Source organism: Triturus cristatus, chromosome 8, assembly GCF_964204655.1.
Source record: "Triturus cristatus chromosome 8, aTriCri1.1, whole genome shotgun sequence".
Taxonomy (NCBI): domain Eukaryota; kingdom Metazoa; phylum Chordata; class Amphibia; order Caudata; family Salamandridae; genus Triturus; species Triturus cristatus.
Window position 1 is genome coordinate 19,365,573 of NC_140591.1, and position 576,716 is coordinate 19,942,288.

The window sequence follows — 576,716 nt, forward strand, 5'->3', positions numbered from 1 at the left end:
GGGGTGACCCCGGGGGTGAGGGAGAACAGGGTAGCGAACTGCAGCAGGAGGTTCCGGCAGCCCTGGCGTTGCTCCGAAGTGAGGGCGTCAGAGAGCCGGACCCCGTCCACGGAGCCGTCATTCTCCTGAGTCTTCAGAAGATCCGGGAGGGGTTCGGAGTCTTCCTCTGCCCCACTGTCCGTAGCCATCAGGAGGCTGAGTTCTGAGCGCACAAAGTGTGGTTTGAGTCGGTTGGTGTGGAGGACCCGAAGGGGGTTCCGGGAGGTCCCCAGGTCGATGAGGTAAGTGACGGGGCTTTTGCGCTCGACCACTTTGAAGGGCCCCGTCCACTTATCTTGCAAGGCACATGGTTCGGTGGGGGACATCACCCATACTTGTTGTCCAGGCTCGAACTCAACGGAGGAGGCATTGTGATCATACCACCTCTTCATGTCCTCCTGGCTGGCCTCGAGGTTCGCCTTGGCCATCTCTCTGAAGCGCCGGGTCTGATTGCGTAGGGCCAGGAGGTATTTGAAGACGTCTGGAGGGGTCTTTAGGGGGGCCATCTCCCAACCTTCTTTTACTAGGCTGAGGGGCCCTCGCACAGGGTGCCCGTACAGGAGTTCGAAAGGGCTAAAACCGAGGGACTTCTGGGGAACTTCTCGGTAGGCGAAGAGGAGGCACGGGAGTAGTACATCCCACTGGCGACGGAGGGGCTCTTCCAATCCCCCAATCATCCCCTTGAGAGTGCGGTTAAAACGCTCCACTAGTCCGTTCCCTTGGGGGTGATAGGGGGTCGTGAATCTGTAGGTGACCCCGCATTGTTGCCAGAGGGACTTCATGTATTTGGATATAAAGTTCGTGCCTCGGTCGCTGACGACTTCTCGGGGGAAGCCTACCCGGGAGAAGATCCCCATTAGGGCCCGGCCAACCACCGGAGCTGTCACGGTCCGTAGGGGCACCGCCTCGGGGTAGCGGGTGGCATGGTCCACCAGTACTAAGATGAACCTGTGTCCTTGTGCCGTGCGGGGGTCCAGAGGCCCCACAATGTCTATCCCCACCCTCTCGAACGGGGTGGTGACCACAGGAAAGGGTTGCAGAGGGGCTTTCAGCTTCCGACCACTCTTCCCGCTGGCTTGGCATGTGGGGCAAGATCGGCAGTGGTTCAGGACGTCGTTCCTCATTTTCGGCCAGAAAAAGTGGGTCACTAGGCGGCTGTACGTTTTGTCCTGGCCCAGGTGTCCAGCCAGGGGGACATCGTGGGCCAGGTTGAGCAGAAAGTCCCTGAAGCGGAGGGGTACCACCAGTACTCGACCGGCCCCCAGCTCGGCGATTCTTTGCTCGCTGTATAGCAGGTCGTTATCCCAGTAGACCCAGTGAGTTCCGGTGGAGTCCCCTGCGTTCTGGGCGCTGGCTTGTTGGCGGAGTCCCTCGAGGGAGGGACAGGTCTTTTGTTCCTGGCGGAACTGTTCTTGGGTGGGCCCCCCTTCTTGACGCCACTGAGCCAGGTCAGGAATGTTCTGGGGTTGCGCGTCCCCTTCGGTCGTCGGGTCTGGGAGGCTGGCCTCGTCGTTGTCTTCTACTGGGGCGACCGGGGGCGGAGGTGCTGGCCATTCCGGTTCTTCTGATCGGGGGACGGCACGGGCGGCCATGGACCGGGTGGTTACGCAGGCCCAGTCCGGGAGGCCCAGCATCCCCAGGTGCTCTCTTCTCTCAACGGTGGCCCACGGGGAACTCTCGAGGTCATTCCCCAGGAGGCAGTCCACGGGGGCATCGTCCCGGACCGTCACCTTCAACAGGCCGGAGACCCCTCCCCATTCGAACGGGACGCAGGCCATTTGACACATACTCTCAGAGTTGTCTGCCGAGCGGACGGGGCAGAGAATGTTCGGCAGGATCTGCTCGGGCTTCACCAGGTGACAGCGGACGGCCGTCACACTGGCGCCTGTGTCACGCAAGGCCTCGGCTCGCTGTCCATTAATGGTCACCCACTGACCGTATTTCCTGGTGTTAGCGGGTAGGGGAGCCCGTGGGACCATGTCTCTTCCCCCTAAGCACGCCAGGACCATGGCGGCCGGTTCCCACTCTTGCTGGGCCGGCTCATACTCTTCTGGTTCCCCCGATAATCGCTCTTCCCCCAGGGCGGCGGCAGCTACCTGGCGGGGCTTGGGTGTTTGGTTCTGCGGGCAGCTCGGGTCATTGGCGTAGTGGCCGACTCGCTGGCATCGGTGGCACGTGACGTTGGCTCGGAACCCAGGACGCCACGGGGGGTTGCCCCGGCCGGCCGGAGGCGGGGTGCTGGCCACGGGTGTTGCTGGCAAGGCGTCTCTCCCTCGCCCCTGGCCCCCTCCTCCTCCCCGAGGACGGTGCTGGCCTGGGTTGCTTCTGTTCTGTTCGTGTGCCCCCCTCCGGCCCACTCGGGTGCTTTCCCATCGGTCAGCTTCGGCGGCGAGCTGCCGGGGGTCAGTCAGCTTACTGTCGAGGAGGTGCTGCCTGAGCTCGACGAAACAGTTGTTCGACAGGTGCTCCCATACCATAAGGTTAAAGAGTTGTTCGTAGGTGGTGACATGGCTCCCCTTGATCCAACCCTCGAAGGCACGGCTAAAATAGTTCACGTATTCTACCCAAGTTGTACCTGGGATCCGGGTGCAATCTCTGAACCTCTGGCGGTACATCTCGGGTGTGAGGCCGTAGCGGGTGAAGAGGGCAGCCTTCATGTGGTCGTAGGACGACATTTGGTGATCTGGGAGCTGCAGTAGGGCATCGCGACCCTCGTTGACAAACCTCCCCCAAAGTCCGGCTCCCCAATCACTCCGGTCGATCCGGTGGGAGGTCATGGCGATCTCGTAGGCTTTAAACCACTGTTGTATGTCGTCTTCTCGGACATACTCGCGGACAACATCCTTGGGGATGTGGACTTTTTTCTCGATTGGCCCCGGGGTGTGTGGCCGCTCAGGCACCCCCAGTTCTTTATTCTGTTTCCGAAGTTCTATCTCCGCTAGTTGGCGCTCGTGCTCGAGCGTTATTTTTTTCTCCTCTAGCTCTCTCTGTCTCTGCTTCTCTTCTCGTTCTTCTCGGAGCCGCATATGCTCGAGGTTGAGTTTCTGTTCAGCTAACTTGAGTTCCCCATCCATCTTGAGTCGTGCCATTTCCAACTCGTGCAATCTGGTTCTTTCTCTTTCTCGGATCTCCTCCTGCGAGAGGCCCGTTCCCCGCTCCTCGGGAGCCGTGGCGTTCCCCTCTGGTGTGATGCTGCTTTGGTCGGAGGGTCCGGCGACCCCAGTTTCTGTCCACGACTCTAGGGCGTGCTTTAGATCATCCTTGGTACTCAGGCCGGTGGTAGCAATGCCAAGTTCTATGCAGAATTGTCTCAATTCGCGGTGGTTGTATTCTTCTAACTTATCCATTTGGAATTTCTCGGTGGAGCTGCTATCTTTGGCTGACATCGTGTTTTTGTCGTGGGGTGAGCTACTCTCTGTACGATTATGCGTTGATTCGGATCGCGCCGCTGGCCACCAATGTTAGAAAGGGTAGACGGACCGGGAGGGTCGGCCGAGGTCAGGAGGAGAGGTCTCCGGGGAGAGCCGTCTCCAGCGATCGTACAGACAAGTGACTCCCCCCCCACAGACAGACACCACACAAGGATAAGAGTTAGTGTTCTTTATATGCACTTCTTAAGGTACGATGAAATAGTACAAGGAGGTCTGGACTCAGGGGTCCCCTCGATTTAGGTCTCTTAGGATAGGGAAGGGGAAGCGGGACAGTCTGTTTACCAGTCCGGTAGTTCGGATGAGATGATGGTTAACCCACAATCCTCGAGCTTGGTGGTGTAGCTGGTACGGGCCGCGGCAGCGCCAGCGGGTCCCGGTAGAGATGGTCGATACTCGGTCCGCGGCAGCGCCAGCAGGTCCCAGTGAAGATGGTCCAGGTACGGTCCGCGGCAGCGCCAGCAGGTCCCGGCGAAGATGGTCGAGGTACGGTCCGCGGCAGCGCCAGCAGGTCCCGGTGAAGATGGTCGTTACAACGGGCCGCGGCAGCGCCAGCAGGTCCCGACGAGGATGGATGTTGCAGAAGGCCGCGGCAGCACCAGCAGGCAGGACGATAGTTCGCAAGATAGGGCTACGGCAGCGCCAGTAGTCCGTCAAGGCTGAGTTCTCTCGGTGTCTCTCGACTCCAGGATACAACTGCCTTCCTGCTCCGGAGTTGCCCCAGTTATAGGGCAGGCGCTCTTTGATGTCCGGACCCTCGCACTTGGAGGTCGGAGGGCCCGGGATGAAGGTGTCCAGACACCCAGCAGGGGGTGGAGCCAGCGCCTGGGGGAGCTGGAGGCGATCGGCACCTGGCGGGGGAAGAGCTCTTGACACTTCGTCCTCCCATTGACCTGCCAAGTGGTCCGCTCACCTCCCGGGTGGATGGGGGTGCCGGGATGTCGGGGCCGGTCAGGCCCGGGGTTAGGGTCGGGGCGAGGCCACGCGGCCTCGTGGGGCAGGGCCCAAGAAGGCGGCTTGAACCGGCCGGGGGAGCCGGTGGGGCTGGGCCCCGTGATGAGTAGAGGTCCGAGGGCAGAAGATCCGTCGGGAGACGGGGTACAGGTGCTTTTCGTGGGTTATGCCTGGTGGGCCGGAGCTCGGGCCCTGTCGTGCGGGGAGGGAGCAAGCCCTTCGTGTGGCCTGTCCAACAGGGTGGAAGCAGTGTGGTTTGGGCGAAAGACGGTAGTTTCTTCCCTTTGGGTGCTGCTGGAGGTTAGGGCAGAAGCAGTGTGGTTTGGGTGAAAGGTGGTAGTTTCTGCCCTTTGGGTGCTGCTGGAGGTTTGGGATGAAGCTGTGTGTTTGGGGAAAGGTGGTAGTTTCTGCCCCGGGTGCCATTAAAGGTTAGGGCTGAAGCTGTGTGTTTGGTGAAAGGCGGTAGTGTCTGCCCCTTGGGTGCTGCTGGAGGTTAGGGTGGAAGCAGTGTGGTTTGGGTGAAAGGCGGTAATTTCAGCCCCTGGGTGCTGCTGGAGGTTAGGGCTGAAGCAGTGTGTGGTGAAAGGCAGTAGTTTCTGCCCAGGGTGCCATTAAATGTTAGGGCTGGAGCTGTGTGTTTTGGTGAAAGGCGGTAGCTTCAGCGCCTGTGTGCTGCTGGAGCTTAGGGCTGAAGCAGTGTGTGGTGAAAGGCGGTAGTTTCTGCCCCGGGTGCCAAAAAAGGTTAGGGCTGGAGCTGTGTGTTTTGGTGAAAGGTGGTAGTTTCTGCCCCTTGGGCGCTGCTAAAGGTTAGGGCTGAAGCTGTGTGTTTGGTGAAAGGCGGTAGTTTCTGCTCCTTGGTGCAGTTTAAGGGTTCGGGCGGAAGCAGTGTGGTTTGGGTGAAAGGCAGTAGTTTCTGCCCCTTGGGTGCTGCTGGAGGTTAGGGCGGAAGCAGTGTGGTTTGGGTGAAAGGCGGTAGTTTCAACCCCTGGGTGCTGCTGGAGGTTAGGGCTGAAGCAGTGTGTGGTGAAAGGCGGTAGTTTCTGCCCCGGGTGCCATTAAAGGTTAGGGCTGGAGTGTGTGTTTTGGTGAAAGGTGGTAGTTTCTGCCCCTTGGTGCAGTTTAAGGGTTAGGGCGGAAGCAGTGTGGTTTGGGTGAAAGGCGGTAGTTTCTGCCCCTTGGGTGTTGTTGAAGGTTAGAGCTGAAGCGCTGTGTTTGGTGAAAGGCTGTAGTTTCTGCCCCTTGGGTGCTGCTGAAGGTTAGGGCTGCAGCAGTGTGTGGTGAAAGGCGGTAGTTTCTGCCCCGGGTGCCATTAAAGGTTAGGGCTGCAGCTGTGTGTTTGGTGAAAGGCGGTAGTTTCAGCCCCTGGGTGCTGCTGGAGGTTAGGGCTGAAGCAGTGTGTGGTGAAAGGCGGTAGTTTCTGCCCCGGGTGCCATTAAAGGTTAGGGCTGGAGCTGTGTTTTTTGGTGAAAGGCGGCAGTTTCAGCCCCTGGGTGCTGCTGGAGATTAGGGCTGAAGCAGTGTGTGGTGAAAGGCGGTAGTTTCTGCCCCGGGTGCCACTAAAGGTTAGGGCCGGAGCTGTGTGTTTTGGTGAAAGGTGGTAGTTTCAGCCCCTGGGTGCAGCTGGAGGTTAGGGCTGAAGCAGTGTGTGGTGAAAGGCGGTAGTTTCTGCCCCGGGTGCCATCAAAAGTTTGGGCTGGAGCTGTGTGTTTGGTGAAAGGCGGTAGTTTCTGCCCCTTGGTGCAGTTTAAGGGTTAGGGCGGAAGCAGTGTGGTTTGGGTGAAAGGCGGTTGTTTCTGCCCCTTGGGTGCTGCTGGAGGTTAGGGCGGAAGCAGTGTGGTTTGGGTGAAAGGTGGTAGTTTCTGCCCCTTGGGTGCTGCTGGAGGTTAGGGCGGAAGCAGTGTGGTTTGGGTGAAAGGCGGTTGTTTCTGCCCCTTGGGTGCTGCTGGAGGTTAGGGCGGAAGCAGTGTGGTTTGGGTGAAAGGTGGTAGTTTTTGCCCCTTTGGTGCTGCTGAAGGTTAGGGCTGAAGCAGTGTGTGGTGAAAGGCGGTAGTTTCAGCCCCTGGGTGCTGCTGGAGGTTAGGGCTGAAGCAGTGTGTGGTGAAAGGCAGTAGTTTCTGCCCCGGGTGCCATTAAAGGTTAGGGCTGGAGCTGTGTGTTTTGGTGAAAGGCGGTAGTTTCAGCCCCTGGGTGCTGCTGGAGGTTAGGGCTGAAGCAGTGTGTGGTGAAAGGCGGTAGTTTCTGCCCCTTGGTGCAGTTTAAGGGTTAGGGCGGAAGCAGTGTGGTTTGGGTGAAAGGCGGCAGTTTCAGCCCCTGGGTGCTGCTGGAGGTTAGGGCTGAAGCAGTGTGTGGTGAAAGGCGGTAGTTTCTGCCCCGGGTGCCATTAAAGGTTAGGGCTGGAGCTGCGTGTGTTGATGAAAGGTGGTAGTTTCTGCCCCTTAGGCACTGCTAAAGATTAGGGCTGAAGCTGTGTGTTTGGTGAAAGGCGGTAGTTTCTGCCCCTTGATGCAGTTTAAGGGTTAGGGCGGAACAGTGGGGTTTGGGTGAAAGGCGGTAGTTTCTGCCCCTTGGGTGCTGCTGGAGGATAGGGCGGAAGCAGTGTGGTTTGGGTGAAAGGTGGTAGTTTCTGCCCCTTGGGTGCTGCTGGAGGTTAGGGCTGAAGCTGTGTGTTTGGTGAAAGGCGGTAGTTTCTGCCCCGGGTGCCATTAAAGGTTAGGGCTGAAGCTGTGTGTTTTGGTGAAAGGCGGTAGTTTCTGCCCCTTGGGTGCTGCTGGAGGTTAGGGCGGAAGCAGTGTGGTTTGGGTGAAAGGCGGTAGTTTCAGCCCCTGGGTGCTGCTGGAGGTTAGGGCTGAAGCAGTGTGTGGTGAAAGGCTGTATTTTCTGCCCCGGGTGCCAGAAAAGGTTAGGGCTGGAGCTGTGTGTTTTGGTGAAAGGCGGTAGTTTCAGCCCCTGGGTGCTGCTGGAGGTTAGGGCTGAAGCAGTGTGTGGTGAAAGGCGGTAGTTTCTACCCCGGGTGCCATTAAAGGTTAGGGATGGAGCAGTGTGTTTTGGTGAAAGGTGGTAGTTTCAGCCCCTGGGTGCTGCTGGAGGTTAGGGCTGAAGCAGTGTGTGGTGAAAGGTGGAAGTTTCTGCCCCGGGTGCCATTAAAGGTTAGGGCTGGAGCTGTGTGTTTTGGTGAAAGGTGGTAGTTTCTGCCCCTTGGTGCAGTTTAAGGGTTAGGGCGGAAGCAGTCTGGTTTGGGTGAAAGGCGGTAGTTTCTGCCCTTTGGGTGCTGCTGGAGGTTTGGGATGAAGCTGTGTGTTTGGGGAAAGGCGGTAGTTTCTGCTCCGGGTGCCATTAAAGGTTAGGGCTGAAGCTGTGGGTTTGGTGAAAGGCGGTAGTGTCTGCCCCTTGGGTGCTGCTGGAGGTTAGGGTGGAAGCAGTGTGGTTTGGGTGAAAGGCGGTAATTTCAGCCCCTGGGTGCTGCTAGAGGTTAGGGCTGAAGCAGTGTGTGGTGAAAGCCGGTAGTTTCTGCCCCGGGTGCTATTAAAGGTTAGGGCTGGAGCTGTGTGTTTTGGTGAAAGGTGGTAGTTTCTGCCCCTTGGGCGCTGCTAAAGGTTAGGGCTGAAGCTGTGTGTTTGGTGAAAGGCGGTAGTTTCTGCTCCTTGGTGCAGTTTAAGGGTTGGGGCGGAAGCAGTGTGGTTTGGGTGAAAGGCGGTAGTTTCTGCCCCTTGGGTGCTGCTGGAGGTTAGGGCGGAAGCAGTGTGGTTTGGGTTAAAGGCGGTAGTTTCAGCCCCTGGGTGCTGCTGGAGGTTAGGGCTGAAGCAGTGTGTGGTGAAAGCCGGTAGTTTCTGCCCCGGGTGCTATCAAAGGTTAGGGCTGGAGCTGTGTGTTTTGGTGAAAGGCGGTAGTTTCAGCCCCTGGGTGCTGCTGGAGGTTAGGGCTGAAGCAGTGTGTGGTGAAAGGCGGTAGTTTCTGCCCCTTGGGTGCTGCTGGAGGTTAGGGCTAAAGCTGTGTGTGGTGAAAGGCGTTAGTTTCTGCCCCGGGTTCCATTAAAGGTTAGGGCTGGAGCTGTGTGTTTGGTGAAAGGCGGTAGTTTCAGCCCCTGGGTGCTGCTGGAGGTTAGGGCGGAAGCAGTGTGGCTTGGGTGAAAGGCGGTAGTTTCAGCCCCTGGGTGCTGCTGGAGGTTAGGGCTGAAGCAGTGTGTGGTGAAAGGCGGTAGTTTCTGACCCGGGTGCCATTAAAGGTTAGGGCTGGAGCTGTGTGTTTTGGTGAAAGGTGGTAGTTTCAGCCCCTGGGTGCTGCTGGAGGTTAGGGCTGAAGCAGTGTGTGGTGAAAGGTGGTAGTTTCTGCCCCGGGTGCCATTAAAGGTTAGGGCTGGAGTGTGTGTTTTGGTGAAAGGTGGTAGTTTCTGCCCCTTGGTGCAGTTTAAGGGTTAGGGCGGAAGCAGTGTGGTTTGGGTGAAAGGCGGTAGTTTCTGCCCCTTGGGTGTTGTTGAAGGTTAGAGCTGAAGCGCTGTGTTTGGTGAAAGGCTGTAGTTTCTGCCCCTTGGGTGCTGCTGAAGGTTAGGGCTGCAGCAGTGTGTGGTGAAAGGCGGTAGTTTCTGCCCCGGGTGCCATTAAAGGTTAGGGCTGCAGCTGTGTGTTTGGTGAAAGGCGGTAGTTTCAGCCCCTGGGTGCTGCTGGAGGTTAGGGCTGAAGCAGTGTGTGGTGAAAGGCGGTAGTTTCTGCCCCGGGTGCCATTAAAGGTTAGGGCTGGAGCTGTGTTTTTTGGTGAAAGGCGGCAGTTTCAGCCCCTGGGTGCTGCTGGAGATTAGGGCTGAAGCAGTGTGTGGTGAAAGGCGGTAGTTTCTGCCCCGGGTGCCACTAAAGGTTAGGGCCGGAGCTGTGTGTTTTGGTGAAAGGTGGTAGTTTCAGCCCCTGGGTGCAGCTGGAGGTTAGGGCTGAAGCAGTGTGTGGTGAAAGGCGGTAGTTTCTGCCCCGGGTGCCATCAAAAGTTTGGGCTGGAGCTGTGTGTTTGGTGAAAGGCGGTAGTTTCTGCCCCTTGGTGCAGTTTAAGGGTTAGGGCGGAAGCAGTGTGGTTTGGGTGAAAGGCGGTTGTTTCTGCCCCTTGGGTGCTGCTGGAGGTTAGGGCGGAAGCAGTGTGGTTTGGGTGAAAGGTGGTAGTTTCTGCCCCTTGGGTGCTGCTGGAGGTTAGGGCGGAAGCAGTGTGGTTTGGGTGAAAGGCGGTTGTTTCTGCCCCTTGGGTGCTGCTGGAGGTTAGGGCGGAAGCAGTGTGGTTTGGGTGAAAGGTGGTAGTTTTTGCCCCTTTGGTGCTGCTGAAGGTTAGGGCTGAAGCAGTGTGTGGTGAAAGGCGGTAGTTTCAGCCCCTGGGTGCTGCTGGAGGTTAGGGCTGAAGCAGTGTGTGGTGAAAGGCAGTAGTTTCTGCCCCGGGTGCCATTAAAGGTTAGGGCTGGAGCTGTGTGTTTTGGTGAAAGGCGGTAGTTTCAGCCCCTGGGTGCTGCTGGAGGTTAGGGCTGAAGCAGTGTGTGGTGAAAGGCGGTAGTTTCTGCCCCTTGGTGCAGTTTAAGGGTTAGGGCGGAAGCAGTGTGGTTTGGGTGAAAGGCGGCAGTTTCAGCCCCTGGGTGCTGCTGGAGGTTAGGGCTGAAGCAGTGTGTGGTGAAAGGCGGTAGTTTCTGCCCCGGGTGCCATTAAAGGTTAGGGCTGGAGCTGCGTGTGTTGATGAAAGGTGGTAGTTTCTGCCCCTTAGGCACTGCTAAAGATTAGGGCTGAAGCTGTGTGTTTGGTGAAAGGCGGTAGTTTCTGCCCCTTGATGCAGTTTAAGGGTTAGGGCGGAACAGTGGGGTTTGGGTGAAAGGCGGTAGTTTCTGCCCCTTGGGTGCTGCTGGAGGATAGGGCGGAAGCAGTGTGGTTTGGGTGAAAGGTGGTAGTTTCTGCCCCTTGGGTGCTGCTGGAGGTTAGGGCTGAAGCTGTGTGTTTGGTGAAAGGCGGTAGTTTCTGCCCCGGGTGCCATTAAAGGTTAGGGCTGAAGCTGTGTGTTTTGGTGAAAGGCGGTAGTTTCTGCCCCTTGGGTGCTGCTGGAGGTTAGGGCGGAAGCAGTGTGGTTTGGGTGAAAGGCGGTAGTTTCAGCCCCTGGGTGCTGCTGGAGGTTAGGGCTGAAGCAGTGTGTGGTGAAAGGCTGTATTTTCTGCCCCGGGTGCCAGAAAAGGTTAGGGCTGGAGCTGTGTGTTTTGGTGAAAGGCGGTAGTTTCAGCCCCTGGGTGCTGCTGGAGGTTAGGGCTGAAGCAGTGTGTGGTGAAAGGCGGTAGTTTCTACCCCGGGTGCCATTAAAGGTTAGGGATGGAGCAGTGTGTTTTGGTGAAAGGTGGTAGTTTCAGCCCCTGGGTGCTGCTGGAGGTTAGGGCTGAAGCAGTGTGTGGTGAAAGGTGGAAGTTTCTGCCCCGGGTGCCATTAAAGGTTAGGGCTGGAGCTGTGTGTTTTGGTGAAAGGTGGTAGTTTCTGCCCCTTGGTGCAGTTTAAGGGTTAGGGCGGAAGCAGTCTGGTTTGGGTGAAAGGCGGTAGTTTCTGCCCTTTGGGTGCTGCTGGAGGTTTGGGATGAAGCTGTGTGTTTGGGGAAAGGCGGTAGTTTCTGCTCCGGGTGCCATTAAAGGTTAGGGCTGAAGCTGTGGGTTTGGTGAAAGGCGGTAGTGTCTGCCCCTTGGGTGCTGCTGGAGGTTAGGGTGGAAGCAGTGTGGTTTGGGTGAAAGGCGGTAATTTCAGCCCCTGGGTGCTGCTAGAGGTTAGGGCTGAAGCAGTGTGTGGTGAAAGCCGGTAGTTTCTGCCCCGGGTGCTATTAAAGGTTAGGGCTGGAGCTGTGTGTTTTGGTGAAAGGTGGTAGTTTCTGCCCCTTGGGCGCTGCTAAAGGTTAGGGCTGAAGCTGTGTGTTTGGTGAAAGGCGGTAGTTTCTGCTCCTTGGTGCAGTTTAAGGGTTGGGGCGGAAGCAGTGTGGTTTGGGTGAAAGGCGGTAGTTTCTGCCCCTTGGGTGCTGCTGGAGGTTAGGGCGGAAGCAGTGTGGTTTGGGTTAAAGGCGGTAGTTTCAGCCCCTGGGTGCTGCTGGAGGTTAGGGCTGAAGCAGTGTGTGGTGAAAGCCGGTAGTTTCTGCCCCGGGTGCTATCAAAGGTTAGGGCTGGAGCTGTGTGTTTTGGTGAAAGGCGGTAGTTTCAGCCCCTGGGTGCTGCTGGAGGTTAGGGCTGAAGCAGTGTGTGGTGAAAGGCGGTAGTTTCTGCCCCTTGGGTGCTGCTGGAGGTTAGGGCTAAAGCTGTGTGTGGTGAAAGGCGTTAGTTTCTGCCCCGGGTTCCATTAAAGGTTAGGGCTGGAGCTGTGTGTTTGGTGAAAGGCGGTAGTTTCAGCCCCTGGGTGCTGCTGGAGGTTAGGGCGGAAGCAGTGTGGCTTGGGTGAAAGGCGGTAGTTTCAGCCCCTGGGTGCTGCTGGAGGTTAGGGCTGAAGCAGTGTGTGGTGAAAGGCGGTAGTTTCTGACCCGGGTGCCATTAAAGGTTAGGGCTGGAGCTGTGTGTTTTGGTGAAAGGTGGTAGTTTCAGCCCCTGGGTGCTGCTGGAGGTTAGGGCTGAAGCAGTGTGTGGTGAAAGGCGGTAGTTTCAGCCCCGGGTGCCATTAAAGGTTAGGGCTGGAGCTGTGTGTTTTGGTGAAAGGTGGTAGTTTCTGCCCCTTGGTGCAGTTTAAGGGTTAGGGCGGAAGCAGTCTGGTTTGGGTGAAAGGCGGTAGTTTCTGCCCCTTGGGTGCTGCTGGAAGTTAGGGCGGAAGCAGTGTGGTTTGGGTGAAAGGCGGTAGTTTCAGCCCCTAAGTGCTGCTGGAGATTAGGGCTGAAGCAGTGTGTTGTGAAAGGCGGTAGTTTCTGCCCCGGGTGCCATTAAAGGTTAGGGCTGGAGCTGTGTGTTTTGGTGAAAGGCGGTAGTTTCTGCCCCTTGGGTGCTGCTGGAGGTTAGGGCGGAAGCAGTGTGGTTTGGGTGAAAGGCGGTAGTTTCAGCCCCTGGGTGCTGCTGGAGGTTAGGGCTGAAGCAGTGTGTGGTGAAAGGCGGTAGTTTCTGCCCCGGGTGCCATTAAAGGTTAGGGCTGGAGCTGTGTGTTTTGGTGAAAGGTGGTAGTTTCTGCCCCTTGGGCGCTGCTAAAGGTTAGGGCTGAAGCTGTGTGTTTGGTGAAAGGCGGTAGTTTCTGCCCCTTGGTGCAGTTTTAGGGTTAGGGTGGAAGCAGTGTGGTTTGGGTGAAAGACGGTAGTTTCTTCCCTTTGGGTGCTGCTGGAGGTTAGGGCAGAAGCAGTGTGGTTTGGGTGAAAGGTGGTAGTTTCTGCCCTTTGGGTGCTGCTGGAGGTTTAGGCTGAATCTGTGAGTTTGGTGAAAGGCGGTAGTTTGTGCCCCGGGTGCCATTAAAGGTTAGGGCTGAAGCTGTGTGTTTGGTGAAAGGCGGTAGTTTCTGCCCCTTGGGTGCTGCTGAGGTTAGGGTGGAGCAGCGTGGTTTGGGTGAAAGGTGGTAGTTTCAGCCCCTGGGTGCTGCTGGAGGTTAGGGCTGAAGCAGTGTGTGGTGAAAGGCGGTAGTTTCTGCCTGGGGTGCCATTAAATGTTAGGGCTGGAGCTGTGTGTTTTGGTGAAAGGCGGTAGTTTCAGCACCTGCGTGCTGCTGGAGGTTAGGGCTGAAGCAGTGTGTGGTGAAAGGCAGTAGTTTCTGCCCCGGGTGCCAAAAAAGGTTAGGTCTGGAGCTGTGTGTTTTGGTGAAAGGTGGTAGTTTCTGCCCCTTGGGCACTGCTAAAGGTTAGGGCTGAAGCTGTGTGTTTGGTGAAAGGCGGTAGTTTCTGCCCCTTGGTGCAGTTTAAGGGTTCTGGCGGAAGCAGTGTGGTTTGGGTGAAAGGCGGTAGTTTCTGCCCCTTGGGTGCTGCTGGAGGTTAGGGCGGAAGCAGTGTGGTTTGGGTGAAAGGCGGTAGTTTCAGCCCCTGGGTGCTGCTGGAGGTTAGGGCTGAAGCAGTGTGTGGTGAAAGCCGGTAGTTTCTGCCCCGGGTGCCATTAAAGGTTAGGGCTGGAGCTGTGTGTTTTGGTGAAAGGCGGTAGTTTCAGCCCCTGGGTGCTGCTGGAGGTTAGGGCTGAAGCAGTGTGTGGTGAAAGGCGGTAGTGTCTGCCCCTTGGGTGCTGCTGGAGGTTAGGGCTGAAGCAGTGTGTGGTGAAAGGCGTTAGTTTCTGCCCCGGGTGCCATTAAAGGTTAGGGCTGGAGCTGTGTGTTTGGTGAAAGGCGGTAGTTTCAGCCCCTGGGTGCTGCTGGAGGTTAGGGCTGAAGCTGTGTGGTGAAAGGCGGTAGTTTCTGCCCCTTGGTGCAGTTTAAGGGTTAGGACGGAAACAGTGTGGTTTGGGAGAAAGGCGGTAGTTTCTGCCCCGGGTGCCATTAAAGGTTAGGGCGGAAGCAGTGTGGTTTGGGTGAAAGGCGGTAGTTTCAGCCCTTTGGGTGCTGCTGGAGGTTAGGGCGGAAGCAGTGTGGTTTGGGTGAAAGGCGGTAGTGTCTGCCCCTTGGGTGCTGCTGGAGGTTAGGGCTGAAGCTGTGAGTTTTGTGAAAGGTGGTAGTTTCTGCCCCTTGGATGCTGCTGGAGGTTAGGGCTGAAGCAGTGTGTGGTGAAAGGCGGTAGTTTCTGCCCCTGGGTGCTGCTGGAGGTTAGGGCTGAAGCAGTGTGTGGTGAAAGGCGGTAGTTTCTGCCCCGGGTGCCATTAAAGGTTAGGGCTGGAGCTGTGTGTTTGGTGAAAGGCGGTAGTTTCTGCCACTGGGTGCTGCTGGAGGTTAGGGCTGAAGCTGTGTGGTTTGGGTGAGAGGCGGTAGTTTCTGCCCCTTGGGTGCTGCTGGAGGTTAGGGCTTAAGCTGTGTGTTTTGTGAAAGGTGGTAGTTTCTGCCCCTTGGGTGCTGCTGAAGGTTAGGGCTGAAGCTGTGTGGTTTGGGTGAGAGGCGATAGTTTCTGCGCCTTGGGTGCTGCTGGAGGTTAGGGCTGAAGCTGTGTGTTTGGTGAAAAGCGGTAGTTTCAGCCCCTGGGTGCTGCTGGTGGTTAGGGCTGAAGCAGTGTTTGGTTAAAGGCAGTAGTTTCTGCCCCTTGGTGCAGTTTAAGGGTTAGGGCGGAAGCTGGGTGGTTTGGGTGAGAGGCGGTAGTTTCTGCGCCTTGGGTGCTGCTGGAGGTTAGGGCTGAAGCTGTGTGTTTGGTGAAAAGCGGGAGTTTCTGCCCCTGGGTGCTGCTGGAGGTTAGGGCTGAAGCTGTGTGTTTGGTGAAAAGCGGTAGTTTGTGCCCCTGGGTGCTGCTGGAGGTTAGGGCTGAAGCTGTGTGGTTTGGGTGAGAGGGGGTAGTTTCTGCCCCTTGGGTGCTGCTGGAGGTTAGGGCTGAAGCAGTGTTTGGTGAAAGGTGGTAGTTTCGGCCCCTTGGTGCAGTTTTAGGGTTAGGGCGGAAGCTGGGTGGTTTGGTTGAAAGGCGGCAGTTTCCGCCCCTGGGTGCTGCTGGAGGTTAGGGCTGAAGCTGTGTGTTTGGTGAAAAGCGGTAGTTTCTGCCCCTGGGTGCTGCTGGAGGTTAGGGCTGAAGCTGTGTGGTTTGGGTGAGAGGGGGTAGTTTCTGCCCCTTGGGTGCTGCTGGAGGTTAGGGCTGAAGCAGTGTTTGGTGAAAGGTGGTAGTTTCGGCCCCTTGGTGCAGTTTAAGGGTTAGGGCGGAAGCAGTGGGGTTTGGGTGAAAGGCGGTAGTTTCTGCCCCTTGGGTGCTGCTGGAGGTTAGGGCGGAAGCTGGGTGGTTTGGTTGAAAGGCGGTATTTTCTGCCCTTTGGGTGCCGTTGAAGGTTAGGCCTGAAGCTGTGTTTCTGGGTTACAGGTACCAGTGCTTGCCTCAGGGCTGCCTCCCAGTGAAGGTGACCAGGTCCTCTGTGCCCCCCTCGCCCCCCTCACTCCTCGCCTCCCAGTGAAGGTGACCAGGTCCTCTGTGCCCCCCTCGCCCCCCTCACTCCTCGCCTCCCAGTGAAGGTGACCAGGTCCTCTGTGCCCCCCTCACTCCCCGCCTCCCAGTGAAGGTGACCAGGTCCTCTATGCCCCCCTCACTCCCCGCCTCCCAGTGAAGGTGACCAGGTCCTCTGTGCCCCCCTCACTCCCCGCCTCCCAGTGAAGGTGACCAGGTCCTCTGTGCCCCCCTCGCCCCCCTCACTCCTCGCCTCCCAGTGAAGGTGACCAGGTCCTCTGTGCCCCCCTCGCCCCCCTCACTCCTCGCCTCCCAGTGAAGGTGACCAGGTCCTCTGTGCTCCCCTCGCCCCCCTTACTCCTCGCCTCCCAGTGAAGGTGACCAGGTCCTCTATGCCCCCCTCACTCCCCGCCTCCCAGTGAAGGTGACCAGGTCCTCTGTGCCCCCCTCTCTCCCCGCCTCCCAGTGAAGGTGACCAGGTCCTCTGTGCCCCCCTCACTCCCCGCCTCCCAGTGAAGGTGACCAGGTCCTCTGTGCCCCCCTCGCCCCCCTCACTCCTCGCCTCCCAGTGAAGGTGACCAGGTCCTCTGTGCCCCCCTCGCCCCCCTTACTCCTCGCCTCCCAGTGAAGGTGACCAGGTCCTCTATGCCCCCCTCACTCCCCGCCTCCCAGTGAAGGTGACCAGGTCCTCTGTGCCCCCCTCACTCCCCGCCTCCCAGTGAAGGTGACCAGGTCCTCTATGCCCCCCTCACTCCCCGCCTCCCAGTGAAGGTGACCAGGTCCTCTATGCCCCCCTCACTCCCCGCCTCCCAGTGAAGGTGACCAGGTCCTCTGTGCCCCCCTCACTCCCCGCCTCCCAGTGAAGGTGACCAGGTCCTCTATGCCCCCCTCACTCCCCGCCTCCCAGTGAAGGTGACCAGGTCCTCTGTGCCCCCCTCACTCCCTTCCTCCCAGTGAAGGTGAACAGGTCCTCTGTACCCCCCTCGCCCCCCTCACTCCTCGCCTCCCAGTGAAGGTGACCAGGTCCTCTGTGCCCCCCTCACTCCCCGCCTCCCAGTGAAGGTGACCAGGTCCTCTGTGCCCCCCTCACTCCCCGCCTCCCAGTGAAGGTGAACAGGTCCTCTGTACCCCCCTCGCCCCCCTCACTCCTCGCCTCCCAGTGAAGGTGACCAGGCCCTCTGTGCCCCCCTCACTCCCCGCCTCCCAGTGAAGGTGACCAGGTCCTCTGTGCCCCCCTCACTCCCCGCCTCCCAGTGAAGGTGAACAGGTCCTCTGTACCCCCCTCGCCCCCCTCACTCCTCGCCTCCCAGTGAAGGTGACCAGGCCCTCTGTGCCCCCCTCACTCCCCGCCTCCCAGTGAAGGTGACCAGGTCCTCTGTGCCCCACTCACTCCCCGCCTCCCAGTGAAGGTGAACAGGTCCTCTGTACCCCCCTCGCCCCCCTCACTCCTCGCCTCCCAGTGAAGGTGACCAGGTCCTCTGTGCCCCCCTCACTCCCCGCCTCCCAGTGAAGGTGACCAGGCCGTCTGCCACCCCTCCCGCCCCACCCCCATGCTCGACAGGACGCTCATTGTACCTGTGGTCGGAGCGCACCGAGGCCCCCTTGACGGGTCTTCGCGCCGCGCAGCGTTAACATAGAGGGCCCATTGTTCACCAGCCCTTCACTCCTCCATCTGCTCCCAGATCAGATGTGCATCAAAGGCGCAGCCAGGATTAAGCAGCACGAGGCTGGGCGGCTGGGCTGCTGATACTCTGTGTGACCTGGGCCTCGAGCCATCACCACTGTGCACCTCGAGGTATTCTCAGGGACCCACCAAGTGACTCAGGACCCATGTCCTTGAGTATTTCCACGACCCTTCATTTATCTGTCCCGCCCCCTACTCCGCCACCACCCCAGGCTCTAGTCGCTGCCCTGCGGTGTGAGAAAGTGGCTCTGTATATACTGTTCCCAAATAGGTACAGTGTGTACAGAGTCCACAGTCCCCAGAGGTTTGGCAGAGGTTAAAGTTAGATGTAACCTTACTCTCTAAAGTGGTAGCTTGGTCGAGCAGTAAGGCAGTATCAGAGGACAGTGTAAAGCATTTGTTGCACACACTCAGTCAGCAAATGGTCTCACACACTCAAGAACTGAACTCTAGGCCAATGGTTTGTATAAAAATATATGGTTGTTTTATTTTAGAACCAACAATAGGTATTGAAATATACTTTCTCAGAATGAGATGCTTTAGTTAAATACTTTGCAAGAGGCAATAGTCTTTTGAAGATGATAGTTACAGTTTGTTGCAATAGGCAACACAATTTCAAACACAATAATACGTTGAGCTCAATGTGAGTTTTACGTTATTTGCAATTGATTAGTTTCAGGATTACTTTTCTAACTCCAGGACTGGATCCTAGATTCAGTTCTGGGACAGTTCTTGGAAACAAGTGAGTAAATTCGTTTTAGTTACTGTGGTGATTTTCAAGCAATATTTTGCTATTTTAAAAGTTGACACTTAGAATTTTTTTCTGATCAAATTACCAATGTTATCCATGGAAAGAAATTCACTTAGCAGGTAAGTGGGGTTATGATTTCTTTTTCGAGGTCAGTGTTGGATCCTGGATCCAGCACTAGTGTGCCACCTGTAAGCAGTTGAGAGAATGCGTTTAAGTTATAGAGGCGATTTTTAAGGAATATTTATACGTTTGCAAAATCGACACTTAGAAGAAATTTCATAGAAAAACAGTCAATGGTTTCCTATGGAAGAAAATTCAAGTTACGGGTAAAGTACGTTCTCGTTTCTTTTGTAATCCAGGGCTGGGCTCCTAGGCTCAGTACTGGGACCTCTATCTAAAACAGGTAAGTAATTACGTTTTCACAGTTGGTACGATTTTTAAAGAATATTTGTAGCTTGCAAAAATCGACACAGAAGAAATTTCACAGAAAAACAGGCAATGATTTCCTATGGAAGAAAATTGGGTTAGTGGTAAGTACGGTTGTGAGTACTTTTCAGGGTCAGTGCTGGGCAGCAAGATCCAGCACTGGGATCTCTCCTAATAGCAGGTGAGTATTTCCGTTTTCGTTACTCGGTTGATTTTAGGTGAATATTTTATGTTTTAGAAACTCCACACAAAAGAAATTTCAGAAGAAACCAGTCAATGTTACCCTATGGAAGAAAAGTGAGTTATCGGCTTTTGGGTAAGTACTCAACTGGCAGAGTTAAGGTTCTGGGCATAGACTCAGGGGTCCCCCAGGGTCAGATAGGTACGGTTGGTTCACCCTCAGCGGCACAGGGGCAGCTGGGTGCAGAGTGAGTTAGGCCCAATGTTATCCTATGGGAGGCAGAGGGGTCTTGGTTGGTGGCTGCTGACTAGCAGGCCACGTGGCTGTGGGAGCTGGGCTCCTGGTCACTTGCTCAGGGCAAATGGGGAAGTAGGTAGGAGTAGAAGTTGCACTGCCAGGGCCACTCCGGCAGCTGGGTGCAGGGTGCTTTTGAGCCTTCGGGCGCTCAATGGATTTCAATGGGAAAGCTCAAGCACGAACAAAGGCTGCAAGCTCGGGGACGAAGATTCTTCGGGTGCCACCACCACTTCGAGAGGTAAGTTGGGCAGTTGGAGGATATGTAGGTACCCAGGAGTCAGGCACAGGGGGCCGCAGGGAGCCGGTTGCAGGGGTGCCTTTTGATGTTGGGAAATCTTACCCTCTGTTGATCGCGGTAGGGGGGTCCCTTGTTCTGAGGCTGCAGGCGTCGTCAGGAGCATCGAGGTGGGTCCTTGGGTGCCGGATTCAGGGTCCCAGTCGCCGGGGGGACGTCCTCGGGGTCTTTGTCCACTCCGGCACAGGCAAGGCTTGGCGGGTGTAGAGTGTGCAGGGTTCGCGTTTCCGGACTGATGCCAGGGGTTAGAAACTTGCTTTGAGCAGAGCCACTGCTCATGGGAGTCCCAGATGCTCAGAGGCACAAGGTAGCCAGGTCCTCTGGGGTGTGTGAGGTTGCTGGCCACAGGAGGTGCCGGGATTTTAGCAGGAGCAGGTTCAAGGGTCGACAGGCCAGTGGGGCTGGGGCCAAAGCAGTTGGTGTCTTCCTCTTCTTAGCAGCTGCATGGCAGGTCTTCTTTCTTCTTGTTCTTTGCTTTTTCGGAATCTGGAATCTGAGGAAGGAAGGTTCAGGGTAGGTAAAGGGCAGGGACCAATAGGTCCCTGCCCTGGGGTAGGTACACCCCCTATCCTGCCACTCTCCTGTGGGAGGGGGGCAATAGCCTAGTCCTGATTGGGCAGGGCTTCCCATCTTCAAGATGGCGAGAGCCCGGAGATGTGCTTCACCTCGCCTCCCCCACCTGAGGGGTGGGGTTGGCAGAGGCTGGCACATCCCCTGTCCTTACTTGGGGTTTTCGGCCAGTCTTCCCGCCAGAGTGGGGGTCAGAACCGGTGGGGGCCAGTTGCTGGGTACAGCAAGTGGCCTGGAGAAGCTCACAAAGGCTTTAAAGCCTCCCCTTGCCCATCCTGGGGGAGGAGACCTAGCACCTCGCCCAGGATGTGCATTGTTGCAGGCCCAGGAGAGCGGGGGCTCTCCACCCAGGGGTCCAGCAACATGTCTGCTGAGTGGCAGCCTAGGCAGCCTCTCAGACAAGACGTGGATTGTAGGTTAGGTTTCAGGGGGCATCTCTAAGATGCCCTCTGTAGTGCTTTGTACATTAAATCCCACACTGGCATCAGTGTGGGTTTAATGTGCTGAGAAGTTTGATACCAAACTTCTCAGTCTTCAGTGTTGCCACTATGGTGCTGTGGAGTTCGTGTTTGACGAGCTCTCAGCACCATATACTCTTAAATGGCAGCACTGCACTTACAGTGCCCAGGAATGGACCTGGGTACTGTAGGGGCACATGGCTCCTACTCCTGTGCCCACACCACTGGCATAGGGCACCCAGCTAGAGGGGTGGCTGATGTATGCCAGGGCAGTGTAGGTTGTGGGCATGGCACACAGGGATGTGGGCCATGTCGACTCTTTGTTTTGTCTTGTACCCAGACACTCAGCCTGCAAGGGCAGTGTGTTTGTGTTAGGGCACAGGGCCTCTGAGGGTGGCACAATAAGTGCTGCAGCCCTTAGAGACCTTCCCTGGTCACAAGGCCCTGGGTACCGAAGGTGCCATTTACCAGGGGCTGACATGTGGCCAGGGTTTGCCAATTTGGGTTTTAGGTTTTAGGGAAGGAACATAGGCCCTGGGCCCCTGATTGGCAGGAGTCCAGGGCACACTCAGTCAAAGTACATTCAGCAATTCAGCAAAAAGTGGGGGCATACCATGCAAGAAAGATGGCACTTTCTCACACGCGGCACCCTACATAAACCACCCTGCCACCCTTACCCCTGAGAGATGGACTAAGACACCATGAATGTGACCAGACAGCCACCTGGACACCGTATTGTATTTTAGATTGTGTATAGCGCTTCCTACACTGACTCGGTGTTGAAGCGCTTTTGGGTGGTCGCATAAGACATACTTGCTAACCGTGTATGACAAAAAGAGGATGGATTTTTAAAGTTCTAAAACCACCTATTTGCATAACGTTGACCTCACAAGAAATGACATCAGACTATATTTGCCAGGAGGATGAGATCATAGATGAGAGCATAGGATGATGGCGCAGCACGTGGGACGAGGATTAGCGGAAAGGTCCATGGGACTTGTGGCCAGGATGGTGTGGTTTCATCCTTCTCTTTTCACCTGTCTCCCTCCTTCATTCTCACACCTTTTCCGGCCCCTCTGTCCTGACTTTCTCTCCCTTCCTTGGTGCTTCTTTTTTGGTCCATACTCTGCACCTCTTCCTTCCTTCTCTTCCTCCCCTCAGCTCTCCTGGGCTATCCATAGTCCTGCCAGCTGAGCCCTCTCCTCTCTGGGGTCTCTCGCCCCCTCGCTTTCTCTTTTCACCTCTCGTTCTCCTTCCCTCGCCTGTTCCTTCTCCCCCTCTTGTTTCTCTGTCCATCCCCACTTCTGCTCCCGTCCCAGTCTTCTCCTTTCTCTTTCTGTTCTGCCCTCCCTTCCCTCACCAGAGAACTGTCAGCACAGCCCCCACACTCAAGGCATATTATCCCTCCTTCCTTTTGTCTTTTCGTTTCACACTCACTCCGTGTCACATCTTTCTTCTGTCTCTCGGGCCCTCCTTAGGGTCTGTTCTCATTGATGAGTTCCAGGACCGTATGGAAGAAGGAGGCAAAAGCCATATTCCTTTACAAAGCCATCCCTCTTCCCACAAAACTCTTAAATCCTTGGTTTGTTGCTATTTCATGTGAAAAAGATAGTATGTTTGTAGACATGAAAAATAACATTTGAATTTCTAGTGCAAAATGAAACGCAGCAAAAAAGAGGAAGATATTTGTTGCAAAAAGCTATTAGAACCAGTTTAATACAAATAAGATTAATATAAAAAACACTGGTGGCTCAGAATGTGTAGAAAAAAAAGCTCAGAGGTTTTGTCTCCTTTTGGTAATGTTGCAGGCCAGCTGCAGCCCTTTAAAAACCTTTAGCAGTTTTAAAACTAAAACGGTGGCCGGTGGACTTGCTAAAATGAGGTGGTTCACTGACTGAGTCTGTAAGGTTGGCAAGTATGAGGACAAGCTACTTTGCTGTGCGTGGTCGGAGGAGTGGGGTTTATAGCACAGCCTATGTGAGAAGCGTTAGGTGTCAAGAGTGACGTTCAGGCAGTGGCGGCTCCTCCGCTGAGGTGGATGGGCGTTAGGTGTCAATAGTGACGTTCAGGCAGCGGCGGCTGCTCCGCTGAGGGGGAGGGGCGTCGCCCCATTGCTCTTAAGCAGTGTAACTAAAGGAAACATAAAATGATAAGAACTCAATTTTATTATCATTTTATGTGTTGCTGCGACTCTGCGACCAGGGTGGGCAGGGTGGAGGAGTGGTTTACCCACTCCAAGTGCGCATGAATGCTTGGCGGCCCTCTGGGGCCGCCCAGATGAGTCATGCGCACTTTGCATGTTCTACATACAGGCTGCATTACAGCCTGGTGGAGAGCATGCCCAGGCCCACTGTCCCTGTCTGAGCGCCAAACCACAGCGCTCAGACCAATCACAACGCCTCATTGCAGTGTTGTGATTGGTCAGGGGAGCCTGGGTGCTTCCTGAGTGCTTTTTGCTTCCTGTTCTGACCCAAGTCCAACGTGGAGGAGAGACGGAGAGACGGAGAGACAGGGTGATAAGGTACGTTGAAAAAAATTCATTCACCCTCCCGCCGCGCCACTCCTGATCTGTGCCAGCTGCCACTGCATATGGGTGGTTGTTGGGGTGAACTTGTAACTGTGCCAAAGCATGAGGTGTAGAACGTGTCAGGCTTGCAGCTACATGACACTGTCCTGTATCTTGTATTTGTGGTATTTATAGAGCGCATTAAACAAAAAAGGCATCAAAGCGCTGATCCGGGTAAGAGCTGTATGAGAATAGAGGACCAAACCAAGAAAAAAACCTAGGTAGCTAAACTACTCCCAACAAGAACTAGTTAAACAAGCATTGGCATAGCCAATAGGTCTCACTTTTGGGACCTTATAAGTATTTAGTTATGCAGCACAATATCCTTGGTGCAACAACATCAACTGTTGCATGGCTAAACACTTAAGGTCCCAAAGGCGAGACCTGTTGGCTATCCGATTCTGCTGTTCACTCCATGGCAGCTCTGCTACATAAGGATCAGCTTTATTGATGAAGGAACTTTGCCCTTTCAGTCAGTGAAGTACCACTTATTTTTGAGAGCTGAGAAAATACTGCCGAGGATTTGCCGGGAGCCATAGGGTCTGCAGACACAGGGCCAGCGGGGCGTTCAGATAGCTCGGACTGTTGTGTAATTTTGCTAGGCAAAAAGAAATCCCTTAACGCAGGGCTCTGTTTTGTGCCCTGGCACAGGCGGTCCGTTTTTTTTCCGGACTACAGTGACAGGAGGCACATCATGTGCGTGTACACTCACTGCTTACTTCTCACTAGTGAGAAGTTACGGCATGACGTCACACCAGGTGAGTGTTGTAGGGGAAGAGAAATCCTTTAAAGAGTCATTTTCTCTCCGGATTGCCATTCTGTTTTTGAAACTCAGGAGCAGCAACATTGTCGTGGTGTTACCAGGGCTTTAAGTGGAAGAGTTTTCAATATTATATGCAAGCCATAGTTGCTGCTTATTTATCTTATGCAACTAACAACCATTGACAAAGCCAATAGTCCTGACTTGTTGTAGGTATGATGTTACTTGTTGCATCATATATCTGGATGCAATGAAAGAAACAGCAAAATACAAGTCTGGTGGCACACTATGCTAAGCACAGGTTTTTTATTTTGAATGTTTTACGCCATGCCCCTAATTACATTGGCCACGCCCCTTTGAGAGACCCTCCAGTTTTTTCATCCCCCTTAAAGCCTTGACGGTCAGTCAAATGTGCACGTTCACCGTCCCTCTCCCCCAAACCGGGACATTTATTAGTTTTAATTAAAACTGCCGGGACAGACCACGAAAAACCAGTACTGTCCGTGGAAATCCAGGACTTCTACTCCCCCAATCCTGGCGACAACTTCACGGAAGGCGTAGCTAAGCCCTCTCTCTACAATTACAGTTACCTACCGCCAGGACCCCTCTTCCTTCCTCGCCCAAGCAAGCAATCTTTTATGCCCGATCCCTTGCAGCTAGTGAAAACATCTCCTCAAAAAATGTTTCTCCGCACACTACCCCATCTGCCATTCCCTCTGGCCACCTTCAGCTGGGTGGACCCCTGTCTCTACCCCACGCCTGAGCACACGTCCTTTCTGCTGTTCCCAGTCTCACAACCTTCCACATTCTCCACCTGATATAAAGCACTTGCGATCCTTATTCTGTGATACTTTATCAGAAACTGAATGGCCGGTGGCTTGAGATGGCCATTTTACGCCATTAAGGTAACTTAAGGGGTACCTTACCCGGAAGGAATTACGATAACAACAATCAACCCTGGCAGGAATACAGGCGGTAAGACTCGATAATTAGTTCCAGTGCGGCAAATCTGATTGGCTGCTTCAGATCAATAACAAAGAACCTGACTGGCTGTGATTGCAGCAAAACGTTCGCCATCTTTGAACGATCAAATGCCGGCACATTATAATGAAAAGTGGACCCAGGAATGAAGTGGTGACGATCTATGCACCATTAATATACAGGATAAAATATGAAGTTAAAATGCATCATTGTGGACAACTGATTTACACAGTGTGTTGTACTGTTTTTGTCCACTGCACCGTGGGCAGTTTGTACTCTTGGCTCGAAGTACATACTGGCAAATGTTCATGAGTATGGGGGTTCTCGAGACACTAAGGTATCCGTGAAACTTTCCCGCCGGGGGTGGTAGAAAAGGGACTATAGGCACCCGTTCTCTCCTCACATAGGAGAAGGTGTTGCAGCCCCATTCAATAGTGAAGTCAAGGTACGGCTGCCTTCCCTGACCACCCGTGACAGCCGGTGTGATCCTGGACAAGTATCTCTGTCCCTGCGCTTCAGTTTACTGAGATGTGAGGGGAATAAAGCAGATTAGGACGAGGAGCACGTGTGGAATAAGCCAGAGCTCGGTGTCCAGGAAGTGGGTGCCGCGCTCTCCAATAAAGTAAACCAGTGAGCCCTTTAATCACCCGTCGGCACGTTTCTATAAACAAGTTGGAGGGGTGGGGGGAGTGCGCCGAGAGCACACACAGCGATTCCCTTGCAAGAGCGAGCCTTGGGCACCATCTGTTTGGAAGTTAGTTACAAACAGATATTGCCAAAGCTCGCTCCCGCAAGGAAATCGCCAAACGTGCACGAGTTGCCTTTGAAAGCAATGCAATGCGTGCACGTTTTAGGCACAAAACCCGAATCGATTTCTAAAGGTCTCCTCCTAAGCAGCACATGCGCGCTGCGTAGGCGAGACCTAAAAATAATCATGAGTTAACCTGCCTATAAAAAAACAACTATGAGTTGACGCTCCTGATATGTCCTGGGAGGGAGTTCCACAATCTGTCCGCCACCACTGTGAAAGCTCATTCCCCCATGCATCTATGTACCGACACCCTACCTCGGCCAGCCGACCTTGGAGGTCCGCTGGTGGCGTGCCAATTAAAAACCATCCTCAGGTAAGTCAATCCTTGCAATTGGAGAGCCTTATGCACCAAGCAAGGGGCTTTGAAAGACACGCGCTTCAGCACTGGAAGCCAGTGAAGGGATCTCCAACCTTCCCTAACTGAGACGTGTCCCAGGACCAAACATGCAGCAGCATTTTGAATGGTTTGGAGCTTATTTAGTGAGTACTGATTAAGGGTGGGTGTCGAACTCCACTCGGACAGAGGAGTTTGTGGAGTTTTGCCAACAGTGCGCTCCGCTGAGAGCGTGAAGTGCAGCAAAAAAACTAAAATTCCGCCACGTGGCAGAGTTTGTCCCCGCCACTCACCCCTAACCCAAGCAATCATGCCCTGCTCCTGCCCGAGTCCTCATTACCTGGATCTCGGCGTGGCATTCTCTGTGCCTGGGCTGCCTCCTTGTCCTCTGCAATGCAGGATTATTCTTCTTCTCCAGTCGTGGGCTGTAATAATGAAACACTTTCGCTGCAGGACTCGCAAGGTCTGCGCATGGGCACACATGGAAAGTGGAGACCGGGTTAAGGTCTCCACTCTCCATGTGCATGCATGTACAGTCCTCATGAGTCCTGCAGCCAAGGGGTTTCATTACAGCCCAGGACTCGAGGAGAATAAGAATTCTGCACCGCCGAGGCCCAGCCAGGAGTCAGGAAGGAGTGGAGAAGAAACACCGGGATCGCCACCACGGGTGACAGGAGAGGTAAGCTGGTAAAGCAGGTGGCAGTCTGGGGGTCAGGAACCCTCCAGGTCTGCGTGCATAGGGCAGAGAGGAATTCCACTGAGTTTTTGGGCAAGTCCGCAGAATTCGGCGTAGTGCCACTCTACCAACTCCGCCCATCCTTAGTACTGATTGGCATTAAGATAAAGGGCATTGCAGCGGTCCAACCGAGAGGTTATAAGCACAATGACTTTTGACACCCTAAGCTCTTGCGGAGGAAACTGCAGAATTTTCTTCCAAATCTTAATGACCCAAAAGCAGGACCTCACCGTTCGAAGAACCTGGGTGTTGAAGGTCAAGGTGTTATCGAAAAGCATACCCAGATTAATGGCCGCAGCTGCTGGAACAGGTAGAGTGCCGTAACTTTCCGGCCACCATCGGTTGGTCCAGATTGAGCTATGCGTCCCAAAACCACAATCTCTGTTTTTATTCTGTCAATTTTCAACCAGTTTTCCTTTCTCCACCTGCCAATCTCTGACATGCAAGCCCCAAACCTATCAGAGGCCCCGTCCCAGTCATCAGAGGTGGACACGATGATCTGGGTGCCATCCGCATAGGACGATACCTGGAAGCCAAAAGAATGCTCCAGCTTTGCCAGGAGGGCAATATATAAGTTAAATATGGGTGGGGCTGAGGGAAGACCCCTGTAGAACCCCACAGGGGAGCCGGAAAGGTAGGCTTTGTAGTCCCCGCAACAAACGATAAGACTCCGGTCCCTCAGGAAGGACTCCAACAATTTGAACACCATATCTTTCAGCCCGGCCTGACGCAGCCTGCGCTGCAGCAGAGATATGGTGTCAAAGGTCGCGGGCAGGTCCAGCAGCAGCAGAATGGCCGCACCTCCCAGATTGAGTTGCCTGCGAATGGCGTCGGCAGCTGCTAAAAGCACAGATTCAGTGCTGGGGCTCCTTCTGAGCCCATATCTTACCCATGAAAGAGCATGTCCTCATTGCCAACAGCCACGTTATTACGCCCTCCTGGTTCTTACCCCGTCCAGAATTCAAGGTTTTCACAGACGATCCTCATTCTTGCTTTAGTGAGTGCCACAGTTTGTCCACCTGGACCAAGAAGGAAGTACAACAGCTCAGAGACTTTTTAAAGCATTGAATGGAGAGATCTGCGACCACACTGGATGTGAGCATGCTTCTTTCAAAGTATGTCCAAAGATTTTGGTTCCACTACGATTGGTTCAACACCCTGGATGGCCCAGTGGGTGACACCTTGAATGAAATGTGTCTAACAGGGGCAGCAGTGCAGAGTTTGTGGCCAAACCATCTTGGTTGCACAAGATTAGATGGAGGATTTATCTGGCGTCTGCATTCTGGATTCAGTGGAGATGGCGACAGAGGTTCGAGGAGACACAAGGAACAGGTTTCCGAGGTAGTATATCTTTGACAAGACTGAGGTGATGGTGGCTAGCCTCCTTTGAGGGAATCTTAGGTGTAGAAAGATGCAGAGGAGAGCTTGGATGGTGGAGAAGGTGCCTTTGGTCAGTTAATTGACTTGCGATTCAAGAGATAAGATGGAGGAAGATCTTGATCACTCCCAGGTTCCTCATTCTCTCAATGTGGTTGGCTGTTGTCTGAGTTCCTAAACCTAGATGGAGGCGGAGTGATACTCAGTCCAGGTTCCACACGTGAGAATCTGTGTCTTCATGAATTGTGCTTGAGGTGGTTGTTTAGCAGACACTAACCTGAGGGTTTTTTCATCTTTAGGATTGTCCGGGTATTAGCTAGAGAGTTGACATAGTTAACCTTGAGGGACTTAATGAGATACAGAAGAATGCAGAAATATGTGTTGGTGAGCTGAAGAGAAAGGGTTGGACCTGGAAGTTGGCCATAGCAAAGTTATGTGGAAGGAAGCCAGTGGTTGATCTTTCGGCACACCAGGAAGGGACCCCACCCATGGATAGTCCTCTGAATTCCGATGTCGCTGAGTCTCAGTATGGTTCGGTAATAAACCGTCTCTGGCAGCAGGAGAGAACCAGAGGACCAGGAGGAGTACAGCAGCTCCGTTAGCATCAACAGGGGTCCTGAGGCAATCCCACATGGAGATCGAGTAACCACGAAGCACTTAGCTACTCCAGCACCTCGACACCCTCGAACGTGAATTGATGCACTTTATAAATCCCTGATTGATTGATTGATTGATTGATTGATTCTTTGCCACTGTCTGGACAGAATCCTGTTGGATGGTCCAAGGGGGCCTGTTTTCGTAAAGGTAGGCAGAAATCTGGGTGATGGTTGCTCTTGCAAGAGGTTTGCCCAGGAATGGTCCCTGGAGATTGGTCAGAAGCTGCAGGGATCTGTGGAGCAGAGACCTTGTTTCTTCAGGATGGGCTCCTTCAATGAGATAGTATGAAGGTGCTGTTCCTGAAGGATTAGTTCATGGTCGCTCAGACTGAGAGTGCAACAGAAGTGGTGAGAAGAATGGTCTTAAATACGTACGCTGAGAAGGAGTCTGCTGGAAGTCAGCAGTGCCACTGGTCTCTTGATGAGTTGCTTGACATCGATGGCGCCCTGACCACCAACCAAGAAAGCAGCCTTGGTTGGTGGCCAAAGTTCCAATTTGTGAGGGGATATCTTATGTTATGTGTATTTGTATGACACGTATCTCCCCCGGAATGGACCTATTTCAATAGCAAGGTTTTCAGTTTCTTGTGGAGAAGTGTGGCTCAATGATTAGAGCGGCAGACCCTGATGCAGAGGTCTAGCCCGGGACCAGGGTTCAATTCCCCGCCTCGGCGGTCTCTTGGGCTCAAAATTCCACAGACCTGATAATTCTTGCCTCGGTGCCAGTACAATCATGGAGTCCCACTCTGCAACTCTGGGCAATAGCTTGCTTAATCTCCACAATGGCACCCACAACGCTAAGGATGCCTGGCCTCCACCTTGGGGGTGCCCAGGAGTGGACGCCTCACAGGGAAAGCCAGGATGGGTTCCACAGCGGTATTCGTACAAGCGCCTTGAGACCCTTGCGGGTGAGTAGTGCACTATACAAGTATCAATTTACATTTTGTGGAATTCAAGGACTGAGCTGGTGGCTCTGATGTGCAGGCGGAGTTTGTTTCAGGATTTGGGAGCCAGGTGCGATAAACTGCACGCACGGCTCTGGTTCTTCGGATGCGGGGGACATGGATGAGTAGGAGGCCAGCTGAGCAGAGGCTTCTGGCCAGGGTGTGAAAGTTGATGCAGCTGCTCAGGTAAGTGGGGCCTAGGCTGTGTAGGGTTTTGAATGTGTGCATGAAGAGTTTGCACAGTGCGCGTTTGTGAACTATGAGTGAGTGGACATCTTTTACGTGTGTGGAGATTTGAGTGCAGCGTGGGGTTTGAGCGTGTGTCTGGCTGCACCGCATTGAATACCCTAGACTCTCTTGGTGAGATGTGTGGTGATCCGACATAGAGTGTGTTCCCATACTACAGCTTGCTGGAGACCATGGCCTGTGTGGCCGTTCTGCGGGCATTGAGCGGGAGCCATTTGAAGACTTTTTTAAGGAGCTTGAGGGTGAAGAAGCAGGAGGAGGTGGCAGTGTTAATCTACCTGCCCATTGAGAGTCGGCTGCTCCTGAGGTTCCTGGCGTGGTTAGACGGGTTGAGTGTCGGTCCTCGTTGGGCCGGCCACCAAGCATGGGTCCACGGTGAGGTGTCCTTTCAAACAGTACCACCTCTGACGTGTTGGATTTGAGCTTTAGGCAGATGCTTTTCATCCAGCTGGTGACTTCAGAAATGCAGGTGATGAAGTTCATGCGGGTGTCAAGGGTGTTATCGCCAGAGAGGATGACGCGTGGCATCGGTGTATGAGGCGATGTTGATGTCGGCTAGAGGTGCCTTCTGGACATTGAACAGCATGGGATGAGCGAGGATCCTTGTTGTACTCCGCATATCAGGTCGGCAGCAGCGCAGGTGTATGGCTTCAGGATGACAGACATGGTGGGCCCCGCGAGGAAAGGTCTGACACAGGACTCGGTTTACAGTATGTAGGGAAGTACAACAGGAAAAATGCAAAGACTTACTGTCGTTAATTCTTAACCACCTGAACAGTGAACACACCACCCACATACCTCCCACACAGCGGCAATATACCCTACTGCCTGTTATCACATACCTCCCACACAGCGGCAATATACCCTGCTGCCTGTTATCACATACCTCCCACACAGCGGCAATATACCCTACTGCCTGTTATCACATACCTCCCACACAGCGGCAATATACCCTACTGCCTGTTATCACATACCTCCCACACAGCGGCAATATACCCTGCTGCCTGTTATCACATACCTCCCACACAGCGGCAATATACCCTGCTGCCTGTTATCACATACCTCCCACACAGCGGCAATATACCCTACTGCCTGTTATCACATACCTCCCACACAGCGGCAATATACCCTACTGCCTGTTATCACATACCTCCCACACAGCGGCAATATACCCTACTGCCTGTTATCACATACCTCCCACACAGCTGCAATATACCCTACTGCCTGTTATCACATACCTCCCACACAGCGGCAATATACCCTACTGCCTGTTATCACTTACCTCCCACACAGGGGCAATATACCCTACTGCCTGTTATCACATACCTCCCACACAGCGGCAATATACCCTACTGCCTGTTATCACATACCTCCCACACAGCGGCAATATACCCTACTGCCTGTTATCACATACCTCCCACACAGCAGCAATATACCCTACTGCCTGTTATCACATACCTCCCACACAGGGGCAATATACCCTACTGCCTGTTATCACATACCTCCCACACAGGGGCAATATACCCTGCTGCCTGTTATCACATACCTCCCACACAGCGGCAATATACCCTACTGCCTGTTATCACATACCTCCCACACAGGGGCAATATACCCTACTGCCTGTTATCACATACCTCCCACACAGGGGCAATATACCCTACTGCCTGTTATCACATACCTCCCACACAGCGGCAATATACCCTACTGCCTGTTATCACATACCTCCCACACAGGGGCAATATACCCTACTGCCTGTTATCACATACCTCCCACACAGCGGCAACATACCCTACTGCCTGTTATCACATACCTCCCACACAGTGGCAACATACCCTGCTGCCTGTTATCACATACCTCCCACACAGCGGCAACATACCCTGCTGCCTGTTATCACATACCTCCCACACAGCGGCAATATACCCTGCTGCCTGTTATCACATACCTCCCCCACAGGGGCAACATACCCTGCTGCCTGTTATCACATACCTCCCACACAGCGGCAACATACCCTACTGCCTGTTATCACATACCTCCCACACAGTGGCAATATACCCTACTGCCTGTTATCACATACCTCCCACACAGCGGCAATATACCCTACTGCCTGTTATCACATACCTCACACACAGCGGCAATATACCCTACTGCCTGTTATCACATACCTCCCACACAGCGGCAATATACCCTACTGCCTGTTATCACATACCTCCCACACAGCGGCAATATAACCTACTGCCTGTTATCACATACCTCCCACACGGCGGCAATATACCCTACTGCCTGTTATCACATACCTCCCACACAGCGGCAATATACCCTACTGCCTGTTATCACATACCTCCCACACAGCGGCAATATACCCTACTGCCTGTTATCACTTACCTCCCACACAGCGGCAATATACCCTACTGCCTGTTATCACATACCTCCCACACAGGGGCAATATACCCTACTGCCTGTTATCACATACCTCCCACACAGGGGCAAAATACCCTACTGCCTGTTATCACATACCTCCCACACAGCGGCAATATACCCTACTGCCTGTTATCACATACCTCCCACACAGCGGCAATATACCCTACTGCCTGTTATCACATACCTCCCTCACAGCGGCAATATACCCTACTGCCTGTTATCACATACCTCACACAGCACATGCCACCAGGAGACACCACACAGAAGCGTACAAACAGCCAGAAATATGCAGCCTTCACTATTTCACACAATCTAGGCCAGTTGGTATTAACCATACTAGAGTGCGAGGACTTTTTACAATTTGAACCTCAAAACAATGCAAAAAATACAGACATTAGTCCACGCCACGCAAACACACGAGTTGTGCGAAGTTTTACTCAATTTCCAAACAAAAAATATTATCCAATTAAAATTTTAACGGGAAAGTTGGAGCTTTTCAAAATATAGTTTTATTTCTAAAGAATATAGTGATGCGCTAGAATCTAGCATAAGGTGGGTTTTTTGCTCCTAAGAGATGTTTGTGGTCAATGCATACCAGTGCTTCTTCAATTGACCTCACCCATCCATGCTAGATTCTGTTTGGGGTGCTTGCTGCTTCCACAAACCAAGATTAGCACACCAACTTGAGCTTTTTATTCCAATTTCAAATTCAATGTTGCTTTTTCTTGTATATATTCTTTATTAATTTGTTAATATTCTTTAATTTCTGAACTGACACAGACTCCCTGAGTAGGTGTCTCGGACCCCCAGGGGTCCCCGGACCCCATGTTAAGAATCTCCTTATCTCCAGACCTACGACCAGAGAATAGAACTCCCTACCTCCAATCCTGCGACCAAAGCATGGACTCCCTAATTCCAAACCTGCGACCAAAGCATAGAACTCCAAACCTGCGACAAGAGCATGGTACTCCTTACCTCCAAACCTGCGACCAGAGCATGGACCTCTTTACCGCCGAACCTGAGACCAAAGCATGGTACTCCTTACCTCCAAACCTGCGACCAGAGCATGGAACTCCTTATCTCCAAACCTGCGACCAGAGCATGGAACTCCTTACCTCTAAACCTGCGACCAGAGCATGGAACTCCTTACCTCCAAACCTGCGACCACAGCATAGAACACCCTAACTGCGAACCTGCGACCAAAGCATGGACTCCTCACTTCCAAACCTGCGAAGAAAGCATAGAACTCCTTACCTCCAAACCTGCGACCAGAGCATGGTACTCCTTACCTCCAAACCTGCGACCAGATCATGGACCTCTTTACCGCCGAACCTGAGACCAAAGCATAGTACTCCTTACCTCCAAACCTGCGACCAGAGCATGGAACTCCTTATCTCTAAACCTGCGACCAGAGCATGGAACTCCTTACCTCCAAACCTGCGACCACAGCATAGAACTCCCTAACTGCGAACCTGCGACCAAAGCATGGACTCCTCACTTCCAAACCTGCGAAGAAAGCATAGAACTCCTTACCTCCAAACCTGTGACCAGAGCATGGAACTCCTTACCTCCAAACGTGCGACCAGAGTATGGAACTCCTTATCTCCAAACCTGCGACCAGAGCATGGAACTCCTTACCTCCAAACCTGCGACCAGTGCATGGAACTCCTTATCTCCAAACCTGCGACCAGAGCATGGAACTTCTTACCTCTGAACCTGCGACCAGATCATGGAACTCCTTATCTCCAATCCTGCGACCAGAGCATGGAACTCCTTACCTCTGAACCTGCGACCAGAGCATGGTACTCCTCATCTCCAAACCTGCGACCAGAGAATGGAACTCCTTACCTATGAACCTGCGACCAAAGCATAGAACTCCTTACCTCCAAACCTGTGACCAGAACTCCTTACCTCCAAACCTGTGACCAGAGCATGGAACTCTTTACCTCCGAACCTGCGACCAGAGCATGGAACTCCTTACCTCTGAACCTGCGACCAGAGCATGGAACTCCTTAGCTCCGAACCTGCGACCAAAGCATGGAACTCCTTAGCTCCGAACCTGAGACCAAAGCATGGAACTCCTTACCTCCGAACCTGAGACCAAAGCATAGAACTCCTTATCACCGAAACTGCGACCAGAGCATGGTACTCCTTACCTCCGAACCTGCGACCAGAGCATGGAACTCCTTACCTCCGAACCTGAGACCAAAGCATGGACTCCCTACTTCCAAACCTGCGACCAGTGCTTGGAACCCCCTACCTCCGAACCTGAGACCAAAGCAAAGAACTCTTTATCTCCGAAACTGCGACCAGAGCATGGTACTCCTTACCTCCAAACCTGCGACCAGAGCATGGATCTCCTTACCTCCGAACCTGTGACCAGAGCATGGAACTCCTTATCTCCAAACCTGCGACCAGAGCATGGATCTCTTTACCTCCGAACCTGAGAACAAAGCATGGAACTCCTTATCTCCAAACCTGCGACCAGAGCATGGACCTCTTTACCTCCGAACCTGTGACCAGAGCATAGAACTCCTTACCTCCAAACCTGCGACCAGAGCATGGAACTCCTTATCTCCAAACCTGCGACCAGAGCATGGAACTCCTTACCTCTGAACCTGCGACCAAAGCATGGAACCCCCTACCCCCGAATCTGGGACCAAAGCATAGAACTCCTTACCTCTGAACCTGTGACCAGAGCATGGAACCCCCTACCCCCGAATCTGGGACCAAATCATAGAACTCCTTACCTCTGAACCTGCGACCAGAGCATGGAACTCCTTACCTCTGAACCTGCGACCAGAGCATGGTACTCCTTATCTCCAAACCTACGACCAGAGCATGGAACTCCTTACCCCTGAACCCGTGACCAGAGCATGGAACTCCTTATCTGCGAACTTATGACCAGAGCATGGACCTCTTTACCTCCAAACCTGCGACCAAAGCATGGACTCCTCACTTTCAAACCTGTGACCAAAGCATAGAACTTCTTACCTCCAAACCTGCGACCAAAGCATGGAACTCCTTATCTCCAAACCTGCGACCAGACCATGGAACTCCCTACCTCTGAACCTGAGACCAAAGCATAGAACCCCTAACCTCCAAACCTGTGACCAGAGCATGGAACTCCTTACCTCCAAACCTGCGACCAGAGCATAGAACTCCCTAACTGCGAACCTGCGACCAGAGCATGGAACTCCTTATCTCCAAACCTGCGACCAGAGCATGGAACTCCTTACCTCCAAACCTGCGACCAGTGCATGGAACTCCTTATCTCCAAACCTGCGACCAGAGCATGGAACGTCTTACCTCTGAACCTGCGACCAGAGCTTGGAACTCCTTATCTCCAATCCTGCGACCAGAGCATGGAACTCCTTACCTCTGAATCTGCGACCAGAGCATGGTACTCCTTATCTCCAAACCTGCGACCAGAGAATGGAACTCCTTACCTATGAACCTGCGACCAAAGCATAGAACTCCTTACCTCCAAACCTGTGACCAGAGCACAGAACTCCTTACCTCCAAACCTGTGAGCAGAGCATGGAACTCTTTACCTCCGAACCTGCGACCAGAGCATGGAACTCCTTACCTCTGAACCTGCGACCAGAGCATGGAACTCCTTAGCTCCGAACTTGCGACCAAATCATGGAACTCCTTAGCTCCGAACCTGAGACCAAAGCATGGAACTCCTTACCTCCGAACCTGAGACCAAAGCATAGAACTCCTTATCTCCGATACTGCGACCAGAGCATGGTACTCCTTACCTCCGAACCTGCGACCAGAGCATGGAACTCCTTACCTCCAAACCTGAGACCAAAGCATGGACTCCCTACTTCCAAACCTGCGACCAGAGCATGGAACCCCCTACCTCCGAATCTGAGACCAAAACATAGAACTCCTTATCTCCGAAACTGCGACCAGAGCATGGTACTCCTTACCTCCAAACCTGCGACCAGAGCATGGATCTCCTTACCTCCGAAGCTGTGACCAGAGCATGGAACTCCTTATCTCCAAACCTGCGACCAGAGCATGGACCTCTTTACCTCCGAACCTGAGACCAAAGCATGGAACTCCTTATCTCCAAACCTGCGACCAGAGCATGGACCTCTTTACCTCCGAACCTGTGACCAGAGCATGGACCTCTTTACCTCCGAACCTGTGACCAGAGCATAGAACTCCTTACCTCCAAACCTGCAACCAGAGCATGGAACTCCTTATCTCCAAACCTGCGACCAGAGAATGGAACTCCTTACCTCTAAACCTGCGACCAGAGCATGGAACTCCTTACCTCCAAACCTGCGACCAGAGCATAGAACTCCCTAACTACGAACCTGCGACCAAAGCATGGACTCCTCACTTCCAAACCTGCGACCAAAGCATAGAACTCCTTACCTCCAAACCTGTGACCAGAGCATGGAACTCCTTGCCTCCAAACCTGCGACCAGTGCATGGAACTCCTTATCTCCAAACCTGCGACCAGAGCATGGAACTCCTTGCCTCCAAACCTGCGACCAGTGCATGGAACTCCTTATCTCCAAACCTGCGACCAGAGCATGGAACTCCTTGCCTCCAAACCTGCGACCAGTGCATGGAACTCCTTATCTCCAAACCTGCGACCAGAGCATGGAACTCCTTACCTCCAAACCTGCGACCAGTGCATGGAACTACTTATCTCCAAACCTGCGACCAGAGCATGGAACTTCTTACCTCTGAACCTGCGACCAGAGCTTGGAACTCCTTATCTCCAATCCTGCGACCAGAGCATGGAACTCCTTACCTCTGAACCTGCGACCAGAGCATGGTACTCCTCATCTCCAAACCTGCGACCAGAGAATGGAACTCCTTACCTATGAACCTGCGACCAAAGCATAGACCTCCTTACCTCCAAACCTGCGACCAGAGCATAGAACTCCTTACCTCCAAACCTGTGACCAGAGCATGGAACTCTTTACCTCCGAACCTGCGACCAGAGCATGGAACTCCTTACCTCTGAACCTGCGACCAGAGCATGGAACTCCTTAGCTCCGAACCTGCGACCAAAGCATTGAACTCCTTAGCTCCGAACCTGAGACCAAAGCATGGAACTCCTTACCTCCGAACCTGAGACCAAAGCATAAAACTCCTTATCTCCGAAACTGCGACCAGAGCATGGTACTCCTTACCTCCGAACCTGCGACCAGAGCATGGAACTCCTTACCTCCGAACCTGAGACCAAAGCATGGACTCCCTACTACCAAACCTGCGACCAGAGCATGGAACCCCCTACCTCCGAATCTGAGACCAAAGCATAGAACTCCTTATCTCCGAAACTGCGACCAGAGCATGGCACTCCTTACCTCCAAACCTGCGACCAGAGCATGGATCTCCTTACCTTCGAACCTGTGACCAGAGCATGGAACTCCTTATCTCCTAATCTGCGACCAGAGCATGGACCTCTTTACCTCCGAACCTGTGACCAGAGCATAGTACTCCTTACCTCCAAACCTGCGACCAGAGCATGGAACTCCTTATCTCCAAACCTGCGACCAGAGCATGGAACTCCTTACCTCTAAACCTGCGACCAGAGCATGGAACTCCTTACCTCCAAACCTGCGACCAGAGCATAGAACTCCCTAACTGTGAACCTGCGACCAAAGCATGGACTCCTCACTTCCAAACCTGAGACCAAAGCATAGAATTCCTTACCTCCAAACCTGTGACCAGAGCATGGAACTCCTTACCTCCAAACCTGCGACCAGAGCATGGAACTCTTTGCCTCCAAACCTGCGACCAGAGCATGGAACTCCTTATCTCCATACCTGCGACCAGAGCATGGAACTCCTTACCTCCAAACCTGCGACCAGTGCATGGAACTCCTTATCTCCAAACCTGCGACCAGAGCATGGAACTTCTTACCTCTGAACCTGCGACCAGAGCATGGAACTCCTTACCTCGAACCTGAGACCAAAGCATAGAACTCCTTATCTCTGAAAGTGCGACCAGAGCATGGTACTCCTTACCTCCAAACCTGCGACCAGAGCATGGATCTCCTTACCTCCGAACCTGTGACCAGAGCATGGAACTCCTTATCTCCAAACCTGCGACCAAAGCATGGACCTCTTTACCTCCGAACGTGAGACCAAAGCATGGAACTCCTTATCTCCAAACCTGCGACCAGAGCATTGACCTCTTTACCTCCGAACCTGTGACCAGAGCATAGAACTCCTTACCTCCAAACCTGCGACCAGAGCATGGAACTCCTTATCTCCAAACCTGCGACCAGAGCATTGAACTCCTTACCTCCAAACCTGCGACCAGTGCATGGAACTCCTTATCTCCAAACCTGCGACCAGAGCATGGAACTCCTTACCTCTAAACCTGCGACCAGAGCATGGATCTCCTTACCTTCGAACCTGTGACCAGAGCATGGAACTCCTTATCTCCTAATCTGCGACTAGAGCATGGACCTCTTTACCTCCGAACCTGTGACCAGAGCATAGTACTCCTTACCTCCAAACCTGCGACCAGAGCATGGAACTCCTTATCTCCAAACCTGCGACCAGAGCATGGAACTCCTTACCTCTAAACCTGCGACCAGAGCATGGAACTCCTTACCTCCAAACCTGCGACCAGAGCATAGAACTCCCTAACTGTGAACCTGCGACCAAAGCATGGACTCCTCACTTCCAAACCTGAGACCAAAGCATAGAATTCCTTACCTCCAAACCTGTGACCAGAGCATGGAACTCCTTACCTCCAAACCTGCGACCAGAGCATGGAACTCTTTGCCTCCAAACCTGCGACCAGAGCATGGAACTCCTTATCTCCAAACCTGCGACCAGAGCATGGAACTCCTTACCTCCAAACCTGCGACCAGTGCATGGAACTCCTTATCTCCAAACCTGCGACCAGAGCATGGAACTTCTTACCTCCGAACCTGCGACCAGAGCATGGAACTCCTTACCTCCGAACCTGAGACCAAAGCATAGAACTCCTTATCTCTGAAAGTGCGACCAGAGCATGGTACTCCTTACCTCCAAACCTGCGACCAGAGCATGGATCTCCTTACCTCCGAACCTGTGACCAGAGCATGGAACTCCTTATCTCCAAACCTGCGACCAAAGCATGGACCTCTTTACCTCCGAACGTGAGACCAAAGCATGGAACTCCTTATCTCCAAACCTGCGACCAGAGCATTGACCTCTTTACCTCCGAACCTGTGACCAGAGCATAGAACTCCTTTCCTTACCTCCAAACCTGCGACCAGAGCATGGAACTCCTTATCTCCAAACCTGCGACCAGAGCATTGAACTCCTTACCTCCAAACCTGCGACCAGTGCATGGAACTCATATCTCCAAACCTGCGACCAGAGCATGGAACTCCTTACCTCTAAACCTGCGACCAGAGCATGGAACTCCTTACCTCTAAACCTGCGACCAGAGCATGGAACTCCTTACCTCCAAACCTGCGACCAGAGCATAGAACTCCCTAACTGCGAACCTGCGACCAAAGCATGGACTCTTCACTTCCAAACCTGCGACCAAAGCACAGAACTCCTTACCTCCAAACCTGTGACCAGAGTATGGAACTCCTTACCTCCAAACCTGCGACCAGAGCATGGAACTCCTTGCCTCCAATCCTGCGACCAGTGCATGGAACTCCTTATCTCCAAACCTGCGACCAGAGCATGGAACTCCTTACCTCCAAACCTGCGACCAGTGCATGGAACTCCTTATCTCCAAACCTGCGACCAGAGCATGGACCTTCTTACCTCTGAACCTGCGACCAGAGCTTGGAACTCCTTATCTCCAATCCTGCGACCAGAGCATGGAACTCCTTACCTCTGAACCTGCGACCAGAGCATGGTACTCCTCATCTCCAAACCTGCGACCAGAGAATGGAACTCCTTACCTATGAACCTGCGACCAAAGCATAGAACTCCTTACCTCCAAACCTGTGACCAGAGCATAGAACTCCTTACCTCCAAACCTGTGACCAGAGCATGGAACTCTTTACCTCCGAACCTGCGACCAGAGCATGGAACTCCTTACCTCTGAACCTGCGACCAGAGCATGGAACTCCTTAGCTCCGAACCTGCGACCAAAGCATGGAACTCCTTAGCTCCGAACCTGAGACCAAAGCATGAAACTCCTTACCTCCGAACCTGAGACCAAAGCATAGAACTCCTTATCTCCGAAACTGCGACCAGAGCATGGTACTCCTTACCTCCGAACCTGCGACCAGAGCATGGAACTCCTTACCTCCGAACCTGAGACCAAAGCATGGACTCCCTACTTCCAAACCTGCGACCAGAGCATGGAACCCCCTACCTCCGAATCTGAGACCAAAGCATAGAACTCCTTATCTCCGAAACTGCGACCAGAGCATGGTACTCCTTACCTCCAAACTTGCGACCAGAGCATGGATCTCCTTACCTTCGAACCTGTGACCAGAGCATGGAACTCCTTATCTCCAAATCTGCGACCAGAGCATGGACCTCTTTACCCTCGAACCTGTGACCAGAGCATAGAACTCCTTACCTCCAAACCTGCGACCAGAGCATGGAACTCCTTATCTCCAAACCTGCGACCAGAGCATGGAACTCCTTACCTCTAAACCTGCGACCAGAGCATGGAACTCCTTACCTCCAAACCTGCGACCAGAGCATAGAACTCCCTAACTGCGAACCTGCGACCAAAGCATGGACTCCTCACTTCCAAACCTGAGACCAAAGCATAGAATTCCTTACCTCCAAACCTGTGACCAGAGCATGGAACTCCTTACCTCCAAACCTGCGACCAGAGCATGGAACTCCTTGCCTTCAAACCTGCGACCAGAGCATGGAACTCCTTATCTCCAAACCTGCGACCAGAGCATGGAACTCCTTACCTCCAAACCTGCGACCAGTGCATGGAACTCCTTATCTCCAAACCTGCGACCAGAGCATGGAACTTCTTACCTCTGAACCTGCGACCAGAGCTTGGAACTCCTTATCTCCAATCCTGCGACCAGAGCATGGAACTCCTTACCTCTGAACCTGCGACCAGAGCATGGTACTCCTTATCTCCAAACCTGCGACCAGAGAATGGAACTCCTTACCTATGAACCTGCGACCAAAGCATAGAACTCCTTACCTCCAAACCTGTGACCAGAGCATAGAACTCCTTACCTCCAAACCTGTGACCAGAGCATGGAACTCTTTACCTCTGAACCTGCGACCAGAGCATGGAACTCCTTACCTCTGAACCTGCGACCAGAGCATGGAACTCCTTAGCTCCAACCTGCGACCAAAGCATGGAACTCCTTAGCTCCGAACCTGAGACCAAAGCATGGAACTCCTACCTCCGAACCTGAGACCAAAGCATAGAACTCCTTATCTCCGAAACTGCGACCAGAGCATGGTACACCTTACCTCCGAACCTGCGACCAGAGCATGGAACTCCTTACCTCCGAACCTGAGACCAAAGCATGGACTCCCTACTTCCAAACCTGCGACCAGAGCATGGAACCCCCTACCTCCGAATCTGAGACCAAAGCATAGAACTCCTTATCTCCGAAACTGTGACCAGAGCATGGTACTCCTTACCTCCAAACCTGCGACCAGAGCATGGATCTCCTTACCTCCGAACCTGTGACCAGAGCATGGAACTCCTTATCTCCAAACCTGCGACCAGAGCATGGACCTCTTTACCTCCGAACCTGAGACCAAAGCATGGAACTCCTTATCTCCAAACCTGCGACCAGAGCATGGACCTCTTTACCTCCGAACCTGTGACCAGAACATAGAACTCCTTACCTCCAAACCTGCGACCAGAGCATAGAACTCCTTATCTCCAAACCTGCGACCAGAGCATGGAACTCCTTACCTCTAAACCTGCGACCAGAGCATGGAACTCCTTACCTCCAAACCTGCGACCAGAGCATAGAACTCCCTAACTGCGAACCTGCGACCAAAGCATGGACTCCTCACTTCCAAACCTGCGACCAAAGCATAGAACTCCTTACCTCCAAACCTGTGACCAGAGCATGGAACTCCTTACCTCCAAACCTGCGAACAGAGCATGGAACTCCTTGCCTCCAAACCTGCGACCAGAGCATGGAACTCCTTACCTCCGAACCTGCGACCAGAGCATGGAACTCCTTAGCTCCGAACCTGCGACCAAAGCATGGAACTCCTTAGCTCCGAACCTGAGACCAAAGCATGGAACTCCTTACCTCCCAACCTGAGACCAAAGCATAGAACTCCTTATCTCCGAAACTGCGACCAGAGCATGGTACTCCTTACCTCTGAACCTGCGACCAGAGCATGGAACTCCTTACCTCCGAACCTGAGACCAAAGCATGGACTCCCTACTTCCAAACCTGCGACCAGAGCATGGAACCCCCTACCTCCGAACCTGAGACCAAAGCATAGAACTCCTTATCTCTGAAACTGCGACCAGAGCGTGGTACTCCTTACCTCCAAACCTGCGACCAGAGCATGGATCTCCTTACCTCCGAACCTGTGACCAGAGCATTGAACTCCTTACCTCCAAACCTGCGACCAGTGCATGGAACTCCTTATCTCCGAAACTGCGACCAGAGCATGGTACTCCTTACCTCTGAACCTGCGACCAGAGCATGGAACTCCTTACCTCCGAACCTGAGACCAAAGCATGGACTCCCTACTTCCAAACCTGCGACCAGAGCATGGAACCCCCTACCTCCGAACCTGAGACCAAAGCATAGAACTCCTTATCTCTGAAACTGCGACCAGAGCGTGGTACTCCTTACCTCCAAACCTGCGACCAGAGCATGGATCTCCTTACCTCCGAACCTGTGACCAGAGCATTGAACTCCTTACCTCCAAACCTGCGACCAGTGCATGGAACTCCTTATCTCCAAACTTGCGACCAGAGCATGGAACTCCTTACCTCCGATCAAGCGACCAGAGCATGGAACTCCTTACCTCCAAACCTGCGACCAGAGCATGGAACTCCTTATCTCCAAACCTGCAACCAGAGCATGGAACTCCTTACCTCCAAACCTGCGACCAGTGCATGGAACTCCTTATCTCCAAACCTGCGACCAGAGCATGGAACTTCTTACCTCTGAACCTGCGACCAGAGAATGAAACTCCTTACCTATGAACCTGCGACCAAAGCATAGAACTCCTTAGCTCCGAACCTGCGACCAAAGCATGGAACTCCTTAGCTCTGAACCTGAGACCAAAGCATGGAACTCCTTACCTCCGAAACTGCGACCAGAGCATGGTACTCCTTAGCTCCGAACCTGAGACCAAAGCATGGAACTCCTTACCTCCGAACCTGCGACCAAAGCATGGAACTCCTTATCTCCAAACCTGCGACCAGTGCATGGAACTCCTTATCTCCAAACCTGCGACCAGAGCATGGAACTTCTTACCTGTGAACCTGCGACCAGAGAATGAAACTCCTTACCTATGAGCCTGCGACCAAAGCATAGAACTCCTTAGCTCCGAACCTGCGACCAAAGCATGGAACTCCTTAGCTCTGAACCTGAGACCAAAGCATGGAACTCCTTACCTCCGAAACTGCGACCAGAGCATGGTACTCCTTACCTCCGAACCTGCGACCAAAGCATGGAACTCCTTAGCTCCGAACCTGAGACCAAAGCATGGAACTCCTTACCTCCGAACCTGCGACCAAAGCATGGAACTCCTTATCTCCAAACCTGAGACCAGAGCATGGAACTCTCTACCTCAACATCTACCCACCACCACCTCACTGGCGCCCTTTAAAACGAAGCTGAAAGCGCTTCTCCTTTCAAACCCTTTCATCTGACCTCTGACCTCTCCTCTCCACGTCTGACCTCTATGGTGTAGTCGCAGCACTGATCATCGCCCTGGGATGCCGTGCTCTACTCATGCTTCACCGGACTCCACCCTGAACATGGAACCAGTCGAGAGTCTCTCACACACATGTTGTAACTGCCCTCTTACACTACCCCCCTATTCACGGCTTTTTAATGCACATACGTCTTGGAATGATGTCATTCTGTGCCCTGTGTGCTGCTGGGGTCTTACACTATGGAACTGATGCCTGTATACTGTAAGGCGCCTTTGGATAATAGCGCTTTAAAAATGCACAAATAAATAAATAGACAGCGCCACCTGCTGGTGAGAGGAGGGGTGTGTGGGAGGCAGTGCCAGCTTGCAGGGTCCTCACGTCCCATAGTTCAAGAGCAGAAGAAGGTCACGGGAGTCACCGATAAGGTCGCGTCTTTCTAGAAAGCGCATTTACTTGGAGAAAGAAAACCACCGCCGCCCGAGGAGAGCGAGTAGTTAAGTATTTCTCAAGTAAGGGGGATTTCTGGCAGCGCTCCGGTAGCTGGAGGGGCTGGAGAAGCCTGATTGCATTCCTCGAGTTCACGCCCTCTGGCCCATGACCTCTCTGGACCCCCGCTAGGGGAGGGGATGTGGCATTAGTGCCAGAGCTGCCGACTTTATAACTGGCAGCCAGGGGCCAGTTGCAGGATGCTTTTTTCAGCTCGCAAATGGGCCGTTTGCGACCTGAACAAAGCATTTTTAAATGTACAAAGCCCTATTTGTGATTCTGGGCCAGATGTACAACGCGCAAAATAGCGCCTCACAAATTGCGAGTCTTTTCCGACTCGCAATTTGTGAGGCGAGATTTTGCATGTACAACAGTGTGTTTACACTGTTTGCGATTCCCAATGAGGTCGTAAATTGCGAGACTCAGGAATATTAATGAGCCTCTCGCAATTTGCGGCCCCATTGGGAATGCCAGTCCTCCCAGGGATGGTGGCCTGCTGGGCTCAGCAGACCACCATGTCTGGGACTGCTTTTAAATAAAGCAGCTTTTTTTTTTTTTAAATGCAGCCCGTTTTCCATGCATTTAAAAAAAAAGAAAGATGAAACGTTTCGTTTCATTTTTTAAGGGCAGGCAGTGGTCCCCGAGCCAGTGGGGACCCCTTCCCATTTGTGACTTCATTACCACCCTCTTGAAGAGGGCAGTAATTTGCGAGTGTTTTGCGACCACAATTTTTGCGCATGCAATTTTACATCGCACATCTGGCCCTTTCTAAGCTGTTACCGAATTGCACATTGGGTTTGTGACTAGCAGAAAAACGTACGGGAAGTGTTCCACACTTTCATATCTGACAATCAAACATTAGCCGCATCTCAAACACATGGAACACAACCCCCCACTTGCCACCTTTGATAAGTTCTCCTCGCTTAGTGTAGAGCAAGTTTTACATTGAATTGGACCCACTAAATCTGGCTCCCCGTTAGCTCTGTGTCCCCCAAAAATTGCACCTTTTGTCCCAGAGATCTCAAGCACTGAACTCATTATGATTTTTAACGAAATCATCAACACTTTATACGCAACTTGCACCGCCTCGGCGTCAAATTATGTGACGCTCCGGTGGCGCTGGCAGGCAGCACAAAGCCACTTTTTTGGGGCTTGATGCTGCCTCGTAAGGGCCTCATTTATGAAAAGTGTTGCATTGCTGGGGAAAAACTGAGATGAGCCACTTTTCATTGTGCCCTCATTGCGACACCGTGGATGCGTCGTATTTGCAGTACGGCGCTCCATGTTGCAAGGATTGAGCAGATACGTCAGGAATCCTGATGTATCTGGTGGTGCAGTAATGACGCATTGCTGGAGTGTTTCACCAGACAGACGCAACACCAGCTGTGTGTCCTTACACATGGGCGGGTCCCATGTAAAAGGGCCTACGTCAGTCCGTACACCTGCTGTGAAGCAGACGCAAGGATTTGACGTAGTGAACTTGTAGAAGTGGCGCAGTGAAATCTCATAGATTTCACTGCGCCACTTCTATGAGCCTTTTTTATGGGGGAACGTCCCCCCCCCCCGCATTCATTATACCTGACACAGCTGTAATGCAGTGCAGGGGTTTACAAAGTGCCACATCTGCCTAGATGCGTCACTTTGTAAATAGAGTGCAGTCTGGTGCATTTTCATGCCGCCGCAGTGACGCAATGGCGGCGTTAGCCCTTCATAAATCAGGGCCTAAATATTGACCCTTTAACGCAGTTTTCTGCGTTGAAGGGGCGTGCAATGGGAACATCCTTGGATTTTTGACACCGCCCCTGATTTACAAGAAATCGTAACTCTGAGGCAGGGCCAAATGCGTATGCCTCCTCAGGGGAGAGGTAAGGGAGGCACAATGAGGAGACATATCTTTAATTCTCCTTGGTTTTCCTTTTTCTATGTTTGCTGCATTCTGCGGCACACATAGAAAGAGAAAAGGCCTCTTGTGATTGTTTTTGTTCAAGAAGGTTTCCATTCCTGCACAAAAACAATCATCCCCATAATGCAGGCGCCCTTGCACCATGGTGCATCGTTGCCTGCGTTGGTGCACAGCAGCCCTTTGTGCACCTGCGCAGGGGAAAAGGACGGGGATGCACCGTATCTGATAGATACAGCTCCTTCCTGCCTTTTTCTTTTGCCGTCGGGCAGCGCAGCAGGAAGGCCTGCAGCGCTCCCCTACAGCAAATACTCATAAATGAGGTCTCCAATATTTTCCTTCCCAGTGGAAGAAAGCTTCCATTTTTCCTTTGTTGAAAAAAACAATCTGGATCCTGAAGACCCTGGCAGTTCCAGGCCCATCTCCAGGTCGCCCGTCCCAGCCCAATATAGAGCTTATGTCACTTATTGATAAGAACACTCTCCTGGCTCCGCCCAATGTGGGCATAGAAGGGCCCATTGTACAGAGACAGCGTTGATGGCCGCATCAGAGGAACTGCGACTCATTGTAGATGGAGGAGGCCGGGTCGCACTGATATTATTAGATCTCTCAGCGGCCTTTGACGCGGTCACCATAATATCATGCTTGACCAACTCGCCGAGTTAGGAGTAAGCGGCCCTGCGCTGTAGCTAATAACATCTTTTCCAACGGACAGAAGGAGCCATGTTGCAATGGGTGATTTCATCTCTGATCAGCGTCATGTGCCTGGTTGGTGCCTCGGGGCTCTTCACTGAGCCCTACTCGTTTTCATCTTTATGTCACCACTGGCAAGACTGATTAAATCATTTGGATTCTCAGTGGTGTCCTACGCCGACGACACCCCAAATAGTGGCATCTATTTCTGTAATCCTGAGGACACGGCTCAAAAACTCAGCTCTTGTATGTCCCAGGCAGCTCATCGGATGAGGTCAAATTGTTTAAAGCTCAAATCCGGGAAGACAGAGGTCCTTCTTCTTGGGAAAGGCAACTCTTACAGGTCACCAAGGCGGTGGCCCCAGGATATGGGGGTACCTCCTTCACCAGTGTGGAAAGTGAAGAACCTGGGGATTTTCTTCAACGATAAACTTAATTTCAAAGATCAGGTTAATGCTTTACCTTCATCAGTATTCTTTACTTTAAGAATAATTAGAACAATCTGTCCCTTCTTTCCCTTTGACCTTTGAAAATTGGATTATGGGAACGCCCTATTTATAGGCATCCGGATGTATCCCCCCTTAAACTCCAGATGTTACAGAATGCCTCCACTCGGCTTCTGTCAGGAATACCCAAATATCAGTCAGTTTTGCTTAAATTAGACTGACTTCCAGAGGCAAAAAAGGACTGAGTTCACGGCTCTCTGTATGGCCTTCAAGGCACTGCCTGACAGTGCCTTGCACGACAATATCTTCGTGAGAGATGTGTCTGGTTTATACCGCATAGGAAACCACGATCCTCTGAAGTCGATAACTTAGAACTGCCAAAGGTGAAACGAGCATCACGGGGAGGTCGGAGTCTCGTGTAACCTACCTGCTTCCCCTGTTCCAAAGTTGGCGGCTCTGGCCATTAGCCACATCCTCTCCCTTACAGAGTTAAAAGTGAAGAACGTCCGTGTCACGCATACGGTGTTACGAAATACGGGGCCACTTAGCAGTTCTGAATTATCAGTGGTGAGGTCCGTGCACCAGACGACACAGCGACAAGCGGGCATTAGAGACAGGAGCGTGTAGGGTTTAGGAAGCCTTTTGGTGCATGATGACAATGAGGCCGAGACACCCAGCTTGAAGGTTGTCCTGGTCGAGACGGGCTGTGCAGTGCAGGTTCCACACCAGCACAATAAGGAGACGACACGGGGCATATCCGACGCTTCTGAGCAGAAACCTTAGTGCCAATATCGGCAACACTCACCACCCAACCCTTCCACAGCAATCTCAGAGAAATGACCAGACAAGACACCGCTTGTGTGGAAATAAACATTGCTGCAGGTTTATTAGCATTACAACGATGCCAAGATTGGTGGGTTAGCTTACGGGCGATCCCAAGGCAGGCAGCGCCTCGCCGCCTGCCACCCGATGAGCCAAATTACACCGGGGCCTTGCCCAACCGTGTTTGCCATATTTGGGGGAGGGAAGACACCTCCCACCAGTGGGGCCAACAGCCCACCACATTTGCTCATGCCCCCTAGAGGGGCGGAGCCTGCCAGGCAAACCCTGGTTGCTTAGGTCAACAACCGCCCGTGGGAGTAACGGGGCACCGTCGCTCCTCCAGGGTCCAACCGGAGGACCTCCCTGTGGATATTTGGCCTTTGCACCCTTGTTGTGCTCCTGCCAGGGGTACCCATATGTCCATTACAGCCTCTGGATCGCCCTGTTACTCCGCCACAGATCTGGGTGTGGCCACCGTCACCCCAGAGCCCCCCACCATATCCCTTACTTACACCCTGCTGTCCATAAGGCCTCCTCCAGGTCAAGTAAGAACAGGTCCATGCCAACTCTGGACAAGTGTACCACATCATCCTCCCAACACCCTGTGGCCTTAGTGTGCAGTCACCCATGACGGATGAAGCCAAACCCCCTTTGCCCGGTGAATCTCCCCATGGCGCTGTTGACCTTCCTGCGAGAGACCTCCATGGCTTCCCTTGATCGTGCCCCCTGCCACACCAGCCGGGGCGTTATCTCAGACCACCATATCTCACAGGTCCCCAGCTGACTGCTCAACTTACACATGGTGACAGTCATTTCATGGAGTAGCGCCCTCCTACCCACAGATGCCAGGTCGTTCCCTCCCAGGTGTATCACCAACACATTAGGATGGGGAATCCCCCCCCCCCAGTCTCTGTTCCAGCTTCTCCAGCAAGCAGGTCCAGCGCATGCCTGGGTATCCTAGCCAGACAATATCTGTGGCCGTGAGACCGTGTCTCCATTTCCTGCTCTCAGCCCACCGTGCCAAACGCAACACGTTCGAATGTCCAATCACCCAGACCATAGTCCCTGGTAATTAAAGAAATGTAAGTTTACAAGGTTTTATTGACTCAATTCACATCTACAAATACAGTGTCCATATTGCACTCCACTGCACGCCACCGGCATCAGGTGCCGCAAAATTGTTCTGTATGTCCATCAATTGTTCACCAAACATTATATTGCCTCACTGACTTGTCTACAATCACGTAACCTTATAAATCACCCTGCACACCACTGGCATCAATAGCCGCAAATTGTTCATGCTGTTCCACGCTTGTCACTGTCCACCCCTTCCCTAGTCCCCAGCCCCAAAACAGGTCTTCTGGAACGGATGTATTTTTTGTAACACTGGGAATCCCAACGCCCCACTTGCTTAATGCGGTCAGCTGACAGTCCTGCCCTAAATGCTGTGGTGGCTGCCCCTATGTGGAATGAATGGCTGCAGAAAGGTTTACCCTTTACATTATTTCCTGACAACGATAAACATGCCTGCATGATGCTATGTACTTGGAACTTGGTGAGGGGGGTACTGTCTTCATGTATCAATTGATAACCTTCAGATGCTGGGTGGAGCGCTAGGTAGGCAGACACCAGGCGCACTGGGCAGTATCTGTCGATCTCAAGCTGATGCAGCACAATTGCCCTCCCCTCCCCGGCTTGGCCCATCTTCGACCTCCTTAACCATATTGTGAGGGCGTCTCCGGCCAGGCTGGCATCCTGCCTGCTCAACACAACACCAGATTTGTCCTGCTTGGACCTCGCTACCAACTTGCCTACTCTTAGGGCCCCAAACAAATGCCAGGCTGAAAGTGGCCAAGAACAGTGCTGCTTCAAACGGTGAATTTGTGGCCTTGTGTACACAGTCTAACATCCCCTGTAGTGTTTCAAAATCAATCGGGGACCTAGTGTCTGGCGGTCGTGGTTCGCACCTGGCCCATCCCTTAAGCGCTGCCCTGATTAAGAAAGATTTGGTTGGATCCTCTTGCCCCAGTCGTCTTGCACGGTGGCTCATTGCTGACAATGGCTCGCTATCCAAGGGTGGCTCTTCCACTCATCCCTGGACCAAATAACAAACTTCTGCACCCTGCACTGTAGAGATGCTTTCCCTACGTCCCAGGCTCCAGTTACTGCACAAAACCTTGCCACACAAGCTCGGTAACGCTTACTGGTCCTTGGCGCCAGGGACAGCTCGCCCAGCCCCCTCAGCCGCCTTTCCTCTTCAGCAGGAACCAGAGGTGAGGCGGGAAAGGTGTCATGTTCTCTCTCGCTCTCGGCCACCCATCCCGGAACCGGCGCCACTGAAAACAAGAGAGAGTGTCAGCTGTAATGTTCTGAACCCCTTGGATGTGTCGCGCCCTACATTCTACATTGTTGATTAGGCAAACTTGTACCAGCTCCCTCAGCAAGCAAAAAACTAGGGGACAAGTCGCCGACTGAGAATTGATGGCCTGAACCACAGCCATGTTGTCCGACCAGAACACCACCCTTCGTGCTGAAAGAACTGTCGGCCAAAGATGCAGAGCTAACACTATAGGGAACAGTTCAAGGACTGTAATGCGGGTCGTGATTTTCTTTTTGTGCCAAGCATTGGGCCATTTCTGTGCGCACCACTCCCTGTCTAGGAGCACCCCAAAACCTTCTCTACCTGACGCGTCTGAATAAAGCGCAAGCTCAGTGCTCTCAGCCCAAGGTGCCCTGCATATAACTGAGCCGTTGAAACTTTCCAGAAAAGTGGCTCACATGGAAAGGTCCTCCTTCATACCTTTACTTAGCTTAACCACGTAGTGTTTCTTCTTTACCTTTGCCGTTGCCCTGGCTAGCCTACGTGCAAACACTCTACCGGCCGGTATAACCCTGGCTGCAAAGTTGAGTTTCCCCAGCAAGCTTAGAATGCAACCCAGGGATGCCTTGTCCTGACCTGATAATGACTGAATCTGGTTCGCTAAGTCCTGGACTTTGTCAAATGGCAGCCTGGACTCTCCTTTTATGGTGTCAAGTTCGATCCCCAGGAAAGTTAGTACCTGGGCCGGACCCTCTGTTTTTCCAGGCGGGAGTGGAACTCCCAGGTGATGAGCCAACTCCTCAAAGGTCTCCAGGGCCTCCCTGCAATCCGGAGTGCCCTCTCCTCCTATAAAAAGGAAGTCATCGAGGTAGTGCGTAATGCCTGCCACCCGTACCTAACTTGCAGTGCCCACTGGAGGAAAGTGCTGAACGCCTCAAAATAGGCACAGGATACTGTGCAACCCATGGGCATGCATCTGTCATAAAAGTATCTGTCATCCAGCCTGAAACCCAGCAGGTGTTGGCTGCTCGGGTGGACTGGCAGCAAGCGAAACAGTTTCGATGTCTGCTTTTGCCAACCACGCCCCCTTGCCCGCCCTCCTGACTAAGTCCACTGCTGCATCCAGAGTACAATACGTGACAGAGCAAGATCCCTCCTCAAGCCCATGGTTGACAGATTCTCCCTCAGGGTAAGACAAATGATGGATGAGTCTGAAAGACCCTGGCTCCTTCTTGGGCACCACCCCCAGAGGAGAGACAACAAAATTGTCCAACGGTGGCCCCTGAAAAGGTCCCGCCACCCTGCCCATAGCCCTCTCCTTTTCTACCTTAGCTCTGACTACTGCTGGATGTTCCCTTGCTGACTTGAGATTGTCTGCCTCCCGACTCCCCAGTGTGCCCACATAGGGAATCCTGCCGTCCTGCTTATTGGGGTACCGTCTAAGGAGAGGCATGAGGTTGGCCAGGCTGACTGGTGAAGGGCCCTTGACTGCCTGCCTGGTAACTGGGGTGATGTCCAAAGTGAGGGGGGGTACTGCTGGAGTTGACAGAAGAGACATAAAGGAGCTGACATGGTGTTTGGTTGTGCCTAGGTCCTTAACTATCCTGCTTGCCCTTTGTGGCAGGCAATTTCTCCTGTTGAGTGTGACACTTGACCGTAGGGTGTGATCCACCACAAGAGTTGCATGCGTGCTGAAATTTGCACTTTTGCCCCAAGAGCATGACCCTTTGTTGAACAATCGACATGTCCCTGGGGAAATCCTCCTAAAGCCCCCTCTCTGGACACCCCTTCTGACCCCCCCCCCGAAATGGGGGGGGGGGTCACCTCTCCCCTGCAAAGTCTTTGCAATGTGGAGTGCCACAGGGGTCGGCATTAAGTCCCACCCTGTTTAATATCTACGTGGCCCCCCTTGCTAGACTAGTAAGATCGCAGGGGATGGAGGTGGTATCATATGCCGACGACACCCAGATCATGGTTTCGCTGACTCAATCCTCTGTCATAACATCTGCCTTTGGCTTCCGGTCTTGCATGCAACATGTTGCAGACTGGATGGTTGCAAACTCCCTGAAGCTAAATGGCGATAAGACTGAGGTTTTGATTTTCGGGAAGAACCAGGAGGTTTGGTCAAGTGAGTGGTGGCCTTCCTCTCTGGGTATCTGCCCGACTCCATCTCAATCTGCCAGAAATCTGGGTGTAATGTTCGACACCTCACTCTCAATGTCCCTACAGGTGAATCGGACTGTTTCGACCTGCTGGGGCGTGATCAGGACACTCAATAGAATTCGCAGCTATTTGTCACTTCAAGCTCGCAAGCAGATTGCAGTCGCCCTTGTTGGCTCCAGGTTGGATTATTGCAACTCTCTTTACATGGAAGCCAACAAGGGCCTTATACATCGACTGCAAATCGTGCAGAATGCTGCTGCACGTTTTGTCCTGGATCTCTCCAGGTCTTCTTCTGCTACTGCTGCGAGGAGAGACCTTCATTGGCTGCCTATTCAGCACAGAATTAACTTTAAAATTCTGTGTCTGACATACAGAGCAATGGAGGATGAATCTAAAGGCGCCATCAGCTCCTTGCTTACTCGTTACTGCCCTTCAAGAAGTCTGCGTTCTTCAGGGCTGCTTCAACTTGTTGTCCCTCGTTTTAAGCTCGCCAGATGGGGAGCCAGGGCTTTCTCAGTTGTTGCTCCACAACTTTGGAACAGCCTGCCGATAGAGCTGAAGACTCTGCCTTCTTTAGCTCTGTTTAAAAAGGCCCTAAAAACCTGGTGCTTCTCTAGAGCTTACACAGGTTGAGCTGCAGGAGCTTTGCTATGAGCTGGACTTGGAATTAGGCGCCTTGACGCCCATTGGGCTATGTTTGCGCATGACAAGATCCCTTTTATTAAATGTCTGTTTAAAACCATGCGATTCCCACAGAAAAGAGCCTTTGCCGGTCCCCCGCTCTGCCTCAGCCTTGCCTTGCGTCTCTGTGGTTTGGTGTGCACGGGAACCCATGTGGTCCAGCCATAGCTGGACCTCCTTCTGGTCCCACACCATCTCAGGACACATGGGCATCTTCTTCCTGAACTCTCTGTCGTAATTCAACCATCCACTTCGACCCCACTTCATCGCCTCCTTGTGGATTAACCTTCCATACTGCAGGAGCCCCTGCGCTACCTCAGGTTGTTTCTCTATGATGGCTGCCGACAGAATGGAGAAAGCTTCAAGCCAATTTTCTATGCTCTTCTCAGGCCAGGTCTGAAACTTTACCTTTTTGTCTTCTTCTTTTACCCCCGCTTTCCTGGCGTCTATGCCATCCTGGCCAAGTAATATCAACGAGAAAATGTCTATCAGTTCGCGCCTCCAAATGGCTTCCTTGGCCGCCTGGGGCACCTGCCATGCCAGAGAGCAACGGCCAGATAGCAGTGGGGCTGCAGTAACCAACTGTAAGGGCGCGGGAGGCTTGCGCAACTGTAGGGGAGTTACCAATGCGGGCACGGGATTAGGAAGAGACCCTGCAGCGAGGTCGCTAGTTCCAGAAAGGGGAGTAACACTAGCAGCGCTAGTGGGTGGTAGCGGCCCCCCCGCGGCCAGAGTGTCCATGCCTGTGCTAGCTATCTTCGTGATAGGCTGGCTGACTGTAGTGGGTGCACTTACTTCTCCCCCCAATGCCTTAGGAGTAACTTGATTTGTCTCCCCTGTTAAAACCAGGGGTGGAATAGCAGGGACCGCTTGAGGTGCTTGGAGGCCGCAACCCTGATTACCCCAGGCCGCCGCAGCCACCCGCACCCCTCCTGTATCCAAGCCTGGCTTGCCCCCCACCTGGGGTGAGCTTGGCCCAGGTTGCCCTGCTCTGACCTCTGCCATGAAGTCCCTCATCGTGTCCGAGATCTTACACAGGTCTTCCTGGGTGGCGAATTTCGCTGCAGCCGGCCCGCTGTCCTGGGAGGTAGACTAACCCACGGACGGGGAAACGATCGGCTGCGAACCGGTGTCTCTAGTTGCAGGCAGAGCCCTGGTCTTGGGGGGTGGCGAATCCGCCGGGAAGACCTTAGTCATAGGCTTGCGTGCCCGCTTGGGCCAAGATCAGGGATACTCATAGTACGGCCCGCGGGCCGCCTGTGGCCCGGCAAGTCTTTCTTGGCGGCCCGCGGACCTTGCAGACATCGTACCCAGACATGCCAACCCTCCCCATTCAGGCGGGAGACTACCAATTTCAAGGCTAGTCTCCCGCCTCCCGATTCCTGCAAGCAAAAACCCGATTCCTCGGGGGGTTTCAGCTGACAGGTGTATTGTGTAGAGTGCTAATTCTTCCAGCAATAATCAAAGTGGCGATGGGTGCGGAAAGGGTGAAAAAGCAAAACAAAGCCTCATCAACAAGCGAATGGTCTTTTAAAGACCTGTGAAGTACTCGGGGCGGCTGTGTGTGTACCTGGAAGCTGTTTCAGCCCGCCGTGCTGCCACAGGGGGGGGGGGGGGGTTGTATGCACTGCCAGCAACCTGCCAGGCCAGTGCACAACACTTGCATCACCCTCTCTCTGCCTGCCACTGCACTCAATGCTTCTGAAAGGTAAGGGGAAAAAACTTGCATTTTGCGTTTCAAATGTCGGATTCTGCAGCAGCACACCTCCAACGCCCATACATGACAGTAACCCGACTCAAGGCCCCATTCTTCCGATTTGTTTTCAGAGAGGGAGGGAGAGAGAGGGAGGGAGGGAGAGAGAGCGGGAGGGAGGGAGACGGAGGAGAGAGGGAGACAGAGGAGGGAGGGAGATGGAGGACAGAGGGAGAGGAAGGGAGACGGAGGGAGACGGAGGACGGAGGGAGACGGAGAGAGACGGAGAGGGAAGGAGAGGGAGAGAGGGAGGGAGAGAGGGAGGGAGGGAGACGAGGGAGGGAGATGGAGGAGGGAGGGAGACGGAGGAGAGAGAGAGGGGGAGAGAGAGGGAGAGAGAGGGAGGGAGACAGGGAGGGAGGGAGACAGGGAGGGAGACAGGGAGACAGGGAGGAAGGGAGACAGAGAGGGAGGGAGACAGAGAGGGAGGGAGACAGAGAGGACAGAGGGAGAGGGAGGGAGACGGAGGACGGAGGGAGACGGAGAGAGATGGAGAGGGAAGGAGAGGGAGGGAGGGAGGGAGAGAGAGGGAGGGAGGCAGACGGAGGAGGGAGGGAGGGAGGGAGACAGAGAGGGAGGGAGACAGAGAGGGAGGGAGGGAGACGGAGGAGGGAGGGAGACGGAGGACAGAGGGAGACAGAGGGAGACGGAGGACGGAGGGAGACGGCGAGCGACAGAGGGAAGGAGAGGGAGAGAGGGAGGGAGGGAGAGAGAGAGGGAGGGAGGGAGACGGAGGAGGGAGGGAGGGAGACCGAGGAGGGAGGGAGGGAGACGGAGGAGGGAGGGAGACGGAGGAGGGAGGGAGACAGAGGACAGAGGGAGAGGGAGGGAGACGGAGGGCTGAGGGAGAGGGAGGGAGACGGAGGACAGAGGGAGAGGGAGGGAGACGGAGGACGGAGGAAGACGGAGAGAGAGGGAGAGAGGGAGAGAGGGAGGGAGAGAGGGGGAGGGGGACAGAGAGGGAGGGAGACAGAGAGAGAGGGAGACAGATGTTTTGAAAGGTTTTTTTTTACTCTAGCTCCGCCCCCCACTGATCCCGCCCCCACTGACTCCCCCCTACCAGTGCGGCCCTCGGCCACTAACCACACTGTAATTTTGGCCCCCGACAGAAAGTTTGTGAGTACCCCTGGCCTAGATGAACCAGACTCCAAAATGTGCTCTTGCTCAGGGATAGGGGCGTCGACGACAATCCCTGAATCTTCCGGGTCCCTTGCATTCAAGAGAGCCGTGGCCCTTGCCAAACCTTTGGTCTTGGCCATCAAGATAAATGCTGCTCACTGAGCCTCCTGGGACGTCTCGGGCAGGGAGTCTTCGACCTGAGACATCTGCGAAAATAGGGGGGCCTTCCATGCCGCCTCGCTGGCCCTACCGGCCCAACAATCTGAGGAGACAAAATAGGAATCAGCAAAACCACCACTGCATTCCCCTTGTTCTCCGGAGGACCTACAAGGCCTGAACCGCCTGCCGTTCATGTCCCTTCCCCTCCTAATACTCACATGTTCCGAATAGTCCGGTGGACCTTATTCCGTGTGCCCCTAATCCAGATTCCGTGTGCGCTCTGCGTGCGGAGATGAAGAGAAGCAAGTTAAAATACGCCTCCGGGTTAAAACCGGAGTCATCCCCCCCAAGTGACCTGTCCCCTTCCGGTAATCGACCCCACTACAGTGACAAGTCTGCCTGCCTGTCTCCCCCTTCAGTGTCCCCCTATCCATACCTGTCCTTGATCTCTGTCAACGCTTCACTGCGCCGTGACTGGCTCTCACTCCGGCCAGATCTGAAATTATAAATAAAACATTAAAACACTCTCTGCATTACTGTATCCAGCTCCTTGCGACCCTGTCCGGTTTTCACTTGGAACCCATTGTCCCAGTTCCTGATCCCTGGCCTGCCCAGGCCGTGACGTTTGGTGCTGTGCTTGTCGCTCTCGTGAAAGTGCTGAAATGCAAACCAACAGGAATTAACGTCCCCCCATACCTATTAGTTAGCCTGTTCCTTGGCACTTTCCCCTTCCGCAGTTGAAAAGAGCTGTACCCCTTAATCCCTGTCCAGTACCAAGTTGTTTATTTTATTTTTTATTTTATATAGTTTCTCCCAGTGTGGCCTTCTATACTTGCCCCCTGCTGCCCCTTGCCGGATGTCCCATGTGGCGCTGTGTGCGACCTATCCTGCACACTGCCTCATGTAACGCAACGTTTGCCTCAGTGAACCAAGTGTCTGCCATATATTGCAGGACCATACCCCACTTGTACTCTGTACGCCCCTGCAACATGCACACCATGTCACCTCTACCTCCCGCAACGCCACACTTGCTACCTCTTGTACCTCGCCCGCTCTTGATACCTGCACAACTGCCACCATTGCCTCATGCAACAAACAGTTGCCCTTGAAAACAAACAACGGCGTCAGGGTCGTGGAAAAGAGGGCACCCAGTGGGCAGGGGAAGTTATAAATACTTCACCCCACCCTGCCCCCTCTCCCCGGAAGTGACACGACATCTACTGGACCCTAGAGGGTCCCAAAGACTGGGCGGCTGCTTCCTGTGCCTTCTTGTGGCACTAAGGTGGCCGCCCTCTTATCGGGTCTCCTGCGTGGACCCCGGGCAGCCGGCATTCTGCGTCGGGGGCCGCATACCCGAGCAAGACTGCAGATTTACAATTGTACATGCCATACTCTACCTAGCCACCAGGTGACGCACAGCACCAAGGTTGGTGTGACGTTCTCTACCCTCGTCTTCCCCTGGAGCAGCTTCTGCCACCGCCCTCAACTCACCTGGGGAAATAAGGTCGGATGGCACGCGGGAAAGCCCAGAATCACACCTGTCTTTGCACGAAGTCAGGTGGTAGTCATTACACAGAGAGAGTGTGGTGCGACAATTTAGAGACTCGAATATTTAACTTTGTCAAAAATGCAACCAGCTTCAAATAAGCTCTTAGCTGGAAACGAACATTATTTATTCTATCATGTTCTTAGTGATTTTTCATAAGTAAAATACATTTACAGTTACCGGACACAACCACGCAACGCATCTAAAAGAAACAAGAGCGGTACCACAAAGGCAGCCGTGTGTTTATTTTCGCATCGCGCTTTCACTTTAACTGAAAGCGCGATGAGAAAATAAACAGGCGGCTGACTTTGCCAAAGCCCAATGAGAAGACAAGCATGCGAGTGGTGCGAGCGCGCGCCACAGCGAGACATCTGTTTTGCATTATCGCTCATGCATCTGTGCACGATAATTCAAAACAGATGTGGCCAGTGCGGGTAACCGCAAGCAATAGGCCGTGGGCGGAGCAAAGGTGGGACATGCACCCGCCTTTGCCCAATTGTGTGCTGTCTTTCTCAGAAAGACGCACCCAAAGGCGAATAGCCTTTGAACTAAAACAAACCACATGAGCTTTCCAAAGCCCTTTTACTGTTTACATAAAGTCTCGCCAGGGCAGCGCGTGCGCGCTGGAACAGGCTCGACCTAAAAAGCAGTCTCAGACATGCTGTTCTCCTGACCCCAGCAGGCCCCCATCCTTGTGAGTGCCAGCCATTCCCAATGGGTCGCAAATTGCGGCCTGCCTCATGAGTATTAATGAGGCAGGTCCCTTGTGATTCATTGCGAATCGCAAACAGTGGAAAACACACAGTTGTACATAACTGTTTGCGATTTCCTAACAGTGAATCGCAACAATTCGCTATTAGTAAATTGCAAACGGAAGTCTATGTACATCTGGCCCCAGGTTCGAGTCTCGGCTTCGGCTCAACAAATATCCTGTAATTCTGGGCAAATCATGTAATCTCCCTGGGATTTAAAAAACATGAATAAACTGCTAAAAAAGAAAGACAAACTGATCAACTCCCACACAAGCAAACATTCATATCCTGTGACAGGACCACCCCTCACCTTCCGACCTTCCCCTGCTCTACCCCAGCTCTGCTTGTCCCCCTTAGACCTGGTTCCCAGGACCCTGGCCACTTCTGTCCTCGTGGCCTTTGACTCGCCTAGTACCGTCGCTCTCTGCAGCTACACTACAACCTCCCGCCCACCCTTGTCCATGGCCGGACGGGCCGTAGGGGACACTGGACGTTTCCACGGTGGGCTGCAGGGTGAGGCCTGGTGTTGGGCCCCTGGGGCCGTTTTTGTAACCTGGGCCAGCAGTAAGCCCCCCTGTAACAAAATTGTCCGAAACCGGCCCTACCAAGCAGCTCAGCCGTACACCCCCTACCCACCAGGGGGGCCGGCCGAGCAGTTTGCCAGGGCCGGTTTTGGATCCGGGTCCAGCCCTGCCCTTGTCCCCAGAACTGGGTGCTTTCCTGGCCCCCTTGTTCCCTGTACCCCAAGGCCACCTGCCCCTGGGACCCCTGCTTTGCCTCTCGCTCTTGACCATCCCTGACGCACCCCCTCACCCGAGGACCTAACCTTTGCCCCTCCATCTTCTCCACATTCACACACCCCCTCTGCCCCTCACCTCCTAGTCAGACACCCCAAATCTAACGCCCATGTCTCTCCAAAGCACCCTTTCAACAGCTTTGGCCTTCTGTCCCCATGAAGCCCTGGCCTGATCTCTCCAGGGCCCCCCATCTCAGAGCTGTCTCCCCCTCGCGCGCCAGCACCCTCCCCCAACAGGTGTCCCACTGCACGTGTCGGCCGAGAGCGAGGCACACGGTCCCATTAATAGTCCTCTCGGGGAGTGTTTTAGCGGCTCCTTGCAGTCTCTTTGGGCTCCAGAAGGAACCGGCTCCGGGAGGGGCTCACTGAAGCAGGCCTGGGGGCAGGAGGCGCCTGGAACAGGCCGGATTGAGCATTAAGCACATGATGGCAGAGATTGAAAGGTTAATATTCAAGCAGCTGAGGCCCCAGGGGGCGCTTAGGAGGTGAAGGGCCTAAGTGGCATTAATGAGGCTTAGTGCTGAGGAGAGGCTGCATGCGCACGTGAGGCCGGGGGGAGTACCCACGGGCGGGGCCTCGTGAGGCCAGCAGGGCTGGGCAGGGTCTAGCATTGACAGACAGGTACCTCTTGAGAGCAGCAGGGCTGGGCAGGGTCAGTCATTCATAGACTGGTACCTCTTGAGAGCAGCAGGGCTGGGCAGAGTCAGTCATTTACAGACTGGTACCTCTTGAGAGCAGCAGGGCTGGGCAGGGTCAGTCATTCATATACTGGTATCTCTCGAGAGTAGCAGGGCTGGGCAGAGTCAGTCATTCATAGACTGGTACCTCTCGAGAGTAGCAGGGCTGGGCAGAGTCATTCATTCATAGATTGGTACCTCTTGAGAGCAGCAGGGCTGGGCAGAGTCAGTCATTCATAGACTGGTACCTCTCGAGAGTAGCAGGGCTGGGCAGAGTCATTCATTCATAGATTGGTACCTCTTGAGAGCAGCAGGGCTGGGCAGAGTCAGTCATTCACAGACTGGTATCTCTCGAGAGCAGCAGGGCTGGGCAGAGTCATTCATTCATAGACTGGTACCTCTTGAGAGCAGCAGGGCTGGGCAGGGTCAGTCATTCATAGACTGGTACCTCTCGAGAGTAGCAGGGCTGGGCAGAGTCATTCATTCATAGATTGGTACCTCTTGAGAGCAGCAGGGCTGGGCAGAGTCAGTCATTCACAGACTGGTATCTCTCGAGAGCAGCAGGGCTGGGCAGAGTCATTCATTCATAGACTGGTACCTCTTGAGAGCAGCAGGGCTGGGCAGGGTCAGTCATTCATAGACTGGTACCTCTTGAGGCCAGCAGGGCTGGGCAGGGTCAGTCATTCATAGACTGGTACATCTTGAGAGCAGCAGGGCTGGGCAGGGTCAGAGCAGCAGGGCTGGGCAGAGTCTAGCATTGATACACTGGTACCTCTTGAGGCCAGCAGGGCTGGGCAGGGTCTAGCATTGATACACTGGTACCTCTTGAGGCCAGCAGGGCTGGGCAGGGTCATTCATTTATAGACTGGTACCTCTTGAGAGCAGCAGGGCTGGGTAGGGTCTAGCATTGACACACTGGTACCTGTTGAGAGCAGCAGGGCTGGGCAGAGTCAGTCATTCACAGACTGGTACCTCTTGAGACCAGCAGGGCTGGGCAGGGTCTAGCATTGATACACTGGTACCTCTTGAGGCCAGCAGGGCTGGGCAGGGTCATTCATTTATAGACTGGTACCTCTTGAGAGCAGCAGGGCTGGGCAGAGTCTAGCATTGATACACTGGTACCTCTTGAGAGCAGCAGGGCTGGGCAGGGTCAGTCATTCATAGACTGGTACCTCTTGAGAGCAGCAGGACTGGGCAGGGTCAGTCATTCACAGACTGGTATCTCTCGAGAGCAGCGGGGCTGGGCAGAGTCATTCATTCATAGACTGGTACCTCTTGAGAGCAGCAGGGCTGGGCAGGGTCAGAGCAGCAGGGCTGGGCAGAGTCAGCCATTCACAGACTGGTACCTCTTGAGAGCAGCAGGGCTGGGCAGAGTCAGTCATTCGCAGGCTGGTATCTCTCGAGAGCAGCTGGGCTGGGCAGAGTCATTCATTCATACACTGGTACCTCTTGAGAGCAGCAGGGCTGGGCAGAGTCAGTCATTCACAGACTGGTATCTCTCGAGATCAGCTGGGCTGGGCAGAGTCATTCATTCATAGACTGGTACCTCTTGAGAGCAGCAGGGCTGGGCAGGGTCAGAGCAGCAGGGCTGGGCAGAGTCAGCCATTCACAGACTGGTACCTCTTGAGAGCAGCAGGGCTGGGCAGAGTCAGTCATTCGCAGACTGGTATCTCTCGAGAGCAGCTGGGCGGGGCAGAGTCATTCATTCATAGACTGGTACCTCTTGAGAGCAGCAGGGCTGGGCAGGGTCAGAGCAGCAGGGCTGGGCAGAGTCAGCAATTCACAGACTGGTACCTCTTGAGAGCAGCAGGGCTGGGCAGAGTCAGTCATTCGCAGACTGGTATCTCTCGAGAGCAGCTGGGCTGGGCAGAGTCATTCATTCATAGACTGGTACCTCTTGAGAGCAGCAGGGCTGGGCAGAGTCAGTCATTCACAGACTGGTATCTCTCGAGATCAGCTGGGTTGGGCAGAGTCATTCATTCATTGACTGGTACCTCTTGAGAGCAGCAGGGCTGGGCAGGGTCAGAGCAGCAGGGCTGGGCAGAGTCAGCCATTCACAGACTGGTACCTCTTGAGAGCAGCAGGGCTGGGCAGAGTCAGTCATTCTCAGACTGGTATCTCTCGAGAGCAGCAGGGCTGGGCAGGGTCAGTCATTCACAGACTGGTATCTCTCGAGAGTAGCAGGGCTGGGCAGAGTCAGTCATTCACAGACTGGTATTTCTCGAGAGCAGCAGGGCTGGGCAGGGTCAGTCATTCACAGACTGGTACCTCTCGAGAGCAGCAGGGCTGGGCAGAGTCAATCATTCACAGACTGGTACCTCTCGAGTGCAGCAGGGCTGGGCAGGGTCAGTCATTCACAGACTGGTACCTCTCGAGAGCAGCAGGGCTGACCAGAGTCAGTCATTCACAGACTGGTATCTCTCGAGAGCAGCAGGGCTGGGCAGAGTCAGTCATTCACAGACTGGTACCTCTCGAGAGCAGCAGGGCTGGGCAAGGTCAGTCATTCACAGACTGGTATCTCTCGAGAGCAGCAGGGCTGGGCAGAGTCAGTCATTCATAGACTGGTACCTCTCGAGAGCAGCAGGGCTGGGCAGAGTCAGTCATTCACAGACTGGTACCTCTTGAGAGCAGCAGGGCTGGGCAGGGTCAGTCATTCATAGACTGGTACCTCTCGAGAGTAGCAGGGCTGCACAGAGTCAGTCATTCACAGACTGGTGTGAATGCGATGAGGCCAACCGCGGTACAAAAAGTAGCGAAATCCAGCCACAGGCCTGCAAATCCCACGTGTCTGACGGAACAATGCACTATAAAAACCACAGAAAAAATACACCAAAAACAATCCAAAATGCACAGCAACATGGATGCACCCTGACACAGCGCAGAGGCTAACCTGAACCCCACAACCCCCACAAACCACCAGCAAGGAACAACGGGGTCAGGGAAGGCCAAAGAGAAGAGTGAGAGGAAGACGGGGTGCAGATCGCAGGAAAACAAGACCAGCGTCATGGAGGTGACAGAACACCACCAGCAACTGACCCACTAGCAGACCACCTGGATTGCAGTCGGAGTGCCGAGGAGGCCAATAGGCGCTGGCATGATGCGACAACCTAAACCAGGAACAAACCTGCTGCCAACAGGAAGGCAGCAATGGCGACAGGAGTTTGCAGTCCAGCGCCAGCGGAGGAGCTGAAGGAAACCCAGGCCACAGTCATCAGTGTGGAGACGGTGCAAGGAGTAGGGAGAACGGACACAGCTCGAGAGGACCTGACACAACATCAACAGGGACTGGGGGGACAGGGGGAGTGAGTACAATGGCACACATGCACAACGAGGTGTAGCACTCAGCACACCCACAATCACCCAGGTTCATGGGCCCGATCCCCTTGGCACCCTGCAACACACACACATAGCATGAAAAGGAAAACCCACATTGACAACAACGAGGAACAACGCACATAGCCCACACTGCAGATCAGAGGACACAACTGGCTCCGCACATGCACAGAAACATGCTTACTACATTTGACGGACCGGAAACTGTGAAATGGAAATGTACGCGTACGACCTCACATCCGTCATGTAGACCAAATGTACACTGTCCCGCAGAAGAATCCAGCACCCCCCAAACAGTCACAATGTACATTGCCATACAGTCTGCATGCAAACCTGCACAATGCGCCAACACGTATGTCAACACAAAGTCAATACGCACCTCCCCTTCACATCGCAGAGGGGCACACAACACATTTAGCAGTGCTCAGAATACAACACATCAGTGATGCCAGAGATGACCACCACACCGTCAACACCGACGCCCTACAACAGCACATGGATATCCCACGCAACCCCCCACCAGGACCCAGACAGCCAAGCTACTCAGAGGAGAACACCCAGCCTGCAACAGACCACACAGCAGGAAGCACCCGCAAGCACAGCTGGCTCACGACACTTCACCCACCCACACATCACTCCCCAATGCCATGTGTCAGCACGCCAAAAGGAGGTGGCCCAACAGGTGTGGGCCGAACCTATGGAATGCGAACCAGGACACATATGTAGGTGTCCATCACCCTTCAGGGGCCACTAACACCCCACTAAGGAGACCCACACTGCCATAGAGACACATGCAGATGCACATTCACAGTACAGAACCACGGGCAGGGTGAGGAAATTCAAAATATGGCCCGTCTTTGCTTGTAACACCACCACGCTGTTGCCCTAACTCAGGCCCCCTTCAACATTCATAGCCTTTCTTTCACGTTCTATACTGTTGCACATATTACACGACCTTTCCTTTTTCCCGAGCTAAGTCCATTCTGAGACCCGGCTCGAAGCAACTAATCCCCCAGATAACCATCTATTGACCCTTGGTGACTGTTCTCGGCCTCTCCAGTTGTTTTACGAATCACCATCTTCAACACGCGAACACGTCCTGTCGTAAATTAATTCAACCTAGGAATGGCTATGCCACCTGACCTATAGGGTCGGGGAGAGAACACGACCTTAGGGAAGGAATTTCTATTACCCATTATCCTGTATCTTGTACAAAGAATGTTTTCTTGTGGATGATTTGTATTTTTATTGCACCTTGTGGGGGTTGTTGCTTTAGGGGATTCAAGCGCTACAAAAGACTGTGAGCCACGGATTGAAGTGGCAGTGTCCTGAGAACCTACCACCGATGTACTTCTAGGACAACTGTACCTAGCTGCAGCTAATAAATTGAAGTTCCTATGCCAAACAGAGTGTTCCGTGTCTCTGTCATTAAGAAGGCGAACTCAGAAGATTTCAGGCGTACCCTGTGCCGCTGGGCTTTAAATAGCCCGGTTCTTCAATTGGCGCTCAAATTCCAGTCACACACCCATGTTGGCTCTGCGTACGACGGCCCTGGCCACTCCCCTTACGAATCGAGTAGGTGACGACAAAGCGCCATGTCCAAGCTCCAACCCGCTGCCTGCGTTGACATGTCTGCATCTGATGTACACAGCACAATGTAATGGCGTCGGGCCCAGGGCCCTCATTCATACAAGAAGACCACAGGGACACAAGCGGATACCATGTTGAACTGGCTATGGGCACATGCACCCAGCCCCTTTATTGACAGGGCCACATGTACAGTGACGCCTGTGCTGGATGTGTGTGGGGTGAGTGTAAGCCAGCCCACAAGGAGTGCTTGGTGCTGGCAACAACTTGAACATTAGACACCAGTGCAACGAACACAGGAAACACATGCGTAAAAGAGTCAACTGCTGAGCAACTTGCAGGGAGCCGGAGAAAGTCCAGAGGACAGCCAACATGCAAATGGAAGTGCCCGTGAGTTGCTGTGCACTGGGGTTGGGGCACTAGAGATGAGCGCGCTCATCTGAAGAAAAGGCCTCGGATTGTGTCCCTTCGATATATACCCCTGATGCAGATGCAGTGGGGTGTGTCAGACCTGCATCATCTCCCCCATCAACATCCCAGGGCCCCCACACTGTTTGAGGTGACATTGCTGTTCAACCTCTCCACAGCACAAAACTCAATCAGTAACGGTCAATGGATTACGGTGCACTGAGTCAGTGGCACCTGGAGTGCTGAGCAGGGTATCATGCTGATGATGGCATCCCCGACAGGTCTGAGCAACTCCGTAAGTCTGTCAGGACCACCGTTTCGACTCTGGCAGTTGGCGGTTGGAGGTGGTCCTTGCGGTGGTGGCGTGTGCCTCCTTCAGTAATGCAACGTTCGGGCCGGTCCGGACTCGATTTGATGTGTGCACCCTGGTAGTACGCAGTCGGGGCCAGAGGCTGCGTACAGCGCAAGGCCACCGCTTCAGTGGCCATCCAATATCTCAGAAGAAGGGGTTCTGGACCAGACCAGCACAGAGTTAGTGGCCCCGGATGCACTGCGGCCGGCACAGGCACCTAGCCACAGGACGGTGACTTGCGGTACAGTCAGATGGCCCATGCGACCTGAGCGGGTCACGATCAATGTCCGAGGTGTATGTTGCGGAGGGTTTCGGGGGACAGTGGAAGGTGTCCGCCAGGGCATGACGCCAAAAGGTTTGATTTGATCAGAAAACAGCAAATGGAGGAGTGGAATGCGACAGCCTCGTTGCCACCACCAATTCGGTATCAGCTACATGAGGATGAAAACTGCCCCCTAGTCCATAGACTCAGACTCCACGAAAGCTCGACCAGAGGGTGTCCATGATTGTCGGGAGCAGACTTAGTGGCACCGGGGCTGAGAGGGCATGCTGTCTGCTATGATGCTGGTACACTGATATGAACTCAGCCATTGCAAAATGAAGAGTCTGTGATCTACTGGACCGCAGTGTAGGCCGGAGGCAGTGGTCAGCAGTGGCCCACAGCCACGTGTCATTGGCTGGCAAGGCACAGAGTTAGTGACACAAGGGCAGGTGTCGGTAGTGTTCGATCACCTCCGTAACGATAATCTTATTCCCTCCGGACTGCAACGCGTCATCCTCTTACACCTCTCCGTGCGTGCAATGATATGTAATCTGCCTTTTGCATAACCGATGTTCAGTTCTAAATCTGTGACCTACTTGACCGTGTCGCCGGCATAGGTTGGATGGCCCCACCGGCCTGCGTAGTTCAGGTTCAGTGGCGCCACGTGTCGCCCAGATGGCGTTTAACAGGGTTAGTGGCACCACGTGTCTCCGGCTGGCGTTGAACAGGGTTGGTGGCACCACGTGTCACCAGATGGCGTTGGAGGGCCCCACCGGCCTCCGTAGTTCAGGTTCAGTGGAGCCACGTGTCACAAGATGCCCATATGGAACTATGTCTCACTGATCGGGGTGAGTCTGGTGCTGTGGCGGCTGGCCCTCGGGCTTGGAGCTTGTGCCGGCACGTGGTGGGCCCTCCTTGACACACGCCGGCATCAGAAGGTGATCAGTGTGGCCTAGCTGCGCAGGGGCCGGCCTGACGGGTTCGTGGTCCAGCGTGCCAGGGCTGGCAGGTGCACAGCATTGCAGGCAACTCTGCTCACGAGGTCGGCATCGGCCTCGTGGCGGGGTGAGAGGCACCACCCTGGCAGAGACGTTGTGCTTTCCGTAAGAGGACCACGCCCAGGGCTACGTGCTTTTTATTCACACCCCTACACTGCCGTGGCATACGCCGGGCCATCCCACTCCGGTCACACTTAGGGGGCATGACAGGCAACATTTTTGCGAGGTCCCCCACTGGCTGGGGTGACATGGTTGCATCCACTACACTCCATACACCAGACGTGTATGTCGCCGTGGATATGTGTGTGTTCTGCATACTGCGGTCTGTCCAGCACATCTCCGCCACTCTTGGCATTGTGTACTTTCAATCATGGTTCTACTGCATCCTTCACACATGCCTGGTTGACACCTCTCCCCACATTCGGCTATTGTGTGGCTGAGGTGCCATGCCGTTGATGGCTCATGTTCAGGGCTTGCCCAGGTTACCATTGTAAGTTGGTCTGTCGTGTCTGGTGGGTGGGCATGTTGTTGTGCATGTTGGTTGTGATTTTGTGACGTGTGCATTGTCAGAGTTGTGAGTTGCATGGTTGTGGAGTTGAGGTGACTGGGGTGTTCATTTTGAACTTGCCAAGGGGCTGTGCATTTCCTTTGTTGCCATCCTGGGTAGGCTGGTTGATGATGGACTGTGAGAGGGTGAAGGAATCATGCACACTGGCTGTGTATTTGAAGGCGACATTGGTGGCAGTTCCACGGTGTTCTGATGTTGCCTGTACATTGATGTGAGACGTGTGCTTCCTGTTGCGGTGATTGTGTGCTGTGTCACCAGGGTGCACTGGTAGGACATATGTACTGTGGATTCCCCCACCACGTGTGTGCATCCTGCTATGGCATATGGTCCTTGCTTGGTGTCCAGCAGATCCAGCGCATTGTGTTGGACGTATGGGGACTGGGGTACCAGGGTGATGGTTATGTCCAGGACAGGTGTGGGGGACTTGGATGTGGCTGGCTGTGAGACTCCTATGACTCTGGCGGGTTTTGGTTGGGGTGCCAGGGGCCAACAGGTGCAGCCAAGCCAGCAGCTTGGTGTGGGGTGGGATGTTGGTTGTCAGCTGTGTTAGTGCCGTAGGCCTGTTAGACGATGATAGTCAGGATGCGTGCAGTGGTTGTCCCTTTCAGCCTGTGGTGGAGCCTGTGGTGGAGGGTGACATTGTCAGAGGTTGGGTCTGTGCGGCTGGCACGCTTCCTGGGTGACCGCTGTCTTTGTCTCCGCTGCATCTGTGATGGTCCGGGGGGGAGGGGTGTTGTGGCTGTGGGTTTGGGTCCTGGGGTGGTGTGGGTGGGTTTTGTGTCCCTCTTTGGTGTCCGGGCCGCATGATGAGTGGCTCCATGGCGTCTGTTGCCCTTCCGATGTGGCCCTAGGCTGGTCTCCCTTTTGTGGTGCAGGCTGCCGTCCGACTTTGCACCAGGTCAGAGCAGGTGTAGATTTCCTTGTGCTAACGTGCCTTATCGCCGGTTTTGTGTTTTTATCGCCGATGTGGCTGGTCGATGAGTATGTTGTGGTGTGATGTTGTCGCGGATTTTGGCATGGGAACGCCCACTCTGCATCTCATTAGAAATAGTTGCGGTGATCCTCTGCGGCGATGTTTTTTGAGGCTGCTATCGCAAGTAAACTGGTGCTGTGGGTTGTTAGCACCAGCTTGTGAATGGGGAGGTAAATTTATCGCCACTTTGGCTGCGATAAAGTGCCGATGACTCAGTGATAAATCCTTGTGAATATGCCCCTTATTCTTCTGCACTTAACATAAAGTGAATCTGACATTGTGTAATGTAATCTGGTGCTCATGTGAGCTGCTACAATGCCCTTTGGGAGTGTTTGTGCTATAGAATACTGCCCAAAAATAAATAAATATATATATATTCACTGAAAAAAACAGAGGTTTCACACACGTTATAGTTAGGAATTAGCATTTAAAAAACCTTGCAAATTCACTGAAAAAACCAGAGGTTTCACACACGTTATAGTTAGCTGGACATTTCACTCGTACAAAACCATTGAAATTCCCCTGTTATAGTTAGTTCAGCTAACTATAACTCGCGCGCCCGCAATCCACTGCTGATGACGTCACATATTACATCACTCATGACATGGTCAGTGACATCACTCATTACATCACTCATGACATCTCAAATGACATCACTGATGACATCACTGATGTCGTCATCCATGTGATAAATTACCACATCTTCTCACACCCTGATATAACCTTTGATATACCGACTCAAAATGTATGAGTTCCATTCTCAAAACCATACATAATGCAATACCAATAACTGCATACCCACTTATTAACTCGTAGGTCTTCATACACCTCCACACACTCACCTGTACAGTCACTCATGCTTACAGTCACTCCATACAAAGCTATCATATGCCTTTCTACTCCTATATAGACACTCACACACTACCAATCATCCATAGAGGTACTCTCACACCTACTCAGTCATGCAAATAATCACACTCCGATTTACTCACCTATGCAGTTGTACACTATCAAGTTCACTTACTCATAAAAATAGTATCACATTCTTACGCTCTATTAGAATCATTGATACAAGCACACACTCATCCATACAATCAGTCTCACAATCACACACTCTCACATCTACCCACTTATATACTCTTACACGCATATATACTGCCTTTCACATATGTGGTTAGTCACAAATGTACCACTGAGATATGCATTCAATCCCTAACACACCCATACATACACTCACTCAACCATACAGTCCATCACAGATGCACTCTTAAAACCATGCACCCATAGAATCACCCACTCACACATCTATGCACAGAGTCACACACACCCTACCCACACAAACACTCAGCAACCCATACAGATCCGTAGACAACCAATCAATAACCCATATAGTCACTCATATAGCTATTCACAAAACCATGTCGCCACTTATACAGCAACATACAGACACATACAGACATTTACACAGTTTAGTCACTAGTCTGCAGTAAGATACATTTAATGACTCACTTATAGAGTCAGTTACGCACCACAGAAAATCATCCATTTACACACTTGTACACCCACTCATTCTTCCACAGGCCTTTCACTATAAATATTAAAGATATTAAAATTGTTCAGAAAACACACATTCACTGGATGATGACATCAGTGATGTCATGAGTGATGTCACTGACCATGTCATGAGTGATGTAATATGTGACGTCATCAGCAGTGGATTGCGGGCGCGTGAGTTATAGTTAGCTGAACTAACTATAACGGGGGAATTTCAATGGTTTTGTACGAGTGAAATGTCCAGCTAACTATAACGTGTGTGAAACCTCTGTTTTTTTCAGTGAATATATATATATATATATGTATGTATATGTATATATATATATATATATTCACTGAAAAAACCATAGGTTTCACACATGTTATAGTTAGCGGAAATTTTACTGATAAAAAACCAGTGAAATTCCCCCGTTATAGTTAGTGCAGGCAACTATAACTCACGCGACCGCAATCCTCTGCTGATGCTAATACTGTATTTAGACACTTATTTGCCCATGTCTTCTTCCATACATTTTTAGCTATACATATATAACAAATATTTTTTTTTCATAAAGACACATATGTCATCAGCAGAAGATTGCGGTCGCGTGAGTTATAGTTGCCTGCACTAACTATAACGGGGGAATTTCACTGGTTTTTTATCAGTAAAATTTCCGCTAACTATAACATGTGTGAAACCTATGGTTTTTTCAGTGAATTTGCAAGGTTTTTTAAATGCTAATTCCTAACTATAATGTGTGTGAAACCTATGGCACCGCATGCCCACGTTACGCTAGATGGGCCATGTACGCACGATGCGCTTCGCGCACCGTGCGCACATGGAGGACATATGATGCACTTCGTTTTGAAAGGTAATATTTTAATTTTTCGTAATTTTTATAAGCCATGCACAAATGGTGCCCTTCGGGCACCATTTGCACACGGGGTGGAGAGAGTGTGGATAATTTTTTCTTTTATTATTTTTTTTAAAAATATTATAGTTTATCACAAACCTCTTATAAGCCATGCACAATTGGTGGCATTCGGCCACCAATTGCACACGGGGTGGGGAGAGTGTGGATAGTTTTTTTTTTTTAATAATTTTTTACCGTACGCGTACGGTAAGCGTAATCGGCGAAATTAGCGAAAAAATAAAAATTACATTTTTGCCCTTGGGGGATCTTTGGGGACTCCCTCAACATGGCTATGTGTGTGGGAGCTGTCTAAACAGCCCCTTTACATGTTTTTGGGCTTTATTTTAAAACCTAACTCTCAGTGCGAGAGAGAAAATGGCGGCCGCCGCTTCCTGGTTTCGGCCGATTCGAATGTTTACTAAGATCTAAGAGCCAATCAGAATCGCGCTCGCGCACGCCACCGTACGCGTACGGTAAGCGTACCGTAAGCGCACTGTAGGCTGGCTCAGATATATATATTGATTTAAAGGCTATTTTCTCAGAATCTACTGAACAGATTTACACCAAACCTACAAAAGGCACTTCCTTGACCTGAGGACTACCTCTCTGCCAAATTTCTAGTAATTCTGTTCAGCCGTTCGGGCTGTAGCCCTGTCTAAAGGTCCTATGGAAAAATGCATGGGAAAAACGCGTTTTGGGACCCCCCTTTTATCACAGCCCCCGCTTGACGAATCCCCCCGAGACTTTCAGGGTAGGAGCGGAGCGTAGCGCCCCACCTATTTTGAAAAATTCGCGAGGATTCGTCGACCGGCGCCAAAGTTATTCAAAATAGAATGTTGCGGATTTCCTATGGAAACGTGGTCCTAACTATAACTACCTACTGGCGACCGCCAGTAGGTAATATATATATATATATATATATATATATATATATATATATATATATATATATATATATATATATATATATATACTTTGGGAGTGTTTGTGCTATAGAATACTGCCCAAAAATAAATAAATAAATATATATATAGATATATATATATATATATATATAAATATATATATATATATGTCGAGTGCATTCTTGAGCGCAAGGGCGTTTGGAGAAAAAAAAAATATATATATATATTTATTTATTTATTTTTGGGCAGTATTCTATAGCACAAACACTCCCAAAGGGCATTGTAGCAGCAAAATGCGGCACCAGGCCTCATGTTAACACAGAAATTGATATGAGGCCTTAACCCATGCTCTACTGTACAAGGGGTTTTTCAGAATTGCTGAAGTGCCTGGTGTCAGCCTCAAGGTTTTGTCAGAAGCCTTGTGGTTTTAGTGAACGGACGCCACCTTCCAGCGCCGCCCTAACAGGTCCAGACTCCAGGGCAGTTTTCCATCCACCACTCTCATGAGCAGAGTAAGATCTTGGCCGCAGTTCGATATCGAAGAGCGTGGTCAAGATTGGGACGTTTACAAATTATTGTTGCTTTTATGTTTTTTTAAATCACCCTGCCTCATGTCTGTTAAAGCTTGCTGGTTTGCAAAAATGTGTTGTTATAAAAATGAGGCTGTGGTTCTAAAAGGCTTGGGAAGGGATGCTTTTGGTTGTCACGTGAAACCCAGCAGGGGGGTTGTGGTGTCCGGATTCACAGGGAGTCAGGTGGGCACCCTACGAGTCCTGTGAGTGGCTCCACCCCCAGGCCTGCGGATATCTGCATTATGCTACTTGTAGGTTTGTGTTTCTCATGTTAAAAGAAGAGCTGTAGGGTCCAGAGGCCTGAGGACAGAGGAGCCGATGACAGAGTCGGACCTGGCATGGGTCAGCCCCTACACTGAAGCTTGAGGAGCGTAATTCCAATCGGGTATGTAAAGATCCACTCCAATGCAGTATTGTTGATGCTAATCTTTATTTAGTAGTACATAGGACATGTACCTCCAGCTTGCTCTTCCAGCTCTCCAGCACTAACTCCCCCACTTCAAAGAACAACATTCTACCCTAGCAACAAGCCTTACATTCTACCATTGAAAGACTCTTCACATTATCTATAAAATAGGGCGCACCTTCTGGGAAATCAGAAATAAGGAGCAACCAAAAGTCCCCATGGCTGCCACAGAACACCAGCCCTGCTGCAGTGAAACACACCCTTTCAGCAGATGGGTGACAGCAAAGAGGGAGCCCCCAGAGCAAAACCCACCCCTTCAGGCAAGGTAAGGCCGCGGGTTTACAAGAAAACTTCTGAAAACCACTTTTGTTTTAAAGAGGAATGAGGAGTGATCCGGAAACAACATGTTATTCATTTGGGAGGGCCTTGAAAACTTGCCCCAGTGTTGACTCAAAGGAATCTAACACCATCTTCACATGTGAGAGCTCAACGACCACTGAAGCAAAAAACAAAACACAAACACTCCCTCTCTCCACCCATATACAAAAGAGACATGCTGGTGACTGGCTGGCAAATACACAGGCAATGAGATGCCTCAGCCACTGTTACACTGGACTCCTAGGAAGCGCACCCCCTTAGCCATCACTCCCTGAGTGCCTCAGAGTAGGGGCGCAGTAGGACGAGTCTGGGAGGGCGACACCAACCTCTGGCAGGTACCACATGTTCACCATAGAATGCACTCCAAGACAGAGCGTCACCTTGCTAAGACTGGGCATGACAGGAAGTGTCTGCCCACCCCTTCCTGTGGGGCCACTGTTTTGCTACTTCAATAGAGAGGGGCTTTTGCAGACCAACAATGGAGACCAAGTCGGCCGCAGAGAACAGCCCCAACCAACCCCAGACATCCATGTTAAACCACACAACCTACAGCAGTGATCCTAGCCCTTTGACTTCTGTGCACCCCACTTCATCATTACTAGAATTTGGGAGCCCCTAATAAATCATGATAGGAATCCGGGGACCCCACAGAGTCATTATTGAATCTGAGGACCCCCACCAGAGTCATTACTGAATTTGGGGACCTCCATGGAATCATTATTAAAATCTTGAGGTCATGACCTAAACAATTAAGTAGATTTAAACTGCAAAACAATACACAAAATTCTAGAAACAACATTCATCAAAGAAATATACAAACAATAATGAAGTATTTCATTTCACTCACAATCAAATATATATATGTTTTTTAATTTTAACGGGAAGGTTGTAGCTTTTCTAAATTGTAATGAGATCCCTGATCCTCCGTACTATATTCTGTTTACTTACTCCCACGACTCACTCTGAGGACACCAACTTCATTTTTATCCACCAATTTCAATTTCATTCATATTTAGAGAATGTTTTTACATTTTCAATGTTGCTTCTTTATTTGTGTACACTATATTAATTTGTTAATCCTATTTAATTTTCTAAGCAGTCGCAGACCCCCTGCGGCGTAGAAGGACTGAGCTACACAACACCTTGAACGGGGGTCTCTCACTGGCGGTACCGGATTTACAGACACAGCTCCCCCCCACACTCACACCCAAAAGACCAGAGACCCTCTCCAGCGCTCTGTGCATTCCACACACACCAAGAGAGAAACATGGACATCCCAAAGACGACAATTCAGTGAAAATAAAGCACCTTCAGTCCAGCGCTCTGACGCGCAACCACACGGGTCTGACACGACAAGGGGTCTTTCAGCTACAGTGAATGGTGCGTCAGTCCAATGAGATGTTTTTATAGAGACCCAGGGACTTGTTTACGAGACATGGGCGCAGGGCAGCACCACAAGGCTTCTTACACCACGGTGCCAGGGTCTCTGCGTTGTTGGCACAATTGCTTTTGTGTAGGAACGGACACCTTCCTGCACAACAACAATCAATGGAGGCGTTTTTCTCTTCCTCTACATAGAAAGAGGAAAATAAATAGGAGAAATAAAGTTAATTTGCTGCCCCCGGGGAGGCGCACGGTTTTGACACATTCCCAGATTTGAGCTATATTGTTAATCTGAGAATGTGTCAAAATCCATGGGTTTTGCGTGGGAACATCCAAGTCATGCCTCCTACCATGTGTACGAAGCAAGGGTGGCTTTGTGTGGCCTCGTAGATATGGGTCTGCACTGTGCGCTGTCAGAGTGCCAGAAAGAAGCGGCTATCCGGCAGCGCACGGGGCTTGTAAATGAGCCCCCCAGTCCCTGCATCTGTTTATTTGATGCATTGAATGCCCCCTCCCCCAAGCTTGTCAGGGAGGCCGAAGCATGGCAGAGTGGTACCTAGGCATGCCAGTTGGAGCAGGCCCCTGGCAGTATGTTTTAATGAGCACAGATGTCAGGAAGAGGGTGGGGGAGGGGGCTGCCCCCACCCACCCATATCCTGCAGGAAGGTCATACAGTATTACTTGCAGCCTCTCACCTTGAACAAGGGAGCGGCGCCAGCAAGGCCTGAACTCTGATGCTGCAGTGCGCCCTGCTGGCAGCTGCTGGTATTACTGCTGCCAGGTTACAAAAGCACTTCTTGAGTGCGTTTGCCTACAGGTGTGATTCTTTCTCGCGATGTTTGGTGCAGCACGGCAAGGACACATCTGCAGCACGCCAAGGACACATCTGCAGCACGCACTCCAGGCGCAGTGCCTTACGCCAAAAAATTGGCTGCTCCCAACGAGGAAAGCGTACTTCCCCAAATTGTTTATTTTGATATTTTATTTGGATTATTTTCACGCAGAGTGAGCACCGGGCCTGGAGGCTGATTCTGAGCATTGACTGTAAACATTCAGGAGAAAGACTCAAAATGCAGGACAAACATTTAGGACGAAAGGTCAGTTTTACGGACACATCTGAGAGAGGAGGTCATACTATTTTGTAAAAGTAACTAAACCTGACTCAAATACAAGTGAAACTAGATTTCAGTTCTGTGCCTTGTGCCACTCTGGCACTTCCAGTGTGGGCTGCAGGCTGGAGGCTGCTTCCTTAACCCACCCAAGGCACGGTGGCCCCTCCGGCCGCAGCCTCCTGCAGCGCGTGGCCGCCTCCAGCTGCTTTACCAGGATGAGTCGGGTTGTAGTCCAGCCCTTCTGGCGACACTGTTGTTTGAGAAAAATGAGGGTTAAGTCTGTGTGCACCGTTCTGTGGGGCAGCATGAAAAACCATGACAGTCACATCGGAACACCCACCGCAACGCCCATGGAACGCCTCCCTTGCTGCGTTGCCTTACTCCACATTTATGAAGGCATTCAAAGCCACGCACAGAGGCTTGCGTCACGCATGTATCTCTTTGCGTGATGCAAACGTGGTGCAAGTCTCACATAGATATGCCCCCAGAGTATAGTACATGTGCACCCAATGAGGGGTCCTGGCTCAGAGCACCAGTTCCACCAGGGGCTGTGCACCTCGTTCTTTATTGTGGCCCTTCCTGTGTCAGTGCACATGCAGCTGTCTATGCGTGTCAGTTCCACTGGTGCTGATGCGGCGGCCCGCCACTATGCTTAAATCCACTGAATGACACCATTTTGTGGTCAAAGGGTGCAAAAAAAGAGCAGCAACTTTTGCGTCTGTTTTTCACCGGTGCAAATTCGGAGTCGAGAGGTAATGGTGACCACTCAATTCAGAGGAGTACTCTGCTGAGTGGCAAGCCTGCAGAGACGCTCTCATATAGTCCTCCGTGTTTTTGCGCTTATGCTATGAGTTTGTCTATGTCCAGACTGAGGCCTTATCTGTGAGTTGACATTGTCGGTGTTTGTGTATTGTTCGCACAGGCACTGGTGGGCTCAGCCTCACCAACCACTAACACAACCTTCCAGATGTGCACTCTCACGTGTGTGAAATAAAAATCAATGCCCTCATGTGCTTGGTCTCGTCCTGTGCTTGGCACAAACAGCACCAGGATGGACAGGCGCTGACCACTGCATCAATCCTAGAAAGTAGCCTACAAATTCTGGACAAACTACGAGTGCTATGAATAGGTTGTGTTACAAGCAGCCTTAAAAATGAACAGCCGACACAACATTGACGGGTGTGTGCACGGAAGTGCACTAAATAGCAGTTTTAGGTCTATCAACCTTTAAAAAACAAACTGGCCTCCATGACTGATTGTCTCTGCTCAGGGCTACCAACCTTTCAAAGACACTGCTTCCATGCCTGACTGTCTCTATTTAGGGCTATCACCCTTTCAAAGACACTGGCCTCCATGACTGATTGTCTCTGCAGACACTAGCCTTCATGACTATCTCTGCTCGGGGCTATCGCCCTTTCAAAGACACTGGCCTCCATGACTTACTGTCCTAGCTCAGGGCTATTAACCTTTCAACAACACTGGCCTCCATGACTGACTGTCTCTATTTAGGGCTATCAACCTTTCAAAGACACTGGCCACCAGGACAGATTGTCTTTGCACAGGGCTATCACCCTTGCAAAGATACTGGCCCACATGACTGACTGTCTCTGCTCAGGGCAATACCCTTTCAAAGACACTGGACCCCATGACTGACTTTCTCTATTCAGGGCTTTCGACCTCTCAAAGACACTTGCTTCCATGACTGATTGTCCCTGCTCAGGGCTATCAACCTTTCAAAGACACTGGCTTCCATGACTGATTATCTTTGCTCAGGGCTATCAGCATGTCGACAACACTGGCCCCCATGACTGACTGTCTCTGCTCAGGGCTATCAACCATTCAAAGACACTGGCCTCCAAGACTGATTGTCTCTGCTCAGGGCTATTAACCATTCAAAGACACTGGGCTCTGTGACTGATCATCTCTATTTAGGGCTATCAACCTTTCAAAGACACTGGCCTTCATGAATGACTATCTCTGCTCAGGGCTATCAACCTTTCAAAGACACTGGCCTTCATGAATTACTATCTCTGCTCAGGGCTATCAACCTTTCAAAGACACTGGCCTCCATGACTGACTGTCTCTACCCAGGGCTATCAACCTTTCAGATCACTGGGCTCCATGACTGACTGTCTCTGCTCAAGGCTATCAACCATTCAAAGACACTGGCCTCTGTGACTGATCGTCTCTACTTAGGGCAATCAATCTTACAAAGACACTAGTCTCCATGACTGATTATCTCTTAGCAGGATTGTAGGAGAGTAGGATCTGCTTCACATGGGTACCCCCACTTTTTGCTGGTGTTTCACTGTTTTTCAACCTTAGTCTGGCTGTGGCCCTGCTAATCAGGACAAACACTCTACACAAACTCTCATGCACACCACTTGGTCCGTCTCGTTTGTTAAAGGAACAGCTTCGACACTTTTTTGGTTGTTCTGTGATACATCATCAATAAACGGGATGCACACCTCAGTTGCTGAAAATCTTCGTGTTTGTCAAAATTCGTCCATTTATGCGTGCATTTACACTGGTGACGTGCCTAGCCCACACTGCACGTTATTTACTAAACAACAGCCTAATGGGGTTCACTTTAAACTCCAAACCAGTGGCACAGCAAATATTTCATGTACTAATGTTATAACCTGTATTTCTTCCTTTTACTTTAATTCCGCCTAATTTTATCCACTCTTTCACTCAAGTGTTTAAGATCCTCATGCAAGGAGCTGCAATTTCCTGAATTTCTCATGTTTTAAGTGGGCCATCCGAACCTCTCCTTCAAAAAACACGTGCTGAAGCCATGTCCATTACAAGCAGTTTATTGACACCCAATGCATTTCGGGCCTCGAGGGCCCTTCGTCAGGGGTAACTGAAAATGACAAAAAGGTATGCATTACAATCACAACGAATATAATCTACAGGCAAATTTCATGAAATTGTGTAAACGATACTGATTGTGCTACGTTTTACAAATAACAGACTGTTTAAACACACTGTAGTGATATCTTCGATTTGAAAAAAACAGCAAGTCATCACTGAACTGCAACAGCTAATCCTACATTTATGTGCATCACAACCATTCCCCGAGTTAAACACTCCCATCCTCCTGAACAACCCAATCTCTACTACCCCGTGCACTGCCGTTATCCTGAAATGTGACCCTCTAAACTCTTCGTTCCCTAATCTCATCCCTATGCCTCCTTTGGTTTAACAACACGCGTTCATGTCATTTCATTACCTTCTCTTCGTGTAACCACCCCGTCACTCCCATCCTTCTCAGTCTCACATCTTTCCCTGCCTTCCACTGTTTCATAACGGTTCTTTACATCAAGTATACTCCTCTACAAACGCTACATGAAAACCAGCCACTTCTGATACAAATCTCTCACATACCTGCTGTTAAAATTGTTTATCCTCTTCTCATATTGCGCCGAAAGATTTACTTAGCGTATTGTCTCACCTGCATTTAAACTAAATCAAAGCCCCTCCCCTTCTATCACGTGTTGATGTCACCCTGAACCAATAACGGTAAACTGATCTTCCTAAAACACTCCAACTCCCATGATGCACCCCAGCTGCTCATCAAAAACATTCACATGTTATAAATGAATCCGTTTTACTAATTCAAATAATACCCCGTACTACTTTTTCGCACCGTTCCGTTAAAAGTACCAAAACAAATGCAATATACTCTTAAGTGCATTATAACCTTGCGGTAAATGCTAACTTTGGTATGGCTGCATCAAAACATGTCGTGTTTGGTGTCAAACGCTTTGGAAAACTACCCCCCCCCCCCGCACCAGTTCTGGTGGCGGGGGTAGCATTCCACCCTTCTAGAGGGAGAGACATGTTCACACTGGCTAAACCCGGTAGGACTTTCCTGAGCCCTGGCATCACAAAATGGATGCCTCTGCCACAGACACGGGTCCGGCCTCCTGCTGCTGACCGAAACTCTGGCAAGGGAGGCCTGGACAATAGGTTTCCTGTCGAAGGGAGGTGTGACCACCTCCCCAGACAGGCTCATGTGTATTGGGGCTGGGCGGGAGCACTCTCTGGTGCTTTGAAGTCCTGCACTAGGGGCACGTTTGCTGTCCCTGTGCATAGCCCAGTTCAAACCGGTTGCAGGGGCTACCTACCCCTGCTCTGGCATGAAACTGGACAAATGAAATGGGTGTAACCACCCCTCTTTCCAGGCCCACCCATAGGTGGGACCTTAGAGTTAGTCCATCCCCTAAACTTACTATAAGTATAGGAATCCAGTCCCTAGGACTTTAGATTACCCTGGACGAAACTCTGCAACATATATCCTGGACCTTCGACATTCTATCCTGACTAGAAGACTGAAGAGATCTCCCTTGGGGTCAAGGAGTGACTCCCCTGCTTGGCAGGCACCAAAGAAGCAACTGACCGGGCTGCATCGCTGAAGCTCCCGCCAGACGCCAAAGTCTTTGCATCACCAGAGGTAGATTTCCTGACTTCACCAAGACTACCTTGAGTCCACAGCAAAGCTGAGGCCCGTGGTTATCGTGGGTGACGTGGAACTATGACCCCTGGAAACCGTGAACTTTTGCAGCAACACTATCTTCCTGGTCCTCCTCGAAGTTGTGCTTTAGGCTCCAAGTAGCCCCAGCCTTGAACACCTCCTGCACTGAAGATCGTTGGCATCCACTCCATGAGTGACCCGTGGGCCAGCTTCAAGTGCGACCACTTGAGGCTCCTTCGCGATCACTAGTCTGTTGGCTAGCAGGTCCCCACAAAGGCAACTCCTATTATGATTGGGCGTTCCTGGTTGCTCCAGACGTGCCCTGACTTGCTGGGTGAGTCCCTCAGACCTTGCTGGTCTGCACCGCAGTCCTTTCTCTGAATTCCAGTGACTTGCCGTTGCCAAGGCTTGTTGGGTCCTTTCTGGTCGCCGACACCGCAGCACTCGACAGACTTCATGGGACAGCTCGAATCCGGCTTGTGGACTTCATCAACGCCTCCTGGACCTCATGGCTGAAGAGTCAAGACACCCATCAACTCACCTGAAGCACCGGACATCTGTGGGCATTGGTCCATCCTGTCCTCGGTCACTGGCTAGTGACCCAGACTCTGTCCTCTCTGCTTTCAGGTTCCTTACATCCTAGATCCAGGCTTGGATCTCTCCGGACACTTCTCCTCTTCACAGCAGCAGCAGTTCTTTGCAGGCTCCCATTGAAATCGACGATGCGACCCGACACCAAAAGACACCTATGCACCCGGCTTCCCTGGATGAGGTATCTCGAGTACTCTGGTGCTCACATGGGTGCTAGCCCTAGAACTTCTTAAGTCCAAAAGGGTTTGGTCCTGACTTCAGTAGAAGTGTCCCTGATCTTTAAATTTCCAACCGTGACATTGCCCATAGAAGATCACTGGAAACCACGGTTGTGTTTACACACTGCATACAGTCCCCGTGGGTCCCCTGTGTCACTACCTTGAGTGGTTCCTTGGGGTCCCAGCGATTCTACAGGCAATAGGCCTAGTGTCTATTCAAGTTGTGGTTCTTATACCACTTTTATGGTATATGGTTTTGTACGCCCCTACGGCCCAAACGTGTATTTGTGCTATTACTGATAATTGCTGACTTGTAAACTAAGTACTTCGAAAGTCCAGTCTCATAAAGAGACTAGAGGGGTGTGTTTTAACCTAACTACATATATTGTAAATATATACCTGGTGTGGTCTCCTTTCATTTAGCCACTCAAGAGATTATAGACTGGTAAAACAAGCTGCTTTACATTCCTTCAAGACTTAGCCTGAAGGCTGCTCTCCATAGCTACCACTAGGATAGCTTTCAATAAAGGTTGTCGTTAACCTATCACCATAAGGGGTTGTTTGGACTGATACAAGGTGCCCACTAGAACTAGTGGACAGCATATATCAGGCCACCTTCTCACAAGGACTATCAACCGATCAAAGACACTGGCCCCCGTGACTGACTGTCTCTGCTCAGGGCAATCACCCTTTCAAAGACACTGGCCTCTGAGACTGACTGTCTCCACTCAGGGCTATCAACATTTCAGCGACACTGGCCTCCAGGACTGACTGTCTCTGCTCAGGGCTATCAACCTTTCAAAGACACTGGCCTTCATGACTGACTATCTCTGCTCGGGGCTATCAGCCTTTCAAAGACACTGGCCTCCATGACTGACTGTCTCTGCTCAGGGATATCGACCTTTCAAAGACACTGGCCTGACATGACTGACTGTCTCTATTTAAAGCTATCAACCTTTCAAAGACACTGGCCTTCATGACTGACTATCTCTGCTCGGGCTATCAGCCTTTCAAAGACACTGGCCTCCAGGATTGATTGTCTCTGCCCAGGGCTATCAACCTTTCAAAAACACTGGCCTCCATGACTGTCTCTGCTAGGAAATAACAAACTTGCAAAGGCATAAGCCTGAGACACGGCCTATTACTGCCTGAGTTGTGTTTGTTCTGCAAAAAGTATTTTGTCAGTGTAATTTCCATCTGCCTCTGCGGTGGATGCACCACCACAGTGGTGATGCAATTACCACCGCAGTTTGAGTTCTCCGCCACAACTACGTGGAGATGTCCAGCCATTTAGAAATGCATTGCTGGTGAACACACTAGTGGAAATGTCAAACTGTAGAGCCTGGCACTTTACATTTATGTTTCGAAAGCTCACTTCTTCATGACGTGCCATGATTCTCTACAGAGCCATTTTCACTGAGGGCTCAAGGTCGCTTCTTCCTGACCCACCTGGCTCTGTGCAGGCTCTCTTCTGTAAAGGTGCGTTAGACCTGACGCTCTTGAAGTAGTGTTTCCCTAAACCTTTTGCTCTTTCCTCATGGGTTTTGCTGATTCTCTTTTTGTGGCCGTAGGACTCGGGCGCTTTCCCATTGGAATGCAGTGTGAAAGGGCGTGTGCCCATCTGATGTTTTTAAACATGTCTCGAGTCTGCCATAGCAGACCTGTGTGCTGCCCTCCCGTGAGGGTCTCAAGGCATTAGGGGGGGGTCAGCAGTGCCGGTAAGCCGAAGAGCCAGGTCTTGAGGGTCTTCCTGAAGGTGTTCAGGGAGGGGGCGCGTCTGATGTCAATCGGGACCTCGCTCCAGGTCTTGGCCACGATGTAGGAGAAGGATCTTCCCCCTGCATTGGCTCTGTGGATGCGTGGGGTTTCGGCAAGGACGAGGTTGGCGGATTGAAGGTTTCTTTTGGGTACGTAGAGGGTGATTCTACCATTGAGGTATTGGGGTCCGTTGTTGTGTAGGCATTTGCATGTGTGGGTGAGTATCTTGAAGGTGACTCTCTTCTCGACGGGGAGCCAGTGGAGCTTCTGTAGGAGTTGGCTGATGTGTTCGTGTCGAGGTATACCGAGGACGAGTCTGGCGCTGGTGTTCTGTATCGTCTGGTGCTTGCGGTGTAGAGACTTGTTTTTGTCAGCGTAGAGGGTGTTTCCATAGTCCAGTCTGCTGGTGATGAGTGCGTTGGTGACTGTCTTCCTTGACTCAGAGGGGGGATCCATTTGAAAGTCTTACAGAGGATGCTGGGGGTGTTGAAGTAGCTGAAGGTGATGGCATTGACCTGTCGGTTCATGGAGAGGGAGGAGTTGAGCACGATGCAGCAGTTTCCGGCGTGGTCAGTGGGGGTCAGGGGGTGCCAAGGGCAGCTGTCCTCTCGGCATTGAGCTTCAGGCAGATGTTGGTCATCGAGGCTGCGACATCTTGCATTCCTTCCTGGAAGCTGAGTCTGGTGGTGGTGGGGTCCTTGGTGAGGGAGAGGATGAGGTGGGTGTCGTCGGCGTAGGATACTATGCTTAGGCTGTGCTGTCGGACGATGGCAGTGAGGGGGGCCATGTAGATGTTGAATAAGGTTGGGCTGAGAGATGATCCCAGGGGTACTCCGCAGTTGATTTCCGTGGGTTGGGAGAGGAAGGGTGGCAGTCTGATCCTTTGGCTTCTGCCGGTGAGGAATGATCGGATCCAGTCGAGGGCAGTTCCTTGTATGCCGGCTTCACGTAGTCTGGCTGTAAATGTCCCGTGGGAGACGGTGTTGAATGCTGCTCACAGGTCGAGTAGAATCAGGGCTGCGGTGTGGCCTTGGTCGAGGAGGGTGCGGATGTCATCTGTGGCGGCGAGTAGGGTGATATCGGTGCTGTGGTTGCTGCGAAATCTGGATTGAGAAGGGTCAAGGACGGCGTTGTCTTCGATGAACCTTGTCAGTTCTGCGTTGACGGTCTTCTCAGCGACTTTTGTCGCAAAGGGGAGGAGCGAGATGGGCCGGTAGTTCTTGAGGGCCATATGGTCTGCTGAGGGCTTCTTGAGCAGGGGCATGACTTCTGCATGTTTCCAGTCATCGGGGAAGGTGCCGGTCTCGAAGGTGGTGTTGATGGTGTATTGTAGTTCAGGTGCGATGGGGGTGGTGAATCTCTGCTTGATTTGTGGTGGGCAGGGGTCTGTGGAGGCCCCTGAGTGGACGCCTTTCATGGTTGATGTGGTCTCTTCGGTCGTGACCGGTGTCCAGGAGGAGATGGTGGGCTGGCTGGCATTGCCGGAGGGTGGGCTGGCTGGCATTGCCTGAGGGTGGGATGGCTGGCATTGCCGGAGGGTGGGCTGGCTGGCATTGCCTGAGGGTGGGCTAGCTGGCATTGCCGGAGGGTGGGATGGCTGCGGAGTCAGGTGTATGGTCGTTGAAGTTGTCGTAGAGGTTTTTGATCTTCAGGTGGAAGTAGGATCCAAGGTTGTCACAGAGGTCCTGGGAGGGGGTGATGACCGTGGCTTCGCTGCAGGGCTTGGTGAATTCCTGGATGATGCTAAAGAGTTCCTTGGCGCTGCTGGAGTTGGCGAAGATTTTGTTGTGGAAGGAGGTCCATTTGGTAGTTCAGATCACTCCTCTCCCTGGCACCTCTGACTCTGCACAGGTCCCTCTTTAGTAAAGGTGCCATCTTTAGAGCCAGGATCCTGTACACTTGTGTTTCACATCACACCTCTCCCTGGCACCTCTGACTCTGCAAGAGCCCTCTTCAGTAAAAGTACCATCTTCAGTTTCAGGATCCTGTACACTTGTGTTTCACCTCCCCCTGGCACCTCTGACTGTACAAGGGCCCGCTTCAGTAAAGGTGCCATCTTCAGAGCCAGGGTCTTCTACACTTGTGTTTCACATCACACCTCTCCCTGGCACCTCTGACTCTACAAGGGCCCGCTTCAGTAAAAGTGCCATCTTCAGAGCTGGTATCCCGTACACATGTGCTTCGAGAGCACACCCATCCCTGGCACCGCCGACTCTATAAGGGCCCCCTTCAGTAAAGGTGCCATCTTCAGGGCTATGATCCTGTACACTTGTGTTTCACATCACACCTCTCCCTGGCACCTCTGACTCTACAAGAGCCCTCTTCAGTAAAAGTGCCATCTTCAGAGCTGGTATCCTGTACACTTGTGTTTCACATCTCCCTGGCACCTCTGACAAAGGGCATTCCCCAGTAAAGGTGCCATCTTCAGGGCCAGGGTCCTGTACTCTTGTGTTTCACATCACACCCCTCCCTGGCACCTCTGACTCTACAAGAGCCCTCTTCAGTAAAGATGCCATCCTGAGGGCCAGGATCCTGTACTCTTGTGTTTCACGTCACACCCCTCCCTGGCACCTCTGACTCTACAAGAGCCCTCTTCAGTAAAGGTGCCATCCTGAGGGCCAGGATCCTGTACTCTTCACGTCACACCCCTCCCTGGCACCTGTGACAAAGGGCATTCCCCAGTAAAGGTGCCATCTTCAGGGCCAGGGTCCTGTACTCTTGTGTTTCACATCACACCCCTCCCTGGCACCTCTGACTCTACAAGAGCCCTCTTCAGTAAAGGTGCCATCCTGAGGGCCAGGATCCTGTACTCTTGTGTTTCACGTCACACCCCTCCCTGGCACCTCTGACTCTACAAGGGCCCTCTACGGTAGAGGCTCCAGCGGCAGGCAGTGGCCCAGGGGGAGGCTGCTGACATGTGAGAGGCAGGCCCAGCACAGGATGTGGTTCCGCTGCGGGAGGTGAGAAGCTCTCTGCAGAGCTCTCCTCTGCCCTCAGTCTGCAGTGAGGGGAGGAAGAGATGGCGGAGGCCGCGCTGCCCCTCTACACCCAGGTCTGCGGTAAACTGAGGAGCCGGAGCCCCCGCCCGCCTCTGGAGTCTCTGCTGTCGCTGGGAGTGCCTGAGCACAGGGCGTGAGTGCACCCTCCTACCCCTTACTCACAGCAACAAGGGAGACCGGGGGAGGGGGGGAGGGGTCGAGGCTGGACCTCCAGTTCAACGTGGTGGAACTTGTCGGTATGTGACTGGCCCTGCCCCAGCCTTGCAGGTCAGCACTGACATGGGATTGATTCGCTTCCCGCTTCATCACCCTTTCAGGGGCGCTATCTTGACATTTGACTGTCTGCATCACAGTCCAGCCCGACATGTCATTCACCAGGTCCTACGAAGGCTTCAAAACATGGGCCTGACATCTAACTGACTTCCCCAGATCTGCCGGCCTCTCAAAGACACTGGGCTGACAGCTGATGGACTCTGCCCCAGCTCTGCCAGCCTCTCAAAGACACTGGCCTGATATCTAACTGACTCTACCCCAGCTCTGCCAGCCTTCCTCGGGCACTGCGCTGACATGTGACTCATCTAGCGCTGAAAGTATTTCAGAAGCACTGGGCTGACATCTAACTGACTCTCTTCCAACTCTGCCAGCCTTTCAAAGGCACTGGCCTGAAAGTGATCTACCCCAGCCCTGCCAGCCTTTCAACGGCGCTAGCCTGACACGAGCGTCTCTGCATTAAGATCTATCAGTAGTCAGATCTAAAATGTGACTGACTTTCTCCAGTCCCCTCTGCCTCTTATTCGATTAATACCCGCGTTCCACGTTATGCTCTGTTATGATGTCTTTACAGTTATGAATGCATGTCTTTTCTTTCCCATCTCTCTTTATCCGTATTTATTTATTTGTTCTCATTTCTACTGTTTGGTCGGCGAAAAAACAGCTGTTTTATTACCATCTGTATTTAAATCATACATGTGGATTCGCACTTCTATTTGTGTAGAGTTTTATTGAGCAAATGATAATCTAAGATGCAATCTTGAGCACGTCATCGCCAGCCCTGGTGCCCTCTGCAGGTCACCCTGCACCCTGTCACTGTTCTGCACATGCCATGCCCTCCGTGGGGCGTTGTGGACACGCCTGGCAGCCGGAGAGAGGCTGAAAGGATGGAACGGCTCCCGCCTTCTGACGTTATCAACAATAAATACCGTCATGAAAGGCATCGGTGTGCATCGGTGTGCATCGGTGTGCATCGGTGGTGTCACCTTCCTTCTTGCACGCCTGGTGAAATGTCGCTCCTCTGCACGAGGCCGGCCGCCTCTTTAACTCTGTTACCTTTGAACTTCTTCCTCTGAAAGGTCAGGCGCGCTCTGATAAGGGTGATATAAAATGTATGGTTCATATATGCTTATTAATCACATCGCTAGAGCTCGTTCCAGGGGCGCTGCATAAAACATAACCTGCGCCGTAAAGCGCCCATTCATCTCCACGGGGCTCTGGGCGCTATATGACCGATGGGTAACGTTTCATTGGAGTGCACGCAGGAAGATGAACGGCTGAGTGGACCCCCAGGATCTCCAATTGTGATCTTGCGGCCAGACACAGACCCCTGCAGCGCGTGCTTGAGCCCACCGAGCCCTACATACTAAACCACAAAGCCGTCGTTAATAGCGACTTACAGCGACATTCTTGAACGTCTTTGCCCCAAACTCGCAGCTTCTCATTGGTGAGTTTATTCACAAAGGACAGAGTCCAGGAGGTCTCTTTCACAGAAAGGGAAGCGAGAGGGGGTTTTAACTGGCCAGGACCAGGAGGGCGGGAGATGGTAGAATCGTGTATTATACGGAATAATACACCCCCTGCCGCAAGTCCCCTCCGAGTTCAGTCCTCTCAGGAGACGCAGCATCAGCCACGGAGCCTGCTCCTGGACTCCTGCAGCCTGAATTTGAGTCTGGGTGGCAGGGTGTGCATCCGTCCCGTTGGTCGACACACAACCGCCTCCGTGAGCGGCCATTGGCAATCTGCTGTATGTGGTGTGAGTTCAGGGGCGGCTTCAGGGCGGAGCAGCCGGTGCAGACGCACCTGGCACTGACCTTCGGGGTGGGGGGTTTGTTTTTAAATTAACATAGGGGTTTAAAAGGATGGTCTGTAAAGTTCTTTTGTTTTCAGTTTTCAGGATCAATAAGCCGTCAAGATAACTCTGGTGATCAATGTTCCTGCTGGGGAGAGATCCTTTGTCTAGTGGTGGTCTGCCTGTAGGGCGGTGGGATCTTCCGACCCAAGGGCCTGTATCCGCCATGAGAGAGCCACTGCGGGAGATTAGACCTGCTCCCAGTGAAGTCAGGGGTCACTGCGCTCTAATTGAGACTAGAGGGGTCATTTACCGCCGGTGTCCGGTGCCACAGCAGCACCGGACCCTAGGGTGAATCACCAAGTGCTGCCCTTTACCCCCTGACAGTCAGAGGGTAGTAGGGCGAAAACCTCTGAGGCTTACTCAAGTGTTAGACACTCCGGGCACAGCAATAACCGAATGACTGAATGTCCAGTTTCTGCTTCACCCCAGAGAAGGAAGAGCGCTGTAACACTCGAAGAACTAAGCATACAAAGAGAATCCTTTCTAACCAGAGAGGTAACCCCGAACATTGTTACAGGATTTACGCAATAGGGCCCTGGTTCAAGGGAGTAGCCAGAAAATTTAAATACACCCCACTTGAAACAAAGATCTTAGGGCACAGTTGCTTGAACAGGAAATACCTTTGAAAAACAAGAGACAAGAGGTGTTTGGCAAAACAGGAACAGTTTGTGTAATTAAAGATTGAGGCTGGGAGATCAGTTAGAGGCACAGGGGCAGATTTACAAGCCCCGTACGCCACTTTTGCGCCGCCGTTGCATCACTTCTGTGACGCAGCGGTGGCGTAAAGCCAGCAATGCTGCGGGGTATTTACAACGTGACGCATCTAGGGAGATGCGTCACGTTGTAAAGCCCTGCGCCACATGAAAACTGCATCAGGTTTCATGTGGGCGTTTTGGGGCAGGGGGGGCGTTCCGGTGCAGGAACGCCTCGGAAAAGTGGCTGAGTGAAATCTACAAGATTTCACTCAGTCAGTTTTCCGACCCCCCTGCGTCAAAACCTTGCGCCTTCTTGAAGCAGGCGTAAGGCTTGACGCACCATGTTACACATAGGCAGGGTTGGCACAGTGATGCGACACAACTCCAGCACTGCGCCAACCTTACGGCAGCAGCTGCGACACGCATCTGCATTTCCTTGCGCCATGATGCGCTGCATTGTAAATGCGGCGCATCCGTGGTGGCACAAGGATTGAGATGCATGTCGCAAGTTTCCTGGGCATCTGATCCTTGACGTCCCCCGTCGCAGCCACATCACCCCCCACCTGAGAGGCCTCCACTGGCTCCCTGTCAACAAGAGGATCATCTTCAAGCTCCTCATCCACGCACACAAAGTCCTACACAACACCGGACCAGCGTACCTCAATGTACGACTCAGCATCTACACCCCGCTCCGCCAGCTCCGCTCCGCCGACCTCGCCCTCGCCACAGTCCCTCGCATCTGGAAAACCACCGCCGGCGGCAGATACTTCTACCTCGCCGCCAAGACCTGGAACACTCTCCCTACCAACCTACGACAGACCCAGGACCTGCTGGCCTTCAGATGACTTCTCAAGACCTGGCTCTTCGACCAGTAGCGCCCCCTCCCAGCGCCTTGAGACCCTCACGGGTATATAGCGCGCTTTACAAATGCTTGATTGATTGATTGATTGATCCCTGATGATTCGCAGGGATGCGCCAGGAAACGTAAATCTGCCCCACAGTTTCTGAGGACTGTCTCAACTTACATTCGATCTGAGATGAGCTGCAGTTCATTGCAGGCCGTAAACGGGTCCGGTGACCCTTGTATGGTAAGGAATGGAAGTTGCTGGCTTTGGAGTCATAAATTAATTGTTCAAAATAAACCAGATGGGTCTCGACCTTGCATGGAGTGGACACAACGTGGCCAGTTGGTAATGTGTCCAGATGTTCGGCACGGGGAGCGTGTGATCACTGCATATAGTGTGTGTGCTGTGTTCTAATTGGCTATGTGTTCCTAATTCATGTGGCATCTGACTTTATAGTGTTTTAGAAGCATGCGTCCCTCTCCGGCCATGTGTGCTTTATTGGGACCAATGTTTTTTTTTTTTTTTACTGAGGTTTATATAGCGCGAACATGACCCGAAGGTATCTGGTATCAGAGCGCTTTACATAGCACCAGTTGCATTACATGAGGGCACATTCATTTTTGTTAGGCACGGGGAGATTAAGTGATTTGCACAGGATGTTCAGCGTCATTGTCGAGACTCAAACCCAGTTCCCCAGGTCCGAGGTCGACCACCCTAGCCCCAGGGCCAACTCCTCTCCCCTTCCATGGCTCATATTGGTATCGCTGCTCCTGACTGTGGGATTGATATGGGATTTCTTGTTCTTGCATCTGTCTCATCGCTATGGGCGCCCGAGTGCTGGGTCCCAGTGCTTTCCTGACTACATATTTGCGAGTCGGGTTGATGTCGAGTTCCCAACAGGAACATTTGTTAATAAAGACCTGAATTTGTTCACGTAAATAAATGTAGTGTATCTTAAAGCAAGTCATCACGCATCTATCTATTCATCTTTTCATCCTTCCAACCACCTGCTGACATCCACCATTTCATCCTTACATTCTTTCATCCATTCAATCTTTCAACCATCTTTCAGTCTGTCATCATTCCATCTGTCTGTTTAGCCATCCATCTTCAAACCTATCAATCAAGCCCATCCATCCATCCACTCATTATCTCATCCATCCTTTCACTTGTCCATACCCCCTTTCATCCATTAATTGTCATTCATTCATTCAGCCATCTATCCATCCTTTTCCTCATCCATCCACCTTTTCACTCAGCCATCCATGCTATCACTCGCCTATCCACCCTTCGACCATCTATCCACTCATCTATCCATTCACACTTTCACTCATCCATCCTTTCACTCACTCATCCACCCAACCTTTCACACATCCGCCTGTCCAACCTTTCATCTAGGCATCAATCTACCCTCCTTTTCATTCATCCATCCACCCATTCACTCATCCATGGTGACATCCATCTTTTCTCTCTTCCATCCATCTATCCATTCATCAATCCGTTCATTCATTCATCCATCCTTTTACTCCACCCATCCATTCAGCTTTCACTCACTTATCCATCAATTCATCCATCCACCCCCTTCCTTTCACTCATCCATCCTTAAATCCACCCTTTCGCTCATGCATCCATCCATCCGCCCTTTCACGGAACTATTCCATCTATCCCCTATTCCTTCCTCCCTTCCCTTCCCTCACTCCTCCCTTCCTCCTCCACCCTTTGCCTTTGTCTGCGCTACTCTCCCGTGAGGGTGAGGGGGCGAGCAGCTACTGATCGAACAGCCAGGTCTTGAAGAGTCTCCTGAAGGACAGCAGGTCCTGGGTCTGTCGTAGGTGGACAGGGAGGGTGTTCCATGTCCTGGCGGCGAGGTGGGAGAATTATCTGCCGCCGGCGGTCGCTCTGTGGATGCGTGGGACGGTGGCGAGGGCGAGGTCGGAGGAGCGGAGCTGGCGGTTCGGGGTGTAGAAGTCGAGTCGGTGGTTGAGGTACGCTGGCCTGGAGTTGTGGAGTGCCTTGCGTGCGTGGGTGAGGAGCTTGAAGGTTATCCTCTTGTTGACGGGGAGCCAGTGCAGGTCCCTCAGGTGGGCGGTGATGTGGCTGTGGTGGGGGATGTCGAGGATGAGGCATGCGGAGGCGTTCTGTATGCGTTTGAGTCTCTTCTGGAGTTTGGCCGTGGTTCCCACGTAGAGGGCATTGCCGTAGTCCTTGCTGTTGACGAGGGCCTGGGTGACCGTTCTTCTGGTTCCGGTGGGGATCCATCTTTAGATCTTGTGAAGCATGCAGAGGGTGTTAAAGCAGGAGGAAGAGATGGCATTGACTTGTTGGGTCATTGACAGAGGAGTCCAGGATGAACTCCAGGTTGCGTGCGTGGTCGGTGGGTGTCGGTGCAGTTCCCAGCGAGGCCGGCCACCAGGAGTCATCCCAGGCAGAGGGGGTGGACCAGAGGATGAGGACCTCTGTCTTGTCTGAGTTCAGTTTCAGGCAGCTGCTCTTCACCCACTCAGTGACTGCCTTCATCCCTTCGTGGAAGTTGGTTTTGGCAGTGGCAGGGTCTTTGGTGAGAGAGAGGATCAGCTGGGTGTCGTCGGCGTATGAGACTCTCTGGCTTCTGTCGGTGAGGAAGGAGGTGATCCAGTCCAGGGCTTTGTCACGGATCCCTGCGTTGTAGAGGCGTGTGCGAAGGGTGTGGTGGCAAACGGCGTCGAAGGCGGCCAAGAGGTCCAGGAGGTTGAGGGCCGCGGTTTTGCCGTTGTCCAGCAGGGCCCTGATGTCGTCGGTGGCGGCGATGAGGGCAGTTTCGGTGCTGTGGTTGCTGCGGAATCTGTATTGGGACGAGTCCAGGGTGTAGTTCTCTTCGAGGAATTGGGTCAATTGTCTGTTGACTATCCTCTCGATAACTTTCGCCCGGAACGGGAGCAGGGAGATGGGCCGGAAGTTCTTGAGGTCCTTTCGGTCTGCCTTGGGTTTCTTGAGCAGGGCGTTGATCTCTGCGTGTATCCAGCTTTCTGGGAAGGTGGTGGTCTCGAATGAGCTGTTGAAAATCTTACGGAGTTGGGGTGCGATGATGGAGCTCGCTTTGTTGAAGATGTGGTGGGGGCAGGGGTCTGATGGTGAGCCGGAGTGGATGGTGTTCGTGGTCTTGATGGTGTCTTTGTCATTTATGTGGTTCCAGGAGGTCAGGCCGCCAGTGTGACTGGGGCGGTGGATCTGGGGTGTCGGCGGCTGTTGGAGAGGTCTGGGAGCTGAAGCTGTCGTGGATGTCTGTGATCTTGCGTTGGAAGAAGGTTGCTAGAGAGTCGCAGAGGTCTTGTGGCGGTGGGACGTCGTTGGAGTTGGAGCTGAGATTGGCGAGTTCCATCACGATGTTGAAGAGCTCTTTGCTGTTGTGTGCGCTGTTGTCGATGCGTTCCTTGAAGGAGGTCCTTTTGGCCGTTCGGATGAGTTGGAGGTGTCTGCTGCTGTAGTTCTTGAGGGCTGCCTGGTTGTTCGGTGTTTGCTCGTGGTGCCATTTCTTCTCTTGTCTTCTGCAGGTCTGCTTGGATATCTGGTGCATCTGTTTGAGGGTTTCTTGATTGGGGCGAGAGTTTTGGCGCAATCGTTGATCCATTGCCTGAGGTTGCGGGCGGCTGTGTCGGTGTTGGTGTAGTCGGCTGGTGGGTTTCGGGTGAGGGTGGTGGTTAGCTGGTCTCCGGTGACCTTGTTCCAGCTGCGGTGGGGGATTCTTTACTGGTGGTTGTGTACGGTGGTTTTCATGAAGGCGAAGTGGACACAGTGGTGGTCGGTCCAGTGGAGTTCGGTGGTGTGGCTGACTGAGACATGACTGCTGGCGGAGAAAATGGAGTCGAGCGTGTGTCCGGCGGAATGGTTGGGTGTTGTGACGAGCTGTTTGAGGCTGAGGTTGGTGAGGTTGTCCAGTAGTGTGGTGGAGTTGCTGTCGTTGGTGTTCTCAAGGTGGAAGTTGAGGTCTCTGAGGAGGATGTAATCTGTGGAGGCTAGGGCGTGCGAGCAGACGGCGTCTGTGATGGAGTCGATGAACTGTGCCCGGGGTCCGGAGGGTCTGTACACAAGGGTTCCTCTGAGGGTGGTGTTGGGCTGGATGTGGATCTGGAAGTGCAGGTGTTCGGTGGTGCCTACGGTGTCCTCGGTGTTGGTTGAGATTCTGAGGGTATTTCTGTGGACAATGGAGATTCCTCCTCTCGGTCTGTTGGTGCAGTCCCTGCGGGTGATCTTGTAGCCATCCGGGATGGCTATGGCAACGTCGGGCGCTAATGAGGTGTTCATTCAAGTACCATCAGGAACGCGACGCCCGGGGAGGATGAATCGAGCAGGTCCCAGAGTTCAATGGCGTGCCTGTGGACGGAGCGGGTGTTGAGCAGTATGCATCTGAGGTGGCTGTTGCCTACATTGGTGGGGGGGCAGGATGTGCTGGTGTACACTTGCTGGTGAAGCTGCAGTTTCGGCAGGTGAATGGTCCGTGGGTGTACTTCGGGGAGGCCTGGAAGCAGGCGGTTGATCGGCCGGCGTTGAGTGCGTGGAGGTGGTTGGTGTTGTACCGGCGTCTGGTGTCTTGGTGCTCGTGAGGGCCAGGGGGTCGCTGGGCGCGTTCCATGAGCGGACAGGTGCAGATGGGCGTGCCTTTGGCGCGCCAGCAGCGCGCCCACTGCGCGACCGCACATCGGTCGCCATATAAGTAGAGGAGGGGGGAGAGGCTTGCGGCTGGGAGGCAGGAGCGGGGCTGGAAGCGGCGGGAAAAATTAACGTAGAAAGAGCATTAAGGGCAGCAGGGGAGAAGGCGAGAAAAAACCAAGAACCAAGCCAGGCCAAGAATGGGAGCAAGCAGGGAGGAGGCTCGAACCCTGCCTTGTCTGGACTAAAGCTGAGTGCTGTTAGGCGAAGCTGCGGGAGGAGAGTTGATCTCTGACCGAGGGTCAGGGGTCTAGCTCCTAACCAAAGAGACCCCAGTATGGGATACTTATCTAATGAAAGAAGTTGGTGGGATCCCTGGAATCCAGAAGTGGGACTTAATAGGAATCAGCCAATTGGCAGCCGCCTGGGTAATTAATAGACCAATGACCTTTAAGGCACTCAATGTAGAATAGCCTGTAGTTTCGGCAAGCCATGGCAGAGCCTATCCCATGCGGCCCTGAACTCCAAGACTTATCCCCATTGGAGGACAGGATTGTCTCTGGACCTTTGCTCAAGAAAGCAGTATGCCTAAAAAACAATAAACAACCCGTCGGACCCTTGAGTGTGAAAGAGTCTACTGGCCCAAAGGCTGAGGACTGGGGACTTCAGATGTCTTTGGTGCCCATACCTGGGTATTCCAGTAAAAGGCACAAGACATTGAAAAGACCCACTGTCCTTTGAGCTGCCAGTCATGATACAACTTTTCGGATGCCAGGGGTGCCCACAGGTCCAGGGGCAGGGTGTCTGGCCACTGAAGCTACAGCCAGGACAAAGCCAGGAACACTACATCACCTCTGATTGTTTTGGGTGCAGCTGTTGACCTGTGTATCCTCCTTGACATTGCCTTGCCTCTCCCTCAAGGGTCCCTGTTTCATGGATCTCAGCTTTTCTGGTCGCCAATGTTTTGTTTCACTTTGTGCTGTATTTGTTTGTGCTGTGTCCCCTCCCCTCTTCACATTGTTTTGTTCTGATTTCTCAATAAAGAATTGGGAAACACAAGAAATGCACACCATGGCACCAGACAGAGGTCAGGAGGGAAGGGAATATTCAAAGATGCAGGTCAGCAGAGCCCTGTGCGGCCTCACACAAGAACCTCCCCAGTTTTACTCCATCAAACGCATGGAGTCCAAAGTAGATACTACCACGGACACGCGCGGACCTTACACCCACCCATGACACGCACAAAGTGTACCTGCCGCTTCCATGAATATCCTTCTCATAAGAAAATAAAGGGACTGAGGGCATCAAACTCTGCAGGGTCATTCTGTTGGCCAACTTATCACACGCCTTTCATGAATGACATAGTGTGTAGTGGACATGGTGTGGGCCCTGCCAGACAAGGTGTGGGTCCTACCAGGTGTAATCTCCCTTTGCAGGAGTAAGGCGTGGGTTTTGTCATGTGCCTCAGGGTGTGGCGGGGGCTCTACCTGCCAAGACTCTGGTTCTTATGCCCGGCGTCTCAGTTGTATGTAGGAACAACAGAGTCCTTTACCACGCATGCTGGTACTCTGCAATATTTACAATGAATGCGTCTTTACCACGTGTTCCTTTATCCTGCGTAACATTACAACGCCTTGCCTTAGGGAAAGCGCTGGACTTTGGAGCAGTATAATTTACTATTGAAACTCCAGCCTGCACAACAGTAGGGAAAGCGTTGGGCTTTACACCGCTTTCCTTCAAGCCTGCCATTGTAATGATGTGCATGGTAAAGGAATGCATGGTAAAGATGCATTTGTTGTAACGCTTGTGTAGTAACTGCAGCACGTGGTCCACGCCGCGCTGTAAACGCTGCTTCCCGGCATCTCCCCAGTCATACTCATGCCTTCTACCCAGCTCCATGGCCATGCTCACCTTACCGGCTCTCTCTTTGCACCCACAGGCAGAAAGCTCTGGCAGCCACTGGACGGAAGAGCAGCGAGGAGGCAGCCGCCTGGTGAGTACCAGGATTTACACTCATTTCTTGGGCATCAATTTCCGTGTCAAGGACCGAAACATGTAAACATTCATGTCAGGGTTTTCTAACGTTGTTAGTGGTAAACTGTCCAGTGATTAAAACCAGCATTATATTGCATCTTCTAGGAGTTACTAATGTTGTTTAATTGATGACGGTGCTAATAAATGTAAGCAGGGGTGGAGTCACTTCCAATCTTTATTATTGCCTCCTTGGACATCTAAACGCGCGATTAAAATAAACACTTCGGGCCTGATTCAAATGTTGGGGGAGAGGAAAGTCCATCACACAGCGGCGGACTTCCCTCCCCACCAACATTATGGTCCGTCCACCAGATTTAGAACAGGACGTAGATGTTTGACGATAGCGGAACCTACTAAATAATATTTTTTAATAATTACACCAATAATATTATTTTAATGTACATTAATATCACTTTTAAAGTTTAATCGTTTAAAGTAAAATCATTTAAATGAACTACCCATGTTCAAGCCCTAATAACTCTTTACTGCCCCTTAACACTACCCATCCCTGAAGTCTAAAAATGTCTTACTACCCTTAAACACTACCCATTTCTGAATCCTAATAACTCTTTCTGCCCCTTAGGACTACCCCTCCCTGAACCGTAAAAGCTCCTCACTCTTAAACACTACCCTTCCCTAACTACCCTTAAAAATAGATCTTAAATGAAATTGAAAGCATATACTTATATTTTAAGTTACATATTTTAACATAATAATGATATTAAATATTTTCCCTTTTGTATTAACAAAACGTTAACTAATTATATAGCCCCCCCCCCCAACCTTAACATTAAAATGTGCACACTTCAGATAACCTTGCTGCCTAAACCCATGACGAGGCTGATGCTCTGCGGAGTGGTAGGGGGCTGTCTTTATGGTGATGACATCCGTATTTCACAGACAACAGCGACATACTTGTTTCAGTGCTTTTATCACGCAAAATGTAATGGTATAAAACACCATATTTTACAGGGAACTGTGAAATAAGGATTTTTATTTTTATATTTTTATACCACTCTTTTTGTGCAATGAAAGCACCAACACTTGTCATGCGTATGTATATGTATGTATATATCATGGGGGTTATTTTATTCAGCCACTGCCCAGCAACACTCACCAGAGCCTACAGCATTCTGGGAGCTGTAGTTGTGGCAGAACTACAGTGGAGTTGCACACATGTGACCGTGGGTCAGCGGATTTCCGCCAATGGCAGTGACTCTGGACAATGAAAGGTGGGGGTGGAGTTATCTCTTGCAAAGCAGCAGCATCTGAGGAAGGCCGGAAGGCCGAAATGCATTATGCACACGCTGTCATCAATCAATTAAAGATCTTCCAACGTTACCCCTGGTGTGGCCTCTACCTGTTCTCGATGGAGTAGGAGTTTCTTTGATGTTTTCGCGTCAGCCAGAGACGCGTGAGAGGCCCCGTTACGACAAGAGGCCGGGGCATTACTGGCATCCGCTGCGTGCAGCTTTTGTTTGATTCAAGGGATTGAATTGACTCCGGCCCGCCCCGAAGTATATGCCTGAACCCTGGACTTCTGCGAGATGCAGCTTGTCATTGACATGGAGACGGGTTCATTGTAACTCCATTTCATGATCCGGACGGCAAACGTGCAACGAGGCTGGAGCGCTAAAGGGGACCAGAGGAGGATCGGCAATTCTTTCTTTTTTGCAAGACTCTTGATTTGAACACTCCGCACCGTTCCAGGATAAACCCTACATTCATGGGGGTTATTTTATTCAGCCACTGCCCAGCAACACTCACCAGAGCCTACAGCATTCTGGGAGCTGTAGTTGTGGCAGAACTACAGTGGAGTTGCACACATGTGACCGTGGGTCAGCGGATTTCCGCCAATGGCAGTGACTCTGGACGATGAAAGGTGGGGGTGGAGTTATCTCTTGCAAAGCAGCAGCATCTGAGGAAGGCCGGAAGGCCGAAATGCATTATGCACACGCTGTCATCAATCAACTAAAGATCTTCCAACGTTACCCCTGGTGTGGCCTCTACCTGTTCTCCTACCTACCTGTTCTCGATGGAGTAGGAGTTTCTTTGATATATATATATATATATATATATATATATATTACCTACTGGCGGTCGCCAGTAGGTAGTTATAGTTAGGACCACGTTTCCATAGGAAAACCTCAACATTCTATTTTGAATAACTTTGGCGCCGGTCGACGAATCCTCGCGAATTTCTCAAAATAGGTGGGGCGCTACGCTCCGCTCCTACCCTGAAAGTCTCGGGGGGATCCGTCAAGCGGGGGCTGAGATAAAAGGGGGGTCCCAAAACGCGTTTTTCCCATGCATTTTTCCATAGGACCTTTAGAACGACCTACAGCCCGAACGGCTGAACAGAATTACTCAAAATTTGGCAGAGAGGTAGTCCTCAGGTCAAGGAAGTGCCTTTTGTAGGTTTGGTGTAAATCTGTTCAGTAGATTCTGAGAAAATAGCCTTTAAATCAATATATATATCTGAGCCCGCTTACGGTACGCTTACCGTACGCTTACGGTAAGCGTACGGTGGCGTGCGCGAGCGCGATTCTGATTGGCTCTTAGATCTTAGTAAACATTCGAATCGGCCGAAACCAGGAAGCGGCGGCCGCCATTTTGTGTATTTCACTCTGAAAAAAAAGAGTGAAAACAAAGTAAGGGGGCAATGAGGAGAGTTACAGACCCCCTAACAATTGTAAGGGGGTCAAAGAAGGACAGAAAAGTACAAAAAAAACATTTATTGATTTTAAAAAAAATCACGGGGTACGCGTACGGTAAGCTCACGGTAAGCGTACGGTAAAAAAAAAAAAAATAAATAAATGAAAATCAGATTTAAGAGTTTAGAAATTAGGGAGCTCTAAAAAGAGCTGTTGTGTTTATGGAGTCATTTTTTTAGTGGTACTTACAAGTAAGTACCGATGCAGAGTCTAAGGTTCAAGAGGAAGACTCTGTTCCCTTCATCATTGAAGTGCACACCATCTCCTCTATAAATGTCTTGCATGTCGTAACGCAAGTTGTTGTGGTAAATGGCACCCATACCATAGTCACGGAGGAAAGCAGAAACAGATTTGTTGACGTGCTTTCTTGCTTTGTCAATCTGTGGACAGAAATGATTGGACCAGTTCCATTTTTGCCTTTGGCATATGTTGGAAAACACAAAGGCAGTTTTAGGGAAAAGTGTAAACAGTTGTGCAAAGGTGTCCTTCATAAGCATTTCCAGACCTACCCCAGTCAAAGTGCCTAGGTCATTGCCACCACAGTGCACTATTATGAGGTCAGGGTGTTGGATTTGCATGAAGGATTTCACCAATGGCATCAATTGGTGCCACTTTAACCCTCTCTGACCAATCCATTTAATGTCTACATTTGGCAAAGCAAGGTCTCTCACCATATCTGTTTTCTCTGCAAACTTTTCACTCCAGAAGACATAGCTGTGCCCTACAATCCACACTGTGAACATCTTCAAAGGAGAACTGGATGCACTCAGGAGGTGTCTTTCAGTAGAATGGCAATATGAAAATAAAGACAGTTTGGAAATGGAGGCATACATATTTTTTACAAAACAAAAAGAACTGATTGGCTGTTTCATACCATTCTAGAATAAAAAATAGGCTGTATGTGAAAATTAATAGAAGCATGTTTTGTATTGGTACAAAAAAATGTGTAACCAAAGAACAGTACTATGGATTTGCAGTTAGGTTTGAAAAGTCAAGCACTCTTGCTCTGTGGAATTGAAACATTGTGTGTCGAACTTCTGACCTAACTGCACACAGCAGTGTTCCATGAGCTGTTGCTATGGTAGCAGGCAGAAGTCAAGTTGGGGGAAGGGTACTAGGCAGAAGTCAAGTTGGGGGCAGGGTACTTTTGGAAAAGGGTTGGTTTTCAACCAATAGAAATGTGTCATTACATTTGAAAAAAAGGGGGAAGCACTGAGATTTGAAACTTACATGTATATGTGTGGAAAAATAGAGGGAAAGTTTGCCATTATCTGGTTCTGCTGAGAGGAGAGAGGTGTACAGAACAGAGATCCTGGCTCTGATAATCTGCTGTTTGAGTGACACATTTCTTTCACAAATAACTAAATTTAAAGGTGAGTTTACAGTTTGAGAGGGGATGTATGTGGTAACTTAAGAAATGAATAATAGAAATGGGAATTGTTTTTGTTGTAGTTACACATGGTGGATTCATAATGTGTCAGTCTGTAAAAGAGATTTTCACTTGGCCCGAAAAAAAAAGAGCAGTAAGTGTGCTTTCAAATTGGCAAAGAAATTTCGTTTTGGCACTTATGTGAAAACATGACTCTGTGTGCATAGAAGAATTATAGGCAGAAATGTATTGCGTCTTGCTCTGGTGATTTCACAGTTGCAGTAGATGGAAAAGAGGAGCGAATTTTTGGGGGAAGAAGCAGAGGCTTAGCACACACCCATGTGCTTGCCATGTATAGTCATGCACAGTAATTAGAAGCGGGTGGGGTTTTCAGGTTTAAGTCTGTAATGCAAATACATTCAGCATCACTAAGGCTGGTTGCCCCTGCTGGAGTGTAGGCAGTCACAGAGAATACACACGGTGGTGGTCTGAAAAAAAAACAGCTTGGACATGTGCATTTAAATAAATTTAAAAAAAAGGTTTCAGAATGTGTCAGTCTGTAAAAGTGATTTCAAAGTGTAAAAAGAGATTTTCACTTGGCCCGAAAAAAAAAGGAGCAGTAAGTGTGCTTTCAAATTGGCAAAGAAATTTCGTTTTGGCACTTATGTGAAAACATGACTCTGTGTGCATAGAAGAATTATAGGCAGAAATTTATTGCGTCTTGCTCTGGTGATTTCACAGTTGCAGTAGATGGAAAAGAGGAGCGAATTTTTGGGGGAAGAAGCAGAGGCTTAGCACACACCCATGTGCTTGCCATGTATAGTCATGCACAGTAATTAGAAGCGGGTGGGGTTTTCAGGTTTAAGTCTGTAATGCAAATACATTCAGCATCACTAAGGCTGGTTGCCCCTGCTGGAGTGTAGGCAGTCACAGAGAATACACACGGTGGTGGTCTGAAAAAAAAACAGCTTGGACATGTGCATTTAAATAAATTTAAAAAAAAGGTTTCAGAATGTGTCAGTCTGTAAAAGTGATTTCAAAGTGTAAAAAGAGATTTTCACTTGGCCCGAAAAAAAAAGGAGCAGTAAGTGTGCTTTCAAATTGGCAAAGAAATTTCGTTTTGGCACTTATGTGAAAACATGACTCTGTGTGCATAGAAGAATTATAGGCAGAAATTTATTGCGTCTTGCTCTGGTGATTTCACAGTTGCAGTAGATGGAAAAGAGGAGCGAATTTTTGGGGGAAGAAGCAGAGGCTTAGCACACACCCATGTGCTTGCCATGTATAGTCATGCACAGTAATTAGAAGCGAGTGGGGTTTTCAGGTTTAAGTCTGTAATGCAAATACATTCAGCATCACTAAGGCTGGTTGCCCCTGCTGGAGTGTAGGCAGTCACAGAGAATACACACGGTGGTGGTCTGAAAAAAAAACAGCTTGGATTACGGTACGCGTACTATAAAAAAAAATAATAAAAAAAAAAAAAAAACTGGAAATAAATTTTACATGTTTATTTTAAAAAATATATATAAAAAAAATATTTAAGGATTTTAAAAATTTAAGCATAGTCTTTATAAAAGATAAGAAAATTAAATTAAAAATATGTTTGAAAAAAATGAAGAATAAAAAAAAAAATAGCATATAAAAAACCTTGCAAATTCACTGAAAAAACCATGGGTTTCACACACGTTATATTTAGGAATTAGCATTTAAAAAACCTTGCAAATTCACTGAAAAAACCATGGGTTTCACACACGTTATAGTTAGGAATTAGCATTTAAAAAACCTTAGAAATTCACTGAAAAAACCATAGGTTTCACACACGTTATAGTTAGGAATTAGCATTTAAAAAACCTTAGAAATTCAGTGAAAAAACCATAGGTTTCACACATGTTATAGTTAGCTGGACATTTTACTCGTAAAAAACCAATGAAATTGCCCCGTTATAGTTAGTTCAGCTAACTATAACTCGCGCGCCCGCAATGCACTGCTGATGACGTCACATATTACATCACTCATGACATGGTCAGTGACATCACTCATGACATCACTGATGACATCTCAAATGACATCACTGATGACATCACTGATGACATCATCCTTGTGATAGAGTGGCAGACCTCCTCTCACCTTAATATAAGCTTTGATACACACATTCAAAAATAGAGACTAAAAATTTCAAAACAATGGACATACCAATACCAGTTACAACAACCTCTTCAGTAATTCTAAGATCCACATACACATCCACTCATTCACCAACAGTCCTATACAGTCACTCATACATGTACTCACTCATCATATGTACTCATACATCTATACATCCTGTTACACAATGCCACTCATCCATAGAGTTACTCACACACATAGTCACTCATGCTAATAAAGAATAAAACATACATTTACTTGCATATACAGTAATACACACACCACCATACTTACTTCTACGGAAACTTACACATACTTAGTCTTTTAAACAATCACTTATAGAAACACATACTTATTCATACAGGAACTCTTTCAATCTCTCCCTCTCACATATACTCACATATATACACCAATAGTCACATATACTAGTTAAAAACATATGTAGTTACTCCTGAAGACACTATTGAGACAGTCATTCACTCACTAACACACCCATACACACACTCATCCACCCATACAGTCCTGCACACATGCTGTCTTCAACACATACAAACAGTGAGTCACTCATTCATGCATCTATGCACTACGTAATACCCCCCACCGTACCATACAGACACTCAGACTGATACTCAAAAAAACAACTAATAACCTATATAGACACCCATGTAGCTACTCACCAACCCATGCAGCCACTTATACACAAAGTGAGAGATACACTTAATCAGTCAGTAACACAATCAATTTTTCAAAAACAAATCATCCATTTAGACACTTATATACCCATTTATTCTTCCATCGACCTTGAGATACACATATATAAAACATATTTATTTTTCTGAAAAACACACATTCACTGGATGATGTCATCAGTGATGTCATCAGTGATGTCATTTGAGATGTCATCAGTGATGTCATGAGTGATGTCACTGACCATGTCATGAGTGATGTAATATGTGACGTCATCAGCAGTGCATTGCGGGCGCGCGAGTTATAGTTAGCTGAACTAACTATAACGGGGCAATTTCATTGGTTTTTTACGAGTAAAATGTCCAGCTAACTATAACATGTGTGAAACCTATGGTTTTTTCACTGAATTTCTAAGGTTTTTTAAATGCTAATTCCTAACTATAACGTGTGTGAAACCTATGGTTTTTTCAGTGAATATATATATATATATATATATATATATATATATATATATATATATATATATATATTACCTACTGGCGGCCGCCAGTAGGTAGTTATAGTTAGGACCCTCTTACCATAGGAAAACCGCAACATTCTCTTTTGAATAACTTTGGCGCCGGTCGACGAATCCTCGCGAAATTTTCAAAATAGGTGGGGCGCTGCGCTCCGCTCCTACCCTGAAAGTCTCGGGGGGATTCGTCAAGCGGGGGCCGAGAAAAAAGGGCGGTCCCAAAACACGTTTTCCCCAATGCATTTTCCCATAGGACCTGTTGACACAGCTACAGCCCGAAGTGCTGAACGGAATTACACCAAATTTGGCAAAGATGTAGTCCTCAGTTGAGACTTGTGCCTTTTGCTTAAATGGTGTAAATCCGTTCAGTAGTTCCAGTGAAAATCAAAAGTAAAATCACATATATATCTGGGCGGAGCCTAACCACACATCTCATCGTGAGATCTGATTGGCTGTCAGCACTTCATCCAAGAAGTGTTGGCATGGCAGCCATCTTGGGACCAATATACATGATAGCACCTCATTAAAAAGCATTGCAGTTAATAGAAGGTTTTAAGACTTTAGTTACATTATAAATCATTTGTTGATGGTACCATACTCATTATAGGAATTGTGGTGTGTTCTAAGGTGATGTTACCCTGTGAAAAAGCCTTTTGCTGTGATATCATGAATCATGTTTGAGAGAAAACTATTTTCTCATGCTTTTCCCACAGAGGTTTGGAAGGTGATCTATAAGCTAAACTGAGAGCATATTTTCTGTAAATTCACATTATCTTTCTCAGTCATGTGAGAATGAAGTCTGACATTCTCAGTAAAACATGTACATCCAACAAGGGCAGAGACTGTCAGTTGATTCCTTTGTGTTCTACTGCAGCTTCCCAGAGTGTTCTAAAGAACAACTAGAGCGCTAACAGTCCTACTTATGACAAACGTATGGCACACCTGAAGCCATCTTGGTTGGAATAAAGTGGTAACTCTTAAAACATTTAATTTAAAAAGGAACAAAATGAGGGGGTTCATGTTGCCATAGAAAGTATGATTAGTGCCGCAGAAAGAAAAACTAGGACACATTTTGAGTGACTTCTCAAATCCTCTTCTATTTCATTAAAAAATTCTGACATGCAGACTGAAACATGCACTTTCAATACCAGCAGCAGACTTCCGTGGTGAGCAGTAGCTTTACTACAGTGATCTAATGAGCAACTAGAGTGCTAACATTCAGAATTTATGGCAAATATGTGACATATCTGAATACCTTCTTGATGGAATCAAAGTAAAAAACTGAAAGCATTTCCTACTGAGGAGACTGCAGTAAATGAGGAAATTAGGAAACTTCATAACAAATAAATCTCCCAAGATGGGCACCAGAGACAAAAGAGCCCAAATGCAGCACAAATATCACCCAGATGTTGCCCACATGTAGCCCAATGACAGAAGTGTGCAAAACACTTATTTTTTTGTGTATTTGCAGTTTTATATAGTGAAGACTTGTCAGGTATTGGAGTGCTTTACATGAGCATTGGTTACATCACACAAGATCAAATTCATTTTGGTTGTAGACATGGGGAGATTAAGTGATTTGACCAGAATCACAGAATGTTGAGCTGAAGCAGAAACTCCAACCTGGTTCCCCAGTTGCAAAGTCTGCAGCTCTGGAAGTAACACCACATCCTCTCCCCTAGGTGCAACATTTAATCAAGTGGTCAACTGGATAAAAAAACATAACGATTACAAATAATTTAAAAGTTCTTTGTCGCTATTTGAAAACTCAGAAAATATGCCCTCATTTTAGTTTTTTAGTGCACTAACCATAATTTTGATGCAAATAAGACCCTCTCATATATGTAATTTCTAAAGGAAATACTCTAGGTATTACAGTTTTGATTACATCAAGATGACGTCAGGCGTTCCACACTTTTGTAATAAATATAGAATGTTAGCAATCTAGTTGTTCATTGGGATACTGTTGAGAGGCAGAGGTCAGGGGCACGGACTCTGAAAATTGAAGGCAGGTAGGAGAGTGCAGAGGCAACAATTTGACAACACTGGGCAGGCAGGAAGGGCAGTGACAGCACAACAGACTATGGAGGGCAGTGGAAAGGGGACAGGGGCATCAAACCAACAATACAGGACTGGCAAGAGAGGCTGTGGCAATATAATAGACCATTGTGGCCAGAAGGAAGAGGCAGTGGTAGTACAACCATACATGCCAACAGAACCGTTTCAGCCAGGAAATGTCCAATGTTTTTAAGCTCAAATGGGCTTTATTTGATCTGTCTCCTGTCTACAATCTCCTCTTTTTCAATGTAACTCAAAGGGGAAAATCAATACCCCAGTTTTTTTTCAAAATCTCCCTCTTACCAAGTTCAAAATGTTTGCAAGTATGGTACATTGGATCATGGTAGGCAGGAGGAATTGGGGTAGGGACATGGACTCGGATAACAGAGGACAGGAGGGACATGAAGTAGTGCCCCAAACTGACCCTACAGGGCAGGCATCAGGGTTTGCAGCAGCACAATACACCACACAGGGCATGCGGGACAGGAGTGCAGCACAACAATCCATAGAAAGCAATAGGGAGGGGACAGGAGCATGCACATGGACAACAGAGAACAGAGGGGAAAGAGGAAATGGTAGCTAGCTGACCATAATGGACAGACAGGAGAGAAAGCTGCAGCATAACAGACCATAAAGGGCAGGAGGGACGGATCAGGGGCATTACAATGGAACAGACAAGCCAGGAAGGAGGGAATAGGGGTCTGCATATGGAAACAGAGGGCTGGGGGCAAGGGGGCAGGGCAGGAGCAGCAAGATGAACATGGAGGTCAAGCAGGATGGGCACTAGAAACAAGACACACCATGGAGAGCAACAATGAGACTATGATGGCATACACACAGACCATGGAGGGAAGGTGGGAGGGGGCCAGGGGCAGCTGGCTGACCACACAGGGAAGGTGGGAGGGGCCATGGCAGCACAGAAGACCATGCATGGCAAGCGGGAGGGTTAGTGGCAGCACAATGGCAATGATGGGCAAGAAGGAGGGTGCAGGGGCATGCACAAAGGACCAGGGAGGATAGAAGGGAGGGTCAGGACCTGGGCACAGACAAGAGAGTTCAGGGGAAGGGGCCTCACAACAGACCGCGCGGGGCAGGCAGGAGGAGCAGTTGCAGCACAACAGACCAGGGAGGGCAGAAGGGTGTGGCAGTAAAATGGACCATGGAGGACAGGAGGAAGGACATAGGGGCATGGCATGTGGACAGGCAGGGTGGAGGTGGCAGGGACAGGTTACAGTCATCTGACAATGCTAGGCAGGTGGGAGGGGAGTGGCAGCTCAACAGAACACTCAGAGTAGATAGGAGTGGCAGGTCCATGGAACATGGTGGGCAAAAAGGATGGAGCAGGGGCATGCACAAAGACATCGGAGGGCAGGGGGAAGGAGAATAGGGGCATCAAGCTAAGCACAGAGGCACAGGAGGTCAATTATCGGCCATAGAATTGGGCAATGGAGGGCAGGAGGAGTGGACTGGTACATCATGCTAAATGGAGGGCAGTGGCAGCACATCAGACCATGCATGGCAGGAGGGAGGAGGCTAGTCCATGGATTCAGACAACAGAGGATAGGGAGGAGGTGGATGGGGCAGCAAGCTAACTGTTCAGAAAAGGTGGGTATTAGGAACGTTATTGTTTTTAAAATGTGTGTCTGTGCGAACTACTTAAAATATGAACAAGTATGCAGCATAATCTCACTTTTGTTCATGAAGAAGAGGACGTTTGTGACTGTGACTCCGGGCTCACTTGGCAGAAACACCCCCTGACCCTCCACCCCCCATCGCAAAATGTAATGCCCGTGAAAAGGGTAGGTGGACGCAGTGTTATATAGAACATAGTCCTGAGAGCACGATTGAAAATGAAAACTAGATATAGTATATGATATAAACTATGCACCAAAAAGTGTGATATAAGATGAACCGGGGCGTGAAATATAATATGCAATACATTGTGCGCAATGACAGATTCATCGGAGAGCGCGAGATAGCACAGGCACTAGCGCGTGCTATGCAATATGCGCCTTGGAGTGTAATATGCACAGGGCAGTGTTGTGTAACCTAACCAGTCTCTAAAGTTGTAACATAAAATATGTGCTGGGGAGTGTAATGTTGCATATGCACTGTGACAAAAATTTGGATCCCAGATTGTAATATGTATGGCATAGCGCTGTGCGTTATAACATAGGCATCGAGGAAGGCACGTTAGATGGGGCAATATAACCCGTGCGAAGGCAAGTGTGGCATGACATATTCACGGGGTGGTGTTACAGTGCACATGGGCTAGAGAGTGTCATAGCATACGCACTAGCTGGTGGAATACAACACAGAGGTGTGAGGCACTCGGCGGGCACTGGTGGGTGTAACACAGCATTGGGCTCAGCCAGGAGCACGCTGTGACTCTCAAGTGAGGTTTGTCTCCTTTCCAGAGAGTAAAATAAAAAGTATTACACATCCGGCGGTGATTGTGTGTTTTCTTAACCGTGAGGGGGGTTTCTTGCATAGTTTGGTCGAATTTTTGTCGAATCCCCTTCGAATGGCTTGGTGTGCGTGTGTATTAAATGTGCCCGTCAATAGCTACCCATGTTTGTATAAATAAACAACAAGGGTGTCTACTTGGAGAGTACCCATCGGCGGCGGCGCCGGGATTAGGCACGGTAGGGCGTCAGACACGTCAGAGCTTCACTAGCAGTGTAAATACATTCCATGTGGATTCATTCTATGCATAGTCGCCTTTTAATGAATATCACGCAAATCGTCATGGTGATAGGTACATATGGTTTGTCCAGCATGTCCTAGGTGTTTCTATAAATATATATATTTTTTTAAATAATAAAAAACAAAGGCCGGCCCCGGGGGATGGGGTCCCCAGGGCCATAAGTGGCCTGAGGAGGGGGGCAACGCAGCCCCCTCCTAAAGATTTTTTTTTTTAAAAAAGGCCATGACCCGGGGGGTTGGGGTCCCCGGGGCCGATTAAGGCCTTGGGAGGGCCACATTAATTTTTTTCAACAATAAAAATTAGGGTGCAGGCCCTGGGGGATGGGGTCCCCAGGGCCAGTAAATTAGAGAAAGAAGGGGGGCCACAAATAAATAAAAGACCGGCATCGCGCCGGCGGCCACACCCCCTCCTTGCAGCACTCTGCAAACGCGCCCCCTGGCCAGTTGTAGGTTGGGGAATTAATTCCCCTTCAATACTGAGGGTCCCTGAGGGCCAACTAGCCCAACAGGTATCTCCAGTATGCGCCAGGGAGCTGCGTTGCGGACAGGTGTTCTGAGGCCACGCCCCTTTTTACACCTCTATGCAGCGCAGCTCTGTGGTGCTTACTGGAGGTACCTAGTGGGCTCGTTTGACCCTAGGGACCCTTAGGATTCAAGGGGACTTAATCTCTCAACTTAGAACGGCCACAGGGCGCGTTTACACAGTGGTGAAGGGAGGGGACGGGGCCTGAGGTGACGTGTGCAAACACGCCCTGTGGCGTGTTTTAAGTTGGGGAAATAATTCCCTTTCAATCCTGAGGGACCCTGGGGGCCAACTAGCCCACCAGGTGCTTCCAGTAAGCGCCACTGCTCTGCGTTGCAGAGAGGTGGTCCAGGCCATGCCACTTTTTACATCTCTCTGCAACGCAGCTCTGTGGCGCTTACTGGAGGTACCTTGTGGTCTAGTTGGACCCGAGGGACCCTCAGGATTCAAGGGGACTTAATCTCTCAACTTAGAACGGCCACAGGGCGTGTTTACACAGTGGGGAAGTGAGGGGACGGGGCCTGAGGTGACGTGTGCAAATACGCCCTGTGGCGCGCTTTAAGAGGTAGTTTTAATCCCCTGCCCTATTATATACTAGGGGTTTACAGAGGAGGTCATGCTGATCACAGGGGGACCCCAACGCATAGTGTTCCCTAGTGTCTGTAGGTGTTTTCACTGTATTCTGAGTGTCTTTTAACATAGCACTGGCTCTAGGACTGGTCAGTCAGACTCAGTTATCACCAGTATCCGTCTGAAAAAGTTGAGGGTACAGGATGATTTTGCAACAAGGCTTCTTTCTGCTGTTCTGTTTGTTCTTTCTGCACGTTATCCTTCTTCCTGCACTTTTCTTCGTCTTTGAGGACTTCTGTTGCTTCTTTCTGCATTTCTTTTTTTCCTTTCTGTGTGTTTTTTCTTCTTTCTTCACATGTCCTATCTCTGTAGGCATAGTTAGAAACTAGCATTTAAAAAACCTTTAAAATTCACTGAAAAAAACATAGGTTTCAGGCACGTTATAGTTAGGAATTAGCATTTAAAAAACCTTAGAAATTCACTGAAAAAACCATAGGTTTCAGGGGCGTTACAGTTAGCTGGACTTTTCACTCGTACAAAACCATTGAAATTCCCCCGTTATAGTTAGTTCAGCTAACTATAACTCGCACGCCCACAATGCACTGCTGATGACGTCACATATTACATCACTCATGACATGGTCAGTGACATCACTCATGACATCACTGATGACATCTCAAATGACATCACTGATGACATCACTGATGACATCATCCATTGACTGTGTGTTTTTCTGAAAATTACATATGTTTTATATATGTATATCTCAAGGTCGATGGAAGAATAAATGGGTATATAAGTGTCTAAATGGATGATTTGTTTTTGAAAAATTGATTGTATAACTGACTGATTAAGTGTATCTTAGTGAATACATGGCTTAGTGAGTAATGTTTAAATATGTAAATATCTGTATCAGTCTCGGGGAACAACCTTTACAACGCAACTTTTACAACGCACTACACTTACAACGCATTTTTTACAACGCACAATCCATTACAACGCATTACATTACAACGCATGACACTACAACGCATTTTTAGAAACTACCTTTACAACGCATTCCATTACAACGCATACTACCATTAGTTAGTTCAGCTAACTATAACTCGCGCGCCCGCAATCCACTGCTGATGACGTCACATATTACATCACTCATGACATGGTCAGTGACATCACTCATGACATCACTGATGGCATCTCAATTGACATCACTGATGACATCACTGATTACATCATCCATTGAGTATGTGTTTCTGAACAATTTTAATATATTTAATATATATAGGGAAAGGCCTGTTGAAGAACGAGTGGGTGTACAAGTGTGTAAATGGATGATTTTCTGTGGTGCGTAACTAACTCTATAAGTGAGTCATTAAATGTATCTTACTGCAGACTAGTGACTAAACTGTGTAAATGTCTGTATGTTTCTGTATGTTGGTGTATAAGTGGCTGCATGGTTTTGTGAATAGCTATATGAGTGTCTATATGAGTTATTGATTGCTTGTCTGAGTATCTGTATGGGTTCCTGAGTGTTTGTGTGGGTAGGGTGTGTGTGACTCTATGCATAGATATGTGAGTGGGTGATTCTATGGGTGCATGGTTTTAAGAGTGCATCTGTGATGGACTGTATGGTTGAGTGAGTGTATGTATGGGTGTGTTAGGGATTGAATGTATATCTCAGTTGTACATTTGTGACTAACTACATATGTGAAAGGCAGTATATGTGCGTGTAAGAGTATATAAGTGGGTAGATGTGAGAGTGTGTGATTGTGAGAGTGACTGTATGGATGAGTGTGTGCTTGCATCAATGATTCTATAAGAGCGTAAGAATGTGATACTATTTTTATGAGTAAGTGAACTTGAGTGTGTATAACCACATAGGTGAGTAAATGGAAGTGTGATTATTTGCATGACTGAGTAGGTGTGAGAGTACCTCTATGGATGATTGGTAGTGTGTGAGTGTCTATATAGGTGTATAAATGCATATGATAGTTTTGTATGTTGTGACTGTAAGTATGAGTGAATGTACAGGTGAATGAGTGGAGGTGTATGTAGACCTAAGAGTTAATAAGTGGCTATGTAGTTATTGGTATTGCAGTATGTATGGTTTTGAAAATGGAACTCTTAAATTTTGATTCGGTGTATCAAAGGTTATATTAGGGTGTGAGAAGATGTGGTAATTTATCACATGGATGACGTCATCAGTGATGTCATCAGTGATGTCATTTGAGATGTCATCAGTGATGTCATGAGTGATGTCACTGACCATGTCATGAGTGATGTAATATGTGACGTCATCAGCAGTGGATTGCGGGCGCGCGAGTTATAGTTAGCTGAACTAACTATAACGGGGGAATTTCATTGGTTTTTTACGAGTGAAAAGCCCAGTGAATTTGCACGGTTTTTTAAATGCTAATTCCTAACTATAATGTGTGTGAAACCTATGGTTTTTTAAGTGAATTTGCAAGGTTTTTTAAATGCTAATTTATGAATGTATTTTTATATTTTTTAAATATTTATTTTACAATAAGCTACCTATATATATAGTTAAAGATTAACTTTATCCTGTAATATGGAATGGCTCAGTTTTTTTTTTTAATTTGGATAGAGTTAAACAGCATAGTTAATATCTTCTATAAACTTATAAACACTTTTTTTTAAAGGATTTTTGTTGGTGCGCGCACGGTGCGCGCATGGTGCGCGCACGGTGCACACAAGCGTACGTACTCTGTGTGCGCAAGCGTACGGGCTCCACGTGCGCATGCGTAAGTTGTGCGTGCTCTGTACGCGCATGCGCGCGTGCTCCGTGCGCGTATGCGCATGCGTGCGTGCTCCGTGCGCGTATACGCGCGTGCTCCGTACGCACATGCGTGCGTGACCCGTGCGAGCACCGTGCACGCACGGCAAGTCATGTGATTTAGAAACAACACTTTTCATTGGTTTATAGTAGTTTCAGTTCCAGAAACTTCCAACACCACACCCACTCCCCTCATTATTACTTCTGATTCCCTGGGAGAAGGAGCTGAGCAGCTTTTCCAGTACTCCAGTACTTGAGAATGGCAGAGCAGCAGTCATCTTCTGGGAGTGAGCAGGAGACCCTTGTGAGACAGAGACAGAGGAAGACTCTTTTATATGGCAATTTTTTACATTTCCATACGGGCAGAAGAAGGTGAATGCCCCAAAAGTCACCTGCACTCTTTCTGATCGTGTCTTATCAAGAGGAGATCCTAAAAAGAAATAGTCTTTTAGTATCTTCACTATGATCAGGCACGTTAGAGATGTACATCCTGTGGCTTATGCTCGAGCTGCTAGAGAAAACCCTCCAGCAGCTCAGCCGAGCACATCCGCAGCAGCTCAGCCGAGCACATCATCGGCAGCTCAGCCGAGCACTTCATCTGCGGCGGCAGCTTCACCTTCTTCGGTTCCTCTGGAAATACACCCTCTGTTTAAGAGGGTGCATATATGGTGCAATGCGTGCAATGCTCTTCTCTCTTATGCGGACACCAGCATTCCCCTAATGGAGAGCAAGATACAGCAGCACACGTTCGGCACCCTATAATTTTTGCCATGACTTTTTTTTCCTCTGTCCCTCATTAACACAACGGCTCTTTTTAGAGCCACCTAACATCTAAACACTTAAATTTGATTTTTAATTCTATTTTTTTTATGATTCTGCCGTGCCGCACCCTGCGCGCACCCCGCGATTTAAAAAAAATAAAAAATGTTTTTTTTACCCTTCATGGTCCTTCAGGGACCCCCTGACAAAAGCTAGGGGGACAGGAACTCTGTACCCTGTCCCCTTTTCATGTTCTCCACCTTTCTTTTTCACTGTCACTCACAAAATGGCGGTCAACACTTCCTGATTTCGACAGATTCGAATGTTGACTGACATGAATCCACCAATCAGAAATAAGCTCGCGCATGGCACCGTGCGCGCACGGTGCGCGCACGGTACGTGCACGGTGCGCGGCTATAGATATTTATGTGCTTTTAACTGCAATTTTCTCAGGAACTACTGAACAGATTGACACCATATATGCAAAAGGCACATGCCTGACCCGAGTACTACCTCTTTGCCAAATTTCAAGTAATTCTGTTCAGCCGTTCGGGCTGTACCTTCGACTAACGGTCCTATGGGAAAATGCATGGGGAAAACGCGTTTTGGGACCCCCCTTTTTTCTCAGCCCCCACTTGACGAATCACCCCGAGACTTTGAGGGTAGGAGCTGAGCGGAGCGCCCCATTAGTTTTGAAAATTTCGCGAGGGTTCGTCAACCGGCGCCAAAGTTATTCAAAATAGAATTTTCAGATTTCCTATGGAAACACGGTCCTAACTATAACTATCTACTGGCGACCGCCTGTAGATAATATATATATATATATTTTACATTTTTTCAAAACTTACAAATTCACTGAAAAAACAATTACAGTTAGGTGAAAATGGCAGTTAAAACATACCGTTTCTGCGAAGCCACCGCCACGCCCCAGGAGGCTAAGCTGAGCACCGCAGCCGATCAGCAGATCTCCAGACCGACAAAAAAAATAAAATGTTTCAACTTAGGGGGGGGGGGGGGGGGGGCACACATGGCCCAGGGTTTGAGGGTACTCCCACCCTGCCCTATTATATTCTTTTTCTAAAATGTTTCTAGGAGTCAGGTACTGCTCCCCTGAATCCTACGATGGGAGCTGCAGCTTTTTCCTCAAACGGTGGCCCACCATTTAAATCCTGTACTCGCGATCTATCGTGAATCATAGCAGTCAACCAATCAGAGCACGTCAGATACGCGGATCCTCCACAATGGATCTAACGCGGATCCTCCAGGAATTTGGCCGTGGTGTGAAATATCTATATTTCTTTTACCTCAATTTCTCGAAAACTACTGGACGGAATTATAACCGATCACAAAAAGCAAACTTTCTAGACCAAGATTTGGCCAGATGTGGTGTGGATCCGTCCAGCCGCTTGGTCTGATTTTCCGATGAAAAAATGAATGGGGAAAACGTGTTCTGGGGACCCTCCCCCTTTTGCTTGTGTCCTGCTGGACAGAATACCGCAAACCTTTCCAGGAAGGAGTCGAGGTGGTAGAACATTTTTTTATAACATTTCATGAAAATTTATGAAATGGCGCTAAAGTTATTAGCAAACCAAAAAACACTTTTCCTATGGAACCATGATTCTTCCTAGAGCTACACAGTTACAACATATAAACATATATATATATATAAAAACATATACACATATATAATGTTGAAAAGTAGTACCTTTAAAAATAACTCCCCTGCACAGTAAAGACCTGCGAAGTAAAGTAGTGAAACCGTACCTGCGCTGTACTGACTAGCGATGTAATATTTGTACGGTACAGGTATAGAGGCTCTTGGGGGTCTGACTCTGCAGTTTATCAGCCTGTGCCCATATCGTGTGCCACCCTGAACAGAACAGAGTTGGCACCGGATTTTGCGTACGGGTGATCCTTGGCATGGTGGGGTTCTAAGCATATCCTGGACTGCAAGACACCAGGTGAAGAGCCTGGTACCTTTCAACGTCACTGACCCAAGAGGCTGGAGAGAGGACACAGTTACACAGATATATGAGTCAGTCACTGACCCAAGAGGCTGGACAGAGGAATGAATGACACAGACATGGGACTCAGTCACTAACTGTAGGAGAGTAGGATCTGCTTCACATGGGTACCCCCACTTTTTTGCTGGTGTTTCACTGTTTTTCGACCTTAGTCTGGCTGTAGCCCTGCTAATCAGGACCCCAGCCTAGCTGCTTCCTCTCTAAAATGGTTTCCATGTACATTAGGTACATTTCTAATTGGAAAACCCGGAGTGCCTTATAAGCCCCTAGTATATGGATTACTATGTACCTAGGGCATAGGTACCGCAGAGGCCTACCAGGGGCTGAAGCATGTATTATGCCACCCCTGGGAAGCACTCCAAAATGACACCACAGGTCTGCTACTGCAGCCTGGGTAAGGGTGTGCTTGCACCCCTTACTGTGGTATAAGCTACCTATATCACTACCATTGCACACACATATAAAACCTATAAGTCACTCCTATGGCAGGCCTTAACAATCCTGAAGGCAGAGTGCTTGGTTTTATGTGAGAGGGTGCCCCTGCATGAGCAGAGCCCCTCTGCAGCATTCGGAGAACCTCCTCTAATGCTGTTTGTGGTGCAACCTGACCATATACTCTTAAGTGCAGTATAACCTCGCGGTAAATGCTAACTTTGGACTGACTGCACGGAAACATGTCATGTTTGGTGTCAAACGCTTTGGAATACTACCCCCCGCCAGTTCTGGCGGCAGGGGTAGCATTCCACCCTTCTAGAGGGAGAGACATGTTCACACTGGTCTACCTGGTAAAGACTTTCTAAAGCCCTGGCATCACAAAATGGATGCCACTGCCACAGACACGGGTCTGGCCTCCTGCTGCTGACCGAAACTTCGGCAGGGGAGGCCTGGACAATAGGTTTACTGTCCCAGGGAGGTGTAACCACCTTCCCAGACAGGCAGGTGTGTATTGGGGCTGGGCGGGAGCACTCTCTGGTGCTTTGAAGTCCTGCACTGGGGGCACACTTGGTTTCCCTGTGCATAGTCCAGTTCAAACCGGTTGCAGGTGCTACCTGCCCCTGCTCTGGTGTGAAACTGGACAAAGGAAATGGGTGTAACCACCCCTCTTTCCAAACCCTCCCATAGATGGGTCCCGAGAGTATGTCCAACCCCCAAACTTAGTATAGGTATGGGAAACCAGTCCTTGGGACTTTAGATTACCCTGGACGAAACTCTGCAACATATATCCTGGACCCTCGACTTTCTATTTCGACTAGAAGACTAAAGAAATCTCCCTTGGGGTCAAGGAGTGACTCCCCTGCTTGGCAGGCACCAAAGAAGTAACTGTCTGGTATGTAACTCTGAAGCTCCCACCGGACGCCGAAGTCTTTGCATCACCAGAGGTGAATTTCCAGACTTCCCCGAGGCTACCCTGAGTCCACAGCAAAGCTGAGGACCGTGGCTATCGTGGGTGATGTGGAACCTTGACCACTGGACACCGTGATCTTTTGCCTATCCATCATCTTCTTGGTCTTCCTCGAAGTTGTGCTTTGGGCTCCGAGTAGCCCCAGCCTTGAGCACATCCTGCACCGAAGATCTCTGGCCTCCACTACACGAGTGACCCGTGGGCCAGTTTCAAGTGCGACCGCTCGAGGCTCCTTCGCGATCGCTATCCCGTTGGCTAGTGGGTCCCCACGAAGGAAACTCCTCTTCTGATTGGGTTTTCCTGGTTGCTCCAGACGTGCCCCAGATGTGAGTCCCTCAGACCTTTCTGGTCTGCACCAACGTCCTTTTTCGATTTTCATGTAACTTGCCGTTGCCAAGGCTTGTTGGGTGAAATCTGGTCGCCGACACCGCAACACTCGACAGACTTCATGGGACAGCTTGAATCCAGCTCCTGGTTGTCGTCGATGCCTCTTGGACCTCGTGGCTGAAGAATCAAAACACCCGTCAACTCACCTGAAGCACCTGACATCTGTGGGCATTGGACTATCGTGCCCCTGGTCACTGGTAAGTGACCCAGACTCTGTCCCCTCTGCTTTCAGGTTCCTTCCATCCTAGATCCAGGCTTGGATCTCCCCGGACACTTCTCTTCACGGCAGCAGCACTTCTTTGCCAGCTTCCATTAAAAACAGCGACGCGACCCGACACCAAAAGACACCTATGTACCCGGCTTCCCTGGGTGAGGTAACTCGATTACTCCGGTGCTCCCATGGGTGTTGGCCCTAGACACCTCTAAGTCCAAAAGGGTTCGCTCGTAGCCATCCTCTAAGTGTCCTTAAACTCCTAATTTCCAACCGCGACTTTCCCCATAGAAGTTATTGGCGATTCGCGGCTGTGTTCTCACACTGCACGCGTCCCCCGTGGGTCCCCTGTGTCACTACCTTGGGTGGTTCCTTGTGGTCCAAGCACTTTTACAGGCTCTAGGCCTTGTGTGTAGTTCAGTCGTGTTTCTTATACCACTTTAATGGTATATGGTTTGGTACGCCCCTACGGCCCAAACATGTATTTGTGCTTTTACTGTTGAATACTGACTTGTAACTTAAGTACTTCGAACTCCAGCCACATAAAGAGACTCGAGGGCTGTGTTTTATCTTAAATACATATATTTTAAATATATACCTGGTGTGGTTGTCCTTTCATTTGGTCATTCAAGAGATTATAGACTGGTAAAACAAGCTGCTTTACATTCCTTCAAGACTTAACCTGAAGGCTGCTCTCCATAGCTACCACTAGGATAGCTTTCATGAAAGGTTGTCTTTAACCTATCATCAATAAGGGGTTGTTTGGACTGCTACAAGGTGCCCACTATAACTAGTGGACAGTATATATCAGGCCAACTTCTCACACTAACTCAAGGGGCTGGAGAGAGGACACTGTGACACCGACATAGGACTCGGTCACTAACCCAAGGGGCTGCAGAGAGGAATGAATGACACAGACATATGGGTCAGTCACTAACTCAAGGGGCTGGAGAGAGGACAAAGTGACACAGACATATGATTCAGTCACTGACCAAAGAGGCGGGAGAGAGGAATGAATGACACAGACATAGGACTCAGTCACTAACCCAAGAGGCTGGAGAGAGGACATAGTGACACAGACATATTAGTCAGTCACTGACCCAAGAGGCTGGAGAGAGGAATGAATGACTGTGAGAAGTTGGCCTGGTATATGCTGTTCACTAATTAAAGTGACCACCTTGTACCATGCCAAGCAACCCTTATGGTGTGGTTGTAAGTCAACCTTTTCGGACCAGCTGCCCTAGTGGTAGCGTAGGCTAAGCAGTCTTTGAGGCTAAACTCGTTAAAGCGTGTTAAGCAGGCTGTTTTACCAAATGTAACCCCCCTTTATACCAATGAAAGGACACCACACAGATATATATTCAAAATATATATGTATTTATTACTCAAAGTATCCCCTAGACTCTTTATGAGCACAGGAGCACAAATCGTTAAAAAAGACAATGTTATAATATACAGAAGTTGCACTTTATATGGATGGGCCCTGGTGGCCACTCAAACCATATACTAAAATAGTGGTATAAGTACCACGAACAGGAAAGTGAAAAGGCATAGGGCCTCTAGAATCGCTAGGCCTACAAGGAGCTAACTTCAGTTAGTGACCAGGAGGTCCACGGGTCGCGTGTGCAGTGAGGAAAGTTACACGCGGGCTCCCATAGGTTTTCAATGGGTGCGTAAAATTTTAAAAGTTACTGCAGAAAGGGTCTTCTGGATGGACTACGATCTTAAGATTCAAAACACAGACACTAGAGATGTTTCTCTACCCTTGGGCACCGGAGTGCCAGATTTACCTCACCCACAGGAAGCGGGTACATAAGTCTCGAAGTGCATCGGGTTTCTTCTATCGATTCAATGGAGCCTGATGACAAAGATGCTGCAGGCGGTCGGTCCAGAAGAGATGCGTTGGATCCAAGGGTGGATCGGAGTTGTAGAAGACCTGAAAGCAGAGGGGACAGTGTTCACAGTCACTAGCCAGTGAACGGCGTGGCACCAGGTAGGTACCAGGCGATGTCGGGTGCAAACAGGCAAAGAGGTGTAGCTTGTCTCTGCAGCCACGTGGTCCCTGAAGGTCGACGATGTCCAGGAGTCGAGTCACGAGCTGTCCCACGCAGGCTCTCACTGTCGGCGACTCGAAAGAAGCAAACAAGCCTTGGCAAAGGCAGGAGTCGTGGAAGAGCAAGAAAGCTGCTTCTTTTGACCAGCAAGGTCAGAGGGGCTGCTCTTTTGGAGAGCAGCTAGGGCCAGTCTGGAGCAACCAGACCAGCATCGTTGATTTCAAAATAGGTCGCCAAAATGGCCACTAGCCAACGGGCCAGAGACCGGGCAGGCGCGTCGAGATGCAAAGTGCAGAGGGGCCCCACGCAGATCGTGGAGATGCTGGAGGGCTCACCTTTGGTGCAGATGCTGCTCGGGTGTTGGGCTTCTCAGGACCCAAAGCACAACTTGGAGGGTGCCTCTGCTGTTGCGCTTGCAGCTTGTCGTCGGTCTTCCAAGATGGCTGGCTCCACGTGTCTCGGTGCCTCCACGGGTTCCTTCCTTGCAGGGACTGTGGATCGGGCGGTGAGAGGTCTGGAGGTCCAGGTCTTGTCGGGCTCTGGGCTCCGGCGGGAGGCGGCGGCAAAGCAGACGTCAAATAGCTGGTTGGTGCTTGCGTTAGCAAGATGGTCACTCCCTGACCATAGGGGAGATTTCCTTCTGTCCTCTGTGCAGCAGAGTGTCGAAGTTCCCGTCTTCTTCTTGTGGTTAAGTTGATTCCAGGATGTCTGAAGTCTTAGGACACAGCTCCTACCTTTAAGCGGATTCTAGGGGCCGGACTACCTGCTAGGTCCCTCCCTAAGGGTGGGACCAGGAAGGGGGGTGGTTACACCCCCAATCCTTTGTCCAGCTCGCCCCAGGTTCGGGGCTGGTGTGCCCCAGGACCGGTTTGAACTGGCATATGCACCGAGGTTCCTTGTGAGCCTCAGGCATGTCTGTTTCCTTTCAAGCCCTACCTGACCAATACACAAAATCCTGTCTGGGGTGGTGCTCGCACCTCCCCTGGCAGGAAACCCTTTGTCCACGTCTCCCAAGCTGGAAGGACTCCCAGCAGCAGGAGGGCAGACTTGTGTCTGTGGTGGCAGCATCCATTTTGTGGAGCTGAGGCTATGTCTGATTTTACCCGGGTTTCAGGTTCTGTACATGTCGTGTCCCTCTAGAAGGGTGGAATGCTAACCCCGTCGCCAGGATTGGCGAGGGGTTAGTATTCCAATTCGTATGACACCTTACTCGACATGTTTTGATAAAGCCAAACCAAAGATAGCATTTAACCGCGTGGTTCATAATGCACTTAAGAGTATATGGTATGACGATATCTGGAAACGGTAGAAGGAAGTTGTTCCGACCACTGCAGGCAGGCTCAGCTCATGCCAGAGCACCATCTCACATGGAACCAAGTACTCTGCCTTCAGGATTGTTAAGGCCTGCCATAGGAGTGACTTATAGGTTACCATGTGTCCCATTTAAGGTTAGGTATAGGTATACTACACCTAAGTAAGAGGTGGTTACACCGACTTACCCCAGCTGAGTGATCAGCCAGTTGTGTCAAATTTGTTAGGCCAGTCCAGGGGTGGCACAATACATGCTTCAGCCCCTGGTAGGCCTTAGATACACCAATGCCCTGGGTACCTAGTGTACACTGGTACAGGGGCTCACAGGGTGATCCAATTCCAATTGGTTATGCACCTAGGGTGCATAGTGTCAATTTAGTTAGAGAGAACAGCAGGCTGGGGGTCTGATTAGCAGGCCCACAGCCTCAATATGTCAAAAACCAGTGAAGCAAAAAGCAAAAATTTGGGGTGACCATAGGATAGCAGACCCTACTCTCCTACACAACCCCCCCCCCAAACGCAGGGACATTAAACTAGCCTTGACCAGTCTCGTCTTCATGTCCTAAGTGGAAGTACCTGCAGAGACCATCTGCATTCCCATGGTCTGTGCCTGGCCGGTGCTCCACTGTAAAGTCCATCCCCTGTAGGGAAATGGACCACCTAAGCAGTTTGGGGTTTTCACCCTTCATCTGATTTAGCCACAAGAGGGGCTTATGGTCGGTCTGAATCTTGAAGTGAGTGCCAAACAAGTATGGCCTCAGCTTCTTCAGGGCCCACACCACAGCAAAGGCCTCCCTCTCAATAGCTGACCAATTCTTCTCTCTGGGGGTCAACCTTCTGCTAATAAAAGCAATGGGTTGGTCTTGACCATCTACATTAAGTTGTGACAGCACAGCTCCCACACCCAACTCAGAAGCATCTGTTTGGACAATAAACTCTTTAGCGTAGTCAGGACTCTTCAGGATAGGTGCAGAGCACATGGCCTTCTTCAGGTCATCAAATGCCTTTTGACAGCTTACTGTCCACTGAACCTTTTTGGGCATCTTCTTGGATGTCAGATCATTAAGAGGAGTCACAATGGACCCATAGTTCTTAACAAACTTCCTGTAGTACCCAGTCAAGTCCAAGAAAGCTCGAACTTGAGTCTGGGTGGTTGGAGGAGACCAGTCCTTGATGGATTGTATCTTACTCTCCAGTGGTTGAACTTGGCCTCCACCTACAAGGTGGCCCAAATACACAACCTTACTCTGCCCTATCTGGCACTTAGTAGCCTTGATAGTGAGGCCTGCCTTTTGCAGAGCCTCAAGTACCTTCTTCAGGTGGATCAGGTGATCCTCCCAGGTGGAGCTAAAGACAGCAATGTCATCAAGATATGCTGCACAAAAGTCATCCAACCCAGTAAGGACTTGATTCACCAACCTTTGGAAGGTGGCAGGTGCATTCTTCAGACCAAAGGGCATCACCACAAATTGGTAGTGCCCACCTGGGGTTGAGAATGCTGTTTTGGCCTTAGACTCCTCAGCTAATCTGATTTGCCAATAGCCGGCTGTCAAATCAAATGTGCTCAAAAACTTAGCAGAAGCCAGTTTATCTATGAGCTCATCTGCCCTTGGAATAGGATGTGCATATGTCCTAGTGACAGCATTGAGGCCCCTGTAATCCACACAGAACCTCATCTCTCTCTTGCCATCTTTGGTGTGAGGTTTGGGGACCAGAACCACTGGGCTAGCCCAGGGGCTCTCTGACGGTTCAATGACACCTAATTCCAGCATTTTGTGTACCTCAGCCTTTATACAGTCCCTGACGTGGTCAGGTTGTCTGTAAAGTTTGTTCTTTACAGGCAGACTGTCACCAGTGTCCACCACATGGGTACACCAGTCAGTTTGACTAGGTATCAGTGAGAACATATGTTGAAATGATTGTACCACTTGTCTACATTCAATCTGCTGATGCTCAGTGAGGTTGCCTCCAAGGGTCACTCCTTCAACTGAACCATCTTCAGGGTTCTGAGACAACAAGTCTGGGAGAGGGTCACTCTCCTCCTCCTGTCCCTCATCTGTTGCCATGAGCAAGCCCGTGTCTGCCCTGTCAACATATGCTTTTAACCTGTTAACATGGAGTACCCTGTGGGGACTCCTGGGAGTTCCTAGGTCCACCAAGTAGGTAACCTCTCCCTTCTTTTCCAGGATTGTATGGGGTCCAGACCATTTGTCTTGGAGTGCTGCTGGGGCCACTTGCTCCAACACCCATACCTTCTGTCCTGGCTGATACTCAACCAAGACAGCCTTTTGGTCATGCCAAGCTTTCTGTAAGGCCTGGCTTGCCTCAAGGTTTTTGGATGCCTTCTCCATATACTCAGCCATCGTGGAGCGGAGACCAAGTACATAGTCCACTATGTCTTGCTTAGGCTTTTTGAGAGGTAACTCCCATCCTTCCTTCACCAAACACAGTGGGCCTCTTACAGGGTGCCCAAACAACAATTCAAAGGGGCTGTAGCCAACTCCTTTTTGTGGGACCTCTCTGTAAGCAAACAGAAGGCAGGGTAGAAGGATGTCCCATCTTCACCTGAGCTTTTCAGGTAATCCTTTGATCATACCCTTTAGGGTCTTGTTGAATCTCTCAACAAGCCCATTGCATTGTGGGTGATAAGGAGTGGTGAACTTGTAGTTGACACCACATTCCTTCCACATAGCTGTCAAGTATCCTGACATGAAGTTGGTACCTCTGTCAGAAACCACCTCCTTAGGAAACCCCACTCTGGAGAATACTCCCAGCAGGGCCCTGGCCACAACAGGAGCTGTAGTGGTCCTAAGGGGAATTGCCTCTGGGTACCTGGTGGCATGATCCACTACCACCAGTATAAATCTGTGCCCAGATGCAGTGGGAGGATCCATGGGACCCACTATATCTATTCCCACTCTTTCAAAGGGGACCCCCACCACAGGTAGTGGTATTAGGGGGGCCTTTGTTGTGCCACCTGATTTGCCACTGGCTTGGCAGGTTACACAGGAGCGACAAAACTCCTTGGTATCTTCATTCATGTGAGGCCAGTGAAAGTGAGGGACAAGCCTGTCCCAAGTCTTGTTCTGGCCTAAGTGTCCTGCTAGAGGAATACCATGGGCCAAGGTAAGAAGGAAGCCCCTAAATTGCAGAGGTATAACCAACCTCCTGGTTGCACCAGGTTTTGGGTCTCTAGCCTCTGAATAAAGGAGCCCTTCATCCCAATACACTTTATGGGTACCTTGAGCATTCCCAGCAGCCTCAGCAGCAGCCAGCTGTCTGAGGGGTTCAAGAGATGGACAGGTTAACTGAGCCTGCCCCAAGTCAGCCCTGGAAGGTCCCCCTGTCCCCAGAAACTCCACCTGATCAGGTTCAAGCTCTTCAGGGACAGTTCCTTCAGGGTTCTCTAGATCTTCTTCCTGGGAAGGCTGATCATCACTTGGAGGCAGGGGGGAAGGCACAGCCTTAACCCTCCTGTTCTTCTTCTTGGTAGGTGCTTGGTCCATTGTTCCAGGATCCAAGACCTGTGGTTCAGTAAGGCACTTTTTGGCCTGTGACCTGGTCACAGCAAGGACATGTGGTGATATACCTAACATCTCTGCATGTGTCCTGTACTCCACTTCTGACCATAGAGAACTCTCTAGGTCATTGCCCAACAAACATTCTACTGGGAGGTCTGCACTAACCACAACCCTTTTGAGGCCAGTTACCCCTCCCCATGAGAAGTTAACAACTGCCACACTATGTGAAGTAGTGGCATTGCTGGCATTGGTCACCAGGTAGTTCTCACCTGGTATGTACTGTCCAGGGTCCACAAAGCCTGGTGTCACCATAGTGACACTGGCACATGTGTCCCTGTAGGCTTGAGCCACTTTTTCATTCATTAAAGGAGTCTGTCTGTACTTGCCCAGGTTACTGGGGCTCACAGTCAGGGACAAATCCATGTCCCCATCACAGATCAAAACTGCCTGTGTCAGGGTTCTGTCTAAGTCAGAATCTCCTTCAGTTCCCATAGTGATTCCCACTACACCCTTTGTCTGGGGATCAACACTGCTAACAGTAGTACTGGGAGCAGGTGCCTTAGGGGCAACAGTGTTGGGGGCTCCACCCTTCCTACAATCACTAGTCCAGTGAGTTGTATTCTTGCAAGATTTGCACCAGGGTTTCTTTGGACCTTCTTTCTTCTTCCCTTTAGGCTGGGACCCACCCTCGTTAGTACTAGTTTGGGGCCCTGTTGAAGACTTCTGGTCTTTGGATTACTGATCTCCACCCTTTTGGTCTGTTTTCTTCTGATCACCCCCTTGGCCCTGGTTCTGGTTCTTTTGCTTAAGCCTGGTTCTGACCCATTTGTCTGCCTTCTTTCCCAATTCTTGGGGAGAGGTCAGATCTGAGTCAACCAAGTGTTGATGCAGTTGCTGGTTCTGACAGTTATTTAAAATATGTTCTCTCATCATCAAATTGTACAATCCTGTATAATCAGATACCTTACTTCCCAGCAACCAACCCTCCAAAGCCTTAGTGGCACATTCAATGTATTCAGACCAGTCCTGAGTCTGTGTCTTCTGGGTGTCTCTGAACATTAACCTGTACTGTTCAGTGGTTAAGCCTAACCCATCAACTAGGACACTCTTCAGGGCTCTGTAGTTTCTGACATCCTCCTCCCTAACAGTGAGGAGTCTATCTCTGCCTCTACCCTTAAAGGAGAGCCATAAGATTGCTGCCCACTGGTCTTCAGGAACCTGCTGCACTTTGCAGGCTCTCTCAAGAGCAGTCATCCATTTGTGGATATCATCCCCACTTTTGTAGGGGGGCACAACCTTGGACAGGTTCCTATTGTCAAAGACCCTATCTTTGTCCTTAGGGACAATGCTGCCACCAGTGGGTATAGACCCACTCTCTCTAGGTTGCCTAGCCTTACTCAGTTTCTCTTCCATCAGGGCTACTTCTAGCTCCTGTCTCCTGATTCTCAGCTGAGCTTCCTGCATTCTGGCCTCATGTTCCCTCCTCTGAGGGGTGGTCATCCTTCTCCTGGAGTGACCTTGAGAGCCTCTAGAGGCATGAGAAGCATTAGATTCACCTGAGTGATTCCTTTGCCTCCCAAGCCCCTGGTTAAGTCCACTGGGGAGATCCAATGGGATGATCCCATTGTCAGTCCCCAATAGCCTTAGGTTAGCTGGGCCACGTATAACACTTGGCACTGGGCTAGTTCTCCCTTCATCCTCACTACCTTCTGTATCAGTACCCTTATCACTTTCATCCTCTGTAGTATGATTCTCATCTAAGGGGTGACTATTGGAAGGGGTACCTCAGTAGCATCTTCAGAAGGGGGGCCTCCTGTTCCAGTCCCTGAGGGGCCTAACTGGGAGGCTTTCTTGAGAGCTCCCTGATCTTCATCAGCCTGTAAGAGTTCTCTGAGCTCAGCAGAAGTAGGGTTCTTGGGCTGTTTAAGGCCCCTGATATTTGCCAACTGCCTGAGCTCATTTTGATTTAGGGTAGCAAAGAGAGTTGGTGCCCTCTGGGGGTCACTCTCGACAGAGATGGGTACCTTGGACCCCTCTGCCCCCTCCATTGCTCTTAAGTGTGGGTGGATGTGTTGCAATCTACCTGCACTTGGGTTTTCCTACTAAACCTATCTAGTAGTTGTAGTCAGGGTGTGCTACTCCCTTTGCTCTACAACAACTAAGTTCAGTAGAACTTAAGTATATCTATCTTGTTTTATATGTACCTAAAGGTACCTGTATGATCTTTCAATTGGTAACAAAGAGATTACAGAGGTAAAACACAGCAAGCTCAAATCCAACCGCTGCTCACCAATGTGAGAAGTTGGCCTGGTATATGCTGTTCACTAATTAAAGTGACCACCTTGTACCATGCCAAGCAACCCTTACGGTGTGGTTGTAAGTCAACCTTTTCGGACTAGCTGCCCTAGTGGTAGCGTAGGCTAAGCAGTCTTTGAGGCTAAACTCGTTAAAGCGTGTTAAGCAGGCTGTTTTACCAAATGTAACCCCCCTTTATACCAATGAAAGGACACCACACATATATATATTCAAAATATATATATGTATTTATTACTCAAAGTATCCCCTAGACTCTTTATGAGCACAGGAGCACAAATCGTTAAACAAGACAATGTTATAATATACAGAAGTTGCACTTTATATGGATGGGCCCTGGTGGCCACTCAAACCATATACTAAAATAGTGGTATAAGTACCACGAACAGGAAAGTGAAAAGGCCTAGGGCCTCTAGAATCGCTAGGCCTACAAGGAGCTAACTTCAGTTGGTGACCAGGAGGTCCACGGGTCGCGTGTGCAGTGAGGAAAGTTACACGCGGGCTCCCATAGGTTTTCAATGGGTGCGTAAAAGTTTAAAAGTTACTGCAGAAAGGGTCTTCTGGATGGACTACGATCTTAAGATTCAAAACACAGACACTAGAGATGTTTCTCTACCCTTGGGCACCAGAGTGCCAACTTTACCTCACCCACAGGAAGCGGGTGCATAGGTCTCGAAGTGCGTCGGGTTTCTTCTATCGATTCAATGGAGCCTGATGACAAAGATGCTGCAGGCGGTCGGTCCAGAAGAGATGCGTTGGATCCAAGGGTGGATCGGAGTTGTAGAAGACCTGAAAGCAGAGGGGACAGTGTTCACAGTCACTAGCCAGTGACCGGCGTGGCACCAGGTAGGTACCAGGCGATGTCGGGTGCAAACAGGCAAAGAGGTGTAGCTTGTCTCCGCAGCCACGTGGTCCCTGAAGGTCGACAACATCCAGGAGTCAAGTCACGAGCTGTCCTACGCAGGCTCTCGCTGTCGGCGGTGTCGGCGACTCGAAAGAAGCAAACAAGCCTTGGCAAAGGCAGGAGTCGTGGAAATGCAAGAAAGCTGCTTCTTCTGACCAGCAAGGTCAGAGGGGCTGCTCTTTTGGAGAGCAGCTAGGGCCAGTCTGGAGCAACCAGACCAGCATCGTTGATTTCAAAATAGGTCGCCAAAATGGCCACTAGCCAACGGGCCAGGGACCGGGCAGGCGCGTCGAGATGCAAAGTGCAGAGGGGCCCCACGCAGATCGTGGAGATGCTAGAGGGCTCACCTTTGGTGCAGATGCTGCTCGGTGGTTGGGCTTCTCAGGACCCAAAGCACAACTTGGAGGGTGCCTCTGCTGTTGCGCTTGCAGCTTGTCGTCGGTCTTCCAAGATGGCTGGCTCCACGTGTCTCGGTGCCTCCACGGGTTCCTTCCTTGTAGGGACTGTGGATCGGGCGGTGAGAGGTCTGGAGGTCCAGGTCTTGTTGGGCTCTGGGCTCGGGCTCCGGCGGGAGGCGGCGGCAAAGCAGACGTCAAATAGCTGGTTGGTGCTTGCGTTAGCAAGATGGTCACTCCCTGACCATAGGGGAGATTTCCTTCTGTCCTCTGTGCAGCAGAGCATCAAAGTTCCCGTCTTCTTCTTGTGGTTAAGTTGATTCCAGGATGTCTGAAGTCTTAGGACACAGCTCCTACCTTTAAGCGGATTCTAGGGGCCGGACTACCTGCTAGGTCCCTCCCTAAGGGTGGGACCAGGAAGGGGGGTGGTTACACCCCCAATCCTTTGTCCAGCTCGCCCCAGGTCTGGGGCTGGTGTGCCCCAGGACCGGTTTGAACTGGCATATGCACCGAGGCTCCTTGTGAGCCTCAGGCATGTCTGTTTCCTTTCAAGCCCTACCTGACCAATACACAAAATCCTGTCTGGGGTGGTGCTCGCACCTCCCCTGGCAGGAAACCCTTTGTCCACGTCTCCCAAGCTGGAAGGACTCCCAGCAGCAGGAGGGCAGACTTGTGTCTGTGGTGGCAGCATCCATTTTGTGGAGCTGAGGCTATGTCTGATTTTACCCGGGTTTCAGGTTCTGTACATGTCGTGTCCCTCTAGAAGGGTGGAATGCTAACCCCGTCGCCAGAATTGGCGAGGGGTTAGTATTCCAATTCGTATGACACCTTACTCGACATGTTTTGATAAAGCCAAACCAAAGATAGCATTTAACCGCGAGGTTCATAATGCACTTAAGAGTATATGGTATGACGATATCTGGAAACGGTAGAAGGAAGTTGTTCCGACCACTGCAGGCAGGCTCAGCTCATGCCAGAGCACCATCTCACATGGAACCAAGCACTCTGCCTTCAGGATTGTTAAGGCCTGCCATAGGAGTGACTTATAGGTTACCATGTGTCCCATTTAAGGTTAGGTATAGGTATACTACACCTAAGTAAGAGGTGGTTACACCAACTTACCCCAGCTGAGTGATCAGCCAGTTGTGTCAAATTTGTTAGGCCAGTCCAGGGGTGGCACAATACATGCTTCAGCCCCTGGTAGGCCTTAGATACACCAATGCCCTGGGTACCTAGTGTACACTGGTACAGGGGCTCACATGGTGATCCAATTCCAATTGGTTATGCACCTAGTATGCATAGTGTCAATTTAGTTAGAGAGAACAGCAGGCTGGGGGTCTGATTAGCAGGCCCACAGCCCCAATATGTCAAAAACCAGTGAAGCAAAAAGCAAAAATTTGGGGTGACCATAGGATAGCAGACCCTACTCTCCTACAATGACGCAGACATAGGACTCAGTCACTAACCCAAGAAGCTGGAGAGAGTAATGAATGACACAGACATAGGACTCAGTCACTAACTCAAGGGGCTGGAGAGAGGACATAGTGACACAGACATATGAGTCAGTCACTGACCCAAGAGGCAGGAAGAGGAATAAATGACGCAGACATAGGACTCAGTCACTAACCCAAGGGGCTGGAGAGAGGAATGAATGATACAGACATATGGGTCAGTCACTAACTACCCCAAGGGGCTGGGGAGAGGAACGAATGACACAGACATAGGTCTCAGTCAATGACCCAAGAGGCTGGAGAGAGGACACAGTGACGCAGACACAGGACTCATTCACGAACCCAAGGGGATGGGGAGAGGAATGAATGACACAGACATGGGACTCAGTCAATGACCCAAGAGGCTGGAGAGAGGACATAGTGACGCAGACACAGGACTCAGTCACCAACTCAAGGGGCTGGAGAGAGGACACAGTGACGCAGACATCGGACTCAGTCACCAACCCAAGGAAGCAGACTATTGCAGGACATGTGAAGAAGAAGCAGACCCTTGGATATGAAGGCATGAGTAAAGCCCGTGTGGAGGGACTGAGCCACCCAGAAGTCACATGAGTAGCTGGGCAGAGCTGACCCCAGGAGCCCTTGGCTGCCCCCTAGTGAGCACTCTGTTGCCGGAGATTGAGAGACCGCAGCCTGAGAGGTCACGAGGTCAAGTGCATGTAAGGTGTGTGGGGTCATCATATATCAGTGTTCTAGATGTTTGTGACGGTGCTGTGTGGGAAAAGCCTGTACTGCTGATGCAAGAGGCGGGGCGGACAGGCTGCCTGCCCCCGAGGGGGGTTACAGGCTAGGGTGACCAACCGTCCGTAAATTTCACGGACAGTCTGTAATTTCGGCCGTCTGTCCGTTGTCCGTGAAGGATTCTTTAACGGACGCCATTTGTCCGTAATTTTAACCGGGCACTGGTCGCACCAGAGGCGCAACTAGAGCCAAATTTCGGGAGGGGGGGGGCTAAGAAAACATTTCGGGGGGGGGCTGAATCTTTAAGAAATAGGCAGAGTGGAGCTGCAGGGGCTCTTAGAAGGGGTGAAACAACAGCAAGGCCTCATTAACATGCAAATGGTCTTTTAAAGACCTGTGAAGTGCTGGGGTGTATGCCCGGGCTGCCACACACGACGGGGGGGGGGGGGGGGGGGCTGAAGCCCTTTGAGTCCAATGGGTGTTGCGCGCCTGGGTCGCACCACCCTAAAGGCGGCACGGCTTCCACCCACCTCCCTTCTTGACTCCGATGCTGTTGAGGTCGGTGTAACCGATGCAGTACCAAAGCTCAGATACCCGGCAGCATTGGAGAGGCACAGCGGGATGGCAACCCTCACACCTTCCGCCCTTGATGAGCTGTTAAGAGGTGCTTGAAGGTGACTGAGAGGGAGGGGCTGCAGCTTCAGGAGCAGGGGAATCTATTCAGATGTAAACAGCCCTGAATGCCTCACACATTCCCTTTCTGCCCAGGGCCCAAAACATCCTAGAGCCGGCCCTGATTGCACCGAGGCAGCAGGTGGTTCTCTTCACAGAGCTTAATTACTGTCACTAAATTGTAAGCAAACCTGGTTCTTCAAACATGCCGTCTAAAATGTAATAAAATAAAGAAATGGTACAATCGCACCCACACTGATTAACAAAGTATGGAGGACAATCAGTTAAATCAGTTCTCTTGGAGTATCTCCTTTAAGTACTGTACATCACAGTGGGGGATGGCAAAACTAACATTTTGGAAAGAGAGCCTGTCTTCTCGGTTTCTTGTCCAGGAGGGGGTGAGGAGCCCTTCCCCACCCTGGAAGAGACCAAGATGATACTAGAATACTGCATGCCCACCCCTGTGCCCACCCTGGTGGAGCCTGTTCCCCCTCCTGTGATGGCTCCTGCCCCCTCCCCCCCAGTGATGGGTCCTGTCCCCCATGTGGTGGCTCCTGTCCCCCTCCCCCCCACTGTGATGGCTCCTGTCCCCCCTGTGGTGGATCCTGCCTCCGTCCTGGGTGGCTTCTGTCCCAGTCCTGGAATGGCTCCTGCAGCGAGGGTGAAGTTCTTGATGGACCTCTTCTTAAAAAGGCTCAGCTCAAAATTAATATGATAAGGTGGGCGAATGAGTAAGTGAAGGGATGGGTGGATGGTTGGATGAATTAGTGAAAGGGTGAATGGATGAATGAAAGATTGAATAGATGGATAATGAGAGAGAATGGATGGATTGATGAGTGACTGGAAGGATGGATGAGAGAAAAGGTAAATAGCTGGATGTATGGGTCGAAGGGTAACTGGATGGGTAAAATGGTGGATGGATGAGTGAAAGGATGGATGAGTGAAAAGGTGGATGATGAGTGAGTGGGTGGATGGATGAGTGAAATGATGGATGGATTGATGAATTGATAAGTGCAAGGGTGAATGGATGGACGGATGAGTGAAAGGGTGGATGTAAGGATGGATGAGTGAGTGAAAGGGAGGGTTGGTGGACAAAATGATGAATAGATGAGTGAAGTAGTTAAAGGATAAATGGATGAGAGAAAGGATGGATGAGTGATAGGGTCAATGGATGGATTCATGAGTGGATGAGTAGATGGGTGGGTGGATGGATGGAAGGAAGGATGGCTAAGTGAAAGGGTCGATGGAGAGAGAAAGGGAGGATGGATGGATGACTGAAAGGGTGGATGGGTGGAAGGATGAGTGACTGGGTGGATGGATGAGTAAGTGAAAGGATGGCTGGATGGGTGAAAGGCTAAATGGCTGGATGGATGAGTGAATGGATGGATGGGTAGAAGAGTGGATGGATGAGTGTACAGATGGATAGGGTGAAAGGGTGGATGGATAATGGATGGATGAGTGAAAGGATGGATGGAAGGATACTTGATGGATAGGTTTGCAAATGGTTGAATATGTTTGGATATGGCTGGGCTTACTTATATACTATTCCGCGACCTCCTCTGATGTGTCTGTAATGCTTACCTATTGTCCTGAAGTTTTGTCCTGAATTTTGACCTCCTGTCCTGAATTTGTGTCCTGAATTTTGACCCTTTGTCCTGAATTTTTACACTCACCGTCCTGAATTTGCACCAATGCCAGTTGGTCACCCTATTATAGGCGGCTACAACTGGTCATGAACCTCACTGAAGATGGCTCCCCCGTAGAGAGAGGTGGCCAGTGGACTTTCACTGGATGTGCCAGTGTCTGCCCCCTTTGGAGCGCTACAGGCCTCTCCGTATCCATGCTGCCGGAAGTGATCTCATATGCAAGGTAGCGCCTTCCACATGCCCGGGCCCTTTTCAAGGCACAGGTTACTTTCACACCAAGCACAAGCAAAGGTGCCTGTAGTATCTTCTTCAAGCTGAAGCCAGAGGAGTGGGGCGGGGCCAGGGCCGGAAGTGCAGAATGTGATTGAAAAGAACAGGAAGCAGTGGGCGGGTTTGGGTCAGATTAGCCGTAGGTACTAAACCGCGGTGCTATCGGAGATGGTTTGTAAAGAAGGCGGGGGGGGGGGGGGGGGGTTGGGGGGGGGGAGTTCTATCAATGAAGGGGAGGGGCAGCGCTGTGACTCCAGGATGAGAGGGCTTAAACCTAGAGGTCTGAGGTGCTCTGAGGGACGACAAGACCCTGAAAGGTAGAAACAGGCTCTTGCAGTGCCTTGTTCTAATGACCCTGAGAGTGCTCTGAGACGCCCCCACAGGGCCCCAGAGAGTAGGATCACACTAGGGGCCCCTCCAGTTCCTTGTGAAAGCAAGAGCACATTATAGTCTCCCCAGTGGCGTAAACAAAACATGATGCCCCCCCCCCCCCCCGCAGAATGTGGTGTGGGGCTCTGAGGCTCCCATATCTTAGCTTGGGTTGACAGGGAGGTCTCAAGGGTGGCCTGTGTTACACCCCTGAGTATCCTGTGGACCCCCCCAGGGCCTTGGACTAGGAGCTCATTCTAGGCTCATGTGATGCTGTGTTCTAGGCTCATTGTTGCTGTGTTCTAGGCTCATGCGTCGCTGTGTTCTAGGCTCATGTGATGTGTTCTAGGCTCATTGTTGCTGTGTTCTGGGCTAATGTGTTGCTGAGGTCTAGGCTAACGTGATGTGTCTAGGCTCTTGTTGGTGTGTTCTAGGCTTCGGTTTTGCTGTGTTCTAGGCTCTTGTGTTGCTGTGTTCTAGGCTCCTGTGTTGCTGTGTTCTAGGCTCACGTTTGCCTGTGTTCTAGGCTCATGTGTTGCGGTGTTCTAGACTCTTGTTCTGTGTTCTAGGCTCACGTTTTGCCGTGTTCTAGGCTCATGTGTTGCCGTGTTCTATGCTCACGTTTTGCTGTACTCTAGGCTCATGTGTGTGCTAGGCTCTTGTTGCTGTGTTCTAGGCAAACGTTTTGCCTTGTTCTAGGCTCATGTGGTGTGCTAGGCTCTTGTTGCTGTGTTCTAGGCTCACGTTTTGCCGTGTTCTAGGCTCATGTGTTGCCGTATGCTAGGCTCATGTGTTGCGGTGTTCTAGACTCTTGTTCTGTGTTCTAGGCTCACGTTTTGCTGTACTCTAGGCTCATGTGTTGCGGTATTCTAGGCTCATGTGTTGCTGTGTTCTAGGCTCACGTTTTGCTGTACTCATGTGGTGTGCTAGGCTCTAGTTGCTGTGTTCTAGGCTCACGTATGCCTTGTTCTAGGCTCATGTGGTGTGCTAGGCTCTTGTCAGGCGCGCAACACCCATTGGACTCAAAGGGCTTCAGCCCACCCCCGTCGTGTGTGGCAGCCCGGGATGAGAGCTTCCCGGCGCGCACACAGCCGCACCGAGCACTTCACAGGTCTTTAAAATACTATTTACGTGTTAATGAGGCCTCGCTGTTGTTTCACCCATTCTAAGAACCCCTGCAGCTCCACTCTGCCTATTGCTTAAAGATCCAGCCCCCCCCCCCCCAAATCAGCTCCACTCTGCCTATTGCTTAAAGATTCAGCCCCCCCCCCCCGAAATTTTTTCTTAACCCCCCCCCCCCCCGAAATTTGGCTCTAGTTGCGCCTCTGGCTCTTGTTGCTGTGTTCTAGGCTCATGTGGTGCGGTGTTCTAGGCTCACGTTTTGCTGTACTCTAGGCTCATGTGTTGTGGTGTGCTAGGCTCTTGTTGCTGTGTTCTAGGCTCACGTTTTGCCGTGTTCTAGGCTCATGTGTTGCCGTGTTCTAGGCTCATGTGTTGCCGTGTTCAAGGCTCATGTGTTGCGGTGTTCTAGGCTCATGCGTTGCTGTGTTCTAGGTTCACGTGTTGCTGTACTCTAGGCTCATGTGTTGTGGTGTGCTAGGCTCTTGTTGCTGTGTTCTAGGCTCACGTTTTGCCGTGTTCTAGGCTCTTGTTGCCGTGTTCTAGGCTCATGTGTTGCCGTGTTCAAGGCTCATGTGTTGCGGTGTTCTAGGCTCATGCGTTGCTGTGTTCTAGGTTCACGTGTTGCTGTACTCTAGGCTCATGTGTTGTGGTGTGCTAGGCTCTTGTTGCTGTGTTCTAGGCTCACGTTTTGCCGTGTTCTAGGCTCATGTGTTGCGGTGTTCTAGGCTCTTGTTGCGGTGTTATAGGCTCATGTAATGCTGTGTGCGAGCCGCAGGTACATTCTGTCTCATTGCTGAGTGGCACTGAGTGATGCCAGAGGTAGGTGAAGTGCAGACCTCGAGTGGCCAGGAGGCAGCGCAGAGCCGCTGCCGTGTCACCTGTGAGGAGGGTTAGGGAGATGAACCCCGGCACTAGCGGCTTGAAGCCTCAGTGCTCGCTTGCCTTCAGCCTCAGATGAGGCGGTCCCAGCAGAAGGAGCAGCCGGGGCCTGTGATGCTGCTGGCAGGAGGTCCTGGCACTGCCTCAGACTGGAACAGAAGGGGCGCCTGCACTGGCAGTCCCTTGTGACGCCTACACCCAACGTGCTGCTCTCTCCTTGCACGACTGTGCAGCCCGCGAGCACGGACCCATCGTGTACCCAGCACTGCTGCAAGCTGGGGAAGGGCCATGGCATTGCGGTCAGGGGTGCCAGGCAAAGATTCTGTCAATCATTCATCCGTACAGAGAACAGCGCTGCAAGGCTCCTGCGGCGACGTATCATACATCCATTCATCCGTACAGAGGACAGCGCTCCAAGGCTCATGCAGCAACGCATCATTCATCCATTCATCCATACAGAGGACAGCGCTCTAAGGCTCCTGCAGCAATGCATCATTCATCCATTCAGCTGTACAGAGGACAGTGCTCTAAGGCTCCTGCAGCAATGCATCATTCATCCATTCACCCGTACACAGGACAGCACTGCAAGGCTCCTGCGGCGACCTATCATTCATCAATTCATCCGTACAGAGCTCAGCGTTCTAAGGCTTCTGAGGCGATCTATCATTCATCGGGCAGCGCTCTAAGGCTCCTGCAGCAATGCATCATTCATCCATTCATCCGTACAGAGGACAGGGCTCCAAGGCTCATGCAGAAATACATTATTCATTAATTCATCCGTACAGAGGACAGAGCTCTAAGGCTCCTGCAGCAATGCATCATTCATCCATTCACCCGTACAGAGGACAGCGCTCTAATACTCATGCAACAACGCATCATTCATCCATTCATCCGTACAGAGGACAGCACTGCAAGGCTCCTGCTGCGATGTATCATTCTTCCATTCACCCACACAGAGGGCAGCGCTCTAAGGGTCCTGCAGCAATGCATCATTCATCCGTTCACCCGTACACAGGACAGCACTGCAAGGCTCCTGCGGCGATGTATCATTCATCCATTCATCCATACAGAGGAGAGCGCTTTAGGGCTCATGCAGCAATGTATCATTCATCCATTCATCCGTACAGAGGACAGCACTGCAAGGCTCCTGCGGCGATCAATCATTCATCCATTCATCGGGCAGCGCTCTAAGGCTCCTGCAGCAATGCATTATTCATCCATTCATCCGTACAGAGGCTAGCGCTCTAAGACTCCTGCAGCAACAAATCATTCATCCATTCACCCGTACAGAGGACAGGGCTCCAAGGCTCATGCAGAAATACATTATCCATTAATTCATCCATACAGAGGACAGAGCTCTAAGGCTCCTGCAGCAATGCATCATTCATCCATTCATCCGTACAGGGGCCATCGCTCCAAGGCTCCTGCAGCAATGCATCATTCATCCATTCATTCATACGAGGGCAGGGCTCCAAGGCTCATGCAGCAATGTATCATTCATCCATTCACCTGTACAAAGGACATCGCTCTAATACTCATGCAGCAACGCATCATTCATCCATACAGAGGACAGCGCTGTAAGGCTCATGCAGCAATGTATCCTTTATCCATTCATTCATACGAGGGCAGGGCTCCAAGGCTCATGCAGCAATGTATCATTCATCCATTCACCTGTACAGAGGGCAGAGCTCTAAGGCTCCTGCAGCAGCGCATCATTCATCCATTCACCCCTACAGAGGACAGCACTCTAAGGCTCATGCAGAAATGCATCATTCATCCATTCATCCATACTGAGGACAGTGCTCTAATGCTCATGCAGAAATGCATCATTCATCCATTTACCCATACAGAAGACATTGCTCTAAGGCTTCTGCAGCAACGCATCATTCATCCATTCACCCGTACAGAGGTCAGCGCTCTAAGGCTTCTGCAGCAACGCATCATTCATCCATTCATCCGTACAGAGGGCAGCGCTCTAAGGCTCCTGCAGCAACGCATCATTCATCCATTGATCCGTACAGAGGGCAGCGCTCTTAGGCTTCTGCAGCAAAGCATAATTCATCCATTTATATATACAGAGGACATCGCTCTTAGGCTCCTGCAGCAACGCATCATTCATCCATTCATCCGTACAGAGGACAGCGCTCTAAGGCTCCTGCAGCAACGCATCATTCATCCATTCACCCATACAGAGGACAGGTATCCATGGCTGCTGCAGCAATGTATAATTCATCCATTCACCCACACAGAGGACATCGCTCTAAGACTCATGCAGCAACACATCATTCATCCATACAGAGGACAGCGCTCTAAGGCTCCTGCAGCAATGCATCATTCATCCATTCATCCATACATAGGACATTGCTCTAAGGCTCCTGCAGCAACGCATCATTTATCCATTCATCCGTACAGAGGAGAGCATGCTAAGGCTCCTGCAGCCATGCATCATTTATCCATTCACTCGTGCAGAGGACAGCGCTCTGAGGCTCCTGCAGCAAGGCATAATCCATCCATACAGTGGACAGCGCTCTAAGGCTACTCCAGCAATGCATCATTCATCCATTCATCCATACAGAGGACATCACTCTCAGGCTCCTGCAGCAATGAATCATTCATCCATTCATCTTTACAGTGGACAGCGCTCTAAGGATACTCCAGCAATGCATCATTCATCCATTCATCCATACAGAGGACATCGCTCTAAGGCTCCTGCAGCAACGAATCATTCATCAATTCATCTTTACAGTGGACAGCGCTCTAAGGCTCATGCAGCAAAGCATCATTCATCCATTCACTCATACAGAGGATAACGCTCTCAGGCTCATGCAGCAATGCATCATTCATCCATTCATCCATACAGAGGACATTGCTCTAAGGCTCCTGCAGCAATGCATCATTCATCAATTCATTCATATGAGGACAGGGCTCTAAGGCTCATGCAGCAACACATGAATGAAGCACAACTTGTATCGCGCAGACTTAGCCCAATGGGCGTCAAGGCGCCTAACAAATAAAGCTGACTGGGAGAGAACAGGAGAGCTTACTGATAAGCCTTTATAAAGTACCAGGTTTTAAGAGCTTTTCTGAACAAAGACAGAGATGGTAACGCCTTAATCTCTAGAGGAAGGCCATTCCAGAGTAGAGGTGCAACAGTGGAAAAGGCTCTGCTCCCCCATCTGGCTTTTTTAGAGCGAGGGACTACCAGCTGGTTGGAGTCTGCAGATCGCAAAGACCTGCTAGGATTATATTGGGTGAGCAGAGACCCCAAGGCATTTGAGGGGCCAGCCTGCACGGCTCTGTAAGTGAGGCAGAGAAGTTTGAATGAAATTCTAAAACTAATGGGGAGCCAGTGCAGGTTCTTCCTGGCCATCGTTGCCGAAGAGTCCCTAGGAAGTGCTAAAACAAATCTAGCGGCAGCGTTCTGTACCACCTGCAGACGTTGTATCAAATATTTATTAGACTCCGCGTATAGTGCATTGCAGTAATCCAGTCTGGAGCCCACGAGGGCAGTGACTGTATGTTTTCGTGCCTGCGGGGACAGGTAATGAAGGATTCGTTTCAGGATTTTAATAATTCCCCAGCAGGTGGCCACGGTCCTGTTAGTCTGGCTATTCATGGCAAGTGAGGTATCAAAAATGACACCAAGATTCCTAGCCGTAGAGGAAGGAATAGGGCAGGTTCCAAGGGACGGAGGCCACCACTCATTGGACCAGATGTTTTGATCTTTGCCGAACACGAGAACCTCCGTTTTATCGGCGTTGAGTTTTAAAGAATTCAGCACCATCCACTCAGCGACTATCTGCATGCAGGCCCTAAAACTAGAGGCAGAGACACTCAGAGAATGGCTAAGGGACACCATAATCTGAGTGTCATCCGCATAGGACACTACCTCCATCCCCTGCGATTTTACTAATCTTGCAAGGGGGGCCACATACAGATTAAATAGGGTAGGGCTTAAGGCCGAACCCTGGGGCACTCCACATTGCAAAGATTTAGCAGGGGAGAGGTAATCACCCAGCAGAACTCTTTGCTCTCTCAGATGTAAGAAAGAGTCAAGAAGGCTGAGAGCCTGTCCTGCCACCCCTGCCTCCCTCAACCGCGATGTAAGGGTAGAGGGAGACAGGGTATCGAATGCTGCAGTCAGATCCAGCAGAACAAGAATCGTCGTCTGACCCAGATCAACTTTGCGCCGGATGTTATCAACCACCATAGTCAGAGCGGATTCAGTACTATGAAACTTCCTGAAACCGTGCTGAGAGCTATCCAGGAACCCAGAGGAATCAAGGAAGGTGGAAAGTTGAGAGTTTAAATGGGCTTCAAGCATCTTTGCAGGGGCAGGCAAGAGGGAGATGGGCCTAAAATTCTTCATCACTCCAGGATCCAGGGAGGATTTTTTTAGAAGGGGTTTCACTATGGCCTTTTTCCAGACCATTGGGAAGATGCCCTGAGTCAAGGCCGCGTTCATGACTGCCAGTAACGGGGGCAGAAGTGATTCCCTGCAGTCCCTTAGGACTTTCAGCGGACAGGGATCAGCCGGGGAGAATGACTTAGTCAGATCCAGCAACGAATTGAGCCCCTCAAGGGAAAGAAGCGGAAAGTGGGTGAGAGAGATATGTGAGCCTCTCCTCCAGGATTCCGAGGCCTTAATGTTACTCAGAGAATGCTCATCCAGCATCTTTTTCTGGTTGTCAAGGGCCGAGTGGATATCCGAGATTTTATTATAGAAAAAATCGGAGATATTATTGCAGAGCTCTTGAGAAGCCACCACTGGATCAGGGGTCTGAAGCGAGCACAGTGAGCCCACAATCTTAAAAAGCTCTTTGGATGAGGGGAGCGCAGTTGTCAAATGGGAGAAATATTCCTGCTTCTCCTTGATAACTCGAGATTTATATTCTCGAAGTATCCGTTTATGATCCTCTCTGTCAGCAGGAGCCCATGACTTACGCCATTTCCTCTCCTTAGTCCTGCAGGATTGTCTTAGGAGTCTTAAAGGCTCCGTAAACCAGGGTGCAGAGGGTTTCCGCCGCGCAACATAGCGTAGAGAGGCGGGAGCTAACGCATCAACCGCAATAGTGATAGAGTTGACGAGCTCTTGAGCAGCCCCATCCACGTCTCTTGAAGCGGAAGTATCACAGTCTCTTAGGAAAGGAGCGAGAGCTTGATTATTGATATTCCTGTATCCTCTTTTCAAAACTCTGTTACGAGGAGCAGCAGTGAAAAGATCCTTAGTGACAGATGAAAAACCAAGGGGTACCGCAAAGTGGTCCGACCAAACCAGGGGGAGGGGAGAGCCAACAGAGAGTCTAGGATCATTGGTAAACACCCCGTCCAAGGTGTGGCCAGCCCGATGCGTCGGGTATTTTACAAGCTGAATGAACTCACAGGCTTCCAACGCGTCAATGAGATGAGCAGAATCCCTAGAGACCACATCCTCTAAATGAAAATTAAAATCCCCCAGGATAGAAAAATGAGGTTTATCAAAGTATGGCTCCAGGATTCGAAACAACTCAGAGCAGAAGCTGGTTCTGGGCCCCGGAGGTCTATAGACCAAGATACCAGTAAAAGACTCTGTCGGAGAGCATGTTATACAAAAGTATAAGGCCTCAAAAGCATCCGCAGGGTCAGACAGTGTTTTGATAGAGCCCAGAAATGGGGCCCTACAGATAATTGCCAAGCCCCCCCCTCTACGTACCAATCTATCCTGTCTGTATAAGGTGTAGCCCTCCGGTATTGCCAACAACAGATCATGGCCTGACGAGGCAGATGCCCAAGTTTCAGTCACGAATACCCAGTCGGGTTGCCTGTCATTGACAAACTCGTGAAACGCTATATTATTTTTTATAAGTGACCGAGCATTAATCAAAAAGCCAGTTCTAGGTGGTAAGGCAATCAGAGGAGGTGGAAGTTTAACAAGTGCCTTTCCGCAACAAGCCGAGGGGCAGAGCGTCACATGACACCATGGACAGGTAGAATAGCGTGTTACCTCATACGGCGACCAGCTGTGATGACAACGTCGAGGCGGAGGTCTAAGAGCCAGCAGCTCATGCACTAAGTACCACCTCCTCGTCAGTGTGGGAGGCAAGAAAGTACTAGAGTCCAGCCCGGCCTGCAGCCCGTCCTCAGCGCGGACGGGCGCAGACGGGCTGAACTCAGGCGTAACTCCGGCGGAAATCCGGCGGTCCCGCTGCGCCATCCCCCGTCTAAAATAGGCGCCTAGTGTCCTTGTGACAACTAGCGCGTCAACCTCCAAAATGGCGCCGCCAGGCGTCCCGGAGTTCCCCCAATATGGCCGGCAAGCGCGAGCTATCGAGGAAGAGGACCCGCTCCAACACGGTGACGACCAATTTAATGTGCAGGTAAGGGGCCTAAATTAAAAGCAAGGAAAAGCACTAAATTAAACTAAACGAAAATGAAAAACGGGGAAATTTAAAAAGAGCGCACCAGCAGTTCTGCGCGTGTCAACCAATCATTCATCCATTCATCCATACAGAGAGCAGCTCTCTAAGGCTACTGCAGCAATGCATCATTCATTGATTCATCCGTAAAGAGGAGAGCACGCTAAGGCTCCTGCAGCAACACATCATTCATTGATCCATTCATCCATACAGAGGACAGCGCTCTAATTCTCCTGCAGCAATGCATCATTCATCCATCCATCCATACAGAGGACATTCCTCTAAGGATCCTGCAGCAACAAATCATTCATCCATTCACTCGTACAGAGGACAGAGCTCTAAGGCTACTGCAGCAATGCATCATTCATCCATTCTTCCATACAGAGGAGATCGCTCTAAGGCTCCTGCAGCAACGCATCATTCATCCATTCATCTTTACCGTGGACAGCGCTCTAAGGCTCATGCAGCAACGCATCATTCATCCATTCACCCATACAGAGGACAACACTCGTAGGCTCATGCAGCAATGCATCATTCATCCATTCACCTGTACAGAGGACAGTGCTCTAAGGCTCCTGCAGCAATGCCTCATTCATCCATTCATCCATACAGAGGGCAGTTCTCTAAGGCTACTGCAGCAAAGCATCATTCATCGATTGATATGTACAGAGGCCATCGCTCTAAGGCTCCTGCAGAAATGCGTCATTCATCTATTCACCCGTACAGAGGACATCACTCTAAGGCTCATGCAGCAACACATCATTCATCCATACAGAGGACAGCGCTCTAATGCTCATGCAGAAATGCATCATTCATCCATTTATCCATACAGAAGACATCGCTCTAAGGCTTCTGCAGCAACGCATCATTCCTCCATTCATTCATAAGAGGACAAGGCTCTAAGGTTCCTGCAGCAAGGCATCATTCATCCATACAGAGGGCAGCTCTCTAAGGCTCCTGCAGCAAAGCATCATTCATCGATTCATCCGTACAGAGGCCATCGCTCTAAGGCTCCGGCAGCAACACATCATTCCTCCATTCAGTCATAAGAGGAAAGCTCTCTAAGGCTCCTGCAGCAAGGCATCATTCATCCATCCACCTGTACAGAGGACAGCGCTCTAAGACTCCTGCATCAACTCATCATTCATCCATTCATCAGTACAGTGTAATGGACTCGCAATAAAATGAAAGACGAACAACTGCGCTAATTCGCTCAGACTCGGACTCAGTCGGAGTATAATTGGGGCTAAAAGCCTAAAAGCCTAAAAGCCCAATTATACTCCCTAAAGCTGGAACTGAAGCTAAACCCCCCAGGGAGGCCGGAATGTGAGCGGTGGCCTGCGGCTTTTGTTACTGCGACTGATTTTGCTTGCAACAGTAACAAAATCAGCCCCCAAGTAACAAAACCGGCTTCCACTCTTCCAACCTCCCTGGGAAACGCCCGATGCCCGGTATGGCCACTCCGGACCTGTTTGTAAGGCAAAGAGCTTCATATTCAGTACGTCATGGATCAGAGACACAGACCTTGTTGAGATTAACCCCTTGCATGCTTATGACGAGCCCAGCTCATCATGAGGCACAGTGGAGCTGTGCTCATGATGAGCTGGGCGCATCATAACGGCTGCGCTCCGCCCACGCGTGATTGATTCCTCGCCTGTGCGAGAGAATCAATCAGTGGGCGGAGTCGTGACGAGCCCAGCTCGTCATGAGCACAGCTCCACTGTGCCTCATGACGAGCTGGGCTCGTCATGAGCACAGCGGTGCCGCCTGACCCACCCCCGCGCCATGGGGGAATTACCCTCGCGGCGAAGGGGTTAACGAGGAGCCTGTCCATGTGGTTCCACAAAGGGAGGGGCCCAGAAGCTATGCCGGTCACCCACACTGACGATCTGCAGAAATCGGCTAATGCACTGTAAGCAAGGCACAAGTCGGAGGTAGACAGGGGTGTCCACCCACTATTTTCACAGGGTAGACGCCATCTCCTCTGCCAAGAGTTTGAAGCCCACAGAAACATGCTAAACAATTTCACCAGGACACGTTCAGCAGCGAGAGCACGTTGTCTGCTTTCCTTCTTGGCAGCAAAGTTCAGGCGAGGAGGGGCCCGATCAGATTCCAGCTGTGCCCACAACAAAGACTGGTATTAAGGGGCCATCAGGCCTCTGTAGCTCTCGCCTAGGCAGCGCTTGCACTGTCGCTTCGAGACATGCTGTATCTAGGATATGGGTTTGAAAAAATCTTTTTCATTGGCTCCTGCTGCTGTCCTTCAGAAATGCTGGCTTTTCATTAGTAAATACACTTAGTAGTCCCTCCTTTGGAATTTTGCATCCTCCCATGAGGACGGGCCCTCTTACATGTGTTCTTACTGTTCAGGTTATTTATACTTAGAGAGAACTCTTTTTTTATTTGGCCTGCCTCTTTGCTGATTAACTGTTGCATCATTTGCTTGCCCCTGCCCTCGCTTTATCTCCGATGCCTCCCTTGCCCCCCTCCCTCAACACTCCTCGCAGGCCCCCACTACCCCTCCAAGGCCTATGCTCATTTTTTTGTTGCTTTACAAACACTTTTATTTATATAGCGCACTCGGGGAAATGAAGCAATCAGCCCATTATCACAGGATGTTGAGCCTGTCAGCAGACTCGAACCGGGATTCCCAGCTCACCAGTTCGCCTAGTCATGTTGCAGGTTGCAGTGCCATATGCGGCCAATAAAGGTTCCGAGGGACACTCAGTGACAGCCTGTGGTACTGCACCCTCACAACACTGCTTGTTTTAACGTAGAGTCGGTACTTCACCCCCAGCGCTACGGCACCATTGCAGGTTTACTACATTAAAAAAATACAATAGAGTTCTTTATTTTATTACAGTGGGGAGGGCATATCTATTGCATGGGTAAAAAACATTGGCATTTATAATGCCAATAGCTCCAACTCCAACAAATGCGAGACCTATTGCATTTCCAATGCTTGTTTTGTTGGAGTATCCTGGCTGGGAGCTATGGGGAGCCTCACAGCTAGATGCAATGGAGGGGAAAGAAAGCCTTACATCTGACCACTTCACAGGCACTTAAGAGAGAAATGTTTTTGACTTTGTTCAGTCCCTGTATATAAGAGATGCATGTACTGTAAGAAACTAACAATTCAAATACCGCTATTTTGCCTTTTTTTCTTTCAAAGCACTACTCATCCCATTAACAAACGTCAATGCACTTTTACATCACAGATACATATCATACATTCCCAATAAATGATATGTGTGTTAATCAGTGTACAGGATGTGTTACCTAAGTTGGTGAGAGTTACAAGGTGTAGAAGTGACATGCCCTTCATACCTCACTGTGCTAAATGAGAAGAATGGTAATTTATGAACTGCAAGTAACAAACGGGCCTTTGTATTATAATCAGTATCCTTCCTACCGATCGACGTAAAATAAGAATCTGTCATCTGCATGTTGCGTAATGTGCTTTGCAGGAGGCACATTCACTCTACCTGCTTCTGTGATTCAAAACTGTGACTAGAAAATACACCGATCTCTCCAGCAAATGCGTGAACCTCCTGAGTTATAGTATCGTCATCATCATCTCCTGAGATTCATTTGGCGCACAAAGACCTCTGCAGCAGGCCCCTTAACCGCGTAAGATATTTTAAAATGCAGACTTTGCAACCCATTAAGCAGAGCAGATTTACTGTCATGTTTATTCCTTGATGCCATTGTTTTTTTACACAGATTTTGCGTCAGGGTTACGTCACTTTTTTGGCACCACCCAGTGGTTAAATATTATAATGCACTCAAATGACTGGTGGTAGACATGCTAAACGTGTGAGGCCTTAAGATCTGATATCACTTCTTGTGATGTCACTTCCTGTGAAGTCATCGTTTGTGATGCCATTTCCTGTAATGTCAGAAATCGATGCAATTTAATTGCATACATTTCATCAAAATCAATTTCCATTAGCAACCTCTGTTGTATGTAATTTCGGCTTCACGAACACTTAGTATTAAGAGGTCAATTTCATAGTTTCATTTTCATCCAGTTCAAAACCATTTAACTCGACACATACAATACTACGTCCAATGTAGAACTGCTTGTAAATTGTGACCCTAAAACATGGCTTAAGAACATGTCGGCTGCACTTTACATACTGGAAGTGATGTCCGTTAAAGAGGTGTGATCACTTCCGGTGTATTGCCGCAGTAGCCGTGATGTAATGGACCAATGACAAGCCTACAATGCTTCACTGGGCAGTTCAGTCCTTCTGATGGCTGCAAGAGGTCTGAGATCGAGCTAAAGATCTCTGGCTGGAGTGGCTGATGACGTAGTAGGAGGGGGTGGGGCTTAGGGGGACTGTTGAGGAAGAGAATGAGGAGGCTGGAATATGGGGGCTGCCGGAGAATAAAGAACTAGACCCTCTTTCGGAAGGTACTGGAGGTCTCTTCTGCAAGGAGCTGGAGAGTTCAGTGCTAAGAGGTAGTCCTTAGCACATGGCTCCTCCACAGCACCATACACAGAACTGAACACCAAGGCTGACCTTAGCACATGGCTCCTCCACAGCACCATCCACAGAACTGAACACCAAGGCTGTCCTTAGCACATGGCTCCTCCACAACACCATCCACAGAACTGAACACCAAGGCTGTCCTTAGCACATGGCTCCTCCACAGCACCATTTATAGAACCGAACACCAAGGCTGACCTTAGCACATGGCTCCTCCACAGCACCACACACAGAACTGAACACCAAAGCTGACCTTAGCACATGGCTCCTCCACAGCACCATCCACAGAACTGAACACCAAGGCTGTCCTTAGCACATGGCTACTCCACAGCACCATCCACAGAACTGAACACCAAGGCTGTCCTTAGCACATGGCTCCTCCACAGCACCATCCACATAACTGAACACCAAGGCTGTCCTTAGCACATGGCTCCTCCACAGCACCATCCACAGAACTGAACACCAAGGCTGTCCTTAGCACATGGCTCCTCCACAGCACCATCCACAGAACTGAACACCAAGGCTGTCCTTAGCACATGGCTCCTCCACAGCACCATTTATAGAACCGAACACCAAGGCTGACCTTAGCACATGGCTCCTCCACAGCACCACACACAGAACTGAACACCAAAGCTGACCTTAGCACATGGCTCCTCCACAGCACCATCCACAGAACTGAACACCAAGGCTGTCCTTAGCACATGGCTACTCCACAGCACCATCCACAGAACTGAACACCAAGGCTGTCCTTAGCACATGGCTCCTCCACAGCACCATCCACATAACTGAACACCAAGGCTGTCCTTAGCACATGGCTCCTCCACAGCACCATCCACAGAACTGAACACCAAGGCTGTCCTTAGCACATGGCTCCTCCACAGCACCATTTATAGAACTGAACACCAAGGCTGTCCTTAGCACATGGCTCCTCCACCGCTCCAAGGCCTTCATTTGAGATGCTCTCATGAACACCCTGAATGGAGCAGGGGACCCCAACACTTTGTAGGGTGGTGGCAAGAGCCGCCTACTGGACTTTAAATGTCGCAGACCCCACTCGTGGAAAAATAAGTTCAGGAAGAGAGCGGGAGAAGGCAGACATAGCGGCTTGAAGCAGTTCACAGCCCCGCCTTGTAGGGGACACCAATCTAAACCATGCTGCGCCACTCCAATCTGCCCCACTTCAAACTGCCCCACTCTAGTCCAAAGCAAAACCAAAGGAACTGATGGACGGAGTGTTGAACATTGCAAACACTCACCCCAGTCAACTGATCTGGGTTTAATCCATCACCGTTCTTTAGCCCACTCTGCCACCCCAGTTCAGACATGGCCATATGCAAATCAGTCTGACCCTGTGCCTCATGGGAACAGTCCAGCCCGAACTGCCAAGCCATGTCTTCCCTGGACCGGAAACAAGCATCCTGGGACCGGTTTCTGGCTAATCAGCCGTCATCAGCCAGACTAGCTTGAATCCAGTGGCAAAGTGAGCAAGGGACCCACGTCTGGGCATACCCTGCCAACTTAGGGCGAACAAAGCAAACAATGGATTTAGGCCCACATCTCTGTACTGGGGTGAATGTATGACATTGTTGTGCATTCTGTCCATTAACTGTTGTTTTTGCATTTGTCACCCCGAGTGGGATGGGTATGCCCAGACATGGGCCCCATGCTCTCTATGCCACTGGAATCAAGCTATCCTGGCTGAAGAGGGGTAAATCCCGAAACCGGTCCTAGGATGCTTGTTTCCAGTCCAGTGAGGACTTGGCTTGGCAGTTCGGGCTGGACTGTTCCCATGAGGCACAGGGTCAAGACTGATTTGCATATGGCTGGGTTCAAACGGGAATGGCATGGTGAGCAAAAAAACAATGGATTTAGGCCCAGATCTCTGTACTGGGGTGAATGTATGACACTGTTCTGCATTCTGCCCATCAACTGTTGTTTTTGCATTTGACACTCTAGTCCAAAGCATGCTGCCCCACTCCAATTCAAAACAATGTGCACCACTCCAATCAGCCCCATTCCAATCCAGAACAATCTGCCCCTCTCTAATCTGCTCCACTCCAATACATCTGACTCCAATCCACCTCTCTGCAGTCCACCCACCCCACCATAATCCAATCCACCTCAATACAATCCAACCCAACCCACCCCAATCAATTTCACCCCAACCCAATCCAACCCACCTCAATCCAATTCCCTCCACTGTAATCCAATGTACTCCACTCCACTCCACCCCACCCCACCCCATGCCAATCCAGTCCACCCCATTCCAATTCTCCCCACTCCAGTCCACCCCATTCCAATTCACCCCTCTCCAGTCCACCCCACCCCACCACTCCAATCCACTCCACTCCACACCACTCCAAAATACCCCACTCCAGTCAACTACACCCCAATCCAATACACCCCAACCCATCACATTTCATTCCACCCCACTCCACTCAATCCATCCCAGTCTACTCCAATCTAATCCACCTACTACCTCAATCCACTCCAACCCACTACACCCTATTTCACTCCACTCCAACCCACACTACTCCACTCTACTCTGCCCCACTGCACTTCACTCCCCTCCACCCCACTCTACTCCACCCCACTGTGCTCCACTCCATTCCACCCCACTCTACGCCACTGCACTCTATGACACCACTGTAAAACACTCTCTGCCACTAAACCCCTGAACTCTACTCGCCTCTACTCAACTCTAACACACTCTAGCCCACTGCTCCACTCCGCGACTCTCTACTCCAACAAATCCAATCTAAGAACTCTACTCCCCCCACTCCACTCTAGGACACTCCACACCTCTAACTTTTAGACATGCTAAACAACAGCACACTGGTGTACAACATGGCAAACCCACATTTTCAAAACCAATAGCTCCAGTATAGGCGATACCTACTGGCTTTGCCAATGCTTGTTGCCATTGTTTTCAAAATGTTCTTGGGGGTAGAGCGCCCTACTGCACCCTCCCTCCCCATTGCAGTGGTCAGGCTCACTCCCTGCGCTTGCTTGCCATGCAACATACGGGGACTGTTCTCTCGTGTTGTCTGGGTTCTCTGTTCTCTATTCTATGGTCTGTCTTTTTTGTTTTCTCTGTACGAATGTCTGTCGGTATGACTAGGTAATCGGGTGCGCTGGAAGGTAGTCATTTACTGTGCTTTAAAAATTCATACATTTAAATATGTAGTGAAAGAATGCAACATTTTTGCCATTTTTTTCTCTAGTTTACTTTTTAGGGGAGAAAATCCAAGCCCTCCTTGTAGTGGTCCGGCTTGCTACAGACCTTAAGGGGGCTGGTCCGACACATTTTCCGGGGCTGCTTTGGGTGCCCAGTCTGGCTCTGCTTGCAAGTCTACCTGAAGTAGCCGCGAGGCACCTGTCTGTGCCGCCATAAGACCTCCAGATGAGTCCTTTAAAAACCTCTTCTTTTGCAGGATCCGCGCTCATCACCATGACCCCAACTTGGATGACCCCATTCCGCAGGAGTACGCCCTCTACCTGTGCCCCTCCGGACCCCTGTCCACCAGCCTGCAGGAGTTTTGGGTTGAGAGTGAGCGCCAGTGTTCCAGGAACAGAGCCCACGAGAGCTTCCCACATATAACGCTCTGCGATTTCTTTACGGTGAGTTGCGTGGTGCACATGTTCACTTGATGACGCTTGGAACACCTGTGGGGCAGGGAGCTAACTTTAAATGACGTTAATGCTTTGGGGGAGGCTCATCCCTACCTCGATCCCTCAAGGACCCGCCCCAGGCTGTCCATACTGACATATGCCCATGGTTCATTGCAGTTATGGTAATAACCCACATCCTTCATTGACCAATCAGATTGCAGCTCCAGAGAAGGATGGAGGCCTCATATATGTAACAAGCAAGGGTCTTCAAACTGTGGGGTAGGTCCCCCTCGGAGGGCTTGAATTCATCTCAGGGGCCACCAGACTCTGGCCAACTGAAGCCTTTACTGTGCCCCTCTGGACAGAGACAAGCATCATTCTGAAACCAGTGCTATGTGTTTAGTGAAAGACAGCAGAGTGGCAGCGAGGCACTCTGCAATGGGCCATCAGTAAAATGTTCGCCACTCACGTCCTGTAAGTGTGCAAGTATGGGGAAGGGGCTACAAAAAAAAACCTCAAAGTGGCCTTCCTTCCACCCGGCTATCTGATAAAGGATCACGCTTTTAACAAAATGTAACCTTCAATCTCAACTTCAAATAAGTCTGTCAACTTTTTAAACTACTAACTAAATATCTCCAGTTTTGCCAATCTCCAAAATATTTTATTTTAATTAAGTAGCTAATAGTTTCATTGTTTTCACTATCACTGAATAATTTGTGTTACTTTGACTATTACATTTTGAAGTGTATCTCCAAACTGAAGAAAAACATTTTTAACTATGTAACATGATGAAGCTTTAGAGTTGTCAATTTGTGCACAATTGCAGTGGTGAAAATAAACTTTCCAAGTCTCAGATGGTGACCACTCATGGTCATATGTGGTAGCAAATCGATATGTGGATCTGTGTTTCTGCCTGTTGCAGTTTATCTGATCCTACTGTATAGGAAACCCATAGCTCAGCGATGATCCTATACTGAGGACGCCGTATGTGACCCTTGACCCCACTAGGACTGGTAACCTCTTGATCTTTCCGTAGTGTGAAGACCGGAAGGTGGGCGGTCTATACGAAGCTCTGAAGAACGCCGGTGACCAGTTCGCGAGCAGCTTTCCATCAGTCGTCTCCTTGAACCTGCACTCCTCCAGCAGCTACATTGGCTTCTTCATCAGCGCCGGCGCCGCTGAGGTCCTCAGGAGCTTCGCCGTGGCGTTCGCGACAGAAGCATCCATGCTCGCAGGTACGGCAGAACCATCTCGTCAAGGGTCGATGCACTTTTCTGCAGGAAGGGCGTAATGAGAACTGTGAAGGGAAAGGCAAGCATCTGGCAGGTGGTACCCAGGTCGCATAGTCTAGCCACAGGTCAACAGGATCACCAGCAGGGTGAAGGTGTTGGCTTTATTGGCCATCTTTATTCTTACATGACTTGATGGCGAAGGACCTTCTGAGGAGGACAGAGCTTTAGACCCTTCTGCCCAGACTTCAGCCACTCCTCTGCCCGTTAATGACCCAATAAAGGGAATAAACCCTTCAACCGTTTCCCTCTATTTGAAAAGAACACGCGTGGCCTGGAATTACCTGTCCAGCATGTTTGTTGATAGTTGTATGTCATAATAGCGTGTACATGTTGTATGTGATAAATATTTTTGACCAAAACATCTTCCCATTGGGTGTACAGTATCTGTTATTAACTCCAAAGGGGTGATATTTTTGTAAATAATATTTTGGACAAGATTTTTTATGTCAGACAATATTCTGCCAACTATATTATGGTACTATACCTTGGAAATTAGCAATTAAGGTTTTACCAAACATATGCTTTTCAAGCTTACCAGGATGCTGGGGCTGAGAGGAAGGAAGTGGAATCTGCAGAGAATTGTGCACACAGGTTTATATTTTTGAAGGCAATGCATGTCAGACGTTTCCTTCAGATCTGTGAGATACAATTATTTATCGGCTGTGGGGTCGGATTCTACCCTAAAGAACATACCAGAATGAAGACCGTCCGGTATGCTAGTAAAGTTGCGGTCACCAGGGACACACTGCTCCACTAATAGGCTTTGCTTTTAGAGCCTTATGAATCCGCTCCGTTGTGGTCCTCATGTAGATGGGTTGTTTGTTTGAACTGAGATACCTTCCTTGATGGTGATGGTGCGGTACTTTGCTCTGGCTGTGGTAATGAGCTGTCTGTGTTTTGTGCCGATGGAAGTCAGTATCAAGAGGTCCGATACAGTTCAGTTTTTCTTCCAGCTCGCTCAGCTGTTTAGAAGGGTGTTGGACATGGAGTTGACGGGGTCTTTGAAGGACCTGAAGGTTTGGTCTTCTCTTTGGTGCTGACTTTGGTTTGCTGGTGGCTTGCTCAGCAGGGAGACAGGGATGGTAAAGTGGTCAGCGCAGCCCAAGGTGCAGGTGGTGTGCATTGGCCTGTTCATGATGTTGAGAAGACTAGATCGAGGATGCGACTTGAAGAGTGTGTTGGTTGTGTGTCATGCTGTATCACTTTGAGTGTGTTGGCGAGGTTTACGATGGTGTCACTTGTTTGTTAGCTTGCATTCTTTGGAAGTTTGAGGTCACCCAAGAGGGTGGTATGGGCATGTCAGATAGACAAGGCGGTGAGGATATTTGAGAATTTATCAGTGAGGTCTTTGTTCTGCCCAGGAGGCCTGTAGATGAGCTAGAAAGTGGTGGTCTGAGTTGCAGTAGGAAATGGCATGTCAGCAGCTCCATGGATTTGAGGGTTACTTGCTTGCAGAGGGTGCCGGACTAAGAGAGCTTATGGACCAAGAGAACTTATGCCTCCTCCCTTTTTATGTGTTTCGTCCACAGGATGGATGCTGTAGGCTCTAGGTAGAAGGATGTCAATGATGTGGGAAGAAGTGAGAGTGCTTGTTCCATCTTCCTTACTTTCTTTTTTTCTAAATAGAATGGACCTGACGTCAAAGGGCAACAGAATGGTCTAGCCTACCGGGCAGACACTTTAGGGTTAGGGGGTAAATGATTAACATAACTGAGAGTGCATCAGATGTTGACACATTGATGCAGTAATCAGGGGTGGGTGGCGAACTCCACTCCGCCTGCTGAGTTTACAGAGTTTTGCAAACTCCGCACTCTGCTGGGAACGAAGAGTTCGGCAAAAACACCCACTCGGTGGCGTGGCGGAGTTTGTCCCTGCCGGCCACCCCGTGGAGAGAGTTAAGGGGAGAGGACGATCAGCACTTACCTGGCTCTGGCTTTCTCCGCCATGCCCAGGCAGTCCTCCTCTGTCCTGGTCTCCTCTGTGGAAAAGCCATTCCCCTACGCTGTACCTCTTTGGAGGACTGCGCATGCGGTCTCGAGGAGAGGCGAGCCCATCTGAGAGGATTTCCTTTCATTGTTCCAGTACGAACTTCTCAGCCCCTCGACGACCATGAAGCACAACTTTGCTTCATAATTAATACTACTGATTAATATATCGTATGTATTAACCACGCTTGCCTAATAATTGCAGCGCGATCTAATATTCTTTCCTCACTTTAGGTCACTTTAGGAGTGCTACACACAGGGCTGGACCCTGTGTATGTCCTGATGAAGAGCACTGGGGAAGCTCGAAACTAGTTGACGTCCACTAGGGACTCCTGACCCATTACAGACAGGGACCCTAGAGACCGACCCCGTTTTTAATATATCAACTAGGGGCCCGATTAAAGTAATTTTACCCACTAGTTAGATATGTTTAACTCACCCACTCCATGCACATCACTGCACTACACATAGTCACTCAAAAAACAGTCCTCCTACGTAGTGTTACAAGTCGTAGCACGCCTCAACCCGCAGCGGGTTGGGATGGCCCCTATGATGAAGCATGTCACCGTGGGGAAACCCTGGTGAGTGAGGGGACTCAAGAAAGGACACTTTTCCTTTCATACCTTGTTTTTTTCTGTCTCCAAACTGAGCGAGAAAACCTTGTCTGTAGCTAGGTTCTTTATTCCGATACTTCGGATATTTTTGGTTCACGATTGGTACAGGAGGGTGGACCTAGCCTTTCTTTCCCTCTTACTCCCCCCCTTTTTTCTGATTTTTGTTATACATTTCACACATATTTGGCAGTTTTCTATTACAGCTAACATCTTTGACATTGCGTGTAGTATGCACCATTGACCGACATCTATACATGGGATACGTTCGTCGCACCATATTATAGTTCTGGATCGTGAGGTAATGTCGGTAGTTCTCATATTTTGCCCCTGTAGGTATTCCAGCCTCCCCACAATTTTATCAATTTTTTTGGGCACTCCTTACATACATACACTGTCTTGGCAGCTTCATTTGAAACTTTTTTAATTGAATTATCTTTTATTAATAAACATACATATATTTGCAATGAAAAGAAAAGAACTCCATGTTTTCTTAAAGTTTAATACTCAGAACTGCTTAACAGACACCGACATGTTTCGACACAATGGTCTTTATCACAGTTAGTGAGTCCATCATCTATTTCCCTAATAGCTCATCGTGCTCATAATGGAGCATTCTGGGAATTGTAGTTTGTGACCCAATACTTAAAATTAAAAGCAATTTCACACATAACGCGAAACAGTAATGAATCAAGGCACATATATTGATGTCAAATATATCTCACATTTGCATGCAACACCCGCATTCTGTTACAGGTTGCGCTGTTTGGCTAATTGTTATTGTGACTTTATGGACTGAAGGCAATCTTACTTGTGTTATATGGTTGAATGAGTTCTTGCAAGCTAAATGCTCAGCACAGCTTAAGTTCAAATGTGTGACCTCGGTGGTCAGTGTCTGTGGGGTTTTTGGAAATGTATTTCCTGTGATGTTGACAGTTACACTACTTTGTAATAAGTCACAAACATTTGAGACACTGATCTATAGAGCTCTCCCTTGCCATATGTCCATTATTGGATATATCAGAAAAGCAATGGAATTACAATAATTCTTGATCACAGACAGTGCATTTAAAGATGTGCATCCAATTCCTCATCAGCGTTTGGACCATCTGGGATTTTGGTTCTCAATGTAATAATGGATTTTGATTCCAGGCCATGAAGTTCCTGTGTTTTATCCCCACCTCATTCATTTTTAGGTCTCGCCTGGCATTAGCAGCGCGCATGCACTGCTCTCGCCATACGAGGGCTTCTTGGAAACAATATGGTTCCAGAAGCCGTATCTCAGCTCCGCCTGCAAATTAGATTGGTATGCGTTGTTTGTTGTCACTTATTATTCAGATCCGACTTTGCTGATTGTACCGGACAGTTTTTAGTTTATCCTGGTTGCCACCCTGTCCTTTTTAGGCTACGCCCTACGGGATTGGATTGTTTACTGGTTTAGTGACACAGTAGGCTTAATATTGACTTGCTGTACTTTTTTTAAAAACTATTGCAGGCGTTTCCATGTGGAATGCATTGTACGCTTGTACGCTACTTTGTTACGCTACTTTGTTTTTCATATGCTTCTTGTATTGTATGCTATTTTGTTACGCTACTTTTGCGCTACTTTGTAACTATACGCTTGATGCGTGGTTAATATTTTCTATAATGAACAAGTGTATGTAAGTTAGCGCACACCGATTGTTGGCAATGAATCAGTACATTTCATACAAATAAACAAATAAAGCGTGCGACTCAGAGTCGAGAAAGCCCACCTCGCGACTGAACAAAAAAACTGCTGGTGAACAGACACCAGTCTACTGAGTGCACTGCTGGCAATATGTGAGGAACAGTTATGACATTTTGCTAGCGTCGAATTAAATTAACGTGAGTTTAAACTGTTTAAAACAGCAATCTGGTGGTCAATGAAACCAAAAAGTGTATCAAGAAAGACTGTATTTATAAGTCAATCAAAAAGAAGCAACAAAATTGAACATAGCATCAATGTAAAAATGACATAAGCAAGGAAAACACATCGATACAATCAATGAGAAAACTGCGCAAAAGCAGTGAACTTGATCGTCAGTTCATAAGAAATAGCCCAATGCATTTCGGGACGGGTAGCATCCCTTCTTCAGGGGCAGCTGTAGGAAAAAAAGAAATTACATTGGAACATAATGCATTGCAGAAACTCATGGTGTATAATATATGAACAATAACAAGATGCATCGTGACTGTGATAAGAGAAATAGACGGCTGATCTGAATCAGGCTGAAGCAATTCAATGTGAAATGACGTAAGGGTGATGAAGGTAACATCGAGCATGTATATAAAACAAAACCAAAACCCATAGTGCAAAAAGATGAAAAGAATTAAAATTGTGCGCAGAGTAACTTAGAAAGTCTCCCAATAAAAGCGTGACAAAGAACAGAATAATGAGGCGGTGTGCCGTAAAACTGACCAATGTGGAAAGACAAGAGAAATTGTAGGTTGTTACCCATAGTGCAGAAAGATGAAAGAAATTAAATTTGTGCTCAGAGTCACTCCAAGACTCTCGATAAAAGTGTGACAAAGAACAGAATAATGAGGCTGATTGCCGTGAAACTGACCATTGTGAAAAGACAAGAGAAATGGTGGGTTCTTACTGATTAGGAAAAGACGACGTAAACACAATGCGGGGTTCACAGAGACTGAAAATGGATTGGAAGCTCCGGCATGTAAACGCTGAAAGGCAAGTAGAGAACTAAGCACCTAAGCCAGACGCAATTACTGTAATGACAAATGACGAAATCAACATGAAAGACTTACTGGGAGCACATCCACGAAAAGTTTGCCAGTGGGATGGTGACGTACTTCAACAATGAGGAGCGGGAATTTTACCCGGTGTGTGCATTTAGACGCCGTGTATTCATAGAAAGGCACTGGGACACAGGGAAAGAAAGAAACGGAAGATGAGGACAACAGTGTTCTGGTGAAATATAAGACAGGAAAAGCTGGAAACGTCGGACGAAGAACTTACCACCAAGACGTGAAATGCAAAGGCGGAAAGGTAACGGCTACTGTGGACCTCCGAGAAGGATAGCAACGCGAGCCTGCACAACCAGGAAGTTAAATGAACACCCGCGTGAACACGTGATGACGAGCAAGACTGGATAGTAATAGAAAAAGGACTGGGTGGAAGTAAACGATCACGGAACGATGTACAAACTTAAATTGCACTATAAAATATGCAATAAAGATAACAAGATATAGTTGCTTAAAAACAACTGCCGTGCAATGTGTGGATGTGTAGTGCACAACGAAGAGACACCAAGTACGTGAACGAGTAGTCCATGAAACCGAAAGATGAAAAAGAACTGAGACCCCAAGTGGGGGCTCCACAATAACGCGCAAAATGAATGAGAGGAAAAAATCAGGACGATGGTAGAATTAAAAAATCTAAATGCTCATGTTATGGAAAAGAAACACCTTAATGTGAAGCACTGGTAGTGATAAGAATGAAATCACAGGGAGGCAAACGTAGGTGTGTGACAAAGAGTGAGAGAAACAGGGACGAGAAAACTGAGAGTACTGAAAAATACTGGATAAAGGAGATGAAAAAAAGAGTAAGGATAGTTGGGAAATCAGAATCACGAAAGATGAAATAAAATATGAAAGTATGCTCAGACATGTACACCATAAAAAATTAAAAATAGACACTAGAATGACAGAATTCCAGAAATAGAAATGAAAAATATAGGAAATTTACGATTAGTAGAAGAGACCGTGAATCATGCTCAACTGAAAGAAGAACATTATTGAATTGCTCGAACTGAAACAGACGTACAATCTGGGGGGAAAGACATAATGACACGCATGAATGTTATAAAAAGCATTGCATTTCTAATCTGTCATTAAGCCCGAAGGGTAACAAAGTTTGTAAAAACTTGGTCCACCAAACTTCTCTCTGTGATAGAAGCCTTTCAGTGTTAGTTTGAGTGTTTCGAGGCATCATTTCGAGAATGGTGAATCTTAATTGTGCGATAGTGTGGTGATGTTCTGACCAGTGTACAGTCAAAGGAGATTTAAGACTATTGGTACGGATTGAGCTTTTGTGTTCTGAAATCCTTACTTTCACTTTGCGGGAAGTTTTACCAACATACATTAAACCATTAACTGCCATAATGCTATTACTGGCAATGTCATTCACCATCCACGTTCAGGCAAAATCATTAACCTCAGATACACTGGCACTTGTGACAGCACCAATGTCATTTATACCATCAAATGTCCCTGCGTGGCCTCAGATATGTGGGTAGTACCAAGCTGCAGGTGCACGTCAGAATTTTGCAGCACTTACGCGCCATAGTCAATAATGATTATTCATATCCCGTGGCTAGGCATTTTAAGACTGTTCATAACAATGATCTGAGTTGTTTAAAATATTTTGTGGTGGCAGCTGTTCCTAAACCCCGTCGAGGGGGGAACAAAGTTTGAGACAACTAGAATCCAGAATGATTTTAGAATTAGATAGCAAAACCCCAAACGGCCTAAACAACACAGATGAAATGTACCATTTTCTGTAAATTACATTACATATATTTGTTTGACAGATCCATTTGCTTTCCTACCCTGTGTAAGTTTCGTATTTTGTCTTTTTTTAGAGGTGACTGCGGTTCTTTTAGAAACGTCTGATGGTTTTGTTAGGGTTTAAGCCCTGGTTTTACCTTCGTCTGATTAGGGTTTTTAACCTTCCTTTACTTAGATGTTTTTAACCGCCAACTCATTTATACATTTTATTGCACTAGCACTTTATGGGGATCCACTTAAGGATCTGTTATTTGGCACTTATACTCAGGTATGATATACTGTGAACAATTGTCCATTGCTACTCTGGATTCCTTTTGGGGAATTACAGCATTTAAGCTGTTATGAGATATTATTCTAGCATAATGCGCAGGATAAGAGGCTTGTTTGCACAATATTGAAAAAACATCTGTCTAAATGAATTTTGCAACTATTTATCATGAATTCTTGCTTATCGTGTTCAGGGTTAAAGGTCGACGATAAGGGAAGCCCCCAAATACCATTAACATAAAGTGCATAGAAGTGTATGTGAAGTGTATTTGTTTGCTACCACCAAGCCTAGCCATGAGACATGCTTCCACCAAGCCTACCCATAAGACATGCTTCCACCAAGCCTACCCCTGGACACATGCTTCCACCAAGCCTACCCCTGGAGACATGCTTCCACCAAGCCTACCCATGAGACATGCTTCCACCAAGCCAACCCATGAGACATGCTTCCACCAAGCCTACCCATGAGACATGCTCCCACCAAGCCTACCCATGAGACATACTACCACCGAGCCTACCCATGAGACATGCTCCCACCGAGCCTACCCATGAGACATGCTACCACCAAGCCTACTCATGAGACATGCTTCCACCAAGCCTACCCATGAGACATGCTACCACCAAGCCTACCCCTGGAGACATGCTTCCACCAAGCCTCACAATGAGAAAGGGTCCTTGGGGACCCCTTCCCATTTGCAAACAGATTACCGCTACTTTTCAGTAGTCTGTAAAATATTAATTTAACGAATTGCAGGGTATGTGACCAGAAAATGTGTTTGTACATCTGCACCTTAGAGAGAAGATTTGGGGAAATGGAGGTCGGGCAAAATGGCGGCTTTTCCCTCCCACGAATTGAGACATGTGGCATGTTGTGTCTTTGGCCCTGTGTGTAGTTACTTATTTTGCTTCAGAGAGGCATGTGCAAGGAAGTGGGCATACACCCCTCTTTCTAAGCAGCATCAGGCATGTGCCCTGATATCCAGCTTGTAGACATGCCCTCTTCTCTGACTTATATTTTTCAGAAACTTGCATTTCTTTTCTAAATTCATTTCTTGATGTCTGTCACTTTCTGGTGTGCAGTTTTACGGAGATACTGCTGTGTTCCGTTGCTTAATTTGAGCCAGTGGTTTCCGGTGCTTAGCACCAGCACTTTATTGTCAACACCAGGGCTTGTAACAGTCTACCACATGGTGGCACTGTCCAGCTAGTTTAAAAATGAGCCCAATAACATTTGTTTCTTGATTCAATATACATTACAAATGACTATTGACTGCCACCGAAGCCACTCTTATTGCTCTGGCACAGGTTGAACTGGCACACTCGAAAGAGTGTGATGGTTACTAGTTGTGTTGGTACTGCCATTGTCAGTGCTGTGAGGATCCAGATCTCCTGACGAGGGCCCTGCCACTTATTGTTTTACAAATTAAGCACTGTGTGTCTCACCTCACTCTTGTCAATGCCCCCCAGATTGCCGCGTGAAGGCGGGCACCAAGCAGCTGCACCTGACGTTGGCCCATAAGTTCAGCCCTCACCACCAGTGGACGCTGGAGCAGCTGGCCAAAGCCATCAGCCCGAGCCAGAGGTGCCAGTGGACGGCAGCTCTCTACTCCAGGGACATGCGCTTCGTGAATTATAAGGTACGCCTGTGCCTTGTGGGGTGTCCCAGGCACGCTTGTCCAGAGCCCCTCTCTCACTGTCCATCTGATGCAAACCCTCTTGATTTACTCAATAATGTTATATACTCTGCTGTTTCTGTCCTGCCTTCGCTGCTCTGCTCAGCCAAGCCTCTGAGGTCTTACAATGTTGGTGAGTGACTCTGTGCTTAGACAGGCCGGTCGAGAGTGACGGTGGACCAGAGAGGAAGCTGCGCCCCGTGGTGTGTTCCACTTTGTATCCTGTGACCTACGTCTGCAATAAACCTACAACCTGCTAACCTATGTGAACCGGCCACCTGACAGATGCTTACAGAGATATATATCTTTAATAACGACGTTTTCCTATCACGTCTTCACTTTTTGGAACCAATTGGCTGTAGTTTGATTTAGGACCCTCTGTCACTGAAACTACCAGTTGTGTATTATCTGCGTAGGATACGATTGATAGGCCGAATTCCTGAGCTATCTCGGCCAATGGTAGCATGTAAACGTTGAATTGTATGGGACTAACGGTGCAGCCCTGTGGGACTCCACATGCGATCTCAAGAGCATCTGAAAGATGCCCATATTCCATTATCTAGAAGGATCTGTCTTTTAGAAATGAAGCTATCCAGCTTAGGGGCGCTCTGCCGGACATCTGCCTTCAGCAGCCTGTGGGTCAGAGTGCTATGATCTAAAGTGAAAGGGAGAGGTTTTTCACAAGGAGTCACAAACAATTGAAAGGTCTTGATTCTTCCGTTGAAGCAGAGGTGGCAGCATCTGCTTCCTAAGGTTTCAGAGTTTGGAAATAAGGTGGAACATCCAATTGGTGCAGCAGGTTTGGTCCTCACAGGTTCCATCCTCTGAGTTAAATGTCTGTACTTTTTCACTATTTCCCTCACCAGACTTTGCGAGTGCTCTACCAGTACAGACCACAGAACCACGACGAGCTTCTACTAAACCCAGGAGACCTGGTGTACGTGGACCAGTCCCAGCAGGACGAGACGAGCAGTGGCTGGATGATCGCAACATGCCACCAGAGCGGCTGCCAGGGGCTGGTGCCTGAAAACTATCTGGAGAGAGTCAGTGAGTGCGAAGCATGGATGAAACAGAGGTCAGTAGAAGTTGCTTAATCAATCGAGTCAACTCACATGGTCATTTGAAGTGCATCCTTCATCAGAGATCCATGTAGGCGAAGATCAGTAAACCTGAGAAAACTCAAAATGTCCCTCACTAAGGCCTCTGGGCGTACCTCCGACTTTCAGCTACGGAAAGGAAGACAAAAGTAACTCAGGATCTAGTGACAGACTGACATCTCCTCCACCTCAGGCTCCCGAGAGGCACTCAAAACTAACCCAGGATATAACGTAAAGTAAAATCCTCCCGGCCTAGGACTCAGAGGAAAGATAACCTCAGCTCTAGCAACAGATTGACATCCTCGCCACCTCAGGCTTCTGAGAGGAAGTCAAAACTAACCACATATGTAGTGTCTGAGTAACTTCCTCCCTCCTTAGACTGCTGAGAGAAAGTCAAATATAAACCCGGATCCAGTGTCCAGGTAACATCTTCTGCACATTACACTCCGCAGGGCAAGTCAGAGCTAACCTCAGATCAATTTTAGAGAGACGTCTGCTATGCCTCATACTCCTGGGAGAAAGTCCAAACTAACCTCAGTTGTAGTGTCAGAGTAACATCTTCTCCCTACCGTCAATGGCGGAGTAAGGAAAAATGGACCCCGGATCTAGTGTTCAAGTGTCATCGCCTTCGACTCCTGAGAGAAAGTCAAAACTAACCTCGGATCTAATGCCAAAGTAATGTCCCCTCTTCCTTCAACTCCTAAAAAGAAGTCAAAACTAACCCTAAATGTAGTCTCAGTCAAAGTAACATTCTCACTCTGTAGACTCCTGTGAGAAAGTTCAAACTAACCTCAGATCTAATGCCAAAGTCCTATCCCCTCTTCCTAGGACTCCTGAGAAGAAGTCATACGAACCCCAGGTTTTGTGTAAATTTATCATCATCCCCGCCTTTGACTCCTGAGAGAAAGTCAAAACTAACCTCGGATCTAATGCCAAAGTCATATCCCCTCTTCCTTGGACTCCTTAGAAGAAGTCAAAACTAACCTGTATGTAGTGTCAAAGTAACATTCTCACCCTGTAAACTCCTGAGTGAAAGTTCAAACTAACCTCAGTTCTAAAGCCAAAGTCATATCCCCTCTTCTTTCGACTCCTGGGAAGAAGTTAAAAGAACCCTTGAACTAGTGTCAAAGCATCACCCTCTCTGCCTTAGACTCCTGAGTGAAAGTCCAAACTAACCTCGGATCTAATGCCAATGTCATATCCCCCTTTCCTTCGACTCCTGAGAAGAAGTCAAACCATACCCCTGATGTAGTGTTAAAGTAAAATTCTCACTCTGTAGACTCCAGAGAGAAAGTCCAAACTAACCTTGATCTAGTACATTCTCTCTGCCTTAGACTCCAGAGAGTCCAAACTATCCTCGGATCTAGTACATCCTCTCTGCCTTAGACTCTTGAGAGAAAGTCCAAACTATCCTCGGATCTAGTACATCCTCTCCACCTTAGACTCCAGAGAGTCCAAACTAACCTCGATCTAGTACATCCTCTCTGCCTTAGACTCCAGAGAGTCCACACTAACCTCGATCTAGTACATCCTCTCCGCCTTAGACTCCTGAGAGAAAGTCCAAACTAACCTCGATCTAGTACATCCTCTCTGCCTTAGACTCCAGAGAGTCCAAACTAACCTCGGATCCAGTACATCCTCTCTGCCTTAGACTCCTGAGAGAAAGTCCAAACTAACCTCGATCTAGTACAACCTCTCTGCCTTAGACTCTAGAGAGTCCAAACTAACCTCGATCTTGTACATCCTCCCTGCCTTAGACTCCTGAGAGTCAAAACTAACCTCGATCTAGTACATCCTCTCTGCCTTAGACTCCAGAGAGTCCAAACTAACCTCAATCTAGTACATCCTCTCTGCCTTAGACTCCAGAGAGTCCAAACTAACCTCGATCTAGTACATCCTCTCTGCCTTAGAATCCAGAGAGTCCAAACTAACCTCGAACTAGTACATCCTCTCTGCCTTAGACTCCAGAGAGTCCAAACTAACCTCGGATCTATTACATCCTCTCTGCCTTAGACTCCAGAGAGAAATTCCAAAGTAACCTCGGATCTGGTACATCTTCCCTGCCTTAGACTCCAGAGAGTCCAAACTAACCTCGGATCTAGTAAATCCTCTCGGCCTTAGACTCCTGAGAGAAAGTCCAAACTACCCTTGGATCTACTACATCTTCTCTGCCTTAGACTCCAGAGAGAAAGTCCAAACTAACCGCAGATCTAGTGCATTCTCTCTGCCTTAGACTCCAGAGAGTCCAAACTAACCTTGGATCTAGTAAATCCTCTCCGCCTTAGACTCCTGAGAGAAAGTCCAAACTAACCTCAGATCTACTACCCTCACTGCCTTAGACTCCAGAGAGTCTAAACTAACCTCAGATCTAGTACATCCTCTCCGCCTTAGACGCCAGACAGAAAGTCCAAACTAACCTCGGATTTAGTACATCCTCTCTGCCTTAGACTCCAGAGAGAAAGTCCAAACTAACCTCGTATCTAGTACATCCTCTCTGCCTTAGACTCCTGAGAGAAAGTCCAAACTAACCGCTGATCTAGTACATCCTCTCGGCCTTAGACTCCTGAGAGAAAGTCCAAACTACCCTTGGATCTACTACATCTTCTCTGCCTTAGACTCCAGAGAGAAAGTCCAAACTAACCGCAGATCTAGTGCATTCTCTCTGCCTTAGACTCCAGAGAGTCCAAACTAACCTTGGATCTAGTAAATCCTCTCCGCCTTAGACTCCTGAGAGAAAGTCCAAACTAACCTCAGATCTACTACCCTCACTGCCTTAGACTCCAGAGAGTCTAAACTAACCTCAGATCTAGTACATCCTCTCCGCCTTAGACGCCAGACAGAAAGTCCAAACTAACCTCGGATTTAGTACATCCTCTCTGCCTTAGACTCCAGAGAGAAAGTCCAAACTAACCTCGTATCTAGTACATCCTCTCTGCCTTAGACTCCTGAGAGAAAGTCCAAACTAACCGCTGAGCTAGTACATCCTCTCTGCCTTAGACTACAGAGAGTCCAAACTAACCTCAGATCTAGTACATCCTCTCCACCTTAGACTCCCGAGAGAAAGTCCAAACTAACCTCGGATTTAGTACATCCTCTCTGCCTTAGACTCCAGAGAGAAAGTCCAAACTAACCTCGGATCTAGTACATCCTCTCTGCCTTAGACTCCTGAGAGAAAGTCCAAACTAACCTCGATCTGGTACATCCTCTCTGCTTTAGACTCCAGAGAGAAAGTCAAAACTAACCTCGGATTTAGTACATCCTCTCTGCCTTAGACTCCAGAGAGAAAGTCCAAACTAACCTCGTATCTAGTACATCCTCTCTGCCTTAGACTCCAGAGAGAAAGTCCAAACTAACTTCTGATTTAGTACATCCTCTCTGCCTTAGACTCCAGAGAGAAAGTCCAAACTAATCTCGGATCTAGTACATCCTCTCTGCCTTAGACACCTGAGAGAAAGTCCAAAGTAACCTCGGATCTAGTACATCCTCTCTGCCTTAGACTCCAGAGAGAAAGTCCAAACTAACCTCGGATTTAGTACATCCTCTCTGCCTTAGACTCCAGAGAGAAAGTCCAAACTAACCTCAGATCTAGTACATCCTCTCTGCCTTAGACTCCTGAGAGAAAGTCCAAACTAACCTCGGATTTAGTACATCCTCTCTGCCTCAGACTCCAGAGAGTCCAAACTAACCTCAGATCTAGTACATCCTCTCCGCCTTAGACGCCAGAGAGAAAGTCCAAACTAACCTCAGATTTAGTACAGCCTCTCTGCATTAGACTCCAGAGACAAAGTCCAAATTTACCTCGGATCTAGTACATCCTCTCTGCCTTAGACTCCTGAGAGAAAGTCCAAACTAACCTCGGATCTAGTACATCCTCTCTGCCTTAGACTCCAGAGAGAATGTCCAAACTAACCTCGGATTTAGAACATCCTCTCTGCCTTAGACTCCAGAGAGAAAGTCCAAACTAACCTCAAATTTAGTACATCCTCTCTGCCTTAGACTCCAGAGAGTCCAAACTAACCTTGGATCCAGTACATCCTCTACACCTTAGACTCCAGAGAGAAAGTCTAAACTAACCTCGGATCTAGTACATCCTCTCCACCTTAGACTCCAGAGAGAAAGTCCAAACTAACCTCGGATTTAGTACATCCTCTCTGCCTTAGACTCCAGAGACAAAGTCCGAACTAACCTCGGATCTAGTACATCCTCTCTGCCTTAGACTCCAGAGAGTCCAAACTAACCTCAGATCTAGTACATCCTCTCCGCCTTAGACTCCAGAGAGAAAGTCCAAACTAACCTCGATCTAGTACATCCTCTCTGCCTTAGACTCCAGAGAGTCCAAACTAACCTCGGATTTAGTACATCCTCTCTGCCTTAGACTTCAGAGAGAAAGTCCAAACTAACCTTGATCTAGTACATCCTCTCTGCCTTAGACTCCAGAGAGTCCAAACTAACCTCGGATCTAGTACATCCTCTCTGCCTTAGACTCCAGAGAGTCCAAACTAACCTCAGATCTAGTACATCCTCTCCGCCTTAGACTCCAGAGACAAAGTCCAAACTAACCTCGGATCTAATGTCAAAGTCCCTTCGACCCCTGAGAAGCAGTCAAACATACCCCAGATATATTGGGGAGTTATTGAAAGCATGGCAGCAAGTCCACCAGGCCTTACTTTGGGGGAGGCCATCACCTCTGCCATCCAAGCTGAAGGTCGACCATGGTACATAGAGACCCCCAGTGGGAAATGAATCCAGGGCACCATCTTTAATGCACAAGCAGAGCGGGCACCAGCATTTTTGGTTTGTAAGGGAAAAAAAGTCCCATAGAGTTTTTTTTTCATGAACCGTAAAAAATCAATGACACCTCTGAGCAGGGAGATTCCTACCACTGTGGGGGGCGGACTAGAGGCAGTTTTCTTGCCTAGATCCACTGTGCCTCCCATGATGGGCGCTGCAGGCCTTCATCAGCAGGGGGTCGTCTTCACTATGACCTGATGGCCCTGTGGACTTTACCACCAGCATGTGGGTACGGTGGTCAACATCCCACAAACTGTGGAATGTAATAACGTTGGGCAAGCCCTGAGGTGTTGTGGGATTGCAATGAACGTCAGTGGTAGGGGGTGAAGGGGTGAGGGAGTCTGGCTGCACCTATGGTTGAGGTCACAACTAAAGATTTTTATTTTCAAGTGAAAAGTGCAGATAAAGCAGCAAAGCTATTGTTCCTGCGAGTGACTTCTTTCTTCATCTAATCTCCTTTCATTCTCTCTACTACTTAGCACGCATTTACTCTGCACTCATCGCTGTTTCTACTCCCTCCCCATTCCTCCTTTCTCTTTGTATTTCTCCCTTTCGCTTTCCCTTCTCAGCATAAGATCTTTGACATAATTTCTAAGATAAAATATTGCAGTGCACCAAGACCTGCAACTGTAAAGCAAAACGTCAAAAATGAAAGCGTTTGCCCCTTTACACCACAGCCTTATCCACAAGGCTTACTGTGCCCCTTTCCTCTCAGGCCCCGTGTGGTCCCCCCCCCCGTGCCAGTCGTAGCACATGAAGCCCTCGGTGCTGCTCTATAAACCCCCTCCTGTCTGTCCTCTTCCTCGCTCAGCGCCCCTGTCATGTAGTTCCCACTGATCAGTAGGATCTGCGCGTTTGTGGACAACATAAACCTTGGGTGAGGTGCCTAGACTGGTTCCATGCACCCCCAGTGTGTATGGTGGCCTAGAGACCAGCTAGCTCACAGTGCCACCAGAAGCCCCTTAACCTGAACAGGGAGCAAATGGTTTCTGACAACCACTGAACAAGACAACCCTGACCCTTCCGGGATCTGGTAACAGATCTAGAACCCTTTCGCTCAGTCACTCGTGCACTCTTGTTCTCAGAGAAATATATTTATTGAACCAACGTTATTCCTGTATAGAGTACATGTGCTGCGATAATCAGTAGACAGAATCAGATTAAAGTGATTACAAGCACCAAAAGAGTGAGTAGCAGGTATAGTTCCACCACGGTGCTAAGAACAGTGTATATATGCAGGCATAGAAAACAAGGTGGCAATCAGGCGTACTCCTATTATGCAATCCCTACCCTACGTGCATCTAGGGTCTGTGTATTTGTGTGTGAGTGTATATATAGCCAAGAATCCCCCAAAGGGATGACTCAACCCCATTGCCTGGCGGGATAGAATGTAGGACCCCGTCTTTGTCACAAACTGGACACCCCTCTTGGGAATGTTAGGCAGCTGCTTGAAGAAGCGTCAGCATGCAGGGACGTCTTGATGTCAGCAGAAGTGTCTAAACCCCGGAAATGCTTCCTTATAAATTATAATTATATTTTAGCACTGTGTTGTGCTTGCAGATAGCCCTGCCGCCCCGTGGATGAAGATTGAACGACATTGTACAGCCTGTACATAGACCTTGTACGAGGCAGTATGATAATATTGCGCAAAGCGAAACGTGGAAGCAAAGCAGTTTCAGAGAAATGAATCCAACATTGTCACGCACCCAAATGTGTGCAAAAGGTAATTGTAAAATGTTATTTTGCAGAAAGAAGGCAATGTAAGAAAACGTGCAGCATTGCTACATGGGCCTAACTCAGGCACATACCACCCACTCCTCATACTAAGGGTTGACTTAAAACCCATCTAAAAACAGCAGGCCATATAACATTATAACATTTATCAAATCTAAAACCACTCTAAAATCACTTACAACAGTTAATAAAAGAAAGAAACTCTTAAAAAGTAAGCTATCATGCAGTCCAAGCACATGGAAAGCCAAGGTGCCTAGAAGTACAAGAAGAGAGCGGAAAAACATCATTTTGTTTCTATTATCTGATAACAGGACAAATAAACTGTTCCCACCAAATGGAATAGCCAATTGTTTATGTGTTCCAAGTGGTAGTCACAACATTGTTGTTGCCATTAACCGCAGACGACGTTCCCAGAGGCGCACCTCGAAGCGGGTTTATAGAGCAAAGGTGTTCCCAGCCAGTCCCCACAGCAGCCGCCAGGAAAAGGACTGTAAGAGTTCCGCAGAGCCGATATCCAGTTCACTGGAAGCCAAAGCATCCCAGGGTGGCTTAAAGAATGCGTTCAGCAGCAAAGGAATATGCCGGGGACAACTATACCCATGGGGTTTAAAGGGTCCATCAGTACCTCAATGTCCAATGGCGCAACCAAGTGCGATCCGAGGCAGAAAACCAATGCACACTTATGACCGCACAGCAGACAGTGGAATACAGTTTGAACACAGTGAAATCATAAAGGCCTGAACGATAAGATCCAATGTCCCTTCAGTTCTCGAAGCCGAGGTGTGCCGGAGCAGTATATCAAGCACTCACGGTATTGCAGCACAGGCAGTGTAGTCTCCATTTCCATTGCAGAGAAGAAAAATGAAAACAAGAATCCCAACCAGGACAAGCAGAAGACCTCCAAGAACGCTTCCCAGCACGGAGTTCATAAACGATGGAATTACTCCGAAAACTGTCTCAAAGGTGCTAACAAATCCCAAGCCAATACATTTAAATAAAGTGCACTTCTCCCTTTGTATCAGACAAATCAAAGAAATGATGGACCAGCTCCCCAGAATGCAGTGGGAAGTCAGTATGAAGTAGCATCTGTATTTGCTATTCTTACACCCCTGGGAAAATTGACAGGATCGCCGCTGTGCACCCAGTGCTGAAAAAGCTGTCAAATATCTGCTTCCAGGCCCTATATTTTGGCAGAAGAATCTGTCTTGTCCTTTAGGATATTCCCATCATGTACATACCAATTACATACATTTTGTCCTATTGACACAACATAACTGTTCTACATAGGTGACCTTTTACGTTTTCGACAACGGGCTTTCGGAATCCTATCTTAATCCCTGTACCTGACTACATAAACATGTCCTCAGACACAGCAGATTTATTCTGTATAAGGGTTGCCACTTTTTTCCATCCATGGCCAACAGCCAGATGAGCACGAGTATTTTGTTTAGAAAAGGATTAACGAGGGATTAGTGAATGTTTTCAAAACATAGTATAAAAGACCCTCACTTCCCCGTAGAAAGTAGAAGAGAATACCTTCCAGGCTGGACCAAGAGTCTGAAAGCTGATCCTTCGATATACAGAGACCTGGAATCCATTGCAGGTGCCATCTTCGACGCAGAGACGGGGTCCTTCATTCAGAACCATCAGGTGAGGGGTTAGTACTTCCCCAGGGGTTTCTTGTCTCCATTAGGATCGATCCTGACATTTGCATACACAGGCTTCACCTACGTATCTAGGCTAGGTACATGTAGGGAGGCTACGCATCGTAGGAGTACGCCGATGCTATTGTTTTATATAATCTGCTTTTATTAATCTTATCAGCAATATGATAGAAATGTATCTGCTATTTACGATATTGGTACTAGCAATCACATTTGTCTCTTCCTGTGTTTTGATTGTCGCAGCTAACTTATTTCACATTAGACTGACGCTTGACCAATAAATACATATTGAAACCAATCCTATCGTCATTCTATGTGTGTTCTGAGAAAAAAGCAAGCACGAATGACTGAGCGAAAGATACCGTATTGTTTCCACGATACCTGAGGAATCAGGGTTGCCATGCTCCGTGGTTGCCAGAAACTACACACACCACTGTAGACTACCGGGGGGTGGTAGTGGCACCGAAGAGCTAGCTGATCAAAGGGTGGACTCATCCTGTGGGGGTGTCCAGAGTCTGTCTGCAAATCAAGCCCTCAGTTTAAGTCATCCAAAACATGCCGGTCCTGGGGGTCCTAGGAACACTCAACAAATCCATTTGAGATACCTAGTGTTGTTTTGTATTTATTCTGCACAATGTTATTCATTAGTGTGGCGCTGTGTGCACTGTGTACTGCAGATGTGTGAGCAGATGTGTCCAGATGTCTGTAATCCGATACTAGATGATATGAATTGTCCGGTTTTATTACAGGGAACAAGGGATTATTCATTGATGAGGCGCAATTTTCTATTCCACCTTGGTATTCAAGTTGTTCTAGGATTTTCCTTACTTGTTTCTTAGCTTCATGTTTAATTGGAGATTGTCTTTGGGGTTGAGAAGTTGTCCTCGTCGGGATCTTGTGATGAGGTGACTCATCATCCCACCCCACATGATTGCGGTATAACGCTGGTGCTTGAGCTAAAGCCCACTACATGACAGAAGAATGTTTTACTGATTCTAGAATGAGGTCAGAAAAGGCTGGTAAAGTTACAGTTTGCCCGTTTGGGCACTCCATTACAAAATCAGGTGGACAGCCTTTTTCAGCCAAAAGAATATTGTAAGCATAATCAAGCTCTCCCAAAAGAGAGCCTTGATGTTTCTGCGTAAGTCCCCCCCAACTAGAGTGTAATTTTGTATAAACGATGGGGAACACCTTCCCTAGTATCCGGTGTTTCCACGGTATTATGCTCACTCAGCACTACTACCAGCAGATAATCCATCAGGTTCTGGCGAGGTGTTGAGACTTCTGCCGCACACTGCCCACCCCCCGTTCAGAAGCAGGGTCCCCAGTATTCTGAGCATGCCTGATTTTAATTCCGGTACCTTTTTCTTTTTGAATTGAGGTTTAGGAATCTTTGATTTTACTTCTTTATTAAATGATATAGTCAGACGAGCATTGTGATTCCTTCTTCGGTTTCACGTGCTCTTTTGATCTGAGCTCTGACCATCCAACTCTCTCCGAGCGTGTATCGGATGACCCATGAAAGGAACGAGAGGAACGTGTATCAGGCTTTCTAATGTTATTACGGTTTCTGAGATCATATCTTTGTTCAGTGGTTTCCTGCTGAGGAGACCCACCCAGTGATCGTGTCTTGTCTTTATTTTTTGTTTATTTTCCCATTTCTTCTTTGTTGCAGAATCGGTTGCTTGCTTAGAGTTATCCTTCTCAGAATCACTCTTAAGTTGTGGTTTACCAGGTCTGGCTCCCAAATTATCTATACTTGGTGTAGCATAGGTTTCTTTGATTTTTTATGGTAGTTCCCACTCTTGCTGTGCAGGAGTGAATTCGCTCAGGCTTTAGCGTACAGCCAATGCAGATGCCTCCCCTTTTATGTTGCTTAACATAATGGCGGACACTGTGGCAAAATTGCCCATCAGTTTCATCCCTAAGTCCAGGGCAGGTGCTGTCCCTTACTTGTTCTGAATCTGCTTCAGTACCTCAGGTAAAACAGCCAGAGAAGGGGTACCATGTGTTCTGTCTGGTGTAAATTGCAACGAAGGCTGTACCCCAAGTTGCAAAGTCTTCCATCCGCAAGCAAATAGTTAGTATTCTGTGTGTTTTTTTTACTGCAGACCCGTATGGGAAAACACTGCTTCAAGCTGGCTTATTTTTTGTGCTATCCAGAGCGGAATTTGCTCCAGACTGGTGGGAATCTTTCCCATAACGGCATTCAGTGTTTGTGCGCTGATACCAGGAGTAGCCAATTGCAGTTGTGTGGCTTGAGCAGTCCGCGCCGGATTTACTGTTAGTGATCGCATTATGAACTGTGTGATATTTCTGTATATTTTTACTAAATCTTTGTACAGTGTATGCATTTCTGCTGTAGTTAAATTAGCAGTGTCAGGATGTGGTGTGTATTCAGCTAGGACCGGCCATGTCGTTACCTCTTTACTCAGAGGACCAAGTCTCACGTTTCCTGTTGTGTGTGGGAGGGTGCCTATAGACCAATGAATATGTTCTTGGTAAGTGAGAGGAACCTCTATTTCCCAATATGGAGTGTATTCCTCTGGTGCTTCATCGTCAATGTAGGTATGAAATAATTCAGTTTGAACATTTTCAACCGGGAATTTAACCTAGGAATAGAATACCTCTGTCTTAAATGCTTCATGCGTGTCACAACCATAAAGGTGACATCGCCACCTGTAGCCGGGGGACCAAAGTTGAATAAGTTCAGAGTAACCGCATGTCCGCAGTTCTCTGCGATATTTAGAGCCTGGGTACTAGGGGTGGGCGGAATTTACCTTGGCCTCGCTAGGCAAAGCTCCACAAAACGGTAACAAATCTCTGCGAGCCCGCAAAAGTTCCGAGAACACGAGGAATTTCTTGTTTCGCCCGTTCGCGATGCTTTTCTCCTGTTCGCAAAAGCTGTTTGCTTGCTCGGGGGGAAATATCTCGCGAACACGCATTTTGAAAGCGCAAATTTTTGGCAATTCCGGGGTCTCCGCGGAATGCGAAATTCCACAAATTCCGCAAATTCCGCAAGCGGAACGGAATTTACTGCCCAGGCCTACTGGGTACCTTCATCTCCAGACATAATAGAACAAATAAATGACCAAGAGAGTTAACACAATGTGGAAAATGTTATCCTTCAAGCTTGAACAACCTACAGCCAATACAAAGGCTCTACCTACCTCGCTGAGGGGGATTTCCTTACTACCACAGATGTCTCCGGTTCGGAAGTGAGTAGGAACCTCTGAGAAGGCACGATTGAACTACTCAGGGGAACCACAAAATAAGATCCCAGAACGTTGGCGGTGCCATGTCTTGGAGTTCCCACTGATCAGTAGGATCTGCGCGTTTGTGATCAACATAAACCGTGGGCGCAGTGCCTAGACTGGTTCCATGCCCTCCCTGTAGTATACGTTGGCCTAGAGACCAGCTAGCTCCCAGTGCCACCATAAGCCCCCCTAACCTTACCAGGGAGCGAATGTTTTTTGGAAGCCACTGAACATGACAAACCTGACCCCTCAGGGATCGTGGTAACAGATCTTGAACCCTTTGGCTGAGCCACTCGTGCACTCTTGTTCTCACAGAAACATACAGAGAATACACAATGGGATGTTCATCAATATATTTATTGAACCAATGGTATTCATGTATAGAGTAATGTGATAATCAGTAGACAGAATCAGATGAAAGTGATTACAAGAACCAAAACAGTAAATAGCAGGTATAGTTCCACCATGGTGCTAAGCCCAGTGTGTATATGCAAGCATATAATACAAGGTAGTAATCAGGCATACTTCTATTATGCAATCCCGACCCTACGTGCATCTAGGGTGTGTGTGAGTGTACATATAGCCAGGAATCCCCCCCCATGGGATGATCCAACCCCCTTACCTGGCGAGTTAGAATGTAGGACCCCGTCTTTGTCACGAACTGGACAACCCTCACGGAGATGTTAGGCAGCTGCGTGGTGAAGTCTCAGCATGCAGGGACCTCTCGATGTCAGCAGAAGTGTCTGCTCTAGCTAACCCCCGGAAATGCCTATTTATTTATAATAAAAAGCATCCTTGCAATGTATGTACAAATTAGCATTGTAATGAGTTCGCAGATAGCCCTGCCGCCCCATAGAAGAAGATGGAACAACATTGTAGAAAGGCCTTGTTCTCGGTGTTCGAGGCAGCATGATAATGTTGCGTGAAATGTGTAAGCAAAGCAGTTTCAGGGAAACTAATTCAACATTGTCACGCACGCAAATGTGTGCCAAAGGTTATTGTAAAATGTTATTGTACAGAAAGAGGGCAATGTAAGAAAATGTGCAGCGTTGCTACATGGGCCTAACTCAGGCACTTTCTGCTTCCATGCGCTAGCTTTCCAGAGCTCCCCACTCGCCCACAGTATTACGCAACATGATTTTCTCTTATATATATTGTCTTTAGGTATTCTTGAGTATATAGTCTGTTTTTCAATGTGTTGACTTTAGCAGTTTTGCCTGAATATCTCTGAGTTTTTACCCCTTTCGCTCCCCTCTTTTCAATGCTGACTTCCCACCAGCTCCCACCCTCTCCTCTCCCTCTCTCTGCAGGACCTACGCCTTCATCCCTGCCCAGGGCTTGTCCCCCAGCCTTCCAAGGGACACCATTGCACGACCTAAGAAACTGGAAAGGACCGTGTACGTAAACAGCGTCAGTAAATCCCTGGACCTCCAGGTAAGGGTTCTAAAGTGTGTGATGACACGCTAATGTTGCCGAGGACCCTGCGCATGTTGTTTCTCTGTGGTAAATGAACCCGTGGAGATCAGGGCCGGCTTCAGCATTGGTGGCTCCCGGTGCAGCCGGCTTCTTCACCACCCTAGTTACCTCCTTCCCACTGCATCCCTCACCTCCACCCCCAACAATGCCCCTCATCTCTCCTTTGCCACTTTCTCACCTTTATTAGTAGTAGTAGTAAAGCTTTATTTCGATATAAAAACATATCATAAAAGCAAAACATGACAGCATAAAAACAATGGTCGAAACAAAGCAATTTACAATTCATATTACCATTAAAAACATTTCATATTTACACGGGATAATCTTAAAATTTATGAAAAATGAGAAAGGGACACTTTACTGTATCGTCAGTTGTTTAGCAGATCTTATGCGCCAAGCCCAGCCTAGGAATTTAGCCAAACAAATGGCAAAGAAGGGTCTTGTATCTGAGAGCAGTATTCTTATAGCTTCCAGATGTGAGCGAGTTCCCAGGCTCCTACAAAGAGGCTTCAACCACCTCCGTCTAGGGGCCATATAGACTCGACACTCAAATAGAAAGTGTGCGACAGATTCGATTTTTAGCTCGCAGAATGGGCAATAGGGTACAGTTTGCAGTGGTGGTTTCCAGGTAGAGGTAAAGTGACATAAAGGTAAGACCCCAACCCTGAATTTAAAATATAATGCCCTATCATGTGAACTGTGAATCAAGTCCAAATATGGTTCTCTGGAGGGGATATCTTTAACCATCAAGAAGTTGGCAACAGATCTTGGGTGATTTGATTTACCAAGTCTCTCGTTATCCACCCAAGACCAGTAAGCCTTCTTCAGTTCTTGTTTAGGAGGTGCTGTTTTATTTTCCCACGCAGCTCCCAGACCGAGCTTGTATAATGCCCTCTTGACCTCTCTGAGCCAGGCGATCTTATGCCAGCCAGGTAAGGACAGTACATCTTTTAGGGCGTCTGCATAGCTGTGGAGTTCGGGGACGTTCCAAATTCTAGACCATAGTAGTAAGGGGCGTAATTTAGCTTGCTCGCAGATTGGACGGGTACCTGCGTCCAGCAAGAGGGGGATTGTGGGGGTGCTCTGGGGTAGCCTCATCAGATCTTTGTGAAATTTATTTTCTAGGTGGGCCAAAGTATCCACTCTCTGGGTACCCCAAAGTTCAGCGCCATACAGTGCTGCACTCACAACCCTACCCCTATAAATATCAAGAAGTGCCCCAATAGGTTTTATGAAGGAAGCACGCTGCTCTTTAAGTAAAGCACCAACAACCCTCTTATGGGTTAGAAACACTTTTTGGTGATGGGCCTTCCAGCTCATACTATCACAAAGACGTATGCCTAGATAGTCAAATTCTTTGACCCGTTCTAATGTGACAGAGTCTAGAGTGGGGGGTTTAACAGATTTCTTAGGGGGGTTGAGGACAAGAAATTTGGTCTTGCCAATATTTATGGCCAGTCCCTTGGTGTCACAGAAGGCCTTGAAGCTGGAAAGTAGTGACTGTATGCCTGCAGGTGATTTCGAAATCAGGAGGGTGTCGTCCGCAAACAGGAGCGTCGGGATTTTCCTTCCAGCCAGGGATGGTGCATCTGCAGGATGTTGAAGAAGGTGCTCCACCACTCCATTGACGTAAAGCGAAAACAGAGTGGGGGCAAGCACACACCCCTGGCGGACGCCCCTGTCTACTGGAATACACGGGGTTTTTTCTCCCTGGGCACCCCATCTGATTTGGGCAAAGTTGTTTTCATGGAATTTTATCAGCAAGGCCAAAAAATAGGGAGGTAGACCTAACTCGTCAAGGACCTTCCACAATAATGCTCTTGGAACCAGGTCGAAGGCTGTTTTTAAGTCTATGAAGACTAAGTATAAACTGCCCCCTCTTAGCACCACTACCTTCCAATAGAGCATTAAAAGGCGGAATGTCTGCTCGACGGTGCCTGTCCCTGATCTAAAACCCGCTTGGAAATCAGACAATATCTGATTTTCATCCACCCACTCCAGAATCCTGCCCAATACCACTTTCCCCGCTACCTTTTGCGTCGAATCCAGCAAACTGATGGGGCGGTAATTGGCTGGGTCTTCCCTGCTACCCTTCTTGAAAATGGGGACTACTTCAGCGCCCCTCCAAGAGTCAGGGAAAGACCCCCCCAACATAACCTCATTAAGAAGAGCAGCAATTAATCTGCTCCAAAATGGGGGATTATTTTTTATCAAGTCGCCCGGGATCCCATCAGGTCCTGCCGCTTTGTTAGAAACAATACACCTGATTGCCTTCTCTACTTCCAAGGTGGTAAATAGGACTTCAATTGGTGGGAGATCTGTGGAACTGAGCCTTGGGAGCGGGTCTGGTTGCGGAGGCCCTGTCTGAGCCGAATACAATTTCGAAAAGTGGGCAAACCAGGCAACACGAGGGATATTACAAGTCAGTTGTTGATCAATGGGCTTGTCTCTTGATCTTAGCAAGTCCCAGAACCCCTTAGCATCTTTCCTTGTGCTCGCCTCTGTTAGGTCACGCCAAAAGTTGAAATCATATGTCCGCTTGGCCTCAGTCACAGTTTTCCTATAAAGTTTCCTTGCAGACCTGATGGTAGCTTGGTCTTTTCCTTTTACTGCAGCAACAAGATCACCCTTAGCAAGTCGACACTTGGCTGTGAACCACTTTTCACTTGTTCTCAGGGCCCCCTTTGAAGCAGTTCTGGGGCTGGGTTTGGGAATGATGAACAGCCCACTTAGTGCCGTTACAGTCTCCGTAAATAACGATAAAAACTTCTTGCTATCGCTATTCGTGCTATCAAGCCTAGATTCAGCCTCTAGTAAGATAGTTTCAGCATGTGACATCCTAGCCTCATCCGCTGAGACTCTTGCCCATTTAAGACGTCTGCCACAGTTTGAGGGAAGAATCTCATGTGAAGCTTTCCATAACTGATTAGTAGCTTCTTGAGACCCAGTTTGCCAGGGGACAGAAATGGTTAAAGCGAGAGGGTTGTGGTCGCTGTCACAGGTCTCTATAACCTCCATGTCTTGATGATATGGCCAGAGGTTATAGTTGAGCATAACAAAGTCAATTCTGGATGAGTGGCCCGTCCTATTGTATGTATGGGCACCCATGGGATCTGATTTAGAACGCCCATTCGTTGCTCTCAAGTTATGCTCCATGCAAAGAGCATTTATATCGATCGCCTTTTGTGTCCATTTAGGGATCGGTCCGAGGTTCAAAATAGGGATGCCCCTCCTGTTATCCTCCTCGTTGGTATCCAGAATATCTTCTTTGGCTAAAGGCTCAAAACAGCAATTAAAATCGCCTGCCAGCAGGACGAGAGAGTCGGCGTCACAGGCAGACAGGTAGTTACTTAAGCCTAAAGAGTTTAGAGATCCTCCGTTCCTATTGCCCCTTAAGTAGAGATTAAATAGTTCTAGTTTCCTTCCCCCTTTGTAGTGCACTGTTAGCCATTGAAGGTCAGGTGTTTCGATGGTCCTTTGAGAAACACTGAGGTCTAGTGCTATGTTGATCCAGATGAGAAGACCACCGGATGGGCGTCCTTTAGAACCTTGGTGACATACAGCCGGAACATAGAAGGTCGAAAACCCCACTCTATGTCTAGGTTCCTGGCACCATGTTTCCTGTAGCAAGCAAATGTCATAGGGTGCCAGGAAGGTGTTCCATTCCGGGTTATCAAAGTTACGTGCAAGGCCAGCCACATTCCAGCTTAAGACCCTCAGTGAAGAATCGCCTGGGGAGGCAACTCTATCAGGCAGGTCGATCTCCATTGGATTAGATTGTACTGGAGGAGGGGGGATCGAACAGAGGCTGTCTGGCCTCGTTTCCACTCTTTTGCAATCTAAAATGGCCATTTTGATCGATTCCATGGCCCGGGGCAAGAGAGTCAGAAGCCCGGCTTGGCTAGTTGGAGGGCCGTTGGTTGGATTTCCAATTATGTCTATAACATGTGGAGACAATGCTTTTTCTAGTTGTGGGCATGCTGGGAACATAAAAAGTCAATCGACCTCCTCCAGGCCTCCAAATCTATTGTAGGTTGAAAGGCCATTCCAGTGTAAAAGAGTATTCTTTTGCCTCATGGGATGGGTGTTCCATGGGTGGTGCTGCACCAAGGACCAGTTATCCGCTTGGGTATGCAATTGGCGTGGGGGGTAAAAATAGGATAGCGGCCTTGGTATGACTAAAGAATCTTCACTAGTTGGCCAGAAACAGATATGGTGCGCCGTATGTGGGTCTTCAAAAGTTACAACTACACAGTCCCCTTGCTTAGATTTCTTGGTTGGGCCCACCCAGGGTATTCTACGGACCATCATTACTCGGCTTCTTTTGCCATTGGGAATCGGTCTGTTGACGTTAAGCCAGTGCATAGTTTTATTTTTCAATGACCAGTGGTTTTCGTGTTGGTCAGTGCCAATCACAGGGACGCCTGTCAACTCGACCACATAGTCATTGGCCTCTGGTGGAAGGTCTATATAGCCTCCTCTAAAATTTTCTTTTGGGCGAGGACCCTGGGTTTCGGCAGGCTGGGGTCTGGCGGATGCTACCAGGTTTGGATTTACTTTTCCAGGCTTAGAGTTCCGTGTGGGAATCTGCGGTTTGGTAGCCTGAGGTTTAGCGGTTATGGAAACTTGATCCACAGCCACAATCCTCGACTTAGGAACAGGCCTTACAGCAACCGGTACTGGTGGGGGGTGCTGCTCAGCTTGCAAAACAGGGGCTGGCGAAAGTGGGTCAGATAAGGACACGCCCTGGTTTTCGAGACTTCTTAGGCCAAGAGTTGCCAGAGCAATAATGCTCTTCTCCATCTCGAGTAGATTGTTTTCTATCCTAGACAATCTTAAGTCGAGTGGTGAGAGAAGTTTTTTTAATGTTTCCCAGACTTGATCTATAAATTCCTTATCATTCCTTCCCTGGTCTTGTACCTGCGCCCCCTCGTCTACTGGGGTGGTGTTGGCTAGACCCTCTCCCATACTTTGGCATACTGACTGTGTGCTCAAGGAACCCTCAGGTAAAGCATTACGTGCCTGAGTGTTGGTCATTGTGAGCTGGTGGGAGACTGCGACCTTTGCCTTTTTACGAGAGTAGGCTGAGCGTAATTGGCGTTTTCTTTTGGGTTGTGCACCACTAACACGGGAAGTAGTTGGGAATGCTTGGGAAAGGGGATTAAGGGTGGGGGTCTGGGCGTGAGAAGGTGCAGCGAAACTTAGCTCTTCTGTAATGCGTGATTGTTCTAAGGGCGGAGTGAGGGTGGAAGTAATCGGGGGCTGGTGTAAATCAACCTGGGTGGTAATACTATTTGGGCGTGCAGGGCGTGCTGGAGTGACAGCAGAGGCTATATGTCCTAGGGATGATTTTTTCGAGAGGGCAATTACCTCGGACAGCCTACGTGCAGCTACCAATTCTAGGGATACCCGGGTTTGAAGTTTAGATATTTCTTCATCGATGGCTATATTTGTGCGGGTGATGAAGTCGTCCATAGGGCCACAGATTTGTGAACCACCTTTGGAGGCTTTGCTACGTGTCATCCTAGTACTCATGGTGCTTACGATGAGATCAGGGTCGTCATTCGACTTACTAATTAGGGAGCTTCAGTTTAAGCTAACCTGTCTCAGCACGATGATACAATAACAAGCAGGTTGGGAGCAATAAGGGGGGTGGGCCTGGGCCGTCCTCTGCCGTCCTCGAACGGCCTCAAACGGCCCGCTCTTAGCCCGGTCTTCGCCCCGGCCGTTGCCCCGCGCGCGTCCCGCGTGCGCGTTGTCCACACAAGCTATGAAGGAAAAACAAGAGGAAGGGGCGGGAAGAGGACCAGCTGCGGCCGATCCACGCCGCTAGGAATGCTGGTCCTCGCAGTCCCGCCTCTACCCCTGTTGACCAGATGACAGCTTGCAAGGGGCGCGTTGGTGCTCAAAGCACGTGAAGGGAGGCAGAAAGGATGTTCCCCAGAGAGAGTCTAAGCCTACGAGCGGCTCCCGCGAAGCGGGGGCCGCGAGGCGTGGCGAAGTGGCCAGACAGCAACAACACAGGAGCAGCGCTTCTTTGCAGGAAGGGTCCCAAGGCTCACTCACTCCACACAGATTTTAAAGAGGAGGAGGAGGGGGCGGGAAGAGGACCAGCTGCGGCCGATCCACGCCGCTAGGAATGCTGGTCCTCGCAGTCCCGCCTCTACCCCTGTTGACCAGATGACAGCTTGCAAGGGGCGCGTTGGTGCTCAAAGCACGTGAAGGGAGGCAGAAAGGATGTTCCCCAGAGAGAGTCTAAGCCTACGAGCGGCTCCCGCGAAGCGGGGGCCGCGAGGCGTGGCGAAGTGGCCAGACAGCAACAACACAGGAGCAGCGCTTCTTTGCAGGAAGGGTCCCAAGGCTCACTCACTCCACACAGATTTTAAAGAGGAGGAGGAGGGGGCGGGAAGAGGACCAGCTGCGGCCGATCCACGCCGCTAGGAATGCTGGTCCTCGCAGTCCCGCCTCTACCCCTGTTGACCAGATGACAGCTTGCAAGGGGCGCGTTGGTGCTCAAAGCACGTGGAGGGAGGCAGAAAGGATGTTCCCCAGAGAGAGTCTAAGCCTACGAGCGGCTCCCGCGAAGCGGGGGCCGCGAGGCGTGGCGAAGTGGCCAGACAGCAACAACACAGGAGCAGCGCTTCTTTGCAGGAAGGGTCCCAAGGCTCACTCACTCCACACAGATTTTAAAGAGGAGGAGGAGGGGGCGGGAAGAGGACCAGCTGCGGCCGATCCACGCCGCTAGGAATGCTGGTCCTCGCAGTCCCGCCTCTACCCCTGTTGACCAGATGACAGCTTGCAAGGGGCGCGTTGGTGCTCAAAGCACGTGAAGGGAGGCAGAAAGGATGTTCCCCAGAGAGAGTCTAAGCCTACGAGCGGCTCCCGCGAAGCGGGGGCCGCGAGGCGTGGCGAAGTGGCCAGACAGCAACAACACAGGAGCAGCGCTTCTTTGCAGGAAGGGTCCCAAGGCTCACTCACTCCACACAGATTTTAAAGAGGAGGAGGAGGGGGCGGGAAGAGGACCAGCTGCGGCCGATCCACGCCGCTAGGAATGCTGGTCCTCGCAGTCCCGCCTCTACCCCTGTTGACCAGATGACAGCTTGCAAGGGGCGCGTTGGTGCTCAAAGCACGTGAAGGGAGGCAGAAAGGATGTTCCCCAGAGAGAGTCTAAGCCTACGAGCGGCTCCCGCGAAGCGGGGGCCGCGAGGCGTGGCGAAGTGGCCAGACAGCAACAACACAGGAGCAGCGCTTCTTTGCAGGAAGGGTCCCCTTTATTATTTTTATAGCGCTACTCATCCCAATGTAGTGTGTCAGAGCGCTTTACATCACAAGCACAAATATACACAGACAATCATACATGTGTGTAAATCAATGTACAGGAAATGTTACACAAGACAATGAGGACTGCAAGGTGAGGAGTCTCAGATCTTCCATGCTGGTAGTCATTCACTGTGCTTTGTTGCGGAGAAGGGGGTGAGTACAACCACACCATATCTACCAAGGCATTGTGCTGCTGCTCTCTCCCACTGTGCACACCAAATGTAAGAGTCTGGTACATGTTGGTTCATGGAAAACTGCACCTGTCTTCAAAAAGAGCAACATTTCCTGAGTTCACAGGTGAAATGTAAAACCACTAGACATTATTCCAGCTTGGCCTTATCACAGCAATTGTAGAAATTACCAAGAGGTGTGACTGTAATCTGCGCACCTCTCGGTAATAACTCGACAACTTCTGCCCTTTTTCAGGTGTATTTTCCTTGAGCCTCCTATATCTGGCTCCCCTGAAGTGTCATTGCATCGATGTAGCGCCTTCTGAATGAGGCTCCCCTGTAGTGTCCTTGCATCTATGTAGCACCTCCTTAATGTGGCTCCCCTGTAGTGTCATTGCATCGATGTAGCGCCTCCTGAATGTGGCCCCTGTGTGGTGTCATTGCATCGATGTAGCGCCTCCTGAATGTGGCCCCCGTGTGGTGTCATTGCATCGATGTAGCGCCTCCTTAATGTGGTTCCCCTGTAGTGTCATTGCATCGATGTAGCGCCTCCTGAATGTGGCCACTGTGTGGTGTCATTGCATCGATGTAGCGCCTCCTGAATGTGGCCACTGTGTGGTGTCAATGCATTGGTGTAGCGCCTCCTGAATGTAGCTCCCCTGTAGTGTCATTGCATCGATGTAGCGCCTCCTCAATGTCGCTCCCTTGTAGTGTCATTGCATTGATGTAGCGCCTCCTGAATGAGGCCCCTGTAGTGTCATTGCATCGATGTAGCGCCTTCTGAATGAGGCCCCCTGTAGTGTCCTTGCATCTATGTAGCGCCTCCTTAATGTGGCTCCCCTGTAGTGTCATTGCATCGATGTAGCGCCTCCTGAATGTGGCCACTGTGTGGTGTCATTGCATCGATGTAGCGCCTCCTGAATGTGGCCCCCTGTGGTGTCAATGCATTGGTGTAGCGCCTCCTGAATGTGGCCCCCTGTGGTGTCAATGCATTGATATAGCGCCTCATGAATGTGGCCCCAGTGTGGTGTCAATGCATTGATATAGCGCCTCCTGAATGTGGCCCGTGTGGTGTCATTGCATTGATATAGCGCCTCCTGAATGTGGCTTCCCTGTAGTGTCATTGCATCGATGTAGCGCCTCCTGAATGAGGCTTCCCTGTAGTGTCATTGCATCGATGTAGCGCCTCCTGAATGTGGCCCCCGTGTGGTGACAATGCATTGGTGTAAACTCCTGAATGTGGCCCCTGTAGTGTCCTTGCATCGATGTAGCGCCTCCTGAATGAGGCCCCCGTGTGGTGTCATTGCATCGATGTAGTGTCTCCTGAATGAGGCTTCCCTGTGGTGTGATTGCATCGATGTAGCGCCTCCTGAATGTGGCCCCCGTGTGGTGTCATTGCATCGATGTAGCGCCTCCTGAATGTGGCCCCCATGTGGTGTCATTGCATCGATGTAGCGCCTCCTTAATGTGGCTCCCCTGTGGTGTCATTGCATCGATGTAGCGCCTCCTGAATGAGGCTCCCCTGTAGTGTCATTGCATCGATGTAGCACCTCCTGAATGTGGCCACTGTGTGGTGTCATTGCATCGATGTAGCGCCTCCTGAATGTGGCCCCCGTGTGGTGTCAATGCATTGGTGTAGCGCCTCCTGAATGTGGCCCCCTGTGGTGTCAATGCATTGATATAGCGCCTCATGAATGTGGCCCCCGTGTGGTATCAATGCATTGATATAGCGCCTCCTGAATGTGGCCCGTGTGGTGTCATTGCATTGATATAGCGCTTCCTGAATATGGCTTCCCTGTAGTGTCATTGCATCGATGTAGCGCCTCCTGAATGTGGCCCCCGTGTGGTGTCATTGCATTGATGTATCGCCTCCTGAATGTGGCCCAGTGTGGTGACAATGCATCGATGTAGCGCCTCCTGAATGAGGCCCCCGTGTGGTGTCATTGCATCGATGTAGCGCCTCCTGAATGAGGCTTGCCTGTAGTGTCATTGCATCGATGTAGCGCCTCCTGAATGTGGCCCTCGTGTGGTGTCATTGCATTGATGTAGCGCCTCCTGAATGTGGCCCAGTGTGGTGACAATGCATCGATGTAGCGCCTCCTGAATGAGGCCCCCGTGTGATGTCATTGCATCGATGTAGTGTCTCCTGAATGAGGCTTCCCTGTGGTGTCATTGCATTGATGTAGCGCCTCCTGAATGTGGCCCCTGTGTGGTGTCATTGCATCGATGTAGCACCTCCTGAATGTGGCTCCCCTGTGGTGTCATTGCATTGATGTAGCACCTCCTCAATGTCGCTCCCTTGTAGTGTCATTGCATCGATGTAGCGCCTCCTCAATGTCGCTCCCTTGTAGTGTCATTGCATCGATGTAGCGCCTCCTTAATGCGGCTCCCCTGTGGTGTCATTGCATCGATGTAGTGCCTCCTGAATGTGGCTCCTCTGTGGTGTCATTGCATTGATGTAGCGCCTTCTCACATCTTCAGCTGCGTTTTGCTGGTCTTTGATCTCTTCTTGCAGTTAACCCCTTTGGTGCCGGCCAGAAGGCGCCTGCTGGTCGTGCGGCATGGGGAGCGGGTGGACCAAGTCTTTGGGAAGTCCTGGATACAGCAGTGTGTGACCGCGGACGGTGAGTCTGTAGCGCCCAGAGGGCATATTTCAGGCGCTAAGCTGCCGCTTTTTAGCTGTCCATAGCGCCTACTGAGTTCGCATCACATTCCTGCTACTGAAAGGCCGTTGCTGCTCTTTGACCTGTGACCTGACCTCTTCTCCTGTATGAACACGGACACTGATTGGCTGTGACATCCACATGTGATTTGAGGGGAGCTCTCGCTGCACCCACCTTTACCTTGACATCGAGCACTGTTTTGCAATTGATTATGTTTGTGAACTAGTGGGCAATAGTTATGTAAAAGCACCTAGAAGCCCTTGAAGAGCCTCCCGTGGTGCTTCTTTCTCCACGGCCCCGGTGTATAGCTGTGTCTGAGGTGACAGTGTGCAGCTGGGCAGACACCTTGAGTGTGTGCAGGATGCAGTGTGCATGGCTGCGCCCCCCCCCCCCCTGCAGATTATCTCCGAGGCAGAGTGGACGCAGGGGGCGCTGCTGCACTCATCCTTTTAGATCTCAGTGCCGCATTCGATACTGTGAATCACAGCACTGCTCTGTGGGCTGGAAGGAATGAATATGCAGCGCGCCGCCTTGTGGTGGCTAGCACCTCCCTGTCCCACCGCACCCTTCAGGTGCAGTCCCACCAGTACAGGTCCGAAGCTCCCGCCGAGCCTCGGAGTGCCAGCCCGCTGCTGCTCAATCTACATGTGAGGCCGCCGCCGAGATTGTGGCATCCCCTGGGCTTACACTTTATTCATACACCGACGACACCCAGATTGTGGCATCCTTATCCACTGAGGGTGACCACATGCAGATGTGCTCAATACCTGTCCTGCCCCAGTTTCAGCACAGATGAACATCATTTCACTGAAACTCAACGGGGGTGAGACAGAGGTCTGCTCGTGGGCAGTCATCCCCACCTCTGGGGTCCTCATCCTTGGCCGGCAAACATGGGCTCAACCCCTTCTCCAGCTCAGGAAGTTAAAAGTCTGGGAATGTGGCTAGATAATAAACTGACTAGGCGTTAACAGATAAACTAGGCGGTGGCTGCCTGCTTAGGTGTCCTTAAATGGCTGAGGAAGATCTTGCATGTATTCCAGTGTCTGCTTCACATACTGTCTTCAGGCTCTGGTGGTTTCCGGACAGGGCTGTGGTAACATTATATTTGGGTTTGGAAATAGCTTTGTTAAACAGGCTGCTAACGGACCAAAATGTGGCCTACTTCTTCACCCACCCAGTTCCACTTCCTCAGCCAGTCTGCTAGACACCTGCTCTTGAGCGTCAAGTCCACTTTGAGACCCTTTGCTAAATGCACAAGTGCCTTGCCAACACAGGGCCTGTGTGATTGAGACCGTTGCTGTCTGGGTACTGTTCGAATCGTACACTTCGATCTACCCATCAGGATCTGGCAAGGGTTCCCAGGATCAGGAAGTATTGCCAGGGTTCCCAGGATCAGGAAGTCTTGCCAGGGTTCCCAGGATCAGGAAGTCTTGTCAGGGTTCCCCGGATCAGGAAGTCTTGCCAGGGTTCCCAGGATCAGGAAGTCTTGCCAGGGTTCCCAGGATCAGGAAGTCTTGTCAGGGTTCCCAGGATCAGATCAGGAAGTCTTGTCAGGGTTCCCAGGATCAGATCAGGAAGTCTTGTCAGGGTTCCCAGGATCAGATCAGGAAGTCTTGCCTGGGTTCCCAGGATCAGGAAGTCTTGTCAGGGTTCCCAGGATCAGGAAGTCATGGTTCCCAGGATCAGGAAGTCTTGCCAGGGTTCCCAGGATCAGGAACAGGAAGTCATGGTTCCCAGGATCAGGAAGTCTTGCCAGGGTTCCCAGGATCAGGAAGTCTTGCCAGGGTTCCCAGGTTCAGGAATTCTTGTCAGGGTTCCCAGGATCAGATCAGGAAGTCTTGTCAGGGTTCCCAGGATCAGGAAGTCTTGCCAGGGTTCCCAGGATCAGGAAGTCTTGTCAGGGTTCCCAGGATCAGGAAGTCTTGCCAGGGTTCCCAGGATCAGGAAGTCTTGTCAGGGTTCCCAGGATCAGAAAGTCATGGTTCCCAGGATCAGGAAGTCTTGCCAGGGTTCCCAGGATCAGGAAATCTTGCCAGGGTTCCCAGGATCAGGAAGTCTTGCCAGGGTTCCCAGGATCAGATCAGGAAGTCTTGTCAGGGTTCCCAGGATCAGGAAGTCTTGCCAGTGTTCCCAGGATCAGGAAGTCTTGCCAGGATTCCCAGGATCAGGAAGTCTTGTCAGGTTTCCCAGGATCAGATCAGGAAGTCTTGTCAGGGTTCCCAGGATCAGGAAGTCTTGCCAGGGTTCCCAGGATCAGGAAGTCTTGCCAGGGTTCCCAGGATCAGGAAGTCTTGCCTGGGTTCCCAGGATCAGGAAGTCATGGTTCCCAGGATCAGGAAGTCTTGACAGGGTGGCCCAGCATTCGTGTTTCTTGGCCCTAAGCTTTGGAATGATTTGCCGCACTCGTTGAGAGCCTGCAAATCACTTACAGTTTTCAGAAGCAGCTACAAATCTGTCTGTTTCCATCTTCCCTTTAATTATTAAGGTTCAGCGTCTCGGTTCTGTGCTGATGAGGAGGCTGGGGCTAAGAAACCTGTCAGGTAGCCGCGGGCAATATAAGTCCCTATAACATATCATACATAATGCAGGAAGACCTCTGCACTTACAGCAAGCATGTAACATGAACATGTTTAGAGCGTGCCCAACATACATGGGTTTTCTAGTGTCTAGATGCGGATGACATGGATGCACCTCTGGTGCGCACATAATGCAGGTATGGATCCAAAAGTGTTGTGCACATAATTCAGACACACAGCTGCCTGTGTTTTGCACATAATGCAGACACACTGCCACCTCTGGTGCGCACATCATATAGGCAGCTGTCTCTGGGGTGCACATAATGCAAGTATGGATCCACATCTGGGGTGCACATAATTCAGAAACACAGCTGCCTGTGGTATGCACATAATGCAGGTATGGATCCATATCTGGGGTGCACATAATTCATACACACAGCTGCCTCTGGTGTGCACATAATGCCGGTATGGATTCACATCTGGGGTGCACATAATTCAGACACACAGCTGCCTGTGGTGTGCACATAATGCAGGTATGGATACACATCTGGGGTGCACATAATTCAGACCCACAGCTGCCTCTGGTGTGCACATAATGCAGGTATGGATCCACATCTGGGGTGCACGTAATTCAGCCACACAGCTGCCTCTGGGGCGCACATCATATAGACAAGCAGCCGTCTCTGTGGTGCACATAATGTAAGTATGGACCCACATCTGGGGTGCACATAATTCAGACACACAGCTGCCTCTGGTGTGCACATAATGCAGGTTTGGATCCACATCTGGGGTGCACATAATGCAGACACGCAGTCACCTCTGTGGCGCACATCATATAGACAAGCAGCTGTGTCCGGGGTGCACATAATGCAAGTATGGATCCACATCTGGGGTGCACATAATTCAGACACACAGCTACCTCTGGTGTGCACATAATGCAGGTATGGATCCACATCTGGGGTGCACATAATTCAGACACAGCTACCTGTGGTATGCACATAATGCAGGTAAGGATCCACATCTGGGGTACACATAATTCAGACATACAGCTGCCTGTGGTGTGCACATAATGCAGGTATGGATCCACATCTGGGGTGCACATAATTCAGACACACAGCTGCCTGTGGTATGCACATAATGCAGGTAAGGATCCACATCTGGGGTGCACATAATTCAGACACACAGCTGCCTGTGGTGTGCACATAATGCAGGTATGGATTCACATCTGGGGTGCACATAATTCAGACACACAGCTGCCTGTGGTATGCACATAATGCAGGTAAGGATCCACATCTGGGGTGCACATAATTCAGACACACAGCTGCCTGTGGTGTGCACATAATGCAGGTATGGATCCACATCTGGGGTGCACATAATTCAGACACACAGCTGCCCGTGGTATGCACATAATGCAGGTAAGGATCCACATCTGGGGTGCACATAATTCAGACACACAGCTGCCTGTGGTGTGCACATAATGCAGGTATGGATCCACATCTGGGGTGCACATAATGCAGACAAGATTCTTCTGGTGTGCACATAATGCAGTAAGCAGGTACCAACAGTTGTTTTTGGAGGCGTGGTCTGAGAGGGTCTTCGAAGAGGCCTTTGGCCTTCAAAAAGAGGTACCACTAGAATAGATGTTGTTAGGAGGCGTGGTCTGTGACTGAGAAGATCCTCGCATAGGTCTGTGGTAAAAGGGGAGTAAACCATGTCAAATGGAGAGTAAGTCTCACTTCTAGCCCCTGCAGAGCACTAGATGGCGGTGGCAGTGGACGGTAAAGAGAGCTCTGGGCTGGCCCTCAGGACGCAGAGGCAACCAGGTAATCCAGAAACCTGCTCTTCTCACCCTTCCTGGTGGTTGCCGGTGGAGGGTCTTCCTTATCTTTGTCCCACCATTTCTTCTCGAGCTTTGCACAAGCTTAACTTCTGCATGAGTCATTCCATGCCAGACTGCAGGTAGTGTACTGCACCTGTGAAGGGAGTCAGTGTGAGACCGCAACTGCACCTGTGTAAGGAGCCTTCCTGCACCTGTGAAGGGAGGCTGTGGGAGACCGCAACTGCACCTGTGTAAGGAGCCTTCCTGCACCTGTGAAGGGAAGATAAGGGAGACCGACACTGCACCTGTGTAAGGAGCCTTCCTGCACCTGTGAAGGGAGGCAGTGTGAGACCGCGACTGCACCTGTGTAAGGAGCCTTCCTGCACCTGTGAAGGGAGGCTGTGGGAGACCGCAACTGCACCTGTGTAAGGAGCCTTCCTGCACCTGTGAAGGGAGGCTGTGGGAGACCGCAACTGCACCTGTGTAAGGAGCCTTCCTGCACCTGTGAAGGGAGGCAGTATGAGACCGCAACTGCGCCTGTGTAAGGAGCCTTCCTGCACCTGTGAAAGGAGGCTGTGGGAGACCGCAACTGCACCTGTGTAAGGAGCCTTCCTGCACCTGTGAAGGAAGGCTGTGGGAGACCGACTCTGCACCTGTGTAAGGAGCCTTCCTGCACCTGTGAAGGGAGGCAGTGTGAGACCGCAACTGCACCTGTGTAAGGAGCCTTCCTGCACCTGTGAAGGGAAGATAAGGGAGACCGACACTGCACCTGTGTAAGGAGCCTTCCTGCACCTGTGAAGGGAGGCAGTATGAGACCGCAACTGCGCCTGTGTAAGGAGCCTTCCTGCACCTGTGAAAGGAGGCTGTGGGAGACCGACACTGCACCTGTGTAAGGAGCCTTCCTGCACCTGTGAAGGGAGGCTGTGGGAGACCGACACTGCACCTGTGTAAGGAGCCTTCCTGGATCCTTCCTGCACCTGTGAAGGGAGGATGTGGGAGACCGACACTGCACCTGTGTAAGGAGCCTTCCTACACCTGTGAAGGGAGGCAGTATGAGACCGCAGCTGCACCTGTGTAAGGAGCCTTCCTGGAGCCTTACTGCACCTGTGAAGGGAGGATGTGGGAGACTGACACTGCACCTGTGTAAGGAGCCTTCCTGCACCTGTGAAGGGAGGATGTGGGAAACCGACACTGCACCTGTGTAAGGAGCCTTCCTGCACCTGTGAAGGGAGGCAGTATGAGACCGCAGCTGCACCTGTGTCAGGAGCCTTCTGCATCTGTGAAGGGAGGCAGTATAAGACCGCAACTGCACCTGTGTAAGGAACCTTCCTGCACCTGTGAAGGGAGGCAGTGTGAGACCGCGACTGCACCTGTGTAAGGAGCCTTCCTGCACCTGTGAAGGGAGGCTGTGGGAGACCGACACTGCACCTGTGTAAGGAGCCTTCCTGCACCTGTGAAGGGAGGAAGTGTGAGACCGCGACTGCACCTGTGTAAGGAGCCTTCCTGCACCTGTGAAGGAAGGCTGTGGGAGACCGACTCTGCACCTGTGTAAGGAGCCTTCCTGCACCTGTGAAGGGAGGCAGTATGAGACCGCAACTGCACCTGTGTAAGGAGCCTTCCTGCACCTGTGAAAGGAGGCTGTGGGAGACCGACACTGCACCTGTGTAAGGAGCCTTCCTGCACCTGTGAAGGGAGGCTGTGGGAGACCGACACTGCACCTGTGTAAGGAGCCTTCCTGGATCCTTCCTGCACCTGTGAAGGGAGGATGTGGGAGACCGACACTGCACCTATGTAAGGAGCCTTCCTGCACCTGTGAAGGGAGGCAGTATGAGACCGCAGCTGCACCTGTGTAAGGAGCCTTCCTGGAGCCTTACTGCACCTGTGAAGGGAGGATGTGGGAGACTGACACTGCACCTGTGTAAGGAGCCTTCCTGCACCTGTGAAGGGAGGCTGTGGGAGACCGACACTGCACCTGTGTAAGGAGCCTGCCTGCACCTGTGAAGGGAGGCTGTGGGAGACCGACACTGCACCTGTGTAAGGAGACTTACTGGAGCCTTCCTGCACCTGTGAAGGGAGGATGTGGGAAACCGACACTGCACCTGTGTAAGGAGCCTTCCTGCACCTGTGAAGGGAGGCAGTATGAGACCGCAGCTGCACCTGTGTCAGGAGCCTTCTGCATCTGTGAAGGGAAGCAGCGTGAGACCGTGACTGCACCTGTGAAGGGAGGTTGTGTGAGACCAAAACTGCACCTGTGTAAGGATCCTTCCTGCACGCGTGAAGGGAGGCAGTATGAGACCGCAGCTGCACCTGTGTCAGGAGCCTTCCTGCACCTGTGAAGGGAGTCAGTGTGAGACCACGACTGCACCTGTGTAAGGATCCTTCCTGCACCTGTGAAGGGAAACTGTGGGAGACCGTGACTGCACCTATGTAAGGAGCCTTCCTGCACCTGTGAAGGGAGGATGTTTGAGAACGTGACTGCACCTGTGTAATGAGCCTTCCTGCACCTGTGAAGGGAAGATGTGGGAGACCGACACTGCACCTGTGTAAGGAACCTTCCTGCATCTGTGAAGGGAGGCAGTGTGAGACCGCGACTGCACCTGTGTAAGGATCCTTCCTGCACCTGTGAAGGGAGGCTGTGGGAGACTGCGACTGCACCTGTGTAAGGAGCCTGCCTGCACCTGTGAAGGGAGGCTGTGGGAGACCAACACTGCACCTGTGTAAGGAGCCTTCCTGCACCTGTAAAGGGAGGCAGTATGAGACCGGGACTGCACCTGTGTAAGGAGCCTTCCTACACCTGTGAAGGGAGGCTGTGGGAGACCGACAGTGCACCTGTGTAAGGATCCTTCCCGCACCTGTGAAGGGAGGCTGTGGGAGACCGACACTGCACCTGTGTAAGGAGCCTTCCTGCACCTGTGAAGGGAGGCTGTGGGAGACTGACACTGCACCTGTGTAAGGAGCATTCCTGGATCCTTCCTGCACCTGTGAAGGGAGGATGTGGGAGACCGGCACTGCACCTGTGTAAGGAGCCTTCCTGCACCTGTGAAGGGAGGCAGTATGAGACCGCAGCTGCACCTGTGTAAGGAGCCTTCTGCATCTGTGAAGGGAAGCAGCGTGAGACCGCGACTGCACCTGTGAAGGGAGGTTGTGTGAGACTGTTAGAATCCGGGTTCTCTGGTTGGCACAGGTAGGTACTTGTGTCAAGCAGGGAACCTTTCCTCTAGTCAGGGTAAGGGGTTACACTCCAACAACAACCCCTGCTCACCCTCTAGGTAGCTTGGCGCGAGCAGACAAGGCGTTATCTCAGGGCGTTTAGGTTAAGCATTTGTGAACACACACAGTAACTCAGTGACAACCCCACAAATGGACTCCACACTGGAATATATAAAAAAAAATAGCACTTTATATATATAGATTAGGCTTAGCACAAGACCAGATAACGTTTAAACGGCCTACAATACGATTTACAAAAAGAGTTATTTACTTTAGCGTAGTGTTAAGGTTCTGTGCGCTTCGTTCCTTCCAGTATGCTTCGTACGCATCAAAAATAGGCTTGAGGAACTGGTCTTACACGCACTGTAGGCGCTTCGGGATGAAGCGTACACCCTACGGTGCGAACAGGCACAGTACCTTTGTCTTTGGTGAGTTTATCACGAAGGCTGCGCGGGCATCAAGCGTGATGTACGGTGCATTGTCCTCCAGGTGCGGTGCGTACTACGGTACGTTGGACATTGGGTGTGCAGAGATTCAGGGGACGGTGCGTAGGTACGGTGCTTTCAATGTTCGTCGCGGCGTTCGCGCCGTACCACGAGATCGTCAATCTTGAGTTGAAGTGCTGGACACAAGCGAACAGTGTGCTCCGCACAGGGAAGACGTACGCGACTACCGTACGCACCGCAGCCTTTCCAAAGCAGGGGAAAGGAGCGTACGCTGGGCAGTACGGTTCGTAGGAAATAAAAGCAAGTACGGTTCGCAGTCCTTCCGTTACGGTGCGAGCTAGGCTCGTAGGGGCCTATTTAGTCGCGTTGCTCAGGCCGGACAATACCTTCCTTTGCGGTGCGAGCTACGGCTCATAGAGAGGGGCCTTAGTCACTTTGTTCGGGCCGGACAGTTTGGTGCAGGCTTTCAGGGGGGTACGCGTCGATCGTCGAGGCGTACACAGCAGTTTGCTTCAAGATTACGGGGAAAACGGTCCGTTTTCCGGTGCGCTCTCACGGCGGTGAAGTCCACTGGTCCTGGGACTTCGTTCAGGGGGCAAGCTCGCTCACAAGCCCTTGGAGATCTTCAGCACAAGTCAAATAAAAGTTTCTTGGGTCTTTTCTTCCTCTCTTCAGCAGCAAGGCAACCACTGCAGGCCAATCCCCCAGGTCAGGGACAGTACTCCTCCATGCAGCTTTCCCAGTTCCTTCTCGTCGGACAGAGGTTTCTTCTTGGCAGGACAGGATCTGATTTCTTAGGAGCAGGGCTCCTATACTTATACCGCATTTCTTTTGTTCTCGCAGGCCAGGGGAGCCCTTGCCAAGTTCGGTCCGGTTATTGAGCACTTTGTTGACATGATGCAGGCTTCTTCTTTCAGTGTGCAGGGCAGAGCCATCAGACGCCCCACAGGGGGTGGAGCCAGCATTGTGGTGGCGGAGCACAGCCCTATTCAGAGTCCAGGTGTACTCCTCCCACGCATCTATATGTCAATCTCTCTATTCACCACCAGGCTACCTAGCCCTGCCCCTCTGGGATTACCCAGCCCTGTCACTCACACAGCCAGACAGCAGACACACATCACGCAGAGGTGGGCTGAAATGGTTAGGCAAGCAAATGCCAACTTTCTAAAAGTGGCGTTTGCAAACACAGAACATTAAAATAAACCTTGCTAACAGATGTATTTTATTATTCTGAGTTCAGGCATACTAAACTCGATTCTCTACCATGTTCCCTGGGTCTGTTAGGATCATAGGATGTAACAATTCTAACAGCCCATTCTGGCCTATGAGAACAGGGTAGCCTTACAATAGTGAAAAACGAAAATGGCTGCAATTCACTATTAGGACATGCCACACACATCAGGGCTTGTCCAACCTTATGCTTACATTGCACCCTGCCCTTGGGCCTACCAGAGGGGTGACTCACATGAAGTAAAGGGAAGGTTTAGGGACTGGGAAGTGGGTGCACTTGCCAGTCAGCATGACAGTACCAGACTGCACGCAGGTTCTGCAATGGCAGACCTTAGACATATTTTACCAGGCCGCGTCTTTGGGTGGCACAACCAGTGCTGCAAGCCCACCAGCGGCATTCGTATTTACACGCCCTGGCACTCCTGGTGCACTTTACTGGGGTCTGACAGTAAACCAAATAAGCCAATCATGGAATCCAACCAACATATACATTTTAAATAGGGAGCACTTGCACTGTGGCACTGGTTGGCAGTGACACAGTGCTCTGAGCGGCCAACACCATAAAAACACATGAGGCACTGCGACAAAAAGTGGAAGGGAGACTCACGCCAAGGTGCCAGGTCTAACAGAGACCAAAACTGCACCTGTGTAAGGAGCCTTCCTGCACGCGTGAAGGGAGGTAGTATGAGACCGCAGCTGCACCTGTGTAAGGAGCCTTCCTGCACCTGTGAAGGGCGGCAGTGTGAGACCACGACTGTACCTGTGTAAGGAGCCTTCCTGCACGCGTGAAGAGAGGCAGTGTGAGACCACAGCTGCACCCGTGTAAGGAGCCTTCCTGCACGCGTGAAGGGAGGCAGTGTGAGACCGCAGCTGCACCCGTGTAAGGAGCCTTCCTGCACGCGTGAAGGGAGGCAGTGTGAAACCGCAGCTGCACCTGTGTAAGGAGCCTTCCTGCACCTGTGAAGAGAGGCAGTGTGAGACCACAGCTGCACCCGTGTAAGGAGCCTTCCTGAATCTGCATGAGCAGAGATGCCCCTCCAATGTCCAGTCTATTCTTGGCTATTGTAAGTGAACAGGGAAGCCATGAACAGTACATGGGCTGGATACTTGTCAACATGAGTTTCCTAGCTCCATGAGGGATTCAATAATTCCTTGTGTTAATAAATCCTCACTGATGCCAGTGGTGGATTTAACAATAAATTCACACAAGAGACCACTTTAGAGGGTCCCCTGAAAACCCATCACTTGCATTCACCAGCCTGCCACCACAGACATGTTTCTGACCCCCATGGGGTGAGAGCCAGCGCTCTCAGAGGCCAGGAACAAAGTCTGTTCTGGGCAGAGGTGCTTCACACCTCCTCCAGGACAGGATGGCCTTCCTGGGTGGGGAGCTCCAAAGGTGATGCCGCCTTTGAAATCCAACCCAGGAACCTCCAGATAGTGGGGTAGGCCAAGCCCCCTTTCCTGCACTACCTTTGTCAGGAGGAAAGGCTGGAAAATTAGTTAGATTAGGAGGCGGTTCCCCCTTTGCCTACACCACCCCTTGGGTGGAGCAGGCAAGGTGAATCCCTCTCCTGAAATTCCACTATCTTGGGATGGTGGAGAAACAACCTATCAGGGCTAGGGTAGCGCCCCTTCCAACTGAGGGTGTAAAGACCCTAAAAGTAGGTAGCCCATTGGCTACTACCTGTCTTCCTTTATAGCACCCCTAAATTTTGTATTTAGGTGGCAGCCCAAGACCTGAACATCTGGTTCGACGAACAAGAGAAATAAAATGACAAACAGGACCTGCTGCCCGAAGACTGACACCCTCCTACAGAAACAAATTGGCACCCAACCCTGCTTGCTGCATAGAAGACTCGACAATCGTGGTGTGCTGTCTCACCCTGTGATTGTGATGCCTCCAAGAACTCCGAAGCTCCTCCAGCCTTCAAGAAATCACCAATAACCTAATATAGAGTGAAGGTATCCCTCCCTTGCGCACCGCCGGCACCAAACCCATGAAGTCTGGCTTGTCGACTTGCTGCTCCCTGACGACCTCGACGCATCACCAAAGCAAGAAAAGGTTCAACAGCTCCAGAGAGTCAGATCTGTCTCCTCACCAAGTTTGGAGACACCGGGACCTACTGGAGCTGCGGTGTACCAATACCCGGGATACTTGACCCACAACAGCAAGCACAGAGAAGAAGAGTCCACTCTGGACTCCAACAACTCCACTGAACCAGCTGTGCTTTCATGGTTCCCCAGCCCTTGCGACCTCCTCCCTCTAGGGAGACCCACTGGACTTACCTGCAAGTCCCCTGTGCAGTGTGTTTTTAAGTCAATCAATCAATCAATCAAGGAATCTGTATCGCGCACTACTCACCCGGAAGGGTCTCAAGGCGCTTGGGGGAGGGGGTCTGCTACTGCTCGAACAGCCAGGTCTTGAGCTGTTTCCTGAAGGCGAGGTGGTCCTGGGTCAGCCGCAGGTGGGCGGGCAGGGAGTTCCATGTCTTAGCCGCCAGGTAGGAGAAGGATCTTCCTCCGGCGGTGGCTCTCTGGATGCGAGGGACGACGGCGAGGGCGAGGTTCGCGGATCGTAGCTGTCGGGTGGGCGTGTAGAAGGTCAGGCGGTCGTTGAGGTACCTTGGGCCCAGGTCGTGGAGGGATTTGTGTGCGTGGGTGAGGAGTCTGAACATGATCCTCTTGTTGACAGGGAGCCAGTGCAGGTCTCTCAGGTGGCTCGAGATGTGGCTGCGTCGGGGGGCGTCCAGGATGAGACGGGCGGAGGCGTTCTGGATACGCTGAAGTCTTTTCTGAAGCTTGGCTGTTGTACCGGCGTAGAGGGTGTTTCCGTAGTCTAGTCTGCTGGTGACGAGGGCCTGGGTGACAGTCTTCCTGGTCTCGGTCGGGATCCATCTGAAGATCTTGCGGAGCATGCGGAGGTTGTGGAAGCAAGATGAGGAGACGGCGTTGACTTGTCTGGTCATCGATAGGGAGGAGTCCAGGATGACGCCCAAGTTGCGTGCGTGGTCCGTTGGCTTGGGTGCGGTGCCCAGGGCCGGGGGCCACCAGGAGTCGTCCCATGCGGAGGGCGACGTTCCCAGGATGAGGACTTCTGTCTTGTCCGTGTTCAACTTCAGGTGGCTGATGGTCATCCATTCGGCGACATCTTTCATCCCTTCGTGTAGGTCGGCTTTGGCGGTGTCGGGGTCTCTGGTGAGGGAGAGAATCAGCTGGGTGTCATCGGCGTAGGAAATGATGTTGAGGTTGTGTTGGCGTGCGATGGCAGCGAGGGGTTTCATGTAGATGTTGAAGAGAGTGGGGCTGAGCGATGATCCTTGCGGGACGCCGCAGATGACTTCGGTGGCCTCAGAGCGGAACGGAGGGAGGCGTACTCTATGTGTTCTGCCGGAGAGGTATGAGATGATCCATTCCAGAGCAATCCCCTGGATGCCGTTGTCGTTGAGGCGTTGGACTAGGGTGCGGTGGCAGACAGTGTCGAATGCTGCGGAGAGGTCAAGGCGGATGAGTGCCGCTGTTTCACCTTTGTCGAGCAGGGCTCGGATGTCGTCGGTGGCTGCGATAAGTGGCCCCCTTCGTCTCTGCACACCAACTTCCAGGACCCTCAACACTGCTCCTGGCCAAACCGGGACGCTCTTCAACTTCTTCTGCTGGAACTTTGGACCTTTTCCTGACATGAACCTAAAGCTAGAAGGTGAACTTCATGAAAGCATTGCCTGATTTTAATGCATTTTTCTGCTTTTCCCCCCATTGTTTTTAATGGTGCGTAATTGCTCGCCCACGCTACCTCAAAGAGAGCATTTGAATGACGAGTTTGTGGGACAGCTCGAATCCAGCTCGTAGACTTCGTCGACACCTTCTGGACCTCGTGGCTGAAGAATCAAGACACCCGTCAATTCTCCTGAAGCACCCGACATCTGTGGGCATTGGACTATCATGCCCCTGGTCACTGGTAAGTGACCCAGACTCTGTCCCCTCTGCTTTCGGGTTCCTTCCATCCTAGATCCAGGCTTTGATCTCTCCGGACACTTCTCTTCACGGCAGCAGCACTTCTTCACCAGCTTCCATTGAAAACAGAGACGCGACCCGACGCCAAAAGACACCCATGCACCCGGCTTCCCTGGGTGAGGTAACTCGAGTACTCCGGTGCTCCCGTGGGTGTTGGCCCTAGACACCTCTAAGTCCAAAAGGGTTTGCTCATAGTCATCCCCTAAGTGTCCTTAAACTCTTAATTTCCAACCGCGACTTTCCCCATAGAAGTTAACGGCGTTTCGCGGCTGTGTTCTCACACTGCATCCGTCCACCGTGGGTCCCCTGTGTCACTACCTTGGGTGGTTCCCTGTGGTCCAAGCACTTCTACAGGCTGTAGGCCTTGTGTCTAGTTCAGTCGTGGTTTTTATACCACTTTATTCGTATATGGTTTGGTACGCCCCTAGGGCCCAAACGTGTATATGTGCTTTTACTGTTGAATACTGACTTGTAGCTTAAGTACTTCGAACTCCAGCCTATTAAAGAGACTAGGGAGGTGTGTTTTATCTTAAATACATATATTTTAAATATATACCTGTTGTGGTTGTACTTTCATTTGGTCATTCAAGAGATTATAGACTGGTAAAACAAGCTGCTTTACATTCCTTCAAGACTTAGCCTGAAGGCTGCTCTCCATAGCTACCACTAGGATAGCTTTCAATAAAGGTTGTCTTTAACCTATCACCATAAGGGGTTTGTTTAGACTGGTACAAGGTGCCCACTTTAATTAGTGGACAGCATATATCAGGCCACCTTCTCACAGTCTCCTACAGAGACAGTGTGACTTGCGTGGCTTAAAGGCTTGCACTGCCTTGCGTCGCCTTGTGTGACTCAAGGGCAAATCACTTAATCTCCCCGTGCCTAACAAAAATTAATCTGTCCTCGTGTAATGCAACTGGTGTTATGTAAAGCGCGCTGATACCCGATTCGGGGCAAGTTTGCGCTATATAAAACTCCGTAAAAAAAAAAGGGCCCTGCAAACCTCTTGTAAATCTGGGCGCTAGGCCCGTGTTTATCAACATATGACAAATGGAGAGAGCAGGACTGTACTATGTTTACGGCCCTATGGCACGTTCACGCTCCATCTCTGCGCGGGAGCGCTTGTATCACACGGCAACTGTGCCGATGACAGGCAGGATTGTTTCTGTGCAGAAAGGCACACCTTCCTGCTCAAAAACAATTCTCAGAAGTATTTTCCTCTTCTGCAGCACACAGACAAAGAGGAAATAACAAGGAGAAATGAACATATTTCTCCTCGTTAAGCCTCACCTGCGAAGAGGTATCATTTTGAAGCATTCCCAGGTTTACTAGTCTGAGTAAAGTTGGGAATGCTCCAAAAACCATGGGTGGACGCATGGGTACCGCCAAGAAATGCCCTCCCAACGCAAAGTAACACAAGACAGCGAATTGCTCTGCCCTGTGTACCCTTGCATTTACTAAACAATGCAGAGCCACACAAGGTGACTTAGGAAATCTCACTTAAGGGCTTGCGTCGCTTTGTGTGCTGCAAGGGCGACGCAAGCCCTTTGTAATTCTGGACCCAGGTATCTCGGAGGTTTTGGTGCGAAGCTGGGAGTCTTTGAGGAACGAGGCCCGCCTGCTTGAGAATCCAGTTCAATGGTCCAAAAATGTAAGTCGCTCAAACATCCACCAGCCGAGACGAAGCAGCGCCACATCAAATGCCCAATGTGATGGACGTCGAGGGCACCTCTTGGGCGCTTCCCAAAGGCTACTGGGCCAACGCGAGTCTGGTGGTCCATATGAACACTCGGACAGGTTCAGGGGGAGACCAATTGAACCCCGAACCAGTCTTACAGTCCCATTTCAGCACATGGGACCTGCTGGTGCTCTAGCCGGGGTGAGGCCCACAAGACATTCTCTATCAAAGCACCAAGCAGCCAGGGACTTTATTTTGAAAATGGCCAATCGCTGTAAAGAGTTCAGTGGGTGAGGACACCGTGTCACTAGGGCACCCAATGAACCCAAAGGCTCAGCAGCTTGAAACACACAACTAGGACATAGCTTATGGTCCTACTGGGACTTCAGATCATGGCATCTCCAGAACACCAGGAGCTAGGGACATAATCACACGCGGAGTGATCTCGCGCTGCGAAGTGGCGATAGGGTATAAGCCGGCACTTTACAAGTTAATAAAATAAATAAAGCCCAGGTGTTCTCAGGGTTTGTCTTTGCTAAAGCCTTTCTCTACAGTGTGAGCTGGAAATTCTGGAAAGTATTTATAATTTCTTTCCTTTGTTCAAGTGTTTAGCTTTTCTAACAGGTTTCACTCACATACCCCTAACAAGCTGGTAGTTTAAATAACCTGCTATAGACACTTACTCCTCTTGAAGAAGACACCTGGGGGGAAAACAGCCACTAATGACGGTTCATCTCAGGAAAAAGCAATGGCGTTTGCAGCAAAACAAATATGAAAAGAGGCAGATTTGCTGAAAGCAAAGAAAGCTGCCACCACCTCTCCCTCCTCAACAACATTAAATATTGGTGAAAAAACAGCGGCGGCCAGCAACATTACATTACGGTGGGGCGCGATGCCCAAAACACTCACCATATATGCTGGCACGCAGGCTCGAAATTGAACCAAACAAAATATTTTTACATCAACATCTCTTAAACCTATCAGCATAGGTCCACTTTGGAAGCTGAGGCCATGGGTGCATTGTGTGTTCTTTAAAAAGGACTTGAGTGAGACCCTCGTAGACAGTATTTGATGTAAATGCACTTCCCAGGGGTGGCTTGTGTGTTTTTTGATTACTGTGTGTTTTTTGAAGTGTGTAATTCTTTCAGCTCTGCGCCCACTTGTATGGCTTTTGGTTTCAGGGAGGTATACCCGGCCGGACCTGAACTTCCCCGTCGCTCTGCCTCCCAGATCAGATGGGGCGAAGGGCTTTGAGCTGGACCCCCCGCTGTCCTCCTGTGGCATCTTCCAGGCCAGACTTGTGGGTGAGTGGCCCTTGGGTTCTTCCTTCTAACTCTGCAGAGTTGTGGTGTCAGACTCACAGGCAGGCGTGTCATGTGGCACAGGTACCCGCAATAACAACTGCACAATGGATTCTCTCAGAGCTCTGTGAGATAGTGTCGGTTTCACAGCACCACCGCCAAATAACTTTAAAGGAAAACTGGTTAGAACTTTTTTTAAATTGTGCATGAGGTTTGGAGGTGAATGGCTTCTGCTTCTCAAAGCACAGTTAATTATTCAGACTCTCTATGTTTGTATTCATCTCAAAATAACTAATAAACATTCCTTTTACACGTTAGCTAAACTTTTATTCAATCTTTAAGCAGTAAACATGACAACAATGCTTGTAATTATATCTTTTCACTTCTGTCTTGAAGTTCCTATATTTAGAAAAATCGATGTTGTACAATCGAGGGTTATGGAAAACACATGCATCTAAGATGCATAAAAGGTAACACAACATAAAATGCAAAAGACAACATTCAGTCATCCAAGTTCAACAAAAGTACATAGTATAACAATTAGGGCTGATGTATAAGGGTGTCAGTACCCAGGCATACCTGAGTTGCTCGCTCCCTTATGGTACCACCTAAATATGTTGAGTTTGGTGTCAAACAACATGCCTTCTCTCCCCTGACACAAATCTGGTGTCAGGGGAAGGCTGGCATGCACCCATGTGGATACCTTAGAGATTGCCCACCTGATTACCCAAGCTGACATGTACTTCGGCTGGCAGACCCGGGTTTCCTGCCTCAGCTGCCACCAAGACATGTTTCTGACCTCCTGCCAGGCAGTGTCCGTGCACCCAGGACTCAGAACAAAGGCCTAGGCAGGAAGGAGGTAACACCTCCCTCCCCTTGAGTGGGGTAGTGAAGTGAGATATCAGAGCCTTGAGCTTTGAAGGTTTTCACCGCCTCTGATATGCAGGACAAATGTCCCCATGTGGAGGACAAACTCCACCTTGCCCCAGGCCTGCTGGACCCAAGCAAGGTGGGGTATTAAGTATGCAGGATGTGTGTACCTCCAGGAAGGCTGGCCACGCCCCCAAGGTTGACAGTCTGATCTGCACACCTAAAGTGAATTTCTGCCATCTTTAGGAGGGCGGAATTAGTGGGTTTTAGTCAGACAAAGTGACCCACACCACCGGATGTGGCCACCTCAGAGACGCATTAGCTGTAGGGAGTAGCTGCGCATTGGCTGCCGGCTCCCACACCCCTAACTCCCCTAAATCCAGGATTTAAGGGTCACCTCTGACACCAGAACCTCAGTTCTGATCGGCATACTTCAAGGAAGGACACCTAGAAGGCTGATTTTCACCCACAACGAGACTTTGCCCCCGCCAGAGAGCAAAAGAGGGATACTGGATCCCTGTGGCACCATTGCTTGTAACTGCGTGAGCGACTTTTGTCCATTGCCAAAACTCGGCACCCCCTGGCAGAGGGACCCCTGCGGTAGCCAGAAGCAGTCGAAGACTCCCCTTGACTGGTGGGACCAGTCCGCCGCAAACTGCAGGTAAAACGACGTGCTGAGACCAAAGAAGTGCTGGCCACCAGGCCCTCCGAGAGATCACCCAAAGAAAAGTGATGCAATGCATTCTGGTAGTTGTAGTCTGGCTCTCACTGACGTGTCAAGCCGTTTCTGTACTCCCGTGGACCTCCAACCGCCAAACCTTTTTTGGATTACAGTTACTTCAACCAAGGTTTGTTGAGCACCAGTCTGGTGACTGACCACCTAAGTTGACTCTGCATTAAGAGGGCACTTAACAACACTTGTGATGTACATCAGAAATGACCGCGCTCTTGTGTTTTAGCAGCCTCTTCCTGGCGGCGTCGTCCCTGTGGTAAAGCATCTTTGGTGCGACCGGTCTAAAGTTGATTGACAGCTCAAAGATATCTCTGCACCCAGACTCACCAAACAAGGTGAAAGTGAACTGCCTGTTGAACCCTGGTCCTGGGACTCCAAATGCCCCTACCTTGCGAGGGTGGAAAGTAATTCAACCCTGAAGAGACAGTTTGTCGCTAAGCAGCTTTTCCCATTGACCACCATGTTAAAAGCCCCGTTTAAAGCCCATTGACAGCTCAGACGTTACCTCTGCACACGGATTCCCAAGCAAGTTAAAAGTAATCTGACAGTGGAAACCTGGTCTTCGCCCGCAAAGTCCTCTACCCTGTGAGGGCGGAAAACAATTCGACCCCTAAGTGACTCTTGTCACTAGCAGGATTTCCCGTTGACCACAATGTTAAATGTCTGCAGTATTTAATGCATTTATTTTCTAATGCTTTGAAAATTCATTACTGCAGTTATATGTATGACAAAAAGTTCACTTTGGTGTCTACATTTATATATATAAAAAAAAGCTCTATTTTTATCAATTGGTTTCTGATTCCTTTCAAGTTGTCTCCATTATCCATGCACCATAATGGTACTGTAAAATGCTTAACACGTTCCTCCAGTAAAGCCTGACCGCTCTTTGCCCCACGACCAGGACTGAGATGACGATTAATGTTGTTGAATCCAAGGATCCTCTGTGGGTATTGTGAGAATAATGTATGGCAAGGCCACCCAGCCATACCACAAAATAATACACCTTGCTACAGTTATAGACATTCATCAAGTGTTCAGAAAACTTCTAAAAACACGGTTGTTTGAGGTGACCCGGGGTTAAATTGGGGCGGTTTTCTCTCTACCTACTAGCGCCAAGACGCCTTGTCATTCGTTCGCGCTTTACAAGTGGCTATCCTATCCTATGCTTCTTAGTATGAGGGACTGGGCACTATTATGCCTTGATTGCCCACAATATGCCACCCACTGAGGAATTTGCAGGTACACATTGAGTTTCTTGTTAATGGGCAGTTAGGTGTAGGTTAATGGGGGGGGGTATACTTTGTAGAATACGGATAGAAAGGGTGACGTGACGTATAGTTTTTTGAATGGTGGCTCAGAGAAAGGTTTGGGTAATTTCAGTGTTTGTGGGTAAAGGGTGATGAACACGTGGGTGAATTTCGTCTTAAAATGCACTACGTGAATGTCTGACATTAAGAGATGTGAAATGTTGTGAAATGGAGCAAAACACATACAGTGGTTTGTTATTTTTAATCCTGAGCGGGTGGGCGCATGCACTAGCACAATACAAAAACCCACACATAGTGTTGCAACAATATAAATAATACCCACAAATGCTTTGATAAAGCAAATTTACATACTAATAAGCATATAACCAATTCACAAAAGTGAACTGTGAATGAAAATATTAGGCAATGAGAGAGGTGATGATTTTGGGGTCCCCCCTAACCTAGAGGGAAGACCAAGCAGATGCCTTGAACACAAAGAGCGCATCATGCTGAACGATTCGGTGGTGGTCCCACCCTCCTAGGACCACCCCAAGCACAGTTATGGGCAAAAATACAATCCCAACGAAAGGCCCTGCAAAGCATTATGGGACGAGATTAGCAGTTCCACTAGTCGTTAACCCTTTCATGAAACTTTTGCATTTGGCTCGTGAGGGACATCTAGTAACGACTAGTGGAACTGCAGCTCTTTCTAGAATTATTTTGATATTGGACACTATAATATTCACTACCCACTGCTAATCTCGTCCCATAATGCTTTGCTGGGCCTTTGGTTGGGATTGTATTTTTGCCCATAACTGTGCTTGGGGTGGTCCTAGGAGGATGGGACCACCACCGAATAGTTCAAGAAGATGTGCTTTTTGTTTTCAAGGCATCTGCTTGGTTCTCTCCCTAGGTTAGGGAGGATCCCAAAATCATCACCTCTCTCACTGCTTGCTAATTTATTATTTTCACTTTTGTGAAATGTTGTGTCCAAATAATTATTCCAAGGGCCACACTTACCATTGGCCTGCAATATTAGGTAAGAAGGAGCAGTTGGCAACGTGGAAGGTTCAACTCCGCGATCAGCTAGGATAACATCTAAAACAAGACGATTTTGGAGGGTCACAAGCCGGGTCGCCTGGAGCTCCACTGTGATATTAGTTAATATTCCTGCAGTAGTATTAACCACCCCTTCCACTACTCTAGATAGCCTCCTGACTTCTTTACTATTGAGGATGGGTCCCCATAAAGGCAATGCCCCTTTTATGATATCAACGAAGTGTTGGGCTGGAGTGTCAGTCTGGTCAGTGGCATCATTACTGGCGGCTTCAGCTTTTAGGCTCCGCCGATTTAAGGAACGAGATTTGTGATAATCAGAAGGAGCTATGTAGACCGGTGGGTAAAGAAAAGATAAGTAACATCGACCTGCCCATCCCCTGGGTAGCCAAGTGTATGCATTTTCCCCACACACGAAATAAACATTGGGAGGGGTGAGTGTTGGGGGACTACTGAAAGTCTGTAGTTTATAAGTGTAATTACATCTACTATAACCTATGGATAGATGTCCAGTACCCTGCACGCAGAAGGAGGAGGACGTATTCAATACCGGGACCGGAATGATTTTCTCATCTGAAACATTTCGCTCCTGGAAATACTTGAAATACTCAGTAAAATTAAAGGTCATGAAATCCAACACTTCATCCCTCAACCAGGTGTCATTCTCATGATCAGTATATACGTTCATACAGGCGGTAGGATCAAGGGTACCATCCATCCCCTCAGCATTAGGAGTAAAACCTTGGTGTGTCTCTATATAGGCTAGAATCAAGGCATAATCCTTCTCTGAGAATTGACGTTCATCTATAGCGTAGTGTTCATATAGCATGGATAACATTTTGAACCAGGCTTCGCAACTACCTAAATAAGACAAGGGCATTGATATGAACAAATCTTGCTTATGCATCACTGACGGGAGAAGACCACAGACCCAACAATCAGTAACATTTGTGGAACTATGAGTCTGGTGTAGCATTTCAATGAAAGCATTATGTACATATGTCTGTCGGTGTCTCTCCTTATGGGGGGCAAAAGTCTGGAAATGATGTTCCTTAGGAGCAGGGGTAGACACTATCAAGTAGGGGTGGGCGGAATTGGCGGAAGGCACTTCCGCCAATTCTCGCGAGAATGCCCGCGATTTCCGCGATCACGCGATATTTCCGTGATCGCGGGAATTGGTGCTTCCGGCCTGCCGCTGCCGTTACAGTGACCATGTGTGTCTGTAACGTTGCGGCGCTGACGTTCCTGGGGTCCCTCGAGTCAGCTCAGCTGTCCAGGTCCATCAGTGGGGGAAAGGGTGGAAGACGTTGCCCACCGCTGGTGTGTGGGGCGGGGCTTCCATGCAGTTCACATGCCTTCTGTTTATGGGCCAGAGACCGAGCAGAGCAGCAGATGAGGAGACTGAACCGCCTGGAGACTACGCGGGGATTGCGCTCGAGTCGGAATCACGGATCGGGTAAGTGACGACGACCTGGGGGAAAAGCACACCTGCCCAGCCTCGACCTAGCTCCCTAATGTTTTGTGCTGATAAAGCGTTACTGAATTTGAGCTTCCACTCGGGCCCCTGCTTTATTTATATCTGTAAGTGCTTCCTGTTGTGGTTGGCCAGGCAACAATTTCCGTTCCCTCCCGGAAATTGCGACAATTCGGCATTTCCGCGTTTCGGTCGGAACGCGGAAATGTCGAATTGTCGCAATTTCCGGGAGCGGAACGGAAATTGTCGCCCACCCCTACTATCAAGGTGTGCACAGGATGGCGAAACTCTAGATATATAAACAGGCCTAAGCATAGTACAAATGATACAATCAATATGGAAATGAAAACAATTTTAACCCACAAGCTCCATGAGGAGAACATTGGCAAATGCGGGGGAATGGTACGAGGAACTATGGGCCGACCTTCTTCAGGGACAAAACGAGCAAAAGGGTACATTTTCTCACTAAAAGTCCAATATAATCTCGGGAAAGGGCTACGAGCAGTCCGACCTGCCGGAGGGTGCTTCTTTCCTGTGTCCGTATAGAGCCTCACAGGCAGACTCCTATTGTTCGGAAAAACAAAAAAAAGAAAGAATAAAAAAACTTCTCGCGTTGGGGTTGCACTTGACGCAACCCTTGTTGAAAGGAAACTCCACCTGGGCCCCCCACCAACCGACCAATGTCTCTACCTTCGTTCTGAACAGAGCTTTACTGAAAGTTCCATGCTCTCAACGAGTTCAGTCCAGTGTTCTACCAATCCCCAGGTCCCTTTGCCGAGGCCTCCAACTTCACTCGCCAAGGCTAGACCGGGGATTCCCTATTTCCGGGGCCGCAGGTGATATCGATCCCGACCAGGGGTTTCAGGATTCACAAACAAAGCAGGCACAGTGGGATCAGACGAGGAGCTGGGCTCCCGACCAGACGCCTCACTTGGAGCAATTGAGTGGTCGCAAAAAGGGTCTTTCAGGCTCACAGCACTCTCCCCTCGCCCGTCAACCTCTCTGCGGGTGTCCAGGGAAAATCGTTCTCCAGTGCTGAGTTCGCCCTGAGTTGGCAGGCCTTCCTCCTGGTCAAGCTGCTCCCTTGGCAATGGGAGAGGAACTCGCTTAAGATGGGAGATATGGATCCAGCGCTGCTTACCCTCAACTTTCACCGCCGTTCGCGTTGCCAGGAGCACCAGGTACGGTCGGGACCAGCGCGGATCCAAACTCTACTTTCGTTGGTAGTTTCGAACCAAGACCCACTGTCCAGGTTCCACGCTGTGTCCAGGTCCCTCCGGCAGGGGCTGCAGTACAGCAGATATCTGTTGGTGAATGGAATGGAGATCTTTAGTCAAAGCATACAGATAATCAGTCAACATAGGATGGTCAATGTCCCTGAAGGATTTGGGCCGGGGTACTCCCCACACGTTGGCAGGTCTGCCAAAAATTACTTCATATGGGGAGATACCGCTCCGGGAATGGGGGGTAGTCCTTACGGACAACAGGGCCAGGGGCAGGAGATCAGGCCATTTTAATCCTGTCGTGTCCTGAAGTTTAGCCAGTTTCAATTTCAAAATCCCATTATATTTCTCAACCAGACCCGCTGACTGAGGATGTCGGGCTGCGTGAAACTTCTGCTGAATGGACAGACCCTTGCATACGTGCTTAACTAAGTCAGCATTAAAATGTGTCCCGTTGTCACTCCAAATCACCCGTGGCAACCCATATCGGGGAAAAAACTCCTTTACCAGAGCTTTCGCGGTTGCCAGGGCAGTATTTTCCTTTGTGGGATACGCCTCCACCCATTTACTAAAAGTACAGATCACCACCAGCACGTATTTCAGATTGTTAACTCGTTCTAGCTGTATGTAATCCATTTGAAGCACTTCAAAAGGCAAGGTGGGCGGCGCAAAATTACCCGCCAAGACGGGAATGCTAACCCCAGGATTATGCTGGAGACAAATCATGCAATGCTGAACCAGGTTCCTAGCTGTCTTATGGATATAAATATTATACCAGACAGGATCCAATGTGGCACAGATGCCCTGGACCCCTACATGTGAAGGTCCGTGCGCCATAGTTACTACTGCATTTACAAATGCGTTTGGCAGTAACCATCTACACCTCTCTGACAAGTCAGTCCAACATCCATTCTCATCAAGCCTCCCCACCTGTTCTTGCCAGTATGTCAGTTCTTCCGGGGTTACCTCCTTTTGTAGCTCTTTCACACTGTCTATGGTGTTGTTAAAAACCCCTGCCTCTATCATTTTTGTCACCACAAACATGGAAATGGCGTCGGACTGGGCTGTTTCTTTTGCGATCCTATCCGCAAAGGAATTTCCCCTCCCCACATCATCAACTATAACCTTGTGTGCCCTGCATTTCACTATGGCCAGGGTTTTAGGCAACGTTAATGCAGCCAGCAATCGGTCAACTAATGGTCCATTCTTTATCTTTTCACCATGAGATGTCAAGAATCCTCTTTCCGCCCATAACCTCCCGAAGCTATGTGCTACACCAAACGCATACTGGCTATCGGTGTAGACATTTAGCTTCAAGCCTTTCCCCAACTCGCAGGCCCTGAATAATGCAACCAATTCGGCCGCCTGGGCCGACCGGTATGGTATCTTGGCTGCCTCGACTACCGTTTGCAGGGTAGTGATCGCATAAGCCGCAGCTGTCGTACCATCCGGTAATCTAAAGCAGGACCCATCAACATACAATTCTCCTTGGGCGTCAAATAGTGGGGTGTCAGTTAGATCTATCCTGCCCTTGGTTTCTTCTTCAGTTCGAAAAATACAATCATGTATGTCTTGTCCACCATCCCCTGAAGGGAGGGGCAACAACGTGGCAGGGTTCAAGTTAACACATCGTTTGATCGTTATATGAGGTGCAAACAGGGTCAATTCGTACCCTGTAAGACGCGCACTAGTTAAGTGCTGCGTCTGTGTCCTGTTTAATAATACGTCCACAGCATGAGGCACCATCACTGTCAGATCCGTATTCAGGACTAGCCCTTCCGATTGTCTGATCGCTACAGCCACTGCCGCTGCAGCCCTCAGACAACTGGGAAGTGCTCTGGCGACGTTATCCAAAACCGCCGAGAAATATGCACAAGGCCTTTGCTTACCACCAAAGTCCTGTGTCAACACTGAAAGAGAACAACCGTCCACCTCATGCACGTAGAGCACAAAAGGTTTCCGGTAGTCAGGGGTGCCAAGCACAGGAGCAGAGCAAAGAGCAGTTTTCAGAGCAGAAAAGGCAGTCTGGCATTCATCAGTCCAAGGTAAAGGTTCATGCACATCCTTCGTAGTTAGATACAAGAAAAGTTTAGTCAAGAGAGAATAGTTAGCAATCCATTGGCGACAGTATGAGGTTATACCAAGCAAAGCGCGGACATCACTTTGCGTGCGAGGAACAGGCATGTTAGTTATGGTTGCGATGCGCTCAGAAGTCAACCGTCTTCCCTCCTTCGACAGGAGATGACCGAGATAGGTCACCTCCGGTCGACAATATTGAAATTTAGAGAGCGACACCTTGTTACCATGAGTGGCCAAATGCCGTAGCAGGGTAACCGTAGCATCGCGGCAACCCTGTTCTGTATCAGAGGCCACAAGGAGGTCGTCAACATACTGCAATAGGACATTACCTGGCGGCAATTGTAAAGAATCCAATACTCTTTTTAGGGCTTGGCTGTAGATACTAGGGCTTTCGGTATACCCCTGGGGGGCGCGACAGAATCTAAAACTGCGGCCCCCCAATGAGAAACCGAACAAATGTCTGCTATCTGGATGTATGGGAATACTAAAGAAAGCATTCTTCAAATCAACCACCGAGAAAAAGGTCGCAGTGGGAGGAATCATGGTCAAAATGGAATTAATATCTGGTACCACCGGATATTGGGGTACCACAATCTTGTTAATCTCTCGCAAATCAATCACAAATCGGTAGGTATCAGCATAATCAGGGGATTGGGGTACGGGAGCTCGTTTAAGAATCGGAAGAATGGGACTGTTACAGACATTAGAAGCCGTTTCCTCCACCACCCCTGTTCTAATCAAGTCAGAAATAATGGCCAGTAAAGCGCGTTCCCCTGCGGGGGCTATTTTATACTGTGGGATCCTCGGCAATTTGGCATTCTGTTTCAGGGTGATGGACACCGGGGGAATTTGTAGGAATCCTACGTCAGTGTCCCCCAGGGCCCAAAGATCCTTCGGGAGTTGTGCAAGCTCAGGAGGTAGTGAGTCTGTTTTGGAAAAACATTGAACGGAGGGGATAGAGGTATTCCGAATGGTCAGATAAACTCCATCGGGGGAACAATAGATGTGGGCATGCAATCTTTTTAATATATCCATACCCAGGAGATTTTCCCCACACTGGGAGGTGAGGAGGAAAGGTGATTCTATCGTAACCGGTCCCAGAGTAAGGGAAAGTGACTTAGAAATGGGGCTCACCACCGGAGTTCCAGAGAACCCCACGGACACATTAGTCTGGCCAGACAGAGCGGCCCCCGGGACCAGGGCACGTGAAACAGAACTGTTCATAGCCCCTGTGTCAACTAAAAACTTACCTGATGCATCCAACAATCGTGCATGGACATAAGGTCCAGCTTGATCTATCGGGATTGACACATGCCCCTTACTCTGCCCTTGGCTGTCCTATGCTTGAGTATACCCGGCGTCTTCGTCCGTTACACTTCCATCATTGTAGTACTGTTTACCCTGGCTTTGGTTGAAATAATTCTGACTGTTCTCACCTCGGGCTGCCTGTTCTTGTCTCGTGTATCCACCTCGATGCCCACTCATCCTTCCCCGTCCACGACCCCTTGAAGCCGTATTCTGTTCATATAGTAACGGACACTGCGCTCTCCAATGCCCCTCCTCTTTACAGAAAGCACATTGATTTATGCCCAGATCTGTTCGCCCAGCTGTTTGCGTCGGTCCCGCCCCTCTTGGAGCGAGATTCTGCAACCCTCGTCCTCTTCCTCTACCCCTCTCCACTTGCTGTAGTAACACTCGTGTTTTCAACTCTTTTGACTTTCTTTCTGTCTTGTCCTTGCTCTCATTCTCCCGATGCTCATAATACTGAGCCATGCTCAGTATCGTGGAGGGCGTGGTGGTCGTCCAGGTACTTTCAGCTGCCTGCAACCGGGCCGATACCTCAGGTAGCAAATTGGTTACAAATCTATTAACAAATAAACGTACACCCCCTTCCGTTGCCAAGTCCTGTCCGCTGAAGTCAATGAACACTCCCTCAAACCTCGTGAAAAAATCAGAGACACTCTCGTCCTTCTTTTGCTTACAGGCCGTCAGCTTGTCCCAATCTACTTTCCTGGGTGGGATCAGTGAATGCATATAAGTTATTATTCTCTCAGGCAAGGCCAGTATCTCAGGTCGGGGCTTGTTCCCTGGTTTACGATCTCTATCCCAGTTTCTCAGTTGATCCCATGTCCCACCAAATTCCGTAGCATGGTCCTGGTCATGTACCTGGCGCCAAATGTCCACCGGTACTAATAAGGCAAAGAATAATTCAATATCTGCCAACGTCATTACTGCTGATGAGGCGGCCTCGGTCAGTTCCTTGTAATATGCGGTCGGGTTCTTTCTAGGATCTGGCAACTGGCTTTTTAGGGATAGTACCTCACTCCGCTTCCAGGGGGTATAGACCCATTGTTCCTGGAACCGGGCGTCTACCCCGGGACGGGTAACGACGCCGTGGGCATCCACTACCGCGGCAACTTCTGGATGGAAGATAGGGTGCACTTCCCGCATAGGGAACTGGGAGAATCCGGCGGGAGTGGCAGACTGCAAACGAGTTCTATAAGAGACCAAAGTCTGTACCTTCCCATACACCTCCTCCGGTGTCGACTGAGATTTATGGACCTGATCAAGAATATCATATAATATAGCCGGAGCCTTCCCTTCCTGATGTACCTGTTCCCACACAGAAATAAGACGGTTGGCCATATGCTCCAGAGCATGCTGTTGCATCACCGGTTCATAGTCTCGCATAGTACTCCAAATATCGGCAAGCGTATAAATGGGATGTCGCATCCACTGGGATGCTTGTGTAGCAATAGTTTCTCGTTCTTCCGTTCCCAAGGCCGAACGGGTGAACAACTTCCTACCCTCAGTTAGACTGGCCGCACGTATTGGAGTAGTTACAGCTGCTACTGGCGTGGTACTGGCGGAGGAGGAGGGCAGAACAGAAGGGGAAGGCATTGACCCCGGCGACAGCTGAGGGGTCCCGGCTGCAGCTGTCGCCAATAAATTAGGCAGTATGGCCATAACTTCAGACACAGATGTCGGTAACCGGGAGAGGTTCGGCAGGGAGGGAGGGGTAGTAGTGGCCGGGGGAGCCGAAGCCGAGGCCCCCAGGGACATATTTGGGACCGGGGCCGAGGCCCCTGATACCTCCGGATATATCCTCTGCGGTACATAAGGGGGTGGTGGTCTGGTGTCCAATAAATCCTCTAGTTCATCTTCTGCACTCGGGCGGGTCACATAGCTCTCATCAACCTTTAATCGAAATTCGCGATTCATGCAATCCAATCCTTTTTCTACTCTTTCTCGGTCATAGGCCATAGCTTTCTGAGTAACATTCTGTCCTGCCTTGGCTCTGGCTACTTTCTCTTCCCTTATTCGCCGTTGTTTGGCCTCTTTCTGCCATGCAATGAGAGCGTCAAACATGGCTTGCCTACTTCGCCTAGAAAACAGCTGTTCCTGTAGGAACGCAATTTTCTTTTCATCAAATGAGCCCGTTTTGGGCCAGCGTAACTCCTCATTGCCCTTGGTATACTTATGCCACAGAGTGCAGAACAACAACGGAGAGATACCATGTTTGACATACATAAAATGGCTAGGACTCCCCTCCGGCGGGGCAGGTTGGCTCTCAGCTAGTCTGGAGTCACTTGTTCGACAGCAGCAGCCAAAACAATTCAATTTACTAAAACAAGACATTTTTGTTAGTTTTCAGACATGTATACACAATCAACAATCAACATAAATCATACACAACATACAATCAGTATCAGAGAACCAAGCCCGTCGACTCTGGTTCACAGTCCAAACACCAGACTGTACGCGGGATTCCGGCCACCCTCCTGGCTCACCACTAAGGCCAGCCCCAAACGAGGACTCGCCCCGTCAGGAGTATGCCCTGTGGCTACCCAGTCTAGGTCGCGGGTCCTTCCACGTGCAATCCATTTGTAATCCTTCGGCGCGCCGTTTTTACCCAAATCAAATACAACCTGTACGTACTTCGAGTCAAACCACGGTAATGCTAACCTCGATCAAGCAAGACACCACCCTCAGGTGCGTGTCTTCAAATCAATGCACCGCTGTCCAGCGCGAGCTTCAAACAAATGCAATCCGTGTTCAAATTCAAAAACGCATCGTTCTCAACGAATGCTCTCAAATCAATCAAATAGCACACCGTCTTCAACGCGTGCTCTAACCAATAATGCACCGTTTACAACGCGTGCGCCAAAATCAAATCAATACTCACCGGGTGCACCCAGATACGAATGTTCGTTCTCCGCTGCCAACTCCTCCCGACCAAATCGATCCAGTTTCCGGGTTAAGCCCGTAGGACCCCGGTGAAGGGTAACTAGCAGCACGGGACGTACCGAAAAGTCGTGCAGGGTGGGAGAAATCCTCAGGCTCCTCTCCCGCCAACCGGTCAGGACGCCCCCAACCCCACCACCCGAATACGGGGGGGGAGACCCTTTCACGGGGTCCCTTTGTGGTCGCCAACTGTTGTGTCCAAATAAATATTCCAAGGGCCACACTTACCATTGGCCCGCAATATTAGGTAAGAAGGAGCAGTTGGCAACGTGGAAGGTTCAAACGTTTATTAGCCACCACAAAACTCTATATAGAGGAGCCTCGTCGATCCTCACCCATCAGGTGCGCCGAGGAAGACTGCTGGCCCCTTGACAGTAACACACTTTTATACATTATCAGTACAGCATACAAAACCATATATGTGGAAAAGTACCAGTTAGTCCTGGCGCCCCTAATGAGCTCATGCCTATTTCTAGTTTCGGTTACACATACAAAGGGTTACTATCTTTACAGAGAAGGTCGAAAGGGTGACTCCCTTCTCGTCCCGGGCCTAGAGGAATTTGCCTGATACTCCCTCTTAGCAGATGTGACCTTGCTTCTCAGCAACTCAGCCTGTCTCCTAATTAAATGCAAGGAAAAGGGGAAAGCAGAGGGTGTGCGGAAAAGACCACGTGACTCCCAAGTGAGGGAGAGAGCCGCAATCCAAGATGGAGGCGGTTCGGTTTCTCGGCCCTTTTTGTCGTACTAAACATAATCGGGGATTTCGAACCGTTTAATACACCATAACGAGGTAGACTTAACATTAGATATACTGCGCTAATCATATCGTAATATCTTGAATACCTCAGAAATGACTATATGCATTTTAGCATGTAAAAAAATAATAATAATCAGATACTTATTTTATCGTCATTTGCATTGTGTAAGATGCTGGTTGCAATTATTGCTCAGCGCAGACAAGCACACAGTGCTAACAGCTATTGAGCCCAGAATTGCATCCATGTGCTTGAGAAAAGAGCCTGGACAGGCTCATCTTGAGCATTTGAAGCTATGGGAAAACATGGGAAAACATGGTGCCCGGCATGTGGATGGAGTGAGTTATGGATACAACATTTGTTGGAAACAAGGTAAAAAATTAAAGAAATTGGATGTCCAAACTAAAGATGGATTCTGTTGAGGATCGAAGGTTGTTGTTGCGCGATCGGGAAAGGGGCACAAATTGCTCTTTTACTTGGATTCAAACGCGCGTGCCCGTGGGCAGAGCACGAGCCCAGACTGCACGAGCAAGATTATTTGTCATGCGTCGAGCAACCATAACCATCGCAAGGAATGATGGCGTGCATTCTATCAGTTAATGTTGACAATGCTTTTCGTACTGCCAGCCGCCGTGCAGTGATGGTGTCCGGCGCTGTGCCCTTGGCCCTGGCATGAAGCTGGTGATGCTCGTGGTACTGCCAGCCGCCGTGCAGTGACGGTGTGCGACGCTAGTGCCCTTGGCCCTGGCATGAAGCTGGTGATGCTCGTGGTACTGCCAGCCGCCGTGCAGTGACGGTGTGCGACGCTAGTGCCCTTGGCCCTGGCATGAAGCTGGTGATGCTCGTGGTACTGCCAGCCGCCGTGCAGTGACGGTGTGCGACTCTAGTGCCAGACCTGGCATAAAGCTGATAATGCTTGTCGTTCTGCTAGCCTCCATGACGTGATGGTGTGCGGCGCTAGTGCCCTTGGCCCTGGCATGAAGCTGGTAATGCTCGTGGTACTGCCAGCCTCTGTGGAGTGATGGTGTGCGGCGCTGGTGCCCTTGGCCCTGGCATGAAGCTGGTAATGTTCGTGGTACTGCCAGCCGCCGTGCAGTGACGGTGTGCGGCGCTAGTGCCCTTGGCCCTGGCATGAAGCTGGTAATGCTCATGGTACTGCCAGCCGCTGTGGAGTGATGATGCGTCGCTAGTGCCAGACCTGGCATAAAGCTGGTGATGCTCATGGTACTAACGACAGTACTAGCGCCAGTTTGCCCATAAATAGACATGCGTGACGAGGCACGCTAGGAAATTCGACGCAAAATGACAAAATTACATGCTGTTTTACAAGGCGTTGGCATCGTGGAAACTGCTTTTTAAGAAGGATCGCTATTAAGCACATGTCAGGATGCCTCTGACCAAGGGATTCATCCCGAAATGCATAGAGCAATTTTAATAAATCTTGACATGTGGAACCCACCGTTGCTCCTGAGCTGTGTTGATATTTTCGTATATTGGTGAAATGCATAAAATGAATTGAAAGAACAGTCAAAAAAGAAGGATTAAAAGTATTGAAGATAAAAATATGGATGAAACAGAAGACCAAATATTTGAATTTAATTCATCGGATTCATGCAGTAAGATGGCTGTGCGGCTTGGTGGAATCAAAATGTGGTTCCTTGGTGGTGTGGATTATTGCAGGGCAGTGGGGCAAAGCGCGAGCACGGCCCCTGCGCTGTCAGGTCTCAGTATAAGAGATAACAGTGAGGCACGGCCCCTGCGCTGTCAGGTCTCAGTATAGGAGATCACAGTGAGGCACAGCCGCTGCTCTGTCAGGTCTCAGTATAGAAGATCACAGGGAGGCACAGCCCCTGCACTGTCAGGTCTTAGTATATGAGATAACAGTGAGGCACGGCCCCTGCGCTGTCAGGTCTCAGTATAAGAGATAACAGTGAGGCACGGCCCCTGCGCTGTCAGGTCTCAGTATAGGAGATCACAGGGAGGCACAGCCCCTGAGCTGTCAGGTCTCTCAGTATAAGAAATCGAAGGCAGGCATGGCCCCTGAGCTGTCAGGTCTCAGTAGAGGTGAGATCACAGGGAGGCACAGCCCCTGCGCTGTCAGGTCTCAGTATAAGAGATCACAGGGAGGCACAGCCCCTGCACTGTCAGGTCTCAGTATAAGAGATAACAGTGAGGCACGGCCCCTGCGCTGTCAGGTCTCAGTATAAGAGATAACAGTGAGGCACGGTCCCTGCGCTGTCAGGTCTCAGTATAAGAGATCACAGGGGAGGCACGGCCCCTGCGCTGTCAGGTCTCAGTATAAGAGATCACAGGTGAGGCACGGCCCCTGCGCTGTCAGGTCTCAGTATAAGAGATCACAGGGGAGGCACAGCCCCTGCGCTGTCAGGTCTCAGTATAAGAGATCACAGTGAGGCACAGCCGCTGCTCTGTCAGGTCTCAGTATAAGAGATCACAGGGAGGCACAGCCCCTGCGCTGTCAGGTCTCAGTATAAGAGATAACAGTGAGGCACGGCCCCTGCGCTGTCAGGTCTCAGTATAAGAGATAACAGTGAGGCACGGCCCCTGCGCTGTCAGGTCTCAGTATAAGAGATCACAGGGAGGCACAGCCCCTGCGCTGTCAGGTCTCAGTATAAGAGATAACAGTGAGGCACGGTCCCTGCGCTGTCAGGTCTCAGTATAAGAGATCACAGGGGAGGCACGGCCCCTGCGCTGTCAGGTCTCAGTATAAGAGATCACAGGTGAGGCACGGCCCCTGCGCTGTCAGGTCTCAGTATAAGAGATCACAGGGGAGGCACAGCCCCTGCGCTGTCAGGTCTCAGTATAAGAGATCACAGTGAGGCACAGCCGCTGCTCTGTCAGGTCTCAGTATAAGAGATCACAGGGAGGCACAGCCCCTGCGCTGTCAGGTCTCAGTATAAGAGATAACAGTGAGGCACGGCCCCTGCGCTGTCAGGTCTCAGTATAAGAGATCACAGGGGAGGCACGGCCCCTGCGCTGTCAGGTCTCAGTATAAGAGATCACAGGTGAGGCACGGCCCCTGCGCTGTCAGGTCTCAGTATAAGAGATCACAGGGGAGGCACAGCCCCTGCGCTGTCAGGTCTCAGTATAAGAGATCACAGTGAGGCACAGCCGCTGCTCTGTCAGGTCTCAGTATAAGAGATCACAGGGAGGCACAGCCCCTGCGCTGTCAGGTCTCAGTATAAGAGATAACAGTGAGGCACGGCCCCTGCGCTGTCAGGTCTCAGTATAAGAGATAACAGTGAGGCACAGCCCCTGAGCTGTCAGGTCTCAGTATGAGAGATCACAGGGAGGCACAGCCCCTGCGCTGTCAGGTCTCAGTATAAGAGATAACAGTGAGGCACGGTCCCTGCGCTGTCAGGTCTCAGTATAAGAGATCACAGGGGAGGCACGGCCCCTGCGCTGTCAGGTCTCAGTATAAGAGATCACAGGTGAGGCACGGCCCCTGCGCTGTCAGGTCTCAGTATAAGAGATCACAGGGGAGGCACAGCCCCTGCGCTGTCAGGTCTCAGTATAAGAGATCACAGTGAGGCACAGCCGCTGCTCTGTCAGGTCTCAGTATAAGAGATCACAGGGAGGCACAGCCCCTGCGCTGTCAGGTCTCAGTATAAGAGATAACAGTGAGGCACGGCCCCTGCGCTGTCAGGTCTCAGTATAAGAGATAACAGTGAGGCACGGCCCCTGCGCTGTCAGGTCTCAGTATAAGAGATCACAGTGAGGCACAGCCGCTGCTCTGTCAGGTCTCAGTATAGGAGATCACAGGGAGGCACAGCCCCTGCGATGTCAGGTCTCAGTATAAGAGATAACAGTGAGGCACGGCCCCTGCGCTGTCAGGTCTCAGTATAAGAGATAACAGTGAGGCACGGCCCCTGCGCTGTCAGGTCTCAGTATAAGAGATCACAGGGGAGGCACGGCCCCTGCGCTGTCAGGTCTCCGTATAAGAGATCACAGGGGAGGCACAGCCCCTGCGCTGTCAGGTCTCAGTATATGAGATCACAGTGAGGCACAGCCGCTGCTCTGTCAGGTCTCAGTATAAGAGATCACAGGGAGGCACAGCCCCTGCGCTGTCAGGTCTCAGTATAAGAGATCACAGGGAGGCACAGCCCCTGCGCTGTCAGGTCTCAGTATAAGCGATCACAGTGAGGCACAGCCGCTGCTCTGTCAGGTCTCAGTATAAGAGATCACAGTGAGGCACAGCCCCCGCGCTGTCAGGTCTCAGTTTAAGAGATAACAGAGAGGCACAGCCCCTGCGCTGTCAGGTCTCAGTATAAGAGATCACAGGGGAGGCACGGCACCTGAGCTTCCAGGTCTCAGTATAAGAGATCACAGTGAGGCACAGCCGCTGCTCTGTCAGGTCTCAGTATAAGAGATCACAGGGAGGCACGGCCCCTGCGCTGTCAGGTCTCAGTATAAGAGATCACAGGGAGGCATAGCCCCTGCGCTTTCAGGTCTCAGTATAAGAGATAACAGTGAGGCACGGCCCCTGAGCTGTCAGGTCTCAGTATAAGAGATCACAGTGAGGCACTGCCCCTGCGCTGTCAGATCTCAGTATAAGAGATAACAGGGAGGCGCAGCCCCAGCACTGTCAGGTCTCAGTATAAGAGATAACAGGGAGGCACGGCCCTTGCGCTGTCAGGTCTCAGTATAAGACATCACAGGGGAGGCACGGCCCCTGCGCTGTCAGGTCTCAGTATAAGAGATCACAGGGGAGGCACGGCCCCTGCGCTGTCAGGTCTCAGTATAAGAGATCACAGGGAGGCACAGCCCCTGCACTGTCAGGTCTCAGTATAAGAGATCACAGTGAGGCACAGCCGCTGCTCTGTCAGGTCTCAGTATAAGAGATCACAGTGAGGCACTGCCCCTGCGCTGTCAGGTCTCAGTATAAGAGATCACAGGGAGGCACAGCCCCTGCGCTGTCAGGTCTCAGTATGAGAGATCACAGGGGAGGCACAACCCCTGCGCTGTCAGGTCTCAGTATAAGAGATCGAAGGAAGGCATGGCCCCTAAGCTGTCAGGTCTCAGTATAAGAGATAACAGGGAGGCACAGCCCCTGCGCTGTCAGGTCTCAGTATAAGAGATAACAGTGAGGCACAGCCCCTGCGCTGTCAGGTCTCAGTATAAGAGATAACAGTGAGGCACGGCCCCTGCGCTGTCAGGTATCAGTATAAGAGATCACAGTGAGGCACGGCCCCCGCGCTGTCAGGTCTCAGTATAAGAGATAACAGTGAGGCAAGGCCCCTGCGCTGTCAGGTCTCAGTATAGGAGATCACAGGGAGGCACAGCCCCTGAGCTGTCAGGTCTCAGTATGAGAGATCAGAGGGGAGGCACGGCCCCTGCGCTGTCAGGTCTCAGTATAAGAGATCACAGGGAGGCACAGCCCCTGCGCTGTCAGGTATCAGTATAAGAGACCACAGGGAGGCACATCCCGAGCTCTGTCAGGTCTCAGTATAAGAGACAACAGAGAGGCACAGCCCCTGCGCTGTCAGGTCTCAGTATAAGAGATCAGAGGGGAGGCACGGCCCCTGCGCTGTCAGGTCTCAGTATAAGAGATCACAGTGAGGCACAGCCCCTGCGCTGTCAGGTCTCAGTATAAGAGATAACAGTGAGGCACGGCCCCTGCGCTGTCAGGTCTCAGTATAAGAGATCACAGTGAGGCACGGCCCCCGCGCTGTCAGGTCTCAGTATAAGAGATAACAGTGAGGCACGGCCCCTGCGCTGTCAGGTCTCAGTATAGGAGATCACAGGGAGGCACAGCCCCTGAGCTGTCAGGACTCAGTATGAGAGATCACAGGGAGGCACAGCCCCTGCGCTGTCAGGTCTCAGTATAAGATTTCACAGTGAGGCACAGCGCCTGCACTGTCAGGTCTCAGTATAGGAGATCACAGGGAGGCACAGCCCCTGAGCTGTCAGGTCTCAGTATGAGAGATCACAGGGAGGCACAGCCCCTGCGCTGTCAGGTCTCAGTATAAGAGATCACAGTGAGGCACAGCGCCTGCACTGTCAGGTCTCAGTATAAGAGATAACAGAGAGGCACAGCCCCTGCGCTGTCATGTCTCAGTATAAGAGATCACAGGGGAGGCACGGCCCCTCCGCTGTCAGGTCTCAGTATAAGAGATCACAGGGGAGGCACAGCCCCTGCACTGTCAGGTCTCAGTATAAGAGATCACAGTGAGGTACAGCCGCTGCTCTGTCAGGTCTCAGTATAGGAGATCACATGGAGGCACAGCCCCTGCGCTGTCAGGTCTCAGTATAAGAGATAACAGTGAGGCACGGCCCCTGCGCTGTCAGGTCTCAGTATAAGAGATCACAGTGAGGCACAGCCCCTGCGCTGTCAGATCTCAGTATAGGAGATCACAGGGAGGCACAGCCCCTGAGCTGTCAGGTCTCTCTCAGTATAAGAAATCGAAGGCAGCCATGGCCCCTGAGCTGTCAGGTCTCAGTAGAGGTGAGATCACAGGGAGGCACAGCCCCTGCGCTGTCAGGTCTCAGTATAAGAGATCACAGGGGAGGCACAGCCCCTGCGCTGTCAGGTCTCAGTATAAGAGATCACAGTGAGGCACAGCCGCTGCTCTGTCAGGTCTCAGTATAGGAGATCACAGGGAGGCACAGCCCCTGCGCTGTCAGGTCTCAGTATAAGAGATAACAGTGAGGCACGGCCCCTGCGCTGTCAGGTCTCAGTATAAGAGATAACAGTGAGGCACGGCCCCTGCGCTGTCAGGTCTCAGTATAAGAGATCACAGTGAGGCACAGCCCCTGCACTGTCAGGTCTCAGTATAGGAGATCACAGGGAGGCACAGCCCCTGAGCTGTCAGGTCTCAGTATGAGAGATCACAGTGAGGCACAGCCCCTGCGCTGTCAGGTCTCAGTATAAGAGATAACAGTGAGGCACGGCCCCTGCGCTGTCAGGTCTCAGTATAAGAGATCACAGGGGAGGCACGGCCCCTGCGCTGTCAGGTCTCAGTATAAGAGATCACAGGGGAGGCACAGCCCCTGAGCTGTCAGGTCTCAGTAGAGGTGAGATCACAGGGAGGCACAGCCCCTGCGCTGTCAGGTCTCAGTATAAGAGATCACAGTGAGGCACAGCCGCTGCTCTGTCAGGTCTCAGTATAGGAGATCACAGGGAGGCACAGCCCCTGCGCTGTCAGGTCTCAGTATAAGAGATAACAGTGAGGCACGGCCCCAGCGCTGTCAGGTCTCAGTATAAGAGATAACAGTGAGGCACGGCCCCTGCGCTGTCAGGTCTCAGTATAAGAGATCACAGTGAGGCACAGCCCCTGCGCTGTCAGGTCTCAGTATAGGGGATCACAGGGAGGCACAGCCCCTGAGCTGTCAGGTCTCAGTATGAGAGATCACAGGGAGGCACAGCCCCTGCGCTGTCAGGTCTCAGTATAAGAGATAACAGTGAGGCACGGCCCCTGCGCTGTCAGGTCTCAGTATAAGAGATAACAGTGAGGCACGGCCCCTGCGCTGTCAGGTCTCAGTATAAGAGATCACAGGGGAGGCACGGCCCCTGCGCTGTCAGGTCTCAGTATAAGAGATCACAGTGAGGCACAGCCGCTGGTCTGTCAGGTCTCAGTATAGGAGATCACAGGGAGGCACAGCCCCTGCGCTGTCAGGTCTCAGTATAAGAGATCACAGGGGAGGCACGGCCCCTGCGCTGTCAGGTCTCAGTATAAGAGATCACAGTGAGGCACAGCCACTTCTCTGTCAGGTCTCAGTATAAGAGATCACAGGGAGGCACGGACCCTGCGCTGTCAGGTCTCAGTATAAGAGATCACAGGGAGGCACAGCCCCTGCGCTTGTCAGGTCTCAGTATAAGAGATCACAGTGAGGCACAGCCGCTGCTCTGTCAGGTCTCAGTATAAGAGATCACAGTGAGGCACAGCCCCCGCGCTGTCAGGTCTCAGTATAAGAGATAACAGAGAGGCACAGCCCCTGCGCTGTCATGTCTCAGTATAAGAGATCACAGGGGAGGCACGGCCCCTGAGCTGTCAGGTCTCAGTATAAGAGATCACAGTGAGGCACAGCCGCTGCTCTGTCAGGTCTCAGTATAAGAGATAACAGTGAGGCACGGCCCCTGCGCTGTCAGGTCTCAGTATAAGAGATCACAGGGAGGCACAGCCCCAGCACTGTCAGGTCTCAGTATAAGAGATAACAGGGAGGCACGGCCCTTGCGCTGTCAGGTCTCAGTATAAGACATCACAAGGGAGGCACGGCCCCTGCGCTGTCAGGTCTCAATATAAGAGATCACAGGGGAGGCACGGCCCCTGCGCTGTCAGGTCTCAGTATAAGAGATCACAGGGAGGCACAGCCCCTGCACTGTCAGGTCTCAGTATAAGAGATCACAGTGAGGCACAGCCGCTGCTCTGTCAGGTCTCAGTATAAGAGATCACAGTGAGGCACTGCCCCTGCGCTGTCAGGTCTCAGTATAAGAGATCACAGGGAGGCACAGCCCCTGCGCTGTCAGGTCTCAGTATGAGAGATCACAGGGGAGGCAGAACCCCTGCGCTGTCAGGTCTCAGTATAAGAGATCGAAGGAAGGCATGGCCCCTAAGCTGTCAGGTCTCAGTATAAGAGATGACAGGGAGGCACGGCCCCTGCGCTGTCAGGTCTCAGTATAAGACATCACAGGGGAGGCACGGCCCCTGCGCTGTCAGGTCTCAGTATAAGAGATAACAGGGAGGCACGGCCCTTGCGCTGTCAGGTCTCAGTATAAGACATCACAAGGGAGGCACGGCCCCTGCGCTGTCAGGTCTCAATATAAGAGATCACAGGGGAGGCACGGCCCCTGCGCTGTCAGGTCTCAGTATAAGAGATCACAGTGAGGCACAGCCCCTGCGCTGTCAGGTCTCAGTATAAGAGATCACAGTGAGGCACAGCCCCTGCGCTGTCAGGTCTCAGTATAAGAGATAACAGTGAGGCACGGCCCCTGCGCTGTCAGGTCTCAGTATAAGAGATCACAGTGAGGCACGGCCCCTCCGCTGTCAGGTCTCAGTATAAGAGATCACAGGGGAGGCACGGCCCCTGCGCTGTCAGGTCTCAGTATAAGAGATCACAGGGGAGGCACGGCCCCTGCGCTGTCAGGTCTCAGTATAAGAGATCGAAGGAAGGCATGGCCCCTGCGCTGTCAGGTCTCAGTATAAGAGATCACAGGGAGGCACAGCCCCTGCGCTGTCAGGTCTCAGGCACAGGCACAGCACCCGCGCTGTCAGGTCTCAGTATAAAAGATCACAAAAAGGCACAGCCCCTGCACCAGCAGGTCTCAGTATAAGAGCTCACAGGGAGGCACAGCACCCGTGCTGTCAGGTCTCGGTATAAGGGATCACAGGGAGGCACAGCCCCAGCGCTGTCAGGTCTCAGTATAAGAGATAACAGTGAGGCACAGCCCCTGCGCTGTCAGGTCTCATTGTAACAGATTATAGTATTAACACAGCCCCTGCTCTGTCAGGTCTCAACATTACAAATGCAGCCCTCTACTGTCACGTTACAGTATAAGAGATCGTAGTACACAAACATCCCCTCTGCTGTCAGGGCTTAGTGTAAGAGATCATAGAACAGAGACAGGCCCTGGCTGTCAGGTCTCAGTGTGAGAGATCCTAGTACAGAGTGATCCTCTCTGCTGTTAGGGCTCAGTGTAAGAGGTCACAGCACAAACACGGCCCTTGTGCTATCAGACCTCAGTGTTACAGATTATAGTATAGGCACGGCTTCTGCATCATGTTTGATGGGACTGTCAGATGAGTTAACCTTGTTATACACTAATAACTGGGGCCAAGTAAAACTTGGACAAAACAACGGGCTGACAGATAAAATCCCAATAAAAAGAGGCTTGGCGGATATAAGCACTATTTTGATGTCAGCCAACCCACATCCTCCAACTCTGGTGGACACAAAAGTGGCCTCGTTACAATATGTGGATGATTTAGTCCTGCTGAACCTAACTGGGATTGGCCGGCAAAGAATACTAAACCCCCTAGACATTTATTGCAGTGAAAACGAAATGATTATCAATTTCACGAAAACACAATTTGTGATTTTTGGCAGGAAAATCAATAAGAAGGTGGGCTGGTCGTTAGGCAGGAAGACACTTCTCCGAGGCTCATCCTATATATATCTTGGCGTTTGGCTACAAGATCGGTTAACGCATCAACTCCATCAGAATACTTTGAAACCAAAAATTGCCTCCTTAATTTAGCTTTCCAACAACTATACCGGAAATTACAAAGTCCAACCTTCCAGCCACTACTTGTACCTATAAAGGCGAAATGTATTCCAACTCTTTGATATGGTACAGTTGTTTTCCCTGGAAAGTTAGGTACCTTTTTTAACTCTGTACAAAGTAAGGTTTTTCGGCTCTTGTTTCACCTCCCCCAGAGTGTGTCACCGGCACAGATTCGATTAGAATTTGGTCTGATCAACCCAAAAATAGTTCAAATAGGCTACCTTATTAAATACATGTTTAGGTCTCGCCTACGCAGCGCACATGCGCTACATAGGAAGAGACCTCTTGGAACTGATTAGCTTTTTCGGGCAAAAACGTGCACACGTTGCATTGCTTTCAATGGCAACACGTGTACGTTTGGCGATTCCCTTGCGGGAGCGAGTGGCGCCATGTGTTAGCAATTTTTGCGCTCGCTCTCACAAGATAAACGCTGCGTGTCCCTGTTGTCGACCGCACTCCCTCCACCCCCTACTTTCGCGAGGCGCGCACACTTGTTATTCTTCTTTTCAGGGGAAGACTGACTACGGACCTTACTGGGCTAACGTTTATTATAATGACACAAACCCTGACAGAAAAGGGAAGTAAGCTAGTGACATTGCACAAGCCATGCGTGTAGCAGATGTTCTAAAGTTGTTTCGCAACTAATATACTGCATAAACAGGAGAAACATCTGACTTGTTATAATACATGGCTATAACTACTTTGTTTAATGCGCAATAATTTATCACTCAAAGTGACACATGAGGTACAGTTAAACGTCATACACGACAAGCTCACCAAAACATAGCATGGAGATATCACACATAACTTTAAGCAAAATTAAAACTTAGCAGCTGCGAGAACACACTTTCTTTATCTGAACTCGGAGCTTATAGTTTCAGATAGGGTCTGGGAGCGATCGGAAATAGCATTGGCTTGTCTCATCACACGTGAAATACTTGAAGAAAGAAACAAGTGCCTTAGCATTGTAGTTCAAGGACCCAAATGTTAGGGCATAGTACGAATAACGATGTCCTCTCATTCGTACCCCAGGGGTGGTTATTTGGTGTCCTGAAAGAATTGCTCCTTCGTCAGCCCCCGGGGGTGTCAAGAAGAGTGCAAATCAGTTAGTTCTAGGAAGAGGCGGGGTCTTGACACAGGAAACTGCATTGGGCGGTGGACTGAGCCGTGCTGCTTACAGTCTGGCCCGTCTAGACGAATAGCGGTGTCCGGGAGAGGAGACACTCGAAGGCACCGCCCCCGCGGCCCAGGTAATTGTCAGCCTTATCGCCAGCGGGGGTGGGATCTGCTGTGTTCGTTGATTGAGACTGGTTCTTCAGGGATTGTTAAAAGTGTAGCCATTTTTGGGATGCCAGTAGGCAATTTGCTTCTACCCCCAAATCATACGTTGTCTCTTAGCAAAGCGGGGCCAGGCCATTCACCAAATACACACTTAATGAAACCACACAGGGAAGAACACGTTTAAAATAAGAAGGAGGTGTTCGGCACCCCATATTTCAGACTTTGCCATGCAGGTAGAGGTAGGGAGAGCATCCTGTTGGGCAGTTCCATTGTTTGCCTTAGAGGGAAACTGGTATACCACACGGGATTTGCTGCTCTGTAAGAGTATGCCGTATAGGCAAGCCTGCCAGTTTTGTAGAAGTATAATTTCGCTCGGATTTTGAGGGTATAACATGTGTATTTGTTATAACCAAAAGTGACGACGGAAGTGCTAGGGTCCAGTTGATAGGTACAGCTAGAAGAAGTTGTGCCCTACGCTCACTGTTTGTGATGCGTACGTCCTTAATTGTTACTTTTGCAACCGATAGTCGTCTTGCCTAGGTTAGTGCACCCCGGAATGCTGCAACTGCCGTACTTGAGGCTTGACCTGACAGGCTAGGTGACCTCTGCTGTCTCTAGTGTGTCCCGTATAAACAGTGCTGGGATGCAGTTATTACTTGATCTGGCCGTACACGACCCCATCCCAGCTTTCAGTGACGGCTGCCTGTAGAGTCGTAGAGTCTGTGTTGGCAAAACCTGGTGTAGTGCCTTGATGCTGTACACTGGTTTTCTTCATATTGTATCTGCATTGCATGCACGTGCTCTCTGTCCTTTAATATGTACAGTGACTGTGGTGCTCAGCATTGTGTGCTGTGTGTGGCAGACCTCGTCTCATGACAATTTAGTCACTTCTTCCGGCAGCTTTTGATGGACTACCCTACTGCCCTGAAGTCTGAGGTTACCAACCCCCGCGCGCTGCCGAGAAGGGTGTCAAACTCGAATCTGGAGCACGTGCTCGGTACACTTTATTCCCACCGCCCCTCCGCTAGTCGCTGTACGTGTATATACTGCAACACGGGGTCCAATCACGCTGGGTCGTTATGGAAGCTAAACACACCCCGCACGTTTCTGATTATACCCAAAGGAGATGTCGGCCCCTACCTGTTTACAGCGGTACCAGAAGGAAACGAGAGGCCGCTGCGCTTTGGTCCTATGTGTAGCGGGGTGCCAGCCGGGGCAGTCATCAGTCTATCGGCTGCCTGTGGTCCTCAGTGACTGCTATGAAGCCACTACGAGACATTTGCCAGTCCTCCTCCCCTTCACATCTAGGGGCATATTATCAAGAAACGGCATTAAAATTAAAGCGGCGATAATGGGCTTGATAATATGCCATTGAGAATTCCCCTAGAAGCCCATGTTTTGGTGTCAACCTGAGCTTCTATCAGAATTCTCTGCGGCTTATTATCAAGCCCATTATCGCCGCTTTAGCGGCAGTTTTCTGCCGCTAAAGCGGCGATAATTTTAACGCCGTGCTTGATAATATGCCCCCTAGTTACTATGCATTGTGTAATTTTCACAAATTTCTCACGGTGTTTACAGTTAACTAGTTTTAAATGTCAGTGTAAAGCTTGTATAGAACATATAAATCATCCAATTGCTTGCTACCTGCATGGCTCCTTAAAGAGATCCTACAACTTGATTTTAAGTGAAGATGTGAGTAAACGTTCAGCCCTCCTTGCACATCGTACATTTAACCATTGTCTACTGTACTTCAGGATTCTTAACGACTAGTGTTTCTGTGCCCGTGCAACAGAAGCACTGACATGGTACCCGTGCAAATGTGGCGTAAGCTTCATTTTATAACGGGTACGTACATGCTTGAAACCTGCTTCTTTCCTGTATTGACTTGTCAGTCACTTGACATGTTGGGTTCACGCTGCGCGACAGATCGGAACTTGCTCTTGTGTGCCTTTGAGTATTGTCATGCTAATTGCGGCACACTTTCTCTGCAGGAGTCTAATCACTCTGTTGTTCTCGTTGACCCAGGTCAGCATTATCCTGTCATACTTCATTCACATGCATAGGGCAGCGCCAAGGATGCAGTTGTCGACCATGTTGTCAGTTTCTATTGAGCTCGGAGAAACTGACGGTTTTCGTTGTTTTGTGTAGCAGCATCCCTCTTAGAGAATGTCATAATTTAGGCTTTGTAATTAAAACCTGTTCACTGTACGGGTAAATGATAGATAGGTAAGAAAGTAGACGTGCACACAAGGTAATTAACTCAATGTATTAGTCCTTCTTTTGTAAACTTTTTTTTAGTGTATTTTGAGTTTCTTATTTTGAGTAGTAGAGTTGCTGTTTTTGGTAATGGAGGTTACGTTACGATTGCCCGTTCTCTAGTCCTCCATGTTTCGAAGAATGAAAGTAGATTTTCTTTTCTTCGCAGATACTTTATCTTTTAATTTAATGTGCCACGTATGTACTGCTGCTTAATTTTTAGGTCTCGCCTAGCGGAAGCAGCGCATGCGCAGCTCTCGCTATTGCGAGTACCTTTTGGAATCGACTTTGCCGTGAGCTTTTATGCACACGCCTGCATGGACAAACATGGCTGCTCTTGCCATTTGGCCATTGCAGACAGCATGCGCGTGTCCATAAGGACTGTGGACAGTCCCATGCCATTTTGTTGCTATAGCAACGAAAATGCCGCTTCGCTCACAGCTCCGAACCAGTGTTCACCCTGCAGTTCCCCGGCGCACAAGCAGGCATCCACTTCTGTGTTTTTTGCTACGATCAGCTTGTTTAAATTGTTTACGTGCCACTGGACACTGATAAGCTTTCACGGCGCTTTGTTTTTCGGTAGGCAGCTGCATCGGTATACTATTGGAGTTGTATGTTTAAAGCTGTCATAAATGTTGTTGCAGCAATATCATTTCACCGGACAGCATAAAGCTTTTCACCAAGCTTTCTTTTCCGGTAGGTTTGCCCTTCAAATGCGCTATCACAAGCATATGTTGTTTACACTGCTCATCTTTTCACAGCGCTTTGTTTTTCCGGAGGTTTTTAAAGATGTGCGCACACACGAGCATATGCTTTTTGTACTGTTTACGTGTTGCTGGGCACTGTGGAGCTTTTCACAGCACTTTGTTTATCAGTACGTTTTGTAAGAAGCGCACACACAAGCATATGTTTTTTGTACTATTTTGATGCTGTTGGACACTGCGGAGCTTTTCGCGGTTCCGTGATGTTATTACACTGGACACTGCTAGATTTTTACGGCATTTTGTCCTACGGTAGGTTTTCCTTTTTAATGGGCACACACCATTGCAATGCGGAAAAGTAAGGACAAACGGAGATCAGCACGCACAGGATCATATACATGCGAGTCCGCTCTCTTCATCAGCCTGCCAGTGTCCAATGAGGGGGTGTACCCAGGGGCAGGTCGGAATTGTGGGCACCACAGTGCTCTCTGCTGAGGGTCAAGTACGGTATGGGGCAAAAACTTTATACAAATAAATAGGCATAGGTATCACTGGGGCAACATCTGCAGTAGCACCGGGACCCAGGAGTACGGGGGACGTTTCATGCCCCTACCATGCATGGATTCAAGGATGTGGCCTAACGTCTACAGCAGTCGACTTCGAAGCTGAGTAACAGGCTTCGAGTCTCGGCAGGGATGCTCAACATCCTGTGATTCTGGGCAAATGACAAAATGAGTGTGTCCGTCTGTAACGCAGTTGGTAAAGCGCTCTGATACCTTCGGGTCGAGTTCGCGCTATATAAAACTCCCCAAAGATTTGCTGTCTAGTGCGTTGGTGACCATTGCTCTTAACTTAAGCTATAGTTTGTGAGAGCCTTGTTACGTGACTAGAAATCTGGGCGGGCAAACGGGGTACTGGAGGGGTGGTCACGTGAGAGTAGGTAGGAGTGTGGGCAGAGGGCTTTCCACAATCTGAAGGGCCAGGGACAACAGACTTGTAGGCATGTGAGGGGCAGTGAGGGACATCTGGCTGCGCGGAAAGTTGAGGCCCAGCAACTCACAAACAGATAAGGCTTATGCGGGCACAATCAGGTGAGGTAAAAGAGGAAGAGCAGGAGTAGGTGAGGCGTAGGGGCTGACACATTGTCCTGTCAATGGTCGTCTCTGTCTCCTAACCTTGGAATTCCCTGGAAATGGCACGAATTACCCGCCCGAAGAAGGGGGGAGGGGTAGTGTTTCTAAAGAGAGGCTAGTGATTGAATGGTCTGGATACACTCATATTTGCCCCTCGTGCTCATAACTTGGAGGTGACTAGGGCAAACCCAGCGGGCAAGAAGAGTGGCGCTTTTCTAAAGATTACAAGAAGGTGATACCAAGAAAGGAGCCGAGAAAAGTGGGCAAGCAGACGACATTACTGTCACCGATCCCAGCACAGTGCCAAGACTGAAAAGAAAAAAAACAAGCATTGGCATAGCCAATAGGTCTCACCTTTTGGACCTTATAAGTGTTTAGTTATGCAGCACAATATCCTTGGTGGAACAACATAAACTGTTGCATGACTAAACACTTATAAGGTCCCAAAGGCGAGACCTATTGGCTATGCCAATGCTTGTTTTACTAAGGGCTTCTGATGAAACTACACCCCGCGCCCTGCTATGGTAAGAACACCGAAATAAAACTCAACTGAATTTAAACACGTGGGCCTTGGCTTTTGAGACAGCATTAAAGGGCCTGAAAGGAAAGGAGCTATGGAATATGGGACCACCTCAAAACACCCTCAAGAAAGCCCCCAACAGACAAGGAAGGGTGTTGTCATGGAACAAAGATAAAGAGGAATTCAGTTAGAGAAGACATGCCTGGCCGAGAATTGGCTCATACAAACAGCCCCGCCCACAGATGTATTTAACAACATATTAAAATCATTTTAGAAAATTAAGCTACTTCACCTACGATTTGGTGTATATTAATCACTGGAATATAACCACATGGAACCGAAACCCCAAGATACCAAGTGCAGACCAGGTCAAAGACATGAGGAAAGCCCAACACATATGATATCAACTTGTGCCATATTACTAACTGAACGTGAGATTTTACTGAAAAGACTTTTTAATTTACATGACATCAGAACTTGTCGACGTGCCTTGCTTTTTTGCATGAAAGGGGAGACTCCTCAAATAATAGCTGCTTTATAAAATTCTTTCTTAAAGCGAATCCATTATTGACAGCAAAGGGATTGGTGAAGACTGTGTAATCTATAAATACTTAAATGCGATGAAACGGGAAAATGATTGGGTGTTATACGAATTGACACAGTTCTTACATTGCAGCGGTATGTAAGGAACACTCTAATATGCAAGTAGTCTATTTTCATATTTTTAGTAATGGTATTTTAACTGAAAACTTTCTAAACTCAATTTAAAGCCAAAAAGAAGCTGCCTACACTTAATGATTCTGCAACTTTCATTGTATGTATCGAGCTGTGCAAACTATTAGGGTTTTAATGATCTGAAATAAAAGATCTGCCTGCCTGGCTGAGTTAACCTTTGCAGTGTGTGGTTTCTGCTTCTCTCTAGGGGTGGCTTTGCTGGAGCAGGGGCTCACTGTGGGCGCCGTGTACTCCGCCCCGGCAGTGCGCTGCGTCGAGACGGCTCACCACATCCTGCACAGTAAGTGTGAGCAACACTCCTTCTGCGAGAGTAGCGCCACTGTGAACATCTGGGCTTATTGTATCATGGCTATGTCTGTATACAAAGTATGAAGCAGGTCATTCTAAAGATATGGGATAAAAACAATGCGTAGTCTTGTGATGTGTTATTTTTTAAAATCATGCACAAAAGAATCACATGATACAAGCTAATGGGTGAAGATATTGTAAAGCAGAGGACACACATTTCATCCTTCTTGGGTCACGTAAGCTAAGGCTAGCTGGCACATTTGTGTAGGTTGGACTTCACACCTCTGCATCACAATGCCTAGTTGGCCCCATTGTGTAGGGTGTGCTTCAGACCTCCGCATCACAATGCCTAGCTGGCCCCATTGTGTAGGTTGTGCTTCAGACCTCTGCATCGCAATGCCTAGCTGGCCCCATTGTGTAGGTTGTGCTTCAGACCTCTGCATCACAATGCCTAGCTGGCCCCATTGTGTAGGTTGTGCTTCAGACTTCTGCATCGCAATGCCTAGCTGCCCACATTGTGAAGTTTGTGCTTCAGGCTTCTGCATCACAATGCCTAGCTGGTGCCATTGTAAAGGTTGTGCTTCAGACCTCTGCATCACAATGCCTAGCTGGCCCTGTTGTGTACTTCAGAGCTCTGCATCACAATGCCTAGTTGGCCCTTTGTGTAGGTTGTGCTTCAGACTTCTGCATCGCAATGCCTAGCTGGTGCCATTGTAAAGGTTGTGCTTCAGACCTCTGCATCACAATGCCTAGCTGGCCCTGTTGTGTACTTCAGAGCTCTGCATCACAATGCCTAGTTGGCCCTTTGTATAGGTGTGCTTCATATTTTTGCATCACAATGCCTAGCTGGCCTCATTGAGTATTTTGTGCTTCAGACCTGTGCGTCACAATGTCTAGCTGGCCTTAAGTGTAGGTTGTACTTCAGACTTCTGCATCACAATGACTAGCTGGCCCCATTGTGCAGGATGTGCTTCAGACCTCTGCATCACAATGCCTAGCTAGCTCTTTGTGTAGGTTGAGCTTTAGACCTCTGCATCACTATGCCTAGCTGTCCCTTTTTGTAGGTTGAGCTTTAGACCTCTGCATCACTATGCCTAGCTGTAGAAGTAGCCAGAAGAGCAAATGCTGAAGGGGTTCCTCGCTGTAGGTGTAAGAAAAGCAGCAGTTCACCAAAAGACAACCAGGAGGTGTTTATTTGCAGTGTAGAAGTCACAAGTTTAGTAGTCTATACGAATGACCACAGAGGTCACCCCCACTCTTATATACACCTTGGAAACCTTCGAACCCATGCTGCCATCATTGTGGAACATCACAGTGAGCGCACAAGTTCCTGGTCAGGCACTCCATACTTACAACAAACATACCCTTAACAACTGGGAACCCAGCGCAACACTAACCCACTGAGAATATCTATACATATACTGAATTAAAAAATCTTACGTTGAATGGAATTGGGCTTGAGCATCTTTTGTCGATCAACAGTGGAATTTGTGATATTTACAGAGGTTCGAGCTCTCGCTCAAGCTCGACGCCATTGGAGGCAGAGAGACCTGCGCACTGTGTTTTATATATATATATTATCTACTGGCGGTCGTTATAGTTAGGACCGTGTTTCCATAGGAAATCTGAAAATTCTATTTTGAATAACTTTGGCGCCGGTTGACGGATCCTCGCGAAATTTTCAAAACTAATGGGGCGCTCCGCTCAGCTCCTACCCTGGAAGTCTCTGGGTGATTCGTCAAGCGGGGGCTGAGAAAAAAGGGGAGTCCCAAAACACGTTTTCCCCAAGCATTTTTCCATAGGACCTTTAGTCGAAGGTACAGCCCGAACGGCTGAACAGAATTACTTGAAATTTGGCAAAGAGGTAGTCCTCAGGTCAGGGATGTGCCTTTTGCATATATGGTGTCAATCTGTTCAGTAGTTCCTGAGAAAATTGCAGTTAAAAGCACATAAATATCTTTAGCCGCGCACGGTGCGCGCACCCTAACGTGCGCGAGCGTAATTCTGATTGGTGGTTACATGTCAGTCAACGTTCGAATCGGTCGAAATCAGGAAGTGTCGGCCGCCATTTTGTTTGTTATCAGTGCGAGAGTGGAAAAGGAAGGTGGCGAACGTGAAAAGGGGGCAGGGTAGAGAGTTCCTGACCCCCTAGCCTTTGTCAGGGGGTCCCTGAAGGACCCCGAAGACAGAAAAAAACATTTAAAACATTTTTTTTAAAAACCGCACGGTGAAAAACCATAAAAAAAAGAAAAAAAATATTTTAATATGTAGTTTATTGTAAAATAAATATATAAAAAAATAATAATACATACATAACTTAGCATTTAAAAAAACGTACAAATTCACTGAAAAAACCATAGGTTTCACACACGTTATAGTTGGGAATTAGCATTTAAAAAACCTTGCAAATTCACTTAAAAAACCAATGAAATTCCCCCGTTATAGTTATATAACTCGCGCGACCGCCACTCTATCACAAGGATGATGTCATCAGTGATGTCATGAGTGATGCCACTGACCATGTCATGAGTGATGTAATATGTGACGTCATGAGCAGTGGATTGCGGGCGCGCGAGTTATAGTTATCTGAACTAACTATAACGGGGGAATTTCATTGGTTTTTTACGAGTGAAATATCCACCTAACTATAACATTTTTTTTTTAAAACTTTATTTTTGAGAATTTTAGAGCAAAACATACAGCTGTGGTCAAGGAGCAGCACTGAATCACATAACAAACATCATTAGACAGATTCGGCGTGATAGAGGGATTCGTAGTACAGCGCAAATGACAGAAGCTAGAGCATCAGCCTGAGAACAATGCAAACCAACATTTCTGTTTCAAAACGCCGACAACGATGCCCGGCGCGCACGCCCCAGGGAGGGAACGCAGACGCTGCACACCCCATACCGGAGTCATATCGAGGCAGCCAGTCGCACGACTTACAACCAAAGCACTCACCACGCTCCTGCCACATGCCAGCAGCCCAGGCATCCAGTTACGCCAGTCTCCTCGGTCACCAGCACACCACTACTCAGCTGCCAGCACATCACCTGTGGCGGCGCCCTCATTTTGCAAATAGCAACGCAGCGGATCCCAGATATCCGTGGGCCTGGACGTCGGGGGCATAAGCTCAGAGTAAGTACATATCTGTTCTTGACAGTATACCAGATCCCGCACCCAGTCCTTGAATTTCGGAGCCCTGCCCCTACCCCATCGACACGCCACCCGTCGCTTAGCGAGCAGAAAGGCAAGTGCCATGAATTTGCGGTGCGTCGCCTGTATAGGTTCCACGTAACCCAGCAGGGCAAGGAGGGGAGATGGCGCCACAGCTGTGGAGATCATCTTCGAGAGCGCCTCGAACACCTGACACCAATATTGATGCACCGCCGCACATGACCAAGCTAGGTGGAGAAAGTCCGCACCGGGAGCCCGGCAGCGCTCGCACCGCTCGTCCTCGCGAAGCTTATAGGTATGAAGCCTAGCCGGGGTATAGTAAAGCCTGTGGATGTATTTGTAATGGATAATTCTAAGGCGACTACTGGAGGAAACGCGATCCGTCTGCATTAAGCAGAATTGCCACTGCTTATCCGTTAGCGGGGCCGGTAGTTCACTGTCCCATTTCTCCCTAGTCGCCAGCTGCGGCGCCGGCGCCGAAGCATGCACTGAGCGGTATATTCTGGAAATGAGCCTGGCAGGAGTGTCGTCATTCAATATGCGTTGCAGTGGGACCATATGTGGGGGTTCCTGCGGAAAGTCGGGCGTGAGTGCCCTCACCCCCTGCCGGAGTCGGAGGTACAGGGAGGTATCTAGGGGAGTAGGCTGCATACCGCCATACAAGTGTTCCATAGAACGGAACGCGCCATTGTGGTACAAATCCCCCCATGTCTCAACATGTATAGCGTGAAGCAATTTCCGAAAACCTGCCTCCTGCAACAGGGGCATATTCGGGTGGTAAGCAAGGGGCAACAGCGGCGCGTACAGCAAGTCCAATCCTAGAATGGTAGCCAACCTCTGCCACGCAGTCACTGTGCTAATCAGCGTCGTGGGCGTCTTATCTCTCCCCTGCACCGGAATGTACAATGCCCCCTCTATAGGAATGGGGTGCGCTAGCCAGTGTTCAGCCGCAACTTGTGGCATATATCTAGGTTGCCGTATCCAAAAGTAGGCATAGTGCGCCTGGGCCGCTAGGTAATAGAGCTCGAAGTTGGGAATGCCAAACCCGCCCTGGTCGTAGGGCTTAATAAGTATCTCCCACCTGAGCCGAGGCGTCTTACCTCCCCACACCAATCTGGTGAGCTCCGAACGGAGCTGGCGAAAGAAGAAGGCACCGGGGGAAAAAGGAATATTTAAGAAGAGGTACAACAGTTGCGGCAATATTACCATTTTAATCAATGATGACCTGCCAGCCATGGAGAGGGGCAGCGCGATCCAGCGAGTGACATAATCCGTAATGCGAGACATCGCAGTACCATAATTAGCCCGAAGAAGCTCGTCCCTGCTCCTCTCAACGCGGACGCCCAGGTACTTGAAATCCCCCTCACTCCAGGCAAGGGGGAAGTCCAGCTCAAATCGCGCAGTAGAGGCAGTCAGTGGGAACAGGCAAGACTTGCTCCAATTGATCTGGACACCAGAAAGCATGCCAAATCGAACAAATTCTCGAAGGATCGGGTTGAGGTTCTCCTTAGGGTCACGGACATAGAGGGTGATATCATCAGCGTACATGGATATCAATATTTGCCACTGGAAGCAACGCAACGCCTTGTCTCGATGGTGTTGCCGCAACTTGGCCGCCAGTGGCTCCATGGCCAAGGCAAATAGCAGGGGCGAGAGGGGGCATCCCTGCCTGGTGCCCCTAGTAATAGGGAACGCAGGGGAGAGCTGACCATTTACCAACACCTTAGCCTTAGGATCAATGTATAACAACTTGATCCACGAAATGAAAATGCTCGGGAATCCCATCCGCCCCAGCACTTGGAACAGATAGTCCCATTCAAGAGAATCAAACGCCTTCGTGGCATCAAGGAAGACGGCGGCCATGGGCAGGTCATCCACCTAACTATAACATGTGTGAAACCTATGGTTTTTTAAGTGAATATATATATATATATATATATATATATATATATATATATATATATATATATATATACATATAGCCAGGTTATCCTGTGTGTGTGGGGGCACCTCTTCTGTACTTTCTCTGCAGCCTCAGTACCGGGGTAGTAGGCAGCTGACGTGCACCCCGACCTATGTCATGGATCTCTTTACACTGAGCACAGGGGAGTGGTAAGATCCCTCCACGGCTGGCTTATGTTGATACGTTGTAGTGGTGTGCGCGTTATGGCTCAACGTCGACTGATATTAGTGTACATGGAGGACCAATAAGTAGGGTTTACTGTTTTCAGGGTTTCATTTTTTGGCAGTTCCGAATATTTTTTCTAGTGAAGGAAAAGGCTGTGATCGCTGCAATTATGCGGCATACATGTGTCATTTGAAATAGAAGACATGTCTGAGTGGCACAACTGCTTCGTGGAGTCCCTGTGCCAGTCACCTGTGTCTACTTATCTGCTTCTGGGAGTCCCGGTGCCAGTCACCTGTGTATACTTATCTGCTTCTGGGAGTCCCGGTGCCAGTCACCTGTGTATACTTATCGGCTTCTGGGAGTCCCGGTGCCAGTCACCTGTGTATACTTATCTGCTTCTGGGAGTCCCGGTGCCAGTCACCTGTGTATACTTATCTGCTTCTGGGAGTCCTGGTGCCAGTCACATGTGTATTCTTATCTACTTCTGGGAGTCCTGGTGCCAGTCACCTGTGTATACTTTATGTGCTTTTGGGAGTCCTGGTGCCAGTCACATGTGTATTCTTATCTACTTCTGGGAGTCCTGGTGCCAGTCACCTGTGTATACTTCTGTGCTTCTGGGAGTCCTGGTGCCAGTCACCTGTGTATACCCATGTGCCCAAACGTCTGATTGTGGGAGTCCCTGTGCCAGTCACCTGTGTATACTTATCTGCTTCTGGGAGTCCCAGTGCCAATCACCTGTGTATACATATCAGCTTCTGGCAGTCCCAGTGCCAATCACCTGTGTATACTTATGTGGTTCCGGCATTCCTGGTGCCAGTCACCTGTGTATACTTATGTGCTTCTGGGAGTCCCAGTGCCAATGACCTGTGCATACTTATGTGCTTCTGGGAATCCAGGTGCCAGTCACCTGTGTATACTCATATGCTTCTGGGAGTCCCGGTGCCAATCACCTGTGTATACTTATGTGGTTCTGGAAGTCCTGGTGCCAGTCACCTGTGTATACGTACGTGCTTCTTGGAGCCCTGGTGCCAGTCACCTGTGTATACTTATGTGCTTCTGGGAGTCCTGGTGCCAGTCACCTGTGTATACTTATCTGCTTCTGGGAGTCCCAGTGCCAATCACCTGTGCATACTTATGTGCTTCTGGGAATCCAGGTGCCAGTCACCTGTGTATACTCATATGCTTCTGGGAGTCCCGGTGCCAATCACCTGTGTATACTTATGTGGTTCTGGAAGTCCTGGTGCCAGTCACCTGTGTGTACGTACGTGCTTCTTGGAGCCCTGGTGCCAGTTACCTGTTGTTTACTTATGTGCTTCTGGGAGTCCCGGTGCCAGTCACCTGTGTATACTTATCTACTTCTGGGAGTCCTGGTGCCGGGTCACCTGTGTATACTTATGTGCTTCTGGGAGTCCTAGTGCCAGTCATCTGTGTACCCTTATGTGCTTCTGGGAGTCCCGGTGCCAGTCACCTGTGTATACTTATGTGCTTCTGGGAGTCCCGGTGCCAGTCACCTGTGTATACTTATGTGCTTCTGGGAGTCCCGGTGCGAGTCACCCGTGTATACTTATGTGCTTCTGGGAGTCCCGGTGCCAGTCACCCGTGTATACTTATGTGCTTCTGGGAGTCCCGGTGCCAGTCACCTGTGTATACTTATGTGCTTCTGGCAGTCCCGGTGCCAGTCACCTGTGTATACTTATGTGCTTCTGGGAGTCCCGGTGCCAGTCACCTGTGTATACTTATGTGCTTCTGGGAGTCCCGGTGCCAGTCACCTGTGTATACTTATGTGCTTTTGGGAGTCTCGGTGCCAGTCACCTGTGTATACTTATGTGCTTCTGGGAGTCTTGGTGCCAGTCACCTGTGTATACTTATGTGCTTCTGGGCGTCCTGGTGCCAGTCACCTGTGTATACTTATATGCTTCTGGGAGCACCGGTGCCTGCCACCTGTGTATACTTATGTGCTTCTGGGAGCACCGGTGCCTGCCACCTGTGTATACTTATGTGCTTCTGGGAGTCGTGGTGCCAGTCATCTGTGTATACTTATGTGCTTCTGGGAGTCCTGGTGCCAGTCACCTGTGTATACTTATGTGCTTCTGGGAGTCCCGGTGCCAGTCACCTGTGTATACTTATGTGCTTCTGGGAGCACCGGTGCCTGCCACCTGTGTATACTTATGTGCTTCTGGGAGTCCTGGTGCCAGTCATCTGTGTATACTTATGTGCTTCTGGGAGTCCCGGTGCCAGTCACCTGTGTATACTTATGTGCTTCTGGGAGTCCCGGTGCCAGTCACCTGTGTATACTTATGTGCTTCTGGGAGTCCCGGTGCTTCTGGGAGTCCTGGTGCCAGTCACCTGTGTATACTTATGTGCTTCTGGGAGCACCGGTGCCAGTCACCTGTGTATACTTATGTGCTTCTGGGAGTCCTAGTGCCAGTCACCTGTGTATACTTATGTGCTTCTGGGAGTCCTGGTGCCAGTCACCTGTGTATACTTATGTGCTTCTGGGAGTCCCGGTGCCAGTCACCTGTGTATACTTATGTGCTTCTGGGAATCCCACTGCCAGTCACCTGTGTGTGCCCTAGTGCCCACACCTCTGCATCTAGGAGTCCTGGTGCCTGTTCTCTCTCTTCCTCTGCCAACCCAGTAACACTGTTCGTAGATTGCACAACTTATCCCACATTCAGTCCTCTGTTCACTGGGTGCATTCCATTCCTAGGTTTTGCAGCTCGTGCCTTGCTGTTAGTGTTGATGCCATTGAAGGGTACCCCTGCTGTCGCTGGCATTGCCTTTGCCCCCCCCCCCCCGTCCTGTCAGTCTAGAGGTGGAGTTCATGCAGTTTTAGTTTATACTGTTTTACATCCATGAGTCTGTACACTTTAATGGTCTGTGGCTGCTGATATTTCTGGAGAGCATATTTCCCAGAATCCTCCTGTTACACCAGCCATCACACAGTCAGCCATTAACAACTGGAGAGTTGGGCATGGCCAATGATGTTTCTCGTCCTTTGCTTGCACAGAACCCCATCCACTGAGAACAGGCAAGTTATCTGGGTAACACTTTTGGGGTTCAACCCTGGCATTGCAGGGTGGCCACCTCAAGAAATCCATGGATTCTAGAATTACATTTATTCATGAAGCAGATAGCCAATTATGGGGGAAAGAAGCCCAAAAAGTATTTGTCAGTCATGTCCCATTTCTGCTGCAGATAGGTTCGAGAGAATAAAAAACACAGGAACCCACAAATGGCACCTGTTGACGAAACCTCCATTCGAGATGCCTCTTATTAAGTTTATTGACACAGGGCGATGAGTGAGGATTATAACAGTGTTTGAAAGTCTGACCAGTGGGGGGCCAACCAAATACCCCACAAGCTGAAGCAGAGCAGACTGTCTTGGCTGGTAGCTCACTGAGCTATCCAAGTAATGCCATCCTGCAGCTAACACCTATTCCATGGTAAGGTAGAGCATTTGAATGTAGTTCTAGACAGGGTCCACATCTCATAGTAGTGACGAACGACAGCACCTTCCTTCGAGTCTATGAACTTTCATCCAGATGACGGTTAAAATGAGTGGGGCTCCTTGTTCAACGTTGAGTGTCTTGTGCAAGGAAGGAAGTAGAATTCAGCGAGACACTGAACAGGGTCTCAGACTCCCCATCCTTCATCTCCACAGGAAGTGACATCACTGCACTTTCCAGAATCCATCTGTACAGGAAGTAACATTACTGGAGTTCCCTAAAATCATAATTAAAAGAAGTCAGACAAGTGGAAATCATTCCCCATTCCCCATCTCCACAGGAAGTGAAATCACTGATTTCCCACCAAAACCATCTTTAAAGGAAGAAGCCAGGCATGCAGGCTTCAATCCCCATCCTCCATTTCCACAGGAAGTGACATTACTGCATTTCCTGGCATCCAACTGTACAAGAAGTGACATGCCTGGTGTTTAGCTAAAGCCATCTTTGACTGAAGAAGCCAGACGAGTGGACTTCATTCACCATCATCCGCCTCTATAGAATGCGATATCACTGCATTTCACAACATACATCTGTAGAGGAAGTGACATCACTGGTTTCCAACCAAACCATCTTTTGAAAAGAAGAAGCCAGCCAAGCAGACTTCATTTCCCTTCATTCAACTCCACAGGAAGTAATATCACTGAATTTTCCAGCACCTAAGCTTAAAGGAAGTGACATCACTGTGTTTTCATAAAAACAATCTTTAAAAGAAGTAACCAGTCATTCAGTCCCCATTCTCCATCATCCTATCAACTCCACTGGAAATGACATCACTTCCTGTCTTCTCCCTACTTCAGTCAACTCCTCAGAGTGTCCCAGGCAGAGGGCAGGCACAGACAAGGGCAATGCCTTGGTATAGAACCTCTCTTCCACTCACACCTTCACGGTAAAATACAATCACGTGCCCCGCCCAGCACCCCATACGTCCAATCCCCAGGTTCATTCTCAGAGCTAGACAACACAAGCAATCAAATGGCATCCTCACAACAAATAGATCAAACCTCATCCACACCCCACCATAGCACACCCTCAAGCTACAGAACATAGATTCCAACTCAGCTCATTTACGCTCGCTCTACAGTACTCCTTGCACCAGCCACTGCAGACCTCAACACCTATCACAAGCTTGAGGCCCTCATCATCACATAAACATGGTTCACCACCACATCCTCGCCCCAAGACCACCCTCTTCCCATAGGATACTGCATCCATTGTATGGACCGCACACATTTGAAGGGAGGAGGCCTTCCTGTCATCCATGAGTCCTCCTGGTCCTGAACCTTAGTCAAGCAAGTAACACACATCACCCTGATGCTACGGACATGACACCAGAGGCCTCCGGGCGGAACAAGGACTTCATTATTTAATTCTTGCATCTCCTCACCGCCTCGTAAATACGACAGGCCCACACCATCCTCTTTGGTGACTTCAACCTCTTAGACATCACGAGCTCAAAGAAAACAAGACACACCGACACACCCTCATCAACCGAATTGATCCGCTCAGCGTTGTTTGGCATGTCACACAACCAACACACTCCAAAGGTCACATCCTGGGCCTTGTCTTCTCAACATCACCAAAAATTCACCCAAAACCATGGACTGGACCAATCACTTAGCCATCCCTATGTCATTTCTCAGTCTCCCACCAACAAACCAAGGTCCACCCAGAAGAAAGCAACAAACATTTAGATCCGTCACAGACTTCTCTATAGACAACCTAAAGCTTGAACTCATCTCTCTCCCGGGCAGCTCCACGTCCAACACCCATCGAAATGACTTCAACAATTTTGGCAAAACTATGTGACCATCCACACCCCAACTAAAACATGCAAGACAAATCTTTCAGCACCCTGGTCCTCTACAGGGTTCACGGACAAATGCTTCACCTACAGACAGGAAACAAAATAGAAGAAAAATAGAACTCCTGATGATCTCAGGATACTGAAGTCGTCGCCACATGACACACCGACAGCTCATCACATCAACCAAAGCAAAGTACTGCACCAACACCATGAGTGCAGCCACCAACGGAAGAAGAAAACCCTTTAAGACAAGCAAACTCTGCATCAACCCCTACCCAACCCTCCCATCCCACGCTCTACAGACAATTGGAATGCCATCAGCCTCTTGTTCAACGAAAAATACAGAAAATTCGACAGTATATTGAGAACACCAAGCTTGTTCTCCTCTTAAACTCACTCCTCATAAAATCCCGCACTGGTCATTGCTCAAAGGCAAAGCCCTATCTCTTGCAGATCTCACCTACATACTCATGCATCCCCCCTCAAAGCCACTGGAAGATGATGTCTTAGCCTCGTCCTTTATTAAAGCTCTGTCCGGGGAAGTAGTCCTACCCATACTCTCCGTCATCAATGCATCCCTCAAGGCTTCTTCCAAGAAGATCTCACTCTTAAAGTAACCTACACCAGACCTTGATTTACAAAGCCATCACAAGCAGCACCCACACGTATCTTGCAGACAAGCTCACCATCCCTGGTGGCTCTCAGCATACCATTAACCAGGACACCATCAGACTGCAGATGAAGAAGTGTAAAAAAAGTAAAAAAACAAGACAACAGTCCTTTCCATTTATACACCCAGGATCTGGAATTACATGCGTTCACCTATCAGGCCCCCAAAGATATGGGGTAGGCGGTAAACTCTGCTCCTCCAGTGGAGTTCAGAGAATTTTGTCCACTCCACGCTAAGCTTGGAGTGCATTAAGTTGGTGAGCGAGCGCTAGACCATCTCCCGGCAAGATTTTCTCAATGCAGGTGGTTGCAGAAGGTCACTTCCACTCGCATTGAGGAAGCTGCCGCCCGATTAGAAAATCTACTCTAAGTGCAGAAGGAAGCAGCGCTTCTGACAGGCTGCGTGGTGCAGTTCATGCTGATTTTACAGCGCAGGACAAGCTTCCAGAAATATAAAACAGCGCGAGCAGCACAACGTACTAAAACTCCACAACTCGCAGAACTCCATGGAATCTTGCGGAGTTTATAGGTAACTTCACGGAATCCGCCGAGCGAAACTTGTCAAGTTCCGCACAGGCCTTCCAATGATGCCCAATTCAGGAAAGAGTTCAAAAGGCACCTCTTTAAAGGACACTACATCTCAGTACGTTTACCATCTACAAGCTCTGCAGTGCGTTTTGGGTAGGTTTGCACTGTATAAATATCACATACATGTGTACTCTGTAGCAATAAGCTGCATCGGCTTTTCATCCTTGTGATGTTAGCAATACTTCCCTGAAGTCATCTTTAGTGCACACAGCGCTATGTAAAAAAAGGGAAATCATACGTTTTTCGTGTAACCTATATAATGTACCTTCTTGGGATGATCGAAGGCAAAATAGTTTTATCATAAAAATGTACTGTCTAATTTACTTCTCTGCAGGTCTCAAAATCCACACGACAGTCCCCATCTGCCTGGAGCCTGGACTCTTTGAGTGGGCGAAGTGGGAGTCGAGCAGGGGGGTTCCCCCCTTCATGTCCTTGTCAGAGCTGAGTGACGCCGGATACAACATGGACGAGGATTACAGGTGAGTGAAAAAGGTGCTGAGGTTTTCATATAGTGCCTAGTGCTGGCTGCTAGGCCATGTGTCGCTGCTGTAAACTCGGAGAGGGAAGAGAACCCATCAGAGGAGTAAAGTGGATCAAGCCATTTGCTTAAGACTGATAAAGCCATTTGCCCAGGATCACACCATGCGGGTCACTGGGGGAGCCGTGCATTTAATTCAGGTCCTCTGGCTCCACAGCTGATAAATAGAACACGGATGTGAGAAGTTGGCCTGGTATATGATGTTCACTAGTTAAAGTGACCACCTTGTACCATGCCAAGCAACCCTTATGGTGTGGTTGTAAGTCAACCTTTTCGGACTAGCTGCCCTAGTGGTAGCGTAGGCTAAGCAGTCTTTGAGGCTAAACTCGTTAAAGCGTGTTAAGCAGGCTGTTTTACCAATTGCAACCCCCCTTTATACCAATGAAAGGACACCACACAGATATATATTCAAAATATATATGTATTTATTTCTCAAAGTATCCCCTAGACTCTTTATGAGGACAGGAGCACAAATCGTTAAACAAGACAACGTTATAATATACAAAAGTTGCACTTTATATGGATGGGCCCTGGTGGCCACTCAAACCATATACTAAAATAGTGGTATAAGTACCACGAACAGGAAAGGGAAAAGGCCTAGGGCCTCTAGAATCGCTGGGCCTACAAGGAACTAACTTCAGTTAGTGACCAGGAGGTCCACAGGTCGCGTGTGCAGTGAGGAAAGTTACACGCGTGCTCCCATAGGTTTTCAATGGGTGCGTAAAAGTTTAAAAGTTACTGCAGAAAGGGTCTTCTGGATGGACTACGATCTTAAGATTCAAAACACAGACACTAGAGATGTTTCTCTACACTTGGGCACCGGAGTGCCAGCTTTACCTCACCCACAGGAAGCCGGTGCATAGGTCTCGAAGTGCGTCGGGTTTCTTCTATCGATTCAATGGAGCCTGATGACAAAGATGCTGCAGGCGGTCGGTCCAGAAGAGATGCGGTGGATCCAAGGGTGGATCGGAGTTGTAGAAGACCTGAAAGCAGAGGGGACAGTGTTCACAGTCACTAGCCAGTGACCGGCGTGGCACCAGGAAGGTACCAGGCGATGTCAGGTGCAAACAGGTGGTTAGGTGTAGCTTGTCTCCGCAGCCACGTGGTCCCTGAAAATCGACGACGTCCAGGAGTCGAGTCACGAGCTGTCCCATGCAGGCTCTCGCTGTCGGCGGTGTCAGCGACTCAAAAGAAGCAAACAAGCCTTGGCAAAGGCAGGAGTCGTGGAAAGAGAGGAAAGCTGATTGTTCTGACCAGCAAGGTCAGAGGGGCTGCTCTTTTGGAGAGCAGCTAGGGCCAGTCTGGAGCAACCAGACCAGTGTCGTTGATTTCAAAGTTCGTCGCCAAAATGGCCACTAGCCAACAGGCCAGGGACCGGGCAGGTGCGTCAAGTTGCAAAGTGCAGAGGGGCCCCATGCAGATCGTGGAGATGCTGGAGGGCTCACCTTTGGTGCAGATGCTGCTCGGTGGTTGGGCTTCTCAGGACCCAAAGCACAACTAGGAGGGAGCCTCTGTCGTTGCGCTTGCAGCTTGTCGTCGGTCTTCCAAGATGGCTGGCTCCACGTGTCTCGGTGCCTCCACGGGTTCCTTCTTTGCAGGGACTGTGGATCGGGCGGTGAGAGGTCTGGAGGTCCAGGTCTTGTTGGGCTCTGGGCTCGGGCTCCGGCGGGAGGCGGCGGCAAAGCAGACGTCGAATAGCTGGTTGGTGCTTGCGTTAGCAAGATGGTCACTCCCTGACCATAGGGGAGATTTCCTTCAGTCCTCTGTGTAGCAGAGCGTCGAAGTTCTTGTCTTCTTCTTGTGGTTAAGTTGATTCCAGGATGTCTGAAGTCTTAGGACACAGCTCCTACCTTTAAGCGGATTCTAGGGGCCGGACTATCTGCTAGGTCCCTCCCTAAGGGTGGGACCAGGAAGGGGGGAGTTTACACCCCCAATCCTTTGACCAGCTCGCCCCAGGTCCGGGGCTGGTGTGCCCCAGGACCGGATTGAACTGGTATTTGCACCGAGGCTCCTTGTGAGCCTCAGGCATGTCTGGTTTCTTTCAAGCCCTACCTGACCAATACACAAAATCCTGTCTGGGGTGGTGCTTGCACCTCCCTTGGCAGGAAACCCTTTGTCCACGTCTCCCAAGCTGGAAGGACTCCCAGCAGCAGGAGGGCAGACTTGTGTCTGTGGTGGCAGCATCCATTTTGTGGAGCTGAGGCTATGTCTGATTTTACCCGGGTTTCAGGTACTGTACATGTCGTGTCCCTCTAGAAGGGTGGAATGCTAACCCCGTCGCCAGAATTGGCGAGGGGTTAGTATTCCAATTCGTATGACACCTTACTCGACATGTTTTGATAAAGCCAAACCAAAGATAGCATTTAACCGCGAGGTTCATAATGTGCTTAAGAGTATATGGTATGACGATATCTGGAAACGGTAGAAGGAAGTTGTTCCGACCACTGCAGACAGGCTCAGCTCATGCCAGAGCACCATCTCACATGGAACCAAGCACTCTGCCTTCAGGATTGTCAAGGCCTGCCATAGGAGTGACTTATAGGTTACCAGGTGTCCCATTTAAGGTTAGGTATAGGTATACTACACCTAAGTAAGAGGTGGTTACACCAACTTACCCCACCTGAGTGATCAGCCAGTTGTGTCAAATTTGTTAGGCCAAGCCAGGGGTGGCATAATACATGCTTCAGCCCCTGGCAGGCCTTAGATACACCAATGCCCTGGGTACCTAGTGTACACTGGTACAGGGGCTCACAGGGTGATCCATTTCCAATTGGTTATGCACCTAGGGTGCATAGTGTCAATTTAGTTAGAGAGAACAGCAGGCTGGGGGTCTGATTAGCAGGCCCACAGCCTCAATATGTCAAAAACCAGTGAAGCAAAAAGCAAACATTTGGGGTGACCATAGGATAGCAGACCCTACTCTCCTACACAACCCCCCCCAAACGCAGGGACATTAAACTAGCCTTGACCAGTCTCGTCTTCATGTCCTAAGTGGAAGTACCTGTAGAGACCATCTGCATTCCCATGGTCTGTACCTGGCCGGTGCTCCACTGTAAAGTCCATCCCCTGTAGGGAAATGGACCACCTAAGCAGTTTGGGGTTTTCACCCTTCATCTGATTTAGCCACAAGAGGGGCTTATGGTCGGTCTGAATCTTGAAGTGAGTGCCAAACAAGTATGGCCTCAGCTTCTTCAGGGCCCACACCACAGCAAAGGCCTCCCTCTCAATAGCTGACCAATTCTTCTCTCTGGGGGTCAACCTTCTGCTAATAAAAGCAATGGGTTGGTCTTGACCATCTACATTAAGTTGTGACAGCACAGCTCCCACACCCAACTCAGAAGCATCTGTTTGGACAATAAACTCTTTGGAGTTGTCAGGACTTTTCAGGATAGGTGCAGAGCACATGGCCTTCTTCAGGTCATCAAATGCCTTTTGACAGCTTACTGTCTACTGAACCTTTTTGGGCATCTTCTTGGATGTCAGATCATTAAGAGGAGTCACAATGGACCCATAGTTCTTAACAAACTTCCTGTAGTACCCAGTCAAGCCCAAGAAAGCTCGAACTTGAGTCTGGGTGGTTGGAGGAGACCAGTCCTTGATGGATTGTATCTTACTCTCCAGTGGTTGAACTTGGCCTCCACCTACAAGGTGGCCCAAATACACAACCTTACTCTGCCCTATCTGGCACTTAGTAGCCTTGATAGTGAGGCCTGCCTTTTGCAGAGCCTCAAGTACCTTCTTCAGGTGGATAAGGTGATCCTCCCAGGTGGAGCTAAAGACAGCAATATCATCGAGATATGCTGCACAAAAGTCATCCAACCCAGTAAGGACTTGATTCACCAACCTTTGGAAGGTGGCAGGTGCATTCTTCAGACCAAAGGGCATCACCAAAAATTGATAGTGCCCACCTGGGGTTGAGAATGCTGTTTTGGCCTTGGACTCCTCAGCTAACCTGATTTGCCAATAGCCAGCTGTCAAATCAAATGTGCTCAAAAACTTAGCAGAAGCCAGTTTATCTATGAGCTCATCTGCCCTTGGAATAGGATGTGCATCTGTCCTAGTGACAGCATTGAGTCCTCTGTAATCCACACAGAACCTCATCTCTCTCTTGCCATCTTTGGTGTGAGGTTTGGGGACCAGAACCACTGGGCTAGCCCAGGGGCTCTCTGAGGGTTCAATGACACCCAGTTCCAGCATTTTGTGTACCTCAGCCTTTATACAGTCCCTGACGTGTTCAGGTTGTCTGTAAAGTTTGTTCTTCACAGGCAGACTGTCACCAGTGTCCACCACATGGGTACACCAGTCAGTTTGACTAGGTATCAGTGAGAACATATGTTGAAATGATTGTAGAACCTGTCTACATTCAATCTGCTGATGGTCAGTGAGGTTGCCTCCAAGGGTCACTCCTTCAACTGAGCCATCTTCAGGGTTCTGAGACAACAAGTCTGGGAGAGGGTCACTCTCTTCCTCCTGTCCCTCATCTGTAGCCATGAGCAAGCCCATGTCTGCCCTGTCAACATATGCTTTTAACCTGTTAACATGGAGTACCCTGTGGGGACTCCTGGCAGTTCCTAGGTCCACCAAGTAGGTAACCTCTCCCTTCTTTTCCAGGATTGTATGGGGTCCAGACCATTTGTCTTGGAGTGCTGCTGGGGCCACTGGCTCCAACCCCCATACCTTCTGTCCTGGCTGAAACTCAACCAAGACAGCCTTTTGGTCATGCCAAGCTTTCTGTAAGGCCTGGCTTGCCTCAAGGTTTTTGGATGCCTTCTCCATATACCCAGCCATCCTGGAGCGGAGACCAAGTACATAGTCCACTATGTCTTGTTTAGGCTTTTTGAGAGGTAACTCCCATCCTTCCTTCACTAAACACAGTGGGCCTCTTACAGGGTGCCCAAACAACAATTCAAAGGGGCTGTAGCCAACTCCTTTTTGTGGGACCTCTCTGTAAGCAAACAGAAGGCAGGGTAGAAGGATGTCCCATCTTCGCCTGAGCTTTTCAGGTAATCCTTTGATCATACCCTTTAGGGTCTTGTTGAATCTCTCAACAAGCCCATTGCATTGTGGGTGATAAGGAGTGGTGAACTTGTAGTTGACACCACATTCCTTCCACATAGCTGTCAAGTATCCTGACATGAAGTTGGTACCTCTGTCAGAAACCACCTCCTTAGGAAACCCCACTCTGGAGAATACTCCCAGCAGGGCCCTGGCCACAACAGGAGCTGTAGTGGTCCTAAGGGGAATTGCCTCTGGATACCTGGTGGCATGATCCACTACCACCAGTATAAATCTGTGCCCAGATGCAGTGGGAGGATCCATGGGACCCACTATATCTATTCCCACTCTTTCAAAGGGGACCCCCACCACAGGTAGTGGTATTAGGGGGGCCTTTGTTGTGCCACCTGATTTGCCACTGGCTTGGCAGGTCACACAGGAGTGACAAAACTCCTTGGTATCTTCATTCATGTGAGGCCAGTGAAAGTGAGGGACAAGCCTGTCCCAAGTCTTGTTCTGGCCTAAGTGTCCTGCTAGAGGAATATCATGGGCCAAGGTAAGAAGGAAGCCCCTAAATTGCAGAGGTATAACCAACCTCCTGGTTGCACCAGGTTTTGGGTCTCTAGCCTCTGAATAAAGGAGCCCATCATCCCAATACACTTTATGGGTACCTTGAGCATTCCCAGCAGCCTCAGCAGCAGCCAGCTGTCTGAGGGGTTCAAGAGATGGACAGGATAACTGAGCCTGCCCCGAGTCAGCTCTGGAAGGTCCCCCTGTCCCCAGAAACTCAACCTGATCAGGTTCAAGCTCTTCAGGGACAGTTCCTTCAGGGTCCTCTAGATCATCTTCCTGGGAAGGCTGATCATCACTTGGAGGCAGGGGGGAAGGCACAGCCTTAACCCTCCTGTTCTTCTTCTTGGTAGGTGCTTGGTCCATTGTTCCAGGATCCAAGACCTGTGGCTCAGTAAGGCACTTTTTGGCCTGTGACCTGGTCACAGCAAGGACATGTGGTGATATACCTAACATCTCTGCATGTGTCCTGTACTCCACTTCTGACCATAGAGAACTCTCTAGGTCATTGCCCAACAAACATTCTACTGGGAGGTCTGCACTAACCACAACCCTTTTGAGGCCAGTTACCCCTCCCCATGAGAAGTTAACAACTGCCACACTATGTGAAGTAGTGGCATTGCTGGCATTGGTCACCAGGTAATTCTCACCTGGTATGTACTGTCCAGGGTCCACAAAGCCTGGTGTCACCATAGTGACACTGGCACATGTGTCCCTGTAGGCTTGAGCCACTTTTTCATTTATTAAAGGAGTCTGTCTGTACTTGCCCAGGTTACTGGGGCTCACAGTCAGGGACAAATCCATGTCCCCATCACAGATCAAGACTGCCTGTGTCAGGGTTCTGTCTAAGTCAGAATCTCCTTCAGTTCCCATAGTGATTCCCACTACACCCTTTGTCTGGGGACCAGCACTGCTAACAGTAGTACTGGGAGCAGGTGCCTTAGGGGCAACAGTGTTGGGGGCTCCACCCTTCTTACAATCACTAGTCCAGTGAGTTGTATTCTTGCAAGATTTGCACCAGGGTTTCTTTGGACCTTCTTTCTTCTTCCCTTTAGGCTGGGACCCACCCTCGTTAGTACTAGTTTAGGGCCCTGTTGAAGACTTCTGGTCTTAAGATTTCTGATCTCCACCCTTTTGGTATGTTTTATTCTGATCACCCCCTTGGCCCTGGTTCTTTTGCTTAACCCTGGTTCTGACCCATTTGTCTGCCTTCTTTCCCAATTCTCGGAGAGAGATCAGATCTGAGTCAACCAAGTGTTGATGCAGTTGCTGGTTCTGACAGTTATTTAAAATCTGTTCTCTCATCATCAAATTGTACAATCCTGTATAATCAGATACCTTACTTCCCAGCAACCAACCTTCCAAAGCCTTAGTGGCACATTCAATGTATTCAGACCAGTCCTGAGTCTGTGTCTTCTGGGTGTCTCTGAACATTAACCTGTACTGTTCAGTGGTTAAGCCTAACCCATCAACTAGGACACTCTTCAGGGCTCTGTAGTTTCTGACATCCTCCTCTCTAACAGTGAGGAGTCTATCTCTGCCTCTACCTTCAAAGGAGAGCCATAAGATTGCCGCCCACTGGTCTTCAGGAACCTGCTGCACTTTGCAGGCTCTCTCAAGAGCAGTCATCCATTTGTGGATGTCATCCCCACTTTTGTAGGGGGGCACAACCTTGGACAGGTTCCTATTGTCAAAGACCCTATCTTTGTCCTTAGGGACAATGCTGCCACCAGTGGGTATAGACCCACTCTCTTTAGGTTGCCTAGCCTTACTCAGTTTCTCTTCCATCAGAGCTACTTATAGCTCCTGTCTCCTGATTTTCAGCTGAGCTTCCTGCATTCTGGCCTCATGCTCCCTCCTCTGAGGGGTGGTCATCCTCCTTCTGGAGTGACCTTGAAAGCCTCTAGAGGCATGAGAAGCATTAGATTCACCTGAGTGATTCCTTTGCCTCCCAAGCCCCTGGTGAAGTCCACTGGGGAGATCCAATGGGATGATCCCATTGTCAGTCCCCAATAGCCTTAGGTTAGCTGGGCCACGTATAACACTTGGCACTGGGCTAGTTCTCCCTTCATCCCCACTAGGGATGAAGGGAGAACTAGCCCCTCTGTAGTATGAATCTCATCTAAGGGGTGATTATTGGAAAGGGGTACCTCAGTTGCATCTTCAGAAGGGGGGCCTCCTGTTCCAGTCCCTAAGGGGCCTAACTGGGAGGCTTTCTTGAGAGCTTTCTGATCTTCATCAGCTTGTAAAAGCTCTCTGAGTTCAGCAGAGGTAGGGTTCTTGGGCTGTTTAAGGCCCCTGATATTTGCCAACTGCCTGAGCTCATTTTGGTTTAGGGTAGCAAAGATGGATGGTGCCCTCTGGGGGTCACTCTCAACAGAGATGGGTACATTTGACCCCTCTGCCCCAACCATTGCTCTTAAGTGTGGGTGGATGTGTTGCAATCTACCTACACTTGGGTTTTCCTACTAAACCTATCTAGTAGTTGTAGTCAGGGTGTGCTACTCCCTTTGCTCTACAACAACTAAGTTCAGTAGAACTTAAGTATATCTATCTTGTTTTATATGTACCTACAGGTACCTATGTGATCTTTCAATTGGTAACCAAGAGATTACAATGGTAAAACACAGCAAGCTCAAATCCCACCGCTGCCACCAATGTGAGAAGTTGGCCTGGTATATGATGTTCACTAGCTAAAGTGACCACCTTGTACCATGCCAAGCAACCCTTATGGTGTGGTTGTAAGTCAAACTTTTCGGACTAGCTGCCCTAGTGGTAGCGTAGGCTAAGCAGTCTTTGAGGCTAAACTCGTTAAAGCGTGTTAAGCAGGCTGTTTTACCAATTGCAACCCCCTTTTATACCAATGAAAGGACACCACACAGATATATATTCAAAATATATATGTATTTATTTCTCAAAGTATCCCCTAGACTATCTATGAGCACAGGAGCACAAATCGTTAAACAAGACAACGTTATAATATACAGAAGTTGCACTTTATATGGATGGGCTCTGGTGGCCACTCAAACCATATCCTAAAATAGTGGTATAAGTACCACGAACAGGAAAGGGAAAAGGCCTAGGGCCTCTAGAATCGCTGGGCCTACAAGGAACTAACTTCAGTTAGTGACCAGGAGGTCCACGGGTCGCGTGTGCAGTGAGGAAAGTTACACGCGTGCTCCCATAGGTTTTCAATGGGTGCGTAAAAGTTTAAACGTTACTGCAGAAAGGGTCTTCTGGATGGACTACGATCTAAAGATTCAAAACACAGACACTAGAGATGTTTCTCTACACTTGGGCACCGGAGTGCCAGCTTTACCTCACCCACAGGAAGCGGGTGCATAGGTCTCGAAGTGCGTCGGGTTTCTTCTATCGATTCAATGGAGCCTGATGACAAAGATGCTGCAGGCGGTCGGTCCAGAAGAGATGCGGTGGATCCAAGGGTGGATCGGAGTTGTAGAAGACATGAAAGCAGAGGGGACAGTGTTCACAGTCACTAGCCAGTGACCGGCGTGGCACCAGGAAGGTACCAGGCGATGTCGGGTGCAAACAGGTGGTTAGGTGTAGCTTGTCTCCGCAGCCACGTGGTCTCTGAAGGTCGACGACGTCCAGGAGTCGAGTCACGAGCTGTCCCACGCAGGCTCTCGCTGTCGGCGGTGTCGGCGACTCGAAAGAAGCAAACAAGCCTTGGCAAAGGCAGGAGTTGTGTAAAGAGAGGAAAGCTGATTGTTCTGACCAGCAAGGTCAGAGGGGCTGCTCTTTTGGAGAGCAGCTAGGGCCAGTCTGGAGCAACCAGACCAGCGTCGTTGATTTCAAAGTTCGTCACCAAAATGGCCACTAGCCAACGGGCCAGGGACCGGGCAGGCGCGTCGAATTGCAAAGTGCAGAGGGGCCCCACGCAGATCGTGGAGATGCTGGAGGGCTCACCTTTGGTGCAGATGCTGCTCGGTGGTTGGGCTTCTCAGGACCCAAAGTACAACTTGGAGGGAGCCTCTGTCGTTGCGCTTGCAGCTTGTCGTCGGTCTTTCAAGATGGCTGGCTCCACGTGTCTCGGTGCCTCCACCGGTTCCTTCTTTGCAGGGACTGTGGATCGGGCGGTGAGAGGTCTGGAGGTACAGGTCTTGTTGGGCTCTGGGCTCGGGCTCCGGCAGGAGGCGGCGGCAAAGCAGACGTCGAATAGCTGGTTGGTGCTTGCGTTAGCAAGATGGTCACTCCCTGACCATAGGGGAGATTTCCTTCAGTCCTCTGTGCAGCAGAGCGTCGAAGTTCCCGTCTTCTTCTTGTGGTTAAGTTGATTCCAGGATGTCTGAAGTCTTAGGACACAGCTCCTACCTTTAAGCGGATTCTAGGGCCCGGACTACCTGCTAGGTCCCTCCCTAAGGGTGGGACCAGGAAGGGGGGTGGTTACACCCCCAATCCTTTGTCCAGCTCGCCCCAGGTCCGGGGCTGGTGTGCCCCAGGATCGGATTGAACTGGCATATGCACCGAGGCTCCTTGTGAGCCTCAGGCATGTCTGGTTTCTTTCAAGCCCTACCTGACCAATACACAAAATCCTGTCTGGGGTGGTGCTCGCACCTCCCTTGGCAGGAAACCCTTTGTCCACGTCTCCCAAGCTGGAAGGACTCCCAGCAGCAGGAGGGCAGACTTGTGTCTGTGGTGGCAGCATTCATTTTTTGGAGCTGAGGCTATGTCTGATTTTACCCGGGTTTCAGGTACTGTACATGTCGTGTCCCTCTAGAAGGGTGGAATGCTAACCCCGTCGCCAGAATTGGCGAGGGGTTAGTATTCCAATTCGTATGACACCTTACTCGACATGTTTTGATAAGGCCAAACCAAAGATAGCATTTAACCGCGAGGTTCATAATGCACTTAAGAGTATATGGTATGACGATATCTGGAAACGGTAGAAGGAAGTTGTTCCGACCACTGCAGACAGGCTCAGCTCATGCCAGAGCACCATCTCACATGGAACCAAGCACTCTGCCTTCAGGATTGTCAAGGCCTGCCATAGGAGTGACTTATAGGTTACCAGGTGTCCCATTTAAGGTTAGGTATAGGTATACTACACCTAAGTAAGAGGTGGTTACACCAACTTACCCCAGCTGAGTGATCAGCCAGTTGTGTCAAATTTCTTAGGCCAAGCCAGGGGTGGCATAATACATGCTTCAGCCCCTGGCAGGCCTTAGATACACCAATGCCCTGGGTACCTAGTGTACACTGGTACAGGGGCTCACAGGGTGATCCAATTCCAATTGGTTATGCACCTAAAGTGCATAGTGTCAATTTAGTTAGAGAGAACAGCAGGCTGGGGGTCGGATTAGCAGGCCCACAGCCTCAATATGTAAAAAACCAGTGAAGCAAAAAGCAAAAATTTGGGGTGACCATAGGATAGCAGACCCTACTCTCCTACAACGGACTCATGTGCCATGAGGTGTGGAATCTGGGGTCTGTCTGGCCTTGCAGATGTATCTGCTCATTTGAGCATATGTCTGCACCAAGCTACAACAGTGAAGAGAGGACGTCTGTGTACAAACTGCTCAGGTTTGGTGTCTCAGTGGGCTAATGCACGCGCTGCAGGGGCCTCTGGCTGACACCACGGTCATGGGTTAGTCATGGGTTAGATAGATAGATAGATAGATAGATAGATATATAGATAGATAGATAGATAGATAGATAGATAGATAGATAGATAGATAGATAGATAGATAGATAGATAGATAGATAGATAGATAGATAGACAGACAGACAGACAGACAGACAGACAGACAGACAGACAGACAGACAGACAGACAGACAGACAGACAGACAGACAGACAGATAGATTATTGCACAACTAATTAAAATCATTGCAATAGGGCCATATAAAAAAACAATATGAAGTGATTTTGTTCGAATATTATAAAAGAACATATATAAAAAAAGAATTCATGGGATTGAATCCCACTGGGCCCTCATCCTTGCCTCTTCAGAGGTGAATAGCATGAGTGCCACTGGCCTGAGTATCAATGGACATCTGTCGTCTGTCAGCAGAACCCAGAGGCTCAGGAGAGAGTGAACTCTACAAATGTGCAAATCAGAGACAATGTCCATGTTTCTGGGAGTTTACTCTGCCAAATCAGAGGCAATGTCCAGGTTTCTGGGATTTTACTCTGACAAGTCAGAGGCAATGTCCAAGTTCCGGGGATTTTACTCTGACAAATCAGAGGCAATGTCCTGGTGTGGGATTTTCTTCTCATAAGCAAGAGGGTGTATCTATTTATGGGATTTTACTCTGACAAATCAGAGACAATGTCCAGGTTTCTGGGATTTTACTCCGACAAATCAGAGACAATGTTCAGGTTTCTGGGGTGTGAGAAGTTGGCCTGGCATATGCTGTCCACTAGTTCTAGGGGACACCTTGCACCAGTCCAATTCGACTCTTATGGTGATAGGTTAAAGACAACCTTTAAAGAAAGCTATCCTAGTGGTAGCTGTGGAGAGCAGCCTTCAGGCTAAGTCTTGAAGGAGTGTTAAGCTTATTGTTTTACCATAGATAACCTCTTGAATAACCAAATGAAAGAGTAGTCCACACAGGTATCTATATAAAATATATGTATTTATTCTAGGAATAACCCCACTAGTCTCTTTATGAGGCTAGAGGTGAAGATACAATTCAAACAAGCATTGATAGTTACAATAAATAGCGCTGGAATCACAGGGCCCCAGGGGGGGACCAAACCATATATCAAAAAAGTGGTATAAGAACCACGACAATTCTACAGTCAATGCCTAGGGCATTTAGGGTCGCTGGCCCCTTGTGAAACCACCCAAGGTAGTGAGGAAGGGGACCCACGGGAGACGCGTGCAGTGGCTAAAGCTACTGTCTGGATCACTATTAAAGCCTATGGAAAATGTCATGGTTGAATTTTACAAGTTTAAAAACACTTCTAGCAGGAGTTCAAGTTCAATACTTTAGAGTTAAGCTTTTGAAGAGCCCAGACCCACCAGAGTACCGAGGTACCACTGTTACCTGCCCCAGGGAAGCCGGGTGCATAGGTCGTTTTCGATGTCGGGTCGCGGGCTGATTTTCAATGGCAAAATGTGAAGAACTGCTGCTAGCTAGAAGCGTCGTCTTTGTCGTGAAGAATGAAAATGTAGATCTTGTAGAGAAGAACCTGAAAGCAGAGGGGACAGAGTCTGGGTCGCGGCACAGTGACCAGGAGGCTCAAGAGAAGGAGCCCTTCAATGTCGGGAGCTTCCAGGTGGATGAGGTGTAGCTTGGATCGTCAGCCACGGGGTCCAGGAGGCGTCAAGGAAGGCCAGTTTCTGGAGGACGACTGCCCCACGAAGGATGAGGGTCGCTGCGGTGTTAGTGTCCGGGTGGATCCACTAAGCCTTGGCAACCGCAACACACAAGAAACACAAGACTGCTACTGGTGCAGACCCACGCGCTCTGAGCGAGGTCTCCAGCAAGGAGAGTGAAGAGCAGGCCTGAGGCAACCAGGGGAACTCATGGAATCGAAGATTGACCTCCGCTAGGGCCCACAAGTAAAGAGATAAGGGACCGCGGGAGGCAGCAATTTGGCGTGCGTAAAGATGCGCCCACGGGTTGCCGGAGCAGGTTAGGGCGTCGATCTTTGGCACACATGATACTGCGAGGTTGGCTCAATAATGGGCCAAAGCACAACTTCCCCACTAGTCGGGGTCGGGTGCTGTGCAAGAGGTGGCCGGTCTCCTGGGGTATTGGGGATCTCGGTACCCACGGGGTCCACGGTGCTGAGCTTTGCTGTGGACACTCACTGGCCTCTGGGATGCTTGGAAACCCACCTCAAGGTAGGAAAGAGTCATCGATGTCCGTAGGAGCAGCGAGGTTCCAACCGGGTCACTTGCATTGTTTCAGGTGCCTGCCAAGCAGGGGTGTAACTCCTTTACCCCAAGGGAGATTTCTTCAGTCAGCTGTGAGGCAGCAAGTCGAAGTTCAAGTCTGTGAAGTTCAAGAATAATCTGAGGCTCAGGGGACCCTGTATTCACCTTTATCCAAAGATTAGGGGAGTGTCCAGATCAGACCCCACCAATGAGAGGTCAGGCGGGAAAGGGTGGCTACACCCTCTCTTTGTGTGTTTCCCGCCAGGGCAGGGGACAGGATGCCCCTGAACCGGTTCCAGGCGGTGTATGCATAATGTAGGCACTGGGGAAGCCTACGTGCAACTCTGAAAGGCATCCTATGGTGCACCCACCCAGTTCCAATCCACATAGTCTGTCTGGGGATGTGGGAGCACTTCCCTGCAACAAGATCCCTATTGTCCAGCTGCCGTGGCTGGAGCTCTGCCCAGCAACAGGCAGCCAGAGTCGTGTGGGTGGCGGGTAGCATCCATTTTGTACTACGCGTGCACTTTTAAATTGGTGTCTAAAATCTGCCGCTTTTCCCATATCGCCCCTCTAGCAGGGGGGAATCATGCCCTCAGTCCCATGGCTGGATTGGGGGTATGATTCCTACATGTTTGACACCAAACACGATATGGTTCTGTGTAGGCATTCTCAAGTTATCGCGCTATCGCGATATACTTATAATGCGGTTAAGAGTATATGTTATGGCTACACTACAAACAACCCAGCAATGATTTTACGAAGGTTGCAGAGGGGCCCTACTCAGGTAGGGGTCCCCCCTCACACATATCTCAGCACCCTGCCTTGTAGGATTAGTGAGGCCTGCTTTAGGGGTGACCTATGAGGATATATGTGTTGTATTAAGTGGGATACAGGATACCTATATTCCTGTAAGGAGTGCAAGCACCGCCTTACCCAGACTACAGTAGTGGTCTGGTGGTGTCATTTGGTATGGCTGTCCCAGGGGTGGCACAATAAGTGCTGCAGCCCCTGGTAGGCCTCTGATGGACCCATGCCCTGGGTACCTAGGGTACCATCTACAAGGCCCTGATAGGGTGTCCTCAGTATCCAATTGGAAGGTACCTAGGGTACTCACATCAGTTTTAGGGAGGAAGCAGATAGGCTGGGGTCCTGGATAGCAGGATCCCAGCCAGACTAGTCAAAAACCATTCAAATACCAGACAAAAAGTTGGGGGCAACCATATACTCAGATTCCACCTTCCTACATGGGATTTTACTCTGATAAATCAGAGGCAATGTCCAGGTTTCTGGGATTTTACTCTGACAAATCAGAGACAATGTCCAGGTTTCTGGGGATGTATTCTGACAAATCAGAGGCAATGTTCTGGTGTGGCATTTTACTCTGACAAATCAGAGGCAATGTCCAGGTTTCGGGGATTTTACTCTGACAAATCAGAGGCAATGTCCAGGTTTCTGGGATTTTTTCTTTGACAAATCAGAGGCAATGTCCAGGTTTCTGGGATTTTACTCTGACAAATCAGAGGCAATGTCCAAGTTTTGGGAATTTTACTCTGACAAATCAGAGGCAATGTCCAGGCTTCTGGGATTTTACTCTGACAAATCAGAGACAATGTCCAGGTTTCTGGGGATGTATTCTGACAAATCAGAGGCAATGTTCTGGTGTGGGATTTTACTCTGACAAATCAGAGTCAATGTCCAGGTTTCGGGGATTTTACTCCGACAAATCAGAGACAATGTTCAGGTTTCTGGGATTTTAGTCTGGAAAATCAGAGACAATGTTCAGGTTTCTGGGATTTTACTCTGACAAATCAGAGGCAATGTCCAGGTTTCTGGGGTTTTACTCCGACAAATCAGAGACAATGTTCAGGTTTCTGGGGTTTTACTCTGACAAATCAGAGGCAATGTCCAGGTTTCTGGGATTTTAGTCTGGAAAATCAGAGACAATGTTCAGGTTTCTGGGGATTTATTCTGACAAATCAGAGGCAATGTTCTGGTGTGGGATTTTACTCTGACAAATCAGTGGCAATGTCCAGGTTTCTGGGATTTTACTCTGACAAATCAGAGACAATGTCCAGGTTTCTGGGGATGTATTCTGACAAATCAGAGGCAATGTTCTGGTGTGGGATTTTACTCTGACAAATCAGAGGCCATGTCCAGGTTTCTGGCATTTTACTCTGACAAATCAGAGACAGTGTCCAGGTTTCTGGGATTTTACTCTGACAAATCAAAGGCAATGTCCAGGTTTCTGAGATTTTATTTTGACAAATCAGAGGCAATATCCTGATGTGGGATTTTCTTCTCATAAGCAAGAGGGTGTGTCCATTTGTGAGACTCTGTTGTTTTTGCATTTGTCACCCCGAGTGGGACGGGTATGCTCAGACGTGAGTCCCGTGCTCTCCATGGCACTGGAATCAAGCTATCCTGGCTGAAGAGGGGTGATACCCCGAAACCGGTCCTAGGATGCTTGTTTCCAGTCCAGGGAGGACCTGGCTTGGCAGTTCGGGCTGGACTGTTCCCATGAGGCACAGGGTCAAGACTGATTTGCATATGGCTGGATTCAAACTGGAATGGCATGGTGAGCAAAAAAACGATGGATTTAGGCCCAGATCTCTGTACTGGGGTGAATGTATGACATTGTTCTGCATTCTGTCCATCAACTGTTGTTTTTGCATTTGTCACCCCGAGTGGGACGGGTTTGCTCAGACGTGAGTCCCGTGCTCTCCATGCCACTGGAATCAAGCTATCCTGGCTGAAGAGGGGTGAAACCCCGAAACCGGTCCTAGAATGCGTGTTTCCAGTCCAGAGAGGACCTGGCCTGGCAGTTAGGGCTGGACTGTTCCAATTGGGCACAGGGTCAAGACTGATTTGCATATGGCTGGGTCCAAACTGGAATGGCATGGTGAGCAAAAAAACGATGGATTTAGGCCCAGATCTCTGTACTGGGGTGAATGTATGACATTGTTCTGCATTCTGTCCATCAACTGTTGTTTTTGCATTTGTCACCCCGAGTGGGACGGGTTTGCTCAGACGTGAGTCCCGTGCTCTCCATGCCACTGGAATCAAGCTATCCTGGCTGAAGAGGGGTGAAACCCCGAAACCGGTCCTAGAATGCGTGTTTCCAGTCCAGAGAGGACCTGGCCTGGCAGTTAGGGCTGGACTGTTCCAATTGGGCACAGGGTCAAGACTGATTTGCATATGGCTGGGTCCAAACTGGAATGGCATGGTGAGCAAAAAAACGATGGATTTAGGCCCAGATCTCTGTACTGGGGTGAATGTATGACATTATTCTGCATTCTGTCCATCAACTGTTGTTTTTGCATGACTCGCAGAGGGGCCGGAAAGCTGCCTCCGCGTTGGCATGATGAATTGGTCAATCTTCCGTGCATTTAAAAGCAAATAAGGAAAAAAAACGACATTACATAAATACCATAATAGAAAGTTTGCCGTCACTCGAGGGCAACATTCTTTAATAATTTACGACGCGTTGAGCCGCAGTGTGATTTACAAGCAGTCACTGGCAAAGTATATGGGTCTCGCGCCTCTGGAAAAACAGTGGGAGAGTGTCGAATGCCAGCTGTGTTGTGGGGCCGCTAGTGCAAAGCAACATGGGAACGCTTTAGGTTATATTGGTAGCTTCTCATCCACGCACACTATTGGCTGAAAGGTCTGTAGGTGAAGATAAGGAGGCGGGGCGAACAGAGAAACATGGGCGACGGAGAGGTGTGGAGGCCTGACAGGCAAGAAGTGAAAGTAAGAAAGGTGCGACAGACAGCCCCGGGCTGTAGAGTGACCGTCTCCCTTTCCCTCTCCACCTTTCACTTCCTCCCCACCCCACATCCCTTCCCAGGGATTTGGCAGAATCTTGCTTTTTGTTCCCCCTACTTTCTCCATTGTCCAGAGTCCAGAACGGTCTCTACCGTCCTGTGCAAGTATCTGAGGTCCTTTGTCCTACTTAACCCAGTTTCTATGCTGTTCTGTGCGTGCCAGTCAAGTGCCCGTGAGGGACAGCACACAGCTGTGCCCAGTGTCTGAGGACCAGCACTCACCGGTATCCAGTGTCTACGCGGACTATGTGTCATGGGCTACAACCCTGCTGTGCTCTGTGTCATGATGCCATGCCTTATAAAGTTGAGAGCTGGGGCTGGTCTGGTTTTGTAAAATGCCTGGCAGGGCCCTGGCGCACTCTTGTCCAGTTGGCTCTTGGGTCAGCATGGACTTGGTGGATGGCGTTGGACATCATCCCAAACTAAAAGAGTTATTGACCTAGAACTATCTTTGAAATAGACTACCTGGTAATATAGCGCAGTGGGCTGAGCCCCCTGTTCCAAGATTTGTACCTGTGTATTTACCATCCACGTAATTGTTATGAATTTTGGGAGGACATAGTAATCCTTTCAAGGTAAATTAATGAATACTGTCAAGTTAGATAGGTAAATGACATTGGTTTATCCCTGCCAAGATGTCGCAATGTGCCTGGTATGTGCAGAGGACAGTGAGTCTCCCTAGATAAGACACACTGACTCTCGGAGACGACGTGGACACTGGGAGACTGGCTCCAGGATGAATATATGTCGTTACTACGCATTCCGTTGCAACGCATGCCTTTACCACGCATGCGTTACAACGGAATGTTTTTTCTACGCATTGCATTTACCTCGATTTTTCCTTTACCCCGCTTTTTCTTTTTTGGGGGGGAGACACCCCAAGCCCCCTTTCTTCTTTTTTTGCCTTTTTCTCACGTCTTCGCCGACACTAAAAAAGGACTTACGCATTTTTTCGGATGAGGAAGAAGACGTTCCGTGATGACGTTGCTTGCGTGGTAAAGACGGTCGTGGAAGCAATACGCGTTGTGAAGACGTTTACGAGGTAAGTGTACCGTTGTAAACGTAACGCGTAGAAAAGCCTTCGTGGTAAAGGCTGTTTCCCCTCCAGGATATGAAGTCTCTTTTACCAAGATACACAAGACACACAGCGCTCGCACACTCACTGGACCCTGATCTGTACCTAGTGGGCCTCTTGGCAGATCAGTTCGCTGGTCTCATTACTAAGCTTCAAGGATTTAAGGCCCTCTGGTATCTGACATTGGTCAACGCGGTCCACCACTTCTGGTTGAGTTCAGGGAGATGCGCATAACCATGTTCGTGCCATTCTCTGCCACATAACCGCACAGACGGCTACAGCTACTCGTCTCCCTCAGTCATTGTAGACCACAGCCAATAGATTCACTTCGTTTGCATCTGCCAAGCATGCACAGGGCACGCCCGGGCACTACAGTGCTTAATTTGTAAAAGAATAATCCCCAGGGCCCAAAGTTTTGTTCTGAAGCCCGTAGCCCGTGTTATTTAAGATTGGGGTGCAGAATGCCAACGATGTGTGGTCTTGATTCAACTTCGTACCTCTTTCATCCAACACCAGCTTCTCCCTGCCTCCTTTGCTCACTCTGGCAGGTTCTTTTTCAACCCTGTTTTCACCCTTTGTCATTGTTTTTCCGTCTTTCTCTCGCTCATTCTTTGCCCCTTGTGTGTTTGTTGTCTTCTCTCACTTTAGATCAAAGTCTATTGAGGACAAGAATTGGCATAGCCAGTAGGTCTCGCCTTTGGGACCTTATAAGTGTTCAGCCATGCAACAGTTGATGTTTTTGCAGCAAGGATATTGTGGTGGATAACTAAACACATATAAGGTCCCAAAGGCGAGACCTATTGGCCATGCCAATGCTTGTTACCTTTGAAGTCTATCTATGCCTCAATGTAGATTTGTAGTGATGTAATATAGAATGTGGAATTAAGCAGATGGAATGGAATGCGGTAGAGGTCCTAGGGTCAGCTGATCCTTAGAATGTGCACAGAGGAGTTGTGTGATTTCGACTCTCCAAGACATTTGGGAATAAAACTCGCAGAAACCTACAAGCGACTCCTGCAGGCTGTTCACCGGAGCCAGGCACGAGGAAACCCCGATGTGTCTCTGAAGAAAGTGTCTGTATTTGGTTCTGGATGGAATGAGATGAAAGGAAGGTGTTCTGCCCCTTTACACGTACATGATGCATCCCAGAGAGCCCTGGGCTCTGGCATGCAGACATTCCTGATACATCCCAGAGAGCCCTGGGCTCTGGCATGCAGACAATCCTGATACATCCCAGAGAGCCCTGGGCTCTGGCATCGTACATTCCTGATACATCCCAGAGAGCCCTGGGCTCTGGCATCGTACATTCCTGATACATCCCAGAGAGCCCTGGGCTCTGGCATGCAGACATTCCTGATACATCCCAGAGAGCCCTGGGCTCTGGCATGCAGACATTCCTGATACATCCCAGAGAACCCTGGGCTCTGGCATCGTACATTCCTGATACATCCCAGAGAGCCCTGGGCTCTGGCATCGTACATTCCTGATACATCCCAGAGAGCCCTGGGCTCTGGCATCGTACATTCCTGATACATCCCAGAGAGCCCTGGGCTCTGGCATGCAGACATTCCTGATACATCCCAGAGAGCCCTGGGCTCTGGCATGCAGACATTCCTGATACATCCCAGAGAGCCCTGGGCTCTGGCATGCAGACATTCCTGATACATCCCAGAGAGCCCTGGGCTCTGGCATCGTACATTCCTGATACATCCCAGAGGGCCCTGGGCTCTGGCATCGTACATTCCTGAAACATCCCAGAGAGCCCTGGGCTCTGGCATACAGACATACCCGATACATCCCAGAGGGCCCTGGGCTCTGGCATGCAGACATTCCTGATACATCCCAGAGAGCCCTGGGCTCTGGCATCGTACATTCCTGATACATCCCAGAGAGCCCTGGGCTCTGGCATCGTACATACCCGATACATCCCAGAGAGCCCTGGGCTCTGGCATGCAGACATTCCTGATACATCCCAGAGAGCCCTGGGCTCTGGCATCGTACATTCCTGATACATCCCAGAGAGCCCTGGGCTCTGGCATGCAGACATTCCTGATACATCCCAGAGAGCCCTGGGCTCAGGCATGCAGACATTCCTGATACATCCCAGAGAGCCCTGGGCTCTGGCATGCAGACATTCCTGATACATCCCAGAGAGCCCTGGGCTCTGGCATGCAGACATTCCTGATACATCCCAGAGAGCCCTGGGCTCTGGCATCGTACATTCCTGATACATCCCAGAGAGCCCTGGGCTCTGGCATCGTACATTCCTGATACATCCCAGAGAGCCCTGGGCTCTGGCATGCAGACATTCCTGATACATCCCAGAGAGCCCTGGGCTCTGGCATGCAGACATTCCTGATACATCCCAGAGAGCCCTGGGCTCTGGCATGCAGACATTCCTGATACATCCCAGAGAGCCCTGGGCTCTGGCATGCAGACATTCCTGATACATCCCAGAGAGCCCTGGGCTCTGGCATCGTACATTCCTGATACATCCCAGAGAGCCCTGGGCTCTGGCATGCAGACATTGCTGATACATCCCAGAGAGCCCTGGGCTCTGGCATGTAGACATTCCTGATACATCCCAGAGAGCCCTGGGCTCTGGCATGCAGACATTCCTGATACATCCCAGAGAACCCTGGGCTCTGGCATCGTACATTCCTGATACATCCCAGAGATCCCTGGGCTCTGGCATCGTACATTCCTGATACATCCCAGAGAGCCCTGGGCTCTGGCATCGTACATTCCTGATACATCCCAGTCCTGGTCTCTGGCATACAGACATTCCTGATACATCCCAGAGAGCCCTGGGCTCTGGCATCGTACATTCCTGATACATCCCAGACAGCCCTGGGCTCTGGCATGCAGACATTCCTGATACATCCCAGAGAGCCCTGGGCTCTGGCATACAGACATTCCTGATACATCCCAGAGAGCCCTGGGCTCTGGCATGCAGACATTCCTGATACATCCCAGAGAGCCCTGGGCTCTGGCATACAGACATTCCTGATACATCCCAGAGAGCCCTGGGCTCTGGCATCGTACATTCCTGATACATCCCAGAGAGCCCTGGGCTCTGGCATGCAGACATTCCTGATACATCCCAGAGAGCCCTGGGCTCTGGCATGCAGACATTCCTGATACATCCCAGAGAGCCCTGGGCTCTGGCATGCAGACATTCCTGATACATCCCAGAGAACCCTGGGCTCTGGCATCGTACATTCCTGATACATCCCAGAGAGTCCTGGGCTCTGGCATCGTACATTCCTGATACATCCCAGAGAGCCCTGGGCTCTGGCATCGTACATTCCTGATACATCCCAGAGAACCCTGGGCTCTGGCATACAGACATTCCTGATATATCCCAGAGAGCCCTGGGCTCTGGCATCGTACATTCCTGATACATCCCAGAGAGCCCTGGGCTCTGACATCGTACATTCCTGATACATCCCAGAGAGCCCTGGGCTCTGGCAGACAGACATTCCTGATACATCCCAGAGAACCCTGGGCTCTGGCATCGTACATTCCTGATACATCCCAGAGAGCCCTGGGCTCTGGCATGCAGACATTCCTGATACATCCCAGAGAGCCCTGGGCTCTGGCATCGTACATTCCTGATACATCCCAGAGAGCCCTGGGCTCTGGCATCGTACATTCCTGATACATCCCAGAGAGCCCTGGGCTCTGGCATGCAGACATTCCTGATACATCCCAGAGAGCCCTGGGCTCTGGCATGCAGACATTCCTGATACATCCCAGAGAACCCTGGGCTCTGGCATCGTACATTCCTGATACATCCCAGAGAGCCCTGGGCTCTGGCATCGTACATTCCTGATACATCCCAGAGAGCCCTGGGCTCTGGCATCGTACATTCCTGATACATCCCAGAGAGCCCTGGGCTCTGGCATGCAGACATTCCTGATACATCCCAGAGAGCCCTGGGCTCTGGCATGCAGACATTCCTGATACATCCCAGAGAGCCCTGGGCTCTGGCTTGCAGACATTCCTGATACATCCCAGAGAGCCCTGGGCTCTGGCATCGTACATTCCTGATACATCCCAGAGGGCCCTGGGCTCTGGCATCGTACATTCCTGAAACATCCCAGAGAGCCCTGGGCTCTGGCATGCAGACATTCCTGATACATCCCAGAGAGCCCTGGGCTCTGGCATACAGACATACCCGATACATCCCAGAGGGCCCTGGGCTCTGGCATGCAGACATTCCTGATACATCCCAGAGAGCCCTGGGCTCTGGCATCGTACATTCCTGATACATCCCAGAGAGCCCTGGGCTCTGGCATTGTACATACCCGATACATCCCAGAGAGCCCTGGGCTCTGGCATGCAGACATTCCTGATACATCCCAGAGAGCCCTGGGCTCTGGCATCGTACATTCCTGATACATCCCAGAGAGCCCTGGGCTCTGGCATGCAGACATTCCTGATACATCCCAGAGAGCCCTGGGCTCAGGCATGCAGACATTCCTGATACATCCCAGAGAGCCCTGGGCTCTGGCATGCAGACATTCCTGATACATCCCAGAGAGCCCTGGGCTCTGGCATGCAGACATTCCTGATACATCCCAGAGAGCCCTGGGCTCTGGCATCGTACATTCCTGATACATCCCAGAGAGCCCTGGGCTCTGGCATGCAGACATTCCTGATACATCCCAGAGAGCCCTGGGCTCTGGCATGCAGACATTCCTGATACATCCCAGAGAGCCCTGGGCTCTGGCATGCAGACATTCCTGATACATCCCAGAGAGCCCTGGGCTCTGGCATGCAGACATTCCTGATACATCCCAGAGAGCCCTGGGCTCTGGCATCGTACATTCCTGATACATCCCAGAGAGCCCTGGGCTCTGGCATGCAGACATTGCTGATACATCCCAGAGAGCCCTGGGCTCTGGCATGTAGACATTCCTGATACATCCCAGAGAGCCCTGGGCTCTGGCATGCAGACATTCCTGATACATCCCAGAGAACCCTGGGCTCTGGCATCGTACATTCCTGATACATCCCAGAGATCCCTGGGCTCTGGCATCGTACATTCCTGATACATCCCAGAGAACCCTGGGCTCTGGCATACAGACATTCCTGATACATCCCAGAGAGCCCTGGGCTCTGGCATCGTACATTCCTGATACATCCCAGAGAGCCCTGGGCTCTGGCATGCAGACATTCCTGATACATCCCAGAGAGCCCTGGGCTCTGGCATACAGACATTCCTGATACATCCCAGAGAGCCCTGGGCTCTGGCATGCAGACATTCCTGATACATCCCAGAGAGCCCTGGGCTCTGGCATACAGACATTCCTGATACATCCCAGAGCGCCCTGGGCTCTGGCATCGTACATTCCTGATACATCCCAGAGAGCCCTGGGCTCTGGCATGCAGACATTCCTGATACATCCCAGAGAGCCCTGGGCTCTGGCATGCAGACATTCCTGATACATCCCAGAGAACCCTGGGCTCTGGCATCGTACATTCCTGATACATCCCAGAGAGTCCTGGGCTCTGGCATCGTACATTCCTGATACATCCCAGAGAGCCCTGGGCTCTGGCATCGTACATTCCTGATACATCCCAGAGAACCCTGGGCTCTGGCATACAGACATTCCTGATATATCCCAGAGAGCCCTGGGCTCTGGCATCGTACATTCCTGATACATCCCAGAGAGCCCTGGGCTCTGACATCGTACATTCCTGATACATCCCAGAGAGCCCTGGGCTCTGGCATGCAGACATTCCTGATACATCCCAGAGAGCCCTGGGCTCTGGCAGACAGACATTCCTGATACATCCCAGAGAACCCTGGGCTCTGGCATCGTACATTCCTGATACAGCCCAGAGAGCCCTGGGCTCTGGCATGCAGACATACCCGATACATCCCAGAGAGCCCTGGGCTCTGGCATGCAGACATTCCTGATACATCCCAGAGAGCCCTGGGCTCTGGCATACAGACATTCCTGATACATCCCAGAGAGCCCTGGGCTCTGGCATACAGACATTCCTGATACATCCCAGAGAGCCCTGGGCTCTGGCATACATACATTTCTGATACATCCCAGAGAGCCCCGGGCTCTGGCATGCAGACATTCCTGATACATCCCAGAGAGCCCTGGGCTCTGGCAGACAGACATTCCTGATACAGCCCAGAGAGCCCTGGGCTCTGGCATACATACATTCCTGATACATCCCAGAGAGCCCCGGGCTCTGGCATGCAGACATTCCTGATACATCCCAGAGAGCCCTGGGCTCTGGCATGCAGACATTCCTGATACATCCCAGAGAACCCGGGGCTCTGGCATACAGACATTCCTGATACATCCCAGAGAGCCCTGGGCTCTGGCATACAGACATACCTGATACATCCCAGAGAGCCCTGGGCTCTGGCATACAGACATTCCTGGTATCCATAGATCACAGCACACTCTAGGCCTCAGGCTCTCGGTACCTGGGCTTTCTCAAGATGAACAATGTGTTTTGTTTATGTTTACACGTGGGTCCGTATGTCACCAGTGACGTGTCTGTTTGTCTGTTCCAGACCCAGTCTTGCGATGTCCTCCTTAGCTGCAACGGAGAGTTATGAAGACTTCACCAGCCGGTGCTCGGCGGCCGTGAGATCAGTAATCCGTCATTGTGAACAGAAAGGTAACTCCTCGCCTGCCTGAGTCAGTGCTTAATTTGTAATGTGCCAGGGCTATCGTCAGGAGGCCACCCCCATTGCCCCTCCCAGCGCTGCCAATGATAGTAACAACACAACTACTAACCACCACACTTCTAAAGTGTGACAATTTGGACTATTTCAGGCCCCAAAGCTTTAAACATGGTTTCGGCAACAGGCATTAGTCAGTTTGAATGTATATTGAATTAATAATTAACTGTTGTTGTGGTCATCTCTAAATTAGCCAGACAGCCCCACCTTGTGGCAGGTTGTCAAAAGCGCTGGTGTTTACAATTAACACGTTTATGGCTAAAAGAGAGAAGCAGCTAGGTTATATACGAATGCACAGCCTAGACCTGTCACCTTGCAGTAGTGCTAGTATTGCCCACCTCAAGTGGCCTGCTGCTTGTAAGACCACAAATACAACACGTTTTTTAGAAATATGAGAGGCAACACAAGTAAAAAGCTGTATATAAGTAATACAACACAGGAACAAATTTCCAATTAATACGAAATATTCGCAGTGTTCAGATGTTCTTTATTCCATGACGCAGTGCAACAATGTTCACAGCCAACAATGTTCACAGCCAACGCGTTTCGCCCAAGCATGGGCTTTTTCAAGGCTGTTTGGGAATCATACAAAATTATGGAATGTATCATTACTCAGTACACATAGAGAATTCATGTACAGACCATAGTAAAATCAAAACGAAGGAAAAGAAGACCTTAGAGAGAAGTGAAAATGAAACGAGATGAGAAGAGCATGCTGATGACGGATACGGAGAAACGCCAAAAAGTTGATTTAAATATAATTTTTTTTTTATTATAACTGAAATAAAAACAGTGCGTAAAAAACCGGGTTGGTGAACTACCGTGAGTAGGCTAAAATCACCCATGTGCCCCATGTGAGGCGTGCAAGAAACTAAACCTGCATAGAAGTGACAAAGCATTTTGGCTAACTCAAGTGACTGGACACGGTTGCCAGAAAAGAAATGCACGAGAGCACAAGGTCAAAAAGCCATGTTAGTGATACCTTAATACTTTCCCCAATTGGACGGGTGTCTAACATAAACACGGACCCAATAAGAAATATAACGAAAGAGGAAGCGAGAATAAAACGCTTACCACGCAATAATAACCGTAGATACACAAACTATGTTCCACAGGTGTCGTAGCAAAAGGTGTAGGTAGAATCTATCGATAATAAGGCCACATGTAAGTATAGTCATAGGAAAAGAATTTATTTTGATGAAATCAGTTGACCATAGAACTCAAAAGGCATATAAAGACACTCACCAAAATGAAAAGTAGAGCGTAACTGCACAAAAGTCACAGAGTACATCCAGGATAAGATTTCGCAAGAAGTCCTAGTGGTATTAGGTCTATGAAAAAACATATAAATATCGAATTTGTAAAAAGAACTCATTCCTAAGAAACTACAATGAGTAAGAGGGCTGATATCTGCCCCATTTACATACAAGTACGTCCTATCTGTAGGCGGGCCAATTATGATCACAAAGGAAGATGAGTAGCATCGCGCACTCATAAACAAACATGAAATATTTGATGCAAGGTCAGAGTGTCACTAAAGTGAGCCTAAATAAAGCAAGGTGAGATTCTACCCATGACAAAACAAAGGGAACAAAAGAAAAGTCACTTTATAGGGAAATATTCATCCCAAAATTACTGTTGTACCTGGAGCTTAGCTCCAACATTGTCGATCGATCTGTAGATCTGGACCACTACACGTAAATCAAGCCCCCAAAGACAGAGCAGAGTCCCGTTTAACTGCGTTTGACCATCAGACAGACATTCTGAATTAACCGCTACCCTTCTCAACCACATTTGCAATAAACGCATAGCTGCCCTACCCCAATTTGACAATTAAAAGGTCATAATACGACTCAGGCGAAAACTACAACTGAAGTACAAGTAATATGCTAACAAATACGTAATAGAATACAAGGAAGACACGATAAAAAACCCCAAACCCATGCTTACTTCAAATAGTATTTTACAGGTGTACCATCGGGGGATCAGTAACGCCGCGTTTGCCGTCGTGTCGGAACGGTTACCAGGGGAGTGTCAAAATCAGCTTTAAATTCCGGCGCTAAGGCGTGCACTTCCGGGATGTCACCAATAAGAAAAATATAAAGACTAGACAGTACGAGTGTCCTAGCTGCTCCATATTGGAGTAGTTCCGGTTTTCAACAAGTAATGTCATATCCCGTTTGAGGCAAGCACCAATTGTGTTGCGCCATCTTTGAATGGTTCCGATACAAGATTAATACTATTGCGATAATGTAAATAATACCCAAATCATGTTCAACGTTACTTGAAACATGCTAATTAGATTAAAATCACGTGGGGGAGCGATATTCGTCAGAATCACAAGCGGTTATTCTAAACTAAAAAGCGTGACGTTAATAAGTCTGATTACGAATTTCCGACAAAACGGATCTAAATCGTATCAAACCAAACCAATGGTGAGCATTAAGGCCATGTAAAGACCAAAAATTGCACCTAACGTAACAACAGCGAAGCATGTTTAAGCCAAAAGTACACTGTCTCCGTGATAAATAGACGCAGTGTATCGCGCCATCTTTGAATGGTCCCAATAGAAGATAAATACTAATACGATAGTGTGGATAATACCCAAATCATGTCCAACGTTGCTTGAAACATGTTGATTAAATTAAAATACATATGGGAGCGATATTCGTCCAAATCACAGACGGTTAATCTAAATTACAAACCGTAACGTTAATACGTCCGATTGTGAATACAGACAAAGCTTTTCTTCCCCTCAAGGGAATAAAGCGTGCAAAATGCACCAGAAGCAACCATGAAAAAGTCATATGTATGGGACACGGTATGTCCTGAAGACGTCTTATTTCTTATTGGATCCAATGTATAACAAGGTATAAAAGTCATTTTTCCAAAGAATCATGGATTATGAGACCCAAGAAATACCCAGAGTCCGAGAGGATACGAGACCAGAGAGTAACTCGAATGGAACACAAAGCATGGATAGAGTATATTTATACTGTTGACTAAGTGGTCCAAAAGTTTGCACTTTACACCATATAAGAGAGTGTAATTAAGTTGATTCGATAGTACAGCCAACAAGAATAAAACATGAGTAAAAACAGTACAGACAGGAAGATTACAGGAATCTTACGATGTACAAGTATATTACATGTCAGACGTGGACAGCACATCACAAAATACACATTTGTCAGAGTTTACACACAAAGAACATAATTCACAGATAGTGACATCTAACAAGTCCAAACACATAGGTTTTTTAGTATGCATTAAGTCTCTCCGCTATGTACAGGATTATAGAAAGTAATGCATTTCGTTGTCATTATTAAAACCAAGCGTCACTGATCGCAAAGTACAGATCCATCTTGCCTCCAATTGCCTGAGTCTAAGTTCCCTGTCCCCACCTCTATTCATTGGTAGAGCCACATCGATACCATGGAAACGGAACTTGGATCTATCCACTCCTTCTGTACAGGTGTGTGAGACTAGAGCGTACGTAGTGTCTCCATGTAAAGCCGCTCTGCGATGTTCCTGTATACGATTCTTGAGTGGTCTCACAGTACTGCCCACATAGATTTTATTACACCCACAGATCAAAATATACACCACATAACTAGAAAGACAGTTAATGAAGTGGCGGATTGTGTAACATCTGTCTGTGTTGAACTTGAATGTAAGTGTTTTATTACATCCTAAGTGACAAATGTTGCATGAACTGCAGGTATAGAAACCAAGAGGCTTTTTAAGCCAGCTTTGTTTTGGGGGGTTTGGCAAAGTGTAGCTGGGGCATAGGGCATCCCTAATGGTTTTGCTTTTCCTAAAGGTCATGGAGGGCCTAGATGTAATTATAGTATTGACCCCCGACGCTCCCTTAAGAATTGACCAGTGTTTGTTTAGTATCTTAAAAACCTCATGGTTTAAGGTGGAGTGTGTCGTGATGAAGGCAAGTCTTTCTTTGTGAATAGTGTTGTTCTTGTTGGCACTTTGGAGTAAGTCCTTTCTTTTGAGTTTTGCCGCCCTATTCTTTGCCAGCTGTAGGACATCATGTTTGTATCCCCTCTGCTGTAGTCTGTTCAGTGCTAGTGTGGTTTGGGACTCGAATTTGTAATCTTCACTGCAGTTTCTGCGAATACGTACCAGTTCTCCAAACGGGATAGCTTTTTTGGTAGATGTTGGGTGGGCACTGGTGTAATGAAGAATGCTATTAACTGCAGTGTCCTTTCTATGAAGAGTACTGTGTATCTTCTTATCCTTGACATAGAATTCAAGATCCAGGAAATGTATGGTTGTTTGGGACAGCTCCATAGTAAAGGCAACATTGAAAATGTTCTGGTTGAGAAAAGTAAAGTACTCCACAAATTCAGATTCTGTACCGGTCCAAATGATAATAATATCGTCAATGTAACGGCCCCAGAACTGAATATGTCCAATCCATTTAGAAGCCAAACGTGACCAGGCATAAATGTGTTCCACCCACCCCATAAACAGATTAGCATATGAAGGTGCGAATTTGGAACCCATTGCAGTACCTTGTTCCTGTTTAAACCATGTGTTGTTAAAAAGAAAAAAGTTGTTATCCAGGATAAGGTCAATCATGGATTTGAGCATATCATTGTGTTCCAAAAGAGTTGCCATTCTGTTCCCAAGAAAGAAGTCAACAGCCATAATGCCCAGATCTTTCCTAATGCATGTATATAGTGAGGTTACGTCCAGTGTGGCAAACCACATGCCATCCTCCCAATCCAGATCTTCCAATTTATTCAGAATATCCGAACTGTCCCTAACATATGATGGCAAATTTATGACTAGGGGCTGTAGAAAGGAATCAACAAATTGGGCCAAAGCTTCAGTCATTAAGCCAATGCCCGAGATAATAGGGCGGCCTGGAGGGAAGGGTTGTTTCTTGTGTACCTTGGGTAGTAGGTAAATGCAGGGAAACCTGGGGTTCCGAACGCTGAGAAACTTGTGTTCTGTCTCCGATAAAAGCCCAATCTCTTTCCAATGTGAAAGACGATCATTGATTCTAGTGGAGGCTGCGGCACAAGGGTTGGTTGGGAGCCTAGTGTAGTTAGTAGTGTCATTCAGCTGTCTGAGAACTTCCTTTTCATAGTCAACTCTGTTCATGATCACTACATTGCCCCCTTTGTCTGCTTCCCTGATGATGAAACGCGTTGGCTGTGAACATTGTTGGCTGTGAACATTGTTGCACTGCGTCATGGAATAAAGAACATCTGAACACTGCGAATATTTCGTATTAATTGGAAATTTGTTCCTGTGTTGTATTACTTATATACAGCTTTTTACTTGTGTTGCCTCTCATATTTCTAAAAAACGTTTACAATTAACACCTTTGCCGCGGCGGGAATTTCGCCGCGGCGCTGGGGGGGGGATTGGGGGCAGTGCGGTGGCGCCGTGCTCATGACGGAACCACTCCGTCATGAGTCACGGTTGAGCTGTGCTCATGACGAAGTGGTTCCGTCATGACTCCGCCCACGGCGCTAATCGCCCGCACAGGCGGGGAATTAGCGCCGCGTGGGCGGAGCGGCCGCCAACGGCCGCAGCATGACGGAACCACTCCGTCATGAGCACACGGCACCTATGGCTCATGACGGAGTGGTTCCGTCATAATCAGGGAAGGGGTTAAGAGCGTGTGCCGAGCACCGTAAACCACCGGCTCACATCAAAGCACTGGCTTTAGTGTACAGGCCCTCAGCACATGAGAAACATACAGCCGCGGTCCGTGCAGGTAACAGCGGTGGGGGGTGGGGGGATTTCCGAGGGACGATGCAGAGGGAAAATTAAATAAATAATTAATTTTCCCTCGGTATCATCCCTTGAAATCCCCCCCCCCCACGCGGCTCCACCGTCCCACCGCTGTTACATGCACGGACCGCGGCTGGAAACATATACTGCGTCAAAGGCATTAAAAGTGAAACATGTTCAGGTCCATTGCATCTCCACCTGTGTGGCGAAGCCTTGCAGAGGTTCAGCATCAGATCGATTGCATCCTCACTTGTGTGGTGAAGCTGGGCAGAGGTTTGGCTTCAGGTCCATTGCATCTCCACCTGTGTGGCGGAGCCAGACAGAGGTCCAGCGTCAGCTCCATTGCATCTCCACCTGTGTGGCGGAGCCAGACAGAGGTCCAGCGTCAGCTCCATTGCATCTCCACCTGTGTGGCGCAGCCAGACAGAGGTTCAGCGTCAGCTCCATTGCATCTCCACCTGTGTGACGCAGCCAGACAGAGGTTCAGCGTCAGCTCCATTGCATCTCCACCTGTGTGGCGCAGCCAGACAGAGGTTCAGCGTCAGCTCCATTGCATCTCCACCTGTGTGGCGGAGCCAGACAGAGGTTCAGCGTCAGCTCCATTGCATCTCCACCTGTGTGGCGGAGCCAGACAGAGGTTCAGCGTCAGCTCCATTGCATCTCCACCTGTGTGGCGCAGCCAGACAGAGGTTCAGCGTCAGCTCCATTGCATCTCCACCTGTGTGGCGCAGCCAGACAGAGGTTCAGCGTCAGCTCCATTGCATCTCCACCTGTGTGGCGCAGCCAGACAGAGGTTCAGCGTCAGCTCCATTGCATCTCCACCTGTGTGGCGCAGCCAGACAGAGGTTCAGCGTCAGCTCCATTGCATCTCCACCTGTGTGGCGGAGCCAGACAGTGGTTCAGCGTCAGCTCCATTGCATCTCCACCTGTGTGGCGGAGCCAGACAGAGGTTCAGCGTCAGCTCCATTGCATCTCCACCTGTGTGGTGCAGCCAGACAGAGGTTCAGCGTCAGCTCCATTGCATCTCCACCTGTGTGGCGCAGCCAGACAGAGGTTCAGCGTCAGCTCCATTGCATCTCCACCTGTGTGGCGCAGCCAGACAGAGGTTCAGCGTCAGCTCCATTGCATCTCCACCTGTGTGGCGCAGCCAGACAGAGGTTCAGCGTCAGCTCCATTGCATCTCCACCTGTGTGGCGGAGCCAGACAGAGGTTCAGCGTCAGCTCCATTGCATCTCCACCTGTGTGGCGCAGCCAGACAGAGGTTCAGCGTCAGCTCCATTGCATCTCCACCTGTGTGGCGGAGCCAGACAGAGGTTCAGCGTCAGCTCCATTGCATCTCCACCTGTGTGGCGCAGCCAGACAGAGGTTCAGCGTCAGCTCAATTGCATCTCCACCTGTGTGGCGCAGCCAGACAGAGGTTCAGCGTCAGCTCCATTGCATCTCCACCTGTGTGGCGCAGCCAGACAGAGGTTCAGCGTCAGCTCCATTGCATCTCCACCTGTGTGGCGCAGCCAGACAGAGGTTCAGCGTCAGCTCCATTGCATCTCCACCTGTGTGGCGGAGCCAGACAGAGGTTCAGTGTCAGCTCCATTGCATCTCCACCTGTGTGGCGCAGCCAGACAGAGGTTCAGCGTCAGCTCAATTGCATCTCCACCTGTGTGGCGCAGCCAGACAGAGGTTCAGCGTCAGCTCCATTGCATTTCCACCTGTGTGGCGGAGCCAGACAGAGGTGCAGTGTCAGCTCCATTGCATCTCCACCTGTGTGGCGGAGCCTTGCAGAGGTTCAGCATCAGATCGATGACATCCTCACTTGTGTGCTGGAGCTGGGCAGAGGTTCAGCGTCAGGTCCATTGCATCTCCACCTGTGTGGTGGTGCTGGACAGAGGTTTGGTATCAGGTCCATTGCATCTCCACCTGTATGGTGGAGCTGGGCAGAGGCTCGGCGTCAGGTCCATTGCATTTCCACCTGTGTGGTGGTGCTGGACAGAGGTTCGGCATCAGGTTTATTGCATCTTCACTTGTGTGTCTAACTGAGCCATGTACGGGGATAATGCATGTCAGAATTGTAGGTATTTATAAAATTGCAACCTCATAAGTTAATATTCTTTGTGAAGTTCTGCATAGGATTTTAATGTGTTTATGTAGCCAACGCTCTCAAGGTAGATAGTCCCAATCTGTCATATCCCTCAAAATCAATATTTGAGGATATTTGTGTAAACTTGTGATTCACATATGTGAGGTGGTTCAGACCATCTTATCCTAGACCAGATGTTTCGCTTTTTGATCACCTAGTTTTTGACCTTTTCCTGTGGGAGAGCCTCATAACCTGTGACTGACCCACTGTAAACTCGGGATAAAATGGACTGCGCATGTTTACCGCCAGTGTCAGCCTTTTAAGGTAAGGCTGCTGCAACGCAGCCAGGATAAGGGGCACTTGGCTGGTTATACATGAACATGTGTGTTCACACATGAGAGGGCTATGCATGGTGCCTCCTGTTGAGCGCAGAGCAGGCACTGCGCACAGGTAGACTGGGCCTTATAATGTGGGTGTGCCCATGTAAGGGACAGTCAGTGTGCTTTACTGTTTGACTGTAGGTATAGAATCCTTTATACTACTACGGGAAAGGCTGCATTAGGGTGCAGCTCCAGTTCTCTTTGGGGTAGAGACTCCAGAGTCACACCAATGTACACCGTAAGCTGTGTAAAAAGAACAATTCTGTTAAGTGCAAAAGCATATCTGTACAGCTTATGGGTATTCAGGAATGCCACATTTCTCCGACTCAGCTCAGGATCAAAGCCCAGGCCTTGTGTCACCCTGCTGGGATGGGTTAATTACTTTTCTCTCCAGCAGCAGGAACAAAGGTCTCACCCCACAACGGGAGCAATTACCCTACATTAGGTCAGCTCCTCAGAAGGAAGGGGTGGAGTGGGCAGCTCTGCATCAATCAGCAAGCTGTCATCCTGTGCCAGGAGGAAGGCCTACCCTAGACCACTCAACAAAGGGAGTGCAGACCTCTGGAGCCAAACCAGAGGGGAGGCGGCTTTGAAGATCTGCTGGGGGAAGGCCGTGGCAGTAATGTCAGCGAGAGGTGGACCTGAGACCCCCAGAGCAGAGAGATGATGTGGCACATCAGGATAGGCCAGGGGCACAACCCTGCTGGCACACTCTGCCCCCACTTAAAAGGTGTTGCAGAAGGGAGAGTGCTCTCTTGGTTCTGCTTTTCTGCTGAACACTGGACTTTTGGAAGGAGAAACCCCCTGACCGCCATCAGGCCCCAAGACTCTGACTGACCCCAGGACCAGTGAGGCACTCCTACGGACCAGGGAAGCTGGTCCCCAAACACCCTCTGAGAACCAGTTGGGGGAAAAACTGGGCTCTGCACAAGGAGACAGGGGCCCAGAGAAAAGAAAGCAAAAGGCTGGCACAGGGAGCCAGTGAAACCAGCAATCTGCAAAGTTTGGCAACCTTGTAGGCCAGGAGGCCTGAAGAAAGTGCTCCAGGTGGACAGGACTCACCACAGCGAGTAAAAAGAGACCAAAAGCGTGGAAATCACCCACTTGGACCCAAGATATGCCTTTTGGAATTAGGTGACATTTGACCTGTGTTCTGGGTCGGCGACAAAGCGTGGGGGGCTTCGCTGCTGCCCTCAGCTGTGCCCCTAGGGTGGGCCAGGGCCTGGGGCCTGCCCCAAGAAGAAAACAAGTTGGGGCGAAACAAGCTGTACGAGGGCCCAGGACCTTATCCCTGGGCCCAAGAAGAAAATGATCGTGGGAGCGACATAGCACCCCCTTGTGATGCAAGAAGGGGGCCCAGGACCACATCCCTGGGTCCCGACCAAGAAACGAAGCTGGAGGAGCGCCGTCACGCTCCCCATGAAGATGGCAGGCGAGCCCAGGACCCCAACTCAGAAGGAGGTAGGGGGCTCTGTCGCGCCCCCGCAAGACGGCCAGAGATCCGAGGACCCCATCCCTGGTCCCCAGCGAGAAGAAGAGGAGGGGAAGCCCCACTACGCTCCCCCATGCATGCAGCCGCTGGCCTGTCCGCACAGCACGCATCTGCCTGTAGGAGCACGCAGATCAGAAGAAAAGTGCTGGTTCCCGCAGCAGCATGCAAGCGTGCTGGCCGTGTGGGGTGGGCTCACGCAGAGTGCCCGGATGGCTATGGGCACCCTGAAGAAAAAAATCCATGATGCGAGGCCACATTAAAGAGGAATAAAAATGCCCAAAGGAAGCTGACTCAGCTTTCCCCAGAGCAGAGGGAGGGCCGCTGTTCAAATATGCATGGCCAGGTGCGAAGAGCGACGCATAATGCCTTGTGGGCCCTGGACACATTTCTTTACTAAAATCCCTCGTTTTGGATTTCTGGTGGCTCCATGAGAGCAGAGTCCCCACTAAAATAGCACACAACATGTAGGGGCGCTTCAGGAGCAGCGCAGCCCCCCACCACCCTGCGCAGTTAAAAAGACTCCATCCTAAGTTGGCTGAGATATTAATAAGATAACCTCTCAATGGGTTTTCCTTGGTTAAAAGTCATCCTCTGCTGGAACATTTGTTCTTTAGTGTTGGACTAATGCGCCCTCTGGGGGTGAAGATTATGACTGCAACTTCTGTGGTCTGGTAAGAATACATAATGAGATTTCATGTTGAGAAGCACCCTCTAGTGGTGGAAGGCAGTAATTGCATATATGTGAAGTTATGAAAGAAGATGTCCTTTAGGGGACTATGTCTAAAGTGCAGGATTTCTTTTTTTTATAAAAGTGTTGATGCTGCAAATACCCTTTAGGGGTGAGAGCCTAAATGTACATAGATGTTGTGATTATAAAGGTGATGCCTTCAGGGGCTTTCATACTAAAGGTAATTTTGATCCCACAAATCACCTAGACAAGCATAGACATTTTCCCTTGGAATGTTTCAATGAAGTAGTGAGCTGGCAGCCACTCATATGCAAAGTAAACATGAAATATTCCGTGCACGCTCAGTCAAAGTGATATTCCATTAGGGTATGTTAATACAAGTGAATTTTCTGACGTGATTTGCTGCTCTAGACCTCCCTTTTGGGAGGAGTAAGAATGACTACGTAATGTCGTCCAAAAGTATTTCCATCAGCTTGTGTATATTAGTAAATTGCTGCATAGTAGTGAGTAGTGCGTGTGTAATAAATTTACTTTTTCCTTTTTCAAAAGAAAAAGCACAGACTGGACAATCATGTCTTGAGTGTTAATATTGTGTATCTGTGAATGGAGATTACTAGCCCACACTGCCTCCCTCGAGTGAGCCTTGGACTGCTCCGCTTTGCTACCCTATGAGAGTCAAGCGCTACAATAGTGTGTATGGTTCCCAGTGGTGGATCCATTTCTTGTGCAGGTCACACAAATAATGACACATTTTCTTACAACGTACTTGTAAGAGGACCCTTTATATCTCCTGGTGTCTGGAGCGCTGGTGGCACCAGGCAGTCGAGGGATCCCGCCTCTCTTGGCATTCCGGTTCTCCAAGGCAGAGAAGGATATGTCCAAGCAACACTTGCTTCTCCAGCTGCTGATAATTTAGGCAGAAGAATGTGGTGCCATATCTGGCTGTTTGGTAGCCCAGCTGATATACACCCTTCATTTACCTCCCTAACAAATTCACAAATTCACCAACAGACAACAGTTTGTGGAGAGTTTATGGCACAGGACCTATTCCTTTCTGTTGCTTCAATTCCCTGCTCCAGACTTTTGCAGCCCAGTCTTAAAGTGACTGTTGGACCTGTCTGCCTTAGGGTGGTCTCCCCGTGCATTTTTGCTCTCTTGCCTCCCACTTTAACTGTATATTTTTGTTGGACTTAGGACGCTGGGCACCTTACCACTGCTAAACAGTGCTAAGGTGCAGGTGCTCTCCCCTAAAAACATGGTGACACTGGCATACCTGCCACAGGCCCCTGCTACCGCGGTGAGGCCTACCCCTCCATAGACTAACATTGGGAACCCCCCTATGCGATAACTTCTGACTGGGACCTAATAGGTATGTCATGTTTGGTATAGTTGGAATCGTAGTGGGGAACCCTTTCTAGTGATATATGGGGTTTGGGCACTACTACTTTAGAAATCCCACTTTTAGAAAGTGGACATTTTCCTGTCTGCACTTAGGTTGTGCACTGCAGACTCCCCCCTCCCATCTGTACGCTGATAGCCTTCCTGGGCTGTGAGGGGGGAGTGGTGATTCACACCTTTACACATGAATAGGCTGGTCTGTGATACCTTCCAGAATTGACTGGTACAAGGCCCCCCTCCCCCCCCCCCCGGTGCGAGTTTATGAAGCCGGATAATTATTCCAAACAATATACCAAATATGTGCTATTTCTAAATGATAGAGGTCATTGTACCTTTCATTACCTTCCACAATCTTGCAGAACACATTTTGGAGGTCTTGATTTTGAACAATAGGCATACAATTTATTTAACTTTTGAGTGTAGTAGGGACATATTTAGGTCCTGATGAGTAAAGCAGTGGGGACTGCTTACGAAACATGTTGACCCAGTAGGGAGTATCAGATTAAAGTACACCCCCTACGCAACCCCCCATTTTGAACATTCTCAGCTAGGGAATTGAATAAAATTTGTTTTTTCCACTAGCCAGAGGATTTTTAAATTTTTTGTAATCACTCACTAACCCTACCACTCTCACTATCAATAAGCACATAGCCTACACATAGCCCATTCCTTCACAAACAATAGTGCTCCCATATACTCATTGGTCGTAGCACGCCCCGCCCCGTAGAGGGACGGGAAGACCCCTATGATGAAGCATGACACCATGGGATTCATAGTGTGTGAGGGGTATTTTAAAAACACTTAGTGCTCCCCATGACATCTCATGGAACACTTCTTTATTCACTGAAAATTACAATTTGAAAAGTAAAAATAAAAATAATTTCTTATCACTATAGGGCTGATGGACATGCCAGGTTCTTTGCTGTAGGCAGGTCAAAAGCGGGATAGGCCGGAAGGGCAGGGGCCAAAGCAGTAGCTGTCCTCTTCTTCCTGGGTCAGCATCGTCCTTTGGTCCTTCTTCTTTCTTCCTCGAATCTGAGGACGCAAGGTCCTGGGTTGCCCCTAAATACTAAACTTAGGGGTGTTAAAGGGGTGTGCAGGTTGGGACCAATAGGTCACCCTCCAGTGGGAGGGGGCATGAGCCTCTCTCTAATTGGCTCGGTCCCATCACCTTCAAGATGGAGGGGACTGAGATGTGTTTCACCTCCCCTCCCCCACCTGAGGGGTGGGGTTGGCAAAGGTGGGCACATCCCTCCTCCTAACCTGTTTTTCCCGACAATTCTCCCACCCAAATTGGGGGTCAGAACTGTTGGGAGCCAGTTCCTGGGGGCAGCAAAAGGCAGGGACAGCTTACTAAGGCGGCCGGCTTTTGAAGCTTCCCCTTCATAGACCCAGCCCATCCTGGGTGAGAAGGAATGACACCTCTGCCCAAGATTGGATTTGTTTCTGCACCCTGAGAGCAGAGGCCCTCTACGTAGGGTCCAGAAAGCTGTCTGTTGCTGGCATATGGCGGGCAGCCACTCAGGAACCACACCAGGACTGGTCGTTTTTAAGGCGGCATCTCTAAGATGCCCTCTAAGTGCATTTTACATTAAATCTCACACTGGCATCAGTGTGGGTTTAATGTGCTGAGAAGTTTGCTACCAAACTTCCCAGTTTTTAGTAAAGCCATTTTGGAGCTGTGGAGTTCGTAATGACCAACTTCCAGACCATAAACTCTTTATGGCTTTACTACACTTACAATGTCTAAGAAAGGACTTAGGCACTGTAAGGGTACAGGGCTCATGCCACTTTACCCTCACCTGAGGGCTAGTGCACCCTGCTAGAGGGGTGATTCACCTAGGCCTCAGGCAGTGGGTAGTAGGCATGACACGCAGGGATGTGTTCCAAAGATGCAGGAGCCTCGTCAGGCATCACACTCCAGGATGCACAGCTGAAATGTGGATGTGAACCATCCAATGAAGTTCAGATATTATCCATGTTTAACCCAATTTATTCCATCAGTAATCTAAAAGGTCATCCATGCATTTTCTATTCCATTTTCTGCTCAAGTTCAACGAGTGCCTTCCCAGGTTTACTCATAGACACGCAGAGGTTCAAAATGTAGCATTAATTCAACGTGACGAATTTAGTCCCAATGCATTTCGGGCAATTATTGCCCTTCCTCAGGGGTAACTACAATGTAAAATCAGAGTAAAACCATGTGTTACATATATATCACTGAAACGTTTTAAGCAATGCCTGCAGCTGTGTCTTAAGGCTGTGCCTCCATGTTAAATACACAATGCATATGTGCAACCTCTGCTGTGACAACAGGTTTTCTCCAAAAACAATTTCTCCGATTAACCAGGCCCCCAAACTCATAACCAGTGCTCAATAAATACATGCATATCGTGCTATTTAAGAAAAGAATAGTGCCCAAACTGGGAGGACAAAAAATGACATCCAAATAAACATCTTTAAATATGCCGCAGCTTAACAGCTAAATTAAAATTAAAATGAAAGATACCTCTACCACATAAAGTAAACCGGCACGTTACCGTCACCCATGCGTGCTCCGCTTACAAACATCGCAGGTATACCTGATATTTGTTAAAAGTGTCACTTGCTATACCCATACCACGTGACGCAATCCTTCGTGTAAACATAAAAAAACACTACAGCCATTGCGTTTCCCGCAATACAAAACCACCACTGGTACATAACTAAACAGCAAATGGGATGTGTGCCATATCGACTCTTCACTTTTCTAAGTACCAAAACACGCAGCCTGCAATGGCAGTGTGTGGGCGTTAAGGTACAGGACCTCTAAGGGGGGCACAATAGGTGCTGCAGCCCTTAGAGTCCTTCCTTGGTCACAGTGCCCTTTGTACCCATGGTACCTTTTACAAGGGGCTTGCCTGTGGCCAGAGAGGTGCCAATGGTGGATACAAAGGTACAGTGTTGGGAAAGAACACAGGCCCTGGTATCCTCATTGGCAGAGACCCAGGGCACATCAAGTCAAAGTGCATCATGTGTCAGGCAAAAAGTGGGGGATAACCAATCAAAAAGGGGCACTCTCCTACAGGGCCCCCATGCCCTAAGATCTCCAATGCAAGTTTCTGGTGATTTCTTTCAATTGGTTGCCCTCATTACACCCTACAATCATGTGTGTACACTACGGGTTGTCTGTGACACAGAATATGGCCCAGAGCTATGTTCCGTGGTCTGGAGGGGCATCCCATGTGCACCGCCATGGACTGAGCATGAATACTATCACCTCACCAGCTATGGAGGACAGACAGAGGTGCAGCTATAGGTTACAGCATCAGGACAGACGCTTTTACGTGTCACCTGCCAGGGAAAGATCCCTACTAGCCTCTACTGTTGAAAGTGTCCGGTACGTGTCCTGCAACACTCCTTCACTCAATCTACATGTGACATGGTCGGTGCATGTATGTTTACTCAATGAATCTGCCGTAGGATGAACATGGAGTGTATGGTCTGTGCTTGACTGTGCCAGCCCAGGAACCCATTTTAGATCTCCTGTCTATACATGGTAAATAGGTTTGTAGCTGGCATGAGACCAGGCAACAGTGTGAATTGAAGGGCATCTTCGAAGCATTCCTGAGACCCTCTGAGGAGCACCAGACTCTAGGCAGTGGAGGAGATGAGAAGAGGGTCCTTTAGAAGTTCAGGGAGACGTGCCCCATTGTTCTCTAGAAGTGTTACCACTAACAGGCTGAGTGGTATTAAAAGTAGGAACGCCTTTCCCTCTTTTGAGCCCTCATTTTGGGTTTTCCCTGACAGGAGACTTTCAATTCTCCAGCAGAGTTCCAAAGAGAAAAGCTTTCAGTGAGCCAGCAGCAGAGAGTTCCAAAGATAAAAGCTTTCAGTGAGCCAGCAGCAGAGTTCCAAAGAGAAAAGCTTTCAGTGAGCCAGCAGCAGAGAGTTCCAAAGATAAAAGCTTTCAGTGAGCCAGCAGCAGAGAGTTCCAAAGAGAAAAGCTTTCAGTGAGCCAGCAACAGGAAGTTCCAAAGAGAAAAGCTTTCAGTGAGCCAGCAGCAGAGAGTTCCAAAGAGAAAAGCTTTCAGTGAGCCAGCAGCAGAGAGTTCCAAAGAGAAAAGCTTTCAGTGACTCAGCAGCAGAGAGTTCCAAAGAGAAAAGCTTTCAGTGAGCCAGCAGCAGAGAGTTCCAAAGAGAAAAGCTTTCAGTGAGCCAGCAGCAGAGAGTTCCAAAGAGAAAAGCTTTCAGTGAGTCAGCAACAGAGAGTTCCAAAGAGAAAAGCTTTCAGTGAGTCAGCAACAGAGTTCCAAAGAGAAAAGCTTTCAGTGAGCCAGCAACAGGGAGTTCCAAAGAGAAAAGCTTTCAGTGAGTCAGCAGCAGAGAGTTCCAAAGAGAAAAGCTTTCAGTGAGCCAGCAGCAGAGAGTTCCAAAGAGAAAAGCTTTCAGTGGGTCAGCAGCAGAGAGTTCCAAAGAGAAAAGCTTTCAGTGAGCAACTGAGAGTTCCAAAGAGAAAAGCTCTCAGTGAGCAACAGGGAGTTCCAAAGAGAAAAGCTTTCAGTGAGCCAGCAGCAGAGAGTTCCAAAGATAAAAGCTTTCAGTGAGTCAGCAGCAGAGAGTTCCAAAGAGAAAAGCTTTCAGTGAGCCAGCAGCAGAGAGTTCCAAAGAGAAAAGCTTTCAGTGAGCCAGCAGCAGAGAGTTCCAAAGACAAAAGCTTTCAGTGAGCCAGCAGCAGAGAGTTCCAAAGAGAAAAGCTTTCAGTGAGTCAGCAGCAGAGAGTTCCAAAGAGAAAAGCTTTCAGTGAGTCAGCAACAGAGAGTTCCAAAGAGAAAAGCTTTCAGTGAGCAGCAGAGAGTTCCAAAGAGAAAAGCTTTCAGTGAGTCAGCAACAGAGAGTTCCAAAGAGAAAAGCTTTCAGTGAGTCAGCAGCAGAGAGTTCCAAAGAGAAAACCTTTCAGTGAGCCAGCAGCACAGAGTTCCAAAGAGAAAAGCGTTCAGTGAGCCAGCAACAGAGAGTTCCAAAGAGAAAAGCTTTCAGTGAGTCAGAAACAGAGAGTTCCAAAGAGAAAAGCTTTCAGTGAGCAACAGAGAGTTCCAAAGAGAGAAGCTTTCAGTGAGCCAGCAACAGAGAGTTCCAAAGAGAAAAGCTTTCAGTGAGCCAGCAGCAGAGAGTTCCAAAGATAAAAGCTTTCAGTGAGCCAGCAGCAGAGAGTTCCAAAGAGAAAAGCTTTCAGTGAGCCAGCAGCAGAGAGTTCCAAAGAGAAAAGCTTTCAGTGAGCCAGCAGCAGAGAGTTCCAAAGACAAAAGCTTTCAGTGAGTCAGCAACAGAGAGTTCCAAAGAGAAAGCTTTCAGTGAGCCAGCAGCAGAGAGTTCCAAAGAGAAAAGCTTTCAGTGAGTCAGCAACAGAGAGTTCCAAAGAGAAAAGCTTTCAGTGAGCCAGCAGCAGAGAGTTCCAAAGAGAAAAGCTTTCAGTGAGCCAGCAGCAGAGAGTTCCAAAGAGAAAAGCTTTCAGTGAGCCAGCAGCAGAGAGTTCCAAAGAGAAAAGCTTTCAGTGGGTCAGCAGCAGAGAGTTCCAAAGAGAAAATCTTTCAGTGAGCAACTGAGAGTTCCAAAGAGAAAAGCTCTCAGTGAGCAAGAGGGAGTTCCAAAGAGAAAAGCTTTCAGTGAGCCAGCAGCAGAGAGTTCCAAAGAGAAAAGCTTTCAGTGAGCCAGCAGCAGAGAGTTCCAAAGAGAAAAGCTTTCAGTGAGCCAGCAGCAGAGAGTTCCAAAGAGAAAAGCTTTCAGTGAGTCAGCAACAGAGAGTTCCAAAGAGAAAAGCTTTCAGTGAGCCAGCAGCAGAGTTCCAAAGAGAAAAGCTTTCAGTGAGTCAGCAACAGAGAGTTCCAAAGAGAAAAGCTTTCAGTGAGCCAGCAGCAGAGAGTTCCAAAGAGAAAAGCTTTCAGTGAGTCAGCAGCAGAGAGTTCCAAAGAGAAAAGCTTTCAGTGAGCCAGCAGCAGAGATTTCCAAAGAGAAAAGATTTCAGTGAGCAACTGAGAGTTCCAAAGAGAAAAGCTTTCAGTGAGCAACTGAGAGTTCCAAAGAGAAAAGCTTTCAGTGAGCAACTGAGAGTTCCAAAGAGAAAAGCTCTCAGTGAGCCAGCAGCAGAGAGTTCCAAAGAGAAAAGCTTTCAGTGAGCCAGCAACAGAGAGTTCCAAAGAGAAAAGCTTTCAGTGAGCCAGCAGCAGAGAGTTCCAAAGAGAAAAGCTTTCAGTGAGCCAGCAGCAGAGAGTTCCAAAGATAAAAGCTTTCAGTGAGCCAGCAGCAGAGAGTTCCAAAGATAAAAGCTTTCAGTGAGCCAGCAGCAGAGAGTTCCAAAGAGAAAAGCTTTCAGTGAGCCAGCAGCAGAGTTCCAAAGAGAAAAGCTTTCAGTGAGCCAGCAACAGGGAGTTCCAAAGAGAAAAGCTTTCAGTGAGTCAGCAACAGAGAGTTCCAAAGAGAAAAGCTTTCAGTGAGCAGCAGAGAGTTCCAAAGAGAAAAGCTTTCAGTGAGTCAGCAACAGAGAGTTCCAAAGAGAAAAGCTTTCAGTGAGTCAGCAGCAGAGAGTTCCAAAGAGAAAACCTTTCAGTGAGCCAGCAGCACAGAGTTCCAAAGAGAAAAGCGTTCAGTGAGCCAGCAACAGAGAGTTCCAAAGAGAAAAGCTTTCAGTGAGTCAGAAACAGAGAGTTCCAAAGAGAAAAGCTTTCAGTGAGCAACAGAGAGTTCCAAAGAGAGAAGCTTTCAGTGAGCCAGCAACAGAGAGTTCCAAAGAGAAAAGCTTTCAGTGAGCCAGCAGCAGAGAGTTCCAAAGATAAAAGCTTTCAGTGAGCCAGCAGCAGAGAGTTCCAAAGAGAAAAGCTTTCAGTGAGCCAGCAGCAGAGAGTTCCAAAGAGAAAAGCTTTCAGTGAGCCAGCAGCAGAGAGTTCCAAAGACAAAAGCTTTCAGTGAGTCAGCAACAGAGAGTTCCAAAGAGAAAGCTTTCAGTGAGCCAGCAGCAGAGAGTTCCAAAGAGAAAAGCTTTCAGTGAGTCAGCAACAGAGAGTTCCAAAGAGAAAAGCTTTCAGTGAGCCAGCAGCAGAGAGTTCCAAAGAGAAAAGCTTTCAGTGAGCCAGCAGCAGAGAGTTCCAAAGAGAAAAGCTTACAGTGAGCCAGCAGCAGAGAGTTCCAAAGAGAAAAGCTTTCAGTGGGTCAGCAGCAGAGAGTTCCAAAGAGAAAATCTTTCAGTGAGCAACTGAGAGTTCCAAAGAGAAAAGCTCTCAGTGAGCAAGAGGGAGTTCCAAAGAGAAAAGCTTTCAGTGAGCCAGCAGCAGAGAGTTCCAAAGAGAAAAGCTTTCAGTGAGCCAGCAGCAGAGAGTTCCAAAGAGAAAAGCTTTCAGTGAGCCAGCAGCAGAGAGTTCCAAAGAGAAAAGCTTTCAGTGAGTCAGCAACAGAGAGTTCCAAAGAGAAAAGCTTTCAGTGAGCCAGCAGCAGAGTTCCAAAGAGAAAAGCTTTCAGTGAGTCAGCAACAGAGAGTTCCAAAGAGAAAAGCTTTCAGTGAGCCAGCAGCAGAGAGTTCCAAAGAGAAAAGCTTTCAGTGAGTCAGCAGCAGAGAGTTCCAAAGAGAAAAGCTTTCAGTGAGCCAGCAGCAGAGATTTCCAAAGAGAAAAGATTTCAGTGAGCAACTGAGAGTTCCAAAGAGAAAAGCTTTCAGTGAGCAACTGAGAGTTCCAAAGAGAAAAGCTTTCAGTGAGCAACTGAGAGTTCCAAAGAGAAAAGCTCTCAGTGAGCCAGCAGCAGAGAGTTCCAAAGAGAAAAGCTTTCAGTGAGCCAGCAACAGAGAGTTCCAAAGAGAAAAGCTTTCAGTGAGCCAGCAGCAGAGAGTTCCAAAGAGAAAAGCTTTCAGTGAGCCAGCAGCAGAGAGTTCCAAAGATAAAAGCTTTCAGTGAGCCAGCAGCAGAGAGTTCCAAAGATAAAAGCTTTCAGTGAGCCAGCAGCAGAGAGTTCCAAAGAGAAAAGCTTTCAGTGAGCCAGCAGCAGAGTTCCAAAGAGAAAAGCTTTCAGTGAGCCAGCAACAGGGAGTTCCAAAGAGAAAAGCTTTCAGTGAGTCAGCAACAGAGAGTTCCAAAGAGAAACGCTTTCAGTGAGTCAGCAGCAGAGTTGCAAAGAGAAAAGCTTTCAGTGAGTCAGCAACAGAGAGTTCCAAAGAGAAAAGCTTTCAGTGAGCCAGCAACAGAGAGTTCCAAAGAGAAAAGCTTTCAGTGAGCCAGCAGCAGAGTTCCAAAGAGAAAAGCTTTCAGTGAGCCAGCAACAGAGAGTTCCAAAGAGAAAAGCTTTCAGTGAGCCAGCAGCAGAGAGTTCCAAAGAGAAAAGCTTTCAGTGAGCCAGCAGCAGAGAGTTCCAAAGAGAAAAGCTTTCAGTGAGCCAGCAGCAGAGAGTTCCAAAGAGAAAAGCTTTCAGTGAGCCAGCAGCAGAGAGTTCCAAAGAGAAAAGCTTTCAGTGAGTCAGCAGCAGAGAGTTCCAAAGATAAAAGCTTTCAGTGAGCCAGCAGCAGAGAGTTCCAAAGAGAAAAGCTCTCAGTGAGCCAGCAGCAGAGAGTTCCAAAGAGAAAAGCTTTCAGTGAATGCACAGAGGCAAGAACAACACTACAGGAATAATTGGGTGCCTTATTTTTGCCCACTGCATTTCACGTGTGATATTTAGCTGTCTGCAAGGATTAAAGTGCTTCCTTTCCTTAAGTAAAGTCACTGGCTCAACAAAGATGTATTTATTATTATGTAATGCTTTATTGAGTTCTGAGTTTCTACCTCAGACTACATCCCTGAGTAAGCCTTGGACTGTTCATCTATACTACCCTGAGGGTCAAGTGCTGAAGGGCTGAGCTCGTGCTCAGTTTTAGGTTTAACAAGAAGGTAAATCCAGAGGGAACCAGTGGGTTTCACCTCGCTTCTACAGTTGGAGGCCAGTAAACTCAGCGCCCTAGGACTGCCACAAGTGTTCCCGTACAAAGCGATCCAAATGCCCACAATCTGAGATAGATGCACTCAGATGCCAACTTTCAAAGTGCCGTTAAAACATTTCCACCTGCTACTTGTCTGCGGATGGTATCATGATACATTGATATGACTAAAACACTTTCAAACGTACTCTTTTTGTAGTCATTCGATACAAGATTTGGACAGCTGTTATCACTGTAAGCTACTTAATTCCATGCTTCTGATTTATAATATTGTATGTGCTTTATTTTGGCAATGTGCTATGTCATTAAAATAATAGAAAATTCCCCTTTGCAATGAGAACAATGAGAACAGGAGAAAGAATTACAGATCAAGGTACCTTCCACTGTACCACAGCTCTGGGTGGTCAGGGTCTTATTGGCCACGGGTGGAAACGTATTCCAAGGGCTTTCTTCAGGCTTTAATCACCACCAGCTCATGCAGGTTGGAGAGCTGTGATGACCCTTTTAAGCGCCAGTGTCTGGTAATAGAAAGTCAGTTGGCTCGTGATCCAATCAGACTCCAGGGGGGTCAGATCAGGTTTTCATTATAGAGCAGCAAGCACATGCAGCCCTTGTTGATGATCAACAAAGCTCTCAGTGCATCCATTATGGTGGAGTGCCCAAGCCCGAACAGCTGAAGGATACGTGTATTTAATGCACTGGGTGCAGCCAAATGGATTTATCTCATTTTGTTTCTACTATACGGAATGTCTCCTTGCTGGCTGCAGGATACCCCGAAATTAATGCCGCAGGAGCAGCCAACCTGATCTACCTCATTTTGTTTGTACCATATTGATTGTTACCTGACATGCTGCTTGACAATCTGTAACTATTGCCTGAATATCTATTTGTACCTTAAATAATCTACCTCATAGTGAGATATTGAATGTTAGTTTGACTTTGTACTAGTGACTTTGCTAGGCGGAGCGCCCACCATAATAGACTAGCCTGGGCAGCCGCAGGACATTAATTTTAAGAGCTTCTATCCAGGCTCCTACACAAATAGTTCACTTTCGGTCCCCGTCGATCCTCGAGTTGCCCACCCGAGCCAGCACCTCCCTATTAGCTCCCCAAGTAGACCATACCACTGGTACGCCCCTAAAGAACTATGATACAGGTCGCGCTTGCCCTTTCCGCCCTGATGAGTCCCCATCAAGCCTTTCCAGCGTGGCTAGCCTCTCACAAACCCCTCTTAGGTCTCCCAACACTGACCACCCTAACCACTCCAGTACGTCTCCCGGCCTTGCAAACAGAATCACCCCTAGACCTTTGGTCCCCTCCCTACTAGCTCCCCAAGTAGACTATGTCACTGGTATGCCCCCAATGACCTACAACAAAGGTTGCACTTGCCCTTCAAGCCCTCAATCCAACCCGCAAAGGGGCTCCATCATACATCCAATGGATTACAACACAGGCCGTACTAGTCCTTCCCCCCTATCACCTATACACACCGTCAGAACTGCTCCCGAACCACTGCCCCCCTGCCCTCCAGCACCTCCCTCTTATAGGGACATCGAATCCCTGCACGCCAGAGCAACCAATCTAACCCAGAGCATTCATATTTCCATCCTGGAGCTAATGAACCTCCTTCACCTCGCTGAACTCTCCCTCGCCAACCTCATGCCCCTGCCTAACGCCACCCCCCGCATTTAACAGAGCTCCCTAAACAACCACTTCCGCTATACTTGAGACATCTTTGCCCCCACAAGCACCCATTCCACCTCTCTGAGGAAGAAACCCGGGCTCTTGTCCTATCCTACAACTCTACCTTTGCCACCCCAAGTCCACTAGACCTCACTGAAATGGAAATCCTTGCCATCCTCCGGGACTACGACTCTACCCCAGCTACGCCTTATCCTTTCGACGTAAAGGCCGAACATGCTCCATCCTGACGTTTACTCAAAATTGGCTAACTGTGAACCATCTCCTGCTCAACACCTCAAAAACAGAATTCTTGCTCGTCTCCCCTCGTAATTACACCCCCAAGCTTGACCTCTGGATGAGTCACCTCACTGCGTTCAACTGCACTCCGCTCATCGTAAACTCTGCCAAATCTCTAGGAGTCACCTTAGACAAGAACCTGAATATGAAAAATCATATCAGCAACACATGTAAAGGAGCAAACCACTTGATAAGGACATTAAGAAACATCAAACCTTTCCTTCCACTTAAGGAGTTCAAGCAGGTGGTTCAAGCGCTTGTCCTACCGAGGCTAGATTACGGCAGTGCTACCCTTTGTGGCCTGCCCAAATACACTCTGGCTCCGCTAAGGGCCTCACAGAATGCAGCTGCGAGATTGGTTACAGGCACCAAACGCAATGAGCGCATTTCGCCAGTCCTAAAATCTCTAAATTGGCTCCCCTATGAAGCACGAATCCAGCTAAAAATTGCCACGATGACACACAAAGCTATCCACTTCAAGACGCCCAGGTATCTGGCGCAAAAACTTGAACTATCTTGTGGTGTAAGAGACTCTAGAAGCGCTACTACCTTACTCTTGAAACCACCTATCCTTAACAAAAAGAGAACCTCTCACAAAGCCTTCTCTGGCGCGGCTCCTAAGGTATGGAACTCTCTTCCTCCAGAAATACGCAGAATCACCAGAACAACGGTGTTCAAGCTGGAAGTCAAAAGATTCCTGTTGAATAAACTCCTCCATTAATTGGACTAAACCCTGGGCCCGTTGACATTGTTCTTTCTTCCTTGTCGTTACACTGTACTGTGCTTAACATATCTTCCATGTGAAGTCTCGTGCACATTATGATTCTTTTGTGTATTTTACTTGTGATTGTTACGTTATTAGCCTTTCTGTTCTAATGTGATTGTTAAGCGCTCTGATATCCCTTGGGATCGTGCTCGCGCTATATAAAACTTTATATAAATAAATAAATAAACAGAATTGTGGTCAAGAGAGCTCTAGCGCCTGTTCACCTGTCCGGCCAGACTCTCGAAACTCCTTCCAAATCTTCTCTGTCTGGTCTTTTAATCAATTGCCGATCGGCAGCTAAGCACGCCGCGGATATTGCTGATCCCATCCTTTACAAAAATTTTGACTTAGCGATCCTTACAGAATCATGGCTCAGCGACTCCTCATCCCCATGCCTGGACCTCCTAGTCCCTCCTAACTACAACATCGCAAGGCTGGACAGACACTCTAACAAGAAAGGAGGAGGCATTGCCTGCATCTACCGCTCTAACCTTCTTGTGACGGAACTTCTGGCGGACATCACCGAATCCTGTGAATACCTCGCCCTCGCTATTCACAGCAACTCCACCCAACTGTGCAACCTGCACATCTTTTACCACCCCCAGGCATGAACGACTCCTTCACTGACCACTTCATGGAAATCATTACAGCCAAGAGTTCCAACAATACCAAAGATATTTTCCTGGGTGACTTTAACTTGCACTGGAATGACCCTAAGATTCACATGTCAACGCCATCAACGACCTCCTGGCCGATCAAGCCCTGACCCAAGCCTGCTCACTACCAACTCACTCAAAAGAGGCCACTCTTGACTGGATCATCTCCAAAGAATCAACAGTCAAGCTTATCTCCATAGACCCATGCGACTGGTCTGACCACCACGCCATCACCTTCCTTCTTCCTGGCACCCACAAGACAAGGGCACCGCAACCGGTGATCCCTAAACACTGGATCAGAGACACCAAGAACCTGGACCGTAGTGAACTTAAGGCTCGCTGCAAATCCGACCCCCCCCTCATATCACAACAGTCAGTGACCTCAATGATCACTACTCTGCGACTATATCGAACATCCTGGATGATCTAGCCCCTCTAAAACTGAAAAGAATCCAAATCAAAGACAGAAACTCCTGGTCCACGGGATCCCTCAATAATGAGAGGAGAGCCCTACGGCAAGCTCAAAGATCCTGGAAGCAGCACCCCTCTGCCGCACATTTAAAACTCCTGCGCCAGGCCAGAAATCCCTACAACAGGAACATACTCAAGTCTAAAAAAGAATTCTTCAGGACTGAACTAGAGAAGGCCAAGAACAGACCCCACAAGCTCTTCGAACTGGTCAAACACCAATCCAATAAACTGGCCAAAACCTCAAAAGAATCCCCCAAGTCTCTTATTTCCTCAGAGGAATTCTCCTCTTTCTTCGCCGACAAAATCTCAGCCCTTGGAAACGAACTCAGTTCCATCACATACCCTCAAACCCTTCCTGACCCGCCTCCTCCAGCCACGTCGCCCCCACAGGCTCCACCCAAAAACCATGCTCACTGGACTGACTTCAAAGTCTATGACAAAAACTCAGTTTCTAAAATCCTATCTACCTTAAACCCTAATAACCATTTTAATGACCCGCTCCCTTCCAACTGCCTAGCAGCCGTCACCCAATCCATTATTCCTAGCTGGACTACAATAATTAGCGCCCCTCTCTGGCAGGGAACGATGCCCAACGCTCTAAAAGCCGGCCAAGTCCTCCCCATTCTGAAAAAAACTTTGGATCCAGCTTCCCCAGACAACTTCAGACCAATCTCCAACATCCCGCTCTTAGCCAAAGAGATGGAGAAATGTGTGCAGCAGCAGCTACATCAACAACTTCCACCTGCTCGATGACTTCCAATCCGGTTTTAGACCAGGGAACAGCACCGAAACCACCATGCTCCACATCGTTGATGATGCCCTCCAAGCCCTCGACCAAGGCAAAACCTGTCTCCTAATCCTCCTGGACCTATCCTCGGCCTTCGACACGGTCAACCATGAAAAACTACTTGAACGCCTCAAACTCAGAATGGGATTGGATGGCTCTGTTCTAGATTGGTTTAGATCCTTCCTCCAAAACCGGTCACAGAGATCCCTGATCAACGGCAGCCTTTCATCACCATTACCGGTCATGGTTGGAGTCCCTCAAGGATCAACCCTGTCCCCCACCCTCTTCAACCTCTACCTGGAACCGCTTACAGAGGTATTGCGCGCAGCTAATATCTCCTATCATATGTACGCCGATGACACTCAGATCTACATCAAAACCTCATCTCTCGAAGAGATTCTCTCCCTGAACGAAGCCTTGAAACTCACTATACAATGGCTCGCATCCAATGAACTCAAACTCAACGCAAAGAAAACAGAATTTCTCCTGATCTCCCCTCCCAATGCCAACCTAGAGATTCAATCATGGATTAAGGCTATCACAGCCTTAAACTGCCCACCAACCATCGTGGATTCGGCCAAATCCTTGGAAATCACCCTCAACAGCAACCTGAACATGTTCGATGGCCAAATCAGCCAGATTCCACCTGAGCTACCTTAGGAAATTGAAACCCTTCCTCTATGCTCCAGATCTAAGAATGGCAATCCAAGCACTTGTCATCTCCAGACTGGAATATGGCTGTTCTACCCTCTTGGGGTTACCCAAGATCTCCCTGGCACTTCCAAGAGCCTGACTCAATGCGGCCGCCAGACTACTCACTGGCACGAGGAAATCCGACCATATTTCCCCACACCTGAAAGCTCTCAACTGGCTCCCCCTGGAGGCAAGAATACAGCTCAAAGTAGCTTGTATCACACACAAAGCTTTATACTCTAAATCCCCTGCATATCTGAAACAGAAACTTGTGATCTCCGGAGGAATCATAAACTCCCGATCTGCCAGAGACCTCCTGCTCCAACCTGCGCACTTTCGAAAACAAAAACTTACAATCGAGCTTTCTCTGGGGCTGCTCCAAGAATATGGAACTCTCTCCCTCCTGACATCAGAATAATCCCCTCTCTGACTCGCTTCAAAAGGGAGGCCAAAACCTTCCTTATGGGTACATTTCTAGCTTAAACCTTGCCTCCACCATCACCATGGCCCAGATCTATGGCTGTCTATTGCCTCCCTTCGGATTATCTAGTTACCCCATCAGAAACTTGGAGCCTTGTCTTGAACATTGTAAATGTAATCTGTAATATGTTATCGTGTCATGAGTATTTGGATATGCAACCTGTAAATACATGCCCTTATCTCCCTCATGTATCCTGCACCTTGTCCCCTATTACTCGATCCGTAACCGGTTGATGTTAAACCTGTTCTGTTTATTGCTATATTTTCCTGTAAAGCGCTCTGATACCCTAACGGGTCAAGTTCGCGCTCCATAAAACTCATAAATAAATAAAATAAATAAAAATGATGCTTCCATATGAGCTATGGGCCACGGCTCACACCTTATTTCTGAAAGACGGCTGCTTGAGCTGTTTGATGGCAGCTTTGCGGCCCTGATGGCGAAATGTGTGAAAAGAAGGAGGCTAGAGGTGGAAAAAGTGACCAAGAAAGACACTATTCTCTAAATTTGCATTAAGAAAGCTGAAATATTTCTAAAGGCCTTCCTACATGAGACACATTGCTTTGTAAACAATTATCTTCCTGACTTGGAGCCAATGAAGGGACTCAAGCACCTGGGAGACATGGTCAGATCTGAGTATGCCAGAGAGGAGTCTTGCTGTAGAATTGTGGCTTTACTGGGGTGCGGAAAGAAACATGCCAGGGAGGTGCTTGTCTAGGCTATTTCTGTTTTCCATTTCTGGCCAAACAAAGGCGTTCACAACCAAGATACAATAACCAAGAGATAAAATGCCAGGGTGTTTAAGAGATTCATAAGAAAGAAGCAACTTCGGATACATTTACCTGAAGAGGTTGGTGCCTATCACAGTGGCCACCATTGTTATATTATGTGTATTTGTAAAACGCACTATCACACATAAGGGTAGCTTGGTGTTGAGCCTAGCCCTACCTATGGTAGGTTAATTAACTGAAAAGTCAGGTATTCAGCTTCTTGTGGAATTCAAAACAAGAGAAGGAACTGATGTGGAGTCGGAGGTTGTTCTGCGTTTTAGGGGTGATGTAAGAACTCCCGTCCTCCTGAACTGGTTCTGTGTGTGCATGGGATGAGTTTGAGTAGGAGTCCTGTGGAGTGGAAATGTCTGGGTGGTTGGTGGAAGGAGATGCGACTGTTCAGGTAGGTGAGGCCTGAACGGTGCAGTGCCTTAAATGTGTATGTGAGGAGTTTCAACTCAGTCCGTTTGTGTATCAGGAGGCAATGGGGCTACCTGAGCTGTGGGGTGATGTGAGTTCTGTGTGCGAGGCTGAGGATGAGGCTGGCTGCTGAGTTCTGGATGGTCTGGTCTGTAGTCTTCTAGGGAGTTGCTTGGAGATCCTGGCACAGAGGGTGTTTCCGTCGTCTAACTTGCTGGTGAGTAAGGCTTGGGTGACTGGATTTCCAGTGTTGCTTTGGGGCTATAGGGAGGCCTTCCTCCGCATCTCTAAGCTGTGGAGACAAGGTTTCTCACTGTTTCTCCTGGCTGTGGGCAAGTGCCAATAGATACTGACCAGACTTGAGGGGCATAAAGTGGCAGATCCCATTTGTTGAGGAGGACTTATGCTTTGGTGTGGCTTAACGTCAAGAGATCGACCCGCATTCACTTTCCATCATCTCATCAAGGAAGGGAAGGTGCATAAATAGATTGTTGAGTATTGAGAGAGGATGTTTTAAGGATGATAATAGGTAATGTGTAGTTAGTGTTGATAAAAAAGAGCAAAGCTTTGTCCAAAAATGGTTGCCACTGAATGTCCCAATGCTAGGGTCATCCCTGCTGAATCATAAGTAGGGAACAACACCCACTTGGTCCAGCATGAAATGATTCAATGTTCTCAAGTTCTGAGCCCTGGATTCCTAAACGTAGTCAAATGAAAGAGGAGTGGAAGGCCCAACAGATTCAGGGCAGTGATGGAGCCCTGTACACCTCCATTGTAAGATCTTCCAGGTCTGATAGAGCAATCACCGCTGCGCTCCTACCGAGCCGAAAGCCGGCCTCGAAGGAATCCAGGAGAAGGTTGTCCTCGCCAGATGGCTGTGGCCCAGCAGTCATTGTCTGCTTCAGTGACTTGGCAGAGAAATGGAGAATTAGAGGTTTTTTAAGAAAAGCACCGTAATATCCGTAAACTTAAAGGTTTGTGGTGAACACGGGAAGAGAGTTGTTTAGTAGTGGGCACATCAAAGAATTGTCATCTTAGGTAAAGAATTTGTTATTCTACTGTGAACATTCATACTCCATGACCCATGTTTCTTCTATGTCTCCTTGGTGTGCCTCCAGCTGGTGATATCCTCATCGTCGGCCATGGGTCTGCTCTGGATTCTCTCACGCGGCCCGTGTTAGGTCTTCCTCCGAAAGACAGCAGCGAATTCGCTCAGTTGGTTCGAAAGGTAAGATGTTCACAGACAAAGGGGTGAAATAAAAGATGTCCTCAGAAACAAACATTTTTTTGTGTTTCCTAGGGACATGACTTGAGCCACAAGCAGGACTAAACTTACGGAAGCAGATTCCTAACTTCTTGAATTTGAGTGGAGCAGTGTATGTGTTTTTAATGTGCTTTGCTATCATGGGAATCTTGCCATTGACAGGGTCAAAGGCAAGGATACAGTCATGAGTCACTGGAGTGGAAGATGGGTTCTCAGAGAGGAGAAGACTGCTACTTAGTTGTGATGTAACTGTGTCTTCAGCTCCCTCCAAAATGAGAGCAGGGTTGGGGCAGTCATGGTGGATACAGAGATGTTGTTGGATGCATGGAGGCCTGCGGCCTTGTCTTTTCCCTTTTGCACCTTTCCATCGCCAGTCTGATGCTACCCAGGCGGCAGGTGTGCAGAGATCAGATCTCTAATTCCTGGTGGGTCTGTACCAACGGCGAGTTTGAATACACTTCCTTGTGCCCTAGAATCATGGCCTTGAACACAATGTGACCCTAATTGGGCTGAAAATGGCGCACTCTGACAATGGGGGCGCGGTGGGGGGCAGGGGAGACCTCCTGCCCTCAAAGATGAGGCAATGTTTTCATATTTCTTCATACCATTAATGAGACGAGCTGTAGAATGTAGGCTGCCCTTGAAGGGGCAACGCAGTGTTTTGAAGACTATGGCTCAAGGCGCTGCCGCCTTCCAGATGAGAGTGCAAGGGCTTGAATGGCCGCCCCGAAGTCTCTTTCTTGGAGCATTCTTTTTACTTTCTCCAGGAGCGAGAGCTGGTACCAGACCGTCTTCGTGATGATATGTTCCTTGAAGATGAGGTTGATGTCCAGGGTGAAGTTGAGTGACTTGGCACTGGGTGAAAGTTGAGGTTTGAATCCATCCAGGTTTCTGTCCTGTAGCTGCTGGCAAACTGTAGGAATTCTGTCTTGGTGGGGGTGAGTCTGCGGTCGATGCTGGGCATCCAGGTCTGGAGGAGTGTCAACAACTGGATGTGGTGAAGGTCCGCTCAGCTCTTCTCCTGTGGAAAGGGTGACTTCTCCAAGTAACCATGGTGTCACCCTGCACAGTATAACATGCACAGCATAAGGTCCCATATAGAGTTAAAAAAAACATTATGGTAAAAATACCCCCATGCCAATCTGATAATGCTTGATTGAGAATGGAAATTAATATTGCAGTAGGTAAGGCAGGTACCAAACTTACCCTAACGTAAGAGCCCGACAAAGAATCCCAGAGAAGAATACAGCTGCAAGAAGCAAAGAACATGGGTAACCTACAGAGCAAATGTATACTCACTTATTAACTTATTCAAACTTTTATTTTTCTCCATTGGGAGATATTTTATCTTATGTAGACATACCTTTCCCTACAACCTCACGTGTGCAGGGGGGGTCTCTCCCCTCCTGCAAGCATTTCCCAAGACACTTCAATGTTACAGTTACAACAGTGGTACATGCTGAGCTCTGCTGCTGACATGTCCAGGGCTCCAGTGCCCCAAACAGAGTCTAACGTCTCTTAACAGCGCAGGTGAAGTTTCAAGTAGGTGAACAAACAGCGCCATGGGATGCCCAGCGGCCAGGATGATCGGAATGAAGCATCATCGGGGCCTTGATAGAACCCAAACCCTAACAGCATGAGCCCTGGAACCACCAGAGAGGACAGCATCTGAGGTGTGATGCCATAATGTGTCGCCTCACACTGCATGGCATCAAAAGGGACAAGTGGAATTATATACACAGCAAATAGACGTGTCCCTTGGAAAATTGATATTAAGACCCTCACTACAAGTGGGCTGATAGATTCCTAGGTTGCAGTAAGTTGTGTTACCAGATATGTCAGAATTCTGAGTTTTGTGTTAAACATAGACAGGTCAACCCTAGTGATAGTTATTGGGAATAAATGCCCAGTATTTACCAGAAAACATGAATTACTAGTGCAATAGGCAACAAAGTCTTTATGTTATTCCCCAAACCGATAACTGAAGTGAGGAACACGCAATCGATCCTGGAATCAATCAGTGGTGGTTGGTAAGGGACAGTGGTTGGGGGTGGGAGAAGGAGGGGGGGTAGGAAATAAAATAAGTACTTACCTGACCGCCACCGCCGCCGTCTCTTTGCCACATGAAGCAGGAACAGGAAGCACCTAGGCTTCCAGACGCCCCAAGCCAATCACGACACTGCTGATAGTAGCGTCGCTATGGTGAGAGCACCGTGGTTCAGCGCTCAGATAGGGGCTGGGGGGCCTGGGCATTTTCTGCAGCTAGGCTGTAATGCAGCCTGGGTGGAGAACATGCAAGGTGTGTCCAGCCAAACAGTCATGGGCACTTTAGGTGTGGCCACTCCTCCTCCCTCTGGGTCACGGCGCCCAGCCCCGCCCCGCCCTAGGTGGCAATGGAAATGTAAAAAATAAAATAATAACTTCTGTTATCATGTTATTTTTTCCATTGCACCGCTTCAAAGCAGCGGGACGCTTTAGCGGAGGAGGCACCGCTGCCGGGGGAAGGAAAGAGATCTATCGCTCAGGAAGCTGAGGTGTGCCATCATGAAACCTGATCTGCCCTAGAAAACCCGATCGACCCAGTGGCGATGGATGTTAAAGTGGATTATTAGTTGGGGGTGGTCGTGAGACCTCATGAAGAGATAATGCCTCTAATCATTATCAGGTCCATTTACGTTTCCTCTAAATTGAACCTTAGCTCACTCCCGGGAGCTGTGGCAGAGAGCAGTCAGACTTAACTCAAAGGAAAACCGGTGTAAAGCATTTATCAGTACCAGAACAGTCAATAAGTAAGACTCAAAACACAATAAAACCCCATTCCAATGATAAAATATATGTTTATCTTCAATTAGACACCCAAAAAAATAAATCAAATAAAGGGAACCGAAGTTAGGATTTTTGTAAATGGCTGCTTTAAAAAGTTTGTAAATCACTGCTTTTCGCTCTTTGCGGTAGTCTATGGTCCCCGAGCATGAGTGCCTGGAGCAAAGTCGAAGGTTAGGCTGACCACGATAAGAATTTATAAGATATCTATGACCCCTGATGCTGCTGATGCTCCAGCCACACAAACTACAACATCCTATCTATGAGTCTGCACAAAGCCTCCCTGTGTGGCTTTGAGTGGCCTCAAAGATATGGAGTAAGGCGAGGCAGCGCAGATCGCTGCGTCACCTTACTCTGTCCCAGGGAGGCGTTCCATAGGCGTTGCGGTGGGATTTTCCACCCAGCACCGATAGATTTTGATGCATCCCCAGATTTACAAGACCATGTCTACCTGGGGATGAGCCAAAACCGTACGCCTCTCGAGGTGAGGCATAATGAGGAGAAATGACTTTATTTCTCTTCGTTTTTTCATCTTTCGACTTGTGTTGCAGCACACATGGAAAGAGGAAAAAGACTCCCAGGATTGTTTCTGTGCAGGAAGGTCAATGTTCCTGCATAAAAACAAACAATCCTGCACACAACGCAGTCACCCTTGCACCATAATGCGTTAGCTCTAGGCTGCGGAAACAGCACCAGCGCAGGGGAAAAAGGACAGACATCCACGCATGCCATCGATACAGCGCATTCCGGCCCTTTCACTTTGACGCAGGGCAGCACCAAACCCCCATAAATGCCTCCATACTCCCAAATGATTCTTACCTACAGGCATTTGTTGATTCCTTACAAATCATTATACCGTACGAGGTCTGCGGCTGTTCAACTGAACACCCATATGTTCTCGGCACAGTGTCGTCCCGAGAGTGGTGTCCGGTATCCACCAATTGGAAGGGATGCTGTACTAGACCGTGGTGCTCCAAGCAACACACTTACATTTCCACCCGTTTCTTGAGATCCTAGACCTCAATCCCAGTGATCCACTGTAGGAGAGTAGGGTCTGCTATCCTATGGTCACCCCAAATTTTTGCTTTTTGCTTCACTGGTTTTTGACATATTGAGGCTGTGGGCCTGCCAATCAGACCCCCAGCCTGCTGTTCTCTCTACTAAATTACAACTATGCACCCTAGGTGCATAACCAATTGGAAGTGGATCACCCTGTCAGCCCCTGTACCAGTGTACACTAGGTACCCAGGGCATTGGTGTACCCAAGGCCTGCCAAGGGCTGCAGCATGTATTATGCCACCCCAGGCTTGGCCTAACAATCTGACACAACTGGCTGATCACTCAGCTGGGGTAAGTTGGTGTAATCACCTCTTACTTAGGTGTAGTATACCTATACCTAACCTTAAATGGGACACCTGGTAACCTATAAGTCACTCCTATGGCAGGCCTTAACAATCCTGAAGGCAGAGTGCTTGGTTCCATGTGAGATGGTGCTCTGGCATGAGCTGAGCCTGTCTGCAGTGGTCGGAACAACTTCCTTCTACTGTTTCCAGATATCGTCATACCATATACTCTTAAGTGCATTATGAACCTCGCGGTTAAATGCTATCTTTGGTTTGGCTTTATCAAAACATGTCGAGTAAGGTGTCATACGAATTGGAATACTAACCCCTCGCCAATTCTGGCGACGGGGTTAGCATTCCACCCTTCTAGATTTCTAGAAACCCGGGTAAAATCAGACATAGCCTCAGCTCCACAAAATGGATGCTGCCACCACAGACACAAGTCTGCCCTCCTGCTGCTGGGAGTCCTTCCAGCTTGGGAGGTGTGGACAAAGGGTTTCCTGCCAGGGGAGGTGCGTGCACCACCCCAGACAGGATTTTGTGTATTGGTCAGGTAGGGCTTGAAAGAAACCAGACATGCCTGTGGCTCACAAGGAGCCTCGGTGCATATGCCAGTTCAAACCGGTCCTGGGGCACACCAGTCCCGGGCCTGGGGCGAGCTGGACAAAGGATTGGGGGTGTAACCACCCCCCTTCCTGGTCCCACCCATAGGGAGGGACCTAGCAGGTAGTCCGGCCCCTAGAATCCGCTTAAAGGTAGGAGCTGTGTCCTAAGACTTCAGACATCCTGGAATCAACTTGAAACTAAGAAGAAGACGGGAACTTCGACATTCTGCTGCACAGAAGACTGAAGAAAATCTCCCCTGTGGTCAGGGAGTGACCACCTTGCTAACGCAAGCACCATCCAGCGAATCACCGTCTGCTTTGCCGCCGCCTCCCGCCGGAGCCCGAGCCCAGAGACCGACAAGACCTGGACCTCCAGACCTCTCACCGCCCGATCCACAGTCCCTGAAAAGAGGAGACCCGTGGAGGCACCGAGACACGTGGAGCCAGCCATCTTGGAACAACTACGACAAGCTGACAAGTGCAACAACCGAGGCTCCCTCCAAGTTGTGCTTTGGGATCTGAGAAGCCCAACCCCCGAGCAGCATCTGCACCAAAGGTGAGCCCTCCAGCATCTCCACGATCTGCGTGGGGCCCTTCTGCATTTTGCCACTCGACGTGCCTAACCGGTTGCTGGCCCGCTGGCTAGTGGCCATCTTGGCGACGAACTCTACGAAATACACTGCTGGTCTGGTTGTTCCAGACTGGCCCTTGCTCCCCTCCAAAGGAGCAATCCCTCTGACCTTGCTGGTCAGAACCAACAGCTGATTTCCGAATCCTCCTTCAATTGCTTTTGCCAAGGCTTGTTTGCTTCGATCAAGTCGCCGACACCGCCGACAGCGAGAGCCTGCGTGGGACAGCTCGTGAGCCGACTCCTGGACGTCGTCGACCTTCAGGGACCACGTGGCTGCGGAGACAAGCTACCCCTCATCACCTGTTTGCACCCGACATCGCCTGGTACCCACCTGGTGCCACGCTGGTCACGGGCTAGTGACTGTGAACACTGTCCCCTCTGCTTACAGGTCTTCAACATCTCCGATCCACTCTTGGATCCACTGCATCTCTCCCGGACCGACCGCCTGCAGCATCTTTGTCTTCAAGCTCCACGGAACAGATAGAAGAAACCCGACGCACTTCGAGGCCTATGCACCCGCTTCCTGTGGGTGAGGTAAAGCTGGCACACCTGTGCCCAAGTGTAGTATTACATCTCTAGTGCCTGTGTTCCAAATCTTGAGTTCCTAGTCCATCCGGAAGATCCTCTTTGCAGTAACTTTGTACTTTTTACGCACCCATTGAAACCTATGGGAGCCCGCGTGTGACTATTTGCTCTGCACACGCCACCCGTGGACCTCCTGGTCACTAACTGACGTTAGCTCCTTGTAGGCCCAGCGATTCTAGAGGCCCTAGGCCTTTTCCCTTTTCTGTTCGTGGTACTTATACCACTATTTTAGTATATGGTTTGAGTGGCCACCAGGGCCTATCCATATAACGTGCAACTTCTGTGTATTCTGTGATAATCTTGTTTGACGATTTGTGCTCCTGTGCTCATAAAGAGACTAGGGGTTACTTTGAGAAATAAATACATATATATTTTGAATATATATCTGTGTGGTGTCCTTTCATTGGTATAAAAGGGGGTTGCATTTGGTAAAACAGCTGGCTTAACACGCTTCACGAGTTTAGCCTCAAAGACTGCTTAGCCTACGCTACCACTAGGGCAGCTAGTCCGAAAAGGTTGACTTACAACCACACCATAAGGGTTGCTTGGCATGGTACAAGGTGATCACTTTAACTAGTGAGCATCATATACCAGGCCAACTTCTCACATTGGTGAGCAGCGGTTGGATTTGAGCTTGCTGTGTTTTACCATTGTAATCTCTTGGTTACCAATTGAAAGATCACATAGGTACCTGTAGGTACATATAAAACAAGATTAGATATACATAAGTTCTACTGAACTTAGTTGTTGTAGAGCAAAGGGAGTAGCACACCCTGACTACAACTACTAGATAGGTTTAGTAGGTAAACCCAAGTGTAGGTAGATTGCAACACATCCACCCACACTTAAGAGCAATGGCCGGGGCAGAGGGGTCCACTGTACCCATCTCTGTTGAGAGTGACCCCCAGAGGGCACCATCCAGCTTTGCTACCCTTAATCAGAATGAGCTCAGGCATTTGGCAACTCTTAGAGGCCTTAAACAGCCCAAGAACCCAAACTCTGCTGAGCTCAGAGAGCTCTTACAGAATGATGAGAATCAGAGAGCACTCAAGAAAGCTTCCCAGTTAGCCCCCTTAGGGTCAGGAACAGGAGGCCCCCCTTCTGAAGATACTACAGAGGTACCCAGTTCCAATAGCCATCCCTTAGATGAGAACCATACTACAGGGGAGGAAAGTGGTGAGGATACAGAAAGTAGTGATGATGAAGGGAGAACTAGCCCAGTGCCAAGTATTATACTTGGCCCAGCTAAACTAAGGCTATTGGGGACTGACAATGGGTTCACCCCATTGGATCTCCCCAGTGGACTTAACACAGGGCTTGGGAGGCAAAGGAATCGCTCAGGTGACTCCAATGCTTCTCATGGCTCTAGAGGCTCTCAAGGTCACTCCAGGAAAAGGATGACCACCCCTCAGAGGAGGGAACATGAGGCCAGAATGCAGGAAGCCCAGCTGAGGATCAGGAAGCAGGAGCTAGAAGTAGCCCTGATGGAAGAAAAACTGAACAAAGCTAGGCAACCTAGAGAGAGTGGGTCTATACCCACTGGTGGCAGCATTGTCCCTAAGGACAAAGATAGGGTCTTTGATAATAGGAACCTGTCTAAGGTTGTGCCCCCCTACAAAAGTGGGGATGACATCCACAAATGGATAACTGCTCTTGAGAGAGCCTGCAAAGTACAGCAGGTTCCTGAAGACCAGTGGGCAGCAATCCTCTGGCTCTCCTTTGAAGGAAGAGGCAGAGACAGACTCCTCACTGTTAGAGAAGAGGATGTCAGAAACTACAGAGTCCTGAAGAGTGTTCTGGTAGATGGGTTAGGCTTAACCACTGAACAGTACAGGTTAATGTTCAGAGACACCCAAAAGACACAGACTCAGGACTGGTCTGAATATGTTGAATGTGCCACTAAGGCTTTGGAGGGTTGGTTGCTGGGAAGTAAGGTATCTGATTTTACAGGATTGTATAATTTGATGATGAGAGAACAGATTTTAAATAACTGTCAAAACCAGCAACTGCATCAACACTTGGTTGACTCTGATCTGACCTCTCCCCAAGAATTGGGAAAGAAGGCAGACAAATGGGTCAGAACCAGGGTTAAGCAAAAGAACCAGAACCAGGGCCAAGGGGGTGATCAGAAGAAAACAGACCAAAAGGGTGGAGATCAGAAACCTAAAGACCAGAAGTCTTCAACAGGGCCCCAAACTACTGCTAAGGAGGGTGGATCCCAACAGTCCAAGAAGAAGAAAGAAGGTCAGAAGAAACCCTGGTGCAATCATTGTAAAAATACAACTCACTGGACTAGTGATTGCAAAAAGGGTGGAGCCCCCAACACTGTTGCCCCTAAGGCACCTGCTCCCAGTACTACTGTTAGCAGTGTTGGTCCCCAGACAAAGGGTGTAGTGGGAATCACTATGGGAACTGAAGGAGATTCTGACTTAGACAGAACCCTTACACAGGCAGTCTTGATCTGTGATGGGGACATTGATTTGTCCCTGACTGTGAGCCCCAGTAACCTGGGCAAGTACAGACAGACTCCTTTAATTAATGACAAAGTGGCTCAAGCCTACAGGGACACATGTGCCAGTGTCACTATGGTGACACCAGGCTTTGTGGACCCTGGACAGTACATACCAGGTGAGAACTACCTGGTGACCAATGCCAGCAATGCCACTACTTCACACAGTGTGGCAGTTGTTAACTTCTCATGGGGAGGGGTAACTGGCCTCAAAAGGGTTGTGGTTAGTGCAGACCTCCCAGTAGAATGTTTGTTGGGCAATGACCTAGAGAGTTCTCTATGGTCAGAAGTGGAGTACAGGACTCATGCAGAGATGTTAGGTATATCATCACATGTCCTTGCTGTGACCAGGTCACAGGCCAAAAAGTGCCTCACTGAACCTCAGGTCTTGGATCCTGGAACAATGGACCAAGCACCTACCAAGAAGAAGAACAGGAGGGTCAAGGCTGTGCCTTCCCCCCTGCCTCAGAGTGATGATCAGCCTTCCCAGGAAGCTGATCTAGAGGACCCTGAAGGAACTGTCCCTGAAGAGCTTGAACCTGATCAGGTTGAGTTTCTGGGGACAGGGGGACCTTCAAGGGCTGACTTGAGGCAGGCTCAGTTATCCTGTCCCTCTCTTGAACCCCTCAGACAGCTGGCTGCTGCTGAGGCTGCTGGGAATGCTCAAGGTACCCATAAAGTGTATTGGGATGAAGGGCTCCTTTATTCAGAGGCTAGAGACCCCAAGCCTGGTGCTACCAGGAGGTTGGTCATACCTCTGCAATTTAGGGGCTTCCTTCTTACCTTGGCCCATGACATTCCTTTAGCAGGACACCTAGGCCAGAATAAGACCTGGGACAGACTTGTCCCTCACTTTCACTGGCCTCACATGAATGAAGATACAAAGGAGTTTTGTCGCTCCTGTGTTACCTGCCAAGCCAGTGGCAAATCAGGTGGCACCACAAAGGCCCCCCTAATACCACTACCTGTGGTGGGGGTCCCCTTTGAAAGAGTGGGAATAGACATAGTGGGTCCCATGGATCCTCCCACTGCATCTGGGCACAGATTTATACTGGTGGTAGTGGATCATGCCACCAGGTATCCAGAGGCAATTCCCCTTAGGACCACTACAGCACCTGTTGTGGCCAGGGCCCTGCTGGGAGTATTCTCCAGAGTGGGGTTTCCTAAGGAGGTAGTATCTGACAGAGGTACCAACTTTATGTCAGGATACTTGACAGCTATGTGGAAGGAATGTGGTGTCAACTACAAGTTCACCACCCCTTATCACCCACAATGCAATGGGCTTGTTGAGAGATTCAACAAGACCCTAAAGGGTATGATCAAAGGATTACCTGAAAAGCTCAGGCGAAGATGGGATATCCTTCTACCCTGCCTTCTGTTTGCTTACAGAGAGGTCCCACAAAAAGGAGTTGGCTACAGCCCCTTTGAATTGTTGTTTGGGCACCCTGTGAGAGGCCCACTGTGTTTGGTGAAGGAAGGATGGGAGTTACCTCTCAAAAAGCCTAAGCTAGACATAGTGGACTATGTACTTGGTCTCCGCTCCCGGATGGCTGAGTATATGGAGAAGGCATCTAAAAACCTTGAGGCAAGCCAGGCCTTACAGAAAGCTTGGCATGACCAAAAGGCTGTCTTGGTTGAGTATCAGCCAGGACAGAAGGTATGGGTGTTGGAGCCAGTGGCCCCAGCAGCACTCCAAGACAAATGGTCTGGACCCCATACAATCCTGGAAAAGAAGGGAGAGGTCACCTACTTGGTGGACCTAGGAACTCCCAGGAGTCCCCACCGGGTACTCCATGTTAACAGGCTTAAAGCATATGTTGACAGGGCAGACATGGGCTTGCTCATGGCTACAGATGAGGGACAGGAGGAAGAGAGTGACCCTCTCCCAGACCTGTTGTCTCAGAACCCTGAAGATGGCTCAGTTGAAGGAGTGACCCTTGGAGGCAACCTCACTGCCCATCAGCAGACTGAATGTAGACAGGTTCTACAATCATTTTCACATATGTTTTCCTTGATACCTAGTCAAACTGACTGGTGTACCCATGTTGTGGACACTGGTGACAGTCTGCCTGTAAAGAACAAACTTTACAGACAACCTGACCACGTCAGGGACTGTATAAAGGCTGAGGTACATAAAATGCTGGAATTAGGTGTCATTGAACCCTCAGAGAGCCCCTGGGCTAGCCCAGTGGTTCTGGTCCCCAAACCTCACACCAAAGATGGCAAGAGAGAGATGAGGTTCTGTGTGGATTACAGAGGACTCAATGCTGTCACCAGGACAGATGCACACCCTATTCCAAGGGCAGATGAGCTCATAGACAAACTAGCTTCTGCAAAGTTTTTGAGCACATTTGACTTGACAGCTGGCTATTGGCAAATCAGATTAGCTGAGGAGTCTAAGGCCAAAACAGCATTCTCAACCCCAGGTGGGCATTATCAGTTTGTGGTGATGCCCTTTGGTCTGAAGAATGCACCTGCCACCTTCCAAAGGCTGGTGAACCAAGTCCTTACTGGGTTGGATGACTTTTGCGCAGCATATCTTGATGACATTGCTGTCTTTAGTTCCACCTGGGAGGATCACCTGATCCACCTGAAGAAGGCTCTTGAGGCTCTGCAAAGGGCAGGCCTCACTATCAAGGCTACTAAGTGCCAGATAGGGCAGAGTAAGGTTGTGTATTTGGGCCACCTTGTAGGTGGGGGCCAAGTTCAACCACTGGAGAGTAAGATACAGTCCATCAAGGATTGGTCCCCTCCAACCACCCAGACTCAAGTTCGAGCTTTCTTGGGCTTGACTGGGTATTACAGGAAGTTTGTTAAGAACTATGGGTCCATTGTGACTCCTCTTAATGATCTGACATCCAAGAAGATGCCCAAAAAGGTTCAGTGGACAGTACGCTGTCAAAAGGCATTTGATGACCTGAAGGAGGCCATGTGCTCTGCACCTATCCTGAAAAGTCCTGACTACTCCAAAGAGTTTATTGTCCAAACAGATGCTTCTGAGTTGGGTGTGGGAGCTGTGCTGTCACAACTTAATGTAGATGGTCAAGACCAACCCATTGCTTTTATTAGCAGAAGGTTGACCCCCAGAGAGAAGAATTGGTCAGCTATTGAGAGGGAGGCCTTTGCTGTGGTGTGGGCCCTGAAGAAGCTGAGGCCATACTTGTTTGGCACTCACTTCAAGATTCAGACCGACCATAAGCCCCTCTTGTGGCTAAATCAGATGAAGGGTGAAAACCCCAAACTGCTTAGGTGGTCCATTTCCCTACAGGGGATGGACTTTACAGTGGAGCACCGGCCAGGTACTGACCATGGGAATGCAGATGGTCTCTCCAGGTACTTCCACTTAGGACATGAAGACGAGACTGGTCAAGGCTAGTTTAATGTCCCAGCGTTTGGGGGGGGGTTGTGTAGGAGAGTAGGGTCTGCTATCCTATGGTCACCCCAAATTTTTGCTTTTTGCTTCACTGGTTTTTGACATATTGAGGCTGTGGGCCTGCCAATCAGACCCCCAGCCTGCTGTTCTCTCTACTAAATTACAACTATGCACCCTAGGTGCATAACCAATTGGAAGTGGATCACCCTGTCAGCCCCTGTACCAGTGTACACTAGGTACCCAGGGCATTGGTGTACCCAAGGCCTGCCAAGGGCTGCAGCATGTATTATGCCAACCCAGGCTTGGCCTAACAATCTGACACAACTGGCTGATCACTCAGCTGGGGTAAGTTGGTGTAATCACCTCTCACTTAGGTGTAGTATACCTATACCTAACCTTAAATGGGACACCTGGTAACCTATAAGTCACTCCTATGGCAGGCCTTAACAATCCTGAAGGCAGAGTGCTTGGTTCCATGTGAGATGGTGCTCTGGCATGAGCTGAGCCTGTCTGCAGTGGTCGGAACAACTTCCTTCTACTGTTTCCAGATATCGTCATACCATATACTCTTAAGTGCATTATGAACCTCGCGGTTAAATGCTATCTTTGGTTTGGCTTTATCAAAACATGTCGAGTAAGGTGTCATACGAATTGGAATACTAACCCCTCGCCAATTCTGGCGACGGGGTTAGCATTCCACCCTTCTAGAGGGACACGACATGTACAGTACCTGAAACCCGGGTAAAATCAGACATAGCCTCAGCTCCACAAAATGGATGCTGCCACCACAGACACAAGTCTGCCCTCCTGCTGCTGGGAGTCCTTCCAGCTTGGGAGGTGTGGACAAAGGGTTTCCTGCCAGGGGAGGTGCGTGCACCACCCCAGACAGGATTTTGTGTATTGGTCAGGTAGGGCTTGAAAGAAACCAGACATGCCTGTGGCTCACAAGGAGCCTCGGTGCATATGCCAGTTCAAACCGGTCCTGGGGCACACCAGTCCCGGGCCTGGGGCGAGCTGGACAAAGGATTGGGGGTGTAACCACCCCCCTTCCTGGTCCCACCCATAGGGAGGGACCTAGCAGGTAGTCCGGCCCCTAGAATCCGCTTAAAGGTAGGAGCTGTGTCCTAAGACTTCAGACATCCTGGAATCAACTTGAAACTAAGAAGAAGACGGGAACTTCGACATTCTGCTGCACAGAAGACTGAAGAAAATCTCCCCTGTGGTCAGGGAGTGACCACCTTGCTAACGCAAGCACCATCCAGCGAATCACCGTCTGCTTTGCCGCCGCCTCCCGCCGGAGCCCGAGCCCAGAGACCAACAAGACCTGGACCTCCAGACCTCTCACCGCCCGATCCACAGTCCCTGAAAAGAAGAGACCCGTGGAGGCACCGAGACACGTGGAGCCAGCCATCTTGGAACGACTACGACAAGCTGACAAGTGCAACAACCGAGGCTCCCTCCAAGTTGTGCTTTGGGATCTGAGAAGCCCAACCCCCGAGCAGCATCTGCACCAAAGGTGAGCCCTCCAGCATCTCCACGATCTGCGTGGGGCCCTTCTGCATTTTGCCACTCGACGCGCCTAACCGGTTGCTGGCCCGCTGGCTAGTGGCCATCTTGGCGACGAACTCTACGAAATACACTGCTGGTCTGGTTGCTCCAGACTGGCCCTTGCTCCCCTCCAAAGGAGCAATCCCTCTGACCTTGCTGGTCAGAACCAACAGCTGATTTCCGAATCCTCCTTCAATTGCTTTTGCCAAGGCTTGTTTGCTTCGATCAAGTCGCCGACACCGCCGACAGCGAGAGCCTGCGTGGGACAGCTCGTGAGCCGACTCCTGGACGTCGTCGACCTTCAGGGACCACGTGGCTGCGGAGACAAGCTACCCCTCATCACCTGTTTGCACCCGACATCGCCTGGTACCCACCTGGTGCCACGCTGGTCACGGGCTAGTGACTGTGAACACTGTCCCCTCTGCTTACAGGTCTTCAACATCTCCGATCCACTCTTGGATCCACTGCATCTCTCCCGGACCGACCGCCTGCAGCATCTTTGTCTTCAAGCTCCACGGAACAGATAGAAGAAACCCGACGCACTTCGAGGCCTATGCACCCGCTTCCTGTGGGTGAGGTAAAGCTGGCACACCTGTGCCCAAGTGTAGTATTACATCTCTAGTGCCTGTGTTCCAAATCTTGAGTTCCTAGTCCATCCGGAAGATCCTCTTTGCAGTAACTTTGTACTTTTTACGCACCCATTGAAACCTATGGGAGCCCGCGTGTGACTATTTGCTCTGCACACGCCACCCGTGGACCTCCTGGTCACTAACTGACGTTAGCTCCTTGTAGGCCCAGCGATTCTAGAGGCCCTAGGCCTTTTCCCTTTTCTGTTCGTGGTACTTATACCACTATTTTAGTATATGGTTTGAGTGGCCACCAGGGCCTATCCATATAACGTGCAACTTCTGTGTATTCTGTGATAATCTTGTTTGACGATTTGTGCTCCTGTGCTCATAAAGAGACTAGGGGTTACTTTGAGAAATAAATACATATATATTTTGAATATATATCTGTGTGGTGTCCTTTCATTGGTATAAAAGGGGGTTGCATTTGGTAAAACAGCTGGCTTAACACGCTTCACGAGTTTAGCCTCAAAGACTGCTTAGCCTACGCTACCACTAGGGCAGCTAGTCCGAAAAGGTTGACTTACAACCACACCATAAGGGTTGCTTGGCATGGTACAAGGTGATCACTTTAACTAGTGAGCATCATATACCAGGCCAACTTCTCACATCCACAAACCAGGAGAAGCAGCATACACGTGTAGCTCCTACTGGCCGATTTTGCTCAAAAGAATCGAAACGAAGATATTGGTGACAATACTAGCTATGCGACTAGTAAAGGTCATAACCCCCTAGATTCACAGAGATCCGTCAGGCTTCATGCCTAAACGGTCAATAAGCTATAACCTCCGCAGACATAATAACTGGTTAGATCCAGTTAAAACGAGAGAAGACCCACACATCGTTCTACCATTGGATGCTGAAAAAGCCCTTGATGCGGTACACTGGCCTCACATGCGTCCGGTCCTAGAGCGGTCCGGATTTGAACTCAAGTTCTTGACCTGGGTGAAGTTACTCTATCAGGATCCAGTGGCAAGCGTAAGGGCGAATGGTGGACTTCGTCACATTTCGCATAGAAAGGGGGATGAGGCAGGGTTGTCCCTTATCCCCTTTACTGGTTGCCCTAGTGCCAGAGCCGTTGGCTGGTAGGATTCGGACACACCCTGGTTTAAGAAGGCCCGGGGTGACGGATGATTAGTGGATTTCACTTTACACAGATAACATTCTCCCATATCTTACACTCCCCACTGACACGTTGCCGGAAGTGTATGGGGGTCTTTGAATGATGCGGGGCCCACGCAGGTCACACGATAAACTGTGACAAACCCGGCGGGAGACAACACAGAGGACCTTGTGATTCCATGCCGCCTCCAACTAGATAGAAATGGCTTCCAATCCTTGGGCATCTACGTGACTTTGGACAGAGAGAACAGTCTGAACCGAAACATCTGAAGGGTACTGGTGGAGTTCCATGGGGATGTTGAAAGATGGAGGGTCTTGCCCCTCACGCTACTGGCAAGGGCCGCCATGCACAAAATTATTACTCTGCCCAAACTCCCATACATTTTACAAAACACTTATCACAAAGTGCCTGATGCGATACTTGTCAAAATTGATGGGGAACTTTATGGAACAGAGGACATCGTCGAGTGGCACTGAAAACACTTCAGAGAAAGCAATATAATGGGGCAATAGCCCTCCCAGACATACTAGATTACGATTGGGCAGCACAGCTGGTGGTGGTCAATGATGGGTGCAGCGCACCAAGAGATCACCTCAACTACGCACTGGAGAGACTATAATGTAAGTCCAACTGCTACCTACACTATCTGTACGGAGTGGGCGGAGTGCACAAACTACTTCCGGCCACACCGATGACAGTAGAGGCCTGGATAAAACAGGGAAATATATAGGTTGGGAAAAAAGGGTCACTCGAGAGACCCCGCTTTGGGAGGAGACAGTCTTAAAAGAAATAGGGAAACTGAAGGGATACAACACCTGGAACATGGTAGGGTTATCCAAGCGGGGAGACATCATGGTAGAAGGAATCCTGATCTCGTTCAACTTATTGCAAAGATACTACCTACTACACAAGACACAGTGGGGCATATTTACAAAGCGGCAATAGAAAAGTATCACCGCTTTTGCGGCCGTTTTCGGCCGAAAAGCGACGATAATTTTATCGCCTAATTAGCAAGGTCACGCTAACACGAGAAACCTTGCACCTTCTCCTCTGTGCCGCTCATGCTCCATAGTGTCACATCTTGTCCTCTGTGCCACTCTCGCTCCATAGTGTCACACCTTCTCCTCTGTGCCTCGAATGATCCACAGTGCCACACCTTCTCCTCTGTGCATTTCACACTCCGTAGTGTCAGATCTTCTCGTCTGTGTGTCTCACGCTCCATAGTGCCACAACTTCTGCTCTTTTGAGATGAGCGTTGCTAATAGCACGCTATCTCAGCGATAAAAATCCACGCTAGCTGGCGATAATTATCCTAGCGCTAAGTGCGCTTAGTGATAATTGTCTGGCTTGGCAGTTTGGGCTGGACTGTTGCGATGAGGCACAGGGTCAAGACTGATTTGCATACAGCTGGGTCTGAACTGAGGTGGTGAAGTCAGCTAAAGAACGATGATGGATTCAATCCAGATCTGTGACTGGGTTTGAGTGTCGGAAAAGTTTCAGCGCTCTGTCCATCATCTCCTTGTGTTTGCTTTGTTCGCCCTAAGTTGGCAGGGTATGCCCAGATGTGGGTCCCTTGCTCACTTTGCCACTGGATTCAAGCTGGCCTGGCTGATGAAGGGTGTTACCCAGAAACCGGTCCCAGGATGCTTGTTTCCGGTTCAGAGAAGATCTGGCTTGGCAGTTCGGGCTGGACTGTTCCCGTGAGGCACAGGGTCTAGACTGATTTGCATATAGCTGGGTCTGAACTGGGGTGGCGAAGTGAGCTAAAGAACGATGATGGATTCAACCCAGATCTGTGACTGGGGGTGAGTGTTGGAAAAGTTTCAGCGCTCCGTCCATCATCTCCTTGTGTTTGCTTTACCAACTACACAAGACACAGTATTTTAAATACTTACAACTTAAACATGCATGGAGGGCTGAAGAACTGAACATCACAGACATGCCGGAATATGTACCACTGGAAGGGAGATGGCTCCAGGGCGAATAGGAAGCCAAGGCTTTCTCATGGACCTACAAAACTATTATTAATAATACCCGACACCCTACAGAAATCGAACAGATGTGAAAGGGATGTTGGAAAGTTAGATACAAGAGTATTGGATGGTCTACTAAGCATACTACTTGGGGCTGTGAGTTACCAAACGAGAAGTGGCCGAATGCTGCGGGCGCCAGAGGTGCCAACTCCTAGGGAATGGAGAATGGGGATTGACCACTATATGACAGCAGAGAGGATCACATACAGGGTCAGGGGCTGCCCCAGGAAATTCCATAACATATGGGGCCCATGGTTGGAATATTACGACATGGATATGGAAAACGTGGAAGGTGGGTCACAAACCACTCAACCTCTCTAACTCATCACAGCCATAATGCTTAGAACTATACTACCTATCGCTGAATTGATCGCTGACTTCGATTTTACAAACAGTGCTGTACTTGTATTACTTGTTCAAAAGTGTCTTCACTCCATTGTAATTGTTGGTGTTGTTGAACACCATGATTCATGCTCAATAAAATCAATAAAGATGAAAATATATATATAGATCTCACATCAGGAACCACACGCACATCTACCACGTGAAGAGCAAGCCAGAAACAAACAGGTTTTAATTCCAGCAGGCATTACATCCGACATGACGCGTTTCGACCTAGATTGGATCTTAATCAAATCTAAATGCAAGGGTCAGTTGCTCTCAAGTTTAAATGCACTGAGTTCTTAAACAGTGAAGAAGGACTTCAAATGAGAACAGCATTGAAAAAATGGTCATTCAGTTTCTTTGAATATTCTATTCCTTTTTGTTTGGGCCAAAGCACACTCTGACTAATCCATCGTGGGAAACAGCGTTTACAACGCTGTTCTTACCCCGCAGGTAGGTAACAACGCGGTTGTTACAACGACCGCGTTGTTACCACGCGTGCCTTTACAACGCAGATCATTTCTACGACTTGCGCTGAGTGGCGTGCAACAACAGGGAATGTGTTGTATTTTAAATCCAACACATTCCCTGCTGTTGCGCTAACTGGAGTAGGGATAGTAATTTATACTATTCCTAAGTCCAGCGCTACATCTAGTGCAAGTCATAGAAACGACTTGCGTTGTAAAGGCACGCGTGGTAACAATGCGATCGTTGTAACAACCGCGTTGTTACCTAGCGTGATGTAATACGTGGCGTTGTAACGTCACATATTCATCCATCGCTGATGCATTTTATTGGCAATGTTCGAGTTTGTTGTACACTGACCCTCAGTGACTTAATCTTGAATGAACTACATTATCCATAATCCTTTGCAACTGTTCAACATTATTGCATCCTTCTCTTTTTTTTAACGCACGAGGGGAAGTGCCCTTGAGGTAAATAGGGGAGATATTTCCCGCCTTGCACTATATGGAATTGATCCTTTTGATGCGTAATATAAGGGGGCATTTTTTCCATACTTACCTACTAAGGCACGACATAATTGCAGTTTAAAGAAAAGAGAAGGACGCAATAATGTTAGATGTTATGCCTGCTGGAATTAAAATATATATATCGAAACACGTCACTGTTGGTGTTATGCCAGCTGGAATGAGAGAGAGTGTGTGTGTCCATGTGTATGCGTGTCCATGTGTGTGTGTGTGTGTGTGTCTGTGTGTGTGTGTCCGTGTATGTGTTTGTGTGTCTGTGTGTGTGTGTCCCCGTGTGTGTGTGCCCCTCACGGTCCATTGTGTTGCACCTTCCCCTCTGTGCCTCTAATGATCCATAGTGTTGTACCTTCTGCACTGAGCCCCTCGCTGCCCATGGTGTCACAACTTCTGCTATGTGCAGCTCACAATCCATTGTGTTTCACCTTCTCCTCTATGCGGCTCACGCTCCACAGTGCCACACTTTCTCGTCTGTGCCGCTCACTCTCCATAGTGTCACACCTTCTCCTCTGTGCCCCTCACGGTCCATAGTGTCACACCTTCTCCTCTGTGCGGCTCACGGTCCATAGTGTCACACCTTCTCCTCTGTGCCCCTCACGGTCCATAGTGTCACACCTTCTCCTCTGTGCGGCTCACGGTCCATAGTGTCACACCTTCTCCTCTGTGCGGCTCACGCTGCACAGTGTCACACTTTCTCCTCTGTATGGCTCATGTTCCAGAGTGTTGTACCATCTCCTCTGTGCTGCTCACACTCCACAGTGCCACACCTTCTCCTCTGTGCCTCGAATGATCCATAGTGTCACACCTCCTCCTCTGTGCCCCTCACGGCCCATAGTGTCACACCTTCTCCTCTGTGCGGCTCACGGTCCATGGTGTCACACCTTCTCCTCTGTGCGGCTCACGCTGCACAGTGTCACACCTTCTCCTCTGTTCGGCTCATGGTCCATAGTGCCACACCTTCTCCTCTGTGCCCCTCACGGCCCATGGTGCCACACCTTCTCCTCTGTGCGGCTCACGCTGCACAGTGTCACACCTTTCCCTCTGTGCGGCTCACGGTCCATAGTGTCACACCTTCTCCTCTGTGCGGCTCACACTGCACAGTGTCACACCTTCTCCTCTGTTCGGCTGATGGTCCATAGTGCCACACCTTCTCCTCTGTGCCCCTCACGGCCCATAGTGTCACACCTTCTCCTCTGTGCCCCTCACGGCCCATAGTGTCACACCTTTCCCTCTGTGCGGCTCACGGTCCATAGTGTCACACCTTCTCCTCTGTGCGGCTCACGCTGCACAGTGTCACACCTTCTCCTCTGTTCGGCTCATGGTCCATAGTGCCACACCTTCTCCTCTGTGCCCCTCACGGCCCATAGTGTCACACCTTTCCCTCTGTGCCCCTCACGGCCCATAGTGTCACACCTTCTCCTCTGTGCCTCTAATGATCCACAGTGTCACACCTTCTCCTCTGTGCCCCTCATGATCCATAGTGCCACACCTTCTCCTCTGTGCTTTTCACACTCCGCAGTGTCATATCTTCTCCGCTGTACGGCTTATGGTCCACAGTATTGCACCTTCTCCTCTGTGCCCCTCACGATCCATAGTGTCACACCTTCTCCTCTGTGCCTCGAATGATCCATAGTGTCACACCTTCTCCTCGGTGCCTCTAATGAATCATAGTGTCACACCTTCTCCTCTGTGCCCCTCACGGTCCATAGTGTCACACCTTCTCCTCTGTGCCTCGAATGATCCATAGTGTCACACCTTCTCCTCGGTGCCTCTAATGAATCATAGTGCCGCACCTTCTCCTCTGTGCCCCTCACGGTCCATAGTGTCACACCTTCTCCTCTGTGCCTCGAATGATCCACAGTGCCACACCTTCTCCTCGGTGCCTCTAATGATCCATAGTGTCACACCTTCCCCTCTGTGCGGCTCACGGTCCATAGTGTCACACCTTCTCCTCTGTGCCCCTCACGGTCCATAGTGTCACACCTTCCCCTCTGTGCGGCTCACGGTCCATAGTGTCACACCTTCTCCTCTGTGCGGCTCACGGTCCATAGTGTCACACCTTCTCCTCTGTGCCCCTCACGGTCCATAGTGTCACACCTTCTCCTCTGTGCCCCTCACGATCCATAGTGTCACACCTTCTCCTCTGTGCCCCTCACGATCCATAGTGTCACACCTTCTCCTCTGTGCCCCTCACGGTCCATAGTGTCACACCTTCTCCTCTGTGCCCCTCACGATCCATAGTGTCACACCTTCTCCTCTGTGCCCCTCACGATCCATAGTGTCACACCTTCTCCTCTGTGCCCCTCACGGTCCATAGTGTCACACCTCCTCCTCTGTGCCCCTCACGGTCCATAGTGTCACACCTTCTCCTCTGTGCCCCTCACGGTCCATAGTGTCACACCGCCTCCTCTGTGCGGCTCATGGTCCATAGTGTCACACCGCCTCCTCTGTGCTACTCACGCTCCATAGTGTCACAGCTGCTGAATGCCTCTTTACCTGTGCAGGTACCATCCCTAGCCATGTGCTGCTGTGTGGAGGACAAGGAGGAGGGCAGGTGGCAGATGACGGCGCCACCAGTGAAGGCGCTGACCCATGGATCCAACTCCGCCTTCCATTGGAGCATCATTATCTGACCTGCGAGCCTGCTGTTGGTGCCCCGGCCCTATTCCGGGAGACTTTGGTGGAAGGAGCCCGGACCAGCCCTTCATGTTTCATCTATGGAGGTGGAGCTCCTCTGGTGCTGTGCATCATCACATGTCTGCATCCCGCACCTCTGAAGGGGGAGAGCAGTGGGGGTGGGGGCGGGGGTGGCCAAAAGCTGCATCCCCCAGTCTTATACCACTGTACCTGGTGACCACTGATAGGCCTTGGTTTTTGAGTCCTCATGGTGCCTGATGGAACACACTTCACAAATGTTTCCTTAAAAATAAAAAGGACTCACTTTATTAAGGCTCCCATAGGTCACACAGGCAGCATCAACGTGTGCTCGTGACTAGTGAAGATGCTGAAAACAGGTAGTGGCTTCTTCAAATTTGACCAAATGAAAATCCCTCTGACTGTAGCATCCAGGATTGCCTGAAGTTTGCAAATACCTTTCTCAAGCAGATGGAAGAGTTTCAAAACTCGAGCCTTGATTGCACAAATGAGTTTGCTGTGATAATCCTTTGACCTCACACAGAACGACATCTTTAAGGTACATTTCCAACTTCATTGTGGGGTTAGATTTGTGTTTTACGGGGAACAACCTTTACAACGCAACTTTTACAACGCACTACCATTACAACGCATTTTTTACAACGCATAATCCATTACAACGCATGACATTACAACGCATGACACTACAACGCATTTTTAAAAACTACCTTTACAACGCATTCCATTACAACGCATACTACCATTACAACGCATACCATTACAACGCATAATATTACACTATACTATCCAACACTTACCCTACTGATGCACCCCCTGGAGTTAGAATAGTAATTTTTACCCCTACACTATCCAACACTTACCCTACTGTTGCACCCCCTGGAGTTAGAATAGTAATTTTTACCCCTATACTATCCAACACTTACCCTACTGATGCGCCCCCTGGAGTTAGAATAGTAATTTTTACCCCTATACTATCCAACACTTACCCTACTGATGCACCCCCTGGAGTTAGAATAGTAATTTTTACCCCTATACTATCCAACACTTACCCTACTGATGCACCCCCTGGAGTTAGAATAGTAATTTTTACCCCTACACTATCCAACACTTACCCTACTGTTGCACCCCCTGGAGTTAGAATAGTAATTTTTACCCCTCCACTATCCAACACTTACCCTACTGTTGCACCCCCTGGAGTTAGAATAGTAATTTTTACCCCTACACTATCCAACACTTACCCTACTGTTGCACCCCCTGGAGTTAGAATAGTAATTTTTACCCCTACACTATCCAACACTTACCCTACTGTTGCACCCCCTGGAGTTAGAATAGTAATTTTTACCCCTATACTATCTAATACTTACCTTAAATGTAATTTAATATTATGCGTTGTAATGGTATGCGTTGTAAAGGTAGTATGCGTTGTAATGGTAATGCGTTGTAAAGGTATTTTTTAAAAATGCGTTGTAGTGTCCTGCGTTGTAATGTCATGCGTTGTAATGGATTATGCGTTGTAAAAAATGCGTTGTAAGTGCATGCGTTGTAAAAGTGTGCGTTGTAACGTCATACATCCGTGTTTTACACTGCTATACAGATCCAATTTATGTAATGTCTATTTCCACCTTTATCAAAGGCTTCTGTTTCAGATATTAAACTATTATACAGACAGAGACATTTTATGTAATGCGTATTTGTGTATAAAACAAATAGAACATACAGCAAGAGTTCCACGTTTTGGCCTATTTTACAACAATGCACACAAACTAATATCCATGCTCAGGGTGTTTGTACAGCGGAGTTAACACAAGAGTTTACTCACTTTTTACAGTTCGAAGGATGCTGACGACCTGGCTCTTACCTGCCCCCACATTGGCTCCGCCCTTACAGTTTCTGCTTCAGTGCCAAGATAACCTTCTGGGTGAGCTGTGCGCTATACAAATAAACATAAGAGCGCTAGGTGTTAAACTGCCAAGGAAATGCCGTGACTTTCCAGTCATGTCCAGAGAAGCAGGGCTTCTTGACAGGAGGTCCACGGCCTGCCCCACCCTGTTTGTTGCAGTACCACATGGCGGTGGTGCTGTCCATGAACACCTGCACTAGCTTTCCGTTGATGGAGGATAGAAAGGCATTCAATGCCAATCGGATCATTCGGAGGTCCAACAGGTTGATGTGGAGGTTGGATTCCGCCAGAGACCAGAGTCCTCAGATCTCCACCTCTGCCAGATGCCCGTCCCATCCCAGAAGAGACGCATCTGTCACCACCATCAGTTGGGGAAGGAAGAGGAGCTAATCATTGTCTGTCTGCCACCCCTGCAAATCTTTTGCAGTGCCCTCCGAGATCGGGAGCATGTTGGGGAGATTCCCCTGATGCTGCGCCTTCTGGAACTTTAGGTCTCACTGCAGAGCCCACACATGCCACTGGCATGCGTCACTAGCAGGATGCCATGAGGCCTACAAGCCTCAGTCTCACTAAATCCTAAGATAGAGGCTGAAATATTGGTATCATAGCCTGAATATCTGGGACTCGCTGTTCAGGAGGATAAGCCCGAAAATGCACTGTGTCCGACGAAAGGGAGCATCTGAGAAGGAATCAGGTGTGACTTCTGCATGTTGATAGTGAACCCCAAGGAGTGCCGGACGTCCGCCATAGTCTGGAGGTGGGAGATGACCGCCTGGGGTGAACCCACTTTCAACAGCCAATCATCCAGATAGGGCGGGACTGGCACCCTTGATCTCCGTGGATGAGCTGCAACCACTGCCATCACCTTGGTGAACACCCGATGGGCTTTGGTAAGGCCAAAAGGGAACACAGTGAACTGAAAGTGCTCGTGGCCGACCATGAACCACAGGTAAACTCTGTAGGCAGGCAGGACAGGAATGTGGAAGTATGCGTCCTGCAAGTCCAATGCTACCATCCAGTGTCCCATGACTAGGGCAGACAGGATTTGAGCAACCATGATTATTTTGAATTTCTCCTTTTTCAGGAAGAAATTAACAGGGCGAAGGTCTAGGATAGGATGAAAGCGTTTGTCCTGTTGGGCACCAGAAAGTAGCTGGAATAACAGCCACTAGTTCCAATGCTGGCACCCTCTTTATGGCTCTCTTGGCAAAGAAAGGTCCCATTTCTTGGCGGAGCAAAGAGATGTGATCCTCCATCAGCCTGTTGCAAGTGGATGGCATGGGTGGGAGTAGCCCCTTCGAACAATCTGGAGAACAAAGCGGTTGGATGTTATCGACATCCAGGACTGACCCAAACTCTGGCTACCTGACCTACCAGGTCTGTGGGTACCATGTCCTCGGCCACAGAGGGGCAGGGAAGCTTGCATGCCGTGATGGCCCGGCAGTTTAGAATGCGTCTGGAAGCTCCTTCCATGGTCACGAAAGGAGCGAAAGGCAGACAGGAGATGGCAAGAGGCCATTGAAAGGTCCAAGGAACTGTCTGTATCTGCTATCCTTGAAGCACTCCAGCGCTGAGTCCACCTTGTCTCTGAAGAGACAGGAGCCATCGAAGGACATGTTGACATCTTCCAAAAAGCCAGTGGTTCTCAACCAGCCCTGGTGCCTAAGAGCCCCCAATGATAAAAGTGCTCCGCCTATAGAGTCGGTCATATCCAATCCAAAACGGACGGTGAACATATCTGTGTCCCTCCCATCAGCCATAGCCTGGAAGAGTGTGGCCCGGGCCTCCGCTGGAACCATAGACAGCACCTGCGCTGGAGTGACACCTATATAGGCATTGCACACATCACTTTCCATGCAGGCGACGTCGACTACACCACGTGGAGCTGAAAAATGCCACCTACTGGTGCGCAGAGGTACTGCTTACGAAAAACTTCCAGATCCTGTCTGAAGCCTGGGAATAATTCTAAGGTAAGGAGTCATATAGGGCCATATGTAGGTAAATTATATTTACCGATTCTTAAATACCGAATTTTACCGATTCGGTATTTATGAATCGGTAAATGTAATGTAGGTAAACAATCGGTAATTATTACCGATTCGGTAAATATTGGTATTTAAGAATCGGTATTTACCGAATCGGTAATAATGCATCCCTTCCCATTCATTCCTATGGGCCTGGAGGCCCATAGGAATGAATGGGAAGTCAGTTGCCATTACCGATTCCTTAAATATCGAATCGGTAATAGGGGAGGCATTATCATGGGTGGCAGGGTGTCACATGGACACCCTGTTGCATCCCTGATTTGTGCATGTGTGCACATGTGGCACACATACATGCCCTAAGGGCATGTATGTCTGCCACATTGCACTTTTCAAATAGCACAAAAATGCTTTTTTAAAGGTATTCGTCATTTACCATCAACTTGTAGTTGGTGGTAAATAACGAATCCACACACCGATGATGCATAGCATTTCTGGATTCGGTATTTACCGAATCGGTATTTTACCGATTTCTTAATTTCCGATTCGGTAAATACCGAATCCAGAAATCAGCCCCCTACATCTCAAATAGCTAAATACCGGTCGGTAACCGGATATTTACCGAATTTCGGCCGTTACCGACCGGTATTTAGCTACCTACATATGGCCCATAATCTTTTTTTTCAAAATTGGCTTCAACAAACTTATTTTTAAAGGTGTAAATGAAAAGGATGCAGGGCTCACTTTCAGAAACATTTTCGTTGAAGGCATTTTTTTCAATCTTTTACGCCATGGGACATTATTTCAGATTTATATCTTTTACATTGTCAAGCAATTGCTTTTAATTTGCTTATCCCTTCCCATCCCAAAACACCATCCATTCTGCCCCCTAAAATGCCTCCCTACGTATAAACTCCACCCATCCCTGAAGCCTTAAAGCTCTTTCTACTTCTAAACTCTGCACATCTTTTAACCTAAAACCCCCTTACTCCCGCTAAACTATACCCATTCCAGAGTCCTAAAAATCCCTTCTTATGCATAAACCCACTTCATTCATGATAGCTTAAAATTCCGCTCCACCCCTAAACTCTAATCATTCCTGAACCTTAAAAACACCTATAACTCCTGAAAACCACCCATTCACGACTCCTGAAGCACCTCATCACCCCTAAACTCCTGCATCCCAGAACCCTAAAAAGCATTTCTACATATAAACTCCACCTTTCCCTGAGCCCTTAAAACTCCACACCACCCTAAACTCCACCCATTCCTGAACACTAAAAACCCTTTACCACCCCAAATCTCGAACCATCACTGAACCTCAAAAAAACTCACCAGCTTTAAACTTCATCCATCCGTAAAACCTAAAAAACCTCAACACCCCAACGCCACCCATCCCTGAACCATAAAAACCCCCCACCCCCACTAAACTGCACTACATCCGTGAACCCTAAAAATCCCTCTCCACTCTGACCTTCACCTATGTCTGATCCTTAAAATGCCCTTACCATCCCTAAACTCCACCCAACCCTGAACCCTAATGACCTCACATCGCCCCTAAACATCACCCATCCCTAAACCCAAAAAGCCCACACACACTACCCCTAATATTCACCAAAGCATGTGATTTTGGACATGTCCTGAACATTATCTTTCCTGTAAAATGTTTCCTTTAATTTTCGATTTTTTTGTATTATTTTTAAATTGTCTTTCCTGAAAATTGGTTTTCTATGATTTGGTTTCCTCCAATGTGGTTTCTCAGTTTTTGTTTTTCCATTAATTCACATACATCACTTGCATACAGTGCTCAACGCTTCTTGTGCCTGGAATGCCAAGTGCTAAATTGTTAAGGCCGTTACATAATAATTATAAACCTCTTTAATAATTACAATACAAGTGCTAATCTCAGGCGGAGATTCCCATTTGTGTATCTGAAGCTCAGAATCAAAAAGAAAGCAAAAGGGGATCTGTGGGATTAATGAAGAATTTACAGTTTGGGCCACTCCTACAACGCTTCGCAAGTATCCTGCCCCAGTCCATCTGACATTGTAGGTGAAACCATGCTGTAAGTTTGGCAGCAGAGGTCTTTAGATCACTTAGCATCTATCAGTCCTTCACAATATTATCTCAGTATCTCTCACAACACTTGCCCAAAACCTCTATTGAAAAATAAATCCTGTTTTAGTTTGCCAGCCCGTGGAGATGGTCTGTTGTTTTCTGGCCACGGGCACAGTTCCATCTAAACACACCTTCTGTTGAAGAAGCCATCCCTGGCCCTGTTGAAGAAGCCATCCGTGGCCCTGTTAAAGAAGCCATCCGTGGCCCTGTTGAAGAAGCCACCCCTGGCCCTGTTGAAGAAGCCACCCCTGGCCCTGTTGAAGAAGCCATCCCTGGCCCTGTTGAAGAAGCCATCCCTGGCCCTGTTGAAGAAGCCATCCGTGGCCCTGTTGAAGAAGCCACCACTGGCCCTGTTGAAGAAGCCACCCCTGGCCCTGTTGAAGAAGCCATCCGTGGCCCTGTTGAAGAAGCCACCACTGGCCCTGTTGAAGAAGCCACCCCTGGCCCTGTTGATGAAGCCATCCCTGGCCCTGTTGAAGAAGCCATCCCTGGCCCTGTTGAAGAAGCCACCCCTGGCCCAGCAGATCTTTCTATCAGCCCATCTCTCTGTTACCAGCTTTGTCTACAGTGTCAAAAAGCACCATTACCATTCAGTGGCCAAACTTTTAAAGGAGGTAACTTTATACAGCCTTCATTTAGCCCTCGTGGAGGTATGGAATGGGTCCTCTAAGGAGTGTTGGATGATTTGAGATTGACCAAGGGTTGCACAGTGGTCTGTGCTTCTGTCTCCCTTGAATCTTTCACCCACATGCTGTCTTGTTCTTCTCTAGTGGCCGAGGGTTGCGATATCTCAGGAGCAGCCTTGGAGTGGATTAAACCTTCGTGATGGTCACCATGTGATAGCTATTCCTGCGTTCTTGAGTAAACCAAAGCGTACCATCCATAGGTTCCCTTAGGGTCCCGTAGGCCTCCCATCTCTGGCCCATTTTAAAGTGTCATTATGTGTCCAATGGCCTCTCTCCTACAAACTCTCTGCTTGGCCTCCTGCATGTATGTCCCTGACAGCCACATCATCCGGAAGCTAGAAGGTGATCTGCATGTGGTATCATCTCCCTCAAAAAACAGTCTTCTTGCACTGCAATATAGCATATATGAATATAAATATACATATTTAAAGATATGTGCATATACAAATAAACATCATCAGATAACACAGGTATACCTAAAACAACAATTCTTGCATTGCGGGACAGCAAAGATTGTCGGCCCTCTGCCATCCAGCTCAGTCAGTGGATTTATTTCCTAGGGGTTTTCTCTAATTTAACTCATTCCCTAAATGTTTCTGGTGACATCCTTTGTCTTCATCATATTTGGATGCTGCCTAAAGACATTTCCAGAACTGACCCTTGCAGATAGCTAACGATTTTGAGAAATATTACTGGTGTGCGTCTAGAATAAATGCGAGAGCTACAAGAGCAGAATTGAATCTCCGTAAATTCGATTATATTTGCCACAATATGGTCTATCTTCATTGAATCCCTTTTCACCGTCATATCACTTTTCAGACCCTTTGTATCGGACCTTCCTCAGTCTACGGGAGGGCCCTTTGTATCGGACCTTACTTAGTCGATGGGACGGTCCTTTGTATCCGACCTTAGTCTACCGGAGGGCCCTTTGTATCAGACCTTACTCAGTCGACGGGAGGGCCCTTTGTGTCGGACCTTCCTCTGTCTACGGGAGGGCCCTTTGTATCGCACCTTCCTCCGTCTACGGTAAGGCCCTTTGTATCAGACCTTCCTCAGTCTCCGGGAGGGCCTTTTTGTATCGGACCTTCCTAAGTCTCCGGGAGGGCCCTTTGTATCGGACCTACCTCAGTCTATGGGAGGGCCTTTTGTATCGGACCTTCCTCAGTCTCCGGGAGGGCCCTTTGTATTGGACCTTCCTCAGTCTCTGGGAGGGCCCTTTGTAATGGGCCTTCCTCCGTCTACAGGAGGGCCTTTTGTATCGGACCTTCCTCAGTCTCCGGGAGGGCCCTTTGTATCGGACCTTCCTCAGTCTCCGGGAGGGCCCTTTGTATCGGACCTTCCTCAGTCGACGGGGCGGTCCATTGTGTTGGGCCTTCCTCTGTCCACGGGAGGGCCTTTTGTATCGGACCTTCCTCAGTCTCCAGGAGGGCCCTTTGTATCGGACCTTCCTCAGTGTCCGGGAGGGCCCTTTGTATCGGACCTTCCTCAGTCTCCGGGAGGGCCCTTTGTATCGGACCTTCCTCAGTCGACGGGACGGCCCTTTGTATCGGGCCTTCCTCTGTCTATGGGAGGGCCTTTTGTATCGGACCCTCCTCAGTCTCCAGGAGGACCCTTTGTATCGGACCTTCCTCAGTCTACCAGAGGGCCCTTTGTATCAGACCTTCCTCCGTCTATGGGAGGGCCTTTTGTATCGGACCTTCCTCAGTCTCCAGGAGGGCCCTTTGTATTGGACCTTCCTCAGTCTATGGGAGGGCCCTTTGTATCAGACCTTCCTCTGTCTCCGGGAGGGCCCTTTGTATCGGACCTTCCTCAGTCAACGGGACGGCCCTTTGTATCGGGCCTTCCTCCGTCTATGGGAGAGCCCCTTTGTATCGGACCTTCCTCAGTCTATGGGAGGGCCCTTTGTATCGGACCTTCCTCAGTCTACGAGAGGGCCCATTGTATAGGACCGTCCTCCGTCTACGGGAGGGCCTTTTGTATCAGACCTTCCTTAGTCTCTGGGAGGGCCCTTTGTATCGGACCTTCCTCAGGCTCTGGGAGGGCCCTTTGTATCGGACCTTCCTCAGTCTCTGGGAGGCCCCTTTGTATCGGATCTTCCTCGGTCTCCGGGAGGGCCCTTTGTATCAGACCTTCCTCAGTCGATGGGACGGCCCTTTGTACCGGGCCTTCCTCCGTCTACGGGAGGGCCTTTTGTATCGGACCTTCCTCAGTCTCCAGGAGGACCCTTTGTATCGGACCTTCCTCAGTCTACGGGAGGGCCCTTTGTACCGGACCTTCCTCCGTCCACGGGAGAGCCTTTTGTATGGGACCTTCCTCAGTCTCCAGGAGGGCCCTTTGTATCGGACCTTCCTCAGTCTCCGGGAGGGCCCTTTGTATTGGACCTTCCTCAGTCGACGGGACAGCCCTTTGCATTGGGCCTTCCTCCGTCTACGGGAGGGCCTTTTGTATCGGACCTTCCTCAGTCTCCGGGAGGGCCCTTTGTATCGGACCTTCCTCAGTCTAAGGGAGGGCCCTTTGTATCGGACCTTCCTCAATCTACGGGAGGGCCCTTTGTATCGGACCTTCCTCAGACTACGGGAGGGCACTTTGTATCGGACCTTCCTCAGTCGACGGGACAGCCCTTTGTATCGGGCCTTCCTCCGTCTACGGGAGGGCTTTTTGTATTGGACCTTCCTCAGTCTTCAGGAGGGCCCTTTGTATCGGACCTTCTCAGTCTCCAGGAGGGCCCTTTGTATCGGACCTTCCTCAGTCTATGGGAGGGTCCATTGTATCGGACCTTCCTCCGTCTATGGGATGGCCTTTTGTGTCGCACCTTCCTCAGTCTCTGGGAGGGCCCTTTGTATCAGACCTTCCTCCGTCTACGGAAGGGCCTTTTGTATCAGACCTTCCTCAGTCTCCGGGAGGGCCCTTTGTATCGGACCTTCTTCTGTCTACGGGAGAGCTATTTGTATCGGACCTTCCTCAGGCTGCGGGAGGGCCCTTTGTATCGGACCTTCCTCAGTCTCCGGGAGGGCCCTTTGTATCGGAACTTCCTCAGTCTACGGTAGGGCCCTTTGTATCGGACCTTCCTCCGTCTACGGGAGGGCCCTTTGTATCAGACCTTCCTGAGTCTACAGGATGGCCCTATGTATCGGACCTTCCTCCATGTATGGGAGGGCCTTTTGTATTGGACCTTCCTCCGTGTACGGGAGGGCCCTTTGTATCAGACCTTCCTTTGTCTACAGGAGGGTACTTTGTATCGGACCTTCCTCAGTCTCCGGGAGGGTCCTTTTTATCGGAACTTCCTCAGTCTATGGTAGGGCCCTTTGTATCGGACCATCCTCCATCTGCGGGAGTACCCTTTGTATCGGACCTTCCTCCGTCCATGGGAGGGCACTTTATATCGGACCTTCCTCCATCCACGGGAGGGCCCTTTGTGTCGGACCTTCCTCCGTCTACGGGAGGGCCCTTTGTATCGGACCTTCCTCAAGCTACGGGAGGGCCCTTTGTATCTGACCTTCCTCAGTCAATGGGAGGGCCCTTTGTATCAAACCTTTTTCAAGCTACGGGAGGGCCCTTTGTATCGGATCTTCCTCAGTCTACAGTATGGCCTTTTTATCGGACCTCAGTCTACGGTAAGGCCTTTTGTATCGGACCTTCCTCAGTCTACGGTAAGGCACTTTGTATGGGACCTTCCTCAGTCTATGGGAGGGCCCTCTGTATTGGACCTTCCTCCGTCTACGGGAGGGTCCTTTGTATTGGACCTTCCTCAGGCTACGGGAGGGCCCTTTGTATTGGACCTTCCTTAAGCTATGGGAGGCCCCTTTGTGTCGGACCTCCCTCAGTCTACGGGAGGGCCCTTTGTATCGGACCTTTCTCAGTCTATGGTGGGCCCCTTGTATCGGACCTTCCTCCGTCTACGGGAGGGCCCTTTGTATTGGACCTTCCTCAGGCTACGGGAGGGCCCTTTGTATCGGACCTTCCTCAAGCTACGGGAGGGCCCTTTGTATCGGACCTTCCTCAGTCTATGGGAGGGCCCTTTGTATCAAACCTTTTTCAAGCTATGGGAGTGCCCTTTGTATCGGATCTTCCTCAGTCTACAGTAGGGCCCTTTTTATCGGACCACAGTCTACGTTAAGGCCCTTTGTATCGGACCTTCCTCAGTCTACGGGAGGGCCCTTTGTATTGGACCTTCCTCAGTCTACGGGAGGGCCCTTTGTATTGGACCTTCCTCAAGCTATGGGAGGGCCCTTTGTGTCGGACCTTCCTCAGTCTACGGGAGGGCCCTTTGTATCGGACCTTTCTCAGTCTATGGGAGGGCCCCTTGTATCGGATTTTTCTCAGTCTACGGAAGGGCCCTTTGTATCGGACCTTCCTCAGTCTGCAGGAGGGTCCTTTGTATCGAACCTTCCTCCGTCTACGGGAGGGCCCTTTGTATTGGACCTTCCTCAGTCTAAGGGGTGTGAGAAGGTGGTCTGATATATGCTGTCCATTAGTTCTAGTGGGCACCTTGTATCAGTCCAAACAACCCCTTATGGTGAATGGTTAAAGACAACCTTATATGAAAGCTATCCTAGTGGTAGCTATGGAGAGCAGCCTTCATGCTAAGTCTTGAAGGAATGTAAAGCAGCTTTTTTACCAGTCTATAATCTCTTGAATGATCAAATGAAAAGACAACCACACCAGGTATATATTCAAAATATATGTATTTAAGGTTAAACACACCCCTCTAGTCTCTTTATGAGACTGGAGTTCGAAATACTAAAGTTAAAAGTGATCAAGCATCAGTAAAAGCACAAATACACGTTTGGGCCCTAGGGGCGCACCAAACCATATACTACAAAAGTGGTATAAGAACCACTACTCAAATAGGCACTAGTCCTATTGCCTCTAGAATCGCTGGGACCCCAAGGAACCACCCATGGTAGTGACACGGGGGACCCATGGGAGCCGTATGCAGTGTGAAAACACAACCGCGGGTTCCTATTATTTTCTATAGGGAATGTCGCCGTTGGAATTTTTTAAATTAGGGACACTTCTAATCGAGTCAGGACCAAACCCTTTTGGACTTAAGAAGTTCTAGGGCTAGCACCCACGAGAGCACCGGGGTATTCGAGTTACCTCACCCAGGGAAGCCGGGTGCATAGGTGTCTTTTGGTGTCGGGTCGCGTCGTCGATTTCAATTTAAGCCCGCAAAGAACTACTGCTGCCGTGAAGAGGAGAAGTGTCCGGAGAGATCCAAGCCTGGATCTAGGATGTAAGGAACCTGAAAGCAGAAGGGACAGAGTCTGGGTCACTTGCCAGTGACCAAGGGCAGGATGAACCAATGCCCACAGATGACGGGTGCTTCAGGTGAGTTGATGGGTGTCTTGACTCTTCAGCCACGAGGTCTAGGAGGCGTCGACAAAGTCCACGAGCCGGATTCGAGCTGTCCCACGGAGTCTGTCGAGTGCTGCGGTGTCGGCGACCAGAAAGAACCCAACAAGCCTTGGCAACGGCAAGTCACAGGAATGCAGAGAAAGCACTGCGGTGCAGACCAGCAAGGTCTGAGGAACTCACCCAGCGAGGGTAAATCAGGGAACGTCTGGAGCTACCAGGTAAGCCCAATTACAAAAAGGAGTTGCCTTTGTGGAGACCTGCTATCCAACGAGCTAGTGATCGCGAAGGAGCCTCGAGTGATCGCACTTGAAGCTGGCCCACGGGTCACTCGTGGGGTGGAGGCCAACAATCTTCGGTGCAGGAGATGCTCAAGGCTGGGGCTACTCAGAGCCCAAAGCACAACTTCGAGGATGACCAGGAAGGTAGTGTTGCTGCAAAAGTTCACGGTGTCCAGGGGTCACGGTTCCATGTCACCCACGATAGCCACGGGCCTCGGCTTTGCTGTGGACTCAGGATAGCCTTGGGGAAGTCTGGAAATCCACCTCTGGGGATGCAGAGACTTCGGCGTCCGGCGGGAGCTTCAGAATTGCAGACCAGTCCGTTGCTTCTTTGGTGCCTGCCAAGCAGGGGAGTCACTCCTTGACCCCAAGGGAGATTTCTTCCGTCTTCCAGTCGTGATAGAAAGTCGTAGGTCCAGGATATATGTTGCAGAGGTTCGTCCAGGGTAATCTAAAGTCCTAGGGACTGGATTCCTATACTTATACTAAGTTTAGGGGATGGACTAACTCTAAGGCCCCACCTATGGGTGGGCCAGGAAAGAGGGGTGGTTACACCCATTTCCTTTGTCCAGTTTCGCGCCAGAGCAGGGGCAGGTAGCCCCTGCAACCGGTTTGAACTGGAGTACGCACAGGGACACCAAGTGTGCCCCCAGTGCAGCAGGAGGCCAGACCCGTGTCTGTGGCAGAGGCATCCATTTTGTGATGCCAGGGCACAGTAAAGTCCTACTGGGTTTAGCCAGTGTGAACATATCTCTCCCTCTAGAAGGGTGGATTGCTACCCCCGCCGCCAGGACTGGCGGGGTGGTAGTATTCCAAGATGTTTGACACCAAACACAACATGTTTTGATGCAGCCATTCCAAAGTTAGCATTAACCGCGAGGTTATAATGCACTTAAGAGTATATGGTATGGCTGTATCACAGAACAGCCATAAGGAAGTATTTCCGAAAGCTGCAGAGGGGCTCAGCTCATGCTTGGGCACCCTGTCACAAAAAACCAAGCACTCTGCCTTCAGGATTGTCAAAGCCTGCCATAGGAGTGGCTTATAGGTTTATATGTGTCTGTATAAGGTAGTGATATAGGTAGCCTATACCACAGTAAGGGATGCAAGCACACCCTTACCCAGGCTGCAGTAGCAGACCTGTGGTGTCATTTTGGAGTGCGTCCCAGGGGTGGCATAATACATGCTGCAGCCCCTGGTAGGCCTCTGAGGTACCCATGCCCTAGGTAAATAGTATACCATATACTAGGGGCTTATAAGGCACTCCAGAATCCAATTAGATATGTACCTAATGTACATGGAAACCATTTTAGAGAGGAAGCAGCTAGGCTGTGGTCCTGATTAGCAGGGCCACAGCCAGACTAAGGTCGAAAAACAGTGTAACACCAGCAAAAAGTGGGGGTACCCATGTGAAGCAGATCCTACTCTCCTACAATGGGGGCCCTTTGTATCGGACCTCCCTCCGTCTACGGGAGGGCCCTTTGTATCATACCTTCACCCGTCTATTGAAGAGCCCTTTGTATCGGACCTTTCTCCATGTACGGGAGGGCCCTTTGTATCGGACCTTCCTCAGTCTATGGGAGGGCCCTTTGTATCGGACATTCCTCAGTTTACAGGAGGGCCCCTTTGTATCGGACCTTCCTCCGGCTACGGTAGGGCCCATTGTATCGGACCTTCTTCAGTCTACGGGAGGGCCCTTTGTATCGGACCTTCCTCAGTCTATGGGAGGGTCCTTTGTATCGGACCTTCCTCAGTCTACGGGAGGGCCCTTTGTATCTGACCTTCGTAAGTCTATTGGAGGGCCCTTTGTATCGGACCTTCCTCAGTCTGCAGGAGGGTCCTTTGTATCGAACCTTCCTCCGTCTACGGGAGGGCCCTTTGTATTGGACCTTCCTCAGTCTAAGGGGTGTGAGAAGGTGGTCTGATATATGCTGTCCATTAGTTCTAGTGGGCACCTTGTATCAGTCCAAACAACCCCTTATGGTGAATGGTTAAAGACAACCTTATATGAAAGCTATCCTAGTGGTAGCTATGGAGAGCAGCCTTCATGCTAAGTCTTGAAGGAATGTAAAGCAGCTTTTTTACCAGTCTATAATCTCTTGAATGATCAAATGAAAAGACAACCACACCAGGTATATATTCAAAATATATGTATTTAAGGTTAAACACACCCCTCTAGTCTCTTTATGAGACTGGAGTTCGAAATACTAAAGTTAAAAGTGATCAAGCATCAGTAAAAGCACAAATACACGTTTGGGCCCTAGGGGCGCACCAAACCATATACTACAAAAGTGGTATAAGAACCACTACTCAAATAGGCACTAGTCCTATTGCCTCTAGAATCGCTGGGACCCCAAGGAACCACCCATGGTAGTGACACGGGGGACCCATGGGAGCCGTATGCAGTGTGAAAACACAACCGCGGGTTCCTATTATTTTCTATAGGGAATGTCGCCGTTGGAATTTTTTAAATTAGGGACACTTCTAATCGAGTCAGGACCAAACCCTTTTGGACTTAAGAAGTTCTAGGGCTAGCACCCACGAGAGCACCGGGGTATTCGAGTTACCTCACCCAGGGAAGCCGGGTGCATAGGTGTCTTTTGGTGTCGGGTCGCGTCGTCGATTTCAATTTAAGCCCGCAAAGAACTACTGCTGCCGTGAAGAGGAGAAGTGTCCGGAGAGATCCAAGCCTGGATCTAGGATGTAAGGAACCTGAAAGCAGAAGGGACAGAGTCTGGGTCACTTGCCAGTGACCAAGGGCAGGATGAACCAATGCCCACAGATGTCGGGTGCTTCAGGTGAGTTGATGGGTGTCTTGACTCTTCAGCCACGAGGTCTAGGAGGCGTCGACAAAGTCCACGAGCCGGATTCGAGCTGTCCCACGGAGTCTGTCGAGTGCTGCGGTGTCGGCGACCAGAAAGAACCCAACAAGCCTTGGCAACGGCAAGTCACAGGAATGCAGAGAAAGCACTGCGGTGCAGACCAGCAAGGTCTGAGGAACTCACCCAGCGAGGGTAAATCAGGGAACGTCTGGAGCTACCAGGTAAGCCCAATTACAAAAAGGAGTTGCCTTTGTGGAGACCTGCTAGCCAACGAGCTAGTGATCGCGAAGGAGCCTCGAGTGATCGCACTTGAAGCTGGCCCACGGGTCACTCGTGGGGTGGAGGCCAACAATCTTCGGTGCAGGAGATGCTCAAGGCTGGGGCTACTCAGAGCCCAAAGCACAACTTCGAGGATGACCAGGAAGGTAGTGTTGCTGCAAAAGTTCACGGTGTCCAGGGGTCACGGTTCCATGTCACCCACGATAGCCACGGGCCTCGGCTTTGCTGTGGACTCAGGATAGCCTTGGGGAAGTCTGGAAATCCACCTCTGGGGATGCAGAGACTTCGGCGTCCGGCGGGAGCTTCAGAATTGCAGACCAGTCCGTTGCTTCTTTGATGCCTGCCAAGCAGGGGAGTCACTCCTTGACCCCAAGGGAGATTTCTTCCGTCTTCCAGTCGTGATAGAAAGTCGTAGGTCCAGGATATATGTTGCAGAGGTTCGTCCAGGGTAATCTAAAGTCCTAGGGACTGGATTCCTATACTTATACTAAGTTTAGGGGATGGACTAACTCTAAGGCCCCACCTATGGGTGGGCCAGGAAAGAGGGGTGGTTACACCCATTTCCTTTGTCCAGTTTCGCGCCAGAGCAGGGGCAGGTAGCCCCTGCAACCGGTTTGAACTGGAGTACGCACAGGGACACCAAGTGTGCCCCCAGTGCAGCAGGAGGCCAGACCCGTGTCTGTGGCAGAGGCATCCATTTTGTGATGCCAGGGCTCAGTAAAGTCCTACTGGGTTTAGCCAGTGTGAACATATCTCTCCCTCTAGAAGGGTGGATTGCTACCCCCGCCGCCAGGACTGGCGGGGTGGTAGTATTCCAAGATGTTTGACACCAAACACAACATGTTTTGATGCAGCCATTCCAAAGTTAGCATTAACCGCGAGGTTATAATGCACTTAAGAGTATATGGTATGGCTGTATCACAGAACAGCCATAAGGAAGTATTTCCGAAAGCTGCAGAGGGGCTCAGCTCATGCTTGGGCACCCTGTCACAAAAAACCAAGCACTCTGCCTTCAGGATTGTCAAAGCCTGCCATAGGAGTGGCTTATAGGTTTATATGTGTCTGTATAAGGTAGTGATATAGGTAGCCTATACCACAGTAAGGGATGCAAGCACACCCTTACCCAGGCTGCAGTAGCAGACCTGTGGTGTCATTTTGGAGTGCGTCCCAGGGGTGGCATAATACATGCTGCAGCCCCTGGTAGGCCTCTGAGGTACCCATGCCCTAGGTAAATAGTATACCATATACTAGGGGCTTATAAGGCACTCCAGAATCCAATTAGATATGTACCTAATGTACATGGAAACCATTTTAGAGAGGAAGCAGCTAGGCTGTGGTCCTGATTAGCAGGGCCACAGCCAGACTAAGGTCGAAAAACAGTGTAACACCAGCAAAAAGTGGGGGTACCCATGTGAAGCAGATCCTACTCTCCTACAATGGGGGCCCTTTGTATCGGACCTCCCTCCGTCTACGGGAGGGCCCTTTGTATCATACCTTCACCCGTCTATTGAAGAGCCCTTTGTATCGGACCTTTCTCCATGTACGGGAGGGCCCTTTGTATCGGACCTTCCTCAGTCTATGGGAGGGCCCTTTGTATCGGACATTCCTCAGTTTACAGGAGGGCCCCTTTGTATCGGACCTTCCTCCGGCTACGGTAGGGCCCATTGTATCGGACCTTCTTCAGTCTACGGGAGGGCCCTTTGTATCGGACCTTCCTCAGTCTATGGGAGGGTCCTTTGTATCGGACCTTCCTCAGTCTACGGGAGGGCCCTTTGTATCTGACCTTCGTAAGTCTATTGGAGGGCCCTTTGTATCGGACCTTCCTCAGTCTACAGGAGGGCCTTTTGTATCGGACCTTCGTAAGTCTACAGGAGGGCCCTTTGTATCGGACCTTCCTCAGTCTACGGGAGGGCCCTTTGTATCAGGCCTTCCTCAGTCTACAGGAGGGCCTTTTGTATCAGACCTTCGTAAGTCTACAGGAGGGCCCTTTGTATCGGACCTTCCTCAGTCTACGGGAGGGCCCTTTGTATCGGACCTTCCTCAGTCTACGGTCATTTCCTTTGTATTAGACCTTCCTCAGTCTATGGGAGGGCCCTTTGTATCGGACCTTCCTCAGTCTACAGGAGGGCCCTTTGTACAGGACCTTCCTCAGTCTACGGGAGGGCCCTTTATTCACGAAAGCAAGTTCCAATATCGTTTTTTTCAATTTGACCTTGTTCTTCTCCAGTGTTTGCTTGCTCACTGTTAGAATCCGGGTTCTCTGGTTGGCACAGGTAGGTACTTGTGTCAAGCAGGGAACCTTTCCTCTAGTCAGGGTAAGGGGGTACACTCCAACAATAACCCCTGCTCACCCTCTAGGTAGCTTGGCGCGAGCAGACAAGGCCTATCTCAGAGCGTTTAGGTTAAGCATTTGTGAACACACACACACAGTAACTCAGTGACAACCCCACAAATGGACTCCACACTGGGATATATAAAAAATAGTACTTTATATATATAGATTAGGCTTAGCACAAGACCAGATAACGTTTAAACAGCCCACAATACTTATTAGAAAAAGAGTTCTTGGGTTTAGCGTAGTTTTAAAGTTCTGTGCGCTTCGTTCCTTTCCGTACGCTTCGTACGCGGTCAAAACTGCTTGGGAACGGGTCTCACACGCACTGCAGGCGCTTCGGGATGAAGCGTACACCCTACGGTGCGAACAGGCACAGTACCTTTATCTTTTGTTGAGTTTGTCACGGGGGCTGCGCTGACATCAAGCGCGGTGTACGGTGCGTTGTCCTCCTGGTGCGGTGCGTACTACGGTACGTTGGACCTTGGGTTTGCAAGGCTCCAGGGGACGGTGCATAGGTACGGTGCTTTCAATGTTCGTCGCGGCGTTCGCGCCGTACCGTGAGATCAGCAATCTTGATTTGAAGTGCTGGACACAAGCGAACAGTATGCTCCGCTCAGGGGAGAGGTACGCGACTAACGTGCGCACCGCAGCCTTCCCAAAGCAGGGAAAAGGAGCGTACGCTGGGCAGTACGGTTCGTAGGGGATGGAAGCAAGTCCTTCCGTTACGGTGCGAGCTACGGCTCGTAGGGGCCTGTTAGTTGCGTTGCTCAGGCCGGACGATACCTTCCTTTGCGGTGCGAGCTACGGCTCGTAGGGGGGCCTTAGTCACATTGTTCGGGCCGGACAGCTTGGTGCAGGCTTCCAGGGGGGTACGCTTCGATCGTTGAGGCGTAGACAGCAGTAAGCTTCAGGATTACGGGGCAAACGGTCCGTTTTCTGGTGCGCTCTCACAGCAGTGAAGTCCACTGGTCCTGGGACTTAGTTCAGGGGGCAAGCTCACTCATAAGCCCTTGGAGATCTTCAGCACAAGTCAAATAAAAGTTTCTTTGGTCTTTTCTTCCTCTTCTTCAGCAGCAAGGCAACCACTGCAGGCCAATCTCCCAGGTCAGGGACAGTACTCCTCCATGCAGCTTTCCCAGTTCCTTCTCGTCAGACAGAGGTTTCTTCTTGGCAGGACAGGATCTAGTTTCTTAGGAGCAGGGCTCCTACATTTATATACCATTTCTTTTGTTCTTGCAGGCCAGGGGGGCCCTTGCCTAGTTCGGTCCGGTTTCTGAGCACTTTGTTGACATGATGCAGGCTTCTTCTTTCAGTGTGCAGGGCAGAGTCATCAGACGCTCCACAGGGGGTGGAGCCAGCATTGTGGTGGCAGAGCACAGCCCTATTCAGAGTCCAGGTGTACTCCTCCCACCCATCTATATGGCAATGTCTCTATTCACCACCAGGCTACCTAGCCCTGCCCCTCTGGGATTCCCCAGCCCTGTCACTCACACAAACCAGACAGCAGATACACATCAGCGCAGAGGCTGGCTGAAATGGTTAGGCAAGCAAATGCCAACTTTCTAAAAGTGGCATTTGCAAACACAGAACATTAAAATAAACTTTGCTAAAAGATGTATTTTATTATTCTGAGTTCAGGCATACTAAACTCGATTTTCTACCATGTTTCCTGGGTCTGTTAGGATCATAGGATGTAACAATTCTAACAGCCCATTCTGGCCTATGAGAACAGGGTAGCCTTACAATAGTGAAAAACGAAAATGGCTGCAATTCACTATTAGGACATGCCACACACATCAGGGCTTGTCCTACCTTATGCTTACAATGCACCCTGCCCTTGGGCCTACTATAGGGGTGACTAACATGAAGTTAAGGGAAGGTTTAGGGACTGGCAATTAGTGGCACTTGCCCAGTCAGCATGACAGTACCAGACTGCACGGAGGTTCTGCAATGGCAGACCTTAGACACATTTTACCAGGCCGCTTCTGTGGGTGGCACAACCAGTGCTGCGAGCCCACAAGCAGCATTTGTATTTACAAGCCCTTGGCACTCCTGGTGCACTTTACGGGGGTCTGACAGTAAACCAAATACGCCAATCATGGAATCCAACCAACATATACATTTTACATAGGGAGCACTTGCACTGTGGCACTGGTTGGCAGTGGCACAGTGCTCTGAGCAGCTAACACCAGCAAAACACATGAGGCACAGCGTCAAAAAGTGGAAGGGAGACTCACGCCAAGGTGCCAGGTCTAACACTCACCTTACCCAGATGGAAGTGTCAAAGACTTGGTGGGAAAGTTCTTTTGTTGTTGACACTATTAGCTTGGGACAATTCATCTTCTCCTTGTGCTTTGAGACTTCTTTTCTCACTGGGGATATCACAGACAGTTCATACCCTTCTTTTCAGACAGATCTGCTCCCCTCACAGCGATGTCAAGGAAACAAATACCAGTTAAGGTTCCATGGAGTAAGTTCCATCAACTGGTGTTCACATCCTTTCCTGTGCCATCGGTCACACTCTTTCCTCTGCCATTGGTTACACCCTTTCTTGTGGCACGGGTCACAACCTTTCCTTTGCCATGGGTTACCCTTTATTGTTCCAAGGGCCACATCCTTGCCTCTGCCATGGGTTACATTCTTTCCTGTGCCATCCGTCACACTCTTACCTCTGCCATGGGTTCAACATCACCACCTCATCAGATTAGCCAAGAGAGCCTCCTTCAAAAACCGCCTGGATAACAACGCACACAACAGCAAAGAGCTCTTCAGCATTGTAAAGGAACTCTCCAACCCCAGCGCCAACAACATACCGCCCTCATAAGAAATGTGCAACTCACTGGCCATCTTCTTCCACCGCAAGATCACTGACATCCATGACAGCCTCAACACCATGACCACCCCGACTACGCCAGACCCCACCTCCCCTGTGGATACCACCAGCGCCAACCGCCTTACCTCCTGGTCCAACGTCAACGACGACGAGACACGCAAGGTCATGAACTCCACCCACTCAGGATCTCCGTCAGACCCGTGCCCACACCACGTATTCAACAAAGCAGACGCTGCCATCACACTCCAACTACGGAAGGTCACCAACATCTCCTTCGAAACAGCGTCTTTCCCGGAAAACTGGAAACACGCCGAAATCAGCACCCTCCTCAAGAAGTCCGAGGCAGACCCCTAGGACCTCAAGAACTTCCGGCCCATCTCCCTGCTACCGTTCCCGGCAAAGGTCATCAAGAAAATCATCAACATGCAACTGGCCCGCCACCTGGAAGACAACAACATCTTGGACCCGTCCCAGTCCGGGTTCAGACGAAACCACAGCACCGAGACAGGCCTCATCGCCGCCACAGACGACATCAGGCGCCAACTAGACGACGGCGAAACATCAGCCCTCATCCTCCTGGACCTGTCAGCTGCCTTCGACATGGTCTGCCATAGCACTCTAAAGACATGCCTCCTAGAAGCCGGAATCCAAGAGAAGGCCCTTGACTGGACCACGTCCTTCCTCTCCGGCAGAACCCAGAGCATCCGCCTCCCGCCCTTCCGATCCAAGGCCACCAACATCATCTGCGGTGTCCCCCAGGGCTCATCCCTCAGCCCGACGCTGTTCAACATCTACATGGCCCCCCTCGCACAAGTGGCCCGCCAACACGACCTCAACATCATCTCCTACGCCGACGACACCCAGCTTATCCTCTACCTCACCAAAGACCTGCACACCGCCAAAACTAACCTCCATGAGGGAATGAAGGCCGTCGCCGACTGGATGCAGAACAGCCGCCTGAAGCTAAACTCGTACAAGACAGAGGTACTCATCCTCGGACCCACCCCCTCAGCCTGGGACGACTCGTGGTGGCCGTCCACATTGGGAGCAACATCGACACCCACCGACCATGCACGCAACCTACGATTCATCCTCGACTCCTCCCTCTCCATGTCTAAACAGGTCAACGCCGTCTCCTCCTCCTGCTACAATACCCTCCGCATGCTCCGCAGGATCTACAAGTGGATCCCGACCGAAACAAGAAGAATGGTGACATAGGCCCTCGTCAGCAGCAGACTGGACTACGGCAACGCACTCTACACAGGAATCCCAGCCAAACACCTACGACGACTACAACGCATCCAAAACGCCTCCGCCCGACTGATCGCCAATGTCCCCCGCCGCAGCCACATCACCCCCCCACCTGAGAAACCTACACTGGCTCCCCGTCGACAAGAGGATCACCTTCAAGCTCCTCACCCACGCACACAAAGCACTCCACAACGCCGGACCAGCCTACCTGAACAGCAGACTCAACTTCTACACCCCGACTCGCCAGCTCCGCTCCGCCAGCCTCGCCCTCGCCGATGTCCCCCGCATCGAACGAACAACCTCCGGCAGCAGATCCTTCTCCTACCTCGCCGCCAAGACCTGAAACACCCTCCCCATCCTCCTACGACAGACCCAAGACCAGCTCGCCTTCAGAAGACTCCTCAAGACCTGGCTCTTCGAGCAGTAGCGGCTCCCCCTCCCCTCAGCGCCTTGAGACCCTCACGGGTGAATAGCGCGCTATACAAGTACTCTGATTGATTGATTGATTAAACCCTTTCTTGTGCCATGGGTCACACGCTCTCCGTTGTCATGGGGTACACCCTTTCTTGTGCCATTGGCCATACCCTTGCCTCTGCCATGGGTTACATCCTTTCCTGTGCTATCGGTCACACACTTTCCTCTGCCATGGTTTACACCCTTTCTTGTGTCATGGGTCACACCCTTTCCTTCACCATGGCTACCACCGAGTTATGGTACAATGTGGGGAAGTATAGCTTCCCTAAAGACCAATAGACTATAAAAAAGGTACAAGAGCAGGTTGAGCGCGTCTTAATAAGAGGTAGCGCGATTTGCCACGTGATTGCAGCTTGACGTGCATGAAGACGCACCACGGACACTTGAAGTTGAGGTAACAACGGAACAATGGTACAATGTGGGGAAGTAAGTCCTCCCTAAGACCTACTTTTTACTGACGTAGATGAACTAGCACAATGCAAACTTTTAACCTTTTTCAATTTTATTGAATATAAATTGATATGAAGCAAATTTTTAAATCCTAGAAAGCCGCTTAAAATGAATTATTAGCAATTTTTAGCAATGTTCTACTTTTTGTTGTAAAGGTTTTAATTAATCATGTACACAAATAAAAATTACCTTACCTTACCTTACCTTTCCTCATCCATGGGTTACACCTTTTCTTGTGCCATGTTCCACACCCTTGCCTCTGCCATGGGTCACATCCTTTCCTGTGCCATGGGTCACATCCTTTCCTGTGCCATGGGTTATACCCTTTCTTGTGCCTTGTTCCACACCCTTGCCTCTGCCATGGGTCACATCCTTTCCTGTGCCATGGGTCACACCCTTTCCTCTGCTATGGGTTACAACTTACCCTGTGCCAACAGAACACATCTCCCACTTGAAATTTAGGATGCCTTTTTGGAGAAGGGATGCTTGGACTATCTTCTGGGATGTTCCTTTCTCGTTCAGACAAATTATGCCCATCCAGTTCGGTTATCTTCTCATAAAGACACCAACCATAGGTTTCTCTGGTTTTGGTAATTCAGACCCATTAGTTTACAGTGGACACCAGGCAGGTTCCTCACTGACAACAGCAGACTACTTATCTAGGTTACCATGTAATTACGTGAACCAGCTTCAAGGCTTTTGGGGGGCATGTGTGAACCTGAGCGTTTTCAATCTGGAGTAGGCCCAGGGAGCACAGCACATGGTACCACCTCTGAAGAACCACTGTCCCATGTGAACTCACTCCCATACAGGATTGGAGTGTCACACGCGTGCCAACTCCAACAGAGTGGAAAGTTGAGGCGTGACGTCAGATTACGAAGCGAGAGGCCATACTACGTGGCTCATACTGATGCAGCAGCATGCCATCATCTTGGCTCTCTTGAGGCACCCAAACCTGTGGTAACGCAGAGTACTGGGGACCCTTCTTTCACGTGAAGCACGTGAGCACAGCAGAGGTCGCTCAGACCCACAATACAAGCCCTACTCTCAATCCATGCTACCCCTTACCTACAGGAGAGGGGCTCCTCCCAACCAGGCGCCATTGGTGCCCCTCTTCCTTTGGTGATCTGGCCACAAGAGGGTGGGACTCCTTTATGTCAAGGGTTGATTCCTCCAGGTCAACACTATGCCTTATGCCCAAATATAGAGCTCAAAGATGCAGGGCAAGTGGTCGAGCCCTCTTCACGGGATGGTTGGGATCGACTCCACACTGATCCGAACTTGTTTCAGAATTAAAGACTTGGGGGCAGATTTACAAGCCCCTTGCGCCACTTTGGCGTCACTTTCCCCATGTTAAAAGTGACGCAAAAGTGGCGCAAGCGGCTTGTAAATCTGCCCCTTGGTCAGAAGCAGAAGAGCGGCAAGAATTCCTCTGAACTATTCTCTGGCCATGAAGAAATGCCCAGGACTCTTTCTGTAAAAAAGTTTAAACAAACTACTTGGAGAAGTGCCGTGATCCAGGGCGCAATTGATTGGCTGGTTCACACCCGCATTCAGCAGAAAATGGAACATTGCTTCATAGCTGCCAAGGTTTCACATTGCTTCTGTGTGACATTTTCCAGCGACTGTGAGTGACACTTTCTCGCAAACAGTGTAATGTCACCCGCACTTAGTAGTAGCATGGCACAGCCCTCAGCCTAGGTTGGACACCTGTTGCAGGGCAGGGCGGGGCGGCAGAGAAACAAATTAAACAGAGATTCCCTGCCTTCACCAGCCTGAGCCTCCCTGGCTGGCAACCAATCAAAATACATTTTGCGGCTGGACATTAGCATCTGTTCGACACTATGGACTGAGCAGTGGCCGCTTTCTTGCATTAATGAGGCGTGTGTGTGGTTTTGTGTTTCGGTCTTCAGATCTCTGAAGTTCCCTTGGCTTGCATATGAGTTTCTGTGATAGCAGGATATTTCCACTCATAATATAATGCGATTCCTAGAACTCCCGTTGTACACTAGCGCCATCTTGTGGCTGTTGAAAAACGAGCTCAGCTTTTATGCGTCTGTCCCAGCAAAGCGAGAAACTGGATGATACCCAGTTTTATCGCATTTTAGGATACCTTGTTTTTGAGTTACAATCTCAGGCATTTGGGTAATGAGGGAAAATTACCACAAATGCATTATTCTAACGCGAGATGCGTGACACTTAGCAGGTTTGAGTCTTGTGTTTTTTGCCTAGTAGTGCGGATCATGTCTTTCCCCTTACTGCACCACAAAGCCCCAGGACAAAGCTACAACGCATTGCTGGACCTCGGGGTCCAGGCGACAGTGAAGTGAGGGGTGGCGGTGAATTTAGTAACTACTCAACGCCAGAGTACGTGACATCGAACAATCATTACATTCATTTTTTGATCCCCAGAGAATCAATTTGATGAAGTGAAAGTCAATAGTTTGCTCACCTGGGCACTCACTCTGATGCATTGAGGGATTAAACACAACTTCACAGATATATTTCGGGTTCTGACCCATGAGCACTTTTTCCTGCCCAGGCTGCTGCTGCTGCTGAGGGGTCCCACCCGGTGACTCAGTAGAAGCACGAGGCGGCCTGCCTTGGTGTCACGTGATGCCACGTGGTGACGTGGACCAGCGCATGGATCCGAGGGCAGGAGATGAGGTTTTTCTCAGGGATGGCCGGGCCGAGGCCCAAACTTCATCATGTTCAGCAGAGTTGGGGATCGGGATCTGTGATGGCGTCGGCAGCTCTCCCCGCCTGCACCATCTTCTGTGACAAAAGATTTACACATAACAACAGATGTTCTTGCACCAGAAATATCTGAGACACCATCTTCCTGCTATTACTGTTTCTTTCTGAGGTTTTCTCCTACGACTCTACTTTTCGTGTGTTTACACTTGCGCTACCTCGTAAGGTTCACAAACATAGTGACTTTTTTGTTTGTTTATGTTTTTAATCCAATGATGCTGATTAAAAAAAACCTCTGCTACGTCACAGATATGTAGTCACCATCAGTCCATGTATTTAATTTTTGTGGGCAGATTTAGAGAGCTCCCCAGGACCTGGGGCAGGCCGAATGAATTGTGTTACATTCTTGCAACCACCAACAGAGTTGCTGTTTTCAAACAGATTCCGAACTCTTTATCAAAGGTGTCCATCTTCATCCATCCCTCTCCTTTGTGTCTCAGCTGCCAGTAAAATAAGCCCTGAGGCCTCACGGGCCACAATAACCGAGGTGGGGACAAGAAACTGGGGCAATCCCACATGGCCTTTAGAAAGTAACTGACACCTGTCTGCTGAGATCACTCTCCCATAACTAGAGAGGTGTCAAGAAACTGAGACAATCCCACATGGCCTTTAGAAAGTAACTGACTCCTGTCTGCTGAGATCACTCTCCCATAACTAGAGAGGTGTCAAGAAACTGGGACAATCCCACACATATGGCCTTTAGAAAGTAACTGACTCCTGTCTGCTGAGATCACTCTCCCATAACTAGAGAGGTGTCAATAAACTGAGACAATCCCACACATATGGCCTTTAGAAAGTAACTGACTCCTGTCTGCTGAGATCACTCTCCCATAACTAGAGAGGTGTCAATAAACTGAGACAATCCCACACATATGGCCTTTAGAAAGTAACTGACTCCTGTCTGCTGAGATCACTCTCCCATAACTAGAGAGGTGTCAAGAAACTGAGACAATCCCACACATATGGCCATTAGAAAGTAACTGACTCCTGTCTGCTGAGATCACTCTCCCATAACTAGAGAGGTGACAAGAAACTGAGACAATCCCACACATACGGCCTTTAGAAAGTAACTGACTCCTGTCTGCTGAGATCACTCTCCCATAACTAGAGAGGTGACAAGAAACTGGGACAATCCCACACAGATGGCCTTTAGTAAGTAACTGACTCCGGTCTGCTGAGATCACTCTCCCATAACTAGAGAGGTGACAAGAAACTGAGACAATCCCACACATATGGCCTTTAGAAAGTAACTGACTCCTGTCTGCTGAGATCACTCTCCCATAACTAGAGAGGTGACAAGAAACTGAGACAATCCCACACATATGGCCTTTAGAAAGTAACTGACTCCTGTCTGCTGAGATCACTCTCCCATAACTAGAGAGGTGTCAATAAACTGAGACAATCCCACACATACGGCCTTTAGAAAGTAACTGACTCCTGTCTGCTGAGATCACTCTCCCATATCTAGAGAGGTGACAAGAAACTGGGACAATCCCACACATATGGCCTTTAGAAAGTAACTGACTCCTGCCTGCTGAGATCACTCTCCCATAACTAGAGAGGTGTCAATAAACTGAGACAATCCCACACATACGGCCTTTAGAAAGTAACTGACTCCTGTCTGCTGAGATCACTCTCCCATATCTAGAGAGGTGACAAGAAACTGGGACAATCCCACACATATGGCCTTTAGAAAGTAACTGACTCCTGTCTGCTGAGATCACTCTCCCATATCTAGAGAGGTGACAAGAAACTGAGACAATCCCACACATATGGCCTTTAGAAAGTAACTGACTCCTGTCTGCTGAGATCACTCTCCCATAACTAGAGAGGTGACAAGAAACTGGCACAATCCCACACATATGGCCTTTAGAAAGTAACTGACTCCTGTCTGCTGAGATCACTCTCCCATAACTAGAGAGGTGACAATAAACTGGGACAATCCCACACATATGGCCTTTAGAAAGTAACTGACACCTGTCTGCTGAGATCACTCTCCCATAACTAGAGAGGTGACAAGAAACTGGGACAATCCCACACATATGGCCTTTAGAAAGTAACTGACACCTGTCTGCTGAGATCACTCTCCCATAACTAGAGAGGTGTCAATAAACTGAGACAATCCCACACATATGGCCTTTAGAAAGTAACTGACACCTGTCTGCTGAGATCACTCTCCCATAACTAGAGAGGTGTCAATAAACTGAGACAATCCCACACATATGGCCTTTAGAAAGTAACTGACACCTGTCTGCTGAGATCACTCTCCCATAACTAGAGAGGTGTCAATAAACTGAGACAATCCCACACATATGGCCTTTAGAAAGTAACTGACACCTGTCTGCAGGGATCACTCTCCCATAACTAGAGAGGTGACAAGAAACTGGGACAATCCCACACATATGGCCTTTAGAAAGTAACTGACACCTGTCTGCTGAGATCACTCTCCCATAACTAGAGAGGTGTCAATAAACTGAGACAATCCCACACATATGGCCTTTAAAAAGTAACTGACACCTGTCTGCTGAGATCACTCTCCCATAACTAGAGAGGTGACAAGAAACTGGGACAATCCCACACATATGGCCTTTAGAAAGTAACTGACTCCTGTCTGCTGAGATCACTCTCCCATAACTAGAGAGGTGTCAAGAAACTGAGACAATCCCACACATATGGCCTTTAGAACGTAACTGACTCCTGTCTGCTGAGATCACTCTCCCATAACTAGAGAGGTGACAATAAACTGAGACAATCCCACACATATGGCCTTTAGAAAGTAACTGACTCCTGTCTGCTGAGATCACTCTCCCATAACTAGAGAGGTGACAAGAAACTAAGACAATCCCACACATATGGCCTTTAGAAAGTAACTGACTCCTGTCTGCTGAGATCACTCTCCCATAACTAGAGGTGTCAATAAACTGAGACAATCCCACACATATGGCCTTTAGAAAGTAACTCACACCTGTCTGCTGAGATCACTCTCCCATAACTAGAGAGGTGTCAATAAACTGAGACAATCCCACACATATGGCCTTTAGAAAGTAACTCACACCTGTCTGCTGAGATCACTCTCCCATAACTAGAGAGGTGTCAATAAACTGAGACAATCCCACACATATGGCCTTTAGAAAGTAACTGACTCCTGTCTGCTGAGATCACTCTCCCATAACTAGAGAGGTGACAAGAAACTGGGACAATCCCACACATATGGCCTTTAGAAAGTAACTGACTCCTGTCTGCTGAGATCACTCTCCCATAACTAGAGAGGTGACAAGAAACTGAGACAATCCCACACATATGGCCTTTAGAAAGTAACTGACTCCTGTCTGCTGAGATCACTCTCCCATAACTAGAGAGGTGTCAATAAACTGAGACAATCCCACACATATGGCCTTTAGAAAGTAACTCACACCTGTCTGCTGAGATCACTCTCCCATAACTAGAGAGGTGTCAATAAACTGAGACAATCCCACACATATGGCCTTTAGAAAGTAACTGACTCCTGTCTGCTGAGATCACTCTCCCATAACTAGAGAGGTGACAAGAAACTGGGACAATCCCACACGTATGGCCTTTAGAAAGTAACTGACTCCTGTCTGCTGAGATCACTCTCCCATAACTAGAGAGGTGTCAATAAACTGAGACAATCCCACACATATGGCCTTTAAAAAGTAACTGACTCCTGTCTGCTGAGATCACTCTCCCATAACTAGAGAGGTGTCAAGAAACTGAGACAATCCCACACATATGGCCTTTAGAAAGTAACTGACTCCTGTCTGCTGAGATCACTCTCCGATAACTAGAGAGGTGTCAATAAACTGAGACAATCCCACACATATGGCCTTTAGAAAGTAACTGACTCCTGTCTGCTGAGATCACTCTCCCATAACTAGAGAGGTGTCAAGAAACTGAGACAATCCCACACATATGGCCTTTAGAAAGTAACTGACTCCTGTCTGCTGAGATCACTCTCCCATAACTAGAGAGGTGTCAATAAACTGAGACAATCCCACACATATGGCCTTTAGAAAGTAACTGACACCTGTCTGCTGAGATCACTCTCCCATAACTAGAGAGGTGACAAGAAACTGGCACAATCCCACACATATGGCCTTTAGAAAGTAACTGACACCTGTCTGCTGAGATCACTCTCCCATAACTAGAGAGGTGTCAATAAACTGAGACAATCCCACACATATGGCCTTTAGAAAGTAACTGACTCCTGTCTGCTGAGATCACTCTCCCATAACTAGAGAGGTGTCAATAAACTGAGACAATCCCACACATATGGCCTTTATAAAGTAACTGACTCCTGTCTGCTGAGATCACTCTCCCATAACTAGAGAGGTGTCAAGAAACTGAGACAATCCCACACATATGGCCTTTAGAAAGTAACTGACTCCTGTCTGCTGAGATCACTCTCCCATAACTAGAGAGGTGTCAATAAACTGAGACAATCCCACACATATGGCCTTTAGAAAGTAACTGACTCCTGTCTGCTGAGATCACTCTCCCATAACTAGAGAGGCGTCAATAAACTGAGACAATCCCACACATATGGCCTTTAGAAAGTAACTGACTCCTGTCTGCTGAGATCACTCTCCCATAACTAGAGAGGCGTCAAGAAACTGAGACAATCCCACACATATGGCCTTTAGAAAGTAACTGACTCCTGTCTGCTGAGATCACTCTCCCATAACTAGAGAGGCGTCAAGAAACTGAGACAATCCCACACATATGGCCTTTAGAAAGTAACTGACTCCTGTCTGCTGAGATCACTCTCCCATAACTAGAGAGGTGTCAAGAAACTGAGACAATCCCACACATATGGCCTTTATAAAGTAACTGACTCCTGTCTGCTGAGATCACTCTCCCATAACTAGAGAGGTGTCAAGAAACTGAGACAATCCCACACATATGGCCTTTAGAAAGTAACTGACTCCTGTCTGCTGAGATCACTCTCCCATAACAAGAGAGGTGTCAATAAACTGAGACAATCCCACACATATGGCCTTTAGAAAGTAACTGACTCCTGTCTGCTGAGATCACTCTCCCATAACTAGAGAGGTGTCAATAAACTGAGACAATCCCACACATATGGCCTTTAGAAAGTAACTGACACCTGTCTGCTGAGATCACTCTCCCATAACTAGAGAGGTGACAAGAAACTGGCACAATCCCACACATATGGCCTTTAGAAAGTAACTGACACCTGTCTGCTGAGATCACTCTCCCATAACTAGAGAGGTGTCAATAAACTGAGACAATCCCACACATATGGCCTTTAGAAAGTAACTGACTCCTGTCTGCTGAGATCACTCTCCCATAACTAGAGAGGTGTCAAGAAACTGAGACAATCCCACACATATGGCCTTTAGAAAGTAACTGACTCCTGTCTGCTGAGATCACTCTCCCATAACTAGAGAGGTGTCAAGAAACTGAGACAATCCCACACATATGGCCTTTAGAAAGTAACTGACTCCTGTCTGCTGAGATCACTCTCCCATAACTAGAGAGGTGTCAAGAAACTGAGACAATCCCACACATATGGCCTTTAGAAAGTAACTGACTCCTGTCTGCTGAGATCACTCTCCCATAACTAGAGAGGTGTCAAGAAACTGAGACAATCCCACACATATGGCCTTTAGAAAGTAACTGACTCCTGTCTGCTGAGATCACTCTCCCATAACTAGAGAGGTGTCAAGAAACTGAGACAATCCCACACATATGGCCTTTAGAAAGTAACTGACTCCTGTCTGCTGAGATCACTCTCCCATAACTAGAGAGGTGTCAAGAAACTGAGACAATCCCACACATATGGCCTTTAGAAAGTAACTGACTCCTGTCTGCTGAGATCACTCTCCCATAACTAGAGAGGTGTCAAGAAACTGAGACAATCCCACACATATGGCCTTTAGAAAGTAACTGACTCCTGTCTGCTGAGATCACTCTCCCATAACTAGAGAGGTGTCAAGAAACTGAGGCAATCCCACACATATGGCCTTTAGAAAGTAACTGACTCCTGTCTGCTGAGATCACTCTCCCATAACTAGAGAGGTGTCAAGAAACTGAGACAATCCCACACATATGGCCTTTAGAAAGTAACTGACTCCTGTCTGCTGAGATCACTCTCCCATAACTAGAGAGGTGTCAAGAAACTGAGACAATCCCACACATATGGCCTTTAGAAAGTAACTGACTCCTGTCTGCTGAGATCACTCTCCCATAACTAGAGAGGTGTCAAGAAACGGAGGCAATCCCACACATATGGCCTTTAGAAAGTAACTGACTCCTGTCTGCTGAGATCACTCTCCCATAACTAGAGAGGTGTCAAGAAACTGAGACAATCCCACACATATGGCCTTTAGAAAGTAACTGACTCCTGTCTGCTGAGATCACTCTCCCATAACTAGAGAGGTGTCAAGAAACTGAGACAATCCCACACATATGGCCTTTAGAAAGTAACTGACTCCTGTCTGCTGAGATCACTCTCCCATAACTAGAGAGGTGTCAAGAAACTGAGACAATCCCACACATATGGCCTTTAGAAAGTAACTGACACCTGTCTGCTGAGATCACTCTCCCATAACTAGAGAGGTGTCAATAAACTGAGACAATCCCACACATATGGCCTTTAGAAAGTAACTGACTCCTGTCTGAGAGGTGACCTCATTCCATCAGTGCAGAAGACACATCTGTTTATGTTATATGTTACTTATGTTATCTTATGATATGACATGGCATTGTATGTTTTGGTATTGCGTGGCACGGTATGGTACGGCAGAGTATGCATTGGCATTCGTATGGCACACAACTGGGCGCTAGGAGGCAACCACAGCGTGTTCTTTCATTCAGTAAAACACACAAAGACGCACTCGACAATGCCTGTTGTGTATCATACAAAGCCACTTTATTTTGAGAAGTGTGCGCTGTGCCTCCGGCCAGCATGGCGGCAGCAGAAAGCGCGGCTGTGCCAGGGTCTCGGTGCCAGCACCCCTTCTCTGGCTTGGATCCACTTGTTCGAATACATCTCTGGTTTGCCTTGTTTGCTTGATGTCTTCGCTTCTTAAATAACCAATGCTGTTAAGAGACAATAAAAGTAGGTATAAACAAGGTGCAACTTGGGGTGCCAGGATCAGAAAACTTTCAGAAAAGGGCTCATGTACTATGGTAACATAAAGGCAGATATACACATGACTGCAGTAGTAAGTCCATATGTACTCATTAGAAGTTAAGTAGGTCTTCAGACCCATGGGTAGCCACAGCCCTCTCAAAACTATACTGCAGAATGGGCTTTATTTGCAAAATAAATAACAGAATAAGTGCAAGGGCCCAAAGTTTTCCTTCGGAGGCCGCCGCTGGCACCTCTGAATGCCATGATTACAAAATACTAAGGCCTCCTATTCTCGACTCCAACTCATGCCTCCCTTCCACAGCCCTGCACTACCTGTTGATGTTGTCGGTGTTTTATCACGCGTCAGGCTCTCTCTAGCAGGTGTGTGAAGCCCAGCCTGAGGGCTTACTCGAAAACCCCCACCTTAAGCTTCTTGTGAAAGTCAAGAGGAGAGAACATGAGCCTCTGATATGCTGTGGTCGTTCCAGTCTTTGAGGGCCAGGTACGAGGAGGCGCGTCCCACTGCTCTGCTTTTGTGTATGCGTAGGGTGTGTTCTAGTGACAGAAGTGAATGTGCCTGTTCAGGTAAGTGGAGCTTTGTAGGTGTGGGTGAGGAGTTTAAAGTGTGTGCGCATGTGTATGTTGATGACTAGTCTGGCTGCTGCGTTTTAAGCAGTCTTCAGTCTTCTTGTGAGCTGGTTTCTCATTCCTGCATATAGGGTGTTTCATAGTCTAGTCTGCTGGTGGTGAAGGCTTGGGTGAGCATTTTCCATGTGTTGTCTGGTAGGAACTTGAAGATTTTCTTCAGCATCCTCAGTGTGTGGAAGCAGGCCAGGACCACTTCATTGACTTGGGCAGTCATGTCCAGTTTGTTCTCTATGACGATTCTGAGGTTTCTCACTTTTGAGCAGGGGGTGGGGATGAGTTCAAGGTCTGTGGACCACCAGGTGGAGTCCCATGGTGAGGCGTTCTTCCCAAAGACAACTACCTCAGACTTGTCCAAGTTCAATTTGAGGCATTTGGATTTCATCCTGGTGGCCACTTCTATCATGCATGTTGTGAACTTGTTCTTGTTGTTGGGTGTTTTTACATAGAGGAACAATATCAGTTGTGCGTCATCGGCATAAATGAGGATGTTTATGTTGTAAGCTCAGATGACGTTGGCCACTGGAGTCATGTAGATGTTGAAGAGCATTGGGCTAAGCAAGGATCCCTACTGGATTCCACAAGTAAGATCTTCTGCTTCAGAGGCATAGAGGGATATTCATGGTTTGGGTTCTTCCGGTGAGGAAGGAAATTATCCATTTGAGGACGGGTCCCTGGATGTCTGATTCATGGAGTCATTGGATTAGGATGGGGTGAGAACCTACGTCGAAGGCTGCTGATAGGTGTTTGAAGGATGAGAGCTGTGGTTCTCTGTTGAGGATCATCCAGATGTCATCCGTTGCTGGTATAATGGCAGTTTCCATGCTGTGGTTGGGTCGGAATCCTGATTGTGTGGTTTCAAGAAGCTTGAGTTTGGTAAGGTGGTAGTAGAGGCGCTTGTTGGTGGCTTTTCCAGGACTTTGGCACGGTAGAGAAGGAGGGATATTGGTTTGTAATTGGCAAGTTTGTTTGGGTCACCCGAGAGTTTATTTAGAAGGGCATAGACGGCTATGTGTTTCCATGGTTTTGGGAAGGTGGCTGTAGTGATAGAGGAGTTGAGGATAGGGGTGAGTGATCGTTGAGCAGATCTTGCGATGGAATGATGCTTCCAGAGACAGCTGCAGATGTGGTGATGTTTTTGACAAGGCAAATTCTTCTTTGCAGCTGTTGGAGTTTGCATTTGTTCGTTCAACTAGGACCCTCCTCTTGGCTCCTCGGGTGAGCTGGTGGTACCTCATGAGGGCAGCTTTGAAGGTGCCTTTTTCCACTTCCCCTTTGCTTTTTCTCCGTTTCATTCCAGTTTGCGGTGTCACTTGGTAATTGTGAGGTCTTTAGTGTAGCAGCTGACTTATGTTCTGGTTTTCGCTGTGTTGCTTTGTTTCCTGGGGGCCACAGTGTGGGTACAGTTGGTGATCCACTTGTTGAAGTTCTCGATGTTGCTTGCCAGGATGCCTTGGGGCGGTTGAACAGTTTGCCTTTGTTAGGTTGTTCCAATGTTGGCATGCTGAGCCAGCTGTGGAGGCACTTCTGGGTTGATGGATGTCAATTGTAAAACTGACTATGGCGTGGTTTGTCCAGGTGACGGGTCTTGGGGTGTTGTTCGTATTTTCGAAAGATGTGAAGACGGGGTCTTGGATGTGCCCTGTGGCGTGGGTGGGCTCTGGGACACATTGGAATAGTCCTGGGCTGTCACGATTGTTAAGGAGAGTTGCTGAGTTTGGATCCATCCGGTCTTCAAGATGGAAATTGAGGTCTCCTTGGAGGATGAGAGTATTACCGTCGAGGACTATGTTGTTTGAAAAGTTGGCTCGTGAGCCGGGGGGCGGTATACTAGGGTTCCATCCAGGGTGAAATTTGAAGTGATTTGTAATTTGAAGTTGCGGTGCTCTATCTAGTTTGCTCTGGAGGAGGCAGTGCCGATGAAAGTGTCTCCGTAGATGATGGCGATTCCTCCTCCGGGCCTATATTGGCAGTCAAACCTGGAGATCTTGTATCCAGCGGGGATGGCTGTAGCAATGTGTGGCACTAAAACTGTGGTCAGCCATGTTTCTGTGAGGAAGAGGAGGTGTGTCAGACATCTTCCAGCAGGTCCCAGATCTCTGTGGCTTGTTTGCTGAGTGCGCAGGAGTTGAGGAGCATGCATGCTATATGTGTGTGGTGAGTGTGGTGGTAGGTGTTTGACTGTGTGGGGGGTGGGTGTAGTAGAAATGGTTGGTTGGTGGTGCAGGTGAAGATGGGCAGGTGAAGGCCCCATTTGTTTTGTGTGTTGCAGCCACTAGCTGAGGGTGGTGGGGCCTCCGGGCTTGAAGGCACCAAGGAGCGCAGTGGGGTAGAGGTGGGTGAGGGGAGACCAGGGTGTCTGGTGCTGGGCGCAGTCCAGGAGTGGGTTGGCTTGCCTTTGGCACTGCGGCCGCCATTAAGTAGGTCCTGGAAGAGTATGGAGCACAGGGGGCAGTGGGCAGAGCTGAGGAGGAGTGTGACAGTGGTGAAGGACAGAGGCACGAAAAAGCAGATAAGGAGCAGGGGAAGGAGTTTGGGGGTGCAGAGAGGACAGGAAAGGGGTGCAGAGAAGCTGGAGAGATGGAAAAGGTCTGAAAAAAAGCAAGAGAAATGGCACAAAGAAGCAAAAAGAGCCAGTGAAACAACACAGAAAAGTCTTGGAAATGGCAAAAAGGGGCAAAAAGAGATAGAGAAATGGCACAGAAAAGTCAGAGAGTGAGAAAACAGTGAGAAAAATGGTACAAAGAGGCAAACAGAGTGAGAGAAACAGCACAGGAAACTCACAGAAATGGCACAAAGAGGCAAAAAGAGCCAGAGAAATGTCACAAAAAAGTCACACAGAGTGATAAAAGAGTCAGAGAAAAGGCACAAAGAGGCAAAACTAGCAATAGAAATGGCACAGAAAAGTCACAGAGAGAGTGATAAAGGAGTCAGAGAAAAGGCACAAAGAGGCAAAACGAGCAAGAGAAACGGCACAGAAAAGTCACAGAAATGGCACAATGGGACAAAAAGAGAGAGAGACAGCACCGAAAATTTGCAGTAACAGTGAGAGGGAAAAGCACAAACAAAGAAAAGTCAGAAAGAGTGATAGAGCAAACACAAAGAGTGTGTAGAAAGAGTGTGAGAAGTGGCAAAAAAGTCAGACAGAGAGAGAGAGAGAGACTGAGATGAGATGAGATGAGAGACGGAGCAAGAGGGAGGGAGGCAAGGCGAATGCCTTGAGATGATGGAGCCGGATCCGCAGGGATTTTGACTGGTCGGAGGATTAATCGCAGGTAGGTCCAGGGCTCTTCATCTCATGAATACCGAGGCTGCCTTATCTTGATTCCAACTCATGCCTCTTCTGTCCAAAACTCTACACTTTCTGTCTCTTTATCTAATGAATACTAAGGCTGCTTCGTCTTGATTCCAACTCATGCCTCTTCTGTCCACAACTCTACACTTTCTGTCTCTTTATCTCATGAATACTAAGGCTGCCTCATCTTTATTCCAACTCATGCCTCTTCTGTCCAAAACTCTACACTTTCTGTCTCTTTATCTCAGGAATACCAAGGCGGCCTCATCCTGATTCCAACTCATGCCTCTTCTGTCCACAAATCTACACTTTCTGTCTCTTTATCTCATGAATACTAAGGCTGACTCGTCTTGATTCCAACTCATGCCTCTTCTGTTCACAACTCTACACTTTCTATCTCTTTATCTCATGAATACCAAGGCGGCCTCATAATGATTCCAACTCATGCCTCTTCTGTCCACAAATCTACACTTTCTGTCTCTTTATCTAATGAAAACTAAGGCTGACTCGTCCGGATTCCAACTCATGCTTCTTCTGTCCACAAATCTACACTTTCTGTCTCTTTATCTCATGAATACTAAGGCTACCTCGTCTTGATTCCAACTCATGCCTCTTCTGTCCACAACTCTACACTTTCTGACTCTTTAGTTCATAAATACTAAGGCTGCCTCATCCTGATTCCAACTCATGCCTCTTATGTCCACAACTCTACACTTTCTGTCTCTTTATCTCATGAGTACTAAGGCTGACTCTTCTTGATTCCAACTCATGCCTCTGATGGAGCAAGGTTTCGCATAAAAAGAAACTTGCTCGTATGCAATCCTCTCGAATAATCTGTAACACTATAATCAATCTGTCCGTGAGTACTAACATTGCAACACATTCGACATATTGTATCTAGGGGACGCTTTCCTATGTGCCTTACTAATGAATAACCCGAGTGTCCCAAAATGGCCACTGAAAACGTGGGAACTCTTCTGCGCATGCGTCTACTACATCTACGTAGTATGACGTTTTCTGTCGCTTGGGGGGAAAACTCTACAGCTGTGCAATAACTTCTAAAATGGCCACTTTAAAGAAACGCACTAACGCACATGCTGAACTGAGACTAACCTATGCTAATTTTCCTAAGCTATTAATGCAAAAGATTTATTAAGTAATGGGGGTTAGAGTAGAAGCAAGTGGTATACAGTGAATTCATTTAATTTTGTATTCTAACTTGTTCTTTTCTGACTTTATTAATAGTTCGTATTTGGACCTTGCAGGGTGACCGCGTCTCTGTTTCCTTGTGGCTTCTACGCATACGCAAACGTCTGTTTGTTCTGAACAAGTGTAGTAAATTGACTGATTGACAAACCCTAAGCCCAGCAAGGACATGGGAAACCAACTTTTTACCCTGCGAGAGGAAGAAGAAACATTGTAAAATAGACTTATCGATCCACATATGAAATGTTTGTGGGAATAAAGCTTGTGGGTATTAAAATTAAGGGACGGGGAGCTAGACAATAGACTTAAGAAAATTATTGCACTTAGTATGGTGTGATGTCCTCACCCCACTACTTGGCCCAATCAAATTGCGGGTAAACATGGAATCGAAACATTTGGGGGTGGATCATATTTGAACTGGTATAACAGAGGTGAGTTCTTGATAGTTAGACAGACTTGATGCTGAGATGGTGATGCTATACTGAGATGCTGCCCGATTTTGCTGAAACAATCCAACACTAGGGAAATTCACGGAACAACCGAGGCACATCTAGGAAGGGGTCCGGACGAGCCAGAGCCGGAGAGAGTAGCACCAGAGAGGGGTGTAACACTGGCGTTACACTAGAAGAGGTCACCTTTTTCCTGTCCTGAACCTGTCCTGAATCCTTGACTCTCTGATGTCGGGGTCCTCACACCGTTCTAGGTAAATATAACTGTAGGGTTAATGCTCCGTACTTGCTCTCAATTCTTTCTCTCCTCAGGTGCTGTCATTGCAAGAATGTATTAATGCAAACTGATTATAAGCTAACTGTACTATTTTTCCTGATGGAGACTCCTGGTATATTCATGTGTATCTTGATTTGACTCACAAAATTATTAATTCAGATAACATTTTAAAACTCCTTCTGAGTCTGTGGTTCTTTAAATAAAAGTTAAATGCATTATTGTCTTTCCTCCCTTTTCTAATCTACTACTAGATCTTATCGAACGTTCATTTACTCAGGAGACAGGAATGGTAAGAATACTGGTGTAAAGGTTTCCTAGAGTAAAATAAAATTGATGACCAGTGGATATTTGCCAGCTCATTGTGTGTATGAATGTATATGGGCCCAAGTGAGTGTTGTGTGTATGAATGTGTAGAGCTGGTAAACTCCGCTGCATCACCTCTTCTGTCCACAACTCTACACTTTCTGTCTCTTTATCTCATGAATACTAAGGCTGACTCGTCTTGATTCCAACTCATGCCTCTTCTGTTCACAACTCTACACTTTCTGTCACTTTATCTCATGGATACTAAGGCTGACTCGTCTTGATTCCAACTCATGCCTCTTCTGTTCACAACTCTACACTTTCTGTCTCTTTATCTCATGGATACTAAGGCTGACTCGTCTTGATTCCAACTCATGCCTCTTCTGTTCACAACTCTACACTTTCTGTCTCTTTATCTCATGAATACTAAGGCTGACTCGTCTTGATTCCAACTCATGCCTCTTCTGTTCACAACTCTACACTTTCTATCTCTTTATCTCATGAATACTAAGGCTGACTCGTCTTGATTCCAACTCATGCCTCTTCTGTTCACAACTCTACACTTTCTGTGTCTTTATCTCATGGATACTAAGGCTGACTCGTCTTGATTCCAACTCATGCCTCTTCTGTTCACAACTCTACACTTTCTGTCTCTTTATCTCATGGATACTAAGGCTGACTCGTCTTGATTCCAACTCATGCCTCTTCTGTTCACAACTCTACACCTTCTGTCTCTTTATCTCATGAATACTAAGGCTGACTCGTCTTGATTCCAACTCATGCCTCTTCTGTTCACAACTCTACACTTTCTGTCTCTTTATCTCATGAATACTAAGGCTGACTCGTCTTGATTCCAACTCATGCCTCTTCTGTTCACAACTCTACACTTTCTGTCTCTTTATCTCATGGATACTAAGGCTGACTCTTCTTGATTCCAACTCATGCCTCTTCTGTTCACAACTCTACACTTTCTGTCTCTTTATCTCATGGATACTAAGGCAGACTCGTCTTGATTCCAACTCATGCCTCTTCTGTTCACAACTCTACACTTTCTGTCTCTTTATCTCATGGATACTAAGGCTGACTCGTCTTGATTCCAACTCATGCCTCTTCTGTTCACAACTCTACACTTTCTGCCTCTTTATCTCATGAATACCAAGGCGGCCTCATCCTGATTCCAACTCATGCCTCTTCTGTTCACAACTCTACACTTTGTCTCTTTATCTCATGAATACTAAGGCTGACTCTTCTTGATTCCATATCATTATCACTACCAGAGACGGGTGCATGGCATCTTCATGCCTTTCTTTAATGTTGGGACTTACTCATTGGGGACACTATCATTTGTCGACATATGGTATGCAATGCAACATTTTTCAATTCTTGACTTTCTTCTGTACTACAGGCACATACTTGAGTGTATGTCTAGTCTTCCTGTTGGTTCTTGGGACTTCTTTATTCAGTTATTTCTTCTGAAATGATAACTATTTAATCATTGCAGTCTACATAATCTCTGCCTTTTATAGATATATTTTGGACATGAGTTTATGACTCCTTATTGTATCTTCTGGTTTATGTAACCTTTACAGCCTTTAAGAAGTCACTTGTGTGATAAAACACGTGCTGGCTGTTCTTCATGACGTCACTTCCTTTATGTTGTTGAAGATATTAACTTGCACGTCATAAAGACACTTCAATTCAACACATTGTATTTCTTACTTATTGGACTACCAGACTATATTTTGATTGCATATATTAGACTGCATATATTATATATTTGACTGCATATATTAGACTGTTTGATTGGACTATATACGGAGTGGTGTGATATATCTTTATATATATTTAGCAAGCCGTGACCTTCAAATTCACTGCTCTCAGACACCTTTGGTAGTAGGGGTTTAGATATCTAGGTGTAGCACCAAAGTCTTTACATTTTGTTGATTGCACTTGTAAAAGAGTAGGATCTACTTCTTATAGTTGCCCCCACTTTTTGCTGATGTTTCACTGTTTTTCAACTGTAATTTGGCTGGGACCCTGCTATCCAGGGCCCCAGCCTAGCTGCTTCCTCTCTAAAGTGATTGCATGTACTTTAGGTACACTCCAGATTGGATTCTGGGATACCCTTATATGTCCCTAGTAAATGGTATACTATGTACCCAGGGCAAAGGTACCCCAGAGGCCTACCAGGGGCGGCAGCATGTATTGTGTCACTCTTGGGAAGCCATTTAAAATGACACAACAGGTCTGCTACAGCAGCTTGTGTAAGGTGGTCTAGGCACCCATTACCGAGATATAGGTATCCTATATCTCTCCATATCACTGCACATGAAAACCTATCAGTCACCCCTATGGCAGGCCTTATCAATCCTGAAGGCAGGGTGCTGGGTTTTAAGTGAGAGGGTGCCCATGCATAAGCAGAGCCCCTCTGAAGCCTTCAGAACCTTTATTCCTGGGTTGTTTGTGATGCAGCCAGACCATATACTCTTAAATGCATTATAACCTTGCTGTAAATGCTAACTTTGGAATGGCTGCACGGAAACATGTCGTGTTTGGTGTCAAACATCTTGGAATCATACCTCCACCCCAGTAACTGGTGTGGGAGGTATGATTCCACCCTACTAGAGGGAGAAGCATGACTTCACCGGTACACCCGGTACCAGCTTCAGAGACCTTGGCATCACAAAATGGATGCTGCCAGCCACAGACACGAGTCTGCCCTCCTGCTGCTGGACGAAACTCCAGCAGGGGAGGCCTGGACAATAGGTTTCCTGTCACAGGGAAGTGTGACCACCTCCCAGACAGGCTTTAGTGTATTGGGGCTGGGTGGGTGCACTCCAAGAGTGCTTTGAAGTCTGCACTGGGGGAACATTGGGTGTCCCTGTGCATGGTCCAGCTTGAACTGATTGCAGGGGCTGCCAGCCCCTTCTCTGGCGCGAAACTGGACAAAGGATATGGGTGAGCCACCCCTCTGTCCTGAACCTCCCATAGGTGGGTCCCCAGAGTTTGTCCCACACCTTCCTTGGGTATAAAGCAGGAACCCCTGACTACAGGACTTTAAATTTACCTGGATGAAACTCTGCTACAGAATCCCAGAACTTCTACTATCTACACGACATTCGATGACCGAAGGATCTCCATTGGAGTAAAGGAGTTACTCCCATGCAAGGCAGGCGCCAAAGACGTAACTGTCCAGTTGGCAACTACACAGCTCCTGAAGGACTCCGAAGTTTTTGCAATGCAAGAGGTGGGTTTCTAAGCTTCCCCGAGGCCGATCCGTGGTCTCAGCAAAGCTGAGATCCAAAGCCCTCGTGGAGACCATGCAACCTGAACCCCTGGACACCGCAACCATTTGCAGCAGCATATGCTTTTTGGTGACCCCTAAGGCTGTGCTTTGGGCTACTTGTAATCCAGACCCCGAGCAGTGATTCCACCGAAGATTACTGGCCTACACTCCTCGAGTGACCCGTGGGCTGGTATTGAGTGATTCCTCTCGAGGTCCCTTCGTGATCCCTTGTCCGTCAACTTGTGGGTCCCTGAGAAGGGTACTTTAACTTTCAACGGGCTTTCCTGGATCCTCCAGACGTGCCCTGACTCTCCATCGCTTGGGGAGTCCACAGGACCTTGCTGGTCCACACAAAACCATTTTCTCTCACCGCGTGGGTTGCCGTTGCCAAGGCTTGTTGGTCTCCAATCCGGACACCGAGTCCCCAGCACTCGACATTCTTCGTGGGACAGCTCACCTGTGGACCGTGGTTGTCGTTGACGCCTCCTGGTTCCTGTGGCAGTGAAGTCAAGCTTCACCTCTTCGCACCTGAAACACCCGACATGTGTGGGCATTCGTCTATCGTGCCCTTGGTCACTGGCAAGTGACCCAGACTCTGTCCCCTCTGCTTTCAGGTTCTTCACATCTTCGATCCAGGCTTGGATCACCCCGGACACTTCTCTTTTCCACTGCAGCAGCACTTTGCAGCACATCGCCATTGAAATCAATGACGATTCCCGACACCATTTGACACCTTTGCACCCGGCTTCCCTGGGTGCGGTAACATGAGTACTCTGGTGCTCCTGTGGTTGCTGGCCCTAGAACCCTCTAAGTCTGAAAGGGTATGCTCAAATTCCTTTCCTAAGTGTCCTTATTCTTTAAAATTCCAACCGCGACTTTCCCATTGAATTGTACGGGGCTCGCGGCTATATTCTCACACTGCACACGTCCCCTGTGGGTCCCCTGTGTCACTGCCTTGGGTGGTTCCTTGGGGTCTCAGCGATTCTACGTGCTCTAAGCACTGTGTCTAGTCAAGTCGTGGTTCTTATACCACTTTCTTAATATATGGTTTGGTCTCCCCCTGGGGCCCATTGTATATTGTGCTATTTACTGTCGTTTAATAACTGTATTATTGTGTGCCTTGCTCTCTAATCTCATAAAGAGGTTAGTAGAGAGTGTTTAGAAATAAATGCATATATTTTATATATATACCTTGTGTGGTTCTCCTCTCATTTGGTCATTCAGGAGGTTATAATCTGATAAACCAAGCTGCTTCGCACTCCTTCAAGACTTAGCCTGAAGGCTGCTCTCCACAGCTACCACTAGGATAGCTTTCAATAAAGGTTATCTTAAACCTATCATCAATAAGGGTTGGTTGGACTGGTGCCCACTAGAACTAGTGGACAGCATATACGAGGTCAACATCTCACAGCACTTACCCACAAGAAATATTGTGATTAATTAAGAGGTGCGATAGAATCACCACTACTACCGTTTTATATCTTTTTCCAGGTAGCTGTCGTCTTTCAGATCTCTCCCTTTGGGAGCATTTGCAGACAACAGAAGGTGCTCTGGTAGAGGAAAGTACTTTTCAATGCCCTCTAGATCTTCCAGAAATAGATCTCAAGTTTCTGCTCTTCTGCTCCTGAGAGGCCTTGGAGGCTGTTCTTCCCCCTGTACTTGGGGTTTCTAACAGTCCTTGTGAACTTGTTCCTCAAGCAAAAAGATGATGCAGAGGTCATTAGGATCAGATTGGGCCTTCTTTTATCCCACAAGAACAATTCACAAATAAGAATAGGGACTTGTGAAGTAAAAAGAAAATTCCTGCCAGGAATCTTAAACACCCCAAAATACTCCAAATGTCAGCAAATGTTGAATGAAATATCACTTTAAAGGTTTTGAACGGGCGTGCTCAGTGCTCCAGTACCCTGTCACCTGTGGGGCACGATGGGACACTGGAGGAGGATAATTCCTTAAAGGCACAGTGTCAGTTTTCAGTCTATACCTGTGGCAGCCGATCTGCTTGCATTGCCCTGCCTTTCCTTTCTTGTCTTTTTAAGAAGCTTGTCTAAGATTTTCCAAGTCAACTTTTCTTAAAATAGTGATAGTGACTATTTGGATAAAATGATTACCTACAAGAGGAATTTAAATAACTGAAATGTCGTCAATTCAGCCTTTCATCAGGTGGCAACACTGTTTAATAATGTTTTTCATGAACCTTTCCACTGAAAAGCTCTGTGTATACAAGAGAGCATGGCATAAGCTCGACTGGGCTAATTACGCTGAAGAATTGGGGACCTCCTGCCCCATGTCTAATGCAGACCCTAACATGGCATATACTGCCTTTTCTACCTGGATCAGACAGCCCTTGGACGAGCTAGTTCCGGAAAAATGCCAACCATCCCGCAAATCTAGCTACAGCCCCTGGTATAACGAAGAACTTGCCGTATTGCGAAAGGACTGCAAAAAACTTGAACGCACTTGGAGAAAGGACTACGACTTGATGGCTAAAGAAAAATATCGTTTGGCCATTAAGAACTACCAAAAAAGGATCCAGGTGGTCCGAGCCACTTTCTATGCGTCACAACTTGCAGGCAGTGGGAATAAGGCTAAATGTATATTTTCCTTAGTTGCCTCATTAACGACAGCTCCTACGGAGCCTTTTATTTCATCCAACAAGCAATGCGATGATTTAGCGGCATATTTCATTTCCAAAGTGGAAAGGATTTATAAACAATTTCCCGCGTCAATACAATCTACTGATTCGGTAGAGGCCACGGCCTGCTCATTTGATAAGTTCCCGCTGATCGTGCCTGCCAAGCTGGAGGCACTCGGTTTTAAAATAAAATCTGGTTCTCCCCTTGATCCGCTTAGGCCAGGTCATTTTCTTAAGCTTCTTCCTACAATTCAGGGCCCTCTGTGTGACATCTTAAATGCTTCACTGACCACAGGAATCGTGCCCACTGCTTGGAAGATAGCCAAAGTCCTGCCTCTAATAAAGAAACCCAACTTAGATCCAGATCGTCCTGAGAACTATAGGCCTATCTCCCGCCTACCTTGGGCATCAAAGATTCTGGAGACATATGTCAATGCCACACTCTCCAACTTCCTGTCCTCTAATAACATCTTGGATCCCTTGCAAAATGGCTTTCACCCCGGTCACAGCACTGAGTCAGCACTGTTGGCCGTGACAGAACATCTTTGGGCATCTTTGGATAATGGGCACACTGCGGCATTAATCCTGCTGGACTTTAGTGCCGCATTTGACACCGTGTCCCATGCCATTTTGCTGAGACGATTAGAGGAGGTTGGGATCAATGGCTTGGCCTTACGCTGGCTGGCATCCTTCCTAGAGGATAGGTCTTTCGAGGTTTCTGTGCCCCCGTTTTCCTCAGGGACTTTCAAGGTGAGACAAGGTGTACCTCAGGGCTCATCTTTGAGCCCTTTGCTTTTTAATATCTACGTGCTGCCACTGGCTCTTCTCGCAAAGAGCCGTGGTTTGACCCTTGTCTCTAATGCTGACGATACACAGTTGGTGGTAGCCCTGTCTAGCAATACCGTTACGGGTAATAGCCTAGACGCCGCCCGCTTCTGCACCAATTTGGCAGCAGTGTCGGACTGGCTTACCATCAACTGTTTGCAGCTAAACGCTGAGAAAACGGAAATTCTGCTGACGGGGAAAGACCAGGGTCTTTGGAGTAATGATTGGTGGCCCCAGAGCCTTGGACATGCACCCCCTCCAAAGACGGTGGTGAAAAACCTCGGTGTTTGGGTAGATAGCAATCTTAACTACCAAACCCAGACTAAGAAGGTGGCTGGCACATGTTTTGGGCTGCTTAGGAGCTTTAAGTCTATTTTTAAGTTCTTTGATGCCCCTACTAGAGAGCTGATTATCCAAGCCACAATCCTGTCACGGCTGGACTATGCTTCGACTCTCTATTTGGGGGCCAATAAGGTTGAGGTCCACAGGTTACAGAGAGTCCAGACCGCTGCGGCTAGAATGTTGCTAGGTCTACGTAGATCTAGCTCTGCCTCGGATGCAATTCGAAGACTACACTGGTTGCCTATGGAAAGACGTATAGAGTTCAAGGCACTTTGTGTGGTCTTCAAGGCATGGAAGCTGGCTTCTCCACAGATATTAACAGACCTGATCCAGCCTTATGAGCCCACGCGCCAACTTCGATCTTCTAGCCAAAACCTGTTGAAGGTGCCACGGGTTAAGAAAACCAGGGCAGGCGATAGATCTTTTAGGTATAAGGCAGCCAGGCTGTGGAATTCTCTCCCAGCATTTATTCGTGGTCTAAGGGATTATCTGCCTTTCAGGAAGGCCCTTAAGACCCATCTCTTCCCCAAAGTCTAATCTGTGTTGGAAGGTGTCTTGAGGGCTTAGTCCTTGTCAGGAGCGCCGGGACGCCCCTTTGTTGGGGCAGCTGTTGCGCTATATAAGTTGTTATAACATAACATAACATAACATAACATAACATAACATAACATAACATAACATAAATGTAATGACAATGTTAAAGTTCTCTCGGATTCTGTGCGCAGGAAAGACAGTTCAGTGCTTGTGACTGCTGACGAGGACCCCCTGGAGAACTGAAACTTACATTATTTTTAGTAATATGTGGATGTACTGTCATTTTGGAATCAAGCGATCGGCCAGATTTGAACAACTGGGGGTGGGTGCATTATTTGTTTGCTGAACTAAAACAGGACCAGATGGTCTTTGCTACTGGACGAAAATTGAAAAGAACTTGCCATTCTTTGCAATGGACCTTAAACTGGTTGCAACTATAAAGGCGTTGATTACTGAGTGGCAATTATTGCACAGACAGTGGATGGTTGCTTCTTATGACATAATTAGGTTATAATAGATATATCTCTGTATCGTCGGCATACTGATGGATGGTGCGGTCCAGAGGAGTAAATAGAATTCTCAAAGGCTCAATATAAGGGTCAGATAATGCCATGGACAGAATGCCCCCATATTGCTCTGTTAGAGCAGGTGACCTGGAGGAACTAAACTGGATTCACCACTTGTGCCAAACTTGTACTGAGTGTGTCAAATGAAAAATGATGAAACCTCCTCCAGGGCCTAATGCCTGACCCCTCCCCCCTTCCACACATAAATCTGCAGAAGCCAGATGAATACAAGTTTAGCCAGTCAATCGATGTGGGTGTGTAGTTGGCAAGAGACCCTTTTTTATTAGGTCGAGCATCAGCGCGCATGCGCTGTCTGCAAGACCTGCTGTAATCACTCTATGGAGTGTAATTACAGCTGTTGCTTTCACTTGGTCACAACTCCATCGCTCTGATTTCCTGGATACATATTGGCCGTTGCTCCCGATACATCACTTCTGTTTTTATGCCAGGAGCACCGGCCAACTACTGTTTAGCTACGCTGTAAGTCTCTTTCTATTTCAGTATGGACTACTCATTCATTTTTTACAAGCGCCTCATTCCGCGCTTTTTCTTTAATGGTGGACGTGCCACTTTCTTTAGACATCGCCCATCTACAGAAATGTGTGGGGCCGCTATTAAAGTGAAAATGGCATAATGCGCTTTTACAAAAAAAAGCCTTTGTTTATCAACTTGTAAAACAACTGCTTTTTTTTGTAAAAGCGCCCCATTCCGCGCTTATGGAGCAGGTTATCCAATTATATTAAAATGTATTTGTGTTTCCGTACATATATCGGGCTGCAAAGGCTTTTGCTTGTCCTCATTTGTACATTCATTAACATTTAAGCTCCTCCGGTGGCTGCTATTTGTTTTCAGTTACCGTGGCTCCCGCTATAAGATTGCTGTGCTTTATCTACTTTTATTTACTTTGCTGAGGATGAGCACTTCCTAGCAGTGTTTGTGTTTTGTTTCATTTTTAACGTTTGCTCGCTCGACGATCGTCTCGCTTCATTTTATTTATTTTAATGGTAAGGGTGGAGCAGGGTATCCATTTTTAAAACGGATTGGCGTTATGAACCCTCCCAGTAATTTTGACAACATATGAAAAGACAAACAAATGCATACCAGTATTTTTAATGTTGGCACACTGTTCTGAGGTGCAGGTAAGTTAACAACATTCTGAAAACTGCCCTGTGGCATTACTTTGCGTGCTTCCACTCTTCAGCTGGTCATTTCACTGTGCTTGAGAATGCGGCTTGAAATACCCCAGCAGGGAGGACTAAATAAATAGGACTGGCCAAATCACACCCCGTAAGCTCCGCTGTTGCAAATTAAGTGTGTTGTGGTTAGGAAATTAGAGCTACAATGCCCATTGAACAAACCGTTAATAATCAGCCGCATCTGTCAAGCAGGGGCTTGTCACATTCATTCTCGACAAGTTGTAAGTAACTGAGGAACAGTTTTCATGTTGTCAAATACAAATGTGTACATATAACTATAAGCTGTAGGAAATGCTGGCAGTATAAATTGTTTCGTTTTTGGTGGATCTCAACAGACACGTATTTTTTTTATCTTGGCATCACCATTCGTTAACTAGATGCTAGTTATAATTTCTAATCTGCTTTATGGAAACGCTGCCAACTGAAGCACTGTGCTCGACATTGCAGTGTTGAGCATTGGGAGCTTCAAGCAGTGTACTTCCTAGGAGGTGGTATTTGTCTGGAGGTGTTTTTAGGCTTCTTTTTTATGGATGCTGTTGCAATACAGGCTGGGCTACAAGGTGCCAGAATTTACTTATATAAATTGTAGCCATTAGAGCCTTGTGTACAGAATGCCAGTTGTGTTATACAAAATGGTCTTGTCAACAACATATATTGTTTCCATTAATTTAATTTGATTTCCTATTGGCATATTTCTTCCAGGCCTAACCTTTACATTATCTTATGATTTAAGAGTGAGCAAATGTACAACTTTTCATTTAATGGTTCATAATATGTCAGTTGTTGCTGTCAGGGCACTACAGAGCCAGCCAATCAGCATAATTTCACTCAACGCAACACAGTTCCACACCACACAATTCCCCTCCACACGTTTCCAAACCACACCACAGATTTCCACATCAAGCCACAAAATTGAACAGTACAACAGATAATTCTACTCCACAACATGCCACTCCACAACACCATTCCAATTATTTAACTCCATAACACACAATCTCACTCTACATAATTCCAGTACAGTTAATACCATTGAATTACTATCCACACCATGCCACATATTTCCACTACACAACTCAAAACTAGGAAACACAATTCCATACCATACAATTCCACAACAAACAATTCCAAAATAATCCATTCCTAACTCCCACTTTCACCTGTCATCTCTCCCCCACACACTCATCCCTGCCATCTCATCTCTCCCTCACACTTCCACTACACCCTCTCATCTCGCAATTTCACTGCCCCCTCATCCCACCCTCACACTTCCTGTCTCCTCTCTATACTGCCTGTTCACAAATGCTACCTTCCTATACCTCCTTGCGCTGTGCACTGGTCCACTTCTCTCCTTCAACCCCCTCCCCGGTTCCCTTCCCACACATCCCTCTCTCTTGTACTCTCTTAACACTTCTTTCTCGCTCTCTCACGCACTCTTCCTGCCTCTCTCATGTGGTTCACTTTAGGTCTTCAAGCACCGTTTCTTCCCCATACCTTTTTAAGTTTTACAACCCTCAAACCCAGGCTCTCCTCCTCTTCTTGGGGTGTCTTCTGCAGGCACAGGCGCTACCTCTTTATGCATCTGTGGCCTGCTCTCCCCTTCTTTTTCTCTTTTTCACTTACTCTTTCTGCTCCTTATTCTGGATTTCATTCACCACTTCCTGAACAAACTATCTATCCCTCTCTTCCTTTGTATCTATTCTGTGCAGCTCTCACCCCTATTTATTCACAATGACACATAATCCTACTACACAAATACACTGCACACCACACAATTCTTCTCCATCCAACTCCACAACTAACAATTTCTATTCAACCCACATTATTTAATTCCACACTACATACATCCACTCCACTCCTAACAAAAGCACGCGGGTAAAATACATTTTTATTTACAATACCAAAAACACTAACTCTCACAAACACGAGACCTACTGCATTTCAAATGCTTGTTAATGTTGTCTCACAGTGGAAGACGAGCATGAGGTCAGCAGTGCTCAGAATTCAATGGAGAGTCATCTGTAAAAGAGCTAGGAGTCCAGTTTTTAATGAAGAGAGATGGCAAGCACCCTACAAATGGCACCAAAAGGTGCCTCGCTACAGCGGCTTTTAATAAACAGAACTACAACAGCATAACTTGGACAGATAGCGGATTGGAATTTCCTGTCCACCGAAGAAAGCTCACACTGCAAATTGAGGAAACGTGTCCCAATTGGTACAGTCCAATGAATGCACATGAGTCTAGACAGAGGGTGTCTGTGCTCCTATTTCACTTTGAATGGACACAATTCTATCCAAACAAACTTACTTAGTCCAGAGTTCAATGGAATGTATTGGGCAATCTCAGCTGCAGTAAAATATGATCAGTGACACCAGACTGGGAAAAGATGGGGCTGTCCAGATTCATCAAGCATTAGCAAGTGCAATGTGTGGCTTTCAGTGGAAGGCTTTCTTTATAAGAAGACTTTTATCCAACACAAGTCTGGAGCACAAAACAGTTTGAGCTACGAATTCATGACTTTCTGTAGTCAAAAATGTCTGTTCACAAACTTTTTTCAGTAGACACGAGAGGTGATCAAAAAAAGCGGTACAGACACAATCTTGCCAATATCCAATGTGTTTTACGAGAAGACCATAAAAATGTTCGGCAGTAGGGAGCTCAATCCAAACACAGCCTTAACAACATGCAGTTAGGTCCAAGCTGTGAGCTCCAACTGTACTGTGCTCCGGACGTGTGCTGGATGTTTTATATGACATTGTCTTTGGGTAGTGTACGCGGCTGCACTTCTTTGCGGCAGGACTGCTGTCTGTTGCAGCACACGAATAGTTCACTCACTGATCACAATTAGAGGGAGGCTTCAGTGCTGCTTGCGTTGTCCGACTGCTGCTGCTGCTGCATAGGTAAAAAGGCTTTTATGTGCAAAAATAGTTCCTAACAACCTCTGCTGCTCCTGAAAAGGGTAGACTACCACACCTCATAGCCAGCAGCATGACCTTAGCAGAAGAAAACTCCACTGGTCCTTTCCAAGATGTGAAAGACAAGTTTTTAAATTACAGCTGAAGGGGGCTGACTCATAACATCAATGGATAACCACCGCTGCCCCATAACAGCCAATGGAAAATTAGGGCTGACGCATAACAACCAATGGATAACGGGGGCTGCCCTATAACAGCCAATGGATAACGGGGGCTGCTTCATAACAGCCAATGGATAACCGGGGCTGCCCCAAATCCCCTTCAGGTATATATCGATGACATGAGTTATGGCGGCTAGCTACAGCTGTAACTAGCCAGACCAGAACAACTATTTGCAAAGACACTTGACAGCTGCTACCTCCTCTTCCCCTTCCTTGCCGCTCTCCCTACCATTTGAAGTTGCCAATTCTACTTACAACTTCTCGATCTGGAGGTGCTCTATCCCTGTGCATCCATATGTATCTGTGTCACATTAATCTGGGTTTTCAGGGACTTCCTGAGCTAGAGACCCCCAGGCTGCTCCTGGCCCTTAATGAGCATTGACTGGCTGGACCTAGGCAGGAGACCTTATAGGTCCTTGAAGAGCTTCTACGGGACTGAAACAACGGTAGAGTACGAAAGATGATGGAACCGTAGCTCCTCTGGGTGTCTGTCATTGGCTGCCTCAGGCTCCCTGTCTGGAGGAGCCGCCACGGGGGGGCGGGTGGGTCTATAGCCGCATGCCACTTCTACGTCTGTTCCCATACTCTTCAATTCTGTATTCAGGTGCCTCTTGTGCTGTAGACTTGGTGATGCGAGTTAGGCCCATACCTGTGAGAGAGCTACTAGGGCAGCAGGTGGATAATGACACGGGATGATGGAAGCTACCGCTATTCCATGGAATGGGGGGGTGGGCAAGAAAGGGATGATCCTTCTAATGTTCAGTGAGAACAAAGAGTGATTGGTCTATGGAATGACTTAGTCCAAACAATACTGCAGGACTGGATGGATAAAATGCTCTTCCTGTCAGGACGTGGCTTTTAATGCAGTAGTGCTTTGTGAACGTCAATGAAAACACTTCTAAAGTGCAGAGCTACTGCAGTAGTGTCTCGGCGTGTGCACAGATGAGCACGTAGCAGCCTGACAAGTATCCAGCACAGGCATTCCGCATGCCAGCACAGTAGTAGGAGCCTTGGCTCTGCTTGAGTCAGCCCTCAACCCTTCACGGCACTGCCTCTTGGCCGCACTTGGCAGATCTTGATGCAGAGGACTATCTGCCTGGACAGCATCCTCTTCTGCGCTCCCTCTTGGCCACACTTGGCACTACTTGATGCAGAGAACTATCCACCTGGACAGCGTCCTCTTCTGCGCTGCCTCTTGGCCACATGCGGCACTTCTTGATGCAGAGCACCATCTACCTGGAAAGCATCCTCTTCTGCACTGCCTCTTGGCCGCACTTGGCAGATCTTGATGCAGAGCACTATCTGCCTGGAAAGCATCCTCTTCTGCACTGCCTCTTGGCCGCACTTGGCAGATCTTGATGCAGAGCACTATCTGCCTGGAAAGCATCCTCTTCTGCACTGCCTCTTGGCCGCACTTGGCAGATCTTGATGCAGAGCACTATCTGCCTGGAAAGCATCCTCTTCTGCGCTGCCTCTTGGCCGCACTTGGCAGATCTTGATGCAGAGCACTATCTGCCTGGAAAGCATCCTCTTCTGCACTGCCTCTTGGCCGCACTTGGCAGATCTTGATGCAGAGCACTATCTGCCTGGAAAGCATCCTCTTCTGCGCTGCCTCTTGGCCGCACTTGGCAGATCTTGATGCAGAGGACTAGCCACCTGTAGAGCATCCCCTTCTGCGCTGCCTCTTGGCCGCACTTGGCAGATCTTGATACAGAGGACTAGCCACCTGTACAGCATCCTCTTCTGCACTGCCTTTCTTTCTTTGCCCCAGAAAATCGCACAAAGAGCAGACTATCTACCCGGCAGTCTGTAGTATGATCAACGGGATCCAAACAATAGAGTCTCCCCTCCTCTTTCGAGTGGTGAGGTGGTGGAGCAAAGAACGAAGGGCTTGTGATGGACTGACTGAAGTGAAAGGCAGTCACAACCTTAGGTAGAAAGTCCACTCTAGTCCATGGCACCAATTTGTTCTAGCAGAAAGGTAGTGTAGTGTGGCTGTACTGAAACAGCTTGAAGCTCACTCATGTGACGAGCGGAAGCAATCGCTAGGAGGAAAACCATCTTCAGGGTCAGGAGGCGCACGGAACAGCTATACAACGGTCCAAGCAGAGTACATATGAGTAAAGACCAGAATAAGGTTCCACGGAGGCATCATGAAAGGCTTTTGGGAAAACATGTGGACCAAAACTTTGACAAACGCGTCACAACAAGTGATTCAATCAAGGACCACTGGTCCAGTAACCACAAAAAGGCTGAAGGGGCCGACAGGTAACCTGTAAGAGTGCCCACTGTAATTCCTTGCTAGACCAAAGCAAAAACAAACAATAACACATCCAAATTCTTTGGCTGGAACATGTCCATAATATAGGTGCCAGAGCAAACTGCAAAGCAGTCACATCGTCCGACATTAAAAGATTTTGTAGTAGGATGCCTTGTCACCAAGATGACATCCCTTACTTCGAGAGGTAGATCGAATATAGTCAACTACTGCCCTTCAATCTCCACTCATGGAGGTGTAGAACGCACTGGCCTGGGTGCAAGACACCGCCTTGGTACTGCAACAGAAGATACTCCCAACGCGACAGACTGATCAAATAACAGATGCTTATGCCCAGAAGTTCTGGGCACCACAGTGTCCTGGCCCAATCCAGAGCCACTTGGATGACTCGGGCCCAGCAGGTCTCAATCTTCTTCAGAACTTCGACAAGAGAGGTAGTGGCGGGAAGGCATACAGGAGTTCCATGCTCCAATTTAAACTGAATGCGTCTCCAAGAGCAAGCATTCTTGGGAACTCCAAAGCATGAAAATGATGACACTGCATGTTATCAGCGGTGGCGAAGAGATCAAGCCACGGTTCTTCCCATTGTTGGAAGACGCCCTGCTCCACCTGCAGTTGTGGCTGCTATTTGTGACCTGCGAGGCGTTGCCCACTATGTAAGGTTCTTCCCATTGTTGGAAGACGCCCTGCTCCGCCTGCAGTTGTGGCTGCTATTTGTGATCTGCGAGGCGTTGCCCACTATGTAATGTTCTTCCCATTGTTGGAAGACGCCCTTCTCCACCTGCAGTTGTGGCTGCTATTTGTGACCTGCGAGGCGTTGCCCACTATGTAAGGTTCTTCCCATTGTTGGAAGACGCCCTGCTCTGCCTGCAGTTGTAGCTGCTATTTGTGATCTGCAAGGTGTTGCCCACTATGTAAGGTTCTTCCCATTGTTGGAAGACGCCCTGCTCCGCTTGCAGTTGTAGCTGCTATTTGTGATCTGCGAGGCGTTGCCCACTATGTAAGGTTCTTCCCATTGTTGGAAGACGCCCTGCTCCACCTCCAGTTGTGGCTGCTATTTGTGACCTGCGAGGCGTTGCCCACTATGTAAGGTTCTTCCCATTGTTGGAAGAAGCCCTGCTCCACCTGCAGTTGGGGCTGCTATTTGTGACCTGCGAGGCGTTGCCCACTATGTAAGGTTCTTCCCATTGTTGGAAGACGCCCTGCTCCGCCTGCAGTTGTGGCTGCTATTTGTGATCTGCGAGGGGTTGCCCACTATGTAAGGTTCTTCCCATTGTTGGAAGACGCCCTGCTCTGCCTGCAGTTGTAGCTGCTATTTGTGATCTGCAAGGTGTTGCCCACTATGTAAGGTTCTTCCCATTGTTGGAAGACGCCCTGCTCCGCTTGCAGTTGTAGCTGCTATTTGTGATCTGCGAGGCGTTGCCCACTATGTAAGGTTCTTCCCATTGTTGGAAGACGCCCTGCTCCACCTCCAGTTGTGGCTGCTATTTGTGACCTGCGAGGCGTTGCCCACTATGTAAGGTTCTTCCCATTGTTGGAAGAAGCCCTGCTCCACCTGCAGTTGGGGCTGCTATTTGTGACCTGCGAGGCGTTGCCCACTATGTAAGGTTCTTCCCATTGTTGGAAGACGCCCTGCTCCGCCTGCAGTTGTGGCTGCTATTTGTGATCTGCGAGGGGTTGCCCACTATGTAAGGTTCTTCCCATTGTTGGAAGACGCCCTGCTCCGCCTGCAGTTGTGGCTGCTATTTGTGATCTGCGAGGCGTTGCCCACTATGTAAGGTTCTTCCCATTGTTGGAAGAAGCCCTGCTCCGCCTGCAGTTGTGGCTGCTATTTATGATCTGCGAGGCGTTGCCCACTATCTAAGGTTCTTCCCATTGTTGGAAGACGCCCTGCTCCGCCTGCAGTTGTAGCTGCTATTTGTGATCTGCGAGGGCGTTGCCCACTATGTAAGGTTCTTCCCATTGTTGGAAGACGCCCTGCTCTGCCTGCAGTTGTAGCTGCTATTTGTGATCTGAGAGGCGTTGCCCACTATGTAAGGTTCTTCCCATTGTTGGAAGACGCCCTGCTCCGCCTGCAGTTGTAGCTGCTATTTGTGATCTGCGAGGCGTTGCCCACTATGTAAGGTTCTTCCCATTGTTGGAAGACGCCCTGCTCTGCCTGCAGTTGTAGCTGCTATTTGTGATCTGCGAGGCGTTGCCCACTATGTAAGGTTCTTCCCATTGTTGGAAGACGCCCTGCTCCGCCTGCAGTTGTAGCTGCTATTTGTGATCTGCAATGAATTGCCCACTATGTAAGGTTCTTCCCATTGTTGGAAGACGCCCTGCTCCACCTGCAGTTGTGGCTGCTATCTGTGATCTGCTAGGCGTTGCCCACTATGTAAGTTTCTTCCCATTGTTGGAAGACGCCCTGCTCCACCTGCAGTTGTAGCTGCTATTTGTGGTCTGCGAGGCGTTGCCCACTATGTAAGGTTCTTCCCATTGTTGGAAGACGCCCTGCTCCGCCTGCAGTTGTAGCTGCTATTTGTGATCTGCGAGGCGTTGCCCACTATGTAAGGTTCTATCCATTGTTGGAAGACGCCCTGCTCCGCCTGCAGTTGTAGCTGCTATTTGTGATCTGCAATGCGTTGCCCACTATGTAAGGTTCTTCCCATTGTTGGAAGACGCCCTGCTCCGCCTGCAGTTGTGGCTACTATTTGTGATCTGTGAGGCGTTGCCCACTATCTAAGGTTCTTCCCATTGTTGGAAGACGCCCTGCTCCACCTGGAGTTGTGGCTGCTATCTGTGATCTGCGAGGCGTTGCCCACTATGTAAGGTTCTTCTCATTGTTGGAAGACGCCCTGCTCCACCTGCAGTTGTAGCTGCTATTTGTGATCTGCGAGGCGTTGCCCACTATGTTTATCTGCACTGCAGTTTAAATATCCCGCCAGGTTGTGAACTATTAGGGAGATTCCCTAACAATCCAGTCAATTTCAGAGGCACAGGGCCTCCTGGCACAGAGCTCAGGACCCCGTCGCCGTGTTTTTTGCAGTACTATATGTGGATATGTTGCCCATGAGGACCTTAACTAGCCTCTCCGTGATGGATGGTAGGAAGGCTTTCAAAGCCAAGTGAATGGCCTGCAACTCCAGCAAGTGGGATGTTGAGGCGGGACTCTGCTGGAGACCAGAGAGATCTGGTCTCCACCTCTTCTAGATGACCTCCCAGCTCAGCAATGATGCCTCCGTCAGCACCGGAAGCTTTGGGTGCGATAGGGAGAGGGGTCTGCCGCTGGCCGAACTGTAGTCAAGCAGCCACCGTTGCAGGTCTTTTGCTGTCTCCTCGAAAACTAGGCTGGAATCTGACCAGTTCCTCTGATACTGGGCCCATTGGGATTTCGGTTCACACTGCAAACGACGCATGTGCCATTAGGAATGGCCAACAAACAGGATGCACAAGGCCTGTACACCAAGAAGTCTCAGAGCCATCCTCACTGAGACCCAGGACAGAGACTGAAACATCGGAATCACAACCTGAATGTCCTGGGCTCCACCGAGAGGGAGGACCCTGAAGTGCTCGGATGAAAGGGATCTTCTGCGAAAGAGTCTGATGTGCTTTTGGCAGGTTCATCGTGAACCCCAGAGATGTAATGAGGTTTGCCATCATCTAGAGGTGGCCCACAATTGAATGTGGTGATAGTGGCTCCAACACTAAGCCATCGAGGTAAGGGGAAGACTTTTACCCTGATCTTTTAAGTTAGGCATGCGACCAGTGGCGTCGCATTCGTGATAACCCGAGGAGCACGGGTGAAACCACAAGAGAGTACGAAAAACTGAAAATGCTTGTGGCCCACCTTGATCTGCACATAGTATCTCTAGGCCTGGAGGACGAGGACATGGGAATAGTGTTCCTGCAGATCCAACACCACCATCCAGTCTCCGGGATCCAGGGCAGATAGAACCTGGGCCAGTGAGCGCATCTTGAATGTGTCCATCCGCAGGACGAAATTGAAGGGTTGAATGTCTAGAATGGGGTGAAGGCCTCTGCACTTCGTCGGCACAAGGACATATTGGAAGAAGCACCCAGTTCCGCTCTCCGAGGTTGGCACCCTCTCTATGACTCTTTTATCCATAGGAGTTTGAACTTCCTGCAGTGAAATAGACAAATGGTCCTCTGAAAGCCACTCTGATGAGGGTTAAAGTTGCAGTGGGATGGAAAGGAGTGGCAGGGAATAGCCTTGTTAAACTATCTGCAGGATCCACCTGTTGGATGTAATCATTTGTCACCTGTGGAGAAAATGTCTGATCCTGCCAGCGACAGGGTGGCCATGTGCCACTAAGAGTCAACTAAAGCAGCTAGGAGGCTGCTGCCAGAAGGGCTGAGAATAGGAAGGCTCACTGTCCCTGTAGGCATGGACAGTGTTTTTTTGATCCCATACCCTGACCCCGAAAGGACTGGGGTGCCTGTTGTTGGGCTTTGACATTGTCTGTAAGCAAAACCTCTACCATGTCTCGAAAGGTGAGAAATTACTGATCATACTGCCTTGCAGGTATGGAAAGATGGAGAGGTCACTCTGCATCTCTACTTTCCTTAAAGCACTTGAGGGCAGAGACAGCCTTCTTGCCAAAGAGGTGAGATCCGTCAAATGACATACCTATGAGTTATCCCTGAACATCACCCGAGAAGTCTGAGGATCTTATCCATAGTGGCGCTGGAACTCCACAGTAGTACCAACAGCACTGCCTAAACAGTCTGTTGTAGCCAGGTCTGACTGGATGATGTACTTGGCTGCATCCTAGCCATCTTGAATGATGTGCGCAAATTAGCGTGGAATTCTTCTGGGACTGCTGGCAAGATTTCAGCTGCAAAGTCCCATAAAGCATCGGACTACGGGCCTAGCAAGCAGCTGGCATTGACAGAACGAAGGACTAGGTTGTGGAAGCCTGTACTACCAGGCTCTCTGGAGTAGGGTGCTGCATAAGAAAAGCAGGGTCACCCTGAGTGGGTCTCTGACAATGTGCCACCAATATGTTTAATGGTGGGCAATAGCAGGATTTGTTCCAAGTGCCCTTGAGGGTGTCCTTTGGGGCTTCTTTGAAGGGCAGTAAGGGCTCCAGTGAGGGTTGCCCATGAGGACATTGGTTTTTACCTCAAAGGAAGGTAACTGTAGATCCTAAACGTTTGCCTCCCATCTGATGAACATGGCGAACAAAGCAGATTCCTTTTTGGCAGGACAAGGAGGTTTGACCAGCCCCTTGTCAGGGCACGTTTCCACCCCATTGGAGTGTTGTAGGCCCAAGTAACCAGAAGGAGGTGACAGGGTGCCAAACATGCAGAGCATGGCCTCCTTGACCACCTCAAACTGCTGTGGTGTTTTTGACAGACCCGTAATTTCAGGGTGCATTTTGACTAGTTGCAGAATTGGTTGCTCAGTAGTTTACCAAGAGTGAGACCAGGGAACATCTTGCTGTCCTTACGACTTCTCAGATGAAGTGTAGCAAGGCTGGTACAAGGCCTGCTTGGATTTCTTGTGCTTTTTTTTTTACTTGTACATACCCAAAGACTTGAGTCGTGACTATGACCTGTTGTGGGGCCGGCCCAGAGAGCCAGACGAGTCCTTGCCTTCAACTTCGAGTGGGAACGGGCATTACACGACTTTCTGCAGTGTTCGGCGTAATGCAGCTTGGCTTTGTGATCACAGAGCGCTTTCGGATTCATCAGCCTCGTGGGAATCTGTCACAGACATTTGTTTGTGACTATCCCTATAAGGTTTAAACCATGCAGTTTAAAGAGCAGACATATTTCCCTGCACACTGGAACTACATTTGGAAAAAAGTTCATCAGCTAACAAGAAAAAAGGAGGAGCTAGCTCCAGCTCGACGTACGGAGGCACGGAAAGTAAGGAACTGACGTCAGCACGCTTGGGTGGCCCCTCTATGGGGTTACATCCATCACTTCCTGAGCAGAGTCTAGGCAGAGCCACACAATGCCACCTAGAGGTGCACAGGGGCTATGGTGACATTTTACGAAACCAGCCTGGTGCCTGGGGATATTCAAAAGGTGAGGAATCTACGATTAGAAGTATCCATCAGAAAATTATGATGATTGCTCCAGGGAGGTGTTAGGGCAACTGAAACTGCCCAAATCCCAGCACTTGTTATTTATGTACCTTGCAGAGGCTCTACCGGACACTGGACATCTCAGACTTGCATCCGACATCATTTCGGGCACGTTGATGGTCTTGGGAAATCACGTTACAGGAGCTTCTTCGTCTTAGACTGATAGGTTGAGCCGAGTGACTGGGCAAAGCCCTCCTCTGTAGAACGATGTATATAATCCAGGTACTCTCTCCTAAGGGAGGCACACTTCATTGATGGCACAGATTCTCTTCTTTGGGTTATCTTTTGGAAGGAGTCCTTTTCAGAGCCTCCCGAGGAAGCTGACTTCCCACATGGGACCGTGCTCTACCTCGGTACCGGTATAAAATCCCTGGTCCCGATTATAATTTTTAAAATGTCATGACTGCACAAAAACATAATTCCCAAAACAAAAGGGAGTGAAAGTTTCTGCAAGATACATTAAAAAGACAATAAGCAGTAAAAAGCAAAAGGTTTTAGGGTGGCAGTACTGTTTTTGGTACTTGTTTCTCCAGTGGCACCTACAGAGAAATCTAGAAAAGAGCAGGTGGATGGAAGAATGGTAAAAAGGGGTTGCAAGTGAAGGGGAGGGATTGGCAGCGTGGTGAAAAGTCAAACAAGGGCAGTACAAAGAAATCAAGCTAACAGGAAAAGTTAGGAGCCAGTGACGAACATTGGGCCATCTGTCCAAAAGGATTTAGCAGTCCTTAATGGCTGTTCAGAAATGCCAAATTGCCTTTCCATATATACAAAGGCAGAAAGGGAATCGCAAAATGCAATTTCTACCCAGTAGAAATCACATTTTGTGATTCCCTAAATAGGAAATTGCAACTAGGGATTTCCTATTTGCGACTTCCTAAGCACATGTACAAAGCATGTCTTAAATGGAAATTGGGCATTTAGGAAATGCTATTACCATCGACTGCAAGTTGAAAGGTAACCATCTAACCTATCCACCGCTCAAATTACTTTCATATTTCACTATACTAATTCAACACTAATCCTTCTTGGGTTCCGGAGCAGCGTGCTACTTGCTGAAAAAGCCTTTCGACACCTCGTCAAGGGTAGTAAACGCTATATAAATGCAATTACAATACAATACAATGTGCAATTAAAAAATTCATTTTTTAAAGTGCCATGTAGCGTGCACTTGCCCCTAGGGCATTGGTGTGCTTTACTTGTACACCATTTGTTTCTGGTGTGCAGCAAGGGGGGCGGGGGCTTAGGCACATAGGCACCCTTGGTTTAGCATTTCCTAATGAGCAATTTCCTATTAGGAAATCGCAAATTAGGAAATGCAAAACTATATGTACCTATAGGCCGAATGCTTTAGCATTTCCTAAACATCAGTTTCCTAATAGTGAAGCCTAATCTGTAGGAATTGCTGTAGGAAATTTCAATTTTTGTACATTCTATTTTCATTTCCTAAATAGAGATTTCTTGGGATTCGCTATTTAGAAAATGCAAAATGGAAATTTCATACATATGGCCCAAAGTCACCTTAAAAGAGAGAGCGAAAAGAAATCTGTGAATGAAAAAAGGAGATGTTGTAAGAAGGGACCTTCAGAACAAACAGAAAAAAACAAGGATCAACAAGGGCAATAGGAAGGAACAAAAAGGGATGGGGATGGGGAGAAAGAGTGAAAGGAGTATGATGGGAAGGGTATGAGAGACAACAGATTGGGGGTTAAGGGGTCTCAAACGATCAGCCGTACAATAGTAAAGAGGGTGAGAAGAAGGAAAAATAGGGCGACATAGGCAAAGGAATGAAGAATGAAAGAAGGGAAGCTAGGAAGATAGGATCTAACCCTAGAGGAAAAATACCTTGATGACAAATATCAAGTAAGCGAGTGACTTAGAAAACTTTTCAGGAAGCGGATTTAACTCAATGGCTATGTCAGAAGCCCCCCTCGGAAAGCGGGGTCTCGCTTTTATGCTGCAGGCAGAGGATGCCTTTTATTCATGAGCTTGTTGTGGTGCCGTATAGTGAAGATTCTGCTCGCATATGGAAGTTTGTGGCTCTTTTTGTTCAGTGGAGGATATCTAGGCACTGTATATCCTCAACGAGGATCAACTGAGACCGTGAAGGAGGTAATGCTCCGATGACTTACTACTAATCTCCATTACTACAATTGTTCTGCCCACAGATATGATTGTGGAACCAAGCTAAACTCTAGGAGACATTTACTTCAAGGAGAAACACTATGCAGCCCTGTACAGAAGTTTGCTCAGATCTAGTTGTATCGACAAGAGAGTAGGAGGAGTTACGACTCCAAGCAGGTTGAATGGGGTTACAGCCCCTGTAAGCAAATCAACAAAGGGAATTTGAAACTGCTTGTGACCCTGGTTAGAGAGTGTTAATTCTTAAGCTGAGGGAGCCTGTGCCCATCTAAGGCTGCGAATCCTCACCTTTTGTTGGCTTTTCTTGTGATGAATTGAAGTAACTTTCTCAGGTGTCATCTGCCCCAGGGGATGTGGCCGCAACATCTGAGGTTACAGTCTGTGAAGGATCACGTGGCACTTCAGCTGGGTGCGGTGGAGCATCAGTCGCGTCATGTGGAGCTTCAGTCGCGTCATGTGGAGCTTCATTCTCATCTAATGAAGCTTCAGTAGCATCCAACGGAGCCTCTTCAGCGTCCAATGGAGCCTCCTCCAATGAAGCCTCGGCCTCGTCCAATGAAGCCTCGGTCTCGTCCAATGGAGCCTCGCCCTCACCCAATGAAGCCTCCGCTTCTCCTTCTCCCTCATCTGAAATATGAGCAGACACATAGTTGGTCTTCAGCACACATTAATGTCAAAAATCCAAATTGTGTCCACATATTGTAAACATTTAACATGTTCAGAACATTTTCATTACCATAGACAATAACATTTCTTTTAAGATTCTAAAGCAAAGATAAAACAAAAGTATAATAAAACATAGAGCATGCATGCTGTTGTAAGACAATCTTTTCTATTGTACAAGTTGAAAGTCAAAGATCATATAGTACCTTTTACTCCAGTTTGGAAGTAAAAACATTGCTTACCTGAAGCCATAGTTTTGCATCAAGGGCATGGTACTGTGTAACGTTTTGAAAATCACCAGTGAGTAGAGCCGACACCAGAACAACGTTTAAAAAATAATTTCCCAAGCTAATGCAAAATATACAAATACCAATTTCCCGAATTGGTCTTTTTTAGTATTTGAAGAAAGGTTATTTGCGTAAGCAAAGCCCTACTCACATATGCGGAGATCCTTAGCCCCTGCACGGCTGGAGCCCAGGTAACAACTCACAATGTCCAGATGCTTACCAGTACAAGGCATTGAGGAGGGTGGGCTGGCATCACCACAGATGGAGATAGGGTTAGAGATAAGTAAGATGCCCTACTCCATCATGGGATGATAGTGATAGATAATGTACTGAGTGTAAGCGGCAACATATCTTACGAGGCAGGAAAAGTGAGCACTGTGAGCACCACTCACAGATGGCAGACTACCGCGAATGCAGAATGCAATCCACATGGGATACATTGTATTTAAATTTTCTTAATTTTAGCCTCTAAAATTCTAACATGCAGTGCTTGCTCAGAAGGAGCAGACATATTTGCAAATACACAGCAAAGATACTGCTTGACTAAAGTGAAACTCGGACACAATTTTGGCAAGACACAAAGAGTGGGTTCTCAGCATCACCTTGTTCTTGTGAAAAATAATGAAGGACATGTTTGAAATATCAGGATTTTGCTAAGACCTGTTGATGACGTAATAGCCACCAGAAAGGAACTTCAACTCTGCTTCATGTACAGTGTCAGATTTAGAAACCAATCAATCAATCAATTTAGATTTATATAGTTCAGCTAATCATGCACGTGCGTATCCAGGCGTTACACCAACAAATTAGCAATAACAATATTAAGGTCCCATGAGAGGGAGGTAGGGTGGGTTTAGGGAGGTCCACTAACGGGTTAAATAGCTTTTCACTGTTCATTTAAGACATATTTATTTATGAACATTGCCATGAAATTGTCTTGATTAGATTTCATCCTGTTAGGAAAGAAAGTTGCAACCCTCTCCTAGCCAAACGCAGCAGCTGGACAAGCATCGTCCACTCCTAGCAACAAAGAACAGCAAATGTTTTCTATCTGCACCTAATGCAAAATCCCTTCCACTTGAAGGTGGAAGATGAACTAGCAGAGTGCCAACTTAACTCCTTCATTATTCCTACGGAGTCAAAATGGATGACTTCAGAAGTCAAAACCACATGTGCAGCAATGGAAGAGTTAGTTAACTACCATCTTCATTCCTGGAAAGCAATGTCTGGCAGTGCAGGCTAGGTAACATATGGCATATTTAGGTCAGCTTGGGGCAATCGAGATATATTGGTTCCTGATGTTATTAATTTCTAGATCATCTTGGATCAGAGGTTTGAAGGTAAGTAACAAAGGGCCGGTCAGCGGAGACCACACTCAGGAAGGCTAGGAGCATAGCGTGGGCGTTGTGCATCATCAATACTATCGTCAGCGGAGACCACACTCAGGAAGGCTAGAAGCACAGCGTGGGTGTTGTGCATCGTCAATACTATCGTCAGCGGAGACCACACTCATGAAGGCTAGAAGCACAGCATGGGTGTTGTGCATCGTCAATGCTATGGTCAGTGGAGACCACACCCAGGAAGGCCAGAAGCACAGCATGTGCATTGTGCATCGTTAATACTAACGTCAGTGGAGACCACACTCATGAAGGTTAGAAGCACAGCATGGGCGTTGTGCATCGTTAATACTAACGTCAGTGGAGACCACACTCATGAAGTTTAGAAGCACAGCGTGGGCGTTGTGCATGGTTAACACTATTGTCAGTGGAGACCACCCTCAAGAAGGCTAGAAGCACAGTGTAGGCATTGTGCCTTGTCAATACTATCGTCAGCGGAGACCACACCCATGAAGGCTAGAATCACAGCGTGGGTGTTGTGCATCATCAATAATACTCTCAGTGAAGACCACACTCATGACGGCTAGAAGAACAGCGCGGGTGTTGTGCATCGTCAATACTATCCGTCAATACTATCATCTGTGGAGACAACACTCAGGAAGGCTAGAAGCACAGCGTGAGCGTTGGTCATCATCAATACTATCGTCAGCGGAGACCACTCTCATGAAGGCTAGCATCACAGCATGGACATTGTGCATTGTGAAAACTATACCCAGTAGAGATAAAACTCAGGAAGGGTACAGGTACAGTGTGGCTGTTGTGCATTGTCAATACTATTGTCACCAGAGACCACACTCATGACAGCTAACAGCACAGCGAGGGTGTTGTGCATCATCAATACAATCGTCAGTAGAGATCACACTTATGAAGGTTAGAAGCACAGCGTGGGTGTTGTGCATCACCAATACTATTGTCAATGGAGACCACACTCAGGAAGGCTAGAAGCACACCATGAGCATAGTGCCTTGTCAATACTATCGTCAGCGGAGACCACACTCATGAAGGCTAGAAGCACAGTGTGGGCGTTGTGCATCGTCAACACTATTGTCAGTGGAAACCACACTCAAGAAGGCTAGAAACACAGTGTGGGCGTTATGCATCGTGAATACTATCCCCAGTAGAGACCACACTCATGAAGGCTAGAAGCACAGCATGGACATTGTGCATTGTCAATACTATCCCCAGTAGAGACCACACTCATGAAGGCTAGAATCCCAGCGTGGGCGTTGTGCATCGACAATACTATCGTCAGTGGAGACCACACTCATGAAGCCTAGAATCCCAGTGTGGGCATTGTGCATCGTCAATACTATCGTCAGTGGAGACCACACACATGAAGGCTAGAAGCACAGCGTGGGCGTTGTGCATCGTCAATACTATCATCAGTGGAGACCATACTCATGAAGGCTAGAAGCACAGCGTGGGTGTTTTGCATCGTCAATACTATCGTGAGTGGAGACCACGCTCAGGAAGGCTAGAAGCACAGCATGGGTGTTTTGCATCGTCAATACTATCATCAGTGGAGACCACCCTCAGGAAAGCTAGAAGCACAGCACGGGCATTTTGCATCGTCAATATTATCTTCAGCGGAGACCGCACTCATGAAGGCTAGAAGCACAGTGTGGGCGATGTGCATCGTCAATACTATTGCCTGCGAAGACCACACTCTTGAAGGCTAGAAGCATATCATGGGCGATGTGCATCGTCAATACTATCATCTGCGGAGACCACACTCATAAAGGCTAGAAGCACAGCATGGGCGTTGTGCATCGTCAATATTATCGCCAGTGGAGACCGCATTCATGAAGGTTAGAAGCACAGCATGGGTGTTGTGCATCGTCAATACTATCATCAGTGGAGACCACACTCAGGAAGGTTAGAAGCACAGCGTGGGCATAGTGCATTGTCCATACTATTTATTAAGAAGAAGCACAGTCAGATTCACTGAAAGGCACCATCCAGAGCACAAGGAATGCTGCATTTTCTAATGCAATTTAAGACAACCACTGAAAAGAAGCTGTTTTATTAAAATGTAAGTATGACACCTCCCACAGCCATGCTTAGAGGGAAGAAGGTGGTGGAAAAAAGGGGAAGTCCACGTCATCGCTAACCACCCAACCATATAAAGGGGACACGCTTTTGTGCCATGCAAGGAAGCTGTAGTTTCAGATTTTACGGTACCTGTGTTGTTATATTAAGGCACGGATGACTCCAGTAGAGAAATCCTCTTCATAATATTCTGAGTCTCACCTTTAGAAAAGGTTATCTTTCATTTTCTTGTCTCTGTCTTTAATGTTTATATGGGGCATCTCCCCAGGGATTATAAACTCAGTGGCACTCCATCTATCAAATTAGAATAAAGAGTAATCTTGGTGGTTTGAGAGTCATACTGATCGTGCTATATACCGGCAGTCATTCCGTGGGGGCTCAATTCCAGGCCCACCCAGCCCTAGCTCCCATCTTATCACCGTTAGGACTCCCCTTAGGTTCTTGCGCTACAGTCAGCTGCCTGGTATCACAGAGACAGATTTAGTATTCCATCTCATTTCCTTCCATGATAAGCAGACTCACCCTGGTCAGCAGACAGGCATCAAGTGTACTCCACGCTCACCACCAACACCGTCCAGAGCAGTGCTATATTGATCCTCCATCGGCCGCATAGGAGCTCTCTGCTACAGTGTTACAGCAGCCAGAAACAAGGTATCAACCCAGGGTCCACAGCCTTTTTCTCCAATAGTGGGTGTCTGCTGTCCGGAATGTATATCAGGCCCACTCCTTAAGGCCCCAGCAAGGTGAGGCTTGCTAAAGCTCTGAGAGAGCATGTTCAATTAGCAGACCGCTGGCATTTTGAACCATTGCAAAACAGATCACTATCTTGAGTTCTGCACTCAAAACGTCTTTAAGATTTCATGTAATGGATTCCTGATATATAAGCTATGGACAAGAACAGACAGTCCCAACTTTTAGACGAAGTTCAGCATACACAGATTATCAGCTGAAAAATAAATTAACCTATTGTCGAGCAATGTGTAACCCCCACTTTTTGCTGGTGTAATTATGTTTTTCTGACTAGTCTGGGTTCCTGCTAATTAGGAGCCCAGTCTCTGTGCTTCTTCCCAAAATTGGGCATGGTGAGTGCTTAGGAACGTACCCTCCAGATTGGCTACTGATGTACAGTTGTAAGTCGCTAGTATATGGTACTAAGGTACACTCGACATAGGTACACCAGGGGTCCCCAGTGGGTCGAAGCATGTATAATGCCACCCAAGGGAAACCACTCACATTGTGACTACAGGCCTGTCAGTGCAGCATATGTAAGCTGCTGCTAGCACCACATATGACTGATATAAGTTTCCTTAAATCTGAGGTCACTGCACTTAAAACCTATAAGTCACCGCTAAGGCAGGCCTTTCAATCCTGAAGGGTGCTGGGTTATAAGTGTGAGGGAGCCCCTGCATGAGCAGGACACCCCTACAATCCACGGAGTCCATTCTCCTGAGTTGTAAGTGCATCAGCCGTTACCATATATAGAGTATCCATGCATTATTACGCGATGGCTAACTCTAAACTGGCTGTGACGAACCCTGTCGCGTTTGGTATCAAACATGTTGGAAAGCAATGTAAAGCTCCTCCGGGTGGCCCTCAGTTCTCCCGGTACCAGTCTTCTAGAGCCGGACTGCAAACTATGGCTCCTGCCGACCAGGGACATGATTCTGCCCCCCTGCTGCTGATCCAAGTTTGACCAGGGGAAGACTGGACAATAGGTTTCTTGTCACACCACCTCCCAGATAGGACTTAGGGCCAGGTGTACAACGTATTTTTGCATGTGCAAACGGGTTTCCCAATGGGGTCGCAAATTACAAGTGGCTCATTAATATTCACGAGCCTCGCATTTTGCGACCCCTTTAGGAATCGCTAACAGTGCGACTCACAATTTTTTGCAATTTGCGAGTCGCAAAAGCAAATGCTTGTACATCTGGCCCATAGTGTACTGGGACAGGGTGTGGGCAATTGCCAGCGCCACTAGGCTGCTTTGAAGGGCACATTTGGTACCCTCCTTGCATACTCCAGTTGAAACCAGTTCATGGAGCCGTTGGCTCCTGCTCTGGCGAGAAACTGGACAAAGGACATGGGCGTATCCTCCCCACTGTCCAGCCCCTCCTGTGGGAGGGTCCACTGAATCTTCCCAACCTCTTCCTTAGGGTACTTACGGGCTTACCTGTTGGTGGTTCCTTAGATTCATTGTGGGACAAGATTCAGATCCGAAAACACTTCATCTTCAACCATCTGGGCACTTTGGACTTTGCTGGACTTTGGGAACCGAGACTGCAACTGGGAAGACTCCTGCTGCTCCTGGTCTCGTTGTCCTGCCAGTCCTCTGCGTCATCTGTGCCTGTGCTCCATACAGGTTCTTCTACAGGTCTGTGGACATCCAAGACACCCGAAGGAATCTCCTTTGAAGTGAAGGAGTCACTTCCCTGCATCTTCAGGCACCACAACAAAGCTGACAACTCTGCGGTCCTGAGCTCCTACGGACTCTGAAAGGTTTAGCAACACAGGTGGTCATTCGGCAACTCTCTTGAGTCCTGCACAATCTGCACAGCAAGTTTGAAGTCAGTATCCCTCGTCGGAACCGCTGGAGCAGTACCCCTGTGCACAGCATGGACTTGATGTTGCCAAGGCTTGTTGACTCACTTCATCAGAGATCTTCGGGCTCCTAGAAGCTCCAGGCTGAAGCATCTCCTGCAACCAAGATCTTCACCTGCACCGCATCCTCTGCACCGTGAGCCTTCATCATTTGGTGAGCTGCTTGAGGTCCTCTTGAGACTCCTGTGCCTTCGGCCTGTGGGTCCTCTTGAGGGTCTTCTTTGGCTCCAGGGGCCTCCCCCGCTTGCTCAGGGCCTGCTCTGAATTACCAACTCATGTTGAGTCACTTTGACCTTGCTAGTCCCGACACCGCACCCTTTTTTGCATACTACGTTGGTTGCCTTTCCCAAGGCTTGTTGGTGCTCCCAACAGACACTGACCCCCTGGCTCTTGACATCCGATGTGTAGCAGCTCATAAACGGCTTCTGGTCTTCCAGAGTGTCATCTAGTCCGCACAGCTGCAACTTCAAGGACACCATCAACTCTCCTGCATCTCTGATATCGATTGGCATTTGTCTCCCGTGCCTCCTGGTCACTCCTGAGAGGCATAGACTCTGCCCCCTCTGCTTCCAGGTACCTCTCATCTTGAATCCACCTTTGGGTGCCACCGGACTCTTTCGCCTTCTTCGCCACTGGCATCTTCACTGAAGTTCTCTATTGTGGTCTACGGTGCTTTCCAACGTCACTTCGCACCTACACACATGACCTCCCTGGTGTAAGTATCCTGGTTCTTGGGGTATCCACGGGTGGGGTGACTCTCCAACCTTCCATCTTCCACGGGGGTCTTCAGGGTCCTCCGGGAAGGGTCCTTCTTCTTAAAAACTGCAACTGCGACCTATCCATTGACTTGTATTGAGCAGCCGGTCATGTTCCCACTCTGCAGACGTCCTCTGTGGGGTTCCTGGGTACTTACCTTGGGTGGCCAGCTCTGCTACGTCTTCTGGGTCCAGTCTCGACTTAGGCCATGGTTTGCATTCCACTGTTTTAGTATATGGTTTGTTCTCTCCCTGGAGACACCTGTGTATTCGTGCTACTTCAATCAATCAATCAATCAGTGACACTTATAGAGCGCGCTACATACCCGTAGGGTCTCAAGGCGCTGGGGGTGGGGGGGGGGGGGGGTGCTGCTACTGTTCGAACAGCCAGGTCTTCAGCTTCTTCCTGAAGGAGAGGTGGTCTTGGGTCAGGCGCAGGTCGGTCGGGAGGGAGTTCCAGGTCTTGGCGGCCAGGTAGGAGAAGGATCTTCCTCCTGTAGTCGCTCTTCGGATGCGGGGGACGGCGGCGAGGGCTTGGTTGGCTGATCGGAGGTGGCGTTTGGGAGCGTAGAAGTTGATCCGGCTGTTGAGGTAGCTCGGGCCTTGGTTGTGTAGGGCTTTGTGTGCGTGGGTGAGGAGGCGGAAGGTGATTCTTTTGTTGACGGGGAGCCAGTGAAGGTCTCTCAGATGTCCGGTGATGTGGCTGGTTCGTGGGATGTCGAGGATGAGTCTGGCTGAGGCGTTCTGGATCCGCTGGAGTCTCTTCTGGAGCTTGGCGGTGGTACCGGCGTAGAGGGCGTTGCCGTAGTCCAGTCGGCTGGTGACGAGGGCCTGGGTGACGGTCTTCCTGGTCTCGGTGGGGATCCACCGGAAGATCTTCCGTAGCATGCGTAGGATGTTGAAGCACGCCGAGGAGACGTTGTTGACTTGCCTGGTCATGGAGAGGGAGGAGTCCAGGATGAAGCCCAGGTTGCGTGCATGGTCTGTCGGTTTGGGTGCGGTGCCCAGGGCGGGAGGCCACCAGGAGTCGTCCCAGGCGGAGGGGGAAGTGCCCAGGATGAGGACCTCCGTCTTGTCAGAGTTCAGTTTCAGGCGGCTGGTCGTCATCCACTCGGCTACCTCTTTCATCCCTTCGTGCAGGTTGGCTCTGGCGGAGGCGGGGTCGTTGGTCAGGGAGAGGATCAGCTGGGTGTCGTCGGCGTAGGAGATTATGCTGAGGTTGTGTTTGCGTACGATGGCCGCGAGGGGGCTCATGTAGACGTTGAAGAGGGTGGGGCTCAGAGATGATCCTTGAGGGACGCCGCAGATGACTTCGGAGGCCTCTGACTTGTACGGTGGTAGGCGGACTCTCTGTGTTCTTCCGTCGAGGAAGGAGATGATCCATTCCAGCGCCTTGTCCTGGATTCCGATGTTGCTGAGGCGCTGTACTAGGGTGTGGTGGCAGACCGTGTCGAATGCCGCGGAAAGGTCTAGGAGGATGAGGGCCGCTGTTTCTCCATTGTCCATCAGGGCTCGGATGTCATCGGTGGCGGCGATGAGGGCGGTCTCGGTGCTGTGATTGGCTCGGAAGCCGGACTGTGAGGGGTCGAGGGATCCGTTCGTCTCGAGGAAGGCGGCCATCTGCTTGTTGACGGTCTTCTCGATGACTTTGGCTGGAAACGGGAGGAGCGAGATGGGGCGGTAGTTCTTGAGTTCGGTGGGGTCCGCTGTTGGTTTCTTGAGTAGAGCGCTGAGTTCGGCGTGTTTCCAGCTCTCAGGGAAGGTGGCGGTGTCGAAAGATGTGTTGATGATGTCTCGCAGGTGGGGTGCGATGACAGCGTCGGCCTTGTTGAAGACGTGGTGAGGGCAGGGGTCGGTCGGTGATCCGGAGTGGATGGAGTTCATCGTGCGGATGGTGTCTTCGGTGCTGATCGGGGTCCAGGCGTGGAGGGTGGTGGTGGGGGGTGATTGTTCGGTCATGGTGTGCGTTGGTTGGTTGTTGAAGCTGTTGTGTATGTCCGCGATCTTGTTGTGGAAGTATGAAGCGAGGGAGTTGCAGAGGTCTTGCGATGGGGTGATGTCGTTGTTTCCTGCGCTGGGGTTGGAAAGCTCTTTCACGATGTTGAAGAGTTCCTTGCAGTTGTGTGCGTTGTTGTCCAACCGTTCCTTGAATGCTGTTTTCTTGGCGGCGCGGATCAGCTGGTGGTGCTTCCGGGTGGCAAGCTTGAAGGAGGTCCTGTTGTCCGGTGTAGGTTCCCTTCTCCAGACTTTCTCGAGGGCTCGGCAGTTCTTCTTGGAGCTCTTGAGTTCGTCGGTGAACCACGGGGCTTTCTTGCTGCCGGGTCTGCTGGGCGGGGTCCTCAGCGGGGCGAGCTCGTCCGCGCAGATGCTGATCCACTTCGTGAGGTTGTCGGCGGCCTGGCTGGGGTTCGCTGAGCTGGCAGGAGGGTGCTGGCTCAGGGAGGTGGCGAGCTGGTCTGCTGTGATCTTGTTCCAGCTTCTGCGGGCGGCCTGTTGCTGGTGGTGGTGGGTCGTCGTTCTCTTGAAGGTGAAGTGGACGCAGCTGTGGTCCGTCCATTGAAGCTCTGTGGTGTGGCTGAAGTCGATGTCTGTGCTGGAAGAGAAGACTGCGTCGAGTGTGTGTCCGGCGAGGTGGGTGGGGGTGGACACCAGTTGCTTGAGTCCCAGGTTGGCGAGGTTGTCCAGCAGGGTGGTGGTGTTGCGGTCGTTGTTGTTCTCCAGGTGGAAGTTGAGGTCCCCCAGGAGGATGTAGTCAGAGGAGGGGAGGGCATGCGGGCTGACGAAGTCGGCGATGTCCTCGCTGAATTGTGTGCGTGGTCCAGGGGGTCGGTAGATCAGGGTGCCTCTGAGGGTGGTGTTCGGGTTGGTGTGGATCTGGAAATGCAGGTGTTCGGCGGTGGTCAGGGTGTTGTCGGTGCTGGTCGTGAGACGGATGGTGTTCTTGTGGATGATGGCGATGCCTCCTCCCATCTGGTTGGCGTTGCGGTCCCTCCGGACGATCTTGTAGCCCTCTGGGATAGCGATGGCGATGTCGGGAGCTGAAGAGGCGTTCATCCAGGTCTCCGTGAGGAAGGCAACGTCAGGGGCTGTGGCGTCTAGGAGGTTCCAGAGTTCGATGGCGTGTCTGTGGACGGAGCGGGTGTTGAGCAGGATGCACTTGAGGTGGGTGCTGCTGGTGTTCGACTTGGCGGGTGCTGGTGTGAGGCAGGTCCGGATGCAGGTGAATTTGCAGGCGTGGCAGCTGAAGGGTCCGTGGGTGCGTCGTGGTGTGGCTTGGTGGCATTCTGGGAGTCGGCCGGAGTTGAGAGCGATGAGGGTGGCGGCGGAGTACGTCAGGCGGGTCGGTCGGGGTCTACGGGGGCCAGGGGTCCTGGCGCTGGGCGCGATCCGGTCGCGGACGGGCGCAGACGGGCTTACCTTTGGCGCGCCTTCGGCGCACAATCGGCGCGCCCGCTGCGCGTGACCGCTGCGCGTTCGCACGGTCGCCATATAAAGGCGAAGTGCGCGGGTGGGCGGAGCAGACATATTTGCAAATACACAGCAAAGATACTGCTTGACTAAAGTGAAACTCGGACACAATTTTGGCAAGACACAAAGAGTGGGTTCTCAGCATCACCTTGTTCTTGTGAAAAATAATGAAGGACATGTTTGAAATATCAGGATTTTGCTAAGACCTGTTGATGACGTAATAGCCACCAGAAAGGAACTTCAACTCTGCTTCATGTACAGTGTCAGATTTAGAAACCAATCAATCAATCAATTTAGATTTATATAGTTCAGCTAATCATGCACGTGCGTATCCAGGCGTTACACCAACAAATTAGCAATAACAATATTAAGGTCCCATGAGAGGGAGGTAGGGTGGGTTTAGGGAGGTCCACTAACGGGTTAAATAGCTTTTCACTGTTCATTTAAGACATATTTATTTATGAACATTGCCATGAAATTGTCTTGATTAGATTTCATCCTGTTAGGAAAGAAAGTTGCAACCCTCTCCTAGCCAAACGCAGCAGCTGGACAAGCATCGTCCACTCCTAGCAACAAAGAACAGCAAATGTTTTCTATCTGCACCTAATGCAAAATCCCTTCCACTTGAAGGTGGAAGATGAACTAGCAGAGTGCCAACTTAACTCCTTCATTATTCCTACGGAGTCAAAATGGATGACTTCAGAAGTCAAAACCACATGTGCAGCAATGGAAGAGTTAGTTAACTACCATCTTCATTCCTGGAAAGCAATGTCTGGCAGTGCAGGCTAGGTAACATATGGCATATTTAGGTCAGCTTGGGGCAATCGAGATATATTGGTTCCTGATGTTATTAATTTCTAGATCATCTTGGATCAGAGGTTTGAAGGTAAGTAACAAAGGGCCGGTCAGCGGAGACCACACTCAGGAAGGCTAGGAGCATAGCGTGGGCGTTGTGCATCATCAATACTATCGTCAGCGGAGACCACACTCAGGAAGGCTAGAAGCACAGCGTGGGTGTTGTGCATCGTCAATACTATCGTCAGCGGAGACCACACTCATGAAGGCTAGAAGCACAGCATGGGTGTTGTGCATCGTCAATGCTATGGTCAGTGGAGACCACACCCAGGAAGGCCAGAAGCACAGCATGGGCATTGTGCATCGTTAATACTAACGTCAGTGGAGACCACACTCATGAAGGTTAGAAGCACAGCATGGGCGTTGTGCATCGTTAATACTAACGTCAGTGGAGACCACACTCATGAAGTTTAGAAGCACAGCGTGGGCGTTGTGCATGGTTAACACTATTGTCAGTGGAGACCACCCTCAAGAAGGCTAGAAGCACAGTGTAGGCATTGTGCCTTGTCAATACTATCGTCAGCGGAGACCACACCCATGAAGGCTAGAATCACAGCGTGGGTGTTGTGCATCATCAATAATACTCTCAGTGAAGACCACACTCATGACGGCTAGAAGAACAGCGCGGGTGTTGTGCATCGTCAATACTATCCGTCAATACTATCATCTGTGGAGACAACACTCAGGAAGGCTAGAAGCACAGCGTGAGCGTTGGTCATCATCAATACTATCGTCAGCGGAGACCACTCTCATGAAGGCTAGCATCACAGCATGGACATTGTGCATTGTGAAAACTATACCCAGTAGAGATAAAACTCAGGAAGGGTACAGGTACAGTGTGGCTGTTGTGCATTGTCAATACTATTGTCACCAGAGACCACACTCATGACAGCTAACAGCACAGCGAGGGTGTTGTGCATCATCAATACAATCGTCAGTAGAGATCACACTTATGAAGGTTAGAAGCACAGCGTGGGTGTTGTGCATCACCAATACTATTGTCAATGGAGACCACACTCAGGAAGGCTAGAAGCACACCATGAGCATAGTGCCTTGTCAATACTATCGTCAGCGGAGACCACACTCATGAAGGCTAGAAGCACAGTGTGGGCGTTGTGCATCGTCAACACTATTGTCAGTGGAAACCACACTCAAGAAGGCTAGAAACACAGTGTGGGCGTTATGCATCGTGAATACTATCCCCAGTAGAGACCACACTCATGAAGGCTAGAAGCACAGCATGGACATTGTGCATTGTCAATACTATCCCCAGTAGAGACCACACTCATGAAGGCTAGAATCCCAGCGTGGGCGTTGTGCATCGACAATACTATCGTCAGTGGAGACCACACTCATGAAGCCTAGAATCCCAGTGTGGGCATTGTGCATCGTCAATACTATCGTCAGTGGAGACCACACACATGAAGGCTAGAAGCACAGCGTGGGCGTTGTGCATCGTCAATACTATCATCAGTGGAGACCATACTCATGAAGGCTAGAAGCACAGCGTGGGTGTTTTGCATCGTCAATACTATCGTGAGTGGAGACCACGCTCAGGAAGGCTAGAAGCACAGCATGGGTGTTTTGCATCGTCAATACTATCATCAGTGGAGACCACCCTCAGGAAAGCTAGAAGCACAGCACGGGCATTTTGCATCGTCAATATTATCTTCAGCGGAGACCGCACTCATGAAGGCTAGAAGCACAGTGTGGGCGATGTGCATCGTCAATACTATTGCCTGCGAAGACCACACTCTTGAAGGCTAGAAGCATATCATGGGCGATGTGCATCGTCAATACTATCATCTGCGGAGACCACACTCATAAAGGCTAGAAGCACAGCATGGGCGTTGTGCATCGTCAATATTATCGCCAGTGGAGACCGCATTCATGAAGGTTAGAAGCACAGCATGGGTGTTGTGCATCGTCAATACTATCATCAGTGGAGACCACACTCAGGAAGGTTAGAAGCACAGCGTGGGCATAGTGCATTGTCCATACTATTTATTAAGAAGAAGCACAGTCAGATTCACTGAAAGGCACCATCCAGAGCACAAGGAATGCTGCATTTTCTAATGCAATTTAAGACAACCACTGAAAAGAAGCTGTTTTATTAAAATGTAAGTATGACACCTCCCACAGCCATGCTTAGAGGGAAGAAGGTGGTGGAAAAAAGGGGAAGTCCACGTCATCGCTAACCACCCAACCATATAAAGGGGACACGCTTTTGTGCCATGCAAGGAAGCTGTAGTTTCAGATTTTACGGTACCTGTGTTGTTATATTAAGGCACGGATGACTCCAGTAGAGAAATCCTCTTCATAATATTCTGAGTCTCACCTTTAGAAAAGGTTATCTTTCATTTTCTTGTCTCTGTCTTTAATGTTTATATGGGGCATCTCCCCAGGGATTATAAACTCAGTGGCACTCCATCTATCAAATTAGAATAAAGAGTAATCTTGGTGGTTTGAGAGTCATACTGATCGTGCTATATACCGGCAGTCATTCCGTGGGGGCTCAATTCCAGGCCCACCCAGCCCTAGCTCCCATCTTATCACCGTTAGGACTCCCCTTAGGTTCTTGCGCTACAGTCAGCTGCCTGGTATCACAGAGACAGATTTAGTATTCCATCTCATTTCCTTCCATGATAAGCAGACTCACCCTGGTCAGCAGACAGGCATCAAGTGTACTCCACGCTCACCACCAACACCGTCCAGAGCAGTGCTATATTGATCCTCCATCGGCCGCATAGGAGCTCTCTGCTACAGTGTTACAGCAGCCAGAAACAAGGTATCAACCCAGGGTCCACAGCCTTTTTCTCCAATAGTGGGTGTCTGCTGTCCGGAATGTATATCAGGCCCACTCCTTAAGGCCCCAGCAAGGTGAGGCTTGCTAAAGCTCTGAGAGAGCATGTTCAATTAGCAGACCGCTGGCATTTTGAACCATTGCAAAACAGATCACTATCTTGAGTTCTGCACTCAAAACGTCTTTAAGATTTCATGTAATGGATTCCTGATATATAAGCTATGGACAAGAACAGACAGTCCCAACTTTTAGACGAAGTTCAGCATACACAGATTATCAGCTGAAAAATAAATTAACCTATTGTCGAGCAATGTGTAACCCCCACTTTTTGCTGGTGTAATTATGTTTTTCTGACTAGTCTGGGTTCCTGCTAATTAGGAGCCCAGTCTCTGTGCTTCTTCCCAAAATTGGGCATGGTGAGTGCTTAGGAACGTACCCTCCAGATTGGCTACTGATGTACAGTTGTAAGTCGCTAGTATATGGTACTAAGGTACACTCGACATAGGTACACCAGGGGTCCCCAGTGGGTCGAAGCATGTATAATGCCACCCAAGGGAAACCACTCACATTGTGACTACAGGCCTGTCAATGCAGCATATGTAAGCTGCTGCTAGCACCACATATGACTGATATAAGTTTCCTTAAATCTGAGGTCACTGCACTTAAAACCTATAAGTCACCGCTAAGGCAGGCCTTTCAATCCTGAAGGGTGCTGGGTTATAAGTGTGAGGGAGCCCCTGCATGAGCAGGACACCCCTACAATCCACGGAGTCCATTCTCCTGAGTTGTAAGTGCATCAGCCGTTACCATATATAGAGTATCCATGCATTATTACGCGATGGCTAACTCTAAACTGGCTGTGACGAACCCTGTCGCGTTTGGTATCAAACATGTTGGAAAGCAATGTAAAGCTCCTCCGGGTGGCCCTCAGTTCTCCCGGTACCAGTCTTCTAGAGCCGGACTGCAAACTATGGCTCCTGCCGACCAGGGACATGATTCTGCCCCCCTGCTGCTGATCCAAGTTTGACCAGGGGAAGACTGGACAATAGGTTTCTTGTCACACCACCTCCCAGATAGGACTTAGGGCCAGGTGTACAACGTATTTTTGCATGTGCAAACGGGTTTCCCAATGGGGTCGCAAATTACAAGTGGCTCATTAATATTCACGAGCCTCGCATTTTGCGACCCCTTTAGGAATCGCTAACAGTGCGACTCACAATTTTTTGCAATTTGCGAGTCGCAAAAGCAAATGCTTGTACATCTGGCCCATAGTGTACTGGGACAGGGTGTGGGCAATTGCCAGCGCCACTAGGCTGCTTTGAAGGGCACATTTGGTACCCTCCTTGCATACTCCAGTTGAAACCAGTTCATGGAGCCGTTGGCTCCTGCTCTGGCGAGAAACTGGACAAAGGACATGGGCGTATCCTCCCCACTGTCCAGCCCCTCCTGTGGGAGGGTCCACTGAATCTTCCCAACCTCTTCCTTAGGGTACTTACGGGCTTACCTGTTGGTGGTTCCTTAGATTCATTGTGGGACAAGATTCAGATCCGAAAACACTTCATCTTCAACCATCTGGGCACTTTGGACTTTGCTGGACTTTGGGAACCGAGACTGCAACTGGGAAGACTCCTGCTGCTCCTGGTCTCGTTGTCCTGCCAGTCCTCTGCGTCATCTGTGCCTGTGCTCCATACAGGTTCTTCTACAGGTCTGTGGACATCCAAGACACCCGAAGGAATCTCCTTTGAAGTGAAGGAGTCACTTCCCTGCATCTTCAGGCACCACAACAAAGCTGACAACTCTGCGGTCCTGAGCTCCTACGGACTCTGAAAGGTTTAGCAACACAGGTGGTCATTCGGCAACTCTCTTGAGTCCTGCACAATCTGCACAGCAAGTTTGAAGTCAGTATCCCTCGTCGGAACCGCTGGAGCAGTACCCCTGTGCACAGCATGGACTTGATGTTGCCAAGGCTTGTTGACTCACTTCATCAGAGATCTTCGGGCTCCTAGAAGCTCCAGGCTGAAGCATCTCCTGCAACCAAGATCTTCACCTGCACCGCATCCTCTGCACCGTGAGCCTTCATCATTTGGTGAGCTGCTTGAGGTCCTCTTGAGACTCCTGTGCCTTCGGCCTGTGGGTCCTCTTGAGGGTCTTCTTTGGCTCCAGGGGCCTCCCCCGCTTGCTCAGGGCCTGCTCTGAATTACCAACTCATGTTGAGTCACTTTGACCTTGCTAGTCCCGACACCGCACCCTTTTTTGCATACTACGTTGGTTGCCTTTCCCAAGGCTTGTTGGTGCTCCCAACAGACACTGACCCCCTGGCTCTTGACATCCGATGTGTAGCAGCTCATAAACGGCTTCTGGTCTTCCAGAGTGTCATCTAGTCCGCACAGCTGCAACTTCAAGGACACCATCAACTCTCCTGCATCTCTGATATCGATTGGCATTTGTCTCCCGTGCCTCCTGGTCACTCCTGAGAGGCATAGACTCTGCCCCCTCTGCTTCCAGGTACCTCTCATCTTGAATCCACCTTTGGGTGCCACCGGACTCTTTCGCCTTCTTCGCCACTGGCATCTTCACTGAAGTTCTCTATTGTGGTCTACGGTGCTTTCCAACGTCACTTCGCACCTACACACATGACCTCCCTGGTGTAAGTATCCTGGTTCTTGGGGTATCCACGGGTGGGGTGACTCTCCAACCTTCCATCTTCCACGGGGGTCTTCAGGGTCCTCCGGGAAGGGTCCTTCTTCTTAAAAACTGCAACTGCGACCTATCCATTGACTTGTATTGAGCAGCCGGTCATGTTCCCACTCTGCAGACGTCCTCTGTGGGGTTCCTGGGTACTTACCTTGGGTGGCCAGCTCTGCTACGTCTTCTGGGTCCAGTCTCGACTTAGGCCATGGTTTGCATTCCACTGTTTTAGTATATGGTTTGTTCTCTCCCTGGAGACACCTGTGTATTCGTGCTACTTCAATCAATCAATCAATCAGTGACACTTATAGAGCGCGCTACATACCCGTAGGGTCTCAAGGCGCTGGGGGTGGGGGGGGGGGGGTGCTGCTACTGCTCGAACAGCCAGGTCTTCAGCTTCTTCCTGAAGGAGAGGTGGTCTTGGGTCAGGCGCAGGTCGGTCGGGAGGGAGTTCCAGGTCTTGGCGGCCAGGTAGGAGAAGGATCTTCCTCCTGTAGTCGCTCTTCGGATGCGGGGGACGGCGGCGAGGGCTTGGTTGGCTGATCGGAGGTGGCGTTTGGGAGCGTAGAAGTTGATCCGGCTGTTGAGGTAGCTCGGGCCTTGGTTGTGTAGGGCTTTGTGTGCGTGGGTGAGGAGGCGGAAGGTGATTCTTTTGTTGACGGGGAGCCAGTGAAGGTCTCTCAGATGTCCGGTGATGTGGCTGGTTCGTGGGATGTCGAGGATGAGTCTGGCTGAGGCGTTCTGGATCCGCTGGAGTCTCTTCTGGAGCTTGGCGGTGGTACCGGCGTAGAGGGCGTTGCCGTAGTCCAGTCGGCTGGTGACGAGGGCCTGGGTGACGGTCTTCCTGGTCTCGGTGGGGATCCACCGGAAGATCTTCCGTAGCATGCGTAGGATGTTGAAGCACGCCGAGGAGACGTTGTTGACTTGCCTGGTCATGGAGAGGGAGGAGTCCAGGATGAAGCCCAGGTTGCGTGCATGGTCTGTCGGTTTGGGTGCGGTGCCCAGGGCGGGAGGCCACCAGGAGTCGTCCCAGGCGGAGGGGGAAGTGCCCAGGATGAGGACCTCCGTCTTGTCAGAGTTCAGTTTCAGGCGGCTGGTCGTCATCCACTCGGCTACCTCTTTCATCCCTTCGTGCAGGTTGGCTCTGGCGGAGGCGGGGTCGTTGGTCAGGGAGAGGATCAGCTGGGTGTCGTCGGCGTAGGAGATTATGCTGAGGTTGTGTTTGCGTACGATGGCCGCGAGGGGGCTCATGTAGACGTTGAAGAGGGTGGGGCTCAGAGATGATCCTTGAGGGACGCCGCAGATGACTTCGGAGGCCTCTGACTTGTACGGTGGTAGGCGGACTCTCTGTGTTCTTCCGTCGAGGAAGGAGATGATCCATTCCAGCGCCTTGTCCTGGATTCCGATGTTGCTGAGGCGCTGTACTAGGGTGTGGTGGCAGACCGTGTCGAATGCCGCGGAAAGGTCTAGGAGGATGAGGGCCGCTGTTTCTCCATTGTCCATCAGGGCTCGGATGTCATCGGTGGCGGCGATGAGGGCGGTCTCGGTGCTGTGATTGGCTCGGAAGCCGGACTGTGAGGGGTCGAGGGATCCGTTCGTCTCGAGGAAGGCGGCCATCTGCTTGTTGACGGTCTTCTCGATGACTTTGGCTGGAAACGGGAGGAGCGAGATGGGGCGGTAGTTCTTGAGTTCGGTGGGGTCCGCTGTTGGTTTCTTGAGTAGAGCGCTGAGTTCGGCGTGTTTCCAGCTCTCAGGGAAGGTGGCGGTGTCGAAAGATGTGTTGATGATGTCTCGCAGGTGGGGTGCGATGACAGCGTCGGCCTTGTTGAAGACGTGGTGAGGGCAGGGGTCGGTCGGTGATCCGGAGTGGATGGAGTTCATCGTGCGGATGGTGTCTTCGGTGCTGATCGGGGTCCAGGCGTGGAGGGTGGTGGTGGGGGGTGATTGTTCGGTCATGGTGTGCGTTGGTTGGTTGTTGAAGCTGTTGTGTATGTCCGCGATCTTGTTGTGGAAGTATGAAGCGAGGGAGTTGCAGAGGTCTTGCGATGGGGTGATGTCGTTGTTTCCTGCGCTGGGGTTGGAAAGCTCTTTCACGATGTTGAAGAGTTCCTTGCAGTTGTGTGCGTTGTTGTCCAACCGTTCCTTGAATGCTGTTTTCTTGGCGGCGCGGATCAGCTGGTGGTGCTTCCGGGTGGCAAGCTTGAAGGAGGTCCTGTTGTCCGGTGTAGGTTCCCTTCTCCAGACTTTCTCGAGGGCTCGGCAGTTCTTCTTGGAGCTCTTGAGTTCGTCGGTGAACCACGGGGCTTTCTTGCTGCCGGGTCTGCTGGGCGGGGTCCTCAGCGGGGCGAGCTCGTCCGCGCAGATGCTGATCCACTTCGTGAGGTTGTCGGCGGCCTGGCTGGGGTTCGCTGAGCTGGCAGGAGGGTGCTGGCTCAGGGAGGTGGCGAGCTGGTCTGCTGTGATCTTGTTCCAGCTTCTGCGGGCGGCCTGTTGCTGGTGGTGGTGGGTCGTCGTTCTCTTGAAGGTGAAGTGGACGCAGCTGTGGTCCGTCCATTGAAGCTCTGTGGTGTGGCTGAAGTCGATGTCTGTGCTGGAAGAGAAGACTGCGTCGAGTGTGTGTCCGGCGAGGTGGGTGGGGGTGGACACCAGTTGCTTGAGTCCCAGGTTGGCGAGGTTGTCCAGCAGGGTGGTGGTGTTGCGGTCGTTGTTGTTCTCCAGGTGGAAGTTGAGGTCCCCCAGGAGGATGTAGTCAGAGGAGGGGAGGGCATGCGGGCTGACGAAGTCGGCGATGTCCTCGCTGAATTGTGTGCGTGGTCCAGGGGGTCGGTAGATCAGGGTGCCTCTGAGGGTGGTGTTCGGGTTGGTGTGGATCTGGAAATGCAGGTGTTCGGCGGTGGTCAGGGTGTTGTCGGTGCTGGTCGTGAGACGGATGGTGTTCTTGTGGATGATGGCGATGCCTCCTCCCATCTGGTTGGCGTTGCGGTCCCTCCGGACGATCTTGTAGCCCTCTGGGATAGCGATGGCGATGTCGGGAGCTGAAGAGGCGTTCATCCAGGTCTCCGTGAGGAAGGCAACGTCAGGGGCTGTGGCGTCTAGGAGGTTCCAGAGTTCGATGGCGTGTCTGTGGACGGAGCGGGTGTTGAGCAGGATGCACTTGAGGTGGGTGCTGCTGGTGTTCGACTTGGCGGGTGCTGGTGTGAGGCAGGTCCGGATGCAGGTGAATTTGCAGGCGTGGCAGCTGAAGGGTCCGTGGGTGCGTCGTGGTGTGGCTTGGTGGCATTCTGGGAGTCGGCCGGAGTTGAGAGCGATGAGGGTGGCGGCGGAGTACGTCAGGCGGGTCGGTCGGGGTCTACGGGGGCCAGGGGTCCTGGCGCTGGGCGCGATCCGGTCGCGGACGGGCGCAGACGGGCTTACCTTTGGCGCGCCTTCGGCGCACAATCGGCGCGCCCGCTGCGCGTGACCGCTGCGCGTTCGCACGGTCGCCATATAAAGGCGAAGTGCGCGGGTGGGCGGAGCAGCTGGGAGGCGGGAGCGGGGAGGGAACAGAAGGAAAAAAGGGGCGGGGTCTGCGGTGGTGGCGGGAAGCGGGGAGCGGGGAGGGAAGACGGAGGGCGGCGAGGTAGGCGGGCAAACAGGAAGGACACAAGCTGAAAAATACAGGCACTAATGGAAATAAAAAAAAACGCTAACACGGGCAAGAAATACAATTTAACAAGCACAAATGGCGAACAAAACAAAAACAAAACAAACGACAACAGAGTCAGCCGGCGGCGAGGCAGGCAGCGAGGCAGGGACAAGGCTAAGGGGCACACGCAGCAGCTGGTGGCCGTGCGGCGCGGGGGTGTCCCACAAGTGGGTCACCTGCTCTATTATCAAAGCATTGTGTGTACTGTGGTTATTTCTCCGAGTGGGAGATATTGCGATGCGTTAGTGAGTGTTTATAACAAACACATATTTTTATAACTACACCGTGTGGTTCTTTTTCACTTAACCTACACTATAAGATTAGTTTCTGGTAAAACAAACTGCTTTACACTCCTTCTGGAATAAGCCTGAAGGCTGCTCTCCACAGCTACCACTTAGAGAGCTAAGGTTGTCTAAGACCACTAAAATCACCATAAGGGCTGTCTGGATTAGTGCACGGTGCTATACTTACATACACGCGCACCATATACTAATCCTGCCTCCTACACTGAATGCATTGGGTCCCAAAATATTTAGATATCCATTTCCTGCCTGGGAACCAAGTGTGGGCCTCCTGTCCTTCCCAGGAGGCGTCCAAGATGGTGCTCTATTCATTGTCCTGACATACGCTTCTAATGCTTCTCCAGCTGTGGGCCACAAGATCTTGCATAAAAGCTAGCACTTGTGACGATGAAGGCAGAAGACACCACTGTGCATTTTACAGTAGCCAAAAACATTGAAAGGGAAAGTTGGCAAAATCTGCAATTTTGTCTACTCTGCAGGCAAAACTAATTTTAATCTGAAAAACTGTTACAATACAGTCACCGTGCGGACTACGGAAGAAGTCAGATGTAATGGTGATGTAGTAATGAAACACTTATGTTCAAGCTGTCTGCACCGAATGTATGACGATACACCGCAAACATTTACAACGTATGCCTTTACAACGCAGTTTTTACATCGCAACATTCATTACAACGCATGTTTTTACATCGCATGCCATCACAACGTATTTTTAGAAAATAAATTTACAACGCATTCCATTACATCGCATTATACCATTACAATGCATACCATTACAACGCATACCATTACATTGCATTTAAGGTAAGTGTTGGATAGTGTAACGGTAAAATTTACTATTCCCACTCCAGTGAGTGCAACAGTAGGGTAAGTGTTGGATAGTGTAGGGGTAAAAATTACTATTCCCACTCCAGCGAGTGCAACAGTAGGGTAAGTGTTGTATAGAGTAAGGGTAAAAATTATGCGTATTAATTGTATGCGTTGTAATGAAATGCGTTGTAGTGACATGTGATGTAATGGCTGTGTTGTAACGGCATGCTATGTAAAGGATGTTGCGATGTAATGACTGCGTTGTAAAGGTTGTTTCCCGTCTGCACCTCCCTGGAGTGTCAAATGGTTTCCTTGAGGGCACCGGCTACCCATGGCTATTTGATTGGCTGCTTTTGGTCAATAAGAATGATCCTAACACAGAGACATATTCTTTCAACTAACATTCAGTGTTCTTTTTTAGGACCATTCTGATTGGCTCCTGGCAGTCTGCCAGAATCACAGTGGCACGTGCTGCCTGTGACTCATGTGGGAACTAGCAATGTTACAGTGGTTTAAAACATTTTTTGTCATGGCTTGTAAAAAATGCATTTGCCATGGGATCCTCTAAAAAAACACATTTGTTAACCTCTAATCCTCAGAAGGGACTCAAACACTCTTTTTGGATGGTAAACCTCTCTGAAAGTAAAAGAGAACTACTTGTCTAAAGAATATAATTTTTCTTGTGGGTCCAGCACAAGTCACCAAGAGTCTAAATAATCCTGAAAGTGAACAAGGTGCTTGAGTGAGTCTTGGGCCTGGTCAAAGGTATCTGGCGTCGTGAGCCACTCCTGGGTATACAAATGTCCCTCTCCTCAAGAGCGCCTCCACATGTGCTACCTGAAGAGCAGCAGGTTAAACTGACAGGACTGATGGTCTAGGAACAAAGGGATCGACATGTGGTGGGATGTCTGAACTGGTGTGTGGATCATCTTCGATCAATCAGACATCTATATAGCGCTGCAAATCATCTGTGAGGGTCTCAAGGCACTGGAGAGACAGGCTGCTGTGCAGTGGTTTATTCATTCAAACATCCAGTTTCTTTCCTTGAATTGCTGGATCAGTGGGGCAGTCCTGAGGTGCAGGGGGAGGTTGTTCCATGCCTTTGCGCCAGGTGAGAGTAAGAATGTCCTCTGCTGCTGGATTGGCGGGTATGGGAGATGTCTGCAAGTTGTTGGAAGGTCGGATGTTTGTTGATTTATGCAGGTTCTTCCTTGTGCAGGGCTTTGCAAGCATGGGTCAGCATCTTGAACTGCCATCACTTCTGGATCAGAAGCCAGTGTAGCTTTTTGAGGTGTGGTGTGATGTGGGTTCTTCTGGGGAGGTTAAGGAAGAGTCTTGCTGCTGAGTTTTGTATTGTCTGTAGTCTCTTCAGGAGGCGTGCGGTGATTTCTATGTAGAGTGTGTTCCTGTAGTCCAGTCTGCAGGTGTCAAGGGCCTGGGTTTTGGTTTTTATAAAGGTAAATAGCATATTGTATGTCCAATCTACAAAGCTAATCCATCTAGACTCTAGAGCAATGTTTATGTAATCTAATGGAGGGCTAACTACAGGGACAAAGACCCCTTGCACTGCTGGAATATGGGGCTCCTGGACCCACGTTTATGTACCGGGGCTGCTAGTTACCTTTATTCCCAGCATGCTTGACATCTCTCAAACCATTCAAGAGGGTTCATAGCACCCGTCCTGCCTTGCTCCTAGTGGACAGGCTTTTTTCACATGCCATTGTATATGTTACAGCAAACAAATGATGGAAAGAATGCTGACAATGCTAACATTCTCCCCCAGTCAAAATACCCGGCCCAGCCATATGCAAATCAGTCTTGACCCTGTGCCCCATGGGAACAGTCCAGACCGAACTGCCAGGCCAGGTCCACCCTGGACCGGAAACAAGCATCCTGGGACCGGTTTCTGGGTATGTCACCCTTCTTCAGCCAGGCTAGCTTGAATCCAGTGACACAGTGAGCAAGGGACCCACGTCTGGGCATACCCATCCCACTTAGGGCGAAAAGTGTTACAGGAAACAAATGATGGACGGAATGCTGACAATGCAAACATTCTCCCCCAGACAATTGTGTGTCTTTTGCTTTCTCGCCCTAAATGCGCCGTGTATGCCCAGACGTGGGTCCCGAGCTCACTGTGCTACTGGATTCAAGCTATCCTGGCTGAAGAAGGGTGAAGCCCCGAAACCGGTCCTAGGATGCTTGTTTCTGGTCCAGGGAGCATCTGGCTTGGCAGTTCGGGCTGGACTGTTCCCATGAGTCACAGGGTCAAGACTGATTTGCATATGGCCAGGTCTAAACTGTGGTGGCATGGTGAGCAAAAGAATGATGGATTTAACCCAGATCTCTTGACTGGGGTGAATATTTTGATTTGTTCTGCATTCCGTCCATCAATTGTGTGTCTTTTGCTTTCTCGCCCTAAGTGCCCCGGGTATGCCCAGACGTGGGTCCCGAGCTCACTGTGCCACTGGAATCAAGCTATCCTGGCTGAAGAGGGGTGAAACCCCAAAACCGGTCCTAGGATGCTTGTTTCCAGTCCAGGTAGGACCCCGCTTGGCAGTTCGGGCTGGACTGTTCCCATGAGGCACAGGGTCAAGACTGATTTGCATATGGCCAGGTCTAAACTGGGGTGGCATGGTGAGCAAAACAATGATGGATTTAACCCAGATCTCTTGACAGGGGGTGAATGTTTTGATTTGTTCTGCATTCCATCCATCAATTGTGTGTCTTTTGTATTCAGGATATGGGCTTTAAGCTCTACCCACTTTCCGCCCATCTTTCAATAGGCTCCTGTCTTTGCCCTTTGTAAGTGGTTGCTTTTCATTGGTCAATAAGCTTAGTAGTCCCTCCTTAGTACCGCTTTTTCTGTTGTTGTAACCTCCCATGAGGACTGTTCCTCCTGTGTTGTTACTCGGTATGTTTTATTTACAGTCTGTGAGGACTATTTTGTTAAATGACTTTCTCCTATTGCACACACAACACGCTTTCCTGCAACCGCTTTTTTTTTAAGCAGCGCAGACGCGCTTGATCTTGTGTTATGCTTTTTGATTGAAAAATGAGAGCCGCGCTATTAACACTGCTCATGCTATAATATATTTTCCTTAAAGCACCGTCGTTTTAAGACACGCTTTGCGTTATTTGTTTAAGCGCGAGGCACGCTTCAGGTTCCAGAATGGCGGCCGCGCATTTCTTTTGTTATGTGCGGCTTGCCCAAATCAACCAACACAGTCAACAATAGTGCCCGTGGCCTGCAGCCCCTCATCCCGGTCCCATCCCAGGTGCCGCACTTTAGGTTTGAGCACGGTGCTCGCTTTTTACTTTCATACACACCCGCTTTGCCTTTCAGAATGGTGGGCACTCCATTTTTAGGTCTCGCTGAGCACAGCGCATGCGCGGACTTGGAGAGACATTTTGGTGGTGAGTTTTCAAAGTGCTGCTGGCTGGCCTAGCGCTTGCGTTCATGCAAGCGTGCACGCGCGCAGCCGCCATTTGTCTATCACAGGTCATTAGCACCACTCGGCCGCACGTCTTTCGCTTTGATCTTTAATGCTCGTTACTCCTGATGCGCGTGCTTGTTTATCTGGCTTGGCAGATTCTGCGTCTTTTTCTCTCCCCTTCCGTGTGGTTCCCCCCCGCCTTTTCTTCCTCGCCTGGGCATGTGACTGCCTTTCTTCCCGATCGCTCTTTGCATCTGTTTACTTTGCTTGTTTATCTGGCTTGGCAGACTCAGCGTCTTTTTCTCTGCCCTTCCGTGTGGTTCCCTGCACCTTTTCTTCCTCGCCTGGGCCTGTGACTGCCTTTCTTCCCGGTCGCTCTTTGCATCTGTTCACTTTCTCATAACAAGCATTGGCATAGCCAATAGGTCTCGCCTTTGGGGCCTTATAAGTGTTTAGCCATGCAACAGTTAATGTTGTTGCAGTAAGGAAATTGTGCTGCATAACTAAATACTTATAAGGTCCCAAAGGCGAGACCTATTGGCTATGCCAATGCTTGTTAGTTTTGTTAATGTGCGGCTGACTGGCATGCCGCCTTCCAGCTGGAACAATGGCGGGCAAGTGCATTTATTATAACGTGGCTCGCAGAATAATTTTTTTATTAAAATTAAACATTGTTATGCAGCAGCACGCCAAGCTTGATGTTAATGGCGACAACACGCTTTCTTTGCAGCTCAAAAAGCCTCCTTCCCCGCCCCTCAGGATAAAGAGCCGCTGCTGCTTGCGCCGCCCTTATAGGCCGCCCGCCTGCAACCGAGCCACGACCCTCGCACCAGGGGACATAAGAAAGCCGCTCTCCTGCTGACTGGAAAATAGACACCGGGCCGAGAGTAGAAGGATCCCCACAGATATGGTATGTACAGCCAAGGGGAGGCATGGGCTTGTGGAGAGCATGCCCCTCCCCTTCATTACAAGACAGCCCCTCCCTGGGCCTGCCAGAGCTCTCGACCATGCCTGGTGGGGGGTGGCCAATGTATCCACCTCACGATAATTTCATGACAACCTGGGTCATCAAAACCCCCTCGGTCACCTAAAGGAATAGCTCAGCCCACTGTTGACGACACTCCTCGAATCCGAGATCTAGGAACAAACTACTCCATTGCTTAAGACTCTGAAATATTAATGCTCTTTAGGAATCAAGACACTCATTTATTTAAATACTCATGCTCTCTCATAAATGTCCTCAGAAGTCTTCAGTTTCGCACGTTGGTGCTCCAGCCGTCCCTCTAATCACTGGTATTTCTCTGCGCAGATACAGTGGCGCTTAGCCACCCTGTAAACTCACTCCTGCTCGTTTCACCTCTTTATCACTGGTGCGTGAGCCACAGCATTGTTTGTGGTAGATAGGCAGCGCTGGCTCACTTCAGTCCCTCTAATCACTGGTGTTTCTCTGCACCTTCAGATACTGCAGCACTTAGCCAGCCTGTAAACTCACTCCTGCTCGTTTCACCTCTTTATCACTAGTGCGTGTGCCACAGCATCGCCTGTGATGGAGAGGCAGCGCGGGGTCACCTCAGTCCCTCTAATCACTGTTGTTTCTCTGTGCCTTTAGATACTGTGGCGCTTAGCCGCCCAGTGAAACCACTTCTGCTTGTTTCACCTCTTTATCACTAGTGCCTGTACCACAGCATCGCTGGTGGTAGAGAGGCAGTGCGGGCTCACCTCAGTCCCTCTAATCACTGGTGTTTCTCTGCGCCTTTAGATACAGTGGCGCTTAGCCACCCAGTAAACTCACTCCTGCTTGTTTCACCTCTTTATCACTAGTGCCTGTGCCACAGCATCGCTTGTGGTAAAGAGGCAGGGCAGGCTCACCTCAGTCCCTCTAATCACTGGTGTTTCTATGTGCCTTTAGATACTGTGGCGGTTAGCCGCCCAGTGAAACCACTCCTGCTTGTTTCACCTCTTTATCACTAGTGCCTGTGCCACAGCATCGCTTGTGGTAGAGAGGCAGCGCGGGCTCACCTCATTCCCTCTAATCGCTGGTGTTTCTCTGCACCTTCAGATACAGTGGCGCTTAGCCACCCAGTGAAACCACTCCTGCTTGTTCACCTCTTTATCACTAGTGCGTGAGCCACAGCATCGCCTGTGATGGAGAGGCAGCGCGGGCTCACCTCAGTCCCTCTAATCACTGGTGTTTCTCTGCGCCTTTAGATATTGTGGTGCTTAGCCACCCAGTGAAACCACTAGTGCTTGTTTCACCCCTTTATCACTCGTGCCTGTGCCACAGCATCGCTTGTGATAGAGAGGCAGTGCGGGCTCACCTCAGTTCCTCTAATCACTGGTGTTTCTCTGCGCCTTCCGATACTGCGGCGCCTAGCCACCCAGTAAACTTACTCCTGCTGGTTTCACCTCTTTATCACTAGTGCCTGTTCCACATCACTGTTTGTGATAGATAGGCAGTGCGGGCTCACCTCAGTCCCTCTATTCACTGGTGTTTCTCTGCGCCTTCAGATACAGTGGCGCTTAGTCACCCTGTAAACTCACTCCTGCGTTTCACCTCTTTATCACTAGTGCATGTGCCACAACATCGCCTGTGATGGAGAGGCAGCGCGGGCTCACCTCAGTCCCTCTAATCACTGTTGTTTCTCTGTGCCTTTAGATACTGTGGCGCTTAGCCGCCCAGTGAAACCACTCCTGCTTGTTTCACCTCTTTATCACTAGTGCCTGTACCACAGCATCGCTTGTGGTAGAGAGGCAGTGCGGGCTCACTTCAGTCCCTCTAATCACTGGTGTTTCTCTGCGCCTTTAGATACAGTGGCGCTTAGCCACCCAGTAAACTCACTCCTGCTTGTTTCACCTCTTTATCACTAGCGCCTGTGCCACAGCATCGCTTGTGGTAAAGAGGCAGGGCAGGCTCACCTCAGTCCCTCTAATCACTGGTGTTTCTATGTGCCTTTAGATACTGTGGCGCTTAGCCACCCAGTGAAACCACTCCTGCTTGTTTCACCTCTTTATCACTAGTGCCTGTGCCACAGCATCGCTTGTGATAGTGAGGCAGCGCGGGCCTGGTGGGGAGACGCTTCGTTTTGAACACAGGTCCAGCGCAGCTGACAGTGCCAGCAATCCTTGCCCCAAGAGTTTGAGGGGCAGTGTGAACACCTGTGGCCCTGCCCCCTGCTACAGGGGAACCTTCAATTGCGGCTCGCGCCTCCCGCTTCACGGGAGACGCTTAGTTTTGAACACAGGTCCAGCGCAGCTGACAGCGCCAGCAATCCTTGCCCCAGGAGTTTGAGGGGCAGTGTTAACACCTGTGGCCCCGCCCCCTGCTACCGGGGAACCTTCGATTGCGGCTCGCGCCTCCCGCTTTGCGGGAGACGCTTAGTTTTGAACACAGGTCCAGCGCAGCTGACAGCGCCAGCAATCCTTGCCCCAGGAGTTTGAGGGGTAGTGTGAACACCTGTGGCCCCGCCCCCTGCTACCGGGGAACCTTCAATTGCGGCTCGCGCCTCCCACAACGCGGGACGCGCGCGGGCGGCGCCGGGCTAAGCCCGGGCAAAGGGCGGGCCCTCTGTGGCCCTCAGAGGCCTGAAGAGACTGGACTGGGCCTGAGATTTGGGTTTTTTAGTGCCGGAATCCATTCGCAAAGTGAGACTTTATTTGTTTTATCTTGCTATTAGTGTATAGTGTTATTTGTTTTGTTTATTAACCTATTCATATTTGTTATAATGTCTAAATCGAAAATTGATAAAACTGCTCCCGTGCTGGGGACTTTGGATAATTACTTGGTGAAAAAAGTAAACCGTATAAATAACGACCGTAGGGCCTCCTTGGGACTGGGGAGCACATTAGTGGCACAGGAAGATATGCCCCAGCTAGTGGCTGACATAGATGGGGGCACTAACCTGGTCATTAGTGATAGGGCTGAGATACCGGTTGTTGCCCAGGTGCATGCAGAATCACAGGAAGACCCGATGGATACCTCGATTGAGGAAATAGTGAAGGTACCATCAGCCCCAAGGCCGGTGCGATCCTGTAGGAAAGCACAAATAAAACGGGTTGGGAAGCATAATAAAAAAAGACTAGACCCAATTCAACTAGTTTGCAATGGCTCAAGATCTTCTACGCTCAGTAGAAATAGTGAGGGTGATGTTAATTTAAATCTAGAGCAATTTACTCTATTGATTAACACTTTGGAAGTGAAGATAGAGGCTAAACTAGAGGAGATGTTAAGACCCTTGACAACTAAGCTTGACACTTTGGCATTGGAAGTAGATAGACTAGGTGGTCTGTTAACTACACACTTGGCATCAGCTACTGTGGCTGGAGCTAAGGTTGCGGAAAAGGGGCAGGAAATTACGATAGGGAATGTGCAGCAGATTCCTCAGCAAGTCGCTGTAGCAGTACCTGTTCCTCCTGTGACACCAGCCATACCTCCCCTGTCTACATATCCCACAATAGCCCTGGAGGGTAGACTTGATCCTAGGCATATGAGGAAAAGCCGCCATCTTAATCTCCCACCTGATTGCGCACCATATGTGGCGGTGCTGACAAATGTTCCATCTTGTGATGACCACTTAGTTTTACCATATGGGGAATCCCACGTCTCATTAAAAAATAAAACAGTCGCATGGCTTAGCCAAAATTGTGGTTTTCCTGTTGCATATTCGGACCAAATAATAGCAGTAAGAAGGGTGAATTGGGTTGGTCCGTTTAGAAAAACAAGCAGTGGGGACTGTATTGTTGTTAATTTTAAGCATCCCCAACACGTGGCAACAGTTTTACTAAGAGCATCCTCATTAATGTGTAATGCCAGCAAATCAAACTCAGACCCCTGCCTTGGATGCACCATATGTGTATAATGTTAATCAAGGTGGATGTGGGCCCTTTGTAGAAACACAGAATAGATTTAACTTTGTTGGCCATTGCAATAATGGGTTTAACGTGGACATACAGAATAGATATGATGTTCTGTCTGGCTTGGAGGCGTGCGGCTGACGTGAGGCGCCTGTGGGTCTGGGTAATGTAATACCAGCTGAGATATCACCCATTAAGATCATACAGGCTAAAGCTAGTTGTAATAATGTTATTTCCTGGAACATTGCAGGCCTGGCATCAAAGATGGCGGATGACAATTGGATTATGTACATTAAGCAATTTATGATCATCTGCTTGCAGGAGACTTGGTCAGTGGAATCTGACTTTTTCCTTGAAGGGTACAAGGCCTTTTATGTTCCTGCAATAGCATCAAGTAGAGGCAGGCCTAAGGGGGGCCTGGTGACTTTTATTTCCGTTACACTCTCTTGTAAAATTCGTAGAATTTTAACAGCAAACTCTGGATTTATGGGCTTAGTATTGAATGGAGAAAATTGTCTGGCTGGTTTGGTTAACTTTTATAATGCTGTCAATGTCAACACAGGTTCTAACCAAATATCTGCTATAAATGAATTTATTAATTCTTCACTGAGGGAATGCCTCCATAACCTTATAATTATGGGAGACTTTAATGTTCATCCTTGCGGTGACCCCCTGTCGAAATGTTTAATGGATCTGCAGTGTGACCGCCTCGGCGGTTTGCATTTGGAACATACGATGGATGGGGAACTTTTTAATGATTTACTGAGCAGTTGAGATCTTTCTTGGCTATGGCACTGAGGGATCCCACAAAGTGTTTTGATACCCCAACTTTTAAAGGTCATGGGAGGGGTACTTTCATTGACTATGTGTTACTCTCTTTGCCTATGCAGTCATTTGTGGACTCTTTTACCATCGAACAAAGTGAACTTAGTGATCATAACCCACTCACTGTTCATTTGAAGGGTCCCTGGATTATTAAAGAAGATCGGATGTGCATTAATGGCAGTTTGAGCACAATCGACGGGAGACAGCGCCTTAGATGGTCAATGATTACTCCTGACCTATTATACAAAAATATTAGGGAGAACTGCACGCAGGATATTAAGAACTGCATTCAAGAAGGGGCAGACCCGAATCAGGTTCTTAGTGCTTTTCAAAGCCTGACGGAGAAGGTGTCAGAGCTGATGATGGTCCCAGTAAAGAATACAGAGGATGAGGGACCAAGATGGTTCAATCATGTCTGCTCCATGGCAGCACGTAATCTGAGGATAGCCTTGGCAGCCAACCCTAGAATAAAAGCGAATGTAAAGTTGTGCCGCAAAGAATATAAGTCTGCCATCGCTTCACGCAAGGAGTTTTTAAGAGAGGAGGCCTGGGATGAGATTCTTGACCCCTCTACTTTAAAATGTAGCTCTACATTCTGGGCGGTAGTAAAAAAACCATTTTTGGTCCAGGACCCGGGTGATGGCCTAGAATGCTGCATAAAAAAGGAAGAATGGGAATCACACTTTAAACAATTGTATAGTTGTGTGGTGACTGAAAATGTCAACTTGCTCCCTGGCAATAGTGGTGGAATTATTACGTTTGATAGAGGCGAGGTTATGGAGGGCATAGAGGGACTCACAGCCAGGAAAGCTCCTGGCCCTGATGGGATCCCACCAGACTTATATAAGTCTGAACCTAGCTTTTGGGCACCCATTTTAGAGTCTGTTTTTAATGCTGCTGCTGAAATTGGCTGTCCCCCTTCATGGGGAGTTTCAACGATTGTCCCTGTCTTTAAGACGGGGGATAGGGGCAGTCCTTTTTGTTACAGGCCAATTTCATTAATAGACTCTATGGTCAAGGTAGTGGGGAGAATTCTGCTGCAGAGATTGTCAAACTGGGCGTTGGAAAATAACATCATGTCCATCTCCCAGTATGGCTTCTGCAGTGGTCGTTCTACTATAACCCAGTGCCTTGATCTTTTCTTAATGCTAAGTAAATACACTGTTGTTCAGAAGGGCACTGTCCATCTCGCCTTCATGGATCTGTCATCAGCCTTCGACTGTGTCAACAGGGGAAGGCTGTGGCAGTCCATGAGGGAGAAGGGTGTGGATAGTGGGATTGTTAATTTTCTGGTACACCTACATAGTAACACTAGTGCTAATGTTAGGTACTCGTCGGATCTGTGTACCACTGGTAACTTTGATATTAAGAAGGGTGTGCGCCAAGGCTGTATTCTCGCCCCCTTCCTTTTTAATTTTTATATTAATGAGTTAGATACTGTTTTGCAGAAGGTACAGGCCGACTGTCCTAGAGTTGGTAGGTGGGGTATTCCTGTTCTTTTATACGCAGATGATGCGGTTTTAATCTCTAGAACCGAGAAGGGTCTCCAAGCTTTATTAAATGCTTTTAAATCGTTCATGACAGAAAGAGACCTAACGGTCAACAATTCCAAATCATTTATTATGCAAGTTGGCCTACAGCCAAAAATGAACTTTGTATTTAAATTAGACGATGCATCCATTCCCTTTTCGAAATCGTTCTCGTATCTCGGGGTCCTATTTGATACCAAATTAAGCTGGGGCCCCCACTTGGTCAAAAAGAAAGGGGAACTGGCAAGGGTTAACGCTACTATTTTTTACTTTGCATCGAAATTGGGGAAGAAGCCCAATAATGCCATGATGAAACTCTACAATACAAAATCAGTGGCGACTGCTGTTTATGGCAGCGAATTATGGGGCTATGTGACTGGAGAACAGCTACAGGTGGCTGAAAAGGCCTTTATGAAGCGTCTTCTATGTGTTCCAATTGGTACATCTAACTTGGCAGTACATGAAGAATTGGGGGCACAATACTTATGTGACATTTTTTCTCTGCGCCCTTTGACCTGCTGGGCAAAACTGTGGTTGAACCAGGATATTCCATTAACCCACTTAATTGTGAAAGATCTTGTGTCCCATGAAAAGGCAATGTGCACCCCCTGGTTAAAGTATCTGAAATCCTGTTTCTCTCGACTTGGCTGTCTGGAGTTGTTTGAAAATCCAAGCGGGATTGTAAATGGGGATTGGAGGCAATTAAGCGCGCCTTTTATATGGGGAGAAAGGTTCAACGAGAGGGAGAGGAGCTCCTGAAACCCAGTAACAGGAAATATGTCATGTTAAAAACTTGCGAGACAATGGAGCCTTATTTGATGGGCTCATTCAGCTCCCACGAGAAGTTCCTTCTGACAAGGTTCAGGTTAAATATCTTTCATCATCTGTTAATTAGACCTAAAATAGATATTTTTAACATGGCTGCAGCTCCCTGTGGCTGCGACGGAAGTCTCCACAGGATATGCTGCATTTTATATTTTTATGTAAATTTTATGAATACCCGCGCAAACGCTATCTGGTAGCTCTTTTAAAGAAACTTAATTTTAACCAGATCAGACCAGCACTAATGGATTTACAACTTTCTGCACAGTGACAGTGTTCTCCATGTAACTGAATTCTTAAAACTGTCTGTAAAATTGAGAACCTGTATGGACCAATGAGGTTGTTTCTTTACTGTTTGACTGCCTCATCTACCTCAGGAACCTATATGGACTATACTATACCTTGCGCTATTTGCACTTTACTGATTATGAATTCATTGTACGGTATTGGTGATATCCTTGTGTTTTTTTTAACTGTGATGTTATATGTATACTTTTATGGTTTGAATCAAAACCGAAATAAAGTCTCTATTGGTGGTTTTCTTGACGAATGCTAAAGGTATTGGCAGGGAGCAGGCTGGTGACATGAATGCCAACCCACTGTGGTAATAATTAGGCCTGGGCGAAGCACTACGCTACGCTCGCGTAGTTTGCGAAGTTCGCGCTACTTCGCACTACGCGAACTGCACGTAGCACAGTGCGAACACGCGTAGCGTAGTGTTGCGTAGTGCTGCAGTCATTTTTTGCTTGCTCGCGGTCCTCAACGTCAAGTTGGCGACCGCGAGCAAGCAAAATGACATCCTGGCGAGACTTTTTCCTTGTTCGCGATCGCGAGCATGGAAAATAAACCTCCCGGCGAGATTCACAACGCGAGAAGGTCAGGTTTCTCATTGCGAGGGGTCGCGTATGCTCGCGACCGCTCGCGATGAGAAACTACCAGTTCGCGTTGAGAAAGCTGCAGCTCGAGTAAAAATCTACTCGAGCAGCAGAAAACTACAGCTCGCACTGTGCAAGATGCCATTTTCAATGATTGCACAGTGCCGGTTGCTTGTCCGCACTGTGCAATCATTGAAAACAACATCTTGCACAGTGCGAACATGTTACTTCGCAGTTCGCGAAGTGCTACGCGTAGCTCGCGTAGTGCGAACTTCACTTTGCGTAGCTTCGCGAAGTGCTGCTTCGCGAACTACGCCCACCCTTAGTAATAATGTACATTAGACTGGGAGCAACATCGAGACCCACTGAGGTTACACTTTGCAGCACTACAAATACCATGAAGCTAGGAGGCCCATTGGGGGCGTGACATCCTTTTGAATTTAAATGTGTGACTGCAATCCTCGCTGTTGACTTTTTGCCTAGCCTGTGATCATGGGCGTGGAAGCCCAGTCAGGATACCTGCCAGCACCGAAACGCACAGTTGTGTAAATAAGGATGACGATCATAAATAAAAAATGCAGTGCACACGTTGACATTTATGTTTTATTTTAACTGCTGAGCTCAATACAAATCTTTTTTTACACTTTAACACAGGAGTTTAATGACAATTCAATGTCTTTTAAAATTGGGAACATGGGGGGCGTGGCCAGGCGCCGTACGAAATGGCCGCCTGATCCCTGAGCTCCGCCGGGACCGTTGGTGTCCTTCTACATCCGACCTGAATCCGCGCTGGAGGGATCACCCGGAGACCCCCCCAGCTTCCTCAGGCCCAGTGCTCTGCCGGAGCGGCTTCACGGACACCGAAAACCTGCTGACGCCTCCGTAAGGCGGCCGCGACGGGTGGCGACGGCTTGGCGCCTCGTCCACGGAACCCCGCGGCCGCTCCCAAATCTAATCGAGGCCCTGGCTTTTGGCCTGCGGCGCTGCACCCGGAGCGGCGGCGGCAGTCGGGGGCGGCGCCTCGCAGGTGACGCCGAGGCGCCGCATGACTCTGGCTTCAAAGCGGCGCTGCTGGAAGACCATCACCACCCCCTTTTGTACCGCTGGAAGACCCGGGCTCACGAAGGATCGGTGAGCTGCCGGGGAGGCTGCGCCCGACTGCGACCAGCTGACGGCCTCTCCCAGGGAGGGGGACGACCGGCTTCTCTCTGCTGCCGCCGGAGTGGGGACGGAGGATCAGCTGGGGGCTGCATCTGCGGAGTGCCACGTGTCGCCTGCCGGGTGGGGGCCCGAGTTCTTGGCCGCTGGACGGGCTGGACACAATAAAGCCGGTGGCGTGGTGGCTTAGGTCATTGACCCCGGACCGCGACGGCCTGACCACACGGGGGGGCCCCCGCCCCGAACTATACCTGACAAGTGCCGGGGGGCGGCGGCTACACCCGGACTTCATACCCAGGGGATCGGAGCTGGCGGACCCGCGGGCGCCCCAGCACAGAGGCGGGCGGAGGAACACCAGGCGCCAGTGGCACCGACGCGACCATGCGGCCCAAAGGAGGCGCCGCGGCCCAGGCCAACAAGCTGGACCAATACACTATAGCCAAAACGACGCCACAGCCGGGAGGGGCCACGAAGGAGGCCGCGGGGCAGGCGGAACCCTCCCTGACGTCTATAATGGCCGCGATCCAAACCCTTGGGACGAACCTGGAGACGAAAATGGACAAGATCACTATAGAGGTGAACCTGCTCCGGGCCGACTTGGGGAAAACCACGGACCGGTCCAAAACCAACAAAATGGACATAAAAGCCCTGCAGGAATCGGAAAAACGGCTCGAGGGCAGGGTCAATGAGCTTGTGCACCAACATCGGCTGATGGCCCTACGGCTCGAAGACCAGGAAGGTAGGGCCAGGAGGAGCAACATACGCGTGGTGGGTGTGACGGAGGGACTCGAAGGGGACAGTGTGGAGCTCTTTCTGGAGGACCTGATTCTCCGCCAACTGAAACCCAAGAGGCTCTCCAAGCTCTTCACGATCGAGCGAGCTCACAGGGCCCCGATCCCTAAACCCAAACCAGGGGCCCTACCACGAACAATTATTGCTAAAGTGCTGAACTACCGCGACGCAATTCTCCAGGCGGCTAGACAACACGGCGACCTACACTACGAGGGGGCCACGGTTCGCTTCTTCCCGGACTTCACGCTCCAGGTCCAACAGGAAAGGTGCTCCTTTCAAGGGATCAAGGCGGCACTGCGAGAGCGTGGGCTTCGGTACATGATGTTCTTTCCCGCCAAACTGAAGATCATCGCCGGCGGTAAATCCCTCTTCTTCACCTCGCCGGCGGCGGTGCAGGAGTGGCTGGACGCGACCGCAACGGCAGAGGCCCCCCGGCGGGACGGTGCACAATGGCGTGGCTCGGGGCACCCCTCCCCGGGATCAACGGCGGGGCGAATGGAAGGTGGTGAGCAGAGCCAGAGGTCCTGCCGTTCACGATCAAACAGTCCCCGCTGGGACTCACCCAGAGACGACGCAGCGCGATGAGGCCACTGGAGCTTGACAAGAAGCCGTCGGACAGTAACGTATGAAAGTTCTTGACTGTTAGTCTTGCTGCTCCGGGGGGCAGGGTGAGGGCCTGCCCAAATACTTTGAGCCAGGCTCACTGTTAGATGATGCACTGCTGGCCTGAGGGCTGAACGAACTGGGCACCACGGACAGGGGGTCAGGAGGGGGCTGGCCCACGAACTTCCCACGTAGAGTACCTCGGTGGGCTCCACCGGGGCAGGGTTGGGTGACAGGCGCTCTGCTAATTGGGGTGGTGGGTAGTTCAGAACCCACGGAGCAGGGGGCAGGGAGGGGGGGGTTGTTTTGGCACAGGGGGCAGGGATGTTGGGGACAGACGGGGGGGAAGTGGGTGGCACGCAGGGGTTGCCAGTTCTTTGACTCTCAGCCTTACAAGCACGTGCGGTGTGGGAACCAGGGAGGGGTGGGGAGTTGGGGAATTTCTATGGTCACACGGAATAGGTTGTCACATAGTAAGCCGTACTACCTGGGTGGTGGGACGAGGCACCCTCACGAGCTACAGTTATGGCTAGGAGATGGGAAAAAAGTTTGAAGGTCCTCAGCTGGAATGTCAACGGACTAGGTGATAGACTCAAGCGCACCATAGTCCTGCAATTCCTTAAGCGGCACCAGCCGGATGTAGTGCTACTGCAAGAAACGCATATGCTGGGGAATGTCTGTCAGGCCCTCAATAGATATGGCTACATTCTGGCAGCTCACTCTGGCTTCACCTCTGGCTCGAGAGGGGTGGGGGTACTCCTAAGGCGCGCGCTGCCCCTCCATATAGACCTGGTCAGGACAGATCCACAGGGCCGCTTCTCGGCAGTGTCTGGACGCTGGGAGGGCCGCACGATTAATCTACTGTCTGTTTACATCCCGCCTGGTCTCCAAACCCGGGCCTTCGCGGACCTGGGCACTTTTCTCCTTTCCCTTCCCGAGGGTCAGTTGGTGCTGGGAGGGGATTTCAACGCTGTTGTGTCAGGCACCCGGGATAGGCGGCCCCCCCAGAGACCTGCCCCAGGGGCAGGAGTGGTTGGCGGACTTTCTTGAGGCCTTTGGGCTTACGGACGTATGGCGCCTGCTCCACCCAACGGACAGCCAATTTACCTTCTTTTCGGGGTCGCATCACTCCTTCTCGCGATTAGACTATATCCTTACTCTGCTGCAACAAGACATGACAGTACTGGAGGCGGCGCTTCTGCCTAGAGGCATTTCGGACCACTCACCAGTCCACACGCACATCACATTTGGGAATGAACGGGAGGGTTGCATAGCACCAATAAACGCATGGCACTTGAAACACGAGGACACCAAAAAACATATATCCCACTCAATCTCTCGGTACTTCGAAGACAATCTTGGCTCGGTAAAATCCCCCGTCACCTTGTGGGAGGCATTTAAGCCCGTGATTAGGGGAGAGGCGCTTTCGGCCATATCGGCTAGACGGCGGGAGCGGTGCGGGCAGGTCGCCACACTAGAGGCGGAATTGGAGGTCCTGGAGAGGGAGGCGCCGGAGGCAGGGGACAGGGAGGTCAGGCACAAGCTGCAGCTGAAGGCGGCGGAATATAAAGAAATGGTTACCCAAGAGGCCCAGACTGTGGCTCGTCACAAGCTAGGTAGAATATACGACCAGGGCGACAAAGCTGGGAAACTTATTGCCTGGCTGGCGAAAAAACAACAAGCCAGTAAGGTGGTGCCAGAAATACGTACCGAGGGCGGGACTGTAGTTACTGAGCCTCGGGAAATAGTGGAACAGTTTGCGAGACACTACAAGCAGGTCTACCGGCGTGGGTCGGACCGGCCGGAGGAGGACTCCATGGACCTCCTAACGGACATTCGAATGCCCTCCCTAACGGATCGGGATCGGGAGGCTATGGACAGCCCACTCACTGAGGCCGAACTTCAGCGGGCAATAGGGGAATTGCGCCCTGGTAAGGCGCTCGGTCCCAACGGCCTACCAATTGAGCTCTACAAGCTCCAGCCGGACGCCATTAGCAAGCATCTGAAACACATGTTCGAGCATAGTAGGAAGAGGGGGGTGCTGCCCCGTGATCAGCGTATGGCGACCATAGTGGCAATACCGAAAGAAGGGAAACCCAGAGATTCCTGTGCGTCATACAGACCAATTTCGCTCCTAAACGCGGAGCCCAAAATACTGGCGAAGACGCTGGCCAATAGGCTCCGATCGGTGCTTCCCTCGTTGGTCCACCCGGACCAGTCGGGGTTCATGCCACACCGTAACACGGCCTTCAACATTAGAAGGCTAAACGGCGTGCTGGGGCAATGCCACAGATTACAGGAGGACGCAGTGGTGGTTTCCTTGGACGCCACCATGGCCTTCGACACCTTAGAGTGGGCATACATGTTCTCGGTCCTGCGCAAACTGGGCTTCGGACCTCACTTTATAGCGTGGGTGCGTTTACTATATGCTAAGCCCCTGGCGCGAGTGCTGGTGAACAACAAGCTGTCCGCTGCTTTCACGCTTGAAAGAGGGACCAGGCAGGGCTGCCCCCTCTCTCCCCTCCTTTTCGCCCTCTCCCTCGAACCACTCGCGGCCTGGATACGGCAGGCTGTCGACCTAAAAGGTATATCTTGGGCGGAGGGGTGGGAGGATAGAATCTCCCTCTATGCCGATGACATACTCCTGTACCTGAGTGAGCCGCGCAGGTCGATAATTGTGGCGCTCGACATACTTGCGAGTTTCGGTCGTAACTCGGGCTTCTGGGTCAACTGGGCCAAATCGCACCTTTATGTCTTACGGGGAGAACCTCCGCGGCTCCCGGACACCTGCCCTATCAATGTGGCGGAGGACAGGTTTACGTACCTGGGAGTGTACATCACCACTAACAAGGCTCTGTCATACGAGCGCAACCTCAAGCCGCCGCTGGTGCGGCTCCAGAGAGAGGCCAAATCCTGGCAGCACCTGCCACTGTCTCTGCTGGGCCGGGCGGCCCTATTTAAGATGCTAGCGCTACCACGGTTTCTATATGCACTACAGAACTATCCAGACCTAGTCCCCAACGGCTACTTTGTGTCGATCGAGGCAGCGCTGCGCGACCTCCTTTGGGCCGGGTCACCCCGAATCTCCTTGACCAAACTCACACTGGGGTCGTACGACGGCGGTATAGCCCTCCCTGACATCCGCAAATACTACTGGGCAGCCCACCTATCCGCGATAAACCAGGGTACGTACGGAGATGGGAATGATCCCGCCTATGGCATGGACAGATGGTTGCTTCCCGGGGGAAACTATGAGCTAGCACTCTACTCCAGACGGGGTATACGCCACCTCACCGGACCCACACTTCACTCGGTACAGATATGGCACATTGCCCAGAGGAAACTCGGATGGGCAGGAGTCCTTACTATGGCCACGCCACTTTGGGCCTCCGACAAATTAGGCAACCTGGGACGTACCAAGGGGTTCCGCAACTGGGACCTGATCGGTATCTCCCAAATCAAAGATATCCTGGGTCCTACGGGGTTTCGTACATTCGCCCAAATGCGAGACACATATGAGCTGGCGCACACCGAATACTTTCGATACTTACAGGTGCGACACTCCCTGCAGGCTAATATCCCACTGGAGACCAAGTTACCGCAAACCTCCCCGCTAGAAGATAGGTTACTGGATGGGCACCTCACGGAACACGCCATATCACTCATTTACAAAAAGCTAATCAACAACCCCCCTGACATGCTCCTACCCCTTAGAGAGAAATGGGCCGCTGATGGGCTGGAGATAGACGACGAAGAGTGGCTATACGCTCTGGCTTCCCCCCGCGAGGTCGCGATATCAGCCCGGCTACGCTTTATCCAACTTAAGATCTTGCATAGAGTGTATATCTCCTGCACTAGGCTGCACATGATGGGGAGGGCGGACTCAGTGCGCTGTAGGAGGGGATGTGGTGGAACGGGTACCTTCTTTCACGTGTTGTGGGATTGCCCTAAGATTCAGCGGTACTGGAGAATTGTGGTGCATTGTATGGAGGAGGTATGGGAGGTGGGAATTCGCCCGGAGGCCAAGAGGTGCCTCCTCAATATATGGGAACCTACGGACCTGTCACCGAAAGGGAGGTTCTGGGTGACGCTCGGACAAATGGTGGCAAAGAGGAACATTGCCAGGCTATGGGGCAGTCCTCTCCCGCCCAAACTGTCGGATTGGCACAGCGACATGGACTGGTGTATGCTGCAGGAAAAGACTGTGTATATAGCGAGAGGGTGCCCCCGGAAGTGGATTGAAGTGTGGTCCAATTGGAATGATTTCAGGGGGGGCATCTGCGAGCCTCCTCCCGTCGGGCAGGAGGGCGCAGGAGATCTGTAAAACCCCACCGTAATGTGGCCCCGGGTGCTCGAGTGTGCTGCGGAGGTCGCACCACCGGTACGGAGGCGATCTATGGTGCTCAACGTGATGACCTTGTTTCGTTAACGGGGGGGGGGAAGTTCGACTGTTAGGCACCTTTGCGACACTTTGGCAATATGCTTATGTTTTATGGTTTAAAAAGAGGAAAACGAGTCCTGCATTATCCATCTGTGCACAGTGAGGCACTTGTACCCTCTACCGCCGCTGTACCCCCGGGTTGACGGCACAGGGCTGTGTGATCTACGACTGAAGGCAGTGTACATTCTCCGCGGCCGGCCCGAGGGGTTGTAGGCTGGAAGCTGTGTAATGTGTCAGTCTGCAATAAAGGTCTTAGAAAAAAAAAAAAAAAAAAATTGGGAACATCATGTAGATCGTAGTAACGTTTCTATGTTGATGAAATATGAACCACCTGTGAAGTATATTTAGACGTGTGAGAAAATGGTACACTTCGAGGTTGATAAAGGCTGCAAGGACACCCGAAACGCGTTCCTACAAACATGTGCTGCTAGCTAATAAATTGGTAATCTCTTGAATTCGAGTGCGAGCTCTCTCTGAACTAGGAGATTGGTGTCTTTTATATATATAGAAATATCTAGATATAGATATAGATATATATAGACATTGATATATGTATATATTATCTATATATGTATATATTTCTGGTCATGTTGTGCAATAAAGGAAATTTATATCAGCACAAAGCATGAAGTCTGTGTCCCGTTTCTGCAATGAAGCGCAGTGCGATGTCTTTGTAAATATAAATATATATATGTATAGATATAGATATATATATATATAGATATATATATATATATATAGTTAGAACCTTGTTTCTATTCGAAAAGCATTTTTAGGTCTCGCCTTGCTATCGCGTAAGCGATCGCAAGGCGAGGCTATAGAATACGGGTTTGAAAAGTGCTGCCAAAAAGCGGATTGCATGGCTAGCACGCGCACAATCACGCGCATCGCGCCGCCATGCAATCCGCTTTTTGGGAGCACTTCAAAGGGTCCGCTCCCCCGCCCCCAAGCGCGCGCGCGCCACGCTCCGCCTGGCTTGTTTCCTCTGCTCCAGGGCTTCTAATTAGCAGGTAACCCAGACCAACAAATAGAAATCGTTAAGCCCCGCCCACCGCTCTTTTAAACGCCGGCGTCTCGTACCACCGTTCTTTGGTGCTAGAACGCGCTTTTTGCGGCTTCACGTGCCACTGCTAGCACGTCGTTGGGAAAGTCTTTAGTGCGAGATTCTTGGGTCAAGCTCCCAATATTACTCCCACAAAACGCCAGGGTCGGTAGACGAGATCGCGTGGCGCCTCTTTTCATGGTATGGCCGGAGGCCGCACGTAATGGAGTCGGTGGTGTTGGTTTACTACGTGAGCAACCCTTCCGGCTCTCACGGTGTTAACAGGCGGAGGCGTCATTAGAAGAATGTCCCCCCGTAAGCTTCGATATGGGTGGAACAAGCGTGGGAGACACTAGGAAACCTGTAATTTAGTCTGGATACATAAGGGAAAAATCAATGTTTGGCAAGGAAAGGCGTATATAAAGTAGACTAGGTGAGCGTACCCCCAAAAGAGTGCGTTTTAGTCTGGCCTATAAACGAGGCCAAAGGTCATCGCCATGGACACCGCATCTCCAGTGCTCACGGAAGCACAAATGAAAGCGTCGCTTCCGGGAATAAATTATCCTCCGGCACTCCGCCTTCTTTCCACCACACTTGAACTCCCCATGTCTCAGCAGCCCAGTTTCCTCTACCCTCCCTCGAGTGTTGTGATATGATTCATCGGGAGGTCATGTCCCCGATCCCAAGTTTAAAACCCGAAAGACAAAAACAACTTTATACTAGAGTGCTGCTCCAACTCTCCCATTTCTGAATTCAGCCGCAGACAGAGGGGAAAAAAATCCAAGCACACATGGCACCACCCCCTAGTCGACGCACGCGATGTTAGCATGTCAGATGTACAACCGCAGTTCACGTGAGGGCTGCATGTAATTGGACCCAAACACCACACACACGAAGGTACATGTCTGCGGTGGGCATTTATGTTGACAACCCTATCCATGCCGGAGACGGTAGTGTTAAAAAGGAGGTGCTTCCGAGATCCTGCATGAAAAAGATCTTTTGCGTCGGCGGGCATTTTTTACCTTCTTCCCCCGGTAGAAGAGCCTCTGCCGGTCTGGGTTTACGTTGAAGGTCTCCTGGATCTTGAGCCTCAGACTCTCGATCTTGGTGAGACGGGACAAGTCGTCTATAGTATGCGTCTCTTTGCCGTCAATGGTTCGAACCTGTATCCACATCCTGCAAATATTCCAGTTTTTGCCTTTTGTTAATCCAGGACCCTAAACGTCCTCCTCCTTTGTATGTGCGACAAACGGTGCCACTCGCTCTCAGGCTGCAGTCAGAGGAACGCCTTGCAGAGGACGGGCTTGGCCGTCGATGATCCTCCAACGAAACCTGCAAGGCGGGAAGCACAGGGATGCCAGCCCGCTTCGCCGCCGCTTACAACCGGGAAGCCATGGCTGAGCTGCAGGGAGTGTTTACTAGGAGCTCCTCTCACATGGAGGTCACGACGCCAAGCAAGTCTCGCGAAATGTACAGCCAGCAGAGGGTTGGGTCTCGCTCGGATTAAAGAGCCTGCGGGGGGCGCTGCGCACTGCCTCCTTTCCATACTCCCACTTAAAGCTGCCGCCTGGTTTTTAGGTCCGTCCAGAAGGAATGGCACGCATGAACATTTATGAATGGCATAAAAGATGCAATTGTCGCGCGCAAGATCTAATCAGCATGATTGCGCAATAAACAACACCCCTCTCACAGCGGAAATGTACGTAGTTGTGACTGGAAGCCTTTAGCCGAATTACAAAAACGATACTTGAGAGTGAAAATTGGTTGTTAGCAGTAGTTGAGGACCGGCTATACAGTTGATCTCAAAAATTGATTGGCAAACTCTTCATTAAACAAGCATTTGCAATGCAATAGGTCTCGTATTTATAGGAGTTTGAGCTATTGGCATTGTAAATGACAATGCTTTTTATTTAATTTTGTTTTTTTTAAAACATAAATAAAAGGCACAGTCATTTATAATGCCAATAGCTCAAACTCGTATAACTGCGAGACCTATTGCATTGCAAATGCTTGTTTCTTTTGCCAATATCTTTGGCACCAGTTGCGAATATTCGTGAAATTTTCCAAACTAATGGCCCGCTCAGGTCAGCTGCTGTCTTGAAAGTTTCAGGGTGATTTTTTAAGCGAGGGCCAAGAAAAAAGGGCGATCCCAAAACGTGTTAAAAAAAAAAAAAGAAGCCGGCATCTCGCCAGAGGCCATGCCCACTCCCTGCACCACACTTCAAACGCGCCTCCTGGCGTGTTCGGGTTGGGGGATTAAGTCCCCTTGAATCATGATGGTCCCTGGGGGCCAACTAGCCCACCAGGTACCTCCAGTTATCACCACACAGTGGGATTGCTGAGAGGTGGTCCGATGCCACGCCCCTTTTTACACCACTCTTGGCACACTTCTGAAAAAAACATAGGTTTCAGAGACGTTATAGTTAGAAATTAGCATTTAAAAAACGTTAGAAATTCACTGAAAAAAACACAGGTTTCAGGGACGTTATAGTTAGTTTGACATTTCTCGTACAAAATCAGAGAAATTCGGCCGTTATAGTTAGGTGAGCTAACTCTAACTTGCGCCCCCGCAATGCACTGCGGACGACATCAAATATTACATCACTCATGACATGGTCAGTGACATCACTCATGACATCAATGATGACATCTCAAATGACATCACTCATGACATCACTGTGTGCTGAGGGGCCTCCACCACCCCGGCGGGCTCTAAAAGCCAGTCGGATTTCTGGCAGTCAGAGTTCTCGACTGCGACAATCCCGCCATCATAATAAGGCAGGCGGGAAATGGCTTCAAGATTGCGGTGAACCCGCCACCGGCAGCATGCCGGTGGCGGGTTCACCGCTATCGTAATCAGCCCCCTAGTTTCATAGGAAGAGCATTTTTTGACTTGCTAATACCTTTGGCACCGTTTGACGAATCTTCACGGAATTTGCCAAACTAATGGGACAGTCACGTCAGCTACTGTCTTGTAAATTTCGTAGTGATCCATCAAGCGGGTCCAACAAAAAGGGAGGGTCCCAAAACGCTTTTTCGCCACAAAGGAAACTTTTGACACAGGTACAGTCCGAACTGCTGAACGGATTTACACCAAATTTGGCAGAAAGGTAGCTCTTGGTCCAGAAAGCACTCTTTTTGTTAAATGGTGTAAATTTGTTCCGTAGTTCCTGAGAAATGTAAACATTTCTCAAAAATGTTTAAAAAAATGAAACGCAGACTCCCGCTCTTCGTTTAATTTAGGGCCCCGAGTGGGCTAGGTCCAGAGGGCAATAAAAAATAAAAATGCGGGGAGTCCACATGGGCCCCCGCAGCCCCAGGGACCACCACCTCCCCGGGGCTATTTGTAAATAAGGTGCATGGGTGGGCACCACACCCACACGTAGCCCCAGGGGCTGCCACCTGCCCAGGTCTACTATACTTAAATGTGGGGGGCCACACTCCCCCCGATGCCCCTGGGACCACCACCTCCCCGGGGCTATTTTCAAGATAGGAGGGGGCGCATGGCCCCCCTCCTGGAGCTGTAGCATGCCCTGGAGACCGCCACCCCCAGGGCCGGCAAAAGCAATGTCCCGGGATCTTCTCATCTTTTATTTCCATGTCACACTCTTTATTTCTGCCAACTTGGAATCAAAATGCAATACATTCCCAACTTGGTGTTACCTGTCTGCATCCCTTACTTGCTTTGTACCTGCCCAGTGTTGGTCAGCAGGGTTTGCTCTGCATAAAATGGCAATACAGGGAGGCTATTCCTAAATCTTCTCATCCTTGCAGAACTGGGAAAAAGAAGTAGAGCTCCCTTCTTGTACCCTATGTTGATTCAAACCAGACAATCCCTCCTGGTTGTTTCTTCTCCTCCACTGGTTCTTCACTTTTTAACACACATTCCCTTTAAATGGTCTTATTTGTATTTACTCTTATTTTCAAATGGTTTTTTTACTGCTTGGTGTTTGTCCCAGTCTTTTTTTTACCAAAGGTCCTAATTCTGCATAATTTTTATAAGCTATCCCCCCACATTGTACCTACCTAAGCCTCCTATGCCTCAAGAAATGCAATGAAGGAGGAGGATCTCTCTGGCCTGTCCCTAGTAAGGGCACCTCGCGGCATGGGATCACATGTGTCTCCCTATCAAGTTTTAGACACATCAGCAAGGGGGTGGTACATCTACATGTTCCATCCTGCAACAGGGCATATCTGCAAATCAGATTCTTCATAGCAAAACACTAAAAGAGACCACACCCCAACTCCATCCTCTCTACAGATCTCAAGACATATGCTTGATGAGAATTAGACAACCCATACACAGGCGCTTGACCAATCCCATGGACACATCCCTGGAGATGTTGTTACTCTTCACCACCCAGGGGCCTACAGCTCTTCTAACGCCATCCTCTCCTCAATGAGCACCAAAGATAGGTATCCCTAAATCCGCCATGTCATGGACACACACCCGGAGGCAGTGGCTGCTTTTCCACACCTAGGGATCCACACCAGTGCCATCTCCATCCTCTCCCCAGTCATGAACGTATAAACCCAAAGATAGGTCTCCCAGCCACAACAACCCACAGACACAAACCAGGAGGCGGTGGCTGCTCTTCAACACCGGGGGATCCACACCTCTGCCCTCTCCATCCGCTCCAACGTAAAAACCTCAAGATAAATCCCAGCTACACCAATCCACAGACACACCAAGAGGCAATGGCTGCTCCTCCGCACCCGGGGACCCACACCTCTGCCATCTCCATCCACTCCCCAGTCCTCACCGTATAAACCTCGAGAGAGATATTCCAGCCACACCAAAGTCCTTAATGTATAAACCCCAAGATAGATATCCCAGCCAAACCAACCCACAGACACACACCAGTAGCAATGGCTGCTCAATCACACCCCGGGATCCACACCTCTGCCATCTCCATCCGCTCCCCAGTCATCAACGTAGATAGATCCCAGCCACACCAACCAACGGACACACACCAAGAGGCGGGGCTGCTCTTCTGCACCTGGGGTTCCACACCAATGCCATTCCCCATCCGCTACCCAGTCCTCAACGTATAAACCCCAAGATAGGTATCCCAGCCACAACAACCCACAAACACACCAGTAGCAGTGGCTGCTCAATCACACCCCCAAAAGAGTGCGTTTTAGTCTGGCCTATAAACGAGGCCAAAGGTCATCGCCATGGACACCGCATCTCCAGTGCTCACGGAAGCACAAATGAAAGCGTCGCTTCCGGGAATAAATTATCCTCCGGCACTCCGCCTTCTTTCCACCACACTTGAACTCCCCATGTCTCAGCAGCCCAGTTTCCTCTACCCTCCCTCGAGTGTTGTGATATGATTCATCGGGAGGTCATGTCCCCGATCCCAAGTTTAAAACCCGAAAGACAAAAACAACTTTATACTAGAGTGCTGCTCCAACTCTCCCATTTCTGAATTCAGCCGCAGACAGAGGGGAAAAAAATCCAAGCACACATGGCACCACCCCCTAGTCGACGCACGCGATGTTAGCATGTCAGATGTACAACCGCAGTTCACGTGAGGGCTGCATGTAATTGGACCCAAACACCACACACACGAAGGTACATGTCTGCGGTGGGCATTTATGTTGACAACCCTATCCATGCCGGAGACGGTAGTGTTAAAAAGGAGGTGCTTCCGAGATCCTGCATGAAAAAGATCTTTTGCGTCGGCGGGCATTTTTTACCTTCTTCCCCCGGTAGAAGAGCCTCTGCCGGTCTGGGTTTACGTTGAAGGTCTCCTGGATCTTGAGCCTCAGACTCTCGATCTTGGTGAGACGGGACAAGTCGTCTATAGTATGCGTCTCTTTGCCGTCAATGGTTCGAACCTGTATCCACATCCTGCAAATATTCCAGTTTTTGCCTTTTGTTAATCCAGGACCCTAAACGTCCTCCTCCTTTGTATGTGCGACAAACGGTGCCACTCGCTCTCAGGCTGCAGTCAGAGGAACGCCTTGCAGAGGACGGGCTTGGCCGTCGATGATCCTCCAACGAAACCTGCAAGGCGGGAAGCACAGGGATGCCAGCCCGCTTCGCCGCCGCTTACAACCGGGAAGCCATGGCTGAGCTGCAGGGAGTGTTTACTAGGAGCTCCTCTCACATGGAGGTCACGACGCCAAGCAAGTCTCGCGAAATGTACAGCCAGCAGAGGGTTGGGTCTCGCTCGGATTAAAGAGCCTGCGGGGGGCGCTGCGCACTGCCTCCTTTCCATACTCCCACTTAAAGCTGCCGCCTGGTTTTTAGGTCCGTCCAGAAGGAATGGCACGCATGAACATTTATGAATGGCATAAAAGATGCAATTGTCGCGCGCAAGATCTAATCAGCATGATTGCGCAATAAACAACACCCCTCTCACAGCGGAAATGTACGTAGTTGTGACTGGAAGCCTTTAGCCGAATTACAAAAACGATACTTGAGAGTGAAAATTGGTTGTTAGCAGTAGTTGAGGACCGGCTATACAGTTGATCTCAAAAATTGATTGGCAAACTCTTCATTAAACAAGCATTTGCAATGCAATAGGTCTCGTATTTATAGGAGTTTGAGCTATTGGCATTGTAAATGACAATGCTTTTTATTTAATTTTGTTTTTTTTAAAACATAAATAAAAGGCACAGTCATTTATAATGCCAATAGCTCAAACTCGTATAACTGCGAGACCTATTGCATTGCAAATGCTTGTTTCTTTTGCCAATATCTTTGGCACCAGTTGCGAATATTCGTGAAATTTTCCAAACTAATGGCCCGCTCAGGTCAGCTGCTGTCTTGAAAGTTTCAGGGTGATTTTTTAAGCGAGGGCCAAGAAAAAAGGGCGATCCCAAAACGTGTTAAAAAAAAAAAAAGAAGCCGGCATCTCGCCAGAGGCCATGCCCACTCCCTGCACCACACTTCAAACGCGCCTCCTGGCGTGTTCGGGTTGGGGGATTAAGTCCCCTTGAATCATGATGGTCCCTGGGGGCCAACTAGCCCACCAGGTACCTCCAGTTATCACCACACAGTGGGATTGCTGAGAGGTGGTCCGATGCCACGCCCCTTTTTACACCACTCTTGGCACACTTCTGAAAAAAACATAGGTTTCAGAGACGTTATAGTTAGAAATTAGCATTTAAAAAACGTTAGAAATTCACTGAAAAAAACACAGGTTTCAGGGACGTTATAGTTAGTTTGACATTTCTCGTACAAAATCAGAGAAATTCGGCCGTTATAGTTAGGTGAGCTAACTCTAACTTGCGCCCCCGCAATGCACTGCGGACGACATCAAATATTACATCACTCATGACATGGTCAGTGACATCACTCATGACATCAATGATGACATCTCAAATGACATCACTCATGACATCACTGTGTGCTGAGGGGCCTCCACCACCCCGGCGGGCTCTAAAAGCCAGTCGGATTTCTGGCAGTCAGAGTTCTCGACTGCGACAATCCCGCCATCATAATAAGGCAGGCGGGAAATGGCTTCAAGATTGCGGTGAACCCGCCACCGGCAGCATGCCGGTGGCGGGTTCACCGCTATCGTAATCAGCCCCCTAGTTTCATAGGAAGAGCATTTTTTGACTTGCTAATACCTTTGGCACCGTTTGACGAATCTTCACGGAATTTGCCAAACTAATGGGACAGTCACGTCAGCTACTGTCTTGTAAATTTCGTAGTGATCCATCAAGCGGGTCCAACAAAAAGGGAGGGTCCCAAAACGCTTTTTCGCCACAAAGGAAACTTTTGACACAGGTACAGTCCGAACTGCTGAACGGATTTACACCAAATTTGGCAGAAAGGTAGCTCTTGGTCCAGAAAGCACTCTTTTTGTTAAATGGTGTAAATTTGTTCCGTAGTTCCTGAGAAATGTAAACATTTCTCAAAAATGTTTAAAAAAATGAAACGCAGACTCCCGCTCTTCGTTTAATTTAGGGCCCCGAGTGGGCTAGGTCCAGAGGGCAATAAAAAATAAAAATGCGGGGAGTCCACATGGGCCCCCGCAGCCCCAGGGACCACCACCTCCCCGGGGCTATTTGTAAATAAGGTGCATGGGTGGGCACCACACCCACACGTAGCCCCAGGGGCTGCCACCTGCCCAGGTCTACTATACTTAAATGTGGGGGGCCACACTCCCCCCGATGCCCCTGGGACCACCACCTCCCCGGGGCTATTTTCAAGATAGGAGGGGGCGCATGGCCCCCCTCCTGGAGCTGTAGCATGCCCTGGAGACCGCCACCCCCAGGGCCGGCAAAAGCAATGTCCCGGGATCTTCTCATCTTTTATTTCCATGTCACACTCTTTATTTCTGCCAACTTGGAATCAAAATGCAATACATTCCCAACTTGGTGTTACCTGTCTGCATCCCTTACTTGCTTTGTACCTGCCCAGTGTTGGTCAGCAGGGTTTGCTCTGCATAAAATGGCAATACAGGGAGGCTATTCCTAAATCTTCTCATCCTTGCAGAACTGGGAAAAAGAAGTAGAGCTCCCTTCTTGTACCCTATGTTGATTCAAACCAGACAATCCCTCCTGGTTGTTTCTTCTCCTCCACTGGTTCTTCACTTTTTAACACACATTCCCTTTAAATGGTCTTATTTGTATTTACTCTTATTTTCAAATGGTTTTTTTACTGCTTGGTGTTTGTCCCAGTCTTTTTTTTACCAAAGGTCCTAATTCTGCATAATTTTTATAAGCTATCCCCCCACATTGTACCTACCTAAGCCTCCTATGCCTCAAGAAATGCAATGAAGGAGGAGGATCTCTCTGGCCTGTCCCTAGTAAGGGCACCTCGCGGCATGGGATCACATGTGTCTCCCTATCAAGTTTTAGACACATCAGCAAGGGGGTGGTACATCTACATGTTCCATCCTGCAACAGGGCATATCTGCAAATCAGATTCTTCATAGCAAAACACTAAAAGAGACCACACCCCAACTCCATCCTCTCTACAGATCTCAAGACATATGCTTGATGAGAATTAGACAACCCATACACAGGCGCTTGACCAATCCCATGGACACATCCCTGGAGATGTTGTTACTCTTCACCACCCAGGGGCCTACAGCTCTTCTAACGCCATCCTCTCCTCAATGAGCACCAAAGATAGGTATCCCTAAATCCGCCATGTCATGGACACACACCCGGAGGCAGTGGCTGCTTTTCCACACCTAGGGATCCACACCAGTGCCATCTCCATCCTCTCCCCAGTCATGAACGTATAAACCCAAAGATAGGTCTCCCAGCCACAACAACCCACAGACACAAACCAGGAGGCGGTGGCTGCTCTTCAACACCGGGGGATCCACACCTCTGCCCTCTCCATCCGCTCCAACGTAAAAACCTCAAGATAAATCCCAGCTACACCAATCCACAGACACACCAAGAGGCAATGGCTGCTCCTCCGCACCCGGGGACCCACACCTCTGCCATCTCCATCCACTCCCCAGTCCTCACCGTATAAACCTCGAGAGAGATATTCCAGCCACACCAAAGTCCTTAATGTATAAACCCCAAGATAGATATCCCAGCCAAACCAACCCACAGACACACACCAGTAGCAATGGCTGCTCAATCACACCCCGGGATCCACACCTCTGCCATCTCCATCCGCTCCCCAGTCATCAACGTAGATAGATCCCAGCCACACCAACCAACGGACACACACCAAGAGGCGGGGCTGCTCTTCTGCACCTGGGGTTCCACACCAATGCCATTCCCCATCCGCTACCCAGTCCTCAACGTATAAACCCCAAGATAGGTATCCCAGCCACAACAACCCACAAACACACCAGTAGCAGTGGCTGCTCAATCACACCCCGGGATCCACACCTCTACCACCTCCATCCGCTCCCGTCATGGACATATAAACCCCAAAATAGGTATCCCAGCCACAACAACCCACAGACACACCAGGAGGTGGGGGCTGCTCTTCCACACCTGGGGACCCACACCTCTGCCATCTCCATCCTCTCCCCAGTCATCAACGTAGATAGATCCCAGCCACACCAACCAACGGACACACACCAAGAGGCGGGGGCTGCTCTTCCACATCCCGGGATCCACCCCTCTGCCATCTCCATCCTCTCCCCAGTCATCAACGTAGATAGATCCCAGCCACACCAACCAACGGACACACACCAAGAGGCGGGGGCTGCTCTTCTACACCTGGGGTTCCACACCAATGCCATTCCCCATCTGCTACCCAGTCCTCACAGTATAGAACCAGAGATAGAACCCAACTACACCAACCCGCAGACACACACCTGGAGGAGGGGGCTGCTCTTCCACACCCGGGGATCCACACCTTAGCAGTTTCCATCGGCTTCCCAGTTTTTAACGTATAAACCCCGAGAGAGATATCCCGGCCACACCAACCCACGGACACACACCAGGAGACGGAGGCTGCTCTTCCACATCCGGGGATCCACACCCCTGCCATCTCCATCCGCTCCCCAGTCCACAACGTATAAACCCCAAGAGAGATATCCCGGCCACACCAACCAACGGACACACACCAGGAGACGGAGGCTGCTCTTCCACATCCGGGGATCCACACCTCTGCCATCTCCATCCGCTCCCCAGTCCACAACGTATAAACCCCGAGAGAGATATCCCGGCCACACCAACCAACGGACACACACCAGGAGACGGAGGCTGCTCTTCCACATCCCGGGATCCACACCTCTGCCATCTCCATCCTCTCCCCAGTCATCAACGTAGATAGATATCCCAGCCACACCAACTCACGGACACACACCTGGAGGCGGTGGCTGCTCTTCTGCACCTGGGGTTCCACACCGATGCCATTCCCCATCTGCTACCCAGTCCTCACAGTATAGAACCAGAGATAGAGCCCAACTACACCAACCCGCAGACACACACCTGGAGGAGGGGGCTGCTCTTCCACACCCGGGGATCCACACCTTAGCAGTTTCCATCGGCTTCCCAGTTTTTAACGTACAAACCCAAGATAGATATCCCGGCCACACCAACTCACGGACACACACCTGGAGGCGGTGGCTGCTCTTCCACAGCTGGTGTCCAGAGGGTCAGAGGTGCAATTTTATCTGCTCTCCATTTTGAAACAGGAGCTGACAATGGTTCTTCCTCTTCCTCCTCCTCCTCCTTGTCCTGGAATAAAAGGCCAAACACAGAGGGTCAAAAGTGTAAGTTGAGGATGCGCCATGTGTACCTGAGATATTTGGAAGTAACCTCTCAACAGTGAAATGGCTCGTTCATGCAGAACGGAAGAACTCAGGTGCACAACCAGAAGGTAAACAGAAGATGCAAGAGACATACCTAAATGTCCTTTAACAAATGTTTGCCTCCGACAATTATCAACTGTTTGGAACCCGCGTCTAACTAGAAAGAGCCGTCAACATCATGAAGTTTATGCAAACCCCAGCCCTCTTCTGCCATTTTCCATCAGAGCCTTCTGCCTCGTTTGAAGACAGTTAGATGAGGACCAACAGTGGCTCTTTCAAAGAGGAGAGTCACATTAGTAAACTATTATGGCACGTCGGCAACTTGCTGTTCTCCAGCACAGGGCACTCAATAAAATCACTACAAATTAGCACCTGCTGTGTTGAAGTGGAAGGCGGAAGGGGTATGCTTCATGAACACCGTCACCATACCTGACATCAGGAACGCGTTGTTTTAATTCAGCCTTTGTAGGAATATTGGTTATATTATGAAAATTGTGTTTTTGGAAGTTTTCTTGGTTCACAAAAGCAGAAGAACTTTTGATTTTCTTTCTGTTATATGCTTTAAACATTTTTGAGGATATCTCACCAAGTCAATAATTTACCCTAATTGTAATGCAAACAGATTTTATTAAGCAGGTTTTTCCAGAAGCCTTGCTTCACGGTAGAATTGAACAAGGTGACCTACTGCTAAGTGGTTTAATACTATTATTCAGAGATTTGGAAGGAAAATGGGACATGTAATGGTTTGATTCCTATGGCCAGCTTGGTGGGTGTGGCTAAGTATCTGTGTTTGCCTCTAAATCTGTATTTATTTATGCAATTTGTAGAGCGCACAAATACCCGTGGGTGTCTCGGCGCTAAGGGAAGCGAACAGGAACCAAACGACAGATAGAGTATTGTTTAAAAAGCCATGTTTTTGTCACTTTTCTGAAGGCAAGTAAAGACTGGCTGGCTTTGATATGAATTGGGAGAGAATTCCAAAGCTTCGCTGTGGCAACGGTGAAACGCTTGTCACCCCACGATGCTGTCTTGGTGCGGGGGACCCTTAGCAGGTTTGCTGTGGAAGAGCGTAAGGCCCGATTAGGGATGTAGGCGCCTAGGTCCTCATTCAGGAACAATGGTCCAGAGTTACGTGAAGCTTTATATGCAATACAAAGGGATTTTAACTTAATACGATTTTTTATCGGAAGCCAGTGTTACTGTTGGAGTGTGTGTGAGATGGATTTGTATTTAGGAGTTCCCGATAGACTTCTTGCTGCAGAATTTTGGACCAATTGGAGTTTATGGAGGACTTTGCTCTGAGCATTAATGAGGAGAGCATTGCAGTAATCAATAGTAGACATAACTAAAGTACTTACTAGTGTCTTTCCGGCACTGAGCGGCAGAAAAGGTAGGAGCTTTTTTTATCCTTCACAGTTTATGGAATGATGATGAGACCACAGAATTAGCATGAGGAACAAAGGACAGCCTGTCGTCAAATATAACGCCCAGATTTCTGACCTTCGTTACTGGAAGGGGAAGAGGGCCCAAGGAGGACGGACACCTGGCGGGGGACCAATTTGGGAGTGGTTTACCAAATATCATAACCTCTGTTTCTCAGAGTTAAGTTTTAGGCAGTTGTTGGCCATCCAGCCACTGATGGCCAACATGCCTTTCTGGAAATTGGCTGCTGCTTCATCGCCATCATTATGTACTGCCAGCACCAGTTACGTGTCATCGGCGTAAGATGTGAGGCCCATCCCGTGTGCCTTGATGACTTTAGCCAAGTTCGACACATAGATGTTAAATAGTGTCGGACTCAATGATGATCCTTGCGGTACACCACACCGGCAGGGCCAGTTGAGGAGAGTTGAAGGTGCCACGACTCACTGATTGCATGCGATTTGTTAGGAAAGAGGTCAACAGGGCTCTAGCTACATGTCTGACACCTATTTTTGTGACACGGTCGATCAGGATAGCATGATCGACCATGTCAAATGCCGCTGAAAGATCCAACAGTATAAGAACAGCGCAACCCCCCCCCCCCAGATCGAGTATCATCCCGATATCCTCTGATGCTTTAATAAGCGCTGTCTCGGTTCCGTGGCCCTTAAGGAAACCGAATTGTGTGTCATCCAGGCGATGGTGATCTTCGATATATTTAGATAATTGAATATTCATCACCTTTTCGGCGATTTTTGCTGGGAATGGCAAGCTAGCTCTAGGTCTATAATTCTTAGTGTCATTAGTGACAAAATATGTTTGTTAGATGGGGCGGAGCTTGCCTGGTTCCAAGATGGGTGCGGAATAATGAGGCTCCGATGACCCAGCCGATAATCCGTCATCATCCTGATACTAAAGGCGTCAACTAAACAACGAAAACCTGCTATACCCCCAAAGGAGTAGCAAGTCTGTCAACTGTGCATAAAAAGAGGCTTCTTTCGCGGTAGTGGAACCATGGAAGATCCAATGTCGTCAGCGAGCCCCGGGCGACAACAAAGGCCCAGCGCGACTCGAGCACTGCCTGGTGGGGTGGTCTGTGGGGAAACCAACGCAGAGCATCGGGCACAGCCGGTCCGGACGTACCTGCAGAGGAATGCTGAGAATCAGCTAATAACAGGTGTAGTCCCGGGTCCCTTGGTGCTGTGAGCGCAATTACACAGGAGGCAGGGGGGAAGGCCTCGTCAACCTGGATGCTCGCCTGTGCTGTAATGCGGAGCAGTGGCTTTATGCAAGGGCGGTGACATGCTCGGCCTGCGGCGCCCACTGAAGACGGGGACCACAGACTGAGGAGTGTACAGCGTGGGCTGAGTAGTAACACAGTGAGGCGGGTGGTGACCGCTCCGGCATGCAATACAGGCCCTGGGACATGGAACGAAGCGGACGGTGTGGGGACGCCGATGCCTGGTGGACCCTAAGGGCAGTCTGGAAAACGCCTGCAAAAGCGCTGCGGAACCCCGGTCATCAAGCAGTGAGGACTCCTGTGGGTGTAAGAATTGCCAGTGACCTGAACTCTGCAGCCGTTGACCTGTAACACGGTGACCTCAATTGGGTCGGTGGATGCTGGGGGAACAGTTTGCTAAGCGGCCACATCCGGCAAACACATAAGACACATGGGCGCCTTGCCTTGTCGGTGCTGGATCAGGTGAGGGGATAAGCTGTGGTCCTGATAGGGGGTACTTATTAAACCCCAGCTTTGCCATTTGGCACTCGCCCTGGACCCACCCGGAGCCGAACTGAGCAGGCCCTGCCATTGTATCACCAAAGCGACTCATAGTGTGCGAGGTAGCCTTGCAATAAACTCCCCCACAGAAAATTGAGAGAGCACTTGATGCTGAGAACAAGTAGTATCGCTCAAAGCGGCACTCTGTGTCTCACGAACCGCTGCCATCTCACTGCAACTCATCATGGGCAAGTCAGACAAACTGCAGTCCAGTCAGAAATAGAGACGGCCACAAGAGATATGATTACTCATAATGAAGTGCATAGTGACTCTGATACATTGTCAATTGTCAATCTGTCTTCTAGAGTTTTGTCACCCCAGGAAGAACTTGTTCTGAGTAAGGGTTTGAATTATTGTCCCACTAGCAAATGTGATTTTGTAAATTTGCATTCTGATCTGTTTAAATTTCTACGCAAAGTAAAGATTAAAAAATACTTTGAAGACCATCCATTTGTTCAATGTACTCCTTCATTAATCTCTAATGAAACGACCATACCATCTATTGCAGACTTACACCATACACACTTACGTGCGACACTATATGATGAGGAGGAGGTTGGGGATGTCAGACAGATAGCTAGTCATTTAAATATTGCACAGGATTACTCAATTGACAGTGGCCTACGCTGTAGTTCCAAATTTATACCACCACAAATGAGGAACTCAGATATCGAGGATTTTTATAAGAATGTAACTAAAGATCTTTATGCATTGGAAGATTCATATTACAGCAGACGTAGATGTGCATTTTTCAATAATCTCAGTAAGGCTGAGAGTGAGATATTATTGTCACTAAAAAACGATAAGGAATTGGTTATAAAAGAGGCAGATAAGGGTGGAAACATCGTCCTTATGAATCGTACAGACTACCTTCAAGAAATAGAAAGGCAGCTTAGTGACATCAATTGCTATGATAAACTTAAAATGAATCCCATATCTAGAATAGAAGGAAACATCAATGCACATTTATGGGATTGGCATGAATCAAGTTTATTGACGGATCATGAATACAAATTTTTACAAGCACACCACTCTCGGTCACCTTGTATTTATGCCTTACCTAAAATCCATAAAGGGGGCACGTTTCCACCTGGGCGCCCCATCATTTCTGGCAATGGTGGACCAACTGAAAACATTGCCAAATATGTTGATAATTTTCTTCAGCCCATTGTAAAGAACCTCCCTTCTTATCTCAGGGATAGCTCTGACCTCTTATGCAAACTTGAGGATTTCAAATGGGATCAGGACAATCTGTACTTTGTTACGATGGATGTAGAGAGTCTCTACACCTGCATTCACATTGGGGAAGGAATGAGAGCCTTACAACATTTTCTCTTTAGGAGAGGCACACAACACTTAGAACACACGGACATGCTCTTGGACATGGCAGAGATGATTTTAACACATAATGCTTTTCTGCATAATGGTGAGTGGTTCTTACAGCGACGTGGTACTGCGATGGGCTCCAGATTTGCTCCATCCTATGCCAACCTCTTCATGGGGTTGTATGAGGTGGAGCATGTCTGGGGCCCAGGTGCCCAGACTTGGGTTAATAATGTAATCTTTTACGCCCGATATATCGATGATATCATCATGATATAGCATGGTACGATTGAACAACTAGAGGGGTATCACACCTACCTGAATACAAATAATTTCAATGTAAAACTTACCATTCAACACTCTGAAACCAACATAGAGTTCTTGGATTTAAAACTATTTGTCATGATGGTAATATACACAGTGATATATATAGGAAGAAGACTGCTTGCAACAGTTACTTGCACGCTACTAGCGCGCATCCACGTTCTACCATAGAAGCCATTCCATATGGTGAATTGGTTCGCGCTAGACGAAACTGTAGTCTGGAATCAGATTTCAAAAGCAACATCAGTAAAATCAAGAGCAGATTCATACAGAGAGGCTATAATCAAGCTTGTTTGAAAAAGGCCGAAAAGAGGGCCATGACCCCCAAAAGGAAAGAGTTACTGGTTATGAAAAGTGCTGGTAAACTGGACAAAGAGAGAAATGAATCTGAGATATGTTTCATTACAGAATACAATGCTCAGAGTAATCATGTATATAAGATTTTAAAGAAAAACTGGCACCTTCTTTCTAAAGATGGCTCAATAAGCACAATAACATCTAAGAGACCGAGAATTGTTTACCGTAGAAGCAAAACCTTAAAAGAAATCTTGAGTCCGAGCTACATCAGGGACTCTCAAATTCCCATGCCCACTTGGTTACCTGAAAAACCATTGGGTTTTCATATCTGTGGCAATTGTTGCATATGCCAATTTGGCATAAATAAAAACAAGAAATTTAGCAATATTTCACGGGAATACACAATAAATTGCTTTATCTACTGCAATACTGAATTCACGGTATATATGATCATATGTGCCTGCCAGAAAAAGTACATAGGGAGCAGTATACGCAGCCTAAAAATGCGTATACAAGAACATGCAAGAGCCATCAAAAATGGCAATGACAAATATCCTGTTTCTATACATATACAATGTGAACATCCAAATGACAAGAATTTTAAATTCTATGGCATTGATCATGTCAAGATGCCAGAACGTGGAGGCGATAGGCAATTGATCTTGAGACAACGGGAGGCGTCATGGAAATGCCGTCTTAGAACTGTGCAATTTGGACTCAATATCAATGATGAGATGCATCACTTTCTATGACACTTTTGCGAATGGGAATGAGCAATGAATGTCATTGGTATGTCGCTGTAGAACTACACTACTTGGTTTCAACGTAGATGACTGCAATAATATACTTACAAACAATGCATCAATGGTGTAATCGATGAAATATATGGCTGAATAACAAATGACACATAAAAATGGCTTTGGGTAAATAATATACTTTGTGACGGTTACTCATTTATTGACATATAGAGAATAAGAAACTCTTTTAAGTGCACTTTGACCATCTATAGATGGCCGCTGCAGTTGTTAACTTCATTAAAAGTTTCCATATAATTGAATTCATGCTTTATGAATTGCTAATAAATATATAAATATAAAAAGATATGGTGCGGCAACGAACAAGCCAAATACTGTTCCATATGAACATGTTGTATCTTTAATGTTCACTGATTTTATATCAAGTAACGCCATGAATATATCGGATCTGTGGCCATTTAAAGATGGCCCTTGTCAACACTCTAGATCTCATTATGGTTAGGTGACACTACTATCATTGGGCGCTGAACTTAGAAAATCGTGACTAACATACATAAATATTGTTAACAAAAAAAGAAATTATATGATGTGATAACGTATAAATCGAACATTGTTTACAGTAAATCTGTTATTTTGAATCCTGACTGTCTCACATGCAGTAACGCCTTGAATACATAGGATCCTTTGGCCACTCAAAGATGGCCGCCACGGTTGCTCCTCACTAAATTTGTTAGATACACTAGGCGTCACACGGGTCACGTGATACGATTACCATTGGGCGCTGAATTTAGAAAATTGAGACCAACATGTACAAACATTGTTAACAAAAAACAAGTTATATGATGCAGTTACGCACAGGATGAACACTGTTCTTAATAAACCTGTTTTTCTTAAACTTTCACTGATTTACACGCAAGTAATACCAGGAACACATCGGATTCGTTGGCCATTCTAAGATGGCCGCCATGGTTGCTTTTTAATACATTTGTCAAACATACTAGGCGTCGCGTAGGTCACGTGATACGATTACCATCGGGCGCTTAATTTAAAAAGCCGAAATTAAAGCATACACGGCTTTGCTGAAATCATGACCTGAGTTGCTGGCTATCAGACCGTCAAAAGTGAGTTGGATAGTTAACTATATTCAGCTTTACCAGACTCCATAAGGGCTCTGGTTGACGCTATTTTAAGTAAGAATCCTTTTGCTTTCTCCATGATTTATTATAGTTTGGCTAACGCCGGTTTTTGAATATATGTGCCCATTTCATTTCTACCTCAAATAGCTACAATTTAAACTTTGCAAAATTAGATACTATATGGGCTTGGGTTGACGCAAATGCAAGTGTTAAGCACTGTGCTTTCACTATGATCTGTCATAGCTTTACTAGCGTGATTCTGAATATATGCGCCTGCAGTATCCATGCTGTAAACCATTATGAGATTTACAATTAGCACCAGCATTGCAATCATAACTAGAGTTCCGTTTTTTGCTGTGGTTGGGCTTGTGTCATCTTAAACACGCGTCAATGACATCTCGTTCTTTTCATCTCTGTCATAATTGAATACAAGACTTATAATCTGCACTATGATGACAACCTCAACCGTCTTTTCGAAAGAAAATAGGATATACCACAACTCACTGAATGCATTCACTGCATGGGTCTTTCATAGAATTTAATATATCTGTATACCTGTCTGTACTGTTAGCATTACAGCTTTGCATGTACGGAAGCTGTATGCTTAGTTGAAGTGGTCACACTGCATTGTCACATTAATTACGTCACAGCTCCCAAAAAATATATAAGAGACAAACCAATAAGCACTATGAGTGTCGCTATTAGCATATAACCATATTGACGGCATGACGTAACTTCGCGGTAAGGCCTACGCATTGATATTCTAGATTACCAACATATGGATTTCTTTATAAGTTTTTAGGGGCAAACAAAATTTGTTTTACCCTAATTATGGTAACACTTAGGGATAAATTATGTTGCATGACATCTATGATACAAAATAAAATATAATGAATATAAATAATTTTGGGATTGATATCATATGGTTTTGTAAATATATTTCTCTGTAGAATATTGGGTGACCTAGAGAAATTTCCATCGCTGAATCCATACCCCAGGAACAGCCATACAGGAAAGAAATATACACACCACACTTATGAGGTATGCAAAACACATATGATTTTGAAAGATGTCATTAAACAGTGATGTTAACATACACCTGTAGCTATCTTTATAATTTCTAATGCAAAATTATATCGTTTTAAAATACATTATTAGGAATATGAACATATATATAATGGTTTTGGAATAATTATTGTGATGAACTTTCTGTTGTACTGAATTAAGCAGCATAGAGCGAGATCACATCACATGATTTTAGCGCTACATGACATGGTTTTAACCTATTGCATTGATATTGAGAATGTGATATTGAATGACAATTATCTAGGAATATTTTTGTTGCATTCAGATGTGCCTAAATAGGCCCTACAAAATAATAAAACATGTATGTTTTAAAGCTGAGCAAGATATCAAATATTCGTGATTTCATGCACTTATCATTGCATCTATGAAACTAAGAATGTAAAGAATTGTACAACATATTATTGCTACTGCAAAAAACAATAATTATGTTCATTCATGCCTTTTGAAGGCTAGGCCCTCCTTTTGTGTTTTTTACATGTTTCTCTGTTTTGTAAATGATATAATAAATGTAGAATTGTTAGGGATGCTTTGGTTTTTAAAGTAATAACAATCTTTTTAAACTTGTTTGGAGATGCTAGTATAGAGAATATTCTAAAAACCTTTCATGTATGTTCTTTTGATAGCCCTGAAGAAGTCTCATGGGAGACGAAACGCGTTGGCTATAGCTATGTGAACATGAAATGGGAAATACAAGAAATCTTCATTCAAAAGCAATAAAGAAGAAAATCTTTATATCTTGTGTCACATGCTTTATCAAACGGCTGTTGTTACTTTGAGATCATATAAAAGTATATAGTGATGAACCTCTTGTGTATTTGCAGTCCAAACTTGATTCGAGGCACGCAGGACCCCTAGACCAAGGGAGGTCGACACAAATGCAGTAGAATCAGGGTCAGAGGCTGCAGACCCTTCCATAGACTCGGAACTGAAGCAGACATTGACAACCATGCAACGGAGCCTGACAAAAATTGATGGCAGGATAGATGCATTCACGTTTCAGATGGATCAGATGATGGAGCACCTGGATAAACATACTGAGAGGCTAGACACAGTGGAGAAGAGAATCTCAGACGCAGAGGATTTGTGCTGACAGAGGAGTCAGCAAAATCCAAAAAAGTGGATAAGCTACTCCACACTCTAGAACTGAAGACGGAGGACTTGGAAGCAAGATCCAGGGGAAACAACATCTGGATAGTGGGAGTGGCGCAGTCCACCAACATAGAAAACATGGAAAAATATGTGGAGGACCTCCTAATTACATTTCTGGGGAGAGACACTTATTCTGAGATATTTGTCGTGAAAAATGCCCACCGCTCCCTAGTGCCCAGGCTGAATCTAGTTGCAAACCCTCGTTTAATTATAGCATGACTCCTAAACTACAGAGACAGAGAAGCGTTGTGCAAAGTGCGAGAGCTGAAAACATTGCACTATGAGGGCTCTGAGTTATCCATATATCCAGACTTTACACAACAAGTCCAGGAGGCATGAAGGCACTTCTTACCAGCAAAGAGGCAGCTACGCGAGCTCCAGCTAGAATACAGAATGTTATACCCTGCTAAGCTACGGGTAATGTCAGGACGAAAGGCGCATTACTTCACGGACCCCAGGCAGGTATCAAACAGAAGGAGGGCACCGAAACTAGGCAGAAATCACCCTGACACACCTTGAGCGAGGAAGAAGTCGCTCAGGATTCAGAGGAACAGTACATCATTTTTTATGGGGCTGGAGCATTGAAGAACCGAGATGGGAGTGGACTGCCTCAGTGCTCCAGTGTGGCGGTGGCAGACATGCTCAGCGTGTCCCGTAGCTTTGTCTTCGGTGGAGAAACAACACTTACTAGAACTTTGTGGTGGGTGCAGACGCCTGTGCCTCATGAGGACATTACATTCATATCACTGGTAAGATCACTCTGGTGAATGTCACAGAGGCCTATACATCGAGGTGCGGACCTTGGTGGAAATTGCTTACATGATGTAATTCGTGAAGGGACAAGCGGGGCAAAATGTGATAATACCTGATGATCAATATGAGAGCTGGAGTTCTGGATAAAAGGGAGGGGCATAACCTATTCTTTTACTAGTTGACGGGGGTGCAGGCCAGGCTATTTTTGCATCATTGCATTAACATCATTATAAAGCGGGCCAGACCCATTGGCTAGCCTATTAGCAGGCGACATCCGCCCCATGTGGTTATCACAGAATACCTACTGTGGGTTTTGGTTATGTCCTGTAAGGGGCCTACGAGAAAGGGGGGGGGGGGAGGACGAAGTTCAGCCATACAAAATTTGAAGGCAATTAGCGTAGCAGGGGCATTATCAGGGGTTGTTTTATGTTGTATATCATCAAAAGCAAGTGAAATATATTGTTTGACTGGTCATGACAATGTTTGCTGTATAGAATACCATGCAAGGAGACGTAGGGCATAAGGTGGGAGAACAATCAGCCACTACACAAATACGCTTACTCATGTGGAATGTGAGAGGCCTTAATGATCAGAGAAAGGTTCGAAGGGTGGTGGCATACTTCAAAAGACATGCAGTGCAAGTGGCATTCTCACAAGAGGCACACCTAGCACAAAACAGCAGCACATTGACCACACAGCGCCTACAAGGCCGTTATTGTGCAGCGGGATTCACCTCACATGCCCGCGGGGTTCTTATATGGGTGGACTTAAGGTCTGAGATAGAGCTAAAGGAGGTATGTGTTGACCCAGGAGGCCGGTATGTGATGGCCCTCTACCGTAAGGACCATTTAGATATGTTATTGGTAGGGGTTTACAGTCCCAATCACAATGACCCCCAGATCTATCACACATTCAGCGCTTACCTACTGCAATTGGGTGATTTGCCAGAAGTTTGGGGAGGAGATTTTAATTGTGTACTGAATTCTGTACTTGATGGCTCAAAGGGCCCATCCCGCCAACCCTCCGCAGCCGCCCGGGCACTCCAGGAGATGGTAGACCTACTCGATCTGGAGGACATATGAAGATTTTGCAACCCCCGGGCACAGGATTCATGCATTACTCTGCTGTACATGACATACACAAGCAAATTGACAACTGGCTGGTTTCTAGGAGTCTGGTACCACGCGTCCTACGCTGTGAGCCTCTCCCCCACACTTATTCTGATCAGTCACCCATAGTATAGGATTTATAATTTTGGGGTCGAAGGGCAGCTGCATTCACAAGGCAATGCCTTACTCCCGATTAGATCTGGTCTTTAAGACTGAACTAGCACAATTAATAGAAGACTTTTTCATTAATAATGTGGGATCCGTAGACAGTTTCTCCACAGTGTGGGAAGTGTTTAAAGCTTATATCAGAGGTATCACGATTTTCAAAAACACTCAGGAGAGAGATGGCTGACTTGCAATCGAGACACCAACGCTCGGGGGACAGCAATATATTGGGAGAGATTAAGGCCATAATGGTGTAATACCAGGACACCGCCAACAGAGAAGTGGTACACATGGGCAAATATGCCTCAGATAGGATATATGGAGAGGGAGGAAAACCCAGGAGCAACTTTTGGTGGCTCTGATCCATCCCAAACGAGAGACAGGGGGACTCCGAAGCTCCAGGACAAGGAGGGCCAAATGTTGTATGATGCGGATAGTACTGCAGATATATCTCACAGATATTACACTGACTTATATCGCACCAGATGTGGAGGCCACCGCTGACTACCTAGAACACATCGCTATGACATGGCTCACTACAGAGCATAGAGAACATTTGATGGCGCCATTACACCTGTTTAAAATATGGGTAGCCCTCGCAAGCATGCAATCTGGAAAAGCACCGGGTACAGACTGTCTCACAGTGGCTTTCTACAAAGCTTACCAGGATCTCCTTATACCGCGCCTGGTTACACTGTACGAGGAAATGGTACAGGCCGGAGTCATGCCCCCCTCAATGTGTGAGACCATGATTGTCACTTCATTAAAGCCAGGCAAACAACCCAATGATTGCTCTTCAGAAGGGCTCCTTTCCCTGTAAAATGCAGATACTGAACTGTACGCCAAGGTATTAGCGATTAGACTGGCTCCCTTGTTACCAGGAGTGATACGTCCAGAACAGGCTGGCTTTGAACCTGGTAGCAGCATAACTTCTAACCTTTGCACTCTCTTTAGCGCAGTACAACAAATAGACCCGAATGTGAGGGCCGCCATAGTCTTCCTGGACGCTGAGAAAGAGTTTGACTCTGTGGAATGGGTATTCCTGCGAGCCGTCCTTTGTCGAATAGGAGTGGGTGAGGTTTTTCAGCGTCTAGTTGAAGTGTTATAGACAGCACCAGTAGCACAAGTCCAAGTGGGAAATACAGTCACGACAACATTGAATATCACCAGGGGTACCCAACAGGGGGGACACTTGTCACCCCTAATGTATGCGCTAGTATCAGAGCCAATGGCGAGTGCCATACGTGAATATCACAGACATGAAGGTATACGCTTCCCGAATTACAATCTCATAATTTTGGAGTATGCAGACGACACATTGATATATGTCCGGGATCTGGAGAGGAATCTCTCTCCTGTCCTTAGAGAAGTGGTACACTTCCGGGGCCTATCGGAACTCAATATTAATTGGGATAATTCTATAGTTTTCCCACTCACACCGGCCATGAAGCCGGCCGCCCTTGAGTTTCCTTTGCGATGGACGACGGAATCGGTCAGATATCTGGGTATACAAATTCACACGGACCCCAGGACAGTTATGTTGGACAATTATGGAAAAGCGATGATGAGATTAGAAAAAGACGCTGGATCAAACTTCCGCTGCCGCTAATGGGATTATGAAGATGGTGGTCCTCCCTAGATTCTTATTCTTGCTCCACAATATCCCAATGCTACTACCACGCACGCACTTTGCAACAATGCGATCCTTGATGGTCTAATTAGCCTGGGCTGGGAAACAACCAAGGGTGAAATGGGAGATTCTCACGATGCCATATGACATGGGAGGCCTTAACGCGCTGGACTTGGAACTATACTACAAAGTAGCACAAAGCACTTTTGCGCATTACTGGCTCCATGGCCTGCACAATTTACCACATCTGTATATAGAAAGAGAAGCAGCGGATTCATTCACGCTCCCCCAGACACTATTTTGCACCTTGTAGAGGCATTATGGATTATTAGATTTTTTAATACTACGAAGCACATTTGGTGGAACCTATTGAGAAAACAAGCTGGCTCCGTACTGCACTCCCCGCATGTATCGGATGGATTGGGGCTCATGGTTAAAAATTGGGAGAGAGAAAGGTGTGGTGAGTGCACTGCGGTCACTAGGGATCACCAAAATGGGAGACCTATTTCAAGACAGGGTTGTGAAAGGATTGGAAACACTTGAGAATGAGTCGGAGTCACCGACAGTTATGGCCCGTTTTCATTATTTTAGAATCAGAAACATGCTATGTGACCTCCTGCAGAAAGACATTCGAGAGCTCCCAGACATGCTGGCGCTCTCGTCCTTTATAAAGGAGAATGTCCCCACTAATCAAATAACACAATTCTACGATTTTGCACAAGAAGCCCATAGGCCATGCATAACAAAGGCGAGACAAACCTGGCAGAGGTAACTAGGCAATAGCAATCAATGCTGGTAATATTGCTGCTCCATGACCAGGGATATATCACAGAATGGGTGACACAAACTCATACATTTCAAATATATCAACTGGGTAAACTATACTCCCGAGAGACTATACAGGTATGGGTTATGTGACACGGCGGAATGTCAAAGATGTCCGGAGTATGAGGCTGATTTTCTATATGTTGCTTGGTACTGCCTGAGTGTACTAGATTTCTGGAGGGTGGTTATACAAGAATTAGGGACTATAACAGGCTCTACATTGGAAATGGACAAGCTCATGACCCCGTTAGGATATAATACGGATCATAGGCTAGTGGCCATTGGGATGTTATTGGCCAAATGCGGAGCGGCGATGCGGTGGGCCAGGGGCCCATCTCCTACCTTAGGGTCTTAGCATAACGACATGGTATATTGTAACAAGCAATTACAGCTATATAATGAGTTGCTTCCGCATTGGAGCTGCCCCAAAAATATTTGGGGACCTTACCAAGAATACCTGGTGGGACAGAAAACGGGAGAACCGGAGGGAGAGGAAATCCATGCCCCGTAAGTCACTCACTTCAAGTAGCGTGGGAGCCCGATAGGAAGTCACAAGACAGAGGGACTCAAAGGGTGGTAGTGACGCTGAGGTAGATGACATACAGGGTTGAAATGGCAGGAGGTGTATAGATGATGTGTACCTTGATGACTGGTGGCCGGCGGAGCAGAGCACCAGTCAAATGTATGGAACATTGTACAACTGTGTAACTCTGAAATGGTGGATAAATATTAAGAAATGCTATATGTACATGTAAATATCCAGGCATCAGATATGTATGTTATATTTCACTAATAACAAAATAAATAAATATGGAGGTTAGACAGGATGTGGTCTATTGACTATTCTAGTTGAGCGAGCGCACTGCACCCTTGTGCCCCAGCCCATCCCGGACACTCCACCACGACCAATATTAGCTCGTCTCCTGAACTTTCGCGACAGAGACACCCGCTTCGTCTGGCCCATGAAGCTGGCACCTTAACCTGGCAGGGGGCCACAATTACTTTATTCCCAGACTTTACGGCCATGGTTCAGGAGGCGCAGAAAAAGTTCACCAGAGTGAAGGCCACACTCCGAAACTTGGGCCTCAAGTACGGAATGATATACCTGGCATGCTTGCGTGTGGATGTTGCTGGAAGAACCAGGGTATTTGACTCACCCACAGAAGTTCAGGAATTCTGCCGGAATTCTAGGGGAGCTGGGGACGCCCAGGTCAAAGATACTCTTGGTGCCTTTCCTCCACCTAGCGGCTCTGCAGCCAGAGTGGATCTCTTCTCAACGGAGTGATCTGATTTCTAACTGTATTCCAGGTCGATCAGTGACCGCTGATAATCATTTCTTATTTTAGGGCATTATGTGCTTCAATTTTCATTTTTTCGCAAAGTTGGGTAGATGGCGAGGCGTTGCCTCCCCCCAAGTGTGTATTACAGGGTATTGGATATATTATTTAGAATGCTCTTTCTATCTCCCATGGTTGGGATTGTTTTTCATTGCATTCCATCTATTATTCAATGGGATGTCTTCCCTGCGGTTGGGGTTGCAGGGTTGGGTGAGGGGTTGCGGGGGGTTTGTTTTTTGGGGGTGTATACAATTGCTTTCATCTACGGTCCCTTAGTGTAGCTGGTGTGATGTCTTGGTGTCAAAGTGTACAGACTTGTTTCCAACTTCGACTATGGCTGCCAGCGGTACACTGGTGACCTTTTCTGATGTTACGCTGCTTACTTGGAATGTTAGGGGTCTCAATAACGCCAAAAAAGGAAGACAGGGGCTGAATTACTTGCTGAGGCATCAAGTACACATTGTATTCTTGCAAGAAACTAATTTTCCGAAATCCACGGTGTCACGTTGTGCCTACCCCTGGGGCGCCCATAGGTACTTTGCTAACTACAGCACTTACGCCAGGGGGACAGCTGTACTTACACATAAGTGACTACCTTTTTGCCTCTTGAAGGTTATGAGGGTAGATACACTATGGTAGTGGGTCAAGTTATGGGGCGCCAGATAGCGTTAGTCTGCATCTACACGCCCAATGTAGATGATCCGGACTTCTTTCATTCCTTACATTCTCAAATCCTACAACTAGACGCAGATTATATTTTCATGGGGGTGATTTTAACCTTCTTTTAAACCCCATACGAGATGGCACCCCGGTATCCCCAGATAAAAAGCTCTGAGCACGCCGCGCCTTAAGAGAGTTGTGCGAAGCGCTTGGCCTCATTGATGTGTGGTGACGCTGTAGACCCGGGGAATCTGCGTACACGCATCATTCCGCTCCACACAACACCTGGACACGATTGGACTTTTGGTTGGTGACCCCCAGTCTTGCAGCTTGGTACAGAGAATCCCAACACTTACCTAGAACCCTCTCTGATCATTCCCCCGTGTCACTTACACTCAAGGTCCCTAGACCGGAAGGTTGCGAGAGACAGTGGAGATTCCCCAGCCAGGCCTTGCAAGACAAAGTATTTAGTTCTGAGCTCCATGACGCCATTATTGAATATTTAGACATAAACAACGGTTCAGTTCAATCCTGGGCTACCCTCTGGGAGGCTTTCAAAGCATATACACGTGGGATTTGCATCTCCAAATACGCCGGGGTTCTGCGCGACTTGAGGCGTATACTGTCAGGCATTGAGAAACTGCTGGCTGACCTAGATCAGGAACAACTGGTATGTCCTGACCCTCGCACAGCATGGCCCCCGCTTAGCACTATTGCAGGAATTTAAGGAGGCAGCGGAACGCGAGGCACAGTTCCTAAGCAAATTCGCCATTGCGCGCAAGTATGGTGAGGGCAATAGACCTGGCCGCACGCTGGTGTGACTTTTGAAGTCTACGGCTGGTAACTCATGTATTGCAAGTCTACGCTTGTCGCAAGGGCAAATCCTGACCGGCACTCCCGATATACGGGATGAGCTTTTGGACTATTACACCCAGTTATATTCAACGCGTATTACGAATAGTGATGCAGATCGCAATACATATCTGTCTGAAGTTGCGCTTGTTTGGCTGGAAAAAGCCATGCAAAAATTCTTGGCGGAACCATTCTCTTCGGAAGAAATCGTCAGCACCATAGATGCCATGAATGGCTGGACCACTCCGGGTCTAGACGGGTTTACTGCCAGCTTTTACAAGGCTTATAAAGACATTTTAGCTCCATACTTGCTAGAGGTGTATAATGAGGCCCTCGAGAGGCAGGAACTCCTCCCCACATTACGGGAAGCCGTGATCATTCTACTCCCCAAGCCAGGCAAGGACCCGCTCCTATGTAGGTCATATAGACCGCTGTCAGTGTTAACCCTCGATTATAAAATCCAGGCTAAAATGTTTGCGTTGCGCCTTGCACTGCTCCTTGATCCTATTATCTCACCTGTGCAGTCGGGGTTAGTCCCTCGTCGGTCTACAGCCCTAAACCTTCGAACTCTCTTAGCTACCATTAATAGGATCGACCCTGAAGTTCCAGCCGCTGCAGTATTATTAGACATGGAAAAGGCTTTTGACTCCCTGGAGTGGCCCTTTTTTCTGGCGGTAATGAGGAAGATGGGGATGCCAAAGGGTTTTATTGAGCTTACTGCGTTGTTGTATACCTCCCCCACAGCCAGATTGTGGTTAAATGGTACGTTGTCCCCTCAATTTCAATTATTTCGTGGCGCTAGACAAGGCTGCCCGCTCTCGCTGATGCTGTTCATAATTGCAATGGACCCCTTGGTTCGACAATTTCAAGAACAACACTTGCACAGGGGGCTTCAGTTTAAGACAGGCCCTCTTTTAATTTCCCTCTATGCGGACGACATTATATTATATGTTCCCCGTCCCCAAGAGAATTTGGAACCATTAGTTCGAGAGGTCATTCGGTTTGGTAGATACTCTGGACTGGGCATAAATTGGGGCAAACCTGAAATTGTTCCGCTCACGGGCAGTTCTACCAGGTGGGAGTGTGAATACCCGCTGAAGTGGTGTAATGATGCCACCAGATATTTGGGGATACAATTTCAGATTGAAGCTGTGCAGGTGGTGTTACTAAATTACGGCCCAGCTATGCATACATTGGAACAGCAAGTGGAGCCCTGGATAAAACTTCCCCTCTCCTTAGCAGGGAGAGTGGCCATCGTTAAAATGGTCGCTCTCCCTAAATATTTGTATTTGTTACAAAATATGCCATCCCCTTACCCAATAGCTTTTTCCGTACTCTTCGGTTGCACCTTATCAGGTTGGTTTGGGGTGGGAGAAGAGCCAGGGTCAGATGGAACACTTTGATGCTACCATACGAGAGGGGAGAACTGGGGGTTCCAAATTTTCAGATTTATTATTTAGTTGCACAATGTAGCTATGCACACTCCTGGTATCACCCGGATGCACGTATCCCCTATTCTCAGCTAGAAGCTGACCAGCTGTACCCAGCACAGCTTAAAACAATCTTGCTGAAGGGTTTTCCAAGAGACCCCTGTGACATTCAAACAGTAGCCACCACTTGTTGGGCTTGAAGGAAATTGGCACGAATAACTGGTGGCCACGCTCTATACTCCTCGGCGCTACCGTTACTCAACAACCCTTGGTTACCCATCACCGAATAAAAACTAGTACAACGCACTCTAGTCAAATACTCCTTAGACACTAGTGGCGTTTTATTTCCAAATGGACACGTCTTTCACAGTTCCGAAGACACCAGATTTAGCTAAGCATCTTTTATGGACCATTTTTTACTTAGTAGGCTTCGCAGTGCATTGCGGGCGTTGATTCCGACTTCCCGCTAGAGCCAGAGTCATTTACACCACTGACTTTGTTGATCACAAGCACTGGGGGTGAACACTTAATCTCAAGGTTGTATAAAGCCTGTATGGCGTTAGTCCCTACCAGGGATGCCAAGGTCCGTGAGACCTGGGAACGTGACCTGGGACATCCCATAGAAGATTCCCATTGGTCCTTCTGCTGCACTCAAACCAAGGAGGTCTCCCTGAACAGCCGCCATAAACTGATTCATTTTAAGTTCCTATGGAGAGCCTACATGTCCCCCTCCAAACTTAACTCGATTGATCCCTCTAGATCACACAGATGTCCTAAATGCGGGGCTCACCACGCTGTCTTTGTCTATATGACTTGGAACTGTGAGAAAATTGGGGAGTATTGGAGAGCAGTGTACAGAATCCTTTCACAGATGACACATCTGGACCTCCACCCTACTCCGGAAATGGCCCTTTGGAGATACGTTCGCAACATCCCCAAACTGTCACGCCGCTTTACTACTATTGCGCTGCTGCTCGCTAAATACGAGATAGCTCTACACTGGGGCAATAAATGTATTCCCACCACCAAATGATGGTCAAAGAGTCTCATTTTTTGCAATACTAATGGGGAGCTATTTGCATCAACTCTTCCCGCGATGTCGGGACCCAGGGATTTTGGGGCCCTTTAAAAAACTACTTACAGGAACTGGGATATGCTGCCCCATCACAACCTCCTCCAGGGGTCGTTCCGACCGCGGTGGGTTGACCTTTTCATGATCCGCCTACATAACGATTGTTAATCCTGAGATCCTGTCTTCGTACAGCTTGGGGAACAACAGATGGGCGAACTGATGATGCAAAGTTGTATGGCTCTGTTTATAAACTGGCAATATGTTAAGATGTTTATTGCTCCACTGAGTTGACAACTGCCTATTTGACACATACACTGTGTGGTTGCATTGGGAACACAATGCATTGTGGTAAATTGTGGATAAAAAATGTTAAAGTTTATGAAAATAAAAAAAAGAAATGTATCTATGAAGGAGTCTAACCTGCTTGAGGGAAAGCTGACAGTGTCTGAGAGACAATCCTTCAAGTTGCCATGTTAAAACCACTATCTAGATCAAACACTGGTTAAGGGATTTGTCAGTGGAGAGACACTTAGGGTTGTGAAATCCTCTATCAAATAAGTTTGCACTTCACACTGTTCCCAGCATCTGAAATCTACTCTGCACTGGGCCAGACACTTAAAGCAACTTCAATATTTTCAGAAACAATTTACATATGGTTTCAAGTTGGAAGGAAGGGGATGACGTAAAAGTATTGGAATTCAGCTAAGCTGAATGTATTTTGACATACACAATACCTGACACCTAAAAGTTAAAAAAAACACATTAGTGTTGAGACAAAATGGATTAATATCAATCTTTCCTAGACATTTTGCAGTGTTAAATTAACTCGGCTTTAAGACAGATGTGGAAACCTTCTTGACAAAAGTATGAAAAGGTACCCAGAGATTCTGTTGTGATGGCAGAAGAAACCAAGAGGGCTGCCATGGGCTTTGGCTTTCTATAGACTTGAGGATGTTGACGGACATGTACATGGCCATTTCCCTTTTGTAATAAAATATATACCTTTAAATAGAAAAAATGCTTTCACTGACCAAGACAATAGTTGGTCATTCTACAGACTATTGCATGCCAGAAAACTTGATCATGCTTCAGATAATACACATGCGAGCTTACATGAAGAGCATTAATAGAAGGGAGTGACCAGCCTTTTAACTATAGTGATAGCGTCATTCAATACTCGTAAAGTGTACACTCTGACCACTACAGTAATACGGCACTCAACTCCATGCAGGTAAATCCATGCACAACACGTCAGCCCATGCCCGCGGCACCTTGAATGTACCAGGGTCCCGGTACAGTTGTGCTTCGATGGCAGGTGGATCCCTGTACTTTGGCACAGAGACCTTTCCTCTGCTCCTCTTCTTTCTGGGTGTGTGTTGAGCTGACTGATATCCAAGGGAAGTCAGAACAAAGAAAGATCGTCACACTACTCCTCAACGTAGCCTTCCATCTACGTCCTTGTTGCTCATTCCTCCTCAAACTCACAATGCTCCTCATTCATCGTACAGTAGCTTTTCACACTCCCTATAAGGTTCTCAGTATTACTTTCCTCTTAGCCACTGAGTGTCGATCTCTCACTAGGCTCTCATCTCTATCTTACACACTCAGTGCGTCCTCCATAATCTGATGCAAGGTAGGAGAAGGCACGACCCCTGTGGGCTGCACACTGAAGCAGATCCCTATAACCTTTTCTAGTCCTATGCCTTCACCCTCTTCCCTTATAGGCTATATCTGTGTCCCAACAGAAGCTCTACGCTCTGCTTCCTTCCTCAGGTAGGGCTCAGCAGGATCCAGGAGCACTTTTGAAATCCACACTGGTAAACGTTTAAAAACACAAATGAACAAGTTACTTACCTTCAGTAACACAGTATCTGGTAGAGACAATATCCAGCTGAAGAATCCTTACATTTGAATATCCCAGGTGTCAGACTGGATCTGGAAACTTTTGCATGAGCAGTAGCCCTGCGCGCGGTCGGGGGGCTCTGTTCTGTACGATGTGGCGTCGTCGGCGCCGGATGTGACGTCGTGGTAGCCTATACAGGCACCACTCAGGCATGTGGATGTCAGTCACTTTTCATTACTTTCCACGCCAGTAGCAAAGAGCGATGAAGTGGACCGCCTAATGTATGTCCAAACTAGAGCCCTGAAGAGGGAGCATTCTTAGCCCTATAAATATGTCCACAGAGCAGGGAGGCATGGGTGAGTCTGTAAGGAATCTGCATCTAAATATTGTCTCTACCAGATAATGCGTTACCAAAAGGTAAGTAACTTGTTCATCTAATAGCGAGTTCTAGCGGCAGATTCCTTACCTCGAAATAGATACCCAAGCCATACCATCGTGGCGGTGGACTGCGGACCAATTACTAGACTAAAAAGTCCTGCAGGATGGAACGGGGGAAATGCCCATCCCTGCAGAGCTGACGGTCCTGGCAGTAGAGTTTAGCAACATGTGCAGAGAAGACCATGTTGCTGCCTGACAGATCTCCAGGACTGGCACTCCACAAGCTAATGCTGTGATTCCAGCCTTCCCTCTGGTGGAATGGGCCCTTCAGCCCTCAGGAGTCTGCTTTTTAGCCAGGGTGCAGCAGATCTTTATACAGAGAATGGCCCAACGTGAAATGGACCGCTTCTGTACTGACTGACACTTTTTTGCTCCCACATATCCCACGAAGAGTTGGACATCCACCCAGAACTCTTTTGTGCGGTCAAGGTAGAACAATAAAGCTCTTTTTGGGTCCAGACAGTGGAGTCATTCCTCCTCTTTAGACGGATGTGGAGGAGCATAAAAGGTGGGCAGTGTGACCGACTGTCCCAAATAGAATGGGGTCAACAGTTCAGGTAAGAAACAGGCCCGGGTATGAAGCACCAGCTTACCCAGAAATATCATAAGATATGGAGGCTTGGATGATAAATCCTGCAGCTCATTCACCCTCCGGGCAGATGATATTGCCATTAGAAATGCTGCCTTGATGGTAACCAGCAAGAAGGGACAATTATGTAGCAGCTCAAAGGGAGCCCACATGAGGTAAGTGTGAACCAGGCTCAGATCCCACTGGGGCATAATGAAAGGCAAAGGGGCAAACATGTGTACAAGCCCTTTCAGGAACCTTTTACAATAGGGGACTTGAATACAGAGGGTTGGTCAAAGCGGACAGAGCAGAGAGATAAGAGTTAAGAGTGCCCAGAGCAGAGCCCTGCTGGGCAAGGGTAAGAATAAAGAGAAGAATATCAGAAATAGAGGCAGAAAAAGGATCAATAGACTTTTCTGTACAATATTTTACAAATGTTTGCCATTGGCAGAAATCTACCATGTTGGTGGAAGGTCGCCTGGTCCCCAGAATAACTGTATAAACTTTGGGAGGAGAATCAAAAGCTATCAACTGTCACCGCTCAATCTCCACGCAAGGAGGTGGAGAGTTGACCGGTTTGAATGGAGAACCCTCCTCTGCTGCTGGACAGCCTGATCGGAGGATCTATGCTCATTTTCAGAAGGTCGAGATACCAAACTCTCTGTGCCTAGTCCAAAGCCACAAGAATGGCTTGGGCCCGGTCATTCCTGATCTTCCTGAGAACTCTGGGCAGGAGCGGCATGGGCGGGAAGGCGTACATGAGGCCTGAGCCCCACTCGCGACGAAAGATATCGGAGAGCGATAGCCGCCTTGGAATCTCCAACGCACAATACTGCTGACAATGCTCATTTTCATCGGAGGTGAACAGATCTAACCAAGGTTCTCCCCACTGCTGAAAGAGATCTTGCGCCACCTCCGACTGGAGATGCCATTCGTGATCAGCTAGGCATCGAGGGCTGAGATTGTTTGCCCTGGCGGTCAGAGAACCTGCCAGGTGTTATGCCCTGCTGTCTCAGCCATGTCCAGAGACGCACTGCCTCTCGACAAAGGGTCCAAGATCCCACCCTGCCCTGCTTGCTAACGGACCTCATGGCGATAGTGTTGTCTGTAAACACTTGCACCAACTCGCCTTTGACAGAGGAAAGAAATGCTTTCAATGCAAGTCGAATCACCTGGAGCGCTGACAAGTTGATGTGGAGCCTTGATTACGCCAGAGACCAGAGTCCTCTGATCTTCACTTCTCCCAAATGGCCGCCCCATCCCAGGAGTGACACAACTGTGATACTGTGAGATCTGGTTGGGGAATGGAGAGGGGTCTGCCTCTGATCCATTTGCAGTTTGCAAGCCACCACTGCAGGTCATTTGAGGTTCCTTTTGAGTTCTTCATCATCAGCATTTGTAGAGCACCTGGTCACACCAACGGTGTATCCCCGCGCTGAGCAGAATCTCAGCAATGACACGAGATATGTAGGTGAGCCCGAGCTGTCATGTTTCAAGGTCTATTCTGGTTTATAGGTGGGAAAAAGCCAAGTGTTCAGCCTTTTCCTGAAGGCAGCTTCACACGGCTTTTTCCTCCATTGGTAGCGAATTCCAATGTTTTGCTGCCAGGTATTTGAAAGAGCAGCCTCCTAGCCTGGCCTTCCTAAATCTGGGTACTATTAGCAATGATTTTCCTTCAGATCTTAGGCTTCTATTGGGAGTGTAAGGTGTAATCATGTCTTGTAGATAACTTTGGCCTTTATTTGCTAGGATACGATGGCAGAAGCACATTGCCTTGAACAGGATCCTCTTGCCCACTGGCAACCAACGCAATTTGGCCCGGGCCTTTGTGTTGGACGATCTTCTAGGTAGATTCAGCACTAGCCGGGAAGCGGCGTTTTGGACTGATTGCAGCTTTATCAGCCTTTTTTTGCTACACCTAGGTATAGAACATTGCAGTAGTCAATCTGAGAGGTGACCATTGCATGTATTATAGTTTTTCTGGCTTGAACCGGTAGTAGGACAATGACTTTCCGTAGGGTTTTCAGCGTTCCAAAACATTTGCCTGTTATTTTTTGGATTGGATTTTCATATGTCAAGTTGGGGTCAAGCCATACTCCAAGGTTCTTGACTTCGGTTTTAGGGGTTGGGAGCTGGCCAAGTGCTTCCGGCCACCAAGCTGATGTCCAGATAGAAGGCGCTCTTCCCATTACCATCACTTCTGTCTTACTGCCATTAAGGTTTAAGCAGTGGTCTGCCATCCATGCTGTTACTTCCTCCATACATTGGGAAAATTGATGTGCATTATGTTCTGGGTTTTGCGATAGTGTGACGATAAGCTGAGTATCGTCGGCGTATGATACAATGGACACTCTGTGGCCTTCCACTATATTAGCAAGGGGTTCCATATATAGGTTGAACAAAGTCGGGCTCAGTATTGACCCCTGGGGAACTCCTTGTAATAGGGGAGATCTCTTGTCTTGTGTAACCTGGAAACCCCTTTCCACCAGGAAGGATCTCATCGAGCTCAGAGCCATACCCCTGATTCCACAATATTCTAACCTCTGTAGGAGGCGGCCATGGGAGACTGAATCAAATGCTGCACTGAGGTCCACTAGGATTAGTGCATCTGTGCGTCCTTCATCCGCCCATTGTCTTAGAGTTTCTGTGGCCAGGAGCAGAGCGGTTTCAGTGAAATGTGCGGCACGGAAACCTGATTGTGAGCTGTGTAGTAGGTCATTACTATCGCTGTGTTTTGCGAGCGGAGTGTTAACTATTTATTTTGTGGTTTTAGCAAAGAAAGGTAGGAGCGAGATGGGACGTAGATTATCTAGTACCTCATAATCTATTTGTGACTTTTTTCCTTAATGGGCGGACCATAGCTTGCTTCCATTCATAGGGAACTTCTCCCGATTGGAAGGAGCGGGAGATAAGTTCTGATATGAAAGGTACAATACATTTTGCTCCTTGTAATAAGATTTCGGGATGGGCTGGGTCCCTATGTAAACCTGATTTGATTCCATTTGCTAATTTCCTTATTACATCTGGCTCTGGCATTATAAATTCCTCTAGGGTTGCATCTTTGACTACTTTGGATGTAGTGTCTTTGGAGCTAGTGGCCTGGCGTGCTTCTCTAGGGAAAGTATCATAGATCTTTGTCACTTTCTCTGCAAAGAAGTCGGCAATTCTATTGCAGGATTCCTCCGATGTGGAGGGGGGCTTTGTTAATCTATCTGCTGACTGTAGGGATTTTAATATGGCAAACATCTCTTTTGAGGAGTTTTTGGCCTTTCCGGTAGGGCATCTAGGATATCTGGGGTAGAGCTGTCATCGAGCCAGCTTTCAGTCCAGTGCTTCGTGGATTTCATGTTTCTGTTTAGTTCGGGATCTACAGTTCAGCAGGAGGAAGGACAGTCGATTTATTTTGTTATTTTGAAGGTTTTATATAGCGCTGGCTAGACCCAGAGGTATCAGAACGCTTTACAAGATAAGGATAGTATAAGGCACATAGGGTATAAAAGCATATGAAAGGTAGTGCGACAGAAATTTGAAATATACAAAGTACAAACAACATGAGCATTATACAAAACCAGATAAATAAACCGGGGCAGGAGCTATACATTTAAGTAATTAGGTAAATGGTGAACAGGAGAACAGGGTAGATAATTACTGAACAAATATAGTATGATAGATAAGAAATCATGAGTAGGACACCGGTTAGGAACCCCAATAATAATTGAGGAGGTGGGTTTTGAGGTCTTTTTTGAAACTAGAATAGGAGGGATTACAGCGCAGGTTTTTTGGGAGGGTGGGCAAGAGTGGATCAGCGAAAGTTGGGGTGGTGGTCAGGGGGAAGCGGGGGAGGAGGGGGTTCTATTTGTCCCTATGATAACAGGGATGGGGGCATAAGGGAGTGGAGGGTTGGTGGTTGGCAGATTAGTAAGGTAGGAGTTACAAAGGTCGGCGAGGTCGGACGGGGAGAGATGGTTCGAGGTGCGGAGAGGTCTATGCTTACGGCATCGGAGAGGGAGTGATCTCCAAAGGTTGTGTTTGTCACTGGGGATGTTTGAGGGAGGGAGGATGGTGGTTTTATGGTGAGGGAGGGATCTGGTGCTGTGTACGAAGAAGTCTTTTCTGAGTCGGGCAAATTCAGTAGTTAAATTAGATAGGTCACATTCAATTTTGTGTAGGATCTGGGCAATTGAGGAGAGGGGAGCTATCGGGAGTGTGTGGCCTGAATTATTTGCATAGGGTGGGCTAATGTGTGAGGGGGACATGTGGTAGATGGTGTGGGGTGAGCGGTGACGGGGCTGGGAGGAGTGAGGGGTTAGGTAGGATGAGTACAGTGTTGTGTATGCTCGGGGTATTCCGGGTACAGGGAAGGAATGACGGGGCGTAGGAGGTGGGAGGAGAATGGTCTGGGGATAGGGAGTGGTCGTGATTAGTTGCGGATGGAGGCCTACTGTGTGAGGGGGGAGATAGGGTAGTAGGTATGGAGTGATGGCTGGCGGAGCTGTTAAGTGAGAGTGGACGGGTTAGGTTATACAAGGGGCAGAAATCTTCAGGTGATGTGGTCAGAGAGGATAAAAGGGCATGAAGCGAGTGAGAAACAAATATATTGGTGTGATGGGGATGTGTAATTATTGAGGGTTGGCGTGAGACGGTGTGAGGGAGATGGGTGTTTATTGGGGGTTGAGGTGCGGGGTTTGGGGGTTGGGTAGGTAGAGCCTGAGGGGGGTGGGTAGAGAGGAAGGGGAGGAGCAGAGAGTGTATGGGATTGGTAGGAGTAGGGGGTGAGGAGTTGTGATAGGTGGTTGCGGGGAAAAACTGTGGGGTAAGTGAGTGGTTGGGTCAGGGGGAGGGAGGTTTGGGGGACAGGGGGAGGGCGGGTCATGGGAAGGGAATGATAAGTAGGTGACAGGAGTTTGGGGCTTCCGTTATTCAAGGAGGGGTCAGAGGAGTAAGGGTTAAGGGGGTTAGGGGGAGAGAGGGAGATAAGTGGGGGATGAGAAGTAGGTAATTGGGGATGGGGGTAGTCGTTATCAATAGGGGGGTCCAGGGAGGGAGATGGTGAGGACAATTTTTGGAGGTTGAGAGTGGATGTAGAGTGGGGGGGAAGGGGGAGGAAGAGGTTTGAGGGGCTCTGTTCGTTTGGGGAGGAGGAGTGCTAGGCACTGCGTGGTTAAGGAGGAGAGACATACGGCCCGATTCACAGAACTAACTTAAGACAAAATCCTAAACTTACTACCATTTTCGTATTCACATTACTCACTTCGGTATTCACAGAAGTTAGGAGTCCTAACTTTAGGACTCCTAAATGCCTTCTGTGAATACAGAAAGTCTTAAAATTAGGATTTACTACTACTAAACTGAGAAAAATCCTAATTTTAAGGCTTTCGGTATTCACAGAAGGCATTTAGGAGTCCTAAAGTTAGGAGTCCTAACTATACTACTACTAAACGGAGAAAAATCCTAAATTTAAGACTTTCGGTATTCACAGAAGGCATTTAGGAGTCCTAAAGTTAGGAGTCCAAACTATACTACTACTACTAAACTGAGAAAAATCCTAATTTTAAGACTTTGGGTACTCACAGAGGGCGGGCGGTCGGCGGGTGGCGCGTAGTGGGGCTACGGGGAGCGTGCGAGTGTGCGTAGATTTTGCCACACTCCGCGCTGCCCCACGTAGCCCCACTACGCCCACTACGCCCAGGGCTGGTTTACATGCCTCCATAATGGGTGTCATCAGGCTCTTTAGATCATTCGCTGTGTATTTAACATCATGATGGGGTAACCCACAGCCAGGGGTCCTGGCCCCCAGGCCCAGTCGGGCGCGGACGGGCGCAGACTGGCTGGCCTTAGGCGCGCCTGCTGCGCGCGTCCACTGCGCATTTGCTGGCACATCAGTGTTAAGTAGGGTGTTGCTCGGTGAAACTCCTCCTCCGCTCCACCCCCTCCTCTTAGAAATCCAGGTGTGGGTAATTGCCCTCTGCTTGGCCACACCCTCCAAATAATCGGCACACAGCCGCGCTGGACCAAGGCGGGAGAGCAGGTAAGAATGAGGCTTGTTTAAAAGCGATTAAAAGCGCTATGTGAGGCTTAGTTTAAAATAAAATGAAATGGTTTAAAACAGGATTTTTATGTTTAAAACTTTTTATTGAGACAAAACAAACCATGGGGGAGGGGGATAGGAGGCAGGATACATGGAACACAGTCAAAGAAGAGGGGATGTATCTCCAGAGGGTTGGCAATAGGTGGCGCGGTGGCTCAGAGGGAAGAACACAGTGACTGAACGCTAGAATTGCAAGCTGTGGAATCCCACGCGCGTATCCGAGACCTCAAAGCTGAGCAAGAGCATCCCCCCCCATCAACACCTCAACAGAACACCATCCCCCCCCCCCATCCCCCATCCTCCCAGTAACAAAACAACAACCCTCCCCCCTCCCCCCCGTCCTATGGTCCCGCATCAAAGCAGCCCAAGCCAGGAAGCCCCGCACTCCCCCCCCCTCCCCGGGGGTCCCCATCTCACATGTAAGCTAGTCCGCCGGGGTCACCGGCGGCCTCAGCCTGAGAAGCCTAAGGTACCTCGGGCAGGTGAGCTCCCGGAATTCAGTGGACAGCAGCGCTAGAAAGGGTTGCCATAGCTCTTCAAATTGGTCTATCTCCCCCGCAACCGTAAGCGACAGCTTCTCCATCCCCAGCACGTGCCAGAGCCTATGCAACCAACCGGTGATGGAGGGGACGGTGGATGTGCGCCAGTGGACTAGAATGTTCTGAACCGCAGACCCCAGCGCTATTGCAATCTGCCTACCCCTGCGGGACTTCAGTGGGTACATTAGGGCATTGGGGAGGCCCAGCAGGACATACGCCGGGAGACGCGGCAGCTCTATCCCAAAGTGCTCATCCACCTCGTCCAAGACTTCTTTCCAGTAGGCGGTCAGCACTGGGCAATCCCATAGAATGTGTGTAAGGGTACCTTCCTGCCCGCAGCTCCGCCAGCACCCCTTGTCAGTGTGTTTATGCATTTCATACAGTCTCTCCGGGGTGTAGTACCAGTATGTGGACACCTTAGTGAATGTCTCCGTAAGGCCCGTGTGGTATGCAGAGTGCCGAGCCCGATACGCAATTTGGTCCCATTCCTTATGGCTGAGTGTCCTACCCAATTCCCTGTGCCAGCGCTCCCTCCCCGGGTTGTAGTAGTGAAACGGCGGGGGTTGTAGGTGTTTATACAGATCAGTGATCAGTTTAGCGTCGGAGGTCCGAGTAGCCAACCACCGCTCGTACGGTGTAATTGGACGGGCAGCGGTGGCACGCACCTGAGGCTGGAGGGCCCAATGCCGAACTTGCATGTAGCGCAATCTGTCCAGCTCCGTCAGGCCGAACTCCTGGCGGAGTTGCTGAAAAGGAACCACGCCCTCCGGACCATAGATCTGGAAGAGTGCCCTGCAGCCCGCCCGTACCCAGTGGGAGAAAACCCCCGGCTCCATCCCCGGGGAGAAGTCCGGGTTGCCCGCAATGGGCGAGAGCGGCGAGGGGAAGGTGGTGAGGCCCCGGGTTTCGCAGACCGCGTCCCACACACGCAGGGGGACCCGCGTAACAAAGGAGGCGTAAAGATTAGGGGGGCGGTGCGTGCGGCGCAAGAATGGGACCTCTTGTAAGGTGCGGCCCGCCACTGCCTGGTCTTGAAAAAGCCAATGTTTGTCGGACTCCCACCTGCTCCACTCCACCAGGTAGCGAAGCTGTGCCGCCTGGAAGTACTTACGGAGGTCCGGAATGCCGAGGCCCCCCGCCTCCGGAGCGAGCGTGGAGAGGACCCTCTTCATGCGTGGCCTGCGGCCCTGCCAGACAAAGCGGGAGATGTCAGCCTGCATTTGTCGGATCCAGCCCACCGGGGGTTGGAGCGGAAGGGCTCGGAAAAGATATAGTATCTGGGGCAGCACCGTCATTTTGACCGCCGCGATTCGCCCCAGCCAGGACAGCAAGCCTTTGTTCCATCGGCCAAGCTCGTCCTTGATCTTCCTGCTGAGGGAGGCATAATTGGCCGTAACCATCTCCGATAATGTAGGCGCCAGCAAAATCCCCAGATACGGCACCGTGGACGAGGACCACTGCATGGGGAAGAGCCGTTGAAGATCCCTCCTGGTGTCCGCAGCCAGGGACACGTCTAATGCCATCGACTTGCTCATATTCATTTTGAAGCCGGCCACCCCCGCAAAGGCGTCCAACTCTCGGAGGCAAGCAGGTAGCGACCTCCTAGGGTCATCCAAAGTCAGCAGGACATCATCCGCGTAGAGACTGACGGTGTGGACGTACCGGCCCATCCGGACCCCGACAGCATCCGGATTATTACGGATCCTCTGAGCAAACGGCTCCATGTAGAGGGCAAACAGGAGCGGCGAGAGAGGGCAGCCCTGCCGCGTGCCGCGCTCGATGGCGAAGCCACCAGAGCTACACCCGTTTACCCGCACCGACGCTGAAGGATGCTTATAGCAATTAAATACCATGGTGCGGAACTTATCGCCGATTCCCAGTTTTGTGAGGACCCGCTCAAGATACGGCCAGTGAACTCTGTCGAAGGCCTTCTCCGCATCAACGGACAACAACATCCGCTCCCCCGAGATCCTTGAGGCCTTCTCCAGAACATGCACCACTCTCTTGGTGTTGTCAACCGACTGTCTACCGGGCACAAAACCAGCCTGGTCCGCCTCCACCAAATCGGGGAGGTGTGGACCCAGCCTGGATGCGAGAATCCCCGTGTACAACTTGAGGTCGACATTTAGGAGCGAGATGGGCCGGTACGAGCCGCAGAGGGCCCGATCCTTCCCAGGCTTCGGGATTACCGCGACCGTCGCCCTCAGGAGATCCGGAGGGATGGCTCCCGGTTCGGAGAAGGAGTTAAACAGCCGCGTAAGGACAGGGGCCACGGTCGTGCAAAAAGTCTTGTAGAATAGCGACGTGTACCCGTCCGGGCCCGGGGCCTTGCCATGTTTCAGCCGCGCGATAGCCGAAATCACCTCCTCCACATGGATGTCCCGCTCCAGGTGGTCAGCCTGAGCCGGGTCCAGTACCGGGAGGGTCACCGACTCCAGATAGCTATCGGCATCCCGTGGCGAGGAGGGCTCCTCAGCATATAGCGCCTCGTAGAAGCCGCGGAAAGTCTCCGCTACCTCCGCGTCCCCGGAGACAACCCCCCCGTCCGCACCCACCAGTTCTTTCACCACGCTGCGCTGTTGCGCGACCCGGAGCCGGTGTGCTAGGAGCTTGCCACATCTGTCCCCCCCAGTGTAGTAGGCATGTTTCAAGCGTAAGGCGGCGTACTCCGCCCTATCAAGATCCAGAGCCGAAAGGAGCTTCCTCGCTGCCTGCAACTGCCTCCATACCCTCGGCGCTCCCGTACGGCGGTGGACCTGCTCAAGCTCCCGGACTTGAGCTGTCAACTCATCCCTCTTCAGTTGCCGCTCCTTATTCTCGGCTGCAGAGATAGAGATGAATTCCCCCCGTAAGACGGCCTTCAGTGCCGCCCACTGTGTCGCCTGCGAAGTGTCAGTGTTGCTGTTGTGAGTGAGGTAGTCCCGTATGACCTCCCCGACGCGTTGTACCACCGATTTTTTGTGTAGAAGTGTGTCCCGGAGGCGCCACGCCCCCCGAGAGGGGGAGGCCGCCGGCCACCGGAAAACGCCGGTGACTGGAGAGTGGTCAGACAGGGACAGGACCCCGATGTCCGCCGCCGTGGCAGCGGCACGCATCGGTCCACTCACCAGAAGGTAGTCCAGCCGTGAGTAGGTGCGGTGTGCGTGCGAGAAGAAAGAGTAGTCCCTATCCGTGGGGTGCAGGGAGCGCCAGAGATCATGCAAGTCCATTTCCGCAATCCGGGCCTTCCCATCCTGGGACAGCTCCCCCGTCTGCGGAAAGCGCTGGGCCGATCTGTCCATCCCAGAGTCAAAGACAATGTTGAGGTCTCCGCCCAAGATAATGTGTCGGTCTGGGGAAGCTGTGACATCCACCAGCGCGGAATCTAGGAAGCGCTCCTGATGCTCGTTTGGGCTATAAACGGAGCCAACTGTAAATGCTATGCCTCCCAGGCGCATGCGATACGCAAGGAGCCTCCCCTTCTGTTCAGCACACTTATGCAACACCTCCCCCCGAAAGGAGCTCGCTAGGAGAATGGCCACCCCCGCTGTCTTGTTCGCTGCCGAGGAAAAGAACTGGGTGGGGAACTTAGCTGAGCGCATCCTATGGCAGTCTCGGGGCAATAAGTGTGTCTCCTGCAAAAGGCAAATGTCCGCCTGTGTCCCCTCCAGCAACGACAGGATCGCTCTGCGCTTCACCGGGTTATTCAGACCCTGAACATTAAGGGTCACTACCTTTAGGCCCGGCATTCCTCACAGGGATCGGGAGCGCCATGCAATGGGTAGGGAATCAGCGGGCGGGGCGCGCGGGGCCGCAGCGCGGGACAAGCCAAAACAAAACGGGCATAGACAACATCGGACGGGACCTTCCCAACCCCAAAACAACCCCCTCCCCCACCCAAAACCCAACCTCGGCAACTAGCCATCCCCAAACTCAAACACCCCATAGTCTCAGTCAAGCCCCAAAGGGCAAGTCCGTAGAAAAGAGCAAAGTGGACGTCCGGCCACTCACCTCCCCCCGCTCCCCCCAACCCCCCCGCCCCGTGCCAAGCATGTTAAGAAGCTAAAGACATCTCCCCCCGGAGTGCGTGTTAGGCCGTCAAGGCCACGCTAGAGGAGCCGGTTGAGTCCCCGGCCGCCGCCCTCAGGGCGTCAGCCCTGTCCGCCCTAATGGTAGGGGAGTCCGGGCGCCCTGCACTGGTCGCTGAGCGCCGCCTCGTTGACCTCCGCCGATTCCGTCCCTCCGAGGACCTCCACGACGGCGTAGCTCCCTCCTCCTCCGCTGCCGTGAGCCCCAGGACACCACAAATGTCTTGCAAGGAGCGTAGCTGGTGTAATACTCCGTTCCACCGAAAAATCAGGCGGAAGGGGTGTCCCCAAGAGTACGGCGTCTCATGCTCGCGCAAAAAGTCAGTGGCAATCCTAAAGGACCTGCGTTTCTGCAGAGTGATGGCGGAGAGGTCCTGGTAAAGCGCCACTGGCCGATCCCGAAAGGTCAGGGGCTGTTTCCTGCGGGCTTCAGCCATGATGCGCTCCTTTAGTGGAAAGTCGGGCAGGAAGGCCAGAATGTCCGGCGGGGGTGCCGATGGCTGGCGCTGACGGCCAACCCTATGCGCCCTGTCGATGCTGATGGGAAAGTCCGTGGCCTCCCCCAGGATCTCTCGGAACAGGGCCCGCAGGTAGCCCCCCAGATCGGACCCCTCATCCGCAGTCGGCACGCCCCGCACTCGGATGTTGTTCCTCCGAGATCTGTTCTCAAGGTCCTCAGAGTGGGCCTGGAGCTCCACACACTGTTCCCGGAGGCGAAGAACGTCCTGCTGGAGATGGACTATCTCCTCCGCTCGCTGTTGGCCCTCCGTCTCCGCCGCTTCCACACGCTCACCTAGGCCCTCCACCTCTCTGCGCACTTCTCGGACCTCGCCGGCCACCTCCCGCTTCAGTGTCTGGAAGTCCTCCCTGAGGGAGCTAAACAGTTCCTCCATAAAGGCCCTCGTGACGGGTGGCTCCCCTCCAGTCACATCTGCCGGAGCCCGGGAGGGCCCCGGTGAGGGCTGTGCCCTGTCCCGCAAGTGCTGGGCCCTGCCAAGCATGTCCGGTAGAGTACGGTCCCCTTTCTTCGGGCCTCCTTTTCCAGACATCGCCAGCTCCGCAGTCGGGCACTGGTCCAAGTGCCCCAGGGAAGCTCAGCCGCCGGCTAGCACTCGGCCCGGGTATCCCCCACAAGTGAGGTCGCTGCGTCACAGGTGACAAAATGGCGGCCTAGTCCGGTCACCGGCAGCCGCAAGAGCTAGCGTGAGACAACCAAGGAGGCCGCAGCGAAGGGGTCCCAACAGCTCATCCCTCCGGTAGGCAGTCCAGCAATAGCGGGAGGTCGCCCGCCGCCAGCAGCCAGGACTTCAGCGGAAACCGCCACCACTGCTCCTTCGGGGACAAAATGGCGGCCGGTCGGAGCAAGCCAAAACGACTAGGCCCGGCGACACCTCCGGGGCCCCGAGGCACCCCGCAGTAAAATAGGTTCCACCCCCGGCCCCCGATTGTCACGCACAGGGGGCCAGATGGTCCGGCCCCATCAGAGAGTCCGCCGTACCTCGGCTAGGGGTCAGGGCTTCCGCAGTGCAAGGTGTCGCCATCACCAGCCCGAGTGCCGGGGCACCCGTCCTAAGCCGTCCACACCGTTGGGCCCCTTCCTGCCAGGCTCCTTCAGTCACCGTCAAGCGGCGGGCCAGATCCCCTCCAAACCGCAACTTTCAGCACCAGGCCCAACCGAGGCGCCCGGACAGCTCTTCAATACGCTCCGCCCCTCGGGCTCGCCGCCGTCGTCCCTTGATCTCGGGCGAACTTTTGGGGGGGTTCCCCCGGGGCGATCCGGACAAAAACAGCACCGGTGTATGCCCCTGATGTTCCGCCACGCTCCTCTCCCGCGCTGAGCCTCAGCGGGGGGAGAGAAGCATAAGAAAAGGGCTTTAGCTTGGCCGGGCCGGAGGAGCTACGGGAGGAAGCGTCCGCTCACCCCGCCATCTTGGCCACGCCCCCTGAAAAACAGGATTTTTAAAGCAGTGCACAGTGGTGAAAAACTCTTCCAGGTACCTGTTGGATGTGACCAGCTCTCAGCTGCAGCCTATCTTCTTGACCACATCCGAGAGATTCCTCTGATGCTGCAGGAGGAGATGAGGCCTGGGAGCCTTGGAGCAATTCTCATCGAAATTCAGGATAGATATGATAGATAAGATATAGGTTATGATACGTCAGTATCATAACTGGAGTATACTGAACTCGCTGCTCGGGATGATACATCCAAAACTGTGTCCAGCACAGCTGCGATGAAAGGAGTCAAGTGTGACTTCGGCACATTTATAGTGAACTCTAGCGAATGCAGAAGGTCTGCCGTAGCCTGGAGGTGAGAAACGACAGTCTGGGGTGAGGACGCCTTCAATAGCCAGTCGTGTAGGTAGAGGAAGACTGAAATTCCTAACCTGCGCTCATGAGGTGCAACCGCCATCACCTTGGTGAACACCTGAGGGGCGCTGTTAAGGCAACAGGGTAGCATGGTGAATTGAAAGTGCTTTGACCTACTTTGAACCGTAGGTAATGCCTGTGGGCTGGCAGGATGGGGATGTGAAAATACGCATCCTGCAAGTCCAATGCTACCAGCCAGTCTAATTGGTCTAGGGCAGACAAAGCCTGAGCCAAAGTGAACATCTTGAATCGCTCCTTTTGAGGAAGAAATAGGCGGTTCTGAGGTCTAGAATAGGACAAAGATCTTCTTTTTGGGTATCAGAAAGTAGCGAGAATGCCAGCCACTGCCTACTTCTGATATCAGTACCCTTTCTATAGACGCTTGGTCAGGAGAGCTGTTACTTCATCTCAGAGCAAGATAAGATGATCCTTCGCCTGCTATTCTTGCGATGGCTGGAAAGGGGAGGGAGAACCCCTCCGAATGATCTGCAAGAACCATTCATCCACTGTTATGGACTGCTAGTGGAGGAGATGATGTTGCAGGGTCTTGCAGAACCAAACTAGGAGGACTTAGAGCCTGAAGCTGCTGGGGGTGGTAGAGGACGACTTCTGGCTACCATTCCCACGATGTTGGATTGCACAGCGTCCACTTACTCGCAAAACTTGGGAAGTCTGTGCACGACAGTGACTGAGGAATGGCTGACATGGATGAAAGCCCCTTCCATTGCCACGAAAGGGGCGAAAAGCAGACTGGGGTTGAGGTGCCACTGGGAGGCCCAAAGACCTGGCCATAGCCCGCGAGCCCTAGAAGCACTCCAGTGCTGATTCCACCTTCTTTCCAAAGAGACGAGTCCCGTTGAAGGGCATGTCCATGAGGTTTGCCTGAACATCCCCCGAAAAGCTAGAAGTTCTCAGTCAGGTGTGGCGCCACAAGTCCACCATCAATGAAACCGATCTTCCCATCGAGTCAGTCAAATCCAGACCACACCTAATGGGGAACTTTCCTGCATCCGTCCCATCTTTCACTGCTTGGGAGAGCTGGACCTCCTCCGGAAACTGAGGCAGCACTTGCGCAACCGTTTTCCATAAGTACTGGGTGAAATGGCTCAAAAGGCATGTGGTGTTCACCAAACACAATGCTAGGCTGGCAGAAGAAAACATCTTCTTCACAAGTGCATCCAGCCTCTTGGATTCCCTGTCCTGGGGAGCGAAAGGGAATGGGCCATGGGATGTTGAGACTTGAACTACCAAGCTCTCAGGGGTAGGATGTTCGCTGAAGAAACTAGGATCACTCGGGGCAGGGCAATGGCGGAGGGCTACTGTCCTGTTCACAGGAGCCCCTGTGCTAGGCTTTGGCCAAGTGCCTCGAAGGACATCCATCAGTGCTTCATTGAAGGGCAAAACTGGTTCAGGTGAAGAAGCCCCAAGCTGAAGCACTTCGGTCAAAAGGTTAGCCTTGACCCGCACCAAGGGAAACTCAAGGTCAATGACATCCAGAGCCCTCTTCACCACCATAGCATGAGATGCCCCCTCCTCTGTAGATGGAGAGAGCATACCAGTATCTGGAGAGGTGTCCAGTTCGCTGGCTTCCGCGAGCTCCTCATACCAGTCTAGTTGCTCACCAGGAGTGTCTAACGGGTGTTCTATAGGGTTCAGTGACTCCTCCCACTATTCTCCCATGCTTGTAACCTCCTCAAAATGTTCAGGCAATGACCTGGAGCCCTTGGGGTCCGTTAGCACAATGCTGAGTCATCGGGGGCTGGAGCTGTTAAGCATCGACTTCAGGAGTGGTATCAGGTAAGGTTGCGCTGGCATTACCGGCGTCAATCCGGATCCAGGATCGTATCCATGAGACCCCACCATAGCAGAGTCCAGAGCCGTTGGCGTGGGACCTGATGGAGCCTCTTCCGACCCTATGGTGTCCAGAGGCAAATCGGAGGGGGTCAGCTTGCTCAGATACTCAGTGAAAGGCCTAGCAAAACTCTTTGATTTGAGAGGGGTCGCTCCAGCTCCGGGAAACTGAGGGAGGAACGGAGTCGTGCCTAGAACGTCAACGTTCCTCAATCGTCTTGTCAATTCTCAACTAACAAGGTGTAGTCGAAGTCCGTCAAGACTTCTTCTTCTTTTTGTGCTTCTTCCCTGAGTGTCCCGAGGACCTTGAATGCAATGAAGAAGACTTGGGGCTCTTGAAGCGATCCTGTGACATTCTCTTTCTCGATTGGGACCGAGATCTCCTAGGAGTTGCGCTAGATGGTGTTGACTACCAGGCCACAAGCAGCATTGGGGATCATTCCCTCATAGCCTTCTGTGCCATGGCCAGGCAGTCCGAGCACGACTTCAAGTCATGGTGGAGGTCAAGACATAATAAGTACATTACCTTTCTGGAGGTCACCCCTCGACGCACAAGGAAAAAATCTTTGACAGGACGTCAAAAAACGTCTGTCAAAAAGGGGGGAAAAAAAGGTAGCTCTTCTCAAAATCAGCGCTACTTATGTGGAAAGGAAAGAACGGACTTCTGCACGCCTGGATGGCACCTATATTGGTGACTGCGACATGACATCCAACGCCGCTGCCATGCGGAACCGAAATGAGCCACCTGACAGCACGCAGGGATATTTCACACACAAAAGTGAACGGATCCAGTCTGACGCCTGGGAAATTTAAAGATAAGGAATCTGCAGCTAGAAGTCTCGATCATATGTCTGCTTCAAAAAATGTAAGCATTTCTATTGTTCTTGTGCCCTGAATGATCAGAATAAAGGACAGTGCCTTTGTGAGACTTCCAGCCAAGCTTCCCCCAACCTGCCCTGCTCTAAGGCCAATCTCTGTTATATTTAAATCTCTTTGAAGCCACTGACTTCAGTGATGTACCAGGGGAGGGTGGGGGTTGAGGCAGGTGGAAATTAATCATCATCATTGGGGATTCCCAAAATGGAAATCTACAATTACAGGTAAGACACATTTTTGTTCTCTATCAAGAGATCCTCGACATATGATGATCGTTAGAATAGAATAGCAATCAGTACTTGTACAAGGAAGGCAGGACAACATTCATCTTTTAGTGGACTTTTTGTATATAACAGATAACTTGTCTCAACAAACTTCCAATAAATGACTCCAGAAATGTGCCTGAGAACAAAATAAATCACACAAACAGGACTTACGTAGAGAGTTCAAAGAACTGTAGCTAAATCTGAAGTCTAAAACTACGCTAAGAGAAAAATATTTTAGGGAGAGTGGATGCACATGCAGGTGGTAGAAAGTCTCTTTCGTGACTTGCTTACTGTACCTGAAAAGGACTAATGGTCAAGAACCAGCACACATGGGTGCAGAAACACTCCAATAGCATAAGTCAGGACACACTTTAGCACCATGATTCAGTAGTGGTCACACCAGTTGCCTTAACGCACTTAAGAAAAGCTGATGCTTCTTCCATCAAACCAAACATTGAAGTCTTTTCTCCCATCACCACCGTCAATCGAGAGGAGGCTGACATTGGGGAAAAAGAGCCATCTCTGTTCGATGTGGGACACTTTCAACTGCTTCATCATAGCCTACCTTAAGACGTGCTCCTATCGGAGTTCATTATGTAAAGTATGTAATCGAGTACCTTGATTTCATCTTGAATCTCGTTTGAGCCTTGCAGATTCCTGTGTGGAAGTAGTAATCCTCCATGCTCACAGTTAAATAAATAAATCAATCCATATTTGTAAAGTGTGAACATATCACCCCTTTATCACCCCTTGAAGTTTCAAGGTGCTGGGGGCCTCAGGGAGATTAAGTGAGCTATTGCCCAGAGTCACATGGTGCCGGCCGCCGGCACCAGGGATCAAACCATGAGACCCGCGCTCCAGAGTCAGCCGCTCTGGCTGCTGTGCCACACCTTTCCCGCTGTTCTCACATCCAAAATTGGTTTTAGATCCCAAGTAGGAGACGTCTCATCTATTATGATATACCCTGAATAAATCCCTCTCTCCAGATCAATCAATCAATCAATCAATCAATGGCCATTTATAGAGTGTACGGTTACCTCAGCAGAGGTGTCCCGGCGCTAGTTAAACAGACTAGAGAGACTGCGTGGCTCGAGATACTACTTAACCTGCCTTAAAAGCAAGGTTTCTAATGCCTTTTGTTAGGGTGTATGGTATTTAAAAGTGGGTCCATTTAATGTTATCTTGTCCCTACAGTGACAAGGCCCCAAATGTGTATTTTTTATTGTGTAAGGCTCTGACTGTCCTTTAAGGAAAATCAGAGAATTGATTCATATATGAATTCTGCTATCCCTGTTTTGGGACCAGATGGAAAAATGATTCAACCACTATTTGTTATATTTATTAAAAACTCAATTCAGTGGTGAAGCTGGATTTTTCATAAACATGTAAGAAAAGCAACTTTTAGAAACATATGTTTTTCTGGCCTGAAGCTCTAGGAAAAAACATGTATTACTAACTCAATGACAATTAACTCTAATTTTGGGTACCAGAGTCTGTATCTAACATGCATAAGTGATAAGACAAGGCATTCCAAAGTTTGGCAGTCCTGACTGTGAAGGACCTGCCCCCCTGGCTCAAGTTAGCAAAGCGAGAGACATTAGGGAGACGCTGCTGATTAGATCCTAATGTCCGCTCCTGGCGATATAGGCTAAGGGCCAGATGTACAATGCGCAAAATAGCGCTTCGCAAATTGCGAGTCTTTTGCAACATGTACAACAGTGTTAATACACTGTTTTGTGCTTCCCAATGGGGTCCCAAATAGAGAGGGTCATGAATATTAATGAGCCTCTCGCAATTTGCGACTCCATTGGGAATGGCAGGCCCTCCCAGGTATGTTGGCCTGCTGGGCTCAGCAGACCACCATGTCTGGGACTGCTTTTAAATTAAGCAGTTTTTTTTCTTCAAAGCAGCCTGTTTTCCTTAAAGGAAAACGGAACGCATTTAAAAAAGAAAAAAATGGGACCACTGCCTTCCCTTAAAAAATATTTTCCACTGCGTTTGCATAGGGAACGGGGTCTCCTGGGAAACCCTTACCTTTTGCGACCCCATTACCACCCTCTTGAAGAGGGTGGAAATTTGCGAGTGTTTTGCCACCGCAATTGCGGTCACAAAACATTCATACCTTGAATTACAGATGCAATTAGGAAGGGAACGCCTCTTCCTAATTGCGACTCGCAATTCCTAACTAGCGATTCGCAAATAAATTGTGACTCGCTATTTAGGAATTGTACATGCCAGCAGTGATTTTGCATGCGCAAATGGGTTTGCAAACCCGTTTGCGCATGGAACTTCACGTCGTACATCTGGCCCCTAGATTCGACCTGAGGTAGCCAGGGTCGTTGCCATGGTTGGCTCAAAAAGCAAGGGTGAGAGCCTTAAACTCAATCCTCCTGGCCACGGGGAGCCAGTGGAGCTGTTTAAGGTGGGGGGAAATGTGTTGGCTCAAAGGAACCCTACGGATGAGCCTTGCCACCTCATTCTGAACTGTCTGTAGCCTGTGGGTCAGGTAGCCCGGCAGCCCCAGGTAGAGCCAGTTGGCAAAGTCAAGCTGGGAGGTTACTAATGCATGGACCGTGATCCTGCAGCTCGCTTCTGGCAGGAAGCCTAAGAATTTCCTGATGGATCTCCTTTTCCCAAAACACGATGCTGAGATTTTCCTGACTTGTGCCGAGAGGGCAAGGTCCTTCTCCCACCTAACTCCAAGGATTATAATCAAGTCCTTAGAAGTGGGTGGGGTGCCCAACTCCCCCGGCCACCAAACGCCCGCTGAGGGAGGAGATGCTGGATTGAAAAATAAGGCCTCCGTCTTATCGGTGTTCAGTTTCATGCAATTTTCGTTCATCCAGCCAGCATGTCCTTCGGGCATCCCTTAAAGTTATCAAAGGCTGCCGAGGATTGTTCTTTAAAGGAGAGCACCAACTGAGTGTCATCCGCATAGGACACTACCTTAACCCCCCACTTGCAAATGAGAGCCGCAAACGGAGTGATGGAGCAGGTAAAACAAAATGTTGCATGCCTCCTCTATTTTAAATGAAATTAATTACGTAATCATTCTAAGAATTAACTCGTATTAATTAGTTTGAAGTGAAAAACTATTAACCAACCCTTACACCTTGATAAACACAAGACACACGTGGAACTAAATTGCTAATTGCATGGCAGAACAACTCATTAATTAACTGTGGTACGCAAACTAACTTTAGATTGTGGTGAAATAGAGAATTGCATGATTCATGTTGCTTTTGTGATGGTTTGTGCTTTCCGTACTGCAGAATAGTGAGTAGTATTGCTTTAAATGTTGCTACAAGCTAGGAAAATACTAATATACATTTGGATTAGAGTGGGATTAAACATTAGAATCTTCATTTCTATATTGTTATTACTGTTAAGTCTGTTTTTGCTTAATTTGACATTCGGGCCTGCTAGGCCGCAGTACTTGAGATGGAGCTCCGGTGAAGCCGTCGTCATGTGAGCGCGATGACGTCTGCGCAGAATCGGATGGCTCTGGAGATCTCCAAGTGACCTCAGCCCCTCTACCATCGTGTTCCTTGTCAAGGTCTAGTCAGGTGGACACCCTCCTCCGGGAGAGGTACTGCTGTGGGATTCTATTCATAAGGTGAAGAATCCACAGGCAGATGTATCCATCAGAAGAACAAGTTACTTACCTTCGGTAACGCTTTTTCTGGTGGATACAGTATCTGCCTGTGGATTCCTCACAGACCCACCCACCTCCTCGTTGTCCACTTGTTTCTACCAAAAAATGTTTTATTTTAATAGATCTTCATCATGTTGATATTTTAATAATGAGAAATGCTTATTCAGTTGCTATTTCTTTATTGATTATGCATTTGTGAATTTATATATGTGTATATATTTGGAATGCTATGTTTACATTTGAAAATGAGTCGGTCCGCCCGTTTGCCTCGGTGGCACAGAAAAAATGGGTGGAACTGACGTCAGCAAGCCGACGAGGTCCTCTTATGGCTCCAATGACGTCATACGGTGTCGCGAGCGGAGCCGTGCTATTGTGACGTCCTCATCGACATGGAAGGGCTAGGAAAGAATTTCCCACGGAATGCTGGCGCAGGGGGTATTCATAAGGTGAGGAATCCACAGGCAGAAGTATCCATCAGAAAAAGGTTTTCTTAAAAAAGGAATGGCAATACCTTTTACTGAGCCTAAGGTGGTAAACAGGTTAGTTGCAGGAAAGAGGGCCATGTCACAGGCATCCCGCATGTCACATTTAATGCATAAGGTAAAACAGCTGAAGACCTAATGTGGTTGGACTCCGCCTGCCCTCACCAGAAGCAGCCAGAGTGTCCTTCTCCATCTCCTAAGGTAGATGCTGAAGGAGAAGTTTCATCCTGTACCAAAGGGATTTGTAATTCCCTAGGAGGCATTTGCAACTTGCAGATCTTAAGGCCAGCACAGTAATGGCACATATATTCTTCCGAATATGGTCCAGCTTTTTACTTTCCTTCTCTGAACTCCAGAACATGCAGGCGGAATAGGAACAGAGTAACAGAATCTGATATTATCTGATGCCTTAAGAGATGAGAATTCTATGAAGAAGCCTTGTACTTCTCTGGGCACAATCACCGGCACTGCATAGTGACCTTTTTGGCAGACACCAGAATGTTGATCAACTCGGTTTCCTTACTTGAAATCTTAAAAATGAATCACAGTTCTGATGAGATGGTTTAATAAGCCTCTGAGGGATGATGTGGCCACACACAGTATGGAAAAGAGGTTAACATTTCATAGAAAACAGGCAGTCTGGATAGTGGCGTTGGCGTGCGCTGCCTCCTTGGAGAAGCATTCCTCCTCCTGAAAGTAAAGGCATGCTCTTTGTGTGGGCATTTCCTTGCTTACTAGGAGTAGGAGGATGCTCAGCTGACATCTCAAACATCTGTTCCACAGCTGTGCAGCAGGTGGCAAGATGTCTGGCTGCAGTCAACAAATGTCTCTGCAGTGTCTCCCTTTGTCTCAATCTTGAAGACTGGCTTGACACTGAATGCCTCCATAGCAAGTATCCTACCTACAAAGAGGATGTCCACAGAGTCTGAGGAATAATATGTTATGTTATGTTATTTAGGCTTGTAAAGCGCACTGTTAGCCAAGGGTGTTCTGGCGCTGAGCACTATCTACCTGGCACCCTCACCCCTGAGCCCAAACTGAGGCTAAACTGAGAACAACCAAGTTTTCAGACCTTTCCTTAATGGAAGGAACTCCGTGGCAGTCCTTAGATGTAACGGAAGGTCGTTCCAGGCATTGGTGGCTCCTTGGTCAAGCTCCTTCCGCCACAATTAGCCTTTTTAACTCTAGGAACAATCGCCCACTTTGCTTCCAATGAGCGCAGCATTCTCCCAGGGACATACCATTGAATGCGCTTTTTTAGGTCTTCTGGGACGATCCCCCTTAGGGACTTAAAAACCGTACAGAGAGCCTTGAATTGAGCTCGTTGTTTTATCAGGAGCCAATGAAGGTAACGTAGACCATTTCTGACCGAACTAAACCTAGGAGTGCCAGTAAGCAGCCTGGCCGCCGCATTCTGAACCATCTGTAATCTGTTAAGATGTTTCTTATAAATAGTCAGATACAGGCTACAATAGACACAAGTATTGACATCCAAGCAAACGCAAACATTGGCACGGAAGCACCTCTCCACTGACATAACACTAGGCACCAAATCTCAAAAAAGTCTGGAGGTAATTGAAGGTTTCTTTGCAGGGAATTGTCCCATGATATTCCGCAGGTCTCCTTTACAGGACTTGGAAGGGGTGGTAGATTTTTAGATTAGAATAAACATGTCCTGTCCAGTTTGTAAACTCTTGCATTCATGGTCCTGAGGGTTTTGTATTTCATGTCTTGGCAGTGATTATATTTGTCCTTCCTATGGTGGTCATACATACTTTGAGTAGCCATCCCCTTTTTCACCACCCTCCCATGCTTTGAACAATTCTTGAACAACGCACACAATTAACAAACCCATCAGAGGACCATCATACAAGCACGGCCCTGCAGAAGAAAACACCTTAAAAATCGGAAAAATAACAAATTCTCTTATCAGAAACAGGTTCGTGTTTGGAACAGTCACTAACAGTAACGGGAAGTAAAGCACAAGGATTCTTGTAGCAGGGAAATGTGGGGGCTTCAGAGTTGGGTGTCTTAAGGAGGAAGCATCCTATGCCCTGATCAGTCAAGATTAAAAAAATATGCTTTTAAATGTGCTTATTGCTTTATTTGTGAAACACAGATTTTTATATTAGAATGTTTTAAATGTTGCTTTTGAAAGTGGTTTCAAAATTCTGCAAGACCAGTAGAGATTATTGTAGTGATCGTTATATATCAAGCATTCAGTGACGTACACCCGTGTTTTCCTTTAATTAGGTTCTTGGTCATTCTTACTATCCAGCCTTCCTAAGCCCCCTTCCCTTTCCTCCCTTCCTAAGCCCTTCTGTCTATGACCGACTGGGTTTTCCTCCATAGGCTCCCCTTCATCCTGATGCACTCTAGCTTCCATCCTTCCTACATCACCTGGATTCTTCTTCCTCCTGAAACTCTCAGATCTTTCGCCCCTTTGCCATCCATTCTCTGTAAGCCCTATTGCTTCTCCTCCTTAGATAGACCCCCTTCCACTCATCCCTTCCGAGTTCCTTTCATATCTTCTCACATTTAAGCACCCTTGGCTCTCAATTCTCCTTAGGAATTTATTTTTCCAGCCTCCTAACCTACCTTTTGCTCCTTAAGACCGAGTGGGCTTCAGTCTAGTCTAAGCCCCATTTGCTCCTCCCCCTCATACCTACTCTTTGCTGTCCTTCCTCCTCAGGGATCCTTCTATCACATTCATTCCTAAACATTCACATGTTCTTTTTAGCCCTCATCACTTCTGCTCTATTCTAAAGCGCAAGAGCTCTTTGTGGGACCTACTGTCTCTTATCACTCCCCATGCCTAATCTGTTCTTCTTTGGCCCCAGAAGTCACCTTGGATTCTCCTTAGACCTAATTGGACATGTTTCTTCCGTTCATCCTTCCTAAGCCTCACCAAGCATCTTTTTATTTTGCCTTCCCTCCTAGGCCCCAAACTCTTCATGGGCCCTACCGGATCCTCCGACTCCTACCCTTTGGCATCAATTTCTTTGCTCACTTCCTGAGACTACTTGCCTCTACTTAGGCCCAATTGCGTTTTTTAATTTTTTTTCTGGAGTTTTATTTAGCGCGAACTTGACCCAAAGGTGTCGGTTATCAGAGCGCTTTACATGAGCACCAGTTGTGTTATATAAGGACACATTCATTTTTAGGTCGAGGACTACCGGTCTGCCGAAGGCAGAACCGGAAGTCGGAAGATTTAATGTTTTCTAGAGTGGCGATTTAGCCCGCCTCTCTTTTAGCTTCTCCTCCATTGGCTGGCTTCCTAAACGGAGGCCAGCTATTGGAGGAGAGAGCCGTCCCTCCAAATAGGCTACGTCTTTTTCAGATTCGGGGGCGTGTTTTTTGGTGTTCTTTCCACTTTTTAGCAACGCCCTTTTTAGGCGTGTTTTTCTCTCCTCCTGCCAATGGCAAGAGGAGAGAAAAAGAAACACGCCCCCGAATCTGAAACCCTCACTGCGTTTCTCCGAGGCATTTCTGCTTTGCATCGGAGAAAGGCAGTGGTGTGCTTGCCTTTTGCTCTGCCTTATTCCTGTGGTCCCAGCGTGTCCAGCGTTCCCAGCGTGTATCATCTCGGGGGCGCCCGAGGGCTTCAGTGCGCGTCTCCCGGAGAGCGAAAACAGTGCCAAGTGCCATCTTCCTTCAGACCCCGCAGGGTAGCAGGGAGGCCTACAGAGTTCCTGCACCTCCCTCCTGCATTCATGCTTTCAGGAGGTTGTGGGCTCCCTGCTCGTTTCCCGCCCTGAACAGCGTAAAACGTCAGCCTGTAATTGAAATGTCCGCCGCGGGTCTAGGAAAGAGGAGATAGAATCTACACGGCGAGAACCGTTGGGTTTGCTCTCTCTTTCGCAGCCGGGCCAACCGGTTTGACCTGGGGGTCCTGGTGCTACTGCGTTTGCTGCACTATTCATATCTGTAACCCTTGGTACGTCCAATCGTGGCAGGGACGGCTGTTGAGACCTCTATCACCCCCACCCCTCCCTGTGGGACCAACATAGTTGGTGCTGGCGTTTGGAAATTGTGACGTGTTTCCGGAAATCACTTTTTGTTGATGATTTCCACCCGGGCTTCTGGGTCGGTGTTGTCAGCACGACTTCGGTTGTGTGCATATGTCGAGGTTGCAGTGCAGATGTTTTCCTAATATCCAAGCGTGGGTCTGGAGTCCTACAGAGGTGCGGTCCACGTGCCCCCACAATGGAGCACGCTGAAGAGCGCGATCGCTGCTGGATGAAACCGCACCTCCCCCTCCCCTCAGGCCTGGGAACCACGGCTGGCAGAAGCTGCCCATCTGGCCAGGCGTGAAAAAGTGTGTCTCTTACAAATGCTCTTCACACGGGTAGCACAAGTGAGCCGGGGCGTCGGTCACACGTCGGGGGCACATGCAGGAACGGCAGGCCTCCTCTCCCCGCGGAGGTGTCACTTTCCCAGCACGCAGAAGGGCTTCACACCTCCAGCCGGGGCCTGCCAAATGTGCCTCTCGTCACCAGGTCTGTGAAAATAGGCCTGGAACGGACCTAAATCTGTTGAAAATGATCAGGTATTTTCTTAAACCTCTAAAATAGGTCACAGAGTGGAGCTCCTATTAGGGGTAGTGGTTCGAATCCCAGCCATGTCAATAAAATGGCTCTTAGGTAATAAGAACATCTATTATGATCTATTTCTATCTCACTCTCACTACCTCACTATATCACAACACACTCTCTCAAGACTTCACTACATCACTCTCTCACTACCTCGCAATTTCACTCTCTCTTTCTAACTCACTCTATCTCACTACCTCACTCTCTCTCTCTCTCTCTCAAATACACAAAGTCACTTACACTCACTCTTTCACTACATCACTCTATCTCACTACTTCACTACATCACTCTGTTTCTATCTTAATACCTCACAAAATCCCTCACTACCTCACTCTCTCTTTCACTACCTCAATCTTTCGCCATCTCACATCACTCACTGTTTCTATCTCACTATGTCAGAAAATACCTCGCTCACTAACTCACTCTTTCACTACCTCACTCTCTATCTACCTCACTCTCTCACTACCTCACTCTCTCTCTCAATACCTCACGCTCTCTCTATCTCACTACCTCACTCTCTCTCTGCTAATGCAATAGGTATCACATATGAAAAAAAAAAACTAATGCCAATAGAAATGACAATGCCATTTATTTAGGGGTACAAAAATGATAAAAAAAATAATGAGCAATACCAATAGCTCTACCTATAATATTGCCGAGACCATTGCATTGTAAATGCTTGTTATTGTTAGGCACTGGGAGAATAAGTGATTTGCCCAGAATCACAGGATGTTTAGCGTTGTTGTCGAGACTCAAACCCGGTTCCACAGATTTGAGGTCAACCTCCCTAGCCGTTAGACCACATCCTCTTTGTTTATTCTCTCTCACTACCACTTTGGGCCCCCTAACACACTGTGTTTCTCTATGGCTTCGACTGTCTCTCCTACCCTCCTAAGCACCTATGGTTCTCTCTGTGTCCTACAGTTGTTCTTTCAATCCTAAGCCACCAAAGCTCTCCATGGGCCCCAGTGCCTCTCCTCACCTCCAATCCTCTATAGCTTTCCATGGGCCTTAACGTGTGTTCTTCCCTCCAAAGTTCCTTTGATTCTCCATGGGTTCTACATCTACTCTCCCTTCTAAGACCACCAAGGCCCTACAAGCTCACCTCCGCTATGCCTCATTGTCTCCCTTCTATTATGAAGCAAATGTGTCTGAGATTCATATCTTATTACTTTATCTTTCCTCCCTATTTAAGCACTCTTGGCTTCCTCTCTTCCAAAAACCCTTCAGATTGTTCACCCAACTGTTCTTCACAAGCTAACCTCCAAGAGCTGTGACAGTGCCTTGTGAACAGGCTCCCCTGCACCAAAGCTTATTCTGTGGCCTTGTGGAGACCAACCTTCAGTGACCTTGTGACCAGAGCCTCCATATAGACCAACGTAAGAATGGGCACCCTGCTCGGGCCACCCTTTTCCCTGACCCTACAAGGCTATGTAGTGAGCTAGCATTTGACTGGCCCTTTCGCGGATTACAAATCGGTTTGTGTGCCCTCCATTCCCATGGACGCTGAGTTCGAGGGAGGAGCTTCCCTCAAATGTGTTTGTGTGTCCTTCATTCATATGGATGCTGACTTTGAGGGCGGAGCCAGTACTAATGCATTCGTCTAGTAGCACTGACCCTGAATTGTGCTTGAGGGTCCGCTTACGTAAGTGCCATATTGGCAGTACTTACAAGGCCACTTTAAAACTGTGTCCTAGTCTTTCGTGGGGGAGTGTTGGGTACAAAAAGGCCTGAAGCCGAATTCCCACAAAATATAAACAGTGTTTTGTAAAGGCCACTGTATTGTTTCAACTGTTGTCCCTCTTGTCGGGGTCACCATCTCTCTTTTATCCCATAAACCCCTTAATGCAAACAAAGCAAGGCATCTCGTCATGCTGCACTGGTTGGCTTCTGACCTGAGGGTTTCCTTAGAATCCATCTCATGGCTGGTTTCTCAAGTGTCTTTTGCCCTGAGGGTTTCCTTAGAATCTATCTCATGGCTGGTTTCTCAAGTGTCTTCTGCCCTGAGGGTTTCCTTAGAGTCCATCTCATGGCTGGTGTCTGAAGGGTCTTCTGATCTGAGGGTTCGCCTAGAATCCATCTCATGGCTGGTGTCTCAAGTGTCTTCTGACCTGAGAGTTCACTTAGAATCCATCTCATGGCTGGTGTCTCAAGTGTCTTCTGCTCCGAGGGTTTCCTTAGAATCCATCTGATGGCTGGTTTCTCAAGTGTCTTCTGCCCGAGGGTTTCCTTAGAATTAATCTCATGGCTGGTTTCTCAAGTGTCTTCTGCCCTGAGGGTTTCCTTAGAAACCATATCTTTGCTGGTTTCTCAAGTGTCTTCTGACCTGATGGTTTGCTTAGAATCCATCTCATGGCTGGTGTCGCCCTGAGGGTTTCCTTAGAATCCATCTCATGGCTGGTGTCTCAAGTGTCTTCTGACCGGAGGGTTCCCTTAGAATCCATCTCATGGCTGGTTTCTCAAGTGTCTTCTGCCCTGAGGGTTTCCTTAGAATCCATCTCATGGCTGGTTTCTTAAGTGTCTTTTGCCCTGAGGGTTTCCTTAGAATCCATCTCATGGCTGGTTTATCAAGTGTCTTCTGCCCTGAGGGTTTCCTTAGAATCCATCTCATGGCTGGTGTCTCAAGTGTCTTCTGCCCTGAGAGTTTCCTTAGAATCCATCTCATGGCTGGTTTCTCAAGTGTCTTCTGCCCTGAGGGTATCCTTAGAATCCATCCCATGGCTGGTGTTTCAAGTGTCTTCTGCCCTGAGGGTTTCTTTTGAATCCATCTCATGGCTAGTGTCTCAAGTGTCTTCTGCCCTGATGGTTTCCTTAGAATCCATCTCATGGCTGGTGTCTCAAGTGTCCTCATTGTCTGTCAATGGCATATCTTGAGGATCAATAATCAGGCTGTATTCGCCAGGTCAAAACTTGGATTGGCCAACTATTAGCTACTGGCAGCATCAAACATGGAGGGCAGCTGTTCTGTACCTACACAAGAGCTATAACATTTTGGTGACAAATGGAGAAGTAGTAAACACTCTTTCAAAGCTATGTCAGCACTCAGTAGCTTGTCACTATGGAGCCTGGTAGGGTCATGAGGATATCTTTGGTCTTCTGAGTCTCTCGTGGGACAATGTGATTCACTTCCTGGGGCAGTGCATTTTACATCAACATATACTAGTTAAAAGACGCATCGAAAAGAGCAAAGATTTGCCCCTTAAAGCATCTTCAGAGTTCAGATGCTAACTGCAGCAAATGAGGGAGGAGGTTGAGCTAAAGCGGTGCTGTGGGGCTACAGCTCTGGCTGGTACACCGGGTGGCATCTGATGACCTCATGCCCACCTTAAAATGGCAAGTCTTCTTTGGCAATCAGATGAGACAGTTGGACCAGCCCAAGTCCTCTAGATGCCAGCATCGAACAGAGCTCCAGGTGCAACACAAAGGCCCTGTCATCTCAGGAGAGTGAACAGATTGAATCATATGGTACTGTTCAGTCTGAACTAGTCAAGCACACTGGATGGCCTCATGAGCAGCTGAATGGGGGAAGGAAATACAGAGCCATTAATATACATTAAAGAGCTCACAAAGAGAGGCAAAGCTCCCCAAAACACTAAACAAGACAAGAAGGTGCAGGACACACCCTAAGCAAAGCCCCTTACACAAATACAGGTAGCCAATGTTCGACTAACAGCAACTGGGGAAATCCTGTTTCAAAATGTCCTTAATCTTCAGCTGTGTCAGTTTACGCTCCGCTCTCTGGTTATTAGCTTCCTGAACTGTAGGCTGTATAGTCAATCTTTATGCATTTCTGTTACGTCTATACTTTGACAGTTTGCCACTGGTCACTATCTACTAATGTGTGTTTTGATGAGGGCAGCTCAAAGACTGCCCAAATCCGTGAGGACTGCTAGGCATTTGGGAATAATCTCTGGACTCAGGAGAAAGAGGTGATCTGCATTTATCTCAAATAACCTGAAAATTAAAATGGTGAGCACAGCTTGTGAAAACTGTGTGTACACGTGTTCCGTCTTCTAGGCCAGGAAGGTTCTTATATATGCACACACAATAGAGAAGCATTGAAGCCCCCAATCCTGAGAAACACAATCAGGTGGGCCAACATCCGACTCTGGGGATAAACCACTTCAGCCACGGAGAGACTAGGCCTGAAAATGAATCACCAATGATGCTTACCGGCTGCGCTTGGATGTACTCTCCATGCTGCTCACAGCCAATCTCAAAGATGTACTTTCCTGGTCCCAGGGGCTGCAAAAAGATCAAAGGTATACAAAGAGGGATCAGTAAGGCCGCTGAAGATACAGGCAGATTACAAGACTTTCAAAAGTGGGTGACATCCATACCAGCTTCATACAAGGGTACAGACCACTGAGCATGTTCGACACCATGTGGAAGGCCAGAAAACACACCGATAAAACATTGAAGCTCTCAGGGGCTGAAAGCACATAACCTCATCAGGCTCATATCACATCTGAAACTAAATAAAAACAAGTAAAAATTTCTTTATATCTGTACTTTTTATCTAATGAATATAATTTCCCGTTACAACACATGTATTTATGTTTCACAATAATGTAGAAAACCATAAAAAAATTGTACAAAGCGTTTTTTAAGGATGCCGTTCACGGATCTTGAACTACTAATTTGTATTATATTTTTTTTTTGTCCACATTTTCAAGAATCAGATTCTTTTTTCCAATGTTCTGCATGTTTAGTTCACCCACAAAAGATGGAAAACAAGCTTTTTTCCTATTTTTGACTTTACTGAGCGCTGTCTCACGGCTACTTCCAACGATTTGTGGATATGCTATTTTCAGTTTACAGGCATCTTGCACCTGTATCCTTACTTTCTCCTATTTCCACCAAGCTCCATCGAGTGAGCTTGATCCAGCCCTTTAACACCTACCTGTTCTTAATAAATTCTTTTTTCCATCATTCATATAAGTTCATTTTTAAAAAAAAGGTTTTATATAGCGCAAACTAGACCCGAGACATCGGGTATCAGAGCACTCAACATGAGCACTAGTTTCGTTACATGACGACACATTCATTTTTGTTAGGCATGAGGAGATTAAGTGATTTGCCCAGAACCACAGGATGTTCAGCATCGTTGCCAAGACTCGAAACCGGTTCCCCAGCTTCGATGTCGACTGTTCTAGCCGTAAGGCTACATCCTCTCGCCAAATTATATATTATATATATGTATATATATATATATGTATAATATATATATATATATCACAGATCACTCCATCCTTCCAAAGAGAAGCTGCCATTCAGCCTAGCAACTACAAAACTGAGCAGTTGGAGACTTGAAGTAACTATCAGTCTCTCCTAATAATGGCATTTCATGTCTTACTCTGGCTCTTGCCAAGCCTCAAGGCCTTAGAGGGCACGGAAGATCTTACAGATGGCAACTGAGTAGATGGTACATTCTGTAGACCGTCAAACTGCAGAGTTGTGCCTGAAAGAGTGGCTTCATTGGGCAGATCAGGCTGCTTCCGAAGAGCACCAGAAGACAAGCAGGACTTCGAGGCATCACCAGGCACAACCTAGGATCATGCATTGCAGCACATTCATTGGACATCAGACAATAAGAGACAGAGCCGCTCACACTTCCTTCACGAATCGACTGACACCGTGGTGCCTATGGACTGCAAGGCACTGGAAGATAGGTCAATAAACTAGACTGTCAATCTAACTAGAGAGTCACTTCCAGGTTGCGGATTCCTTTTCAGATCATTCCAAGCAGCAGGAGTCCCTAAGCCCTGAGAACTGATGGAGAAGCTGACAAGAAAAATTCTGATTGGTTGTGTAACTTCCTGTTAAGGTTTAGCTGTGCACCCAACTCCCCATTTAATTTTATTGAGTTCACCCTCCTTGTTCATTTGGGTTGCATATTTCTGCTTGTAACGTACTTGCTCCTTGCCAACCTGGGGTTCTACGGCCATTTTCTGGTAATATGTATCTATGTATGTGGTATTTCTAGAGCACAAACCTAGAAAAAAAGACAGTGAGTATTGTACAGAGGCAAAGGCAAGCATAAAGTCAATGAGTAATAAGGTGCGGTAGCTGTTTTGTGGAGTATTAACGCATTGTGATGTAGTGCTCTTTAAAGAGACGCATCGTCAGCTGTTCCTAATTTGGAGCAGTGTTTTGTGGTGCTCATGGATTCTGGGATGCTGCAGATCCTGGGATAATCAGTGGAGAAGGCCTGCGCCTTCTTAGTCTGCTGGTGTGCTGGTTATGGGCGTACCAAGAGCTACCAATAATGGTGCGCTTTCTACAAGATGAGAGGCGTGCTGGTTGGGATGGCTTGTAAATGATGTAGATAGTTTTGAAGATGGTATGGGCTGGCAAGGGGGAGCCTAGAGAGTTCCATCAGGATGGGGGTGAAGTGATTATATTTATTCAGGCCCTAAATGAGATATGCTGCATCTTCAGGATGTCCTTGAGGGGGGCCGTGTGAGATCTCACAGCCCATGGAGCAGGGCGTTAACACCCTCCATATACAAGAGTGCTAGGGCATGAACTGCAGTTCAGAGGTTTCAATTTAATTTCTTTAGAAGAGATTCATGGTTCCAAACAGCCTTTATCTTTTTGTCAGTATGTTCCTTCGGGGCGAGGTTGGTTTCCAGGGTGAATCGAAGTGACCTGGCATTCAGTGAAAGCTGGGGCATTAAACCATGGTCAACCGTTGAAGGCAGCTGAGAGGTCCAGCAATATCAGGAGGCGAGAGTCACCTTCATCTGTGGTCAGGAGAGCATTGTATACAATGTGGGCAGTAGAGGTCTCAATACTGCAGTGTTATCGCGTTGGTGTGGGGAGCCATAACAGTTCAATCTGACTTGGAGATTAATAAACTCTGAAACTGCTCTGTTGTGTCTTTACTGTATACTTATCATCGTGCGCTATGAAGGGTATTTGTGACCGCAGGATCTTGACCCTTCATGAAAAACCTGAAGCTGCAGAAGTTTGGCAAGTGTGCCTCTTTCTCTCCCCTCTCTTTTTACCCCCTGCCAAGTATTGATTGGTATTTTTGATTACATTCAATAAGAGGGTCGTTCTTTCAAAACAATCTGAAGAGAGTATTTAAGGTACATATGAACAAGTGTTAGACAGAGAAGAATCTTCACACTTCCAGGGAGCTGTGAATTTGGGATTCGCAGACAGGAGTTGGAAACACCCTGTCCAAAGATGATTAGCAAAGACCTAGGGGCTGCCAGACATGCCTATCAGTGTGCTGAGACAGCAGCTCTCGCCAAGTAGACAATATCTCCACTGTTTCATCTAGGTATGTGGGTGAAGGTCAATTCCACCTAAAACCTCACACAGGCTCCTCTGGGCGGTAAGATAGTTCAGCTGGAGGCAAGAAGGGAGGGGCTGGAGAACAATGCAGGGAAACCCTAAAATACTCCTATAATGTCGTAATTCTTTCTAGTGTTCTGTTTGTTAGCTGTTATTGCTGCCACTATTCTGATTGTTTTTATAGTCACATCTATACATATTATATGTACTAGAACTGGATTTTGCTTGTAGTAAAGTATATTTAGAGTGTGTATTATAGAGGGTGTCTATTCATGGTGAAAGGAGGTTTGGAACCTGCTAACAACAAACACTCACGTGAGTCTCACAGGACTGATCATTGCCCAGTCCACCAGGTCCTCTATCTCAAGTTGTTATGTTGACTAAGTCTGAGCTGCCAGAGGGTTTAGAGATCCCAAAGCGCGGTCTGTTGTTTGGATAAGTTTCAGAAAAGGTGTCAGGCTCAGTACTCATTTGACGGAGATAATGGGGTTCAGTTTCTGGGGAAGGAGAGGGAGAAATAAGGGCCTTATATCGAGTTTGGTGGATGTTTACTCCATCACAAACGTGATGAATATCCCACACGCCATATTACAAGTCCATTATATCCTAAGGCACTTGTAATACGGAGGATGGGACATCCGTCATGTATGTGACAGTGTACCCCTTCCGCCAACCTCAAAATCATGCTCTAAGTACCTTGGAATAAAGGAGAAAGACTAGAAAAGGACCTTTGTCTTCTCGGTCAGGGGTCTGGTTCCAGTGTTAAAAGGGTTCAGAATTAATAAATAAAAAGGTTTAGTACTCATTTTTTGGCAATAAAGGGGCTCAGTTTTGGAAAGGAAGAACCCAGTCACTTTCTCTTAATAAAGAAAGAAGAGTGATAACTGGTTCCTGTCTCCTGGATAACAGGCTAGCCGCAGTGGTGAAAGGACTGAGGCTCTATAAATAAACAAGCTCAGTACTCATTTCATGGATATAAAGGTGCTCGGTTTTGGAGCGGGAGGACCTGGCACTCTGGTGTAAACGTGGAAGAGTGAGATAGGGCAATTGTCTCCGGGATAAGGGTCTGGTGCTAGTGGTTGATGACTCAGCCTTTTAAATAAAAAAGGCTCAATACTAATTTCAGGGAGATGAAGGGGAAGAATCAGAGAGGGCCTCTGTCTCCTGCCTCTAATGGTGAAAGGGCTGAGTCTCTGGGGAGAAAGGACCCTGTGCCTGGGTGTAATGGAAAAAGAGTCAGAGAGGGCCTCTGTCTCCTGCCTCTAATGGTGAAAGGGCTGAGTCTCTGGGGAGAAAGGACCTCGTGCCTGGGTGTAATGGGAAAAGAGTCAGAGAGGGCCTCTGTCTTCTGCCTCTAATGGTGAAAGGGCTGAGTCTCTGGGGAGAAAGGACCCTGTGCCTGGGTGTTATGGGAAAAGAGTCAGAGAGGGCCTCTGTCTCCTGCCTCTGATGGTCAAACTTTATTTCTTCACCAGCATTGGATCTTTCATAGATTCACATGCTTTGGTACAGCTTATCATAGCTGTCCTAATGAAAATAGAAGGTGGGGTGAGGCTTGCCTTAAGAGAAAAGTTTCTGAACACTGCTTGCTCTACTACAGCCTCTTTGCTGGACTTCATAATGCTTCACAAAAGCATGTGACGTTCTCCATGTCACTGCCTTGAAAATGTCCTTGAGTTAAATTCCTCTGAATACGTCAGCTGTTCTTGCTCTAGGTCTAGTGGGATGTGCTTTCACTGTCCTCTACAATGGTCCGTTCATTGAAACATGAGCTGTTCTAATAAATGCCACAATCCACCTAGTAATAGTCTGCTTAGTTATTGCTTTTCCTTTATTTCCTGATCCAGAAACTACAAAGAGCTGATATGTTTTCTGAACTTTTTTTGTAGCATGCAGATAAAACTTTAGACATCTTCTTATATCTAAAAATGGTGTTTGCTTTCAGCCAGTGTACATGAATTTGCAAAGAACGTTGGTAACTTGATCTTTTGCTTCATATGAAATATCTTTGGAACCTTCGGAAGGAGTTTTGGATTAGTTACCAGAGTCACCTTATCTTCTGAAAAAATCCAATATGGTTCCTCAATGACTCTTAATGCTGAAGTAATTGTCTACAGGAATGCCATTTTCCAAGTCAGATGTTTAATTAATGCCTTCTCAATTAGTTCAAACGACGCCTTCATCAATGCTGCTAAAACAGTGTTTAGCTACGACTCTGGAACCAACTTTAGAGTAGGAGGAATCTTTCTGAATAAGCCCTTAATAAATTCTTTAACAATTATCTGTGACTATAACGTCAATTGTTTTGGAGATCTTAAAAATCTTCAAATTGTGGATAAGTGCAACTCAACTGATAAGAAGGATAAACCAGATTTAGTCGAAAGCACCAAGTAAGGTTAACATTCATGTGGATCCGTCTCTAATGGGTCCAGCTTTTCTTTTTGCGCCCAGGACACAAAACGTTTCCATTTTAAATAATATGATTTGATCCTCACTGGGCTCTTCTTCCTTAAGAACTTGTCTACAGTCCTCAGGAAAATTCAGATGGCCAGACTCTAAGTCCTGATGATCCATGTCGTAAGGTGAAGCGACTGTGGGTTGTGGTGAAGTAATTGTGCTTTGCTCTTTGACAATCGCTTCACATCTGACTTGAATTCAGGTGTCTCGCTGCACATTTTCCATAAACCGGTCCCCGGAAGCTTGTTTCCATCCCAGTAAAAGAATTGGCTTGGTAGTTTGGTTTGCCCTGTTCCCATCATGCACTGGGACAGGTACAGACTAATTTGCATGTAGCCAGGTTCTGAGCTGGGATGGTGCAGTGAGCTAAAAAACGGTGATGGATTAAAACCATGATCTCTTGACTTGGTAAGAGTATTCTGCATCATTCAGAAACTCTGTCCATCACCACCCCCTTTTTCCCAAATCATTTTCCATAAATCTGCATACCAATGCTGACGTGTCCATGCTGGTGCTATGAGGATCATATTGCAAATGTATTTCATTAATTGGGATATGACTCTTGAAGTTAACAATATTGAAGGAAATCCATAGACAAACTTACCTGTCCAGTTAATTGAAAAAACATTCCCAGTGTGCCTGGGCAACCCCATCTGCTTGCAATGTTTGTATCCTTTGCAAGGCTTTTCTGTTGCAAACATGTCCCCCTCTGGTTTGTCCCACTTATGAAATATTGCTTTTACATGATTTTTGTCTGTCTCCCACGCGTGAACGTCAGTATGATGTCTGCCAGATTGATCTGGTGCGTCATTGTGCTTTCCATGTGTGTGTTCTGCTCAGAGCATCACATGGGTGTGCACTGCCCAAGTCCACAGTGTCTATTCTTCTTTTGATAGACGCATTGATCTTTCTCCTCCTTGTTTTTGAACATAGAGCATGGCTGTTGTATTGTCTGTTCGGATTAAGACGTGAATCTTTCACTACGGAAAGAAAAGCTTTTAGCGGTAGTCAAACCACTCTTAGTTCTGATAGGTTCATGTGCCATCGTCCTTCCCTCTTTGACCACAAACCATTCACTTGCATCTTCTCTATATGTGCTCCCATCCTGCTAGGGAAGCATCTGTCTCTGGAAGGGATGTGGTTTCTGTGGCTGCAGGTCTTGCCCCTGAAAATGTTCCTTTCCTTTATCCACTTTTGAAAAGGGTTCTCCATCTGTGGCGTTATTCTGAGTATGTTATGCCATCCTCCATGCACTTGCTGCCACAACTGTTTCTGTATCAGCCTCATACAGGGACGACAATGAGGAATTAGTTAAATGCAGGGTGACATTGATCCAAGCATTGCTTTGAGCGCTCTCACACACGTGCATTCTCTTCTTGAAAGAAACGTTGCTTGCTTCTTCATCTTGTTGCCTCTACCCAGGGATGGAAATAGTGTTCCTGTCAATGTCACTAGTCTTGCACCCTCTGCTTGGAGTCTTCCGCCAGCCATACCTCCACATGACTGATGTTCCCCATCTGCCAAAACCAACGAGATGAAACGTCCAGTGTTGCATCTACTAATGATGATGCTTGTTCTCCGTCTCTTGGTCTTCTTCGGGCATCTTCTCTATAAATGGCCCTCTGTCACTCCATAGCTGTCTGTCCAACCTGCAACTATCACCCATGAACTGGCTATCTTAATGGTGTTCACCGCCAAGACATTGACTCTTTTTCCACCAAGTACCACTTTCTGCCCTTGGTATCAGTTGGGGCTGTACATGGCCATGACGGACGGCTTCACACCTCTGTTATGCTGCCACTGATAGCAGTGAATCTGTTTGTACCTGAGTCGACATACAACCCATAGCAGTGCCTCTTACTTTGTATTTTTTCTCAATCCTTGCCAAGTTATCAGAGGCTGTAGCTGGATTCTGCATCATTGTCAGTCCTTCTTCCCACATCTACAGAGAATGAACCAGGATCATCTGGTGATGATGCAGAATCGAACCAGTTTAGAGTTCCATAAGATGGAAGAGCAGGCGCACAGAAGGTCGCCTTCTGATAATATTGGGACGTTTCATTCTTCAAAAGAGAGAGCATCTAAGCACTACGATCTTCCAACATCTGCGATTGAGAAAACCTTCTTTCTTTTTGTTTTTAATGCAAGATCGCACAGACGTTCTTGGTCGATCCCAGCATTGGACCACCAAGACTTGCATCTTTTGGAACTATAAACTGGTTCCATTCTGAATCCTCACCAGGTGATCCTGGTTCATTCGTCATTAGCATCAATTGTAAAAGGTTATGTCATTAACCCAGATGGCCCCTCGTCATCTCCTGCGATTGTCTGAATTCCGTTAGCGGTTTCCTGATCATCTTGATCTTTTTCTGTTGTTACTGGAACTACCCTTTGATCTTTCCAAGAAATCTCTGGAATTGGGATAGGATACTCCGGTTCAACCGGCCATAACACCAGAGGCTGAGGAGTTTCAGTCTGCTGGTGGTGGGACATCCTTATAAGTATCTGTGACCATATCCTGTATGGAATTAAGCATTTGTATAGGGACTTGTATCAACCTTTCTAAAGGCAGATTCTATTCTTCTGGTCTGTATTTGTGTATTAATGCCCTCAGCGAATGCAGCTCTTGATGTGTTTGGTATGAGCACAGTTCCACATAATCATCCTCATCAGAATCAATATACTGAATATCCAGTTGGTCTGGATGAGCAGCCCTTCCTTCTTTCTCAAGGCTGTCATTTTCGCTAAATAAAGCTTCCATTAGATCCAAATCTTTCTCATGATCCTGGCTCATTTTAATTTCTTCCCTTTACTGTTCTGAGTCCCCCAAAAAATGCATCCTGCATTAACCGCTTTGGTGGTTGGAAAGATATTACCAAGGCCTGTAAAGACTTCATTAAATAAGCTGTCTCAATTTCTGGTACAGAATACTCTTCATTATGCCCCATCAACTTCATCGTTCACAAGGGTGTTACTGTTGTCGTCTTCGTAGTCGTCAATGGCATACTCGTCATCGACTCCCTCACCATAGACGATGATCTACTTGTCAATGGCATCCTCATTGTAGACAGCGGCCCTGCCATGGACGGCTGCTTTGCCATCAATGGTATCTTTGCAGACAGTGACGATCTCATAAATGGCAATTTGCTCGTTGATAGCGTTCTCATTGACTTGCATAAAAATGACTTCCAACTGCCCCTTTGCTGAGGAGCTCGTCGATCGGGCACTCCTTAATACGATCATGACTTCTATTTCATCAATGCCTCAACTGTTGTTCAGGCTGCTGTTGATGACCAGTCTCTGAGGTCATTTTCACCATGCTCCGTGCCCTTCTCCTTGTGCTTTCTCTATACTTCATGTTTTTTGTGCTTTATTGCACTATACCGTGGCCAACCCAATGTCTGACCACTAGAAGCAGGGTCAGAGGGCTCTTTAACCTATTTTGAAGTTACTTTTGATGAATCCTGTGATGGTGAAGTAGAAGACTTACGTTGATGTTCTAGTGGAACAGTGCCATCTTCCCCAAAATCACAAAAGCCAACTTTCTCTTGCAGTCTTTCAACGTTTTGCTTCAGAAAGTCTCTCACATTTCACACTCTGGTGGCTTAGGCCATGGATGTAAGCAATAAAAGCACTTGAGCTGGATCATCACATATATTTTCTTCTTTCCATGGGCTTTATATGTGTTGAATAAAGATTTGTTACTTAGAATCCCCGCAAAGGTTTAAAAATTATCTAGAGTTTTGACAAAATCTCTTTTCTCAAAGAGCTGTCCGCAGGGTTCCTCACACTGAACATGCAGTATAAAACCAGTTGGAGACATCTGACAAGGGAACAGATGAGGGGTCTGACCTCTGACTGGCTGGATCTTGGATCATTTATAATGATGTGAGGGGAAAGACATTTTTTAATGGGATTTAGTGTTACTGGCTGTATGGTTACACTGCTGTATTAACATTGTTACTGAGGGTTCCCAGTCTGACAATGGGGAACGATTTAAGCATGTGAATTTATGAAGGGTCCAATACTGGAGAAGTGTTTGTTTTCCTGACAATGTTAATCAGTTATTCATGCTTTAATTACTCCTTGGCATCAGAAGTAGTGTGTGTCGAAAAATTCTAAAAGATTATTAATTTGGGGGAAATTCAGCACTGGAGAAATAGGCCTCCAGGCACAGGAACCTGTGAATATAATTTATTTATTGTGCATGCAAAGTTTGCAATTCCCACTAAAAACAATAGTCAAAGAACCCTTTTCAGAGATCTATGGGATGTGATTTAACAGGCCTTCCCACAGTGAGGCTTGTTGCAAAAAGTGTGGATGAGGCATACAGGCATATCTGGGCCCCTGAAGTTTAGGGACCCCGTCCCACAGGGGCTGTAGGGGTCAGTGTTATGCCCCTGACCAGCAGTCGCTAAAGCCTAGCTTGTGTATCATGAAAAAAAGACTTGCATGTTCAAAGTGTGAATAAAAAAACTTCTCAAGGAAAATTCCCGGGAAGGGCCAGAGAGTTAGCACTCAAAATGGCCGCACTTCTGTGAGGCTCTTGTGGGCAGGGGATATTATCCGTTATCATCTGTGCCTTGGCACCACAAAACTCGAGAAGCTATCACTGTCACACTATTGAAACCTGGCAAACAGGCGCTGTGACACTTACCGTCCTTTGTCTCGTTTCAATTAGAATGCTAAAATCCTAGCAAAAATGACTGCAACACTTGAATTTGCTGCTGTCAAATGTAGTCCACCCAAACCAGTCTGGATTTGTGCGTGGTCTATCTACGGCCCACCAAATGAGCACATTATTCACTCTCATGTAGGATTCAAACCCAAAGTTAAAAGCAGTAGCAGTATTCTTAGATGCCTCCAAGGCATTTGACTGACTAGTACCTTCATGTACCGGAAAAAAGGTATTTAGCAGTCTCCCACAATCAGGGTTCCATTAGATAGCTGCCTCTCACTCCCTATTCATGTCTCTAGAGGAATGAGGCTGGGGTGCCCCTCTCTCCGATCCTATTTGCGTTAGCCCATGAGCCACTTGCGGCTAAGATCTGGAAACACTATGCAGCACGTGCCCTGAGATACACAAATAGACCCGTTCTCATATACCTATCTGCTGATGACATGACGCTATATCTCAGGAATCCAAAGGCATGTTTTAATATGATTCTCATGAGTACTTTAGATTTGGGGCATTATCAGGGATTGTAATTAACTTGTCCACATCACAGATATTCCCACTCACGAATGGCACCGTTAGCCTTGTTTCAACGAGAAAAGAGGGGGGCGAAAAGGGCTTTTGGAAAGAAGGTCCAGCTAGGTGTGCCCTGTAATTACAAACAAAAAAGGTACCAAAGCTGTTCCTTAAAGCTAATGAGACGGACCAAAAAGTGTACAGGTGACCGATGTGAGTAGCACTAAGTCGGATATAGGAGCCCTCATACAACCGTCTTGGTGTCGTGAATCACGCACCCATCGGGATGTGAAGCGTCATCATCGGGCTGCTCCTACGTTGAGCCGGCTGGTGCAATGCTCAACGGGCTCTTTTAAGGAGCGCTCTTATGGAGATCTTTTTATCCGGACAGCCGTTAGGTGATTGAGGGTAGAGGGCTCTTGTTAGACCTGTCAGCCCTTTGGGTGGTCCCTCCTCATCATTATTTATTTTGTCCCACTTTTGCCTCAAACCCTGTTTGAATTTTTCCTTTTTGGGAACCACCAGACTTTTTCGTGTTGCTACAGATTCAGGGAACCATTTTAGCTACCCCTGAAACTTCTGTCTGAGGGCCTGAAGCACAAAATGGTGGCCACCTGTGACATCACCAGCATCCACTGGAACCTACCAGCACCTTCCAGAACATTCCAGGAGATTCCAGAACCCTGTGACCGTTGGAGGCGGTTTAGAATGTTGGGAGGATAAGAGAGAGAGTTGGCAGTTGGAGCTGGCAGTTGGCACCTGACTGGTGAAGAGAGAGGAGCACAACAGTGAAGGAGGAAGGAGTGAAGCAGCAGGGGTGGAAACTTGTGCCTGGAGTGGGGTCCATAAACCCACCCTTGATACTTGTCCCTACTGATGGATCCCAGCCTATAGCCCTGTGTGGGAAGAAGACAGAAGAAACTTATCCTAAGGACCTGGACAGCAGGAACAGGCCTTAGAACCAAGAAAGCAGCAAGATCCTGACCTGGAAACTGGTTTCCCTGGAGTCCAGCGTCGAGTAGCCTGAGACCTGGAGCCCGAGGTGGAGAAGCGGCGCTGACTGAAGTAGCAGACGTCGTACCCGGAGCCGCCTGAGGTCGTGAGAGGGCGCCGACGGAGGTCGTGAGGAATACCAGAGGTCGAGGAGGAAGTGAACCGAGGTCGAGCGAGCGGCGTCATCGGAGGAGTGAAGTCCGCCCTCCGGAGTCGTCGGAGACCGAGGTAGAGGAGCACCGGAGGTCGGGAGTGAGGATCGCACTCCGGAGTCGCCCGGAGCCTGTGAGGAGGAGCACCGGAGGTCGGGGGTGAGGATCGCACCCCGGAGTCGCCGGAAGTCGACATCGAGGCCAGGCCGGCCGACGTCATCGGAGCCGAGAGCGCCATCGGACCGGAGCCGCCCGAAGTCGACATCGTGAAGAGACTGCCCGACGCCGTCGAATCGGAGGTCGAGATCGAACCGAGGCCACCGACATCGGACCGGAACCGCCTGCCGGCGTCGTCAAAGAACTGACATTGTGCCGAGACCGAACCGGAACCGCCTCACGGCGTCGACACGACTCCAGCGGCGTCGGAACATCAGAAAAAGGGCAGTAAGTGGAGTAGAGGGCGCCTAAGGCCCTGTGGAGACCTGAGAGACTGCTCTAAGGGGCTAGGGAGGTGCTGAAACCAACCTGACTGTGCAAGGGGTGAACTGGGACTAACCTAGAGAGGTTGTGTGGAGAGAGAAAGCCAGGGCACTGGTATTCCCCCCTTTGATCTACCTCAGATTAGGCCTCAGCCTTGTCCCAGCCAGGGAGTAGCCCCCCTCAAGCCTTCCACAACCCTACAAGCTGTGCCTGGGCCCTATCAGCCCTTAAGAATTGAAGTGTCATCTGATTATATGAGGGTTGCGGTATACTTTTAATTATTTATTGGGGATACTGTATTTATTGAGTTTTTACCTATTTATTGCTGCACTATATTTATAGGTCCACAGGACTTGTTGGTGTACAATATTTATTGGTACAGTATTTATTGCCTCAAAGTATTTAATTGTCTGTATATATTGCACTTGTATTTATGCCCTGTTATTTATGATCACCCCTATTTATTTCATCAAACAGCCAATATTTATTTGACCTGCACTAATTGAAACTTGTATATTGTGATTGACCTATTTATTTTTCCAATCAGCAACTAAGAGAAAAAGATAAAGAAGAATATTTTCATCATTTTTACGGTGTAGAGTCGTTTTTGGAACGGATGCACGCATGGTTCTTGTATGGGTATATTGTATGCTTAGCACTGCGCCTGTTTCCTGACCACTCGAGCCAAGCTACCACAGTGTGTCCGGAAGACCACCACCACCCCTTCTAGTGTGGGAGTGGTTTTCCAACATAAATTGGTGTTCAGTGGTGGGATAGAGCTGTGCCTACGTATACTCAACAATAACTGTGGGTAGTCCATAGGCCTACACCGGGAGTTTTCTCAAAGCGGCCTTCCTAATTGTGGGTTTTTGTTTTTTCCAAATTTACTCTGGTGGCGGGAGGAGGTATTATTAAGGGTACCCCCCTGCATTGTTACTGCACAAAACCTGTCCTCTAACCTGAGTGGGCAAGATGGAGTTTGTACTAGAGAATCTAGAAACGTACACTGTGGCCCAACTCAGGGAGTTTTGCCAGCGGGAGGGGGTGTACTGTCCCCCAGGAGCAAAGAAGGGTGCACTCCAAACCAGCTTAAGGGCTTGGGGGGAGGCACGCCGAGAAAGCAAGGCTGAGGAGGAAGACAGGGATGGAGAGCCTGACCCCGAGGGGGCTGAGATGTACCAACCTGAGGTGGGGAACCTGTCAGCAGGGCCCAGGACACTTTCTAGGAAGGGCAGCACTGTCTCTAGCGGGGGCTTATCCAGCGTGGAGTTAGCAGATCGGAGAGAGAAAAGACAGCTCACATGGGATTTAGCAAAGCTGGAGAAGGAGAAGGAGGAACAGAGGTTGGCTCATGAGACGGAGAAAGAGAGGATGGCTCATGAGATAAGACTGAAAGAGATAGAGCTTCAGATCCTAAGAATTGGGGCACCAACTGTTCCTAATGGTGGCAGCAAAGACCAAGAAATCACCAGGGAATCCAAACCTTACCTGCCAAAGGACATAGTAGCTAGCTATGGGGCGGGTGACGACATCGCCAAGTGGCTAGCAGCCTATGAGGTCTCGTTGAGGGCCCATGGGGTTCCAGTGAAGTACTGGGGAGGGGGATTGTATAAGTACATGCCTCCAGCTGGTAGGGATGCTTTATTGGCCCTCGAAGAGGATGAGCAGACCCACTACCCCACCATGAAACTGGCGCTCATCAGAAAGTTTGGACTAACACCTGAAAAGTACAGACAGAAGTTCAGGGGTAGTCACAAGCTGGGCACACAGAATTGGGTGGACTTCCTGGACTATGCAAAGAAGGCACTGGAAGGTTGGATTCAGGGCAGTGAAGTAAGGAACTACGAGGAGCTGTTTGACCTAGTACTGAAGGAACACCTACTCGAGAAATGTTTCCCTGAACTGCGGCAACACCTGGTGGATAGCAAGCTGACCAGCCCCCGGAAGCTTGCTGAGGAGGCGGACATTTGGGCTAGTACCCGGGTGTCCACAAGGGGGACTGGAGGGGATACTCAAAAGGCCGGACAGGGCGCCCCCCAGAAGAAAGAAGGAGGGGAAAAGAAAAAGGAGTTCTCCAAAGGCCCCCAAAATAACTTCCAAGGGAAGGGAACAGGATTCACCTCTAAGGCTAACCCACCCAGAAACCCTAATCCTGGCCAGAGTCAGCAGCCAAGGGTTGTCCATTGCTATGAGTGCGGTGGCGTTGGACACTATAAAGGAGATCCGAAGTGTCAGAAACGATCACCCCCTCCCACTGGAGGAAAGCCCCCCGGAGTAGCTAGTGTAGTGCTCGGGGAGGAGATGCCCTTAACTAAGGGAAGGGAGTGGGCGGGTGTCACTTTAGTGTCCCTGGGAGGACGGGAGATGGTTCCTAAGATCCAGGTGCCCGCAAATACCGCAAAGTATGGGCAGTGGATCACCATCAACGGCCAAAGAGGGGAGGCTCTGAGAGACACAGGAGCCAGTATGACTATGGTGCGTAGCCAGCTGGTGTCTCCAGAGCAGGTAATTCCCGATGTACTCCACCCAGCCGCGATGGCTGACGGCAGAACAGGTCACTATCCAGTGGCCGAGGTTCCCTTTGAATGGGGGGGGGTTGCAGGTTCACTTCGAGTTGCCGTAAGCCCTGCCGTGCCAGTCGATTGTCTGCTGGGCAATGACATGGAGCACAACGCTTGGAAGGAGGTGGAATACCGGACTCACACCGAGATGCTGGGTACACCTGACTGGGCCTGTGTTAGCACAAGGTCCGAGACTACCCGAAGAGGGAGTTCATTCCGGCTGGAGCCTGGAACAAAGGCCCAGCCAGCTGCCAGTCAAGGGAAGAACCGAGGACAGGAGGAGCCTGCCTCGGCGTCTCCACCCCGTAGGACGGATAGGCCACCGGAGGTGGTGGACCAGGAGTCTGCGGAGGGGGACGTTACCAACCTGGAGGACCTACCCATCCCGGCCGAGTGGCACGTGGAGGGAGGCCCGTCCAGGGAGGAATTCTGCCAGGGCCAGAGGGAGTGCCCTACCCTTGAGGGGCTGAGGCGACAGGCCGAAGCCCAGGCAGCAGGGAACGTTGAAGGGAACTACAGTGTTTACTGGGAGGATGGCCTCCTCTACAGTGAACCCAAGGCACCCCTACATGGATCGTCACGAGCCTTGGTAGTTCCTCAACGTTATCGAGCCTTCCTTTTAGAGTTGGCTCACGAGATACCATTGGCAGGACACCTGGGGCAAGACAAGACCTTCGCCCGTCTTGTCCCACACTTTTATTGGCCTCAGATGAAAGTGTCGTCCGATACCTACTGCCGGACATGTGTGTCTTGCCAAGCCAGTGGGAAAACAGGGGTGAAGCTGAAAGCTCCCCTGGAACCACTCCCTGTCGTTAGCACCCCCTTTGAAAGGGTGGGCATCGACATTGTGGGTCCATTAGATCCACCAACTACAGCTGGTCACAGGTTTATCCTGGTTCTGGTGGATCATGCCACACGGTACCCAGAGGCAATACCTCTGAGGACCATAACAGCACCTGTTGTGGCTAGGGCCCTGATGGGAATCTTTACCCGAGTGGGTTTTCCCAAGGAAGTTGTGTCCGACAGGGGGACCAACTTCATGTCAGCATATATGCGGGCAATGTGGAAGGAGTGTGGAGTGACCTACCGGTTCACAACTCCTTACCACCCCCAGACCAATGGTCTAGTGGAAAGGTTTAACAAAACCTTAAAAGGCATGATCAGAAGTCTGCCTGAAAGCCTGCGGAGGAAATGGGACGTCCTCCTACCCTGTTTACTTTTTTCCTACAGGGAAGTGCCACAGAAGGGAGTGGGCTTCAGCCCCTTCGAGCTTCTGTATGGGCACCCTGTACGTGGACCTCTTAACCTGGTGAGAGACGGATGGGAAAGAACTCCCAGAAAGCTCCCCCAGGATGTGGTGAGCTACATGCTGGCCTTCCGGAGCCAAATGGCTAAGTTGTGGAAGCAAGCTTCTGACAACTTGGAAGCCAGCCAAGCAGTAATGAAGGCGTGGTATGACCACAACGCTCACCCGGTGGAGTTGGAGCCTGGCCAGAAGGTGTGGGTGATCGAACCAGGAGAGCTTAGTGCCCTCCAGGATCGCTGGTCAGGACCCTTTGAGGTGTTGGAGAAGAAGGGTAAGGCTACCTACTTGGTGGACCTGAAGACCCCTCGTCAGCCCCTGCGGGTGCTGCATGCCAACCGCCTCAAACCCCACCACGAGAGGCCCGAAGTCATCTTGATGATGGTGACTGACGGAGGAGAGGACGTGGAAAGCGAGCCTCTCCCTGATCTGTTTGCGTCTCAGGAAAAGGATGGGTCGGTGGAGGGAGTGATTCTCTCCCCATCTCTAACTCCTGAACAGCAGGAGGACTGTCGCCAGGCCCTGGGGCAGTACTCTGCGTTGTTCTCCCTTGTCCCGGGTAGGACTCACCTGTGCGTCCATGACGTGGACACAGGAGACAGCCCACCTGTGAAGTCCAAGATCTACCGGATGTCAGACAAGGTGAAGGCCAGCATTCATAGTGAAGTCACTAAGATGCTGGAGCTAGGAGTGATTGAACCTTCTAGCAGCCCCTGGTCCAGTCCGGTGGTGTTAGTACCGAAAGCTGCACCACCGGGTGCCCAACCAGAACTGAGGTTCTGTGTGGACTACCGGGGACTGAATTCAGTGACAAAGACTGATGCACATCCGATCCCTAGGGCGGATGAATTAATTGACCGGCTGGGAGCTGCCCAATATCTAAGTACCTTTGACCTTACTTCAGGGTACTGGCAGATCTCGTTGACTGATGGAGCAAGGGAAAGGTCAGCCTTCTCCACGCCCAATGGCCACTACCAGTTCTGTGTGATGCCCTTTGGGCTCAAGAACGCACCTGCCACGTTTCAGCGCCTGGTAAACCAGATCCTCACCGGAATGGAGAGTTTCTCTGCTGCTTATCTGGATGACATAGCCGTCTTCAGTAACAGCTGGGAGGATCACTTGCGTCACCTGCAAGCTGTACTCCAGGCCCTGAGACAAGCTGGATTGACGATCAAGGCCAGCAAGTGCCAGATCGGGCAGGGGTCGGTAGTGTACCTTGGACACTTGGTGGGTAGGGGAACGGTGCAACCCCTCCAGGCGAAGATCGAGGCCATCATGGCCTGGGAACCCCCCAAGACACAGACTGAGGTCCGAGCATTTTTGGGCCTCACGGGATACTATCGCCGCTTCGTGAAGGGGTACGGTACCATCGTAGCCCCTCTCACGGAGCTCACGTCCAAGAAACAACCTCGACGGGTAGTCTGGACGGAGGCTTGTCAGCAAGCCTTTGAGAGATTGAAGAAAGCCATGTGCGAGGCCCCGGTCTTAAGGGCCCCAGACTTTTCCAAGGAGTTCATTGTCCAGACAGATGCATCAGAACATGGCATTGGGGCAGTGTTATCGCAACTCAACGAAGAGGGTCTGGATCAACCCGTGGTCTTCCTATCCCGGAGACTACTTCCCAGGGAACAGAAGTGGAGTACAATAGAGCGTGAAGCCTTTGCAGTGGTATGGGCTCTGAAGAAGTTGCGGCCATACCTGTTTGGATCGCACTTCCTAGTTCAGACCGACCACAGACCCCTTCGTTGGCTGATGCAAATGAAGGGGGAGAATCCCAAGTTGTTGAGGTGGTCTATTTCCCTACAGGGGATGGACTTTCAGGTGGAACATCGGCCTGGAGTGGACCACGCCAATGCAGACGGTCTCTCAAGGTATTTCCGCCTTAGTGATGAGAACTCCCAAGGGGTTGGGTAGCTCTCCCCACTTTCAGCTGGGGGGGACGCGTGTTAGACCTGTCAGCCCTTTGGGTGGTCCCTCCTCATCATTATTTATTTTGTCCCACTTTTGCCTCAAACCCTGTTTGAATTTTTCCTTTTTGGGAACCACCAGACTTTTTCGTGTTGCTACAGATTCAGGGAACCATTTTAGCTACCCCTGAAACTTCTGTCTGAGGGCCTGAAGCACAAAATGGTGGCCACCTGTGACATCACCAGCATCCACTGGAACCTACCAGCACCTTCCAGAACATTCCAGGAGATTCCAGAACCCTGTGACCGTTGGAGGCGGTTTAGAATGTTGGGAGGATAAGAGAGAGAGTTGGCAGTTGGAGCTGGCAGTTGGCACCTGACTGGTGAAGAGAGAGGAGCACAACAGTGAAGGAGGAAGGAGTGAAGCAGCAGGGGTGGAAACTTGTGCCTGGAGTGGGGTCCATAAACCCACCCTTGATACTTGTCCCTACTGATGGATCCCAGCCTATAGCCCTGTGTGGGAAGAAGACAGAAGAAACTTATCCTAAGGACCTGGACAGCAGGAACAGGCCTTAGAACCAAGAAAGCAGCAAGATCCTGACCTGGAAACTGGTTTCCCTGGAGTCCGGCGTCGAGTAGCCTGAGACCTGGAGCCCGAGGTGGAGAAGCGGCGCTGACTGAAGTAGCAGACGTCGTACCCGGAGCCGCCTGAGGTCGTGAGAGGGCGCCGACGGAGGTCGTGAGGAATACCAGAGGTCGAGGAGGAAGTGAACCGAGGTCGAGCGAGCGGCGTCATCGGAGGAGTGAAGTCCGCCCTCCGGAGTCGTCGGAGACCGAGGTAGAGGAGCACCGGAGGTCGGGAGTGAGGATCGCACTCCGGAGTCGCCCGGAGCCTGTGAGGAGGAGCACCGGAGGTCGGGGGTGAGGATCGCACCCCGGAGTCGCCGGAAGTCGACATCGAGGCCAGGCCGGCCGACGTCATCGGAGCCGAGAGCGCCATCGGACCGGAGCCGCCCGAAGTCGACATCGTGAAGAGACTGCCCGACGCCGTCGAATCGGAGGTCGAGATCGAACCGAGGCCACCGACATCGGACCGGAACCGCCTGCCGGCGTCGTCAAAGAACTGACATTGTGCCGAGACCGAACCAGAACCGCCTCACGGCGTCGACACGACTCCAGCGGCGTCGGAACATCAGAAAAAGGGCAGTAAGTGGAGTAGAGGGCGCCTAAGGCCCTGTGGAGACCTGAGAGACTGCTCTAAGGGGCTAGGGAGGTGCTGAAACCAACCTGACTGTGCAAGGGGTGAACTGGGACTAACCTAGAGAGGTTGTGTGGAGAGAGAAAGCCAGGGCACTGGTATTCCCCCCTTTGATCTACCTCAGATTAGGCCTCAGCCTTGTCCCAGCCAGGGAGTAGCCCCCCCTCAAGCCTTCCACAACCCTACAAGCTGTGCCTGGGCCCTATCAGCCCTTAAGAATTGAAGTGTCATCTGATTATATGAGGGTTGCGGTATACTTTTAATTATTTATTGGGGATACTGTATTTATTGAGTTTTTACCTATTTATTGCTGCACTATATTTATAGGTCCACAGGACTTGTTGGTGTACAATATTTATTGGTACAGTATTTATTGCCTCAAAGTATTTAATTGTCTGTATATATTGCACTTGTATTTATGCCCTGTTATTTATGATCACCCCTATTTATTTCATCAAACAGCCAATATTTATTTGACCTGCACTAATTGAAACTTGTATATTGTGATTGACCTATTTATTTTTCCAATCAGCAACTAAGAGAAAAAGATAAAGAAGAATATTTTCATCATTTTTACGGTGTAGAGTCGTTTTTGGAACGGATGCACGCATGGTTCTTGTATGGGTATATTGTATGCTTAGCACTGCGCCTGTTTCCTGACCACTCGAGCCAAGCTACCACAGTGTGTCCGGAAGACCACCACCACCCCTTCTAGTGTGGGAGTGGTTTTCCAACAGCTCTATTGTGATGTAGATGAAAAAATATTTGTGTAGTATGAAAATGTTAAAATAGGTAGGGAAGTGCCATCTCAATCAGTTTATTCTGAGGCCTCCTTACCTAATTAAAATTGTGTGAGGTGGAGTGTGGATGCCTAGAATTATGTGCTAGGTTGTCAACACTGCCTCAACTATGGTCAACATGTTTCTCGCCCTGTCTGAGAATTACTCTGGCGATTCATCAGGACCTATTGTATTCTATCTACATATGAGCTGTACGACAAGTTTATAAACAGCATTCTTATGGAGATTACCTGCAACTCGGTCTACCCTATCGGATTCATAGGTTAGCGCGCTGCAGTTCCTGGTAGGAGACGCAAGGAGTTCCTTGCGTTTGACGCGCCGAGTCCGCGTCTCCAGATGACCTACCCCGCTCTACCAGGACTGGGAGGTCCGTCTCATTAGCTTTAAGGAACCGTTAGCCTTGTCCCAAGCTTCCCACTGACAATGGTGTAATGATTCGTGTAGATATTTGGGCATATGGATAAATCATAATATGGAGACTATTCTTACGGGCGCACTTTGCGCTCCATTGGTTCCCTCTTGTCCCTTACCTTAGCAGGAGAGAAGGACACTGCTAGCCCTACCTTGCTTAGGTCCCTGGTTGGAGCCCCACTCCCATACTATAAATGTAATAGGTGGCAGTTACATGCACTTCCAGAACTTGGGGCGCACTGGGCAAGCGGACAGGTACAGCGGTCTCTTTTCTCTCTCTGCCTCTGAGTCACCACCACCTGCTTATGCCAGTAAGACGAGCCTAAGCCGACCTCACATTTTATGGAGTGTGGCTTTCACACCTGGAATCTGTATGTAAATTCACAATTTATATTTCTAGATGCATTTGCTGTAAATAAACCCTGTACTCCCCATGACACTTTCCTGCGTTACAGGTTACAGTGATAGCTGCAAACTATTACCCCCAATTTTAGAATAACTCTAAAACCGGTCAGGTGCAGGACAAATTGCTCTCGGCGACCTCAACTAAGCAACTGAGGGCAGATCTACTAACATTTCATGCAACGCAGTGTAGGAAGACACCTTGCTGCGTTGCGTGAAAGGAAAACACCAGAAATGTGCCATATTTACAAAGATATGGTGCATTCCTGCTGCCTCCTTGTGCTGACACACTGTGCTGCCTAGTACCAACTCAGACACTCTTGCACCATGGTGCAAGGGTGCCTGCGGTACAAGCAGGATTGTTTTGTGCAGGAATGGACACCTTCCTGTGTGGAAACTAGCAAAAATTGCTGTTAGCATAAGCTGAAGCCATTTTGGTTATGGCAGCCATTTTAGTTAGCCATGTGTTAGCCATGTGCTTCTTCCGCCTTCACTGTTGCCTGGCCTTGTATTTCGCTTGAGTCATCAACTATAGTTAACTCCTTCAGTACTGGGCAAGAGCCTTGCGCATGTTCAGAAAGGCCTGTAGCTGCCAGAATGCACCTGGCTCAGTTTGTAAATGTCAGGCTGTTTTACCTGATGCAAACAGAAATGTCTCCCCTCCTACTTTGCTGACCAAGACATATTTGTATGCCTATGTTAGTCAATAACTATTCTTGTATGTGCCTGTACTTCCCCTTGGTCTCATGCTGACAATGCAACTGATGCATATAAAAGACCCCTGGTTTCTGTACTCCTTGGACTACCTCCTACAGTGGCCTGAGGGTACCGTATTGACGTAGTCTCACTCATGTGAGATTAATAAACTTGTTATTTAACATTCCAGCTTCAGTGCCAACTTCTTCTTTGGTGATTTAAGGACCTGTGGACAGATAGGGTGAACCCTGCACCGGTGGGCCCCTAAAAAGGCTAATTTCCACAAATTGGCACCCAACTTGCGGGACTCATCGGAGAAGCAGCTATCCAAGGGAGTGGTCTTGACGGAAGACCGGAATCTACAGAGGAGGTACCCTGCACGAGGAGACACCTTGTCTTTGCAGACCAACGTGTTTTCCGGTTTTCCCCGATCTGACCCTCTAGGTGTTGGCCAGTCCTGACTGAGATCTCTCTTGTTGTAAATTTTTTCAGTGACCATTAGGTCAACCCAGAGCTTGGCAGGTGGAGGTTGGAGACTTTGGTAAGGTCGCTAAAGCAACACTCTTGTTGCACTTGCTTGGCCACGATTTTGGTTTGGTTTAGACCTTTCTATTGCAATAAAAAGGGGCAGGTAATGAAGAGATCTTTTTTGTCTCTACTTTTGGTATATTCGGATTGCTACTATATTTGGGGATAGTACTATTTAACTGATAATATTATATTTATTATAATATTTTTGGCATGCCTGCTATTAGCGCACTTCGTAGGATGTGTTGCTGTCTTGATGGTACCACAATGGATTTAGACAAAAGTCAGCTGGCTCCCCCAGAGGGGATGTCCAATAGGCATATGTATGTCAAATACGGTATTTCTTCCATAATGTATAGTACACTGTGGAAGAAATATATAAGAAAAAGGATCCTAAACTACGCACTTAGTCTTGTTTTGGGTGGGTCTGTGGACCCCTGTAATAGGCATGCCTTCTGGAATAAGTATGATTTGGAAAAGACGCAGACTGTTTGCGAACACTCTGCCAGCCCAACTGGTAAAGCGGCGTATTTTGGAAAAGGTCTGGGCTAGAGCATGTCTTCTTGAACATGGAACAGTCTTTGGGCTGTTTACTTGTCTTGGTGCAGTCTCTAAACTGCTTTTGAGAGCTCTTTTGTTTGTAAATATGATTTACAATAGGTTTGGTTTGAGTACAGTCTGTGGGCTGCCTCTTGTTTTTGTCTTAAGTGTTGATTTGTGAGTTGGTTGTGTGTTTGAGTGTCTGTGGTTTGTGGATTATGTGTATTATTGTGAGTTATTCTGCGTGGAAACGTACACAGAGCAGCTTGTTGTGTTCTCTCTCTCCCTCTCGATCCTGTCTAAGCTGTCTAGGAGCGGCTATGAGACAATTGGTTGGGTTCGCTTTAGACATTCATTTCACAAGATGCTGTGAATATGTTCTTGAATAAACAGAGACAAAGCACCTCACCAGTGCAAGTCTAATTGGCTCTGACATCCTTGCTAGAGCTGGTGAATGTTTTTTTTTTAGGATTAATGTGTTAGTTGTTCATGCAATACAGATCTCTGTCACGTTCACAGTTTTAGGGTTTCCTGTTACATCTATAACATGAGAACATGGTTATAAGCAAAACATATAGTTGTTATTACGTAAGGAAAATAATTCTAGAAGTGTCCACAGTCCTGTACAGTAGTGAGAAAATCACAAGTAGAAGAAGTGTTGTGACACAAGAAACACCAAAAATAGTTGTTTTGTAAGGATTCAGAGTATGTTTAGTAAATGAATACAGACTTCCTTGGCTGCTTGGGATTGGGAGAGAAAAATTAAGTTTACCCTGGTCAGTTCACTAAAGTTCCTTGTATACTCCCTAATAGGTCCAGAGTGTTTTTTTCTCTCAGATAGATGAAGTGGTTCTTGGGCGTCCTGCTAATGTATGGGGTGCCCGAGACTAAAGAAGTTTTCTGAAATAGAGTATCCTCTCTGTTGATAGATTATGTGTATGCCTTGTCTAAACGAACTTTGTTCTGTTCACCAATAGATATCTGCTGCCCTACAACCATTGCCAGAGGGGCCCGGACATCAGATCCAACCTGGAGACTACATCTTGGTGCGCAATTTCCAGCGCAAGTCCAGCCTAGAGCCGAGGTGGCGTGAACTGATGAAAGTGCTATTGGCAACCAGGACAGCATTGAAAGTCGAAAGTCGGAAGCATTGGGTGCACGCCAGTCATGTGAAGTTTGTACCCCTACCACTGTCTTGGGTGAAAGACGGGGTCACAAATCAGGACGGAGAACTGTCCCTTTTTTTCTGATGTCCAGCTGAGCAAGGCACAGACCGACAAGGACAGCAAGGAGGTTTTGCTTGAGGTGACCCCCTCTCAAACAAGGGTTGCTTCAGATACTCCAGCATCAGGCCTCTGAGTCCCGGTCCCCAAGTGAATGCAAATCTGCATCTTTGTTTGTTGATCAAGAGGTGCCTTGGCATACTAGGTACAATCTGTGGCCCCGACGAAAGAGCAGTGCGCCAGTGGAGCAACACAGGAATTAGGGAAGGACTTGAGTTCAGGTTACAGGTGCTGTGCCTCTGGTGCCTGTTAGATTAGAGTGAAGAATACTGGTGCACTGCCTGAGACACTGGACAGGTTCGTTGAGGGCGTTTGCCCTGGAGGATGATTGCCCTATCCTGAAAGAAGAATCTTTTCCCCTTAGCCTGGGCCGAGATTGTTTTCCTGAGTTGCAAGTTGTGCAGCTCCACTGTGGGAGAAGTGAACATTTGATGAACGATAAGAGCCTGCCTGTGAGGCTGAGACAGACACAGGAAGAAGACTCCCCTCTGGCTGGTTGAACAGCGGCTTCTATTCTCCAAGTACTTTTTAGCAATGTACCCCTTTGGTCGTCCCATTTGTGAGGAGGAGCAGCCCTTTGCGGCTCCTCGTCCTAATTTCCATGGCCCTGTTTGGTCCTCCTGGTCCCCAAAAGCAAAAATTGTTTTTGTGATAATATATGTGTCAGCTTTAATATTTGCATTTGGAATATTGTTGTTTCTGCAAGAGAATCGTTTTGAGCACACTTGGATAAATACTACTCTGCCCTCCTCCTGAACATATCATTGGTATCCTAGCCCTCATAAAGAAGAACACTGGAAGGTCTATTCAAATGTTTTTATTTAGACATTGCATCAGACATGTGTTGTTGGCTATTTTGAAACTGGATACGATAGTCACTGACATACATTGGAGCCCTGAAACTTGGAATTGGACTGGGCGGTTTTGGGATTTACTTTCTGCTTGAGGTTGGAAAATATTGACAGTTCTGTTTGTGATAATAGCCATTATTTTCTCCTGCTATCTGTGTGTTCATTATGGCCTAATGCTCTGTTCCCTTTTGTGTCTCTACTTGTAGACCTACCAAGCGCAACGTTAAGAATGTGAACGCCCAATATGTATTAGAACAAGAAGTTAGCGATATGATGAGAATAGAGGTGTAAGATATTGTCTATATTCTTTCTTGATCATAGAGATGTCTTCAGCTAATGCTGAAAGGGTCATCTGTGGAAACTAGCAGAAATCGCTGTTAGCATAAGCTGAAGCCATTTTGGTTGTGGCAGCCATTTTAGTTATCCATGTGCTTCTTCCGCCTTCACTGTTGCCTGGCCTTGTATTTTGCTTAAGTCATCAACTATAGTTAACTCCTTCAGTACTGAGCCAGAGCCTTGCGCATGCTCAGAAAGGCCTGTAGCTGCCAGAATGCACCTGTCTCAGTTTGTAAATGTCAGGCTGTTTTAACTGATGCAAACAGAAATGTCTCCCTTCCCACTTTGCTGACCAAGACATATTTGTATGCCTATGTTAGTCAATAACTATTCTTGTATGTGCAAGTACCACCCCTTGGTCTCATGCTGATAATGCAACTAAAGCATATAAAAGACCCCTGGTTTCTGTACTCCTTGGACTACCTCCTACAGTGGCCTGAGGGTACCGTATTGACGCAGTCTCACTCATGTGAGATTAATAAACTTGTTATTTAACATTCCAGCTTCAGTGCCAACTTCTTCTTTGGTGGTTTAAGGACCCGTGGACAGATAAGGTGAACCATGCACCGGTGGGCCCCTAAAAAGGCTCATTTCCACACCTGCACAAAACAATCCTTAAGGGCATTTTCCCTTTTCTATGTGTGATGTGTTATGCATCCCATATAGAGAAAGGAAGTAACAGCGAGAAATAAAAATATTACTTCTCGTTATACCTGGGTGTGGGAGGCATAACATTTTGCCCGGCTTCTGAACCTATCAGGGCTCAGATCCTACTGGGGATAACCCAGACACAACAAATGTTAGAGACGAAAATTGATCTCAGTGGAGGTGAATTCATTAAGAGCTGATCCCCGCAAATTCAGTGAAAAGACAACAGAAATAGAAAGCAATGTGGATACCTTGAAATCAGGTATGTTGGAGGTGAAACTTAAGTGTTACTCCCTGACTGACACAGTACAGCAGCTTGAGGAGAGACTGGAGGATGCAGAAGGGAGGTCCCGACACAATGTTTTATGCTTTGAGAGGTTTCCTGAATGTGCTGAAGGTGGGAATACTGAAACATTCCTTGAGACATGGTTCAAAGACTTCCTGCGTCCTGTGGGCCTGTCCCCTCTGTAATTGAAAGGGTCCATAGAGCCCTGGTGCCGCCTCTGCCACCGGGTGCTCCTCCGAGGGCAATGACAGCCAGAATCCTAAACTATCGAGATACGGACTGTATCATACAGAACGCTCACCAAGCTGCAGATCTAATATATGATGACTGCGTAGTCAGAATTTTCCGTGACTACACATAGGCTGTCCAAAACAACCGGAAATCCTACGTAGAGATCAAACAAAAACTAAGAGTCATGTGCCTCCAATACATGTTTCTGTGCCCAGCAAAACTGTGCATAGTACATGACAGGTGTACACATTTCTTCACAGACCCAAAGGATGTTTGGAACTGGCCCGAGGTGGCTAGAGGACTTCAGACATGATCTGGCTCAAGCAGGCTTCCAAGACTGTATGGGAGACAGAAACGATGGAGGGGGGAGAGAGAGAAAGAGGACACATCCTTCCCTCCCAGCTTTTGGAGGGCACAGAGGGTGTGGCAGATGATAACATACTGGACATCATGAAACAGCAGGACATCCGCTTGGCTGACTGGGACACGGGGCACAAAGTGATACTGCCAATGCAACTCCATCCCTGGAAATAACTTACCGGGGGCTTGAACAGATGTCCTCAGAGGAGATGGCATAGTTTAATTTTAATCTATGGAGCAGGAAGGGGTGTAATGCCCTGTGAACAGTGAGCTATGGGGAAGGGTCGCTGGAGGTTTAATCTCAAATGTGGTTCGCGAATATATGAGTGACCTATACTGCGTATGTATGTTGATATCTTTATAGTGGTTTCTACCACGTTGTGCCACGGAGAGAGAGTGATACTTGGTTCGATATCGGCTAGAGGGTGAGACTGATGAGTGGGGTGTATTTCACCTTTGCACATTTCAGACTGGGTAGGGGCACTGAGGGACGCTTAGGAATCTTCAGTTACAACTACAGTCGGACGGCGTCTGGGACGGGCAGCTCCACCCGCCATGGTAGTCCTCCTCCACCTATAGATTTACGTCTAGTTATTTTAATTGTTTATTGTTGCATTCATATATAATGTATGTCCACTACAGGCCATCTAAGGGTAGATAAAGTGTAGATATATTGTTGAGTTACATTGGTGTTCCCAGGGAGGAGACGAGGATGAACCAGATGCAGTTATGGAAGTTTTAATGTAAATTTTGGTAGAGTGACACTGGTAGACTGAACGACACGTACAGACAGAAGTACCCGCTGATGCAGCACACTACACTCTGCTTATCGCACCGGACATGACAGTCCAATGACCATGCACAGAGATCGCTCATTTGGAAATACTAAAATAGGCACATCTGTAAAGTTTATCACATGGAAAGTTCATGGTCTTGGCACTTATATAAAAAGATAAAGAGGACACACATTCCTCAAAAGGTACTCTTCATTTAATGGATTTAATGAAGTGCTGTAGCGCTGTAAGAAATGGAGAGGCCAAATCGTTGCTGCAACATACTTGTCTACTGCTAGAGGGGTGGTTATCTGAGTGGCCGCAGCCGTCCCTTTCCAGCATTGCTATTCAAGAGCTGATGTAGAGGGCCGATACGTCTTAGTATATGGTTTCCTTGGTGAGACCAAAATCTCCTTATCGACCAAAAAACCCCCCTAACACGGATGGTAAAGCATATTTTCGTTCACTGTCAGATATAGTTACACCTTATGTGGACATACCATTCGTCTGGGGGAGATTTTAATTGTGTGGCAGATGATGGTCAACCAATATGGCCTTGCTCTAAGCCAGGTATGACTAAGGTCTTGCAAGAGGTGCTGATACATTTGCACAGTGTGGATATATGCACACTGGAAGTTGTGAATACTCATTTCCTTCCTCAGTCCATGACACATGTAGCAGACTGCATAGGTTCCTGATACGGCATAATTAAGCCACAAAGATAGAATCGGTTGAATACCTCTGTCAGTTTCTTTCTGATCACTCCCCTCTCTAAACGAAGTATCGCATAATGTGTGAGCATGCAAAGGTCCCTTGATGGCGATTATTGATACACGCTTTACAGGTTTAAACTTGGCATAGGCTCTGCTATTAGCACTTACCTTGACCACAATCGGCAGACAATGGCGACAAGAGCTAATGAGTGGGATGAAGGTAGTTCGACGAAGGGACTGTATGAGTATGGTCTATGGATCAGAAAATGGTTGCAGCATGATTTAGCAAAGGCTGAGGAGGAATTATGTAACCTTCAAAGGAGTATATCTGATAACTCATCAAAGGGGAAAGATTTGCGGCTGCAAAACAGCGGGTGGGAGACAACTGGAATACCCTTGATAGACTAACTCAGACAGATTATAAGTAAATGCTTTATAAAGATAGTGACGGATCTAGCAAAATGCTTGTGTGGCTCCTGAACAGAGAGCGGCCTTCTTCTATCGTTTGTCTCGGACTCACCCTAATGGCTCTTTGGTCACCACCCAGGTGGCCATCAACACCGCATATCACGATATTTGCCGACAGTCTAGACAAAGACCTTTGCTGTTCGTGCAGCTCAGATAGTGGCTAGTCTGAGTACTATTCGTATTCCTGCACTGGACATCGACAGCGCTGCCGAGCTAGAGCAGCGCCTCACTAAGGAGAATCTCCCGGGGGGGATTGAGGATATTCCGGCAGGCAAGCTCCCAGCTTAGACGCTTTTCCTCGTGAGTTTTACTGCCAATTTCCTAGGCGACCTCATAGAAAAACTTTTGGAGGTCTTCGAAGAGTCGTTTAGACAACATATGCTTACAGATTCCATGTGGGGGGCTACGATCCTAATGATGTTAAAGCCAGACAGCCATCTTCAGGACCAGGGCTCCTACAGACTCCTATCGATGATGAACACTGCAGTGAAGATATTAGCGAAGGTCCTGTAGAATAGACTCATTCTGGCGGTTGTTGCCTTGGCGCCATGTCATGGATATGGTCTTGGACACTGAACCAAAAGCACCTATTGGCGCTCTATATATTGAAGAAGCCTTCAATACATTAGAATGAGGTTATGTGCATGCGGTGTTGGAGAGAATGGGATCTGGAACGGAATTCCATAGCTGGTCGAAGTTATCAAATACCAATCCAGTGGCTAGAGGTAAGTGCAAGGGTTAAGTGCCTGATCGTTGGGTCATTGAGAGGAGTAAGAGACGTGTCTGCCCTCTTTTACCATTGATATATGTGTAGGAGAGTAGGATCTGCTTCTTATAGTTAGACACACTTTTTGCTGATGTGACACTGTTTTAGTCTGACTGGGATCCTGCTATCCAGGACCCCAGTCAAGCTGCTTTCTCCTCTAAATTGATTGCATGTACCTTAGGTACACTCCAGATTGGATTCTGGGGTACCCTTAGAAGTCACTAGTATATGGTATACTATGTACCCAGGGCATAGGTACCCCAGAGGCCTCCCAGGGGCTGCAGAATGTATTATGTCACCCCTGAGAGACCATTCAAAATGACACAACTGGTCTGCTACAGCAGCCTGTGTAAGGTGGTGCATGCAACCCTTACTTAGATATAGGTTCACTATATCTATCCTAAATCACTGCACATATAAATCTATCAATCACCCCTATGGCAGGCCTTATCAATCCTGAAGGCAGGGTGCTGGGTTTTATGTGAGAGGGTGCCCCTGCATGAGCAGAGTCCCTCTGCAGCCTTCGAAACCTATTTCCGGGGTTGTTTGTGATGCAGCCAACCATATATACTTAAGTGCATTATAACCTTGCAGTAAATGCTAACTTTAAAACGGCTGCATGGACACATGTTGTGTTTGGTGTCAAACACCTTGGAATCATACCTCCCCGCCAGTAACTGGCAGGGGAGGCATGATTCCACCCTCCTAGAGGGACATACCGGGCTACCCGGTACCAGTTTCTCGACCCTGGCATCACAAAATGGATGCTGCCAGCCACAGACACAAGTCTGCCCTCCTGCTGCTGAGCCAAGCTCGAGCAGGGGAAGGCTTGACAATAGGTTTCCTGTCATAGGGAGGTGTGACCACCTCCCAGACAGGATTTAGTGTATCGGGGTTGGGTGGGAGCAATCTGAGAGTGCTTTGATGTCTGCACTGGGGGCACATTTGGTGTCCCCATGAAAAGTCCAGCACAAACCGGTTGCAGGAGCCATTTGCTCCTGCTCTTGTGCGAAACTGGACAAAGGACATGGGTGTAGCCACCCCTCTGTCCTGACCCTCCCATAGGTGTGTCCCCAGAGTTTGTCCCACCTCTTTCTTGGGTATAAAGTAGGAACCCCTGACTACAGGACTTTAGATTTTACCTGAACTAAACTCTGCTACAGAAACCAAGTACTTTGATGATCTGCACGACGCTGGATGGCTGAAGAATCTCCATTGGAGTAAAGGAGTTACTCCCCTGCAAGACAGGCAACTAAAACGCATCTGACCGGTTTGCATCTCCCAAGCTCCTGAGGACTCCGAAGATTTCTGCAACACAGGAGGTGGGTTCCCAAGGTCTCTGAGGTTGATCTGTGCTCTCAGCAATTCTGAGGCCCGTATCCCTCGTGGGGACTGTGCAACCCGAACCCCTGTGCACCGCGTACATTTGCAGCAGCATTTGCTTATTGGCGATCCCTGAGGCTGTGCTTTGGGTTATATGTAGTCCTGACCCCAAGCAGTAATTCCACTGAAAATATCCGGCCTACACTCCATGAGTGTTCTGTGGGCTGGTATTTTGTGATTCAGCTCGAGGTCCCTTTGCGATCCCTGGTCCGTTGGCCTGTGGGTCACTGTGAAGGCAACTTTGACTTTCCGTGGGCTTTCCTGGCTGTACCAGATGTGCCCTGACTCTCCAAAGCTTGGAGAGTCCCCAGGACCTTACTGGTCCTCACTGAAGCATCTTTCCTCTGCCCGCGTGGGTTGCAGTTGCCAAGGCTTGTTGGTGTTCAATCCAGACACTGACCCCCCCCCAGCACTCGACATCTGTCGTGGGAACAGTTCACCTCTGGACTTTGGTTGTCGTCAACTTCTCCTGGTCCCCGTGGCTGCAGAGTCGAGCTTCAGCTCTTCTCACCTCAAACACCCGACATCGGTGGGCATCGTCTATGGTGCCCCTGGTCACTGTGAAGTGACCCAGACTCTGTCCCCTCTGCTTTCAGGTTCTCCTCATCTCCGATCCAGGCTTGGATCACACTGGACAATTTTCATCTCCACGGTAGCAGCACTTTTCCGCATTACGCCATTGAAAACCACAAAGGTTTCCGACATCACTTGACCCCTATGCACCCGGCTCCTCTGAGATAGGTAACACGGGTATCTCTGTACTCTCAAGGGTACTGGCCTTAGAACCTTCTATGTTTAACTGGGATTGCTTAAAGTCCTCTCCGAAGTGTCCTTAATCTTTAAAATTTCCAACCACTACTTTCCCATAGAGTTGTACGAAGCTCGCGCCTGTTTTTACACACTGCACCCGTCCTCCGTGGGTCCCCTGTGTCATTACCTTGGGTGGTTCCTTGGGGTCCCAGTGATTCTACGTGCTCTAGGCACTGTGTCTAGTCAAGTCATGGTTGTTATACCACTTTCTTAGTATATGGTTTGGTCTCCCCCTGAAGCCCACTGTGTATTGTGCTATTTACAATCGTTCTAGTGATTTAATATTGTGTGCTTTGTTCTCTAATCTCATAAAAAGGTTAGTAGAGAGTGTTTAGTAATAAATACATATCTCTTATATATTCCTTGTGTGGTTTTCCTTTCATTGGGTCATTCAGGAGGTTCTGATCTGGTAAACCAAGCTGCTTTACATTCCTTCGAGACTTAGCCTGAAGGCTGCTCTCCACAGCTACCACTAGGATAGCTTTCAATAAAGGTTGTCTTTAACCTAATCATCAATAAGGGTAGTTTAGACCGGTGCAGGGTGCCCACTATAACTAGTGGACAGCATATACCAGGCCAACTTCTCACAATATGCACTTGGCCAATCGACTGTGGGAGCGCTTGAAGGAGTGGGCTATAGAGGGTGGAAGCACGACAGGTGTGGTATCATTGTTTCTGGATGATACCTCAATCTATCGGTCTTGTTCGGGGCAGCAATCACAGTTTTACTTTTAAAACTACGGCTATCTGAAAAACTGTCAGGCATGCAGCTTAATATCAGCAAGATGGTCCTGTTCCCACTTTCAGCCTATGTCCGCATGCCCTATGGGAGCTCTCAGGTGTAGGGCTGATGTGGGGAATGGACAGGTTTCGCTATTTGAGGTTGCATATAGCACATACTACTGAGCACAAATGTATGCAAATTTGCCCTATTCCGCTGTCTACTTTTAAGAGTTTGAATTAGTTATTAGCTTTTTATAGCATGAGCTTAGAAGCGGAGTAGCGTACAGCTAGCACATATGAAATGAGAGAAAATGGGGGGAGGTGGGGCTTGGGCCACCTGGACCTGGAATTCCCTACAACTGTATACAGATTAGCAGCAACATGGGAGTTATCAGGGTGCTTTATCAAGCGCCGTTTTCAAGATCACTAAAGCCCGGGTGGGTGAAACCATTCCATGTCATAGCCTGACTCATGTCCTTAGAGAAGTGGAGAGCAGGCTGCAGTCTTACAATAGGGGATTTATATCTAACTCCTTCATTCACACCATTTACAGAAGCATTTGAGACTTTCAGTGTTAGCCCTGGACAGTTTCTACAATTTGCTTCGACACACAGCTAGAGAAATCTGGACTCCGTTTCCGAGTACACCTCAGGCGTCTACTACAGTGGTGTAGCGATACTCCACTGTTACAGGCATGCCCGAGTGCGCCACCACCCTCATAAAGCTATTCGGACCAGTGGAAAAAGACGGGAGCAGTGCACAATCCAGAAGCACTACAACTCCCATAACACCATGGGGCCCGACCGAGAAACGCGCGGGAACATGAAACGACCCGCCACTATATAAGCTCCACCTCAATCTATGGTGAGTGCTTGACAATCCTACCAGAACCAGGAACTTCGCCGAGGCTTCGTTGCCGCTGTCCTGGCCACCGTACTTTGATCCCCAGTTCGGCGGACGCTTGCCTACCCGCTAAGGACCGGATTCATAGCCATCTCACCCCCGACGCCTCCGCTGTGCGCGGACGCTTTCTTTCCCGCTGGAGCTGCGGGAGGCGTGAACATGGTATTTCGAGGGCGGACGCCTTCCTTCCCGCCTCGGAATATGGAACCCTACCCGTTCTCTGTTTACGAAGCGGACCATTCTCAGGGAGACAGGTAAGGGGCGCTGAGTGCGTGATATTTAACTAACACACTTATAGACGCTCAAAGAGTTTTTACCTTACAAACCCTCTACGAGCCCGGGCGCATGCTGTGCGTTGTACACTTGTATCATCAGGGATACAAACTCATTGACATAGAGGTGGTGGTTGGGTAAAAGCGGATCTGACATTTGCTATCAAGAAGCTGGCTGTGGTGTGAACAGCCCGATGGTTTACAACCGACCACGCATGAACTACTTTGATTTACTTGGCGCTCACTTTACCCCTGACATTTGGCGCATGCAACCCAGGAAGGGAGTGGAACCCCAGACACCCTAGCGATCTCCTACTAAAGCCTTGTGAGTAGTCTTGAGTAAACCCTACCAGGGAAAGTCATATCTTGGTGTAGTGTATTCCCTGTATGGTATTAATGCTTATGTTCTACCCCCTCTGCAGCCTACTCCAAGCAGTGTGGTACCAAGACCTTCTCCCACCACACACCTCAGCAATTCCCGAGCGGCTACTCTCTTCCCTGTTCCCCGAGGTGCTGCCCTCCATACCAGAGTCCACTACTGGGTGGGAGGTAGTGTCTGGGCAAATAGGGAGGCCTCTCTACAGGCTGTTGTCCGTGCTGGCTGTTCCTTAAGGTTAGTGGCCTGCCTGTTTACCTTGTGCTGCTGACATCCTGACAAGTGGAGACGAGGTTGGAGGGAGATGGCCGCTGTCACATGATCTCTAGACTGTATAAAGCCCTGAGGGAGGAGAGAGCGAAAACCTCACTGAAAGGTATGTCACAGTGGGAAGAGGATCTGAGGGAGCCTCTATCAGATACAGAGCGGGGCGCCGCCTGTGCATTGGTTCAAACAAGAGCTAGCAAGCCAAGGGTTCGACTGTCGCACTTCAGCATCCTACATCGCACTTACTCGACCCCTATGGGATTAGGTAAAATATTTTCAGAACGGTCCTCTGCCTGCCCTAAGTAACAGTGTAATCTGGTGAGGAATTATTAGGAGGCTGTTGAAACTCTCAAAAGAGGGACACCTATAGACATAGTCCCTGCTGTGAAACGCTGTGTTCAAAGGCCTCTCCCAAAGCCCAAAAAGAGAAGCAAGCCTGACAAGTTTGCTTCCCTGGGGCAGGTATTGGGGAAGAGACACATAGCAATCTATTGGACCTCGGCAAGTGACCAGTGTGAAGCCTGGCTCAAAGATATGGCTGAGTGGGCGCTGAGAGAGGAGAGGTTTCTGAAAGAGACAAGAAAGCAATAGATGAGTTTGCACAATTGGCAGAAATATTTAATTTGTTCTCTACAGAAATGGAATTAATGAGCAATGGTGGGGAGAGGATTCGGATGGCCCTGGATATGAAATGAATCATATATTTCAGACAATGCCCTTTGTGGCTGTTGCTGGTTTCAACATGCAGAGTGTGTGAGAGTGGTCGGCTGGAGCGGGGCGTACTCCTTCTTGAAACAGGTATACTCACAAATGCTTATAATTTGCGGGTATCAATGCACTTTATCACAATACTTCTGCATTGTCGAGCTAGGATAGCCACTGGACACGATCAATTGTTTTTGTACATTTTTGTACAGCTAGTGTCATCACATGAAATGCTAAACATGTGTGTGTTGTTCTTTTTTGTTCTTATCTTTAAATAAAGATCATAGAAACTTTTCAAAAAGGAAATATCACCCTCCCCCCCAAAAAAAAAAATTTGAAAAACATGCCAGCACTTTACCCTCTGTGGGGAACTGGAGATCAATCAGTGGAGACAGAGAAAGGGAGATGTCTAGCAGGGCTACCACGCTTGTGTGGGTCAGACGACTGCATAGGTTTCATCCATCATAGGTGGACAGGCTATTTGTTGATAAGTAAAGGCTGAGTGGATTTAAGAGATTGAAGGGAAAAGTACAGAGCTCACCCCAACGTTTAGTGTAAACCTCCGTCAAAGAGCTTTGGTTATTTCACTTGATTCGATCGGATTCCCATTAGGATCTCGTGTGTGTATCAGAGGGATGAAAGAGGGTATTACAGGACCGGGGGTCTAACCTGCACATCGCTAGAAGGACATTTCTGCACAGCAACTTTGTAACATCTGCGTGAAAGGAGCTGACATCATTCTTGATTACTTACAATCTTGTTGGAAAATTTGCCCTGGTATCTGTGGTTGGTGTGGACAAGCTCCCCCGCTCCGTCCTGCTTCCCATTCGCCCAGGTGCCAACATATTTGGATCCAGTCAGAGCATAGAAATACATGCCTTGCCCCTGCCTGCGGAGAAACAAGAGCTGTATTAACCTTTAATGGTGAACCTCATTGAACACAACAATTTCACACACGACAGAATGGCTTTCTTTGGAGTCACGTGTTGTCTCTCAGCCAACGTAGCACTAAAGCGTCGCTAGGGTCATTTGAAAAGAGAGCGGTGCCTGGTGGGTGCACCTGACACAACTTCACGCCTATTACACTGTGCTGGACCTCAACTGACAAAACAACTTGTCAAATGTAATCAGTTACAAGTATTTTGTGACATATGGCTACATTCTCTGGGAGGAAACCCAGCGGCAGCCCTCGGGTCCACTGAGGAAGTAGCTCGCAATGACCAGTCTTTTGATTGAAAGGGATCACCATGAGTCCTGCGTTTAAACATATGTTCCTCCTTGACACATCTGGACCAACTAACTCCAAACAAGAGGACACCCAGTCCTGGTGTTTGTGTAAAACAACATGACAAGAGATATGAAACCTGAGTATTTGGCTGTAGGAAAAACCCAACAAAGATAAGACTGCGGTTCTTTACTCAAAAAACGATCTGAAAAAGGCTGAAGAGGTCTATCTACAAATAAAGCAAGGAGGAAACAAAAGCAGTCTCTCTTTTGAAACATTAGCAGTAAAAAACTACACACCAGTCATTAGTAGAGAACCATTAAATGTCTGGATCCGGGGCATCACTGGGTCCATTTTGTTCCTTATGGAGCCTAAAGCAGAGCTGGGCAGGACATTGGGGTGAGGGCTGGAGAAAGAAAATCAGACCTGGCAAAGGCCCGGGAGCCAAGAGGCTACCAGGAAACAGGAGATCCCGTGTGGATGCCTGGTAGCTGCCCACAGTCCCTGGCACCTCCACACTGGCCGTGGTCTCGAAGGAAGCCTGACATGGCACCGACATGTGGTCTGCTCACAGTTGCGAGTAGATGCTGCCGTTGCTTTCTCCCCATCACTTGTGTTCTGCATATGCAGTCTGTCAGTAAAGGTCCCTCGATGTCCTGCTGCTGCGCTCAGGAACGAGGCCAATGTTGTACAACAGAATGAGGGCAGAGCAAGGGCTTTACAGAGCAGAAGAGCTGAGTGGCACAGACTCAAGGGCCTGGGGAAGCAGGGAGCTTTAAAAAACGTTGTTAGATTTTCTTAGAGCTGTTAAAATGTAAGCAGGTGGCTGCTGATTCCATGATAATGGGTCTATCCATAATTCTAATTTCATCTTTCAGAATTCAAATGCCGACTTCTTTCTAATAATACATCCTTTATTTATTGTTCCATACAAGATTGGTCATATAAAAACATACATAAACTGCTCACAATGAGTTTTGTTCCTCAAATATTTTTCTTGAGATTTCATTGGGGCTCGGAAATAATTAAAAACATTAGTCACTCTCTAATTAAAATGAAGAAACCTTAGTTACATTATCCATCACTGTATATCTAATTTAAAATGCCAAAATTCGAAATGCATAAAAAGATGTGATTACCCACATGTACAGAAACACCACGGCTGCAGGTGTTCTAATACATATTTTATTTATTTTTCAACATTATCAACGCTGATGTGAGTGTTTTCTCACAAAAGTGATATGACCGAGTGCTCACATTCCTCCGCAGTCGGTGTTACGTCGAAGAGAATATCCAATGTTACTCCAATATTCTCTTACCTTATTATTCATACCACTATTCAATAATCACATACAGGATTCCCACGATCTAAAATACATCAAAAGTGTCTCCTAATAAAGAGCATTCCCACACCAGTCACTGCAACAGTAGGGAAATTGTTGGATAGCAGAGGTGTAAAAATTACTATTACCACTCCAATAATTGTAAAAGTAGGGAAAATGCTGGATAGCGTAGGGGTAGAAATTACTATTTCCACACCAATAATTGTAAAAGTAGGGAAAGTGTTGGATAGAGGAGGGGTAAAAATAACTATTCCCACACCAGTCACTGCAACAGTAGGGAAATTGATGGATAGCAGAGGTGTACAAATTACTAATACCACACCAATAATTGTAAAAGTAGGGGAAGTGTTGGCTAGCGAAGGGGTAAAAATTACTATTCCCACTCCAGTGAGTGCAACAGTAGGGAAAGTGCTGGATAGAGGACGGGTAAAAATTACTATTCCCACACCAGTCAGTGCAACAGTAGGGAAAGTGTTGGATAGTGGAGGGGTAACAATTACTATTCCCACACCAATAATTGTAAAAGTAGGGAAAGTGTTGGATAGTGGGCGGGTAAAAATTACTATTCCCACACAAATAATTGTAAAAGTAGGGAAAGCGTTGGATAGCAGAGGGGTGAAAATTACTATTCCCACACCACTCAGTGGAACAGTAGGGAAAGTATTGGATAGCGGGGAGGTAAAAATTATTATTCCCGCACCAGTCAGTGCAACAGTAGGGAAAGTGTTGGATAGTGGAGGGGTAAAAATTACTATTCCCACACCAGTCGGTGCAACGGTAGGGAAAGTGTTGGATAGTGGAGGGGTTAAAATTACTATTCCCACACCAGTCATTGCAACTGTAGGGAAATTGTTGGATAGCAGAGGTGTAAAAATTACTATTCCCACTACAATAATTGTAAAAGTAGGGAAAGTGTTTTCTAATAATCACAAAAGTATGGGCACGTTGTGCACCATCGATTAGGAAAGTGGGAAACAATTAAATGCTAGGGTAGAGTGCGCGCCCCCCTTGAGATGGTGGCGCGCCCCACAGTGTGAAGAACTGGGCTTTAGACCTATAAACCCGACAACCTGCGCCTAAACAAATTACACAATTACTATAATTAATTATCAATTATTTAATATCAATTAACAACCAATTGATAATTATTACAAATAAATTACTTCTCACAATGAACACTATAAAATCTAAATTAAATAAATAACAAAATAATCATTAATTTATTATAATTTAATTACTCCCCTCTATATTCCCTTAAAAAACCCTCAACCAGCTAGGGAACAAAAAAAAATCCAAAATTGTATTAAAATAAAACTTGTAAGTACTAACAATTTAACACATATATTAAAAACATAAACAATACTTAAATAAAAACCATACATCACATACATTTAAAATATAAACTAAAATGCATAACACTAATTAAAAAATCGATATTTTAAACAACTATATTTTTGCAAACAAGATTAATGACTTCTATATTTTAAGAAACTATATTTCTTACCTTAAACAGATATTCTTGACCACAATATTCTTGCTGTCGATATTTCTAAATCTCGACATTTCCAACTCGATATTCTGCCTCAACGCCAGCCCAAATATCAAGATCCTCCTGCAGCTTGTCATCCCGACGATTGAGTTTCATGTGTACCTCCTCCGTCAGCACCCACTCAGTGACATCCTTATAGCAAAATCTGGTGGAAGGGGGTCTTGTGCTTAACCATCCCATAGCTACTCTCCTTTTTGCCAACTCCAAGGCAAACTGTAGGAATCTCCAGTGCTTCTTTCCGCATCTGGGTTGTTTAACAATACCAAGTAAGCTCACCTGACGTGACTCCCAAATATTCTATATTGTTGCAGCTCGTAGCTGCGTGACCACTGCTGTCCAATACAGCCACACCCTAACACATGCCCAGGCCATATGCAGAAAGGAAGCCCCTCCCCCCTTCACATCTAGGGCAATCTGCACTTCTGCCACAATACGTTTGGCTGAGCTTAATAGATGTTAAGAATGTGTGATGCACATAGTTAACATGCACGAGCTTCTATCTAGCATTGAGCAAGACCCTCTTCACCAGCTCACAAGCAGCTCTCCATTCTGCATCCAACAGTGCTGCCACCAGCAGGCTCAACCCGGACCCTATCTACCTTCAGATCTTTCTATAAATACATCACCATATGTCTTGTTGACCCAGTCGTCAATAATAATTGTAGGTTGTCCATCTATTGGGGCGGTTGTGAGAAGTCCATCCAGATCTCCTGTGTCATGCTCAACAATTTGGCATATTGCAGAAATTGTCCACTCTCCACCGCAAATGTGTCCTGCGTTTCCACGAATGTAAGGAACTTCTCACTCAGGTACAGATCACCAAGCGTCTCACACCCCCTCTCCCTCAAGCCAGTGACATAGATCCACTAATTCGGCTAACTGGCAACAACATCCAAACAACATGGTCCCTAGCAGAGGGAGGCCTCTCCAAGACCCTCCTTACCATCTGTTCCTACAGTTCTGCCACTTGTTGGATCAGGTAGGGCACATCCCGCGGTGTACGTGGGCTGCACATCAGGAGTGCCATCAGCGAATGCACGCCATAGGTGCCTCACAGCAACCTCTTCTACTAGTTATCTTCCTCATACGCCCAGTCTGCCGCATGCTGCAGTTTGGAGGAATAATAGTAAAGTTTCAAGCCAGGGAGGCCCATGCCTCTCAATAGGAGGTTCCGCTTAAGTATCGGCAATGCCACTCAGCCCCTCTTCCCGACATTTACCAATGACAGCATGAGGCTGTCATGGGTCTTAAAAAAACTACACAGCAGTATATAAAGTCTGTTCTGGACTATGTAGAGACACTGGGAAAGGAACACCATCTTTGCCACCACTATTTTCCCTTCCAAAGACAGCGCCAGTGTATTCCAGAATGGCAGTGATTTCGCCAACACGCTCACCAGTACTCAACGCTTTATTGTTGAAAGTAATTTCCACACCATAAAAGGTTTGGGGCAATACATACAGCAGCTATCACTTGCATGGAACGTCGTAAAAAAATCTTTTACCCGGAAATGGGCGGAGCCTGTTACCACACTATGCCGATGACTTATTTAATAATTGTTGAAATGATTAATGTAAAATGTATTGCATGGCTTAAGATATGTGTGAAATTGTATTATTGATGTACTGTTTGCTGAACACACTGCAAAAAAAATAAGTTTAAATAAAAAAAATATATATTTTTGCCTGAAATGCACGAGTCGAAAAGGACAAACCTCTTTCCTTTTCACACAGGAGAACATCTTCACAAACTTAATTACACCCTTGGCTCAGCCCAACATCAAGTATTTGTCCAAAGTAATTGACCAATAAATTCATTGATAAATACCAACAATATTGTATCACATAATGCACAGACTCCTTTGTTGATATCTTTATTGATAATTCTTTAAAATCATCTCCTTGTGTCTGGTCATAGCCAACACATTTTGTCCATATGGACTTCTTCAGGGCTTTGTTTGATCTTTTTACTTTTGATATTGATGGAGCAGGTAAAAATAAATGTTGTATACCTCCTCTAATTTGCATGAAATTAATTACGTAATCATTCTAAAATTAATTTACATAACATGTTTGCAGTGGAAGTGGTACTAATCAATATTTGCACCTTAATAAACACAAATACACATGGGACTAAATTGCTAATTGCATGGCAAAATTAAATAATTAACAATGGTACGCAAACTAACCTTAGATTGCGATGAGATAGTAAAATTGGATGATTTATATTGCTTTGTGATTGTGTTGTGGCTTAAAGTTATGGGAAGTATTCATCGCTTTAAATGTTGCTGCAGCTAGGAAAATACTAATATATAGTGGGATTAGTGTGACCCTCCTTGTGGTCTGGGAAGATTCAGCAATAACCCTGACTGGTATAGGGTGTCTTCTTTCCTGACACACTGCTCATGGTCTGGGAAGAGTCAGCAATGACCCTAACTGGTATAGGGTGTCTTCTTTCCTGACACACTGCTCATGGTCTGGGAAGAGTCTGCAATGACCCTGACTGGTATATGGTGTCTTCATTCCTGTGACCCTCCTCGTGGTCAGGGAAGAGTCAGCGATGACCCTGACTGGTATATGGTGTCTTCGTTCCTGTGACCCTCCTTGTGGTCTGGGAAGATTCAGCAATTACCCTCGCTGGTATTGGATGTCTTCATTCCTGTGACCCTCCTCATGGTCTGGGAGGAGTCAGTAATGCCTCTGACTGGTATAGGGTGTCTTCATTCCTGACACACTGCTCATGGTCTGGGAAGAGTCAGCAATGACCCTGACTGGTATAAATTGTCTTCATTCCTGTGACCGCCTCATAGTCTCCAAAGAGTCAGCAATGAACCTGGCTGGTATTGGGTGTCTTCATTCCTGTGACCCTCCGCATGGTCTGGGAAGAGTCAGCAACGACCTCGGTCGGTATAGGGTGTCTTCATTCCTGTGACCACTTCATAGTCTCCGAAGAGACAGCAGTGACCCTGGCCATTATAGGGTGTCTTCATTCCGGACACACTCCTCATGGTCTGGAAAGGTTCAGCAGTGGCCCTGGCTGGTATAGGGTGTCTTCATTCCTGTGACCTCCTCATGGTCTGGGAAGAGTCAGCAATGACCCTGGCCGGTATTGGGTGTCTTCATTCCTGTGACCTCCTCATGGTCTGGGAAGAATCAGCAATGACCCTGGCCGGTATTGGGTGTCTTCATTCCTGTGACCACCTCATAGTCTCCGAAGAGACAGCAGTGACCCTGGCCATTATAGGGTGTCTTCATTCCTGTGACCCTCCTCATGGTCTGGGAAGATTCAGCAGTGGCCCTGGCTGGTATAGAGTGTCTTCATTCCTGGGACCTCCTCATAGTCTCCGAAGAGTCAGCAATGAACCTGGCTGGTATAGGGTGTCTTTATTCATGTGACCCTCCACATGGTCTTGGAAAAGTCAGCAATAACCCTGGCTGGCATAGGGTATCTTCATTCCTGTGACCCTCCGCATGGTCTGGGAAGAGTCTGCAATGACACTGGCTGGTATAGGGTGTCTTCATTCCTGTGACCCTCCTCGTGGTCTGGGAGGAGTCAGCAGTGGCCCTGGCTGGTATTTGGTGCCTTCGTTCCTGTGACCCTCCTCATGGTCTGGGAAGAGTCAGCAATGACCCTGGCTAGCATTTGGTGCCTTCGTTCCTGTGACCCTCCTCATGGTCTGGGATGAGTCAGCAGTGGCCCTGGCTGGTATAGGGAGTCTTCATTCCTGTGACCTTCGGCATGGCCTGGGAAGAGTCAGCAACGACCCTGGCCGGTATTGGGTGTCTTCACTCCTGTGACATCCTCATGGTCTGGGAAGAGTCAGCAATGACCGTGGCCGGTATTGGGTGTCTTCATTCCTGTGACCCTCCTCGTAGTCTAGGAAGAGTCAGCAATGGCCTGGCTGGTATAGGGTGTCTTCATTCCTGTGACCCTCCTTGTGGTCTGGGAGGAGTCAGCAATGCCCCTGGCTGGTATAGGTTGTCTTTGTTCCTGTGACCCTCCTCACGGTCTGGGAAGAGTCAGCAGTAGCCCTGGCTGGTATTTGGTGCCTACGTTCCTGTGACCCTCCTCATGGTCTGGGAAGAGTCAGCAATGACCCTGGCTAGCATTTGATGCCTTCGTTCCTGTGACCCTCCTCATGGTCTGAGATGAGTCAGCAGTGGCCCTGGCTGGTATAGGGTGTCTTCATTCCTGGACCTCCTCATAGTCTACAAAGAGTCAGCAATGAACCTGGCTGGTATTGGGTGTCTTCATTCCTGTGACCTCCTCATGGTCTGGGAAGAGTCAGCAATGACCGTGGCCGGTATTGGGTGTCTTTATTCCTGTGACCCTTCACATGGTATGGGAAGAGTCTGCAATGACCCTGGTCGGTATTGGGTGTCTTCATTCCTGTGACCCCTCATGGTTTGGGAAGAGTTAGCAATGACCCTGGTCGGTATTGGGTGATCTCATTCCTGTGACCTTCTCATGGTCTGGGAAGAGTCAGCAATGACTGTGGCCGGTAATGGGTGTCTTCATTCCTGTGACCACCTCATAGTCTCCGGAGAGACAGCAGTGACCCTGGCCATTATAGGGTGTCTTCATTCCTGTGACCCTCCTCATGGTCTGGGAAGGTTAAGCAGTGGCCCTGGCTGGTATAGAGTGTCTTCATTCCTGGGACCTTCTCATAGTCTCCGAAGAGTCAGCAATGAACCTGGCTGGTATAGGGTGTCTTCATTCCTGTGACCCTCCTCGTGGTCTGGGAGGAGTCAGCAATGAACCTGGGTGGTATAGGGAGTCTTCATTACTGTGACCCTCGGCATGGCCTGGGAAGAGTCAGCAACGACCCTGGCCGGTATTGGGTGTCTTCATTCCTGTGACATCCTCATGGTCTGGGAAGAGTCAGCAATGACCCTGTCCGGTATTGGGTGTCTTCATTTCTGTGACCTCCTCATAGTCTCCGAAGAGACAGCAGTGACCCTGGCCATTATAGGGTGTCTTCATTCCTGTGACCCTCCACATGGTCTTGGAAAAGTCAGCAATAATTCTGGCTGGCATAGGCTGTCGTCATTCCTGTGACCCTCCGCATGGTCTGCGAAGACGCTGCAATGACACTGGCTGGTATAGGGTGTCTTCATTCCTGTGACCCTCCTTGTGGTCTGGGAGGAGTCAGCAATGACCCTGGCTGGTATAGGATGTCTTTGTTCCTGTGACCCTCCTCACGGTCTGGGAAGATTCAGCAGTAGCCCTGGCTGGTATTTGGTGCCTTCGTTCCTGTGACCCTCCTCATGGTCTATGAATAGTCAGCAATGACCCTGGCTAGCATTTGGTTCCTTCGTTCCTGTGACCCTCCTCATGGTCTGGGATGAGTCAGCAGTGGCCCTGGCTGGTATAGGGTGTCTTCATTCCTGGGACCTCCTCATAGTCTACAAAGAGTCAGCAATGAACCTGGCTGGTATAGGGATTCTTCATTTCCTTGACCCTCGGCATGGCCTGGGAAGAGTCAGCAATGACCCTGGTCGGTATAGGGTGTCTTCATTCCTGTGACCCTCCTCGTAGTCTAGGAAGAGTCAGCAATGGCCTGGCTGGTATAGGGTGTCTTCATTCCTGTGACCCTCCTTGTGGTCTGGGAGGAGTCAGCAATGCCCCTGGCTGGTATAGGGTGTCTTTGTTCCTGTGACCCTCCTCACGGTCTGGGAAGAGTCAGCAGTAGCCCTGGCTGGTATTTGGTGCCTTCGTTCCTGTGACCCTCCTCATGGTCTGGGAAGAGTCAGCAATGACCCTGGCTAGCATTTGGTGCCTTCGTTCCTGTGACCCTCCTCATGGTCTGGGATGAGTCAGCAGTGGCCCTGGCTGGTATAGGGTGTCTTCATTCCTGGACCTCCTCATAGTCTACAAAGAGTCAGCAATTAACCTGGCTGGTATAGGGAGTCTTCATTCCTGTGACCCTCCGCATGGTCTGCGAAGAGTCTGCAATGACACTGGCTGGTATAGGGTGTCCTCATTCCTGTGACCCTCCTCGTGGTCTGGGAGGAGTCAGCAATGACCCTGGCTGGTATAGGGTGTCTTTGTTCCTGTGACCCTCTTCACAGTCTGGGAAGAGTCAGCAGTGGCCCTGGCTGGTATATGGTGCCTTCGTTCCTGTGATCCTCCTCATGGTCTGGGAAGAGTCAGCAATGACCCTGGCTAGCATTTGGTGCCTTCGTTCCTGTGGCCCTCCTCATGGTCTGGGATGAGTCAGCAGTGGCCCTGGCTGGTATAGGGAGTCTTCATTCCTGTGACCTTCGGCATGGCCTGGGAAGAGTCAGCAACGACCCTGGCCGGTATTGGGTGTCTTCACTCCTGTGACATCCTCATGGTCTGGGAAGAGTCAGCAATGACCCTGTCTGGTATTGGGTGTCTTCATTTCTGTGACCTCCTCATAGTGTCCGAAGAGACAGCAGTGACCCTGGCCATTATAGGGAGTCTTCATTCCCGTGACCCTCGGCATGGCCTGGGAAGAGTCAGCAATGACCCTGGTCGGTATAGGGTGTCTTCATTCCTGTGACCCTTCTCGTAGTCTAGGAAGAGTCAGCAATGACCTGGCTGGTATAAATTGTCTTCATTCCTGTGACCTCCTCATAGTCTCCAAAGAGTCAGCAATGAACCTGGCTGGTATAGGGTGTCTTCATTCCTGTGACCCTTCTCGTAGTCTGGGAAGAGTCAGCAATGACCCTGGCCGGTATAGGGTGTCTTCATTCCTGTGACCCTTCTCGTAGTCTGGGAAGAGTCAGTAATTACCCTGGCTGGTATAGGGTGTCTTCATTCCTGTGACCCTCTCATGTTCAGGGAAGAGACACCAATGACCCTGGCCGCTATAGGGTGTCTTCATTCCTGACACACTCCTCGTAGTCTGGGAAGAGTCAGCAATGACCCTGGCTGGTATAGGGTGATTTCATTCCTGTGACCCTACTTGTGGTCTGGGAAGAGTCAGCAATGACCCTGGCTGGTATAGGGTGATTTCATTCCTGTGACCCTCCTTGTGGTCTGGGAAGAGTCAGCAATGACCCTGGCCGGTATAGGGTGTCTTCATTCCTGTGACCCGCCTCATGGTCTGGGAGGAGTCAGCAATGACCCTGGCTTGTATACAGTGCCTTCATTCCTGACACACTCCTCATGGTCTGGGAAGAATAAGCAATGACCCTGGCCGGTATTGGGTGTCTTCATTCCTGTGACCCTCCACATGGTCTGGGAAGATTAAGCAGTAGCCCTGGCTGGAATATGGTGTCTTCGTTCCTGAGACCCTCCTTGTGGTCTGGGAAGAGTCAGCAGTGGCCCTGGCTGGTATACATTGTCTTCATTCCTGTGACCTCCTCATAGTCTCCAAAGAGTCAGCAATGAACCTGGCTGGTATAGGGTGTCTTCATTCCTGTGACCCTCCTCATGGTCTGAGAAGAGTAAGCAATGACCTCGTCGGTATAGGGTGTCTTCATTCCTGTGACCCTCCTCGTAGTCTGGGAAGAGTCAGCAATGACCCTGGCCGGTATAGGGTGTCTTCATTCCTGTGACCCTTCTCGTAGTCTGGGAAGAGTCAGTAATTACCCTGGCTGGTATAGGGTGTCTTCATTCCGGACACACTCCTCATGGTCTGGGAAGGTTCGGCAGTGGCCCTGGCCTGTATAGGGTGTCTTCATTCCTGTGACCCTCCTTGTGATCTGGGAAGAGTCTGCAATGACCCTGGCTGGTATTGGGTGTCTTCATTCCTGTGACCTCCTCATGGTCTGGGAAGAGTCAGCAATGACCGTGGCCGGTATTGGGTGTCTTCATTCCTGTGACCCTCCACATGGTATGGGAAGAGTCTGCAATGACCCTGGTCGGTATTTGGTGTCTTCATTCCTGTGACCTCCTCATGGTCTGGGAAGAGTCAGCAATGACCGTGGCCGGTATTGGGTGTCTTCATTCCTGTGACCACCTCATAGTCTCCGAAGAGAAAGCAGTGACCCTGGCCATTATACGGTGTATTCATTCCTGTGACCCTCCTCATGGTCTGGGAAGGTTCAGCAGTGGCCCTGGCTGGTATAGAGTGTCTTCATTCCTGGGACCTTCTCATAGTCTCCGAAGAGTCAGCAATGAACCTGGCTGGTATAGGGGGTCTTCATTCCTGTGACCCTCCTCGTGGTCTGGGAGGAGTCAGCAATGAACCTGGGTGGTATAGGGAGTCTTCATTACTGTGACCCTCGGCATGGCCTGGGAAGAGTCAGCAACGACCCTGGCCGGTATTGGGTGTCTTCATTCCTGTGACATCCTCATGGTCTGGGAAGAGTCAGCAATGACCCTGTCCGGTATTGGGTGTCTTCATTTTTGTGACCTCCTCATAGTCTCCGAAGTGACAGCAGTGACCCTGGCCATTATAGGGTGTCTTCATTCCTGTGACCCTCCACATGGTCTTGGAAAAGTCAGCAATAATTCTGGCTGGCATAGGCAGTCGTCATTCCTGTGACCCTCCGCATGGTCTGCGAAGAGGCTGCAATGACACTGGCTGGTATAGGGTGTCTTCATTCCTGTGTCCCTCCTTGTGGTCTGGGAGGAGTCAGCAATGACCCTGGCTGGTATAGGATGTCTTTGTTCCTGTGACCCTCCTCACGGTCTGGGAAGATTCAGCAGTAGCCCTGGCTGGTATTTGGTGCCTTTGTTCCTGTGACCCTAATCATGGTCTGGGAATAGTCAGCAATGACTCTGGCTAGCATTTGGTTCCTTCGTTCCTGTGACCCTCCTCATGGTCTGGGATGAGTCAGCAGTGGCCCTGGCTGGTATAGGGTGTCTTCATTCCTGGGACCTCCTCATAGTCTACAAACAGTCAGCAATGAACCTGGCTGGTATAGGGAGTCTTCATTCCCTTGACCCTCGGCATGGCCTGGGAAGAGTCAGCAATGACCCTGGTCGGTATAGGGTGTCTTCATTCCCATGACCCTCCACATGGTGCGGAAAGAGTCTGCAATGACCCTGGCTGGTATAGGGTGTCTTCATTCCTGTGACCCTCCTCGTGGTCTGGGAGGAGTCAGCAATGCCCCTGGCTGGTATAGGGTGTCTCTGTTCCTGTGACCCTCCTCACGGTCTGGGAAGAGTCAGCAGTAACCCTGGCTGGTATTTGGTGCCTTCGTTCCTGTGACCCTCCTCATGGTCTGGGAAGAGTCAGCAATGACCCTGGCTAGCATTTGGTGCCTTCGTTCCTGTGACCCTCCTCATGGTCTGGGATGAGTCAGCAGTGGCCCTGGCTGGTATAGGGTGTCTTCATTCCTGGACCTCCTCATAGTCTACAAAGAGTCAGCAATGAACCTGGCTGGTATAGGGAGTCTTCATTCCTGTGACCCTCCTTGTGGTCTGGGAGGAGTCAGCAATGAACCTGGCTGGTATAAGGTGTCTTTATTGTTGTGACCCTCCTCGTAGTCTGGGAAGAGTCAGCAATGTACCTGGCTGGTATAGGGTGATTTCATTCCTGTGACCCTCCTTGTGGTCTGGGAGGAGTCAGCAATGAACCTGGCTGGTATAAGGTGTCTTTATTGTTGTGACCCTCCTCGTAGTCTGGGAAGAGTCAGCAATGTACCTGGCTGGTATAGGGTGATTTCATTCCTGTGACCCTCCTTGTGGTCTGGGAAGAGACAGCAGTGACCCTGGCTGGTATAGGTTGTCTTCATTCCTGTGACCCGCCTCATGGTCTGGGAAGAGTCAGCAATGACTGTGGCCGGTATTGGGTGTCTTCATTCCTGTGACCACCTCATAGTCTCCGAAGAGACAACAGTGACCCTGGCCATTATAGGGTGTCTTCATTCCTGTGACCCTCCTCATGGCCTGGGAAGATTCAGCAGTGGCCCTGGGCTGGTATAGAGTGTCTTCATTCCTGGGACCTCCTCATAGTCTCCGAAGAGTCAGCAATGAACCTGGCTGGTATAGGGTGACTTCATTCCTGTGACCCTCCACATGGTCTTGGAAAAGTCAGCTATAACCCTGGCTGGCATAGGGTGTCTTCATTCCTGTGACCCTCCGCATGGTCTGGGAAGAGTCTGCAATGACACTGGCTGGTATAGGGTGTCTTCATTCCTGTGACCCTCCTCGTGGTCTGGGAGGAGTCAACATTGACGCTGGCTGGTATAGGGTGTCTTTGTTCCTGTGACCCTCCTCATGGTCTGGGAAGAGTAAGCAATGACCCTGGCTGGTATAGGGTGTCTTTGTTCCTGTGACCCTCCTCACAGTCTGGGAAGAGTCAGCAATGACCCTGGCTAGCATTTGGTGCCTTCGTTCCTGTGACCCTCCTCATGGTCTGGGATGAGTCAGCAGTGGCCCTGGCTGGTATAGGGTGTCTTCATTCCTGTGACCCTCCTCGTAGTCTGGGAAGAGTCAGCAATGACCCTGGCCGGTATAGGGTGTCTTCATTCCTGTGACCCTTCTCGTAGTCTGGGAAGAGTCAGTAATTACCCTGGCTGGTATAGGGTGTCTTCATTCCTGTGAACCTCCTCACGGTCTGGGAAGAGTCAGCAATGACCCTGGCTTGTATACGGTGTCTTCATTCCTGACACACTCCTCATGGTCTGGGAAGAGTCAGCAATTACCCTGGCCGGTATTGGGTGTCTTCATTCCTGTGACCCTCCACATGGTCTGGGATGAGTCAGCAGTGGCCCTGGCTGGTATAGGGTGTCTTCATTCCTGGACCTCCTCATAGTCTCCAAAGAGTCAGCAATGAACCTGGCTGGTATAGGGTGTCTTCATTCCTGTGACCCTCCTTATGGTCTGGGAAGAGTAATTAATGACCTCGTCGGTATAGAGTGTCTTCATTCCTTTTTTTTTTTTTTTTTTTTTTTTGAAACCGTTTATTACAAAGTTCAAAGAATATACAAAGATGGGTCTACAACCTTCAGGCCGGCCGCTAGCAAACAAGAGGAGCATAAGATACACACAGTAGAACGCAGGCAGCGGCAAAGGGAAACATACAGGAGTTAGCCGCGTTGATGGCCGCACCATACGGACCCCACATGACGGTTCCTTTTAAACATAAATAACAACAAACAAAATCCAACCACAAGGCAACCCACGATCGAGAACAGCAGCATGTGCTCCCCTAGAAGGGGGACCCTACCAAGCCATAGGAGTATCAAGGGGGGGGAGAAGGTCAGAACAGGGACTGGGTGGACTCAGTGGGGTGTCTTCATTCCTGTGACCCTCCTCGTAGTCTGGGAAGAGTCAGCAATGACCCTGGCCGGTATAGGGTGTCTTAATTCCTGTGACCCTTCTCGTAGTCTGGAAAGAGTCGGCAATGAACCTGGCTGGTATAGGGTGTCTTCATTCCTGTGAACCTCCTCACGGTCTGGGAAGAGTCAGCAATGACCCTGGCTTGTATACGGTGTCTTCATTCCTGACACACTCCTCATGGTCTGGGAAGAGTCAGCAATGACCCTGGCCGGTATTGGGTGTCTCCATTCCTGTGACCCTTCACATGGTCTGGGAAGATTAAGCAGTGGCCCTGGCTGGAATATGGTGTATTCGTTCCTGTGACCCTCCTCGTGGTCTGGGAAGAGTCAGCAGTGACCCTGGCTGGTATAAATTGTCTTCATTCCTGAGACTTCCTCATAGTCTCCAAAGAGTCAGCAATGAACCTGGCTGGTATAGGGTGTCTTCATTCCTGTGACCCTCCTCATGGTCTGGGATGAGTCAGCAGTGGCCCTGGCTGGTATAGGGAGTCTTCATTCCTGTGACCTTCGGCATGGCCTGGGGAGAGTCAGCAACGACCCTGGCCGGTATTGGGTGTCTTCACTCCGGTGACATCCTCATGGTCTGGGAAGAGTCAGCAATGACCCTGTCCGGTATTGGGTGTCTTAATTTCTGTGACCTCCTCATAGTGTCCGAAGAGACAGCAGTGACCCTGGCCATTATAGGGAGTCTTCATTCCCGTGACCCTCAGCATGGCCTGGGAAGAGTCAGCAATGACCCTGGCCGGTATAGGGTGTCTTCACTCCTGTGACCCTTCTCGTAGTCTGGGAAGAGTCTGTAATAACCTGGGTGGTATAGGGTGTCTTCATTCCTATGACCCTCCTCATGCTCTGGGAAGAATCAGCAATGACCCTGGCTGGTATTTGGTGTCTTCATTCCTGCGACCCTCCTCATGGTCTGGGAAGAGTCAGCCATTACCGTGGCCGGAATTGGGTGTCTTCATTCCTGTGACCCTCCTCATGGTCTGGGAAGAGTCAGCAATGAACCTGGCTGGTATAGGGTGTCTTCATTCCTGTGACCCTTCACATGGTCTTGGAAATGTCAGCAATAACCCTGGCTGTCATAGGGTGTCTTCATTCCTGTGACCCTCCGCATGGTCTGGGAAGAGTCTGCAATGACACTGGCCGGTATTGGGTGTCTTCATTCCTGTGACCCTCTTCGTGGTCTGGGAAGAGTCAGCAATGACCCTGGCTAGTACTGAAGGAGACAAATATCTATCGCAAAAGATGTAGCTCAGGGGCTATGCTGCTGGACAACAGGAGAGCAGCGTCCTAGTCCAAACTGAATGTCACTGTGCTTCACCTTCTTTGGATTATTAATTTGGGAGAGCTCAAACACAAGCTGAGCAACATCATACATAAAATAATTATTTACATACCTTTGTCTTTGGAACTAAATGGTGGAAAATGGATACTTGGAAAAGGAGAGGTGCTGCGGGACAACTTTATGCCTTTCATACGAGGCGCCAACAGTTTTGGAGCAGTACATACCTTTGATGGCCGAACCAGTCTCCAGTGTATGTGTCCCCATTTGGATAGGTGTAAACCCCGTGGCCATGTCTCTGGTCATCCACCCAGTCTCCTGGAAGAAGCAGGAATGAGTTGTTAGGTGGGCAGAAAAAAAACATTATTTAAATTTGTAGATTTATTTTTTTAAACAATTTCTATTAGCTTGTTTTTATCTGTTTTGTATTCATCAACAACGAGTAAGATGGGGTTCATAACGTAATCCTATGTAGTATTATTGAATCATTGAAAGGCAATTGGATCAGTGCTGATGCAATAATAGCATAACTCTCGTAACAGTCAAGATACAGGCAATGCAAAAAGGAAAGCAATTATAGTACAATGTGGTATCAAAGGCGAGCCATAAAATAGCAATATTACATTGAAAGAAGAGATATAATATGCAAAGAGACAGCCCAACGTGGATAGAGCAGCTCTGTGGTACCAGGAGGCAGGGATTTAAGATGGGGTAGGGTGAATGAAGAAGGGAGGTTTAGCAAAGATAAGAGGATATGTGCACCTCTAGACTTCACATCCAGTCATAGTCAGCATGGAGGACTCATGGTGTGCTGATGGAGCTGTCCGCTGGTGTCCTACGTATGTATTCAGTGGGTATGTAGCGTTACCAAGTGGCTCCATATCTTCTCGAAGATGGTGACCAGATTATATATTAAACACTCATGTCCAACCATATGAATCATCTTAATATCAATCGACATGAGTCTGGAAGGGGCTGGTGGACGGGGGGGGGGCGGTAAGTGACCTCTAGAATCTCAGAATATATAACTTTGTAACAGCCAATGTAGAAGCGACTTACCCCCTACTGCTGTCATTACAGTAATAGCGGACATAACATATAAAATTACTATGGAGGCAGACACCTGAGAGTGGAATTCACAGGATAGTCTCATAAAGCACCACATCTGTGACCAAAATGTTTTAGGAGAGAGCAAGACTTTAAAAAGTGAACGATATCGTCACATGTCTGGTTACAATTGCAGCAATTCAAGCCAGGGCTGACACTGGGCAAGTAGAGCTATTGAGGTGACCAGCGACGTCTCTGTATGATCTCTCGTAATGAATGCATTTGAACCTGGCCTCTCTGAGACCATTATCTCGGAATGATGGAAGTTCAGACAAGTCCTATGTGTTCAGAGTGAGGGAGCGATTGGGGTCAAGAAGAGTTGATCAGTTTTGATGGTCTACAGTCCAGAGCCCATCCCTTTAAATACCTTCCATATCCTAAGGCAAATTCGTATTGGAGATGTGGGTAGAATGTAAGGAAGTATTCCCAGTTTAGACTTTAAACAATGAGAGAGTTGCTAACCTCAATAACAAAGAAAGGTTTTATCCAAACTCTGGTTGGAGATCCTGAAAGCATTTCAACAGGCCTTCAACGATTTAAAGGCATTATCACAAAGTGGTAGGGACCGCCACCAACAGCCTGCCGGTGGTGGTCCCACTGACAGACAGGCCTTAGGGCCAGCCGCCGCAAAGCTATGCAGGCATTCGGACCCTTGAATCTCGTGGGATGGACCGCTGCTTCCGACAGAATCTACAGATCCCATAAGGGCAGCTGTCAGAATCGTGATCGTAAATGGAGGCGGTACCTGCTCGGTCACTATCAGGATCACGGTGTCCCTTTCCAAATGCCTTTTCATGGCAGTCCCACCACATGAATTGGCAGACGGAAACTGACTTTGGGGGTCTCAAGCTGGGCCCCAGCCCCCTGTGGACCACTGTTAAGTAGCCCTGGGGGCACATGTGATGCCCCCACACATCCATGCACCGTGTGCCACTACTTGGACGCGGAGCGGCGTCCTATTTTGGACCTACTCCAACTCTGCTCCCCGCAGAGACACAGAGCCTGGGGGGAAAGGATATTTATCTTTAGTTCCTATTTGTGTAGGCGTTCGCGTGTGCGGGCATCTAACGACTAGAGCGCTAACCTAGTCTGCCATGTTAGGACATGCGGAAGTGACCGAATCGGGACACATAGAGAAGGGGCTTGTGGGCCGAATGGTCAGGAGAGCCCGGATGTCGGTAATGGCAAACTCGTCGATGTAACCTGATGGTTAATGTAAAAACATGTTAACGATGTAATATTTGAACAGTTATAAATGCGCTAACATCTTGGTGCGAAGGTCTTTTATACAATGGATGACGGTGTGATTACCTAAATTAATCGGGCAGATAGTAGAACCCTTCTGGTGTGCGAGGGCATGCGTGTGTGTTATCATAAGGATGCCCATAAAGGGTTGTTGACGCCATGGATCAGGATCAATGTTTGTGACTCTGTGTTGCCCAATGATAATGCAGCATGGTGACACTCTCAATTGTATATTCCATCCCTATGAATGGGAAGATTATTTATTCAATTCCACCCACGGGGTATCATCATTTAGACCATCCCTGTGTGTGGATAAGCAGAAAATCCATCTTTGCTCTTTTCTCAAAAGGGCTTCTTGTCTCATTGATGGGTGTGTCTCAAGGACCGTCCATTTATTATCATCGGGGGAGTGGCCGATTGGGTTGAAATGTGCACTGATTCTGATGTTAGACTTTTTGCACCTATTGTTACAGCAGTGCTCTGTGATTCACATCTTTACTGTTCTCGACGTCATACCAATATATTTTAACTTGCATGGGCAGGTGATCGAATATATGCAATTGCATGTATTACAGTTGGTGTGCTTTTACGGTGTCCATGTCAGGGAGCCATTTAGCTGAATGACTTTAGTTGTCTGCGTGAGGGGATATATATTACATAGGCCACACGGGTAGGGTCCTACCATCGGAGGTAAATTCCAATGTGGTCTGTTCAAAGACGTACAGTGCGCTTTTGGTCTTGTGTGAATCAGAATATTTTTAAGATTAGTTGTTCTTTTGTATGAGTACCTGGGAACACTGAATGTGTGTGCCCCAGTCTGCAGAACACTCCAGTCTTTTTTAATAACGTTTTGTACAAAGTTAGATTCTGGAATAAAAGTAGTGGCGCATGTAAGTACGTCAGATTGTGGTATGTCTTGGATTTCTAATACAGCCTCCCTATTGTTATTGCGTGCTCTTTTCTGTGCTGATTCAATGCATTTTGAGGGGTACCAATGTTTAGCTAAGTGGTTTGCTAAATCGTTTGCTGGTTCAGTGTAATTCTCTATATTGCTGCAGTTGCGACACAGTCGCAAAAACTTTCCTAGAACTCTATTGCTCCTGACCACCAGATATCGTTCAAAAAATATTTGAAATGCATTTTTTAGTTACACTCACAAAAATTGTTTGTTCGGCATTTCACAATTTACCCCGTTTAACAATAGAACAGTGTTCCTGTAATGCAATGTACATATGTATCTATATTATGTCATTGTAAATGTGGGCTGCCTATATATGTTTATATTCTCTCACTGTAATTAAAGCTATATTCCTATCTCCTGCCATGATCTTGTTGACTCTTCTGTTTATTATATGTTTAAGTACAACAGTGTAGCAATATCCAACGTGTAACAGCATTTTAACATTCCAGATATGTGGTTTATGACCACCCTGATGTATGGTTTGCGTTATTCAAAATTACTTAAAAATAAATCAATACATTGCAACGTGAGCTATCACACAAAAATAATCAACAAGACACAAAAATACTCATCTAGATAACCAGAGGCTGTTTCCACATAATGAAAGAAGATGACACTAGACCATGAAGATACCCAACCTCAGAGTTACCTCACCAACCTGTCCATCAATGTTCAAACACATCAAACCCAACACAGAAGCAGAAGGGAGAGGTGTGGCGCAGTGGCCAGAGCGGCTGACTCCGGAGCGTGGGGATCATGGTTTGATCCCTGGCGGCAGCTCAACTCCACATCATGTGATTCTGGGCAATAGCTGACTTAATCTCCCCTACGGCCCCCAGCGCTTTGAAATCTTAAGGGGTGATATGTTTGCGCTTTACAAGTATGGATTTGTTTATTTGTTTTGCTGTGCAAGGCCTGCGCCTTTGAAATGTGCTCACTCCAGCCCTCCGAGTGGAACCAAAGGCTCTTCACAGTTCTTCAAACCTGCTTGTTTAGTCGAGCCTCGGAATATCAGTATGTGTACTGGTTGTTAGTCACTTGGAGGCTCCAGGTTTATGAACTCACTGCCCCAATCTGCCCCAAGCTGCCCCACGATGGATGAACTCTTAGCACCAGCATGTGGGTGTTAGACCTGCCAGTCCTCTGGCTGTCCCCTCCTCATTTTTTCTTCCTTTACCCTCTCATTTTTCTGCCCACTAGTTTTTTGGTGTTGACTTAGAGGCTCTGGGCACCCCATTATCACTAATTGATGGTGTGGTGCAAGGTGCTTCCCTAAAATGGAGGGAGGGAGAGAGCTCTTCCACAAAATGGTGGCCTAAAACTGTCACCTCAGAACCTGGGCCATAGGCTGGCATGAGGAGTTCCAGAACCTTCTGGACCACTCTGGACAGTCAGGGCCCAGGCTATATATAGAGGTGAGCTGCGGGGGCCATTTTAGGTGGGGTAGAAGGTGTGAAGTGAGGTGGTCAGGAGCAAGGCACCTGAGTGGGGAGGTAGGTGCGCTGGAAGGGGGGAGAACTGACTGTTCTTAGGGCCTGCTTTTTCTCCCCCCACAGTTGATACTACCCCCTACCTCGTGACCTAGCCTTGCCTTCAACCTCTAACTCTGGGCTAACGTTAACCGCCTGTGTTTCCCGCCTTGTCAGAACCCCTGAAGAGAACTGAGTGAGAGAGTGACCTTCGCCGACCTTTTCCACCATTTCCCTGACTTTGCTTAGCTGAGGCGACCCTGTGAGAGTAGGGGGCGCTGGGTGTCAAACTATTCACCACCCCTCAAACTGTAGTTCTGGCCTTAATTTCTACACCCCCCATTGAGGAGATCCTGAAAGAACTCCCACTGTGGCCTGGGGGCCAGAAAGATTGTCCCTGCTATTGCTGGGGCCCGCGGAAAAGCCCGGGGCCCTGTCTCTGACGTCACAGCTGAAGTAGCGTGGTCCCCAGGGCTGAGGAGGCCGCTAGAGTTCAGGGAGGGCCTTGTTAGGCCGAGCAGACTAATCGAGGCCGCGTAGGCCTGAAGCCGGTGTCTCCTGTCATCTGACGGGGGCGGACTGTCAAGCGCCACCCCCGCCGCTTCACCTGTCGCTGACTGGGCCGCGCCCCCGCAGGCCGCACTGTCATTGGCGGCTGCGGGTGCGCCCTGGCTGTGGTGCGTCGTCAGTGCGGAGCCTCGAGAGGTGTAACCAACCCGGACCTCGCCGGAGACCTGCACGGCTGACGGAGGATCTTCGCAAGGGCCGGTGAGGCCGAAGTCTGAGGTAAACCTTGGGGAGGAGGGCGGGAGGCCTGGGAGAAGCCCAGTGCACGCCCTCCCCCGGGGAATCCGATCGTCGGGCCTGCTTGGCCCTGCAACTACCCCGGAGTGGGGAAGCAGTCGAACCATGGCCCAGTGAATTTGTGCCAGTGTAATACTAAACGTTGGCCCCCAGAATGGAAATAACTGCCTCCCCAGTCAACATGAGTCCCCTACGGAGGTAGCCAGTTCAATGCTCAGCGCTTGGTCCCCTTGCTGAAAAGCATAAGTGAAGCGCTATATTTAATGTCTCGACTTGAAGTGCTATGTGATTCATAAGTGAAGCGCTATATTTAATGACTCTACTCAAAGTACTATGTAATCGCTAAGAGAAACGCTATATTTAATGTCTCTACTTGAAGTGCTATGTGATCCATAAGTGAAGCGCTATATTTAATGACTCTACTTGAAGTGCTATGTGATCGCTAAGAGAAACGCTATATTTAATGACTCTACTTGAAGTGCTATGTGATCCATAAGTGAAGCGCTATAGTTAATGACTCTACTCAAAGTACTATGTGATTGCCAAGCAAAGCGCTATGTCTAAAGACTCTATTTAAAGTGGTAGGAAATCGCTATGTGAAGTGCTATGTTTAGACACTCCATTTAAGGCGCTATGAAATCGCTATAGGTAGTGCTATATTTAATGTCTCTATCCAAGCACTATTGAATTGGCAGTACTGTGATTGATCATCAGGTGGCGTGCTTGATTTCGTAACAGATTTAAAATGTCTATGCAATGCCAATCTGGTCACGAAGAAATGTTTAGACCCTAATGTGAAGCGGATAAAAGCTAATTAGGGCCATTTGAAAGGAAAGGAAAAGAATGATAAAAGAGAAGATAAAGCTTTTCTAATTTCTCTAAATTCCTTGGTGTAGTGTCGTTTTTAGTGGTGGTACGCTGGAGGGCTGAGTTGAGTGGAATGCAAGCACAACATAATACTCCGGAATGAAGCCTTATCACCTGAGCCAAGCTACCAAAGGTCCAACAAGTTGGTGTTCAGCGGGGGGATTCTGAGCTTGTGCTTGCGTCCACTTATCAGCAATTCAGTGTGCGCCACGCACCCTACACCGGATTTTTGTTTTTATTGGAGTTTTCTTCTGATTTGATTTCCTGAAATTATCCCTGTCCTGTGGTGTGGCTTTTTCTTGAAAGAAGGTTCTTCTTACCTTCTGAGTCCTTTTCTGCATTGGTTAGGGCCCCACCTGGCAGGATGGAGTTTGAGCTGGGTAGTCTAGAAGAGTACACTGTGACCCAGTTAAAGGAATTCTGCCAGGAGAGGGGGGTATTTTTCAAGCGGGGAGCAAAGAAAGAGGAGCTCCAGACTAGCTTGAGAGCCTGGGTGATGGCCCACCCTAGCGGGGGACGGGAGGAGGAGGGACCAGAACCGGGCACCACGGAAGGGACAGAATCACTTTTCCCCCCTGAGAGCAGCAATATGGATGCAGGACCCAGGGCACCTTCAAGGGCCGGTAGTAGCGCTTCAGGGGAAGCCTGTCTTCGGCTGATTTAGCCGACAGGAGGGAGGAGAGGCAATTCAGGATGGAATTAGCCCGCTTCGGGAAGGAGAGGGAAGAGCGGAGGTTCCTTCATGAGCTCCATTTGAAAGAATTGGATCTCAAGGCCCTTCAGTTCGGGGCCCCCGGTAGTCCTGCTGGTGGCAGCGTACAGAAAGAAGTCACCAGGGAACCTAGACCCCACTTGCCAAAGGACGTAGTTGCCAGCTACGGTGTTGGGGACGACATCGCCAAGTGGTTGGCTGCCTACGAGGTCTCCTTACGAGCCCATGGGATCCCGGAAGCTCAGTGGGGGGGTGGTCTGTACCGGTACATGCCTCCGGTGGGGAGGGATGCCCTTTTAGCCCTAGAACAACGGGAGCAGACCAACTACCCCACCATGAGGGTCGCCTTGATTAGGAAGTTTGGGCTGACCCCTGAGAAATACAGGCAGAGATTCCGGGGTAGCCAAAAGCTGGCCGCCCAGAATTGGGTGGACTTTCTGGACTACGCCAAAAAGGCTTTGGAGGGCTGGGTTCAGGGCAGTGAGGTGAAAGACTACGAGGGGTTGTATAACCTATTTTTGAGGGAGCACCTCCTCGAGAAAAGTTTTCCGGAGCTGCGTCAACACCTGGTGGACAGCAAGCTGATTAATCCTAGGAAGCTTGCGGAGGAGGCGGACATCTGGGCTAGTACGCGGGTGTCTTCAAAAGGAATTGGGGGGAATTCCCAAGGGACTGGACAGGGCGCTCCCCAGAAGAAAGAGGTGGGAGAGAAAAAGAGGGAGTTCCCTAAAGGCCCCCAAAAGAATTCGCAGGGAAAGGGATCAGGATTCCCTCCTAAGGTTGGCCCCCACAAACCCCCTTATCCTGACCGTAGTCAGCAGCCTAGGGTTGTCCGTTGTTATGAGTGTGGCGAGATTGGGCACTACAAGGGGGATACCAAGTGTCCCAAGAGACCACACCCTCCCACTGGAGGAAAGACCCCTGGGGTGGCGAGTGCAGTGCTCGGGGAGGAGTTGCCCCTAGATAAGGGAGGTGAGTGGGCAGGGCTAACATTAGTGTCCCTGGGAGATTGCAAGATGGTTCCTAAGACCCATGTGCCCTCGAATACCACCAAGTATAGGCAATGGGTGACCATCAATGACCAGAGGGTGGAGGCTCTGAGGGACACAGGAGCCAGCATGACTATGGTAAGGAGTCAGCTAGTGTCCCCAGAGCAGGTGGTTCCCAACGTAGTCCACCCGGTTCTGATGGCTGACAACTGAGAGGGTCACTATCCGGTGGCCCAGATTCCCTTTGAGTGGGGAGGGGTTACGGGTCCTCTACTGTAGGAGAGTAGGGTCTGCTATCCTATGGTCACCCCAAATTTTTGCTTTTTGCTTCACTGGTTTTTGACATATTGAGGCTGTGGGCCTGCCAATCAGACCCCCAGCCTGCTGTTCTCTCTACTAAATTTACACTATGCACCCTAGGTGCATAACCAATTGGAAGTGGATCACCCTGTGAGCCCCTGTACCAGTGTACACTAGGTACCCAGGGCATTGGTGTATCTAAGGCCTACCAGGGGCTGAAGCATGTATTGTGCCACCCCTGGCCTGGCCTAACAAATTTGACACAACGGGCTGATCACTCAGCTGGGGTAAGTTGGTGTAACCACCTCTTACTTAGGTGTAGTATACCTATACCTAACCTTAAATGGGACACATGTTAACCTATAAGTCACTCCTATGGCAGGCCTTAACAATCCTGAAGGCAGAGTGCTTGGTTCCATGTGAGATGGTGCTCTGGCATGAGCTGAGCCTGTCTGCAGTGGTCGGAACCACTTCCTTCTACTGTTTCCAGATATCGTCATACCATATACTCTTAAGTGCATTATGAACCTCGCGGTTAAATGCTATCTTTGGTTTGGCTTTATCAAAACATGTCGAGTAAGGTGTCATACGAATTGGAATACTAACCCCTCGCCAATTCTGGCGACGGGGTTAGCATTCCACCCTTCTAGAGGGACACGACATGTACAGTACCTGAAACCCGGGTAAAATCAGACATAGCCTCAGCTCCACAAAATGGATGCTGCCACCACAGACACAAGTCTGCCCTCCTGCTGCTGGGAGTCCTTCCAGCTTGGGAGGTGTGGACAAAGGGTTTCCTGCCAGGGGAGGTGCGTGCACCACCCCAGACAGGGTTTTGTGTATTGGTCAGGTAGGGCTTGAAAGAAACCAGACATGCCTGAGGCTCACAAGGAGCCTCGGTGCATATGCCAGTTCAAACCGGTCCTGGGGCACACCAGTCCCGGGCCTGGGGCGAGCTGGACAAAGGATTGGGGGTGTAACCACCCCCCTTCCTGGTCCCACCCTTAGGGAGGGACCTAGCAGGTAGTCCGGCCCCTAGAATCCGAATAAAGGTAGGAGCTGTGTCCTAAGACTTTAGACATCCTGGAATCAACTTAACTACAAGAAGAAGACAGGAACTTCGACGCTCTGCCGCACAGAGGACTGAAGGAAATCTTCCCTGTGGTCAGGGAGTGACCACCTTGCTAACGCAAGCACCATCCAGCGAATCAACGTCTGCTTTGCTGCCGCCTCCCGCCGGAGCCCGAGCCCAGAGACTGACAAGACCTGGACCTCCAGACCTCTCACCGCCCGATCCACAGTCCCTGAAAAGAAGGAACCCGTGGAGGCATCGAGACACGTGGAGCCAGCCATCTTGAAAAGACCACGACAAGCTGCAAGCGCAACAACCGAGGCTCCCTCCAAGTTGTGCTTTGGGTCCTGAGAAGCCCAACACCCGAGCAGCATCTGCACCAAAGGTGAGCCCTCCAGCATCTCCACGATCTGCGTGGGGCCCCTCTGCATTTTGCCACTCGACGCGCCTAACCGGTTGCTGGCCCGTTGGCTAGTGGCCATCTTGGCGACGAACTTCAAGAACTACCCCGCTGGTCTGGTTGCTCCAGACTGGCCCTTGCTCCCCTCCAAAGGAGCAGTCCCTCTGACCTTGCTGGTCAGAACCATCAGCTTATTTTGTTTTCCACAACAATTGCTTTTGCCAAGGCTTGTTTGCTTCGACCAAGTCGCCGACACCGCCGACAGCGAGAGCCTGCATGGGACAGCTTGTGAACTGACTCCAGGACGTCGTCGACCTTCAGGGACCACGTGGCTGCAGAGACAAGCTACACCTTTCCTCCTGTTTGCATCAGACATCGCCTGGTACCCACCTGGTGCCACGCTGGTCACTGGCTAGTGACTGTGAACACTGTCCCCTCTGCTTACAGGTCTTCTACAACTCCGATCCACCCTTGGATCCACCGCATCTCTTCCGGACCGACCGCCTGCAGCATCTTTGTCTTCAGGCTCCGTTGAACATATAGAAGAAACCCGACGCACTTCGAGACCTATGCACCCGCTTCCTGTGGGTGAGGTAAAGCTGGCACTCCGGTGCCCAAGTGTAGAGTATCATCTCTAGTGTCTGTGTTTCCAATCTTGAGTTCATAGTCCATCCGGAAGATCCTTTTTGCAGTAACTTTGTAACTTTTACGCACCCATTGAAAACCTATGGGAGCCCGCGTGTGACTGTTTGCTCTGCACACGCAACCCGTGGACCTCCTGGTCACTAACTAAAGTTAGCTCCTTGTAGGCCCAGCGATTCTAGAGGCCCTAGGCCTTTTCCCTTTTCTGTTCGTGGTACTTATACCACTATTTTAGTATATGGTTTGAGTGGCCACCAGGGCCCATCCATATAAAGTGCAACTTCTGTGTATTCTAACGTATTCTTGTTTAACGATTTGTGCTCCTGTGCTCATAAAGAGTCTAGGGGATACTTTGAGAAATAAATACATATATATTTTCAATATATATCTGTGTGGTGTCCTTTCATTGGTATAAAGGGGGGTTACATTTGGTAAAACAGCCTGCTTAACACGCTTTAACGAGTTTAGCCTCAAAGACTGCTTAGCCTACGCTACCACTAGGGCAGCTAGTCCGAAAAGGTTGACTTACAACCACACCATAAGGGTTGCTTGGCATGGTACAAGGTGGTCACTTTAACTAGTGAACATCATATACCAGGCCAACTTCTCACATTGGTGAGCAGCGGTTGGATTTGAGCTTGCTGTGTTTTATTTATTTATTTATTTAGGTTACTTATAAAGCGCTAACAATCATCCCGGGGGATATCACGGCGCTGCGATTGCTACAGTGAGGATGCAGTGGGAAAAAATAGGTGTCTTTAGTCATAGTCAGGGAAAAGAAAAGTTTTCAGTTGTTTCCTGAACGCCAGATGATCCTCTGTAAGTCGAAGGGCCATGGGAAGTTCATTCCACTTCTTTGCGGCAACGTGGGAAAAGGCACGTTCACCCATTCTGGCTTTCTTTACCCTCGGTATGCTGGCCAGAGCCGCGATTTGTGAGCGGAGGTGTCTAGTGGGCGTGTAGAACCGGATCCTGTTTCTAAGGATGAGAGGGCCTGTCTCATGAAGTGCTCTATGAGCAATGCACAGCATCTTAAAAGTTGCTCTCTGCTTCATCGGAAGCCAGTGCAGATCTCGCAGACAGTTTTTGGCCGAGTCATATTTCCTTTTCATACAGATGGCCTTGGCTGCTGCGTTCTGAAGTGTTTGTAGCTTGGTGAACAAATACTCCGCCATGCCAACAAACAGAGAGTTTCCATAGTCCAGCCTGCTCATCAAGAGAGACTGAATTAGGATCCTTCTGCAATCTAATGGAATCCAAGGAAAAACTCTTTTGAGCATTTTCAGGATCGCAAAGCCTTTGCCGCATATAGCGGCTACATGAGCTTTCATGGAAAGGGACGTGTCGATCGTTATCCCCAGATTCCTTGCTGTTAATGTAGGGGCTGGGGGGATGCCCAATGCTTCGGGCCACCAGGTGTCATTTCACATTTGTGTGTGGCCTCCAAACAACAATATCTCTGATTTGTCTGCATTCAGCTTGAGATAGTGTTTATGCATCCAATCAGCCAAATCTGAGAGGCAGCTCCTAAGTCTGTCCTTGGAATTGGTCTTCTCATCCAGGACTACCGTAAGTTGGGTGTCATCTGCATAGGAGCAAATTTCCACCCCCCATTTTCTGCCAATTCCGGCCAGAGAAGACACAAAAACGTTAAACAGAGTAGGGCTTAACGAAGCCCCCTGTGGGACCCCATATTTGATGGTCCGGGGGGAGGATGAGAACTTGCCCAAATGCACCGATTGGGATCTTTCCAATAGGAAGGACCGCAACCATCCCAGTGCTCTGTCCCTAATGCCTCTGGTGGCTAGTGTCTCCAGGAGCAATTTGTGTGGGACGGTATCGAATGCCGCCGAGAGGTCCAACAGGATTAGGGCAACTGTTTTCCCCTGGTCCACCAGCATTCTGATGTTATCAAGCACGGCCAGGAGAGTTGTTTCCGTACTATTGTTGGCCCTAAAACCTGTTTGCGTACTGTCTAATAAATTATTAGTCTCGAGAAAACTGACCAATTTTCTATTGACCAGTTTCTCCAAGACTTTCGACAGGTAGGGAAGCTGGGAAATAGGTCTATAATTGGCCGGATTGTTAATGTCTAGGCCTGCTTTTTTTAAGAGGGGGGTGACTATGGCATTCTTCCAACTGCGTGGAAATTCTGCAACTTCTAACGAGTGATTCAAAACTTGAGTTACTGCAGGGCAAATGAAGGGAATAATTTGTCGGAAGATATGATGGGGGCACGGATCCAAAGGAGAGCCAGATGTAATTTCAATCATTGTTTTGCCTACTTCCTCTTCGGAAAATGGCCCAAAGCTAGTGCAGAGGACTTGAGGAGAGGGGGGCTCATGATCTATGAGGGGTCCTGCTTCCGAATTAGGGAAAGAAGCATAAATCTTGTCTATCTTTTCACAGAAGAAGCTGCTTATTTTATCGCAGCTGATTTGTGATGGGATCAATTCAGATGATAGACTAGACGGGCTACATAGCTCCTTAACTATTTTGAAGAGTTCTTTGGAGGAGTCTTTATTCTCTAGAATCCTCTGGGAGAAGTAGTCCTTTTTTGCTTTCCTGATGGCCAAGGTGTAGTGCGACAGAGCTATTTTATACATTGACCTATTCTCTTGAGATTTTGTTAGCCTCCATTTATGCTCAAGCTTGGTGCATTTCCTTTTAAGTGTCTTTAATTCCTGGCCGTACCATTTTTCTGACTTAGTACGGCTGGGTTTGGGATTCCGACGCTGTCGAGAGCAATGCTCAAGGGCCATTGCGATGTGATCCTGCAGTCTATCCGTTGCTTCGTTGACACTTATTTCCCCTGTGGTGTGATATACAAAGTTTTCCTTAAAGGTTTCGGCCTTGAAGTTAGCATAACTTCTTTTATATGCTGCTATTTGATACGAGGGCTTAGTGTTCTTGACTGATAGTTTTATATCGAATTCGACCAAAGAATGATCTGTCCAAAGCACTGGTTTTATCCCTAAGATGGAAATATGGTTAATATTGGAAAACATCAGGTCGAGAATATGACCGGCCCGATGCGTTGGTTGGTCAATTCTCTGCGATAACTGAAGTATCTCCATGTTTTCCATTAGTTGTTTGGTAAGAGGGTTATTGCTATCATCGTAGTGGATATTAAAATCCCCTACGAGTAGTATGTTTTTGTTCTGGAGACAGATTGGCATAACCTGAGCCAGAAGACGAGTGTTAAATTCAGAGGTACAGCCCGGGGGATTATAAATAACAGCTCCTCCGAGTAGGATAGTGGTGTTGGAGGATAAGGAGAATGCCATAACCTCGTGGGTACTAGCCTGAGTGATTGCTTCTTGTTTGCAAGAAAAAATGTCTTTAAACAGCACTGCGACCCCTCCTCCCTTCTTTTTCTTCCTATTCAGGTTAAGAATTTTATAGTTCTCTGGAAGGGCCATGGCAATATCCGGAGTGTTATGGTTATCTAGCCAGGTCTCCGTGATGAAGGCTAGGTCTGGTTGGTCGTTTTCCAAAATATCCCATACTTCCGTTGCATGTTTAGGGAGGGACCTAACGTTGAGATAGATGCATTTTAACGTTATTTCTGCGGCGCCGGGATTAGAGGGGCCATGCCCGGGGTTACTCAACCATTGACAGTTCCCACAGCTGAACGGTCCCGTGTAGCATGAGGGTTCCAGTTTAGCACATAATGCTTGAGTTTTACCATTGTAATCTCTTGGTTACCAATTGAAAGATCACATAGGTACCTGTAGGTACATATAAAACAAGATAGATATTCTTAAGTTCTACTGAACTTAGTTGTTGTAGAGCAAAGGGAGTAGCACACCCTGAATACAACTACTAGATAGGTTTAGTAGGTAAACCCAAGTGTAGGTAGATTGCAACACATCCACCCACACTTAAGAGCAATGGAGGGGGCAGAGGGGTCCAAGGTACCCATCTCTGTCGAGAGTGACCCCCAGAGGGCACCAACTCTCTTTGCTACCCTAAATCAGAATGAGCTCAGGCAGTTGGCAAATATCAGGGGCCTTAAACAGCCCAAGAACCCTACTTCTGCTGAACTCAGAGAACTCTTACAAGCTGATGAAGATCAGAGAGCTCTCAAGAAAGCCTCCCAGTTAGGCCCCTTAGGGACTGGAACAGGAGGCCCCCCTTCTGAAGATGCTACTGAGGTACCCCTTTCCAATAGTCACCCCTTAGATGAGATTCATACTACAGAGGATGAAAGTGAGAAGGGTACTGATACAGAAGGTAGTGAGGATGAAGGGAGAACTAGCCCAGTGCCAAGTGTTATACGTGGCCCAGCTAACCTAAGGCTATTGGGGACTGACAATGGGATCACCCCATTGGATCTCTCCAGTGGACTTAACCAGGGGCTTGGGAGGCAAAGGAATCACTCAGGTGGATCTAATGCTTCTCATGCCTCTAGAGGCTCTCAAGGTCACTCCAGGAGAAGGATGACCACCCCTCAGAGGAGGGAACATGAGGCCAGAATGCAGGAAGCTCAGCTGAGAATCAGGAAACAGGAGCTAGAAGTAGCTCTGATGGAAGAGAAACTGAGTAAGGCTAGGCAACCTAAAGAGAGTGGGTCTATACCCACTGGTGGCAGCATTGTCCCTAAGGACAAAGATAGGGTCTTGGATAATAGGAACCTGTCTAAGGTTGTGCCCCCCTACAAAAGTGGGGATGACATCCACAAATGGATGACTGCTCTTGAGAGAGCCTGCAAAGTGCAGCAGGTTCCTGAAGACCAGTGGGCAGCAATCTTATGGCTCTCCTTTGAAGGAAGAGGCAGAGATAGACTCCTCACTGTTAGAGAGGAGGATGTCAGAAATTACAGACTCCTGAAGAGTGTCCTAGTTGATGGGTTAGGCTTAACCACTGAACAGTACAGGTTAATGTTCAGAGACACCCAGAAGACGCAGACTCAGGACTGGTCTGAATACATTGAATGTGCCACTAAGGCTTTGGAGGGTTGGTTGCTGGGAAGTAAGGTATCTGATTATACAGGATTGTACAATTTGATGATGAGAGAACAGATTTTAAATAACTGTCAGAACCAGCAACTGCATCAACACTTGGTTGACTCAGATCTGACCTCTCCCCAAGAATTGGGAAAGAAGGCAGACAAATGGGTCAGAACCAGGGTTAAGCAAAAGAACCAGAACCAGGGCCAAGGGGGTGATCAGAAGAAAACAGACCAAAAGGGTGGAGATCAGAAATCTAAAGACCAGAAGTCTTCAACAGGGCCCCAAACTAGTACTAATGGGGGTGGGTCCCAGCCTAAAGGGAAGAAGAAAGAAGGTCAAAAGAAACCCTGGTGCAACTCTTGCAAGAATACAACTCACTGGACTAGTGATTGTAAAAAGGGTGGAGCCCCCAACACTGTTGCCCCTAAGGCACCTGCTCCCAGTACTACTGTTAGCAGTGTTGGTCCCCAGACAAAGGGTGTAGTGGGAATCACTATGGGAACTGAAGGAGATTCTGACTTAGACAGAACCCTGACACAGGCAGTCCTGATCTGTGATGGGGACATAGATTTGTCCCTGACTGTGAGCCCCAGTAACCTGGGAAAGTACAGACAGACTCCTTTAATTAATGAAAAAGTGGCTCAAGCCTACAGGGACACATGTGCCAGTGTCACCATGGTGACACCAGGCTTTGTGGACCCTGGACAGTACATACCAGGTGAGAACTACCTGGTGACCAATGCCAGCAATGCCACTACTTCACATAGTGTGGCAGTTGTTAACTTCTCATGGGGAGGGGTAACTGGTCTCAAAAGGGTTGTGGTTAGTGCAGACCTCCCAGTAGAATGTTTGTTGGGCAATGACCTAGAGAGTTCTCTATGGTCTGAAGTGGAGTACAGGACACATGCAGAGATGTTAGGTATATCACCACATGTCCTTGCTGTGACCAGGTCACAGGCCAAAAAGTGCCTTACTGAACCTCAGGTCTTGGATCCTGGAACAATGGACCAAGCACCTACCAAGAAGAAGAACAGGAGGGTCAAGGCTGTGCCTTCCCCCCTGCCTCAGAGTGATGATCAACCTTCCCAGGAAGCTGATCTAGAGAACCCTGAAGGAACTGTCCCTGAAGAGCTTGAACCTGATCAGGTTGAGTTTCTGGGGACAGGGGGACCTTCAAGGGCTGACTTGAGGCAGGCTCAGTTATCCTGTCCCTCTCTTGAACCCCTCAGACAGCTGGCTGCTGCTGAGGCTGCTGGGAATGCTCAAGGTACCCATAAAGTGTATTGGGATGAAGGGCTCCTTTATTCAGAGGCTAGAGACCCCAAGCCTGGTGCAACCAGGAGGTTGGTTATACCTCTGCAATGTAGGGGCTTCCTTCTTACCTTGGCCCATGATATTCCTTTAGCAGGACACTTAGGCCAGAACAAGACTTGGGACAGGCTTGTCCCTCACTTTCACTGGCCTCACATGAATGAAGATACCAAGGAGTTTTGTCGCTCCTGTGTGACCTGCCAAGCCAGTGGCAAATCAGGTGGCACAACAAAGGCCCCCCTAATACCACTACCTGTGGTGGGGGTCCCCTTTGAAAGAGTGGGAATAGATATAGTGGGTCCCATGGATCCTCCCACTGCATCTGGGCACAGATTTATACTGGTGGTAGTGGATCATGCCACCAGGTATCCAGAGGCAATTCCCCTTAGGACCACTACAGCTCCTGTTGTGGCCAGGGCCCTGCTGGGAGTATTCTCCAGAGTGGGGTTTCCTAAGGAGGTGGTTTCTGACAGAGGTACCAACTTCATGTCAGGATACTTGACAGCTATGTGGAAGGAATGTGGTGTCAACTACAAGTTCACCACCCCTTATCACCCACAATGCAATGGGCTTGTTGAGAGATTCAACAAGACCCTAAAGGGTATGATCAAAGGATTACCTGAAAAGCTCAGGCGAAAATGGGACATCCTTCTACCCTGCCTTCTGTTTGCTTACAGAGAGGTCCCACAAAAGGGGATTGGCTACAGCCCCTTTGAATTGTTGTTTGGGCACCCTGTAAGAGGCCCACTGTGTTTAGTGAAGGAAGGATGGGAGTTACCTCTCAAAAAGCCTAAACAAGACATAGTGGACTATGTACTTGGTCTCCGCTCCAGGATGGATGAGTATATGGAGAAGGCATCCAAAAATCTTGAGGCAAGCCAGGCCTTACAGAAAGCTTGGCATGACCAAAAGACTGTCTTGGTTGAGTTTCAGCCAGGAAAGAAGGTATGGGTGTTGGAGCCAGTGGCCCCAGCAGCACTCCAAGACAAATGGTCTGGACCCCATACAATCCTGGAAAAGAAGGGAGAGGTCACCTACTTGGTGGACCTAGGAACTCCCAGGAGTCCCCACAGGGTACTCCATGTTAATAGGTTAAAAGCATATGTTGACAGGGCAGACATGGGCTTGCTCATGGCTACAGATGAGGGACAGGAGGAAGAGAGTGACCCTCTCCCAGACCTGTTGTCTCAGAACCCTGAGGATGGTTCAGTTGAAGGAGTGACCCTTGGAGGCAACCTCACTGATCATCAGCAGACTGAATGTAGACAGGTTCTACAATCATTTCAACACATGTTTTCCTTGATACCTAGCCAAACTGACTGGTGTACCCATGTGGTGGACACTGGTGACAGTCTGCCTGTAAAGAACAAGCTTTACAGACAACCTGACCACGTCAGGGATTGTATAAAGGCTGAGGTACACAAAATGCTGGAATTGGGTGTCATTGAACCCTCAGAGAGCCCCTGGGCTAGCCCAGTGGTTCTGGTCCCCAAACCTCACACCAAAGATGGCAAGAGAGAGATGAGGTTCTGTGTGGATTACAGAGGACTCAATGCTGTCACTAGGACAGATGCACATCCTATTCCAAGGGCAGATGAGCTCATAGATAAACTGGCTTCTGCTAAGTTTTTGAGCACATTTGACTTGACAGCTGGCTATTGGCAAATCAGATTAGCTGAGGAGTCTAAGGCCAAAACAGCATTCTCAACCCCAGGTGGGCACTACCAATTTGTGGTGATGCCCTTTGGTCTGAAGAATGCACCTGCCACCTTCCAAAGGTTGGTGAATCAAGTCCTTACTGGGTTGGATGACTTTTGTGCAGCATATCTTGATGACATTGCTGTCTTTAGCTCCACCTGGGAGGATCACCTGATCCACCTGAAGAAGGCTCTTGAGGCTCTGCAAAGGGCAGGCCTCACTATCAAGGCTACTAAGTGCCAGATAGGGCAGAGTAAGGTTGTGTATTTGGGCCACCTTGTAGGTGGAGGCCAAGTTCAACCACTGGAGAGTAAGATACAATCCATCAAGGACTGGTCTCCTCCAACCACCCAGACTCAAGTTCGAGCTTTCTTGGGCTTGACTGGGTACTACAGGAAGTTTGCTAAGAACTATGGGTCCATTGTGACTCCTCTTAATGATCTGACATCCAAGAAGATGCCCAAAAAGGTTCAGTGAACAGTAAGCTGTCAAAAGGCATTTGATGACCTGAAGGAGGCCATGTGCTCTGCACCTATCCTGAAAAGTCCTGACTACTCCAAAGAGTTTATTGTCCAAACAGATGCTTCTGAGTTGGGTGTGGGAGCTGTGCTGTCACAACTTAACCCCTTCCATGCGGCGCCGATTCCCGCCCAGTGCTGACCGTTTCTTGCGCGGGCGTGGTCATGACGGAACGGTTCCGTCATGAGCACAGCTCAACCGACGCTCATGACGGAACCGTTCCGTCATGAGCACCGAAGGGGTTAATGTAGATGGTCAAGACCAACCCATTGTTTTTATTAGCAGAAGGTTGACCCCCAGAGAGAAGAATTGGTCAGCTATTGAGAGGGAGGCCTTTGCTGTGGTGTGGGCCCTGAAGAAGCTGAGGCCATACTTGTTTGGCACTCACTTCAAGATTCAGACCGACCATAAGCCCCTCTTGTGGCTAAATCAGATGAAGGGTGAAAACCCCAAACTGCTTAGGTGGTCCATTTCCCTACAGGGGATGGACTTTACAGTGGAGCACCGGCCAGGTACTGACCATGGGAATGCAGATGGTCTCTCCAGGTACTTCCACTTAGGACATGAAGACGAGACTGGTCAAGGCCAGTTTAATGTCCCTGCGTTTGGGGGGGGGGTGTGTAGGAGAGTAGGGTCTGCTATCCTATGGTCACCCCAAATTTTTGCTTTTTGCTTCACTGGTTTTTGACATATTGAGGCTGTGGGCCTGCCAATCAGACCCCCAGCCTGCTGTTCTCTCTACTAAATTTACACTATGCACCCTAGGTGCATAACCAATTGGAAGTGGATCACCCTGTGAGCCCCTGTACCAGTGTACACTAGGTACCCAGGGCATTGGTGTATCTAAGGCCTACCAGGGGCTGAAGCATGTATTGTGCCACCCCTGGCCTGGCCTAACAAATTTGACACAACTGGCTGATCACTCAGCTGGGGTAAGTTGGTGTAACCACCTCTTACTTAGGTGTAGTATACCTATACCTAACCTTAAATGGGACACATGTTAACCTATAAGTCACTCCTATGGCAGGCCTTAACAATCCTGAAGGCAGAGTGCTTGGTTCCATGTGAGATGGTGCTCTGGCATGAGCTGAGCCTGTCTGCAGTGGTCGGAACCACTTCCTTCTACTGTTTCCAGATATCGTCATACCATATACTCTTAAGTGCATTATGAACCTGGCGGTTAAATGCTATCTTTGGTTTGGCTTTATCAAAACATGTCGAGTAAGGTGTCATACGAATTGGAATACTAACCCCTCGCCAATTCTGGCGACGGGGTTAGCATTCCACCCTTCTAGAGGGACACGACATGTACAGTACCTGAAACCCGGGTAAAATCAGACATAGCCTCAGCTCCACAAAATGGATGCTGCCACCACAGACACAAGTCTGCCCTCCTGCTGCTGGGAGTCCTTCCAGCTTGGGAGGTGTGGACAAAGGGTTTCCTGCCAGGGGAGGTGCGTGCACCACCCCAGACAGGGTTTTGTGTATTGGTCAGGTAGGGCTTGAAAGAAACCAGACATGCCTGAGGCTCACAAGGAGCCTCGGTGCATATGCCAGTTCAAACCGGTCCTGGGGCACACCAGTCCTGGGGCGAGCTGGACAAAGGATTGGGGGTGTAACCACCCCCCTTCCTGGTCCCACCCTTAGGGAGGGACCTAGCAGGTAGTCCGGACCCTAGAATCCGAATAAAGGTAAGAGCTGTGTCCTAAGACTTTAGACATCCTGGAATCAACTTAACTACAAGAAGAAGACGGGAACTTAGACGCTCTGCCGCACAGAGGACTGAAGGAAATCTCCCCTGTGGTCAGGGAGTGACCACCTTGCTAACGCAAGCACCATCCAGCGAATCAACGTCTGCTTTGCCGCCGCCTCCCGCCGGAGCCCGAGCCCAGAGACTGACAAGACCTGGACCTCCAGACCTCTCACCGCCCGATCCACAGTCCCTGAAAAGAAGGAACCCGTGGAGGCACCGAGACACGTGGAGCCAGCCATCTTGAAAAGACCACGACAAGCTGCAAGCGCGACAACTGAGGCTCCCTCCAAGTTGTGCTTTGGGTCCTGAGAAGCCCAATACCCGAGCAGCATCTGCACCAAAGGTGAGCCCTCCAGCATCTCCACGATCTGCTTGGGGCCCCTCTGCATTTTGCCACTCGACGCGCCTAACCGGTTGCTGGCCCGTTGGCTGGTGGCCATCTTGGCGACGAACTTCAAGAACTACCCCGCTGGTCTGGTTGCTCCAGACTGGCCCTTGCTCCCCTCCAAAGGAGCAGTCCCTCTGACCTTGCTGGTCAGAACCATCAGCTTATTTCGTTTTCCACAACAATTGCTTTTGCCAAGGCTTGTTTGCTTCGACCAAGTCGCCGACACCGAGAGCCTGCGTGGGACAGCTCGTGAACCGACTCCTGGACGTCGTCGACCTTCAGGGACCACGTGGCTGCAGAGACAAGCTACACCTTTCCTCTTGTTTGCATCAGACATCGCCTGTTACCCACCTGGTGCCACGCTGGTCACTGGCTAGTGACTGTGAACACTGTCCCCTCTGCTTACAGGTCTTCTACAACTCCGATCCACCCTTGGATCCACCGCATCTCTTCCGGACCGACCGCCTGCAGCATCTTTGTCTTCAGGCTCCGTTGAACATATAGAAGAAACCCGACGCACTTCGAGACCTATGCACCCGCTTCCTGTGGGTGAGGTAAAGCTGGCACTCCGGTGCCCAAGTGTAGAGTATCATCTCTAGTGTCTGTGTTTCCAATCTTGAGTTCATAGTCCATCCGGAAGATCCTTTTTGCAGTAACTTTGTAACTTTTACGCACCCATTGAAAACCTATGGGAGCCCGCGTGTGACTGTTTGCTCTGCACACGCAACCCGTGGACCTCCTGGTCACTAACTAAAGTTAGCTCCTTGTAGGCCCAGCGATTCTAGAGGCCCTAGGCCTTTTCCCTTTTCTGTTCGTGGTACTTATACCACTATTTTAGTATATGGTTTGAGTGGCCACCAGGGCCCATCCATATAAAGTGCAACTTCTGTGTATTCTAACATATTCTTGTTTAACGATTTGTGCTCCTGTGCTCATAAAGAGTCTAGGGGATACTTTGAGAAATAAATACATATATATTTTCAATATATATCTGTGTGGTGTCCTTTCATTGGTATAAAGGGGGGTTACATTTGGTAAAACAGCCTGCTTAACACGCTTTAACGAGTTTAGCCTCAAAGACTGCTTAGCCTACGCTACCACTAGGGCAGCTAGTCCGAAAAGGTTGACTTACAACCACACCATAAGGGTTGCTTGGCATGGTACAAGGTGGTCACTTTAACTAGTGAACATCATATACCAGGCCAACTTCTCACATCTACGAGTTGCGGTAAGCCCTGCTATGCCGGTCGACTGTCTGTTGGGAAATGACCTTGAAGATAATGCCTGGAAGGAGGTCGATTTCAAGGCTCATATGGAGATGTTGGGTTCGCCTGAGTGGACTTGTGCCAACACGCGGTCCGTGACTGCCCGGAGGGGGAGTTCACAGAGGTTGGATCCTGGGACAAAGGCCCAACCAGCTGCCAAAAAGGGTAAACGGGGACAGGGAAAGCCTGCCCCGGCATCTGCACCTCGTGAGGTGGATGGGGCAACTGAGGTGGTCCCGGAGTCCACAAAGGGGGATGTGACTTCCCTAGAGGGCTTACCTACCCCTGCAGAATGGCAGGCGGAGGGAGGACCTACCAGGGAGGAGTTTTGTCGGGCCCAGAAGGAGTGCCCCACTCTTGAGGGCTTACGGCGGCAGGCCGAAGCCCAGGCAGTGGGTAACGATTCGGGGAACTTCCACATATACTGGGAAGATGGACTCCTCTATAGCGAACCCAAGGCTCTGGTGCATGGATCATCCCGGGCCTTGGTGGTTCCCCAGCGTTACCGAGCCTTCCTTTCTGAATTGGCTCACGAGATACCCTTGGCAGGACACTTGGGACAGGACAAGACCTTTGCTCGGCTTGTCCCTCATTTTTACTGGCCTCAGATGAGGATTACGTCTGACACTTTTTGTAGGACGTGTGTTACCTGCCAAGCTAGTGGGAAAACAGGGGTGAAGCTGAAGGCTCCCCTAGAACCACTGCCTGTCGTTGGCACCCCCTTTGAAAGGGTGGGCATCGACATTGTTGGGCCATTGGATCCACCAACGTCTGCCGGTCACAGGTTTATCCTGGTTCTGGTGGATCATGTAGGAGAGTAGGGTCTGCTATCCTATGGTCACCCCAAATTTTTGCTTCACTGGTTTTTGACGTATTGAGGCTGTGGGTCTGCTAATCAGACCCCCAGCCTGCTGTTCTCTCTGCTAAATTGACACTATGCACTTTAGGTGCATGACCCATTGGAACTGGATCACCCTGTGAGCCCCTGTACTAGTGTACCCTAGGTACCCAGGGCATTAGTGTATCTAAGGCCTACCAGGGGCTGAAGCATGTATTGTGCCACCCCTGGCCTGGCCTAGCAATTTGACACAACTGGCTGATCAATCAGCTGGGGTAAGTTGGTGTATCCACCTCTTACTTAGGTGTAGTATGCCTATACCTAACCTTAAATGGGACACGTATTAACCTATAAGTCACTCCTATGGCAGGCCTTAAACAATCCTGAAGGCAGAGTGCCTGGTTTTACATGAGATGGTGCTCTGGCATGAGCTGAGCCTGTCTGCAGTAGTCGAAACAACTTCCTTCTACCGTTTCCAGATATCGCCATACCATATACTCTTAAGTGCATTATGAACCTCGCGGTTAAATGCTATCTTTGGTTTGGCTGTATCTAAACATGTTGAGTAAGGTGTCATACGAATTGGAATACTAACCCCTCGCCAACTCTGGCGACGGGGTTAGCATTCCACCCTCCTAGAGGGACACGACATGTACAGAACCTGAAACCCGGGTAAAATCAGACATAGCCTCAGCTCCACAAAAATGGACGCTGCCACCACAGACACAAGTCTGCCCTCCTGCTGCTGGGAGTCCTTCCAGCTTGGGAGACGTGGACAAAGGGTTTCCTGCCAGGGGAGGTGCGAGCACCACCCTAGACAGGATTTTGTGTATTGGTCAGGTAGGGCTTGAAAGGAAACAGACATGCCTGAGGCTCACAAGGAGCCTCGGCGCATATGCCAGTTCAATCCGGTTCTGGGGCACACCAGCCCCAGACCTGGGGCGAGCTAGACAAAGGATTGGGGGTGTAACCACCCCCCTTCCTGGTCCCACCCTTAGGGAGGGACCTAGCAGGTAGTCCGGCCCCTAGAATCCGCTTAAAGGTAGGAGCTGTGTCCAAAGACTTTAGACATCCTGAAATCAACTTACAACTAAGAAGAAGACGGGAACTTCGACGTTCTGCTGCACAGAAGACTGAAGAAAATCTCCCCTATGGTCAGGGAGTGACCATCTTGCTAACACAAGCACCACCCAGCGAATCGACGTCTGCTTTGCCGCCGCCTCCCGCCGGAGCCCGAGCCCAGAGACCAACAAGAACTGGACCTCCAGACCTCTCACCGCCCGATCCACAGTTCCTGCAAAGAAGGAACCCGTGGAGGCACCGAGGCACGTGGAGCCAGCCACCTTGTAAGACACTCGACTAGCTGAAAGCGCGACAACAGAGGCTCCCTCCGAGTTGTGCTTTGGGTCCTGAGAAGCCCAACATCCGAGCAGCATCTGCATCAAAGGTGAGCCCTCCAGCATCTCCACGATCTGCGTGGGGCCCCTCTGCACTTCGCGACTCGACGCGCCTAACCGGTCACTGGTCCGTTAGCTAGTGGCCATCTTGGCGACCATCTTGAAAAACTACGATGCGGGTCTGGTTGCTCCAGACTGGCCCCTGCTTCCCTCCAAAGGAGCAGCCCCTCTGACCTTGCTGGTCAGAGCTAAAAGCTTTCTTCACTTCCTGCGACTCCTGCTTTTGCCAAGGCTTGGTTGCTTCTTCTGAGTCGCCGACACCGCCGACAGCGAGAGCCTGCGTGGAACAGCTCGTGAACCGACTCCTGGATGTCGTTGACCTTCAGGGACCACGTGGCTGCGGAGACAAGCTACACCTCTTCACCTGTTTGCACCTGACATCGCCTGGTACCTACCTGGTGCCACGCCGGTCACTGGCTAGTGACTGTGAACATTGTCCCCTCTGCTTTCAGGTCTTCTACACTTCCGATCCATCCTTGGATCCACCGCATCTCTTCTGGACCGACCGCCTGCAGCATCTTTGTCGTCAGGCTCCATTGAACAGATAGACGAAACCCGACTCACTTCGAGCCCTATGCACCCGCTTCCTGTGGGTGAGGTAAAGCTGGCACTCCGGTGCGCAAGTGTAGAGTAACATCTCTAATGTCTAGGTTTGAAGTCTTGAATTTGTAGTCCAACCGGAAGACCCTTCTAGCAGTAACTTTTGAACAATTACGCACCCATTGAAAACCTATGGGCGCCCGCGTGTAACTTTCCTTACTGCACACGCGACCCGTGGACCGCCTGGTCACTAACTAAAGTTAGCTCCTTGTAGGCCTAGCGATTCTAGAGGCCCTAGGCCTTCTCCCTTTCCTGTTCGTGGTACTTATACCACTATTTTAGTATATGGTTTGAGCGGCCACCAGGGCCTATCCATATAAAGTGCAACTTTCGTATATTGTGATACTTTCTTGTTTAACGATTTGTGCTCCTGTTCTCATAAAGAGTCTAGGGGATACTTTGAGTAATAAATACATATATATTTTGAATATATATCTGTGTGGTGTCCTTTCATTGGTATAAAGGGGGGTTGCATATGGTGAAACAGCTTGTTAACATGCCTAAACGAGTTTAGCCTAAAAGACTGCTTAGCCTACGCTACCACTAGGGCAGCTGGTCCGAAAAGGTTGACTTACAACCACACCATAAGGGTTGCTTGGCATGGTACAAGGTGGTCACTTTAATTAGTGAACATCATATACCAGGCCAACTTCTCACAGATCATGCCACCCGGTACCCAGAGGCTATTCCTCTGAGGACCATTACCGCACCTGCGGTGGCACGGGCCCTGATGGGGACTTTCACCCGGATGGGGTTCCCCAAGGAAGTTGTATCTGCCAGAGGTACCAACTTCATGTCAGCATACATGCGGGAATGTGGAAAGAGTGTGGAGTCACTCACTGGTTCTCCACCCCATATCACCCCCAGACCAATGGTCTGGTGGAGAGGTTTAACAAAACCTTGAAGGGCATGATCAGAAGCCTGCCCGAGAGCCTGCGGAGGAAATGGGACGTCCTCCTGCTTTATTTGCTGTTCTCCTACATGGAGGTACCACAGAAGGGAGTGGGCTTCAGCCCCTTTGAGTTGTTGTATGGACACCCTGTTCGTGGACCCCTCAGCCTGGTGAAGGATGGATGGGAAAAGATTCCCAGAAAACCTCCCCCGGATGTGGTGAGCTACATGCTGGCCTTTCGTAGCCAAATGGCTAGGTTGTGGAAGCAAGCTTACGAAAACCTAGAAGCCAGCCAGACGGTCATGAAGGAATGGTATGACCAAAATGCTCACCCGGTGGAGCTGGAGCCTGGTTAGAAGGTGTGGGTCATGGAGCCTGGGGAGCTTAGCGCCCTCCAGGATCGCTGGTCAGGCCCCTTTGAGGTGATTGAGAAGAAGGGCAAGGTCACCTATGTGGTGGATCTTAAGACCCCCAGGCAGCCCCATCGGGTGCTCCATGCCAACCGCCTCAAGCCCCATCAAGAGAGATCAGAGGTCATTTTGATGATGGTGACTGATGGGTCAGAGGAAGAGGAAAGTGAAGCTCTCCCTGATCTTTTCGCGTCCCAAGAGAAGGATGGGTCGGTAGAGGGAGTGATCCTCTCACCATCTCTAACTCCCGAACAGCGGAGAGACTGCCACCAGGTCCTGGAGCAGTATGCTTCACTGTTCTCACTTATCCCGGGAAGGACTCATCTGTGTACCCATGATGTGGACACAGGGGACAGCCCACCTGTGAAGTCCAAGTCCTACCGTTTGTCGGATAAGGTGAAGGCTAGCATCCATGGTGAAGTCACCAAGATGCTGGAGCTGGGAGTGATTGAACCTTCAAGCAGTCCCTGGTCCAGTCCGGTGGTACTGGTACCTAAAGCTGCCCCACCGGGCACTACCCCAGAACTCAGGTTCTGTGTGGATTACAGGGGACTGAACTCTGTGACGAAGACCGATGCTCATCCTATCCCGAGGGCGGATGAGCTCATTGACCGGCTGGAAGCTGCCCAATATCTGAGTACCTTTGACCTTACATCTGGGTACTGGCAGATCTCCCTGACAGATGGAGCAAAGGAAAGGTCAGCCTTCTCCACACCTGAGGGTCACTACCAGTTCTGCGTGATGCCCTTTGGGCTCAAGAACGCCCCTGCCACTTTTCAGCAGCTGGTGAACCAGATCCTCTCCGGGATGGAGGCTTTCTCGGCTGCTTACCTGAATGACATCGCCGTCTTCAGCAGCAGCTGGGAGGACCATTTGTGTCACCTTCAGGCTGTCCTTCAAGCCCTGCAGCAAGCGGGTCTGACGATTAAGACTAGCAAATGCCAGATCGGGCAGGGGTCGGTAGTGTACCTCGGTCACTGGGTGGGGCGGGGCAAGGTGCAACCCCTCCAGGCTAAGATCAAAACCATCATGGCCTGGGAACACCCCAAGACTCAGACGGAGGTCCGAGCCTTTCTGGGCCTCACCGGTTACTACCGACGCTTCGTCAAGGGGTATGGTACTATCGTGGCTCCCTTGACTGAGCTTACATCAAAGAAGCACCCTTGACGGGTAATCTGGACCGAGGTGTGTCAACGAGCTTTTGACACCCTGAAACAAGCAATGTGTGCGGCGCCTGTCCTCAGGGCCCCTGACTTCTCCAAAGAATTCATCGTCCAAACGGATGCGTCGGAGCATGGCATCGGGGCAGTGCTGTCGCAGCTCAATGAAGAGGGTCTGGACCAACCTGTGGTTTTCCTATCTAGGAGACTACTCCCCCGGGAACAGAGGTGGAGTGCGATTGAGAGGGAGGCTTTTGCGGTGGTGTGGGATCTGAAGAAGCTGTGGCCATACCTGTTTGGCTCGCACTTCCTGGTTCAGACCGACCACCGACGTGGCTGATGCAAATGAGGGGTGAGAATCCTAAGTTGTTGAGGTGGTCCATCTCCCTACAGGGAATGGACTTTAGGGTGGAACATCGGCCAGGAGTGGACCACGCCAATGCTGACGGTCTCTCCAGGTATTTCCGCCTTAGTGAAGAGAACTCCCAAGGGATTGGGTAGCTATCCCCACTTTCAGCTGGGGGGGGGGATGCGTGTTAGACCTGCCAGCCCTCTGGCTGTCCCCTCCTCATTTTTTCGTCCTTTACCCTCTCATTTTTCTGTCCACTAGTTTTTTGGTGTTGACTTCGAGGCTCTGGGCACCCCATTATCACTAATTGATGGTGTGGCGCAAGGTGCTTCCCTAAAATGGAGGGAGGGAGAGAGCTCTTCCACAAAATGGTGGCCTAAAGCTGTTACCTCAGAACCTGGGCCATAGGCTGGCATGAGGAGTTCCAGAACCTTCTGGACCACTCTGGACAGTCAGGGCCCAGGCTATATATAGAGGTGAGCTGCGGCGGCCATTTTAGGTGGGGTAGAAGTTGTGAAGTGAGGTGGTCAGGAGCAAGGCACCTGAGTGGGGAGGTAGGTGCGCTGGAAGGGGGTAGAACTGACTGTTCTTAGGGCCTGCTTTTTCTCCCCCCACAGTTGATACTACCCCCTACCTCGTGACCTAGCCTTGCCTTCAACCTCTAACTCTGGGATCACGTTAACCGTCTGTGTTTCCCGCCTAGTCAGGACCCCTGAAGAGAACTGAGTGAGAGAGTGACCTTCACCGACCTTTTCCACCATTTCCCTGACTTTGCTTAGCTGAGGCGACCCTGTGAGAGTAGGGGGCGCTGGGTGTCAAACTATTCACCACCCCTTAAACTGTAGGCCTGGCCTTAATTTCTACACCCCCCATTGAGGAGATCCTGAAAGAACTCACCACTATGGCCTGGGCGCCAGAAAGATTGTCCCTGTTATTGCTGGGGCCCGCGGAGAAGCCCGGGGCCCTGTCGCTGACGTCACAGCTGAGGTAGCGTGGTCCCCAGGGCTGAGGAGGCCGCTAGAGTTCAGGGAGGGCCTTGTTAGGCCGAGCAGACTAATCGAGGCCGCGTAGGCCTGAAGCCGGTGTCTCCTGTCATCTAACGGGGGCGGACTGTCAAGCGCCGCCCCCGCCGCTTCACCTGTCGCTGACTGGGCCGCGCCCCCGCAGGCCGCACTGTCATTGGCGGCTGCGGGTGCGTCCTGGCTGTGGTGCGTCTTCAGTACGGAGCCTCGAGAGGTGTAACCGACCCGGACATCGCCGGGAGACCTGCACGGCTGACGGAGGATCTTTGCAAGGGCCGGTGTGGCCGAAGTCTGAGGTAAACCCTGGGGAGGAGGGCGGGAGGCCTGGGAGAAACCCAGTGCATGCCCTCCCCCGGGGAATCCGATCGTCGGGCCTGCTTGGCCCTGCAACTACCCCGGAGTGGGGAAGCGGTCGAACCATGGCCCAGTGAATTCGTGCCAGTGTAATACTTAACGTTGGCCCCCAGAGTGGAAATAACTGCCTCCCCAGTCAACATGAGTCCCCTACGGAGGTAGCCCGTTCAATGCTCAGCGCTTGGTCCCCTTGATGAAAAGCATAAGTAAAGCGCTATATTTAATGTCTCTACTTGAAGTGCTATGTGATCGCTAAGAGAAACGCTATATTTAATGTCTCTACCTGAAGTGCTATGTGATCCATAAGTGAAGCGCTATATTTAATGACTCTACTCAAAGTACTATGTGATCGCTAAGAGAAACGCTATATTTAATGTCTCTACCTGAAGTGCTATGTGATCCATAAGTGAAGCGCTGTATTTAATGACTCTACTCAAAGTACTATGTGATCGCTAAGAGAAACGCTATATTTAATGTCTCTACCTGAAGTGCTATGTGATCGCTAAGAGAAACGCTATATTTAATGTCTCTACCTGAAGTGCTATGTGATCGCTAAGAGAAACGCTATATTTAATGACTCTACTTGAAGTGCTATGTGATCCATAAGTGAAGCGCTATAGTTAATGACTCTACTCAAAGTACTATGTGATTGCCAAGAAAAGTGCTATGTCTAAAGACTCTATTTAAAGTGGTAGGAAATCGCTATGTGAAGTGCTATGTTTAGACACTCCATTTAAGGCGCTATGAAATCGCTATAGGTAGTGCTATATTTAATGTCTCTATCCAAGCACTATTGAATTGGCAGTACTGTGATTGATCATCAGGTGGCGTGCTTGATTTCGTAACAGATTTAAAATGTCTATGCAATGCCAATCTGGTCACGAAGAAATGTTTAGACCCTAATGTGAAGCGGATAAAAGCTAATTAGGGCCATTTGAAAGGAAAGGAAAAGAATGATAAAAGAGAAGATAAAGCTTTTCTAATTTCTCTAAATTCCTTGGTGTAGTGTCGTTTTTAGTGGTGGTACGCTGGAGGGCTGAGTTGAGTGGAATGCAAGCACGACATAATACTCCGGAATGAAGCCTTATCACCTGAGCCAAGCTACCAAAGGTCTTTAGGTCCAACAGTGGGCATCCAAATTTCAACGCCACCCCCAGATACCACTACATACCCATTCAGCCTAAATGTTTATCTCTTCCCACTGACCGGTGAAGCGGCCAAAAGTCACTATGTTTTGCCTACTAAAGAAAAATACAAATAATCCCTAAATACTCTGTTTTCCCTTATGACCCTGTTTAGCGCTCCCATAAGTACCTTCATATTTCGATCCATCTGGATACATGAACGCGCCTTGCCCTTGCTTCTTGTTCTCGGCATATTCTCCGTTGTACCGCGCCCCATTCTTAAATCGATAGGTTCCCTGTGATGGATAAGGCACTGGTTACAGATTATACAAAACAGGGAAATGCTTTAAGTGCTTCTCATTTCCACCAGGGAGAACAGTGAAGGTCAACATGTCCACATTACTGAGGCAAACAACTGATGACTGATGTTTGGTGGTGACCAGCGAGTGTGGAAAGCATAAAAATGCAAGGATGAAAAGGCAAAATAAGTTTTGGGTGCCTATGCTTTCAAAGGTAGATCATTTTTATACTTGTTAATTCTCCAGATTTCTTTACAAAATTCTTCACATCCACCATGATAAGGTTGTCAGTCCAGATGAATTCTATACTTTACACCTTAGTGAAGCTCTGGTTTCCTTTCATTTGATATTTCCACCACGTCATAATTGGCCAAACCCACAATTTACCTACAGTATCACTATACAAAATCAGCTTCAGGAGCGGATATACTCTGTGTAGTGACAGCTAAAAAAAATAATTCTCTGTGCATTTATATTTAACTCTAAAAAGTGGTTGTTTATAAAATATACCACATGAAAGCAACCCTGCAGACCATATGATAATGAATCCATCATTTCAAGTATGACCCTCTCCACAATAGTTCTAATATGCCTCATCCATGTCCTGAAAGTACCTTCGCTCATGGATGTCAAATCACCAAAATGGCAGGGGGAGTGGAAGTGACGACACTCACCCGTTGCCCTATTGACAGCATAGGAAGTGACATTAATTGATCTTTGACCTTGAATACCCTCAGGAAGTGGTGCCACATGACAGTATCTCTGAAGACATCACAATAATTGACATTGCGAAAGTATCATACCTGCTTGATTACTATAAAACAACACAGACAAACGTCTATTTTGGAAACTTCATTAGGGCACTGACATGGTCTTTGAAAGTGGTGGGAAGTAATGTAGGGAGCCAGATCTCTTCTGGGAGTATTTGTGGGTTCTTCCCATGAGCAAACATGGAGTTAAATGGAATCAAATAGTGTATTAACAAGCACAATTCTCACATAAATGTGCTCAAAAGCAATAGCCTCTGAATGGATACTCATTCATATTCAAGTCTTTTCATGTGTGCCAAGCCAATGAAATTGGACGCTCTAGAGGAGTTGACCCCATTGTTTTCAGAACGTGCTATGGGCGCCCCCATATTTTAAAAGTTACCTCAACTGTGCCAGGGCCTGCATCCTTATGCCAACAATTATCTACTATATGCCAGTGTCAGAATTTTGCAATTAATGCCATCCACATATCTTACTTCAAAATTACCTCTAGTAAAGCAGGTCCAGTATTATGTCATGGATGCCCCCCTCCAATAGCCCATGCTTTTCTTCTCTTATGTCAAGACGTATCTCCAAAGAGCTAGCACCGCAGGTCCCCCCTGTGCCAACATGTTCCTCAAGTATGCCACTGCCAGCATTTCTCCAAGGGTGCCTCGTATGCCAAGAATTGTGTCTGGTATGTCAGTACCAGTATTTTACTTAGGGGTGACCATTATGCCAAGGACAACCTTCCGCATGCCAGTACCTATGTTCTGTCACAGGTGCCTGTCATGCTAACAGTTGCCTCCAGTTTGCCAGAAGCAATATTTTTCCTGCGTGCTTGTGTAAGCCAGGTCCAACGGCAGACACTACATTCTTATCCATGTTTACTTACATTCACTCACTCACACTCCCTCCTTCATACTTGCAGTCATTCACTCTTATTAACTATCTTTCACTCGCTCTTACTCACTCACTGACGCATTCAAACTTACTGACAATCATTCTCACTCACTACCTGTCACTGATTGCCACACACTTTCACTCACACATGATTACACATACAAATGCCAACACACACTCTCTTGCACACAAACACACTCTCACCCTCAAGCACACGCACACCAATACATTTAAAACCTTTTTTTGACTTACATAATCTGCAACTGGAGCTCTCATTCCAGCCCCTGGCACTCCGTATTTTATTAGACTAATAGTGAATAATAAACTATTGTTTACTATTAGTATAACAAAACATGGGCCAAAAACAAGGCTGGAGCAACAACACTCATAAGAGTAGGCCGCCTCTGTCTTTTTGGATCTGATTTTGCTATCGCTGAGGCCAGGTGTCTCAAAGGCAGTGTCAGGGGTTGCAAGGGCATGGATCAAAAATAACCTGAATGATCAGGTAAAAAGAACCTAACCTGGGGGTGTCAGAACAACAATTGGATTCCGAAGGTCACCCAAACAAGGAAGAAAGGGGCAAAACTTTGCCTTTCTTGAGTCCTCTCACTCACCAGGGTTTCCCCACGGTGACATGCTTCATCAGTGGGGTCCTCCCAGTCCTCTACGGACTGAGGCGGGCTGCGACTAGCGGATTACGTAGGAGCACTTAAAACAGATTATGTGTAGTGCAAGTGTCGTGAAATGGAGTGGGACAAAGTGAGTTAAAATAATCAGCTAGTGGGCCAAATATATTTTATTCTTGCTCCTAGCTAATTGGTTAAAAACGGGGTAATATGCTAAAAGGCCCTAACTATAATGGATAGGTGTACCTAGCATATGGTCAACTAGTTTCGAGCTTCCCCAGCTCTTCTTCAGGACTACACCGGGACCAGCCCAGTGCAATTGCCCATGGCCAATCCCTGAAACCACCTAGTTGAGACCACCAGTCAGGTGCCAAACCCAACCATGGTGGCAAGTCTCGTCTCCTAGACAGTAGAGAGTACTCCCTGGTGGACACAACAAAAACCTGCTCTTCCAATACTATTGAGTCTGCATAACACTTTGGACACAGCAGCGCACAAGTTATTCTTAGGCTCTCTAAATATCCAGTTCAGTGTATCTGATCCTGGCTCCTCTAAAACCATTTGCAATTGATGGAAAAAGGTTAATTTCCAGCCAACAGCCAAACTCTACTGCTTGTGGTCCACACACTTTACCCTGCTGCCACGACTAGCTTATGTAAGCAGGAGATTACACCCAAGAAAAGGGCAGAGCAGGCTCCCATCACTCCTAGAAGAGGGTCTGACCTGCCTCAATGATAGTCAGGGCTGTACGAATAGCAGTGAAGTGCCACTGAGCGCTAACAGAACTCAGCTATTCCTCCTTGGCGCCATCTGCCATCAAATCACTGAGGCATTTAGGAGTGCAAATCTGTGAAATTCTCTTGGTAAATACACATGAAGCTTTTACCTGCCACCTTCACTCCGCCCCCTCTCACTAGCCATCCTCCGCTCTCATCAGTGCTAGGCCAGCTTCTGACTCTCCTATATGTAAGTTTCATTGGGCCTAAACTAAGACTGAGAGCCTTATATGCAACCTAACCCTTACAGGCATACACGCCAAGCCTTCAGTCAGCTTTCCTCTGGCCTGAAGTAGCCTCAGCCTCAACCACTGTGTGCTTTACATAATGGCTTCCTACCACCCCCCCCCCCCCTTCAACAGATGTCTCAACAGGAGCCTCAGATCTGCCAACTCCCACCATGACCAAAGGCCTGAAGCAAAGTCCCTGTAAGGGCCATGTGCTTTGAAACCCCTACTGTAGTGCTGCTTGAGGGAATGAACTTCAGACTCTAGAAAAACCTGAAAATACAGCTGGCCTGCCTCTCTTTCTGAGCTGAGTGTTGCGGGGTCTCTTCTATATGCCAATATGCACCTTTTGACCTGATGTGCTCTTCCTCACTTTGATACCTTCCATACCCTCTCCCTTCTACATCCACGATCACCAAGAAGTTGCCTATTTTTTGCTTGATCAGTGGCATTTCCTGTTTCAGTTTGTTGAAGGATACATCCATGTTTTCTGCAGTGAAGAAAACCTACATATAATAAAAATTTCACTAAGTTTTAAGCTCTAATTACATAGGAAGCCATTTATGGTGGCACATTGAGGCAGAACGTTGCCATCCAGACTCACCTGCCCACTTCTCTTCCCATTTGCATACTGTCCTTCATAAGTATCTCCGTTGGGTAACCGCGCTTTGCCGTGTCCATGCCGCTCCCCCGCTTCATTACGCTCCCCCTCATACTCCTGGTTACAAGGAAAGAACAATAAAGTCCATTACTACTTGAAACTAACAGTCATTGAGTGATTAGGTCCCTATTTCAAAGGACTGAAAGGCTAACGCTTTGGGTACTCTGGCGGGAGCGCTGGTATCCATGGACCATCAGGTTAATGCAGCTGGTAAAGCAATACAATCCCCAGTGCCCGCAGACAGTAAGATGGATGGAGTATTCGGTAAACTGGCAATACTCCCCTGTGACCTAGGACTATAGGGCTAAAACTTTTAGATTTTTTTAAATGTATTTAAAGAGTTTTATATAGTGCTGGTAACCCCCAAGGGTATCAGAGTACTTTACAACATTGTCAAGGCATTATCAGTCAATAAAAATACAGTACAATTGTAGTGTTGAGTGTAGAATCACTGTGTAGACTTTGAGAGACCCATGTGTATAACGAGGTAGAGTTCATCAGTACAGTGTCTGTTGTATGTAGACAGTGGGCTTGGTACATTTGGTTAACTGGTAGAATCTCTGGTGTACATGGATGGTGAGATTGATGCGTTTAGCTTACTCGTATGTTCTCTGGTGTGTTTGGCCAGCGTATGACTAGACTGATACATTTGGTTTGTTGATACCATATCTGTTGAACATGGTTTGTATGCTTGAGGTATTTGCTAAAGTGGGGCAATTGACAATTTCCATGGACTGAAAGCCTGGTATATTTGGAAGCCGTACTACGAGACTGATACATTTGGTTTGTTGATACCATATCTGTTGAACATGGTTTGTATGCTTGATGTATTTGCTAAAGTGGGGCAATTGACAATTTCCGTGGACTGAAAGCCTGGTGTATTTAGATGGGCTACAACGAGACTGATGCAGTTGGTTTGTTGATACCATATCTGTTGAACATGGTTTGTATGCTTGGTGTATTTGCTAAAGTGGGGCAATTGACAATTTCCGTGGACTGAAAGCCTGGTATATTTGGACGCCGTACTACGAGACTGATGCATTTGGTTTGTTGATCCCATATCTGTTGAACATGGTTTGCATGCTTGATGTATTTGCTAAAGTGGGGCAATTGACAATTTCCGTTGGCTGAAAGCCTGGTGTATTTAGATGGGCTACAACGAGACTGATGCAGTTGGTTTGTTGATACCATATCTGTTGAACATGCTTTGTATGCTTGATGTATTTGCTAAAGTGGGGCAATTGACAATTTCCGTGGTCTGAAAGCCTGGTGTATTTCGACGGCGTACGACGAACTGATACATTTGGTTTGTTGATACCATATCTGTTGAACATGGTTTGTATGCTTGAGGTATTTTCTAAAGTGGGGCAATTGACAATTTCCGTGGACTGAAAGCCTTGTGTATTTCGACGGCGTATGACTAGACTGATACATTTGGTTTGTTGATACCATATCTGTTGAACATGGTTTGTATGCTTGAGGTATTTGCTAAAGTGGGGCAATTGACAATTTCCATGGACTGAAAGCCTGGTATATTTGGAAGCCGTACTACGAGACTGATGCAGTTGGTTTGTTGATACCATATCTGTTGAACATGGTTTGTATGCTTGGTGTATTTGCTAAAGTGGGACAATTGACAATTTCCGTGGACTGAAAGCCTGGTATATTTGGACGCCGTACTACGAGACTGATGCATTTGGTTTGTTGATCCCATATCTGTTCAACATGGTTTGCATGCTTGATGTATTTGCTAAAGTGGGGCAATTGACAATTTCCGTTGGCTGAAAGCCTGGTGTATTTAGATGGGCTACAACGAGACTGATGCAGTTGGTTTGTTGATACCATATCTGTTGAACATGGTTTGTATGCTCGGTGTATTTGCTAAAGTGGGGCAATTGACAATTTCCGTGGACTGAAAGCCTGGTATATTTGGACGCCGTACTACGAGACTGATACATTTGGTTTGTTGATAACATATCTGTTGGACATGGTTTGTATGCTTGAGGTATTTGCTAAAGTGGGGCCATTGACAATTTCCATGGACTGAAAGCCTGGTGTATTTGGACGGGCTACAACGAGACTGATGCAGTTGGTTTGTTGATACCATATCTGTTGAACATGGTTTGTATGCTTGATGTATTTGCTACAGTGGGACAATTGACAATTTCCGTGGTCTGAAAGCCTGGTGTATTTCGACGGCGTACGACGAACTGATACATTTGGTTTGTTGATACCATATCTGTTGAGTATGGTTAGTATGCTTGATGTATTTGCTAAAGTGGGGAAATTGACAATTCTCCGTTGACTGAAAGCCTGGTGTATTTGGAAGGGCTACAACGAGACTGATGCAGTTGGTTTGTTGATACCATATCTGTTGAACATGGTTTGTCTGCTTGATACATTTGCTAAAGTGGGGCAACTGACAATTTCTGCGGACTGAAAGCCTGATGTATCGGACAAATGGTACATTCACTGTGTCTATATTTGATAAATGAAAGCAATCCATGGTGGCAATGGGCAGTAGGGCCGGTACATTTTTTATTCTGGTGCAATCCCTGCTGCATTTGATTTCTTGATACAATCCCTAGTATATACAGCCTGTAGGGTTGGTGCATTTGTATAATGAGACAACGCCTGGTTGTACGTGGAGAGGAGATCCGCAATCTGTGATAAACAAGTGAACCTAGAGCTCTGGATCCAATGAATGTATATCCTAGGCACAGTCATTAGGCTGACAGGTTCTGTCTCTGGTGTCCTCTCGCATCTGTAGGCTTGCGCCCAAGTCTGGGGACTGTGTCACTTGTGATTTCTGTCCCACCCCAAGAGTCTGCCTCCTTCCAAGTTTCTTACACCTGCAGATTGCCTGTTGGCCCAGAGTCTGTTCCACCATCAGAGTCACTATGTCCCATCTCACTGCCACCAACGGTCTTTGTCTCCTAGCGGCATTGTCACAACAGACATATTAACAGCGAGCTACTGTTAGCAATACCCTAGTCTACAGATTTATGTGAGTCACCCCATTGCCTTTCAGGAAGTAAAAGTCAACTCCCTGAGTATGAAGAGAATGAGCAGCGATCTTCTGACCTTGTATGGTACCATAAAATACTTAGGGCAGAGCAGTTTTAAGGCATGGTGCAAGCGGGCAATTGACCAGGATACCAACCTTCCAAGGGACGGGACAAACCTAAATAATTGTGGGCATGAATAACTGTTTTCTTTTATTTGACAGCAAAGCATGCATCTTCACAGAACCTTCATGGGCAGTCCTTGCCTGCCTGCCCATAATGTTCATGCTCTTAGGCAACATGTGCAATTAAGTAAAAGATAATATTTCTTTGGCATGTCTCTTTCCTCAGTTCACCTCACCTCTCCCAGTCCACACCACTCTCTTAACCTCCCTCTGCATATCGCTGCCTTTGTACACAAACTTCTTTTCCTACTTATATCTACGAGTAGCTGTACTACTAGATATAAGTTAACCAAAAAGGGGGTGTTATTACTGTGTCAGGTCTCTAATGGGTGCACTGTGGATCACGTAAGTAAATGAGCCTGAGTAAATCTGTAACGGTGCCACAGAAGAGGGAAAAATACCCCTAAAACCCTCAAATGGTGGACCAAGGTCCACTCATACAAACAAAATACCAATTGTGCACACGTTATGAGTGTAAAAATGCGTATTAGCATGAAATGTCAACAACATTTATAGAACAAAACAATTGTCAAAGCAATGGACCACAGGAAACAGGCATGACATGTCTGTAATGTGGTTCTGAGGATATGTCAGTGATACGTACCTCATGTATGCTTTTTCTCCAGCCCTGAAGAAGTCTGGGGTTTTTGCCCCTTGACGAAACACGTGTTGGCTGGTTGGATCTCCTAAACCTAACATAAACAGCGAAACCGAACACAACCCTGTTTCCTGTGGTCCATTGCTTTGACAATTGTTTTGTTCTATAAATGTTGTTGACATTTCATACTAATACGCATTTTTACACTCATAACGTGTGCACAATTGGTATTTTGTTTTGACTAGATATAAGTAGTGTCACCTACTACCATGTTACTCTGAATTGCTTATGTAATTTACTTTGCTCTATTGTAAAGCGCTCTGCCCCCTCTGGGTAATGTATGCGCTATATAAAAACACAAACATAAATAAAGAAATAAACTCCCTCTCACTTATGTCTACCTTAAAATTCTCTCAATACTCTTTTCTCTACCCCACCCCTCTCACCTTCCCTTTTATGCTACCGCTGCTCTTTCCACTACTCCCTGTGCCTACCTTTCTAATAGTTCAGTAATACAGTACAATATACGTGTTATCATCCATCTCAGCAAGATCTTTATAAATGCTGGAAGGATGAAAGGCTAAGATAGACCCAACTAGACTGAAACATGAGACCCGTAGGATGTGTGCAGATTAGTGCAGTGAGAGTATTGACTCGCTCAGCTATTCAACCACTGACTGCAGTAATATTACCTCACACTCCCTTGTCACTCTCTACCTCACCTCTCTCTCAGTACTCTCTTTAGCTCACATCTCATTCACAACATCATCATTCTTTGCTTCATCTCTATATATCTCACTTCCTAACCTCTAAATTTACACCCCCATTTATTCACTACTACGCCTTTCCACCCCCCCTGTCTCCCTACATCTGTTCCCTCAACATCACCTCTCACTGCCTTGCTCCTTTCTTGCTACCATTCTGTTTCTACGACTTTTCTATAATTACCTGGTTTCTCTCATCTCTCTTTCTCTGCATCTCTAATTCAACACACCCTCCTTATCGAACCTCTCTCTCAATCTCTCTGTATACATCTTCCTACATCATTCCTGTCGTCCCTCTGTCATATCTTTTTTCCCAAACTCACCTAGTCGCTTAGGTCTCTCTCTACCTCCTGCATCTCGCTACGCCCTCATCTCTCTACTTAATCTCTCTCTTTTCATTGTTTTCTTTTTTCTGTACCCTGTTCGATCCCTTTTCTCTCACCCAGCAGAGCAGGAGGTCACTATCTAACCAGAGGTATGTACACACAGGAAGAAAAGGAGAGAGGAGGGATATGGCAGTGGTGGAGAAGTTTAGAAAAATAATTAGACTTCACAGAATGGAATGTAAACAAATCTTCTGACTGATGTTTTGATTTTAATTGTTGAGGCAAGAATGCTAATTATGACCGGAGCTTTATTCGTGATTATGAATATCTGGCCATTAAGTGTTATGTGCATCTGTCTTATGTTAGCTCACCGGTATTTTCCTCATGTGAATACCTCTGTTTAGACATCACA

General features: G+C 49.2%; 2 protein-coding genes across 3 annotated transcripts in view; one reads left to right on the forward strand and one right to left on the reverse strand.

The window, feature by feature from the left end:
• The first annotated feature begins 85,663 nt into the window (after nt 1-85,663).
• Nucleotides 85,664-319,948, forward strand: UBASH3A (ubiquitin associated and SH3 domain containing A). The gene is made up of 14 exons (XM_085620748.1): nt 85,664-85,801; nt 95,899-95,952; nt 148,830-149,016; nt 150,044-150,242; nt 159,178-159,347; nt 160,250-160,458; nt 173,237-173,360; nt 183,408-183,516; nt 199,647-199,769; nt 230,502-230,594; nt 242,812-242,956; nt 267,875-267,981; nt 296,909-297,018; nt 318,128-319,948. The coding sequence occupies exons 1-14, from the start codon at nt 85,689-85,691 to the stop codon at nt 318,254-318,256; spliced, it is 1,872 nt and encodes a 623-aa protein (XP_085476874.1). The 5' UTR covers nt 85,664-85,688; the 3' UTR covers nt 318,257-319,948.
• A 30,743-nt stretch (nt 319,949-350,691) lies between these two features.
• The window catches only part of RSPH1 (radial spoke head component 1), a 230,371-nt gene continuing 4,346 nt past the window's right edge, over nt 350,692-576,716 (reverse strand). The window contains exons 2-9 of one of the 2 annotated variants that reach the window (XM_085620749.1): nt 571,370-571,483; nt 567,376-567,481; nt 536,750-536,840; nt 520,676-520,811; nt 484,958-485,029; nt 433,850-433,973; nt 380,409-380,747; nt 350,692-350,881 (exon numbers count right to left, since the gene is read on the reverse strand). In XM_085620749.1, the coding sequence (XP_085476875.1) occupies nt 380,449-380,747; nt 433,850-433,973; nt 484,958-485,029; nt 520,676-520,811; nt 536,750-536,840; nt 567,376-567,481; nt 571,370-571,483 (942 nt within the window). In that variant the 3' untranslated portion in view covers nt 350,692-350,881; nt 380,409-380,448. Of the gene's footprint in view, nt 350,882-380,408; nt 380,748-433,849; nt 433,974-484,957; nt 485,030-520,675; nt 520,812-536,749; nt 536,841-538,374; nt 538,676-567,375; nt 567,482-571,369; nt 571,484-576,716 lie in introns of those variants that run through there. The other variant, XM_085620750.1, reaches the window with a different exon arrangement.

What these genes read in the sequence shown, in the direction of transcription:
- UBASH3A (XM_085620748.1), top strand. Translation starts at nt 85,689, where the DNA reads ATGGCGGAGGCCGCGCTGCCCCTCTACACCCAGGTCTGCGGTAAACTG. An exon ending in CGCTCTGCGATTTCTTTACG is followed by an intron (nt 149,017 to 150,043) that starts GTGAGTTGCGTG and finishes ATCTTTCCGTAG; the next exon opens with TGTGAAGACCGGAAGGTGGG. An exon ending in GAAGCATGGATGAAACAGAG is followed by an intron (nt 160,459 to 173,236) that starts GTCAGTAGAAGT and finishes CTCTCTCTGCAG; the next exon opens with GACCTACGCCTTCATCCCTG.